The 576,716-nt window shown below is 43.4% G+C and overlaps 6 protein-coding genes and 3 long non-coding RNA genes across 22 annotated transcripts in view; 3 read left to right on the plus strand and 6 right to left on the minus strand.

Moving 5' to 3' along the window:
• Positions 1-1,227: 1,227 nt before the first annotated feature.
• On the minus strand, positions 1,228-13,959 carry LOC308585838. Its single transcript, XR_014007615.1, has 2 exons — positions 13,845-13,959; positions 1,228-1,400 (listed from the first exon to the last, which is right to left on the minus strand). It is a non-coding gene; the product is annotated as an uncharacterized lncRNA (long non-coding RNA).
• LOC308585793 (dual specificity phosphatase 29) lies at positions 3,759-18,804 on the plus strand. Its single transcript, XM_081191914.1, has 5 exons — positions 3,759-3,886; positions 8,508-8,624; positions 13,864-14,072; positions 16,125-16,345; positions 18,495-18,804. Exons 2-5 carry the CDS (start codon positions 8,589-8,591, stop codon positions 18,743-18,745), a joined length of 717 nt encoding a protein of 238 aa, XP_081048040.1. The 5' UTR covers positions 3,759-3,886; positions 8,508-8,588; the 3' UTR covers positions 18,746-18,804.
• Positions 18,805-24,904: 6,100 nt separating this feature from the next.
• On the minus strand, positions 24,905-117,044 carry KAT6B (lysine acetyltransferase 6B). Of its 8 annotated transcripts, none has more exons than XM_081191507.1 (17): positions 116,923-117,044; positions 106,418-107,331; positions 86,333-86,441; positions 78,909-79,024; positions 78,617-78,698; positions 77,157-77,289; positions 70,859-70,914; positions 68,922-69,043; positions 68,362-68,477; positions 62,608-62,749; positions 61,080-61,241; positions 59,367-59,460; positions 38,320-38,551; positions 36,761-36,920; positions 35,046-35,351; positions 33,234-33,534; positions 24,905-28,793 (listed from the first exon to the last, which is right to left on the minus strand). In XM_081191507.1, exons 2-17 carry the CDS (start codon positions 107,033-107,035, stop codon positions 26,314-26,316), a joined length of 5,229 nt encoding a protein of 1,742 aa, XP_081047633.1. In that variant the 5' UTR covers positions 107,036-107,331; positions 116,923-117,044; the 3' UTR covers positions 24,905-26,313. The 8 variants fall into 8 exon arrangements, with proteins under 8 accessions (XP_081047633.1, XP_081047631.1, XP_081047626.1 ...); XM_081191505.1 differs by having other exon boundaries at positions 70,526-70,914; XM_081191500.1 differs by having other exon boundaries at positions 69,983-70,914.
• Positions 117,045-139,861: 22,817 nt separating this feature from the next.
• On the minus strand, positions 139,862-344,734 carry ADK (adenosine kinase). Of its 3 annotated transcripts, none has more exons than XM_081191845.1 (11): positions 344,576-344,734; positions 328,001-328,075; positions 314,606-314,659; positions 274,312-274,390; positions 251,097-251,269; positions 249,971-250,079; positions 212,171-212,341; positions 181,935-181,970; positions 176,363-176,477; positions 157,065-157,151; positions 139,862-140,936 (listed from the first exon to the last, which is right to left on the minus strand). In XM_081191845.1, the coding sequence occupies exons 1-11, from the start codon at positions 344,635-344,637 to the stop codon at positions 140,812-140,814; spliced, it is 1,086 nt and encodes a 361-aa protein (XP_081047971.1). In that variant the 5' UTR covers positions 344,638-344,734; the 3' UTR covers positions 139,862-140,811. The 3 variants fall into 3 exon arrangements, with proteins under 3 accessions (XP_081047971.1, XP_081047973.1, XP_081047972.1); XM_081191847.1 differs by lacking the exon at positions 344,576-344,734 and adding an exon at positions 338,452-338,570; XM_081191846.1 differs by lacking the exon at positions 344,576-344,734 and adding an exon at positions 333,114-333,297.
• Positions 154,589-155,593, minus strand: LOC308585873. Its single transcript, XR_014007655.1, has 2 exons — positions 155,458-155,593; positions 154,589-155,419 (listed from the first exon to the last, which is right to left on the minus strand). It is a non-coding gene; the product is annotated as an uncharacterized lncRNA (long non-coding RNA).
• A 55-nt stretch (positions 344,735-344,789) lies between the features above and the next one.
• Positions 344,790-361,978, plus strand: AP3M1 (adaptor related protein complex 3 subunit mu 1). Of its 2 annotated transcripts, none has more exons than XM_081191799.1 (9): positions 344,790-344,894; positions 349,264-349,539; positions 350,543-350,714; positions 351,657-351,794; positions 352,311-352,396; positions 354,058-354,191; positions 356,135-356,342; positions 357,603-357,747; positions 361,124-361,978. In XM_081191799.1, the coding sequence occupies exons 2-9, from the start codon at positions 349,267-349,269 to the stop codon at positions 361,222-361,224; spliced, it is 1,257 nt and encodes a 418-aa protein (XP_081047925.1). In that variant the 5' UTR covers positions 344,790-344,894; positions 349,264-349,266; the 3' UTR covers positions 361,225-361,978. The 2 variants fall into 2 exon arrangements, with proteins under 2 accessions (XP_081047925.1, XP_081047924.1); XM_081191798.1 differs by lacking the exon at positions 344,790-344,894 and adding an exon at positions 345,143-345,279.
• A 162-nt stretch (positions 361,979-362,140) lies between these two features.
• Positions 362,141-448,161, minus strand: VCL (vinculin). 4 transcript variants are annotated; one of them, XM_081191571.1, is made up of 22 exons: positions 447,619-448,161; positions 420,004-420,074; positions 413,169-413,319; positions 410,963-411,071; positions 406,146-406,268; positions 403,110-403,270; positions 395,233-395,326; positions 392,925-393,072; positions 390,132-390,285; positions 388,677-388,852; positions 387,091-387,281; positions 385,607-385,806; positions 384,293-384,421; positions 382,849-382,998; positions 380,423-380,531; positions 379,239-379,541; positions 378,998-379,122; positions 377,113-377,298; positions 371,808-372,035; positions 368,299-368,502; positions 366,583-366,687; positions 362,141-364,406 (listed from the first exon to the last, which is right to left on the minus strand). In XM_081191571.1, the coding sequence occupies exons 1-22, from the start codon at positions 447,784-447,786 to the stop codon at positions 364,260-364,262; spliced, it is 3,432 nt and encodes a 1,143-aa protein (XP_081047697.1). In that variant the 5' UTR covers positions 447,787-448,161; the 3' UTR covers positions 362,141-364,259. The 4 variants fall into 4 exon arrangements, with proteins under 4 accessions (XP_081047697.1, XP_081047698.1, XP_081047699.1 ...); XM_081191572.1 differs by having other exon boundaries at positions 395,233-395,323; positions 447,619-448,157; XM_081191573.1 differs by lacking the exon at positions 371,808-372,035 and having other exon boundaries at positions 447,619-448,151.
• Positions 448,162-506,774: 58,613 nt separating this feature from the next.
• On the minus strand, positions 506,775-524,699 carry PLAU (plasminogen activator, urokinase). The gene is made up of 11 exons (XM_081191792.1): positions 524,573-524,699; positions 520,041-520,169; positions 518,640-518,697; positions 517,787-517,891; positions 516,454-516,628; positions 515,782-515,873; positions 513,652-513,844; positions 512,098-512,243; positions 510,605-510,742; positions 509,944-510,086; positions 506,775-508,814 (listed from the first exon to the last, which is right to left on the minus strand). The coding sequence occupies exons 2-11, from the start codon at positions 520,098-520,100 to the stop codon at positions 508,626-508,628; spliced, it is 1,299 nt and encodes a 432-aa protein (XP_081047918.1). The 5' UTR covers positions 520,101-520,169; positions 524,573-524,699; the 3' UTR covers positions 506,775-508,625.
• Positions 524,700-535,731: 11,032 nt separating this feature from the next.
• LOC308585834 overlaps positions 535,732-576,716 on the plus strand; it is a 52,589-nt gene continuing 11,604 nt past the window's right edge. The window contains exons 1-2 of the long non-coding RNA XR_014007607.1: positions 535,732-535,844; positions 559,989-560,197. This is a non-coding gene — a long non-coding RNA (uncharacterized lncRNA). The remainder of the gene's footprint in view (positions 535,845-559,988; positions 560,198-576,716) is intronic.

Raw genomic sequence — 576,716 nt, forward strand, 5'->3', positions numbered from 1 at the left:
AAATCTGTAACTATATCACCAGGCCTACCTGCTGAGTAAGACTAATGATTGGAGAGCTAGCAGGAATCCCAATTGGGCTACTCTCAAATATAGTTTCTTTGAACCTCTTGTAGGGTGGACCAGTGGCGTAGCGTGGGGGGTGCAGGGGGGCCGGCCGTAACATCTGGGGGTTAGGGTTAGGGGGCGCAAATCCACGGGTTAGGGGGCGCAAATTACTTGCCTTGCCCCGGGTGCTGACAACCCACGCTACGCCACTGGGGTGGACTAAACTCGGCTCCAATTTTATGAAATATCCTATTATCCTGGAGACTATTAAAGCACCTATAAAAATTTGGATGAATATAAATAAAAATAATAAGGACGACCCCTATCAGCGCGAGAAATTAACAATATGGGCCAACCCAAAATTAAAAATTGGAAATCAAGTAATAATTTGGCAAAATTGGATGCAAAAGGGTATTTTGACACTGAATCAATTAATTGATGAAAATTACTAATTTGTGGAATATAAGACTTTGCAAGTAAAGTATGGATTAACCAGTGAAACACAATGGCAATACAGCCAATTGAAACATATGTTGGAAAGGCAGTTTGGCCCTGACACTTGGTTTTTAGCTGGGGCAATTAGAATAAGATCCACTATTTGACTATTGATTCAGAACCCTAAAATGAATTTTATATACACTGGACGCTCGGGTTGCGAACGTGATCTGTGTGGGAAACACTTTCGCAACCCACAGTGCCCACAACCCGTCTGCGCATGTGCGGGTTGCGATACAGCGCTTCTGCGCATGCGCAAAGCACGATTTAGCACATCTGCACATGCGCAAGCGCCGAAATCCAGAAGTAATCCGTTCCGGTACTTCCGGGTCCAGCGCAGTGCACAACCCAAAACTGTGCAACCTGAAGCACCTGTAGCCCAAGGTATGACTGTAACTGACTTTTTATTTCTGTTCTTTGTATATTGTTTTATTGCTATGGCCGATGGCTGACGCAAATAAAATTCATTCATTCATTCAGTGGGGAGCCACTGCAGAAAAGGCCTATTTTCATGTTGCCACTCTCCGGCCCTCTCGTGAAGGAGGCCTCAGAAGATGCTATCAGGGTCCGGGTAGGTTCATATGGAAAGAGGCGGTCCCTAAGGTATTGCGGTCCTGAGCTGTTCTTGTAAACCACTTAAGAGGTTTACAAGCAGTATAAAAATTAAAACAATAAAACAATAAAGACTACTGCCTTTCTTAGTATTTATGTAATTATAGGTGGGTACTCAGTCATGTGCATCCTGACCTGGAGTCTGAAGAGGAACAATCAAGGCTTAGGTTTGGCAACTCAGGTAGCTAGGCCAGAATGCTTCAGTTGCTGGCGTCCAACTTCAGAAAGTGTAGATCTGAGAGCATTTCCTGACAAAGCAGGGGGAAATGGGAGACACATGGTATAACATAGTCGCTTGACCAGCTTGGCTTCTAAACTGTTCATATTTTCAAGGCAGCAACAGGAGAGGTGGAGAGAGAAAGAGTTCACTGTAATAAACAGTATTGTCTCCGAAGCAGAATGCTTATCCCTAGGAGCCAAGACGGACTCGGAAACATTTGGTTTAATTCTAGAGAGGCAAAAGGAGCATGCATTGTTTTGACAGGAAGGAATAAACAAGAGTATTCATTTCAGTTGAATATTCCAGACACTCAAGAAGGTATCAGTAACAGAACAACAAAAAGCCACAATCTATTCATGCTCATACAATCCAACTGGCTTCCAAAAGCAAAATTTATACTGCAATTCTGAAAACGGGAACATTTCATCGTTCACAGAAATAAAACCACAGGGCCACAGGTACTTAAAGAACATCCAGTCTGACTCTCAGATTAAGAGGCTGGTTCCTGAATATACTAAGTGGCAAAGAGTCAGGATGTTAGCTGAATTTTGCTTTGGTCACCCTGTTGGAATAACCAGCGCTCGACTTTAATTTATATATTACAGAGCGCAGCAGCAGCTTTGAAAAAGTAGCAAAGTTAGTAAAAATATTTAAGCTAAATGTGGTTGCTACGTTAAGAAAACGATTTAACAACAACAACAACAATTTGAAAACAAGGACAAGCCCTTCTGTAATTGATGGCAATCATTAATAAAAATAGACCATACTTTATATTTTGTTTGTTTGAAGCATTTCTGCACTGCTCTTCAGTCTCCCAAATCTATTCTAATTCTTCCATTGCAAAATTTGCCCTTTCAGTGATTTTCCTACACCAGTTTTGCAACTTGCTAAACTACACCACTTGCTGGTTACTAAAATCTGGGCAACTCTTCAAAATGTTTTATCTTAATTCGAATTGTGGTTTACTTAATATGTCATTTAAATGTCATAACAAAGGGCTGTCGATAGAGAGGGAAATACAGAGAATTTCATAAACACTCAACTTACAAACGCATTAAGGTGCCTTAAACCAACTGAGACTCTGTTGGTTCATTTAGCCCAGGGGTCAGCAAACTTTTTCAGCAGGGGGCCGGTTCACTGTCCCGGAGACCTTGTGGGGAGCTGGACTATATTTTGAAGAAAAATTGAACGAATTCCTATGTCCCACAAATAACCCAGAGATGCATTTTAAATAAAAGGACACATTCTATTAATGTAAAAACACACTGATTCCCGAACCGTTCGTCTGCGCCATTTTGACCGTCTGCGCATGCACGAGCGGCGAAACCCAGAAGTAACACACTCCATTTCTTCCGGGTCGCCGCAGCGCGCAACCCAAAAATACTTATCCCAAAGCTACTTCAACCCGAGGTATGACTGGAATGGAGATGTAAAAGATTATCATAAAAGATGCAGGAGGAAATGACTAACAATAGGACCCACAAAGAGGAGGAGGGAAGACCAGGAGATTCTTTGGAATCTTGTTTTTATGTTGTATGTGTGATTGTAAAACTTTAATCTGAAAAACCAAATAAATTAAGGTATAATTTTTTTAAAAGAAGAATCAAGCTCTGGGGTTGGGTAGGACCTCTGGCGAGAAACCCTGGGTAACTGCTGCAGTCTAAGTAGACAATACTGGGCCAGCTGGTATAAGGACTCTTGGTAAAGGTAAAGGTAAAGGTCCAGTTGCAGATGACTCTGGGGTTGCACGCTCATCTCGCTCTATAGGCCGAGGGAGCCAGTGTTTGTCCACAGACAGTTTTTCCAGGCTATGTGGCCAGCATGACTAAGCTGCTTCTGGTGAACCAGAGCAGCTCGCGGAAACGCTGTTTACCTTCCTACTGGAGCGGTACCTATTAATCTACTTGCACTTTTTTTGGCGTGCTTTCGAACTGCTAGGTTGGCAGGAGCAGGGACTGAGCAACGGGAGCTCACCCCGTCGCGGGGATTCGAACCGCTGACCTTCTGACTGGCAAGCCCTAGGCTCTGTGGTTTAGATCACAGAGTCACCCGCGTCCCTATAAGGACTCTTATGACAGATAAATAATAAAGACTTATAGCGTTAGGAGGCACAGAGCAACCTTGGCAGCTCCGGCGAGTTCCATACCATTGGTACTGTGAAAGGGATAGCTGGTATGGCCTCTGACCCGAGGCTAGCATAGGTCCAAATATGCCTTTTTGCACACGACTGAAGCCTGCACGACACACACACGAGCCTCTCTGACTTGAACCCTGATCTGCTCCAGCAGCCTGGAGTTGCTGAACGGCCGAGGCCACCGGTTTCAGGTCACATTAGGGAGTCATTTTAGTAGCAGATGTAAAGATTCTCCCCTTTGAGTGGGTATCACACAAGGTCAGTCAGCAAATCCTGCTCTAAAAATAGATGCCAGTTTCAAAGTTGGCAAAGATTTCCTTTGCCGTCCCTGTCACACTCCGAAGATCCACGCTACCTACAGCTCCGGGATAAAGTCACAGGTAAGGCAAGATGAGAGAATGCTCAACTCCCTTTTCGCCCTTTCCCTTAAAAAATTCTGGGAGACGACAACCAGGCAAGGGGGGGAACTGAGTGTTTAGGCTGTCCTTTCAAAGGAGCTGCTGGCTTCTTAAAACCATTTCAGGGCAAAGGCATGAGTAACATTAGAGATCCATTCATTTGGGGATACAGTGAGGTCATTCAGCATTCCAAAATATTATACAATGAGCTGCACTTCTTTCTTTCCTATTGGACGAACCTTTTTATCGTTTATGCTAAACGGAGATCTGTTTTGGGAGATTTTTAAAATCTACTCTGGGGATCTTTTAGATGCTCTCCCCTCCCTTCTCCTCTGCTCCTCGGCTCTTTATTTTCTTTCAATTCCCCTTCCCTTACTTCGAATTCTGTTGCCCTGCTTCTACTATAGATGGCTTATGTCTGTCATTCAGGAAATTTTAATGCCTTATGTCAGCCAACCCAGCTGAACTGGCTTCACGTTAACCACATGTGCTGGCAGTGAAGACCAAGTGCGAAAACGATTTTTAAGAAAGAAATTGCTGGCCTGGAGAATATACGAGCGAGTAGAGAAGGGATGCAGACAGAGGGTAAAGGAATAGTGGCATAAAAGAGATTATACTCAAACTTGTTTTAAACTACAACTGCACAAGACAAACACAGAAAAACCTCTTCACAATTTCCCCTTCCCCTAAAGAAACAACCACCAAAAACAATATCTGAGAAATTAGAATGATAAGGATTAAATTAACTTTTGTTTTGTTTTGTTTTAAGAAAGTTAGAGGGGATTATTTTCAAAGAATCTGTTGCCATTAAATCAACCCAAAATCAATTCGGCAGGATTCTTAGCAGCATATTTTCAGACATCGATCTTCCATTCATTTTTAGCTGTTGTTGTTTTAGTGGGAGATCTGAAGCAAAGTCATCCCTGCACCATGAAAACTACATTGTTTGCAAATATTGCATCTTTGATCAAATAAGCATATTGAAATCCAGGGCCTGCCTTCTCTCCTAATAAGTGACAGGTACATAGTGAGCCATGAGGCTTCTTTGGGTGGTTGCTAGGATTTGCAAAATATCATGTAACCAGAGTAGCACTTTAAGGTCTCCACAGCAGGAGTGCCATTTTGAGAGGGCAGTGGGGTTGTTGCACCTGCTCCTATTTCTCCTGCCATGCCTATGGCTCCGCTTTAATACAGAAATTGGGTAGCTGATCTGCGTTGACAAAATGTTGCTATAGTTATTATGAGCTAGAAACAAAAAGTAAATAAATACAGTGGTGCCTCGCAAGACGAAAAGAATCCGTTCTGTGATTCTCTTCGTCTAGCGGTTTTTTCGTCTTGTGAAGCAAGCCCATTGACGGATTAGCGGATTAGCGCTATTAGCGGCATTTAGCAGCTTTTAGCGGCTTATCTGCTGATCGGATCAGCTGATAAGCGGCTTAGCAGCTTAGAAAAAGGGGGGAAGGGGGGAAAGCCAGCAGGAACTCGCAAGACATTTTCGTCTTGCGAAGCAAGCCCATAGGAGATTCGTTTTGCGAAGCACCTCCAAAACGGAAAACTCTTTCGTCTAGCGAGTTTTCCGTCTTGCGAGGCACTCGTCTTGCGGGGCACCACTGTACTCCGAAAATGCATTGCTTCAGCATTATCCATTTAAAACTCAAATATATCCAAAAGATGACCCTTGGACCTTATCTGAGAATCTTGCTCTCCCACCCCACCCCATTCATCAGGCCTTGCAAGCGTCCCAGAAAAAACGGGACAGGACATCCAGTTTTCTCACGCAAGAGCACGGTGGCCATTGGGGGTACTGTGAACTCAAGTGATTTGCGCTGAAATCTCACCCCCAAAAATGTGCTTTTTGAGGGGAGATGCAATTACGCAACCCTGTGCAGTGCTCCAAAATGCGCAAGCACGTTCCCCCCCCCCCCCAGCACGTCTTTTGGACTCCATCATCTCGCACAGATCACAGACGCACATCCCGGTTTGGGGACTCAAGAGGTTGGAGGGTATGAATTCAAACACACAGTCTCTCTCCATAGCCTACCAATGCCTGATCTGTGTGCTAAGCATGGGCAGCCTGATCCACAAGAATTCTTTTGGCACAGACAGATCCTATGGCAGTGCTCAGTCCTGCCTCAACAGAAGGGTCAGCAGCTAACATGCATTCTGATCTGTACTTGAGGCACGGAAGCAGACACAACAGACCCCTGTGTTGGCTCCTGCCCTCTACCTTGCGCTAGTAGTGTAGGACTAGTGCAAGGAGCTAGACTTTTATGAGTCAATGTTGCTGAAGTAAAAAAAGTGTGAAGTCAGCTTTACAGGTATTTAGGGAATCAAAGAATTGTAGAGTTGGAAAGGACCCCAAGTCCAGCCCCCTACGATGCAAGAATATGCAGCTGTCCCATACAGGGATTGAACCTGCAACTTTGGCATCATCACACTCTAACCAACAGAGCTATCCAAGCTGATTATCTTGTGGAGCAAGTTCAGAGTAAACCATCCCTCCTGGTGCTTTACACCAGCCTCCCCAAGCCTGGTGACTTCCAATTGTTGTTGGACTAGACCCCACCTTCTTCCCAACCATGGACCATGCTAGCTGGAGACTGGTGGTTGCCAGAAACCTAACAACTCCTGGAACTCCAGGCTGGAGAAGGTTGCTTTTACAAAATCCACCCTGCCAATGCATTTTGTAACAATAGCCATCTTTCCACCTGGAAGGTGGTGCGATGAAACAGGAGGTTTGGCATAAGAGAGCAGGTGGCATAAGATTCAGTCTGAACCCGACTAAAGGTGGCCATTGTGGCATCACTCTGGCACCCTCAGAAGCCTGCTGTGACAACTCTGCAAGGTGCTTTAGGGACAAAATCGCTTGATGCCACAGCTAGAGCAAGTCCAGTGGTGGTGTTTAGAGCATGGTTTGTTCAATCTATACTGGATCAATTTAGATTATTGCAACCTGGGGGTGCGGAGGGCACGCTGCTTGAAGTATAGCTGGCCACCCGGCTCCTTGACCCTTGTCCATTTTTGGCTTCTTAGAGCTAGCCATAGGGGGCTGACTGGGTGGGTCCAGGAAGTGATTAAGGCTTTGTTGGAGAAGGGGGAGATACAATCTGCCTTGATGGAGGTGGTTGAACAACTACCAAGAGTCAAATATCCCCTTTGGGGGCAAAGTGGTGGTGGTTCAACTTCAGGCATGCTTGGAAGAAGCTGATGACTTGGATCCATTCCAGTCTGGCTTCACGCCTGGTCATGACACTGAAAATGCACCCATCACCTTGGTTGATTGCTTTGACCAGGAGAGATGGACAGCATGGCACAGTTTGTTCTTCTCCCTCTTTCAGCTGCTTTCGATATTGCTAACTACAATATCCTTCTAGAGCGGCCCAGGGAGGTAGTGGTTGGGAGCACTGTGCTTCAGTGGTGGATGTGGGTGGCGCTGTGGTCTAGACCTCTGAGCCTCATGGGCTTGCCAATTGGAAGGTCGGCGGTTTGAATCCCCACGGCGGGGTGAGCTCCCGTTGCTCTGTCCCAGCTCCTGCCAACCTAGCAGTTCAAAAGCACGGCAGTGCAAGTAGATAAACCGCTGCGGTGGGAAGGTAAATGGTGTTTCCGTGTGCTCTGGTTTCCATCACAGTGTTCCATTGCACCAGAAGTGGTTTAGTCATTCTGGCCACATAACCCAGAAAGTGTCTGTGGACAAATGTCAGCTCCCTTGGCCTGAAAGTGAGATGAGCGCCGCAACCCCATGGTTGCCTTTGACTGGACTTAACCGTCCAGGGGTCCTTTACCTTTTACTTTCATTCAGTGGTTCTGTTCTGGGATGTTTCCAGAATGTGGTCATGGGAGCCAGCTGTCCAGTGCCATGGGAGTTGCCCTGTGATGCCCCACAGAGTTCCATCTTGTCCCCTGCGCTATTTAACATCTAAATGAAGCCTCTGGGCGTTGTTATCAGGAGATTTAGAACTGCCATCAATTTGCAGATGACACCTAGCTCTATCTCTCAATCTTCACCTGAATCAGGAGAGGCAGTTGATAACAACAACAACAACAACAACAATTTATTATTTATACCCCACCCATCTGGCTGGGTTTCCCCAGGCACTCTGGGCGGCTTCCAACAAAATATTAAAATACAGAAATGCATCAAACATTAAAAGCTTCCCTAAACAGGGCTGCTTTCAGATGTCTTCTAAAAGTCTGATAGTTGTTCTCTTTGACATCTAGTGGGAGGGAGTTCCACAGGGTGGGTGCCACTACTGAGAAGGCCCTCTGCCTGGTTCCCTGTAACTTGGCTTCTCACAGTGAGGGAACTGCCAGAAGGCCCTCAGCGTCCGGGTAGAACAATGGGGGTGGAGACACTCCTTCAGATATACCAGACTGAGGCCGTTGAGGTGTTAGACCATTGCTTGGAGGTGATGGACTGGGCATGGGCCAGTAAGCTGAATCCTGAAAGACCACCTTCATCCTTACAGACCCTCTCAGGTGCTGAAATTAACAGAGCGGGCCTTCCTGTTTATTCCACTACGCTCAGAAGATTGTGGGGTGGTGGCCTGGGAGAGGGCATTTTCTGTGGCATCCCCTAAGTTGTGGCTCTCCGTCCCCACAGGGGTGCACCTGGCCTCTTCATTAGACAGCTTTCGGGGAATGTTGAAGACACACCTCTTTTCCCAGGCCCTTGACCCTTGAGATGGGCATTTTTAGGACCCACCTTATTTCTGTGATTGTAAGTTGTTTTGAACTGTTTTTCATACTGTGTTTTGATTGTTCTAACCCACCCTGGTATCTTAGGGTGAAGGGCAGGTAATTAATACAACAGCAACTTCCTAGCAAACAGATCAGGATGAATGCCCAATTAACAGGCTGCCTGGAAGCAATGTATTTGTAAATAAGTTTATAGGAAGCATGATGACTTCTAAAAACAGACAGCAAATCCCCAGAAAATAGCACCCTCCCCAACAGAATACTCCCAGCTTCAACTGTAGAAATAAACCCACGGCTCTTACTCTCTCTAAAACTGCTGGGTTTTGTCTCCTGATGGGTCTCTCTCTAATATCTTGAGAAATTCTGGGCCATCAGGAGACCATCACTGGTCATTAGCTTGTATTGGGGCTCATCCACACTTCTGCTTGTACCATTGCTTTTCCCCAGACAAACCCGCTCTTTACTGCTGAATCAGAGCAAACATCAGCAGGGTTTTCTGCGGATTGATGCTTGCTCTGATTAAGCAGTGAAGAGCAGCTTTTCCCAGGGAAAGTGGCAGGGGAAATGCTAGAAAGTGCCTCGAAAGCACAGGACAAGTGGAAAACTGCTCAGCCCCATGCTTTCTAGGCACGGGACAAGCAAATTGTGGACGAGTCCTTGATGAAACATCAACCACCATCCTGGAAAACAAAACTATCAGTCCACAAATGATCAGACAGCACCTACACCAATGCACTCCACATTTAATGCAAATTGGCTGGTGTGTGATCTGGGCTTTGTCTATTTGGATTATGATGGTGGAAAATGGTCAGGCTTCTTTTGCCTTGAGCCAGAGAAGGAAACAAATCATCTTCCCATGCCCTCTGAATTGACTCATGACCACCGAGCACTGAAAGCAGACAGCAACAGGGAACAAGGAGTACCATAACTGTGCACCTGGTGAACAGCTAACCTCAGATCATGGCCCTCCAGTTGTTGTTTGACTTCAACTCCCATCAGTCCAAGCCAGCATAGTTAAAATCCGAGATGGAAGCTGTAGTCCTGCAACAGCTGGAGAGATGCTCGTTGCCCCAGTGGCGTAGCGTGGGGGGTGGAGGGGGGGCCGGCCGCACCGGGCGCAACATCTGGGGGTTAGGGTTAGGGGGCGCAAATCCACGGGTTAGGGGGCGCAAATTACTTGCCTTGCCCCGGGTGCTGACAACCCACGCTACGCCACTGCGTTGCCCATCCCTGCTCTAGATAGTCAAAGTTACACGGAAATGAAATCTGTTCTAATAGTTACCTTGCAAAGGCATTCAATATTCCCATGCAATTTCTGCAAACCAGCCAGCCAGCCAGTGGATAACCAAGTATCATGGAGTTTGGTTTCCAAGGTATGAAAAACCTACCCCAGGAGACCACCAGCCAAACCATGAACTGATTTTACTTTAATTTGTCCATTAAATTTGTTTAAAACGTCATCCTTTATCACACCTCTGTTTGACAGTTATTTTTGTGAACTCCTCAAAAGCAATGGCCTCTCCCAAATATCTTCCGCAGTAAAGACTGAGACAGATTTTTTTGCATGTATTCAGTTTCCGCATCTGCCTTTAGTATTTCTTTCATGCCTTATTCTTCCAAAAGTCCCACTCTCTTACTTGCTACTGTGGCGTTCGTACAGAGCCCCCAGTCGTCTCACGGACTATTGACCTGTCCACCACTAATCCGCTGCCACCAACCAGGTCTTCCCTGGTAAATCACTTGGTCTCAGTCAGGTTCTCACGTTAACAAAGAAGAGTGTAGTTTACTGCAGACACAAACAAACTTTAACTGCATTCCAAACATTGTTACTCTTTATCTTCTTAGTCTTATTTTATCCTGTCCCTAACTCTTCTACCTCCCCTCACACAAGAAGCCACTGCACTGTCTCTCTATTTCCAACTGCCTGCCAACTACATTTCCATCTGCCTTTCCCAACCAACCAACCCACTAAAACCAACCAACTAACCACACCCAAACCTCGGGCGAAGCCCTTTTATAAACAGGTGGGTTCCGCCTCCGGCTTTCCTATTGGTCTACATTTTAACCCTTTCTCTCTCCCCTGTACAGACATTTTCAAACGAATGGGCAAACACCTGTCTTTTTAATGTACAGTGGTACCTCTGGTTACATACTTAATTCGTTCTGAAGCACCACTTTAGCTAATGGGGCTCCAGCTGCTGCCATGCCGACGCCGCGTGATTTCTGTTCTCATCCCGAAGCAAAGTTCATAACCCGAGGTACTATTTCTGGGTGAGCGGAGTCTGTAACCTGAAGCGTATGTAACCCGAGGTACCACTGTATTTAAATATATGCTTTGCCAGAGTCGCCTAAACACTATGCTAAATATAGCATCTGTGACTTAGCTCTCTTTTGACTAGATCCAGATTTGATTCCAGATCTGAAAAATTTCCTCTTCTGAAACTAACTGAGTGTATGAAATTTTCTGAACAATTTCCCATCCACATACCTTTTAAATCTGGGAGCATTCAAGTCATTGTTCCCAAGTGATTTGAGGTCTTTCACGAGATGCTGGGTATTGCTTACACAAATGTGTCTCTTGACCACGAACTAAATTTGCATTTATGCAATCAATTTGATGAGCGTGGAAGTCATTCTCGTAAGATCTCCTTTAGCTGCTTCTCTGATTTTTTTTAATGTCTGTAAATCACCATCAGAACTTGGTTTAGGGGAGTATTACTATTTTCCTGCTTCTGCCTGATTCTACAGCTAAATCTGTTTCTTGTACAAGTTCTGATTTATGGCCCTCTGTGCCTTCTTTGACATATATATCAATGCAACTCCCAACCCAATACAACTTTACTCTGCCCTTTTCATAGATTTTAAATCTAGAGATAAGCATCTTTTTGTTCTGCTAGTGTTCTCTGATAAGCCCAGAGAAGCCTTATTTTTTCCTGTAAGCAAATGTCAGACACTCTGCTTCCCCCAACTTGGCTCAGTCTTCTAGCATTAGCATAGAAACACATACATCGTGTGATCCTTCTTGAAATGTTTTCATTGTGCGTCATTTTCCCAGTGACACTGCAGCCTATTTTATTGTCTGCCATTAGTTTCCATGTGCTCACTGTCAACTTCTATCCTCTCTTCATTGATTTATTGCCTGTCTGTAAATATACCACTTTCCTGCCAAGGCACTCAAAGCAATTAGGGCCCTAATGGCAGCTCAGAATGTTTTAGATCATCTTCCCCCAGCGGATGAGTCATCTTGAACGGGATGCCATTCGGCTTTTCTCTGGAAGTCAGCTGAAAAGCTGCTCCATAATTGTAATACGATTATAATTATCATATTATCATCACACCAGAAATCTGGTTCCATTACAGGAGTCAAGGGCACAACATTACCAGGAAGTTGCCCTATTCCATCCCCGCCGAAATCAATGGAAGCTCAACAAGACAGCAAGGGTAGGGCTTTCTTACTTCTTGTTGTTTAGTCGTTCAATCGTGTCTGACTCTTCGTGACCCCATGGACCAGAGCACGCCCGGCACTCCTGTCTTCCACTACCTCCCGCAGTTTGGTCAATCTCGTCCTCTGTCGTCCCCTTCTCCTTGTGCCCTCCATCTTTCCCAACATCAGGGTCTTTTCCAGGGAGTCTTCTCTTCTCATGTGGTGGCCAAAGTATTGGAGCCTCAGCTTCAGGACCTGTCCTTCCAGTGAGCACTCAGGGCTGATTTCCTTCAGAATGGATAGGTTTGATCTTCCTGCAGTCCATGGGACTCTCAAGAGTCTCCTCCAGCACCATAATTCAAAAGCATCAATTCTGACAAAGCCCTTGAAATCCAGCCATTGCTTCTAAATTGGAGTTTTGAAACCTCAACACAACACTCACAGCCCCTGCCTGCTTGAGGGGAAACCCTATTTGTTCTGTCCTACCTATTGGCAAACACAGCCAAAATTCCATGTTTGTAGATGCGCATTATTGTGAGGGGAGAAGCTTCGCCATACAAGTCCAGCCACCGAGAGCTTGTCTGACATTGTTTGGGTCCATAAAGAAAGGTAAGCGGGCGTCTCAGCTTTACCTCATCAGCAGCCTTGCTGTAGGTCACCATTATTGTGTTTGCTATGGAAATGACCAGTTTAACTGCCTCACGATGAGCATTCTAAGCCATAAGCCACCCACCGGTTAGACTCTCTTGGAGGAAGCCATATTTTACATATGGAGATTGACTAACTTCTGGCTCAGGAGGTTACCTTCAGAAAGGGGGAACAGGTACAATCCTAGACAGCTCTTTCTCCTCTCCCCCACCCCAATTAAAATGTCACCCTAGACAGCGGCGAATGCAAATAATGGGGCTGGGATCAGCTTTCTTTTAAAGCACTTGAAGCACTTTGTGAAGTTTGGCAAACACAACCCCCAATTACTCCACGGTATGTGTGGTGCTGTTTTTTTAAAAAAAAGATTTCAAATAGAGCCAGGTACCTCAAACCTTATGAAACACAAAAGGGATTTGGATGTCAGGTCCTCAATATTTGACTAACCTTTCTCACAATACCACTGCTTCGGCTTTTTCATTCCAGAGACGAGAGGTTGAGTTGGCCAATATTTTAAATTTTTCATTATAAGCTCCTCCAGAGTCAAAGCAGAAACATATGTTCTGCCTGAGGGCAGAGTGAAGCTGAGATGCCTCTCATCCATAATCTCGTTTAAATTACCCCCTCCGTGCTGCAAAAAGAGGGGGGGGAGCACCACCCAGAGAGGCGCTTTTCATCAGTCAAAAATTGTCATATAAATAGCCTTATCCCCCCCCCCCTTTTAAAAAAGCAGTCCTAATAGGCCTGTTGTATGGTACAACAGGTGGGACGTGGGTGGCACTGTGGGTTAAACCACTGAGCCTAGGACTTGCTGATCAGAAGGTCGTGGTTCGAATCCCCACGGCGGGGTGAGCTCCCATTGCTTGGTCCCTGCTCCTGCCAACCTAGCAGTTCAAAAGCACACCAGTGCAAGTAGATAAATAGATACCGCTCCGGCGTTTCCGTGCGCTGCTCTGGTTTGCCAGAAGTGGCTTAGTCATGCTGGCCACATGACCCAGGAGCTGTACGCCGGCTCCCTCGGCCAATAAAGCGAGATGAGCGCCACAACCCGAGAGTCGGTCACGACTGGACCTAATGGTCAGGGGTCCCTTTACCTTTACCTAGGGTACAACAATGCCAATATAATCTCTAGGGAGAACTGTGTTCACTTGGGTCTCTTAACAGCAACCTCACCTTCTGCTTGGTGTTGCAGGTTTTTGGATTTTGTTTCCTCCGTCATCCATCAAGCTCTTCAATGGCCCTGAAGTCTGGGAAGATCAGTGCTTACGCAGCCGTCAAGGTAGACCCCAATGGGGACTACTGCACCCCTGGAGCGTTTGACCTGGAAAGGCTCTTCTGGAAAGGCAGCCCAAAGTACACCCACGTCAACGAAGTCTGGCCCAACCTCTACATAGGAGATGAGTAAGTTATGCCAAGACACATGGCCTCTGTAGTCATGGAGAGCATTATGCCTGTAATGACTGGATCACAGTGGAAATGTGGCTCTGACATCATCCTCTCTGGGCTATGCTTTGCACATGCAAGTGTAGATTCTCTGTAGCATAATTGAAAGGTATTTCTGGGGCAGGAGGGAAATAAAGGGGTTTAGAGGTTTGGTAGGTGGCCTTAAAATGACCCATCAGAGAATAATAATAATAATAATAATAATAATAATAATAATAATAATTATTATTATTATTATTATTATTATTATTATTATTATTATTATTATTATTATTATACCCCGCCCTTCCCGGTTCAAAAGCCAGGCTCAGGGTGGCTAACAACAAATTTAAAACACTTAATTATAAAAGCAGCATAAAACACAGTATAAAAACATGACTAACAATAAAATTAAAAAATCAATTAGATAATCCCCAGGGGTAGCTGGCTGGAATTGGTCCTACTTGGGCCAGCGAGGAGGCCAGGGGAGAATTAGCTGTGGGGTCTCAGAGCGAGTGGTCTTCATAAAAGGGGAGGGAGATGGAAGAGAAGAGAAATAAAAGATCAGGCTGAATTCAAATTAAAAGCCAGGCGGAATAGCTCTGTCTTACAGGCCTGACAGAAGGAGGTTAAATCCTGAAGGGCCCTAGTCTCATGGGACAGAGCATCCCACCAGGTCGGAGCCATCACTGAAAAGGCCCTGGCCCTGGTGGAGGATAGTCTGACTCCCTTAGGGCCTGGGACCTCTAAACTATGGTTATTCTTAAGGTCCTCTGCGGGGCATACCAGGAGAGGCAGTCCCGTAAATGCGAGGGCCCTAATTTGTCCCTTCTTCACAATTCTAACCACTCCCTGCCTGTTTTATGCCAGCATTTGCTTGAAATTTGTGCACATACTGATCCCCTGAAGAGCTGTGTATGGAGAAAAAGCAGCTTGGGTGAGAGATGATTTTGAGTGAGAGAGCATTGGTGGAAAAGACACCCCGGAGTCTTCCCTTCCCCGCAATGCTGTCTCTCTGCTCCAAACCAGAGCCTCCCCAAAGCTGCTTTACATTAAAAAAGAGAAGAAACCCACCCAAAACTTGCATGCATTTTGGTGCAACATCTAATTTGCCCTTCATTCCTTTTGTAATAGAATGCTGTTGTAGACACTGCCCAGAAGGAATGAAACTTTTACAAGCGCTTTCAGACATGTAATAAACAAAGCTTCGGGTTTCATGGGATGCTACCCTTTCCAAAGTCTTTTACTGGGGAGCTGCAAGAATGTAATGCCAGGAATTGGACACTTTTGTGAAAAAGCAGATATTTAAAAATAGGTGGTGCAGGCTCCTTCTTTTCGGAACCAATACTCATATTGAACTTGTACAGAAATGTTTAAAAACTGCTTTATATTTAAAAGTGGGTGTCCTATCATGCAAAACTTTTTTTTAAAAAATGTGTTTTTAAAAGAACACATGGATTTCACTATGTGGCACCTTAATTAAATGCCAGAGCCAGAAACCATCAATTCAGACACAATATATCTATCAAACTGCAAAGCTGGAATCTTTTGCCCAACGTCGGTCTCAAAGCCATGAAGGCGTGTCTCCACCCCTACCATTCAGCCCGGACACTGAGGTCCAGCTCTGAGGGCCTTCTGGCGGTTCCCTCACTGCGAGAAGTGAGGTTACAGGGAACCAGGCAGAGGGCCTTCTCGGTAGTGGCACCCACTCACTATCTGACTTTTAGTAAACATCTGAAGGCAACCCTGCTTAGAGAAGTTTTTAATGTTTGATGCTTTATTGAGTTTTTAATATTCTGTTGGGAGCTGCCCAGAGTGGCTGGGGAAACCCAGCCAGATGGACAGGGTATAAATAAATTATATTATTATTAATATGTTGTTGTTGTTGTTGTTGTTGTTGTTGTTGTTGTTGTTGTTGTTGTTGTTGTTGTTGTTATTATTATTATACTTTGAGATTCTCATGCCATGCCAACTGAACTATGCCATAACCGCAGAGCCCTTGCCTAACAGCCTCTGATTGCTTTGACCCAGGAAAACAGCCCTGGATCGCTACAGCCTTGAGAAAGCCGGCTTCACCCACATCCTCAACGCAGCCCATGGCCGGTGGAACGTCGATACGGGACCAGAATACTACAGGGACATGGACATCGAGTACCACGGGGTGGAGGCAGATGATCTGCCCACCTTCAATCTTAGCCAGTTCTTTTACTCTGCTGCTGAATTCATCGATAGAGCACTCCGGAATGAAACAAGTAAGGAAAATGGGCTTCCGTCCGGGCGTTATCTGCAACGGCCTAACTGGCATGGTGTGTGAGGCTGCTGAACCTAAGACCATCACCAGGCATGGGTGTTTTCTCTAACCCTGTGATCCTGTGTCCATATGGGTGGGAGGAGGCAATCTCTTGCAGCTACTACAGATGCTGCATCCCTATCTGCTCCTACTTAAATCACACTCATTCAGCACCGCTCCTTCCCATGTGTGGCTATGCTGCTTTATTTAAAAAAATGGACACATAAACTAGAACAAGCAATCAAAGAACCTCCGAGTATACGCAGAAGACAGAGCATAAACAGCCTGCTCCCAAACACTGCAGGCAACAAATCTCCCACTTTGAGCACCTCTTGTTTAAAAGCTAACCATTTGAGTCAGCTGCCTTAATGCAGGACCTCAAAATAGCATAAGCTCGTGGCAAGCGCTCCAATCCTGCCAGAACGCTTGGCCCACTCCCTTTCATGGGCAGTGGTGGAAGCGACGGTGGTCAAGGGACAGAACTGTTTCACCTACTGGAGCTCCACACCACATGTAGACATGGCGAACTGGATACACGCATTTGTCACATGTTACAGTGTGCCCCTTTAAGAGAATCTAGTTCTCCCAAAAATGAGTGGAGTCTGGGATAGAGTCTCCATAAGACTAGATCCACTTTGAAAACTTGCGCTGCAACAGCCAACCTGCCTTTCTCAGAGGGCTCCTCCACAGGACCAGAATAAGACAAGAGTACTTTGAAATCCTTGGGACGTGGGTGGTGCTGTGGGTTAAACCACAGAGCCTAGGACTCGCCAATCAGAAGGTCGGCGGTTCGAATCCCCACGATGGTGTGAGCTCCCGTTGCTCGGTCCCTTCTCCTGCCCACCTAGCAGTTCGAAAGCATGTCAAAGTGCAAGTAGATAAATAAGTACCGCTCCGGTGGTAAGGTAAACGGCGTTTCCGTGCGCTGCTCTGGTTCGCCAGAAGCGGCTTAGTCAGGCTGGCCACATGACCCAGAAGCTGTACGCTGGTTCCCTTGGCCAGTAAAGCGAGATGAGCGCCGCAACCCCAGAGTCGGTCATGACTGGACCTAATAACCAGGGGTCCCTTTACCTTTACTCCTTTACTTTGAAATCCATGTACCTGAGCTGCTCATCTAGGACAGTCCTTGACTCTGCATGGGCTTTTCAAAATCAACCATCCCTACCACACATTCACGAACCGGGGGGGGGGGATTCCTCCTTTAGTTGCAGTGCTTATGAGCCTGGCAGAGTGCTTAAAGGGTTAAGACTGGGGGTAAGGTATGGAGACCAGATCCTCTCTAGTCAAACTGCAAAAAAGAACAGTGCCACACCAGAATAATTCATGTCATAAATCATAAACCAATCTAAATATGAGAAATAACTCTGCTATTTCTGACCCAAACCAAATCGTTCTTCCCTTCCACCCACCTCCAATTTCCCAAACCCCCTCTTCTTGTTAAACCAGGGGCTGTTAACCCCCATGTCCCAGACCAAGCAAAGGCCTGATCTGGCTTTTTTCTCTCCCACTCCTCCAAGAATCCAATTTTTGGAAGTGGCAGTAAAAAAATAGGGGGGGGGGAATTAAGTGTGTCGCTGAGTTGGGTGACCCAAAAAGCCTGATGAGGACGCAAATTGCCCTCCTCAGTCACCATTTACATATGACCCTGTGTAAGTATAAAAATAAAGGTAAAGGACCCCTGGACGGTTAAGCCCACTCAAAGGTGACTATGGGGTTGCAGTGCTCATCTTGCTTTCAGGCCGAGGGTGCCGGCGTTTGTCCACAAGACAGCTTTCCAGGTCATGTGGCCAGCATGACTAAACCGCTTCTGGCACAACAGAACACCAGAGCGCACGGAAATGCCGTTTACCTTCCTGCCACAGCAGTACCTATTTATCTACTTGCACTGGTGTGCTTTCAAACTGTAGGTTGGCAGGAGCTTAGACAGAGCAAGTGGAGCTCACTCTGTTGCGCGGATTCGAACCGCCGACCTTCCGATCAGCAAGCCCATGAGGCTCAGTGGTTTAGACCACAGCGCCACCCGCTCCCCTGGATTTGCCCAACACCAATGACAAATGGAGAAGTGCCAGCGGCAAAGAATCTGAATGGTTTCTTTTTCTTCACTTCCACAGGCAAGATTCTGGTCCACTGTGCCATGGGTCGGAGCCGCTCAGCTGCCTTGGTCTTGGCATATCTGATGATTTACAAGAACATGACTGTGGTTGATGCCATTGATCAAGTGCTGAAGCACCGGTGCATTCTCCCAAACCGTGGCTTCCTGAAACAGCTCAGAGAACTGGACATAAAGCTGGCCCTGGAGAGGAGCAAAGCCACAAACGGGATGGAGTGTAACCAAGAGACCAGCACAGAGACGGAGATCTAACATTCCCTATTTTCTAGAAAAGAATTGGTTTTAAAAAGAAATGGGAAACTTGAAAACAATTAGGCAAAGGGAGTCATTTGTTACCAAGTAAAGCTGGGGGAGTAGGGGCGGGGAAGAGACTCAGTAGCACTTCAAATGCCTTAAGCGTATTTTCAGCTTGAAAATGCACTAACATGGTAGGAGGTCTTCAAAGAAACTTGCATAGGAACTTGAAATACACAGAGAAGGCTTCCTTCATGCTGTTTTTCAGAGCTTTCTTTTACAGAGGAGGGGGCTTGGGAAGAAACCTGATAACCCAGTCACCCAAAGAGTCAATCAACAGTGCATAAGAAGAAAGGACCAAACGGGATTTACGAAGAGTCACTGCTGGAAACTGTTTGTCACTTGTTTTAACTTTGTGGGTCAGGAGGCCTGCAATTGCTCTAGCGTATAGTCAAAAAAGGGCATCTCTATATTTCAGTACACACACACATACAATATTGATAGGGTTGGTAGATGGACCTTGCTAGGTCATCTGTCTCCTGGATGGACTTCTTTCAAATCTCACCCTCAAAAACAGTATGAGAGTCTATTTTCTTATTTACATAGACTCCAATGAACACGTGCAAATGGTCAGCGACCACCTTTTCCATTGTGGGAAAAGGCAGCGACTCTTAAAAGCCTATTGGCAAATCGCTTTCTCTCTGCATTATCATGAATGAAATGTTCAGAGACTATGCCTATCCTGGTCAGGGTAAAGCTACGTCGCAGGGGCCAATAAGGTCATTAGCAGAGGGACCGAAGTCACTGGATAAAGCCCAGCACAAATTTGAGAGCAACTGTCCACACACATCTTTACCCTAACTGGTCCTCCACCCCAACAGGGATACAGGAGGGTGCAAACTCTCATTTCAAGTACTAGGAGCACAATAATGTTGTCTCCACAATGCCCTCTTTGGAGGACAAGTTTAGAGCCCATTGCAAAAGTTGTACATCCATTGTGTTTCCTTCCCAGTACCAGTTTTGATAGCTGCATGGTTGTAGAAACCAAGGAAGCCTAAATATGTGTGTTGGACTCACATCCACAACTGTTGGGAGTGACTTCAACCCTGCATGTGGCTGCTGATAACACTAACAAAACCTTTTATCTTCCAGTCCTGAAACACATATTCCACAATGGAACACAATATATGCCCAAGCATAGTTTACAATTCCAACCACTTCTCTTGGCTTCAGCCTTCAACGAAGCTACAACGTATCTGGATTGGGGCACCAATGTAGTGTCCTCCAGATGATGGTGGATGTTAATCAATCAGCCCCAGCCAACTTGACCACTGGTCAGGGATGATGGGAGTTGTAGTCAAACAATATCCAGAGAATACCATGTTGACCACCTCAGTTTTAAACAAAGCCATCTGAGCAACCACTACTCCAGAGGTCTTCTCTAACCAGCTGTCCAGCATCTGCAAGGCTGGTAGCTTCAGATTAAATCCAGAACATCTCCCAGAAAACAGCTTCTTATAAAACCAAGCTTAACATCCTCTGAACGGTTTGCAAGAGCTACAGTAAAACTCAAGTCTCCTTCACTTTTATTCCACATCTTCATGAAGAGTTCCCCATGTTACACCAAGACCCTCTCTCCATTCAAAAGGTATTGCCTTCTGTCTACTGTGACCTTCACTTAGTCCTTGATCCTCCTACCATTCTAATTTAGTGCAACTTCCTTAAAAATATGATTTCCATGCACCATGTATTCTGGCCTGACAATGCTGAAAGGGTAGGAACATGGCTACTGATACCATGCATCACTTTTGACTGGTACTATCAGAGAGACAAGAGAGATCAGTAATTGCTGCTGATGTTTGACATATTGTTAGGTCATAACACTGAATTTCATAATCCTGAAGGATGTGGAAGGCAGCCGAGCTGTCACGGAGAGGTCCTCTAGGAGCCACACTTAAAAAAAACAAGTTGCATGGCAAAAAGTATGGTATATGTGAACCTAGTCTCTGTTTCTTCCAATGTGTGTACAACTCTCCCTGCACCCCAAGCAATTAAGGCTCTCTTTAGCAGCTGTTTATGTCACAGGTCTTTGGGTTCTCATATATCAGGGTTAATCAAAAAAGGACTAAACAGTGCTAAAGTGTTATTCACCTGTTAGCAGGCAGGGCGGTTTGTTTCACTTCATAGTACTAAGTGCTCTGTGAAGGGGGTCTCCCCACCCCACCCCAACAAAGGTAGGGAAATGAGGGACCTTGGCAGGGAAAGCTCTATAACTCTTATCAGCATGAGAGCTGAAATACTAAAAGCTGTGATGAACACAGCCAGCACCTCCATCCATGATGTTCCACGCTTCCCAGTGACCTTTCATTCTGGGAAACAACTGCACTTTGGTGTAAGGTAAGCAAGTCCAGCCAATAATTAAGGACCAATCTGTGCCGTACAATGGTCTGATGCTTCTAGCAATGTGAACAACACAAGGTACTAGGAAGGCTCACGTCTAGGTCATGGGGTAGAGCCAATAAAATAGAATAATAATAATAATCCAAGTTTCTAGATCCCCCTTATTGAAATACCTTCTCTTAGTGACCAGGGTCCAAGAATGATGAAACGAGAATCTAAAACTTTTGCCAAGCATTGTTAATACAGGCAACGTCTTTACATTTCGACATTAATGACACACACATTTCTCCCCCACCTATTTTCCCTATTAACAAGAGCTCTTTGAACTTTACGCCTCAGTTTTCTCTGGCAATTTTCCTGCAACAAAAACTTTCACCTGCTCATTTTGCCTCTGACGGCTGATGCAACTTTGCAAAAGAGGCTGATTTCAAGTTATGATTCAGCAGAAACTTGCAAGGCATTCATCAACCAAAGGATCCTTTCATACATTAAAGTATATTTTTAAAGCTGTGAAGTGTAAATGCATCAAAAGCATGCACTTGGAAATATTATCTTACAGGTACCCTGATAGAGGTACATGACAACATGATTGTCCATGTTGCAGGTAGACTTAAACATTGGGTTGCCTCTGTATGATGTGATGCCACAGGAGTGTGAAATGGCCAGGGGGGGTTTCTGCAGTGGAATTTCCTGAACCCAAAGTCAGGCTGCAACACTCAAGCTGATCTTTGATTCCTGTGTTAATTGCTAAGACCCTTTGAACAAATAAATTCTGACCACAGTTTAGCAGACAGCTAGAAAAATGTCTCTTAAACGGTAGAGGAATTTTCCATTCATAATAAGGCTCAAGACAAAGTATCTGGTACTTTTAAGTCCCCCCACATTAAGAGAAAAAGGCATTTTTCTTTCAGCTGCAAAGAATGATTTCTATTCAACACTGTAAACTATGTTCCTGCTCAGCTCCCATTCATTTATAGAACTCATGCAAGAGTTTGCCACCAAATTGTACCCAGAGCTTCAAATAACACACATCTGTTGTAGACGCACAAGAGAATCCAAAATTGCAGTGTTTGTTTTTTTAAAAAAACAGGCTAATTTTGATTTATTAGGAATATGTTTCTTGGGCTCTGCTTGCTGTGCAAGACAATGACAGACCACATTGACGCTTTGTCTGGGACTTGTAGCACTTCAACACAGAATATCAGGATCCAACACTCAAAATGGATATGCATTTTTTCCTGCTGCTGCATAAATTTGCTTGATGTGTACTGCTGAGCAATAGTATATATTTTCCCCACATCTAGCAGTCCCATCAGTCACAGCTGCTTCAAAAGGAAAATACTCCATTTTATATTTGCATTCAGAGACTGCAGGCATGCAAAAACACACTATGTAGGGCCATTCTGAAAGCAAAGAGTGTTTGTGTAAGGCTTCAACACAAGAGGGGGAGAAGGGGGAATCCCTAACTTTACAACAAGCGACACCCACCAAAATAAGCTTTATTACATTTTGCAATAAGCATTTAAGCATATCAACAACCCATTCCACTGCCTGTGAGCTTTTCTCTTCTTTTTAAAGTCAAAACAAAGTTGCAAAGTGTCAGAGCAAGTGCTATAAAAAAGAAATCTGTCTGATATTTTATTACAAATACATCTCTGCAAGAATTTGAAGTAGCATTTCCAATTAATTACATTTTCCCAACAGCAAAAACGTTAAACCCAACATGAGTGCCAGCCTAACTACTCCCCTTCCCCCAGCTACAGCACTCATTTGGAATTTGAAAAAAATCAACAGTGGTTAAAGTTCCCTAACTTAAGAGCTAGCTGCCTGTCAAAATGTGTATTGCCGTGAGCTATGGACCTACAACTTCTTCCTGTTGCCACCATCAGTCTAACCCAGAACTTCCTTCTCTGGTGATTTTTATTTGTACGCTCCCATTGATTTCCCCATTCTTTTATTCTCAAATTCCTAATTAGTCTTCTGGCTGCACCTAATTCTCAATTCCTAGGTGCTGCTATCTTGAGACAATTCTCTGGAAGCTGCATAAACCAGCTGTGGTCTACTTGCTTTGTGTATCCTGCAGTTACCACAACTAGGCACAGGTCCCACGAAACTGCTGAGCCAGAGAGGAAAGGAACACAAAACCATTTCACTTACTTGACACGGCTGCCAGTTCTGCTGGGCTTTTCGAGTCATGTTTAAAATCTTTGTAAGCATCGATTCAATTTTTAACAATCAGGAGACACAACACCGCTCAAGGCTAGTGTGATGGCCTGGGAATTGGATTCAGAGGCTGAACCTGAGGAATCCCAGCCTGCACAGGAGTCCCCACCTCCAGGACCGGCTGAGCCGGGGCTGGGGCTTGAACCTGAAGGGCCCTCACCTGTGCCGGATCCTCAGAAGCAGATACCAGCTGAATCCGCTCTGGCTCCAGTAGTGATCAAGGACCCATTGCCTGCAGGTGCTCCACTCTCAGCCCTGTCAGGGGAAGTTGAGGTTGCCTCTGGGTCCAGTAACCCTCCATCCTCTCCTGAGCTGCAGAGTTCTCGAAGGAGGAGTGCTTGCCTCCAGGCAAGGAGAGGCGAGTCACCTGTGGACCGGGGCTGCCCTATGCCTCAGGGCAGATAAAAGCCAGCCAAGCCCAGTCCCAGGTTTCAGGAGCAACATTGTTGGTAGCCTGTTCCTGCCGGCACCCTGTCCTGCTCTTCTGCCAGAGTTCCTGACCTCACCTTGCCTTGGACCCCGCTTCAGCCTTGACGGACAGCCTCCATACCACACCCACACCCTCGACCTCGGACTGGACTCGGACCACGCCGCACGGTTACTCCCCGGGACCAGCACAGCTAGCTTGCATTTCTGCCAAAGCATTGGCTACAAACGAAGTGAATAGGGCATGGTTGAAAGTGGCGTGGAGGTACCAACACCAGGGTTCAGAAGCAGAGAAGAAGCAGAGGAGGAGGGCAGGCCTGGACTCCTTTATCAGCAGAGACACTGTCAGGTCCACAGAGGAACGATACACTTCACCATTAGAAGGGCACACATAACCTTAACCTGTTGGGACTGCAGTCAATCCGGTGGACTCAAGTAACCATGCCTGTAAACCATCTGGGAAAAGTTCATAGCTGTTATGGAGCAAACTATGATAATGGATGCACTGGGATCTTGACATGCGAGGCTAGTTCCCCATGGATCTGCAGATCAGACTTGGGCCTCTTAGGGTACCGTGTTCCAGACTCCTTACCGGACATGTCAGATACACTTAAGAAAGGTGCATTATTTTTGTAATCACTCTTTCCCTTGTAAGGCAATATGCCTGCAAAAGCAGATGAGTATTTCTAGCCGAATGAGGGACTGCATAAATGCAAAGATGAATGCACATTTCCCAACTGATCCAGGAGTGGAATATACAATTGAACGAAATGTACGCTTTTTGGGGGGGGGGGTAGAAGAGGGGAAGACTGAATCTTCCACTTCTCCTTCCCCTCCACTAGACACATGACCAGCACAACTGTTGACAAGCACTCAAGCTTTCTACTGCAGTCTATGATATTTAATAAAATATTTTGGTCAATTCAGATTTTAAAACTCTTCACTTTCCTTGCAGTGGGCAACATCAGGCATCAAGAGATATACCAACAAAGCAACAGAAGACTTCTGAAAACAAGGATGCTTGCAGGATTCCCCTGTCTTGTGAGCCGCACCCTGCAACCAAGAAGAATTGCCAATGTGGCTCATTGGTCTCTATGCACATCAGATAAGAGCACAAGAGGCTAAAAATGGCTCATCATAATTTATTTTATGTTAAAATGTACAGCTTGTCTTTGCTTTATTTAAGTGACTGGCTAAAAAGGTAACATAAATAGTGTCACTGGGTCTAGTTTTATACATGAATCAAGCCACTTTTTGGCCCTTACAGTCACTCTGTACAGGTACAAAGGCTACAAAAAAAGGAAGCCATATAAACAGACACAAATACCTTCTGGTGTTTTTCTTTTTTATACATGCGCTCTTGAAGCTTCATTTGTTCTATTCACACGCTACTGCTCTATTTACTTTTCTTAAAAAATAACTCCAATATTTTATAAAGATAGAAAAATCTACAGATGGAATGAAAATGTAAAGTTAGAGGCATTTCCATAAAATAGCAACTTTACACCAAATTCACTTTTTTTTTAATCCTGCCAAGTATCTGGACATATATGAAAATGTTTCAAAAACTTGATAAACACTGATATGCTTTAATCAATAAGGTTTGTATTAAAAAAACAAAACAGTAAGCTGCCTTTTCCCCCTACTCCAGAGGGGATCTGCCACCAGAACAAAAACAGGGCTCACTTTTACATCAAATATTTACCAATCAAGGATGCAATCCACCAGGGCACTCTCTTCTGTGCCAGACCCATAGAAATTAACCATATTTGTGCAAGAGCACAGCTGACACGCGAGAATTTCCCAGTGGGTTGCACTTAAAATGTTTGACTCAATACTGGAATAACTTTCACAGCTTTTTTAAAACAAGATTTAAAAAATATAATTAACAAAAATATAATTTTTAATCCCCTTAAACTGGGGTAACCTAATCAAGGGGGGGGGATCACAAATTAAGAAATGGCTTACTGTTAAGCACAACACTTGTACAGTACTACGAAACGCACTGTCACTAACAAAGACATTAGCGGCATGCGAAAGTGTCACCTTGAGGAACAAAATAGTCCATGAATGCAATGCAAAAAGGCATTTACATGGTGGAGGAGATGGGGAGGGGAAGGACAGAACAGGAGGAAAGCTCACAGTCCAGCACGACATCAGATATACTCCAAAACTATGATCCACATTTCAAATGGGAGCAGGCACATAAAACATGGCTGTGAACCATCAGCTTGTTTTGCGTGTTTGCAGTACAATGACGAAGTTCTTCATCATCACAGAACTTCAGTTACGCAAAAAAAAAAAAAAAAAGAGAGCAAACAAAGCAAAATTACAAAACAAATAAAACGAGAACACATTTATATAAGGCCTTTCGCTGCATACAGTTTTTTTTTATGGTGCCTACAAATGTTTTTGCATTCACACCAATTGCTGGTTTTGAAATCGTATTCTCCAAAAGGACATCTTTTTGTGCCGGTCAAATCCTAGCATGCCAGTTTGGTACACCAACTGTCTCCCCTCCCCGCTCCCCCCAGATCCTACCTACGCATGTAAGAGCTATTCAGAGACTGTTTAGACATGCCGCTGTTCATGTAACCATGATGTGCTGGCGGGGTATACATCATGTTGCTGTGGGGGTTAGTCTGCATTGACTGCTGGGCATATGGCTGGCTTCCCATCATTCCCATTTGCATCTGCATTGGGTACTGGGCTGTTTGATTCATATAACCGTGGTTTGCATGATAGGCTCCATTCATCATCGGCTGGGACATACTAAACCCATTCATAGCGTTAAGGGGGTTCATGTTCATGTTTACGGAACTGACATTGTAAGCCGGAGCTGGCATCAAGTTCACACTCATGTTCATGCCACGCTGCATGGTTAAGGTGCGTGCAGGCCCTTGCATGGTCACTGTCTGCGAGGATCGCCCATAAATCTGAGGCTGGTGAGCTGCTGCCGCTGCAGCCGACGGCAAAGCGGCCGACTTAGTCCTAACCGAAACATGGCCCTTGCCAGGCATCTGCGTTTGCAGTCTTTGGGCATGGGACAGGCCAATATTGGATGTGGCCATGTTGCGCTGCAAGAGGGGTGGCGGCAAATTCATGGGAGGCGGAGTGAGGTTAGGGGGCGGAGTCATCGTGGTCTGGACCTGGCCTCCCCCTGGAACTGGATGAGGAGACTGAGAAAGCTGAACGAGTCCTGTGCTACTGAGAGAAGTAGACAAAGAGGCACTATTTGCATAGGAAGTGACAGCAGCTGAGTGGCTGTAAGGCAACGAATGGTCCATAAGTGTGTTGGTTAACTGTTGCAATTTGGCAAGGCTGAAGGTGGCCGACGGTTGTGGGTAATGCCCTGCTGCAAACTCACTCTGGCCCATTCTTTCATACAAGCCAAGGTTGGCATTGCCAGTCTCTGCGATTTCATTTAACTGCATAGGTGGGCTGAAATTAGCAGCCATGCTGCACTGCGGAAGCTGCTGGTTGCTGCTTGGGGGCCTTTCGACAACGCAGCCTTGAGGCGACTTCACATTGCAAGGAGGGGGAGAGTTGATGCTGGCGTTCTGCATCATGCTACAGCTTCCATTCACATTAGACATCTGTTGGGTCACTGCACAACTACTTTGAGTCATGTTGCTAGACGTGAGGTTGCTGTACGAACAGCTGTTTTGCGAGTTGTTGTTTCCACAGATGCTGTTGCCCATTGTAGAGTCATAGCTGCTTGGGTTTTCATAGTTTTCGGTTGTGCTCTCAATGCTACCCAGGTCGCTAAATCCACTATCGACGACTTGCTGCGAATGGTCGGAAACAGAAGGAACGTCCATCATGGGACTAGTTTCCATGTTCTGCAAAGAGGGCACAGAGATCGCACTTTGATCGGGGCTGATTTGAGCATAACTGGTTTCTAATGGAGGCACATTTGGACTATTAACAGAACGAACTGACTGGCTGGGATGGGACTGGACGGATGAGACAGGGCTACTGTGATCAGACTGCTGGCAGTCATCCAGTGTGGTCATCTGTGGGCTTTGGTCAGTATTGGCGTAAGTCTGCAGGCTTCGACATGCCTCTTGAGTCTCTACACAATCCTGGAATGCATCTTCCTGTTCTGTTGTTTCCTGCGTTAGAGACTTCACTGCCTCCACTGTCTCAGAGTCTATCTCCATGGTTTCAGCATTTGTGTCCTTGAATGCAGAATTCAGTTCATTACGGTCAGTTTGGTTTTTATTTTCTGTATTTTCATTACCTGACTCAGGCACAGGCTCTGGAATAGCAGGAAGCTCTTTGTGCTCGCTGTCACATTCGGCTGCAAGGTCAACGCCACAGTCCATTAAGTCTTCCTGGTTTGATTTACCACTCTGTTCACTTGGGTCTAAAAAAGGCTCCTCATTCCCAAGTACATCTTTGAGAGCCTCTGCTGGTACTTCCTCCTGAGTTTCCACTTCCGTTGGACCCATGTGACTCTCATCCTCATCATCAGCATCATGATCCTCATTGCGAGATTGCTCCTCCTCCTCCTCTTCTTCCTCCTCCTCCTCCTGCTCTTCTAAATGTTCAGGCTCATCTTTATCGATTTCCGTTTCCTCTTGCAGGTCTTTATCTTGATTATCCACACTTTCCATTTCTTCTACTATGTTGTTTTCTTCTACTTCTGCTAAATCGTTTTCTGCTTGTTCTGTCTTGGGTAGCTCCAGATACTCAGATACCGCATCTCTCACTTCGTCCTCTTGTGGAAGAATGCTTTCAGTGTTCTTAACCTCCTCTGTAACAGCAGACGCCTGGCATGCGTTGTTTTCCGCTATCTCTTTCAATTCCTCTCCCAAGGCCTGATAGTCAGGCTCCATAGGAGTCTCAGGTGGAGTGTACAAATTAAGTTTAAAACCTGGTTTTCTCTCTTGGTTTTGTCTCCATTTGGATGGACATTGCTTCACGCCTTTAGGCCATCCTTGTTTACACAGCACAGGTTCAGGACTGTCTTTATCATCATCTTCCAGGACGGCTACATCCTCTTCTGCATTAGCTGTGGGATAAGGAGAAATGGGGATGGGGGGAGAGAGAGAAGAGAATAAGTTTATCACGTTATTCTTAATTGCTTTACAAAACCCTAGTCAAAGAAAATATATACAGTGGTACCTCGGGTTACATACGCTTCAGGTTACAGACTCTGCTAACCCAGAAATATTACCTCGGGTTAAGAACTTTGCTTCAGGATGAGAACAGAAATCGGGCGGCGGCGGCGCAGCAGCAGCAGGAGGCCCCATTAGCTAAAGTGGTGCTTCAGGTTAAGAACAGTTTCAGGTTAAGAACAGACCTCCAGAACAAATTAAGTTCTTAACCTGAGGTACCACTGTCCTACTAATCATCTTATTCTAACCATCTCTGACAGCAACATGTTTGCATACCACCCACTTTTGGTTATTATTTAAAAGAAAAGCAGGGCACGAATATTACTATTAGGTTTAAAAAAAAGGTTAACCTTTAGCTTTATTACTATTAACTAAACATGGAACTGTATGTTGCTTTTATTGATGCATGCACACACAGGGATAGCTATGGAACATATATCCCATTCTAGACTTTTGCACTACAGTCAGTTGATGTGAAGGGCATATAATTCATTTGCTACTTGTACAAATGCACATTTTATCCACCTCCATCCAATTTTGTTTTTGTTGGTTTTAGAAATTTTACACTGAAACAGATGAAATTTTTAAAAAGGGAAGCTACAATGGAAGAGAGGTTCAGTTTACAAAAACAGAAGACGTATTTTTTAATGTATGCTTAGTGGTCTCATTTATGCAAAGTCACATTTGTTATCCTGTATTGTGATCAAATCCAGCCAAATAATTTTATATTGCGAGGAAGATCACATGAAGATTGCTTTGTGCTGTTTCTTACAGATGTAATAAACTAGGAGTTTTTTTTTGGTAAGTTTCTGTTTTTCATCACTGAATGCACATTCTTAAGACATTCAAAACACGAGTATCATTTATACTTGTGATTGGTCAGATGTATTTCTGACCTACATATCTGACCAACCAACTCCTTTGAAGCTTATGAAGTACATGTCTGCCCTTATGAAGTTTGAATATTCCTAAACTGCAAGGATAATGAACACCCTCCTTGACATTTGTCTTAAGAAAGCATAGTCAGAAATGAAAACATGAGAAGCAGACCTGAATTGCCATGTTCAAATATAGGGAAAAACTGCTGTAAAATATCTCCAAGCAGGTAGGTCAATGTATGTATGTATGTATGTATGTATGTATGTATGCATGCATGTCATGCCAGCTCAGCAGAGAAGGAAGAGAGCAGATCTGAGTGTGGCACTGGTGGCCAGCTCCTTCTCCTCCTTTCACAAGGGGGAAGGAGGGGGAAGCAACATCCTGCTGGTGGCAGCACCAGGAGGAGGCAGAGGAGGAGCTGCTGGCCATTGAAGCCACGTGGCCACCACATTCAGCTCTGCCCCAGCTCCTCCTGACGTCAGGACATTGTGCCATGCACAACATTGTCCCCCCAATCACCCACACAAGCTGGCACCTCTTTGTGACATATAAGCCGCACTTTAACTTTTCATGATCGGAATTTGGGGGGAAAGTGCGGGTTATATTCGGGCCAATACGGTAGTTAAGGGGGGTTCGCCACACTCAGCTGAAGTGCTTTCTAAATGCCAGCAAATTGTAACAAGCATGCAATACAGAACAAACCTCAGCCTCTTATCAGATCCAACATTCAGAGGACAAACTAAACTAAGCATTAAACTGTACAACACCTCAGTTTAAACCTTTCACTTTAATCAATGCTAACAGTAGACATATTTGCATGAACTTTACAAACACAAGGAAGGAGAATGGATCATTTTGCAAAAATTCACAAAGCTGTCTGGTTTTAGGGGAAAAAACAAGTGTTTGTTTCTTAGAAACATCTTTCTTTTAAAGATACATCTAAATCACTTGACATTTTAGCATCCAAAGCCAAGAAATATTATTCAGCTGAAGTTGAACTATGAGCTTTGAACAGGAACCCTTCAACAAATTTGAGTGCAGAAACCTAGGGCTATAGAACTAAATATTGGCACATCCATCACCAAGTCATGGAACCCAAAGGTTTCTTCATGTGTGACATTTTTCTTTTTTAAATACAATTTCCCTATGGGAAAAATAATGAACAGCACTGCATTATTAAGCGAGGTGTGGAAGTTCGTTTTGCCATGAGTACAGAGATCAGGCATCAGAGCATGGGATGCCTGCTCGTCATACACGCCCTTGCTTGTTTCTAATGGAGAAAAACATCCAATATGTTGTAGCCTTAGTAAGTTGGAGCAGCCTTCTCTGACTTGGCACCCTCCAGTTGTTCTGGGTGGAAGCTCCCATTGGCCCCAGCCAGCTGTAAACTTAAGCTGCTGGAAGGTATCAGGCATTTGTGCTTATACTGTACAGTGAACAAAACTTTGCCACATTGTAAAAATGCTCTTTGTTTTGATTACCTAAACACTGCAATTGAGAGGCAGCACCCCAACATTCGGTACTGCAGTTCAACAAGTATTTCTTGAGCAGTTTCCCAATGCCTGGTAAGCAGTTCCTGCTAGCATATATATTCTTTATATAACATTGTCTTATTGTTTCCCATCTGGAGTATTTAATCGAGCTAATTTGGAGCATAATGCAATTCTTTTACCAGTAATTACATTGCCTTCTCTAAATATTCTGTCTCAAAACATATGTGCTGCTGGAAAAGTCCACAACATATGCATGTAAGAACAGAATCTTTGGGAACTTGTTCTTGTTATATGTTGTTTTTTTGAGGATTAGTATTCCATCTATGTATTGTCAATAGCATTCTGCCTCATATATGCTAAAATAGACTTCAAGAAAAAGGACAGCTCTCAAATCGTAGCTGAAGGTAGAGAGGATAAGGCTGTGGCTTGAAGTAGTAGTAATGTGTTGCTATGGGTAGCCTCTCCCCACAAACTACAGACCGCGTGCTGAAATGGGCTCCTGAAAGGAGAGGCTCATATCCATGATGATCTGCTGGGAACTGAAAAGCTTAATCTATGGCAAGATGATGCTACCTGATTCACCAATCAAGGCATTCACGTGTGCAGAGAGAGACAAACATGTAGAATAAAAGTGAGCCTCTGAATGTTGCTGGACTCCAACTCCCATCAGCCCCAGCCAGTATGGCCTGTAGTCAGGGACGATGGGAGTCCAGTAGACCTGAAGGGAGACAGGTTCCTCACTCCAGTTGTAGAAGCACATGAGGTCCTCCCTGGTGGGACTACAGGAGCTACTGTAGAGGTCTGGAGTGGAATAAGGGCCCAGGGAACGCACTCTATTACACAACCATTGAACTTAACAATATCCTAGGGTCATCTATGCATTGAGAGATCTCTGTGCCTGCATTGCAACCTGCATGATCTTTGGCTGCCTGTACTTGGGGAAGGAGCAGCTTCTCTAGGTGACTCCGACTGCCTATGACTACAAGGAACTACAGGGAAGACACTCTACTGGCTAGGAAACTGCAGTACCAGAGGGTCAAGTCATCTGAGCACACTCCAGAGACCCTAGAATCAAGAGGAAGACTGCCAGTTACCGACTTGTGGGGGCCCTCTACAGGAAGTCCTTCAGAACGGCTGGATCACATTCCTCCGACTCAACGTAGCCCTCTGTTGATGTTTCTGGCCCATTCAATTCTATGTGAGCCAATTTGCATGCTTGCTGCATCCTGATTACCCAGTCCTTTTACCTGATTCAGAGCAAGCTGCTGGCATGTGGCTGCTTCCCTCTGGGCTAGCTTTGTAGCTTTGCTCCCCTGCACATTGGTCTCCCTCCTTCCCTGCCAACTAACAGGTCTGGGGAAAGTAAGGGAACGGGCCAAAGGAAGGCCAAAAAGAAAGCAGAAGAAAGCAGCCCACTCCACTGCTGTGCATTGGGAGCAAAAGCACAAGAGACAAGCACTCCTAGTGAACACTGGGATAACTGGAAGATGATATAAATTATGGTCGGCCAGCCCTACCCAGTGGACGAGAGAATATTCCAACCTCTCATCCACTGAAGGAAAACTGTTTTATTCTACAGTGGCCGGACCAAGCATTCTTCAATTTGAAAGAAATTTCAAAGGCGTTGGTTACAGAATATGAAAAGGAACCTTACAGATTAAAATGGCTAAATTGCAGTTTAAGGAAAGGGGAGAAAGAAAATTTAAGAAGCTATTCAGCCTTTCAATAAAAGCAAGACACAGGACTAAGTGTCACTTGTCAAAAGGGCTTCACAGTTTAAATAAGAAGCTGCAAATGGTACCAAAGCTATCGCAAGTCTGATTTCTTTGAACTGATGTGAAAACAGCCTGTGAAAGACAACTGGAAGACTCAATCCTATGCATGTTTATTCAGAAGCAAGTCCCGCTGAATTCATTGGGGTTTGCTTCCAGTTCTATGTATAAGAATCTATTTTGTACTCACCTCTGCATGGAGTATCATTTTGGTAACAGTGATTGTCTTTCTCCTGCTCCTCCTCTTCCAGCTCATTTTCTTCCTTCTCCTCGGACTGACACTGGAACGCTTCTGGAATCCCAGGTTTAGATTCATCGTCTTCCCCATCTATCTCACAAGTGGGCTCCAGCTGTGTCATGGGCTGCTCTTCTTCCAAGTTATCAAAGGGCTCATCCAAAACTTCTGTGGTTTCAGAAATTGTCTCCGTTGTAACACTGCTATTAATCTTTCTGCGTTTACGACCCCTTTTCTTTTTCAAGATGAAAGGTCTCTAAAAATAATGTTAGAAATGTGAAAGTTGGGCAAAGAACCAACATCCTTTCTGCTAAACCAAACAAGTTTTGTGATGTATACTCACGGCAGTCCAGCCTACATGACAGTTCAAATGTCACTGGCTCTGTTCCAGCCAACTCTTCTACATACATTCCTCTGTACCACATTTAAATCTCAATCTCTGTTATTCACTCAAAAACAGCTCTAATGTGCTTTGGGAGCTGCTGTGAAATGCTAACATCTCCACCAAACACTTTACTGAATAAGAGCACCAATACCAGTATATACCACAGTGAAGAACAATGTGGACTAAGGCAACACCACCTACTGGTGCCAAAACAGTACCAGTTGCCTCAATGTGTATTTCTAATCTATTTAACTCTAGCTGCACATACAATTTAGATTACACAGAAATGTAACCTGAATATTCACAGTGAAGTTTCTCTAAATACTGTAAATATTGAAAGCCAACTAAAGCTATGCTAAAGACAGTTATTTTGCTATTTTGAAGTTTACAGTTTAGTGGATATTGAATTAATTTAGGATTATAAACCGTTACTGTGTGAGAGCAAGAGACCAAAGGGTAGTTATCTTTGTGTTAATGCCCAATGCAAAAGGTGTGACTATACACGTTGATGTTTTAGCTAGCAAGAAGAAGAGGGAACATGGCCAAGACTAGAAGGTACTTCTTCAGACAGGGCTAATTTAGGACTGGGGTGAGACACATAAGACACATCCTAATACCTAACCTCCTATTTTTGTGTTCCTGAATTCTACTATGCCATAGAATAGCATACTGAACCTTCAAAAACACAAATATATGGTATTTGAATGGCAATAATTACAATTAACACTACAGGCAACCAGCAGAGGGCAATATTTTTATACAGCTCTTGATTTTATTGGTAAAAGTCTAAATGGAATGAAAATTATTAAGACAACATACAGGAAAGGAAGGCATGTAAGACAGAAAGGGAAATGTAAATGCTTCCACCCCCAAAATCAGATCTGAAAGACCTCAGGTGGAGTTCAATGTTGCACTATTATGATTGCTTAATTAGTGCAAGCATGTCCGCTTGTCAGATGGAACAATCTCCTCTCCTGCAATCTCCTCGTAAGTGGATTTAGGGGGTGCTCAGGCTGCATGCAGGAGGGAAACCCCACTGTGCTAGCAGGACTCCTTGAACTGGCCCCTCTAGTAGAGAAAGGAATTTAGGGCTGATCTGGAGAAATTAATCAGCTCGGCTTCTGTGAAATGGGTATTCAGAATCAGATTACAGAATAAAAATGTTGGATCAAAAGAATGGTCAGACTACATTTCTGTTTTATTCTCAACTCAAGCTGTTGGGCATGCTTTGTCTTCTGTGAAATAGATTATTGCAAAGAGATTTAGTTACTTATTTAAAACATATGCGTCCCTATGAAGTCCATGCCGTGCAAAGTCCTGTTAAGAGTCTTTGGACTGTCATTGTAACAGTGGAGTCTACCCCAATTTAAAAAACAACTGACCTTTCTCTTCACAGCAAGCATCTGAGGCTTTGCCAGCCTTGGAGGAGAATTTTGACGATGCCCATCCGCATCCTCCTCTTCTTCCTCCTCCTCTTCTTCCTCCTCCTCCTCCTCTTCCTCCCCACTGCTTTCTTTTGGCAGATCAGTGGTCTGCCCTCGCTCTGCTAATACTGTTATATTCTCTGGAGGTCGCAGATACTTGTTTTTAGATTGCACTTTTGCAGGCAATTGCCTATTAGCTCTCGTGGAGAACAGCTCTTGCTCTTCCTTTTCCCAGCAGCTTGCTTGTTCCATCAGTCGCTCAGCCTGAGGGGCAGAGAGGTTAAAATAATGGGTCACCGAAACAGTGCTTAGCTGTTATTCTTTTAGTTCAGCTTTTAAAAAAAAGTTACAATAAGTCAACCCTGATTAGTGCTGAAAGCTACCCAAGCAACAGCATCTAGGCCAATTCATCCTAGTGGTTTTTCTAAAACTGGATAATAAATCCCAAAAGGCTGTGTTTCATGGGATATTTAGCACTATTAATGAAGCAACAAATTGATTTTACTTCTTCTAGCACTACATTACAAGCCCTCTGACATGGATCACTTTGAACAACTTCATAAACACAAAATAACTGATTGACACAATAAGCCTTTGAGCACTGTACCCAACTGGCTCCAGTCCATGAATGTAACAACACTTTAGATGGGGTAGGGGGCAGAATAAAAACTATTCCATATTGATCTTTCAGGTTTTTCAGGCTTTATACCCACACTCCAAATTCCAAGGTTTACAACTTCTCTCTCAAGCATTTTTTCCAAACAAATAGATAGTACCGGAGTCCACTAGCTTATACTATTTTACTTCTTGAAATGTGCTATTTTTATATCTCAGCACCATTTGTGAAACAAGGAACAGAATATTGTTTAATTTTTATTATTCCCCTTCCTTTGCTGCTCAGAGCCATTCCCCTTCACACCAGATAATATAGTAATGAAAATTCAACTCACTTTCTCTCTGTCCTATTGGCTATAATTCTAGGATATACCTTGGCCACTTCATGCCTTGACTACTACAGCCTCCCTCCTTCTGGCCCTTCCTTATCGCATTCCAAACAGCTCACCGTTATCCACAACTCTGCTGATAAAATCTTTCGCCACTCTCTTATCCTCCTCATCCTTCTCTTCCTGGCCCTTACTTTTCTACTCTCTTAAAACAAAACTACCCTGCCAATTCTTTGTCCTGCTCTTTCTTGCCTAGAACTCTTTCTTAGAAGATTCACAATGCTAATTCTACATGGTATCGTTCCTCTATCACTCTTTACTCAAGACCCACCTCAAAACTCCCTCCCTCCATGAGGTCTTTGGCTTAACCCTTAAGGCCTCCTCCCCAATTGAAATAAAGCCCCATAATGTGCAATGACATTTGCTCGTATTCCTCTCCACAGGTTCATTTCCACTGTCTCGGTCTCACTTCCTCACCGTTGTCTAAATTTAGATCTTAAGCTCCTCGGAGTAAAAGCTTTGTCATTTCCTTAGGCTACTATGTAGCACTATCTAGATCAATGGAGCTATATAAATAAACCCAAGAGCATGCTGTGCCATTGCCCAGCTTGCCGTATGAGCAGCTAGGACATCTCCTATCACTTAATATGCTACACCAGTTGTCTTACGACATATCCACTTAAACGTTTAGGATGTACATTAGAAGACTTAGTGTGTGTCCCCTATTACCTCTTTTTCAGCTTCTCTCTCTTCCTCTGAAACTGCTGCATTAGGAACCAAAAGAGGAGTCCACCTCAGGCTTTCTGGATCTACTTCATTCATGCGTGGGTTGGTTTTCAGTTTCTCCATGTGGTTTGAAATCAGTTTCTCCCTTCTAATTACTATAAATCTACAATTTAAACACATCAGATATGAAGAAATATAAAAATGTACAGAAAGCAGATGGAAGCATATGTTTAGTTGTAACAAGTTTCGATTTGGGAGCTTGCTTATTAATTAAATGCATAGCCACCCTTCCATGGGAGTGTGCTCAAGGCAGCTTATGGAAAAGAAGCCATTTATGCCAGTCTATGACTCCCATTAACAAAACAGCCTGAAGTCTACAGACAATTAAGATAGCCACAGAATCAAGCATCATAGCATAACTATGCTAGGAAGACAGAATAGGTCAAAACAGGTTCAACAGGTTACCTAGGAGGAGGAGGAGGAGGAGGAAGAGGAGGAGGAGTTTGGATTTGATATCCTGCCTTTCACTCCCTTTAAGGAGTCTCAAAGCGGCTAACAATCTCCTTTCCCTTCCTCCCCCACAACAAACACTCTGTGAGGTGAGTGAGGCTGAGAGACTTCAAAGAAGTGTGACTGGCCCAAGGTCACCCAGCAGCTGTATGTGGAGGAGCGGAGACGCGAACCCGGTTCCCCAGATTAGGAGTCTACCGCTCTTAACCACTACACCACACTGGCTCTCAGTAGAAACAAGCTTGAGGTTTGGTGAAACAACAACAGTCAAATGAGAAGATGGGGGGTGGGAGGATGGATGAATTGGCAAGATCAGTTCATTCTTTATATATCCACACTGAAAATGGTGGTGCGGAAGGAATGAAAGAAGGAAGGAAGGACGGACAGATGCTTGTTGAACTTTCCAGTAAATCTTTTTTCTTTCTCTAGAAAACAAGTCTCTCCTTGGGAATGAGGGGCATATGTGTGTGTGCTGGGAGATAGGGAAACAACTCGTGGGTGTCCTACTCTGTTCTGGATTGAAAGACTCTTCTCTCAAAGGTGCTTTCAAATGAAGAAGGTCTACCTTGTAATACCTGCTCCATGTAAGGGGGCATGTCCAGATTGGTGCCTGACATATATACTCCTGGGAGGTAAAGACTCTTTCCCAGAAGACGGTGGCAAGTGCTACCCTCTCACTGCGTGGGATCGTTATAGGGCATAGATTCCCAAGAAAGAACAGGTTGTGGAAATATATTCCAGCAGTCACCTGACCGCACTGACACTTTTTCATTTTTGAAAGCCACAATGGCTGAAGGAAACACTATGCTTATGAACAGCCTTTATCTTGCCGATACTGTACTCTCTGTCTATGCAGTTCCAATGAAGGAGCCTCTCTGAATTCAGAATGCCCTCCACGGGCACAATTGTGACTGTAAACCCTCAACATATGGGCTTCTCATATGCAAAAGGGAGATCAAAAGCTAGCAAAATGTATAAAACGGAAGCAGGCAACATGGTTGGCAAATGCAATTCAGACGGTAGCTACTCAAGCAACAATAATGTTTACTGACTTTTCTTCTTTTCTGTCTATCATGCTGTGGTGCTGCAGGGTGGTGGCAATGTCATGGGGACACATTCCCGTTGCTCGGCTCATGCCCTTGATGCTGATCTGTTTCTCATGATGGCAATAGAGATATTCCAAGACGACACTTTTCCAATAGGCTAAGTAGGAGACACGACCCAGATCAGAGAGTGGCTTTTCAGGGGATCCTGCTTGTCCCTCTCTTCTAGAAAGTAAGTAACCTAGCAGAAGAGGTGGAGGCAAAAATCACAAATATGTCACCAATGCAATCAGCCACAAGTGTTTAGAACCCATCCTTTAAAAAAATAGTCATTCAAAGCAACAGTAAAATGAGTATTCCACAGCAAACAGCAACATCAAAGACCATTGGAGAATATTTTCCTCAAGTTTCTCATACCAAAGTACAGTGGAACCTCGGTTTTCGAACATAATCCATTCTGCAAGATTGTTTGGCTTCCGAAACATTCGAAAACTGGGGATCAATGGGCTGGCTGCAAAGTCAATGGGGGGGGGGGAATGAAAAACACGCCTCGAAAGCTCTTTGATTTCCGAGGCACATTCAAAAACGTAAGCAATTACTTCCGGGTTTTTGACGTTCGGGTTCCGAATTGTTCAGCTTCTGAGATGCTCAAAAGCCGAGGTTCCACTGTACTGATGAGCGAACTCTTCTTGGCTTGCCTCAAAACTCATTTTTTCCTCAAGCTTTTTAAAAAAAGCTTATTTAAGAAATGGATGAAGCTCACACAAACCCCTCCCTCTGCTACTCCCCATACGCGTTCTCAAGCAAAACAGAAGATCACAACCTCTTCACTTTGAGAAAAGGAGTAACTGGTCACTGGGACAACTCGCCGAAGATTACACATTGGTCTATTTCTAAATGAACGCTATTGCTTTCAAGCATGCTCAGAAATATTGTTTCCTGCCAGGGAGCATGGGATTTGGTCAGTGGCAGTAAGCTTCTGAATACCAGTTGATGGAATCTGCAGGAAGGGTGAATTCTCTTGCACTCAGCTCCTGTTTCCCACAGGTTTCTGGTTGGCCACTGTGAGAACAGGGCTGTGGACTAGATGGGTCATTTGTCTAATCCAGTAGGATCGTCTTAGATTCTCTTCCATCCAAATTGAATTGGGAAAGCAGAGGAAACTACAAATCCCACACTCCCTTCCAAAACATGCCTAGGAAGCCCACATCACCAAGAGGCACTCATCTCTCTTTTCAGAGCTAAGATTTTCCTTGGAAAGGAACAGTTGAACTGGTAGAGAAGGCTGGCTAGCAGTAGAGTGGAACTTCACTTCAAGCCAGATTAAAATTCAATGGGACCAAGATAAAAACAGGATGAGACTTTCTGAATTGGAGGAATTTGTATTTTGAACTCTCCCAACTGGAAATTAGCATAATCATTACACAAAATAGATACATAGGAGGATGTCCTGAACATTCACATCTGAATTTTTATTTTTGACCAGATGGAAAAATAATTTTAGGGAGGGAATTCAACACACACAAAAAAACCTTTTTGGTTTAATTCAAGCAGGGCGTCAACAGGGAATCCAAGATAATCCTATTGATCTCTCTGTCCTACATGCTCTTTCTAATGAAATGTAACAAGCAACTCAGCGGTGTTAAAATGTATCCATAGCTACAGCTATAAAAAAACTGTTTGTTTGTTTACAAAAAGATACCTTTACCATCATTTAGTTTCTAAAATCCAAATAAATGATTTATCAAAACAAGGAAGCAGTAATCACAAGTATTTCTCTGAATGTTAATGTCAATATACCTGTTAAAATCTTCAGAATATGAAGAAGCTTAAGTATAAAAACAGAGCAAAGATAATGACATACACACAACACTAATAGTATTTTTATAATATGAACTCTGCTGTTAGCACTAACACCAGGCAAGTATTTTTTTCTGTGCAACCATGTTGGAGTATCCAATGAAAGAGCTAATAAATAATTACAGCTTCCTAGTATTTTAAAGTCTTCATCATGGTGTAGATTAAATCTCTGTACAATTTAGGCATCAAGGTTCTCTTCCCTGTCAACTTCTAATATTGTCACTTGACTTTTTGAACTAGGAACTCTTTCTGTATGTACAACAAACAACAATTCAAGTATATGTGCAAGGTAAAGCTCAGCTTGTGAACCCATATACAGTGGTGCCCCGCAAGACGAATGCCTCGCAAGACGGAAAACCCGCTAGACGAAAGGGTTTTCCGTTTTTGAGCTGCTTCGCAAGACAATTTTCCCTATGGGCTTGCTTTGCAAGACAAAAACGTCTTGCGAGTGTTCCGATTTTTTTTCGCTTCCCCCCCCTTTTCTAAGCCACTAATAGCCTTTTAGCCGCTAATCCGCTAAGCCTTTAATAGCCGCTAAGCCTTTAATAGCCGCTAAACCGCTAATAGCGCTAATCTGCTAAGAGGGTTGCTTCGCAAGACGAAAAAACCGCTAGACGAAGAGACTCGCGGAACGGATTAATTTCGTCTTGCGAGGCACCACTGTAGACAGACTCCTTCTCCTGACAAACGGATTTTGTTTCTATTTATCAAACAAATCTGATGTTTGAACAAGAAGTGTGACATCTCTCAGAATGCTGGCTTGTTACACTCAACATTTACATAGCACTTCACATGAATTATTGTGCTGTAATTCTTATAAGCCTGTAAGATAAATCAGCATTATTTCCCCCATATGACAGATGTTGGAATGAGGCTGAGACAGTGGGTTGACTAGGGCAACCAAGTGAGACTCAAATCAGAGATTCCCAAATCAGAGATTCCCTCCATCACTTTAGCCACCAAGCTACACTAACTTTCAGCAATATGAAAATATCTACTACTGGAGATACAGCATCATACAGGCAACTGATGTGTTCTATATATTTATGGGCTCAAGTTCCTGACTTTTAGAGATACAACAAAAATTCAAAGAGCTAATACTTTCAAGACCTATTATAGTTTTCTAACATGAGCAACAGCTTGCTAACAGGAGCGTTTATTAAAAATGGCACTCCGAATGGCAAACTGTTCAAGCTGTTTTCTGGGGAGTCCTGGGGTTCCTTGGAACTTTTGGGGTTCTTCAAAGAAACATTATTTTCAGTAAGAAAGCAGGATATGCCCTGCTCCCAATCTTCCCTTCTAGTGCACAGCTTCAGGAAAGCTGAGAGAGTTTGAGGGCACACCCAATTCACATGAGCCAAACCGTGAGGCCCAAGAGGCTTGGCCAGTGCCCTACATTATCTGCATGAACTAAAACATGTCTCATAATCCTCTGCAATGTACAAGGGGTGTGTTGCAGAAAAGTCAATGTAGAAATTGTTCCCTGAAGGTGTAAAGTTTGAACTTTACTGCTTAAAGGATATATAACCTGCTTCAAAATAACTCTGAAATTCTGTAGACTATAAACTGCTACCCAAATTTGCACTCTGGCCTGTAGCATTCTTTTGGACAAAATTCACCACCTTCCTACCTTGGGGCTTAGAGAGTTACTATGGACCTATAAAGGAAGGTAGGAGTAATCTTTCCGAAGCTCACAGTACAACAAAGTACCACAACACTTTGTGACTTTCTGCTCTTACAGAGGAAGGCAGCTTCTTCTCTGGCACTTGCGACTTCACAAATGTCAACCTAAGTACGCGGAAAGCAACAACACATTAACTACAAGGCTCAATTTACTTACAGCATACATTAGTTAATTGGTTGTGTGATTTAAGTTACATCCATTAAGTTAAACTTACCAAAAAGATTCCAAATAATTGATCTAAGTTGCAGGTAAATAAAAAACATTGATCTTGGATGCTCGTGTATTTATCCTGAAGTATCTGAAATAAGTACAACATGTCCCTGTTAAATAGATCACTCCAATGCTGTAATATCCATCTTGTCTAAGCAGTGGATATCCTTAATCCTATAGGATTCCTTGAGAATCTATAGCCTAATTGGAGAATAGCCAAGCCGGCTGTGTTTTAATGAGCACAGTTATTATGTCTGCAGCAGACAACTGTTAGATACAATTGCTTGTTACAAGACAAAATGAAGCTGGTGTCTTCTCTTCAAAGGAATATATGGCATTAGACCAAGACTGCCAGGTCTATGTATTTTTAAAGTCTCTAATCAAGCTGTTAGCCAGAGGAACAAACATTCAGCAATCTAGCCCGATCACCTATCTTAATTAGAAAACTCAATCCAGATCACCATGGAATTCCTAGTTTTGTCATACTAATCTAGCATATGTAAAGGAATTTCATCAAACCAATAGATCAATTAAGCTCTGTACTATCAAAGCTGACAGACTGGGGTGGAGAAGGGAGCTGTGGATCTCAATTTCAGCCCTCCAAGATCTCAGACAATGGCTTCAACCTGTTCTGTCATCCAGAATGCTTCAATAGTGCAAGAATAAGATCTAGGGCTTCCATGCTCACAAAGCATGCAGTGAACTCCATACCCTCCCATATACTGCATTACATTTCATTCATCATGTGGATTAGTCAATTAGAAAAGAAGCACTATGGCTAGAATGGAACAAAATTGAAGAAAACTCATTAATGCAACTATTGTGGACAGCTCAATTTACTATCATTAACTTTTTAATCTGCGATAAAATCCTTCTGGAATCTACATAAGCAGATAAACAATGCAGACTTTCTGCAAAATACTAACTTAAAAATGGTATATAACATCCAGTTTATTATACTTCAAAACTAGCTAGATATACCCTGCCCTGGCCCATTTCTATTCCCAAGGCTAAAACTCTCAAAATATTTGCATACAGCTGTTAAAATTTCCCACATTTCACCAAAAAAAGCCTGTACGGAAAAATCAAGTCTCTGGGGGAAATTGCTATCAGCCCCCATCAGCAGAAGCCCTGGACAAAGACATCTGTTTGCACAATGGATCTTCCACACACACACCCTCCAAAAAAATGGTTCGGGGGGGGGGGAGGGAGCTAGGAGACCCCTCAGAATAACACAGGGATGGGAAAGAGAGGGGGAATCATTCTCTCTGGCAAGCTGCAATGTTTGTGGGCCATTAGCACCCATTCAATGGGAAAAGCCTCACTTTATCCAGCATCTGACACATAAACACAACATAACTCTTGATTTCAGTAAGAAACTATTTCCCAGGATCAACCACTAAGATCCTCTTTTATGTTTCCTGTCTTGGAGTAGGGGCAAAAGAGTGGTAGAAGCACAGATAGACATGTAGGGAAAATGGCTGCATATTTTTAACCATAAAACACAAAAAGAGTAGGCCGGTCATTACCTTAAGATTTATAATTGGTAGCAGACAACAGCAATTCCAAAAGCATGGCTTCTTTCTTCTCACGCGACAGTCCAACCAGCATAGATAGAAACCTTTGTTGGTTCTGTAACTGCCGACTATCCGGATGAACCAATTAGCCATGTATCTTTAAGAATGACATTCACAGCCCAGTTGGTTCATCAAGGCAATTGTACACTATTCACAAATATCAGCCACCCATGACTGAAAAGTGATTGGCTGCCCTAATGAACCAACTGGATTCAATGTTGTCTTTAAAAAGCAACAAGTTCTTTAAGACCTACATGACAAGGGGTGCCACTGGATCTAAATGTGTTTTGACAACTGCAAAGTTTTATATAAAAACCGAAAAAGTTATTTAGAAGGGGTGTATATGAATGTTCAATGTTCATATTGGTGTTTGCAGTACTTTACAAGAAATTGAGACACCTATACATCAAGCATAAGTAAGTATGTCTCCTATTACATTAGGACAACATTTATGGTATCATACACTTTGTAATAAAACAACACATACAACACTCAAGTACAGATCCATGGAAGTGATTTTATTTCTATGATTTAATGAGCTAAGCCATAGTCTGAACCTGGGCAAATGAGTTGTAAGCCTTAGTTACAGCTCGTGTTTTGCCTGGAAAGAGCTAAAGAGGATCAAACAAATAGAGTGGTGTATTGGTTCTGAATGAAACTTTCATGTTCTTGAGCTTTATTTATATCTATAAACTGCCAACTCCTAAGAAAAGTATTGTGGTGGAGTTACCAAGGACAATAAAATCATAAAATACAGCACCAAATGACTAACAATGAACTGAATCAATTCTCTAAAAATGCTTGAAAGCAAAAATGTTTTTAACAGATGACAAAAGATCAGAATTGCTAGTGCTCATCTAATCTCAATAGGAATAAGCGGTCCAAAATACTGCTGAAAGACTTGACACAAGCAAAACCTAAACGAACATGTGGCTCCCACGGGATGGTCAAGAGGGCTTCTTTAGATGCCCACAGTGGTCTGGTATAAGGGACAGGGCAGTCGCTGAGAGAGTCCTGAAAGACCTCCTGTGGCGTTCGTACGGAGCCCCGGTCGTCTCACGGACTATTGACCCATACACCACTAATCTGCTGCCACCAACCAGGTCCGCCCCGGTAAATCACTTAGTCTCAGTCAGGTTAACAAAGAGTGTAGTTTATTGCAAACACAAATAAACTTGAACTGCATTCAAAATGTTCATAGAATCATAGAATCATAGAGTTGGAAGAGACCACAAGGGCCATCGAGTCCAACCCCCTGCCAAGCAGGAAACACCATCAGAGCACTCCTGACATATGGTTGTCAAGCCTCTGCTTAAAGACCTCCAAAGTAGGAGACTCCACCACACTCCTTGGCAGCAAATTCCACTGTCGAACAGCTCTTACTGTCAGGAAGTTCTTCCTAATGTTTAGGTGGAATCTTCTTTCTTGTAGTTTGGATCCATAGCTCCGTGTCCGCTTCTCTGGAGCAGCAGAAAACAACCTTTCTCCCTCCTCTATGTGACATCCTTTTATATATTTGAACATGGCTATCATATCACCCCTTAACCCCCTCTTCTCCATGTTGTTACTCTTTACCTTCTTAGTCTTATTTTAATTCTGTCCCTAACACTTCTACGTCCCCTCACACAAGAACCAACTGCACTAACTGTCTCTCTAGTTCCATCTGTCTGCCAACTGCTTTCCCAACCAACCAACCCAAACCAACCAACCCAAACCTCCGGCTAAGCCCTTTTATGAACAGGTAGGCACCGCCTCTGGCTTTTCTATTGGTCTACCTGTCAACCCTTTCTCTCCCCCTGTACAGACATTTTCAAACGAACGGGCAAACGCCACACCTCCTTTGCAGGCCTTTCCCAATCTAGCCTGGGATAGTGGGCCCTTGACTGACTCCAGCAACAAACACTGAGGCAGCTCAACAGAATCTTGGGTTGGGGCATAGTTTGGGTTTTGTCGCTGTATTTTTTATGGGTTTTATTTATTATTTGTGATGATTTCTGTTTTATTTGTAACTATGTAATTTTGTCCATGTTGTAAGCTGTCTTGAGTCTGGTTTTAACTACGGGGAGGCAGCATACAAATAAAATGATGTATGTGGAGGCAGCCTGTTCTTCATACACTATTCATGCACTTCATACACAGGGCTTCATACACTAAGAGCAATTATCTTGAACTTAGCTCAGTAATATACGGGCAGCCAGTGCAGAGCTTTCAGCACCAGTGTGTGATGGCTTGTGAACGCTCTCCGCCAGAAATGCCTCTGCTCACTCCGAGATACATATATACAGTCTTTATTTTACATATGTACAAGCAGCACGTTACAATCATGCATCCGAATCCTCCGGCTCAGATTCTTGGAGTGCCTTATGCCCGGCCCTTCTCCAACAGAAAAGATGTGGAATTTCCATGTGATGTCTCTGTCCCCTCCTCTTTAACACTCTCCTTTCCTTGGCAGATGGAACAGGCATTGTTTCACTGTCTGTGCCAGAACTTCCTGTGCGGTGTTGAGGGTCTGGTCCAACATCTGTGAGCCGTCCCTCCTCCTGGCTTTCCCCTCTTTCCTCCACACCACTTCCTGCCCCCCTTCCTCTGTCTGTCTCTCCTCCTCTCCTTCATTCTCCATCAATACCATGACACAGTGTAATATGTTTTTTTCCCCCCAAATTTTTTTTTATTAATTTTCCAAATTTATAACAAATATACTAAAAAGAAAAAGAGAAAAAAAGATTTAAAAATCCTTCTAATATCCAATTTAGTTTTCATTGTTAACTGACTTTCTCAAATCCCCCCTAACTGAATTTCATTGTATCCCCTTGTAAGTTTTCCAATATCTTCTTTCTAAGAAAATTAACTTTTTCCAATTACTATCTTTACTTCTTTTCATAATTTTTAGGTCCATAATGTTTTACAATTTAATCATACTCTATTCCTAAGCCTAATTGGTACTTTCAAGTAGCTTCTATTTGTCTTATATTACAATATTTAGCTAAATAGTCTTTAAATTTCTTCCATTGTTCTTGAAGTTCCCCTTCTTTCTGATCGCGGATTCTCCCAGTCAGGTTGTCCAGCTCCAAAAAGTCCAACATCTTCATCTGCCATTCTTTTATTGTTGGTAGTTCTTGCGTTTTCCAATTTTTGTCTAATAAAATTCTTGCTGCAGTTGTGGCATACTAAAACAATCTAACATCCTTTTTGGGCAATTCCAGTCCTATTACTCCAAGTAGAAAGGCTTCTGGTTTCTTAATAAATGTATATTTCAACATTTTTTCCTATTCATTATAAATCTTTTTCCAGAAGTCTTTCACCTTAGGACACGTCCACCACACATGATAAAAGGTACCTTCTTTTTCTTTACATTTCCAACATAAATTATCACTCGCATGATAAATCTTTGCTAATTTTACTGGGGTTAAGTACCATCTGTACATCATTTTCATAATATTTTCCTTTAATACAGTGCAGGCAGTAAACTTAACCCCTTTCTTCCACAACCTTTCCCAATCTTCTATCATTATATTGTGTCCAAAATCTCTTGCCCAATCTATCATCACAGATTTCACTTGCTCATCCTTTGTATGCCACTCCAACAATAAGTTATACATCTTAGATATATTTTTAACATTGGTATCTAGCAACTCCGTTTCCAGTTTGGTTTTTCCATTGCAAAACCATTTTTCTTATCAAACTTATACATTTCATTGATCTGATAATATTGTAGCCAATCCAATTTATCTTTAACTTGATCAAATGATCTTAATTTAAATCCTTCATTATCCTCCAACAATAAATCGGAATATCTCAGCCATTTGCTCTCCATATTTCACTTTTTCTGGGCTTTTGCTTCTATTGGCGAAAGCCATCTGGGTGTTTTTCTTTCTAGGCGATCTTTATATCTTATCCAAACATTATATAGCGATTTTCTAATTGCATAGTTTTTGAAACCTTTATGGGCCTTTATCTTATCATACCATAAATATGCATGCCAACCAAATACATTATCAAATCCCTCTAAATCTAAGACATCAACATTGTCTAGTTGAATCCATTCCTTAATCCAGCAGAAAGCTGCTGCTTCAAAGTATATCTTCAGGCCTGGCAGGGAAAATCCCCCTCTTTTTTTGAATCTGTAAGTAATTTATATTTAATTCTGGGTTTTTTCCCCTGCCAGATAAATTTAGACAATGCTTTCTGCCATTCTTTAAAACACTTAACATTATCAATAACTGGTAAGGCTTGAAATAAAAACAACATCTTTGGCAATACATTCATCTTAACCACCGATATTCGGCCCATTAATGACAATTTTAAATTTGACCAAATCTCCAAATCTCTCTTAATTTATTTCCATAATTTCTCATAATTATCTTTATATAAATTCTAATTTTTCACTGATAAATTCACCCCAAGTACTTCACTTTTTTTTTACAAAAACTAGGCCAGTCTTTTCTTGAAGGGTATTTCTCTCCTCAATATCTAATTCCCCCCCCCCCATTACTTTGGTTTTGCTCTTGTTTAACTTAAATCCTGCTACTTGTCCGAACTCTTGAATCAGCTCCAGTGCTTTTACTGCACTGGAGTCTGGATCTTGTAATGTTAGCACTAAATTGTCCCCAAAGGCTTTTAACTTATATTGTTTAGATCCTACTGTTATACCTTTAACTTCTTCCTCCTTCCTTAGCATACTTAGCAAAACCTCCAGTACCGTTATAAAAAGCAGAGGGGAAAGTGGGCACCCTTGCCTGGTTCCTTTTTCAATTCTAATTTCTTCTGAAACCACATTATTAACTATAATTTTTGCCTTTTGTTCAAAATAGATCACATTAATACCATTTTTAAAGTCTTGTCCAACCCCAATACTTTCTGAATTCTTTTTCATGAAACTCCAGGACACATTATTGAAGGCCTTCTCTGTATCAATGAACATTAACATCGCTTTACAGGTTTTTTTAACTTCCAATCTTTCCAATACATCAATTATATTCCTAATATTATCTTTCATATGCCTTCCAGGCAGGAATCCTGCCTGGTCCTTATGGATGTAATCTGTTAATACCTTCTTCAACCTGTTGGCCAAAATATTAGCAAAAATTTTGTAATCCACATTAAGTAATGAGATTGGTCTATAGTTTTTTACACTTGATCTATCTTGATCTTGCTTTGGTATCAGAGTTATGAAAGCTTCCTTCCAGGTTTCAGGCAGCACCAGTGTAATATGCTGATGGGGAATTGTTCAAGCCAAAGGTTTCATTGCAGCATTCACTACCTTCATCAAGGACAGCTCTATGTAGAGTTCATTGTGTTCGTTCATTCTAAAGGTTAACAAGGCCTGCACCACTGTGGCAAGCTATTCTTGTACAGGAACTGCTGTTGCTGGTGTACCAGCCCAAACTAGGAGAAAACACTCCTGGCCACTGTGGACAATCTAGGAGTACTCCCAAGCTACATACCTGCTCCTTCAGGGACAGTGCAACCCCATCAAGGACAGGCAACTGGCCTATTTCCTGAACTTGGGAAGAACCGCTCATCCACAGGGCTTCCATCTTGCCTGGATTCAGCTTCAGTTTAATGGCCCTCATCCAGCCCATCACTGACTCCAGACACTGATCCAGGAGCGCCCGGCCTCACCTGATTCGGATGTTAGAGAAATAGAGCTGAGTCATCGGCATACTAGCGACACCTTGCTCCAAATCTCCTAATGACGGCTCCCAAGTAGATGTTAAAAAGCATCACAGAAGATAGCACTCTTATGTGCTCCCATAGTGAAAATGCCAGGTGAGCAACGCCGGTCACCCAATGCCACTCTCTGTAAACAGGCCTGTAGGCAGAAAGGCAACCACTGAAGTACTGTGTCCATGCCACAGAGCTGATCCAGGAAGATACCATGGCTGATGGCATCAAAAACTGCTGAGAGATTAAGGAAGAGCAACAAGGTCATACACCCCCTTGTCCCTCCCCTGATAAAACTGGTTTGTTTCTGAAACTAGACCTGTAAGCAGCCTTAAATGGATCGAGATAGTGATCTGACTAGTCACAGGTGGGAGTTCTGATCCGGCAAATCACTCCACATGTTCCCATCTGTTCTGATACAGAGCATGCCCCATCACTAAGATAGACCTGAAGCAATTATGACCTAAGCACAAAACTGATGACACTGGTTGGGGACACTCAAACTCTCCAATCAAGTTGGAGACTTTATTGTTACAGGTGAAATCCTACTGTATCAACTTCACCAGTGGCTATATTTGACAAACTAGAGGCTGCGTCTAAATTTGAAACACATGAGCAATGCTTACCCCCTGTACAAATACGCAGTTAAATACCAATCTCTCAACAGGATATCTGTATCCCTCTTTCATTAGTGCTTCTGCTGTTGGAACGTTAAAAAATTAGTGAAAAAGTGGGTGATGGGAAGGTGGGGAAGGGTTTTTAGCAGCCAGCTGTATTCTATTAGGTAACAAATATAGAATAAACTTTTGAAAAACTAGAGTATGTTGTAATTAGTAAAGTGCTCCCCATCATCCTTCAAAAGATTTTAGCCTCTCATTAACGCATTTGATCACAAAGTGTTCAAGCTGCTGCATCACACACTTTTACCATTCTGAAGAGATGCATTGGTATGAAATACTTTATTTCAATAGTGTCTGCACTCTAGCCTGGGGTATTCCACTTCTGTGCATTGGTACGTCCACCCTAATTCTGGATTGTGCTAGCTAGTTTTGAGAGATGTGCTTTTCATGGTGAAATAGAAGTTCACAAATAAAAGGCAGATCGGGAAACATGACACAAAGCAGAAAGGCTTGAGATAAATCCCAATGAATGCAAGTGATTATCCCCAGAAGGGGTCCTTTTTCCATGCTGAAAGGCAATGAAATAAATAATGATGGCTTCTTGTCTACAATTTAGAGGTAGCTGCTCCTACCCCCTCCCAAGCACTGAAGAAATCAACTTTTTAAAATCTTTATCATACCAAAACAAACAAAATGAATTTCAACAGGGACAAACGTAAGGTTCTGCACTTAGGAAGACCCAGCTGCACAAATGTAAGATGGAGCACACCTGGATTGCCAGTAGTACAGGTGAAAAGGACCTAGGGGTCTTAGTAGACCACAAGTTAATCACTTCTCTGGCCCAGCCAGCTGTCCCCTCCCTGCTAGCTTTTAATCAGCCATGAGGGGCAAGGCTCCACAGCACAAGAAATCACACTGACAGATTCAAGTACCTTGTCCTGCATCCTTGGGCCTGACCAACTGAAACTCATCCAACACAACAGGACTAGACTGTGCTCTGGATGCCCCTAGTGATTCATCTGCTGTAACAACATAATCAAGATCCCTGTGGATGCAATTTTATCCACAAAATGCTTTGCAAACAAATCACAGCAAGCTGCTGTTCATCCTGCCACCTCCTTTGGGCCAGACTGGAACAGGCTCTGCACTACCCGGAAAAGCTGTGCTGGGTGGCACAATGAGGATGCAAGGGGGGCAGCAAAGCAAGCCACCTTTTCAGCCTTCACTGCCACTAGGTAGGCTTGATAATGAGCCCTCACCAGGATTTCCCTCTGCTTATGTTTGAGTCATCACCCAGCTTGATTCCTTGCCCTAAGTTCTGAGGTGTTTCAGGGAACCAAACAGGCTTTACAAAGCGGGAGGGCGCTCAGGGGCTATCCTGTCAACAGCCCAAGCCATTCAATTGTTCCAGTTGTTGGCCAGGGCTTCAACAGGAGCACCAGTCATATCAGCCTGGAAATCCTCCAGAGCTGTCTGGAAGCCCACCTAGGGTGGATCATCCTACCTTGGAGGTTTTTAAGCAGAGATTGGATGGCCACCTGTCAGGAATGCTTTAGTTGAGATTTCTGCATTGCAGGGGGTTGGACTAGATGACCCTATGTGTCCTTTCCAACTCTACAATTCTGTGATTCTATCATTTGTTTGTACGTAGCTGCTTCTAATGACTAGTTCTTGTTAACTCCTCCTTTCATTCACAGAAACACCACAGGGTACTTCTACCAATTTGATCCAGGTTTCAAGCCTCCTCCTTTCCCCATTTCTATGCTACTATAAAGAGCATGTTCAGAAAGTATTGTCTGAGTATTTATTGCTTTCCTTGGAACATTTCCATTTATATATTCACAAGATGGACACAAGAATGCCATGTTAACCATAGTATATTTGATTTCTTTGGTTTTGCCCCAATAAATTCCTTTTGATGTTCTAACATTATACTTTTTATTCTGCATCCAAACAATCCAATATCACACTATAGTAAGGCAATGTATCACATATATTTTTGCAATTGGCAACTTGCTTCTCTCCGTTTGTGCTTTACCGACTCACTGCATGGCACACAGCACCAGAAGAATGAACACTGGTATATCACAACGTCACAAAAAATGGGTAGTGTCCCAAGTTAATGTCATTGGGAGTTTTAATGAACATGGTGTCAGCCATAGATACAGCAGATAAGACATCTACATTCTGAGAGAACAATCCATTAAAAATGGTTTTTCTGCCAGTCATCCAAACTGTTGTGTAGATTCCTGTTCATATTCTTTTAAAAGAAGACAGATGTCACAGAATGAGAAAGTGTATATGAAGGTTGCTTCAACATAATGAGCAGGAGTAAGAAAGATGATTAGTCATCAGGCATCAGTCTGCTTGGGTCTGACTCGGAGCAGTTGCAGGAAAGTATGACATGCCATGGTTTTGTTTTCAAAATCTAGTAACTATTTTTACATTTCCTGTGCTTTTATAAAAACCAATAAAATCTAAGCATGAAGAGTAACAAAGCAGAAAACAAATATACTTTCAGAGCCTTCAACAACAACAACAATAAGAAGCAGCAGCAGCAGTAGTGGGCAAATGATTGTACAAAGAAAAGTTGACTCATTATGTGCACTGAGCATCTCAATGACCAGTTTGCATTCAGAATCGAAAGAATCATATGTACTGAGTGGAAGGTCCTATCCGCACCATCTATAGCTCAAATCTCAAAAAAGTACAACAAATTGTACCTTTGCATGAAGGAACAGCCAGCTGCTTTTGGTTCATTGTTGTTTTTCTTTGTCTACTATACAGCAATGGCATACTATACAAATGACATTTTGAGCAAGTAGGACCAAACCAAGATGTTTGCAAAGGCACGAGAGAGCTAAAAAAAAACAGAGGCAATCACCTCCTGCTTTATGCTGCCCCCTAAAAGTAACCATTCATTCTTTTCATCATCTCAGAGGCTGCACATTTCTTCTCCCTACCTTTGGTGGGATGCTAAGAATGGTCCCAATCTTTGGCAGCTCATTATTCTATTTGGGAACTGTGTTTATTAGCTCAAGCTAGAGCCACTTAGCTTTTCTCCTAGATAGCATGCCCTAGCACAAGACAGAACCTGACTTGTAGGTCTGACTTGCTTTTATAGGGTAGGAAAGCCTATTCACTCTTCTACTTGCACTTCAGTACAAAAGTCATTTTTAATACTTCAATATCTCTAAATAAGAGTTAAAATGGCCCTCTTTGGCAAAATATGTGTGGCTCAATGCCCAGTGCATCATGCTTTAAGCCATGATTTAGCCAGTGTGAGGAGAAAGGAGCTTGACTGCAGTGCATAAAACCTTACCCCAAAACTAATAAATAAATGAAGTTGGATAAATTTCCTGCCCCTACAGAAAGATATGGTCCTTGGAGCAAAGCAGGAACATGGGACATTAGGAAAAGGATCGCTTTGCTGCTCAGACCAGAAAACTAGTCTGTCCCGGAACCTTCAACGGGGTCAGGGATGGTCACAGGGATTGCCTACTGCAGTTGAAGAGGCTCTTAGATGGCATGCCTCATTGTCCTGTAAAGGTAAAGGGACCCCTGACGGTTAGGTCCAGTCGCGGACAACTCTGGGGATGTGACGCTCATCTCTCTTTACTGACCGAGGGAGCCGGCGTACAGCTTCCAGGTCATGTGGCCAGCATGACTAAGCCGCTTCTGGCGAACCACAGCAGTGCACGGAAACGCTGTTTACCTTCCCACCGGAGAAGTGCCTATTTATCTACTTGCACTTTGACGTGCTTTCGAAGTGCAAGGTGGGCAGGAGCTGGGAGCTCACCCCGTCGCAGGGATCTGAACCACCAACCTTCTGATTGGCAAGCCCTAGGCTCTGTGGGTTAACCCACAGTGCCACCCGCATCCCTGTAGTTCCCTATTTAAGCCAGAACTTGATCGTGGAGCACAACCAAATCTTTACCAGATGCTCATTAAACCACAATTTCAGGATAAGATGTGGGCTTTTCAGGAAATTACAACAACAACAATTTACTATTTATACCCTGCCCATATAGCTGGGTTTCCCCAGCCACTCTGGGTGGCTTCCAGCAAAATATTAAAAATACAATAAAACATCAGACATTAAAAACTTCCCTAAACAGGGTTGCCTTCAGATGTCTTCTAAAAGTCAGATTAGTTGTTTATTTCCTCGACATCTGATGGGAGGGCATTCCACAGGGCGGGCACCACTAACGAGAAGGCTCTCTGCCTGGTTCTCTGTAACCTCACTTCTCACAGGGAGAGAACGGCCAAAAGGCCCTTGGAGCTGGACCTCAGTGTCTGGGCTGAATGATGGGGGTGGAGATACGCCTTCATTTACTTGGATAATATATTTAAATCAGCACAGGAAAGCTAAATTGTTGTTTGTTTATTTTTTAAATTTTTTTATTAAAAAATGAAGTTTAACATGCTGTTCTTGCTAGCTTGCAAACGACTTTTTAAAAATAGTTGCCTTTGGGTATTTCCAACTTACAACAGTATTTTAAGGTGCATTCATCATTTACTTATTTGTCTTCCTCTAAAGTATCAGTCAATGGCCACCGTTCTAGACCCAGGACTTTTCTCAATTGTCCATACATACTGAAAGCTGTTTGCATACCTTGATTAGGCAGAATTTCATTCCAGCTGATCACATGTCCAGGACTGTGAAGAGTAACATATGGAGCTCAATTTGGTAGTCAATTAATGAGCATAGTTAGAAATTGAGCTATTAGTGCAACATATGCAAACCACGATGAGGACTGCCATGCTGGTTTTCTTCGCTTCATTATACAGCCTAATGACATGCATTGATGTCCTACAGCGTTCAGTCTGTGTGCCACTAAAGTTGAAAGTCCACAAAATGGAAAGTGGAAGCTGCAGTCTCATGTTTCTGAGATGTGTAGCAAGAACAGCCATTAGAAAACACAAGCAGGCAAGATAATTGTGAGGGGAAATGGAACAAAATCAAGGGAAAATAAAACTGATTACTGAAAATGATTATTGACTTTACGAAAATGCCTGTTCTTACATTATTTGGCCACTCAAATTCTGGCTGTGGCAACATGAACAGTGGGCGCGTCAGGTTCTCAGGTTTGATTCCTGCTCCAATCCGCATTGGTAGAAGTTAAGAGTGGAAGATCTCATATGTATCTCCCTAACCCTGAAACAACTGCTAGAGCAACAGGGATATCTGTAAGCCTGGTGTATGTGCCCAATCTCATCTTCAGGGCGAAAGGATCATCTGAACTGTCTACAATATGAAATAATTCACATAACCCTTGCACTTATTTGAATAGATTGCGGCACGTCATCAAAATATTGTTAATTACTGTATCTAAAGAGACTGAAGGACTATAAGTATCAACACACCAACCAGAACGTCTACCCTTCACACAGCACTGCATTACCCAAGCCAAAGAAATATAATGAAGTGTTACAGTAGCCAAACTTTTTATTAACCATTTACTGTATCTATAGTCTGCATTTCTGCCAGGGCCATCCAGGAAGTTTACAGTTGCAAGTACAGGGTACCTTGGGTTAAGAACTTACAGTGGTGCCCCGCAAGACGAATGCCTCGCAAGACGGAAAACCCGCTAGACGAAAGGGTTTTCCGTTTTTGAGCTGCTTCGCAAGATTTTCCCTATGGGCTTGCTTTGCAAGACGAAAACGTCTTGCGAGTGTTCAGATTTTTTTTCCACTCCCCCCCTTTTTTCTAAGCTGCTAAGCCTTTAATAGCCTTTTAGCCGCTAATCCGCTAAGCCTTTAATAGCCACTAAGCCTTTAATAGCCGCTAAACCGCTAATAGCGCTAATCCGCTAAGCCGCTAATAGGGTTGCTTCACAAGACGAAAAAACCGCTAGACGAAGAGACTCGCGGAACGGATTAATTTCGTCTTGCGAGGCACCACTGTAATTCGTTCTGGAGGTCTGTTCTTAACCTGAAACTGTTCTTAACCTGAAGCACCACTTTAACTAATGGGGCCTCCCACTGCTGCTGCTGCGCCGCCACACGATTTCTGTTCTCATCCTGAAGCAAAGTTCTTAACCCGAGGTTAATATTTCTGGGTTAGCAGAGTCTGTAACCTGAAGCATATGTAACCCGAGGTACCACTGTAATGCAAGTAATCTGCAAACAGGATGCAGCGGGTAAGCGAGGGGAAAGTAAAGTAAATGAACTAATGAACAAAAAACATTTCAGAATGCCCAGGTAGAGTAATCACCACAGGAATGTTCTGGGAGAGAAAGAGCTAATGTGAGACTTTTCTCTTTGATTCAGCCAGTGGAATGGCTGCAGATGGTGGCAACTCTGTGAGCAGAGCAGAGGTCTCTTAGTCCAGAGTTTCCCAAACTCAGATCTCCAGCTGTTTTTGGATTACAACTCCCATTATCCCTAGCTAGCAGGAAGAGTGGTCAGGAATGATGGGAATTGTAGTCCCAAAACATCTAGAGAATCTAGGGAAACTGTGATCTAGTCAAACCCATCTAACCCACCCTCCTGAATTTCTGTCCTGATGAAACTGTTTTGTTTTATGGATTTTTTGTGCTGCTATTGGATTTTAGTGTGTTTTAACTGTTGATCACCCAGGGGACTCTAGTTATACGACAACTGGCTAAATATATAAATCCACAAGTGGATCTTCAAGTCCAGGAGCTGCTCCTGCTCCTTACTTCCCTTGCACCAGAATTTGATGAAATCAGTCAATATTGTCACACAGCACACCAGAGGCCTCCATAGACATTGTGCAAAGCCTAAAAAGTGCAACATAGATGCTCACTATTAAAGCCTTGCAGCACAACCCGGAGAAGCCTCCACTACATTACGATTTTGATGATTTTACTGACGCCACCCCTCATTAGAAGCCTCTGCTCATGAAGATCAAAGCCCACCATAGCTTATACCCATAGATTTGGAACCCTCCCCCCCAATATATATATATATATATATATATATATATATATATATATATATGTGTGTGTGTGTGTGTGTGCAAGTAGTCATGTTGTTCCACTAGAGCACGGGTAGGCAAACTAAGGCCCAGGGGCCAGATCCGGCCCAATCGCCTTCTAAATCTGGCCCGCGGACAGTCGGGGAATCAGCGTGTTTTTACATGAGTAGAATGTATCCTTTTATTTAAAATGCATCTCTGGGTTATTTGTGGGGCCTATCTGGTGTTTTTACATGAGTAAAATGTGTACTTTTATTTAAAATGCATCTCTGGGTTATTTGTGGGGCATAGGAATTTGTTCATTCCCCCCCATATAGTCTGGCCCCCCACAAGGTCTGACGGACAGTGGACCGACCCCTGCTGAAAAAGGGTGGGGCAAATTAAAAAAAACAGCACAAAACTTTGATTAGAACTCAAGATGTGCTTAAATATCCCCCTACCTCCATTACATTCTCAATTCATTCTTCACAATAGAAATTTTAAAGTAATTTTTCAGGTGGAGCAAGTAAATTTAAACAAATTTCATCTAAGCCTTTTCAATATGATGCAGATTATTGCTTTTCTTCTTTTATCTTTCTGGCCTTATCCCCCCTACCACAATTCAATGGTTGAAACCAACTGGGGGGGGGGCAACCATCATCCCACCACAAGGATGTCACTATGAACAACATTCTGTCATAATGCATTGTCCCCATTGTGTTCTGTCACAGGAATGCAATGCTGCACAGCAAGGAGCCAATGCCTTAGCAAGGTTCTTTGGGAGAAGTTTGGGAAACCCTTTGCTGTTTCGTATTTGAAACAAGTATGATACAATGCATTTAAATTCACCTGCACCCCATATTAATATAACCTTGGCCTTTTAGCCCCAAGCCTCCTTCAGCTTCATTTTTTTTAAAAAAAGAACCAGCTGAAAATCACAAAATACTGAGCTACCTTTCGAGTTTCACAGAACACTCTCTCAGGTTGGATGTAAAAGAAGAAGTGGGAGGGGAGAAAGGAAAATTATGTTGTTGGTAAAAGGTTGGAAACCCTGTCTGCAATATATAGTAGGTCCTAGTGAGTCTGGAACCTTCTCCCCTTCCCAAACGTAGCTTGTGCCTTGGGCTGCACCAAAGCACGCTGGGGCAAAATATGTAGTTGTTCAGATCTCTGTGAATATCCCTTGTGAGAGAGCAGGGGGGGGGGGGGAAGGCTGAAGTCTTTATACCAATATGGCTGAAGACAACCCCAGGGAGTTCTAGGAAGGTAACACTCTTCTCTATGGGAATCCTTCACATTCTGGGTGAAGAATTCACTGGACATCTAGATTTAGTCCTCCCAGTCAAGTGAAGCCAGAAAGATGCAAATTTCAGGAACCAGAAAAGCCTTGCAGAAGCTTGTCCTTCCGTCTCCCTTAAATGGGGGATCAGTGGGTGAGTTTGCTGAGGACACACATCTCCCCGAAAATGGGTGCCTGCTGTGACAACTATCTGCCAATACTTGCTGTGGCAGAAGAAGCAGAGGCTTGAAGGGATGGGGCAACCTGCTTCTATCATGAGCAGGAAGCATAACACATAAAGTTTGAAGCATCACCAGCAATAACTCATGATGGGCAACTGCCAAGTAAGAAACCCTGTTGGCTGCTACCTCCCTTCTTAAGATTTATATTTGATCTGCTTCTTAATCACCTTGTATGTTCCTCCACCGAAGAAAGCCAACCACATACAGTGCTATATGTTTACTGTGAAGCTTTAAAAATAATTGGGTACACTAACACATGGCTTCGAAAAACTGGCTTTCATAGCCTTTCTCCAAACTATAATTCAAAGTTCAGTTCAAAATGTCAATGAAATCATTGAGCTGTGGCGCTTGCCTGTTGAATTATACTATTTGTTTTATCAAATTGTTTTTTACTGATATTGAAATATTATGAATAGCTCCAACATTTTTAAAATTATGTCAGATGGGCAACTGCATGATGAAGAATACAAGATATAAACCCTGAATACCAATTTATACATTGTGCAGCAAATAGTAGCTTTTACTTCAGAAGTGAGTTAATGACATTCTTTTAAAAAAGGAATAATAAATTGAAACATTACGCTCTCTCATCATAAGCATTGTTCACCTAAAATGTACTCCATGTTAATAGACTGGGAAACTAGAGAATGCCTTGGACTAACACCTTCCTTTGCTTTAATCACAAATAATTGCTTCTCTTTGTACTAATGAGCAGCACAAAATGAATGCAATTTAGACAATTCATTCAGCGTAATAGCTCTGAGAGTTAATATTACTGCAGAGAGACACATTCTCAATTTCCTGCAGTACAACAGAGGCACTAGATTTTTCACTTGAGGGAGCTTTTCTGCCACTACGCAAATAGAAATAGAAAGCCCATTATCTAGTGATAAAAAAACGAACAACAAAACAGGTTAAATAAAGTTTTTATGTAGCTGTATCCTCATAACCACCATCAGCTCTCAGGGTTATGACTGTAAACAAAGCCGCTCACTTACTGAAATCAATGAGAAATCTTCCAAATCCTTGCCTTTGGTACTGGGGCATGATCATTATGCAGGAGACATTGTACTTCTGCTGGCAGAGCTTTTCCTGGGGGAAGGAGAAACAGATCAAGTATGTCAAAACACTGCTGAAGTGGGCAATTCCATGCACCTGCCTCTGCCTTTGTAAAATAGCCCAGTAAGGTAAACAGGCAGCAGGTCAATACGAAAATAGAGTAAGCCCCTAGAAAGTAATGTCGCTGGTGAAGTAGAACAGCAAATCAAATGTATCTTCCAAAAAGATTTATTTTACGAGATGGCACCTCAGAAATTAACAACAGAAAAATCCAAAAGGAACTGCATGAGTGAATTTCAAATCCAGGGAGTGGAAAGAAGGCATTTTTTCTCATGCTGCCCTGACTTTTGTGTCAGGAATGTACAAAAGGCAGATGATACCTACATGTTTGCTGAAGACAGCAGTTTGGATCATAAGTAATGGCCACATTAAAATAACTTACTGCTTTTTGCCAGCATTTCATCTGTCTCTCAGCAAATACTTCTAACTGACAGAACTGTTTATCTAAAGTAATATTTGAAGCACATGCAGCTTTCATACAGTCAGGTGCATCCACCTTTGAATACCAAGTAAATTTCCATCAGAATATGGCACAGACCAGAAAGAAATATAATTTGATGTCTACAAAAACAGCAGGAGGAAAGATTAAACCGGCTCCTGAAAACAAAGGCAAACCCAGTAAGATGCTAGTGTAGTGGGATCTTCAGGGCAGTTACGTCTATCAGGCAGGGTGCCTGGCAAGGTGCAGGAAGGTAAGAAGCAGGAGTCACGCTGGCAAAGACACCCCAGAACTCTCCTTGAAATCCAGACCACATGTATGGGGAGACTAACAGGGATAACTCAAAATCTCAGTGCCTCTGCACCACTAACCACTATGCATCAACAGCTGCTACAAGCCAAGATGGCTGCTTCTTTACAGGGAAATCCTCAAAATAAACTCCAGTGTAACTTAACTAAACCTCCTAGACTGTCTCACTTATTCAAGCTGTCTTTATATGCACCTTCTATCTTGTCTCCTCCTTTGCCATTCCTACACTAGGCAGGGCTGTGGCACTGGGACCACTTGAAACTGGCCCAAGGCTCAGTGACAGATCCCATTCCACAGTTTGAGAAACATTTAGAATAAACAACCAGATACAAGACAGACTGGAATTAAAACTTGGCGTGGGGAGAGCACTTGCTGCCAAAACTACAAACTATTATTAAAAGATGAACATAGAGCAAATTATATATACATGACTATGTAGACACCGAGTATACAGGTGGTGGAATCTCAAGAGAAAATCTTCAGACTAAAGACCTTAAATTTTCACTAAACAACAATAAGAGAAAATTGTCATAAAAGGCATGATGAGATGCTATACTACCTGAGTAACAAAATAAGTAATAACTACAACAAAACTGGAAGTGCCAAACGAAACAGGAGATCTGTCACACCTGATGGAAACATTCTAAAGTGAAAAAATATAGTAGAATGATAAATAAAGCCCAAGAGAGAATACTTGAGATCTTAAAATGATACTGGCATCGTATTTGTTTGTAATCAGAAAACAGTGTTTGCTTCCGATTGATATTATGCATTCCAAATCAGCAGTGTTACTGCTTTGGCACAAAAGGAAGATATTCTCATGATGTTAAGATCAAACTTTTACCTTGGAGAAGTACCCAACTAAGTGGCATCCTTTTTCATCATTCTTTGTGAGAACATAGAAAAGGAATGGCTCAACATCATAATATAAGGTTTTGTGGTCCAGAAAGAGCTTTGCTAACAAGCAAAGATTTTGGCAATAAATTTTGCTCACATTCCCATCAACCTATGGAGGAGAAAATTTCCCATATTAATATTTAAGTATGGAAGTGGATCACTGCACATAATATTTAAAGTGAACAAAACCAGATTTTTCTCAGAATCATATGAAATATTAGACCATCAATACATTTTTTTACAAGTAACTTGTAAAACTTGTAAAATATAATTTTGATTTATGGCATTTCAAAAGTTTATTTCCCTCTAATTAAAGATACAAATTTGTGAACATATCATTAAAGATATGCTAAGCTGCTGGTTTTTGAAGGCGTTGTACCAGATGGAGGATAAAGCAAGTAACATTATTCTAAGTTTCTGAAGTGTCAAGTCTGCAAAGAGGAAGTTACTTTGGCATTATATACACACAGAAGTTGTTAGATACAAAAGCAAATACTATTTTCAATGAAAAAAATATGTTTCCAAGATCAGTTGAAAATAGTGTCACTTTCAGATTTATTCTTCACAAATTACATTTCTTTGATCCTAAATACATGGACAGAAAGATCAAAGGATGTAAAATAGCTGCTGCTCTTTACTTTGTGGAGGGAAGGTTGATACTTCCTTGTGTTCTTTCATAAGCATGCTTCTACATTTAACGAGTATCCTTCTTCCTCAATTTATCTTACTTGCTTTCCATCATTTACTTTGTATCTTAACATACAGTCTGATCCGTACAGCAATAGATTACACAACACAGAATTTCTTTTTACACCGACTACTGGTCTGAAGTTCCTACCACAATTCTTCTAAACTATAGAATTTCTGTCGGGGATGAAAACAGATTTCCAGTATCAGTGGTCTTCCAGTGTTCTAAAATAGTGGGACAGGTTTACTTGGGAAAACAGGAATCTTTCAGGAGAAGATGGGAAATCACACTAAAATCAAAAGTGTACCTCCTTGAGCAACAAATACCATATTTTTTGCTCTATAAGACACACTTTTTCCCTCCTAAAAAGTAAGGGGAAATGTGTGTGCGTCTTATGGAGCGAATGCAGGCTGCGCAGCTATCCCAGAAGCCAGAACAGCAAGAGGGATTGCTGCTTTCACTGCGCCGCGATCCCTCTTGCTGTTCTGGCTTCTGAGATTCAGAATATATTTTTCTTGTTTTCCTCCTCCAAAAACTAGGTGCATCTTGTGGTCTGGTGCGTCTTATAGAGCGAAAAATACGGTAACTCATGGGAAATGGGCATCCTCTGGGGCCAAGCACAGTGTGTGTGTGTGTGTGTGTGTGTGTGTGTGTGTGTGTGTTTGGGTGGGGGGATTAGGAGCACCCACATTACAGATAGCTGTGGGTGGGGAGATTAATACATTTACTACATTCTTACTCTTCAACTAGCCTGCAGTACTACTAACGCAAATAAAATGCTTCCTACCTCAAACACTGAAAGGTCCTTCCTCCTGTAGATTTCATTGGCTGGAGGATGAAACCAGCCACACTTCTTTGCGTGCCTTAGCAAAATATTTTTACTTTTCATATATTTAAGACAGAATTCACACAGGAAAAGCTTTGATAGCCTGTTAAGTTTAAAAATCAGAGCAGTTAGTATACAATTCTTTGTATTTTAAAATGCCAACATTCTTAGTCAACCAGAGCACTATATGTATTAAACAAGCAAATAAAACAACAAGCAAGCTTAAAGCATATCATACTTCATAACAAGTTGCTTATTATGAGGCTGGAGTCATAACAATTCTGTTGAGGTATTTCCAAGTGCCCATAAATTCTAGCTGGACTTGGGAGCAAATTTAATAATAACAATACTACTACTAATTATAATAATACTACTAATAATACTACTACTACTACTACTACTACTAATAATAATAATAATAATAAACCAGCTGTGAAGTCAAATCCCATCATAACTGTAATGGGTATGAGTTACTTGTGCGTAAACTGCCGCCTTTCTAGGCTTAATTGCCTTGGTTAAACCATTCTGACTGCACAGCCCATCTCCGTGTGGCTGTCTCAGTCGCTAGCCGAATCTGTCTGTGGGCGTTTCTTAAACCTTTTCCAGCATAGAAGCTGTCTGACTCCCAGTCGCCTCCTCCTCTCACTGCGCGGGAGTCTTCTGCGCAGGGAGGGCGTGGGTAGTGGAGCACCTGTGCTCTCCTCACTGACGTCCAAAGAAGAATCCCGGAGCTCTCCCTCCGCTTCCCCCATTTGCCCCCGTTTATCCCTGGTGTTGCGTTGATTTCCTTCCTCCTCTACCGAGCTGCTCCTCCCCCTGGTGCTGGGTCCTTCGCCCGCAGAATCTGGGAGCCTCCCCTTCGCCTCTCGCTCTGATGTCAGTTCCCTGACAATAATATTGGAACATTATTATATGCATTGTGTAAACACATCAATGTGTTCTGAGTGAAGTTATCTACAGTATCCATAATTCAGCCTTTATCTAAATTAATGAACACCTGAATTGTTTAAAAAAATAAAACCTGCAATTAATATTTCAACTTGTTAAATGACTTTTTATTAAGATTTTCCATAATACAGTTGCATTTACAAAAGATACCAAAAAAGAAGGTAAACAGAAAAAGGAAAGAAGGGGACAACTAAGATAAAGAGAAGACAGAAAAATAGAAAAATAAATAAGCAAGGCAACAGAAAAGAAATACTCTGATTTCCCATCTGCCAGTCACATAAAAGAGAATATGATTATTTAAAAACTTTGGTCAATGTGAACATCTACCACTTTCTGTTAAACAATATTTCCTACCACTTAAGGTATCTCAGAATCATTTATTTCTTTTTCTCACAGAAAGTCCAAGACTAATTGTCATTCTTAATAAATGTTAACCATATTTTTTCCCTTTAATTTAACTTCGATTAATTCTCACCACCACTACTCCATATTGAATATAATTCTTCCTGTCCATGTCCATATTACAGTCTCTCCATTGTGCTTGCACATTGAGCCGATATTCCATTTTTTCTTGTTGTATATCCACTTGTTCATGTCCAATTCCATATCCTCAGTTCCCTTTCTTGTTATAGCCCATTTCCTGTTGTATTATTCCATTTTTGTTTCTCATTAGTTTGTGTCCAGTTCCGTGTACAGTGGTACCTTGGGTTAAGTACTTAATTCGTTCCGGAGGTCCATTCTTAACCTGAAACTGTTCTTAACCTGAAGCATCACTTTAGCTAATGGGGCCTCCCACTGCCGCCGTGCTGCCGGAGCACGATTTCTGTTCTCATCCTGAAGCAAAGTTCTTAACCCAAGGTACTATTTCTGGGTTAGCGGAGTCTGTAACCTGAAGAGTATGTAACCCGAGGTACCACTGTAGTCAGTTCCATTTCCTGCTGTATTCTATTTCCTGTTGTGTTTACAATGGTATTCCGATCTCCTCTATGACCTTCAATTTTTTGTTTTTTCCCCAGTCTTTTTCCAGAGGCAATACCATAACTTTAATATCACCATTCTTTGAATTCACACCAAATCTGCTAAAACTAAAGAAAGGCCAGGAGTGAAATCCCAAAGCTTTTTTTGCCTCTCAGCTCCATCAACACTATGTCCAGATATTTCTCTAAATCACCATTTGTAATCTTATCTTCGAATTCTCCGAATTCTCCATTTTCATACAATGATGATTCCTTCAGTATGATTTCTTGATCCAGTCCTGCCAACCTTTCATCAGTTTGATCTGGAGCCTCTGCATATTCCCCTATCTTATATTCCTCTGGCTCACTTATTCCATTATTGTCTGACTTGCTCTTCAACATTCATCTGATCATTCTTAATTATTCAACTATCAACTACTGAACAATACCAACAGTCACTGGTTGGTGGCGGTTCCAAGATGGCAACAGCTTAGCAAGCTGGCTTCAGAGCTCCGCAGATAACAGGAATGTAATTAGTGTCAATTGCTACCCATGGAAGTAAATTTTCCTCTTTGTTTAATTTTCTACTTTTAAACTTACCAACCTACTGAGATTCTATCAGCATCTTCTTATCTATGTTATGAGAAACACCTTGGCCAAGTTCTGTGAAGTATCCTGGGCAGGCCGCCAGCTGCTAGCTATTAACTGCCAGCTCCCTTTTATACTTTGTTCCTGGAACTCCTGGCAGTCACCACACAGAGAAACTCTTAAATTGAACAAACTGAACACTTTCTATTTTTTCTCTTCTCTTTGGTTAAGGAAACCTCTCCTAGTTTACACCCCACTGCAATACTATGCCTGCTAGTAAACGCAACAGGGACCCAGAGGAGGCAGTTCTCTCACCGGCTCCCAAGCAATCTAAAATGGAGGACTTTTAAAAACAAATCTGCTTTAACAGTTCCAACAAAAAAACCGGTTTTCTCCCCTTAAAGAGGATTGTGAAAATGAGGAGGATACTCAAGGTGAGAGTGCAGAACTGGATCCAACATTGGGGCAAGTTGACCCTGTGCCTCTAAGAGAGGAAGGAATAACAAGTAGGGAGAGCACCCGAGGTATTGCCTCTCAAATAACCCAGTTATCCAAAGAGGTCCACAGTTTATCAGTTAAAGGCAAGCAGGCACTAACAGAACACCAAAGCACCAAAGTGAAATGGCACAACAAGAACAGACCCCTAAGCTTGACATAGAATGCGCAGAGGCTTTTAAAACAAACTCTTCTTATTTAAGAGTCTTCCAACCAAAAAAGATCTGCATGACAATTTGTGGAAGACTAGATCAAGCTCCTAACTGGAAAGGTGTCCAGCGTTCCAAATAACATTTATCAGACTTACTTGGTATTGGATTTACAGAGACTGACTTAGTTGGGACTGAACCCTTGAATACCAAAAATCAAATCCAAAAATTATGTTAACTTTTTCCTCTACTAGACTGCCCTCACTGATTCACAAGCTGAAATTGTCAAGCAGAGGAGTTTTTCCAACCCGGGTATTTCACAATTCTATTGTTGCACCCTTATGTAAGATGAGGACTGGTGCTACAGAGGGGCCCACAAAACCAAGGCCTGGATCCCCAATGGAAGTAATGACATTGCAAAAGAAAACTCGACAGGAGGGGAGGAAACAGACACGCCCGAGTTGAATTCGCAGAATCATGCCCAACATCAAAATAACCCGGTGAGCCAAAAGGAACAGCCAATTCCCCTAGACAATCGTCTTCAGGAATCTGAGCACTGACAATAGACCCAATGGCCACAACAGAACGATAACTATAGAACCACCGGAGTACGGGACAAAGATGAGATATTTAGATGAGGAGGAGTCAGGAACCACGCCCAAGAAATCCCCGCTGGTGAGCAATTTGCAAATAAAAGGCCCAGTGAACACAAATGTGAGTACTTTATGAAATGTGAGTACTTTATAACGACTGAAATAATCGAACATCTGGATCATTCCACTAGCATCCATGTTGCCTCAAAAACTGGGCAACTGAGTGTACATTGGCCAGCAATTGACTAAATCACTGTAAAACAATTAAACTTCTCTCATGGAATGTAACAGGGTGGCCGAACAAGACCCAAGACAGTGATTTCTGTTCTACAAACACATGATATCATCTTCAAGAAACTTGGGCAAAAGAGGGCACCATGGTTGAATTGAATTACAGGGTTTTACAAGTTACACTCAACCAGCTCTTAAAACTGTAAAGTATGGAAGGCCTAGCAGGGGGGCTGGCAGTGCTGGTGTCAACATCTCTTAATGTATCGATTCAACAGTGTCCCTCGCTGACCACCCCTAATTTTTTTAGTGTTGTCCCTTTCTGATAGTCTCAGGAGAAATACTTACCGTATCTGCGTGTACATACCTCCAGTAAAGTCTTGTGGGGAACTGAGCTCATATTGGGGAAAGCTTGACCAACTACTCGAAAGTATAGACTCTCTGTCTCCTAACCCTCGGCTTGTCTTGGGAGGCGACTTCAATGCCCGGATCAGCCTTGTTTCCCCACAAAATACAATATTATCTGGACTGAACTGGGAGGACGAACCCAAAATCTGTCAGAGGGCAGCAATGGACACCACCTCTCTAACCGCGCTGGGAATTATCTCTGTGAACTTATAATTAAGCATAAACTTTTGTTATGCAATGGGCACGGTCAAGGGGATCAAGAGGGTTATTTTACTTTTATCTCCCCCAGAGGATTTACTAGCACCATAGATTATATCCTAACATCCAATAATGTGCCAATTAACCGAGACACCTTTAGGATAATTCCCAGAGCTGGGACCACTTTCCACTTGAGTTATCTCTGACATCATTCATTTCTCCTGCCTTCCCTAAATTATTGGATGAAACGGAATATCTGATACTTGGAAATAGGAGGTTAAAATGGAATGCACAGGTCCAAGAAAAAATGCTAGGCTGTAAGAGCACCACTGCGAGAAAGGTTTTTTTTAAAAAGAAAAGGAGGTGGTGGTAGAAGTCTGCTGATTTTCAGGTAAATCTCTCCGCCCCTCCAATTTTGTTTAACTTTTTCTCTTGACCCCTTCAAAAATGGATGAAAATATAGACCATTTTTGAACACTGAGGAACTGGGGCCCAATTACAGGCAAAAGTAGAGCATACATTACGGTGAGCACATTGATGGCAAGTGCTTGAGCCATCCCTTGACACGATATAGTGAAATAGGAAGCTATTTATTATCAACATTACTGTTTGCAAGGCTTGTCATATTCTATCCATGGCAAAACAGTCTGTAAATGTTGAACTATGAAGTTTAAAATTTTGGCACCAAGAAAAATAACAAATTACATTTTACTAATATGTGGATTTTCTAATTGCGGACACTTTGAACACTGCTGAACTCTTAATTATTTATGATTATTTTTGATATGTTTTAAGAGAACTATCTCAAGCTCCATGTAGAAAGAAAGGGACGTGCATGAAGTAATTTGGGGGCTAGCCTTTTTTTCCTTAGCCACAAAAGGGTGTGTACAAGGCATTCTGTAGCTAAACAGGCTTATCTGCAGGCAATATATATTTTTAATCTTTGATTTTTTTGGCAGTGCCAAGCCGATTTTACAGCAACGTTCAATGATAATCTGCAAGCTAGGAAAGAAAGAGAAGGGAAGTTATAAAGTTGTGGTTTCACTGCATGTCTGAATTTGAGAAGCTTTGCAAATAAGTTGTAAAGGAATCTTTTTTGGAGCTATGAGATGGTGTTTGTCATAAAACAGTTTATAGGTTCATTCTCCTTACCTTGCATATTCTTGTGGGTAAGGCGAGGAGTACCATGTTTGGATCTCATATTTCCCAAATTCTATCACTGAAGGGTAGCGTCCATTTGTTTCTCCGCCATTTTTACAACCAATTTTCTATTAATCACAATTAAAGAACAAAAGGTTTGAAAGCGCAACAGAATTCCCCCCCCCCCATCACATTTCACTAGTAAGGCTATTTTTGGGGTATTACACTATTTTAGGTGTTAGGTGGAGAGACATCTGTTTACAGAGGAATGAAAAGTAGCACAAACTATCCACATCCTTAAAAATAAGGACTTCTATCAAGGCACCCAAGTGCTGTGAAACTTATTCACTCTGCACCATGCCTGAAGCTACATAGAGAACTTCCCATTCAAGTTTACTTTTACCCTAATGAGATACTTGGGTTCTAGATTAGATGTATACCATTATATACAAACTAGCCTTAATAAAAGGGGCATTAAGCAGAACTAAGCCGTCAGCACAATTTTCTCCTCATATCAAGCAACAAATTAACGTATCAGTACTGTTCACATAGCTGGCACCTGTGAACCTTACCTCCATTGCAAGTTCCTGGGCCTGCTTAAACATTTCCAAATCTTCTTCTGTAATAATATCCTTGCTTCCCACCAGAAACAGATCTGAGTTTTCTTGTTTGATGCTTATTTTGATTTCTGTACCTGTTGTTTAAAACCAGCAGAGAGTTTATTCACCACCATGATGCAACAAACACCTTTTGCAATCAAAATGTAGCTCCCAGCATTTTCTGAGTGACTAATGCTTTAAAATCCTGCTTCCCACTGATCTTTCCAGTTGACGTAGCAAATCTTTATTATTATAGTATCTACGAAAACATTTGCAGATTTATTTTAAATAAACACAGCCAGGACAAACAGCAGCATTTTCTTTCATGCCCTAACTTAGAATTTACACTCTACTCCTACCCAATTAAAAAAGACATTTTGAATACAAAACTATATCAAACAACTGATACAGCAGCATAGATTTCACATATCCTAACCATATATATGAGCCTCTAAGAAAAAGAAAACAAGCTTTCAACACTAAAACAATCTTAGGCAAAACTATTTGAAACAGATTAGAAGAAACTAAGGCAAGGAATACAGACTTTTGTTTCTTCAAGAAAAAAAGGAAAGATTTATTTAAAAACTGGGAAGAGTAAATTTCACAGCAGTACAAATCCAGTGTTGTGTAGCAGATGGAATGTGTCATGGAAAAGCGATGGAGGAGAGGGAAATGAAGAGTTGAAATGGTCATCCTAATAAATGCCATCAGCACTGTGGCCAGAGAAAGGGCAAGGGACAGCATGGAGTGGCTACCAATATGCTACTACAAAAGGCATAAAAGCAACATTATGAAGACATTGGGGTGGGGGGGTGCTAGTGCCACTACATATGCAAAAACTGACAAACAAGGCGGTACAGCATTAGTCGGAAAAACAATTTGGAGATTTAGTCAGCATTAGTTACAAGGTCAAAGTTCATTGCTTTTGTATGAGAGTGAAGTCAGAAGAGAAGTAGCCGAGACCTGTGTGACAAAATAAGAATTTGGATTTGGACGGGACGCAGGTTTGGTTGGCGCTTTGACCTGTTGCTTACCATCATCCTGATCAGGTTTAATCCTTCCGTCTGCCAAGTTCCCCTTCCCTGGTGAGGGGGTCCCCATCTGAGGGGTCACTTTATACTTTAATCTGCCTAGAATCCTGCGCTTTTTAAGGAAGGTTGTTTGCTTGAAGTGACCAATTGCTTTAAAAGCACGTCCTCTAGACATACCCCATCCAGAGGCGGAGGCATGAGAAATAAACCTACTTCTAATCTCTTTCTTTCCATAGAAAGCAGTTTTAGACTTGGATGTGGAAGAAAATGCTGCTTTACGACGCAAACGCTTGGGCGGTGCATAACTCGGGTGCCCCTTTTTTCGAGAGTGTCCCTGAGTGGAATAAATATGAGAAAGTCCATCAAAGAGTCCCTTTAGCTGACTGTTATTAGGAAGGCTGCTAAAGGAGGGTGCGCTTGACTGACTGGAGGAGCTTTGGGGAGAGTTAGAAGAGATGGAAGTGCTGGATTTTTGTGAACTGGGGCTCTGACCAGAGATGGGGGTTGGGGGTGGAAGTGAAGAAGGTTTTAGCTTTTGTGTGGTACCTGTAGCCAACACATGAGAAGTACATGATTGTTTCTGAGAGGCCATTTTCCTTGGACGATAATGCTTTGAAAAGTCTATTATTTCACCTCGTGATCTGCGACCATCGGGTGACGGTGTAAAAAACTTAGTAAGGCCATCAATAAGCCCTTTGGTTTTCTTGTTAACGTTAAGTGTAGAGGCAGGTATGTAGGTGGAGGTGGTGGTGGTGATTTTGGTGGCGGTGGCACCAGGCCGGGTGGGGTCTGTAACAGCCAATCTGCTGCTTGAATCCTTCACAGATGCAGCATGACCAGATGAAGGTGTGGTACAGACTTTAGTCTTTTGACCCCTACCAGGTGACCCCCTTCCTGTGAATGCATTCATGGATCCTTCATCGCTGGTTACAGACCTAGCAAAAAATATGGAAAATTTTAAGCAGTCAGCATTAACAAACCATAAAAATAAACAATAGCAACACTGCATATGAATTACTCGTGCTACTTTGCTTAAATTCTAAACAACATCCTAACAGCTAAATACTGCTGGTGAAGCCTCATCAAATATAGATATACATATTAGTTCAAAACCATCAGAATTATATGATAGTGACAAGAGTAAATGATGGTCGTCAGAGTGGTCTGGGGGTTAAATGCTTTAACTAAGGCTTGTGTTCAAACCAACTAAGCCATCAAATTCCTGGGTGCTTTGGGGCAAGCCACATTCTCAATATTTGTCATAAAACAGTAAATATAATCAACGGCTCCACAGAGTTATTCTGAAGACATGAAGCACAAAGGCTGTAAAGCACTCTGTCTATTAAATAAGTACTATAATAAGTGCAATTAACCAGTGCAGTTGCAACAACTGTGCTCAAACAGAAATACACATCTCCCCCGCATCTCCTCTCCTTCTTTAACTACAGTTAAAGAGACTGGTCAGCCTTAGGATTAACAACTGTAAAGGCAAACTATTATAGTCACTCATCACAGCCCTTTCTCACATGAGTTCAGTTACTGGAAACATTCTAGGGCTCCAGCCGAGGAAACTGGTATTGCTCCACTAATCTTATATGGAACAACTAGGAGCTGCCACCACAACTTTTACTTGCTCCATTCGTTAACCACCCACCATTTTGCCACCCCTCACCCACCTGACCAAACACCTCCCCCACAGCTTGCCCCAAAGCTCACCCCAAAACCCCATCCCCTTCTCCCAGAGCTCATCCAAACAGCTCTTGTCTCACAGCTTATTAAATGTTTAATGGAGGAGGGTCCAAACTACTCTCTGAAGCACCTCCTTTAAATGTCACTCCTTCAGCAGCTCACCTGGGCTTCATCATTTAATGGAGGATAGGGATGTTTCAGACAAATGACTCCCCAAAGCATCCCCACCCCCCTTAAAAGTCATGGGAGGATGGTGGGAAGTGCTTCAGAGAACAGTTTGGCAAATCGCTCTCTGAGGCTCCTTGGCCCATTCAATGTTGCTCCTTCCTCAGCAGCTTGCCTGGGCTGCTCACCATTTGCAACACTTGCTTCCTTGCCTGCCCGCCATACTCTTGTCATGCTGCAGTTGATGCGGCTACTTATTGTCAGCTATGTGAACTACAGTGGGACCTTTACAAAAGTATTCCCATAAAGCTGTAAAAGAGGAAAAGCGGGGAAGTACAACAGCAATGGCTAAACCTTGCAGAAAACATAAACTCCAGAGAGAGAAAGCTCCCTGAAATACCGCCAGTGCTTTTTTTCTTTTTAAAAAATATATATGTTTAGGTGTACTCTCATTTTCCTACTCATATTGAAATACTGCCCCCAATGGGGACTTCCAGGTTGGCGCCATCGGCAATGGCGGAATTCCTGACCAGGAGGAATTTGCCCCGTGGGAAATTGGGTCTGGCTGCCACGGCGAAGGCAGAGACCCGCAAAAAATCACAGGCGGGAGAAGCCTGTGAACGTGGGATTCGGCGGGCACCTTCTGCGCCTCCCCTACTCGCGGGGAAACCCGTTTTCGGGGCTCCGGAGCGACGTGGGGTGAGGGGCGCGGCGCTTCGAATCGTCTGCTTCTTCCACGGAGTGAAGCCGCACAGCCGTTGCCAGAGAGCGCTGACTTTTTCATGTGGACAATTTGACTTTAAAGTAATTACCCGTGAGTAGAGCTGAAACGGAAGAATTGGATTTCTAAAAGTATAATTTGGTATCAAAGCGGGGAGGTCCAAAACAGGAAGTCCGCCTTCCCCTTTTGTAAATAGACTGAGGCAATGAAGTTGCAAGCTGGAGTCCTGGAAAGTCTTTTGTAAAAGATTAAATTTCCATCGGTAAAGAACAAAACCCCCCTTTGGAGGCAGGAGAAGGGGGGGAAGTTGAGGACTGAGTATGCCTGCAGGAGAGAGCGAAGAGATCTAAAACACCGCCGCTCTGACCCTGGAAACGGGCTGCTAGTAGGACTGACGTATTTTGGAATGTTCATTGACAGCGTTTAGAACGTTCATTGACAGCTAGTTAAAAAAGAGAAATACATTGTTTCTACTGTTTCCGGCTGCTTTAAAAAGGAGTAAAAGTAACTGAAAATTGAAACTAACTTGAAACTAATTTTTGGATTGTTTAAAAGAGGATACTATTGACTATTACAAATAGAAACTGTTTCCCCCTAGTGGAAGCCTTTGAAACCGATTGCTTTACAAGAGTTGGGTTAGGGAAATTTCCAGCTGCAAGTTAAAAACTGTGAGACTCTGGGACTGACCTTGAATCTTTTAAGTGTTATGGTTAATGGAAGAGGAAAAACAGACCAGTCAACTGCTGACAAAACATTGCCCCCCCCCCTGCTTTTTCTGTTGCAGCCTTTGTACCAGTATATGTAAAACCAAGAGAAATGTTGACAGAAGAGGCTCTAGTGGCTGCATTATTTAAGATAAATGATTCATTGGATCAGCTTCACAGGAAAATGGACACGATAAATGCGAAAGTGGATGTTTCAATCATTAAAACTAACTTAAATATAGAAAGTATAAATAATACTAATATAGAAACTACCCAGAAATTGACACAGGAACCAATTTCGATACGGCTAACTGCAGAGGAGGCCAGGGAAAAAGCTGTTGTTGCTGAATGTAAAGAAACACAACTGGAGAGAAAGAGAAAGAGAGCCCCAGCCTTACAGAAGCAATTTGATGAATATAAGTTGACACTTGCTATGACTGAACTTAAAGAAAAACAGACAAATTTGAGGATTAGAGTTCACCTTTGGTGGACATGCCCAAGGATTAAGACACTTTGGGAGATGATTCATAATGAAATGAAAAAGGTATTTAAATATCCCTTTTTGAAGAAACCAGAGGCCTTTCTCCTGGGCATGGTCGGCCAATTGGTGTTAAAGAAGGATAGAACTCTTTTCACGTATGCAACAATAGCAGCAAGAATACTCATTGTGAAGCACTGGAAGACACAAGATTTATCTATCCGGGAAGAATGGCAGATGAAGTTGATGGACTATATGGAATTGGCGGAAACGACTGGCAGAAATCCGAGACCAGGGAGAAGAATCGGTAGAAGAAGACTGGAAAAAGTTTAAGACTATTTATAGAAATATTGTAAAAATAATGAATGTTAGAAAAATGTTGGAATGAAGTTATATGGCTTTAGTAGAAATGTTATAAGGAATTAAGTATAAATAGACTAATAGAGTATTAAAGGGAAAAATAAGATTAGAATATGTTAAGATAATTATAGGATAGAAAACAGGAAGATGGAAAGGAATTGCTGAAACAATTAATAGAAGTGGAATACAAAAAGGGAGGTGTGAGGAGGTCGTGGAAATAAGGGAATGAAAGTTAAGATACTGAAATTGTTTTGTGTTTTAAATGGTTTGCGTCTTGTTTTGTTAATCTTATGTTCTTTCTTTTCTTTTCTTTTCTTTTCTTTTTCTTTTCCTTTTCTGTTTTTTTCTGTTTTATTGTGTTTAAATGGTTGGAAAATCAATAAATATTATTTTTTTTTAAAAAAAAAGAAATACTGCCCCTCAATGAGGCCAAACTTAAATTCACAAAATGTTTAAGGGTATGCATATCCCCAGAAAAAAGCACTGGATACTGCATTTGGTTTCGGTTATTCATCCCTCCCTTCAAGGCATTTGCAGATAGTGAAAAGTGCATGAGTTCCTAGATTAAATATTCCTGAATATTTTTGCACAGATTGTAGAACCGATATGTGACACGGCACAGATGACCATGCAGTAGAACATTTCCAAAATGCAGCTGTCCTGTTAAGACAGGGTCTAAATGGGTCAAAGTGTGCTTCAGGTTTTGGTCAAAGAAATCCCTACAGAAAGGGAATATGCATTCCTTAGGCTCAATATACAGTTAATGGACTTTAGCCTCACTAGTTTCAATGGTCTCCTTGACTATATGCTGCACTGCGTTACAACAGTAAAGCTTCTGCCTTTTGAAGACTGTTACAACTATAACATGATCCCAGGAGATCCAAGCCTTATGCTACAAAACCTTCAAGATACTTGACTGCTTCAAAGCCAGCAACTGTAAAAATGACATTCCAATAATGCGGAGGAAGATAACACCCTAAATCCGGTATAATAGGCTTTTGTGGGCATGCTTCGTTACAAAAGGGCTACATTCATATTAATTAAAAAATACACTTAAAGTAATGGAATTCTTAAAGAAAGATGCGTTTCTGTGCAGCATTAAAGACAACCTACACAAGCACTAATGTGTTATTTTAGTTAAGAAAAAAAGCGTAAGTCCAACCAAGAACCGTGCAGAAGGTACAAATAAAACATGATAAAAGGAAAACAAGAACTGGGAAAGGCTTGACATGAAAGATACCAAGAAGCAGTACTGAGTTTTACTGGGAAAGTGCATCTAGCTTGATTAAGTGCTGATTTAGCTAAAGGCTAATGCAGAAACGTAAAGATAATGCTGAGGAACAGTCAAGAGACGCCAAACCAAATCTCTTATATTTGCGATAAATGCAAGCAACCAGGAAAGTTTATCAAACTGAAACCCACACAATGCTGCATAATTATTTCACATCAATTGTATTTTCTTCTCATTCCATCATCTTATTATTGTTAAGCATTATATATTTTGTTTTGATAGTGGTGAAACTGAAGTAATGAATATAAACAGATTAGAGAGGCAGCAGCCTGGGGCAACCATCTGGTTTGCTGATCTCCAATAGCCAAGCAACCCTCCATTTGGCCCCGAATGCATTCCCCACTCCAACCCATTACTGAGAATGGCTAGCAGTTAACAGTCACAATCCAGTTAAAATCTTCTAAGCCTTGCCCACATGTTGTTTGAATATTTCAATGCCAGAAGTTCAGCTCTGTTACCATAAAGCCTATCACTTGGTGCCATATATGCTAATAACCATCTGCCTACAGAGGTTAACAAGCTCCTGGTGCTATATGATTTCACATTGCTGTTCAATGCCACAATAAAGGTCCATTAAGCAGTGCCACTGCACAGTCAACTCTTTTATGATGAAGCACATAATGATTCAGCAATGTACAATATTTGTGTCATTTAGTTAGGTACATTTCATTAAGCAAAATGACATACACCTTTAAACACCCACCCACACCTCCCAGAGCAGAATTTATTCTGGAACGGATTCAACAAGCTATGAATTGACAATCTAGAGGTTCAATCTCTATGTCTATGTTAAATATACGCACCATGGCACTGGTACCACATGTCATCTTCCCAATGTTTTACAGTTTCATAAAAGATGAAGGGTTACAGATCTACACTTATTTCTAAAGAAGACAGCAGTAAGTTATTTCTGCAACTCTGCATCATCAACTACGGCAAGTGCAGACCTTCACCGTTCCAACAATTCAAATAACATAATTCAGTTGTCTCATAACATGATGACCCAATGTTCAACACAAAAACTGACAAACCACTAGGTAATTTTGCACATGTCTGCTCATCAGGAGTGAAAAATGGCTGCCATCAAGTGATCAAATAACAAACATTCCCTTGCAATAGGGGCACACACAAGTTCCACAACTTTTGCTACTAGATAGCAGCCAGTGGCAAGGGCCAGAGCAGAGGCCACATCAGCTGCCACTGCCACCTGACTGGTTATTTATATGGCTCTGTCAATTAATATGAGAACTCTGCTGCCTTAACTCCATCATCCAGAAGTGCTTTAATGTACTTAAAAAAGAAGCATGAACAGAAACATCTGTATGTTTCTATTTAGGTTAAAACCAGGTGCTTAATAATAATAATAATAATAAATAATTACAGTATTATTATTATTATTATTATTATTATTATTATTATTACCCCACCCATCTGGTTCAGCCACTCTAGGTGGCTCCCCACAGAATATTAAACAGAATAAAACATCAAACTTTAAAAAATTCCCTAAACAGGGCTGCCTTCAGATGTCTTCTAAAAGTCAGATAGTTGTTTATTTCCTTGACATCTGATGGGAGGGCGTTCCCCAGGGCATGTGCCACCACCGAGAAGGCCCTCAGCCTGGTTCCCTGTAACCTCACTTCTTGAAGTAGCAGGAAGATGTACGAACTTGGAACAACCCAGCAATGAAATCATTTCTCATCGTAAGAATCTGCCTGTTAAGTGCAACACCACCCAAATGTAGAAGACAAGCCAAACCCCAAAACACTTACAACATTCGTTGCTTTAGTTTATTTTTTGGTCGCCCAATAGGTTTTGTGTATCGCCGCCTTATCTGTGATGCTCTCTCTTGAAGTAACTTCCTTCCTTTTTTCTTTGGTCTGCAGACCTGGCAAATCCACATCCCTGCATTAATTATTCAAAAAAGATTTTGTTCAGGTGAAAGTGCATGAGCATCAGGTCCCAGTCATTAATTCTAGAAATTTCCCAATGAACAACAGAGTGATGCTGGTACATCCAATGATAGGAAGGTTTGTAGACTCTTGGGTCTGTTACCAGAAACCTGAAGTCATGAGACAGCAGCAAATAAAGCAATCTCACCTACTGAAGAATTTCAATACCTCAATTGTCAATTTTTATTGTATTTTAAATATATTGTAAGCCATGCCAAGAACCCTTGTTAGTAGGTAGGGTACAAATATTCCAATAGCACAGTGCAGTTGCAGAACCCATCTGTATGACTGTCCATGGGCCACAAAAAAAGATTTTGCAACTGTGACTCGGGTCCTGGCAACATCCAGTCTAGGCACAACTGATGTCCTATGACTTTTAGGAATGGCTATTATTTCTAAGGTTGAGAGATGGTAAATTAAAGTCACTGGGACTGCTGGCCTACAAAACAGCAAGACTGCAACTTGTCTATTTTGCTAGCATGCTGAAGCGGAGAAGACAAGCAGGCTACATTTAACTTTTAAAAGCTTTAAATTAAATATTCTAGGTATTAGAATAGAATACAGATGACTTTGAGGATACAAAAGATTGTTTCCTTGCAATAACAATAAACTGATTGCCTGAATCAGAATTCTGTAACCAGCATTATCAGTACCAAAAGCTTTTAGTGGCTTGAACTATAAACGACAATAATAAGAACCACATTTTGATCAGCCAACAATATTGACAGGTTACTGTCGCCTTCCATTTTAACATTACAGGTAACAACGTGAGCACATTTTCTTGCATGCATGTGATAAAGAAGGTGAACTATATTTACGGACTTCTTAAAAACTGCAAAAAGAAATGCCAAGTCCTATTATTTGAAGGGTAATTTGGTAGAAAATTAAATTAGATGAGGGAAATCTGAGCTGATGGTCCATGCTCTGCCACAAATTTATACTGTGACAAATCCTTAGCTCACCAGCTACAGAAGCTGCTACAAAAAGACAAGAACAACAAAAAAGAACCTGAACGGCCCTCTTACAATTCAAATGTACTGTATTATGGAAGCTATAAAGAACACATAGAAAAAAGAGGGGCTATTTCGGAATGCTCCATCACAAACACATCAATGTATACAAGAATGAATAGCTTATGCATAAATAATTCACTGAATCAATTCATAATATTGAACTGAAAATCAAGATACACATGGAATGTACAAAAACATACATACATACATACATACATACATGCATAAAATCAAGCCATATACACTGAAAGCATTTTCAGAGATCACCTTTTGGCATTCGGGAAAGAGGTGGGTCACAGCACTCCATGTGGAAACCTCTATCGCAAGAATCACAGAAAAGCATATTATCCTGAAATTGAAATGGAGGGAGGGGAAACAAAAGTAATCTTACAAAAATATATTTTCATGGAGAAACTAGCAAAAGACAAAAACAAACAAACCATCAATCCCTTGGCATAATTTTCACCCAATTCCTACTACGCTGTAAATTTGGTTCAACTAGACCTAAATAATTAGAGCAAACATTATATATTATTTGTAATAAGGGATTAAAACTTACTGCATTTTTGCCTTGGATTCTACAGGCACTGCACGTCTTGCATTCAATACACTGCCATCTTAAGGCTTTTACATTTGTCGTCAACTCCAGACAGAATTTCAAACAGGATGGATGTCCTACAAAAAGGGAGTATTCATACATGAGGATTATTTATGTTCCAGATCACCTAAAGCTCTACGACATCTTCTCCAAGTACTATTTCATCAGTACTGGCTACTTTCAGAATTCACGTCTTCTCTCTCATGGACAGAAAGAGAGGCAGCTGCTATTACAAGACTGCCCAGAGAACCTCAATTATTTGGTGTCTAACAAACGTTAACAAATAAAGTTATATCCCTTACTAGTACTACTCAGAGTAGACCTATTTAAATGAATGGACCCAAGTCAGTCATGTCCATTAATTTCAATGGGTCTTCTCTGAGTAGAAGCAGTGTTAGAAACTGAGATAAAATAGCTAGGCGCCAAATGGCTCCCGGGACCTGGGTGCCAAAACAGTATGTCTAGTTGCCATGGGGGGGGGGGGGGTTGGCAACACTTTAGTTGCAATTCACATAAGAGACACATGCTGAATCCACATTTTTATCAGAAATTGTTAATACATGTTTAATTTTGGTGTTGACAATAAAAATATTGGTACCATACTTCTGTTTTCAAAACACTCTACTCTTTGTTAAACTCCTTAACATATTGTCTATCCTTAATGTATACTTTGAGGCTTCAAAGCACATACATTTCAGTAATCCTTGAGAGTTCAACTACTACTATGGTGAGCTTTAAAAAATGTACAGTGGTGCCCCGCAAGACGAACGCCTCGCAAAACGAAAAACTCGCAAGACGAAAGAGTTTTCCATTTTTGAGTCGTTCCGCAAGACGAATTTCCCTATGGGCTTGCTTCGCAAGAAGAAAGCCCATAGGGAAATCTCCGGGGACCTCTTTTAAAATGCTGGCGGTCAGAGCAAAGACTTTTGCCCCCCGCCGGCCTTCAGAAGAGGTCCTGGACCTCTTCTGAAGGCCGGCGGGGGGCAAAAGTCTTTGCTCCCCCCGCCTGCCTTCCCGGGACAGCGGAGACTTCTCTGCTGTCCCGGGCGATCTTAAAATGCTGGCGGGCGGCAGCGAGGGCTTCGCTGCCGCCCGCCAGCATTTTAAGATCGCCCGGGGCAGCGGAGACTTCTCTGCTGTCCCGGGCGATCTTAAAATGCTGGCGGGCGGCAGCGAAGCCTTCGCTGCCGACCCCCAGCATTTTAAAATCCCCCCCGGACAGCGGAGGCTTCGCTGCCGCCCGCCAGCATTTTAAAATCGCCCTGGGACAGCAGAGGCTTTTAAAATGCTGGCGGTCGGCAGCAAAGCCCTCCTGTCCCCGGAGCTTGTGGGGCGGGAGGTGGGGAGAAGGGCTTTTCTTCCCACCGCCAGCCTTCAGAACAGCCTTCTGAAGGCTGGCGGTGGGAAGAAAAGCCCTTGTCCCCCCCCCCAGCCTTCAGAAGAGGTCGGGGGACAGACTGTCCCCGGACCTGGTCTGAAGGCGGTTTCCATAGGAACGCATTGATTGATTTTCAATGCATTCCTATGGGAAACCGTGCTTCGCAAAACGAAAAACTCACAAGAAGAAAAAACTTGCGGAACGAATTAATTTCGTCTTGCGAGGCACCACTGTATCTTATGTGCATTTTCATTGTATTTCTACTCTTTTCTCTACCATAAAGAGAGAGAGAGAGAAATACTTGCCAGTTAGTATTACGTAGGACTTTTTATTTGTGGCTATGCACATATATGTCTGGATGTAGTAATTCAAAATTATTCCTGCTTCCAGTTATTTTTATTTTCTAGCTCTAATTTACAGCCACGTACCAGACATGCCTTAAGTGTCTTTTTTACAAGGTGCCCATTCAGCTTCAAGTATGTTTGGAAGAAGCCAATTATCTAGAACTATTTCCAACTAGCTTCAGGCTTGGTTTTGGCACTGAAACAGCTTTGGTCACTTTTATTGAGGACGTGCATCAAAAAAGAGACAGGAGGAGTATGACCCTGTTTGTTCCCTTTGTTCTCTCTGTGGCTTTTAAAGCCATTGAGCAAGTTATCTGTTGGGTTTGCTCCCTCTGGGACTTATTTTCTGGCTTCTGGGGTGCTGGCCAATGAGCATGATGAAGGATTTAAGGCAGAGCTTTCCAAACTTTTCATATTAGTGATACACTTTTTAGACATGCATCATTTTGGGACATGGTGACACAATTTTACTAGCAGACCAGAGGCTAAACTAACCCCTTTCCAGCCCTGGGAGAAGTGCGGGGTGTATTCGTGCAACATACCTACACACTATAGCCAACACACTAACGTGTCACAAGACAAGCGTTTGGAAAGCTCTGATTTAAGGGGTCATTCTTATTACCATCATAGAAGCTTTTGAGATACACATAGTGATGGGCCCTTTATCTTCCTTTGAAGACGGGCATCTTCAAAATATTACGTATGATAGGTATCTGACTGCTAGTCAAGAAAATCCTGGTTGCTTCTTGAATTAATTAAAAACAAGAAAAAAGGAGAGGCTTTGCATCTTGGAAGCTGTCCTGTCTGGGCTGGAACATCACATAATTTTTGGTTAACTGGAATGAGGCTTTGAGAAGCAAACAAAATTAGGCTAAGGAAATAGTAGACTGCAGGTTAATGTCTTTGTTTTCAATTTGATTCACACTTCTAGGTGCGAATGGTTTTTTGTAGCAGCTTAAATTGCCTTTGCGATGAATGACAGGTCTCCATCTGAGAAATGAGGTGAGCTTTGGTTTTTAAGTATCTCTTTGATTCTGGAACATTGCGCTCACTGGGTGCCTTTCATCTGAGGCTAGTGAGTTTTTCCACAGATGGCACTACATATGGTGGCAAAGTCCCTTATGAAGATTTAATGAGAAGGAAATTATTTAGGGGATGGAACTGGAGGGGAACAACCAGTGTCTGGCTGGAGATTAAAAATAAGAAGGATTTCTTATCAGAGAAATACACAAAGCAAGTTGGTTCCCCCCAATCCTACTGTAACAATTTTTAGTGTACATCGTTTTCTCTCCATGAATCGCTCTGTCCCACTCCTACCATCTTTCTGGGATACTGAAAGCACGGTGGCTTGGTTTTCTTGACAGATAGACAGGAGGCCTTGCTTTTGGCTTCTCCTTAAGTCATTTTGGGAATATATTTTTTCTGCTGTTACCAAGAGGAAACTTGTATTCTTAGCCCAACAGAGGTTAATTTTTCTAGATGCTCTTTTTTATTTTTTGTTTTCCTTAATTTCTGTGGACTATGAATTATTTTTTTCAGGAATCTTCTAACTGGAAAAAGTAAATTGCATCACAACAAACTTGGTAGATACAAGCCTTTTGACTATCTTGTAATTTAGGCAGTTATTAACTAGTTTTGGCTCCAGTGATTGTCTATTTCATCAATGAGTTCCAGTGTTCTTAGCGATTTGCTCCTCTGCAATCAACAGTCACTTAGTTTCCACTCTGTGTGAGAACTAAAGGGCTCCCCTTTCTCAGCAGGCTGCAAGGAAGCTCCACCCACATTAAGTCATATGCCCCAGCTCTGACCACTTTCCCTGAGCGAATTAAGCCCCCTCCCTCATGCCCTATTACTGCTTTAACCATGTGTTTTAAGACAAGGTTTTAGTCACAAAAAATATATATAGCATTATTAAGCTTATGCCTAATACTCTGCAACGTTAAATAACGGTCATGTATATATACATATATAATATATTAAAAAATACAAAAAATACTCAACTACAAGACACTTTTCTGCACCTAAACAGTGCTTCCATCTTCAAAAGAGGCAATAAACACCTTCATGTTGTTATGAACTGCTGCTTGCCTCTGATCTAATTTGTGTCTGCTGTCCTTCTGACCTGGCCCCTCTTGTGTTCAACATATTCATCTCTCCCCTCAAACAACTGTGACACAGGCACCCTTATGCATGTCTACTCAAAAGCAAGTCCAGTCCAGTCCAATGTGATTACAGTCTAAGACAGTGGTTCCCAATTGGTAGCCTGTGAACCCCAGGGAGTCTGTGTAACAGTATACCTAAGCCCAAAGTCATTTTTATGAAAAACCTCTGAACAGCATGAAGATTTGTGTTTTTAAAAAATAATAATAATTGATGTCACCTGCAGTTAAGGTTTAGCCATCTGGCAATTTGACTGCCAATCTCAATGTCTCATTGTATAGCTAAATAATGGTAAGTAACTAATTAAACATAATTTACCTTTAATGAGGCAAAGAGAATGCATCAGTGTTAATTCGAACTGAAGCTGAACCATGAAAGTTGGGCGCTTCCAATTCTGCTGTTCCTTAGAACTGTCAGTGAATTGTTATAATGCAAAAAAGCTGATTACATTATGCACTGATTAATGAAATGTTGTATTTGCAGACAGTCAGAGCATAATGAAAAGCCATATTTGCAGACAGCCAGAGTGTAATAACCAATCTCCAAAGAGCACCTTATACACATTTAATAGATACCAAATTAAATTGTATTTTCATAAGTGAATTGTGAAGCCAATAGATTTTTTTTCAGACATATGCAAGAACAAAAAACTACATCATTTGGGGGGGGGCCTCTTGGCAAATGCATTAATCATCTATAAAATAGTATCATATCATCTTAAAATGGCATTAATCTATGGTGGCATCCAGATGCAAAGCTAAGCTATAAACTGCAGTTAAGCACATTAGTCTGTACACAAGCAGCCTGCTCATACACACAACTTGAATTCTCCTACTTTTCTCCTTTCCTCCAGCAGGGATCCTCCAGCAGGGAAATGCTCAGCTTGTCACTCTGTGGTTTGATTCCCCACTGGAGAAAGGGAGAAGAAAAGTGTGTGTGCTTAAGCTGTGTGCACTAGCTCATGTACAGACTAATTTGCTCAAACGTGGTTTATGTTATACTGTTGCATTACCCCATCCCCACCCCGCTAAATTCTTAAGTCTTAAACTGTAAGGCTTGCAAACGCAATTCCATCCCAACGTTTAGGGCCACTATGCAAGACCAGTGTTTACCTATGTGATACACGAAGCACATGTAGGCATGTTATATTCAATTCAATTCGACTCAGAAGACCCATTGAAATTAATAGGCCCAAGTTAGTCACATTCATTTCAATGAGTCTAGTTTGAGTAAAAGTTACAGCCCATAAAATTTAAATACACATGAAGGGGGGAAAGTAGCCCTTAAAAGTTATTCTACAAAACGGACAGGTTTTGACAACTCAGTTCTTTAACACTTGAAATGAAGACAACCATCTCCGCTGCTAAGACAGCAACCAGGAGCAGTATGTATTTTACAACTAAAGAACAACCCAGCAAACCAACCCCATGATATGGATATACCACATAGTAAACTATGAAGTCAAAAAGGTTTTCTCTTCTCTCTGAGACAAAGGCCTTTTTGGCGACCAAAATATCACATTCTTCAGTTGTATCTCACTGCCTTGTATGCCATTTTGGCGTCTATCATGGCAGAACTTCTATCATTATGTCTTTCAATTCTTTCACAAGCACTAAACTATTGTGAAACATAAGGACTACAGCATTCAACCTTCTGTACCTGAATTAGATGCCCAGAAAACAAAATTCTGACCTCCTTCCAGGGTTAGAGGGTGTCACTTTCCATCTAGCTTTGAAAGCTGGTTACTGCACCCACCCACATCACCAAAAGTCAGGCAGGAATAGATATTTCAGGACCAAAGCAGGAGATCCTAATTCTCAGCCCCACAAGTTTAAAATGATAAAAGAAAACAGAAAAGCAAGCAGGGTTGATTTGAAAAGGAAAGCTTTCAAGTTCACATAGGAGGAATTTACTTTCTTCATAGGCATAACAGACTATCCTAACATCTCTTGATGCTTTTCATAAAACAAAATAAGTAAGTGCTAAGAAGGAAAAAGTGACAGTAGTAATAATTAAATAATAATTTTTAGAGTTAACTTTTGGTCTCATCCAAAATACGTAAGGTAAAAAGAAAGTTAACAAAGAACGTCAGAGAACTATACAAGAACAAAAGCACAGGAATGGCAATAAACATTTCATTTTTATATACCATTTTAATGGCTGGGGATGGAAAATGCATATTTTGAACCTCAGAGGGGAGAAATGTGGCTTTGGTGGGGGGATAAAACAGGGCTAACTAAGCACACCAAATTTCTCTGTCCCAAAGATACTTTTCTTGTTATGTGTCTTTGTGAGTAACTGGTAGTTATTCGGGCAGTTTCCAAAAGCTCGCAGAGTGAAACTGATTAGAAGTCACACAGTTGTTGACTTAACATATATTTGTGGTGCTGAATGATGTATAAACATTAAAATCTCAATTTCTTCCAGCAGATGTGGCTATAAAGCACATTAAATTATTTTGAACATATTTTTTAAAAAAAGGTAACTAAAACTCTGAACACAACAAAAGCATAATGGGGGGGGGGGCTTTAGCTAACATTTTCACTCTGTGAATGGAAGGTGCTTCTCTTCCCCAATGCCCCTACCGATCTTCAGGAGGAGGGGGGGTTGCGGGCTCACGACCCCGCCCACACTCACTCCCGCGAGGCTGGCGCCAGCCTCGCGGGAGGCAGGGATTCCCTCAATTTGCATCCCCTGCAGCGCCAGCCAATCGGCTGGCGGCAGGGGCGGGCCTTCCAAAGGCCACTTAAGGTCGGGGCAGCCCTTGGCTCGCCCCTTTTCTCCCTTGCAGCCGACGCGGTTTCCCACCCACCCGCCCTTTAGGTTTTGCCACTGACCTTGCTATGGGCTTCGGCTGGTCACCGCAAGGGGCCTGGTAGGAGTTTTTCCATTTGGCTAATTGGCTGGTTTTTGAGCCACTTGGTTTTTTCGCCTACCTCGTAGCAAATCGTCACAACTCCCTCGGTTTTGGCGGTAGGCATTGGCCGGGGTATTGTCATGCAGATGAGGTTGGGGGGGAGGAACGCCATCACCTCCCCCAATGCTTGAAGGGTAGTTCGTTAAAGGACTCCGAGGGGCGACGCCTCGTCCGAAACCTACGGAGGCTAGGGCCTAAAGCGCGCCCCCGAGCGGTAACCCCTCGGGGAGCGCCTAGGGATATGCATCTCGGGTGGCTCCCCCTGTTGGTGTTTAACCCTTCCCGGTTAGACCGGATAGTCGGTTAGGGGCCAATGCCTAAAGCCAATACCCTTCTTTCCTGTAATCAATAAAGTTGTGGCCATTTACGCCCATTTAACCTAAATCTTTGTGTCCGTTGTCTTTATTTATTCCACCTGTGGGGGGGGGGGAGGGAATAGCCACGCAAAAAGGAAAGCTGCACTCATAGAGGGAACACTTCAGCTCACAGAAATGATGTACTACACCCTCAAAGAACCACTGGCTTGCAAGAACACTTGTAAAAGACTGCGAAAAGGTCTGTCTAATTTGGTCAGTGAAAGACTTACCACTACTGCCACAATCAGCACAGGAAAGGAGTTCTTCTGGCTTTTTCTCACGATTTGATTCTTTTGTCCCCAAACAGAAGCTACATATTGGAATGGGATCTGCTCGTGGCTAGGGAAAGAAAGTGCTGAATCAATTATTGGTTCTCTTGCATACAGAATCTTGTTTCCTGTTTTTGTGACCTAAAAATGTTATTCTCTTTTATTAAAACATGTTAGGCTTTTGTTTCGCAATGCAGAATTAAAATATCCTTAATATAGCCTCAGTTTACTAATACTAGATATTAATACCAGTTTGGTGCTTTTTCTTAGAATACTGAAAAAACTTCAGTGTAAAAATCATCTGTCAACATTTGGTTCTTCTGTCAACATACACACACAGTTTTGAATACCAAGAAATAGCCGTGGAGACTGAAATTAAGAAACAAGTTCATGAACAGCAGCAGCTGCTTATAATATCTCTTTCCTTACATGAAAACCAGACAATATTCCCCTCATCCACAAAGAGATCAGCAGCTGTCATTCTTAAATTACACATGAACTATTTTCACATGTATGGGTTCATAAATTATGTAACTGTGGAGCCACCACAGAGTAGCTCCCTTCCTACTATCTGGCAGAGCGCCCTGTGCCACAGCCCGCCCAGTTTAGCCGAGTCCCACAACCCTCAAGAGAGGTCTTTTCAGGGGGCAGCTGGGTGAGAGGAGAGAGCGGCAAAGTTATCTTCTACTGAAACTACTGATTTCTCTGGATCCAACCCAGTATCAAGAGGGAAATAAAAAAAGACAGAAAAGGCCATTTTTAATAATTCCTTAAAACGAGGAAGCTGACTATTTAAGGAGAGAAGTAAATAGGTAAGGAATCATGAGCACACAAGCATGGAGATTGGTGTGGTGGTTTAATAAGATTGGTGTTTGAGAAGAGGCAAAACCAACGAAGAACAGAGAGCATGCAATGAAATGAGTTCAAAACCATGAAAAGAAATGCTATAATAGTAGAGGAAGACATGGAAGGAAAACAGGTATACTGTGATTTTTCTGTGAACAAGCAGAAGAATCGTGAACAGACTATACATTTTAACTCTGAGAGACAGGAAGACCTATCAACAAATCAAAGATTTATTGCAGTCACTGACAAGTAAAAAAAACAACCCACGTAAGCCAGAATTTCAAATATCAAATCAATGTTTTCCCAATCATAATCCCATTGTATTTACAAAACTTTTATTTAAAAAACCCTCAATCTATTAATTACAGAAATAAAAGATCCAATTGAGTCAAATATTTCCTTAACTCCAACAATGATTTCAATGAGATATCTTCATAAAACAGACAGTATATTAAAGCATGTGTAACAGAAATTACCTACCATTAGCTAAAGGGCACTGGCTGCCTATATGCTACCAGAACAAGGTTAAGGTCTTACAGTGATACCTTGGGTTAAGTACATAATTCGTTCCGGAGGTCTGTTCTTAACCTGAAACTGTTCTTAACCTGAAGCACCACTTTAGCTAATGGGGCCTCCCGCTGCAGCTGCGCCGCCGGAGCACGATTTCTGTTCTTATCCTGAAGCAAAGTTCTTAACCTGAAGCACTATTTCTGGGTTAGCGGAGAGTGTAACCTGAAGCGTATGTAACCTGAAGCGTATGTAACCCGAGGTACCACTGTACTTTTATAAACACCTTAGGGCCAAGTTATCTTCAAGATCGCCTCACTCCTATGCCCTGGACCAATCTGTGTGTTCAGCAGATGGGTGCCTGCTTGAAAACACATCTGGTTACAACACCTAGTGATATTTTTTCAGTAGATTTTTGAGGTGTATTCAAATTCTGAGAAAGCACAGCACTCTTCTAAAGAACCAATTCAACTTATCTTCACGCAGCCAATCAGTCACCTATGTGACTATAGTTACCTTATTTTGGAAAATACATCTCATGCATGACAAAGTAAATCTCTGGATACAAAAGATGCTGTCCTGAAATAGAAACCCCTTAGGCAGAAGGAACTGTGCTGGTGTACCAGATGTCAGAGCATTTCAAATTACTTTACTCACCAGATAAAATCTGAACTTCGACAACTAGGATACAACTATAAAGCAAGTTTAATACAACATCAATAAATGATTGGTTAAAACTCAAACAGCAATACAGAAGCTAAGCCAACTAATCCAGTATCCACAATTTATGAACTAATGTCAATATCATTCAAATTACATTAGTTTGAACATACTGAAGGCTGTGTTCCAAAGACCAGTAAGAAAAACAGTTTTAACAAGAAAGCCTACTAAAGTAACTAGATCCAGGCTGAAATCCTTAGTCTGCAGCTGAGCACATAAAAAGTAGGACCCAATTATTCAGCACACAAAAACACATTTTATGATAACCTAATTAATCATAAACACAAAGTTTCAGACATTACATAATTTTACAGACTTGTTTTCCATACTCTGCCAAACATAGCAATTTATACGAGACATAAATCTATACCTGAAAAGTAATATCAACAAAGTATAGGAGAGGGGAGAGACTACTACTATTATTTTTAAAAGTACCAAACGAACTTTTACTACGCAGGGCATTTTATAAGGATTTCAAATGGTGAGGTTGATGTTATAACCAGGGGTGGATTTCCCATCATCCTGACCACTGACCACACTGATGGGGGCTCAAAGGAGTTGGGAACAACCGCTGGAGGGACCATAGTTTAGCCACTTCAGCCTATTAAAAAGGGGGGCACGGACACCAGTATTTCAAAATTCACCAGCCACAAGCACACTTGTCATCCGCCTTACATTATATTTCATGCAATCGTATCTTTTGGGATAGTTTCTCAGCTACCATACAGAAACTATAGTCTAGCAACTGATCCATCACAGGACAGAGGTTAATCAACACCTGCTTAATATCAGATACAAAACCTTAGAGACAAATCCCGGAGAATATCAGTTGTAATATGTGAATGAAGTTTGCAACCCTGGAAAAAAGAGCTGGAATAATCTAACAGCAAAAGTTGTGTTAAGTAATAAGCCAAGGAATGTGAACACAGAAACATCAAGATCTGTCTTCATCACTGCTGCCTCACCTGGCTGCGATCTGGGCATTTACTATGGCCCTGTGATTGTGTTAAAAAATTAGCCAAGCATGTTTTGCAACTGGCACAGGTCCAATTGGGACCACACAGAGATCTTTGGATGCCAGGCTGGCGAGTGACACCTCCATCTGGCTGGCCCCTCTAGCTTTCTTAAGCGGGTAAGCAGAAGAGCTTATTTATTGCATTTATATCCCATCCTTTTCTCCAAGTATATGTTTCACCCCCTCCTCAGATAATCCCTACAACGATGACCCTGTGAGGTAGGTTAAGAGGCTGTGACTTACCCAAGGTCACCCAGGGAGTTCCACCAAAGTCACTGCTTGGCCATCATTTAGTTTAGCAAATTATTAATTTTTAAAATGCCACATTTTTAAAAGGAGTGAGGAAATTAGTATGTAAAATATAGAATGATTCAGAATCATTATAGATACATATTCCAGGTGACCAATTTGGACTAGATTTACTATGAAAGCTCTTAAAGGGTTGTAACTCTCACTGTTCAATGACATAATACATACATCTCTAAATTTTCATACAGCTGAGTTTAAAGGATAGATCAATGTGTTTTCACTTGACCAAGCAGCCCAATCAATAGTAACAAGGACATTCTGCTGTCAAATGCAAGATACTGTTGATACCATCAGCTCACACAGCAGCTCCCCACAGGGGTTTTGTGTTGCGGAACCATGTTAGCTAGATCCTACCCATCCATGCTCTGAATAACACTTAAGATTAGTTTATTAGATTTCTTCTATGTCTTCTTCTTAAAAAGACCCAAGGCATCTTACAACTATAGACAGAGGCCACTCCATGCACAATAAAGAATATTCCCGTCAAGCTACATCATGCTAATTCTCTAAATTCTGGTAGAGGGAGACCATTCTTTTAATCAGCGTTTACAGATGTTATCTGTATTGCCTACCACAGCAGGAAAAATACATCGAGTAATGTTTTAACACATTTCACATGTGTTAGTAAGCAAGCACCCAATTGGGATTTCTTCTCACAACAGCTGGAACCATTAGAAGCAAATTCCAAAGTCATGATTGATCAATAATCAGCATAAAAGACACTTATAAAAATTAAAATTGAGCTAATGAAGATTGCATCTTACTTCAATAGGTTTTACTCAGATATATTTTAAACATGCTGTTTCAAATAACTGTTTTAAGTAAACTTGGGTATTTCACTGTAAGCCACTTTAGCTGAAAGGAGAAGCAATACCCAGATGTGTAATACTACTCACCAAAGTAGTGAGACTGTAGGAGTGATAAAACAGCGAAATATTAGGAAATGCAAGAATGCCAAAATACAGATGTCTTACATCTGGGTCAACAAATTCACACTGAAGGAAACTATAAAATGGAGCCAACAGTTCTACCAAGCTCCAGAGAACCGCAGAAGCAAAGCACACCTGGCATTTCTACATTGTACACTTTTCAATCCCCTTTACAACTGTGCCAAGTAATTTTATTTCAACAGGTTTGATATAAACAGAGAGGGTTTAAGATACAGAAACAACTGGAACTATTCAATTGATTTTAAAAGGCCAGCCGAAAGTAGAGAGATTCTAGAAAAAGCTTAACTACTCATTTTACCTGGAGAAGTAACCACACAGAAGGATTAAATTATACTTAATGCCAACAAACCTTTTCCCTTAAATGGCAGAAAACTACCTTGAGAAGGAGAGCTCAGACACAACCTGACATAGCTAATGATGGACAAATTTCCCTTTGGCTCATTTCAGTCATTTCCCCAAAAACATTTCTGGAAAATGCAAAAAGGAAAAGCCAAACCCTTTAGGTTTTTCATGAAAAATCAGAATGCAGATGAGTGGAGCATCATTTCCAATTAAGGAGAGGATAGCAAAGCATCTTCTGTTTCCAGTAAGCGTTCCCACCCCAAGTCTTCCTTCCCCTTCAGAAATATGATGGGGATTTGGTTTAGGACAGTGAAACAGGCAGGGAAGGGTTCCTAAGAGCAGCAGGGGCAAGGCCTCAGAATAGGAGTGCAGCTAAAGGAGAGAACAAAACAAAAACTATGGAACACGTTCCAACAATATTAGAAACAAAATATGAAAAAAATAAAAGTGGAAAGGCTTCCTACAGAAATATAGCTTAAATCCTCAATTACGTCTAACGGAAGAGCTGAGAAGCAAAAAGAATGATCCCAGTCAATGCTGTATGTATGTGTTTGGCTTAAGTTGCCTCCTGAGGAAAGGAGGAATGAGAATCATGTTCCTGGCTAAAGCTCTAGAATGTTCTTGAAACCGGCTCTGTGTAGGCATCAATTCCATGTGTGTAACTCAGGAATGAAGAAAATGTGGCCCAACCGGTGTTGTTGTATCACGACTCTCTCCCATTGGAGGTTTTCAAGTAGAGGTTGGATGTCCATCTGCCATGGATGCTCTAGTTGAGATCCCTGCACTGCAAAGGGTTGGGCTAGATTACCCTCAGGGTTCCTTCCAACTCTACAATTCTATGAAGTGTCACTAGCTCCAACTATCATGGTGAACGGCACAGAAGACAGATGCTGCAGTAAAATAACATCTGGAGGGCCTCAAGCTCTCCATTTCTGGTGTTAGTTGCCGCGAGATCCAGAACTTAACTTTGGAGCCACTTTATCACTCTACAACTCTTCCATTAAATAAAGAAATAAAATACTACCCTTTCAGATGATAAACTTTAAAAAGAGGCATGCAGCAAATTGTTCCCTTCAAAGGCAAGCAAATCCTGCCAAAGAACAGTTCTCATTACCCATGGTACTTCCACAAAGAAGTATCAGGCTTATTAAATTACAACTATTTGAACAAGGTCAAGTACTCAGCATTTAATTTGAAGTATTTCCAGGTATAACACTGTCAGGTCAGCTTAAACAAGCCAACAGAGGCCTAGAGCCTAATTAAATATTAAAACAGAATCATTCACATCTGTTTTTATCTGAGAGTGAAGTTACTGTACATCACTTGGAAGTAGTGCTCATTAATATACTCTACACATATCTCTCAAAGGTTACAGGAATACCAATGTTTTCAGAGGGATCTGTCATGAAACCTGCACAACATAACTAGAGGAGAGGAAACTGTTTCTTTCAGCAATATATCAATAGTTCTTTAATAACAAAAGAGACAATCAAACTTGGCTATATTTTAAGTTAAAAGGGATAGAATCTCCAGTGAAAATAAACCAGTTACTTTTCATAGGAACCCTTTTATCACTCATCTTATTTCCTTAGGTAAATCACTTGATAACAAGCATTCAGGAAGATGGTTTTGATCCAGGAGTAATTAAAATGAACAGCTGTCATGTTCAATTAAAGATCCATCACGCTTTTTGTTTTCATCTGCAAGGCAGTTTTTAATTGGTCTTAGGACCATATATTTAAAACACCAGGCATTTTAAATGAAGTTCCATGCCACAACAATGGAAAGACGAAAAGTGATCTGAATTCGGTATTCACTGCCTTAAAAGTCATGTTTTTATTTGTACAGTGCTTCTGTCCCTAAGTGGCTTGTAATCTAAACTTTGCTGGGGTAGGGAGAGAGAGATAACAACCCTTCCCAACCTGGTGCCCTCAAGATATTTTGGATTGCAACTCCCATTTCAAGCAGTACCAGAGGGCAGCTGGAAATACAGAGGACCACCATACTTTTTTTAAAGGGGGGGAGAGAGGAGAAAGAAAGAAAGAAAGAAAGAAAGAAAGAAAGAAAGAAAGAAAGAAAGAAAGAAAACAGCCTCACCCACCTCTTAAGGTTAAGGGAAGGGAAGACAGAAAATCTCTTTAAAAATCTGGGAAACTGCCTACCCTGCCCCCACAGTCTTTGGAACAAATTTATTTCTTTTCTTTTTGCCACTACCCCCCCCCCAATTGCCTGGCACTGGAAGCAGTCGAGCAGTAGGTTATATCTGTGGGTTCTGTAGTATAATATTGAAGCACTTTTTCTTGAAGCTGCTTCCCCCCACCACCCAGTAGTTCAGAATCCATACGTTGCTATACCCACAAGTGCTATGGACGGCAGAAGGGAGGGCATTCAAAATGGTCACCTTGTCCAGAATACTGACAACATGACAGCATGAAATTACCAAAAATCTGCAATCTACATGTGTCCTGCTGCAGCAGGTAGCTGTAGGATTGTCACTTCACCAAACCACAAGGAAAAGGAAGGTTGTTGAGCTACCCCATGAGTAGCATCTAATATAAATGTTGTCATCAATATAAAACACAAATAGTTGAGGCCCATTATGTGGGCTATACCAATGACCAAGGTATATATGTGCCTACAAATGTTGTAAAGGAGAGCTATCTCTTATTTGCAATTGGCAATGTGGATTTCATGGAGGACTTACAAAATCAAAAATTAAGAAGCAGAATCATTACTCACTGAAGGATTGTCTGAATAAAAATGAGTCAGAAACAAGCGTTGGTCCATGGTATGTATTAGAAGGGAAATTGACCAAATACAGCTTTATGAGATAAAGTGGTCTGTCAAATAACCAGGTCCTAAATTGTTTAGGGCTTTATATATTAACAATAAACCTTGAACTTTTGCCCAGTAGCAAATTGGCAGTCAGTGCAGATCCTTTATTGCAAATTTTCCTGCACAATTATGCTAGGTATTACTTAATTGCCTCAGAGCCAATATCAGATTAGTCCAAGTACTAGAATTTCCTCAGCCCGTCTAAGCAAAACCCACATTTTTGCATGAATAGCTGTTACATGACCTTGCAAGAGGAATCCTTGCTGCCCGTACTAGCTTAAAACAACAAGCTTCAACTTCATGATGATCAGAGAAGCGAAGCATACATTCAAGATCTTTGAGGCACAGACCATAATGAAACATTTTAGTTCACTCCACAGGCAAACACAAAACTAATACATTAATTGGCAAAATAGTCCTTGGTACTATGAAACTGTTAGTTAAAGTATCCCTTGTATATTTTGTTTTAAAATTTGCTTTTCAAAATGGTAATTGTTTGCATGATAGTATAAGATCTCTCTCAATGTCCTTTACAACAGTTATGCTTGGCATAGATTCTGATTATGTTAGCATTGTTACTGTAACAAAGTTAGGACTTGAAAGAAAGAGGCATGTGCTGATTAGAAATGTCTTGTTGGGGGAACATAAAAAGGCAAGTTGCTGATATTAATTTCAGAGTTTTAATGTTGAAAACTCTTTCATTGTGTGATATAGGTCTAGTAAGACACAACTATTTTATAACCCTTGCTGTTAAAAATATCTGTTATGGTGATGTATATTTTTTGATTAACCTCATGTTTAAGTTTTTATTCTGCAATAAATGGGCACCGGAGGTGATACTGCAGATGGTGTTTCGTTAGTTTGAAAAATTTATACATGGAAAACATACAATTCAGTTTCTTTCACATGATGCAGAAATTTGGAGAAGGTGGTATTTGAGAGCTGCATATCTATAGGAATTGCAATTACAGTCGTACCTTGGAAGTTGATCGGATTACGTTCCGGAAGTCGGTTCGACTTCCAAAATGTTTGAAAACCAAACTGCAGATTCTGATTGGCTGTAGGAAGCGCCTGTAGCCAATCAGAAGCTGCGGAAGCCCCATCAGACGTTTGGGTTCCAAAAGAACGTTCGCAAACCAGAACAATGACTTCCGGATTTGCAGCATTCAGGAGTCAAAATGTCTGAGTTCCAGGGTGTTTGGGATCCAAGGTACGACTGTACTCAATATAGTAATTGGGTTACACAGATACTACAAACTGAAAACAATATTTTAAAACATTGCCTTAAATCATTTTAATTCTCCTAAAAGAGGAAGTGTTTCATAAAAGGTTGTCTCACTTTCCACTGGAAAAAGAGAAAATTCTGGAGGGAGGTTGAAACACATACATAAATCCCCACTGTTCCTCTCAAGGACCCTGGCCTTCACTTTCTTCCAGGTATAGAAAATTAGTTTCACAAAATCTTTGCAAAGAATTCCTGTGACATCAGAGAATAATGAAATACACTCCCATTTTCTTATGAGAGAATGTTATTGCCTTTCAAAGCAATCTATTTCGTTTCATTATTCTTTAAAATAAATACAGTATACCAAGTGCTCTAGAATCACAGTAATCACTCTTAAAACAATCTACATAATGTACACCAGTGAGTCTAAGTGAGTCCTGACAAGGCTCAAAATGCTTTGCCCTGCAGCCAACATAAACTTGATTTCAAAAGCACTGTACAGTAATTGGATTTAAGCAACAGAATTACTTAGAGAAACACATCGAGTGGTACAGTTTTTACAGTAACAGATTAGGCTAAAGAGCAGCATGAGATTCATTTACCTTCAAGTACCATAAATTAATATATTTAGCCCCTGTGATTGTAGTCTATAGGAACACACTTATCAATCTTGCAGGTCTACGAGTGACAAGTAATTGCCGAAACCAATTTATACAGGGTTTTAAAAGTTTTTTATTTTATTTTAAAGTTGTTAGACATGTTAACCTATAAGAAAGGTTCCAATATCCTTATCAGGACAATACATTTAGGCAAAACAAAATGTCACAAAATAGTAAAGATGCTGTTAAGTTTCCCACACCTTTCCCATCAGACTAGATAGGGGGGAAAGCAGAGGGGCCGAGGAGAAAAACAACAACAACCATGAAGCTCTGTTGCACTCTCTCTGAAGGAACAGATGGAATGTATGGGAGTTCTTATGGATGTCACTGGAGGTGTAAGTGTTCTCAGTTGCTAGGAGTACCTTTTACCAGCTTGGGCTACTAAGACAGCTATCACCATTCCTGGATCAGGAACGTTTAACAGCGGTTGTCCATGCACTTATAACCTCAACCTTACTGCAATGTGCTCTATTTGAGGTTACTGTTGAATTTGGTTCAGAGAATGCAGCTGAAGCAGAATGCAGCAGCTTCACTGCTTGTGGGGTCAAACAACCACCAGCATCTAATTCCTTCCTTGCGGGATTTGAACTGGCTGCCAATCTGCTACCAGGCCAAATTCAGGGTTTTGATATAAGGCCCTGTACAACTCAGGACCAGTTTACTTGAAATACCTTCATATAAGTCAGTAGGTCACTGCAGTCTGCGGAAGAGCATCTACTTCACATTTCAAAGATATAAGAAACCTATTCTATGGTAACTCAGAGCTTTCGGTATGACTGCCCTTGTTCTATGGAACAGTATTCCCGTCAATTTACGACAGGCGCCCAATATCTGCACTTTCTAGAAACAACTGAATACATTTCCTCCCAACAAGCTTTCTCAACTGGATGAATAGGTCTCTGCCATGGGTGTGTATTTTGAATTGTTTTTAAATCCACCTTGTTATTTTTGTGCTGTTTTTAACTAGTTTTAATTTTTATTATATTGCACACACCACCCTTGAGATATATATGCATGGAAGGTGAATGATAATAAACAATAAATAGATAATCTATCTTGGGTTTTATACATAGAAATCTGTATCCTTGGACAGTCATTAGCTAAAAGTGTTTTGCCAAGAGCAACAATATCCCTGCCAACTAGGATGAAAAGTACATCAATCCACACCACTGTACTGTTAAAGATTATGGCATTCACTTTACTAGTTAACTTAAGAAATAGGAAGAAATCCCCTTCCAGCACTTCCTAAAGATGAGAAGGATTTTTTTAAAAGCTGCTTTGATAATTGTTAAAAGGCAGGAAGAGTTCATAGGTGGAAGTGTTCATATGAAGATATTAAACTGCCTTCTCCATTGTTTCAGATAGACAGCCCTGTGCTAGACTTGCTATCTTCTCTGAAAGTGACTCTCTGGGGCCTCAGATATTTTTCCTAGCTCTGCTACCTTTCATTGGAAATGCCAAGAGCTGAATCAGGGATCTTGTTCATACAAAACATGCACTCCACCACTGAGCTGAAGTCCCTACAGACACTGATATCCAAATCAATCGAATTTGCTACTTTCCATGAAATTTCCTTTCTGCAAATTACTTGCATTCCAAGTATCTCTATGAGAAGAAAGTGTCCTATCAGGGTGGATAAAAAAAATGTGTTTTTTTTAAAGAAAAGTAAAAACAGATGCATATTTCAGTTATAAATACCTTCCCATAAAACTAACATGGTTTCAAAAGAATTCTGAATATATTAATTTACTAAAACTGAAATTGTTTCCTTATTTTAAAAAAGCTGCTTTTCTTTATATAGAAAAAGCTGTGGGGAAAGCATGCATGGTACAACAGTTGATGTCCACACTTTAGAGCTTAATGCTGGGGCCAGCGGCGAAGAAACCATGACAGTAAATCCAGGTAACGTCCTGCATCTCACAAGGATCATCCACTGAGCCCATGTGAATGATTTTTTTACTCCTAGTTTATTGCCAAACTACCTAAGCCCCTGCAATTGATGAAAGATAGCACACAGTGACTTTCATCTCATGAAGAAGGTTTATTAAATTTGTATATTATTTCCCACTTAAAAGCCCCAAAGCAATTTTGGAGCAAGTAAAAAAATAAAATAAAATTTAACAAGTATTATTTATGGACAGTGTGTGACACCTTTTAGAGCCCAACCTTATGCAAATTTCCTCAGCAATAACTTCCACTTTATTCAGTGGGACTTGTTTCTAATCACCCAAGGCCTTTCTTTGTGTGCCTCCTCCTTGAGAGGTCTGCAGGGTGGCAACACAAGAGCGGGTCTCCGCAAGGAGATTAATTAAAGGTGCACATGGAATGGAATCTTAAGACTTTTATAAGCAAGACATGATTCTACAGTACAAAAGGCATGAGAGCTGTAAGATTAAACGTTCTGAAATATACATTTCGGTTAGAAATCAATGGGTTGGATCCAGACACACGTGTAGGTCCAGTTAAATCAGTGGGACTAACTCAAGACCCATTCATCTGAACAAGTCTGAGTATGACTAAGTCTGGATCCAACCCAATATGTTTTAATTTGAATGCATGCTGGCTCAGGAAAATTGGAAAACTGATTTATACTGCCTTGTTTTAAATCAAAGCACCCTGATTCCTGCAAAATGTTTGCACCACAAAACACTAATATCAGTGCTTCAGTGTACATAACTGACGGCAAAGTCCAAACATAGATCTTTTTTAAAAGCACATAAAGAACAATTTGTCGGAGCTGAGAGGGAATACTTAGATCTTCTAATTTCCAGGATATGTTTAATCTGATCTCCAACATTTTGCATCAGGAACCTGTCACCTGTATGGCAGGGCAGGGGTGGAGCACCTTTGGTCCTCCAGATGTTGCTCCCAACAACTCCAGCAATCATGGCTAATGGCCAGAGATTATGGGAGTTTTAGTTCAGCAATATCTGGAGGGCCAAAGATTCCCCACCTCTGCTATATGGCACAGAGAGTCAGAATACAGCAAAGTGCCAGTTCATCCTGTTTGCAAAGACTCCACAGAATTTGCAACCAGCACAGGCAAGCACATGCAAGCTCTCATGACTGCCAATAAGTCCCAACTGCAATGTGTTGGCCCAAGCTTCTGCAAAGTCCTGCAGAGCAGACACTATTATTCTCTGATCTGGGGAGGGGGAGGCTTGGCAAACAATTAAAGGAGCTTTTAAGACACTGTGTTCTCACTCTCACATACATTTCTGGCACAGCCAACTCTCCAGTATTTGGCGGGCGGGGCGGGGGGGGGAGAAGAGCAAATGCTTATTGCATGCCCAGACTTGATTCAGCCAGTCCTGGCATCTTTTTGCCTAGCTTAAGACATCTGCTGCACCATTCCTAGAAGTATTGATGGCTCACGCCAACAGCTTTGTGGACAGCTGGCAAAAGTACCAGGGGAGTGGGACTGGCAACTAAAGTTGCTGACAAGCTCTGTCTGCCCTTGATTATTCTGCTTCAAGGTACTTGGGGGGAGGGGGAGAGGTTAAAATAATAATTTTACAAGGTAAAGGTTCACAAGTCTGCTTAGGTGGCAATCTGTCACACCCTTAGCCCTCGTAGGCTCCAAAAAAACAAATGAGAACATACCTTGAGTAAATGCACTCATGTGTAATGGATGAGCAATCAGTACTTGGATGTGGCTATGAAACATCTTTACCTAGTCCTTTTTTAAAAAAAAACACCTTAGTGTGCGATAAAAGACACATTTGTTCAGTTTCACTTGAAAGGAAAGAAGCAGCAAGTCACCAAATAAATCTTAGTCAATCTGAAAGCTGATGGGGGCTTTTAGGAAGCACATCCATTTGTAAGCTCCTGCACCCCACAATGGCCCGGGTTTATGTTTTTACACCATCTGAATAACTATGAAGGCTTTCTTTTCAGGCATGCCAGCTTTATTACAAAACCTGACAGGTTGATTTCCTCAAGTCCGGAATATGCAGGCTTCATAAAGAATACAGAAGTTGGAAATGCTACTTTATTGTTCAGCACTCATAAGACTAAAGTGTGGTTCTTCCAGACCTCAAGAATGCATACCATACAACAATACATAACACACTAGTATTGAATTCTTCATTTTCATCTGATATGTACTGCACTCTTTTGCAGAGTTAGTTCTAAATAGTAGCACTGGTTCTGTTCAATATGAGGAGTCAAATATATACAGAAAAACAGACAGTCCAGCTGGAACCAATAAATTGCAAAATCAGAGAACTTCAGCAGCATAAAGCCACATAAATAAGGGAAAGGTCAGCCTTCCATCTTTCTATTAAAAAACAATTACTTTGGATAAAGACATTCAGTATACTTGGCTTGCAAATTCTTTTGAGGAAGAGCTATCTATCATTCAGCCAAATATAGGACCCTGCAAATCATTTTTACTAATCATACACAGTAGTGTTAAAAGGAGTTTTAGTTTGTGTACGGCTGAATACCTGGCACCAGCCTGGACACTCTTTAGCATAATCATTGCATACAAAGGGGGGAGGATGTTGGGTGAGAGACCCTAGAGCAGCTGTTCGGTGCCTGAGCTGAGGACCTCAATGAATGACAAAAGGTTACCTTAATTCAATGAGATAATCAGCACACATCCACCCACTATGAAGAGAGTTTCTACCATCTGCAAAGCGACAGGCCTAACTGCTTCTAAAACAATTGGAAGCATGCTGACATGCCCTCATGTCAGCATACATTTGTCTCTTAGCAACAGCTTTTTTAAAAGGCTGAACTCTGCAGAAATTTTAAGAAGCATCCTTAGCCAATGACTTGGTAAGCGGCTTTGATTACTCCCGTTTGCTGAACAGATGCCCAGTCTCACTGCTAAAAACTACACAGAGCAAACTTTTATACTTAAAAAGAGACAAGGGAAACACTATAGCTGTGTCATCTACCCTTTGTACACAATGACCTTATCAACATAAGAATTCCCAAGGCAAAATTCTCTTTAAAAATTAGTAATGAATAAAATGATTTATTTAAGTCTTGTAAGTCAGCTTAACATAATAAGCTTCACATTAAACATAAGAAGCTCCCACCTCCACCATTTTTCTTTAATTTTATTATCTGAAACATTTCAAAAACCTTTCAAAAATGTTTCCTCCTCCAGTACTTTTCAAGTAAAAATAATCGGGTTAAGTCTATCTTTGTATTATTACCTCTAAAAATGCTCTTGCTATTCAAAAATGATGGAAGTAAGACAGTCAGAATTCCTGTATGTACTCTAAACAAATTCCAACTTACCACAGGTTAAATATAAATATCATTCAATCATGACAACCATAAACCAGAAGTTAAATAAGGTTAGACATCCGTATTTCATTGTCTACGGTCTAAATTACCTGTGCTTATAGTTTATAAAAGCTGCTGCACCAGAGATCAGAATCTGGATCACAGTGTTGAGAGAGGATGGTAAAGCTGTGGACAAGATTCCCCCCCCCCAAAAAAAAATAATATCTGCTGTTTGGCACAGAATGAATAACTTGCAGGGTTTAAGTTTTTAAAACTTGTTTGAAGTCTTCACCTTCGTGGCTAATAACTACTGGTGCTGGGATTTGTTTCAGGGATGCTACAAAAGCCCTGATCAACTCCAGCTGCAGCTACTTTCATAAAAATAAATTTGAAAGCTGCAACTCAACATGGAGTATGGCCCTAAATGATAGCTTTACTTCTTATGAAAAAGCCACGAAGTTATATCTATTGGGCTTATATCTATTTGGTCGCAGGTAATAAGTCATGCCAGACAAAACTCATTGATATTTTTGAGAAGAGTTACAAACTTGGTGGGTCAGGGGAATGCTGTGGATGTAGTATATCTTTTGATGAAGTCCCCCATGATATTCTACCGGAGAAGCTGGTAAAATGTGGATCGGGTGAGAAAACTGTTAGGTGGATTTGTAGTTAGTTGACTGACAGAACCTAAATAGTGTTCACTAAGAGTTCCTTGTCATCCTGGAAAAAAGTAACAAGTGGGGTGCCACAAGGTTCTGTCCTGGGCCCATTGTGGTTCAACATTTTTATAAATGATGGATGAAGGAATTTAGGGGATGCTCATCAAATCTGCAGATGACGCCAAACTGGGAGGGGTAGCCAATGCCACTGAAAACAGAATTGGGATTCAATATGACCTTAATAGATTGGAGAACTGGGGCAAAACTAATTTCAATAGGGACAAAGAAAGTTCTACATTTAGGAAGAACCAGCTGCACAAATGTAAGATGGGGGTCACCTAGCTTGCTAGTAGTACATGTGAAAAGGATCTAGGAGTCTTAGTAGACCACAAGCTTAATACAGTGGTGCCTCGGGTTAAGAACGTAATTCGTTCTGGAGGACTGTTCTTAACCTGAAACTGTTCTTAACCTAAAGCACCACTTTAGCTACTGGGGCCTCCTGCTGCCGCTGCTGCACGATTTCTGTTCTCATCCTGAAGCAAAGTTCTTAACCCGAGGTAATATGGTTTAGCGGAGTCTGTAACCTGAAGCATTATGTAACCCGAGGTACCACTGTATGAGTCAACAGTGTGATGCAGCAAAAAAAACCTAATACTATTTTAGGCTGTATCAACAGAAGTATAGTGTCTAGATCACAGACCACACCTGAAGTACTGTGTCCAGTTCTGGGCACAATTTAAGAAGGAGATTGACAAGCTGGGACGTGTGCACATAATAAAGGGTCTGGAAACCAAGCTGCATGAGGAACAGTTGAGGGAACTGGGTATGTTTGGCATGGTAAAGAGCAGACTGAGAGGAGATAGAATAGCCAACACCAAATAGGGCTGTTACATGAAGGATGGAGCAAATTTGTTTTCTCCTGCTCTGGAGGCTAGAACCTGAAGTAATGAAGTTACAAGAAAGGAGATTCCGACCAAACATCCGTTAGAATTTTCTGACAGTAAGAGCTGTTCAACAGCGGAGCAGATTTACATAAGAGGTAGTGGGCTTTCATCCCTTGATGGTTTTAAAGCAAGGAGTTAGATGGTCATCTGTCATGCATGATCTAGCTGGGATTCCTACATTGGCAGGATCCCTACCGCAGGCAGTTGGACTAGATGACCCTTGGATCCCTTCCAATTCTACAATTCTGTGATTCTATGAACTCTAGAAAGAAGAATGATCATTTACTGTAAGGTAAAAAAGGTTCATGGCTTTATGAAGTGCTTTTGAGTTAACATGGAAAAATTACACAATAAAATTGGAATGTGTGCAAAGCGATATTCACTTAAGTCCATACCATCCATTAATATATAAAATTATATGCTGTGCTCTGGCAGCTGCAAAAGTTGGCTTTAAGTCACGTTCCTGCATAACACGTGTGTATAACATGTAAGTGCAAGCAGTATAAATATGCCAAACCACACTATTTCATCTGCTAGCTAAATTCTACATGCTCTTAAAGCAGTATAGCTAAGGTGTGAAAAGAAAGTAGGTATGGGATATTTCATTTCTTCCTTGGGACTTCAAGAATGTCCACATACATTTTACATTCTGACATGGGAGTCAGTGTCATCATAACTGCTCAAGGGAACATAGCACTTCCCATTACTGTTGCAGCCACTTCCTCTGTAGGATTTTGAACTGTACCCTCTCTGAACAATATTTACATGTGGACACCCTGAGCATAATATTGCTTTGTTAAAAAAGAAAAGAAACTGACAGATGTGTGTACACACACACACACACACACATGGGGGGAAGGTGAACTAATGGAAGTGCAAAACTACAATACACAGACTACCACTAAAATACACTATATGCAAATTTGTATTTTTAAAACTCCTGAATCCAACATTCTTTGCAAAAATCCCAGCAACCAGCAGGAATCACACAGTCCAACCAAAATTGCAAGTGGTCCTCCATTTATCCACTCTTGTATTAAATGAACTGGCAAGAATAAAACTTAAGTTAAAGTAAGAAGCCTCGTAGTACTACAAGACACATATTGTGGATTTTCAGTAAAAAAGTGTTTCCTTGCCAAATATAACAATACATAGAAAGTGTGTGAAATGATCATGTTTTTACCATATTGGGCTTCAATATTAAACAGTGAAATTTGTTTTTATATTTTCTAACTTGGCTTTATAAAAGATGGGCTTGGATTTAAGCTCATACTACATTCCACCTTATCATAGATTGTTTTGTAAAGCAAAGGGAACCTCAAGGTGCCATTTGTGGTAGAGGGAGCTTTTGGTCAGTAAGTTAAAAGCCTGCCTGGGTATAAACTAGTTATGCTATTCTTTGGTTCCTGGCTATGGTCCACCAAGGATGCCTGCCAAACACGTAGAGCACAATCAACTAGTGAGACAGAGCTAATCCTAGGGTAGGGGTGGGGAACTGAATCCGGCTGGCCAGATCCTTAACCCGCCCCCTCCCCCCACTTGGCTGATGGCACCTGTCAATCACCTGATGTCAATATTACATTAGCTAATTGACACTGACAGTAAGTCCTGCTTGCAAAGGAACCATCACAAGTTCACCCTAAGGTCCCAATTGTTCCTTAACCAGTCACCCGCCCCACACCTGATGTTATATATGATTAGGCCAGCAACTACTGTCAACTCCTAGTAGGGAGGTATCTTAACCCTTCTGCCACAGCTCCAACCCAGACATTGCCATTCTGGAGTTTCGATTCCCGGCAGACAGAAAAACATATAGGCATAAGAACTGTGCATGTTTCTCCTTCCAAATGCCAAAAGAAGAGATAATTCTAAGGTTCCTTGGCTTCCACTACAGCAAGGGGAAGGGAACCCAATTAGGGCCTGCCCTAACCTAACCAGGCCTGCCAGGCCTCTGCATGTGCTTGTAAGGCTGCTTTGGCTAAGTCATGCCCACAGGCCCTACACCTAAGCATATATGACATCAGGTGTGGGGCAAGTAGATAGGTAAAAGGTAAAGGACACCTGGACGGTTAAGTCCAGTCAAAGGCGATTATGGGATTGCGGCGCTCATCTCGCTTTCAGGCTGAGGGAGCTGGCGTTTGTCCACAGACAGCTTTCCTGGTCATGTGGCCAGCATGACTAAACCACTTCTGGTGCAACGGAACACCATGACAGAAACCAGAGTGCACGGAAACGCCATTTACCTTCCCTGCTGCACTTATTTATCTGTTTGCACTGGCGTGCTTTCCAACTGTTAGGTTGACAGGAGCTGGGACAGAGCAATGGGAGCTCACCCCATCATGCAGATTCAAACCGCCAACCTTCTGATTGGCAAACCCAAGTGGCTCAGTGGTTGAGACCGCAGTGCCACCCACATCCCCAGCAGGTAGATATGCTGGTCTAAAGGGACTTGCATGACACTAGGTAGGCCTCGATAATCAGCTAATTGTGGGAGTTGCAAAGTGTCACACACAGAGCTATGTGAGCCCCAATAATCAGCTGGTCATCATGTCACCTAACATTGTGACAGATTCTGTTGAACCTTTTCTGCAGGGGGTGGGGAAGAAAAGGATCCAGTCCACCAGCTAGATCCACTTCCTCATCCCTAAAGTACAAACATATTTTGTTAGGGGAATGATATCACGAGTGCGCACATAGCTTTTGGATACTGTTTTAAACTGTATGTGTGCTCATCCTTCCATGTGGCTTCCCAAGCAGAAAAGATTGGATCTATCTCCACTGAAGGTTAGCAGCAAGTGAGACCCAACAAACATGCAGTTCTGGACTAACCATAGCGGCTCCAGAAAGGTACAGGAGAGTTAGTTTGGTGGTACCACTCAGTACCTTCATGTAAGTACCATTCATAAAAGTGAGTGCAACCTACAATAAAATGAGTCCAATAGCCCTGCTGATTTTAAGGGTTACACCAAAGTGATAAATATTTATCCTGACAAGAACTAGAGTCATAATCCAATGGATGACAATACCTGGAAATTTACTGTAGGAAGGGACCATGGGGAGATACCTAAAGGGAATCTATTATTGCATCTTTTGTAACACTGCTGCTTTCCTCTAATGTATACTTTAATATCACAGAGAGAAACCATCAGCATTAAAGGATTCAGTATTCCATTAGATTCCTCAGCTGGAATGAAGTTTAACATAACAAACAGAAATGGGTGCTCTAGAACAGACAGAAAATGAGAATATAGGAAGAATCTTCAAGGTGTCAAAAGCTATAAAAGGGTTATTTCCTCTTACACTTCTTAAGATACACGCACAAATTCCAAAATCCTTGCCCATCACACCACATCCCTCAGTGCAAGCAGCAATGACATCACATAAGTAGCAGCAATTTCTGCACAATTAAGAATTAAATTTCAATCACTGACGAACCCATAGTTTATCTACAAAGCTACACATTTTTTAATGAGGTGGGGTGATTACACATGTAGAAGACTATGGTTCTTCAGATTTCCAAACTTTATACATTTGCTTCAATTGGCACAAATCTTGAAGAGCAGCAGAGCCCAATAGCTCTCCGAGACACTTATTTTCTCAAATAGGACTACTGCCCACCTAAAAGTAATAAAAAAATCTTAAACATTAAGGAAAACCTCTCTAAATGAGGCAATCAAGCTTACTAATAATATAAAAGTGACACTTCCTCAAATATAAGCAACACATATTAATAATGTTTCCTGTGAAACCCCCAAATGAACATGCCTGCATTGATATAATCTTTTCACACTTACCTGGTCTTTTTCATGAGGCAAAAGACTGACAGGTGGGAGAGACATTGGAAAAGAACTGTACTTAGATGTTCCTTTGCCTTCCAGGCTACCATAGTTCACCCTATACTGAGGTCCTTCTTTCAATAATCTCCCATTATTTACAGCGCGTTTGGCCCCCAATCGTAATCTCCGTTGAAACACAGGGTTGTTGAAAATACCTGCAAGATCATGTTGACTTCTCAGGTATTTTTCTATGTTTCTGAGTGATGAGCCATTTGGTTCCTGGAGCCCTTCAATTCCTCTGCGCAGAAGTTTATTCCAATCCACATTCCGAAGCTCATTACAAGCTCCCCTAGATCCTTTAGCAGGCTTAGAAAGTTCACCCAGTTTAACAGATGAGAAACGCCCAGGATTATCTGGGTCCTTGTAGGAAGCAAGGCCTTTGTTGGTAACTTTGAGAATAGAACCATCTTGGACACTTAGCTCCAGCTGTTCTGAAACAGTCTTCTTATCTAATCCATGGGATGCGCACACAGCATGACAAATTCTCTCTTCAGATGGCCTCTGTTTTTGCCTTTTAACTTTTTGTATAGCTTCAAGAATCCACTCCGTGTAAAGTGGGTTGGCAAGTTTTACCATGGTTGACCAGTAATTTCTCGAGAGCAAGTGTTACCCATAGAGTTCCTCTCTAATCTTATTAGTGAGCATTCCAATAAGTATTCAACACAGGAAGACCTCTTCATGCACTGTAACACCAACTCAAGAATCCATCCTTAGGATATCATAAAAAAAGAGATGATGCAAATGTTTCTTTAAAATCCTTAACCAACATGAAAAGTTGGAATTGTTCTGCTATACCAGATGGAATACATCTCTGCAATTTGATGGACTTTTCTTTCTTGGCAATTCAAGTATCTCCGAGTCTTCACAAAAGCCTAAAGTGATTTTAAAAAGATGCATGTAGTTAGTCTCTTTAAAACAAAAGTCCAACGCTCAACAAGAATGCAGATGTATACAATTTTATTTTTAAAATTCCACCTCTACAGGTCATGCATAGCCAAGACGTTGAAGCTACTAACTAAAATTTGTGAAGGCATGCTGCCGGGAACAGGCATGCTACCCAGGCATGCTACACATTCCTCCCTTAAATTTACACTCCAGACCTGGTATCAAGAAGCAGTTGAAAATCCATTAGACGATAGATAGATCTTCTAACTTACCGAGCTAAAATAGTGTGTGCTTGTCTGCAAAGAGTATCTACTTTCCCAAGAAACCAGTCAGAATCATGTTTTCTCAAAAGGAAATCCCACTAGGTTTTATACACACTTACTCTCAGGTCCCATTAGATTTGCATCCTTCATGCAATTTGTAAATCCTAGGCTGCATACTTACGCATACTGACTCACATTGCCGGCACCAACACTGATCTTGGATTCTACAAAAACTCCAGAGGCAAAGTCTACCACTCTGATTCAGCTTGTAAACAACAAGGCATTACTGCAAAGCACTCTTCCTTATCTCATCAGAACATGGACCATAATTTCTACAGCAACATTTTCAACATCAACACTAATGATGCTGAATGTCAACTTCTCTTCCGTTGTCCAGGTTGAAATCTATTCACGTCCATCAACCTAGCATGACAATTTTCAAGTTTTATACCTTCTGAGAACCCTTTCCACATCAATTTACCTTTGGGGTAACCCTTGAGTCTTGCTGAGGAGTCTGGGGAATGTTCTGAGATTTCATACTCAATTTACGTGGGGCACAGAAAGGCCCAGGAGACCTGGCAATTGTTCCCAACTCTCCCCTATCTAGACATATTGACGAAATAGTGGTTGTTAAACAAGCTGTCTTTCAGTAAATCTTGTCCGCCATTACTGATCTTCTACAGTGGTACCTCTGGTTATGTACTTAATTCGTTCCAGAGGTCTGTTCTTAACCTGAAACTGTTCTTGACCTGAAGCACCACTTTAGCTAATAGGAACTCCCGCTGCTGCCGCGCCGCCACCACACAATTTCTGTTCTCAGCCAGAAGTAAAGTTCTTAACCCGAGGTACTATTTCTGGGTTAGCGGAGACTGTAATCTGAAGTGTATGTAACCTGAAGCATATGTAACCCAAGATACCACTGTAATTGAGAAACTCCATAACCTTTCAATGAACCCCTGAGTTATCCGAAACATATGTAGAAAACCTCAGCTACGGTCCACAATGTTGTCAGTCTAAGGTAAAGGTAAGGTAAAGGACCCCAGGACAGTTAAGTCAAAGGCGACCATGGGGTGCAGTGCTCATCTCACTTCAGGCCGAGGGAGCCACAGACAGCGTTCCGGGTCATGTGACCACCATGACTAAACCACTTCTGGCACAACAGGACACCATGACGAGTGCCACAGCCCACAGAAATGTTGTTTACCTTCCCACCAGAGTGGTGCGTATTTATCTACTCACACTGGTATGCTTTCGAACTGCAAGGTTGGCAGGAACTGAGACAGAGCAACAGGAGCTCACCCCATCGAACCACCGACCTTCCGACTGGCAAGCCCAAGGGGGTCAGTGGTTTACACCAGAGTGTCACCCGCTCCACCATGTTGCCAGTCTACATGTACCCACACTTGAAATCCTCAACCAAATGGACTAGCAACTATGGAAAGAAGCCAAGAACTCTGCTGGTAACTAGGTCTCTGAATTCAGCTAGGATAGACATTTCACCTTCCTCTGCAACACAGCTAACAGAATATGCAAATTCTACCCAAGACAAGTTCAGTTTTAATTATAGAACCTTGCTGCTCTAGTCAATTAGAGAATCAATTTTATAAATAAGTTTCAGTTTTGAGGCAATTTAAACTCTGTGAGAAGTCTGAGCAATAAAAAAAAATGCCCTCCATAACTCCCGCAGTGCAATCTAAACACAATTACTCAGAAGTAAGTTATATTGAGTTCAATCAGACTTACTCCATAATAAGTGTACTTAAGAGTAAACTGCTAATCAAAAACAGCAAGTCTGATAGTATTACAGCTGGGGCAAGAGAGATAAAAAAGTTATCCATCCACTGAAGGCAACCATAGCTGTAAAGTCATTTGTAAGTTTATATTACTGCACTACTTTCACATAAACAGCATCACTGTTGCCAATAAATTCCTCAATACATATAGTAGGGTCTTTGCAGTGCAGTCAGAGTACTGATTCAGGTTACAACACACAGTGATGGACTCTATGAAGTCAATAAATTTGTGTTGACCCATCATCATTACACATTGGGGTCACTGGACCACATGAAATGAGATCTACTGAAGCAGTGTGGGGTTTTTTGGAGGGGGCCGGATGAATAGCGCCATTTTTTTCTCCGTTGGCACCACTGCAATTGCTCCCTTTTGTAAGAACCTGACAATAAGCAAGCATGCTTGTTACAAATTATTATAAGGCAGTAAGAATTCTCACTCTCAACATCAGGGAGACTTTTCAGAGGTAAAAGCATCTATAGATTAAATCCAGGTTAAGTCACACATTATAGGTACAGCAGTTGATGGCAGGCACCTAAAGGTGTAGAGTAGGTCATTCTACATAGCTTTTATTTTGCAATTCATAAACTCACACTCGAAAAACATATAAAAATAATTTTCTAAGGCTAATTGCCGTATTTTTCACCCTATAGGACGCACTTTTTCCCCTCCAAAAATGAAGGGGAAATGTGTGTGCGTCCTATGGGGCGAATGCAGGCTTTCGCTGAAGCCTGGAGAGCGAGAGGGGTCGGTGCGTACCGACCCCTCACGCTCTCCAGGCTTCGCACACCTCTCCGCAAGCAGCGGGAGCCCAGCGCTGGGCTCCCGCTGCTTGCGGAGAGTTGCCTGCATGCTGAAGCCTGCGCGCGCTGAGCTCAGCGCGTCCAGGCTTCGCGGACCTCTCCGCAAGCAGCGGGAGCGCTCCCACAGCTTGCGGAGAGTTGCCTGTTTGGGGGCTGGGGTCGGGGGAAGCTCGAGCTTCCCCCGCCCCAGCCCCGCGCCTGGGGGGGAAATAATTTTTTCCCCTTTATTTCCCCCCCAAAAAACTAGGTGCGCCTTATGGGACGGTGCGTCTTATAGGGCGAAAAATACGGTAGTTATAATAATAATAATAATTTATTATTTATACCCCGCCCATCTGGCTGGGTTTCCCCAGCCACTCTGGGCAGCTTCCAACAAAATATTAAAATACAATAGTCTATTAATCATTAAAAGCTTCCCTAAACAGGGCTGCCTTCAGTTACACCAGTCGCTCATGGGACTCATCTTTTCTAACTCTTGAAAATCAAAATTGAAGTGGTTAAAGGTGATAGTAAACATCTGCAGAATTGAGTGGTGGCTTTCATATGTGAATGAACCACTACAAAGACTCCCATCCAAGCAACTCCAAGACAAGGCTTTTCAATGGAGTTAGTTCACTTCAAGGTGTAGTTTAGTACCTCTGGCTGGGAGGTGTGTGAACACACAGCAGGAGAGCAAATAGGAACACACATCAGTCAACCAGAGAGGGAGTTTTGATGTGCATGGACTCCAATTCTCAAAAATCCTTTCCTCCTGAAAGTGGAACATAGGGAGGATATCATGCTTCCATGTGCAACGCTCTCAGGACACAGTGAGAGTATTGGGAAAACCTCTACTGTATGTTGGAGACCTCTAACGAGAAGAGTGACCAGCTGGTTAGAAACTGTAGCTGCCTTTATTCTTTACTTACATGAAGGGGCATCAAATGATTTTTAAGGAGGCTGTGGGGCCCCATGCCCCCACCCCTTGACAACACTTGCAATTCTCTGGGTCCTACTTCTGCCACCAAGGCATTAGCATGGATACCTGAGGCAGGGAAACCGACGGGCATTCATTCGTGCATTAGCAGGCAGGTTCAGGGGAGCCTATACACCCCATTAATCACACCGTGACCTTTCACATAAGTAGCCTGTGAAATGGAGTCATGGCTGAAGCATCGGGTGATTCATTTCACATGCGGGTGAGCTAAAACAGAATTCCCATGCCACTTCACATGTTCCAACCAAGGAAAGATTTGCTCTGCAGGAATTCTCTCTCACACACACACTGTTACAGTGGTGCCTCGCAAGACGGAAATAATCCGTTCCGCGAGTCTCTTCGTCTAGCGGTTTTTTCGTCTTGCGAAGCAACCCTATTAGCGGCTTAGCGCTATTAGCGGTTTAGCGGCTATTAAAGGCTTAGCGGCTTAAAGGCTATTAGCGGCTAAAAGGCTTAGAAAAACGGGGGGGGGGAGCGAATACAAATCAGAACACTCGCAAGACGTTTTCATCTTGCGAAGCAAGCCCATAGGGAAATTCGTCTTGCGAAGCAGCTCAAAAACGGAAAACCCTTTCGTCTAGCGGGTTTTCCGTCTTGCGAGGCATTCATCTTGCGGGGCACCACTGTATTAGCTTTACAGGGAAAAGCTCCCATCCTGCCAATGGAAGCTTTTTTTTCTAGGACTGACAGGAAGATCTTTGTCAGAACTGAGGCTGGAGAAGGAAAGGGTTAAACTCTTCCCTCTCCTGTGCCGCAATCCTAACAAAAACCATCCCGGAACCTATTTTACATATATCCTATCACAAGGCACTTCCAGACTGCAACTATTTTCGGGTGGGAATCAGTAAGACATCAGCTACTTCAGGTTGCACAATTAACGCTGATCTGATGCTCTTGTGCTACAAGCATGCTTCCCAGCTCAAAGGACTTTTAGCGATAAGGAAAGTGACAAGATAAATCCAGTGAAAAGTGTGGGATGACAACTGTTTGGCATGCCATCTACCTTCCCCATAAATAAATCATGCTCGATAAATAGACATTGTCTAACCTCTCCACAAACTTTCTGCAAACAGATCAGGATGAATGCTCAATTTTTTATGTTAACACCAACACCCAATGGTTTAATAACAGTGTTAACACCCAAGTTATCTTTACTTTCAACCTACATTTTTAATGATTTTAAAACCCAAGTGTTTAATTGGATAAGCAATTATATATAATAATATATACAGAAACTTCAAGTAACTGACACTGCAAAACACTTAATGAAATTCTTCAAATGTGTCCAATGGCGTAATGTTTCAATAAAGAAACAATATAGATGAAAATATAAGAAGGAATAACATGGCAAGTGTAGTAAGAACTTGCGGGGGTATCATAAAAAGAAAGCCTTGAATAGGTTTTTAATCCATGATCTATGTCTTATTGGATAACCTGTGAATTCACAACTTGGCACAGGTTTTTGGGGGGTTGGGTTGATAAAATACTTGGTAGAAAAATCTCTGAATGAGAGCTGAGGGAAAAATTATATCAAGAACCAAAATTATCTCTTTGTGTACACATAAGAGAAAACCATTATAAATTATTCTACCAATGGTACATGACTCCACGGACCAAATACATGCAGTGGAGAGTGCTTGGAGGCATGGAGCCTAAAAGCCAGATGTGAAGCATTTGGGTGGAGTTGCCAATCAATTAAAATATGTTTTATTTGGGGGGGGGATTGTATCAGTCATGACATCTCATAGTCCTAATAATATCATTAGGGATTTGTCTGTATAAACAGGTAAAGCACTAGGACTTAATAAAGAATTTAATAGCTGTGACTCTTCTGGTTTTGTAGAAATGGAAAAACAGGTCACCGCCAACAGTGAAAGAATGGCTGGTAAACAAACAAACAAAAATGGAGGGCAGGAGTACTGTATAAACTTACAGAATTATCAATATTGAATTATACCAAACAATACAGATTTTTTAAAATAAATAAATAAATGGAATTCTCTAATTGAATTCATGGAGATTATTTACAATATAAATATTGTAAATCAGCATTTTCTAATTTCTGGATGTTTACAATATTGACATTTACAGTCGTGCTTAGAAAAATAGATAGTCACACACACACACACATATATATGGCATATTTTTGTTACATCCTTGCAATCATCGTAGGTTCTAAATTAAGTTATGAATAATAACGACCATACACCTGCTATGTTTTGATGGGAGCCAATGAGGGAAGAGAGCAGGGCTTGCCATGTAATCTCAGACAAGTCTCTTTAGGGATGCTTCAAGCCCTCTTGCTGAACTTTCAGCTTTCATTTTTCTAAAATTAAAACCCCCAGAGCCCTCCTTCTCCACATCCCAATTCCTAACCTCCTCCTCCAAGCGCCATTTACGGGGCTACCGACTGACAAACTGGCTTCACTCATATACCACTTTCCACGCCAAAGTGTGGCCAAAGTGGCTTGCGAATGAAACATCCCGCACCTCACAATCCTACACAAGTGAAAAATGCAAAATAGCAAAATGCAGAGCATGTCAGTCAATGTAAACAACAAACAAACAAAGGCCAAGTTCGACAATATTTTCAGAATCTTGAAACATCCCTCCAAAAAAAGGCATTTATGCCAGCGAACGTGCCACCAAATCAACCATCATTTGGCCCCAAAAGGTAAGCATTAGAGTAAATACGGTAAATACGTTAATTTGTATATGCAGAAGACATTTAAAATATATTTAAGGAACCGCAGAAAGAGGGGGAAGGAAGTGAAGTTTGGAAATTTAAAGTTGATTGTAAAATTAGTGAAAAGTATAAATCTGAAAAGTATAAATATTTTTTAAAATAAATAAATAAAGCAAATATGGTATATACAGAATCGGGATCGTCGACCCTAATAATGATATACTGTATACCTTTCTCTTTTGACATCCTTGTTCAACTAAACTCTTCTTTTTTAAAAAAAAATAAGGGGGGGGGAGCACAAGGATTGAGTCCAATATTACCACAAAATCAAAAACCCCACACGAGTCAAGGCAAAATATGGCTAGTGAGTTGAAGAAAAGAGCGTTTTAATAATGATGATGATGGTGATAACAATAATAATAATAATATGGTTGATATTCACTTTATATTCAGCCCAATTAGTTAACTTCAGTCTCTTACAATGATATATGCCTTTCCCTTTTGACGTCCTTGTTCTATTAAACTCTTATTTATTAAAAAAGGGAGGGGGAAGCACAAGGTAAGCAATTCCATATTGAGTCCACTATCACCGCAAAAACAAAAACAAAAAACCCACACGAGTCAAGGCAAAAGTATGGCTGGCAAGCCGAAGAAAAACGCACTTTAATTAATTAAAATAAATAACAACAACAACAATAATAAGGTGGTTGACATGCACTTCATAGGCAGCCCAATTAGTTAACTTTCAGACGCCTCCCCTGCTTGTTTCCTCCTTTGGGTCCCCCGCCCGCCTTCTCTCCCTCAGGCGTCCCGGCGGATCCTCCCCTCAGCCCCGCGGGGCGAAGGCCGGCCGCCTCACTCCCGCCACTCACCTCACCGGCGGCGGGCGGCCCTCGCGACCCGCCCCCGCGGCTTGAGAAGCGGCCCACGAGGGAGGAGCCACGGCCGGGAGCTGCCGCAGCTGCGCCCCCTGCTGCCGGCGCCCTCGACAGCGAGCTTCCCTCCGCGCCGCCGCTCTCGCCTTTTCAAGCCGCCGCCATTTTGTCTCGCAATCAACGCGGCGCATCCCTACCTTGCCGTCCCCCGCCTCCTCCTCCCCCTCCTCGAGAGGGCTGGGGTAAGCCCCGCCTCACCAGGGGTAAGCAGCCGCCTTCATTGGCGACGCAGCCCTGTCCATCAGCTCCGCCTTACTTACTCCCCCCCCACCCTCACGCCTTTCTCCGACGCGTCCGCAGCGATTGGAGAGCGCGCGACGTCAATCACGCCTCTTAAGGGAGCGGGTGGGAACGCACTTCTGTGGCAAGGGCTCCGCGGAGCGCCGCCTTGTCCTCGGTTCTCATTGGAGAATGGTTACGAATGGGAAGGTGGAAGAGGAAACGAGACGGCACAGATAGGCTGCTTATAGGCCGCCGCGGCTGTCCATCAAGCTGCTTCTCCTCCACCGCCCCCCCCCCGCTGAAGTTTAAAGTGGCAGAGGCGCCCTATCGCGGTAAGGGAGGGCGAGAAGAACGCTTAAGCGTGCCTGGAGCGGACGGGCGCGCGACACACACTAATAAGCGCCCGCTTAAGTCTTTGAGTTTCACGCCACGTGCCGCCGGAGCCTTTTGCCATCCACCCGGTCGGGCGAGACTTAAAAAACAAACATGTCCTCATCGCGATTCGGAAACGCGCCTCCCCTTAAGGTGCCTGGCACCGGCAGCAGCAGCAACCCTTCGCACGACCGCGGCATAGCGGACAATTGATTCCCAGCTACACGACCATATGCAAGTCCACCGCCACCGATATACATGCATGCATGCATGCACACGCAAACCTCCCAGCTATATTGCAATGCACCCGGGACTCCCCCGAACCCGCCCATTTTCTGCAGAAAACAATCGCTGCCTAGAAAGACACACGGTGGGGGGGGATGCAACACGCACGCACACACCAGATTGCTTTCGGCAACCGCCCCGCCGCTCTCCCAGCCCAGCCTGCTGCTGCTGCCGCCGCGACTTCTCCGCCCTCGAAATGCAAAGGGCCACTACAATACAATCGCGCGGAGCCGGCAGAAGTGCCTGTAAACACGTGCACGGGCCTCTCCGGCTGGTAGAAAGCTTTGCAAAAGTCCCCGCACGGATCGTCAACAAACCCCTTCCCGCGGAGCTCGGAAAAGCAGAAAGGGGGGAGTGGGGGGGAGGACGAATAGACATTGTTGCAGGACGTTGCAACCTTGCCATGCAGCTCCCGAAAGCGATCCACCACCCATATATATATATATAAAACTCTATAACCTCCTTGCTGCAGGCTCTCTGCCCCCCGTCCCTCCCCAACCTTTGCAGCTTGCAAATCGACCTTTTTCCTTTTCTCTCTGCTCGGGGATGTTTCTGCAGAAGCGGTTCGGGCGGAATGCTGCCTCTGCTGCTGCCGCTGCTCCTCCAGAAAAGGCGATCGCGGCGGCGGCAGCTCCTCGCTGCCTTTTCCCTCCGAGCCAGGAGCACAACCACCCTCGCGAGCCCTTTCCCCCTCTCCGCCACCCCCTTTTTCCCCAAATAAACGGAGAAGCCAGAAGGAAATTGGGAAAGGGGTGGGGTGCGGGGGGCGAGAGAGACAGAGAGTGCGGGAGGAATCCCGATGTAGCGGATTTGGGATTTTTCTCCCCCATAATTTTTATTTATTTATTTATTTATTTGCAATCAAAGCTTTCCCTCCTTTCTTTTTTTGCGCCCCACCAAATCGCACGCATCGACATTACGAGGAAAAATTAATACCTTTTTGTCCCCTCCTCCTCCTCCTCTCGCCTTTGCGAAGCCTCTCTTCTTATTCTCCCCACCCCCACCCCCCAAAAGGGAGGGGAAATCACAGAGACGTGCGGAAACATAGATATATAGAAATATATTTACACCCCCCCCCAAAAAAAAGGTTGCAAGCAAACAATCAGGTCGTGGATTGGGATTTGGGGAGTGAGGTTTCAGTACATATTCAAACACAGGGACGCAGAATTAGGATTGTTCGTGCCCTCCCCGCTCCCGCAGCTCTGCCTCCCCCCTAAAAAAAAAATTATTAAAAAATCCTCAAACCTTTCTTGATGCTAAATGGCCGCAGATCGCAAGGACTGGTTCTAAAACACAGGACTTGATAACAGCTAATTGAAAGGTTAATCTACATAGGCTCTGACAGACGAGGTCCCTCCCCGTTTCTGTTTTTTTTTTTTTTTTAATCTGCTACTGGCAAGTGGGAAATTGAGCTTCTTAGGAACAGGGGGGGTCGATGGAGGGTTTGCTTCTGAGCCCCACCACCACGCCAGCCGGGTTCACACGTTAGGTGGCTAGATGAACCTGGAATTGTTATTTTGATTGAGGCGACGTTTTAAATGCCCCCAGCCTAGTCTTAATGCACAGTTTACTCAGAAGTGAGCCCCTCGGATTTTATGGAGGCTTGCAGCATAGCCTACTCAGAAGTAAATCCCCAGTGTGTTCAGCTTCCTCCTAGGTAAACATTCGTAGGATCGCATCCTTTCTTCCAAGGGTGCATAGAACTGCGACTGCTCGGTTAAATAAAAGGCAGCGAGTACATAATGAGGGAGAATCAACACCCTGTTTCAAGTTTCCCGTTATTGAAGGAATTAGGGCTTAATATGAACCAGTCAGCAGAGCAGGTGAAGTGAGATGACATTGATCTGAATGCCTTTTACAGTGGTACCTCGGTTTAAGAACAGTCCTGTTTACAAACAATTCGGTTTACGAACTCCACAAAACCGGAAGTAGCGTCTCGGTTTGCAAACTTTACCTTGGTCTAAGAACGGAATCTGAACGGTGGAAGGGCACTGGCGGCGGGAGGCCACATTAAAGAAAGTGTGCCTTGGTTTAAGAACGGTTTTGGTTTAAGAACGGACTTCCAGAACAGATTAAGTTCGTAAACCGAGGTACCACTGTACTGAGTCAGGCCCTATTGGGCTCTTCAACTTGGAACTATGCACTCCAGCACTCACCAATCTGTGTTTTGGACTACAACTCCCATCATGCTGTGCTGGCTGAAGTTGATGGGAGTTGTAGTCCAAAAACATAGGGCGCTAGGTTGGCAAAGGCTGATATCCTCCGGCTGGCAGTGGTTCTCTTGGGGCCTCAACCAGCAGCTGTTTAGATCCCTTTTAATGTGAAATACTAGGGGTTGTACCTGGAGCCCTTAGATGCAAATGAGGTCCTCTATAAAAATGTGGATATTTTTGTTTCTCTTCGTAGAGCAATCATTTATCCATGTATAGACACATTTTCCAGACATTCACCCTACACAGGTGTTTGACGCGTCTGTTCCCACCAGGGGAAGATTTTGCCCTCGAGTTTGCAGAGCCAGGTTTATTTTTACAGTGAGAAGAATCTGACGGAACAGATTTGCTGCTTAACGAGTGTATTTTGAGACACTGCAATTTTCCTGGGGTGAGGATGGGGACAGTGTCACTCAGGCAATAAGTGGACTCCAGCAAGCCCTTCTGCAGTTGGCCACCACACAGCTGAAACCTCATGTAGCATTTGCTACACCTTTAAAGCACATTTGAAGCATATTTTGCCCCCTCAAAGAATTCTGGGCCCTGTACTTTACCCCTCACAGAATTTGAAAGCAGAATAGATATGTTGGTTCAAGGGGGGAAAATAGGTTTAAAATTAGAATTCCTGGATGCCAAGATCCAGGTTTGGGGCAAGTACTCTTTGGTGAAAGAACCCCAGTACAGCTTTAAAATCACAAAATATACAGCAAGGCAAAGTGTGAAAATATGGGCTGTTAGGCCTTTAAAATACCCCCTTGAGAGTTCCAAAACTTCCATCTTCCCCCAGCAAAGGAAAAGACCACATGTTTAGTAAGTTAAAAATTGGTTTACTTACATTTCCCCCCCCCCAAAGGTCAGGTTCATGTGGTTTTCCATACACCAGTCAGAAAAGACACACAGGCAGTAAAACTTGGTGGTGACAATTCCTAAATTATTGGTCTAGGTACACAATAATGGCTTGTGAAAGCCATGCGTTCCGAGCTGCGGCAACTATCTCAGACCTCCTCACGCGCTGAGCATCTCAGGTAGACTGGAAAGGAACAAAGTTTTGATTATGTAGTCCCTCCCAAGGTGAGCTAAGCCCAGTGGCGTAGCGTGGGGGGTGCAGGGGGGGGGGCCGGCCGCACCGGGTGCAACATCTGGGGGTTAGGGTTAGGGGGCGCAAATCCACGGGTTAGGGGGCGCAAATTACTTGCCTTGCCCCGGGTGCTGACAACCCACGCTACGCCACTGGCTAAGCCTGGCAAGGTCAGCTTTCTCTATGGTCTTAAAACCTTCATGCATTCATTAGACTTAAGCATGTAGGTTATATGAGGCTTTTCAACCCACAGGATTCTGTGATAGAAAGGATATATAATTAGGGGGGCAGGGAAGGAGTGGCCTCAGCATCCTGGAGGGAACAGAATAAAGGTGACACATGTAGGGGTTAGATGAGGACAAGAGGGTAGTCAATTCATCAAGTGAAACAGGGTGGGTGAAAGAGTCGCCGCTAAGGGAAGCTCAGGAGGAGAGAAAGCTGGAAGTGGGAAGGGGAGAATGTGAGAGAGGAAGAGAGACCAGAGTAGGCGGGTGCAATGGAGGAAACACAGTATTGAGCAGAGCTCTGAGATCGACAGATGAAGGGTGATATACAATTATTACAGTGGTACCTTGGTTCTCAAATTTAATCCGTTCTGAAAGTCCGTTCCAAAACCAAGGCACGCTTTCCCATAGAAAGTAATGCAAAATGGATTAATCCGTTCCAGGCTTTTAAAAACAACCCCTAAAACTGCAATTTAATGTGGATTTTACTATCTAACGAGACCACTGATCCATAAAACGAAAGCAATAAACAATGTACTGCAGTCACACAACCTATCTATCAGTAGCTGAACTGGGTTCCACAAAGTCACACCCAAAAGAGCCACAAAAATGCAAAATAAATAGCAAAAGCAGACAGACCTCAGCGTAACACTCAAAACGGAAGAGTAGAACTCAAATTGGAAGCGTAACACTCAAAACGGAGCATGTTTGACTTCTGAAAAAAAGCCTTACTTCCGAGTTTGCAGTGTTTGGGTTCCAAGTTTGAGAACCAAGATACCACTGTATTATTATTATTATTATTATTATTATTATTATTATTATTATTATTATTATTATTATTTTGTTGCCCCAAACAAGAGACAAAGTGGTGGCGGCGGCACCACAGCCACCAATTCCATGTACAGAATTCAACCCAATTGGCAGCTGAATCTTAGTTTAACACAGATGAGGGGATGGCTTTCTCTGCTGCATTTGAGGAAAGCAGGCTACCTAAACAAATTAGGAAATAATAATAATAATAATAATAATAATAATAATAATAATAATAATAATAATAATAATTTATTATTTATACCCCGCCCATCTGGCTGAGTTTCCCCAACCACTCTGGGTGGCTCCCAATCAAGTGTTAAAAACAAAAGCTGGAAGGCATGTTCAGCTCTGTCCTCTAATATTTCACCACCGCTCAGCAGCTGCTGCCTAAGGCAGCCACCCCGCTCTGTCTAATGGTAGGGCCGCTCCTGAAAAGTGGAGAAGAACCCTTGGAGATTCCTAGAACTCGTGTCAATCAGACAGGTGTCATTGTTTGGCCACATAGATTGGGTGCAAGAAAGGGAGGGTGGGTGAAATTAGACTGCTTGTTTATTTCTTTCCGATGTGATGAGCGACAGGAGAACATGCACAGAGATATCGAATGGAAGGAAGGAGCTGGGGCTAGTGGGGTGAGAGGGCAAACTGCTGGTTAGGAGAGTGGGGCGGACATATCAAAGAGCTGAGGATAGGAATAAGTCACAGAGAATTCAATGCAGAGTCTAAGGAGCAGGCGGGCTCAAATTAAATGCTTCCCCAAAAGCCACTGGGTCGAGTGACTGCAGGTTCTGGGAGGAAAACGAGCATGGAGAGAGATGTGATCAGGAAGAGAGAATCGCAAAGCAGAGAGAAGAGGGACAGAGCAGTTCTTGGCGAAGACGAGATCGAGAGATTGCCCAAGCAGAGTGTGGGGAGTAACTCCAAACCAGAAATTGAAGGAGACTATTGGGGATAGAAGGGACGCGGGTGACGCTGTGGGTTAAACCACAGAGCCTAGGACTTGCCGATCAGAAGGTCGGCAGTTTGAATCCCCGCAACGGGGTGAGCTCCCGTTGCTCTTTCCCTGCCCCTGCCCACCTAGCAGTTCAAAAGCACGTCAAACTGCAAGTAGATAAATAGGTACCACTCCGGCTGGAATGAGCCAACAGTGTGACGCTCTGGTTCGCCAGAAGCGGCTTAGTCATGCTGGCCACATGACCCGGAAGCTGTACGCCAGCTGCCTCGGCCAATAAAGCGAGATGAGCGCTGCAACCCCAGAGTCGGCCACGACTGGACCTAATGGTCAGGGGTCCCTTTACCTTTACTTATTGGGGATAGAAGATAGGAGACAGAGGAACTGAGATCACCAAATAGCAAAATTGGCGGGGTATGTGTATGCCGTTGTCAGAGGAGGAAGATGAGGCAGGCACCACCATCTGAAATGCAAGCGTGTGGAGGGGGGGGGGGCGGGAGCCAGCCAGGGATGCAGAGGCCAGGGAAAGCGTCCCCAAAATGGACTTTAAAAAGCGGGTTGGGAAGATAGCCAATAGCACCCCCGAGACCAACATAGTTCTGCCCTGAACAATTATACATTGAATGAACCTACCTGCCAAAGGCACAGATCCCTTTGGATTTCATATATTAAATGGGGGTGTCCCGTACTGGTTAAAATGGCTGAAGTTATTATGAGGTATAACACACAACTAATATTATAATACTTAGGTGGCAAAGCATTTTTATTCCACTTCATTGTTACATGAGTAATTGAACCACCTTCCCCGCCCCCCCGCCCCCCATTTTTTGAGCAGCGATCTGTAAAAATCCTCTTGACTTGAATCATAATTGGGTCACAAATTGCAAGCATTATTCTTGAGCACTCAGGGTTTCCTATACTGCTTTTTGCATAAAACTCATCGGTCTCCTGCACACACGCCTCCTTCGAGTGAACGGGATGCCAAAGAGAACAGGTTACCATGAAGATACAGCAGCGGACAAAAGCAAGCCTAATAAAAATAGAAGGTAAAATGAGACAATCCCATGCAGCCAACATTATGCCCAAATGTGAGCTTTTTGCTTCTTTATTAATTTTGTTTCTTCCGTTTATATCCTTACTTTTTCACCAAATGGTGCTGAAAACAGCAATAGCATGTGAAGCAATTCAAGAGATGGTTATTTCCAATGGAGAAGGGGCAGGGGAAAGTATTAAGTACCGTATTTTTTTGCTCTATTAGACTCACTTTTTCCCTCCTAAAAAGTCAGGGGAAATGTGTGTGCGTCTTATGGAGCGAATGCAGGCTGTGCAGCTATCCCAGAAGCCAGAACAGGAAGAGGGATCACTGCTTTTGCTGCGTATTGATCCCTCTTGCTGTTCTGGCTTCTGGGATTCAGAATATTTTTTTTTTCTTGTTTTCCTCCTCCAAAAACTGCTTCTCTGTTGAAAATCACTTCCTCTGGAAGCTGGCCCTCCAGCAAAGAAGCAGCCACATAAATACATTTGCATCTAACACCGGTGGTGGTTGGTACCCACTGAATTTGGCTGGGGACAAACGGAGGTGGGTGGGGCAGAGTCCCATTTGCCCCCGAACACAAAGTTTGGTGCAAAGCATCCAGAAACAATAAACCACACTTGCACATGTCTATTCAGCTCCACTGACTTCAGCCAGACTTACTCTCGGGTAAGTAGGTACAGTGGTACCTCAGGTTAAGTACTTAATTCATTCCGGAGGTCCGTACTTAACCTGAAACTGTTCTTAACCTGAAGCACCACTTTAGCTAATGGGGCCTCCTGCTGCCGCCGTGCCACCGGAGCACAATTTCTGTTCTCATTCTGAAGCAAAGTTCTTAACCTGAAGCACTATTTCTGGGTTAGCGGAGTGTGTAACCTGAAGCATATGTAACTTGAGGTACCACTGTACAGCTCAATCATATGGCAGAACAATCTTAAATGGGTCTGGGGTCAGTGGTGTAGCATGGGTTGCCAACTTCCGGGGCCACGCAGTGGATCCATGGTTCAGTGGCGTAGCGTGGGCTGCCAGAGCCCAGGGCCTAACAGAGCACGGGGAACCACAAAGATAAGAAAAGTTGTTCTGTTGTCGTTTGTGTGGAGAAGCCATTTTCAGCAGAGCCGAGCAATGCAAGCGTGCAGCACTGGGTGTTGAAATTTTGGACCTCCAATAATTTTGCACTTGGAGCAACCCCCCCTGCTACATTGTCTCTGCTCATGTAGCACTCTAGTTCAGGCTCCTGTGCTGGTTACAACCAGCGGGAACATTGGTGGCTGTAGTTGCTCAGCCAGCCGCGTTTTTTGGGAGGCATAGCAGTGGGACATCTTTGCCAAATCCTACCTTCTCAAGCATTGCTTACCTTGGAGTTAGGATTGTGCAGTTAAAAAGCCCATAAATGGGGTTGCTGAATTCTTTCCTTGCTTGCTAACCTTCTGCCGCAGCTCCCCCCACCCCTCCACACTCAAAGCAGTCTTCATCCAGTGTAAAATTGTGTGGGCTACTTACATAAATATATTGGGAATCAAATACCTCCTAAATGCAGATTCTTCCTCCACCCCCCCCCCCCACGTGTTTCATCTCTGCAAAAGCAATAAAAACCATGAGCATGCAGGGTATTGTATCAAAATCTTGGAGGATTGCAGCAACACTCATTCACATTATTTGCTGGAGTAGCATTATAATTTATTGAAAATCAGTACATTGCAGCTTGACATGAGTCACAACACAGCTTGGGAGAGTCAGTAATTGCTATTTTCTGTCCCAGAGAGAATAAACACATTTCTCCCAACATAATAATTCAATGCCTCTGACCTTTTCTCTCTCTATACGTTACAGAGAATGTTTTGATATTTGACTATCCAAGATGAATTCTGCAAATGGACAAAAAGCTCAGCAATTCCCCCCAGTGAAGGTGCATTGGGGTAGCCAACGTTCAGATGCTGTTGCCCTTAAGCTGCCGTGTGGCCAGGGGTGATGGGCGTCTGAGTCCAACAATATCCAGAGAGCATGAGGTCATCCACCCTTGATAGTTACCTCAATATGGTTGTCAGTATTCCCTGATGTACACCTGGGAGCAGGGAACAGATATATATTTATTTTGGGTCATTTGCAAAGTTTGTCAGGGTTCCATCCTCTCCCCCATGCTTTTTAACATCTATATGAAGCCGCTGGGAGAGATCATTGGGGGTTTGGGCTGGGTGTTCATCAGTATGCGGATGATACTCAAGCTGTACCTCTCTCTCAGATCAGAACCAGTGAAGGTGGTGAACGTCCTGTGTGAGTGTCTGGAGGCGGTTGGAGGATGGATGGCGGCTAACAGACTGAGGTTGAATCCTGACAAGACAGAAGTGCTGTTTTGGGGGGACAAGGGGCGAGCAGGTGTGGGGGACTCCCTGGTCCTGAATGTGGTAACTGTGCCCCTGAAAGATCAGGTATAGCCTGGGAGACATTTTGGACTCACAGCTGTCCATGGAGGGTGCAGGTCAATTCTGTGTCCAGGGTAGCTGTCTACCAGCTCCATCTGGTACGCAGGCTGAGACCCCACCTGCCCGCGGACTGTCTCGTCAGAGTGGTGCACACTCTGGTTATCTCCCGCTTGGACTACTGCAATGAGCTCTACATGGGGCTACCTTTGAAGGTGACCTGGAAACTGCAACTAATCCAGAATGTGGCAGCCAGACTGGTGACTGAGAGCGGCTGCCGAGAGAACATAACACTAGTCGTGAAAGACCTACATTGGCTCCCATTACGTTTCCAAGAACAATTCAAAGTGTTGGTGCTGACCTTTACAGCCCTAAACAGCCTCGGTCCAGTATATCTGAAGGAGTGTCTCCACCCCCATCATTCAGCCCAGACACTGAGGTCCAGCTCCGAGGGCCTTCTGGCGGTTCCCTCACTGCGAGAAGTGAGGTTACAGGGAACCAGGCAGACAGCCTTCTTGGTAGTGGCGCCTGTTCTGTGGAACGCCCTCCCGTCTGATGTCAAGGAAATAGAAGACATCTGAAGGCAGCCCTGTTTAGGGAAGTTTTTAATGTTTAAAGTTTTATTCTGTTTAATATTCTTGTGGGAGCCGCCCAGAGTAGCTGGGAAAACCCAGCCAGATGGGCGGGGTATAAATAATGAATTATGATGGTGATGATGATGTCTGGAACTGTCAACGTTCACCATTTTCACTCTCTCATTTTATGCATCAGCACAGCTATCTTTCAAGGTAGACCTGAGAATTTTAAAAGGATGATGCCCTAAAGAAGGCATCAGGGCATAGATTCAAACCTCTGTTCAGCCAAAGTACACTTTGGATCAGCTCCAGATTTAGTCATGCTTATAGAGTACAAGAGACCTGCTCTATGCATGACTAAGTCTGGATGCAACCCGTTGAGTTAGCTTCGGGAAGTTAAGAAAAAAATTAATCTCATGACAGGGCCAATCAATTTCTAGTTTCATCAGACTAGTACAAGTTGCACACATTGTCTTTGTATACTTGGAATGCGAGGAGGAGCACTTTGTCCTAAACCCATGAGTGGAAAGCAAGAAAGAAAGAGAGAGAGAGAGAGAGAGAGAGAGAGAGAGAGCACGCGTGCGTTAAAATAGGTACAAAATGAAATTAAACAGGCAAGAAAGCCAATGCATTTTGAGCTACAGTAAGCGCTTCTACTGAAGGAAAGCTCATTTTAAAAACAATAATAATTACAAGATTTACGCAAACATAGAGCACCATTCTGCATGTGGCTTATTGTCTCTTATTGAACCCGGAAAGCTCAGTTGGTTAGTGTGGTGCTGAAAATGCCAAGGTTGCAGGCTTGATCCCCGTATGAGACAGCTGCATATTTCTGCATAGCAGGGGGTTGAACTAGATGGCCCTCGTGGTCTCTTCCAGCTCTACAATTCTATGAAACTGATGGGCTTCAAAGTGTTTAACTCTGGCCAGTTGGCTCCCGTATTCTTGGTGGAGCTTCACGCATGACCCAGAAGATGCACACCCTCTTTTGGAGATGTGCCGCAAGAGATCTCGCCTGCTGCTCCCATGGGAAGATCCCATTAAGGAAAAGACTCTAACCTAATTAAGATAGGAAAAGGGGGGCATCGGTAAACCCTCCAGCTTCTGACACCTTCTAACAGAACTAAGTAAAACTAACAACATTAAACATGGTGTGTGTTTTTTTTGCAGCCAAAGTGGTGGATTTGCATAACCATAAGGACACTTAATATGACCCTGAATACACAGGGGATCTAGATATTTGAGGCTGGAATTTTCCTTGCTCCCAAGAGGGTCTTCCAGCAGCACCTTTCAAGATCAAAAGCATACATTTATTACGCCTATAGAAAGAAGTTGCATGGTCCAATTCGCCCTACCCTGTGAATTGTCTTGTTTCCCCTGCATTGTGTCTCTTCTTAAGAAACTCTTCTCCAACCACTAAAGGCAAGGACAATTAGGTGAAAACAGCTTTCCACTTCCCAAAGAAGCAGACGTTGTGCTCACAGAGGACAAGGCACCCATCAAATGCCAGTTTCAGCTCTAGGACCGGAGAACTAACTGGATTTGGAAGAGTGGCCCAAAACATCGATTAGGAAAGGGAGCAAACATGTTGCAGGGGCTGCATGAAACATGTAAGGGAACGTCGTCACATAGCAGCCGCAGAAAACTGAACTAGAAATCTCCAAACGCAGCAGAAAAATACTGAACTCATCTCACCCTACTTGGCTACAAGCAGTGGCGTAGTATGGGGGTGCAGGGGGGGCTGGCCGCACCGGGCGCAACATCTGGGGGGCGCACTCGCACTCGCAGCTCTCTGCCCCTACTAAAATCCACGGGTTGGGGGCGCAAATTACTTGCCTTGCCCCGGGTGCTGACAACCCACGCTACGCCACTGGCTACAAGGATGCCTGCAGAAGCGTCACTGTTCAATCAATGTCTTCAAAACATGCTGTGGTTTGGTCTTCAGTGATGTGCTGGTGGGCTTCTTCACAAACGCCAAGCTCCAAGAAATGGCATACATGTTTGTTGAGTTCTTTCTGGCTCCCGCATAGCCAGAGGCACATTTACCCATGCCAGGACATCACTCTAGTCCTTCTTTGCCACTGCTTCACATTGCCGGCTAGCAGGGCTGGTGAATTGCACACTGTTTGTGGCAGCAGCCCCTTAAGTCTTCCAGATCAGGGGTCTGAAAACGGGGTTGTAGTTACCATTGGGATGTGCGGAGATGAATGAAGTTGGCTTTTCTGATAGCCTAGACCCCAGTAAGATTTGCCATGGGACATTAGTAGCTTTCACAGATAAACGCCTTAATCATATTTGTACATGATACCCCAACAGCTTTTGCCCTGTTGGCGTCCAAATTGTTCAGAAATGGTCTATACAGTGGTACCTTGGGTAACATACGCTTCAGGTTACATACGCTTCAGGTTACACACTCCGCTAACCCAGAAATAGTGCTTCAGGTTAAGAACTTAGCTAAAGTGGTGCTTCAGGTTAAGAACAGTTTCAGGTTAAGAATGGACCTCCAGAACGAATTAAGTACTTAACCCGAGGTACCACTGTAATGTATTGAAATAATTTTGCAAGCATCAATGAAAAAGTGCACACAGAAGCTGTAAACAATGCCCAGAAATGGGGGACAGGGGAATCTTAATTTTTCAGATTTCACTTTTGGGTAAACTTGTTTGCAGTTGTGGCCAAGTTGTGGTCTTTCTCCTGCCTATTAGACATCAAAATTATTCTCATTTAACCCATCTGACCCTGATCATTTTCTTTACTGAGATAACATTCCTAGTGAACAACACCACTCTGGCTTTTTGTTTGGCGATGTAGGATTAATCCAGATACTATTTGTTTTATAGAGCCTATAATCCTAGTAAAATTATTAGTCATGATGGCTGCCAGTACTGAGTACCTTTCGCTGGAAAAAAGGAAAAGAGACCTTAATTGTGAAGAAGAAGAAGAAAGTAATACAAAAATAAGGGCAACAAAATGACAATGCAATTTGGCAACATATTCTTTGTGAAATAAAAGTTAGAGGAAGACGAAAATAAAATAGGTTCCACGACACTCCTTTATATTATGCCACTCGCTGCATTGTTACCTTAGCTTCACATTTCTCACTGGAAGCTGCTCCTGTTGGAAGGAACAGGAACATACAGAAGGGAAGATCTAGGAAATGCCTCACATTCTTTCCTGCTGGTTGCTTAACAATAGTGATTAAGTGACTAAGCAGCACCTCAGTATTTGCCTAATAAGCCTTGGACCATGGCCTCCATGTTTTCCTTTCTAACTTCCTTTATAAATACCCAATTCACTGGCTTTTTTTTAAAAAAAATGAAAGCTAAATGAATGCACTCCTGCCAACCTAGCAGTTCGAAAGCACGTCAAAATGCAAGTAGATAAATAGGTACCGCTCCGGCGGGAAGGTAAACAGCGTTTCCGTGTGCCGCTCTGGTTCGCCAGAAGCGGCTTAGTCATGCTGGCCACATGACCCAGAAGCTGTATGCCAGCTCCCTCGGCCAATAAAGCGAGATAAGCGCCGCAACCCCAGAGTCGGTCACGACTGGACCTAATGGTCAGGGGTCCCTTTACCTTTTAAATGAAATCATCCAAAGTCTGTACCCAAAATGAAATTAGTTCATCCTAGTTCACCTGACAATTATAAGAACTAGCTCCAGGTGTTGTTCAGATATTTTTGAACCAGTTCCATGATCCCCATTCAACTGAGTGAAGCCCTGATGAAAAGGGCACCTTGTATTGTGTCTCAAAGAAGCCAGTGCAGGCAGGGAGATGCGCCAAGTGACCCCACTCTGTCAGGAAGCACGTTCACATTGTCTAGAAGCTCCAGGGGATACAAGCATCAAGAGCAACCGCACTGCAGCAGGTAATGTAGTTTACATTTCCCGTAAATATTTTGTTTCTCTCTTTAAAAAAAAAAATCTAATAAATCAATGTCTTCCTTTGGAAAATTTCAGTGGGAAAACATTATTGTTGTTGTTAAGTAATGGGTCTTGGCAAACCATTGCCGAGCACATTGCAATCTCTTTCTTTCCAACTTAAAGAACAGAAAGCAACATGAACCGTCGAGAACAAAAGCACCTTGCTTGTAAAATATACACTTCAAAACCCTTGCCAGCCTGCTAGTTTTGTAGCAATAAGGCCCTTTCAAGTCAAAGGAAGTTGCTCACCTAGGCCAAGCAGGAGATGAGAGCTGCTCTGGGGCTCCGAAGGTGTTTGAATTCTGGGAAACAAAGCAGGAGAAATCAAATAGAGGTTTTCTGCTCCTCAGGTGCCTTCCTTATCTGTGGCACCTCAAAGGCCTCTGTGCAAAGCATAAGCAAATCAGTTTTGCCAAACAAAAAGACAACGTCATTCGCCTTGAGCTTTTCCCATTGATTCTTGGTTTCTTTGTACTAAGTACTCAGGTTGCTTGAGACATTTCCCCTCGAGTGCCTGAAAAACATTAGAAATATATCTGGCTTGCAGACAACATACTCTTTTTTTGTAGAAGGGGAAACCAAGGGACCCTCCATGACATAGAGGTACGCAGCATGAAGCCAGGTGGGAAAACCTCAGGTTGTGACTCCCATCCTGGAATCCCCCCCTTCTAGAAACTGATGTAATGCTCACATGGGGAGAAAGTACCACAGCACCACTTCAAAGACAACCGCAAGGTGCACATTGCCTTCTAAAAAGAAGAGGAGTTTCGACTTGATATCCTGCCTTTCACTCCCCTTAAGGAGTCTCAAAGCGGCTAACAATCTCCTTTCCCTTCCTCCCCCACAACAAACCCTCTGTGAGGTGAGTGAGGCTGAGAGACTTCAGAGAAGTGTGACTGGCCCAAGGTCACCCAGCAGCTGCGAGGAATCAAACCCAGTTCACCAGATTACGAGTCCACCATTCTTAACCACTACATCACACTGGCTCTCTTAGTTGATGGTGGGTTGATGTGGCAAAGGTACCTGGTTCCTTGATGTGGACTAGCCATCACCTCGAGCTCGGATGCCGGCAACCTCTTCATTACCTGACCCTAGTCCTGTGAAAAAGGTTCAGGGATTCCACCTGAGAAGCTAGGCCAAGTCTCCACATGCAGAATAATGTTATAGGCCTTGAAAGATTCCTGCCCGAAGGCCCCTGGGTGCTTCTGCCAGCCAGTGTCGACAATCCACAGCGTGATGGGCCGAAGATCTGACTCAGGATTGACTCAGCATCCTGCACAGCTGTCAGAGAGCACACTTACCACCCGATTTCAGGGGGGAAAGTCACTGCAAACAACATTTCATTTAACAGAAAGGGGAATCAAATGCTTTCTCATAATGGAAGCTGCAGGGAAACGATATTACGCCTCTCTCTTTTTTTGTTATTTCACGGGATGAGGAGGTGGGGATCAATCAGAGCAGGAGGGGAAGTCCCCTCCCCAATACAAACAGGAGCACCAGCTGCATCCTTCAAGCCACTAAATTAGCCAGTCTGTTGATGATGTTGTTTTTTTATTATTTTAATTTTTGTGCGAATTCGATAATAGGTCGCAGATCTCCTGGCAACTCATGAATGAGGCTCTTTATGGAAGAATTCACCTTGCAGCGGAGCTGCTGGCAGATGCACTGGGCTCTTTCCATTAATTAAGCAATAGGGGAGAAAAACGTTTCTCCCCCCCCCCATCACCCTCTTCCCCATTCTCCGGACTAATCGGAGCCTGAGCTGTTCCTTGCTACCCTCGGTTGCCCTTGGACTAGTCAGGCCACCCCCTTAATCATTAGCAACTTGTGGGGAGGGGAGGGAACAAAGCAGAGGGAAGGACACAAGATATTTAGTTTCTTAGTTTAGAAAAATATATATAGGTGGGTAAGTGGCAAGGGGAAGCACGGCTGTGATGTATTTGATGACACAGGAGAAAGAAAGGGAACAGGGAGAGGTTTCTCTTTCTCTCTGTCCTAACATGAAAACTCAGGACATCCATTGGAAGATTTGGCACAGATAAAGGTAAAGACGAGGCATGAAGAATGGGATACGGTCATTACAGCAGTGGTTCCCCAATGGCATGACAGGAGAGGATGGCAAGTGTGGTGGGAAAATTCAAGGACAATCAATATATTTTGGGAATGATTTCTGTTCTATATCTATCTATCTATCTATCTATCTATCTATCTATCTATCTAGAACAGAAATCATTCATATATATATATATATATATATATATATATATACTTTCGTAGACCTCGTCGAAACGTCGCCTAGACACCCCAACTCTTACACGGGAAGACACCCGAAGACACCAAAACCTACATATATATATATATATATATATATATATATATATATATATATATATGTTGTTGTTCTTTAGTCGTTTACTTGTGTCCGACTCTTCGTGACCCCATGGACCAGAGCACGCCAGGCACTCCTGTCTTCCACTGCCTCCCGCAGTTTGGTCAAACTCATGCTGGTAGCTTCGAGAACACTGTCCAACCATCTCGTCCTCCGTCGTCCCCTTCTCCTTGTGCCCTCCATCTTTCCCAACATTAGGGTCTTTTCCAGGGAGTCTTCTCTTCTTCATGAGGTGGCCAAAATATTGGAGCCTCAGCTTCACGATCTGTCCTTCCAGTGAGCACTCAGGGCTGATTTCCTTCAGAATGGATAGGTTTGATCTTCTTGCAGTCCATGGGACTCTCAAGAGTCTCCTCCAGCACCATAATTCAAAAGCATCAATTCTTCGGCGATCAGCCTTCTTTATGGTCCAGCTCTCACTTCCATACATCACTACTGGGAAAACTATATATATATGCATGAAAATGATACAGAGAAAAAAGGAGGGAAGTGAGGGGGTGGAGAACAAATATGTGTATCATCATCATCATCACCTGTCATTGCTTTGTGACATTTTGGTTAGCCATAATCTGATTTATCAAAATAAAAGTGACAGTACAACACTCAGCTATGCATGCTAACATGACTTACCTCTTCCTCTGCATTAACTTATTGGGTCCAGGTCTATCTGTCCATCGCTTCTCAGCGGATGGACCTGATGTCGACCCACAGGTAGACTTGGCACCCAGATGTCTTTACACTCCTCCTGAAACCTGTAATTCCTCCTTTGACTCCTGTCACCCTTTCTGAGCCTTAACCGACAGAGCTCTTGCTACCATCAACTTCACAGCATTTTGTAATAAATAAATAAATAAAGTTAGAATAACGATTCTGGTGTACGCTTTCATACACTCTTCTGACTCCCCGCTCCCTCCAGCTACATTGGGATAGCACTAGTGTAACTCGTGATCTCTCAGCTCCCTGCCCACCCCGAAATACAAGTATAATAATAATGGACTTTATCTGCATTGGCAGAGCAATTTTTAAAAATATTTACAAAATAAAGAACCCCGCCGCCTGCTTTTTGTGTATGTGAAGTAAGACCAAAGTTTGATCATGGACTCTGGTACCTTTTGTTTTTGGGTTGATGTGCTACTCCCCTGTCCCAGCCACACTAAAATTCTGAATACCTCAATTGTTTTTATGGGGTGGCAGTCACTTCTCCACCCGCGAAGACCAGCAGAAAAGGCTCAAAAACAAACCAAAAAGTGCTTTCTCCGAGAGTCTTAAGCAATGGGTGTTTCACTTTAGTCGTTTCTTTCTCTCATTGGCTAGACTAGCTTTCCTAAATGTCAAGCGTTGGTGTGACGTCAATCACTGGCAAAAAAATACTGAAAGGTTGGAGCATTTGCTGACCTGGGAGCCAAACCGACATGGCTGCTTGTTCTTCAAAGGAAGCAGGAGAGAGCAAAAAGTGTGGGGCGGGGAGAAGCAAAGGCTGCTGGGATCCTGCTAAGCCACACCCACTGGCAACTTGAGCTCAGGGCTCAGGTTAACCCTTTCATGCGGGTGAATCTGTAACTATATTACAACACCACAGAGAAGATGTCTAGATACACAGCAAGCCAAGCAAGCTATTTAATTGCTGTGCAATGGGTCTTCTACATCTGGAAAAAGTGGGCAGTGGTTTCATTATGTTAAAAGGAAAAGTAGGATTTTACGAGTTCTGGGGTGAAAAGTGGGACGCCAAACAGGAAAAACATGAGGAGGAAATAAATTCAGTCTGAAAGGAGTAGCAGTTGAAAGTCACATCTCTAAATGGCTCCATTGGCCAATCATTTGGTGTAACCAGATGAGCTGGTTCCAACAAGTTTTCACACTTCAGTGAAGCTGAGCTCAAATTTTTCTGACTGCGGAGCAGAAGGCGATCCTGTAATAAATGCTTCCTCTTTCCCCAATCATCCCAAATTATTCACATGAAAGATCCTGTTCCCTCTCTTGGACTCTAATGAAGCTCCCGTTGAACCAATTATTCACTTGCTATTCATGTATTGTCTCACAAGGAAATCTCTGAAGCGGCATCATTAGGAATAAGAGATGATTGGCTTGAGGTGCCCCCCCCCCCCGGACAACTTCCTATTTTTGCTCCAAAAGTCATTGCTTTGAGCTAGCAATTTACAGTGTGATAATCTGATGGAAAGCGATAAAATGCACCCGACTGCAGCATTGAAAATGGCCATATAATTATGCTTCCCATGAAATGTATTTAAAAAAAAATGATAAAAGCAAAACAAAAAAACCCCCACCTGTGCTGGAATAGGGGAAATGCTGACAAACAACACTTCGACTTCAGTGGGATATTTATTTAATCCAGCAACTCAACTTCTTTTGCATTTTGCATTTGTCCTCCAGAGCACAACCATGTATGTGAAATGTGTGTTTGGTGCATGCAAATGGGGCATGGCTGATGGGAGTTGTAGTCTCACGCATCCAGAGGGTACCAGATTGAGGATGGCTTGCTTTCAGTATGTCAGCATGTATCAGGGCTGTAGCCAGCCTTGAACAGAAAGTAGCCTTACTACAACTGTTCCGGGCTTGCAGGGGAGGTGGCTGAAGAGGAAAACAGCTTCTAGCATTTTAGGTAAAGGCAAAGGGACCCCTGACCATTAGGTCCATCCGTGGCCGACTCTGGGGTTGCGGCGCTCATCTCGCTTTATTGGCTGAGGGAGCCAGAGTACAGCTTCCGGGTCATGGACTAAGCTGCTTCTGGCAAACCAGAGCAGCGCACAGAAACCCCATTTACCTTCCTGCCGGAGTGGTACCTATTTATCTACTTGCATTTTGACGTGCTTTCGAACTGCTAGGTTGGCAGGAGCAGGGACCGAGCAATGGGAGCTCACCCCATCGCAGGGATTCGAACCGCCAAACTTCTGATGGACTCAAGGGCATCCTGGTCAAATTTGCAGATGGCACCAAACTGGGAGGGGTGGCTAACACCCCAGAGGACAGGATCACACTTCAAAATGACCTTGACAGATTAGAGAACTGGGCAAAAACAAACAAGATGAATTTTAACAGGGAGAAATGTAAAGTATTGCACTTGGGCAAAAAAAATGAGAGGCACAAATACAAGATGGGTGACACCTGGCTTGAGAGCAGTACATGTGAAAAGGATCTAGGAGTCTTGGTTGACCACAAACTTGACATGAGCCAACAGTGTGACGCGGCAGCTAAAAAAGCCAATGCAATTCTGGGCTGCATCAATAGGAGTATAGCATCTAGATCAAGGGAAGTAATAGTGCCACTGTATTCTGCTCTGGTCAGACCTCACCTGGAGTACTGTGTCCAGTTCTGGGCACCACAGTTCAAGAAGGACACTGACAAACTGGAACGTGTCCAGAGGAGGGCAACCAAAATGGTCAAAGGCCTGGAAACGATGCCTTGTGAGGAACAGCTAAGGGAGCTGGAGAAGAGGAGGTTAAGGGGTGATATGATAGCCATGTTCAAATATATAAAAGGATGTCATATAGAGGAGGGAGAAAGGTTGTTTTCTGCTGCTCCAGAGAAGCGGACACGGAGCAATGGATCCAAACTGCAAGAAAGAAGATTCCACCTAAACATTAGGAAGAACTTCCTGACAGTAAGAGCTGTTCGACAGTGGAATTTGCTGCCAAGGAGTGTGGTGGAGTCTCCTACTTTGGAGGTCTTTAAGCAGAGGCTTGACAACCATATGTCAGGAGTGCTCTGATGGTGTTTCCTGCTTGGCAGGGGGTTGGACTCGATGGCCCTTGTGGTCTCTTCCAACTCTATGATTCTATGATCGGCAAGTCCTAGGCTCTGTGCTTTAACCCACAGCGCCACCTGCGTCCCATCTAGCATTTTAGGGGACCCATTAAATATTTTAAGACGACTTGTCGAAGTGACAGCTTTCGTAGGCATGTTTTATGTTTTGGCTCTTTTATTCTATGCTGCTTAAAACAGCACTGTGAAGTAACCTTCAATATCTCAATAGGTTCGCTTGTCTGGTTGTCTTCCATGTTAGTGGTTGAGCGTGTAGACTAGCCGAGTCAAGGGACAACGTCCCTGTGCATTTTACAGTCCATCGGTGGCATCGCAAAGTGCAAGAGTATGGCTCCTTCTTGCTGCAACACAGAACCGCCACCTCTCAGCTTGCGACTTACATGGGCGCAGGCAAGGGCGGTAAAGTACACAAACCTGAATACAATACACAATACGCCCGCCTCAAGCCTCAGTCAATAGCTTCTGTTTTGAAAGGCAGCTCAGGTCAGCCACATTGTGATCGCGGGAGATGACCTGCCGAGCGGCAGCGCTTTATGATTTGTGGGTTTCTAGACTGACCTGGCTCCATTTTTACTACTCATTTTCCCTCTAAGGAACCAGGCTGTTCAGCAGCTTTGGCAGCTGACGGCTATTAACTGTCACACTCCAGTAACCAGGGGATAGTTAGAGCGGCATTAAATATTTGCACGCTACAGAAAGGCTGCACTTCATCTTGGAAATCCCTGGGCTGCGGAGCACTTGAAGGAGACCCACCTTATTGCTATTCTGATCGCTCTCCTTTTCATTAGACGTGTGAAATCTGTCAGCTCCATGGGCACAACCAAAAACCTGTCCTTTATGCCCGCCCGGCGAACATGAATAACCAAGGCCGGCAAGCCTTTATTTGGGCTGCTTTCTTGGTGTACTGGCTTTAATTGCTTCCCCCAAACACTACACTCGCAAGGGATCTTTGTGAAACAGTGTTCCTTTTCCATTACAAAAATGAAATCTCGAGGCTGTTTTATAGACGTAGTTCACAGGGTGCTTGACGAACCCTAGTAGTCCGGTGTGCAGAAGGGGTGCATAGGGCGCGGGCGGGCAGTGCCAGTTTGGGAGAAAGCCCAGCTGCAAGTACAATGCCAGATCAGAGTATAAAGGTAAAGGTAAAGGGACCCCTGACCATTAGGTCCAGTCGTGACCGACTCTGGGGTTGCGGCGCTCATCTCGCTTTATTGGCCGAGGGAGCCGGCGTGCAGCTTCCGGGTCATGTAGCCAGCACGACTAAGCCGCTTCTGGCAAACCAGAGCAGCGCACAGAAATGCCGTTTACCTTCCCGCCGGAGCGGTACCTATTTATCTACTTGCACTTTTGACGTGCTTTCGAACTGCTAGGTGGGCAAGAGCAGGGACCGAGCGACGTGAGCTCACCCCGTCGTGGGGATTCGAACCACCAACCTTCTGATCGGCAAGTCCTAGGCTCTGTGGTTTAACCCACAGCACCACCTGTGTCCTGAGATCAGAGTATACAAGGATCATAAATAGGGCTTTGTGTACTTCATGCTTCATTTTTTTTTTAAAATGCTCGAGTCATCCAAAATCTGCAACTTTTAAACATTATAGAAACAGAAAAAGCTTCTTCCATAATTTCTCTTGTAGAATCCGTTCCCCCATTTGTTTCCTATTACACATCCTTCCTCTTGGTTTTGATCATCATGGAAAGCGGGATTTCCTCGTCCTGGGTAGAAGAGCAGAAATTGCATGGCGGGTGATTTTCAGAAGGGGGAGGCTCAGCAAATATAGTTCTGGAATCCCTTGCATAGCATATATTATTAAAGAAAAACCAAGGGCCTGTTTTTAAAAAAACTGTTAAGGAAGCCAGGAATGGAATCAGGGCAATATACGGTAGTACCTCGGGTTACAGACGCTTCAGGTTACATACGCTTCAGGTTACAGACTCTGCTAACCCAGAAATAGTGCTTCAGGTTAATAACTTTGCTTTAGGATGAGAACAGAAATCGTGCTCCGGCTGCGCGGTAGCAGCAGGAGGCCCCATTAGCTTCAGGTTAAGAACAGCTGGTGCTTCAGGTTAAGAACAGTTTCAGGTTAAGCTTCAGGTTAAGAACAGTTGGTGCTTCAAGTTAAGAACAGTTTCAGGTTAAGAACGGACCTCTGGAACGAATTAAGTTCTTAACCCGAGGTACCACTGTACATGGCTAGTGGGTTTCATAGCTGGTTTCTGCGCAAGATTCAGAATGTCAGAACTGGCTTTGATATAGGTTATGATCCACTTGATGAGAGCTGTGTTTCTATTCTGGCTTCCTCCTAAGCACATTCTCCTTGCCCACTGGCTCCGTATCAAATCAGTCTTTCAGAATCCATACTTCCAACACCTTCCGTTTTTGTTATTACGTCTCTGCAAAAGCGGAACCAGACCCTCAGCTTTTAAGAGAACAAGCTTTCTTGGCTTCTTCAGAAAATACATTTTTTCCTCCTTTTCTTCTCAAATGTTTGATGCAACGGCCAATTCAGGCTCCTAACATATGAGGAACATGGTTCAGAAAAAAATCCTTTTGCAGGGAATGATGAGCAGAGGAAGAATATTTGGGGGGGGGGGAGGAGGGAGAAAATCTTTACAACCATTTGGGATGCTTAGGTGCTCACAATAAGGCATGACTATCTGAAAATGATTAGTGTCACTGGCCCAGTCCTGTGGAACAGCCTGCCAATAGAAATTCGGTGCCAATTTTTAAACACCTGCTGAAATCTTTCCTATTCTGCCAGGCCTATGAGGGCAATTAAGAGTACACCTTCCCTCACAATGGTCTGTGGATGTTCGCTTCCCATGTCTTTTTGCTTTTAACTTTCTATGATTTTATTGTTTGGTTTTATGTTTTTATATTGTTGTAAACTGCTGTGCTGTATATCTTTATGATACAGCAGGGTTGAAACATTTTTTTAAAATAAAAGGACCTTAAAGGCACGCCTGTTTTCTCCAGGCTGTAAGCAGACTTCTTAGAATCACCCTGATGCATGCCCTCTACCCAGCAGGCGCTCATTATTTGTTTAATCCACTGAGATGCTCATATAGTAGCAGTCAGTGCCTGAAATTAAGACTCCTCGCTCCTTCTTTGATCTTTTTGTCAGGCTAATGATTTGTATAATCTCTGAAACCTCACAAACCCTGCAAGCTCAGGAGGAACACTTCTACCTTTCGAGTACCTTTCCTGTGTTTCCTAAACAGGAGCTATATTTAACTACAAGCCAATCACATGATCACCGAACAGGAACAGCATGGACACACGTCGGCTTAATGCTCCTGAACTTTGCCTGCCACCAGTTCTTTGCAAGGTGATTTCTTTCCAAACCCCAAATAGTACCACGGCTTAGTCAAAGATTTCCTCATGCAAAAGGTGCAATCCTTTTCTCTCACCATCCGGCTGCCATTTTTCGAGCGTTTACTCCCACCTATTGCTGATTTTATCCTGACAGTTTTATTTATTTCCATTTTGGCCTCCCCCCACCTGAAGGTAAGAATTTTTACTGTTCAGTGTGGGGGAACGCTCTGCGACCCCCCACGACGATATAATCAGCAGAAGCAGAGTTAGGCAAAACTTGAGGAATGAATCAAGCAAACGAGAGTGAGAAGGGGAAAGCATGCAATTTATTTAAAGGACGCAAATTTACGCAGGTTGCAGAATTCAGCTATGCTTGGCGCAGAATTTGGCCAGGTATCATTTCGATGTTTGCTTTGTTTTAGCGCATACGCCACACAGCCCTGGATATAAATCACATCCTGTGTAAAAGGATGAAGAGCTTGCACATTGCCGGATCAAATATTGTGACAGTTGCTCAAAAGGGAAAGACATCAGAATAAGGCACTGAATGAATGGTACCACTTTTTCGTGGCAGTCCAGAATTTAAAGAACCAAGCTCAATGTTGGCTGTCCAGGCTGTTGCTTTCGTAGCCAGAACATAACCAAGGGGGAGGTATTAGCATGGTTGGAAAGCCGTGAAGTTTGCAGAAATACAAAAGAACATTAGGGAGGAAAAAATCTTTTGAGTGGGGGAGCGCACCAACCTCATGAGGACTGAATGTGGTCAGTGGATGCTCAGTGGCCACAGATGGCTAACAGATGCAGGTAGAGTTGGAAACAGAAAATTCGGTGGGAGCACTTGAATAGATGGTGCAGGCCCCCCTTATGTATATATCCAATTTTGAAGTTATTTTTCTTTCTGTGCTGACATTTTTAACACAGAATTTTGGTATAAACAGAGGTAGAGACAAGGGGGAAAGCTAGATTTCTTTGTAGTGTGTGATTGAAGCTGTTTTGGTAACTGTATGTACCTCGGATTTGCACTTTTCAAGAGCTGCTTCTTAAATGTACCCTCTTGACTCTGCCACTACGAGTTTTTGTCACTGAATAATATTCCACATCCTCTACCAGGACACTTGTGTGCCTTTGGCGAGGGAATTGAAAGAGACAGACCTCACCATATGGTCCTGGCTTAAAAATATAATCCATTATAAAGCCACTAAGACCTTTAGTTTTGTACTCCAGGGACAACCCCGAGATATGAATTATTTTACTGATACAGTCAAACTGTCCCTGTATTTGCTGGGGGTGTTTTCTATTGGAAAGTTTGTAGTTCTTGATAAATAATGCCCAACCTCTTCCCCCCTCCTTTCTAAATGATGAGGCTGTTCTCAGCATCAAAAGGACACACACAAAAATTAAAACAAAATTAAAAAACATTTGATATGCTGACTCACTCTACTTTCTGTCATAAGGTCACACAAATGAAAAGCCAGAGAACAACTGTATCACAATTGTTTTACTTATCAGTATCAAATTACATAGTAATGAATGACATTTTTAGAACATCTCTCTTGAATACTGTCATACATACAAATAAAGATCTCTCAGTTATTTGAAGTACATCATTTGTCTTAAAACTGTGCGTTGAAATAAAAAGATTCCGTTTTGGCATATCCTGATGAGAAAACCTGCATGAATATTTCTGTACTTCACTTTCACAAATGTATAATATATCTGCTTTGAGATGCATCCTTCAGCTCGCAACAGGAGAATATCCTGTTATGGGCTTTTATTTATATCATAAGAACACCCTGATCTTGCCCTGGAAGAAATGAGCCCCCTGCCCCCAAATCTACAAGATCCTGCGCTTAATTAGGAGCCTACTCCTAAACCTCCTAAAGTCAGCTAGATTGCTCTGGACCACACAGCCTTGGGTAAGCTCCCTGAAACATGGGCAAATTCCTATGTAATGCAGTGGAAGCAGGAAGGAGCCCTGTGTGTGTGAATATAGCACACATAGGAGCAAACAGTGCAATTCCTCGCACGAGTACATTGCTGTTAATTCAGTCTTCGGCCAATTAAAGTTTTTTAGGATTTCTCACCTGCTCAAGCTGAGCAGGATTGGTCAGGGTAGAATATATCAGACGACTATATTAGAAGAGCTTACATCACAGCTAAACAGTGGCGGGTGCTTTCGTACAGAGTTGCTCCTAGGAACTGTACGAAGGGAGTACGCAAGTGTCAAGCCGAAGAGAGCTTGGCCCCTCAATGTAAAACGTGCAAGACACCGTTGTGCTGGAGACAAGGAAAGGGCACTCAATCAGAGGTGTGCGAAAGGTCAAAGTGAATCCAAAGTACAGAAGACTCAGTGCAGGGCAGCTGGGGAAAGGGGTCAATGGAGGGAAGGTAGGCAGCGTCTCCTCTTGATCCTCGGAGGTTGCCCAAGTATCAGTGGAAGTCGGGCTTCTCTGGGAAGGTGCAGCCAGAACGCTTTATGATCACGCTGGCGGCATAGTGTCCTGCGCGGATGCACTCGGTCAGCGGCCGGTCGTAGACAAGCTGCGAGAGGAAGCCTGCAGGAGAAGAGGGAAAGGAGGCGTTATGGAGAGAGTGCTGGGAGCCACACGGGAACGTGCTGGGAGGCGGTGGCTGCAAGGCGACACTCACATCAACTTGTGTTTTGGAGTCGGAGGCATCTACATGCTTTGGTAGCTAACTACAGCTAGACTAGCGCTTCGTCCGTCCTCTGAATGCCAGGCCACGCGGTTTGGGGCTCTTCAGCAGACACTCTTCCAAAGACCCAGGAAGAGGGAAGACCAGTGGGGTCAGCTGAAACATCTGACTTCCTGCTTTGGGACCTTAAGGCATGGGTGAGACTGGTTCCTCGGTCTGGTTGTTTACACCTTAACTTTTATAGCCTATTCTATCCTGTGTGGGTTTAGAGACTCCCCCCTCTCCCGCAACTTCTCCACGGCAAGCAAATAGAATAAGGGATAGAAGAGGCAAGCGCTCAGTCCACATTTTAAACTTGAACCAGCCGACTTCACCAGTCCCAGCCTTTTACGCAGACTGGAATAGGCAGCCAAGAATTGGAGTTGGTGCCACTTTGAATTTTGCTATGCCATTTTGATTTTAAAAAGACGCACACAAAAACAAAGAAACAAACAAAACCCACACCAACCCCACCCCACAAGATGTATTTTAGAGGAAAATGCATTGAAAAGCTATTTTTTTTAAAAAATGAATTTTTGTGCATCTTTTAAAACACAGTGAGTCTGCAACTTAACGCACATTTAACTTGTGTGCATTCAGCTTTACACATGTGACAATAAGTAAAATAAAATAAAATAGGGAGGAACGGGGGTGGGTTCCAGGAAAAATGACTTTGGTAATCCCACCCACCATTGAACCTATTGGGTTTTTTGACTATACACCATTATGGCTTTAGATACAATTCCTGGACTATAACCCCCACAAAAGTTGTGGGCTTATTGTATGGGAAAGGAAAAAAGGTCAGAAAGGACATATGCATCAATGCATGGGAAAATGACACAGAAAAATGACTGGCTGATCTATTCCTCTATCCCTAGCTAGAGACAGCTACACAAAATAAAAATCACATGCGAACTATTTAAAGAAAGGGGGAAAAAGAGTCTCAGGTATGTGGGTGATAGAGAGCTGTCATATGAGCAAGTCATGGACTCATGCATTCCTTACTTCACATGCTCCAATTCACATCGTTTGCACTGAATAGGAAGAAAATATTGTTTGCTGTTACATCCAAACAGTGTTCACTTGTCCTCCTAATCGGAACTGGAAGCTATTTCTAAATCATAGTTTCCAAATCTGCTTTGGAAAGCAACCAGAAACCGTAGCTTGCAGGTTTGGTTGTAACAGCAAACAATGGTTTGTTCTATCTAGGAAGTGCAGAAGTTGGAGTGACTGAAGAATGGAATGATAGAGGAAGTGGAAGTGAGGGAGCACATGAGCCTTGGGCTCACTCATGCAATCTCAGACCATGTGCGGATAAACCCATGGTCTCTGCAACACTACAGAAGATTTAATAAGATTTCACTCCCAGGTCCCAGAACAGACCTCCTCTCCACCTCCAACTGTTCACGGCTGTCAGAAAAGGTGCTGTAGAGTGTGATGGGCTGTGTGGAGGCCAGAACTCTTTAATGACCACCTTAGACTTATGACAAAACCTGATTTTATGAAGATTACAGGATGCAACATGGTAACTGACCACCAATTATGCCCATGTTTAGAAAAAGGAAACTGCACATCCCAACGATGGCACGGTCTCTTTTCATATATACTCTCCCCTCAACCTCCATCAACGGCATAGTTTGGTCAAAGAGAGTCAAGACCCCAAGAAGGGAAGACCCAGCCTAAGTCGGATGACATCCCCTCAGCGTTTCCAGGAATCCTTCATATTCCCATAAAACTTGTGCTCAGGAAATGCTTTCACTAAGCCAGGGCTCATCCTACTTTTGGTGATACTCTCTGAAATTAGAGTCTATAGATTCTGGCCTACTAATTGGTACCTTTTTTCTGATGTTCCCAAATGGCCCAGGAACCAGGCTTTCCCATTGCTCATTTCCCCTACAGCATCTCCTCAAAAATGCCAGTCATAGTGACACTCGTGACATCTGTTTCCTATTATGACACCACTAAGTGGGGAGTTCTCAGCCCAGACCTCCCACATGAGTTTCCAAGTGTCTGGGCACACTGTGTGTGTCACCTTAACCCATGTCATAAGGATGCCTTTCTCATTCGGTTTCTCCCTTTCATTACATGCTTATGTGAGGTTGAGATTTACAACATGGCAAAAGCCATTTAACCCAGATGCTGCCCTTTGAGCAAAATATCACCATGTGATATTATAAAAATGTAAACATAAACCAAAGTGCAGCAAAGACGAGGGTAGACCGCCAATACGCCGTGAAATGTGGTAGTGCTTTATAAAATAGGCTTGCCCCAGCCACAACTAATGTGGAAAAACCCTGTAACTACACACAGATGGATGGCGCTCTCACGGACATTTGATCATCCATTCACACATTTGAAATCTATCTTCGTTCACACATTTAGTATATGAGAGGAAGGCAAAGGGTCAACTAAGTAGGTGCTCTAGTGGCAGTCAGCACAGTGAATCCCACCAACGCAGTGTTTCTTAAACTTGGGTCCCCAGCTGTTGTTGGACTACAACTCCCATCGTCCCTAGCGAGCAGGACCAGTGGCCAGGGATGATGGGAGTTGTAGTCCAAAAACAGTCGGATACCCAAGTACGAGAAACATGGCTCTAGCGCAATGGGGCTTCCCCACTCTCCTCCCAAATTGGTTCAGGGTGGGTGGGGTCTGGAGAGCCCCCCAGAGAGAGCATTCTGTTATGCCAGCGGAAATGCTTGCGCTAACAGAACAACGGAGCACAATGCTGAATTCCTCCCAGCAGAGATTTCCCCTTAAGTGTTTGTGTTTATGAACTTGGAATTCTGAGAACTACCATGGATCGGTTGGTCGGTGTTAGCCTTGAAAGACTTGCATTCTAGGTCTTACTCAAATGTGAGGCGGATGCTGGATGTTACCATTCGGACAACCAGAAGACGGGAATGTTCGCTTAATGCAGACAAAGGGGTTCAATTTTGGATATGTACCCTAAGGACGCCTAGAAATTGTAGTGCTTAATTTTGGGGGTGGAGTGATTGGGAAGTATGTCAGGACTCAAGTCTGTTCAGTAATACCACCACTCTCCATTACAACCCCTTCCTCTGATCATTCATAGATAGATAGATAGATAGATTCTCTGTAGTTAATAGGTAAAGGTAAAGGTAAAGGGACCCCTGACCATTAGGTCCAGCCATGGCCAACTCTGGGGTTGCGGTGCTCATCTCGTTTATTGGCCGAGGGAGCCGGCGTACAGCTTCCAGGTCATGTGGCCAGCATGACTAAGCCACTTCTGGTGAACCAGAGCAGCGCACGGAAATGCTGTTTACCTTCCCGCTGGAGCGGTACCTATTTATCTACTTGCACTGTGACGTGCTTTCAAACTGCTAGGTTGGCAGGAGCAGGGACCGAGCAACAGAAGCTCACCCCGTCACAGTAATTTGAACCGCCAACCTTCTGAACGGTAAGCCCTAGGCTCTGTGGTTTAACCCACAGCGCCACCCGCGTCTCTAAGTAGTTAATAGTGTCAGGAAAAACCTCTGCTCAGTGTATTTTTGCCTATTCTTGCTTCACATAGTCCAGGGTTGAAACCTGGCATTGAATGTAGATGTTGCAGCCAAAGTAGGAATTAAGCTCTGCAGAAATATTAGGAAACCTGTTGTTAAGAGAAGCTTCTGGTTTCTGTTAATTATTGAGTATTAAGCAGTCATGAGAAGCACAACAGTAAGAACATAGGAAACGTCCGTCCCTTCCCCAATTTGAGCCAGTCACTTGGGCAGATTGAAAACAGGTTTGTTTTGACAACGTTCTTCTAGACAGCAACGGAGATTGCGATGAATACAGATCAGAGGGCCTAGTAAAGGCTGCTGCCATCACTGGGAAGAGAACGAAGTATTCCCAGGACAGGAGGAGAATACTTTGGGTCGAGTGTAAAGACCACAGGAATCTCAATGATGACCATCTCCCACCTAAGGTTGCCAGACACCTCCTAGTGGTGGCAAGCAATTCTCCCTACCAAGTGTGGCTACACGGACAACGTCGGAGCAGCGTGTCTGGACAAAGTCAGATGGTTTCCGAGTAGCACAATGAAAACAATCTGCTGTCTGTTAACTTGACATGCATTCTTATAGGACAAATCACTGGATACAAGAGAGAGAGAGAGAGAGAGAGAGAGAGGGAGGGAGGGAGGGAGGGAGCGCGTCAGGCACGGAAACCCAACTGTCTGGAAGCTTGCCAGCAAGTTTCTAGGTGGTTAAAGCTCAAGAACTAGTGGTGCCTTGCATGTATATAAAAATTAGGCAGATAAAAACAGCAATTTCTGAGTCAGTGTGTCTAGAATGCATTAGGCAGGTTGCCAAATCCACACAGACACAGAAAACAGAGTTTGGCAAAGAGCAGGAAGAGTTCTGCTCTCCCCTCTCCCTCATAGATGAAAAGTAAGTGTGTGTTTGTGTGTCCCATTTTGGCCAGTGCTCAAGAACACATACAAAAATGGCAAAGGGTGGGAAGGATCTTACAGACTGAAAACACAACAGCCATTCCTCATGACATCTAGAAGTAAGACTCTTCCAGTCCACAACTCTTTAATGAATAGCCCGCCCCAGCAATCTGAGGTCTGGTTGCATAGGTGCTCACCTTTTCTGGGAATCCCTTCAAACTGTAGTGCTGTGAGAGGTGCAGTGTGTGTGTGTGTGTGTGTGTGTGTGTGTGTGTGTGTATTAGGGATCTTTAACGAATAATTCTCCATATTTTAACCCATTTCCAATAATAATAATAATAATAATAATAATAATAATAATAATAATAATAATAATAATTTATTTATACCCCGCCCATCTGGCTGGGCCCCCCCAGCCACTCTGGGCGGTTTCCCAAAAAATATTAAAATGTTGTAATACATCAAACATTAAGAGCTTCCCTAAACAGGGCTGCCTTCAGATGTCTTCTAAAATCTGGTAGTTGTTGTTCTCTTTGACATCTGGTGGGAGGGCGTTCCACAGGGAAGGCCCTCTGCCTGGTTACCTGTAACTTGGCTTCTCGCAGTGAGGGAACCGCCAGAAGGCCCTCGGCGCTGGACCTCAGTGTCCGGGCGGAACGATGGGGGTGGAGACGCTCCTTCAGATATACTGGACCGAGGCCGTTTAGGGCTTTAAAGGTCAGCACCAACACTTTGAATTGTGCTCGGAAACGTCCTGAGAGCCAATGTAGGTCTTTCAAGACCGGTGTTATGTGGTCTCGGCGGGCGCTCCCAAGATTCTGATTTCAACTTCAGCTCCTTTTGCCTGTCCCAATAGGTTTCCAAGCCTGCTAGGAACGGGGGGGGGGGGGGGAGACAAAGATGGCCACCCCTTCCAGGTGTTGCATATGGAAGGGCTGTTATCATTCTCTTCATATCTGTGTGGGTGAAGATCCTGGGCAAGAGCCTGGGCTCTGGTGTTTAGCTGCTGCTGGCTCTGTAGGGTGTTACACATAAGGGGCCTAAACTTTTGCAGCTGGGCTCTCATTTCCAAGGTTCTCCATCACACAGGGAGCCTCCCTGTTGAGGAAGTTCAGCCCCCAGTACATGCTTTTAAATAAAAAAGCAAATTATAAACAATAATTTTTACGGTGGGTTTTTGGTTTGTTTTTTACATTACATGTGAAAGCTCAGATGGTTCAAATTATAAGACCTAACAGTTAAAAATCAAATAAAAAGCCTGGAGTTCTGGCAAGACTGTTTGGCTGGAAAATGTTTTGCCATTGCTGTCAGAAGATGTTTACTTTTAGGCCAAAAGAGGAATAGAAAAAATATTTTTATAAAGGAAGACCCTAAGCCAAATGAACCCGGCTTCGATAGAGAAAGCTGCTGGCGTTTGTCAATTTGTAATAAATCTTTTCCACCAATTGCGTACAGTTTAATGCGTTTCTGCACCCCTGTTTCTGCTTCCTTAAATACTTTTTAAAAAAGAAGAAGTAAAGAAACATTCATGCCAGCCTAATGAAATGGGGCTTTAGCCTTGTTTACATGACAGATCTTTGAAAAGTTCAAGCTGCAAAAGACTCAAACATTTTCTTTTTGTTGTTAAAAAGACAATGTACTAAATATGAAACCATTGCCACCATGTTTGAATGCTCTCACTGGCATTTTGCATCACATTTGGTGGAAACAGCTGCTCACCCCAGCCAGCCATGTGTTATTTACGAAGGTGCTGCTGTGATATTCAATCATCCCCCAGCTCTTTGCTAATAGCGCTCTGATTTCTGGAAGACTTTCAGAGTCGCTGGCATGGATGATGGGCTGCCCACGAGGCAGGTCAATTGCAGTTAGGTGGTCAGGCACTCAGAGCTTCACGCAGACGATTTGCCATCTTAATCAGCGAACAAACCAACTAACACCAACACGATGCGATGTCGACGATTTAATTGTGTGGCAGATGGCGACCGTGGCAGCCAAAAAGTATGGTCGATTTGCCTTTATCAGACCCAGGCCCGGCTACTCTGAATGAAAACTTGCTTTCTTTTTAGTGTTTTAAAAGATGCAACTTGGCATCTAATTTCATGCCACTAGGAATGGCAAACAACTTTAAACATTAAAGATTACGGATTAGCCCTGCTGAAGTAAATTGGAGCATGTTTTGGGTAGGACTTGCGGTTTGCCCCATATTTAGAAATTTGGCCCATGGATTTTCAAAGAGTTGGAATAGATCTTATGCAAGGACAACTATTTCTTAAAGGGTTGTCTCTCTTCTCTAAAAGGTGGAATACAAACCTGTGCTTCCCTCCAATTAGTAAAGGTAAAGGTACCCCTGCCCGTACGGGCCAGTCTTGACAGACTCTAGGGTTGTGCGCTCATCTCACTCTAGAGGCCGGGAGCCAGCGCTGTCCGCAGACACTTCCGGGTCACGTGGCCAGCGTGACGAAGCTGCTCCGGCGAACCGGCACCAGAGCAGCACACGGAAACGCCGTTTACCTTCCTGCTAGTAAGCGGTCCCTATTTATCTACTTGCACCCGGGGGTGCTTTCGAACTCCTAGGTTGGCAGGCGCTGGGACAGAGCAACGGGAGCGCACCCCGCCGCGGGGATTTGAACTGCCGGCCATGCGATCAGCAAGTCCTAGGCGCTGAAGTTTTACCCACAGCTTCTCCCTCCAATTACTTTAATACAAATGGCTGTGAGTGACTTTGGACTAAAGGTGCCCCCAGAGTTTGCATGTTTGTATGAGTGACGTCTGAATTCTCTGCTCATGGTTATTAAAAAGGGGAAACTCCAATGGACCCTTCGACAAAATGTGCACCTGAAAAATACATATGGAGCTCATTTCATTTTGCTGTCATTCACTCATCCTCTACCCGTGATTTGTCGTAAAGCCCAAGGTTGCCTCCTGCTGATCTGACAAGTATCTCCAAATGTTAACTTGGCATGGTACCCAGCAAATATTTTCAGCTGCCATTGATCTCTATCCTGATGTACTTTGTGTGACATCAAAGATCCCAAACCCACATCCCTCTTTGCAAATAACTTTATCCCAGAGAACATTTTGTTGTTGGACAAAATAAACACTGGGGAGAAGTCCCCCATGATATTCTTGTGGAGAAGTTGGTAAAATGTGGACTGGACAAGGTAACTGTCAGGTGGATTTGTAGCTGGTTGACTGAGTGAATCCAAGACATAAGTGGAAACTACTGCAAACCATCCCTTCCCTCACCTGCCCCAACTCAAAGCCATGTAGTTAGCAGATTTTACAGTTTAAGGATTATATCAATGCTGGTGGTCAACAAAAGAGGTTTAAAGACTCTCTCAAGACAAATCTAAAAAAATGCAGTATAAACACCGACAACTGAGAAACACTGGCCTGCGAGAACTCCAGTTGGAGAACAGCCTTTATCAAAGGTGTCATGGGCTTTGAAGACACTCAAACTCAGGATGAAAGGGAGAAAGGGAGAAACGTGCCAAGAGGAAGGCATGCTTGGCAAATCCACACCATGACCAACTCCCGCCCAGAAACCTATGTCCCCACTGTGGAAGGACGTGTGGATCCTGAATTGGCCTCCACAGTCACTTACGGACTCACTGCTAAAACCTTACTTGGCTACGAGGGACCGCCAAAGAAGAAAGAAGCAAGAAAAAGCTGTTCCACTAGCGCAACAGAACTTTCCCTTCCTCTCATCTTCTCCCCCTGCCTTCCACAACCTTAAAATCTGCTCCGCATAGTTGCAGGACCAACTGGAGCAGATTTTGAGGGCACACGGGGAGGAGAGAGGAAGGGGAAGTCTGAACTCCATGCATGCAGTGTTGGATTTGACCTTAAATTTCTGGCAATTCTAACTTATCCCCTTGCAGCTTCACTTAGCTTTCCACATCCACGACAGACAACAATGAAAAACTGCAGTTCGGCTCATCCGCCCTGACACCATGCTAAGGACTTGCTTCCCCCTCACCAAGTAAAATCAATACCATGTTTGAGCAAACACACTTACAGCTTTATTAGGATGTCTTGCTTGTTCTGTAACAGCTACTTGAAGCTGTGGTGGCAAATCGACTCAGCTCAGTTAAACCTAGAGAGCTGGGTAAAGAGGCCCATCAATAAGGTTGTTATAAAATACTCTGCAGGAGTCCAGAAAGCTGGAACAAACATCCTGCGACGTGTCAATATTTTTACTCAATATCAATATTTTTCATCTCCAAGAATGAAAAAAAAAGCACAATGAGATCATTGCTTATCAAATGGACCACATGCTAAATAGTAAATGCTTCTTTCCTAGCCAAGTTTGACCCAAACACAACATTTTAAATGATTTCCCCCACATTTTGCTATCCGTTAGTTACACAAGGAGAGCAGAAAATATAAAATTTGACGTAGCTGTGGCAACAGAACGAAGTCAAATAGGAAAGGAATGCACACATGGCTCTATTGCTGGCTTCCTCAAACTCAGCCCTCCAGATGTTTTTGGCCAACAACTCCCATGATCCCTAGCTAGCAGGACCAGTGGTCAGGGATGATGGGAATTGTAGTCTCAAAATATATGGAGGGCCAAGTTTGAGGAAGCCTGCTCTATTGCATCTACTTAGTCTTAGTTTGGGATGGGGATGGTGGTTAAAGGCTGTTAGGGAGAAGTTTAGAGGAAGAGAGAGGCCGCTGCACGTAGGTGTTGCAGAATGCATAAGGTCAGCGTGGGAGAAAAGGTGGAGTCCTTAAGGGGGCAGGAGACCTCTGGGCAGATGACAGTGATGGAGCTGGATGGGCAACAGTCTATATCAGAATAAAGGAAGGGAAAGGGTATAAAGGGCTTTGCAGGTAAGGACAAGGAGTCTGGGTCAGACCAGGAAGCTGACAGGAACCCCATGTACAGATTTAAGGAGTGGGGTGTCACACTGTCCAAGCAAAATGAAAAAGGTGACTGGCTTTGGGCATCGGAGGTTTGGCATCAGGAGCAAAGGAGCTAAGGAGGAGGAGGAGGAGGAGGAGGAGGAGAAGAAGAAGAAGAAGAAGAAGAAGAAGAAGAAGAAGAGGAGGAGGAGGAGGAGTTGTTGTTGTTTGGATTTGATATCCCGCTTTATCACTACCTGAAGGAGTCTCAAAGCGGCTAACATTCTCCTTTCCCTTTCTCCCCCACAACAAACACTCTGTGAGGTGAGCGGGGCTGAGAGACTTCAGAGAAGTGTGACTAGCCCAAGGTCACCCAGCAGCTGCATGTGGAGGAGTGGAGACGCGAACCCAGTTGCCCAGATTACGAGTCTATCGCTCTTAACCACTACACCACACTGGCCCACCACAAGGTGGGCTTGTGACAATGGAAGGGCACATACAGAACGGAGAGCAGGAGGTGTGTGGGGCCTCGTACAGGTCTCTGAAAGACCAATCTGAAAGACCAAAGTCCACCCCTGATGGGAAGGGTGGGAAGGCCAGAGCTGAAGTGATGGGGAGGCAAGCAGAGTGATTTTTAAAATAATTATACGCAGCCCGCCCCCCTCCCTTGCTTGAATCCTATTTGGGCCAACCATTGTGAGTTTCTTTGGGCAATGCTTAAGCAAAAGCTTTTCCAGGGACTCCTGCATTGGCTCATAATGTGCTGGTGAATTCTAGCACAGCTGCTTGAGGACAGTAGTTGGGAGGATGGATGAGAAGGCAGCCGCGTGCTTCCAAACCAAAGACGTAGTGCTCTTAACACCCAGAGGAGTGGCTGGCATGAAGAAGGTGGCGGGGAAGGTTTAAGCTGGACAGAAATTTGGAGGGCTTTAAAAGAGGATTAGACAAATTCACAAAGGATAAGGCTACCAATGGCTACTAGCCGCGATAGCTGTATTTTGCCCCCACTGTCGGGGGCGGCATGCCTCTAAATATCAGTTTCTGGGAACTGTTGTTGCACATGGATCCTGTCTGTGTGATTCCCATGCCGGTTACTGTGAAAACAGGATGTTGGGCTATGCTGGGCATTTGGCCTGATCCTTATTAAGGGCTCTTATTAACTGCTATCCTGGAGCAGGCACCCTGTTATAGCAGCATACAGTTCTCCTGTTCATTTGGAAACATAATCAGATTCTGCAATTCTCATTTCTGTGCGGGTGGGCGGAAGTATTTGGTGACTCCAGATTTAGGACTGGGAAGCCTCTGCCGCCAACAAAGGGGATGCCAGGACTAGACTACAATGCGGCTATCCGGAACGAAGGAGTTTGTCATCAAAATCGCAGCAGACAGATGTTACAGGAGGAAGGAACAAGGGCATCCTTCCCAGACTCCCCACCCCCCACCCCCAACAGAGCAATAAAGTGCTTACAGAGCACAGCATAGGAAGGCTGTGGGGTGGGAAGTAAAAAGGTGTTATTTATGCCTTTCCCAGCTCCCGAAACTACAATGCTGTCTGGAGCCCACAGCAGGAAGAGCTCTCCTCCTCCTCCTCCTGTGTGTGAGGTCCCACTTGCTAATATCTTTAAATGTGGCTGGAATCTTTAAAAGGAGAGGCAGTTTCTAAATGGCAATAACTGGATTAGAAAATCCATAGCGCTGTACAGCCAAAACATTTATCAAAATAATAAGGATCTTTCAAATATGACAGAGAAAAATACACCGAAAGCATATAATTTGGCAATATTTAGTTTATGGAAGGCCAGTTACAGAGACCAAGAGGCCTCGGAGAAGCCTGGCTCGAGATACGGCATTTATCTTGGTGGGTTAAGAATGACACAAATTGCCAAGCACGGCCATAAGCGGGTAGCTGGAATGACAGCCAGCCCTTTCCAAGTCAAGACAGATGCTTCATCAGAAAGTTCAGCTATTATACCAGGGGAAACAGGCTGTCAGTCAAAAGGCTGAATTTTATTTTCAACGCTTTATACAGCTGCAATAAGAGGATCCTCAGAGTCAAATCAGACGCCAGTGTTGAGCTAATCTCTCTCGCACTTTATCTTCACTTGGAAGGAAAGAAACCATAGCTAAAACATCCTTTGGTCTCCGCAACCCCCCAACCCTGCCATGCTTCATTCATGAAGATCTTTAGAACAGAAAAAGCTATATATATTTAATGAATGACACAAAGCTAGCTAGCAGCTGATAAATAATGAAGTTCCTCAGAGCAACGCAAACATTTAAGGGATGTATTTCAGGGCTCTGACATTATATCCAAGGGGGGAAAACCCTTTTATAAATAATATTTGAAAGGGCTGCTGAAAAACAGAAGAAGCATAAGGACACTGTAGAGAAGTTGTGTTAACAACAACAGACCCACTAGAAGCAGCAGATATTATAAGCTTGACCAAGATGTATTCCTGAAGCACCATCAGTGGCAATGTGTTTTAGTAATGTATCTCTCTGGCACACCAAATGTGTTTTTCAACAGTGTGCAAATTCCAACCTAGAGAACAAGGCAGAAAATGAAGATCGTGCTGGAAAAGCTCAAAGCATACTTTAAGGCTTCGATGCACACCTTAAAAGATCTCCCAACATGGGTTCAACATACTTTGCCAGCTGAATAATAGCTGCTGGATAGTGTAGCTCCCCTGGACAAAGAAAGCAAAAGCTTTTATTCGGTCAGTACAGAAAGAAGAGCCATCCCACTGATCGGGGCAGGATGTGGAGCTCATACCCCGAATCAGGAAACCAAATTATGGCAGAAATATAGGAACTAATAAGAGGGAAGGTTTGAGCACTTTAAGACAGGGAACTAAAAGGCACATGCTTCTGAACTGTGCAAAATGCTGGATTTTGCTGAAGCTAGGGTTCAACACTTAAAAGGGCACAGTCACGCAGAGGTGAACTTGGGAGAACAGCAGCTTTAGAGAAATTTTATAATTAAGCTATGCTACAAAAGTTCTGTAAACAAACAAAAACAAAGAAGGAAAAGTATTTCCCTTCCAGTTCAAAGTGTGTTTGCCATGAGACACCAAACTGATCCCCACTACAGATGACGGATGGTCCACATAGTTTGACAGCTTCAGTTGGTCCTGATGGCAGCTTTTTCTCACACACCCTTTCCCTGCAAAATAGCTCCTAATGTCTTCCTCAGTTCATACAGCGATGGAAACTAAAGGCTAAAGGGCAATGGTAGAGAAGATGCTAAAAGCTGCTCCTAACCCTGGCACTGGGAATCCATGCCTGCTCCGCCCCTGGTAGCAGGGATGCGATATGCCCCAAACGGCCTCGGCCCAGTAAACCTGAAGTAGCGTCTCCACCCCCATCATTCAGCCTGGACACTGAAATCCAGCTCCAAGGGCCTTCTGGCAGTTCCCTCACTGTGAGAAGTGAGGTTACAGGGAACCATGCAGAGGGCCTTCTCGGTAGTGGCGCCCTCTCTGTGGAACATTGCATCAGATGTCAAGGAAATAAACAACTACCTGACTTTTTAAAAACATCTGAAGGAAACCCTGTTTAGGGAAGTTTTTAATGTTTGATGATTTATTGTGTTTTTAATATTTTTTTGGGAGCCGATCAGAGTGCGTGGGATAGCAGTAGTAGTAGTAGTAGTAGTAGTAGTAGTAGTAATGCATTTTTGCAATTCTCATGGGTCTATGTAATGTACAGGTCCACGTTCCCTCCATCACAGACAGAGTCAGTTGCTGCCACTCCTGTTATTTCCCCCTTCTTCCATGCCACTTGTACCTTGAAGAACAGCAATGGTCCCTGCTCATCAAGGCAACTCTATTTTCACTTCCAAGACCTCACTCAAAACATTGCCCTATGTCACCATAGCCAGTTTTGAATTATTCACAACCAATTGTTTTTTATTTGATCCAGCCAGATCCTCCTGCTGTCCCTCTCTTTTTCTGTTCATCTTCCTTAGACCAAAAGACTTCCAAACAGAAGCTTTGTGTTGCTTCCAGTGCTCAGCAGACGTTTGGATGCTCTTGCAAACTAAGGGGTTGGCACATGCACAGAAGCATAATGTTTACAGTTACCAACGTATTTAGTTTGTCTTGATAAAAAGGAAATGTCATCTGCCATACAGCTGAGTTAAAGCTGCTCAAGAAGGTCACTGAAGACATTCGGAGTTTTGCTTTTTCCTAAATCCTGGTGTGCTTATGAGGATCAGTCAGATGTCTTAATTCTGCACTCAATCAAGATTTTTGCCATTAAATGTTTCTGTGCTTTTGAACTATAGTGGTACCTCGGGTTACATACGCTTCAGGTTAGACTCTGCTAACCCAGAAATAGTACCTCGGGTTAAGAACTTTGCTTCAGGATGAGAACAGAAATCGTGCTCCTGTGGCGCAGCAGCAGCAGGAGGCCCCATTAGCTAAAGTGGTGCTTCAGGCTAAGAACAGTTTCAGGTTAAGATCGGACCTCCAGAATGAATTAAGTACTTAACCCGAGGTACCACTGTACCAGGTTATCAGTGACAACGAACAGCATTTCTAGGCTGTTAAATGAGGGCCATATTTCCAGGTGAGGCAGCCTTTTTTCTATACCCTCTCTATCGCCCTCACTCATGATGCCAGCCAGAGAATTCCCTCTAGAGCTGTCAAAGAATCATAGAGTTGGAAGGGACCCTAAGGATCATTTAGTCCAGTCTCCTGCAATGCAGGAATATGCACCTGTCCCATGCATGAGAATATGCATTCTTTGTCCCCACTTTACAAACGGCAAGTGCTCACAAGTCCTTTTTCTGTCTTAGCGGCATCCTTCAATTCTCCTCCCTTAGCCAAATATTGATTTCTTTAAAAACGCGCGTTGTGCACTGCAAACCTAGTAAACCCAACTAGAAAGTTCCCAGATTTCTACCATTTCTTGCTTAACTTTCTAGAATTCCGGTACAATTTTTCTGTCTGGCCCCTACTATTCAGTGGTTGCCCCCATTAAACAACAACAACTCGTTGCTTTCAATACTTTCCTGAAGGCAAGGCTATAAATGTTTTAGTCCAAGTACAATCGTACCTTGGTTTTCGAACAGCTTAGTTCCCAAAGGTTTTGGCTCCCGGACTTCGGAAACCCGGAAGTGACTGTTCTGGTTTGCAAACTATTTTTGGAAGCTGAACGTCCGACAGGGCATCTGCAGCTTCTGTTTGGCTGCAGGAGCTTCTTGCAGCAAATCAGAAGCCGTGATTTGGTTTTTGAACGTTTTGGAAGTCGAATGGACTTCCGGAACGGATCCTGGTCAACTTCCAAGGTACAACTGTATTGCAGATAATCCTCCCAGCTTAAAATGTGCCTTGTATGAAAGTGATTGATAGGTGCAACATAACATGGAATTGGGCCTCATAAGGGCTTGCTCTAGAAATCAATTCTTTGGATGGTGTTTTTGAAATACAGTGGTGCCTCGCAAGACGAAATTAATCCGTTCCGCGAGTCTCTTCGTCTAGCGGTTTTTTCGTCTTGCAAAGCAACCCTATTAGCGGCTTAGCGCTATTAGCGGTTTAGCGGCTATTAAAGGCTTAGTGGCTATTAAAGGATTAGCGGATTAGCGGCTAAAAGGCTATTAGCGGTTTAGCGGCTTAGAAAAGGGGGGGAGCGGGGGAAAATTGGAACACTTGCAAGACGTTTTCGTCTTGCAAAGCAAGCCCATAGGGAAAATCGTCTTGCGAAGCAGCTCAAAAACGGAAAACCCTTTCGTCTAGCGGGTTTTCCGTCTTGCGAGGCATTCGTCTTGCGGGGCAACACTGTAAAAAGTTGTCAGGTTCCCTGAGTCTAAAATGGTGTGCCGTAGATCATGCAAAGGATAGAGCCTGACTGGGCCCAACGGCTTAGGGTAGAGACTGATGATGGGGCAGAGTTAATAAGCAAAGGTTCTCAGTCAGAGCAAAAAATACTCTGTCCCTTTACTCCAAGATGCTAGTCCTTCCCTTGCAAGAACTTCAGGTCAAGCCCTGAGACTCTGCAAGTCTATTTGGAGAAAAGCAAAGGTCCAATAGGATGTCTTGAAGCTCACTGTAGTGAAAGCCTTCAAAAAACATATTGCAAGACCCAGAGATTGCAGTAACCAAGAGAACTTGTTAGGGCTTATGTTGAGATATTTTGAACCACAACAGCTACAAAAATATAGATGTAATGCTCCAATGCCAAAAAATATTATGGTTGCAAATGGATATAAAAGTAGCAGCAGATGTGACTTTCCTTCTGACTTTTAGCCTTTGTTTTTTAACTCTTTGTAGTCTTTTTGTATTCGCACATCAACTGCCTAGGAACCAGACGAACAGAAGAGGAGGGGGAAAAATAGTTCAAACGTTACGCTCGGTTATTTACATACTCTTTAATATTCACCACAACTTGTTTAAAAGAACAGCAATGTGCTAAAATTTTAAAGCCACGAGGGATTCTGAGTACGCTGCATAACATATTTGATGCAGCTTGTTTATGCAACATTCTGACAGATACAATTAATCTCGTGAAAACAATGTGGATGTTGCATAGGAGCACATTATCTTTAAAGCCACAAAACACATTTTTCCCTGGGAGAATTAGCAGTCTATTAAAACACAATCTTAGGGAGGAAAATGGAAGCTTGAAAAGAACAATCTGACATTCTCTACTTCAGGAAAGGAACACCCTGCCACAACCTGCCCATGTTCTCGAATAAAGGATGGGGGGGGCACTTCCAAATAAAAGGGAGAATGCAAATGGCACGTACCTCCCACGAAGGCATCGCCAGCTCCGTTTGTGTCCACGATCTCGCTCTGGTCACTAATTAAGACCGGGAAGGCTCTTACTTCATTTTCTACAAGGGGGGGAAAGAAAGAAAAAGATGCATGAGGAAACGATTGATACCATCTAGAATTAATACGCTGCAAAGAAGGAAGGATCGCCTCATAAGAACCGATAACCAAAAAATTGCTTCGCGAAGCATCTCAGTTGGAGCATGGATTAGATCAGAGCTTCTGGAAGCCAATGGATGCAATAAAAGATGCCTTGAAACAACCTGGGCCATGCGAAGAAGCAGTAAAGAGCATGGCCTTTGTGCCTTTCTAGACGAAACACGCTGGAACAACATCTGTTTTGAAGAAAAAGCGACCCTAGGTGTTTGGTTTGGTTTGGTTTGATGGTCTTAATGGAAACATTTCCTAGTCTTGGTCCTCCCCCCCCCCCCCCAGTTCTGCTAGCCGACTGTTTCAAGTGATTTAAAAATTGTGTACCATTCTCCATGTAACTTGTAATGTGTGGGTTCAATAATTTTGGAGTGTCGGGGTCACAGATTAAATACGTACTACTAATTAATCAGCTAGGGCTTTCCAGGGGGTAATGTAATAAGGATGTGATAAAAACATAATTACCACCTTGTTAATGTGTAAATTACCAGAGTCATAGAAGGCTATACAAGTTCTGTCTCGCAGTCATTGAAGGAATACACCAAATGTGCTTTGGGAGGCAGATGAGATGGGGGAAAACAAGCAACTCCCCTCCCAGGAGACCCTAGGAGCTTTCATTGGTGGGTTTGTTTGTTTTTTAAAAATGTACATAGGTACCACTATAAGGAATGTGGCAGCATGATGTAGCACACTACACAGTTGTCAAAATGTTTAGGAAGATCAAGAGCAATCATGTAAAACAGTTCAAGCAAGGAAGCTGGATTGTACAGCTCCTTCTGGCAACTCCTGCAGCCAAGCTGGTGTCAAAGTGCTCTGCTTTCCTTTGGACCACATCCGTGAGGCTGAGCAGCCTAGAACCTCCATACACAATGCCCAGGCTTATGCCCCGGGGAGGTCACTCTGGTGCTAACACAGCAGTTTGACTTCACCCCTGGAGGCACACTCCATTGTCTCTCGAGACAGACAGCTGCCAACAACCCCCCCCCCCCTGCAGATTACGGCAGGTACCTGTTTACTGAATCTAATCTAATAAATCAATTAAAGGTAACCCAGCTTTATACACATGGTAGTCTGTTGGCTGGGGTAGATATCCCTCCATTTGCAGTGCATTAACTCTGAACTATTGCCATTAAAGCAGGGGAGGCCACAAGGGTCACACACCTAAGAAGGGTGGGCCAATGTATAAAAGCGGCCAAGCCTTCTGCATATTTTTAATTGAACAGCAATAGAAAAGAATAAAATCGACCCGCAATGGCAAGCACCAGCAATGAGTTCCAATGAATTAATGCCGTTTATTACGCACACACGCGCACAGTTCAGGTCTCTCACCCAGAAATTTGCAAACTGATGGTTAGCTCACCGAGTTACGCTTGTTTAAGTAATGTGGGTGGAAGTGAGCTGTCAGTAAGGGGGTGGTGGTGTATGGAGGCAATCTCAGCTAAGCACTGTCAGGAAACTCTAGAGTGTTCTGGAACTGGTGATTACAAGAGTCATGAGAAAGGAAGGGCGCAGCAGGGAGACTGCAGAGACCTCCGCAAATGTCACAAACAACAACAAAAACCCTCCGGAAGCGCCCCTAAGTGCTACAGCACTATGTTTCCTCTCCCAGCCCTTTGTGCTCGGGTGCTGTAACCAGTGGTGTAGCGTGGGGGGTGCAGGGGGGGCCGGCCGCACCGGACGCAACATCGGGGGGTTAGGGTGCGCAAATCCACGGGTTAGGGGGCGCAAATTACTTGCCTTGCCCCGGGTGCTGACAACCCACACTACGCCACTGGCTGTAACAGAGAGTGCATGGTTTTCTTCCCGAGCCCAAGTGAGGAGCAAATTCACACAATGAGAAGTGTGTGCCTGCAAGAGATGGGTTAGCCAGAGCATGGGGCTGAGCTGGGTTGATGCACCAGGGAGTGTGGTCCTGAGCAGGCTGGTGCCCCAGTCAGCCTCAGCAGCAACACAAGGGCCGCCTGGCTCTTCTCTCTGTTCCAAGCAAAGTGGCAAAGAATCAGCATAGTGACAAAGACTTGGATCTCCTCCTCACTTCACACCGCACCCTGATGCAGATGGGGCAGGGTGTCTCTATATCTGCTCTCTGCAACATAAACAGACTCCAGGAGCTCCAGTCATGGAATGCCCCTATTACATGTAGTTTGACCCTTAGGATAAAGGAGCAGAAACACATAACAGGGCTCAAAGGTGAATTTCAGCCCTGGTGTCCCGCTCTGTAGAAATTAAGGGCCAGCTACTCTCTTCCTTAGGGATGCGGGTGGCACCATGGGTTAAACCACAGAGCCTAGGGTTTGCCGATCAGAAGGTCAGCGGTTCAAATCCCGGCAAAGGGGTGAGTTCCCGTTGCTCGGTCCCTGCTCCTGCCAACCTAGCAGTTCGAAAGCACGTCAAAGTGCAAGCAGATAAATAGGTACCGCTCCGGTGGGAAAGTAAACAGCGTTTCCGTGCGCTGCTCTGGTTCACCAGAAGCGGCTTAGTCATGCTGGCCACATGACCCGGAAGCTGTATGCTGGCTCCCTCGGCCAATAAAGCGAGATGAGCGCCGCAACCCCAGAGTCGGTCACGACTGGACTTAATGGTCAGGGGTCCCTTTACCTTTACTCTCTTCCTTGCACAAAGCAAGCCATCCCCAAAAGGTTGAAGCTTTAAAAGGCACTGAACATAACCCCCCCAAACATTTGGCCAAATTTTATTCATTTAATTTGTATGCTGCCCTTCATCTAAAGATCACACAGCGGTTCACGACATAAAAATCCAAAGTGAGAACACAAAACCCCCTCCCACAAGCACATTTAAAAGGCCACAGAATTTTAATTGGAATGGTTATAGAGAAATGCTTTTGCCTGGAGCCTTCATTACATATCTTTAGGCGCCAGGCGAGCTTCCCTGGGGAGAGCATTCCTCAAGAGGGGAGCCACCGCAGGAAAGGCCCATTCTCATGTTGCTACCCTCACACAAAGACGGGCCTCAGATGATGGTTGCAGGGTCTGGATCAGTTCATATGGGGAGAAGCATCCTTGAGGTACTGCAGTTCTGAGCAGTTTAAGGCTTTATGGGTAAAAAAACAACACTCTGAATTGGGCCCAGAAATCAAACAATATAGGCAGCCTCACGCAGGCTCATCTCCTCCCCTGCCCCAAGGCTTAATTTTTGTGAGAGTTCCACCCCCGAATCGGTTTCATCTGAGCCCTAAAACATGCAACATACCAATAAAGCAAAGTGTCCATTAAACTGTGTGGAGTATATTTCCTTCCCTTCTTAAATTATCACAGGAAGGGTGACAGTACAGAAGGCAACAACATATTTGCATTGCTGTCTTTTGCTCTCCATTCAGCAGTGCTCAAGGAATGCCCAAGATGATCAAATGCTTCTCCCACTGTCTTCAATGGGATCCAACCAAGCTTGAAAACATCTCCACCTTTTGATACACATTTCCCAAAGCTTACATTTAGCACTTTCTTTGTTTGGTCTCATCTTGCTTACGTTAGGATATAAATTCAGGGTGTGAACCAGTCAAAGGCATGATATTGCATGCCACACATGCTGCCAGACACTTTGGGATTTGTGAAGGAAAAAGATATTGTGAAATTTAGATAGATTTCGCAGACAGATTTTCCTGCAGGAAAAAGCACAGCCCACCAAATGTCTTGCTCTAGGATAAAACCGTATGGTTACTGGTATAGCTCACGTGAGTCTTCTTTTATGTCCCACAACATCTCTCAACCCTTACGGGAATTAACTACTTTTGACACATGAACACATTTCAGATAAACAGAACCCCCCCTCCCCCCAGATTTCACCTTGCCTTTGGAATTTGCTCTACTTGTCAGGCTGATTTTTAGATTAAAATAGATAAAGTAACCCCCCCCCCCAAGCTTTTTACAGGGTTTGTTGCTACTGGCACTACCAAATTGCAATTAGTTCACTGTTTTTATGTTTTAATTTCTGTTGTGGTTTTGCAGTGATGTCTGCTTACCTCCTACTGTTAGCCACTTTGAAAATTCATTTAAAATGAGGGATATAAATGCTTTAAATACAGGTAGTTAAGTTAGCTGATAGCTGTTGATAAGACTGCCATCTAACAACAGAGCAACTTCCCTTCCTGCCCACAAAAGCCATATAAAATAGATGAAATGTGAGTTAATCATGCAGTGTGTGAGGTGTAGGTGTTAGAGTGTCTACCTAGCACCTGGGAGATCTGGGTTCAAATCCTCACTGGGTCATGAAGCTCATTGGGTGGGGACTTCAGACAGTTACTGCCTCTCAGACTAACCTACGTCACAGGGTTGTTGTGGGGGATTATACAGCATGGGCTGAAAGCAAAATAGACACAGGGCTATTCTGCGCTCCCTAGGTGTGTACAGAACTTCCAACCCAAAACATGTATATCCTTGAAGTAAGTTTGTGATTGTCATTTTAGGCTTGAATGAAAAATCCACAGGGGATAGGAGACAAGTTTCGTAAACTTGCATGCGCATGCAAGTTGCTTGGTCTTATTTTGATGCCATGTGTCACAACCTTTTAAAAGAGCAACAGTTAATATATATTGGAAAAGTCCATCTTTGCCCACTAGGTTTGCTTTTCATCGGAGTTGGAACTGTTCCACTGAACTGCCAAAACACACCACGTCTCCATGCTATTGACACGGCCGCTCAAGTCAGAAGTCAGAACTACAAGTTTCTGTTTATTTGGTCTACTGTTCATCAGCATCAAATACAATCAAGACAGCCGCAGCAGAAAGAGAAAAAAGACAAAATACCTGCACATATATTATGCCTTTTGAAATGAGAATATAACAAAACCCACAATCAGAAATAGTTAAAAATGCAGGCAATTCTGACTTGTAATTCAGCTCCCCTTTAACCATTAAGACCTAGATAATTTATGATGAATAAATTTATTTCATATGGAGGAGGATCAGATCCTCCTCTAGTTTCTAATGCCACTTTTTCAGAATTAGTTCCACCAAGATCAGTGTGGTTTTCTGTGATCTGAGGTTCATAGCTGTCAACGTTTCCCTTTTTTAAAGGGAAATTCCCTTATTCCGAATAGGATTCCTCGCAAGAAAAGGGAAAAGTTGACAGCTATGCTGAGGCTTAGAATTTGCCCATTAAGATGAAGGCAAAGAATTCATCTGAGGTCTCCAGACGTAAAGTTGGATGGTATATCCCTATAAAAATTACAGCATAGCAGAATGTGGGCTAATGTAGAAAGTTACTTTTGTAAGGGTGAACCCTCTAGTGCCAACACAACCCAATTTCTCATTTGGATGCCATGGAAATCTGTGGTTAAGTGGCTTCCTGACTTGTTTGCCAGCTAAAAAGACAAATGAAGCAGGCAAATGCTACAGGTAGGTGAACAGAGCTTCTGAAAATATTGGGTTTTTAAGTCAGGATTTGATTGTCTGAACACGGCTGCTGTCATGCCCTACTACAGGTACAGATTTAAACCCTTATTTCTGATTTTATCACTGATGTGTTTAGTAAAATTACAGGGTTATAATCTTCTTTTGGTTCCACCAATTCCTCCCTCAGGCTTTGTAAACTCTGTTTCCTTTAATTAAGATCTCTGCAGACTACTAATTTTTTTCCTGCTTCTAAGAACAGAGGTTTGCTTACTAAGTGGCTTTTCTCAAGACTCATGTAGCTTTTATATCTATATGAAGGAGAAGATGATGCTTGTACAATGAGATTTGAAATTTCTGCTAATCCCTAAGGGTTAGATTCAGCTCCCAACTGCATCAAAACATGGAGTAAATCACACTGATCTCAGTGGGATTAATTCTGAAAGCGTGGCATTAGCAACCAGTGAAGGATCTGACCCTCCAAATGATATAAATTTATTCATCCTAAATGAGTTGTTGATTGTTCCTTTGATAATTAAGTACACAAGTCTATGATCCTTTTAGGATCACCTAATTAGTATCCAAATGATTTCACTTAATTGCTGCTGTAATTGGAATGTATAGGATTTACCTCCCTTCAAAATAATTATATGCACATTTTAGTATAAATTATGCAACAGTTTATTTAGTTTATAGATTATTTCCCACATATGGAACACAACTCATTAGGATGCTAGTTATCATAATCACAGTTTTGACAGGCATTTTCTAGCAAGAGCTCCTGAATCGTGCGTTTGCACAGCAAACCTTTAAAAACATAGCTCTGGGATAAAGCTACTCATAAAAGAAACAGAATGTGGCTTAGTAAGATACTCCCCTCCCCCAACAATTTACAGTAAACCTAAAACTATAAAAATACCCATCATGTTGCTCAATATGAACTCAACAGCCAACTAGGCTAGAAGGCATAAATTAAAAATATCCCTCTTTCACTTTTCAAGAACGTAGTCAAGTTTATGACATAGCCTGTCATTTTAAATTACCCTTATTTTAAAACATCGCTTTACAGCACTATTATCTAACTACATTTTGGTTTTAGGTTTTCCTTTTTGACCCATTAATCTGTTTTGTGTTTTTTTAAAATACCCCCTCCAAATTTAAGCATGCATATGTGGAAAATAGCACGTTGGCAACATTCTGGCAAAAGGACAAAAACTAAATACTTTGTCAAATCTGTGGACATTTTTCTCCTTGGAGCTACTAATTGTTATGAATGAAGAGCAAAGGGAGGAAAATAGAAATTGATTTACTGTACAGATAAGGGGCTACATTATCTGTGTGCGCTCATGCAGCGGGAATCGGCTGAAATCAATTGAGCTGTATCCTTTCATTTACTGTTCCTGTGTATTTGGCCTAATGTTCTGTGTTACTCAAATTATCAAGTCAACAAGCTATTGAGTTACAATAAGGGTTGATATGTTTTGCCAGTGATAGGCAAAACGTTTGTGGGGAAACCTACTGCCCAGCCCGACAAAGTCCTCTGATGCAAGTTATTGCCTGCAATTTCTGAAATCACAGAGATGATAGGACACAAACATGGGGACTTCTCACCTCCCCTATCAGCAGTGGTTCATTGGCACGAACCCTCTTGTTAATTTATGCTGAAAGTAATTTTCTGTAGTGTACTTGTGACGTACAGAGAGTTTTCTGTGGTGCTCTCTGAGAACCAGCCGGAGGCAGATGATTAAAACGGCACTCCCTCCTTGCAGTAAATTGGATAGCTGAGAAATTCCGCACCATTGCAATGTTTCTCAAACTTGGGTCTCCGGCTGTTGTTGGACTACAACTCCCATCATCCCTAGCTAGCATCACCAGTGGTCAGGGATGGTGGGAGTTGTAGTCCAACAAGAGCTGGAGACCCAAGTTTGAGAAACAGCGTAGGCGAGGATGGGAACCTGTGGCCTTCCAGATGTCCGACTTCAACTCCCATCAGCCCCAGACAGCATGGCCAATAGTGAGGGGCGATAGGAGCAGGTTATTCAACCCTACTTTAAGGATCCAAACAACTGCTGCCTGTGACAACCACCACACTTAACACAATGATTCAACTATCTAAGGCTTGACCTCTCTTTGGGAGTGAGGCTGGGCCTGTAGGCCTTTCTAGGCCTTTGATTCTGGTTTCCGTTCGTAATAATAATAATAATAATAATAATAATAATAATAATAATAATATATTATTTATACCCCACCCATCTGGCTGCGTTTCCCCAGCCACTCTGGGCGGCTTCCAATGAAAATCTACCTGGAGAGATAAAGATAACACGGTCTTACAGGAGAGACTAGCTGGAATTACCTTTCACCAACTGCCTTTAAGTTTAATTTCTTTATTTGCAATTTCACAGCTGTACTTGAAAGCGAATTTTCTAAAACAACTAATGACACGACCCTGAACTCTAACAGAGATTCTTCTTGCTATGTATTTTTTTGAAGGCAGGTTGTCCTTTCTGATATGGAGATGAAGCAACACGGTGCCACATGTACAAAGCGCCACATTTATACTGGCACCTGTTTCCCCCCACAGGTGTTTATCATCTTTTGGCTCACCTTGTTCTGTCAACATTTCTTTTATCCTTCGGCTTTGTTGCCATTTTATTCCTGCTGACTGCCGAGACAGCTACTTGGGTAAGCTCGGCGTTCATCAGTACGTTCCACATGCAGCTGAACACTGTTGTGTTTTTCAAAAAGTGCACATCTTGAATCTTTCTGCCAAGATGGAAGCGCTGAAGGCTTTTCACACAAAAAAACAAATGCCGGCAAAGGCAGATCAAGCAGTCTGTTATTCTGTGTTAGCAGCCTTGGTGCTGCAACCATGACATCAATTGATGAACCAGCTTCTTCAGAGAAGAGCAGGGGTCAATGAAGTTGTTAGTTCTCTTCCTTGGCATTGTTGCATTAACTTTACATCTCCATTTACAATTGATCCAGCTATGATTATGATTATGACTATCTGAATTTATATACCGCCCTATACCCGGAGATCTCAGGGCAGTTCACAGAACAAAATAAAATTAAAAAAAATATATATAATCAAAATTTAAAAAACCCATAACCCCCCCCTCAAAAAACCCCACACATTATAAAAGCGCATAGGTGACTTTCTATTCATAAATTAGCCAAATGTACAATTCTCTTTCCCTGACTTCAAGGGTGCGGAATTGTCACTTATTAGCCAAACATTCATCACTATGAATAGGAAGGAAGGGATTTTTTGCTGCAGGGACCCTAGGGCAGGAATTCTCTGTACGCTCCACATAATGTCATGCAATGGAACCTCCTTTGGGGATTCTTGTCAGCGATGGCCATGCAATTCACTGTCATGGTAGAAGACACACTCTGCTTTCACTAATCCACTGGAAGATGGATTACCGCTGTGTGTTGTTTGTGGGGCTGCCTTTTAAAGAGGTCCAGAAAACGGCTGCAGGATAACTAACCGGAACGAAACATTTGAACATATTAAGGCAGCGCTTCATCATCTAAAGCGGCTTCCAGGCCCAATTCAAAGTGCTGGTTGGGGCATTTAAAAGCCTTTAACAATTAGGGACTAGCTACATGACAAAAAACACCTCCCAAGTTTCGATGTGGCTTAGTACGTAGAATGAAGGAATAGTTTGCTCTGAGGGAGAAGCATTCCTTCTCCAGAGTTCCAGTTCAAGACTGTTACAAAAAGCAGCCTAGGGAGTAACTATACCACTCCCAGTTCCTTTCTGATTAACATCCTGCCAGATGAAAAGTTCTAGAGAGCTGGAAAACTTGATCATTATTTTGTGACATAGAGGTTGTTGTTTAGTCATTTAGTCCTGTTTGACTTTTTGTGACCCCCTGGACCAGAGCACGCCAGGCACTCCTGTCTTCCACTGCCTCCCACAGTTTGGTCAAACTCATGTTTGTAGCTTCGAGAACACTGTCCAACCATCTCGTCCTCTGTTGTCCCCTTCTCCTTGTACCCTCAATCTTTCCCAACATCAGGGTCTTTTCCAGGGAGTCTTCTCTTCTCAGGCATAGAGGTAGCGAGCTCATTTGGAGCCCCAACGTAGGTTGTGGCAAGACACTTCCTCTGGTCCCAGAATACAGACTGAGAGACCAAAGAAAAAGAGACTGCAAAGCCACGGCACCCTTCAGGAATTCTAGGGTAGGAAAAGGTTTGTTAGAAATCAAGAGACCCAGTCTACATGGCTCCTTCAGTGGCATAACTGGAACGCTATTGGTGGGACTCACCTAAGGCACTGGAAAGCCTGAGGTGCGCAGATACTGCAAATTGCCCTTCCACCTACTGCAAGTCTGGGAGATGATAACAATGGATATAAAGAGCATCTTATGTTTCAAGGGTACAAATAACTTTTGAATCTGGAAGAAAGTAACTATTTGCAAGTAAGTGAGCAGCATCACATAGATTTTACCCTGAAGATCAGAACACGTAACTCTGATTTTGTTCCAGCTATGTCAGTTACCTAACTGTTACTGGGCTCAAATTAAAGTGCTAATGTTGGCTTTAATGTTGACAGTGAGAGATTTTACTTTCTTGGGCTTCATGATCACTGCAGATGGTGACAGCAGTCACGAAATTAAAAGACGCCTGCTTCTTGGGAGAAAAGTGATGACAAACCTAGGCAGCATCTTAAAAAGCAGAGACACCACCTTGCCAACAAAGATCCGTATAGTTAAAGCTATGGTTTTCCCAGCAGTGATGTATGGAAGTGAGAGCTGGACCATAAAGAAGGCTGATCGCTGAAGAACTGATGCTTTTGAATTATGGTGCTGGAGGAGAGTCTTGAGAGTCCCATGGACTGCAAGAAGATCAAACCTATCCATTCTTAAGGAAATCAGCCCTGAGTGCTCACTAGAAGGACAGATCCTAAAGGTGAGGCTCCAATACTTTGGCCACCTCATGAGAAGAGAAGACTCCCTGGAAAAGACCCTGATGCTGGGAAAGATTGAGGGCACAAGGAGAAGGGGACGACAGAGGACAAGATGGTTGGACAGTGTTTTCGAAGCTCCTAACATGAATTTGACCAAACTGCGGGAGGCAGTGGATGACAGGAGTGCCTGGCATGCTCTGGTCCATGGGGCCACGAAGAGTAGAACACGACTAAACGACAACAAATATTGGCTTTTAAAGCCGGCTCATTAATCAGGTCATCTAAGGAATCAACTTCCCCAACACTTAATTAGGATCAGTTTCAGAAGTCTTGTTCTATGTTCTACTCATACATGGAATTAGACAGCAAGCACAAGACAATGGGACTTATTGGTAGTGGCATGGAGGTGGGATTCCAGGAAAAACAACTTTGGCAATAGCAACCACCACTGGACCCAATGAGTTTTAGCTATACACCATTTTGGCTTTAGGTGCAATCCCCAGAACGAAACCCCTCTGTAAGTTGCGGGCCTACTTTATACTGAATATCTTTTTAATTCAAAAAGCTTTCAGTATTTAGTCAGATGCTTCTTGCTTTGCTTTTAATTGAAACAATATCTTCATGCTCCTACTTTATTATTCCAGTTATAGTTTTGCAGTTTTATTCTGCATTTTTTATTGTACTGTACTGTTTTATGTTTGGTAACACATACTTTGAATGTATGCTACCCATTTTCTTTCTAGATTTCTAGCTCAATTAGATATGCTAATCTTGTGTTATCGAAAGCCTCAGGTAAAGTTTCTAATGATTCTGAAACTTTTAAACCGTTCTGAGCAAGTAAGACAAAATTCTCTGGCAAGAGCCACAAACTAGTCACAGTAAAAAGCAAGCAAACATCCCCACCTGTCAATGCAAGGAGCAGTAAAAAGGAATATCATTAGTAGTTACTGCTTGCTGAAGTGCTTGCAGATGGAACTTCAAGAGATCCGTACAGAAACCAAGCGAGTGCAATAGGTACTGTAATCTAGCTGACTATAATTACACAATTATTGGTGAATTTGCTGTTGATAAACAATGCAAGCATTAGGATATTGTGGGTTGGTGTTTTTTGTGTGTTTTTTTACAATGAAGTGATTAAGAAAGCTGTTTATCCCCCTCCCACTATATCCTGTTAATAAAATCGGTGTTGCAGATGTTCATGTATGCGGCATTGATGTTTAATGGTGCGTGATGCTCTAGGTGGTTCCCATAACCTCGCTTTGTCTGGTATGAGCTTACTCAATTGATATGATAATAGAGAAAAGAAGGCTGAAACAAGCTGGGCTGTCCTAGCACAATTTGCATAGCTTTTAAATTTGCCACTATTTGATAGCCAACTGCTTATAGAATTCTTGTTCAGTTGTCACTGACAACAATATATTGTGCAAACAGCACTATGGAACTGCCTGAGCAGGTGGCAATGCGAAGGGAGAGAGCAGAGAATAACCAGCTTATTGCAGTTTTTATATCTGTTATCCAAATTGAATTCTGCTACTTTTTTGTGAATAACTTCTAACATCCACCACATTTGGCCCAGGGCTTATTAGGGTTTAACATGCAAATATTGGAGCCGGATTTAGAATACTATGATTCACTAAAATATTCACTGTAGTCCCGTCCCCCCATGTCAATTTATTTTGTTTGTTTGTTTAATCTGCATGCCACCCTTCATCCGAAGATCACCGGGGGGGGGGGGGTTCACAACATAAGAATACAAAATAAGCACACAAAATGCATAATAAAAGACAAGCAAAAATAAACCAACAACCCCCTCCAACAAACACATTTAAAAGGCCACAGAATGCAACTGAAGTCTTAAAATTAACAAAACATGAGTCAATGTATTAATTCAGAGGGAATTAATACAAAGGCAGCTGACTTCCACCCATTTTATAGACAGGAACTAGCATGAACTTCTGCATTTTCATGCTTGCGCATGAGCAACCACATTTCTTTCCCTCCCAAAACCTGACACATGTGATGCTGCTGAAATGCCACATGCAACTGTGTGACTTGGGTCTGGGAGAGCCAAACTTCGATTTGGCTGTATTTATCCCATGCCAGAGCTTGAAATGGAGGCTTTGAAAAAGTGTACCCAAGAAAACACGACTAAGGTGTTAAGTCAGTCCACAAGCTCACCTGCAGGATCCCTGGTAACATTTGTTAAAAATAATCAAAGGATAGTATAGTGATCGTATAGTGGTTAGTACTCTGCATTGTGAAGACAGCCTCCTGGATCCACTACAGACATATAAAATACCACCAGCCAGGCCTCTGCTGCCTTCTGGAACGCAACCATCTGCTTATATTGGAAAAGTTTCCTGCTTCTAGCCTTTCAGATTCTTGGCTGCCACTTTTAGACGAGCTGTGCCTTCCCTGGATCACAACATTGCCTCCAACTCTGCCGGGTCCTTCTTATAAGCCCTGTTTCCGCAAGAATTCAAGGATTCCCACAATTCTGTTTCAACTCCAGTCACAAGATGAGGGCTATAGCAACAAATTAAAAATGGAAATTAGCCAAAGTTTTCAAGTAATTTTTCTAAGCAGATTGAGACTATGCAGTACAGTCATACTTCGGGTTAAAGTAGCTTCGGGTTGCGCATTTTCGGGTTGCGCTCTGCGACGACCCGGAAGTAACGGAATGGGTTACTTCCGGGTTTCGCCGCTCACGCATGCGCAGACGCTCAAAATTGCATCACGCGCATGCGCAGACACGGCGAATCATGACCTGCACACGCCCAGATGCGGGTTGTGTTCTGCTCTGGACATGAACGGGGCTCCGGAATGGACCTCGGGTTACATACGCTTCAGGTTACAGACTCTGCTAATCCAGAAATAGTACCTCGGGTTAAGAACTTTGCTTCAGGATGAGAACAGAAATCGTGCTCTGGCAGCAGGAGGCCCCATTAGCTAAAGTGGTGCTTCAGGTTAAGAACAGTTTCAGGTTAAGAAGGGACCTCCGGAACGAATTAAGTACTTAACAAGAGGTACCTCTGTATTTGAAACCTATACATGGTATGAGGGTCACCAAGGCATCTAGCCCCTCCGCCTCCAAACTTCAGCACCTTCTGTACAAAGGCCAGCAAAGACAATATCCCAAGATGAAAACAGTTAAGAACCATTCCATACATAACGTTCTCATTTTGCTTTCATGAGACTGTAAAAGGACTATTAGGAAGTGTAATCATTGTCATCATCAAACACGGAAAATGTATGACTCCGGTGGCATCAGCCGTAACTAAATATTAAATTATTTAATGTAAACTCACAAGGACCTGAACCAATGGCCACTTTGTCTAATTGGATGACTATGATGTGAGCGATCAAATCCCAAAGGCGGTAAAGCAATTTCTGTCTGAATGTTCGTGTGGAGCAATAATAGCAAGCTGCATAAATATTTCACATTAAGGCTTCAAAGCATGGATCTTTTGCTTGACAGAATTGTTAACTGCGGCCAAAGTATGTTAACCATATATCTCAAATCTATAAAAAACAAAGCAGCAAAACATCATCAGCCAGAGGTTGTTTGAAAAATACTGAGGCAATCGAAACATTGGGGGGGGGGAGCATGTGCTACAGTCCTCCTGAGACTGTATCCCTTTAAAATGTAGGGGGAAGAATCAGCCAGATGTTTGGCATGAGAATGCACATTCAGAAATGATATGGTCTCAATAGCATTGTTCCACACCCCTTTCTGAACATCTGCACTAGCTCTCAATAGAGAGAGCATCAGTAATAGTTTGTTGCATTACTAACAAGAACATTATTGCTTAATAAAGACACTTATTTGTAAATTACCCTTCCCAAAATGCTTAAAACACACATGCATATTTGAGCTTAAATAATACCAGAACTGTATTCAAATGCTAATGTCTTCTACAAGGTAAGGCATGCCAGCAGATTTAATCACTGTTAACTAGAGGTTTAAATTCAAACCAGCCTCAACCTTGGGCAGTATGACATTATCAGAAAACCATTAATGGTCTGAAACAAAAGAGATGCACATTAATAAAAGCAAAAGCGTACAAAGGTAAAAAAGGGGAAGTTTTATTAAAAGTATTGATCATGACCTAAGGCACCACAGACATTGATCTTTCTGCATCCTGCAAGAAAAAAAAAATGTTAACAGCAACATATTATTGATCTATCATTAAGCTGGCTACAGAAGTCAGCTTTTAAATCTGAGTCTGTTATTACTGAAGAAGAAGGAAACTTGATAAATTTATGATATGGTAAATTCATGATATGTCTGCTTTAATTTCAGTGCCCAAATTTACAGGCAATCCCACTTCCCTTAAAGTAAATGGCAGGGGCTGACTAATTTCAACACATCTGGATTTTCCCTTTATTACTCTCTCTATATTTGATTCTGCACTGTCTTCTGGTACAATGAATGTCAACCATTACTATGAATATCTGAGTTGAAGAAAGGGGAGAAGTCTGGGTCCTTTTCCAATGATTTGCTATAAGAAGTTAAGTAGAGCCCTTCCCTTGGGAGCAACTATACAAAATATATGTATTTTAGGAAACAATACAAATATAATATAAATACACATGTTTTCTGTGAGTGTGCTTCAATTGGGCTGTAAGATTTCACCCTACCCATAACTAATGGTGGAGTATCACTACAAGTGAATTAAAAAAAAAATATTGGAGGAAATTAACTCCAGTGCAGTAAACAGTGATGTGGAACACCATCAGAGAATTCTGCCCTGCTATGTACATTCACAGGAGACCAGAGATGCCACACTGAGGTGGGGAAATTGACACAAATTCCTCTCCCACACAGGTAACTTCCTGTGTGAGTGTAGGTTTTCATGCAAACAATCTATTATGAAAAAGCTTTATTCAAGCAATCTGCAAGGAGATCCTGAGTTCAGGTGGGAGGCTTTCGATGAGATAGAGAGGCTTGCACCACTCTTGAACTGTGCTATTAAAGTACTAGGGCTCTGTGCATGAAAGAACAAGGACTATATTTGGATTCTAATAGTTTTAGGCAGAAGGGTGTCTTGGGGGGGGGGAGAGGAAGCCCCCTAAGACCACAGCTTTTCCACACATTTGTCTGCTGCCCCAGAATAATTATACATCCGTTGAGTTGACACATCTTTGCTCAAGACAGTACTTTCAGCATGTTTTTTTGGTACCTTTGAAAACCTTATTAAAAAGCAAACCACCTACTGTTTTGCCACACTGACCAATGGGTACCATTTTTAAACAAATCAGCAAGCTATCTCTTTCTAATGCCTTGTGTGTCAGTGAACAACTTAACCTTGGCCTCACCCAAAATCGAAGTAGCGCACGTTCTACAGTGAGGGGGGGAAAGTATTTGATCCCCTGCTAAATTTGCCTGTTTGCCCTCTGACGAAGAAATGACCAGTCCATAATTTTAATGGTAGGTTTATTGTAGCTGTGAGAGACAGAACAACAACAGGAAAACCCCCCAGAAACCCAGAAGACAAAAGTCAGAGATTGATGTGCATTATAATGAGTGAAATAAGTATTTGATCCCCTGTCAACCAGCCAGATGTCAGGCTACCTGGTATCTTCACTGTATGTAAGGAGCTGAGATTAGAATCATGTGGTCATTTCTTTGTCAGAGGGCAAACGGGCAAATTTAGCAGGGGATCAAATACTTTCCCCCCTCACTGTATATGGTGTCTTAGCTAATCTATCTGTAGAGCATGTTAATGTCAACCTAGTTAGAATGAGTTCCTTTCTCTGCTGGATGAAATACAATTGCCTCGGTTCTATTTTTGGGGAATCCTGCAACGTGTTTAAGTTTTTACTCTTGAGTAACTATACATTGGAATCTGCTCTGGATCAATATTGAGTAGAATTTCAATGACAGTTTTATCCTCCCAAAGTCAAACATTCACTGTTATCTAAGTTGCTTGAGCCACAGGACAAAGGCTAGATTATGAAGGCAACTTGTCTGCTGTTAAAGAGTAGAAAATTCTCTCAACTGGGTGGCTTAAAGCACACACCTTCATGAGCATGCTAGTAGGGCCCACTGCCATTAGCCCATCTCTCATAAACCATTTTATAATGTACGGTTTGCGGGGCTGGAGGAGGCTGATCCATATTCAAGAGGAGAGGAAGGGTGTATGAGTGTGTATGGAGGAAATAATAACAAATTGGTATATCTTTGGAGAATTGCCCCACAGGCCATGCATTTTTATGTTCTTAATCATTATTAAACGACTTCATGTCACACACTGCCTGGTGAATGGCTGCGTCCTGACACAAGAACGAATTACAAATGAAATGGAAGATCAAGCCGTATTAGAGGGACTGCCTCTGGGAAATGAAAATCTTTAATTCTCTTTTATTATTGACATTTATTTGGCTGCCACGAATAACAACACGGCAAAGAGATTCGGCTACGCTTGTGTGCTGAACAGCTTATCCCTGGGCTCAAAACCGACTTAACATTTATCATGTTTGCTTATGGAGCTGACACTGTGGCATACACTTCTCTATCCATCTTGAATTTATTAGGCATATTTAGCTTTTTTTTTAAAAAAAGAGGAAGGGCATCCCCTCTTTTGACTTGATTTTCATAAGGAACAAACAGCACAGTTTAGAAAACATTAGTCCTCAAATACACTTCTAATTACAAAAAAGAGAGAGTATTTTAGAGTGGATTAATGGCTATGCTATCACTTCCAGCTCGAAGAATGAAACAAATGCTTAGTGACAGAAGCTACTAACATGTATGCATAAATGGCCCTTATTATCATCTTGGTTCAGCCAGCCATAGAAGGCAGGGAGGTTTGTTTAAATTCTGAAGTTGTCCCAGAAGGAATGGTCATAAATTAATTTGGGAGGGAGCGGACTGCTCTCATACTGAGTTTTTAAAAGCTGGTTTAAGACAAAGCTGACTCAGAAGCAGAAGCAATATAGGAAGTCCCATGGCAGCAAAAATGAACATTGTGTAGCGATACTGTAGTGGTAGGGAGTTACTCGTGCGTAATCCTGCTCCGTTTGAGCATCGGATTGCCTGGTTAAACCCTCCGGACTACGCAGCCCATATTTGCGTGACTGCCCTTAGTCACTCGTAGAATCTGTCTGTGGGCGTTTCTTAAAGCGTTGCCAACATAAGAGTTGTTTGACGCCCAATCGTCTCCGCCTCTCACTGCGCGGGAGTCTCCTGCGCAGGGTGGGCGTGGGCAGCGGGGTGCTTGGGCTCTCCTCGCTAACCTCCAACGAAGAGTCCTGGAGCCCCTGCACCTCCCTGTCCCGTTGCTCTCCTGGATCCCTGGTGTTACACTCATTCTCTTCCCCTTCTTCCCGGCTGAGTCTCCCTCTAGCGCTTGGACCTTCCCCTGCAGAATCAGAGACCCTCTCCTCCTCCCGTGCCTCTGATGGCAGTTCCCTGACAGATACGCTGTGGGGTTATGACGCAAGTGTCTGCCATGATTAAAATTCACATTCACTGTGTGGATAGCTCCTGTATAACCTCTATGACCTATGAAATATCCAACAAAACTCTTGCCACTGGAGTAGATGTTTTAGCAGTAGTAGCGGTAAGGTTAGGGTTATGAAGCTCATCACCACAGATGAAGCAATAGAGTACTGAACTGTATGTAAATACATTTTGCTGCACAGAAACGAATGACAAACAGTATTCCCTGCTGCATAGGTTAGCAAGCCACAGCACTGTTTAATAAACAAGCATGGGCAATCTAAATTAAAAAGAAGATGTAAAGCCCCCCAGACAGTCATGTTTGTAATGCTTAAATTGGAATATCACATATCATCATTTCTTCCTCACAACAGCACCTCCTGCCCACTTTCAGAAGATGGGGAAATTGCCAACTGGGAAACCCTTGGAGTGGGATTTTCAAATAAAAGCAACTGGAAATTCACTTCACAGTACACACTTTCATTTCCACTGCCGCCTCTTAAAAGAATTAACTGTTTTAGCAGCTGTTGTATGGTGAACTCCTGCTTGTGGCCAACATAATTCAGTAGCTAATGCTCAGTGTATAAAACCAGAATAAAAATAATTTGAATCAATATTTTCAACCTGCTTTGTAAGAACTCACATTACAATATACATCACTGATCTTAAAATACATAGACACACACACACAGACACACACAGACACACACACACACACACAATCAACAAGCAGGTCTTGTGTCAGGTGTGTACATGCAAGGATGATTAAAATTCCAAGCAGTGCTGGATAGTGGCCATTAGTACAATAAACTCAATTTTATGCAACATTTTGGAGAAGCAAAATATATTATACATCCTGTGGTATTCCCTCTGATGATGGGGAGCATCTGTCAGTGGAATGAGGAGGAAGGCAATTTATGGTGATTCTTCCCCCACACCCTAGCCTCCCTAAAACTTGTTCTGAAGGCTTCCCCCATCAGCAGAGGAAACAACATTGGATACTAACCAGAGCATATTAGTATTAAGATTCGTATTGTTATTGGTAATTATATCATCATCGTTTTCAAGAAACTCCTGAAGTACTAGTTCTGTCCTACAAAAGTGGGATTCCCCTAGATTTAAGCCATGGCTAACATACGCTCAAATGTTCAGCCAATCTTCTCTTTGTTTCCCAGAACAGCTGTTCTGATGCTTCTTTGCCTGTCCGCCCCCACCTTCATTTTCACAACTGTACAAGTGCACTTCATGCTCAGGCACCATATATTCCAAATCTTTAATCAACTTTGTTCCTTGCTTGGAACCCTTTCATTGGTCTGCATCCTTTCTGAAATGTGGCAGCCCACTGAGACCCAACCAATGCTGAATGGAGTGCTATTCTCTTATATACCTTGGATATAATGCTTAGAAACTACGTACCTGTGGCCATAATAGTGTCTTCTTTCCCTTGGGTGAATACGACAACCCGCTGTCTTTTCAGGTTCGCTTTGGGCAAGGCTTGTGCTTTCCGGGCTATCTCCTTAATGTCCTCAGTCTGGTGACACAAAAAAGAAAAACAAAAGATGTATTGTACGTAGTACAAAACAGCACACTTGAGATTATAACTTTATTTGAATAATGTAAGGAAATTACTTTAGATATGAAAACAGACTTTTCCATTTGGATTCAAACTGTGGTTTGAGAACCTTGTTTGGTTTAACTAAATGTGGTTGGATTCAGTTTGTTTTAAGATGAATGTGGAAACATCCACTCCACTTAGAAACAGGAGAGAGTGAAAAAATGTTAAGAAAAGGGCACACGCCTATACCAACAAGGGCCAGGGAAACAGAAAACACTACTTTCCTGATCTCTCTTGCATTTCTAACATGCATGGATTAACATTTTCCAAAGTTGTATCACTTCACTCTTGACACTAAACTTCATGTACTTTAGTGTTGCCCACATTTTTCTAGAATTACAGTGTTTCCCTGTAACTTCATACTAATACTATTTTTCTGCAAGGAATTTGGTGTCATTGCCATTTGGCTGCCATTAATTCTTACACTAAGAGAGAGTAGTTTGTCTCCAAGAGTGATTGGAAAATCTCACTGTTCTCCCCAAAGTGAACATACATGGTTTTCTTCACTTTGTTCGTTGATCAACAAATGAACCCCTGTGTTTATGTCTACTAAGCATTTTAGGCAGCTTGCAGCACAAGGTGGGTGGATGGGTGGGTAATGGGTTTCTACCCCAACCCTTGCTTTAGCCCTTACCCCTTCGAATGGCTTTCTGCTCACTGTCAGCCATCATCCTCATGGGCAGAGAAGAACAAAAGGGGCATCATGGAGAGACTGGAAACAAAGATCTGTACCAAGGTGATATTGCACAGGAGTAAGTCCCTCACGGTAACAAAAGTGTTTTTGTCCCTGCCCTATGAGGCCTTAGGCTACCTCCTATGGTTTCTTACAGATAAGCACAGCCTGCAAGCTGTTCCTTTATTTTAGCTAAAAAGATGGAATAGCCGTCAGTGGTGCCTGATCTCTCCACCTTGTGGATAGAACAAATAAAGAATCAGGGCACAGTACTTGTGGAATACAGGGAGAGCACCAGTAAAACCAGGTCCCTTTCAAGGAAGGTAGAAGAAATGAACTGCCACTCTAAGGGAGGGACAACTCAAAGATCTTCTGGGAGTGATGACTTTCCCCCCCTGCCTTCAAGGAATTGGAGGATGACAAGCCACTTGGTGGTATCCTGGTGCCCGCTTGGGAAAATGAAAAACTGAGTCTGAAGACTTTGACGCTACAGATGCTAGTGAACCTAGGCTCTTTGGCAGTGCAGAATATGGGGTGGGAATCCTCCACACGACTCTGCTCCACTTGTGCAGCACTGTGGGGATGGGAGGAAAAACCATGGAGGCTGAAGAAATTACATGGGAAAAAAGGTTAATGTCCCCCAGAATTATTGTTCTAATCAAATTTTGTGCCTCTTGTGCCTGATTAAACAAATAATACAGGAGATCCAATCAAAGATTACCCTCATCATGTGTAAGTTGGCCCTCCTTTGGTACATTCGTTTACAATCTGTCGGTGTCATTACAGATAAATCCAATCTATACTAAGAAATCCAAAACTTTCGGATGATTGTACAAATCAGTCCGATTCTATGACATACAAATTCTTGCACCGTATATTGTAAGCTGTTATCTGTTTAGCATGATCCTCTTATATCTGAAGTGGTTTTAATTACCGTATTTTTCGCTCTATAACATGCATCAGACCACAAGATGCACCTAGTTTTTGGAGGAGGAAAATAAAAAAAAAATATTCTGAATCTCAGAAGCCAGAACAGCAAGAGGGATCGCTGCGCAGTGAAAGCAGTAATCCCTCTCGCTGTTCTGGCTTCTGGGATAGCTACGCAGCCTGCATTCGCTCCATAAGACGCACACACATTTCCCCTTACTTTTTAGGAGGGAAAAAGTGAGCCTTATAGAGCAAAAAATACGGTAATTGTGTCCAGAATCCCACTAGAACCAATTTGACTTTCTTGCAATACTACATAAAGTACAAAAGGCTCTTCGTTTTAAATCCTTAGCAGGGACATCTTTTAAGACATGTACCAGCAATTCCCATCACCTACTTTGCTTTTTGCTTTGCCCTGCTCTGGCCTGGTTTGCGTATCACAGTAAGCCACACAAATATATGGGCTCCTGAAGAAGAGCTCCTAGCTGCCTTGCTTCTTCCCAGTCTTTTTTTCACCCCCATGAAGCACTAAGATAAGCCAAGATTTGGCTTAGCATGTCATCTGATCCTGGACTTAAGCTCTCTCCTCGGTAACCACGAACAAGCCTTAGTTACAGCTTGTGGTTAGGGAGGAGAGACCTTAACCACAAGGTTGGGTTCAGATAACTTGCAAAGCCAAATCTTGGCTTGTGGCTCAGCGCACTGCGGTGTGGGAGTAAAACAGACCAGGCAGGAGAAAACAGTTACAAGCTCCTCTCCCAGAGCCTGCGTAGTCCCAGGAAACCATAGATCATCTTACAGGAGGTTATGTTGCTTATCTCACCAGCATGCAAACTGCCTTTTCTCACTGAATATTTCTGAACCCTTTTTATTGCCTGAGATTCCCCCCTTTTGATTTTTTGTTAAAATATATATTATCCAAAACGTAGTGCCAGGTGCAACTGACCTTAACCAGGAAATAAAACCATGGTTATTTGTCTCCAAAGTTTATGGCAGACTAATTTAAAAAGGCATACAGATCATTTTATTAGAAGTTACCACAGAAAGGAGGAAATGTAGAGCTGTTTTTGGTGGCAGTCATGCCTCTCCCATAATGTTTAGTAGTAGCCTTAATCAGTCAAAGTACAAAGCTGCAGGTTTTTACAAAATTTTTCTGTGCAGTACAAACAGTTATGGCATTATTTTATTGCATCTTCTTTTGAGTTATACAAGTAGCAATGGAACAAAGCTTGCCAGGCACAACAAATACCTAAAAAGCACTCTCTTTTCCCAGAGGAAACTGCCCAGTCATTAAGTACTTCTACACAGGTCTTTGCCCCCAGAGGCACATTGGGTAATACTTTGGGACAGGTCCTTTCCTGTGGTGGCACCCCAGTTGTGAAATTCCCTCCAGGTGCTAATTTTGGGTGCCATGTGAAAATGGTTCTCTTTGTCTCTACTTACAGTTGATTGCAAAGTTTGTTGTTTTTGCTACCATGGAATCTTACTGCTCTGCAGTTTTATATTAATTCTTCATTTTAATCCAGTTTTAGACAGCTTTTTGCTCAACATAAAACTTTAGAGTGAAGGTGGGGAGAGTGGATTTTTCCTCTAAATGGAAAGCCTCCCTGCACTTAAATAACTAGCACTAGCTTATACTCTCCAGGATGCATTAGTTTTCTAAGTGGATGTAACCCCCTACATTAATAATGTGGCTCCCTCACCCATCTCCAAAGTGGTTCAGTCCATCATCAAATATTACCAGAACTCAGACCTGTAGTTCTCGCGTAGATTTGAGACTCTGGCCTGAATCAGAAGCACAATTTATACTAAGAAAGGACGGTCTTAGTATATAGGTTGTACTAAGGAAGAAAAGGCGCTTATTTAGTATTTCTTATGTTATAGGTCCTAAGGGCAACTGTGTATACTGGACCTCCATTCAGCTTCTGATAATGTTCTCAAACAGCAGTCAATTAGAGCCCTTATTCTACTATAATTTTCCCTTTAGTTTTCGTGATTCTAAAAAGATCTAATGGTGAACCATTTTCATTGCTCCTTTTTCGCTGTGAGGTTTGGGGAAATGTTAAAGTTACAGAATAAAAACCCTCAATGGACACATTATCAAACATCATACATCACCATTGGCAGATCTGATATGTCACTTGCTGCCAAGCAAAGGGGGCAATATGGGATAAGATCACAATCTCTGTGCACTTTGCTAATGCAGTGAAATCAGACGTGGCAGATTTAGGATGTTCAGCAGAAACTGTGCTAGGAAGTATAAGAAAGTGCTAATGGAAAGGTTAATAAAAAGGTGTTTGGCAGACATTTGCAAAAGCATTTTGTCACTCGGTGTTAATTTAAACCAGGCATGCCCCAGGTTTTCAGCTTAAGGAAGAAATGAAAACATAAAAAGGGCAAGGCTAATACGCGACTTCCATTCTTTGCTGTTCTACTATACCATACTATAGATTTCAAATAAATTGTGCTAAATCGTGAAGACCTAAAACACTGTTTTATTTGACAAATCATGTTTATTCTAATAGAGATTGTAAAAAAAAAAACACCTTTCAATTTGCATACTCTTCATTTCTATAAAAGCAGCCACCACAAAATAAAACTGCAAAGCATATTGCGTTAACATGATAAAGATGGCGCAGATGTGTGTTGCTTTTGAGTTATCTTGAAGCAATCCAAATTGGACATACACACAAAGACACACCACAGATGTGCTTCTCTTCCTCTTCCTTTGTACTTGCCCAGACCCAAAGGAAAGTATCAGATCAGCGTATGGTCCCCTAACTGTGTGGGTCTGATAATGCAAATGGGAACTGAACAGCCCAAGCATCAGCTTTCCTGATGTATTTGCCTGATGAACAAAACACTTGAGGGGTTAAGGCAGATGCACATGTACAGAAAAAGGCTTCGTGCACATTGGACTGCAAGGATCACTTAATATCAAACACATTGGTTGTCACATTATATAGTGTCTGGTGAACGCTAGGAAACAGTCCCCATGTCCTATAGGTAGTAGTTCTCCTGATCAGGCTATTGGGAAAATGGTATACTGATAAACCCTCCAGAATCTGAAGCATTCGCAAATAAAAATACTAAAGTCAAGAGTAGACCCTCTAAAAATGATGCACAATAGACTAAACAAAAGACAGAGACTGTGTGTGGCTGTTAGGAGATTGCACATTTGTACAAACCCAGATGGAAAATACCACTTGTGCCTGTTAACAAAAGAACAGCCCACTTCTCCAAAAGAGACTGAGTGTAAAAGGCAGGGTTTACGTTAATCAGCTCTTAACAATTCCACATACCACCTTACTAAAATTCATTTGCATGACGATAATCCACATATGGCAGAGTTTAAGTTATTTAAAATGGTGTTATATTTCAGTATTTAGTCCTGCCTCACCAATGCTTTAGCACTGGATCTTTATGGACTGTAATTCAGCTAATGAGGTGGCTTTTTAACTGAGCAAACTGACAGGCCCCATATCTGCAGAGGCAGCTTGAAGCCGTGCCCAACCTCTCAGCTTCCCAAGAGGCTTTTCAAAATTCAATAAATAACATCTGTAGGCGATGTTGGGTGCAGACCTAGCAGAGTGCGTCATAACACTGAGCTGGCAGAACAAAGAAACCATGACGACTGCCAAGTTTCTATGGCAACTGCTGCGAGGCTTGGAGAGTATAATAGCACATCAATCACTGTCCAAAAGAACTTCATTATCGGCAAGGGGAAAAAACCCCTTTAGAATCTGTTTAGCGTGCAACATAGGTTAACTCACCTCAAAGCCTTGCGCTCTAGCAAAAGTGGCAGCTTCCTGAAATAATAATAAAAAGGGAACAGTTAATTATAAAGTGCTAGATAATAAAGAAATAACACATTTGGAAGCTCATTCAGGCAGTCTCCTTTTACATAATTATCTCAATATGCCCACATGCAGTTGTTCAGTTACTTGCGATGAAAAGGCTGCTTCTTCCCCTGACAAGATAGCAATGAAGTGTCAACACACTTCAGAGAGATGGAAGGAAAATGTGTGCTCTCCTCCCCACTGGCAAAGTAACTTTGGACTAATGGCCTTTAACAGAGAAGGGTACAGTTAACCACAGGACTTTTCACTATTAATCATTTCTACCACACTTCCCAAAGGCTACAGCAGTGAGGCTGGAGAGCCAAATTTACAAACAGCACCCTCACCTTTCCCCAATAACGTTTAGGATCGCTTACCCCGTGTTGTGACTACACCGCTGGTAAGGAAATTAACATGTGATGAAGCCACAAATCAGGGTATATGACCCTTGGCTGTTTCAGAGGAGAGCAGAATAAAAATACAGAGGTGCCATTTCCAGCATCAGTTCGGTATAATATGAAACATGCAGTTTCCTGCTCAACCTAACACTGAATTTTTACTTGGAACTGCTCAAAAGATCTGTCTACTTTATAGATTTACAACCTTTTTGAATCCACGGCTTCCTTAAGCAACTAATTTTTTTCTGCAGCACCCCTGTGGGGCTCAGGAGCCCAGATATGTCACCCCTGGCCTGCAGAGCTGGCAGCCTCTCACCCCTTTTTGAACGCCCTCCCTTGGAGAGTGTTCCCTCGGTCTCCTCTCCTCTCCCCTCTTCTTGGGAGTCTTCTGGGCAGCCACAGCTGCACCCTCTGGTCTCTGAGCTGCCCTCCCTGCCCCAAAGAGAGGTGCCTCCTCACACTGCCCCACAGGGGCCTGGGAAGCACCCTCTGGCCAGCCCCTGAGGCTCCATTCACCTGGAGAGCTTGTAGCCAGGGCTGCTGCAGCAAACAGCTGTGCAAGCCTTGGGGAGGCAGAGATGTGAGAGGGCATCAGAGGAGGGAGGGAAGGAAAGAGGGACAGAGGCCAGTGTTGCCCGCGACACCCCTGACCACCATTCAAGGCACCCCAGGGTGCCACAGCACACTGGCTGAAAACCACTGGTCAACTTGAAGGCTTTTAAGTAGAGGTTGGATGGCCATCAGTCATGGATGCTTTAGTTGAGATTCCTGCGTTGCAGAGGGTTGGACTAGATGACCCACGGGGTTCCTTCCAACTCTACTTCCAACTCTGTGAGTCTATGATTCTATGATCACACCTTTTCATCACATTTGCAAGCTTCCTGTAGACACCTGGTTGAGAACTGTGAGAACAGAGTGCTCAGCTAAGTGGGTTTTTCGGCTGATGCAGCAGGACTCCTCTGATATTTTTAAATCATACGGTTTGATTACAGCTTTATGTAATAGTTATAAGCTTTAAAATATAATTTCAATCAACAACATTCATGGTGTCATTGAAGGATTAGCCTGGTGCTTAGCTGCAAACATATTGAAAGCTATTTGCCATTGATTTCACATTAAAGAACCCCAAGTGTTTCAAATAAAACAACACAGCCAACCATTAATGAGAGAATCCCTTAAAACAGTTTGATGTCTTATTCACAGCTTTAGGCAACTGAACTCTTCTTCATCCCTCAAGTAGGACTAGAGCACCAGAAGGTCGTTATTTCATATTTATATCAAACATTAATGGCTGCCCTTTGAATGTGTGATTTTAAATACAAGCACAGAACAGGGGAGAAAGCAGTAATGTTATTTCCTAATTGGTTCTAATATGAAGACATCAGTGAAGATAATTTACATATACTGGGTGATATCCAGTGCTGCACAATGGATTTCCCTTTCCTTTCCTTGCCTCTGCTGCCTCCACGCACCTCCAAATCTGACCCAGAAGGTCCTCCAATGCTCCAAAGCAGATTTGGTGGCTGCGTGGAGGTGGCAGTGCAGAATATAGTAGAGGAAGTCTACCTGTGCAAACAGAAGACCATTCCTCTAGCAGACCTTCAGATATCCCTCCCTGAAAACGTACCATTTGAAAAGATTAGAAGACATAAAATGAGTACGTAATGCCAAACCATGGCTATGCATGAATGCACGAGTGTGCTGGTACTCAGAGGAAAAACTGTGGGCATTTCGCTCCTTCTCCACATGCCCTGCTGCAGAACTAAGACATGGTTTGGCTCAGCATCATGGCTAAGCATGGGCTCATGGTTTGTCTTGGCCCAGACAAACCACGAGTTATAGGGCTTGCTGCTTGTAACAAATCATGAACCCAGATCTGCATGTAGCACTAGCACCAGGTACTGTGGCGGCAGCAGCTTCTGGAGAGCAGCAAAGCAGCTGTGATTTTTCTGTAAGTACTGTATTTTTTGCTCTATAAGACTCACTTTTTCCCTCCTAAAAAGTAAGGGGAAATGTGTGTGCGTCTTATGGAGTGAATGCAGGCTACGCAGCTATCCCAGAAGCAAGAACAGCAAGATCCCTCTTGCTGTTCTGGCTTCTGAGATTCAGAATATTTTTTTTCTTGTTTTCCTCCTCCAAAAACTAGGTGCGTCTTGTGGTCTGGTGCGTCTTATAGAGCGAGAAATACGGTACCTGCACATAAGCATGTTCACACCACATGTCAACTGGGCCAACATACGAAACATTAACGTATTTCTATGTACGGAGCCCCGTTTGTAATAAAGCTTTTACTTATTTTCCAAAGTATCTTAATCATCCCCCCCCCCTTACTCACATTTCACTTCACAACAGGAGGTAACTTTTGGCCTATCTCACTATCACTTGTTCAGTTTACATTATCGCCGGTGCCTTTTTACTATTCCATTTTGCAGGGGAATAACATCAGCGGAGAAATAGCGATCTTTGCAGACTACTAAACATAAGCAATGCAAGTACAATTGGCTGAGGAGGACTGCTGATGAGATAAACGGAGCACTGCAAAAGAAGTGATCTTACAGTGCTCCCACGCATTTCAGCGGGGCCTGCGTAGGTAGGTAGAATTTTCTGGTGGATTGCGCCGCAAATAATTCAAGGAAGTATTTAATGTGCACATGTTTCTCAGGCACCGGTGACAAGGCATTCTGGTGGACATTCTAAGAAGCTGAAGTGGGAACAAACAATTACTGCAGCAGGAAGCTGAAGTTAATAAAACCTGATAAGCTGAGAAAGCACACTTCCTCAGGCTGATCACTGAAGAAGCAGAAAGCCAGCCAGGTTAGCCTGAACTGAGTTTGACAGAAAAACTGAATCACAGCCTTAACAATTGGGTTCCAGCAAGGTTAGCCACATTGGCAATTTACTTACAAAAGATCCCCCCCCCCTCACACTTCCCCGTTGTCAGTGGCATTTGCTAGCCCAGCTGTCAAGGCAAAGTGTAAGGTTCAAAGGTATCATGCCGTGTATTCTTAGAGCAGCATGCAATTAACAAAGCCAAGGCATACATGGAGTGGGGGGTGGGGAGGGAAAGAGCCTGAAAGCCTCCAAGATAAAGAAATGCACTTCTAATGAACTACAATAAAATCCAGAAAGGCTTAGGTGGGACTGGGACACAGACAATGCAAAAAAAAAAAAGGGGGGGGGGAGAGAAGAGTAGTAATGGAAGCCATAAGTCCACAGAAAATAGGAACAAAAACTAAACAAGATGTATTGGAGCCAGATGATATTTGTAACCTCAAGTTTTTAGTCATGCAATTGAAAGAGGAAGTTAGAAGTATATTCTGAGGTGAGAGGGAGGGGAAGGCATTAACATCTGTGCCAAACTTTTATTTGGCCAGGAATCTCTGATACTGCTTTGTGCCTATCTGCGAATCAATCTGTAGAGTGCAAGTTTATTTCCAGTTATTTAAAATACCGTATTTTTTGCACCATAACACTCACTTTTTTCCTCCTAGAAAGTAAGGGGATATGTCTGTGCGTGTTATGGAGCGAATGCCTACGGGTGGCGGGGGGATCTGTTGCAGTCGTGAGCAGAGGATCCATGGTTCCCCTTCCTTCCCTCCTCCATGGCTCGCTTTGAAACAGCAAAGCGGGAGAAGAGCCGCTGAGTGGGGAGGAGAGGGGGACAGAGAGCCTGCTTGCTTTAAAGGAGCAAAGCGGGAGAGGAGAGGAGCCACTTACACGAGTGTAAGCGGCTCCTGTCCGGTTGGTTCCTTTAAAGCAAGCAGGCTCTCTGTCCCTCTCTCCTCCCCACTCAGCTCGCTAAATAGCAGCAAAGTTTTTCAGCTCGCTAAGCCGGGGATGAGAGGGGAGGAGGGAGAAAAGCAGAGCCTGCTTGCTTTAAAGGAGCAAAGTGGGAGAGGAGCCTTCTCCCCTTATACCCCTCTTCTTCATTATTAGCAGCATCCTTCTCCACCCACCCCACGCGTGCTTCTTCTCCCCTTAAACCCCTCTTCTGCATTATTAGCAGCATCCTTCTCCACCCACCCCACGCGTGCTCCTTGTCTCTTGAGTGCTTTTCCTTCCCTCCCCACTTAAAACGTGGTTACAAAGCACAGATCCACATGGATCCTCAGGATTTTTGCACTGGGTCACCCCAAATTCACCATCAGATCACATAGCATGTCCATGGCTACATCTTGCACCAAAAAAATCACGCACCCACTGTTGCCTGGGGCCGCAGTGGTGCAAAAGCGTGGTTACAAAGCATGGATCCACATGGATCCTCAGGATTTTTGCATTGGGTTACTCCAAACTCACTGTCAGATCACATGTCTGTGGCCACAGCATGAACCACAAAAATCATACATCCACTGTTTCGTTTAGAATATTTTTTTTATTGTTTTCCTCCTCTAAAAACTACGTGCGTGTTATGGTCAGGTGCGTGTTATAGAGCGAAAAATACGGTACTTTCTATTTTTTTGCTTGGAAAATGGAGTTTTTTGCTGCTTTAGGGCTATTGCAAGCACTACAATCAATCCAGGCCCAATCCTGAGCATACCTGTAAGACTGACTTGGTTATTATAAACATCTGTTTGTGGTACTCACGCTTTACGTTTGTGGTTGTATGCTTTAAAATTTGAAGTGGGAAGAGCCCTGCAGTTGCTATGGTGCCAGACAAGAAACTCTGGTGCTGGAAATAAGAAGTAAAAGAGGACTGTCCAAATGCTGTTAGGGCACCATGCAACAAGCGCAGCTGGTCCCAGCTCCCTCTCTACCTCCAAACCTTCTCAATATGAGAGCAGCTATGTCTGGATCAGACCAAAAGTCTATCTCATGGGTAGGAAAACAAAGGCCCAGGGGCCAGATCCGGCCCAATCGCCTTCTAAATCCGGCCCGTGGGTGGTCCAGGAATCAGTGTGATTTTACATGAGTAGGATGTGTCCTTTTATTTAAAATACAGCTCTGGGTTATTTGTGGGGCATAGGAATTCGTTGATATTTTTTAAAAAAATAAAGTCCAGCCCCCACAAGGTCTGAGGGAAAGTGGACCGGCCCCCTGCTGAAAAAGTTTGCTGACCCCTGGTATATCTAGTCTAGCATCCCATTTCCCAAATTGGTCAGATACCTTTGGGAAGCCACAAGGAGGATGTGAATGCAATGATTTTCTCCTCTGGTTGCTCTCAGCAACTGGGATAGGGTGATATACTGCCTCTGTAACTGAAGATCATGATGGCTTGTAGCCATTGATAGATTTATCCTCCACGCCTTTGTCCAATTCCCTTTAAAATCCATCTAAGATGACATCACAATATTCCATGGCAACAGACAGATGAAATGTTTGCAGCATGCCATACTTCCTTCAGAATAGCTGTGACAATTTTTCTTACTGTACGAACAAACATGGAAGGTCAGGTCACAAGGCTGGAGCAAGAAGACAAGGGTGTCCCCTTTAGAGAAATGACACGTTCTGCCACGCAGGAAAGCAGTAAGGCTGGGCACTTAATCTTTACCCTCTTCTGTAGCCAACTCCAAATATGTCTTGTTGCTACCCAGTTTATACCAAACCGCATTTTCTGTCCAAGGGGGCAGAAAAAAAATCTAATCTAAACACAGAGAAAAAAAGACTAGGCTTCCCTTGACCTCAGCAAAACTACCAATGCCACCACAGACAAAATTCCCCATAAATAAATAAGAGTCTATCTCAGTACTCAATTCCCAAAGAAACATCAAAAGTTTGGGACATACCGTATTTTTTGCTCTATAAGACGCACCAAGTTTTTGGAGGAGGAAAACAAGAAAAAAATATTCTGAAACTCAGAAGCCAGAACAGCAAGAAGGATCGCTGCGCAGTGAAAGCAGCAATCCCTCTTGCTGTTCTGGCTTCTGGGATAGCTGCGCAGCCTGCATTCGCTCCATTAGACGTACACACATTTCCCCTTACTTTTTAGGAGGGAAAAAGTGAGTCTTATAGAGCAAAAAATACGGTAATTATGTTCCTTCTAGTAGCATTCCAATGCGCCATACGCCATCCTTTGCTCTTGCCTCAGAACTCATATTTGCTCTGTCCATATATTTCTTTCTACCATTCCTACTTCTGTGACATTTTCCAAGGTGCTTATTACATGTGAAGAGCACTCCCCCCGGCTTGCTGTAGTATATGATGACAATAGCTGTAAGATCAGTCCTTCTGCCAAACAGTTTCTCTTGCCTCCTTTAAATCCCTCCTGCAGAATTTCCTCTCGCTGTCCCTCAGAAGGCTCCTGGGCTGCAGCAGAAGATTGGTATCATCCATTTGTTCCAGCTTAAAAGCACCTGCACTTTTGTGTGAATTTTATTATAGCTGGTTTCCTGGTATTTGTGCTGGTTTTGACTTTTAAAGCCCTTCACGGCCTAGGACCCTCGTTCCTACCGGACCGCCTCTCCTGGTATGCCCCACGGAGGACCTTAAGGTCCAGATATAGCAACGCCCTAGAGGTCCCAGACCCTAAGGAAGTTAGATTAGCCTCAACCAGAGCCAGGGCCTTCTCAACACTGGCTCCGGCCTGGTGGAACGCTCTGTCTCATGAGACCAGGGCCCTGCAGGATCTGATTTCTTTCCGCAGGGCCTGTAAGACACAGTTGTTCCACCTGGCCTTTGGCTCAGAATCAGTTTGATTCCCTCCCACTCTTTCTTTTTCCTTTCTCCTCCATCTATGAAGAGATTGCTCCCTAATTGTTTTAATGTTGTATCTTAATCTTTTAAATTGTATTTTAATCAACTTGTTTTTATTATTGGTTGTTAGCCGCTTTGAGCCCAGTCTTGGCTGGGGAGGGCGGGGTATAAATAAGAATTTATTATTATTATTATTATTATTATTATTATTATTATTATTATTATTATTATTATTATTTCTGTGGACTATCTGTACTCCAGGAGGAGGTTAAATTTGCTACATCCTAGTCAGATTTCCCATCTCTTCTTTCTCTGAGAGCTGCACTCAGTGCTTTTAGGAATCATGTTTGCTTTACGGTTTTCGGCTCGGGGTTCACGCCTTTGCAGCGACTGCTGCTAATAATGATATTTGGCATGTCCCAAATAGCTCAGAAAGTTCAAAATGAAAGGACGCCTTTCAGCATTGATTGACCATAAGCGCAAGATAATGAAAGAAGCAGTGGGCCATCTGTGCTACGCCCCAAAGGCACCTCATATGGGAGAAGGTAGTCAGGTTAAAATCTAACCTCAGAGAGGCAGCAACATATGGCGATTGCTAGGGTAACAACAGGCAGCGAGGACACTCCCTAGTGCAGGTGATAATAAGGGTGATAATATCTATATTAAAGGCTTTCCATTTTCTATCTGACATCAGGATTCACAAAGGAGAAGGGATTAAGGAAATAAACAATCTTCACAGAAGCTTTACAGCTCCCGGGAGAATGCAGCATTTTCATTCATGCATGGCGTGTGACAACAGCAAAGCAAAGCAAAAGAACGAAACACAAAGCCGTAACCGCCCCACCCCAACACCAAAACATACAACCAGCAACATAATCTATTCTTTTTCCGGGGGGGGGGGGGAGACAGGATTTGAACAGCAGTTGTTCTTCAGCCTTGATAAACTTTCTCTGTTATCCAGACACACAAGCAGCGCACACTGCTTCCATCCTATTGCTTTAGCAGATTGGGTTTCAACAGGAGACTTACACATTGGTACCATATTTTTTGCTCTATAAGACTCACTTTTCCCCTCCTAAAAAGTAAGGGGAAATGTGTGTGCGTCTTATGGAGCGAATGCAGGCTGTGCAGCTATCCCAGAAGCCAGAACAGCAAGAGGGATCGCTGCTTGCGCTGGACAGAGATCCCTCTTGTTGTTTTGGCTTCTGAGATTCAGAATAATTTTTTTTTTGTTTTCCTCCTCCAAAAACTAGGTAAGTCTTGTGATCCAGTGCATCTTATAGAGCGAAAAATACGGTACCTTTTCCTGAAGCCCCTACTCTTTGCCCCACTTCAGATCGCGGCGCCAATTTATAGTCAGTCGCATTTTAAAACACAGTAGCAAACCCTAACAATCTAACTTGTTTAGCAATAATGAACATTTAAATGCACTGCAAAGTTATTGTTTTTGAAGTATTTTTTAAAACCAAATAGCACAGAGAATTTCACACTGCATAGAAACAGTGTGTAGAGGAAGAGCTGTTGAAATACGTTCTGTCGCTTAAAGTTAACTCTCACCCTTTATTTTCAGCAGAACAGCAGCCATTTATGCAGGAAACTGGAGATAAAACTCAAGAGATAGCAATAAAAAAGGTAACTGCTATTTGTGTCAGGACCTTGTGGCAGGCTTCACTTTCATGTTGTTTCTAGTTTTCTTAGGTCAGTAACAATTTCCCTTATTTTTGTTGTAGCTTAAAAGCACTTATACTTTTGCACAGATTTCACCGTGGCTGACTCTTTGGTATTTATTATGTGGGACTATCTATACTCCAGAAGGAGTGAAGTGGCTGGAATGTAGCTTGTTAAAAGTGATCAATGCTCAGTTTATAACCAGATGAAACCTGTTTAGGGCCACATTCCTAAACACACTTAAAATGAACGGGACTTGCTTCTAAGTTAACATAGGACTGAGATAGCAGACACAACAAAGATATGGGAAGTCAAAACTTCCAGGAGCAGAACAGTTGTGTCTTAGCGTACTTCTAGGTCTGAATGCCATAAATTATAAAATTAAAAACCAAAGGTCTTGGTCCAGAAGAAGCCCAGATGATGATGCTCTGTGAACCAATGCCAACAATTCTTCAAGAGTTGGCCTTGAATTGGTATATTTGTGAAGCTATCTTGGTTTTGATGTATTGCTACAGTTAATTTATCCTTATCCTCCTATTTGATTTTTAAAAACTTAAATATAGGTAGTCCCCCCCCTTTTAACATTAGTGATAGCCTTTATTTATTACAGGGCAAGTTTTTGCAAGAGAAACCGCTCCTTTCCTCCACAATCTTCAAAAGAGTACCTTCACTGAGGTTTTGCAACATGTCAGGATAATTAAATGTAGTAATTTAAGTAGGTAAATACTAGAGAGTTATAAAAAAAAGACACATCATATAACAAAGTTTATCAGATATAAGAGTCATGGGGCACCCAGTGCATTGCTCCCAAACTGCATGGAAACTTCCTGAGGAGGAAGGAGCAGTGGTGGACTTGGGGCTCTCAAATTTGAGTGGCGCCCCGTGTGATGCTAAAATTGGGCAACCCCTGCCTCTCACACTCTGTTCTACAGCATTGTTGTGGGACCCCCTGATTTGCATCACCCGGTGTGGCTGAGCCAAGCTGCTACTCTCCCCCAGCCAGTGCAATAAGAATGGTGGCATCCCTCCTCTCTCGCTCTGCAAAAGCTTGGTTATCATGTTTCAATCCCATTTTTTAAAAAATAGTTCTTATTTCTTCTAATTTACACCCCTCGTATAATGTATGGTATAAGGTTTCTTAATCATAAAGGAAAAAAGAGCCGCTTGCTCTGCGGGAATGTTGGCATTGCAAACACGCACTCCTTGGGAGTGAGTGGATATATTTCCAACTGCGAAGGTAGCATCTGGATCTCAGCAATAGGACTGCATCCCACTGTTTGGGCTCCTGCTCTGGGTCCCATCTTAGCTGCCACAAGCCCTCCCAAGCCTCCGCCTGAGGCTCTCCGCTCTGCAGCAAAGTCAGGGGGGAATCCCTGGTTCCTCTTTCCAAGCGACTGAAGTGCAGTTCCCTTCAGCTCAGGCTTCCACTATTCAGGCCCCCCTCCCAACCGTTTCTTCCCCCTCTGGACTAGTCAAGGTCCTTTCCAACTCTGCAATTCTATGGTGGCAACTGATGAAATGTAGAATATCCAGCATCTAAAAGAAAACATTAAGACCCTGCTATGAAGCTCTCCCTACTTGGCAGAATCTCGGCTATCAAAATGAACCTATTACCCAGGATGCTGTTTTTATTTCAAACAATATCAATTGTTAATAACGCAGGCTGCTTCAAAGAATGGAAGAGGGGCATTTCTAAATTTATTGGCGAGGGAAAAGCCAAAACATAAAATTATGACAGATACAAAAGAAAGAGGAGGCTTTGCCCTGCCAGATCTACAAATTTATTATGAGGCAGCCTGTCTGTGCTGGTTAAGAGAATGGATTACATTGGTTAATGCAGACATCCTGGACTTGGAGGGTCATGATTTATAATTCGGCTAGCATGCATGTCTTTGGCATGGGAGATTTAATAATTACATAATGCTCCTCAACATGCTTGTGGGACTCCTACCTATAAAGGGCCTCAGGAGCACAAATAAACACAGATGAACCAGCCTCAGCAGCAAACAAACACCCTTTAAGATCATCTTCTGGTGCTCAGAAGGCAGGGAGATTATAATGAAGAAGCAAGGAATGTTATTATCTCCATGAAAAGAAAAAGCTAGATTAATGTTCTCTTTGTCCATAGAGAAAGACAAATTAATAAATGAGCCCCCAACGAAGTGGTGACTTAGACTGAGGCCTCACCAACTTCTGATGAAACAATGAAAACTGCAGTCAAAAACGTAAAAGACATATTAAATTAAGGTGGATTCACAAATCTCTGGAAGATCATTACAGAATTTATGTTTACACTTAGATATCTAAGTGTATCATGGGAATGGGAATATTAATATTTAATGCAACAAAAAACCTTATAGGAGAAATTCAACGCATTCCCCAAGCCATAGAAAAAAGTTTCTAGAGATTTTAAAAATTAATGATTAGTGTACACAGAAGCAAGTTCCTTTAAATGTCCAGAAATGCAGCTTCTTTCATCTACTGTGGATAAAGAAATTGAGATAATTATTTTTCTAATTTGAAGGTATGGGTCAACTTGGAAAGTAAGATCTAAGAGAATGCTGAAAACTTTTGTGTTTGTTTTCAAAGGTACCTAGAGAAGCCCTAGATGGATAATAGTTTGAAGCTATGGGTGATCAAAAGTTTCTTAGAGGTCCGGGAGAAATTATCAGGTTTGTACAGTGGTACCTTGGGTTACATACGCTTCAGGTTACATACGCTTCAGGTTACAGACTCCGCTAACCCATAAATAGTACCTCAGGTTAAGAACTTTGCTTCAGGATAAGAACAGAAATCGGGCTTCTGCGGTGCGGTGGCAGCAGGAGGCCCCATTAGCTAAAGTGGTGCTTCAGGTTAAGAACGGACCTCCGGAACGAATTAAGTACCGTATTTTTCGTCCCATAGTACGCTCCGCCCCATAGGACGCACCTAGTTTTTTTGGGGGGAAATAAAGGAAATTCTCCCCTTTATTTCCCCCCCAAAAGCAGGTCGGGGAAACCGAACAAGGTCGAGGAACAGCGGGATGGCGGCGCTGCGCCTCCCTGCTGTCCCCCGAGCTTGTGGGGCTGGCCGATGTCTGTCCGGCGCGCGGGGCGCTCTGCTTCAGGGCGCCCCGCCCGCCGGGCGGCAGGCTGCTATTCGCAGCCTAGACATCCCTGTGGGACCTCCCGCAGGGCTGCCTAGGCTGCAGACGTGTTCCCGAAGCGCCGGGCGCTCTGCTTTCAGGGCGCCCGACGCTCTGGGAAGCAGGCTGCTATCCGCAGCCTAGACATCCCTGTGGATGTCTTCCTGAAGCCTGGAGAGCGAGAGGGGTCGGTGCGCACCGACCCCTCTCGCTCTCCAAGCTTCAGCGAAAGCCTGCATTCGCCCCATAGGACGCACCCAGATTTCCCCTTCATTTTTGGAGAGGAAAAAGTGCGTCCTATAGGGCGAAAAATACGGTACTTAACCCGAGGTACCACTGTCCTCCTCTGTCCATCTCCTGACAAAGGCCATTGGCTTGAGTGACCAATGCAGTTTCAGTTCCAAAACCAAGGCAGGAACAAGATTCGGACTCCAGAGTTCAGCTGATCTAGCCATTCTGTTTTTGTGTCTACCATCCATATGAGTTCAAACCACCTGCTTTGGCCAATAAACACCAAAACAAGATAACAAAAATTGGTAAAACATAGTAAATAATGAAATCATCTTTGCTGTGAGTCCTGGAGGACCTTCACCCTGACATGCAAGACTTTTTCTGCCTGACCTGGAAGGAGAGGGCCCCAACTGACTCCAACTACAGGAGCTGGGGCTGCTGAGGAGGCCAGAGACCATCTCATCTGTCTCATAGTGAAGGCCCAGGTCACTAAGCCTGAGCTTCCACAGCCGCCCACCATGAACCACCATTGGCAGGATTGGCAGCATCGGTAGCAGATATGTTCTGTGCTTAATATTTTATTCTCTTGTTAATTATGCTGTTTTAAATGTGCATTTTATATCTGACTTCCTTTAGCAATGCTTTGTTTTGAAATATTTAAGATAATATTTTAGTTTCCTGTTAACTGTGTTGCTTTGAATGTCTACTTTATAACTGACTTTCTTCAGTGATGTTTTATTCAATTTTTTTTTGATGTTTTAATTAATGTGATGTAAACTGCTTTGAGATTTTTCTTTAAAATGTAAAGTGGTATAGAAAACAACAACGACATCAACCAACCTCAATGATGCTTGTTAAGCAAAATGTTATGTGTGATAATAATAATAACCATAATAATAATAATAATTTATACCCTGCCCATCTGGCTGGGTTTCTCCAGCCACTCTGACAAATATAAAAACATAATAAAACATCAAACAGTAGCAATCTGATCCAATATAAAAAGTCACAATAACTTTAAAATAAACAACATTCAACAATCCATCAGAATCAAATAGTAAACAGTAAAATTATACATCAGCAAATAATAAACAGTTTGTACTTCTCAGTCACAACAAAGAATTACCAATCTATAATCAATAAAAATAACAGCAAATCACAACGCATAAAATACCACAAAACATACAAAACCATGTAAAAGGATCAAATTGAGAAACAAGATGCACAACTTCTAAAATTATTTAAAATATATCCCTTAACGCCTCTCTTCCGAGCTGCTTCTGCTGTTCTGAAAGTCATGTATTCAAGGTTTTAAAAAAAATCCTTTTCTTTTCGTTGATATGGATTTAAAGGGGGGTTTAGACCACATTCTGGTCCATTGAATGGGGTTAATCTCATAGCCTATGTCATTCTCCCATTGTTTTTTGATTGCGTCTAGGGGGTTTGAAGAACTCATAACCCACCTACTTTCAGCAGCCAGAAACACCATAACCAGACACTGGAGAGACCTGTCAGGAGTAAGCATGGACCAATGGTACCAAATAGTATGGGAAACAGCCCTACTAGAAAAATTAACCACTTAAACTGAAACTGACAAACAGAAGAAGACGCCTTTACCCCGGCATGGCTCCCCTTTATCACATATCACAGCCCAACAAGACAATGACAATAATCCACCAACACCATACAAATCAATATGGCTAACCTGATCCAAAACACCCACCCACCCCACTCAGACACGAAATCAAAGATCACCGCAGCCAATCACAAACAAACAACCGCACCCTAGGCCAACCCCAACCTCTCTCACCACCAAAGGAACACAAGTGAACAGCACAAGCAACGCTGACACCAAACCCTACATACATTAAGCATAATAGAAACATCGCCACCCGACCCCATCCCCACCCATCTCCCCCCCTTTTTTTCTCTCCCCCTAATGTCTCAAGAAATGAAACGGATTTGTAAAAATGTTACATGGAAAAATTTCGAGAGACATTACACATACTTCTGTAAAACAAGAAAATCTTTAATAATAAGAATAATAATTCTTTAAATTCAATCTCTGGTATTTCCAGATAAACTTGGATGTGTTCCCTGTTTGAAACCCTGGCTGCCAGTCAGTGTACGTAATATTGAGCTAGATGGAGCAATGGTCTGACTGGGTGTAAGGCAGCCTCCTATGCTTCTACGAAGCAGTTCTAGAAATGGGGCAAGGCAGTGCAATCTAGTCATCATGTATAGTATTTACTTTTATGTCAAGAACCAGCAGTGAAGTTGTGATGACTTTATTATTTATAACCCGCCCATCTGGCTGAGTTTCCCCAGCCACTCTGGGCGGCTCCCTATCAAGTATTAAAAACAATACAGCGTTAAATATTAAAAACTTCCCTAAACAGGGCTGCCTTCAGATGTCTTTTAAAAATAGGATAGCTACTTATTTCCTTCACATCTGAAGGGAGGGTGTTCCACAGGGTAGGCGCCACTACCAAGAAGGCCCTCTTTCTGGTTCCCTGTAACCTCACTTCTCGCAATGAGGGAACCGCCAGAAGGCCCTTGGCACTGGATCTCAGTGTCCGGGCTGAACGATGGGGGTGGAGAGGCTCCTTCAGGTATACAGGACCGAGGCCGTTTAAAAGATCCTTTGCACAGAGAATAAAAGAAGCAGCACAATGGGTCTCATACAGGCTCACTCCTGCCACCCCCCGCTTCTGGGGCTTTGGGCTGAGCCTCTTTTTGAAAGAGACTTTCTGGGGCCTGGTCTTAAAGCAACATTTCCAACACACTACAAACGTCTTAAAAGTTTCTATTAACTCTGTCCACATCTGGACAAAAGGGAACGCTGAGCTGCTCCGTATCATATTACCAATTAATGTTTAAATAGCCCTTCCAATTATATGATTTAATTTTACAACCATTTTACAAATTGGCTTAGGTACAAAGATAATGTAAATTCTGCCAGTAGGCTTTATTTATATACCCTTAAAGGCAGGAAAAAAATGAAATATTCCCGGAGTCGATGGGAGAAGTGGGGCTCTGCACTCCTCAGCAGAAAAGGAAATTACAGGGCCCCTTTCCCCACTATTTTCAAATACTTTGCTCTTTCCAAGAAAAACAAGTTGTAAATGGCTGGGGCAAAAGCTCCGAATTCCAGCTTCTAGAAAAAACACAGTTGCTAATTAACTGAATTTTGTTTCTAATGTAAAGGAGAGTGCTGTTAAAAATTCTGCATCAGCAAATATGGGATTTATACTTATTACATGATATAATAAATTCAGATGCCAATAAACTGTGTGCCAATTATCAAGCAGAGTGATTGCATGACCAACACAGGGAATCTGAAACACACTACATGCGTGGAACACTCCAGATTAGTACTCTGCTATTCTGGATATAAAGCCCCCACAATTTTACTTTTGAGTGTGTTGACTTTCTCGAAGAACTAACATTTCATTGCTTTCCTTTACATAAACAACATAAGGAATCTTGAAAGTTTAGAACAGAACTTTACTTGTTTTTAAATGCCCATGCTCACTAGGAAATTCTAGCTGGTTGAGTCAGCACATCATTGGAACTATGTTCTTATGGCGCAAATCCAATAATAATTGAATAATGAAATACATCATTATGACCAGGGCTGGCTCAAGACATTATGCTGCCTAAGATAAAGGAGAAGTTGGTGCACCCTCATTCCATGTTCAGAAACGAAATGGATTTGTAATTGAATCTTACTTCAACTGGTAACAGGATCGTGTTCCTCCAGTGCACCTGATGGCAGCAGGCTAATTTAGGAGATACTGTATATGAAAAGGCCTGTGGTACCTGATCTCCAACAGATGGGAATGGCTGGGGGGTGGATCAATGTCTGAGGTGCGCTGGTGCTGACCTCCAACATCTGCCACCCATGGCAATTGCCTCACTCTGCCTAAAGGTAGGGCCAGCCCTGATGGAGACCACCAATAATCATTCTGCAAATCAGAAACAGCAGGCCATGTCACAGCAGACCATGTCTATTCTGTTGTATGGCTCCAACAATGTTGTTGTTGTTTAGTCATTTAGTTGTGTCCGACTCTTCATGACCCCATGGACCAGAGCATGCCAGGCACTTCTGTCTTCCACTGCCTCCCGCAGTTTAGTCAAACTCATGCTAGTAGCTTCGACAACACTATCCAACCATCTCGTCCTCTGTCGTCCCCTTCTCCTTGTGCCCTCCATCTTTCCCCACAACAGGGAGTCTTCTCTTCTCATGAGGTGACCAAAGTATTGGAGCCTCAGCTTCAGGATCTGTCCTTCCAGTAAGCACTCAGGGCTGATTTCCTTAAGAATGGATAGGTTTGATCTTCTTGCAGTCCATGGGACTCTCAAGAGTCTCCTCCAGCACCATAATTCAAAAGCATCAATTCTTCAGCGATCAGCCTTCTTTATGGTCCAGCTCTCACTTCCATACATCACTACTGGGAAAACCATAGCTTTAACTATACGGACCTTTGTTGGCAAGGTGATGTCTCTGCTTTTTAAGATGCTGTCTAGGTTTGGGTCCAACAATAGCTACAGCTATAATAGACCGGCAGTTGTAACTGAATAATAGTTAAGAAAACAGTTGCACTCCCAGCAATCGTGGGATCATGATAGTTTTGGAACATCTGCTGGCAGCTTTTAGCACACGAATTGTAGTACTGGTTACTTGGGGGACCAGATGCCTATTTATGATATTCACGTTTTGTCATTTTTAAAAAAATACAACTGGGTTTGTTTATTATTCAGCAATGTATGCAACAACTTCAAGCTCAATACAAAGCCGTTGTGTGGAAAACAATAATAGTTTAGTTAACATGTATTTTTTTCTAGATCAGCAAAGGAAAGGGGTGGCACATTCATGGTTATGGCAACTATTATTTCATCATGTACACCGAAGTAAATAGGCTTATAAAACACGAGCAAGCTAGGCCACCATGGAAGAAGCTATTGTCTTAGAACTGGCACAAGTACTTCTTGCTTTGAAGTCCTTAAATCCAGAAATAAACATTTGGTGTGTCCTATCAGTTTATTCCAGCAAATGTTGTAAGGTGATATTTTACCTGCTCTTGAAAACCTTCTCGGACAGTACATTACTACTGAAGCAGCCCATTAAGAGAATTTACAACTAACTGAAAGGCTGTGATTAGCAATGTTATGGGGTACTTATGCTAATACCTTTTTAAAATTCTTGATCAGTATTCCTAGGAGTATGCCTGCAGATCAGCCCTATGAAGGAAGTTACAGTGCAGAGCTGACATGGAGCTTTGTCTATGGGCTGTTTGTACTTGGCTGTAGCCCCTATGCATGCATGAGGGCACTACAAAGTTTGCAGCCAGACAGCGCTCAGGTGCCATTTGTGTGAACCAGTGTTTCTGCATGGAGGCTGCATTCATGGTCCTTGAAATAGCCACAGCACTTTGGAAAAGGACTGCCACTGTTGTGGAAATCAAAGGGGCCATTTATAGAGCTCCCATATGGAAGTCCTGGTTCAACCCACATGGTATCTTCATGGGAAAGCTGCCTGGTGATGGGTTTACTGGCAAGCTTGTGCATTCTCAAGGTACCGGTGCGATGTTTTAACATAATGGTCTATGGCTCTTACAGTTAACACATGAAGAATTCAGGTTCACCAACGCAATCTATCCAACTTGTTGAAAATCTGTTAGCAGCTAGAGCTGAAGAAGGCCTCAAAATGGAAGTATAAACACATAAACACATTTGATCAATGAAATAGTGAACTGATCAATTATGGAATACTACAAACTTTGTTACACTAACAACCTTTGTTCATGCCAGAAAAAAATCCAGAAATAATAATCATAATAAATTATTGGAATTATTATATTAGATACTGGACTACTTCTCAAACATTAAGTATTTCTGAGTTGTTGGCATCTGTCTGTCTCGGGAGACAATGCAAGAGTGTGCCTTTGAGGGTGAAGTCAAACTGTTGGAGAGTTACAGCTCCTGCTGTGGTTGTAGATACCAATATGGGAGACATGTTTTGTTGCAGCTGGGGAAGATGAAGACATCTGTTTGTTTTTAAGAATAATTTTTTATTAACCTACCAATCACATCAAATCAAACCAAATTACATAAATTCCAAATTACACAGCCGAATTTTAAATTTTTGTTGGGGGTACCCATATTTCAAGTTCCGAAGGGGATCCAATCAACTTCTTGCTTCTTACTGCTGTTTTAATGTCCACAAATCTAACCTTATGATGTTCACAGTACTATCCAGTCCTTATTGTTTTTCCACATCTCTTGTTGTTATTTTCATATATTTTTCCTTTCTCTTTGTGACCTCTGATAGTCTCCATTAGCTGGTTAGAACATTTTGTAATCCTGCGTAGATATTATTTTTTTTATCCAGTAGTCATATCCAGACGTTTTCCATATAACATCACTTCCATACATCAAAACAGTCTTAGCGTCATTAATCTTCACCAATCTGCCTCCTTTCTCAAAACCTCTGAGGAGATTCACCAGGAATGCAGTCTGAAAACAAGTCCGTTCTTCCTCCCGGCTATAAATCCTTTGGCAAGATGGCGACTCCGAATTAATTACTGAGCCATTCCAAAAGCTCTTATTGCTTCTCGATCTCCATAAAGCATACTTTTGGTTAAAGTTTATCTCCACACAGACCTTAATCATCCTGCTTGGGTCAGTTCAACCGACGATTCTAATGAGGAGGGGTTCTTGTAAATCACATAGAAGAAGATGAAGACATCTGGTTGTGTTGATGTAGATGTACTATGGTGCTTCTTCTTTCTGTGCTCCTCACAGTGGTCCTTCCTCCCCTAGTAACTGCTGTGGCTACACAATCTGACTGATTGTCTCCAGGCACTTTGGTTGTTTTCAAGGGATTCCCACATGGCGGGGTTGATGTTGCCAGCCTTCATGTTTTGTTTGCAGACATCTTTGTAGCGTGAAGTTGGTGTGCCAACAGGCCTGGTGCCTAAAACACATCCTTGGGGATCCTGCCATCTTGTTCTGTAGATGTCGTTGAGACAGGAATGCAAAAATGCTGGGGATGTGGGCTTGGGAGAGCACATATTTGTTTGAGACCCTGTCCTGCCATGTGATGCCCAAAATCTTCCTGATGCAGTGCATATGGGATGTGTTGAGGCATTGCTCCTGGTGGATGTAAGCTGCCCAGTTGTCACTACCATAAGGCTCAACACACAATCTTGGTAGAGCTTCATCTTGATATTCATTGTTAGCCTCACCTTCTCCCATACCCTTTTGGAGAGAGGAGCCATTGCCATAGCTGCCTTGCAAATACGCATGTTCAGTTCAAAGTCAAGTGGAGTTGCTGGTTCTGTTGCACAAGTGGAAGTCTGCTTCATGAGCAGAACAGCAGCATTGGCCACAACCCTGTATTTTCCTTCATTGAAATTTTTCATTTTTCTCTTGAACATATTTATCCTACTTTAGATGCAGTTATTGCACTTATTGTATGTATTTGAATTTATTAATATAATTATTTCATTTACATCCTGCTGTTTAAACAAATTGTACTCAAGGTGGAAAAGTCAACCACAAAAATGAGCTACTTTAAAATACAATAGAAATACCTTCTATGAACGAAACATAGCAAAAAGCATTTAAAAAGCACAAAGAAGCCCCAATAAAAATAGCAAAAAAATAAACTAACAGTGTTTACACTTTTCTAAAAGCCTGTCCAAACAAGTATGCTTCCCATCTGTGGGGTGAAAAAAACTTTCAAAACCCATCATATTACTTAGCATCTACATTGGGCTTGGTTTTATAGCTATATGTAGCCCGTCAAATATAGAATTAAATGCTCTGATCTATTAGATTAACTGTCTTAGATTTAAGCCTCTGGCTTATCAAGGAAAAACATAAACAAACTAAAACCCTAAATCCTATCCCATATATTTGTGCTTTGATAAATTATGCCATCTCAGACAGAGTGAAAATGATTCATGTTGATGGTGTTATGAAGCTAATGCCAATTTGATTCACATGTTCTGATGCTGCCCAGAAGTTGTACAATTTTGGCAAAATGTTGGAGCTAGGTTTAATTTTTGCTTTCCACATCTAATTTTACTTGAAAATATTAATCCTGAGACGTTAATTTATTTATCTTAAGAACAGAAGAAGAGCCTGCTTGCTGATGGATCAGGCCAAGTCTAGCATCCTGTTCTCACAGTGGCTGAATGGTTTGCCTGTGGGAAACCAGCAAGCAGGATTTGAGCCCAAGAGCACTCTTCCATCCTGTGCTTTCCAGCAACTGGCATTCAGAAGCATTGCGGCTTTCAGTTTTGGAGGCAGAACATAGCCACCTTCTTACATTTGTGCCCTGCCCTTCTTTCATCGTGGAATCCAAGGCAGTGGGAATGTGGCTTCTAAGCAATCATCCATCCAGGCACTGACTAAACCTAGACCTGCTTAGCTTCAGCAAGCTGGTGGCCTCGTGCGCCTTCAGCCCATCTCCTGTGACCTGTCCTTTGCGAAGTCCCTACACGTCAGGCGCTTTAGATTCATAGTACTGCTTTGATGAGGGACGTGAGTGGCACCGTGGTGTAAACCACTGAGTCTCTTGGGCTTGCCGATCCGAAGGTTGGTGGTTTGAATCCCCACGACGGAGTGAGCTGCCGTTGCTCTGTCCCAGCTCCTGCCAACCTAGCAGTTCGAAAGCATGCCAGTGCAAGTAGATAAATAGGTACCGCTGCGGTGGGAAGGTAAACGGCGTTTCCATGCGCTCTGGTTTCCGTCACAGTGTTCCATTGTGCCAGAAGCGGTTTAGTCATGCTGGCCACACGACCCGGAAAGCTGTCTGTGAACAAACGCCGGCTCCCTTGGCCTCAGTGAGATGAGCACTACAACCCCATAGTCGCCTTTGACTGGACTTGACCGTCCAAGCGTCCATTACCTTTTTACTGCTTTGATGGCCAAAGGGATTGTCTTGCAACTACTAAAGTCCTATGTTCCCCCTTTGGCAAGTAATCTGCCACTTTTAAATATGTGTCTAGATGTTATACTTTACCCCTCTCTTCTGCTCAGTTTCTTTTTCTCTCTCTCCTTCTATATTCAACCTTTTATTCTTTCTCATCTGCTGTTTGCTCTCACAGCCTATTGACTTATTTTTTTACGCCCATTTTCCTCCATTGGATGAGCTAGGGAGGGGAAGGTGTAAGTGTGAGTCACGTGGGCTTTCTCATCATTATGTGTTTGTGCCTATTATTATTTATCCAGACTACAGGTGGGTTGTGAACTCTCAGCCTGGGGGGAGAAGGGAGACAAGATGGGAGGATCTGAGAAGAGATGCTTCTCAGAGTCTGCCTTCAGGTACAGGGCTGTTTGAAACCCCTATTGCAAAACTTGGAGGAAACGAAGTAAAGGTAAGGTAAAGGGACCCCTGACCATTAGGTCCAGTTGTGACCGACTCTGGGGTTGCGGCACTCATCTCGCTTTATTGGCCGAGGGAGCTGGCGTACAGCTTCCGGGTCATGTGGCCAGCATGACTAAGCCGCTTCTGGCGAACCAGAGCAGCGCACGGAAACAGCGTTTACCTTCCCGCCAGAGCGGTACCTATTTATCTACTTGCACTTTGATGTTCTTTCGAACTGCTAGGCGGGCAGGAGCCGTGACCGAGCAACGGGAGCTCACCCCGTCGAAGGGATTCAAACCGCCGACCTTCTGATCGGCAAGTCCTAGGCTCTGTGGTTTAACCCACAGCACCACCCGCGTCCCATGAAAGTGCCCCATAAAAGTTACAGATGATACAAAAGCTTGGACAATTTGACATTAAAGAAATGGGAATAATAGTCAAAAATGGTATTAATAATCAGGATTACTAGAATGTAGCACAGTTACATTTGAGAAAGAGGAAAACGAGAAACTCATAAAAAAGAGAAACAGCAATGCGTTTCTTTCGCCAGAAAGGCAAATGCCATTTTGGTTTCTATGACAGGCGGAGCAGTTTGCAACACCCTTCATATGGTATCAAGTCCAGTTTTGGTCACTACTATCTGAGGAAGATACGAAACAAAGAAAGACTGCACAGATCAGCCAACATGCAAAAGCATTCAGAATGGCATATCGGAGGAAGACAGGCTGGGGTCCTGGGCATTGATAAACTCAAAATAATAAAACTAAGAGGCTCGTTCAAATATCTAAATGGCAGTTCTAATGGTGAATGGGTATATTTCTTTTTCTTTTGGAAACCTGCAACAACAAAAGTCAGGTGAGCCCTATTTTTTTTTTTACTCCAGTTAAAAAAGGCTTTGCCTCAATACAATCACTACTGAGGTGGCAAACTTGTGTGCTTTTGGTTCTTTGTGCAGTTTTGGCAATTGTGTCAATTTTACAGATGCGCCACCTCAAAGGCACTGTAACCGTTTAACAGCCAAATATTGTTCTTACTTCCGAAAAATGCTAGTGCACAGCAGAATATCCTTGCAATATGACACTTCATGGAGCTTAACATTTTTATTTTAAAATTCCTTATCTAAGAAGCACCTAAGAAGGATCAACATGCTTCTCCTTTAACAGAGAGCAGCCACTGGAAAATATCTTTATTATCAAGAAGAAAAGCTTGCACTATACCACTGCTCACCTCTCTCCGGTACATTTTTCATGGTGGAAACATCCGTTTTTAAGAAAGGGTGGCATAATTTCTAAATTAACAGAACAGCTCATAAGGTGAGTGGTTGAAAGCAGCATTAAAGTATCTTAAATACCTGAGCTGCAGCTTCTCCTTTCACTCACAGCATACTAGGTATATACTAGAATACCTATTGCTCCTGCATTTATACTGGAGCAATCGAGGAAACAATGCTAAACAGAAAGATTAATTGAAACAGGTGAGTCACAAAGAAATGTGCTGGTATATTTAGGATGATTAATTCCAAAGTGATTCAGATCGTTTCCAGTAACAGGGCTTTTATCAATGGCGGCTGTAAGGCTAAGCTATGATTGTCAAGTATTTCATCTTTGTAAAGCTGCTGCAGCTAGCAGAAAGGAGGGGCGCAGGAAGAAGAGATTTGCTCCGTAGCTGAAATAGCCCAGGGGTGCTTCAGAATCCTTCCCACAGCACATCTTTACAGCATGCCATTGACATTACGAACCTCCCCAGTACTGTAGAGTAGCTCATTTTCCAGCCAGAGACAATTTATCAGATACTCAGGCTGTGTGGAAGAAGAAGATCCCTGTTAATTTAGCAGGAATGATAATGATGCCACAGCCTTTTGATAATTGAAAATTCAGTATCTTCCACAGAAAATAATGGATAAAATGATGTAAAGGATCCAAACTAGGTTAAAAAATAATACTCAAATCTCTAATGAAAGCAGCCTTCTTTGGGTGCTGTCCCACTCTTCTCTATATTACAGGTCACTGTATCAAGTTGCTATTTGCTTATGGTGCACTGAAAAGCAGACCAGACATCAGCATCTATGAACCTGTCTTAAATGTCAGTATCGGTTTTTATTTTATTTTATTTATTTTATATCCTGCCCTTCCCAAGGAGCCCAGGTTAGAGCAATTAGCTTAGAAGATGACTTCTTACACACATATTTCTATTATTAATTAGAATATGGAATTGACTGCCAAAGCTTACAAAATGTCTTTAATGAATACAGTATTGGCATTATAAGGGACTCTGAGGGAGGGGAGAAAAAAATGCCAGTTGTTATTATTATTATTAATATTATTATTAATATTAACACTATTACTAATACAAAATCATGAAAATGTACTCAGTAGAAATAAGAAAATGTTGTCCTCAGTGGAGCTCATGCAAATAAATATACATGAACAACTAAGCATCTAGATGAATAATGTGTTTGACACACTAATATTTGGCAAGCCTAATATTTCCAAACATTGCTTTTTGTAAGATTCCCCGCCCCATTTTAATATGAGGACTCTGGGCGTGTTATCCGAAAACTGTTTCACGACTACATAAATTATTTGCGAGAGGAAATTGTTTCATTGACAGCTTGATCTTTGACTTTTATGTGTGGGCAGGGCTTTGCAGCTGGATTCTGGCATAATGTCAAAATGGCATTAATGAGCAACCCTTTGAGTATGTATTCTTGCAACTGTGCCAGGTTTTCATTATTTTAATTTGGGGAGCCTGAAAAACAACCCCCTACTGCCTATGGAAGGTGCATGTTCAAAACCAGGCTCAGTCATGGAAACACCAAGTCACTGATTTATTTAAAACATTTCTACCCCACCTTTCATCCAATGGATTCAAGAGCAGTGCTTATAAGACATAAAAACAATTCAAATGTACAAATACAATAACATCTTTCATAGAGACTGAGAAGCGGCAGAAGATTTTGGAAACTAAAAGCTGATGGAGACAATATAACCCTATAAAAGGTCAGAGGAAATAAACATGTCTCAACCTGGTGCCAAAAAATGTACCGCATTTTTCGCTCTATAAGATGCACCTAGTTTTTGGAGGAGGAAAACAAGAAAAAAATATTCTGAATCCCAGAAGCCAGAACAGCAAGAGGGATCACTGCGCAGCGAAAGCAGAAATCCCTCTTGCTGTTCTGGCTTCTGGGATAGTTGTGCAGCCTGCATTCGCTCCATAAGACGCGCACACATTTCCCCTTACTTTTTAGGAGGGAAAAAATAAGTCTTATAGAGCAAAAAATACGGTACTTTCTGCAACAATTGGACCTCTTTGGGGAGAGCAGTCCACAGGGAGCAATGACAGGGAGCATAACTAACTCAACTCCACAATGGAAACCACTGGGCTTAGTCACCCTCCTCCAGCCTTACTGGTCTTCTTTGGTACAGCATGGGGAGAGGGACCAGCCCCAAACCAACAGTGTGAGGCAGAACAAGCAAGAGTTCTTACCTCCTGTAGTCACAAGAAATAAGAGTGCTTTACAAGTTAAAACCAATACAACCTGCAGTTTGACCTCGTGGCAAATAACCACAGATAGAATTATCCATGACGGCTTTATCCTTTCAAAAGAAACATCCAAGCTGGTTGCCTTCACAAAGTTCATGTCCAACAACCCCCTTGTTGTCAGGCAGTAGTTTTGCCTTTAATACACTGATTTGAAAAGGCTAGCAGAAATATAGGCCAGACTGCGTCACCGCAGGCTTTTCTGCTTCCTTCGAGCCAGAGAGGTTTCATCATGCAACCCTCAAGGCCTTTTCTGGCAGTTCTTGGCAACATCTGACACCCCCACTCCACCCTGCAGCCCTCATGCTGCCTTCCCAAAGCCAGGTAAGGAGGCACTGGGTTTGGGGAAGGAGGCATGAGGGCTTTGACAGGTCCTGGAGTCCTCTTGACTCCTTCCCAAAGCCTAGTTACCACCTTCCCAGCTTTGGCAGTCCCTGGCAACTTTCCCACCTGTACCCGACAAGGCAGTGTGCGGCCTGCAGGTTCGGTGTCAAAGTACTCTTGCGGCCCACTTGGTATGAAAAGTTGGGCCGCCCTGGTCTAGACATACTACAACCCCTTGGCTACCATGAGTTGGACACCCACGACTTCTACCATGTTTGCAACAATCCGCTTTCTGATACTCATACTCGTTCCTGCTTACAAAGGCAGTAGCATTTTGCTCATCAAGCACACACCGTTTGGACATAATATTTAAAGTTTATGTCCTCTGACAACTTAAATAGCTCTGAATTAGTACTGAAAGTTAGCTTGGGTTGCAAAATGTCTATTGAAGGTGAGTAGCTTTGCAGATGAATTAAGCAGCAACTTGTGACAAAGCCGTTACCATCAGGAGATAATTGACCTTATTTGACTGTTAAGCATCCTGAGGCAAAGTTGAGTGTGCTTAAATCCTGGCAGGTTAATTATCTAGTGATTACAGTAGGCTTGGAAGGTATTATGGCTAAGAACCATTTGCAAAACGACACTATCAGAAAACTAAATTTAATAATAATTAAAAGAAATGACAATAATCAAGGTCGCCAGTCATGTATTGCTGCATAATGAGCACTGAATAGCCATAATTGGGTAGCAGCAATAATTACTTTTATACCAAATAGCCCACGTTTAAATTTATTATGTGAAGCCTAGTTAATAAATATCAATGAGCTAAAATTGCAAAGAAGTGATCAAGGCATCAGTTCAAATGTTCTAACTGATCTACTCCACTGAGCTGTTGAAGTGGGTTTAAAAGCACCCGTGCAGCTCAGAAAATATGGACATTTATATCTAAATAAATCATCAATGTTATTCAGATGCAGTTGGGTATTCAAAATAAAATGTGGTATTTAAAACTAGTTTAATTGCTTTCAGGTTATAAATGACAACAGATTTTCACTTTGCTGCTTTGAACTACTGAAGAATATCAAAAAGATATGCTATCAACACCCCTAAATATGTTAGATATTGGGAATGTAATAGATACAATGGGAAATGGGAACTCACCTGGACCAGACGGTCTTCCTATAGAATGGTATAAAATATTCAAAAATCTACTAGTCCCCAGACTTCTAGAAGTCTATGAGGATATAGCTCATAAAGGTATATCTGCTACAACATTCAATGAATGTTGTATCAATCTCATTATACATGACTCATTATACATGAATGTTCAATCTCATTATACATGACTTAGCCATTTTTCACCTTCTCACCCTTTGCCTTTTCCTGTAAGACCTATTGCAGTCGTTAAGAGTCGTCAACAGGCTCATCTCAGCTATCTGCCAATCTCCCATTCCCACCACCCTTCTGAGTAATACCCCTCCCCACCTTCTCTCTATATAGAAGGATCTGGCAACTTCTGTTTCAGTGTATCTGAAGAAGTGTGCATGCACACGAAAGCTCATACCAAGAACTAACTTAGTTGGTCTTTAAGGTGCTACTGGAAGGAATTTTTTTATTTTGACTATGGCAGACCAACACGGCTACCTATCTGTAACATTCAATGAAGCTTTAATAATAATTAAACCAAAACCTAACAAAGACCCTACTAAATGTGCAAATTATAGACCAATAATAATAATAATAATAATAATTTATTATTTATACCCCGCCCATCTGGCTGGGCCTCCCCGGCCACTCTGGGCGGCTTCCATAAAAACCAAAAATACAATAAAATATCACCCGTTAAAAACTTCCCTGAACAGGGCTGCCTTAAGATGTCTCCTGAATGTCAGGTAGTTGTTTATCGCTTTGACATCTGCTGGAAGGGCGTTCCACAGGGCGGGCGCCACTACCGAGAAGGCCCTCTGCCTGGTTCCCTGTAGCTTTGCTTCTCGCAATGAGGGAACCGCCAGAAGGCCCTCGGCGCTGGACCTCAGCGTCCGGGCAGAATGATGGGGGTGGAGACGCTCCTTCAGGTATACTGGACCGAGGCCGTTTAGGGCTTTAAAGGTCAGCACCAACACTTTGAATTGTGCTCGGAAACGTACTGGGAGCCAATGCAGGTCTTTCAAGACCGGTGTTATATGGTCTCGGCGGCCGCTCCCAGTCACCAGTCTTGCTGCCGCATTCTGGATTAGTTGTAGTTTCCGAGTCACCTTCAAAGGTAGCCCCACGTAGAGTGCATTGCAGTAGTCCAAGCGGGAGATAACCAGAGCATGCACCACTCTGGCGAGACAGTCCGCAGGCAGATAGGGTCTCAGCCTACGTACCAGATGGAGCTGGTAAACAGCTGCCCTGGACACAGATTTGACCTGTGCCTCCATGGACAGCTGTGAGTCCAAAATGACTCCCAGGCTGCGCACCTGGTCCTTCAGGGGCACAGTTACCCCACTCAGGACCAGGGAATCCTCCACACCTGCCCGCCTCCTGTCCCCCAAAAACAGTACTTCTGTCTTGTCAGGATTCAACCTCAATCTGTTAGCCGCCATCCATCCTCCAACCGCCTCCAGACACTCACACAGGACCTTCACCGCCTTCACTGGTTCTGATTTAAAAGAGAGGTAGAGCTGGGTATCATCCGCATACTGATGAACACCCAGCCCAAACCTCCTGATGATCTCTCCCAGCGGCCGCATGTAGATGTTGAATATCATCTACAATATCATTATTGATATTGTCAATATCATTATTGAATGTTGATGCAAAGATTTTGAATGCAATATTGGCGGCAAAATTACAAAAAGTTATTCAAGACTTGATACCTAATCAAACAGGTTTTATAAAAACAAGACAAGCTACAGATAATATCAGATTAACAATAGATTTGATAAATTTAAATAAAGATGAAGAGGAGTTTATGATATTGTCATTAGATGCAGAAAAGGCTTTTGACATAATATATAAAGAATTCATAGGGTTTGTGTGTGTGTGTGTATATATACACATATATATATATGCGCGTAATATAAAAAATTCAAAGTGAGACATTAAGGAAATCCAAAGGGAAAATATGAAGAACAGAGGTTCTGACGAACAGATTATTAAAAACACGTGAGGTAAACGGTGGAAGTCTTTTTTAAAAAATAACAACAACAACAATTTATTTAAGGTAGATACGGACAAGATGAAATTATACAATTGAATATAAATATAGATGGGAAACGGCTATGTATTGTGAGTACTTATCTACTTTTAAAAATTTTCACTTATGATCTTTTTCTTTTACTTCTTTATTCTTTCTTTGTTCTTTTTTCTTTTTTTCTGATATCTTATCTTTCATTTCACTGCTTTATTGTGAATAGCATTTTACAGAGGTATAAATAACTGTTATTATGAAAAGAGACAAAATATTCTCTAATTTTTTTCCTTGGTTAAATGTATTTTCTTTTTCTTTTGTATTTTCTTTTGTTGTGAATATGTATGTTTTCTAATTTGTACTTAATAATTTTTTTTTTTAAAAAAGAATTCATACGGTTTGTGTTACGTAAATTTGGTTTCCCTATAGAATACTGTAATTGGATTAAAATGATTTATAAAAACCCAACGTCCCGGATTGTTACAAACAGAAGAATTTCGAATTTGATTAGTTCAAATCGAGGAACGAGACAAGGATTTCCTCTTTCTCCATTATTATTTAATCTGTGCCTGGAACCATTAACAAGAGCAATAATTCAGAATGAGCATATCAAGGGTGTAAAACACAACAAAGATAATTACAAAATTGTATTATTTGCAGATGACATCCTTTTATTTATTACAAAACCAGAAGATACAATTCCAAAAATTATGGAGAAAATAAAAACCTTTGGCAGAATATTGGGATATTCTATAAATTGGACAAAATCAGAGATTTTACCAATTGGGCCAAGGGCTACATTGTATAGAAACCATCAATTTCAGATGTGCAAAGACTTTATTAAATACTTGGGTATAATGATTTCATCAGATATAGACCAAATTGCAAAATTAAATTTGAATCAAATTATAAATGAGATTTATTTTGATATTGAAAGGTGGGGCCTCTAAACCTTTCCCTTTGGGGAAAGGTTAATGTCCTCAAAATGAATGTTGTTCCAAAGGTTTTATACATTCTCAGAGGATTACCAATACATATTCCCAAATTTTAATTCAAAAAAATAAATCAACTATTTAGATCATGCCTACGGGGTACAAAGCCACCAAAAACATCACTACATAAAATGCAACTTCCAACTAAGGAAGGTGGCTTTGGTCTCCCGAACATTTATAGCAAGAGTAATAAAAAGAAATTGTTATTTAGGTGAACTGAATTTAATTCTAAATTATATTCCGGAAACGTGGGAGATTACAAGGGGTCAAAAAAAAAATGGAAGTACCGTGCCATATTAGAAGCAAAAAAACTTGTTCTGATGAATTGGAATAGCCGCAAAAAGATTCCATTAAGCACATGGATTGATAATATGGACAGACTAGCTACATACGAACGAATTGCATGTTGTCGCAAATTAAGAATGGATAAATATGAAGAAATCTGGAAGGAATATTTAAGTGATAAGGTGGACAGTGGTGGGAAGTAGGGGGAGGAGAGGTGGGGAAAGATTGTTAAAAAGGTGTAGTCCTAGGTATATCAGTACTCAAATCTGAATTGTCAAATTGTGTTAGTAGTGTTATTATGGTTTTTGTTGTGTGTGTCTTTTGCGGTTGTTGTTTGTATTGAAAAAATGATATAATAATAATAATAATAATAATAATAATAATAATAATAATAATAATAATAATAAAGGCTAGCAATGCTCACCGTCTCATTCCCAAACAGGACATCAACGTAAGGTAGAACTTTCATCATGGGCTCCTTGTAGAACTGGCTAATAAATGGTGCAGAAAGGTTCAGAGTGAAGATCTTGTTGTTTGCAGAAGCCTGAGATGCTACTTTCAGTATAGATTCCGGCGAGACCGTCAAAAAGAAACCCTGCAAGCAAATGCAGAATAAATTGCTATTCAAATATGTTTTTAAAAAAATAGCATTTCTGTTGTGGAGGTGGAAAGAAGCACACACAGAAATAAGATGCCACAGTACCACCAAATTCCCATTTCCTGAAGCCGGTCCACGAGGATACCATAGTCAATGGTATCAAAAGTCAACAAAAGATCAAGAAGTAGGAGGGAGGTCACACTCTCCCTGTCCCCATTCCCTGCAAAGGGCAACCAAGGCCAATTACGGAACAAATTACAGAACAATAGAGAAGCCACAAGTTTTGATCTTGCCTTGGTCACATCTGGTGAGTTGGGCTTGGTTCTCTTTAAGCAAAAGCCATGTTGTTTTATTTTTAATGGGGGGGGGGATACTGTTTTTATTGATGGGACGCGGGTGGCGCTGTGGGTTAACGCACAGAGCCTAGGGCTTGCCGATCAGAAGGTCGGTGGTCAGAATCCCCGCGACGGGGTGAGCTCCCATTGTTCGGTCCCTGCTCCTGCCAACCTAGCAGTTCGAAAGCACGTCAAAGTGCAAGTAGATAAATAGGTACCACTCTGGCAGAAAGGTAAACGGCGTTTCCGCGCGCTGCTCTGGTTCGCCAGAAGCGGCTTAGTCATGCTGGCCACATGACCCGGAAGCTGTACGCTGGCTCCCTCGGCCAATAAAGCGAGATGAGCGCCGCAACCCCAGAGTCAGCCACGACTGGACTTAATGGTCAGGGGTCCCTTTACCTTTACCTTACTGTTTTTATTATTCATTTCTTACTTTTCACTTCCTGAAAAGGCAGCATAAACAAAGAAATAAAACACTTTACTTTTTCTGATAACAAAATAAAGGGGAAACCATTTCCATAACTTAACGTCCAACACAAAACTCAAGTTGAAAAGCAATTAACACAATCCTGCGCATGCCTCCTCAGCCATAATTCCCACTGAGTGCAGTGAGGCTTATACCCAAGGAAGAATGTATAGGATTGCAGTCTAAAAAAAAAAGGGGGGGGGGGCTTGTTTTGCCCAAGAAGCAGAGTAGAAATACCTAGAAAAATCCCAAAAGGTTTCTGGGTCACAAGAGGTATCACATAGGATTTAAACTTTTGTCTGCTTGATTTGCGCGTGCAGCTTCTGCCTAAGTTGCTTCAAGCCTTTCTTATATAAAATAATTACAAGCTGCTGTGAATTATTTACAGCATGGTTACATTTCACATGTAATACCTGTTAAGTTATGTTGGCACTTGCAAGCTTGTGTGTTGAATTTGGATGTTCGTATAATTACGACCACCTCTGATGACTGTATAATTATGGACAACATTTACATAATGCATGCAAGCAACATTTTAAAAGCGGAGTGCCTCACCCCTCTTTTAAAAGAAAAATGGCACAGCCTGAGGTGGCTTAATTTATTATAAACTACTGATTATGGAGCATAAATCTATGGAAGCTTGTACTATATTGCAGAGAGAGTCAGTTGTGAAAGAATTTTTGCATTAAGAAAACAAAAAACATAAGAAGCTATCAGGCAACCTCAGCACATATAATCCTGAAACGTGCGATGATTAAGGCTGAGTGTGCCAAATACTGCTCTTTCAAAATGTGCTACTAAACGTATAATTAGCCAGCTTTCCAGGCCCACAAGGTGCTACAACACCTTTGAGCCACAAGGTTGCAACCGTGATAGGAAATAAATGAGAACAAAGTGATGCCTTAAATAATTTAGATGAACACACAAGTAACAGGCCTTTTATTTCTTAAACTAATTTTAGAAATGTGGGTAATGCAACAAAAAATATCTTTTAGATTCCAACAGGAAGTAAGGTAAAGGTAAAGGGACCCCTGACCGTTAGGTCCAGCCACGGACAACTCTGGGGTTGTGGCACTCATCTTGCTTTACTGGCTGAGGGAGCCAGCGTACAGCTTCCAGGTCATGTGGCGAACCAGAGCAGCGCACAGAAATGCCATTTACATCCCCCCAGAGTGGTACCTATTTATCTACTTGCACTTTGACGTGCTTTTGAACTGCTAGGTTGGCAGGAGCAGGGACCCAGCAACGGGAGCTCACCCCATTGCGGGAATTCGAGCTGCCGACCTTCCGATCGGCAAGCCCTAGGCTCTGTGGTTTAGACCACAGGGCTACCCGTGTCCCTGTAAAAAGCAAGAAGAATGACTTTAAAAAGTGGAAATCTTTCGCAAATGGGAACAAAATGGGAATAACTGTATATAAATACAGTTTGTATTATTTTAATCATAACAAAGCTGCATTCTGTCATCGCCAATTCAGACCTCACCATTGGAAAACCTGGAAAATATTTATTCATTATTGCCACATTCAGAATTTTCTCCTCAATGGGATGGAAGAATTCAGCAAAACAATTTTGGAATGTTTTGGTCTACAATAAGTTCTCAGGAACCACCCCACTCCTGCTGAAAAACTAAAGAATCCTAAATTATGGCACAATCTAACTAGAGAATCTTAAATTATGATACAACCTATTTCCAAAACCTTCCAGTTTTGCAGCTGCATACTAACCACAATGGCAGAAGTATGACATATCGGATAGATGAGCATTTAGTTTTGAAGAGAGTTGATATTGTTACCACTTGATTTCTCTCATTAGGTTCTGCAAGTCATTGCTAGTGGCAAAAGCAGAAATCATGGCTGAGTTATCACAAGGCCCCTTTTACCATCTTAGTTTTCTTGGTGTCATCAGAATTGATTGCATCTCTGGATGTACTCGATGTTTTTTAAAAGCTCTTTGGCTGAGGCTGGGAGCACTTCTATTTTTCTCTACCCAATTTCTGTTAACCTTTAGAACAGTGTTTCCCAAAGTGGCCGATATTGCCGCGGGCGGCGGGGGGCAGGCGCTGGAAGGATCCAGGGGTGCAATTGGGGGGCGTTGACTAAAAAATTTGAAAAACTGTACACGTTTCAACTGTTGTGCTTACCGATGTAACATAGTTGTATTTATTTATTTCCAAACAAACACACAAATTGCAAGGGTTATAACAAATATAGATGCATAAAAAACACAATTTTGTCACTGTATCTTTCTGTTTGTTCACGTAAACAATATAGGTTTCCGTGGGGTGTGGGGCACTGGGCATTTTTGTTTCTGAAAAGGGGGTGGTAGGCCAAATAAGTTTGGGAACCTCTGCTTTAGAAGCTAAATGAACTTTGAGAAAAGTAAAATACAATGACTTGGCAGAGATAGCCTGAGACATAAGCATACACAGCCATGCTGAAACACTGCTTCCTCCTCCTGTGGATTTAAACACACTGTGCTTAAAAGAACCACTTTCAAGTGTCCCATTACCAAAAATGAAACACCACTTAGTACTCTTAAAGGTTAAAGTTAACGAAGCTCAGGGTCACATCAGAAATTTATCATGAACCTCGCTTCAAAACATCAAAGTCACTGGCAACCAGGGTGGGGGACTCTGAGTGGTGCTCTAATAGGAAATTCCCTTGAACGGCAATGTAGACGCAGCCAGGATTCTTCATGTTTATTACATTTTAAACCCAGATTTTATCTAGTACTTTCAGCAAAAAGAAATTGCTGGTTGATTCTTTGATTTTCACTGATGTGATCCAGAATGCAGTTGTTTTAAATTGGACCGAGTACGGATGGCACGAAAGCAAAAATTTCTCTGAGTAATGATTTGGGCTTGCTGCAGTTTGCATTGTTTATTTTAATGGAAGCATGGCTTCATAAGTGGAAAATGACGAAGGTTTTAGCTATTGTTTTATTTCAAGCAGGCAGTGTTCCAGTTTCTGATGAAAGCTGAATTTCAAACACTTTTCTGTACTAAAGTAAAAAGCTGAACTGTCAGTATGTGTGCTTATATTGACCCTGACATTTTCTTTTAAATAAGTGCCAACATGTCAAAAGGAGAGGGGGCTGCTTTAAGGCTGGAACAGTTTCATTAATGCTAAAGCAAACTCTTAATTGTTGCCACATTGGTATTTATCATTACAACAGCTGCGCTGCAAGTTCTTGAGATATAGCAGCGAACATTAAGAGCATCAAACTTTTATCATATACATGCCTAAGATGATGCTTTAGAGATGCACATCCATTTCTAATTAAATTCTATGGCCACAGCCCAGGCAATGGCTTCAACATACACTCAATGGGAAAAGTTCCTCCCTTCTTTTTCAACAGCAACTCTCCAAGCAATATCACATACTGCTTTTGAAATTATTTGGAAGTTCCAAAATTCTGTCCAAAGCACTATTGGCATATGGAAGCCCAGGGATGGTTCCACAGCTACCTGTTCTTCTCCTTAGGCTGCCATGGAAAGTTTGCATTAATATAACCCAAGATGTCCGGGACCTTAGCTCACAGAGAATTCATGGTACAATGCATATTTCAAACTATCCCTGTGTAAGTTGTACAATGCACTGAACCGCTTCTGCAATCCTAACAGCCTAAGAAGAGCCTGCTGGTTGGAAATTCCCAGGTGTCAAAAAAAGGCTATTTATGTATGCCACCACTGCGGCCCGTGTTTTGTTAGCCCCCAAATGGAAAACGAGCGAGGTCCCAACTAAAGAAGAATGGCAACTTAAACTGATGGAATATGTGCAGCTTGCGGACCTAACGTATAGAATAAGAGAACAAGAAGAACATACGTTTAAAGAAGACTGGAAAATGTTTATTGAATATATGGGGGGGAACTGTGTACACTTGAAAACGTTGGCAACGTTAAGACAAATTCAGCAGTGTAAGCAAGTTTTGATGGATGCATTAATGGAATACCGAATGGTTTAGTTTATGTAAAATATGCAGGGATTTATGATATGCAAATTGAACCATGGAAGGAAAAGACATTTTAAGGTTGTTTAATGAATATTTTACATTGTAAAATAGAAAATGTAATAAAAATTATAAACAAAGAAGAAGAGGAACCTGCTGCATCAGGCCAGTAAGCCACCAAGTCCAGGATCGTGTTCCCACAGTGGTCTACCATATCCCTATGGGAATCAGGCAAGCAGGATCTCAGCGTAACAGTTCCTTCCCCTCCTGCAGTTTCCACCCAACTGGCTTACAGAAGAATGCTGTCTTCAACACTGCTGCTACAACTTGACCCTCTTTGTGAACATCGCCTCTCATTATAGCCTACCTTCTTCGTAGCAGCTCAGGGAAGTGAATACACAAGCAATTTCCTTTTAAAATAAAAATAAAAATCAGAACAACCCTGTAAGGTAGATTGACCTGAGAAATAGTAAATGTCATTAGCTGGGATCTGAACCTGTGTTTAACAGGCTGGGACAAGATTTAGCAGGTTGGGAACATTATATGTCAAAAAGGGCCCACTCGCTCTCTCTCAGTTTATTTTAGTTGCTAGGTTACCGGCTGAAAAAGGAATTGTTCCTAACAGATTTGCAAGAGGTTAATTTGGATTTTCATCATCCCCAGCTTGCTCTTATTACTGGTTAATCCAGCCTTGAAAGCACATAATTATTGCTATCGGTGCAAGTATTATCTTACAGTAAAGAAGCACAGGCTAAAAATATTCCCGCCGTGTGAAATCAGACTTTGTTGCTCTGAAGATGTCCAGAGGAACATTACACAACCCTTCACCATATTTACAAGAAGCTCCACACAGCCTATAGGAGTCCTGAGAACACTGCTTTCTGAATATACCGTATTTTTCGCTCCATAGGGTGCACCGGACCATAGGGCCACCTAGTTTTTAGGGGGGGAAATAAAGGGGGGGAATTATTTCCCCCCCCCAGCCCCAAAGAGCAAAGAAGCCAAGACAGCCAGCGGGATCCACCCCGCTGGCTGTCTTGGCTTCCTCTTTAGCCACGCACAACCTCTCCAGCCGGGAGAGGCTGCACGCAGCTTCGTTTTTAGCCGCGGGGCTGGGGTGGGGGAAACCCGAGCTTCCCCTGACCCCAGCCCCCAGAACAGGTCTGGGAGCGGAGGCAAGGTTGTGCAGCCTTGCTGCCGCTCCCGGAGCTTGCGGGCTGGGGGAGCGCTCCGAAGGCTTGCGGATAGCTGCCTGAAGCCTGCATTCGCTCCATAGGATGCACACACATTTCCCCTTTATTTTGGGAGGGGGGGGAAATGCATCCTATAGAGCAAAAAATATGGTACTTTGGCCTACCTCTCACTGAGATGAGAGGTACTACGTAAGATTGTAGGTGATGGCTAGCATAGTTGAAAGCTTCTTCCCACACAATAATTTTGCTTCACGCAGAAAACTAGAGACGAGGGGAGGTATTTTCATGCTAGCTTCTCTATACACAGGAATATTTAGTATTTTTCACGGAGAGGCATTAAATCACATGAACGCTTACCTGCAGTCTGAACTGAAGTGTTATGATCCCAATACTGGATTGTTGAACCAATTATCTATGTGATTCCACCCCCTCCAATATCTGCCTAAGTCCAAACCTGTTAAGGAAATGCTTGATAATGGTACTGTATCTGAACACCACACCAAATTTACTATTTTTTATTATTAGATTTATATCCCACCCTTCGTCAAAAGATCTCAGGATCAAAAGATGCCAGCATGGCAAGGCAGACAAAAAAATTGAGACCCTCCAAAGCAGTCAGTTCTCCTAGTAAAAAAAAAAGAAATCCTTTGCAACCCCTTCCAATAATGCCCAGCCTTCGCCGAGAGCAATTCCTGCACAATACAACCAGACATTTATTGGGGCCGGTGGTGGGTGGGGAAATGCAGTGACTGTGGATCTTCCTTTGAACAGCCCAAGAAGAGACTACAGGAATGCAGTTCTCATTCACACCCACTCCTCCTTATTCCCATCCGAACAGCACAGAAGGATGCTTCTGATTTCCCTCTTTTGATAAGACTCCTTTTCTCATGATGCGATCTTTATTATAGCGAGATAATATGCTCTCTCTTTGGGGCTCTTGAAATTTATTCTGAAGAGGGTGACAATGGTTTTGACTAATATTTTTCCATGTTTTGTGCTGCTGTTACAGCATGAAAGCGATCAGCGTTTGAGATAACATGTGTAATTATCTCTGTGCACACACTATCAAGATTACTCTTTAGGAAATAATGAATGATTACTTTAAGATTGCAACTGGTGTGTGCAACGGAAACAGAGTTAAATATACTTTACGCTAAGCGGAAATTCACTGAAAGCAGCTCAGAAAGCCAAAAAGTTACAAGAAAGTGATTTAAGGGGGTTAATTTTAAAAAGTGACCTTGCCCCCCCCCCCCAATTTCTCATAGCAATTGCTTTAAAAAAAAGGAATGATTTGGTTTTAGTGTTTCAGTAGGCTGGCATATTGGACAGGAGTCACTTCTGAGATTCTTATGGACAGAGGAAGATAAAGCAACTGAAGCTGAATTGGACAGGTAAGGGAAAGAGGGATTAGATAGAATCATAGAACTGGAAGGGACTCTGAGGATCATTGGGTCCGATCCCCTGCAATGCAGGAATATGCAGCTGTCCCATATGGGGATTGAAGGGCTGATTCCTCTCCCAGTTCTCCTTTAAGCTGGGCAGCGGGGGGACTCTGGTTATAATGCCAACAAGTCAGGATGTCTGACAAGTGCTGCTGCACAATGTCAGGTCAAAGCGTGGGGGGAAACAGGCATAGTCCAAGACTGGGTCCTAGATCTGACCTGGGTGGATGAGCTGGGAAGAGTTGCTTTAACCCAGCTTTATCCAGCTGGGCTTTTGATGTAGCACCACCGCAGACTTGATGATCAGGCAGGTAGTGCTGCCTTGGGGTTTATAGTGATTCCAGCTTGAGGTCTTGGTCATGTTCTGGCTTTCAGTGTCTGCACCTAGAGGCAGATTTGGGTCAACCCCATTACCAAATAGTCACCCTGGTTGAGTTGGGGGACAGGCGATGTTGAGAACTTCAGAAGGCTTGTGCTAGAGGTCTACAACCACCATCCTGCAAAGGTATGGCATTTATAATAAACACACAGTCTCTAATCACTCTAAATAATGACTGTAGAAGCATTTACTATAAATTAAATAACTATAATGATAGATTCCTTAAATATTAGATTGTTGAATTCTTAATTTTCATAATGCAACATCTACCATTTCATAAGTTGTAATGCTTGAAGTATAGTGGGTGGGGAGGTAGGAAGTCCCAACCAGAGACTCCCTCCAATGTTGGCCAAATCATGCCCCACCCTTCTGAAAACACAAGCTAAGGTGTCCCTGCCCTAAAGAGGTTAGGGAGCTAATTTGAGAATGAATCAGAAAATCAAACCATGGTTTCATCCAGGCTTGTTCTTACTAACCATAGTTTAAACAACCTATAATTCCCTGTGTCTGGACATCGTGTTTAAAACTGGAAACAGATGTTTCTGATCTCCTCATCAGTCACACAAGAGAGAAAAAGAAGAGAGCAGGGATCCAAAAGCTTGTTGCAGCTCATTCATGTAGCAGGAAATGATGTTATGTCTGAAACCAATCCTCGTGCTTTGCCAGATTTCTGCAGATTAAGGAATCACTACTGCACTGCAAATGCAAGGGACAGGGGTGGTGCTGTGGGTAAAACCACAGAGCCCAGGACTTGCCGATCAGAAGGTCGGCAGTTTGAATCCCTGCGATGGAGTGAGCTCCTGTTGCTCGGTCCCTGCTCCTGCCAACCTAGCAGTTAGAAAGCACGTCAAAGTGCAAGTAGATAAATAGGTACCGCTCCGGTGGGAAGGTAAACTGCATTTCCGTGCACTGCTCTGGTTCGCCAGAAGCGGCTTAGTCATGCTGGCCATATGACCCGGAAGCTGTACACCGGCTCCCTTGGCCAATAAAGCGAGATGAGCGCCGCAACCCCAGAGTCGGCCACGACTGGACCTAATGGTCAGGGGTCCCTTTACCTTTACCTTTACTGTAAATGCATATTGGAATCAAAGCGTGAAAATGGAAACACTTGAGATCCCATACCACATACTTCAATATGTCTGACTTATGAATGGATTTGATATTAAGGCTTTTAAAATTATATAGCTATTATTAAACTGTTTTGAATTATCCTCTATACAGATATACTATAGATAACACAATAGATGCATTTATATTTTTTGTTCGGTGTTTTCTCATGATCTGTTGTGTCCCCTTTGAGTTTAACCAATACTGAGAAGAAATACATGAAATAAAGTGACCATGACTGTGAACAGATCCTTATCTTACAAACAGGGCAAACAGGAATGTTTTCCTATTACTCTTGTAAGGTAATAATGATGGAGACAGATGCACCTCGCTAGGGACGGAATTCTATTCAGAACCACCACTGAAAAGCCCCTGTCATGTATCATTGCTAACCAGGTAACCCCCAGCAGCAGCAGCAGCAGCAGCACCAACTAGGTCTCACCTGCTGATCATAGGATTCGAGACAGCTGATATTGGGGAAAGCACTCTTTTAGGTACTTGGGTCCCAAGCCATTGGAGGGCTTAGTACTAACACCTTGTATTGAACTTGGTAGCTCACTGTCTGTCAGTGCCGAGCTTTAAGTCCAGTGACACCTGCTCCTGTCAGGCTGCCCCGCTTACCAAGCCAGTAGCTGCATTCTGAACTGACTGTAGCCTCGACTGACTTCAAGAGCAGCCCCACATAAAATGCATTACAGCAGTCCACATGAGAGCTATCAGAGCATGGACAACTAAAGCCGGACAATCCTAGTCCAGAAACATCTGTAGCTGATGAATCAGCTAATCAGAATTATGCCTAAACTGGGCATTAGGAATCCAAGCCACAGAAGCCACTTGATACTCGAGTGATAAGTGGGAATCCAGGAGTACTCCTACTACTAACATCTTCCTACTCCCTCCCAGAACAGGTCATACACCTAACTGCTGGATATGGGAACCACCCACTCACAACACCCACTCCATCTTTCCATTTATTGGTCCCCATCTTGTCCACCACTGCATCTAGATACCTGTCTCAACACCTTCACAGCCTCTCTTGATTCCGATGGAATGGAAAGAGAGATCTGTGTGTCATCAGCATACTGAAGACACCATGCTCCCAGTCCCTGGATGACAGCTTCCAATGGTTTCATGTAGATGTTTAATGACACAAGAGACTGAATGAACCCTTGTGGAACCCCATAGCCCCAAAGCCATGGAGCTGACCAACAGTCTCCTAGAACTACTTTGCAGGTAGGGGCAGAACCATTGAAACACAGTACCTGCGATTCCCACCTTCATGAGTAACTCCAGGAGAACACCATGGCCGAAAGGGTAAAAAATTGAAGAGGCAAGCAGAACCAACAAGGTTGCATTCTCCCATCTCACTTCCCAAAGAGATAATCAAACAGGGCAGCTGAGACTGTTTGGGCACCCAAACATGGCCTGAAACCAGACTGGAATGGTTCTAGAAGCTGTGGTGTGGAATGTAAGAGACGCTAAAGTGGCAGAGATTGCTAGGGACAGGGTTTTCCTAGAAATTTTGCCACCTAAAACATACTCCTGCTGCAGCTTGGCAGATTCCATAATCTCCTACCTGTAATTCTACAGGAAGCAAAATGCAGTTGTTGTGCAGCAGTTAAACTGTTAGAACTGACGTGACTTTAAAACAAAGAGTCTTCAGTAAATGCCACCCTCCCTCCAATCTCCACTAAAAGTGTCATATGTAATTATAAATTTTCACCAAAGATGTCAAATTCTTACGCTAATCTTCATGCAGTCTGACACTGCCATTCTTCAACCTTTACAGATGCGAACAGTTATCACTTTGTTTGTATGTCACCACAGACAACATAATCAACAGTTTTCATATCTTACTGTTCATACATTTTGTTACAGTGGATTTTGCGCATGCTGTCTACTTTTGTTCGAGTATGAAACTTGCTAATTCTTGAACAGGGAACAGTTATCTAGTCTACGTTAAACATTTTAATACAAGATAAAGCAAAAGACAAGTTCAAGTTGTTGTTGTTTTTTTAAATCTCCATTATTAGATGCTCTGTCCTTATCAAATATCAATCCAAACCTATACAAATGCAACACAATAGGAGACTTTGTTTGGCGTTAGTGTCTTAATTTGAGGCCAAACTTCCATTTCTCTTTACTTATAGAAGGACAAGGAGTAAAGGCAAATTTTATGCCTGAACTCTTAATGGAGAAAGGAATTAAATTTTGAAAAAGCCTGATAAGGCAGCTATGATTTCCCCTTTTAACATCTTAGTAAGAATTAATCACTCTCTGGCCGAACTGCCCTGAAATCAGTGAAAAGCCAAATAATAATATACTAGCACTCTTGCAGAGTTCTTAATAACTGCATGTGGCTTGCACAGGAGAACTTCCTGGGACCCATTTTAACAGTTGGACTGGGACGTTCCCTATAGGGTCACGTGCATATCATGTGCTTTGAGGCTAGTTTGATCCCCATGGGAATTTCCATAGTGATGGTGGCCTTTATCCATTGCCTGCAAGTGACGTCCCTAAACAAGACAATCTTCTTTCTATCAGTGCCTATCTTTTACTCTGGATGTAATCCCAATGCAAATTTCGTAGTGGTTTCTCACGGAGACCCGCTGAGGCTGAAGGAGCGCTACTCCTTTGACACCAACTTCACACAGATGACCAAGATGATAAGCTGAGCTACCAACCAACCTTAAGATGCCTCGAACGCCAAGGTCCTAAACCTTCAAGATTCACTACAGCAAAACAGATGTGCAACCAAGGCCAGATTCTTAGCAAGGGTGAGTGCAGCAGGCACAATTTACCTGTACTTCCATATTTCCTCCTCCCTTGCTGAAAACCAAGACAGGAGGAGGAAGTGTGCATAATTCTTCCTCACCGTCTGAAGACTGACTGTCCAATCACAAATAAGAAACAAACAAGTTGACCTAATGCAGCTAAACTCATTCCTTTTCGGAGCCTCTCTTCCACCAGCTGCAGACCACAGAAGGCCCAGAGCTCCCTAACCATCTCTCTCTTGAGGCAGAAACATTAAAAAAAAATGCATTAGCAACTTACAATATTTTAAACAACCACCTACATACATTAAAATAGCAAAAAACTAGATTAAAGCATCCTGCCCAAGCAAAAAGGCCATAGATAATTAAAAGTCAAATGTCAGATGAAAAATAGGTGTAAGTATGTAGACAAAGAATACTGGGTCATCTTGTGCAACTTTGCATTCAAAAGAAGCTGTACTTAGTTTTTTTAAATTCACACTAGTGGCAATTTTTTCTTGACAGTTATTAATATCAGCCACTAGCCTACCTACAAGCTGCAGCCATTTTTACTCAATGAGCCTGCGGATAATGAGCACCATTTCAACCATGGGTTGCTGGCAAAGATGGCTATTTAGAACACAGTGCCAAAACACAGTAAATAATACCAAATGAAGAGAGTATTCCAGTGAACAGGAAAACCTGCAAGATATCAAACACAGGCACCAACCTGCATCTCAATAATATCAATGGCAATGCTCCAACAGATTTTAGGGTTCCAGATTGCACCCACATTTCTCAACATAAAATCATAATTACATCACAAAAGGACCGTGAATCCCAAATAACAAACATATATATTGAAAGTACTCAAGAAGTGTGATATTAATTAAATTATTGCATTTCTCCTATAACCCCATTTTAATGAAGACTATAAATTTCAGTTTCCCCTTGCTGAAAATCTTACTGATATGCATAACAGTTTGCTGGAGAAATAATAAATATACGTAATAAAAGTTTTTTTTTAAAGGCCTTTTAAGTTGGTAAAACCCAGCAAATTTAATTATCTGCTTTCTTTGCCTTTTAAACACAGCCTTAAGAGAGTGTTCTGTGCCATAAATTTGATCTCAAAAGGCCTGCTGCAGTTCTCATTTTCCACTGTTTTTCCACTGGGCATTTATAGGGTTTTTTTGTGTTACAGGGGACCAGTAAAATGTAGAAGTAATCCTGCAGTTCCTGTGTATGAAATCAAGCTATTCCCTATTAGGTTATTACTTGTGTCCAAGACATTTTTTAAAAAAGCAATCGAAGCACAGGCTTAATACCATAGGTGTGATATTCCCCCCACTCCCACTTTCTTTTTTTTTTGGTAACACTAACCAGATCTAGACATTCAAGTGCTGAAACAAAACAATTATTTTGCTGAGCCTGTTAAGGTGGCTGGGTGTACATCTGCACTAATTGAAATCACAGCATGGCTTTTCAGGATGGGAACTGCATCAAAAGCACACAGAGGATGTGGAGATCTCAGATGTGTGTCTGCATTCTCTGAAGCACAAAGGAAACCAGATGCTATTGTTTATGCTCCATCCTGATGCTTCACTAAACCAATGACATAATGCGGAATGCTGTAATCTAAGTGTTCCCATCCCTTAATGAAAAGAAGGAAAATCATAAATTAAGGCAGTGTTAGAAACTGAGATATGAAAGCTAGGAGCTAAAGGGCACCTTAAACCTAGGTTATGGGCGCAACAATTGAATGTCTAGGCGCACTTTTTTTTAGAACAAAAATAAGAAGATGGAAATGAATGAACTGCAGCTAAAATATTGTGCTCATTTTTCACAAGGTCTAGTCCTTCCCCTGCCCACCCCCTAAGATTCTTAAAGCGTCTCTTCTCCTGTCTTCAGATAGTAACTGGAAGTAAAGGTAAAGGGACCCCTGACCATTAGGTCCAGTCGTGGCCGACTCTGGGGTTGTGGCGCTCATCTCGCTTTACTGGCCGAGGGAGCTGGCGTACAGCTTCCGGGTCATGTGGCCAGCATGACTAAGCTGCTTCTGGCGAACCAGAGCAGCGCAAGGAAACGCCGTTTATCTTCCCGCTGGAGTGGTACCTATTTATCTACTTGCACTTTGACGTGCTTTCGAACTGCTAGGTTGGCAGGAGAACTGGAAATAGGGATGGAGAAAAAAGGCCCTCCATTCATTCTGCAGTTTTAATCTGAAATCTTAGGCGCAGTACTGCACCCAGAGCCCAGAAACTGCTTACGCTAATGAAATACCCTGCACCTAGAACAATGGGAGTTTGGGGAGGGTGATCATTTTGATCATGGCTATTTTGTCTGAGAGAGTGAAGTTGGTATTGTACAAGCATCACATTTTATAAAAACAGGTCATTCTTTGAAGATAATCTAGAAAAGGAGGCAACCAGATTTACAGAGAAATACGTTACGTGTCAAACCACCAATGAAATCACGAAATAAAAGCACCAATACTATTTTAAGCTTTCCCCCCCTTACTTTTTGTAAGGATAAAAATAATGAAGGACCAGGGGGAAGTGAGAGAGGGGAATAAGTTACGTCCTCCATTCTTCATAAAGGATCAGAGGACATAGGTGCTGGTAATGGCAATCTGAGTGTCACTGTTGGTGTCCGTAAGGCGTTGGTGAATAAAACAGCTGGTCCATACAAGGATAATGCATTTCATTCTCTCATTCAGACACTTTTTTCTTTCTAATATTGTAGCACCGAATGTTTGGCCGCGAGAACAATGTGGAACATCTATTTTTGACAAGGTGAAAGGTCCCTGGCAAGCAGGAGGTAGCCAATCACGCATATCTAGAGATGCTTCTAGCACTAACTTTACAGTTACACAGAGCTCCGCTCAAAATGTTCAGGCATTCCCAAATTAGATAAGAGAGCCTACAGTACATTCCCACCTCTCACAATTTGGAGAAGAGATCATGTTTATGGAAAGGTCTCAAGGGTGCCCAGTAAATCCTAAAAAAAAAAAAAAAAGCTTTTGCTTGTTTAGGAACCATTTTAAAAGCCTTGCGTGAAGATCTGAAAGAATGTAAGGGTTGTCTTCCACTGAATTGGCTTCATGGGTCAACTCCTCTTATTGGTTAGACACATCCAAATGGCTCAGGACTGGCTCTCTCCATATGAACATAGGTAAAGGTAAAGGGTAAAGGGACCCCTGACCATTAGGTCCAGTCGTGACTGACTCTGGGGTTGCGGCGCTCATCTCGCTTTACAAGCCGAAGGAGCTGGCGTACAGCTTCCGGGTCGTGTGGCCAGCATGACTAAGCCGCTTCTGGCGAACCAGAGCAGTGCATGGAAACGCCGTTTACCTTCCCGCCAGAGCGGTACCTATTTATCTACTTGCACTTTGATGTGCTTTCGAACTGCTAGGTTGGCAGGAGCAGGGACCGAGCAACGGGAGCTCATCCCGTTGCGGGGATTCGAACCTCTGACCTTCTGATCGGCAAGTCCTAGGCTCTGTGGTTCAACCCACAGCGCCACCCGTGTCCCTCCATATGAACCTACTTGGACCCTAAAACCATCCTCTGAGATCCTTCTTTGTGTGCATCCTCCACGGGAGGTCCGGAGGGTAGCAACACGAGAATGGGACTTTTCTACAGTGGTTTCTTTTTGTTCTTATTTTTATTATGTATTTTGTGAATTGATGTTGTGAACCGCCCTGAGATCTACGGGTGGAGGGCAGTATACAAATCTAAAAAAGAATAAAAATAATTATCTATTTGAACTCTATAAGACAAGCAAGTGAATGACAGAAGAATAGGCCGCAATCAAGTGGACGGCAAAATCAAAGAATGTGGTAAGTATGCACTGGAGTTGTATGTATCATCAACTGGGCTGGGTCAAAGAGCTCCTACGAGTTTGTAGAGATCAACACTCATTCAACCATCATGGAAGCTTTACCTGAGATTCCTGCATTGCAGAGGGCTGGATTAGATGACCATTAGGGTCCCTTCTAAGTCTACAATTCTATGATTTGGCACCTTTAAGTATGGGATTTATTATGTTTCTTCTGCAAAACACATCCTTACTGAGGTCACTGTAAACACGCAGCTATTATGAAGAAAGGAGTGGCTGAAATAAGCTAAATGTGCATGGCAGGTGCATAGGTTCTGTTGAATTCTGTTGTAAATATCATCAGCTTTGCACAAAACTCAAGCCCTACAAATAAAATAAATGACACATTTTACACAAACCAGGCCAAGGCCAAGAGAGAATAAGCCATTAGAGGGAGGGCTTTGGAGAATGAGTGATTGCGTGATTCCAGTTTATCCCTGGAGGGTCAATTTGATTTTTATTTCTAATACAGCTATTTTGTAGAAGAGCAGTTTTGTACAAAGCTACTGTTTTAAAAATAAAAGGATGTACATACCACTAACAAGCCTTTAGCAACAACCGGTGGAAAGAGGCACAACACATCATTTTCCGTTTGGCCGATGGAAACAAAATGGCTAGCTTGTGCTCAGGCAAGCAGCAAATTGATTTAGGTGGTGTGATAACAGAGCAGGGGTAGGCAACCTAAGGCCCATGGGCCGGATGCGGCCCAATCGCCTTCTCAATCTGGCCCACAGACGGTCCGGAAATCAGCATGTTTTTACATGAGTGGAATGTATCCTTTTATTTAAAATGCATATCTGGGTTATTAGTGGGGCATAGGAATTAGTTCATCTCCCCCCTCTCCGGCCCACCACATGGTCTGAGGGACGGTGGACCGGCCCATGGCTGAAAAAAGGCTGCTGACCCCTGTAACAGAGCATCCATAGAAACCTCACCACATATGTTTTTTAAAAACGCTCCCACAATGTGATCTCAGTATGGCCACAGTTAGATAACGTGATTTCTTAATTTTATTTTTTGTTCCCTTATTAGATGTGGTTTGGGGAAATCTGAATTAATTCTGGGTGAAATATGGGTTGCCAGTTTGTGTGGGTGCCATAAAAAACCTGAGATACAAGAAGCTTCAAATCCACATTAAATTGTTGTGTGGACGAGCCCACATTGAATTTCTTTACTGGGGTAACTTTGCATAATTTTGGAAAGATTTCTCAAATAAAGCTGAAAGCCACCCAAACTATCAAACATAGGCGCCGACTCCATGGGGCCTGAGGGGGCCCGAGCCCCCTCAAAAATTCGTTTGGGGGGGCTCCGCCCCCCCAATAATCTCAGGCGCCCCTCCAGCAGAGCACCACCGCCCCCCCTCCCCCAGCCCAAAATGCACAGGGTCGGGCTGCATGCCTCCTGCCCTCCCTCCCGAGCAAAAGCTCCACCCAATTTCCTTCGGAGCTGATTAATAGGCGCAGCACGCTCTCCCCTATTCGCTCACGAGGAGGCGGCGCCACTTTATCTGCATATTCATGAGCTTATTTATTATTCATGAGCTTTCGCGGGCTCCCCCAATGTTTTTTATAAGTCAGCGCCCCTGCTATCAAACGTCTTAAAAAGTGTTTCAAAACTGCATGTAAATTTTGCCTTGGGGGACTGAGGTGCCAACTGCTAGGTTTAATAATATAAATCTCCTTCAGTTTTGACTCTGCATTCTTTGCTTTGTGAAGCAAGTTGAAAGATATGGTCACAAAGTTAAAGCAAAAGGGTGTTTATCTAATTAGAAAATAAACCTAAACACACACGTCAAAGCAATGGTTTGGATCTCCTCTTGTCTTGGCATTGTGGTATTACATATGTCCTGGATAAGATTACAGACTACCTTACAAAACTAGGAGGAATTTGTGAGATTCAAAACAGAACTGGCCTTTAAAGTTGAGAACCCTCAGTGCTATGGCTAATCTGCACAATAATTCAACCGCAAAAGTTCCAATTACTAACAGATACCATATGCAACTTTTAATGAAAACTGCATCAAGTTATCTCTGTCCATGGGATAACACTATTTACTACTTAACATTTAAATCTGTCTCGAAATTAGCAAACTATTTGGAGGTGAATGAAAGTAAGGCCATCACGTTGTACAAGGTCTGAAATGAAGCTGCTTATCTTGACAAAACACATTTATTTTGGAGAGTAAAATAGATCATCTTAATATATAGTCGAGGTGCAACAGGATTATTACATATAAGATGATCTAATCCCAGGACATGTTTTAAAAAGTTCCTAAAAGGAAAGAGGAAAGGCAGACACACAAACACACAGAGGGAAACATTATATGGCCTTCAAGCTCTGGTCAAATAATGTCGGTATGTAGAGAATATCCACACCACCTGCCTCTACCAGGTAAAAGAAGAAACAATTTGTCCAGCAGCACTTTTGACTCATACTTGCAAAGAACATACCCCAGGAGAGTAATTCAAGGGCAAGGCAGCAAACCCATTTATGGAGAAGGTTAAAACATACAGAAGCATTTAACAGACAATTCTTCTTTTCACCTGTAGGTAGCAGCGAGAATGCCAAACTTGCTTCAGCAATGGTAAGACAGAAATGTGAGAGGGAAACCCTCTTTACTGGGGTCTAAGCATGCCGTTGTGCCAGGAATGTCCCTCACTGGTTAAATCTGGGTGCGTACAGCCCATTTACAGCCCCAATAGCTTAAAAAAAACCCTGAGAGTTAACACCCATTGTCACTTGTTTCTAAAAAGATGTATCGTGGGGTTTTCTTGTTTTGCATAACCATTGCTGGTTTCTTCATAGAACTGTAGTGTTGGTGGGGCGATCACACAGGGTCCCCAGACGTCTGACGGTCTATTGATCCCTGTGCCACCACTGAGATTGCCTCTTTGCTGCCACCAACCCGTTTCTCTCGGGTACACACGGAGTCCAGACAGTTGTTAACATTAACAAATAATCAAGTTTATTTTATAGGCATGAACAAGCTTATGGTTTCAGTTAATCGTTCTCGTCAGTTTCTTAATCTGTTTCTTTACCAATTCGTTCCTAACAACTTCAAACTGATTATCCCAACTATCTATCTGACGCCACCCAACAATTCCTCTCACTCCCTCACAACACAACTTGACCAACCCACAGACTTATCCTCCCTCTTCCTTCTTCAACTCCCAACTCTCAACTGACTTTCAAACAACTCCCACTCTAACTTTAACTCCACCCCTCGGGTTCCCACTGGCCAATCACTTCACTCTCATTTAACCCTTTCCTTATGACCCACCTAGGAGGCAAACGCCACAGTTGGGAGGTACCCTGAGGATCATCTAGTTCTGGGGTTACCAACCTAAGGCCCATGGGCCGGAAGTGGCCCACAGAGGTCTTTTGACCAGTCCACGAGCCGCTCCCGAACTGAGCTGCCCGCTTGTACGCTGCGCTATATCAGAGCAGCGCGGTGCAGGGACTTGCTTCCGCGGTGCTGGAAATAGCGTCTCTGAACACGCAGACACTAGAAATCACATGCACGCACGCGATCCGGCCCAGGCAAGATAAACCTTGCTGACCCCTGATCTAATTCAACCCCCTGCAATGCAGGAATATACTGTTGTCCCATATGGGGAATGAAACTGCAACCTTGGCGTTATCAGCACTATGCTCAGTCTAACACAGGGGCCAGCAAACTTTTTCAGCAAGGGGCCGGTCCACTGTCCCTCAGACCATGTGGGGGGCTGGACTATATTTTGGATAAAAAAATATGAATGAATTCCTATGCCCCACAAATAACCCAGAGATGCATTTCAAATAAAAGCACACATTCTACTCATGTAAAAACACCAGGCAGGCCCCACAAATAACCCAGAGATGCATTTCAAATAAAAGCACACATTCTACTCATGTAAAAACACGCTGACTGTCTGAGGGCCAGACTGAGAAGGCGATTGAGCTGGATCCGGCGCCCAGGCCTTAGTTTGCCTACCCATGCTCTAACCAACTGAGCTATCCATGCGTATGATATCTTTGCTACTTTAACAATCCTGTTTCAAACTCTTCATATGTACCTTTCATCACCTATCATTCCTCCCCCCCACCCCCAGAAGTAGTTTAATAAAACATTTGAAACTTGTAACATCTTTGACACAGAACAGCAGATGCTGTTACCACCCTTACCTTCTGAAAAGGTTTTATAAAACCAGAGGGTGTGAGGGAAAGATCATAAAATGATAGAAGCAATTTTTAAAAGCAGAATTATTGAACTATGATAATTACATTAGATGAAATGCTTTATAAAGGCTTTTAATTGCCTTAAATTTGTGGATAAATCTACCCAGGAGATCACACTCACATCAATGAACTGCATTATACCAGCAAGAGGAACCTTGGACCGATGCCGGAAAGAGCAAATACAATGGACCTCACTTGGCTGCAAATTACCAAAAAGCAAAAAGAGAGAGAGAGAAAGTGACAGAGCTAAAGTGACACGTTTGCATTGTGGGGAAAAGATCAAATATTGATCAACCAAGCTGAGGTAATTAGAATGGTCGTCAAGGAGATGAGATGCACATTCTTACTTCCACTCAAATGCATCTTTGTTTTACACTGAATTTGCTATCTGCTTGGAAGCATTTCAAGGATTTGTGCATTGTCAATTAGCTGCACATGTGTTATGCTCGTCGTTTGTTTCAAAGATATAAAATATATACGCATTCAGATTATACTACAGGGTTTTAATTTGAACATTTCTGGGGATATTGACTACGAAATGGGGCTGCCACCAAACTTCCAGTCACTATTGGGTAAGACTTAAATTGAATATCAAGAACAAAATGGATGACACTAAACTGTGACGTAAGGCCTGATTTTAAAAGTGGCACTGAACATAATATCTGTGTGCACAGGCCAAGCTTTACCCATGGATGAGGCCACATTTAAATGTATCTGCCAGTCACCATGTGTGCAGTTAGCATGCTAGGAATCCTGTGTAGAAACTGTTGAGCCAATCTGAACATGTTCTGAGCATGTAAAATGCCACAGAAATGTTTTAATAAACAACAACAATAAATAATACATGTTCTTCCTTTAAAATCAGTTCAAAGCTGGTTAGAATCATGCGAAGCCGCACACTTAAGCGCAGGGGATGGAAACCTGTCTCAGCAGAGGTCTGCATTCCTTCAAGGTCATCTTTCCAGGGGTAGAATCAGCGAATTATAAAGTTGGAAGAGACCCTGAGGGTCATCTAGTCCAACCCCTTGAAATGCAGGAATCTCAACTAAAGCATCCATGACAAATGGCCATCCATTTGGCTTTAAAACCTCAAATGAATGAGATTCCACAGCCTCCTGAGGGAGTCCACTCCACTGTTGAACGGCTATGTCAGAAAGTTCTTCCTGATGTTTAGTTCAGAATCTGAATTTAGACATGAATCTATTGGTTTGAGTCCTACCCTCTCTGGAGAAGGAGAAAAAGCTTGCTCCGTCTTCCATGTGACAGCCCTTCAGATATTTGAAGATGGCAATCATATCTCTCAGTCTCCTCTTTTCCAGGTTAACATACCCATCTCCCTCAAACGTTCCCCATAAGGCTTGGCTTCAGACCCTTGATCTGTTTGGTTGCCCTACTCTGCACACATTCCAGTTTGTCAATAAGCTTCTAAAACTGCAGTGCCCAGAAGTGCACACAGTATTCCAGGGTGTGGTCTGAGCAAGGCAGAATAGAGTGATACTATTACCGTACTGCCCTTGATCTGGACACTATCCCTTTGTTGATGCAGCCTAGAATGGCATTAATTTGGTTTTTTGTTTTGTTTTGCTGTTGCATCACACAGTTGACTTATGTTAAGCTTGTGGTCCAATAAGACCCCTAGATCCTTTTCACATGTACTACTGGCAAGCCAGATGTCCCATATCTTATATTTGTGCAGCTGGTTCTTCCTGCCTAAGTGTAGAGCCTGACATTTGTCCCTATTGAATTGTATTCTGTTAGTTTGGGCCCAGTTCACCAATCTGTTATGGTAATATTGAATCCCAATTCTGTCTTCTGTGGCATTAGCCGCCCCTCCCAGTTTGGCGTCCTCAGCAATTTTCATGAGCAACCCCTTAATTCCTTCTTCCAAGTCGTTTATAAAGATGCTGAACAAGGTGTGTCCTATGGTCAGGTGCGTCCTATAGAGCGAAAAATACGGTATTTCCCCACTAAGCAGGGGTGCAGAGACTGAATGTGATCCTCCAACCCAGCAGACCAATGGATGTGACTTTTATCATTGTAGAACTGCCCTTCATTCAAGCCTCACAAAAGTCAGACATTTCTGAGTGCTCACAAACACACATGCCCATCTGTGAAAGCAAGAGACATTATCAATGGCACATTCAAACCAGGTTAACACACTTGAAAAGGGCATAGAGCAGGGTTGATGAGGGGAGTCCTGGGAGGTGGATAGCGAGGGTTGGAGGATCACATTCAGTCTCTGCACCCCTGCTTAGTGGGGAAATACCGTATTTTTCACTCTATAGGACGCACCTGACCATAGGACACACCTTGTTTTAGAGGGGGAGAACAGCGGAAAAAAATTCTCCCCCTCTCTGCTTAGCGCCCCTTCAGAGAAGCAGCAGGAGAAATGGAGCCCCTTCCATTTCTCCTCCCGCTTCACCGAAGGGGCGCTGCGCAGAGAGGAAAAACTCTGCAGTGCCTCTCCAGCAAAGCAAAGCCTGGAGAGCAAGAGGGATCGGTGTGTACTGACCCCTCTCGCTCTCCAGGCTTCAGTGAAGGCAACCCGAAGCCTCCGGAGCACAGCGGGAGTTCTGCTGCACTTGGGAGGCTTCAGGCTTCAGGCGGCTATCCCTGAAGTCTTGCTCTCCCGGCTTCAGCAAAAGGAACCTGAAGCCTCCGGAGCGCAGCGGGAACTCGTGCTGCACTCTGAAGGCTTCAGCGAAAGCAACGCAAAGCCTCCGGAGTGCGGAGGGAGCACTCCCTCTGCGCTTCGGAGGCTTCGTGTTGCTATCGCTGAAGCCAAGGAGCCTGCATTCGCTCCATAGGACGCACACACATTTCCTCTTAATTTTTGGAGGGGGGAAAGTGTGTCCTATAGAGCAAAAAAAAATGCTAGTTTTTGAATTCCCCACACTGGCATGTCCCAAAGCAACCTGACCCAAATACACCAACATTTTACCTGTACCTATTAGCAGACCATTCTTCCCATGGGTTAACTAACATTTGAAAACAGGCCTGGGTCATAGAATCATGGAAAGTTTTGCCTGAAAACACGGGCAGACTGATTTACTGAACAATTGCTAAACTCAATCTTTTTCAAATGCACACGCAATACGAAAGCGGCTCCCCAATCAAAGAATTGCAAAAGCGGAGCGGGACTTTATTGCAGCAAAGGATTACAGACTCCAGTTTCACAACAGCCGCAATCAAAACACAGTCTTTAGGAAAGATGAATGGGTAAGTGCGTTACAGCCACGCTTTTTCCATAGAAGAATGGGATATTGGCACAGTTAATACGTGAACAGCACACAATTCAGAGAAAGAAAATAGGAATCGCCGTGCTGAGCCAGATCAATGGTCCTCAGTATTCTGTACGCCAACAGCAACCAGCAGGAAGATCCCCAGCAGGATATGATGCCACCATTATCTCTCCCCTGTTGCTAATTCTCACAGCAATATTGGCCAAGATCCAAAGAACTAGCTAGAGGGGGCTTTGAACTTTTGTGTTTTCAACAACTGTCCTTGTGCCGCATGGCAAAGAACTCTGAAAATGGAGCAAGACTCGAAATCAATGTCTGATAATAAACTGGAGGTCAGCTGTTCAAAGAAAAGACGTCAAAAACCTGACTCGGGGCACACAGCCCCAAGTAGCTCTTTGGATTCCAACCAGCATTTCTGAACATGGAGACGACACACCTGTACTCACACACCACAGTAACTTGGCTTTATTCGGATTCATCTTAAATCTGCTGCCCAGAAGGAAGGTTTCAGTTCCTGGGTCAGGAATAATGAGCTCAACTATCAACTGGACAATGTGAAAAGAATACTATTCTTCCCTACAAAATTGTTCTAGCCCTTAAAAAAAAGGTGGGGGATTCCAAAGGTTTGAAGCTGCAAGATTCAATGCAAGACTATTAGAAATGACGTTAGCAATACAGTGGTACCTCTGGTTACGTACTTAATTCGTTCTGGAGGTCCATTCTTAACATGAAACTGTTCTTAACCTGAAGCACCACTTTAGCTAATGGGGACTCCTGCTGCCGCCGCGCGATTTCTGTTTTCATCCTCAAGCAAAGTTCTTAACCCGAGGTATTATTTCTGGGTTAGCGGAGTCTGTAACCTGAAGCGTATGTAACCCGAGGTACCACTGTATATTATGTTGGCCTGGCACAGGCTGATTACTGTGTATGCTGCACTCTTTGGATTTTATACTAGTTCATGTTTTGTTTCATTTATTATGTATTTTTTAAATTATCTGTGCACTGTTTCGAGATTTTCTAAACAGTCAAGTGGTACACATATGCCCTCCTTTTCCTCCCCCTTTATTTCTCTTCTTTTCCATTATCAGAGACCATCAGTTGTTGAGGGGCTGAGGCTGAATAACACCTGGAGGGCCACAGGTTCACCCCTCCCCTGTTTGAGAGCAGCTCAAGCTCAAAGTGCATGCTCTGGTTATCTCCCGCTTGGACTACTGCAATGCGCTCTACGTGGGGCTACCTTTGAAGGTGACTCGGAGACTACAACTAATCCAGAACGCGGCAGCTAGACTGGTGACTGGGGGCGGCCGCCGAGACCACATAACACCGGTCTTGAAAGACCTACATTGGCTCCCAGTACGTTTCCGAGCACAATTCAAAGTGCTGGTGTTGACCTTTAAAGCCCTAAACGGCCTCGGCCCAGTATACCTGAAGGAGCGTCTCCACCCCCATCGTTCTGCCCGGACGCTGAGGTCCAGCACCGAGGGCCTTCTGGCGGTTCCCTCATTGCGAGAAGCAAAGCTACAGGGAACCAGGCAGAGGGCCTTTTCGGTAGTGGCGCCCGCCCTGTGGAACGCCCTCCCATCAGATGTCAAAGCGATAAATAACTACCTGACATTTAGAAGACATCTTAAGGCAGCCCTGTTCAGGGAAGTTTTTAATCTGTGATATTTTACTGTATTTTGGTTTCTATGGAAGCCGCCCAGAGTGGCTGGGGAAACCCAGCCAGATGGGCGGGGTACAAATAATAAATTATTATTATTATTATTATTATTATTATTATTATTATTATTATTATTAGCAAATGGACCTAGTTGTGTGGTTCCTTGGATGGTGATTTTACTTGTGTTTGGACTCTACTATGATGCCAGCAGTAGAGCATTCTGAGAGAACACTGTTGAAAACAGTGAGACTTGAAAGGCTCAACAAAGAGCTCCTGCAGTATATTCACACCTAACAAATGCTTCTGGGTCATCTTTGCCAACAGAAGCTTTACACTTCGCTACTTGCTATCAATGAAGGAAGGGGAGCAGAAAGCACACAGGCTTGAAGCTTGCCACAGTATGACCTTCCAACAGAAACCATAGGTATCTGAACTGGGTCGTGTTGCATTTAAGAACCGAAGGAACCAAAGGAATCCATTAATACCATTTTCAGCTGAAAGGAGAAAATCTGCTGGGAAAACTGATCAATGCTTCGGTGTCAAACCTAAGCTTCTTCATCGTGATAACCCAGAGCAATGGGCTGCTTTTCCAGACCCCATTATCTGTTTTACAGATGGGGGGGGGGAACCAGCTCTATTTTCATGGAATTAGATTAATGTTCCAACAGGAAATACTTCTGAGGTTAACCTTGCTCCATGCTTTTAAAAGCTGGCTGTAAACTTAAAAGATAAGACCGGGTTTGGGGGGGGGGGGGAGAGAGAGAGAAGAGAACTGACAGGTCTGTCGAAATATACTGTTTCCTGGAAAAGCTGTCAAACAACATTTGCTTTAAGGGCACTGTGCACCAGATACCCAGGTCTGGTTTTGTCAAACATGAGGATTTCAGGGACACCAGTTTGTTTCATAGCGCCTTTGGGCTAGCCCTTTTCTCCTGCAGTTTTATGGTGCCCCCACCATTCCCCTAGGTGTACACCAGTTGGTTGTGCCTCAGAGTAACCATAAACTACCAGACCTGCATTGGAGCCCATAGCCACTATCAGTGGTGCAGTAATTTTTTCTGAGAAAGACTTTTGAGCCTTGTTGTCAATGAGTACTAAAATATCAAAAGGCAAAAACGGGAAAGTTGTGATAGAGGCATCATGAAGAAGAGTGAACAGAAGTTAACGTCTCATCTGAAAAGAACGTTTTTTGTGGCATGCCTGATTTGGAGATTCTTCATTAAGAACCTGAAACGACCAACGGATGAATTTGATAGTAAAATAATCTCCACAATAGAATCAACCGCAGAGTTATTGAGTAATGTTTAGGATAATTTAAAGGCTAGAATACAAGGAAGTACAGATTTTAAGCAATAGCCAAAACGGTAATTGCAATTCTACTGTGGCATGAGCTAGTAAAAGGATTCCAAATGTCTGCAAAATTGCAGATAATTGTGTAGAAATATTTATTGTGGAAACATGAAAATGCAGTGCTAAACAAAACTAAAATGTATGCAAAGTGTTTACATATGGGAATCCAAGTCATATTTTTAAAAAACAATGCTTTTATTTGTAAAACTTCAAGGTGGTAAATAATGTGTAGTTCATGAGGCAGATCAGAGAACCTTCTGTTCCATTTGCTACTTGGTAGTAGTTAAGTTTACTGTAATAGCCACTGAAAGCTATAATTGCTAAGTTTTGTCATCTGCCGTTTATTTGTGGTTTGCAAGTGGTAAGAAACCAACTCATTTCACCTTCAGAAGCACTTGCTTACACTTGTGCAAAAGCTAATAGCTTGGTATTTCACACAGGAAGACGTATACACAGATCTTGTTACTGTCATAGAAATGCAAAAAGGATAATAGAGTATTTTCAGGCATGTCCTGAATTTGAATTGCTTAGTAAGAAAACTAATGGATTTAAAGCAATTACATTACTAAAAGGTATGCTTTAAAATGTGACTCAGTTGTTTCATTCTTCCTCAAATTTTAGAGCAATTTACATTTCTTTTGTGAAAATTGGATCCACTGCTGAACAAACATTTCAGCATTGTCAAAAGCTTGCGAGAAATGGGTTAAGTAAAGATGTCTGTTTAGGTTATTTGAGTGCATGTGTACACAGTCCTATCATTTAAGAACTGTGATTTTGTGATTCACAAATAAGCTCAGCACAGGTTCCTATTCACTTAGCTTTATTCATTCCAACATAAACAAGAATCCAAGGGACATTATTTTCAAATGAATATCTAATGCTAATGAACAAAACCATTTCAACTGAACCTTTTAGTCAAACAATATTATTGCAGGGCTGTATACCTTTGTCTGCTATTCAGTTTTTCAGAAAATTATTTGAGACTCCGACTTTGTTTCTACTGAATACAGATGAGCATTAAAGCTCTAGAATGTATTTCCTACACAAATGTAATTTTTCTCCAATATGTCAAGATTAAATTCACTGCAGATATGTCTGGTTTAAACCTGGCTAGATTTACTTTTACACCATACTTGAATTCACTTCTAACGTCATTAATGCCTTTGTGTTGATTCAACACAGCAAACGCTAATGTCAACCTCTGAAGAGCTAAAATTCCCATATTCACACAAAATCTCATTTTAAATTTCATCCTACATTTTTCATAAAAAGGCATGTCAGTACATTGTGGCAGATATCCAGCTTTTATCTGCTGGTTGATTCACTAAGGACCATTTAAAACAAAGCAATTAGTTGCAAGTGTGGTTAGTTTAACAAGATAATATCATAACCCATGGTTTGAGGCTGGCTTCTTAAGAAATTCCCTAGAGTTTGTTTTAAACTAGAATCCCTTGTCCAAATGGAATGTTAGCTGGTGAAAATAAAATTAAACTCTCATGAAGTCAGTCCCACAGCTGCATGAAAGAATAAGGGATGTGTGGGTAAGAAAGCACAATGCTTCACTCAGGGTTTTGGGGGGTCATTCATCTAGCGCTCAACATCAAAAAACCGAAGATCATGGCCACTGGTCCCATCACCTCCTGGCAAATAGAAGGGGAAGAAATGGAGGCAGTGAGAGATTTTACTTTCTTGGGCTCCATGATCACTGCAGATGGTGACAGCAGCCACGAAATTAAAAGACGCCTGCTTCTTGGGAGAAAAGCAATGACAAACCTAGACAGCATCTTAAAAAGTAGAGACATCACCTTGCCAACAAAGGTCCGTATAGTTAAAGCTATGGTTTTCCCAGTAGTGATGTATGGAAGTGAAAGCTGGACCATAAAGAAGGCTGATCGCCAAAGAATTGATGCTTTTGAATTATGGTGCTGGAGGAGACTCTTGAGAGTCCCATGGACTGCAAGAAGATCAAACCTCTCCATTCTTAAGGAAATCAGCCCTGAGTGCTCACTGGAAGGACAGATCCTGAAGCTGAGGCTCCAATACTTTGGCCACCTCATGAGAAGAGAAGACTCCCTGGAAAAGACCCTGATGTTGGGAAAGATTGAGGGCACAAGGAGAAGGGGACGACAGAGGACGAGATGGCTGGATAGTGTTCTCGAAGCTACCAGCATAAGTCTGACCAAACTGCGGGAGCCAGTGGAAGACAGAAGTGCCTGGTGTGGTCTGGTCCATGGGGTCACGAAGAGTTGGACACGACTAAACGACTAAACAACAACAACATCTAGTGCTAAACCACGATTTACCATTATGTGTGGATGAAACAATTACCCTCAACTTTATAGAAGCTGCATCATTGACAAAGACTGATCTTCCCAATATTATTTGCAAGAATTTCCCTCATTTATAACAACATCAATAACACCAAGCTATTTAGCTGAGTTTTAAATCAAAATGAATAATGGACAGATGTAACAAACTTTGTTTGAGATTTTAATTTATACTGTACTTACCATGGGTGTGAAACAAATTATTAAGCAGCAAGAGAAAATGACTAAAAGAAGGGAAAATTCAAATCTGACCAATTCCTTAGTAATTTTCCTCAAATGAGTAAAGACAGGCTTAGACTTTTTAAAATAAGCAACCAGGATATGAATACAAAGGCAAGGGTTTCACAGAGTAATGCTTGCAAAAAGTAAACTTTAGAAGACACCTGAAGGCAGCTCTGTACAGGGAAGCTTTTTAAGGTTTAATGTTTTGTTGTGTTTTTAAATATGTTGGAAGCTGGGTCGATTTCAAAAAATTCCACTGGAAAAACTGAGATGGCAGTATTGAGTCAGTGGCTCATGTGCTTCTGGCTTGCACCCTTTATAAAGATTTGAGGAGTGAGGTTATTACCCCTTGTGGCGTTTGCCCTCCTAGGTGACATCATGCTGGGTCATAAGGAAAGGGTTAAATGAGTGTGAAGTGATTGGCAGTGGGAACCCAAGGGGAGGAGTTAGAGTTAGTGTTGTTAAGGAGTCAGTTGGGTGTTAGAGAAGAGAGAGGGAGGTTAAGTCTGTGGGTTGGGATAGTTTGATGGGAGAGAGTGAGAGAATCTGTTAAGAGGAGTCAGATAGACAGTTGGGATAATCAGTTAGAAGTCATTGGGAAGGTATAGGCCGGTAAAGAAACGAAGATTAAGAAACTGACAAGAAAAATTATCTGAAACCATAAACTTGTTAATGCTTCTAAAATAAACTTGATTATTTGGTTTAATGTTAACAACTGTCTGGACTCCGTGTGTACCCAAGAGAAATGGGTTGGTGGCAGCGGGGAAGCAATCACAGTGGTGGCACAGGGATCAATAGACCGTCAAACATCCGGGGACCCTGTGTGATCGCCACACCCCTCTATGATTGTCGCTCAACCATCGCTACTGTGTCCTTTCTTTTAGCAGATGATGATCAGGTGACAGCAAAAACTGCAAGGTTTTTAGTGGGGGCAATCAGAATAAGATTATTTGGTTATTGATGTAAATGAATTTTGTATAGTTTAAGTTTTTATCTCTATCTTCAGTACATTTTATGTTATTGCTACGGCTAGTGGCTGATGCAAATAAAGATTCTTCTGATACTATGTTGGAAGCTGCCCAGAGTGGCTGGGGCAACCCAGGCAGGGCAGGGTACAAATAAAATAAAATAAAATAATAATAATAATAATAATAATAATAATAACAACCACCAGTATTTTTCTGGTAACGTAAGAAATGTAAATGTGTTGCCATTGTCTGCTGGTGTTACACATTCTAATAATTTAGGTATGAAATAATGTATCTACTTCCCATGTCAACTTTTCATGTATGTTCCTTAATGCTTTTAAGTCAAGTTTCCAAGTATAAATTTCATGCCTTTTCTTCTGCCTTCAGATTTTTAGAATATTGTCCTGAAATGTTTGCCAGTCTTTAAATGCCCTCAACGTATTATGAATCGGCTGTGAAAGGTATGAGTAAGGAATGGGTGTTTAGCTTAGAAAATAACACTCTGCTGGTAGAAAAGAAGCATCAGGCAGTGTTAGCTACGTCACAAAGTTTGGTATTCCAACACTTCCAAAATAAAATACTAGCTGTTAATAGAGCTTGAACAGAAACTAGGAAACATACAAAATTAACTGCACATTGTGATCTAATTCAGGAATTCGTATCAAATTTTCCAGTACTTTAACAAATTAGCTTAAGGCTAAATAAAAAACTAGAATACATTATTTAAAATGTTAATATTTATATCAGTGTTTGGTTTGTGCCTATAAACTGTTTCTCAATGCAGGCCACTGCTGAGTCCTTTTACCATTTCTAATGGTGCTCCGCAAACATAGACAAGGCACGAAATGCATTAAGTCCAGTCATGTGATTTTTTCTCATGTCCAGAAATGACGGTGCAATTAGGCAGATAAGGATCTACAGCACTTTGCTGAATCTGTTTGCAGCACAGATTTCTAGTTTACAGAAGCACTAAGGGACATGATTACTTCTAAGAAATGGACACTTACTACAGTTTTATTGGTGTCCAACAGGAATTTCCTTTCTAATCATCAAAAGCCAACTAATCTTACTATATCAATTAATGTTTCCAACTGCTTCTCAGTCTATAAGTCTTCTTTCATAATGATTCAACACCCAAAGGTTTATTTACACAATCAAATACCACATCTATGGGATTTATGTAATTTATGTAATTGTCAAAAACTTGGTGAATGTTGACAGTTACAGAAAATTCTCAAGATTTTATCAAGTGTGGTAAGAAATGTCAGAAATACTTACACTGTGAGATTTTTTTCATCAATAATATGGAAAACAGCAGAGCAAACAAGAATAATATACGTGCCTCCCTTCAGAAACATGCCCAGTGAAGATGTTTTTCAGTTATATATGGCCTCTATATGGCCAGGAAGCTCATGCTGCCAATGTTTTATAGCCATCCTACTGAAATCGAAGAGGGCTGCAATGAATTCACATTTTGGTCAATATTTTAGCTCCCACTAGTGAGAAAATTGATTCCAACAATAGAACAAATATTGCATGAACCAAGATGATCAGCTGAAGTACTTATCTGATAATCATGCTGGACTCCCAACACCACTGCTGTGAAATTACATTTCTTTCTCATTATTAGATACCCAAAAGCTTTGCAAAATAGCTCTATCAACTCTGCTCTGTTTCAGATTAACGTGACACAAAAAACTTCAATGGAGATTACTGATAAGAGACATGTCTTTAAGCAAGTGTCACAATGCAACTGATAACATAATGGAGTACAGTGCAGTGCAAGAAATCCAGAGTACACCTACTGCAATTGCATGAATAAATGAAACACTCATTCAATACAGAACGACTGCTTTGAGGTTATCATTTTTCCGTTCGGCAGCCTTGCTATTGGAAACTTGGTCAATCTCATTGTAATCTAATCCTTTGCTTGAACTGGAGAACCATATGATTAATTGGTTTTTCAGTCTATGTCGTTGTTGTTCTGAATGTTCCCTTTTGTTGGACAACTTTCGATGCAGGGTATTGGTGGTAGCGTTTTAGGAAAACAATATTTCTGTTCAACTGTCTTCATGACCTGAGGTGGAAAATGCTGACCAACTGCTGTTGGATAAATCAGGATGGCACCGGAAGCCATCCTGTCTTATGTTTATTACTTCAGTCTGTTCTGATTAAAAGGTTTTTTCACTTTGCCATAGAATGCTTGATCAAAATATACGACTATGTGCTACTTTAGACACCACATGATGTCAGCACAAATAGTGTTAGATGTTGGGACAGACATTATGGAGAAAATAGTTACTGATTGAGGAGATCTAGCATTCAGATTAAAAAGTATTTCCCCAGTTTCTTTAATACCAAACTTTTTTCAAAGAGGGCCATGTTTGATGAAGTGAGCATGAGATTTTTTTAGGATTGAGGTTGTTGAGCTTTTTTACAATTTTTTTAAGGATTTAACCCCAAAGTTAAATTGGGCCCCCCAAACGACCTTTGGACATGCCTGGGGATAAGGGAGTAGAATGTAGGGTAGAGACTATGAAACCCAGATCTACTCTCCTGTTTTCACCCAAGGGAAAATCCTGCAAATGAAGCGATGCTTGAATACAGCCAATGTTCTGCTACAATACAATTTGAACTGGAGAATTCTGGAGTCTATGTCTGCATTATCCCCAAACCATTTCTCCTTTAAATAAGACTAGAAAGCAGATAACCTTAATAACATGTCAGAGTTCATAAAAAGCCCATGAATAGGAATCAACAAAAGATGAGCAGCTTTGGCTGTACGAACCAAGAAATCTGGTGTGGACGCATTTCTCCTTTTTCATATGATTGACAATTAAGTTTGACTAGTAGAAGGGCAACAGTGGCAACTTTCTTCAAAGTTGACTCTCTCATCCCCATTCCCTTCTAGGTGTACAAATATTTATTTTTTTAAATTTACATTAAAATAAGAGTGATAAATCAGATCAGGTTTTTAAAATGCAACTTTAGATTTCTTGCCTTACAGACTTCATTACCCAAGAAAAGTATTCTTACGAAATATGGAAGAACAGTCTGCATCAACATGGATTTATGTATTGAAGTTTCCCTGCCTAGCAGGACTGTTTTCAGTCATCCAGTGTTTTGCAGTTAAAGCAGCTCATTACCAATAGATCTGAGTTTCAGCATCTTCCTAATGAAATAAAGACTAGCCTTTTGCCTTTCCCATGTGCATGGAATGCATTTATGTATCTATAGAATTGGGGTGGGTGGGGGCTTGATAGATAAAGAAACATTATGCCAATAAAGATGACATGCTGCGTTCATCTCTGTAGGTATCTGTCAAATGCAAAACCGTACACAACTATCCTCAGAGTAATAATGATGTTTTATCATTTTAATTATAAACACTTTGGAAAAAAAATCCCCCAAAGTATATGTGTTGGGGTGGTCTAAATTAACTGCAGTTTGATAGCCCAAGGGTAGCAGAAATAGATTGAGCTAGCAAATTTCATAGTAGTTATAGCAGCTGTCTTCTTGCCTCGGGGAATCTGGGTATTTAACAAAGCAGACAGCTTGGCACAGGCATCTGATTAGCAACATGCCAATATGGCTGGACAGAATTTGCAGAGGCTCTATTGTTCCAGTATTTGATTAAACATCTGGAGAATTCTACTATTATATATTTCCCCCATATATTCACTCACAATAATTTTGCACAGGTTGTCATGTCTTCCTTAATACTAGTAACAGGGCGTGGAGTCGCCCGCGGTGCAGCAGTAAAAATGAATGATGATGCGCCGCAAATGAAGTTGTTTTAAAAAAAAGCAGAAAGGGCAGAATGTGAGAGTAAGTGTGTTTCTAAATCACAGATCCATAAAAGCATTTAAGAAATAAATTCAAAGTCGTTCTACGAACAGAGATGTGAAAATAAAAAAAATTCCTTCCTGTAGCACCTTAAAGACCAACTAAGTTAGTTCTTGGTATGAGCTTTCGTGTGCATGCACACTTCTTCAGATACCTGAAGAATCTGAAGATTCTGGTATCTGAAGAAGTGTGCATGCACACGAAAGCTCATACCAAGAACTAACTTAGTTGGTCTTTAAGGTGCTACAGGAAGGAATTTTTTTTATTTTGACTATGGCAGACCAACACGGCTACCTATCTACTACTGGAGAGATGTGAAAGTGAGGGTATATGTTGCAAGAGGAGTTTTATCACAAATACAAAAACAAAGAATTTGAACAACTGCTTAAAAAGCTAATAACTGAGATTCCAAAACATATTTGGCATACTGTCTTTGAAAATCTTACTACTCCTTGGGCACTTTCTGAACAGCAAACTTTCAACAAAGAATCACACATACACTCTCTCTCTCTCTCTCTCTCTCTCTCTCTCTCTCTCTCCTTGTCTCTCATGCTTTATGCATACACCACAAATTATTGGGGCTTGTCAGCAGAGTTCAAAGCACCAGAGTCTCTGCAAACTGCCTTCTTCATCTAGAAGTACATTCTTTTACTCTATCAAATCCATCTGAGGTAATAAGACTTGATGTTTTATTCAACAGAGCTGAGGAAAATTGTTGCACAATAGGTTAATTCAAAATGGCAGCATAGAAAATGCATCTGTCAGTGGGGATCAAATTACAGGGCAAGCTCCTTGCGATGCTTAGAAAAACAAGCCTGCAGTTTTACGGATTATGTGCACGCATGTGTTTAAAGGGGTGGGAAAGGAGCTAAATATCTGCACTAACCTCCAATTAAAGTCAATCATAAAAACAGCCTATTTAATGAGTGCAGATTTCTTTGGGTAATTATAACACCAACCAGTCCCCCCCCCCTTTTAAATCTGTAATTCTGCCTTCTTGTTATTGCTTGCTTTGTCATTAATCGCCTCAGGACCTTGATTTCCTAGCAACAGACTCTGCCACCAAACATTTGGCTCTTGTTCAACATTTTCTTTGTGAAAAATGGCACTGCTGTTGTTGCTGGGCTGCTGCAGCTAGACTGTCTCTGTAAGTGCTCTCATAATGCATTCTTTTATTTAAGAAATCACACGAGAAAAGGACGATTGCCCGTGCCTTCCTAAATAGCGAGCAAAAGCAAGTTTACCTGCAATTTAAAGTTTGCAGCAGCCGCAGGAAAATAATCTGATAATTTCTCATGAATACTATGATAGCACTTAAATATAAAAAAGGTCCACTGTCTGCTGCATGTTGAGGAAAATGAGGAGCAACACCTGCCAAATGTTATGTATCAGATTTCTTTTCCACCCAAGGGGACAAAGTGGCTGGCTTGGGTCCAGTGGGGCTTTTCTGCTTCTTCCTTCCCACTGCAGTCTCAGGCACCCCCCTCCCCACCAAAGAGAAGCTCCCTTCAGAACAGCATGGACTGTGGCTCACTTCTCCCACTAACAATTCCGTGCTACTTCCAACACAACTCAGAAGCCCCCACCCCACAATGACCGCTCCCCACATTAAATGGGGGCACCCTTTGATTGGTCGCGCGCAGCCCCCTGGACCCTATGCGGCACCATTAGCACAGGCTTGGCTTCGCCTTCCCCAGGTGGGATACCTGGAGGTCTCCGCCTACCTCAGTCAGTTGCCCAATCCCGCTTGGGGAGGTGTTGCCAAGGTGATCAGGCCAGGTAGGGGGAGGGATTACCTGCCCACACAATAGGGGGAGGATCTACCTGAGCCAAGGTCTACCCACATCTGAAACATAATAAAGTTGTGGCCAATTTTAATCCCATAGTACGTTGTCTTGAGTCGTTATTCCACATGGGGGCCGCCCAGGGTTTGGGGGACTCCGCCTGTCCACGCAAAGATTTTTCAGGAGGTGGAAGGGGCTGCGATGGGAACAGTGGCGTAGCGTGGGTTGTCAGCACCCGGGGCAAGGCAAGTAATTTGCGCCCCCTAACCCGTGGATTTGCGCCCCCTAACCCTAACCCCCAAATGTTGCGCCCGGTGTGGCCGGCCCCCCCTGCACCCCCCACGCTACGCCACTGGATGGGAAGGATGATACAGGAAAGATCTGTTGTGTTCTACAATACAAGTGTTTATGTGGGACCCAATTCCAGCCATACCTGGTCCACCCCGCTGTGCCACAGACCTCTGTTTAACAGGGGGCTGTACAGGGCTGCAGGGAGAAAGGTTAGCATGTATGGAGGTGCAGTAATATTCTGTAGGTACCATTGCAGCTGGTTCCTGAAGAACAGTTATGCCTACCATTCCTCTCCCCCCACTCATTCTTCTTCTTCTTCATTTCAAAACTTTCTAGTCTTCTTACAGTTTTTAGCTCATTGCATTCAGTCCCAAGCGTGCCATTCAGAACAGACTAAGATACAGTAATTTTGAAATGAGAAAACAGGCCGGCGGGAGGGGGAAGAGCATAAATTAAAAATGAACAGGCTACTGTGGAAATATATATTCTGAAAAGATGTCTCGAGCATATGGCAGAAGCGGTTGATGTTCTGTGCTGCGTATGATCTTTGCAGGATAAGCATTTGCTTTACAATTATTGATGGAGCTTTGGCCATATGCAAGAATCAACAACCACCACCATGGAAAATCCAGAGCGCTGCACAATAACAGGCTGCAGGAGACATGAACACTAACTGAAGGAAATAACTTTTTTTTTAAGATGAATTTGTTTCTCCCGGATAATCCATTTTCTACACTTCTCACCAGCTGTTCCCACATGGCTCAGGTAACAGGATGGCAGCAGCTGTCATACAGAATCCATATATTATACGCACATTACGTTCTTTAATCTGCCATAGCTGCCTCCTATACTTGTTAATTGTGATCAGCATTAACAACATCACAGCAAGGGAAACGCAAATTAGCAATTTATAGCACACCAGAATGCAAGTCTACATAAATATGTGAATTGGGTTTCCGTCTATCTTGGGCGAGAGTAAAATATCCATAGAATGAATTCTGAGCATTTCCTCCTCGGCTTCACTAGAACTGTGTTTCCAACATGTGGGTCACGACCCCAATTGGGTTGCAAAGCCTGTGCAAGAGGGTCGTGGCTTTGAAAGTTAACTCCAAACAATTATTGCTCTTAATCCTTAGTTGGTATGATAAATGCCTTTAACAACTTTTTGTTTTGCTGGCATATTGTAATGCTGTGTAGACAATTGTAATCAAGCGTCAGAAAGGCTCAAGTCTTATATTTTTGGCAGTGAGCTTATTCAAATTTTGGCTTCATGTTACCAGCTCAGTTTTCAGTGAGTACCCTGAGCCTGCTGATGAAGCACTATCTGTGCTGCTATTTGGTAGTGCCTATCTTTGCATGCTAGGTTTTTCACTACTGACTTGTATGATTTTATTCTGTGAACTGCCCTGAGACCTCTGGGTATAGGGCGATATATTATTATTATTATTATTATTATTATTATTATTATTATTATTGACAAAATACTGCAGCAGGCTATATACCTCAATAATGATCTGTGGCTATGTGAGACAACCATCAAACACCACATTGACCTACTTGTTTAGCTAGTCCACTGATACTTGCCCAAATGGACTTTATTGTGAATAAAGCTATTAAAAATATTACAGCTAACACAGCTTTTATAAGTGTATGTTTTAAAGTAAATTTTTAATGGCTTATGAAGTAATAACCTGTGATAAGGGACAGCTATTCTTACATTCCCATTAAGAAAACAACAACCCTGAATAGGTCTGCAAGTATTATAAAAATGAATTCCACATTAATAGACGCATTAAGTATAGACGCATTAAGTAAGTAAAGTTTTTTTGCTTTCTGATCATTGTCCAAAATTCCTGTGACAATACTAAATAAATTTGGACTGGTGTGTCGCAATACCGAAAAGGTTGAGAACCACAGTGCTAGAGGATGGCAGGTCATGGTATCCCTGCAGATTCCAAGAAACTGCTCAAAAGTAAGCCATACATAAAAATGTAAATGCAATGTACAGTTAAGAGCTCAAATGCTGAATTTGATTCAAAATAGCTTCCTGAGTTCTACTTAAGTGAATTAAAATAAGTCAACATTCATGTCAATTAATCAAGACACAGTGCAACGGAAGAGTCACTTTTAGCACCCACAAAATATATCCTGCACTTGATGCAACTTGTATGTAAATTGACAAAGTGTTGAACACAGGTGCAAAATTAACCAAACCTACCGCAATATAATAAACTTGAGCTTTTTCCACCAAGTTCCAGTTCTTTTCTATGTCAAGATGCTTTTCCTTTTTATAACAGTTAGCAGCAGCCAGGTTAGCAACAAGAGACCTAAAATGACAAAAAGAAGTCAACATGATCAGTTGGAACAACTGATCCACAATCTCTTCATTCCTTTCGCTCCTGCAAACTAATAATAATACTTAGAATTTATTTAGCAAGCTGCTTCAGATACTGTTCCTTCTTGCAACCCTTACAACAACCTGTGATGTAGGTCAGTTTTATTCCCATATTGTTGATGGGAGGGGGCACTGGGGCTGAGAGGCTGCTCTGACTAAGGCCACCTGCACAGTTTATGTGCAGGAGAGGGAAGCGGTTCAAACTGGGGACTTGTGGATTTGTACCTCAGTCTCCTAGCCACTTACGCCAGCTTTTCAAAAACGTCCTATAGATATGGGAGTGGAAGTTTCAAGAGAACTTTCCAGTAATGCTAATTGGGAAGAAGAAGGAAAGCAAGGTGCTGCTTTTGATGCTGATGCTGTTGGCTGATTAAAAAGGTAAAGGGACCCCTGACCATAAGGTCCAGTCGTGACTGACTCTGAGGTTGCGGCACTCATCCCGCTTTATTGGCCGAGGGAGCCGGCGTACAGCTTCTGGGTCATGTGGCCAGCATGACTAAGCCACTTCTGGCGAACCAGAGTAGCGCACGGAAACGCCGTTTACCTTTCCGCTGGAGTGGTACCTATTTATCTACTTGCACTTTGACGTGCTTTCGAACTGCTAGGTTGGAAGGAGGAGGGACCAAGCAACGAGAGCTCACCCTGTCAAGGGAATTCGAAACCCGACCTTCTGATCGGCAAGTCCTAGGCTCTGTGGTTTAACCCACAGCGTCACCCACGTCAATCACGTTGGTTGATTACACAAGAGGCAAATTTGTAAAGATGGGGAAGAGTAGCAAGAAGAAGAGATTGTCAACAGCACAAACAGAAAGGAGAAGGGACTTGAAGTCACATGCACCTCAATTTAGCTTACAAATGCAGCTGCAGACATCTGCCATATTCCATGTCAAAATAGGAATTTGGACCTGGAATATGGCAGAGGTTTTTGTATCCCAAGGAGATATATGACCTGTTGTCACTTGTGATGCAGGCAGCACAGGTTCCAGTTGGCTCTTCGCTCTGCTCATAATAATGGGCATCCACATGAGCTTCTTCCGCTTTCTTCTTCAAAATTGCACCAAACTTATCCGTTCCGATGCACCCAAAAAACGTTGCAGCTTTATAAGGGCTCTGGATCATCCACTGTAGTCAGAGACAAAGAAGGAAAAACCAATTCACTTCAATTGCTTGGAATCAAATTGTTTTGTTATATATACAGCACTTTACATTAAACTGAGAAGGCCAATAATACCTTTGAATTCCTTCAAATCCAGATGGACTTTAAATCTTTTAAGTTCAACCTCCCTCAGCCTGGGACCCTCCTGATATTGTTGGACTCCAGCTCCTATCAGTCCAGTTGTAGTCCAATTTAAGGCTAACTTAAAACTGCAATTCTAACCACACTTACCTGGGAGGAAGCCCAGCTGAATGTAACAAAACTTATTTCTGAGTATGCATGGCGAAGATTGTAGCTTTAGTCTATCAAAGTTTTGAGGGTTCATTTTATTTTATTTTATTACAAGAAAGCGGTATGGAGTAGAGTAAAATAGACCTACTGATGTAGCTTAGGAAAATACAAATAAAATATTACCGATTATATGCAAAATCAATAGATTTTTAGCAAACATACATTTTTGGACTTATACTCTAAAAATGCAAAACCAGCAGTTCAGCTACTCTGAAATAACTGCTAAACAAAACTGCAAAACAATCCAAGACCACCCCCAGATACATCATACATACATCACAGAAAAGGTGGTCTACAAGAGAAATCTGAGTGCGTTGTTTATCACCTGTTTGGCAGATTACCTCTTAATGGTCACTTGATTAGATTACCTGGGGAGCCTGGCCAGTCTTTTGTAATGATAAATACTTAGTTCCTGAGCCAGGTCACAGGCTCACCCTATTCATACACAGACATACCCTTAAGACAGGATTTGTGAATGAAAAGACAATGGGGAAGCTTTTCCATTTTCCTTTGACCTTGCAGAGAAATATTTGAGGTCAATTTGGGAGGGACAAAATGGTTTCAGGACTTTTTCTGTGGTGTTTCAGACATGTGGTTTATATATACAGTGATGAACATTTCTCTCTCTCTCTCTCTCTCTCTCTCACACACACACACACACACACACACACACACACCTTAAAATTCTTATAACACTGACAAAATGGACATTATTATTCTTTTTTTATTGGAGAATTCTTCAGCTTTATTAGATTTTAAGCCATGAGTAGACAGTACAGTGGTGCCCCGCAAGACGAAATTAATTCGTTCCGCAAGTTTTGTCGTCTAGCGAATTTTTCGTCTTGCGAATCACGAAATCCCATAGGAATGCATTGAAAATCAATTAATGCGTTCCTATGGTCAAAAAAAGTCCAAACAAAGCCAAATTTGGTACAACAACAGTTTATTAACTGCTCTTTAAAGTCACACATACTGTAAAGAGCAGTTCAAAAATTGAAGGGAAAATAAATTAACTTTATAAACAAAACATGTCTTTGTTTTTAGACAAAGGAAACAAAGTCGCGAGACGTTTTCGTCTTGCGAAACAAGCCCATAGGGAAATTCATCTTGCGAGGCAAATCGAAAACGGAAAAACCTTTCGTCTAGCGAGTTTTTTGTCTTGCGAGGCATTCGTCTTGCGAGGTACCACTGTATTTACCTTTTACACTAGCAGTTAAATCCTTCAACCAAAAACCTTCAACATTCCTGTTTGGACAAGTTTGGATGCTTAGAAAGCAGAGGTAATTTTGATCTGTTTTAGTATTTGAACTTTTGTTTTAAAGTATTGCTGTGAATTCCCCCCTTGATTTTATTGTTTTATCTTTTTGTAAAACACTTTGAAGGTTTTTTTTAAAAAAACAAAAAAGTGTATAAATTTTATAAAATAAATAATATATATCTTATAAACTGACCAACCAACCAACCACACAATGGTTTGCTCAGTGCTGTCCTAAGAAAATCCATGCAGGCCTCCTCTATGCTAAAACCAATTCTTACCCACTCCATTTCTGCTCTTGTGTCACCACCAGAGATGGTTAGGCCCCACAAATGCTACAGATAATTTTAACAAGTCAAAAAGATCCACTGGATTCACCTGAAGGAGTGGCATTCTGGCCCTAGGTGGGACTAACTTTGTAAAGAAAAAGGAACTGTAGGTATGGTGTGGGCAATGGATCATCCTGAATTTTTAGGCGTTCCAGCCACACAACAGGGTGTGGTCCTTGGTCCAGGAAGCCAGTATTGAGACACACCCTTCAGATGAGTCCAGTGAACAGAGGATACTCCTGTGCTGGACTCAGGTGGGACGTTCACAAGTTGATCTGCTGATCAACAGCTGGATGCCTAAGATGGATGGAGCACACTGTGAAGTTCTCCCCATCCAAAAGTCACTTTGGCTGAAGCACCAAGGACCAAATGCTCTGTACCACCTTTCCTAAATGGCCTTGGCCCTGCATACCTGAAGGAGCGTCTTCACTCCCATCATTCAGCCTTGACACTGAGATCAAAATGGCTGCTCATGCTGAAAATTGCTACCTTTCTAAGCTTTTGTTTGGAATTCATGTAGCTTCAAATACTTCTCTCCCCTCCCCATCCTGGCCTTTCCTGACCATCAAGGTTAGGTTTTTTGTTTTAAGTTCTGTGACTTTGTACCTCTTCTGATGTATTTCACTGTTTACATTTTATGATATATTAAATGATTTTATAACATGCTATTGTCTTTCATTATTTAATTTGTCATGCTTTTATTGATATTGTACACTACTTAGACACTGTTTAACATCAAGCTGTCTAGAAATTTTGTAAATAAAATAAATAAAATCCATGTTCTGAATATTAGTAGTGATTAGGCATTAAGAGATTAGGAATGAATAACAATAGATCTTAGTATGTATTTCATAGTACTATAAATACATGCTTTAAAGTTTCAGAGCATCTTACATTGTAGGTTCTAATCAGTTCTGCTGCTTAATACACACACGATCAAGTCTGTTTCTCCATCCCAGCTATAAGCTGTTCATTCAAATTTCATGCATATCAACATCTGAATAGCAACTAAAGACTACAGTTGGAGATCTCTCTTATCTGTTGGGTAAAATTTCAAACGCTAAACATATGCCTATCAGCTTATATCTACAACAGTATCTAAAACAGGTGATAAAGGTTAAGTGAAAGTTTATTGACAATGATGAACTCTGACAGCCTCTATTCAATTACTTTTTCCTTCAAGGTGTCTGTGATCAAAGCAAGAAAGTGTCCCCCCCCCCCAGATCACAAGCTGTTTGTTCGGATTGAAACATCTGGTCAATATTCCCTAATGCTGCAATTTTCATGCAGTGTTAGCAATAGCGTAAGTTTCCTCTCCTTTAAGTCCCATAAGTGAGACACATATGGCTGATCATTTGATCCAGAAAAGATTCAGTTCACAGCACCATGTACAACTCTCTCTGCACTTTATGGTATTTTAAGGCTGCTCTGTCATTGAACTCCATCAAAACTACAGTCTGCTACAGGCTTCTGCTATAAAAGCCTGCAAACATGACAGAGCTTAACAGCATTTGACTACGGGAGACAGAAAGCATGTAAGGCAAGGCTGTCTTTAAAATGGCAGATCTTCAACTCCTGCTAAGCATTCCCAAAGCTTGGCAAACTAATAAACAATATAAAGACCCAGTAATATCTGTTTAAAAAGTCATTCATTATTGTCATTCTAACATTTTCCATTCTGTATGTCTGAACTAACAGAGCATCTTCTTTTGGCTACCTAAGCCATTATACGATTCATAAACATTGGCATTTAACATCATTTACATTTAATTTAGAAAGGTCTTACTAACCAATTACTGTTTTGCATGTTAATGGCCCTTCACCCTCCCTCCAAACAGTGAATGCAATAGGGCTAACTCCAAAGGAAATTTACACACTTCAACCTCAGTGTTTGAGGCAATCTTACAGAAAACTTTGCAATCTAGAACAATTTTTACCGAATTGCCTGCCTACATGTAGATATATGTCCATCATTTATGGCTTAGAAAACAAAGTAAAATATCAAAACATCCTAGGGGCACTTCTTATCTGCCACAGGAAGCAAGGTAAGAGTGCTTCAGCTCTCAGTGATTTTTGCATCTATATAGTTATCATTTATTAGTAGAAGTCAGTGGTGGATGTTTAAGTATCAGTGGAGATCTTCCATATAGAAATAGGTGTTTGATCCTTGTGATCTGATAGCAGCAGAAGGTAAGTCCTCAAAGCTTCTTGCAAAAGTTAATTGAAACTTTACAAACTGAAATTTTGCCTGTTACGTTTCAATCTTTACTTTGTGTTTTACAGTGGTGCCTTGCAAGACAAAAATAATCCGTTCTGTGATTCTCTTCGTCTAGCAGTTTTTTCGTCTTGCGAAGCAAGCCCATTGAAGGATTAGCGGATTAGCGCTATTAGCAGCTTTTAGCGGCTTATCTGCTGATCGGATCAGCTGATAAGCGGCTTAGCGGCTTAGATAAAGGGGGGGAAAGGAAAAAAAACCCAGCAGGAACTTGCAAGACATTGTCGTCTTGCGAAGCAAGCCCATAGGAAATTCGTTTTGCGAAGCACCTCCAAAACGGAAAACTCTTTCGTCTAGCGAGTTTTCCGTCTTGCGAGGCATTCATCTTGCGGGGCACCACTGTACTGTCGTTTGCTGCCTTGAATGCCAACTGGTAGAAAGGTGGGATAAAAAATTAATGTACAAAAAGTGACATCAGAGATGTCGACGATTTCTGTCACAATATCAATCTACCGTAGTTTTCGCTCCAAAACATGCATTTTTTTGCTCCTAGAAAGTAAGGGAAAATGCCTGTGCGTGTTACGGAGCGAATGCACGGATCGGAGCCATGGCTGCCGTCAGTCAAGCAAAGCGGGAGCCGCTTACACGCTCCACGAGGCTCTTGCTTTGCTTGCTTTAAAGCGACGTGGAGCCGGGGAGGAGGGAGGGAAGGAGAGCCATGGCAGCAAAGTGGGCAGCAGCTGCTTACACGGGAGGAGGGACAGACGCTAGCAAAGGTCCGTGCGCTCTCTAAACAGAGCAATGAGGCTGCAGAGGGACGGTAGGAAAGATAAAATTTAAGCAACCAGCAGCAAAATAAAACCAACCTCGAGCTCTGAGCCACGCAGTGAAAACCAGGAAGTAAAAAAAAGGCTGGGGATGAGGGAGAGGGGAAAACTTCGCAAATCCCCGCGTCTCAGCTGATTTGCTAGGACGGTGCAGCTTGTTTTCAGGCAGGATAGATTCGAGCATTGTCTGGGTCCTAGTGCCCCTACCGCTTTTTTGTGCTCCATTCTATTGCTGCTGGTGGCTGCTTATCACTCAGGCTGCAAGGAGGAGCGCTTTTACACAGCTAATGGTGAATCCCCTGCAATCCAAGTCCTCCTCACTTGCTCAAATCTATTCTGCCTCAAAACAAGGAGCGGAAGGAAAAGGCTGCAAACTGTTAAATGGAAAAAAACCCAGGCACAGGGCAAATACCTTAAGTATACCTTTAAAGCAACAGTGCTCTTTTCCTCCCTCCTCCCCGCCGAAAAGCTCCTTCTCCATGCGTGCTCCTTGTCCCTTGAGTGCTTTTCCTTCCCTCCCCACTTAAAACGTGGTTACAAAGCACGGATCCACATGGATCCTCAGGATTTTTGCATTGGGCTACCCCAAACTCACCATCAGATCACATGTCTGTGGCCACAGCATGAACCATAAAAATCATGCATCCACTGTTTCGTTTACAATATTTTTTTCTTGTTTTCCTCCTCTAAAAACTACGTGCGTGTTATGGTAAGATGCGTGTTATAGAGCGAAAAATACGGTAACTGAAAAACTACAGCTTCACCCATAGTGGAATAAGGCGCATATATATATATATATATATGCTTTCGTAGATTTTTATATATATATGCAGGTTTTGGTGTCTTCGGGTGTCTTCCCGTGTAAGAGTTGGGGTGTCTAGGCGACGTTTCGACGAGGTCTCACTCGTCATCTTCAGGCTGGTGCTTTCGGCTTCTTGTTACTGGAACAGAGCAGGATCTCAGTGTTTGAGTTCCTATAAATACTGTTGAGGGGGTGTGGTGTATAGCCTCCAACGTTCTGGGCAGAGAGGAAGTTCCCAGGTTAGTGTGTCTTTTCTTCTTTTGTTCATTAATTACTTGAGGGATATCTTGAGTGATTTCTTGAGTGATATTCTGAGTACCACTTAGGAGGGTCATTAGGTGTGGATTAGTTGCTAAAGCTTTCGTGTCTTGACCTCTTGAGCTTGTGAAGAGTTTTTTCTGAGAAGATGGCTGTACTGCACTTAGTTGTGCTCTGGCTTGGCTTCGTGTATAGGGGCGAGCTGTGGTTTTGTGCCCTGTGCCAGCCAGATCTGTGTAGGGATTGCAGGGGGGTGCAGCATCCGGAGGTGCCACTATGGTTTGGCTACTGGATGGTATCTGTAATTTATCTGTGGAGAGGGTCTGGGTTTGGGTCTGGTGTGGTTGATTGGAGATGGCGTTCTGTGTGCCTCTGGTTCTGGTGTCGGTTTTTGTGGGGAGGGCTAATTTCCAGATGTCTGGCAGGCGGGACGTGTCGTCACGCTTGTTCATGTTGTGAGGGTGTTTCTCTATCTCGATGGATCAATAAAGAGAGGAAAGAGACCCTGCAAAGTCTGCCCAGCCACGTACATTGGACAAACAAACAGACGAATAAATGCACGTATCGCAGAACACAAGAATGCCGTCAAAAAAGAAGAAAAAACTTCCTCTCTTTACCAACACATGAAAGAAACAGGACACGAAATTAATTTTTCAGATTCCAAATTGCTCTTTAACATGGAACACCACCACAAGAGAATAATCATGGAAGCCATCGAGATAGAGAAACACCCTCACAACATGAACAAGCGTGACGATACGTCCCGCCTGCCAGACATCTGGAAAATAGCCCTCCCCACAAAAACCGACACCAGAACCAGAGGCACACAGAACGCCATCTCCAATCAACCACACCAGACCCAAACCCAGACCCTCTCCACAGATAAATTACAGACACCATCCAGTAGCCAAACCATAGTGGCACCTCCGGATGCTGCACCCCCCTGCAATCCCTACACAGATCTGGCTGGCACAGGGCACAAAACCACAGCTCGCCCCTATACACGAAGCCAAGCCAGAGCACAACTAAGTGCAGTACAGCCATCTTCTCAGAAAAAACTCTTCACAAGCTCAAGAGGTCAAGACACGAAAGCTTTAGCAACTAATCCACACCTAATGACCCTCCTAAGTGGTACTCAGAATATCACTCAAGAAATCACTCAAGATATCCCTCAAGTAATTAATGAACAAAAGAAGAAAAGACACACTAACCTGGGAACTTCCTCTCTGCCCAGAACGTTGGAGGCTATACACCACACCCCCTCAACAGTATTTATAGGAACTCAAACACTGAGATCCTGCTCTGTTCCAGTAACAAGAAGCCGAAAGCACCAGCCTGAAGATGACGAGTGAGACCTCGTCGAAACGTCGCCTAGACACCCCAACTCTTACACGGGAAGACACCCGAAGACACCAAAACCTGCATTCCTGTACCCGTGAAAATCTACGAAAGCATATATATATATATATATATATATATATATATATATATATATATATATATATATATTATACATATTATATATATATAATATACATATTATATATATATAATATACATATTATATATATATAATATACATATTATATATAATATACATATTATATATATATAATATACATATTATATATATATATAATATACATATTATATATATACATACACACACACACACATATATTTGTGACCTGATAGGCTCCAATACATAGCCAACTCCAGGGGGCATGGGTGCTTGGGCACCCACAGTAATATAAATGTGGGGGCTGGGCACCCACAAATTCAATCAGCAAAGCCAGAGAGGGGCAGCCAGCCAGCCTCTGTGGTGCTGCCTCCAAGAGAGAAGCTGTTCAGCTCCACCCATTGCAGCCAGCCAGCGAGACACCCTTTTCCAGGAGTGGGAGCCTCGGGTGTGCATAGACTCTGCCTCCACGTCCAAGGCCTCCCCCCCCCCCCGGAAACGGTGCCTCGCTGGCTGCAGAGAGTTGGAGGAAGAGAAGCTGCTGCTACCTCCAGGCAGACATATGACTTCACACGAACACAGCTGCATGTAGTGCGTGTGATGCTGCACATCTGCGTGGAGGCAATGGGCACCCACAGTCCTGAGGCCGAGATGGCACCCCTGCTCCACTGCAGATGAACGGATGCCTCCTAGTCCAATTTGGACCATTCATGCAATGTGCCAGAGCGAAGGAAGCCTCCACACATGTACGCTGTGAGTAACAAGTTTCCAGAGTTGTTAGACCCTCCCCTTCCCCAGTTCCAACAACTTCAAATACAGGAATATGTACGGTACAAAACAGCTTTGAAAAAGTGAAGTCTCTTCAGGAAACAAAGATTTTAAAAAAGGGGGGGGAGAGGGAATCCTAGGTCCCTCCAGATCTAGTCATCTATATAGCATAAGGACCAGATTTCCCCATAATAGCGAGTCATTTATACAATGCAAATAACAAGGAAATTAAAAACCCTCTACCAGAACAATGAGACTCATCTCTTTCTGTACTCTAACACAGGTGTAACTCAGCACATTCATCCTGAACAGACAACAGGCAAACAACATGGATCATATTCAAGATACTCACTATCTAATAATGATTTCCTTGCTTTTTAACTTACAAACAGCTACAGAGGAATGGGAGGGCATCTGTATCAACACATTGAATGTATAAGTACAGGAGGCTGCATCAAAAAGCTTGTCCTGTAAGTGTCCTAATAGTTGTTTCAATTTCACATAGGCTGTAAAAAGGCCTCAGAGCTCAGCTTCTAGTATGCTAAAGCTACATGGAACAATGGGTTGCCCACTATGATGTGATGCAAGATGGATTGCTTTAACACATCGGCATCATCAGAGCCACTGTGACATCAGCAGATACATTTGCCAAAATTCTGTGGACATTGATCACAACTGTTGTGCTGATCCTAGCTAGCATTTTTACAGTTTCATCCAGAGAAGAATACCATCAATAAAAGATGTAATTAATGCAAATCTGCATTCAAAGTCATTATTAGAAAAATGCAATAACATACTGAACTTTAAAGTTAAGCAGCTCATCAAGAAACGCTGTCACTGTTTAGAAATTTCATTGTTTCTCCGGTAGTTAAAAGAGAAACAATACACTATGTAATTTCTTTGCTAACTACTCTACTAATATGTTAATGATATCATTACATGATTTCACAAGTACAACATGTAATTTCATTTATTTATTCTCCATAGAGGCAGTGGGAAGGTGCAGATTAAGAGGCTGTCAAAATGGTAAAGTGACAGCTCATGCAAATTTATGTTTGCAATATAGCATGTAAGGAATGCAAATGCTAGTTAAAACAAAGTAGCTTCAGGCACTCAAGGTGTGCTTCAGGCATTGCATAAATGGATGAAAAATGCTAACAAATTAGAATGTCAAAAGCAAAGTGGGGAGGGGGAGGAAATTGAGGGTTCTATTTAAATGGCATTAAAACGATAACCTGACGGTAAATCAAGGCAAATATAAACACACGTGGGGTACTTTACCATCCCCAAACACTGTCGGAATTACCTGAGCTGGCACAGAACCAGGACAAGGAACAACTATAGTGAATTTGGATTTGATTGAAAAATTAACTGCAATGAATAAAGGTGAGGATTGCTAGTCAAGTTATTGTGTGTAAGCAATCTCAATTCTCTGTGTTAGCAACTTTCATCTTTGCCCCCTCGTTTTTGTTCTGGGCCACTTTCATAATGTGCTTGTTCCCTATCAGCTGAAAGCTTTGCAAAATAATCACTTTAGGACATGATGCATATCAAGATACAGATGCACATTTGAAATATGCTAAATGGAGGGGGGAGCTGCTGGGTGGGACAATTAGGAGTGTAGAAAGGGAAAGATTAAGAACTTGTTTCCCCTGTCACTTCTCAGTTCTTATCTGCCTCTCAAAGCAGCTTTTCATGCTTAAAAAAGCAGTGCTTCTATGTAGCTGCATGCAATATAGTTTCTCCCTTAGTATTCAGGCAGCAACAATAAATTGCCCCCCCCCCGAACTTGAAAACTTGACATATTTTTGTGACGTTGGGGTTGATTCTAATGAAGGTCTTATTCATTTGTAAATGCGGCCTTTTTTTCCTTACAGACCACCACAACTACCTTTGCTTTTTGTGTGCCTTGGAGAATACAAAATCTAGCTGTTCAGGTTGGAGTCTACAACCATAAGGAGATAATCTACCCCTTGAAGATGTACAGCAGTCTGAAGATTACATCCCATCCAAACCTTAGGTAATACTATACTATTTAGCTTCCACTGGCTCTTTTACCTAGTACATAATCCATAATCAAACCCTGGCTTTGCTAGAATAAAGACTGCCCAGGAACCACTGTGTTTCATTTAAGTTTCAGGACAGATCTGGATTACAAACCAAATTTCCATTTCCCTCAAATAATGGGGGAAACAGCCATCCCAGGTGTGCAACCAGGTATCTCTAGCACCTGGGAGGGACTTAGCTGGCACACTCCATCTTGGAACGGAGTCTACAAATTGCAACTTCTAGCACACTTTCATGTTTGCAACTGTCTCCCTCATCCCATCCCACCCGTACTTTGTTAATATGCTTGATGGATGAAGAATTCCAGAGTTTGTCATATTTTTGTGACTTTTTGGCTGGTCCTAATGAAGTTCTCACTCAAGGGGGGGGGGACTTTGGAGCTTTTCCTTCTTTGGAATGCAGTGGTGTCACCTTTGTCTTGACAACATGCTTGTCTCAAAGTAAAATGGATCCGATCTTAACACACTCTTTTTTCTCCACATGGAATAATTCCCATCAAGCTATGCAATGCGTGTGGAAAACATGGAACTTTTAAATTCATGTGGACTCCCATCCCCAAACCTATGAAACCTATGAAAGAGACAGTGGTGTCTCTTTGGGTAACTATGCATTTTGAGAGCAATCTTTCCCAACATGGAACTTTCCAGGTGATGTTGGACTTTCTTTTGTCTGGTGGAGATGCTGAAAAGCTTAGCACTATTGGAAGAAGCAAGAAATCAGCCAGGAAGGTGGTTAGACCATGAGATGGAGAGGGAGTAAAAAAGGAGGAGAGAAAGACAGCAAAATAAGAGCTAAACAAATACTTTTATAGTGGTTGTCACTGCAAAAGATGTTGGACAGGTCCTCATCGCCAAGCCACTTTTCAGGCAGAGCATCTAAAAAGCTACGTTAAATGGAGGTGACAAGAGATGAAGTTGTAGGGCTCATTGGCAAATTAAAAATTAACAAGCCACCAGGTGTGGCTGGCATATTAAATATTTCAAATGTGATGGCTGATCTTCTAACGTCAAATGCAAAGTCACTATAATTGGCTTTTATTAAAGGACTGGAATGAAGCCAACATAACACCAATGTTCAAAAATGCTCTGTGGTTTTGTTTAATAACCCAAGTTGATTACTTTGGGACTCTTCTGATGTAACCTTTTCCTCCAAAAGAGTGCTTTTAAAAGTATCCCTTTATGGAGGGAATACACATGGAAGACATTATAATGTAATCAAAAATCATGTGGATTTCCCCAGAAAATATCTGAGCAGGATAGCAGATTCTTCCTGCATCTTGCTTTCATAGGTTTGGGGATGGAGTCCACATGAATTTAAAAGTTCCATGTTTTCCACACGCATTGCATAGCTTGATGGGAATTATTCCATGTGGAGAAAAAAGAGTGTGTTAAGATCGGATCCATTTTACTTTGAGACAAGCATGTTGTCAAGACACCTAAATTTGATTGTCACTTCTTACTATTTCCTTACTGCAAATCTCAGGGGTAGGAGCATATCAAGTGACCCACTTCAGCATTCCAAGATACTGACATCGGTACATCAATAAAATTTCATCCCTTAGCAGCAATCGTTCTGTGTAATGACTGATCTACTGAGCCAGCACCATGGCAAGAGACCTACGGTTTTTCTTGTATCCAAGACAAAGAAAATATTTAGCCTTCCAAAACATATTTGTTAAAATTCCTGTTCTGAAGCAGGATTCTAATTTTTTTCAGAAAACTCTGACACATGTAGGAAAACAATCTGGTTCTAGTCACTGTTGCAATTAAATACGACTTGCAATATGATAACTTCAGTTTTTAAATGTTTCCCTTCACTGAAAGCCAAAAGTAGCAATCCTTAATCCAAGAAAGGTATCTAGTTTCCTTTTTAATCTATTATCCGTTGTAATAATGTCTGGGGCTTTAATGAATGATAGCAGTACTAAAACCTTTGTAGAAACATAAATACTTTGGTAGAAATACCTTCATCTATTTCTAAAATAGCTACATTAAAAAAGACACCCCCCTTTTTTACACTGCATATTTAAGGCAGGTATCCATATGGAAGCTATTAATCCCTAAAATGTTTAAAGCCATTTTAAGTTGCAAAGATTATGTGACCTTTAAAAGTTATTCGGGTTTCAGAACAGTAAAGCTTTGAAGATGGCAAATTTTCAGTTTAATTGGGGAAGCAAATAGAACACAATCTTAAAGTGAGTTATACAGTGGTACCCCGCAAGACGAATGCCTCGCAAGACGGAAAACCCGCAAGACGAAAGGGTTTTCTGTTTTGGAGGCGCTTCGCAAGACGAATTTCCCTATGGGCTTGCATCACAAGACGAAAGCCCATAGGGAAATGCTGGCGGTCGGGAGCAAAGACTTTCGCCCACAGCCGGCCTTCAGAAGAGGACCTCTTCTGAAGGCCGGCGGGGGGCAAAAGTCTTTGCTCCCCCCCGCCTGCCCCGGGCGATCTTAAAATGCTGGCGGGAGGGAGCGAAGCGTTCGCTGCTGACCCCCAGCATTTTAAAATCTCCCCGGGACAGCAGAGAAGTCGGGAGCATTTTAAAATCTCCCCGTGTCCCGGGGAGATTTTAAAATGCTGGGGGGCTGCCGACCCCCAGTATTTTAAAATCTCCCCGGGACAGCAGAGACTTCTCTGTCCTGGGGAGATTTTAAAATGCTGGGGGTCGGGAGCGAAGCGTTCGCTGCCGACCCCCAGCATTTTAAAATCTCCCCCTGTCCCGGGGAGATTTTAAAATGCTGGGGGTCGGGAGCGTTCGCTGCCGACCCCCAGCATTTTAAAACGCTGTTCCGAAGCGGGGGGCGGGAACAGCTGCCCCAGCCGCCCCACTTCGGAATGCTGTTCCGAAGCGGGGAGGGAGGGCGGGAACAGCTGCCCCAGCCGCCCCACTTCGGAACGCTGTTCCGAAGCGGGGAGGGGGGGCGGGAACATCTGCCCCAGCCGCCCCACTTCGGAACGCTGTTCCGAAGCGGGGAGGGGGGGCGGGATCAGCTGCCCCAGCCGCCCCACTTCGGAACGCTGTTCCGAAGCGGGGAGGGGGGGCGGGAACAGCTGCCCCAGCCGCCCCACTTCGGAACGCTGTTCCGAAGCGGGGAGGGGGGGCGGGAACACCTGCCCCAGCCGCCCCACTTCGGAACGCTGTTCCAAAGCGGGGAGGGGGGGCGGGAACACCTGCCCCAGCCGCCCCACTTCGGAACGCTGTTCCGAAGCGGGGCTGGGGGCGGGAACACCTTCTGAAGGCGGGCAGGGGGCAAAGTCTTTGTCCCCCCTGCCTGCCTTCCCAGGGGCTTTTAAATCGCCCCGGACAGCGGAGAAGTCCTCCGCTGTCCGGGGCGATTTTAAAATGCCGCCCGCCAGCATTTTAAGATCGCCTGGACAGCGGAGAAGTCCTCCGCTGTCCCGGGGTTTTTTAAAATGCTGGGGGTGGGAAGAAAAGCCCTTGTCCCCCCCCCAGCCTTCAGAAGAGGTCCGGGGACAGTCTGTCCCCGGACCTGGTCTGAAGGCAGTTTCCCTAGGAACGCATTAATTGATTTTCAATGCATTCCTATGGGAAACCGTGCATCGCAAGACGAAAAACTCGCAAGACGAAGAGACTTGCGGAACGAATTAATTTCGTCTTGCGAGGCACCACTGTACATTAAGAATTAATGGTATACAAGAGGAGGTATGTATTACATACCAGAAGTAAACCACAGTTCAGGAAAAATTCTCCAGCAGTTTCATCCCAACATACCTAAAACAAAAAAACTAACATTTCCGCTAATGAGACAGCTTGGTATTTTATTCTGTCAACTGATGGCTTAAGGTATCATAGTGTTGACGACTCAGCCAACTGACTGTTTGGATATAGTCAACTGACTGCCAACTATTTGAACAGAATCAAGTATTTAAAAAATGCCACAGGGCCTCCTCAGAAAGAGGGTGGGGAATCCCCAACATAGAACTATACTACGTCGCCAACCAAGTGCACCACATAATCCCATATATTCTAGAAGATGAAACAAAACAGTGGGTACACCTGCGTAGAGACATAATTGAAAATACCCCCACCACAGCATACACATTCCTCACAAACAAACTAAGGAAAATCCCCACAACACTAAACAGGTTCACACAGACCATGCTTAAAGCATGGAAGGAAGAAGCAGGCAAACTGCCCCCAAACCCATCCTCACTAATCCCCTGGGCACACCACCCACTATTCCATCTGGGGCGTTTGCCCATTCATTTGAAAATGTCTGTACAGGGGGAGAGAGAAAGGGTTAATATGTAGACCAATAGGAAAGCCGGAGGCGGAGCCCAGCTGTTTATAAAAGGGCTTAGTCTGAGGTTTGGGGGTAGGTAGTTGGTTGGTTTTAGTGGGTTGGTTGGTTGGGAAAGGCAGTTGGAAAAGCAGTTGGCAGAAAGTTGGAATTAGACAGGGCAGTGGGTTCTTGTGTGAGGGGTGGTAGAAGAGTTAGAGACAGGATAAAAATAAGACTAAGAAGGTAAAGAGTAACAATGTTTTGAATGCAGTTAAAGATTATTTGTGTCTGCAATAAACTACACTCTTCTTTGTTAACTTAAGAACCTGACTGAGACTAAGTGATTTACCAGGGAGGACCTGGTTGGTGGTAGCGGATTAGTGGTGTACGGGTTAAAAGTCCGTGAGATGACCGGGGGCTCCATACGAACGCCACACCATCATGCAGCACAAAACTTCCAGATGAAAACTTGGGAGTGACAGGAGGCGGCGGCAGTAGAAGCATCCTGCTAGGCCTTGCAGCAGCAACAGGAGATGGCAGCAATAGCGGCGGCAGCCTGCGAGGCCTGGTGGGGACACAAGCAGTGGGGCTTGCAAGTCCTCCTGATGGTAGTGGGGGGCAGTGGCAGAAGCTGTGGCAGCCTGCCTCAGCAAGGCTTGTAGGCCACTTCTGCTTCTGCCACCGTCTCCTGCTGCCGCTGCATGGCCTTGCAGGCTGCCACTACTGAAACTGTCATGACAAGGCCTTGCAGGCCAGCGCTGCTTCTGCCACCCCTGCCCACTGCTGTGGCGAGGCTTCACAGGCTTATTGTGCCCCTGCTGCCAGGCTGCCGCTGCTTCTGTCCTCTAATTGTTGATTCTGTCACTGCCAGGCTGCTGCTGCTTCTGCGCCTAGCAGTCTGGCAGTTCCAGATTATTTGTATTCACTATGACTCATCATCATACTTTGGATTGTCCTGAATACCACCATTTGGTAGCCAAGCCCCAAACCAAAAGTCTCATTAGGATGCATTTTGGCTTGCCTGCTGCTGAAAATGACCATGAGGTGATTGGTAGTATCATCAGTCATCATTTTAGACCCTTATGTAGTAGCAGGACATTGTCCTGTTTGTCTCTGCGTAGTTCTTATTTCATACATTGTAATATATTGATATATCACAATGTTTAGCATTTTGGCTTGCCTGCTGATGAAACTGAGGGTGTGATGATTGATAATATTGTCATTTATCTGTTTTAGTCCCCTAAGTATTAGCAGTTGCTAGGACATTGTCCTGTTCGCCTCTGTACAGTGCCATCCTTATTTCAGACACTGTAGTAGATTGCAATGCTTAGCTGGTAATAACACGTTTTGGACGATATATTGATGTATCGCCCAGCCCTACTGCCTGGTGCAGAGGTAGACAACCTGGTGCCCTCCTGAATTGTTGAGCTATAACTCCCTTCATCCCTGAGCACTGACCACACTGGCTGGGGCTGATGGGAGTCATAGTCCAGGACCAGGAAGATCCAGAATCAAATCTTCATTCCGAATGAAGGTTATTGGCAGAAAGGTGGCGGTTCAGTGAAACACAGCATATTTTAAACAGCAAATGTCTTAACAAGTGGATAATTACAGTTGCAATTCCATTCCATTCCATATATTACCCATTAGTTTTTAAAGTATAGGTGCACTGTCCTCACAGGGACTAGGATCCAGGAGTTACCGTCTGATCTCTAACAAGGATCAACCTTCTGAGTGCACCTGGGTAATCCTGCATTTCTACTTTATGCCTTCTATTTTTACGCCTTTAAGCTCTGTATCATGTTTAGTTCTCGGATTCTGAATATTTACAAATTTACTCAGTGCTTTTTTTCTTAAAAAATGTTTAGGGGTACTCTCATTTTCCTACTCATGTTGAGATACTGCCCTTCAATGAGGCCACACTTAGATTCACAAAATGTTTAGGGGCATGTGTTCCCCTGTGTCCCGTGCAGAAAAAAAGCACTGAATTTACTAATCAAATGAGGGTAACATTTATAACCTTATGGCAAAACACTGTGCAGCTCACTAAAAACCGCCCATTCCTAGGAAGTGCTAGAAACCCAATCTCCAAGTAAGTGATCTTGCTTATTATTTCTGTACAAAAAAAAGCAGTACAGTACGATTGCATCTTTCACAGGGGTTCGGCTCCAAAGGTTCCATGTATACGAAAAAATGTGCCTATTCAAACCACCTCCTTGGAACCATTCCTGCATGAGCATTCCTAGACTTTGGAGCCCCCATGCCTGGCAAAGCAAGGAAGAGAGCTTAAAATCTCTTTTCACACTGGGAAAATCCAGTGTAAAAATCGCTTTTAAGTTTTCTGCCTTAATTGCTATTAACTTGCAGAATTTCAATCAGTCAGTACCAGGTATGGTTGAAATCATGCAAATTAAAGGCACATAAGATGCAATCGTACTGTAATCAATTATTTTAACAAATTCTTTTTCAAGGTTATAGTTCCAAAAGCCACAAAAGAGTGTTGGCTCCATGATCAAAATTATTAGTTTATTAAGCTTTTATTTAGTTGAAAAACAATGTTCCAATTGGAGTAACCAATTACTTTGCACAATTGCTTGGAAGGGGGATTAATTATAAAATGATAAACTTGAATTAAAGCAATCAAATGAATTTGCAAGGCAGTGAGTAGAAGTACAATTAGAAACTTCTTCCACAGAATTTAGTTTACAAGATGTTATCACAACTTTCTTAACCATTTTCCTACTCTTAATGCGGCAGCTTCAGAAATCCTGAACACAAATCTTTGTAACTGGAGTATATTTGGATTAATAAATACTGGTTTGAAATGACAATTGTTTTATATAAAACTGTGAGTATTAAGAAGCCTGATGAAAGCTTCCCTATGTCTACTGGCTAATAAAATTTAAATCACTCTTGAGTAACCTTCTAAGATAATTCCTCAATAGGTTGTTAACACTAACTCATAAAACAAGTTATTGTTTTGAATGAGTAAAAGGAAAATTCCTACATTGGCTCCCAGTACATTTCCGAGCACAATTCAAAGTGTTGGTGCTGACCTTTAAAGCCCTAAACTGCCTCGGCCCAGTATATCTGAAGGAGCGTCTCCACCCCCATCATTCTGCCTGGACACTGAGGTCCAGCTCCGAGGGCCTTCTGGCAGTTCCCTTGCTGCAAGAAGCCAAGTTACAGGGAACCAGAGAAGGCCTTCTTGGTAGTGGCACCCGTCTGTGGAATGCCCTCCCACCAGATGTCAAAGAGAAAAACAACTACCAGACTTTTAGAAGGCATCTGAAGGCAGCCCTGTTTAGGGAAACTTTTAATGTTTAACAGATTATTGTATTTTAATCTTTTGTTGGAAGCCGCCCAGAGTGGCTGGGGAAACCCAGCCAGATGGGCGGGGTATTAATAATAATAATAATAATAATAATAATAATAATAATAATAATAATAATAATAATAATATTATTATTATTATTATTATTATTATTATTATTATTATTTATTATTTATACCCCGCCCATCTGGCTGGGTTTCCCCAGCCACTCTGGGCGGCTTCCAAAAGAATATTAAAATACTGTGATACATCAAACATTAAAAGCTTCCCTAAACAGGGCTGCCTTCAGATGTCTTCTAAAAGTCTGGTAGTTGTTGTTCTCTTTTACATCTTTGGCATAAATAATAAATTATTATATTATTATTCATTTTCCAATGGTAGTTTCACAGAATGTAACCTCCAAGTCGGACTGAGACATGGTGGCAAAAATTAATTTATGCTTTGTTTTAACCTTACAGACCTCAGCATTATACAGAACTCTGAAGGGAAGAAATGTATGTCTCAAAACATATTAAGCAGCAAAGGAACTGCATCTCATCAAAATTAAATAGTGGTTTTCAGACAATAGTTAACAACGCAATCCTGTACATGTCTACTCAGAAGTAAATCTCATTTCGTTACATGGCATTACCCCAGGGTACATGAACATAAGATAGAAGCATAAGGTATGTTTAGTAGTGCTGGGTAATATAGTGATATATTGTCCAAAATCGGTTTGAAGTCCATATCATGATATCGGTTTCTTAATTTTTGACCTGGCAATATATCGCGAATCATGATGTTAGTGTGTGTGATGTGCAAAAATCATGATGTGGGAAAAACCTTGAATTTACAAAAGCAACCACTTGTGCTACAATTGTGAAAATGGACACAGTACACATGACAGCAAAGCATGTTTCATGTTGACTTATTAGAAATACAAGGCAGCATTACCGACATATTTCAAAAAGTAATTTAATATATAACACTGGCTCACAACACCACTGTATTTTACTATTTATATTTTTTCCAGGCATTCATAGGAAATGAGAGTTGTAAAATGCTTTGATTACTTTACTTCCCAGAGGCACAACCAATGAGGCCGGTGCAGCAATGGGACATGGTGAGGACTTGCCCTGATTGAAGTGCATAAATCATTCTATGATTCCAAGGAAAAATAATTACACTGTTGCCTAGCTATGCCAACCTAATACACAAAGGAATTTTTTGCCAATACTTATTCATCAATGACAATTTATAAAATAAAATTCCATCATGTGTATTCTTTGTCGCTCTCAGCTGCAGCTAAACGACATGACATTGTTCCATGTCCATTTCAAATTGAGAAAATACAGAGATTAAGAGTGCTACAAAAGCTTGCCACAAAATGCCTGCAAGAAAAAATCTTATGGAGGGGTAAGGCCAATAAAATAAAATAAAATTCTAACCTTAGCCTCTCCTCTCTCACACACAAACATATGTGTTCACTGAGAAGAGTCAGCACACATTGTCAATTTAAGATGGACTAATTAATAATCCTTATGACAACTGTGTATGCATCCTATTAATATGCTACCTTCTTTATAAACAGGCACAACACCAAGATAACACATCTATCATTTATAAAGATCATCTATGCCAGAAGTCCCTACTTAGAGAGATATCACACGCTAAGTGGAGACCTAGTATAGATGATTACTTCAACTTGAATTCAGGGGCAGGGATCTATTATAATACAAGACTTACGGTAAACTTAGAATCCTCAATGCTTTCGAGGAATTCTATCCAGAGTTTTATAACTGGAGCTATTGTTTTTATTATGTTATGCTTACGTTTCCAATAAGTATCTTTGCTTCCAGCAAACATTGGCTTTATAAAAGCCACTGATGTTGCAGAAAGGAAAAGAAAAACAAAATGGATTGTATCCAACGCTTCAGTTGCATGTGGGGAGCAGACTTCAGCTTGCACAATGGGCCTTTCCATTCCTCTCCTCGCCCCTGTAGTCTGGGTGCACTCAAAATGTGTTATAGGATGGGGGGACCTCTTTGGAGCAGAGTCTAGGGTTGTGCTGGGCACTCAAGGCAGGGGAGAGAAAAGGAAAATACCACTGGACACAACCGTAAGGCTGCAATCGTACATACAGCTTAAATACCAGCAATGTCAATGGGACATGTTACTCTATGCATCTTTTCTTGGAAGAAGGTAAAGGTAAAGGGACCCCTGACCATTAGGTCCAGCCGTGACCAACTCTGGCGTTGCGGCGCTCATCTCGCTTTATTAGCCGAGGGAGCTGGCGTACACCTTCCGGGTCATGTGGCCAGCATGACAAAGCCGCTTCTGGCAAACCAGAGCAGTGCATGGAAACACCGTTTACCTTCCCGCCGGAGCGGTACCTATTTATCTACTTGCACATTGATGTGCTTTCGAACTGCTAGGTTGGCAGGAGCAGGGACCAAGCAACGGGAGCTCACCCCATTGCGGGGATTCGAACTGCCGACCTTCTGATCGGCAAGTCCTAGGCTCTGTGGTTTAACCCACAGCGCCACCCGCGTCCCTTTCTTGGAAGAAAGGCTCGCTAAATTCAGTGAAGTTTGCTCCTTGGAATTTGCATACACAACCTGCTTGGACAAAGAATTGCAGCTGAAAGGAGAAGCAACATTCTGGCATAGAGAACCTACATTAGATTTTTGAAGCCTCGTGCAGTGTACTACCATGATAACACAACAGGGAAATGGGATGGGATGGAATATACAAAACAGTAAGTGTATAAAATTGACCTTTTACATTTAAGTTTAACTGCAAATAATATGCTGGTAAATGAGGCATGATCGCTTTACATTATGTCGAGAATTGGATGACATTTAATTTTGAACGTAGTAGGTGATAACGTTTCAAAATCAGACATTCATCTGCGCTACTATCTTAACACCACAGAAGCCATTGCTACCAGCATTTTTCTTTCATTTCTGTGATTGTCCTCCAGTGGATTCTCAAGAATTTCTAATAAAAGTGAATTATTGTACTAATTAATAAATCACTAATAAAAAAACAAGCTTTCAGTATACTGTAATTTATCCTGGATAATATTACTTTATCATCCAAACGTTAACACATCATAAGGATGAATTATACTGGTTCTCAGTGTTTTTACACACAAAGACGTAACTGACAATGAAGCTCACACGCCTTTAAAGATCAGTTTTCCTGCAAAAACAAAGCCAGCACAAGTGGTTGCCTTTAGTTAGCTTAGCTGTACAATATTCAGAGAGAATTGGAAAACTAGAGTAGCTGCTACTTTTAGATACAGCAGAATTCAAATAATTTCCTCTCCTCCCTCTTTGAAAATACTCTGATTATCTTACTTGCTTCAGTGCAACTAAGTTGCAGTTTTGTGTGGCTTTATAAAAAGCTTCCATTAAACGAACAATCTCTTCCAAAAATTGTTCTATGGTATTTTAACATTTTTCTTCCATAAAAAATAAAAAAAATCCTAATTAATACGTTAGGGCAGTGGTTTTCAGCCAGTGTGTGATAGAACCCTGGGATGCCTTGAATGATGGTCAGGCTGCCGCGGGCAACACTGGCCTCTGTCCCTCTCACATCTCTGCCTCCCAAAGGCTTGCACAGCTGTTTGTTGCAGCAACCCTGGCTACAAGCTCTCCAGGCAAATGGTGCCTCTGGGGCTGGCCTAGTCCCTGTGGGGCAGTGTGAGGAGGCACCTCTCTTTGGGGCAGGGAGGAACAGCTCAGAGACCAGAGTGGCAGTAGTGGCTGCCGGAGGATTCCCAAGGAGAGGGAAGAGAAAAGGAGGCTGAGGGAACCCTCCACAAGGGAGAGTGTTTGAAAAAGGGTGAGAAGATGTCAGTTCTCCAGGCCAGGGGTGACATAACTGGGCTCCTGAGCCCCACAGGGGTGCCGCAAAAAGAATTGAGTTGGTCAAGGGAGACATGGACTCAAAAAGGCATTAGGGTTTAGGATGGGTGAAGAAAAAAATCACTTCTTTTCCTATACCTGAAGGAGCGTCTCCACCCCCATCGTTCTGCCCGGACGCTGAGGTCCAGCGCCGAGGGCCTTCTGGCGGTTCCCTCATTGCGAGAAGCAAAGCTACAGGGAACCAGGCAGAGGGCCTTTTCGGTGGTGGCGCCCGCCCTGTGGAACGCCCTCCCATCAGATGTCAAAGCGATAAATAACTACCTGACATTCAGAAGACATCTTAAGGCAGCCCTGTTCAGGGAAGTTTTTAATCTGTGATATTTTAGTGTATTTTTGGTTTCTATGGAAGCCGCCCAGAGTGGCTGGGGAAGCCCAGCCAGATGGGCGGTGTACAAATAATAATAATAATAATATATTATTATTATTATTATTATTATTATTATTATTATTATTATGTGTAGTTGCTGAGGATACACTTCTATCAATCACAGTATGGTTGTATAAATTCTACTAACAATGAAGAGCTCTTTGCTCAAAAAGTTTCAGTGAGGTCCAATTTAGGTCTTAGAACATCTTACAAGGAAAAAAATACTTGAGTGGAACTCAACTATTATTAAGTTGCATCGGCTAAAATGAGAATAAAAGTTCATCATGACTAACTTTTCACAATTATTTCAACTGGGCTCCATGACCCTGACCTCTCTCAAAGCTGTTTTGACTTCTATCCCTAACTGCAAATAAGCATATATGCATATATTCCAGATTTCAGACCTAAGCAACTTCTTGATTTTAGCTCCCAATGCATCAGGTAAGCGCAACTGCTATGATCACTATAGCCACAGAGCATGTAAACTAGGCAGAACAACAAAATGTAGCACGAATAACCAGGCACTACTTAGAAACTATAATTATTTCCCTATTATTTCCTGCAGTCACAACATATCCCACTTTGTATCTTGCTAGATTCCAACACTCCCCCTCTTCCTCACTGCTTGCTGAAGGACAAGGTAAGAGTCCTGTTTTGTTTAGCCAGAAATCTAAAACAAATAATAAACAGTGTGTGCAAAAGGAAGGCAAAAAAATGTGCCTAAATTTAAGATGACCAGTCATCTTATATTGTACACTATTGTTGGCAACTACATAGCAGTGTTATGTTCCTATGCTCTAAGATAAACAAGGTTATGAGGAAAAGTTTTAAAAACAACTACCTTTTTCAAATTTAATTTAATCTGAGGGATTACAAACCTGGGCCACTTTAACAGAATTCTGAGTCGATCCACCAGCATGGTACTCTACTTTGAACTTTTTCACAAGTTCTTCAAATCTGTAAGAAATCACAGGAAGAGAAGAGAAAAAAGGAAGTTACTTTTTTTATTTTCCACACTTTAGAACTTCACACTACAAAACTATTTGAGCTAAATGAAATTCAAGTTACTAACTGGTTGTTGTTTTTCTTACAAGGGGGGCACTTAATAAACACGCAAACACACACACTTCACCAATTCTGGCACTATTTGAGAATCCTTGTTTAAAAGAGAAACAGCATACACTAAGAGCACAAGCCTCTCTATCAAGCAAGATACTGAACATACGGTATATGTATTGTTTCTTACGGCCATGTTTTTCTTTCAGCAATTTTTCTGGCTGAAAATATGCAGGTAAATCCATATTCTCAAACAAATACAGTGGTACCTCGGGTTAAGTACTTAATTCGTTCCGGAGGTCCGTTCTTAACCTGAAACTGTTCTTAACCTGAAGCACCACTTTAGCTAATGGGGACTCCCGCTGCTGCCACACCGCCGGAGCACAATTTCTGTTCTCATCCTGAAGCAAAGTTCTTAACCTGAAGCACTATTTCTGGGTTAGCAGAGTCTGTAACCTGAAGCGTATGTAACCCGAGGTACCACTGTATATGCAAAGTTCTGGCGCACACACAAGAATGAAAAAAGTTGTTTCTCTTCATTTTCTTTTCCAATGTAAATGAGGTATTTCTCTGAATGATCTTGTTTTAATCCAGCTTGAATCTGAACATATACCCAAACAATTAATTTCTCATATGCTGCTATATTAAGCCGTACTTCAGCTGATTATGCACATTTTAAGTTCTTTTTATATTAAGTCCCACAACTTTACTGGAATTGAATCTTATGCTCGACCCATTTAACTCGTGCACAAATTTATTGCATATGTCACCCAAGCAGATGTGGCTGGAGTCAGAGCAGACACCATGGGGCCAAAATAATAAGGACATGAGGATGGAAGGAAAAGGTCTCCCACCCGAATATGTATTTATGGTGCCAAACTTTATTGTTTAATGGCTATTTTACCTTTCAGTACAACATTAAGAATTATGGGTGAAACCAATGCTCCTGATCTTCTTAAGGAATGGTGTTTAATCAGGTGGAGGCAGCCCCTACAGCAAACCCACGCACCATGCTGTTCTGGATAGTCCCCTAAATCTATGGTTCAGGGGCACATGGGAAAGGCAGGGGGAACTGGAGGAACAAACCAACTTTCAAATCTTAGTTTATTATGTTGGCATATTTCCACCACCCGTAGTTAAGGTTAGCCACAACTTGGGATTTATTATATTGAAAATCACAGCAAGCAATTCTTCAGTGAAGTAAGTAAACACTAGGATTTAGGTGCAATGTTAAACTGCAGTTAAGCTAAAGCTGATTTTTCATAGCCTCCTCATGACTGTGGTGGAGGGAGGAGGGCTGCATACACATGACACTGGGCCACTGTGTGGCTTTTCCATGGTGCATATTGCGACTAAGCTGCATTCACAGTTATGGATATATCAGAGCAGTCATAATGATCACAGGCTGCACTGGGGGGGAAATAAATGTTTCTGTTGATTAGAGCTGTACTAGAAGAGAACGCATATGCAATAATTGATTTCTCAGAATGTTTTTATAGTACAACGAATTCAATTTATCTGGCTGATGAAAAGATTGAGAAGCTTATTGGGTGGCAGCTTTTGGTAATAGAAATACAGTACCGATTAGAGCTTCCATTGTGATACAGACTGAATTCCCAAAGAAAAATAATTTTCTGAGCTCTCAAGGGTCTTTAGAAACTACAAGCAGACGTATAGCTATTCCCAGTTCTGTGTTATTACAATAATATCTACAAAAATGTTTCCCACCTTTCTACTGCAATCGCACCGAAAGTGGCTCATAATTCAGAAATGAAACAAAATTACAAATGAAGCAAACAACAAATGATTAAAATAGCAGTAGTTTAACATAGCATAAATGAGATATTAAAACGGGAAGAGCACAGTCTTCATAGCTCAACAAAAAGCAGGCAGTGATGTATCAGATGTATCTCCCTAAGGCGGCTGTTGCACAATCCAGATGTTTTATCTGAGAAAGTCCTGTGTCTCATGCATGTTTGCAGCACTTCAGCTGGAAATAGGACTTGGAAGATAGTCTCCAAAGAAGTATAGTGTTCTTTGGCAGGCAGTGGTTCCAGATATAAGAGAGGACTTTGAAAGTTTCACTCTCTCTAAATACAGTATGTTTACATACTGAGGAGCACTACTAGATCCAGAATGTCTCCTGGATGTTTTGGTGACAGCCAGGAGTGTCTTTAACCATATTCACCTGGAAAATCAGCTGTGCTCAACCTAAACAAATCAGACCAGACTTCAGCCATTTAGGCTCTAATCACCGCCAAATTGAATTAATGCAAATTGCTCTAAATCTACCCATAAAGATAATTCAGAAACTTCAGGTGGCCGAGGATAAAGCTGCCAAAGTTCTGGCTGGGCTCGGGAGATCAGAACACACTATTCTGAACCTTTACCTAACTTTGCTGATTTATCAGTTTGTTTCTGGGCTCAATTTAAGGGGCCCATGTCATCAGCTTTCTCCAACCAACTGTAACTCCATCTTGTCTTAAGCTGCAGGCTGTTCACTCCAACCAATCCAAAACTGCCCCCAAACACCAGATCAGAATTTCTTCTACACCCTAAAAATAGACCACGGAAAAGTAGCCGAGTGCCAAATGTAAACTGATGACATCAAAGTTAAAATCTCTGGGTGATTTTACCCAATTGCTACATGTAAATGTTAAACAGCATTGGAGACAAGTACAGTGGTACCTCGGGTTAAGTACTTTAATTCGTTCCAGAGGTCCATTCTTAACCTGAAACTGTTCTTAACCTGAAGCACCACGTTAGCTAATGTGGCCTCCTGCTGCCACCGCGCTGCCGGAGCCTGATTTCTGTTCTTATCCTGAAGCAAAGTTCTTAATCTGAAGCACTATTTCTGGGTTAGCGGAGTATGTAACTTGAAGCGTATGTAACCCGAGGTACAACCGTACTATTCCACAAGAAAGGCAGAAATCCTCCTGCATCTTCTAGTGATGTGAAACCCTTATTGTCCTACTTAGGATCCACTTGTGGAATGGCTAAATAAGGTACAGTGGTACCTCGGGTTACAAACACCTCGGGTTACAAACACTTCGGGTTACAGACTCCACTAACCTGGAAGTAGTACCTCGGGTTAAGAACTTTGCCCCAGGATGAGTACAGAAATCGTCAGCGGCAGCTGTGGGAGGCCCCATTAGCTAAAGTGGTACCTCAGGTTAAGAATGGTTTCAGGTTAAGAACGGACCTCCAGAATGAATTAAGTTCGTAACCAGAGGTACCACTGTATTCTCTAAATCACACAGAAAATAAAGGTAGCAATGTTCGTCCTTAAGAAAAATTCCAAAATCTGTATTATGGCAATATGTGTATGACTTAGAGAACACTGCTATTTACTTGTTCAACAGTAAGAGTCTAATCTGGAGGACCACTTGAAAACTTCAGTTTCTGGGGGAACATTCCCTCCAACTGCATTCTATTGACTTTTTGTCTGGCACAACTCCTAAAATTAATCTCCACCATTGCTAACATAAAGACTGCCTAGTTCCTTTTGATTCCTGTTTTTTTTTCCTGCTAAGGAACCAGTGCATTTTAACTAAAAGGTGGAGACAGATTTGTGTAACAGGTTAGCCTAATAAAAGTATTTTAAAAAGGTAAAGGACCCCTGACAGTTAAGTCCAGTCACGAATGACTCTGGGGTTGCAGTGCTCATCTCGTTTTAAAGGCCAAGGGAGCTGTCTGCTCCACAGACAGTTTTTCTGGAACATGTGGCCAGCATGACTAAGCCGCTTCTGGCACAATAGAACACCGAAACCAGAGCAGCGCATAGAAACGTCATTAACCTTCCCACCAGAGCAGTACCTATTTATCTACTTGTACTTTTTGGGGTGCTTTCAAACTGCTAGGTTGGCAGGAGCAGGGACTGAGCAACGGGAGCTCACCCCATCATGGGGATTTGAACCGCCAACCTCCTGATCGGCGAGCCCAAGAGGCTCAGTGGTTTAGACCACAGCACCACCCACGTTGTATTGCCCTAACACAATTTTTGGATTTTTTTTCTTAAGGGCCAAAATAGCTGTTTTTACTTCTTTTGTGACTGAGAAAAATAAATAATTTAAAGATGATTGTTGTTATTATCTAGGAAGTCATGTAACACTGACAAATTTATGTGCATGCTTCTATTTGCAACGTTTATCTATTATTTTTAACATGTCATAATCTCTAAAATAAATTTTATTCAGTGTTCAACAGCATTTCAGAGCTTCATACATGGGAATTCTCAAAGATGAAGAGCAAAGCAGGGAGAGACTTTCAGGTAAAAGCAAAAATAAAATGCAGCTTTTTTTCATTTTAGGGCTTTTCACAAAACACATGGTTAAAGGTGGCTGACTTTACTGAAAAGAAAAAAGTCTTTAAATCACAATCCTTAAGAGCTAATGTTTTAACCTTACTTTTGTATCGATGTTACTTTTTCCATCTTGTTCCAATAATGTTTAAATGCAACCATATGTGGAAAATGTTCTTTTGGCGTCCATCAAACTGACATTTAAGTGCATTTTTTCAACCTCTAATGTTTGTGGTAAAGTATTTCAAAGCTATGAACCTTCGAAAATGCACAGGCAAATTGTCTCTTTCATATATTAACATTTGGTCTTCATAACATGGAACCTGTTTGGAATTACTGACTTCTGATTTAGTTGCTATTTGTTTGGATGAGGTGGTTTTGGAAAATATAGTACTTGTTTGAGGTAATGCTAGTTTGCAGTAATAAATACTTCCAAGAGGAGTTGCAGTTTTCAGAAGCGTTCTACAGAAAAGTATAATCAGCTGTTTTAACCAGCAGTATATGCAGAGTCCTAAATGCAATCACCTTCTTAATGCAGTTAGTTGCAAAACCATGGTAATTTTCTCTTTTAGTAAAAGGGTTTTCTTTCATTCCTAGTCATTTCACCAGGAAATTAAGAAACTGAGTGCAATCCTATACAAGTCCTCTCAGAAATTCCATAGGGCTTTTATTTGCAGGAAAGTATGTATGGGATTGCAGACTTAGGGTGACAACAGATATAGGGAAGAGACTTTTAGTAGATGTTTACCTATCAACAGCCATTCTTCTTTGCCTTTCTTCTTTTTTATGTTGTCACTTTTCTCTGTGAATGGCTAACTGGGTTGCAAGTGTCTTACCCAAAGCCAAATGTCTCTAACATGAATAGTCTTATCATTTAGAGCAAAAGATGATAATAGCAATGTGTATACTAGGTATGTTCAAATAAATGTGATCTTACTTTACTCCGGCGTTCCTCTTTCTCAATAACATTTCAGCAAATACATGGTCCCAAAGGAGGATAAAGACTGAACTGTTCAGGGTAACTTTCCCCAACTTTTGGGGGGTTGTGGTTTTGTTTTTTTTAAATTTCCACAAAATTAACTTCCACAAAAGGCTGCAATTCTGAGTGGAAAACGGGTGCATCTGTTGGGGGTACTTAATCTTTCACTCTTCAGCTGTTTTACCCTCATTCCAAATGTCCTATTATCGGCCTTCTGATATTGGGATGTATAGAAAGGAAAGGCAGGAGGAGTTTTGAATCAGCATGGCCACAAAACACATTGAAAGGCTTAAGACTTTTTTAGCTGGAGGGCTGTATTTGCTGTTGGCCAAACCTCTCCCAAGTGCTATCTGTGGCAGGTGTGGACAATGCAAAAGTGAATGTTGCAAAAGCAGGCGTTGCCCCCCCCATTCTCTTTCGCACCCAGCACACAAATACTATCCACACTAAACAGAATTTTCCTCCCCATCAAGCTCTCTCTGCTCTAGGAAGGAGCGATGGAGAGGAAAATTACCCACTCTCCACGTGAGAAAGAAACAAGGGAAAACCATGGAGAAAAAGCCAAACCATGTAGCAGAACCAACTCTTGACCTCGCTCCTCCTTTTCCTCTCCTCTCCATGTGTCAGTTGCCTGTTGGAAAGGAACGCCACTGAGAGCAGTGATGGCTACTGGATCTGGCAGCACCAAACTACCCGCCAGCCTTGACAGCGTATCAGAGCACTCCAGAAACAGGAAAATACTCTCTGATCTGTTCTGGTGTTTCACCAGGAAACATTGGAGCAAGGTGGAGCGGGCCTTCCTGTTTTCAGAGTGTTCTAATCTGTTCTCAGTGGCAGCTGGGGTTTCAGTAAATTTGGCCAAGGGGATGGAACGGGCTTTTGAAAAGGGCTTGGGCCAGGCAAATCAGGTTCATGGACCCCTCAGTCACTCCTAACCTAGAATATTTTACAACGCAATACCACCTTAACATTTATGCAGTTCAAAGAACCTTTTTAAGAACCTTGTTTCAAAACCTGAATATTTCACTCAGGTGATTCCGTGTTCTCAGAGTGTTACAAGCTCACATCACTTTACACAGGCCTGCTTTTGAAGACTGCGAGTTCAGTATCCTTGCAGACAACACAGCCTCCTGAGGAATGTGAACCTATTACACAAATGCCTCAAAGTCTTAATTGTCTTTTGAGAGTTTGTGTTACAGTTTATTCTTTGTGCAGAACTAAATTTGCTGCTTTGAACACATCCCGCTCCAATTGGCCCAACTGTGAATCAGAGCCCAATTTGGATTTCATGGGGGAGCCAGCAAGGCAAGACTTGAAGGTTCACAGTGCATTTGTCTGTGCCTGTGAAGCTGACAATCCCTCCTGCATTTGCAAATACAGTAACATCTGCATCAGCTAACAAATCCACTGCTGCTACAAAATTTAGAATTCAAAATCCGTCTCTCCAAGTCCTGTCAGTTTAGATGAAAGTGTTGGGTGCTATATAATGACATTGGGGGCTCTTGCAATCCAGTACAACTGAGCACATTTGATTCGACGCAGAGTGAAAAATTTAGAACATCATTCAACTTTTAAGCTAGAAATGCAAATTGCCTTTCAGTTAAAGTGTTTGTTATTTCAGGTCTGCTACCAGAGCTGTATGGCAAGGAAAGCTGAATTGCAGGGGGCAGGGGAATAAACACCCAGAAAATGTAGAATTATTAACCATAATCCAAATTATGTAATGCATCAGGTGAAACTTAATTTCCCATTTCCTCTCCGGAAGAGTAGATGCTGACTGACACTGCAGTTTCATCTACTTACTCAGTCCAATCACTGTGGAAATGTGTTTCAGTAACAAAAACACTTAATATTAGACTCAAAGAACAGAATTAGCAGGAGCCAAGTTTGAGCTCTTTTCATATCAAGGACAGGTTCACTTACATTGTTGCTAATTTTAAGATGATGTATGATCAGATTCCATATGCCTCATCCCCTTCCTATCATCAGCAGTTGCCCCTGCTCCTATTTTGTCTTTGGAGATGCCTTCTAAACATTTTAGCTGGGATCCAGGGAATGTGAGCAGAACACAGCTTGCACAAGGGGGCTTCCTCCTTCTCCCCTCCCCACTGCAACTTTCCAGTACTGAGGGTTTAGGGTCCTTCTGGAATGGCATAAGAAGAAATTAGGGAAAGGCAAGCCAATACAGATTGTACATCCTATGGACCATTTCCCCTGGGAAGTGTGTACCTTCCCTGGGAGGTGTTGGGCTGCCCAAACCCTGCCCCTTGGATTTGCTGATGTGGTCCAAAGGAAAGCAGAACAATATGTTTGGCCCCAGCTTGACTGAAGTAGTTGCCAGAAGAAAGCATACAAGACGCCATCTTAGGGACTCCACTCCAGACTTGTGTGGGGTTTATTCCTTAGCCTTTTCTTCTCTCAAATATATCCCACAAAGCAACAGAAGCTTAGGATCAGAGTTTTCCCTCTCCTAGATGAGCCCCCTTCCCAGGTTGCTGAGCCCCATCTGCTCCTCACTTCCCTCTACAGCACATGCAGAAACCACCTTCTTGACCATTACAACTACAGTGGTACCTCCGGTTGTGGACGGGATCCGTTCCAGAGCTCTGGTCGGATCCCGAGGTTTTCGCAACCGGAGATGCTTGTTCTGCACATGCACATGGAGTGGTAGAGCACTTCTGCGCATGCGGCAAAACCTGGAAAAATACTTCGGGGTTTGCCACGTGTGTATCCCAGAGGATACGTAACGAGAGGTGCACGTAACTATTGGTCTCATCCGCTCAATCTGCCAGAGCCTGTCTTCACATGCAGGGGAAGTCCCTAGCTCTCTAAGGGTTTGAGACCCTCACTTGGTTTAGTCGAAGCCGTTCCTAGGGTGTGTTAGCTGTTGAATGCTGACAGCTTCTAGGAGCCACAGCTGAGAGCTGTGGGGACCAAAGGTGGACAAACAACCCCAGGAGGAGTATAAAGTGTCCCCCACCAGAGGTGCTCCCCGTTCCCTAACACTCCATACACAAGGTATTATCAATTATTATTGTTTTATTATGATTACTATTGATGAATTGAACACCACTTTTCAGCCCTCTAGCTCCTGCCCCAATATAAGTAATTAGACCATGGGACAGAGGATAGGGAGGAGGCAGCAGCACGGGGGATTTTGTGAGCATCCTCAGAGCTCTTTGCAAGCGTTCAAAAAGAAAACTTGCAAAAGACTTGACCCCTTCTGGGACAAGAAGAAAGGTGCTCACACATCTCCAGAGAGTACACAACCAAGCAGGATTAAGTAAAATTCTTTCATAAAAAGATTGAATATCAAATTTGTCACTAGTCTGTAATAAATATAAAGAAAATATTATCCCCCACCCCTTCATCTCCATTAACACTAGTAATTGATGATCCAAAGTGACAGATTTTGGGAAGCATCAGAAAGATGCATAAATGTGTACGCTATATTTTGTCTTTAACTGATATTAATACCATTCAATCATATTCTAGATGAAAACAAATTAAAGATGTACCGTATTTTTTGCTCTATATGACACACCAGACCATAAGACGCACCTAGTTTTTGGAGGAAGAAAACAAGAAAAAAAAATATTCTGAATCTCAGAAGCCAGAACAAGAGGGATCACTGCACAGCGAAAGCAGCAATCCCTCTTGCTGTTCTGGCTTCTGGGATAGCTGCGCAGCCTGCATTCGCTCCATAAGACGAACACACATTTCCCCTTACTTTTAGGAGGGAAAAAGTGAGTCTTATAGAGCAAAAAATATGGTAAATCTTTCATGGTTGAAGTAGTTTCAGTTTGGTTTTTACTTAGATAAGTGGAAATACTTAACAACAACAAACAACAACAACTTAACAAGCTTGGAACAAGAGCAAGTGAAAAATTTACTCTGATATTAATTTCGTTTATAAACACTTTTATTTTTTGGGGACTGAAATTAGCCTTGCAACAGGCACATGCTGATCTTTTACAATTTCAAGTTTAATTTGGATTGTGGCTAAACCAAACAATTTTTTTACTAATTTAGATCCTTCACAATGAAGCTGAAGTAATTATTCTAAAGCCTGCCAAATCAAAACATGCAAACATACAAATGCAAGCTGCTTCTCCATTTCATTAACATGTCAGCAAAGTGACTAGAGTTTGTGTACCAGTGCTGGGTGAATTATGCTGCTAAAATTTCCAATGTGTTTTGAGTTTAACTCCAGGAATATTATGATGCAGTTTCCAATGTCTAAGCTAAACCTGGTCTTTTCTTAATTTGCAAGGGCTAAACAACTCTAAATGTTGAACTGTGTCCTACTATAAGAAAAACTCATAAGGTATTAATTTCTGTCTTCATCTGAGTCAAGTTTAATTTTATATGAAATATTAAAAATAAGTTTAGAAAAACTTGTCATATATAGCTCTATAAAATGTGCTTTCCCTTCAGTAAGATGTTCTAATTAAAATAATGTAAGAGTACATTATCAATTATAAAAGAAAATGCAAATGGTGTTCAAGATCCTATTTTATTTACATCTTTAAAAATGTTTAAAGTCCAAAGCACAAAATGAAGTGGGTATACCACCAAGTAACATCTGATATTAAAGAGTGAGATTTCATTCAATATCGATATTCTTTCATATAAGAATCCTTAAGAAGGTACAAAAGAGTTTCCTTGGTTAAAAAACAACAAAAGAATTTTCAAAGGTTGCATGGAAGATTTTCTTCGAGGTTTTTTTTGTATGGTGCATATGACCTTGCTATATTTTTATGAAATTGTGGTTTATATATATTTAAATAAATAAATAAATAAATAAATAAATAAATAAATAAATATCTGCATATAGATCTACAGTGCAGCCACACTTGGGATACAATGGACAATTTTGGATATCCCATTTGAAAAAGCTACCAATCTTAGAAAGGGTACAGAAACAGTGAAACTGACCAAGGGCTTGGAGCACCTTCCATATGAAACCATACAAGGTTTAGGGGGGGAAACACAACAGAGGAAGAACTTAATCTTATTTTATTTTTGTAGCCTAGAATCCCAGTGATGATAAAGATTAGTTCTCAATCAGAGATTTTTCAGCAAAGGAAAGGAAATTCCTTGGAAGTTTTGAATCTGTCAGATGGTGTAGTCCAGGATGGTGAAACTGAAATATCAGAGAACCATCTAAAGCAGAGATGGGAAGACCTGTGGCCCACCAGAAGTTGCTGGATGTTGCTCCCATCATTACTGACCACAGACCATCCTAACTGGGCCTTATGCAAACTGAAGTCATCCAACATTTGGAGGGGATGTCACCCACCCCATATAAAAACACAAATTTGAACTTGCTCGCTTCCATCAAAGAATAGTAAGCATGTTCTCTCCAATCTGCTGCATTAAAGCTCAGCTGTCAAACACAGTCCAGCTTTGACTTCACTAATATCACCACCCACACCTCTGTCTAACTGGTAACAATAAAACACACACAGTGGTTTGGTGCAAGACACATCAACCATGAAACCTGTAGCAATTCAAAATACAATCTTCCCAGTCTCTCAAACTCATTTGTTTCTTTGCGTCAGAGCAAAATCCTCAGAGCAGCTGAAACATACCAGTTTAAATACATAGCTTTTTTTTTAAAACAATAATAAATCTAGATTTATTAACTTACCTTCCATAAACTATCATTTGCCAATTTCCCCCACCCATGTTAGCTTGCTTTCATTGGTCTTTGGCATATTAGACCCTTTTAATGTAAAATGTGATCACTCCCTGACAGAGAGATGCAGCGCTCAAATACTACACGCCATCCCTGACTCATTAGATCACTTGACAAATTTAGCTATAAAAAGAAATACAATGTGGTAATTCAACTTCTCTCTGTGAATAAAAAAAGCAAAACACAACTGACATTCTCTAAGCTGATTTGTGGCTTTGAAAGAAAGATAAAGGATGTCTGAAGTCAACGTCAACCTGATGTTCAGCCAAATCCTGAGGTCTCATACACGATGAAATAGCTGAAGTTCTGAAAGCCACCAGTGAATCTAAGCAGGATCATAGATAGGCTGCTTTCAGTACCATAGCCAATAAAGCCAAAGTGCTTAGATTGACTGAAAAATGCATGGAAAAATGTACAGATCAGATTTTGCTGTTTGCATCACACTTTGCAGGGATACACCCAACAGTTCCACATGCACAGCGGAACTTCCCCTTGCCTCAGAAAGTGTGTGTGGGGGGGAGACGACTTCAGAGCAGATTTGGGGGGGTTGGAGGAAGAGAGGCATTTCTTCCAACCCTGGATTCAACCCTAAAATTAAAAATTTGCCGTATTTTTCGCCCCATAGGAAGCACCGGCCCATAGGACGCATCAAGTTTTTTGGGGGGAAATAAAGAAAAAAAATTTATTTCCCCCCCAGGCGCTTGTGGGGCAGGCAGCGGGGAGAAGCGCTCTTCTCCCTGCCGCCCGCCTTGCGATCAGGTCCGGGGACAGCAGGGAGACGTGCTGCGTCTCCCTGCTGTCCCCGGAGTGGTGGGGCAGGCAGCGGGGAGAAGCGCTCTTCTCCCCCCGCCCGCCTTGCGATCAGGTCCGGGGACAGCAGGGAGACGTGCTGCGTCTCCCTGCTGTCCCCGGAGTGGTGGGGCAGGCAGCGGGGAGAAGCGCTCTTCTCCCCCCCGCCCGCCTTGCGATCAGGTCCGGGGACAGCAGGGAGACGCAGCGCGTCTCCCTGCTGTCCCCGGAGTGGTGGGGCAGGCAGCGGGGAGAAGCGCTCTTCTCCCCCCCGCCCTCCTGGAGATCAGGTCCGGGGACAGCAGGGAGACGTGCTGCGTCTCCCTGCTGTCCCCGGAGTGGTGGGGCAGGCAGCGGGGAGAAGCGCTCTTCTCCCCGCCGTCAGCCTCCAAACCACTTCGGGAGACAGCGGGATGGCGGCGTTCCGCCTCCCTCTGTCCCCCGACCTTGTGGGGCTGGCGCTGGGGCTCTCCTGAAGCCTGGAGAGCGAGAGGGGTCGGTGCGCACCAACCCCTCTCGCTCTCCAGGCTTCAGTGAAAGCCTGCATTCGCCCCATAAGACGCACCCACATTTCCCCTTCATTTTTGGAGGGGAAAAAGTGCGTCTTATAGGGCGAAAAATACGGTAATACAGGAAGATTAAAGTTGTGGACGGTTTTCAGTTTGGAAATATATATTGAAGGGATTCAAATTATGTTTGGAGATGTGCAATAAAATGTATGCAGCTATGATTAACAATACATTTTACACATTTAAAGGGTAAAGGTAGCTCACCCTGTCACGGGGATTCAAACCGCTGAACTTCTGATCAGCAAGTCCTAGGATCTGTGGTTTAACACTTACACACACACAAATACAAAGTGTGGAAGATCCTTTGATGGAAAAGGGAACAAGGTGATTTTTGCCAATTCCCTGTTCCTCCTGTGCCACCTTCCTGATATAATTACACATTTGCTGACATTTGACCCATTCTCCACCCTCTACACAAAAGTTCAAACAGGGAAGCAGTTGTACTCATGCAGACTCTTCTTGAAAGTAAGAGCCCTGGTAGTTTACATAAGTAATATGTTATGGAAGCGACAAACACTGATTCCGAAATGTTAAATATTGGAGGCAAATCAGCTCAAGTGGACTAATGGTAAAAGCTACTTCAAAGTGCAGGAGTAGCAGCAGCAACAGGCAGATCCTTAAAACGCAAAGTTCTGGCCTTCAAATACTTTGTCAATTACTCTCTATTTTATTCTCATATCACTACACTCAAGAATATAAACTTAAAAGGCTCATAGTCACCCAGTATAGGTTTCCCAATCTTGAAGCCACTTGTTCCTCTTTCCAGAGAAGCAATCAACAATTTTATTGACTGTTGTTTTATCTGCTATATTTCTTCCATTCTCTCCAGAAAGATAAAGCACTTTTTCTCTCAAAGAAATAATTCATCACTGCAGTGTACTGCTCTCTTTTAAAAGCAATTTGTTTTCCCTTACACATATTAATTACAGAAATACCGTTTCAAGTAAATCTGAAAGAGCATGACAGGGGGGAAAATAGCTCTGGTAAGATCACAGGAATGATGTATCAGTCATCATTTTTGGCAACAGGGGAGGCAATCAATACAAAATGGTGATAATGTAAGATCCTTATCACAAAATGAGGTTTTTTTTCAACACTTAGTAGGTAATAAACACAGGTGCTGCAAACCTATCCACACTTACCTGGAACAGAGTGACTTATTTCTAAGAAAACATGCATATATGACAATAAGGTAAAGGTAAAGGGACCCCTGACCATTAGGTCCAGTCGTGACTGACTCTGGGGTTGTGGCGCTCATCTTGCTTTATTGGCCGAGGGAGCCGGCGCACAGCTTCCGGGTCATGTGGCCAGCATGACTAAGCCGCTTCTGGCGAACCAAAGCAGCACACAGAAACACCGTTTACCTTCCCGCTGGAGCAGTACCTATTTATCTACTTGCACTTTGACATGCTTTCAAACTGCTAGGTTGGCAGGAGCTGGGACCAAGCAATGGGAGCTCACCCCATCGCGGGGATCGAACCGCCAACCTACTGATTGGCAAGTCCTAGGCTCTGTGGTTTAACCCACAGCGCCACCCGCGTCCCATATATGACAATACATTATACCAAATTAGTTAGACAGAGAACGGTGGTAATGAAGGAAACTTTCCAAACCCCACTTTACTTCCCTCCCCCAGTGCTTTTATTTCGATTACCATACATCCTGGCCAGAAACACAGGGCAAAGTTTAGAGCAATGGAAAAGGGGGAAAGCGCCACCCGCAACATTAAGTTGATGGACCATATTATTATCAATCTTTTAAATAGCATTTCTAGCACGCTTTTAGTATTGAGCCTTCTTTGTGCAGTGGTACCTCGGGTTAAGAACTTAATTCGTTCTGGAGGTCCGTTCTTAACCTGAAACTGCTCTTAACCTAAAGCACCACTTTAGCTAATGGGACCTCCTGCTGCCGCTGCACGATTTCTGTTCTCATCCTGAGGTAAAGTTGTTAACCCGAGGTACTATTTCTGGGTTAGTGGAGTCTGTAACCTGAAGCGTCTGTAACCCGAGGTACCACTGTACTCACAAAAATGGGAGGCTGACAACCCATATGCACAACCCGACAGCAGCAGTGGCAAAGGCATAGCGCTGGGTGGCATTTGGGGGTGTGTGGTTATCATGGAACAGTTTTTATACAAATTATGCGCACAGTCCAGGTTATCAACTTGTTCAAATGCTCCCTTTGTGACACCAAAGTCTAGTAACCAATGTCTCTTCTAGCCTGAATACCGTTAAATGCTCTACCAACTCTGAACATAAGACAACACACTTTTAAAGCATTCTACCAAAAGACAGAATAGGGAGGTGAGTGCAGACCCCTGACTCCCAAGTCAATACATATTTAGACTTAAAAGTTCCTTTCTTGAAAGAAAAGTAGACTTTCTCCAGTTGTGCATCACAAAAACATGGAAGCCAAGCTCTGCTTCTCCCTTAAAGGTTAGAAAAAGATACATAGAAAACTATTCAGGAAAACACACACTTTGCAGCACAAAATGTGTCAGCCTGCTTTTAAGAAGAAAACACAACTTCCTATAGCACTTTTGATTATATTTCCTCTTCTTTTTTCCACTATTGAGGCACAACAATGAATTATGACTGCAAAGATGCCGCATAGGTCACCTTACTGAACAGAAACTGCCTCTCAGTTATTCATCTGTTTCTTTCTACAATTTATGAGGTTCAGTAAATGGGAGGTCTTGACTATGGGACTTTAAATACTGCAGAAAATAAGCTTGATGCAGACGAATGCCCCACCTCAAGGTTATTATAAAAATGATGGCTCTCGCAGCAGCAAATGCCAACATAAAGAACTGAGAGATCATTAGAAACAGCAGTGAGTATCCTGATTTCATTGAAGCAAAGTGAGATTTCATTCAAATACAAAATGTTAGTAAACATAAAACTATATATAGCAAAGAACTTTATATTTATCATCAAACGGTATCATGCTGTCCAGGACATATCACAACGGTAGAAACAATAAAATTAAAACAATGCTAAAAAGTGGAGAGCAGATATAAAACGTCTTTTTCTTTTTTTACACTATATTAAGAAAATCAGTAAACCCTCACTGCCTTTGTATTTTTATGGGATTTTTTTAAACTTGTTTTTTATGAATATGATTGGGTTTTTTATTATGTGCTTCAGTAAGTCTCCTTGAGTACCTGGGAGGTAGAAAGGCATAGTATAAATACTATAAGAAGTCAAATACAGCCAAAGCCACACTTTGAAAAGCTTCCCTGCAGTTTTATGAGCCGCCATTGCTTCGTAAGGTCCATGCATTTTGGCTTACTATCCAACCCAATGGCCAGGTTCAGACACATGGCCAGAAAAGCCAGCCTCCTCTCAAGTTCACGTCTTCCAACCTCTCCGTCTTGCTGGATGGTAGAAGAAGAAGAGGAGGAGTTTGGATTTGATATCCTGCTTTATCACTCCCCTTCAGGAGTCTCAAAGCGGCTAACATTCTCCTTTCCCTTCCTCCCCCACATCAAACACTCTGTGAGGTGAGTGGGGCTGAGAGACTTCAGAGAAGTGTGACTGGCCCAAGGTCACCCGGCAGCTGCATGTGGAGGAGTGGAGACGCGAACCCAGTTCCCCAGATTACGAGTCCACCGCTCTTAACCACTACACCACACTGGTAGGAAAAGTTCTCAAGCTTTAACTTTACGGCAGCTTGTCACATCATCCCAAGTGGGAACTTTTGCTAGAGCTGCAACATTTAGTTGGAGATGTCAAAATAAACTTGCAAAATGTAACTGTTGAAGGATGTGCGGCATTAGGACACCATCGTGCCCTGAGGGAATAAGATTTTAGCTATGATGCCCAGAAAGATAGCATGGCTATTAATAACATATGTTTTTTCCACAGTATGGAATGGCTCAAGATCAATAGTGTCAGGGCCTGTTACCTTCAAGTACTGACTCCCCCATACTTAGGAAGAATATCTGTGGAACTTATTTCAAGCAATGAAATCCACATACCTTAAAGACAGATATACAAATATTTTGCTGCAGAAGCAAAAAAGTGGTTTTGGATGGCACCAAACTGAAAATATAGAACTCATTACTTACTATTTCCCCCATTAGATGTGGAACCAAAGAGGGGGGAAATGTTATATTTGCTGTTTCTATTCACGGAGGTTCAATTTTGTGATCATGACTAAATGTTGACAGATGCATCATCCATGAATTTGACTGATCCTCTTAAAAACTGTCTACGCTGGTGGTCATCGCCACATCTTGTAGCAGTGGATGATGGAACTTAATTATGTGTCATGGGGGGATTTGAAAGGCTTGGATCCATACTCATCTACAGAAAGGTGCCAAACACATATGAGAAATGCATCCCAGCATTCTACGCATGGAACCAAATTCGGATTACACAATTAGTCATTATCTGAGTGATGTTACATATCGATACCAGACAAACTCCTCCCCCCCCACAAAAAATTAAAAATAAACCCAAAATGCCTTGAGAGTGTGTATAATTCATTCACAGGCTTGCCATCAACTAATAAACAACCTAGGTCCTGGTGAATAAACCCTGGGCAGCACCAATATCTAGTGCTACCCTGGAAGTAATATAATCCTAATACAAGAACAATACAGACGACTCACAACTAGGCTAAGGGTTTGCACATAAAGCTGAAATCATGTGTAGACCAAATAGCCCTGGAATTGTCCCCACAATACTTTTGAAGCCAATGAGTCAAGTGGGCCTTGCTCTTGCAAGATCTCACAACAGCCTCCCAGAGCAAGACCTCCCCAATGTGTGTGTTTAATTTGTATGATTTCAGCTGGCTGTCTACCCAGTGCATAAGGCTGCCATCACACAAGTTAAACGCATGCAAGTTGTGAGTCAGCTATACAGCAGCTCCCTCATTCAGTTCACACTGCTGTCCTCCATTCCATCCCACGCTCCTAAATCTATTACTACACATTTCCCTTTCACATGCAAACTTCCTTTTACAAGTGAACAGCACTGCTATGCTGCGCCTTGGGATGTATTAGTAGGATTTCAAAAAATGGTTCGATAATCTTTGAGTTGGAAGAGTAGCAGCAAAAATCAAATAGACTGTTTACTTTGACATACAATTCCCTTCCCATTTCATTTGAATTCCTCAAAGCAGGTGTTGTCAATATATTCCCCCCACCAACAAAAAAAAAAAACACCTCAGCAACGAGAACGTTGCTAGCCAGTCACTGGAAAGGAAATTATATCCCAACAAAAGGGGAATGGTTAAGTAAACTATGTGGGTACCTGGAATTAGCAAAACTGGCGGATTTAATAAGGCATAAATCAAAAATTGTAATTCAGAAACAATGGGAATGCTTAAATGAATATTTATACAAGCAGGGCTCAAATATGAAAGTTTGGTTGTGCCTAGACTAACCTTGTGAAGAATATAAAGAACATAAAGATTTGACTGATTATGAAATAATCTAAGGAAGGGAAATGATTGAAGAACAGATGTAAAGGCGAGTAAGATAACTAAGACATGCGGTGAATGCGGTGGAAGTCTTTTATAATATTTTAACTAAGATTTATATATTGTAATGTTTAAAGCATGAATTTGGTGATATTATTGGTTATGAATCTTAAAAAGCAGAAACATCACCTTGCCAACAAAGGTTTGTATAGTTAAAGCTATGGTTTTCCCAGTAGTGATGTATGGAAGTGAGAGCTGGACCATAAAGAAGGCTGATTGCCGAAGAATTGATGCTTTTGAATTATAGTGCTGGAGGAGACTCTTGAGAGTCCCATGGACTGCAAGAAGATCAAACCTCTCCATTCTTAAGGAAATCAGCCCTGAGTGCTGACTGGAAGGACAGATCCTGAAGCTGAGACTCCAATACTTTGGCCACCTCATGAGAAGAGAAGACTCCCTGGAAAAGAACCTGATATTGGGGAAGATGGAGGGCACAAGGAGAAGGGGACGACAGAGAATGAGATGGTTGGACAGTGTTCTCAAAGCTACCAGCATGAGTTTGACCAAACTGCAGGAGGCAGTGGAAGACAGGAGTGCCTGGCGTGCTCTGGTCCATGGGGTCACGAAGAGTCGGACACGACTAAACAACAACAATTGGTTATGAAAGAATTTTCTTTTTTAGTTTGCATTTTGGAAAACATGTATATAAATGTGTTTATGGTGTTATGTATTGTTTTTTGTTTCTTTTGCTTCTTTTTTAGTAAAATTCAATAAAAAATATTTTTTTAAAAGAACACACAAAAAACCCACCTCTCTGAAAGCTTTAATGGATAACCATTGATTGAGCAGGTTACTTTTCGGCTGGATTTAGGCACATTAAAGAAGCATTTCCATTTAAAGTATTGTAAATTTAAACAGGGAAAACAGGTAGAGAAATACGGGACTCCTTGCCACCATCTGGTGGCACAGTGTTATACTGCACATACAATGCATGTAAATAACTTTTGCTTGGGTTTTTTTAGTACTGTTTTTAGTCAGTTTGCCAATATGTTGGCAAATAATTTATAAGCATTATTTAATAGTGAGTACATGACCCATTTTTATGATCCTGTACCCCCACTATCAGCTCACTAGCTACCCCAGCATGGTTCCACACATTTAATGAGACAGTTGTCATTCATTTTTTTCAAACCCTTTAATCCAAACATGCATTTGGGGGTGCACTTCTTAACTTTTGGCCATGTAATTGTATGATGGCTGTGCTGCTGTTGTGACCTACCTTAGGTCAGCCTGAAACCCAGTAGTGGGACCCACCTGTTGGAAGACCACTACAATGAACTATGTCGGCTTGTCTGTGAAGAACAGTAACTTTTATGAGCTGCCGCTTACTGTTGCTAGTTCAGTTTTTAAGAGAGTGAATCTGTTTACAGTCCTAAATTTAATGATGCATTAGGACATGGAACAAGAACCATTGTTTTGAGCATATTGTTTCAATTGCTTCTGATCACAGTTCTAATTTCCCCCAAGAATTAAGAAGTGTCACTCATACTTTTAAGATGAAGGATGAAACCTATTAATAAAGCACACACTTGAATATTGTCTTATGCGGTCTTCTCAGTATTACAAGTATCTTTATTTTTCTCGTTATTTGAATGTCCCAAACCAGTTAATGTGCTAAATCTGTTATCCAAGTCTGAACCTGATTAATGATGCACTGTAGCTAAGTGGAATTAAATTAGTGTATAATTGATTAGTACGTAATTGGAACAGTGTTGTAGATTTACCAACTTTAATTAGGATAGCTTATTACAGATAATTTATGTTAGAATATAAAACAAATTAGAAACAAAGTGGTGAATCAGAAGCTTAACTTTAGCTAAGGTGAACACTCTTATAGATTTGAAACACTCTATATACTTAAGGCTTGCCAAGTTCTTCAAGACAAGTAAATCATATCCGGCTAAGCTATTTAAAATGCCAAATTGCTGATTAACCTTTTACCCTGGATTTTCTAAACCATCAGCACTGTTTATACTAAATTAGTATAAAACAGTCTCGCAGAAATAAGTGCACTTGCATAAATCCAAACCTGTTCAGTCTGAACACAAATAGCAGGTCAAGCACACTGACAATAGACATACATACTAAAGTCTTTTATGAAACCAATTTAGTTGTAATCATAAATTCATTGATAGAATAGTTTTCTTTTAAAAGGATGCAGCAAAAAAAGCAACGGCTTAGTGGTAAAAAGATACTGACAATACAAGAACTAAAACAAAACTGTTGGACATGAATTGCTATTAATTACCATGAGAAGAACAGTCACAATTATATTCATTATCTTGCATACTAATTTCACTGATAATGCCTGAGATAATATGCATACTGGCAGGTCACGTTTCTTAAAACCTTTACACAGTACAAATTGCAAAGCTTTTTCAATGTTACCCCTGCTTAAACCAATGTGGGCTATTTAGGTTAGAATAATCTCATCTATCTAATCTTCTTCACCAATAATGGAATTAGCTGTATGCTGTGCCAGTAATTTACAAAGAAAGCAAAAAGGTTATTACACAGTAGGCCAGCTGAAGCCATAATGTTTAACCAAGGTGAAAAAAATGTAACACAAAACTCGGATTCATATATTTTTTCTGAGACCTGTTCACATAATCAGTTCTCATATTTCCATAAAGTCAGAAAATAAGGTGATAAGGTATCACGAAATGTATTTCAACAGAAGCAGAAGCACACAGCTTGAAAGTGGTGATGTAAGTGAATTGGACCGAAGAGTCGGCTACAAGTTCACTAGTGGAAATCAGTACTCATATGAGCAGTGTAATAGCAGAGCTTGTACAACATTACAACTCCACTTCGATGTGCAGCGAAAATCACTGCAACTTTCCACTTCAGGTGAGTTCATGGCTACATCATTGCACTGCTCACCTGAAGGGGGAAGGAATGGGTTTCTGTGCAGTCAGTCTGAAACGGGACCCAAAATCCTCATTTTTCCTCCTCCAAGGGAGCATTTCTAAAATTAACTTGAGCTCTTGAGTCAATGTATAAACAGAAAGCCAGCTGTATAAACAAGTACTCAAAGCCCTCTCCTTTATCAGTCCGTGATGGCAATGGATGGCTTTGCCAGTTCCGGTGGAGCAGGGATGGCACGTCTGGGTCTTATCTTACATCCTGACCACAAAGACGCACAGACCTTGTCAGGTCTGACAAGAGACCCGGGAACGGTGCCAGGAGCGCTCTTAGAGTTGGTGACCTCCTGCCCCAAGATAAGAGTATAGGAACAGGAACAACCTTTTATGGTCAAGAATACCGGAACAGGAATATCTGTTTATGGTCATGGATGTCAACTTACGTGTATAAGCTGACGTGGTTAGATTCCTGGGGAAGGGGGGAGAGGGTGCCTGGAGGATATATACTGCATGAAATTTCTCATTTCTTTGGACTTGCTGTGGACTGACCACGCAAGTGCCTTCTGCTATCCGGAGAGCAGAATAAACTCTTTCTCTGAAACAACCTTGGTGTCATTTGCCTTCCTTCCTCCCTCCCGGGAGCAACGCAGACCCCACCAGCCGGTAAAGTCTATTAAGGCTACACACCTAAGTAGGGAGTGCACATGACCAGTGGTGATTTGCATAAGTTAGCCAGCAGCTCAGTGTGGGAACTAACTCAGTGGATGCATATAGCCTAGTATCATCTGGTGTGCATTTGGCTCAACACAGTCTAGGAGACAGCTACTTAAAAATTAGTAGATTGCTGGGACAAGTGAATGAACATGACCATTTCAAGAAGCAGCAACAGCCTTGCTATTTCACATTACCAAAAACTCCAAATGACTACATCTTACCTGCTCATCTGGTTTGGTAAGACACAATGCAATGATACGCCGAAGACAAACTACAAGACATTATGACACATCAATCAGCAGTCTTGGCTTCAATCTTCTTCCATTTCAATAATTGTCTTTTGCTGTACTTACAAGCATTTAGGTTAGCAAATTTTAAAATGACTACATTTAAAATTGTTTCCTGAAGGAAAACTGCTATAATTTGTCTTGCAGCCTACACACATTACTTGATTTGCAGAGACAACACACATCGCTGAGTTTCAAAGTCACAGAGAACTCGGTTTTGCATGACATTACTAAAATGTTTGCCATTTGACAGAGCTGGGTTTTTTGTCTTGTTCTTTAAGGAGTCAAATTGCATCTGCATATTGTAAATATGAAAGCAGCAGAAATATTTAAGGATTGGACTCCTGCCGATCAAGAAGCATGGGTACCCCCCACAAAAAATTTACAATTGGGAAATAATTGGATTATATGATGTGCATTGCTATAATTTGGATTAATTGGTTTGATATGTTTAATTTGGTAAATGGAAACTTGATAAAAATTATTTTTTTAAAAAACAACAAATTGCATCTGCATAGGTAAGCAAGTCCTTTTCATCCTTAAAAAGATTGTGTTTACATGTGGTGGGGTTATGGAAAATGGGGCAATGGAGAAGGAGGACTGCTGAATAATGCATACCATAAGTGGGACCTGCAACAAAATATACAATGTGGCGTGCTCCTGTTTTGGCTCGCTGTGTTATCTTCAAAGATACTCTATGCCACTCTACTCTACCCCACCTCAAGTTTCTCCCTCCTATAGCCAGTCAGTATTCTGTGCTCAGGAAGAATGCTTAGTCTAAACAGAATTATTTTTTTATTTCCCTGCCTTCTCCCCCAGCTTGTCACAATATTTTACATCCCTCTTGGACACGGTGCTACATAAGGTTCCGTATTCTAATGAGTTAGACATTAGTATAAAGAATGTTTACTGGGTTGCACTCTTTACCTTGTCAGTAAGATCCGCCTGGCAAACTAGCTTCAGGCCATTGCTTTCGTTACCAAGCATATTCATCATGAATCCATACATGTCTGTCATAGCTTAGTACAGCTTACCATTGTCAAGGTGTCTATGCACAGCCTCAGAAAGCTCATCTATCAGTAAATAAAGGAAGCCCTTCTTCACTTGCTGGTTAATTCAATTTTCAAGCAATTGCTACTCCCAGAAAAAGTGACTTTCTAAAGTATTAAGAGCTCCATCCTCAGGCTTCTCAGCCATGTTGCCTGACTATAAAACAAATTCAAAACTTTACTCAGAAATTATTTTTACTGGAATATTTGTATATATTTTAAGGCATGAAAACTCAGCACATACACTTCTTTCATTATTTTAATTAAGAAAATGGAAAACTGTCCACATGTTAACTTCAGCATGCCTGAAATAAGTGCCCCCTAGGGATAGTGACCAGAAAAAAGGCAATTACATGTTTGATGTTTATGTTTGAGTAGTCTTCTGTCAATTCCAGTTGTCAAAAATGCCTTGTTTTGTGTTCATTCATTGTGTTACTAATAGTTTTCTGCAATTTGATTTACAATAAAAACATTTATGGTAGAGAGAGTTGCAAAATTTCAGTAGTTTCAGAACTGATCTCTACAGAACACAAAACAAGGTGGTAGACTAAGGGTCTGTAGGAGGAGATCATATGTAAGGCTGGCCTCTGAAGTTGGTTCAGAAACTTCAGTTGGTGCAGAATTCAACGGCCAGGCTGCCCGACTGCATTGGCAGCCAATTGGTTTCTGGTTCCAATTCTGAGTGCTGGTTTTGACCTATAAAGCCTTAAACAACTCAGGACCATAATACCTCAAGGCCCATCTCTCTCCATATCAACCTACCCAGACTCTGCAATCATCATCTGAGCCCCTTCTTCATTTTATTCCTCCATGGGAGTTCCAGAGGGTGGCAACATGAGAATGGGTCTTTCCTGCAATGGTTCCGTTTGTGGAATGCTCTCTCCAGGGACTACAACTCCCATCACCTGTAGCTAGCAAGGCCAGAGCTCAGGGATGATGGGAGTTGTAGTCCAACAACATCTGGGGACCCACAGGTTGAGAACCGCTGATCTAGTGCCTTCATTATATACTTTTAGGCACCCAGGCAAAAGCATCCCTTTTCAAGCAGGTTTATACCCTTTTAAATGTGTTTGTGGGGGTTACTGGTTTATGGGTTTTGTTTTATTATCTATTTTGTGTTTTTATCTTGTATTTTTATGTTGTGAACCACTCAGAGATCTACGGATAAAGGGCTGTATACAAATTTAATAATAATAATAATAATAATAATAATAATAATAATAATAATAATAATAATAATAATTTTGAATACCAATCCCGAAGCTGCTGCATATAGCATGTCAGGGGTAAATATTTAGCATGCCCCTTTCCCTGACATTCACTGCACGCAAGGAGCTTTTCTTGGTAGAACATTCAAAAATGCATGCCTGTCCCCAGCCTTCAATCTGAAGCAGTGTAATTCAAAATGCTACCACCTTATTTAGTATATAAAGATGAGCTCTCATGTCCAATTTGCACAAAACAGTTTGCCAAAACTCATCACATGAGACGCTGATACTTATGGCCAAAAGCTGAGGTTCCACATCATGGACAGTAAATCTTAAGGAACTTCTCAAACGTCCATTTAATCAGTCTATTGTCAAAATAAAAACTGCTGTAATTAGATACTTGTACCCAATCAAACCAGCATTGGGAAATTAAGAGGTAACACTCACTCCACATGACACTTTACCCAAAGGTCCCAAACATACAGGAATGGAAATTCATGACAGATGGGGAGAACAGGTAAACAAGGAGGAGTTATTCCTGAATTGAGAATCTTTAAAAAACCAATATTTTTCAGGACCCTGGACAGGTCCCACTGAGCAGACTTGTTCCTTTCAACTTACCGGTACATACTCTCTGGGAGGCTCTACCTCTCATGCGTGCTGACCCTGCAGAATGAAGAGTCTCAAAGGCACCATCGTCTCTGGCTTTCTTACTTGAGTGGGTTGCCTGGACCTGTGAACAAGACCTGAAGTCCTGGTTCTTAAGGTCCTCAGGGGTTATGATGACCACCCCTGCAGAAAGCCAGCCTTGAGGCTTATGGCTTGGAGGGTTCTTTGTGACTGGGTTCCACTACAGCATCAAGCCCACAGCAACGTAGAAGAACAGAAGATCTCAAATGCAACCCCTATATCTTCCGTTTGAAATGGCTGCAAAATAACTCCGCTTAAGGATTTGGGAGTGCTCGTGTTACAGCAGGCAGCACTGGGCTAGAGGAACCAATAGTCTGGCTCAGTACAAGGCAATTTTTTATCTATATGTTATGTATTTTCATTCCATAATTTTATTGCAACTGTACTTTCTCCTGTTCTAGTAACAGCTCTAGCTCCATAATTTACTTTCCCATCCAAGTACTCCTGTAGCCCACTTGAGCTAAATAAATTATCTCTAAGTATGATGAACCAGTTTCTATTATTCAATTATTAAATTTAGATAAATTTTCTAGCAGTTTGAATCAATGCCACTAATAGACCACTTTCAAGTCAATTTGATGCATGCAATTTACTATAAGCATGTCTCACTATTACAAGGCCAATCAAATTGGTTTATCAATGACCTCAACACTATTATAAGCTCAAAACTGAAACCAAGGGAATCTTAAGTCCACTGTTGCTTTATCGTCAGACACACTGATACATAGAGACGCATTTACTAAAGTTTAAATACTTTAAACTGATTTCTTACTCTTGTTTAATGAAGATAAACGTAGTAGCACTCCTACAAATTCCAAAGACTTCCAAATCCTCACTAACTTCATTATTACCTTTCAGCTGATTTAACTTTTAGTTACAACAACCTACAGTATTTTTCCAGTCATTAAATGGAGGGAACCCACTGAAGCAAAAAATATGACCACAAACACACACACAGTGTTGGATTAAAAAAAATGCCCTCCACAAGTAGAAGACTTCTTTGGCTCACGAAAAGTCTTGTACCTTGATCTACAGCACTGTATGAAAGAAACGAAAACTATATCAGAAGATGCTCTTCTGCAAGAAGAACAAGAAGAACTGCTAAACAATCTACCTATTATAGCACAGGATGAACCCTTGCACAAGTCTTTATGGAACAGCACCGATAGCTATTTTCTATCCACACAGTTATTTGAGCTTATCTGAATGGGCTTCTTTCCACTACAATTTTAGCATGTTTCATCTTTTGCTTCTTTTTGATGCTTTTCCAGTCCACAACATCATCCGAAGCTGTTGTGGGTCACACATCTCCACTGCACACTTTGTCAAGATTTACTGTTGATCAGGTCAGCCCCCAGTGTCCTGTAATACCTGCAAAAGACACATCTGGAATTTGAGCAGCACTACTGGAAACCGAGTTTGAACCATTCAGCTTGCACCACTTTGAAAAGGAGCAAATGTATATTTCCAAGTGGAAACAGAAACCCCACGTTAACCCTAGACTCTACTATTATTATGCAGTCTATGTTGTGCCCTTCGTTCATTTTCTTTGGCTCCCCTTGTTATCCTGCATGATATAAAAGGCAACTGAATTGCACCCTGTTTTATGGAGTAATTGATACTCTCTTTTATCCCACTGCATAGGCAACCAATGTGAGCCTGAGTAAGAAAGGAGTAAACATCTGCTCGAGGAATGGTCCTATGGCATTTGCCATGGCAAAAAAAATAAACACACACATGTAGTATTGTACATATATGTACTCATCACAACCAAATTTCACAGAAGATTTAGGAGAGATGACTATGGAGCAAGTCGATAAACGTAATTTGTTGTTGTTTAGTCGTGTCCGACTCTTCGTGACCCCCTGGACCAGAACACGCCAGGCACTCCTGTCTTCCACTGCCTCCCGCAGTTTAGTCAAACTCATGCTGGTAGCTTCAAGAACACTGTCCAACCATCTCGTCCTCTGTCGTCCCCTTCTCCTTGTGTCCTCCATCTTTCCCAACAGCAGGGTCTTTTCCAGGGAGTCTTCTCTTCTCATGAGGTGGCCAAAGTATTGGAGCCTCAGCTTCACAATCTGTCCTTCCAGTGACCACTCAGGGCTGATTTCCTTAAGAATGGATGCGTTTGATCTTCTTGCATTCCATAGGTCTCTCAAGAGTCTCCTCCAGCACCATAATTCAAAAGAATCAATTCTTCAGCGATCAGCCTTCTTTATGGTCCAGCTCTCACTTCCATACATCACTACTGGGAAAACCATGGCTTTAACTATACGGACCTTTGTTGGCAAGGTGATGTCTCTGCTTTTTAAGATGCTGTCTAGGTTTGCCATCGCCTTTCTCCCAAGGAGCAGGCGTCTTTTAATTTCGTGACTGCTGTCACCATCTGCAGTGATCATGGAGCCCAATAAAGTAAAATCTCTCACTGCCTCCATTTCTTTCCCTTCTATAAACGTAATAATACAACATAAAAAGCTTTCGGCATTAAAGGTTTATTTGAAAAAGAGAAGAATCAGTATTTGTAAAGCATCAGGACCTCCATGGCACACAAGATGTGCCAAAAAAGGAAATTAGACAAAATCCCCGGTAGATAAAGTTTTAAATGACAGCTAGTTATGATACCAATACAATATGATTGAAACGTATGCACATTTAATCTGCATGATTTCAACTTTACACAGTTGAAGGCTCGCCAGGTGAAACCACACAAATTACATGCACAGAGAGCTGGGAGCTTAAAAACACTTTTTGCAGAGGGCTTTCTCAGTGCGGAAAGAGCTATTAAGTTCTCTGCCTCGCTGGCCGGGTACTGGGCTGCTCTCGTAAGATCTTGGGAAACTCAAATGGCCCCACAAGATCTCACGAGAGCATCCCAGAGCCTGGTATGCAAGACAGAGAGCTTTTAAGCTCTTTGCCTTGCTTTGCGGGGAAGGCCCGCTTGTCACATAGCTCTGGAAAGATAGGGATACTCATGTGGGGGTGGTTTGCATATACATATTTTTGCATATATATATTTGCATATAGGTGTGCCATCCCCATATGTGTGTCATCCCCAGAACACAACCCCTGTGCAAGACATGATCCTACTGCAATCCTCTGAATACTTGTTGCTGAGAAACAATGGGTTATCGTGCTCATGTCGTACTTGCAAATTTTGTTTAGGCATCTGGTTGGTCAACTCTGGGGAAAAGGGCACTAAACTAGCTAACCCTGCATAATTACAAACTTCAAAGGGCATAGCTTGGGCTGACCCATCAGGGCACCTAATACCCAGAACCTTCTTTAACGTAACTATTGGACTGAACTACAGTTGATAATTCAGTGTGTAATTCAGAACTCCAGCTGAATACCCAGTATACGAAGTGCTGGTTTGTAACAGAAAATCAATTCAATGCTTCCCAAATAAAGCTTGCAAATGGAACAAAAGATTGGCACAAGCATGAGGTGGCCGAGCCATTTTCCCTCTCCATTGTCTTCAATAAACAAAAAATACCCTCTTAAACCAAACAGGAAATGTATTTCCTTTTTGTGGTGGTCACATTATGTGTGATGACTGACTACAGCAGCCTTTGTTCTTCTCCCAATTTTGCCATAAAAGTGTGGTTTGTGGAGTCTCTAGTTTTTCATTCAAGGCATTCAAAATGGATCCCATACAAAAAAAAGACAAGACACTTTGCAATATATTCTAGCCATCAAAATCAGACAGTTGAGCACTTAAAAATAAAATGTAAACTAATCAAAATAAAAGAGAATAAAAAGGAGTGTAAATCATAATATTAGCAAGCTTCAGCTTCTGTGGGAAGTGAAGTACATTTCAGTTTTTCCCATATTGTATTCCAAAAGATATACAATTCTGCTTCTCAATCCCTACCCTATTATTAAACTGCAGCCTTCAGATGGAAGCACACCTTTTCATATAATTGCTTACGTCTTGAAATGCAAATTTATATTGAGAACACATCTTTCTCTCTTACTTTAAAAAGTGAAGGGCTTTCAAAGCCTATTTACCTTCTCATCTGTATGGTGCAGTGCATTATATTTGCATAAAGGAGTCAAAACTTTTTACCAAAAAATGTAATAGGTAGATAATGATGCACTCCCTGCTGTTTTAAAAGACAGCATCCTTGTTAGAAAGGCATTCCAAGTGACAATTTCAATAACAATATCTCTTTGAGGATAATTAGACATCATATGAATATGCAGATGTTACAGAGCTGACTGGGTGCGTGTCCCTTTTTCCAGGCATGCCATCACTATTAAAGTGACTATGTTGTAGAATGGCAGGCTTCCTGCCAAGCTTATTTTAAAGATCTGTTTTATGATCCTTATTTGAGCTCTGCAGATTGTGTAACCCGAACAGATTGAATGGGGGTAGCAATGAATTATTTTCCCTGTGGTTTAGTGGTGCAATATCATCAGGTTTCCTTTTAGCAGGTCTCGTGTTACACAGCTTTTTCAATTTAATTTCATGGTGACCACATTAAACAAATCACATAACAGCAGCACCATCAAGTGGCGGTCTATTCATATTCATTCGAAGTGACTGCATCCTATTTTTCACTGGCAACTTAGCAACTGCATCGTCCTAAAAGAGTTGAGATAAACTAAAGGGATTTATGTTAAGTACAGGGATCCAGGTGAAACATAGCTCAAAGCTGATGAGCTTTTGTACAAGGAGCCAACACGTTATTAATTCACTGAAGTGGTTTCAATGAGTATGTTGCACATCTACAGAAACATTGTATGCTTACTTATGTCTCTGTTAGGCAGTCCACTGTTGCTGCAGACTGGTCATTTTAGGTTGGAGCAGTGTTTCCCAACTTTGGGTCTCCAGCTGTTTTTGGCCTGCAACTCTTATCATCCTTGGCTAGCAAGCCAGTGGTCAGGGAGTTGTAGTCTGAAAACAGCTGGAGGCCCAAGGTTGGAAAACACTGAGCTAGAGGACAGTCTGGAAGCAAGGACAACCCTGATTCTCAAAGCCTGCAGGAGAAAAAATATCATCTAAGCTGGCTTGTGGACTGCCAATATGCTGAAATAGTTTTAGCTGTATCCTGGACCTAACAGTAAGCAACTCCTGGGTACCAGGTTTGGTCTTTTTGGCTAGGTTTGGTCTTTTTTACCTTCTTCACTTCTTTGTGTGCATACTATGGGTTTTTTTTAAATGCCCCGTGAAATTCTTCAGGTGAGAGTCCCTGCCCAAGAGAAGTGGAAAAGATTCCTCATAAGGGGACTGTTTTTTGGCCAAGGATGTTTTAGTTATAAAAAAGAGGGAGGCTGTAACCATACAATTCTAGTAACAGGGACCCTCCAGATCTCCTTTTTACTGTGCACTCATTCCGAATGGTTGTATCTGAATGGTTACAACCAATCTTGCTTTCAATACTATTTGGGCCTGAAAGGTTTCAAGGTGGTCAGACTGCTTTGTTCCCAATCAGTGCAAGTCCTGTAGCTTTTTTTCTGAAATGCTGTGACTTCTTAAACCACAGATGTTCGGGGGGGGGTCCCACTTTTGTTGCACTATAGTGCAAGACAGCTCTTCCGGATGGCAATAATACAGTAACACTGGGAAAGCATCGCAGAACAACTAATAGAGTGGAATGGTGTTTGGACGGTCCGTTATAAACCCACCACTAATGCATTATTATTGCACCAATGAAGTAGAAGCATACAGTGGCGTAGCGTGGGTTCTCAGCACCCGGGGCAAGGCAAGTAATTTGCGCCCCCTAACCCGTGGATTTTAGCACTCGAGTCTCTTCCGCGCCCCCCCAGATGTTGCGCCAGGTGCAGCAGGCCCCCCTGCACCCCCCACGCTACGCCACTGCTCCCACCACAAGTCTTCAGGACAGCCATCCGAAGGCTGGCGCGGGGAGGAGGTCTCTCCGCCCCACCGCCAGCCTTCGGAGGAGGTCCGAGGACAGTGGGGTTCCTGCTTCCTCGAGGAGGGCCGGCCAAACGCGCCCCCCCAAATGTTGCGCCCGGTGCGGCCGGCACCCCTGGCACCCCCCACGCTACGCCACTGGAAGCATAGAGTCATAGAGTTGGAAGTGGAACCAACGGTCATTCATCCAATCCCTTGCAACGCAGGAATCATGGCTAAAGAATCCCTGACAGAAGGCCATCCAAACTTCTTTTAAAAACCTCCATCTTGCAAAATACATACAAATGGCAGCCCAGTGGGTAGACAACTATTGCACTGACGGTCCTGTCATTTTAGAATGGGAGCATTATAGGATAGGGTGGGGAAAACCACCATAAACTAGTGCTGAAACATGGAAACCAGATGAAAATTCCAAGTGCACATTTCTACAGAGAATACAGTTGGAAGAAATTGGGGGGGGGGGGGAATAGTGACTTGAATACTGGCCCAGAAAGAAACAAAACAGACCATTGCAGCTCAGATTGTTGAGAGGTGTGTGGTTGCTCATTAGGTGGAAAGCACTTAAATCCTGAATGGTGGCAGAACAGGGAGGAGGGTGGAGAGATCAAGGAGGAACAACAGAAGAGAACTGGTGATGGAGACCAAAACAAGAAGATGGAGACAAAGAAAGGAAGAGGAGGGCTGGTAAAGCTGAAGAACATTAGTGGAGAAGGCCAGAGTGATGGAAGAGAATAATCTTAGAATTTGGCTTGTACCTTGCCGCTAGGTGATGCAGGGATGTGCTTTTCCTAGTCGTGCAGAGTAAACAGAGGCAGTGGTGTCATCAGTGACTGCAATACAGGGTGCTTCTTTCTTCAGCAAGTAATAAATCTCTCTCTCGCTGTTTGGGGTTAAGAAATGAGCAAGAGAAAACAGGTCTGGGCTGGAGTCCTGGGCTGTTGTAGGAACTTGATCCTGGTCGTAGCCATGAGTAGGTGCTTTCCCAGATGTGCAACTGTCACTCCTGGCATCACAGGCAAATACTTTTTTTTCTGACCGTGATGAACATTCTCAATTTTACAGCTCAAGAAACACTGCTACTAGCTGAAATTTTTCTTTGGCCGTTTTGTTTGAGGTAACAGAGCACAAAAGACAATTGAGACATTCTGCATGGGAGTAGTTTTAACGCAGGGCAAGAAGACAGGCTGCAGTTTTCGACAAATACTACAGAGGGAGCCAACCCCCACATAAATTAGGCCTTGTTTATGGATGTTAAGCTCAAATTAAGTATAATTGTTTTCCCTCAGCCAAACATGTCATTCATACATAAAAACATTTTCTTATAATGCTGCCCATCTTTCCACTGCTTTACAGAAGCATCACAAAGATCTGTTATCTCTGAGACACAAAGTAAGTGTGGCAATATCTGCATCAAAATCTGAATGCTCCTATGCTAACAGCTGTTTGCTCCAAATTTATTAGTCCCCAGTGTCCAATGCAACCATAGCTGTCTACACTTGTTTTAACTACGTCAGCTTCCTAAGTGTAGCAACTTGCCATTTAACCATGAAAGCAAACATCCAATTAAACCATGGGCTTCTGGTTTTGTTTCGTTTTTTAAAATGTTCTGATTTACTTTTTCTGGAGAAAAATGGCAAGGTAAACTCTGAGGTGGTGTCCTGAACATACAGAAATCACAACACTACAGTGATGCTGTATTTGATTGTAACTAGGGCTGGGCGATAGCAGCATTTCAACATTGCAATGTATCACCAGCCAAACTTTGCCATTATATTAATCAAGATGTTGAAAAACGGAGGAAAGAACAAGCTGCATTGGGCCTGCCCCAGCGATGTGCTGGAGGGATATTTTTGAAAACAGTACTTTATCCAAATGAATGTATGAAATTACATTTTTCATAATGCGTCTGGCAAAAGTCTTCACAGTCAGAATGCTTGGGGTCTAATTAGGTGCATACTTCCAGTGCATCTTGAAGCCTTTCTGTTCTGTTGTTTTTATTAAAAAAGGAATCTTGCCAGGGCAGAAGGAAGGAACAAAATAGGATGAGTTTCTACAGTTATGTAAAGCTACAAATCATGTCACAAATATTCCCATAGTAATCTGTATCTCAACCCTGTAAGATAGGTCACTATTATCCCCATATTGCAGATGTAAGACTGGTAGATATATTTATTTCTTACTTATCAAATTTGTATACTGCCATTCATCCAAAGATCACAGTGCAGGGGACAACATAAAATTAAAAAACTAAAATACAAAAAACATACAAAAAGCAAACAAATAAGCCCCCTCCCAAAAACACATTTAAAATACCATAGATTGTTTAATCAGCCAAAGACCTGGTTATAGAAAAACATTTTCTCCTGGCACCTAAAGGTATCTAACATTTCACAAACAAGGTATGTAACATTCCACAACTAAGAAGCTACTGCAGAAAAGGCCTGTTTTCATATTGTCACCCTCTGACCTCTTGTGGAAGGGGCACATAAAATGTAAAGTTGGAAGGGACACCAGGGGTCATCTAGTCCAACCCCCTGCAGTGCAGGGATCTTTTGCCCAACATGGGGCTCAAACCCATCACTCTGAGATTAAGAGTCTCATGAACCGCCCTGAGACCTTCGGGTATAGGGCAGTACAGTATATAAATTCAATAAATAATAAATAATAATACTGCTCTATCAACTGAGCTATCCCAGGTATTTAAAGATGAAGTGCCTCTGGTGATTGCAGGTTTGGGGTTGGTTTATATTGATGAGGTGGTACCTTGAGGTATTATGGTCCTGAGCCATTTTAGGCTTTATAGGTCAAAGCTAGCACTTTGAATTGGGCCCAGAAACTAATTGTCATCCAGTGCAGTCAGGCCAGAATCGGTGTAATATGCTCAAACCATCTTGCTCCAATATGCAAGCTGGCCACCAAATTCTGCACCACTTGAAGTTTCCAAAAAGTCTCCAGAGGCAGCTCAACACAGAACGCATTGCAGTAATCTAACCTATGAGCTGAACTAAAATTGTATAGTGAATTCATGGCAGTGGTAAAGTTTGAACCTTGAACTTCCCAATTCACAGCTCAGTGCTAAAGCAGCTCTGAGAGCACCTTTCAGGTTTCCTTTTTTGGAGAAACAGACTTTAACTGAAACTACCAATCCAAGGTTATGTAACCCTTGCACTTTTATTCTAACAAACCAGGATCTTGTCCAGTACGAAGCAGACAAATTTACAATTGCACACTTTTGAAATAAACCGTAAACAAAAAGGAAGGAAAGGGCAGCTTTCAGTCATCATTTTCCAAACTAAAGTGCAATGGAATGAGCCTGGGAATATATGCACTATATGGTGTATATGGGGCGGGGGCGGGGGGGGGGTAAGCTGATGTGAAATATTCAAGTAGGCAGAAGGTCACAGTGCAATATCCTGCCTCCCAGTTGAAAAGCATACACAAATCAACTCCACTTCAAATGCACATCATGACCTCTAGTGGCATCATCTATGTACTGTAGTTTATTAGTTTCAAAATAAACTACACTGCAATTTCAAAAGTCTAACTTGTACATTTGCATCATCAGCACAGCACGATTTGATTAAAAGAAATGAACCAGAATAATATGCGTCTCTTTTTCAGCAGCTTGGGCACTGCAAAAGTCCATGGGCAGGGGGAAAACCTACAGTTAGCAGCAAGATGAATAGACCAATCGTAGATGCAGGAAACTTCAATTTCATTCATAGGTTAATTCAATCCAGGAATTAAAAGTCCAGAATGTAAGACATATATTAATAGCTTTTGTCCTCCATTGCCAACAGACAGAAATCTCTCAGTTCCTGCCAATGCTATTGCCAGAACCCCCTTCACGTAGGATGACATAGCTGCCACACCAAAATAGGTACAGAATGCATTTGGGATGTGTACCTTCCTTCACTACATTGAGTGAAGTACCATACAATATATTTCTCATAACAACTCTATCTGCTTATAAACAGAGCTGTGCACATTTTGTAATAAAGAACTAAATCCAAATTTAACATCAAAAGGTGGCTCAAGTTTTGCCATTTGAACAAAGTAGTTGTAACAAACCTGTGTAATCTCTTTCTGATACCCACAAGGAAAAATTATTCAGAGCACTGAAGCACCACCTTTGACCACCAGAAATCTACCTCAGCTCCACACCACACTGCCCTGAATCTGAGATTTCGTGAGAAACTGTGTGTTTTCAAGCTTATTTTCACATGCTATTAGCTACACCAACCTTTGTTAATCTGTTGCCCTCCAGATATTTTTATACCACAACTCGAATTGTGCTGACTACGGTTGATGAGAAATATAGAAAAAAAGAAAATCTGGAGGGCATACTTGCTATAAAAAAAAAACAAAAAAAGTAACACCCACCCACACCTGTTAATATTTCCAGTGGAAATATATAGCTACACCATTGGCAGTTCAATTCTATACAAAGTTTAAAAAGGTAAAGGTAAAGGGACCCCTGACAGTTAAGTCCAGTCGCAGATGACTCTGGGGTTGTGGTGCTCATCTCGCTTTACAGGCCGAGGGAGCCGGCGTTTGTCCGCAGACAGTTTTTCCTGGTCATGTGGCCAGCATGACTAAGCCACATCTGGCGAAACCAGAGCAGTGCACGGAAACACCCTTTACCTTCCTGCCGGAGCGGTACCTATTTTTCTACTTTCACTTTTTGGCGTGCTTTAGAACTGCTAGGTTGGCAGGAGCTGGGACCGAGCAACGGGAGCTCACCTCATCGTGGGGATTCTAACTGCCGACCTTCTGATCGGCAAGCCCAAGAGGCTCAGTGGTTTAGACCACAGCGCCACCTACATCCCTTATACAAAGTTAGGCTTAGCCAAAACAATTTGTTAGAATCAGGCTGCAAGATACACGCTTTATAAGTACTACTCTCCGTGTACTCCACAATTATTATTTTTTACTGAAATTGAGGCTGGTTTTTTTGCTGTTATTCTCAAAACAGTATTTTCATTTCCTCTCCACTAATGTCCACTTTCATAACCTACAATTTACCAAGGCAGGCTGTTGAAAACCACCTAGAAAATTTATCATATCCACGGCCTAAATTTGTAGCAATCATCCACACCAGCCCCATGGCTGCCAATACATGCAGAGCTGGCATGCAGAGATTATTTGGCTCACAAATGGTACGATCCCCATGCAGAAAGTCACAGCATGCAGACATTTGACAGCCTTTGCACATTGGCTGTAACGCACAAAGCTGCAAGTATGCTTTATCAAGTACAAGTACTTCCAGAGAGCTTTTCAAAAGTCATGACAGCTTTGCAGTTCTTGTTTTACATCATTAAGACAGTAAAAGCAACATGCTAAGCATTGAAACTGTTTTAAATATTTGCTATCTGCTATGTGTGCTCTTCAGAATTCAAAGGATGGCATATCTGGTTTCTTGGTGCTGTTCCATGGCTTGGCAACCTGACACAGTGAACTGACAGTACATTGCAAGTGTAAGATCAATTAGAAATCAATTGTGGAGGGATTGAAGAATTCCAAGTATCCTCTACAGGGGAGGCTTTCACTTCCACTAGCATTGAGTCATGAACAGCATATTGGCATACCAACACTTCAGCATGTGTTTTGAAGTGTTTAGGACTGGCAGGAATCTGATAAGGTTCCTGGCCAGCAATATCAGTTTAAAACAATTGGTCGGGTTTACACTTTCACATGCGAGTAGCTAGGGGAAATTCCCTCTTCTGCTGAAAGATAAAAGTGTATTTTTTGTTTTTCTTCTCTCTAGATCCTCTGCTACCACAAGGAGGGAGGGAGAAAGAATGCCATCTATCTAGCAAGCAACTGACGGGAGGTCTTTTACTGAAGTCTCAAGAGCTTAGTGGAAGTTTTTGCTTTAAAATCCAAAAGCTCTTCTACCCTCTTTCTGGTGGTACTATCCTCACTCGCTCACATTTGGGTTTCTCACAAGACAGTAAACATTTTTAAGCAGTAAAGGTAAAGGGACCCCTGACAGTTAAGTCCAGTCACGAACGACTCTGGGGTTGCAGAGCTCATCTTGCTTTACAGGCTGAGGGAGCTGGCGTTTGTCCACATCCGCAGTTTTTCTGGGTCATGTGGCCAGCATGACTAAGCCACTTCTGGCGAAGCCAGAGCAGCGCACAGAAACACCATCTACCTTTCCGCCGGAGTGGTACCTATTTATCTACTTGTACTGTGTGCTTTTGAACTGCTAGGTTGGCATGAGCTGGGACCGAACAATGGGAGTTCACCCCATCGTGGGGCCTCGAACCGCCAACCTCCCAATCAGCAAGTCGAAGTGGCACAGTGGTTTAAACCACAGCGCCACCCGCATCCCTGTTTTTAAGCAGTATGGAACAACAAAATCTATAAAGGGATGCCTGCAGATTAAGCGGGCTGTGTTGTTCTTAAGAAGCACCCACTAGTGCTTCTGTAAACTCTTTGACTGTGAGGTTCTGATGTTCAGCTTCTGCATCTCAGTCACATCTGTGCCAAGCTGACCTACTAAAAAGAGACATTTCAGAAATCCATCCTCAGTTATAAACTGAGCTTTATGGGGAACAAACCAGACTATTATCTCATTTAGTCATGAGTCAATCACATGGCAGCCCAAGAACCACATCCCAGGCACGTTCCAGCTGTAACAGGCAATTTTGTAGGCATTTTGAAAACCCTATAAAAATCTATCTACTCTAAATGCTTTTTCTTTAAATTTCAAAGATCATGACACTATAGAAACTCTTTGGGCCACCTAGCAAGCCATGGCAAAGTGAAAATTACAGTGCAGGGGACAACAGAACAAAATTAGCCTCATTGCTCATGCATTTGCCTGGTGAAATTGTGTGTGTGTGTGTGTGTGTGAGAGAGAGAGAGAGAGAGGGGGGGGGGATTACAACCCCTGACAGAGTATTGCTCATGTAAGCACATTCTGTCTTTGCCCAAGGCATATTTTTGTGTGTCCCATGTTTTAAAAATGACACAAGCATGTAGGCTGCATTACTACGAACATTTTCCTGGAAGTAAGTCCTTCTGAACTCTATGAAGCTTATTATATAGACTTTCATAGGAGTGACCCTCACACACTCTTAAAAGTGCCCCCCTAACCCCCCCCCAAGCTATGCACAAAATTGATGTGGGGGGTGTTACTGCAGTCCAGACCTGGATGTATAGGTCAACCCAGGGGTGTGGGTCACATAATACAGCAAGTTACCAATTGTCTGTGACATAGTCATCTCTAAGTTGGCAAAAGCTTCATTTACTCAATTATTGCTTGCTGAGAACCAGGTATTAAAAAGGCACAGAAATAAGCTGAGAACTTTAGCCTTTCATTTTAAAGAAGATAATTCTTCATTGAACAGGAAGGCAAGAATTAACCACATCCCTCTGAAATGGGGGGGGGGGGAGAGAAAAAGGACATCACAGTATGGAGGAGGAAAGGATCTCCCGGTCATTTCTGCACTCTCACTCACACCCTTCCATAACCTTTTAATAAAAAGAACTAAAAAGCTGTTAATATTTCAAGAATATTATAGAGGAAGGGTGCTATCTGCTACAATATCAAAGGCACACTTTGTTAACAAATAGAAGTGCTTATTTTATTACAGAAACAGGATGTCAGATCCGCAATAACGAAAACTCAGCATGAAACAGAAAGTTTGGTCACTTTCAAATGGACAAATATTCCACAGACACATGCACAATAAATACTTTGTATGTGTCCAAAATAAGAACTGCAGGTAGGGGAATAAATTATCTTCTTTCAGCTGGGGTTTTTTATATATATTGCTGCAACAGAACAAATTTTAGAATTGAAAGTCCTTAAACATGCAACTCAAGTTCACTTCAAATATTCTCAGGAAAAGGATGTTACAAAGATTCAACGACATTTGTGGGATTGCTGTTGCTGTTGTTTTAAAAAAGTATAAATCATTCTATGGTGTAAAACTGTACTTCTTGATAGAAGTACAGTGGTACCTCGGGTTACATACGCTTCAGGTTACATACGTTTCAGGTTACAGACTCCACTAACCCAGAAATAGTGCTTCAGGTTAAGAACTTTGCTTCAGGATGAGAACAGAAATCGTGCTCTGGCGGCGCGGCGGCAGCGGGAGGCCCCATTAGCTAAAGTGGTGCTTCAGGTTAAGAACAGTTTCAGGTTAAGTACGGACCTCCGGAATGAATTAAACACTTAACCTGAGGTACCACTGTATAAAGAGTATTTTCACCAAACAACTGATAAGCTCAAGTGAGACATTTATATTTACCATCATCATGTTTAAGAATCTTCATTGAATTATTACGTTCAGTGGAAGAGAAGCCACCAGAATGGGCAGCTAAAGAAAGAGTGGTGAAGCCTGTATTAAAGAAGGGATTCTTACAAATAGGAATGGAAAAAAATGTTCAAGGAATCAGTCAGAGGCTTTTCCTCCCACATTACGGAAAGGATAAACAGCACTTGGAAACAAACATAATTTTATGTGAGTATTTTTAAAACCAGACACAGGTCATCCTCCACACTCCAAAACAAATAGAATGGAGTACAGTTCTCCTTTTACTAGTTTTCCCCCATAACATGCACCGTTTAAGATGACTGCAGCCAACAGTACTTTTATTTTTAGTCTTCCCCCTTCATGTAAGTCAACGTGTCAATGCCATTGTAATAGCAGCGGCACATTTGGCAGTTGAGAGTAGTCGAACTGTAGAAAGATACAATGCTAACATTTTAAATAAGATTTGAAATATCTTTCAGACCTTGCTATTTCCCATTGTGCAGAGCGAGGTCCAGATCAAACATCACATCAAAGCTTTGTTAAGAAAGGAAGCCAACTAGAATCAGAAATGACGAGTTTGACATCCTGCCAAACCATGGTTTGCAAACAGGAACAAGCTTATGGCAGGAATGAGTTTATGAAGCTAAGAGGAAGGCAGGCAAAAGAGCACAACCATGGTTTGAGCCAATGCTATTTTAAGTTTAAGAACAGAAGCCGATAGATACAGATTATCTGACTCTGCAAAATATCTTTTTATTGATGTCAATAGTACTTAAAGGGTACCTCTAACGTTATAACTAACAGCCACTGTGAGAACAGGATTCAGGATTAGGTGGGCTTAGTTTTCAGGACTTAGTTTTTTAGCAAAACCATACTTACAAGCACAAAGGAAGGTAACAGTTGCAAAAGCTGTGTACACTTAGTGTGTTTTTGCTGGAACTTGCTGTCATCCAATATTTCCACCCTCCCAAACAGAATGTTTTAGAGTTCTTCATCAGAAGTTATTAGCTTGTAGATTTGATCTTAATTCATTATCTAACTTATTCTCTGTTAGCACATTTCAAATGTCATCTTTTAGAAAGCGATAACATCTCTCTCCTCTCTCTCTCTCTCTCTCTCTCTCTCTCTCTCACACACACACACACACACACACAGACACACACACGACAGCATTCAAACATACAACTGCAGCAGCCAAGAGACCAAACCAGTTTTCACCATGACCACATCTGTCTGAAATAGTTTTAAAAGAGCAACTTTCCCAGCTAAAAAAGGAGAAGCATATACTTCTAAACCCACAATTTTAAGAAATAACTTATTTAATATCTTACAGCTCTTTGTGTTTCTCCTCTGCCAAGATCTGGTCATTTGGTTTCAACCCATATCTGAAAATAGAGAGGGGAAGAGAGTTACTGAAATCAGAAATTTACTCAATCCCATTTTCAGTTTTAGAGCCTGGAAGTGAAAATATGACTGACTTCTTTATTATGTACTGGACATGCTAACATAAGTTTATAATAACAATAACCAACATTACTAGTATTGTTTATTAACCTGCTTCCATATATGTGATGTACAAAATTTAATAAAAACAGCTTTAAAACAGTTGCAATGCAGCACAAAAAAATTAACAGAATATGATTTTAAGAAAAAACAGAAAATGTACACCTATGGGAGAGAGACTTTCTCATCCATCTGGAAAATCGTATCATGATACTTATTTTTTTCTTTTGTTTCACAGCACCATCTACGTATGCACATTTTTTCTATCTCTATCTAAGCCTCTACTTTTAAGACAGACAAAAAACATTTAATACATTTGGACTTCTAATTCATGGATCCCTGTCACATAAAGTGCTCATTTTACAAAATAAAGAAGGGGCTTAGTTTCTTCAGTCTTTCACATATATATATTTCTTCTTGCTGTTGTGTACTATGAATGGGAGCTACTCTTCAAGAAGGCAGGCACTACAGTTTGGGCGTACAAATTCTGAGAAGGATAAGAAGTCTCTATGCATCCTCTATAACATAATGCCATTCCCCTCCTTCACATGCTAAGGAAGTACAAACAAAACAAGCAGAAGTAAAAAGTCCATAAGGCTTGCAACCAAACTGCACCAGCACAAACCACCAACAAAGATCAATTGTCAAAAAGAAATAAGGTGGCTCCCCTCCCCCACAAAACACATGTCAATACAAATAACCTCCCCTGCCCCCCAAAATGCTGAGCAGCAAGTGGTTGGGGCTCCCTGCAGAAGAGTTCATCAAGAAAAGGAAACTGTCATAAAAATTGTCTCTTTCAAGTTCATCTCTAACCACTCAGCAATGCTGTGTTAGTTTTTCAGCAAGCACTGTTTTCCAGACTCTACCAAGCCAATTTTGCCTAATTAATTGACAATCTCTCTTCCACAGAAAAGTAAGCTCCATAAGAACAGCCACGAAGTGGTGAACCATCAATGGTTTGAATAGTATGTTTATTTATTAAGTTCCTTAAATAGTGGCAGTAAAGCCAACTCAGCATCTTTCACCACTGTGAAATTTTAAAAGTTCAAAATTGTGTAGGAAACATCACCCCAAAACTTAGAATCATAGAATCATAGAGTTGGAAGAGACCACAAGGGCCATCAAGTCCAACCCCCTGCCAAGCAACTAACAACCTTACTAACAACCTGGCACTCTCACCACATATGAAGATAGGTACCATGGGTAGAGCAAACTCTCCAACAAAGAGGGGATACCGAACCACAAATCTGATGCAAATGCCCTGGTTTCAGTGACTGCTCCTTCAATAGCTGAGATTGGTGGGTGCCCTCCTTTAAGTCAAAGAGTTCTCAGATCTCCTTCAAATATTCTCCCCTCAGTATACTGTATGCATCTCAAATTTCTCGCAGTCCTCCCTTATCACAATATCGGTCTAGAAAAAGCCTGTAAAAGGCTGACGCTTCACCCATCACCTGACCTAGATGAGTATGGCAAAAAAATTTGAACACAGTGAGGGACCTCAGAGCATCCCATTTTCTAAAAGGTAAGCAGCTGCTAAAGACAGCACTTGCATCTTTTGCAAGCACAAAGCATGTACAAGTTCCAACAGGTTCGCTAGCTGCTGAATAGTAAGAGGTTTTTCCTTTGTGCAGTAGCCTATTAGAGTGATTTACGGTAATGACCCGTTTTCTGAACCTGGGTGTGTGCCCTTGTATTTGTCTGTAAGTATTCCCTTTGCAGCACTGTGGCATCAGAGTGCAAGACATAGCAAACCACATACACCACCAAAAGGGTACAGAGCTCAAAGCTAAATTGAAGGTCAAGTTTCCAGAACAACAGCCAGCTTTGGCTCAATACTCATCACTCACCCACCCACTCACAAAACATATTGAAAATTAGGTTTCCAATAAATGGGTGTGTGTGCATTTGAAAAACAAGGTGTATATGAATCATTTTAACTGGCTAAGCAATTTTAAGTTTTATGGTAGCCACCTACTTATGAAATACATCCTTCATTTTCCCTACCTTCCAGTGAAACTGTTTAACTTACTATCCTCTGATCAAAGGCTCACATTCACAGATAAGCAGCTTTTAAACCAGGCCTACCCAACCTATTAGTCATTATATTCTACTGGCTCCATGAACATAGCTTCCAGACTTAAAAAAAATCAGTTCAGGTCATTAAAAATTAATGGACATTTTCAATGCACATTTTGAGTCTATTTATTTCTGAACCAATTCCATTTTGATGTATAAGGTGCCCCTCAGATCTTAACTACTTTACACTAAAGCAGTCATAACAAACACTTTCTTTTTTCTCATTTCAGAATGATCATGCATGACTGTTAGAAACTTCAAGATTCTAAGCTGGACAATGAGCAAATTACAAGCAAGCAGTTGTAGCCAAATGAAATATTATGGTACTTCAGCTCCTTTCCAAGCACTTAAGAGACACTTTGGAAACTAATGATCCTTGACTGAAGTTAGCATTTGGAAGATAAGAATTTTAATGGAGGAAATAGCTTAGATACATAGCACAATTAGAAGCAAGCTAAATCATATTAAGCCCATCCCTTGGTAAACATAAAATGTGGATATTAGAAAATAAATTCCTGAGTTACATCCAACTCAGACGCTCTTAATGAAATCCCAGCAGGCCCAAAGCCCAAGGCATACCAAGGATAGTTTAGACAGCCAAAAAAGGAGAATTTAACAAAAAAGGAGAACATCATATCCATTAACTTATTGCTAACAGGGTTGAACATTCTAAACAACTACCGTATTTTTCGCCCTATAGGACGCACTTTTTCCCCTCCAAAAATGAAGGGGAAATGTGTGTGCGTCCTATGGGGCGAATGCAGGCTTTCACTGAAGCCTGGAGATCGAGAGGAGTCGGTGCGCACCGACCCCTCTCGCTCTCCAGGCTTCAGGAAGCTCTGCGCAACCCTCGGGAGACCGGCTCCGAGGTTTGCGCAGAGCTGCCTGCAGTCCCGGGATCAGCGCAGCTCTGCGCGGCCACCGGGAGCGGGGCACGAAGTCCCGCCCCACTCCGGATGGCCGCGCAGAGCTGCCTGCAGTCCCAGGCTCAGTGCAGCTCTGCGCAGCCACCGGGAGCCGGGCGCGAAGTCCCGCCCCGCTCCCGATGGCCGTGCAGAGCTGCCTGCAGTCCTGGGATCAGCGCAGCTCTGTGCGGCCACCGGGAGCCGGGCGCGAAGTCCCACCCCGTTCCCGATGGCCGCGCAGAGCTGCCTGCAGTCCCGGGATCAGCGCAGCTCTGCGTGGCCATCGGGAGCGGGGCGCGAAGTCCCACCCAGCTCCGGATGGCCGCGCAGAGCTGCCTGCAGTCCCCGGCTCAGCGCAGCTCTGCGCGGCCACCGGGAGCCGGTCGCAAAGTCACGCCCCGCTCCCGATGGCCACGCAGAGCTGCCTGCAGTCCCGGGATCAGCGCACTTCTCCCCATAGCCAGCCCCACAAGCTCGGGGGACAGCGGGGAGGCAGAGCGCGCCTTCCTGATGTTCCCCGACCTGGTTCTTCCAGCCCCGCACCTGGGGGGGGGGAAATAATTTTTTTCCCCTTTATTCCCCCCCAAAAAAACTAGGTGCGTTCTATGGGCCGGAGTGTCCTATGGGGCGCAAAATACGGTAGTTTTGTTTGTAAATAGCACCCAATAGCAAGTCATGCAATATGTCTGAGATATAATAGCAGCTGCAAAACACACTTCTCTGATTGATTGATTGATTGATTTACCACTTACATGCCAAAGTGACTTCTAAGCAGTTTACAAGTATAAAATCAATTATAAAATATCCACACATAATTAAAATACACAATAAAGCAATTCCATCAAAAGATTTTTTTAAAAAAATCCATAATTATGATATACAACAAAACAAATCTGTTAAAAAGCAGCCCAGCCCCATCACATTTCAACAAGTTATGAAGCTCAAGTTGTTACAATCCACGCTAGAAACGAATGGTGATGTTGTGATGTTATCAAGGCAGTCCCACATAATTCATATAATATAATTCAAGCGTCCGTATGCTACCGAGGTGGCATGGAGCCAGATCACAGGGCAAGCTGCATAGCATCTAGAAATTTCTGTGTGCAGTGACATGGTTGCTGACCAAGCAGCAGAGTTTATCCAATTTATCCAATTGCTGAGTGTAACTTTTCTTTGGGTGTTAGTGTACGGAGTTTCAGCTGAATGATGATAATTTTAACTCAAACAAAGGCAGAAATATATACGGCATGCAGCACAATGATGTAGTCAATACAGTATCTCCTTTTTCTTTCCCATAGCATTTAGGATCAGTTACTTCGTTTTGTGGCATCCTTGTGTTATGTGATTTCCTGCCCTTGCCAGGGGCAATTAATGATGCTACATGAGACAATGCACAATGGGAGGATGTTACAACATGTGATGAGCAATCTTCCTAGTTATGCTGAAGAACTCAGCACAGAATGACAATTTCTGACAGCATCCCCATTATATTTTTAGGTTGTGAGCCACCCCGAGATCTATGGATGGAGGGCAGCCGGTATACAAATTTAACAAATAAATAAAATTTTAATGGAGCCAGTGTAATTCTGCTACTAATCAAATTTGCCCTGTAGCAGTCCTGGCACTAAAGGAGTTCCTTCAGGTACAAATATCAATATCTTGTAGCCAATGAGCCATCATTTCAGCTGCTTTTAAAAAATAAATAAATGTTTTCCAAAGAGCTGCCTTTTATCAAGTCAGTGGAAGTCTGAAAGAGCTATTGGCTTCGCAATTAAAGAGTTCAATGTAAATTACAATACAGCTTCTTGTTACATATACATCTTACTAGTCACTAGCCCTTCACCCCATTCCTGAGATATTCACTTCCTTTTATTAACCACATTATGCGGCCTAAAATATCAGTTTTCCTTTATGTAGTTGCGCTTTATGACATATAATTATTTCTGTATAGCTAAAGTTTTGAAACTGCCCATTCTACCAAGCAGGCTCACTCTTATCATGCATTTGGACAACAAGATTATAAGCTGCAATCAATACTGTATAAGGTTTAAAGAGCTTTTGAACTTAACACCAAAATAATAGGTTTAAATGATTAAAAATGGATTGAGAAAGCAAGGAAAGCCTAAAGCTTGTTAATCATTGCACTGTGGCCAACTATGGTGCATTTATTACATTCAGACAGGCCTTCGTCACTCTGTATTGAAATACAACATAATTCTGAGCCTTAAAATAAATTATGATTGCCCAATGGAACCAGAGGATTAGGAATTCAAGGCAAGAGACACAAAAGGGGTTTAAGCATCTCCATGTGTGGATGCAAATACTACAATCCAATATCACAATTATTTTTTATGAGAGGTGGCAAAAAGAAATAGGAACTATGCCCCCTTGTATTCTTTGTAGTTTATTAAAAACTTTATCTTGCCTGCCCTGCTGGCCTCATTGAAAAGCAGAAAGATGAAAAGTCCTGTAATAGTCTCACAACAGCTGTTCAAATGCTTCATGCGGTGACTGTAAATATATAGAGAGAGAACAGTTTGCAGACTCCCAGCATTAAGCTAGTGTTACCACCCTTTGAAGGCCACATAGAAACACTGGGGATTGGAAGTGAGGAAGAGTCCAAGATTTCCGTGCAATCACCTCACCAACAGGTTGAAAAGCGTGATGACATGAAAAAGAGTAAAATGGAAACCGACCTGTACAAATTTTGAGAATGGACAAGGTCCATTTTAACTTGGTACCCTGTAGGGGTATACAGCAGAGCTTCCTCTTTCCATAAAACATGTTGTAGTTACTGTATTTTTTGCTCTATAAGACTCACTTTTTCCCTCCTAAAAAGTAAGGGGAAATGTGTGTGCGTCTTATGGAGCGAATGCAGGCTGCGCAGCTATCCCAGAAGCCAGAACAGCAAGAGGGATTGCTGCCTTCACTGTGCAGCGATCCCTCTTGCTGTTCTGGCTTCTGAGATTCAGAATATATTTTTTCTTGTTTTCCTCCTCCAAAAACTAGGTGCGTCTTGTGGTCTGGTGCGTCTTGTAGAGCGAAAAATGCGGTATATAAAGGTACAACTGCCTCAGAAATTAGGAAGTTAAACTTAGGAACTCTGCCCAGAAGTGTAAAAATTTTTAAATGGCCAAAAGGGGGAAGTTAAAAATAAAGCATTCCAAAACACAAGTCTCAACCAATTATATCACATCTGCTCAAGGAGTATTCATCCTCAGCCACAAAGCCACACATATGAAAGGGTACCAAAAATAGACAGTGCTGCCTTAGTTCTTCTCAAAAGGGCAAGTTCTGCTACAACATAAAAGAGAGGCTATTTTGATTTTTTAAAAAAATAGCAAGAAAAATCATCATTTCCAAGCTAGCAAATTTTAAATTTGCTTTCCTTTTAAAAGCTGAAATTTAAAGTAACTGACAAACTACATTGCTGGGGGGGAAAATAAGCAGAATATTTTTCTTATGTAAGAACCACTTATCCTTCTTACTACTCCGCTAACGTGTCCTGCTACGGACCATCAGCAAGGTCACATTGTATAGTTGGTTAGTGCATAGTGCTGATAACACCAAGATTGCAGGTTCGAATTCCGTATGGGACAGCTACATATTCCTGCATTTTAGGGGGTTGACCTAGATCAGGCGTCCCCAAACTCAGCCCTCCAGATGTTTTGGGACTACAGTTCTCATCATCCCTGACCACTGGTCCTGTTAGCTAGGGATGATGTGAGTTGTAGTCCCAAAACATCTGGAGGGCTGAGTTTGGGGATCCCTGACGAAGATGTTCATCAGGGTCCCTTCCAACTCCACAATTCTATGGTTCTATAAATGTATAAGAATAACTGGGAAAGTGGGGAAGAACATTGAAAGTTAAGTTGTTAGCCATGGAAAGTGTTGAGTCTGAAAGCATTCCTGTGTCAAGACTACATGGAATTGGCAGAAATGACTGGCAGAATCCGAGACCAGGGAGAAGAGTCGGTGGAAGAAGATTGGAAAAAAATTTAAGGACTATCTACGGAAATACTGTAAAATTAATGAATGTTAAAGGGATGTTGGATTGGAAATAAGTGGTGTTGGTAAAAAGATTAATAAGAATATGTAAATACGTATTGATAACGGTGGAAAATATATTTATTATAGGTTAAGACGCTGAGTAAGGTTAAATGATAAAGGATAAGGATTTGCTGAACTAAACATCTGAACTGGAATACAAAAAGGGAGGTGTGAGGAGGTCAAGAAACTAGTGAAGGAAATACAAGATATGAAAATATTAATCTTTTTTCTGTTTTGTTTATTGGTGTTTTTTTATCTCTCTCTTTTTTCTCCTATTTTGTTAACTCTTTTTTATTGTGTATTTTGTATGTGTTTTGTTTTGTATCTTTTTTAATTTAGCTATTTTTCTTGGCTTTTGTATTTTATGTTCAATTCTGAAGTTATTGATTGCTTATGAAACTTTAATAAATATCATTATTAAAAAAAATGAAAGCATTCCTGTGTCAAAATAATCTTTCTCTGTTATTTTCTTTATTTTAAAAGAGTTGGTCACTGCAAGTTGCTAAATAGTCCGTGAGATCGGATTCCTTACAGAGCCTGTGCTTCAGCTGTGTCTAGCATGAGGCCCGTTCATAATGCGGTTGCTGAATCAGTCTACCTACCTATGGTTTCAAAGCAAGGCATACAAAAACTAAAGTGAAAAGGAGAAACTCATAAGGGGAGTGCAAGCTTCTTTTTAATACCCTGCATCTCCAAGGAGAACCTTCACACTTTGAAGACTGTGCTTTTAGAGGAGCTCAAATTTAGCATATAATTCTCGGTTGAGAATGTAAGGTCATATTTTGCTCCCCATCTCATTTTCTATAGCAGGACAGAAGCACTTACAGTATTGCAGAGTGAATAATAGAAGACTGGCAAAGCTAGGGTTGGCAGCCAGTCAACTGACCAGCCAAGCATTGTTCCAAGAATGTCATTGTATAGATCACAGTTTACTTTTAAAATTTTCATTATGGTGTTATTTGTTAAGTGGAGCAGGAGTGAGGGCAGATCACCCTAACCCTATCATTTAGGTGCAAGCCTAGCACACTAACAAACCTTCTCCCATGGCAAAAACTGGAACACATGCAGTCATCAGCATCAAAGGCCCAGGGGAATGTCAGATTAGAAACAGATACACCAAAGTTCAAATTCTCACCCAGCCATAACATTTCATTAGACGGCATTGGGTCAATCATCACAATGCTGCTCTGGAGATAAATCAAGGGTGGGGAAGGAAGCTATGGGTGGTATTCAATTAGGTTTTATTCAGAGTAGACCCGGTGAAATTAATGGACATGACAAACTGAAAAGGAAAACTCTGGTGCTAAACCTCTGCTGTCTTCTGGGACCTCTGGAGATGGGGGGTTTATTTTTTTAAACGAATGCCATTGTTTCCCAGATGTGACTTTTAATAATTAGCCTAAGTATCAAACCTGCTCATATGATTCTGTTTGTCTTCATAGCACTAATTCTTGGGGCTGGAGCCACCTAACTAAATTTGCACAAGGGCTTCTACTTACAGAAAGGGGTTTGCCCTTCTACACCACCTAAAACTGGCTTGGGGTGTGCGTGTGTCATGACATCCCCCCCAACAGCGTACAGGGAGAGGGGAGGGGGGGTTGTTCCATCTGGCAAGCTGATATGCTTGCTCAGACAGAATGTTCAATGTAGCGCAACACTGAATTCCACCCTTGATCATTCTTTAACCAGACTTTTTTTTGACAAGTCAAATTTCCAACCCCAAGAATGTCTATCCTAATTAATTTTATATTCTACTATCATCCACCATCGTACCTGAAAAGGACAAAATACCCATCACATATTAAATGCACTGCAATACATAAATGGCAAAATAGAGCAGCTCTTCTGCATTCGGCTTGCGTCTCCACTCTTGTGAGTCACAGCACTTCAAGAGTGGAACCAGACCTTTGGACTCCTCTCATCTGGTTCCTTCAGTTTGCCATTAATGCACGGAAATTTAATTATGACTAATGGAACATCCCTACAACCTGTTTTTCCTTTCTCCTTTCCAAAATCAAAAGAAAACCAAGTTATTAGTCATGTACCGTACTTCATTCCCCCCACCCACTCATCAACTCCACAGAGTTTTTTCTGAATATGTCAGGGTTCCCTCACCCCAAACGTGTCTGATTCAAGAACTTCATTTGAAGATAGAAAATGAAATAAGCAGCCACTTCAAACATATGCGTCCATAAATTAAGAAGCTATTTACACATGACCTTTGCTTTTTTTATTGTTAGCCTTGAGGCAGGATTGTTTGTATTTTTCAAATATGCTTTGCATAGCGTTTGTCGAGTTTAAGAGCTTAATGAATAATTATAACCCTGCTTGTTTGATGGTTAACTAAGCTCAGTTTCAATTTCCAAGTCTAAATAACATTGGCACATCTGCTCACCGGATGGAGCGGGTTGGGGTGGGGGAAATCAGTGTAGAACCACTGCAAGTATCCATTCAAAGAAAAGCAGGTGATCAATCCTCTGCCGCCACTATGCGCCACAGGAGCATGATGTCATTTCCATTCCGCCTAAACTGGCACGCCAGTTTACATCTCATGTTGCTGGCAGCAAAAAAACCATGCTGATATTTGAATTTATTTAGTTTATGAACCACTTCCCATTTTTAAAACTCTGTAGCAATTTAGCAATGAAAGCATCAACAATAAAGACAGTTTCAAGTCCAGTACAGATATACACTGCATGGTAGATAGGGATTAAAAGTTTACAAGGCTTGTTGCAAAATAAAGGTCTTCAATAGGTGCAACAAAGTAAGAGAGATGCCACCTGCCTGTTATATACTTTGTTGCTGAAGTAAAGCTGCTGTTTTGAGAGCAAACACACTCTAAGTTTCAATGCACTATGGGTGGGATTCAGTCCCACGCTACTACAAATGCTCTGTCTGCACAAGCATATCAGCCATGCCATAAGTCTGGGTCCTGCTTACATTTGTTATAAGTATTAACTCTAATCAGGGTACCTAAAATAGGCCACTCTCGCATTAAGCAATAAGCAGCAGCATAATTTCAATTTGTAGTTCTCTATTCCATTAGTCATCCCCCCCCCAAACTCTCGCTGAAAATCATTATTAGATTTCTATTCCCAAGAGGAAAACACGAGTTGCTTGTTACATATAAACTAGAAATGTTTCTTTGATTTCCTAAATGCCAATAATTTTGTTTTAAATGTGTTTTGAGTTTGCATGTTTTCTAAAATGGCATAATTACAAATTCTGTTTCTTTTTTTGGGGGGGGGAGAGAAACGCAATTTAGAAAAGCTGGATTGGGTGCAAACTTAATCATGCTTCAAGAACACTACTTCCATTATCTGGATGGGGCAGGGACAGGTCAATATTACATAAATCCAAGGCAGTCAACAGTGCACCCACCAGCGAAACCAAGCAAGATCTGATTACTCCACCAGATCTCTATGTATACTGACATGTGTGGACCCAAGATCGCAGACAAATCATAGTGGTGAGCTGAAACAGTCTGAAGAGGAGCTTGTTACTATTCCTACCACACTTTTATGAAAATCACAGTACCGTACCTAGAAATCTCAAACGGTTGAATACTTGTATTTGTCATCAATGGAGCATAATCAGGCCCTGCTCCATTCTGTATGTATTTAGGGCACACAGGCTAGGTAGAAAGATTTGTCTCTGGCTCCGACACTGATGATGATTAAGCACTTGCAATCAAATACAGCCAACACAGCAGCAGCAAACATTAAGACTGCAATCCAAAGCCCACTTATCTTGAGTAACTTTCATTCTTAGGGTGAAAGTAAGCTGCCCCTTGTGACACAGACTAGTATGTCATCCCTAGAACATAAGGTAAGATAATGATCACCTTCAAGCAACCCCAAACAGAAAAGATTCATGAGAGTTGGTTCTTTTGCCTTGTGGGCTTCAAAAAGTAAATACAGACAGAGTAGGGTTGGGTAGTTGCTTTTGCAGACTTGTCTGCGAGGTCACTGTAATAATAATCCCACTGACTGACGCAGCATGGAACTCTCCCAACACACACATATGCAAGACAGGAAAACAAAACCCAAAAAGACCGAGTCAGAACTGTTTTTCCATGCAAGGAAAAAATCCTCCACTATAGTCAATAAATGGGAAACTCCACTCCAGTCAGACTCTGAATGAACGAGTGCTTCAACAAAATATGATCTACAAAAGTATATTAGAATGCCTGGAACATAATAAGTGAAGTACATAATTAATGGCCTCCTTGTACTCTAACACAATTTTATTCAAACATTTTGGAGGGAGCAAATGATATTATAGGGGTAGAACTACCTAAACAGTATAGAAATTTATTCATGTATGTGAATAAATTCACATGCCCAAAAATGGAAGGAAGAAGTCCCGACGAAAGAAGATTGGATACAAAAATTCATGGATTATGCAGAAATGGCAAAACTTACCAGAAGAGTAAGAAATCAAGACAACAAACTTTTTAGAAAGGAATGGAAGTGGTTTACTGAGTATTTACAAACTATAAACAGATTAAGACATTGGCAGGATTATTGTAAAAACTTGCAGTTTCATAACAGTAAATAATTAAAGTAGATGAACAGTAAATAATTAAAGTAGATGAATAAAAGAATAAGTTAATTTAGAATATGCAGGAAATGATAAATATAAATTTAAGGAACTGCAGAAAGAGGAGGAAGGAAGTCGTGTTTTGAAATGTTAAAATGACTGTAAAACTATTGAAATGTATATAACTGAAAATCACAAATAAAAAATTATTCTCACAGGGTGATCTTGAACTACTCACACTCACTCAGCCTAACCTGATACGGTTGTTGTACTACTCAGAATGTATAACCTCCATGTACTCCACCTGACTCCAACATTGCACCAAACCATTAGAAGTACCAAACTGCAACTCTGCCTTTCAGTCCTACAGATGGAAATAAAGGCCAGCTGCCTTACATTCAGCATGCAAATAGAAACAAAACTGCACCCAACAATCAATGGATTGATGTTTCAGTGTTGCAAAAATAATGGATACGATTAGCTTTACCCTGAGGCCACATCCGTTCTCTTATTCTCAAGCCCCCACTAGCCCCACAAAAGTATATTGTGGAACAGAAAATGAATCAGAATGATAGCCAGAAAGGCTATCAATTGGTCGGGGGGGGGGGATCTGAAATAAAGAGCAGTTGCTCCTGAAAATTAAGTTCTACCCATATCAAATAAACAAGGAACACGGGCTTTGCTGTCTCTGTGCTTGTAGCTGAGTGGTATGATACATGCTTTGCAAGCAGAAGAATCTCCAGGCAGGCTGGGAAAGACTCCTATTTGAAACCCTGGAACCATTGCCAGTCAGCACCATCAATAATGGGTTAGATGGACCTATGGTCTGACTCAGTATAGAGGCTTCCAATGCTGAACAAGCATTTTTTTTAGTCAAGTGAAGGCCCATTGCACAAGACTGGTTTATTGGAGAAGTAACATGCATGGCACTGACAGCATGGACTTCAAGACTGTCGCACCTTGGCTGGGGAGATCTGCAGCATTTCCCCAAAGTATTCGAATATTTTATTGGGACTGGCTTTTCATTTCTGTTGCTAGAGTCCATCAGACTGATTTGAAAGAGAATCTCTTTCCTTTAAAAAAAAAGAAGAGGATTCATGTCCAGTTCTAATGCTATTTAGGCTCTAAGGGTGCATTCAAAAGCGTAACTTTCTAGATAAGCTGCTCACGGAGTTGGTAGTCTTTACCATATCCAGTTATCTACCCATCATTATTGCTATTCTACTTCCATGGAGTTTTGGAGTGTAGTGTTTTATCCTCAAAGTATCTTTTCCCCCACAATTATTATGGAGGGAAATTTCATGCTGTTTCTTCTTTTGGTCATGGCCCAACCCAACCTTATTAGATCCAACCTACCCAACCCTGCCTTTCTCAATTGTGAATTTTGATCACTGTACCCATTCACTCAGGACTTAGGCAATTTCTTTTAGTGGAAAGCTAAGCTGGCTATTTTCCCATCCTGCTTTAAGATATGCTTTTTGGTACGCTGAACTGAAGGCATAATGCAATTTTGCAAGCTCACAATTATTGGAAGGTGAGTTTAAGAAACCCTCCTAGAATTTGAAGAGAAAGATGTACTGTGAGATGTCCCCACAAGCTCCACATTTAACTTTGCGAATGAATTAAACATGGAAAAGGTTTAAGACTTACTTGTCAAGGAAGTCCTTGTCCACAACCGCACAGATATCCAGAAGAGGATTTCCCATTCCAAAAAGCACATTTTCACTGAAAGATAAAGTTGTCAGAGTTATTCAGTTCAAACAAATTGCAGCATACTGGTAAAACAATTTTAAGATCACAAAGTCACCGCTGCGACCCGCGAACTGATAATGATTATTTGAGATAGAAACACAAACACCACATAGCTTTGGGGAGGGTGGAGAAAGAAGAGATAATGGGCCTAAGCAAAGAAACCAAACAGCATTACACTTTTAAAATGATGGGGGGTGGGGTGGGGGAGCTTGATTTAATCTGAGGGCAGCATTCCACCACGGGGAACAGACGCAAATCCCAAAGTAGGCAGGGCACTCCTCTCTCTTTCTGCCACACCCTTTTCCTCCTCCGTGGCAACTGGATGAAATTAGGCTGAGAGTCTCATGTTGCAGTCCTGCTTTAAAAAGTCTTCCTGCACTACTCAAGACACCAGAACCTGCCTGCATCTACCCACACCACTGTGCTGTCTGAAGCAGTTTGCTTCACAGCGTAGCATGGTGAAGCCAGCCTTGTGCCCTCTGTTCAAGATGAAGGTCTTATTTTATAGACTGAAACGATTATGTCTGCTTATCATATGAACCAGGGGGGGAAACCAAATTTAGCCATAAAACAGGGAGGGGGAGAGTATGTTTCTGATTTAATAGTAATTTACACAATCAAAAAGATCAAGTAATCACAGGGTATTCCTATCTTTCTAGTTTCATGGTCAGAGGACTGAGAGCAACTAAATCGTAGCCAAGTCCTGAGCTCATATTCAAAAGACAGTTTTAAGGTTGCAGCCAATAAGTTGAGAGCAGTTGTTTAAGAAACACATCACAACAAATGATCCTGAATTCAGGCCCTTAAGTGAGCCCCACCGACTTCAGAAAAAGCTGTTTCCATGCTGTAAATTAAGGATTATTTAGTAATGTAAGCTAGTTCACAGTTTGTAAAACAGTGTTAACATAGCAAAGCCAGTATTAATGATTTGCCAGCTTTTATTGGCTGCCACGTCACTTAAGGACAACTCTGCTACCAGCATAAGGTAGTTAGAAATAGAAAATTAAATTAATGATAGATGATGCACATTTTAAACAATTTCAAGGGGTTCGCCTCATGGAGTAACAAAGTAGAGCTATGCAAGGATTTCTGCTTGTGCAACAGAATGTTCTCCTGTTGTGCAAGTGGGAATCCTTGTGTTAATGGGAAATGTTAGTTGAATACGGCCCACAAACTCAGAACTCCGTTGCAACCATCATAGTATAAGCTTTTTCTCTATTTACTTGAATGTCTTTGACACATATACTCTAGCCTTGGGCTCATGATTTGTGTGCCAGAATCCAAGTCAGCAATCAATGTTATACACGCCCTCATCTCTCTTTTTGTAACAAGTGAGCCCACACTGTGTCATACAAACAGAAGCAGATATTAAACAGAGTGCTGGGCTAGGATTGAGGAGACATGGGTTCAAATCAATGCTCAACCATGAACCTTACAGGGTAATGTTGGGCAAGTCACTCAACTAACCGCAATAGAAATGTTGTGAATAAAATGCTGAAGACTACCTGTTAGCTGCCCTGAGGCTCCTGGATCAATAAGCGATCAGGAGAAGCAGATCAACTTTGGAATTTTTGCTTATGAACATCTGAAGTTGCAAGAATAGACAATATTTCAAGATAGACAAAATAGACATAGACAATATTTCAAGATATTTCTTTACTGTGCCTGCAAGATTATATTACTAAAATTTCTTTGGCTAATAAGTTATTATTGTTCTCCCCAGCTTCTCATGAGATCTTTAGAGACTGCACAGAAGTTTCTGCTGTGTGCGTCCATCGGTCACAAACTTCCACATAAAAAAGCTGAGGGAATGAAATGGGAGTTTTAGGTAAGCATGTGTCAGTATTGAGGTTAGCACCCTTATCCTATTAAGAAAGTCCCAAATGAATTCAATGGGGTCTGTTCTTGGGCAGGTACATCTAAGCCTGCAATCTTAATGAAAGTGTTATATAGTGGATGGAATTAATTTGCTTTCTTCTTGCAACCATTCATCCTACAAGTCAGGAACAGAGACGAGGAAGCAATTTTCCTCAAGTCACTGTGTGAGTTGCATAACTGATCCCCCCACAATATGATAATGTTGCACATCACTTGTGGGGCATAGTCTTGCAAAAAGAGTCAAATACACACACTCAGCACTTCAGCTGCCAGCTTCTTTAAAAGCAAGGACTACAGACATTAAATCAATCAGAACGAAAGCTGTTCTATTCCTAGAGACATCTCAAAGCATGTTGGCTCAGTGTAATCTGGTCGTTGAACTGAATCATGTTTTCAGAGGGACACTGGTCTGTGCTGCTCAACTAGAGGCAAAGAGATATCTGATACAGCAGATACTGCTGGTGCAAAGAAAAGTATCAGAGAGATATCCTTAACAGATAAGGAAATTCTGGAGTTGCAACTTTATACTAGTGTACATGTTCCAATTCATCCCATGGTGCCTGACAAGCTATGAAGACACCAGCCAATTTGGTGACTATTTGCACAATGGAAATTACTTAGGAGGATTCTTTTCTTTTCGAGAAACCACAGGGAAGCAATCTGCACAAGAAAGCTTGATCCATTTACAAAGTGAACCACTTGGGGCCAGAACCATTTGCTCCTAATAGCATTAAGCCTGTGATGGAGGGAGGAGGCTATTTTTGCCAATTCTTTCTCCTCTCTATGCTCCCCGAAAATCTGCTCTGGAGGAGGTGAGTGGGCTCTGGAGCAGCATGAGGTGATATGCATGGTTGCAAGAAAATTGGTGAGTATCACCTCTTGCGTTCCTCCAGCATGGAATCACCACTAGATCTTGGTCACTTCCATGAATGGAAGCACACCTACCATTCACAGAACTGACATCCCTTGAACCCAACTACTGGAATATCCAAGAGCTGCTTCAGTATCAAACTTTTTAGTTGATGCACACTGCAGCCCTGGACATACTAAAACTCAAATTTTAAAAGCTGATATACTTTGCCAAATTTAAGTGCCTGAAAGGAAAGGGAAGGAAGCTGCCATTGGCCATTATCATACAGGAGACAAATTTAACTCTTCAGATGCAGCCACATGTCAGGGTGATGGTCAAAAACTTCATTGGGTTTAAAACAGAATTAGCCAAATTTGTGGAGAATAAATCTCTCAATGGGTATTAACCATAGTAGCTAAACGGAGCCTGTGTTCAGAAGCAATATCTCTGTCCCCTAGAAACTGGGAGATGTTGAAATTGACTAGCAGAAAGTCAGACTAGAATTCAATGTTTCCCAAACTTGGGTCACCAGCTGTTTTTGGACTACAACTCCCACCATCCCTAGCTAGCAAGATCAGTGGTCAGGGATGATGGAAATTATAATCCAAAAGCAGCTGGAGACCCAAGTTTGGGAAACACCGGACTTGATGGGCCTTTGGTCAATTGAGCTCTCGTCACAACTTTATTCTTCCTTGAGGAGGCCCTCAGAGTAGTATTTTACTCAGCAGCCAAATCCAGATTTTAATGCACTTGTATCCAAACAGTTTTCAGCAAAACACTGAAGTCCACAAGAAAAACAATGTTTTCTAGTTTCCTTGAAGAGAATATTTGTAAATGGTCTGAAATACAGCCGGTGTACCATTACTGGTTTTTCCCTGCAACACACACCTTCAGAATGCCTTCCAGGGGGCACCCTCAATTTACACAAAGATGGCTAGTATCATTGGACCCAACATGAATTGAATGCGCTTCCCGGAATTTTCTGCAATGTTCTCTACAATACATCCTCCAAGCACGCACTTTTATATCAGCAACAAACACCTATATTTTGGGCACAAGATACTGACAAAGCAGGAAGACAGAAGCATGCCTGAATGCTTTGCTCACACTACTGCTGATGCAAGACGTTCTTCTGAGCTACGGAGAACCGGTTGTAACTTGCAAGCTTGCACATATTCCTTTGCCCAAAGAAGCCAATCTTTGAAAACATCTGGACCGAGAGATCTAGAAATTCAGGACAAGAGTAGCAAGCGTTGAAGCGTTGACTCTTCACTCTTTTCTTAATTGGGAAGCCAAATAAATTAACCGACTCCACTCCACCCCAGAACGGCAAGATCCTGCCTTTGGGAAGAAGCGATGGCAATTCCATTAAGTCGGTAATCTGATGCATAGGCATTTGGAAGTCAACGCCGGTTAATTAAGTTGCATTCTTTTTAGAAGAAAAGTGCTTCTGGCTTGCACTCTTTATAATGATTTCAGAAGTGAGGTTATTACCCCTCTATCATTGTTCATCCGGGGTCGCTCATCCATTGCTTTTAGCAGATCAAGATGATCAGGTGACAGCAAAAACTGCAAGGTTTTTAGCAATTAGAATAAGATCTATTATTTGATTGTTGATGTAAACCCCCAGAATGTATTTTCTATAGTTTAGTTTTTACCTCTATCTTCAGTACATTTCATTTTATTTATTATTCCCTGTTTAGGGAAGTTTTTTAATGTCTGATGTTTTATCATGTTTTTTATATTCTGTTGGGAGCCGCCCAGAGTGGCTGGGGAAACCCAGCCAGATGGGTGGGATATAAATTATTATTATTATTATTATTGCTATGGCTAGTGCAAATAAAGATTCTTTTTCTTCTAAACTCAGCACGTGGGCATCCTGAAGCTTTTCGCAGCTGCTGCTGCTGCTGCTTCTCAATTACATTTTTTTAAAAATGCAATTTTTTTTGCTGTGAACCGCCCTGCAGTCTTCGGAAGAAGGGCGGCATACACATTTAATACATCGCCACCATAGGAAGAATAACCGCGACACGGATATGAAGGCATTTCAAGGTAGGGAAAGGGAGCGAGAGGAACCAGGAGGGCGGCGGAGAGCATGCCAAGCCACCACCCCGCCAAAAAAAGATTGTGGTTATTCCCCGCCCCGCGCTCCTGCATACACACGTACACGCGCGTACACGCAACCCCCAACCCAATGCAAAGCGCCTCAGAGCCGGTTCAGGTGAAAGGGCGGCGGCGGCGGCTCCCTTTTCCCGAGGGAAGCCTCTCTGGCAACAGAGGTACCTCAGAGTGGGCATGGCGGTGCTGTCGCTCGGGGGGATCCTCCGGGGCTCGAACCTGACAGGCGGCGGCGGCGGGCAGCAGGGACTTCCAAGCGAGCGCCGTCCTCCGTCTCCTCGACACGCGACGCCCAACCGCTCCGCCTCTCTCTCCCTCTCCCCACAGCGGCTCGACTGACGGACTGAGCCGCCTCAAGCTGAGGAGAAGGAGGAGGAGGCCCCGCCACCTGCCAATCCCCGCCTCCCGCCGCCGCCATTGGCTGACACGCGGTGGGCATGAGCAGAAGGGGAAAAGCGCGGGCCGGCGGCTGCTGGGAGCCACAGCGCACTTCGAGGCGGCCGCCGTTCGGGCGGCCTCGAAACCGCCGGCCCCGGCAAAGGGGTCGCGCCGTAGTGGCATTCGCAGGTCGGGGGGAGGCGCGGGGTCCGCCATGCCGGGTGCTGGCGGAGGGCGCCATCTTTGCTGTGGGCAACTGACAGGCGCGTCTAATACCATACAGCCTCTGTCCGCCTCACCACACACACGCTTTCTCCGCCCGTCGTGGCGGCTTTCCCTCTTCCTAAAATTAAGAGAGAGAGAGAAAGGGGGATTTTCTTGGCTGCCGGGTTCAGCCAGGCCTCTCTTCACGTGGCGAAACAAGCAGGAGGGATGGGGCCTCCCTGACAGAGCCACGCCACGCGTTGCATAACCGGAGTTATCGATTTAAGTTTCTGGGCACCAGAAAATGCTGAACCAGCTTGATTGGGGCACCAGAAATGCTGCTGACGCAGTTTAGACGACAAAAAAGATATTTTGGGGTGGGGAAAACGTAGCACAAGTCTGCGCAATAAGTCTACAAAGCCTTCTTCGCACACAGGTTGCGGAATAATCCTCACTTGCCTCATCCAATATCAACAGTTTGAAGGCTAATGGCCAAAAACGGGGGCTCGGGATTTTATATTCCACCAAGCTCCCTGGGCTTCCCCTCCTGGACAAAGAGTAACACCTCAAATGCAATCTTCGGCACCCTCGCTTCACTAAATGAAGCTGCTCGGATCTGTCCCATCCGCATGCTAACTATGGTCGAAAATGCTTGCGCAGAACACGGTTTTTCATCATTGGACACCTGCCACAGGTGGCATCTTGCGGCATCGGTGAGGAGTTGCGACAGAGGCAGATTTGCACAAGAAGTTTCCGACAGCAAGACTCCTTCCCTGGCTGATGCTTGGTTGTTTCCTCTGCCGGCTTCCTTCTATATGTATGGGCTCATCATTTTAGCTAGCTTGCCAAGCCTCAGAAGGAGGCTACGGGGATTTCTATAAACAAGATGTGCAGTATTCGTACGTACGGTCCAGTCAGTATGTGGACTGTCTCTGTGGACTGCCCCTCTAAAAATAGGCTGCCCAGATAAATTTGTGAGCATCCTTCAGCTCCTCCATGATAATATGAAAGCAACAATCACAGATAACAATGGCTCTCAAGGTGAACCATTCACAGTGGGATCAGGTGTTAAAACAGGGTTGTGTTATCGCCCCAACACTATTCATTATTTTCACTGCCATGATCCTACACTTTGTCGAAGGGAAACTCCCCACCGGTGTAGAAATCATGTATTGAACAGATGCAAAGCTCTTTAATCTGAGCAGGCTGAAAGCAAAGAGTAAGGTTACCATAAGTTCTGTCATAAGGCTTCAGTATGCTGATGACAACGTAGTGTATGCACACTCAGAGAGGATGACCTCCAAACCATCCTAAATAACTTCACAGAAGCTTACAAAAAGCTTGGCCTATCACTCAACATCCAAAAAACCAAAGTGCTACACCAACAAGCACAAAACAACCCCTCTGCAGTGCCACAAATCCAACTCAATGGTGTAACATTGGAAAGTGTTGATCACTTCTCCTACCTGGGCAGTTATCTTCCCACAAGGGCCGACATTTCAGGAGTGCTCTGATGGTGTTTCCTGCTTGGCAGGGGGTTGGACTCGATGGCCCTTGTGGTCTCTTCCAACTCTATGATTCTATGATTCATTTATGCCGAAATCCAGCATTGCCTGAGCTCTGCGAGTGTAGCTTTCTCCCGATTGAAGTACAGTTGGAGGACCGGGACATTTGCAGGCAAACCAAAATGCTTATTTACAAAGCTGCTGTTGTACTACCAACCTTACTGTATGCTTGTGAAACATGGACCGCTTATAAACACCATCTCCAACTCCTCGAAAGATTCAAGCAACGGTGCCTCCGAAAAGTTTTACATATCACTTGGAAAGACAGGTGAACTAATTCCAGTGTACTGGAAGAAGCAAAGATCACCAGTGTCAAAGCAATGATTCTTCAACATCAACTTCGTTAGACTGGTCATGTTGTTCAGATGCCTGATTATTATGCCAAAGCAACTACTCTATTCCGAACTTAATAATGGAAAGCGTAATGCTAGTGGTCAACAAAAGAGGTTTAAAGACTCTCTCAAGGCAAGCCTTTAAAAATGTAATATAAACACCAACAATTGGGAAATACTGGCCTGCGAGAGCTCCAATTGGAGAACAGCCTTTACCAAAGGTGTCATGGACTTTAAAGACGCTCAGACTCAGGAAGAAAGGGAGAAATGAGCTAAGAGGAAAGCATATTTGGCAAACCCTCACCGTGATCAACTCCCGTCTGAAAACCTATGTCTCCACTGTGGAAGGATGCAGAATTGGCCTCCACAGTCACTTATGGACTCACCTTACTCGACTATGAGTGATCGCCAAAGAAGAAGAAGAATTTGTACATCTGTTTGTGGTTGCCTATCTCCAAAGAGTAAACATACCAGTACAGTAGTTTGGTCCAGCAGAAGACAGCATCCACATGAAAGTAGGAGTGCAGTACTGTTTTACAGAGAGATAGATCCCTAAATTATTGCAGAAAAAAGTGAGTACAATAGCCTTTACTAACTGCTTCTGCTTTTTTTTTTAATGCTGTTGTGTAAAGGTATGATTGGGCTATTTGTTTTGAGATACACAAAGTAATTTATTATTCTAACAGAATACAAATAATAATATATGCAGCAAAACTAGCCTGACTAGAAAACAAGTGGTTTGAAAGTCCCTTGTAATATCTTTACTTTCGGGGGGGGGCACCACAAGGGACCTAGGTAAAGGTAAAGGGACCCTGACCATTAGGTCCAGTCGCGGACGACTCTGGGGTTGTGGCACTCATCTCGCTTTACTGGCCGAGGGAGCTGGCGTACAGCTTCTGGGTCATGTGGACAGCATGACTAAGCCACTTCTGGCGAACCAGAGCAGCGCACGGAAACACTGTTTACCTTCCCGCCAGTGCAGTACCCAGGGACGCGGACTTATAAAAAATATTGGGGGGGCCCGGGAAAGCTCATGAATAATAAATAAGCTCATGAATATGCAAATAAAGTGGCGCCGCCTCCTCGTGAGCGAATAGGGGAGAGCGTGCTACGCCTATTAATCAGCTCCGAAGGAAATTGGGTGGAGCTTTTGCTCGGGAGGGAGGGCAGGAGGCATGCAGCCCGACCCTGTGCATTTTGGGCTGGGGGAGGGGCGGCGATGGCGCTCTGCTGGAGGGGCGCCAGAGATTATTGGGGGGGCGGAGCCCCCCAAACGAATTTTTGAGGGGGCTCGGGCCCCCTCAAGCCCCATGGAGTCGGCGCCTATGGCAGTACCTATTTATCTACTTGCACTTTGACATGATTTCAAACTGCTAGGTTGGCAGGAGCAGGGACTGAACAACAGGAGCTCACCCCGTCATGGGGATTTGAACTGCTGACCTTCTGATCGGCAAGCCCTAGGCTCTGTGGTTTAACCGACAGCGCCACCTACCAAGGGACCTACCAAGCCTATTTGGATAGCTGGCCAGGAAGGATTTAAAGGAAAACAAATTTAGGAGCTGGGTTTGCAAAGGGGTATTGATGTTAGTCTGCTGAAAAAACAAACCCAAGAGTCTTGCTGTAGCTTATAAACTAATTTTGCTATGGCCTAGAGTGCCCCATCAGAAGCACAAGGTTGAATCTGTGAACTTGGGCCTTTGATCTGGTTGTCTGGAGTTTACTAAAAGTAAATGATTCTGACCTTATTTGCTTCAGTCTGGAAGGCTACAATTCCATACTGTAGATGCAGTAAAAAAGAAAAAAGATTACTTTTTAAAGGGATATATCTCTTTGTTATATGACAAGTGCTTGGCTTTTTCTGTTCCACAAAAACTAATAGCCATTGTAGTCTGGGTTTTTTCTTTTTCCCTCTGCCTCCTCCTTACAATGAAAGGTTAAGTAATTTGATATCTGCAGTGCAAAGGAGCTTTGCCCTTTTCAAACTAATTTAACAACTTTGAAGTTGTGAGAAATGCTGTCCTAAATTCCCTAAAGAAAATATTCAAGTAGAGAAAGAGGAATCTAAAAAATCAAGCTTGTTCAGTATTTTGCAATAAAATAAGGATGTTTATTCGCTAGCTACAAACTTCTAGAGGGGTAAATATTAGTCTGCTGCAGCAAAAACACCATAGAGTTCAGTAGCACCTTAAAGAGATTAATACATGTATTATGGCATAACATTTCAGGAGCTAGAATTGCATCTGGGCTCAGAGTATCACAGCCTATCCTGGCCCTTTAAAGCAGTACAGTTCTAAGTCTGCACTCCACTGTACCCAAGAGAAATTGAAGCATCTCAGATAATGCTGCTGGTAGAGTTGCCAGCTTGCAACCTAGATGTATTGCCTCTTTATGGACATTTAGAGAGAGCGCAGAGTGATGGGATGAAAAGCACAGAACTGCAGAAACCTGAAAGAAAGAGGGGGTTTGGTGGCCATAATAAATTAAGAACAGACCAATTTTAAAGTTGTGGTGGCAGGGATGGGGGTGGGGGCTCACAGAGGTGGGGTTGCCAACTGCCTAGAACAAAAGTAACTTATTGGCTTGTTCTTTTGCCTTTAAAAGCAACTTGCACTGCCTGATTAAGCAGGTGATTTTTTTTCTCTCAGCATGGAACAAACATAATCACCTATTAATCAGTGTGCATCAAAAGGTTTAAAGGCACATATTTTTTAAAGCCACTTAAAAAAGTTGGCAACCTAACACACAACACCAGAAGAAACTGTTGGCAGCAGGAAGGCAGTGCCTTGTAAAGCTATGGAAAATTGTAGTACCTGACAAAATCGTTCACTATGAAGCTACCCAGGCCCGGCCATTGGTAGAGATCATTCCCAGCACTTATGGAAGTACCCTGGAAGTATTTTTAAAGCTGGCAGAAAGAGGACTCACGGCACAATATTAAATATTAAATTAAGAAGAGCTCCTAGCTGTTCTGAAATGATTACAATTCATGAACAATTCAGAATATTAGAAGAACTAGAAACTCACTGTTCAGGACTTGTTTCTTCACTCTTGCCCTCAACTTTTCTCCTCTTTCTATGGATTAGCGCTCAGCTCAGTTTGGCTCCTCCCTCCATAGCAGAGCAAAGCTCGCCAGACACAGACAGGGAGTAGTGTTAGAAATTCAGGCATCCAAATACATAGCTATCAACTTACAGATTTGAAAATAAGGGACCAGCAGCCTTGAAAATAAGGGACCTGCAGCCTCACCTGTTCCAGGCACTCCAGTCTTCCTGTCCTCATGCAGTCTGGTCAAACTCATGCTGGTAGCTTCGAGAACACTGTCCAACCAACTTTGTAACCAGAGGTTCAACTGAATAGAATCTGAATCACATGCACCACAAGGCCTATGCAGCCTCAACTTAAGATGGCTCCCCGGCCTGGCTTTGCACTGCAAAGTTTGCAGCAGCACGTGCAACAAAATGCCGTCCAGCATTCAAAACCCCCCTCAGCTTGAATTAACTAGCCACACACAAGGCATTCAAGCTCCACTCCCCAGTCGTTCTTAGACTTCTTATTGGGTGAGCAACACAGCCAAGCAACACAGTTGGAGCCTCCCTCCTCCCTGGCCGGCAGGGAGGGAGGGAGAGGAGCTGCTTCCTTTGAAATTTAAGGGACATCATTTAAGGGACATCCATCAATAAGGGACAGCAGCGGGACATGGCGCTGGAATAAGGGACTGTCCCTTCAAATAAGGGACACTTGACAGCTATGCAAATAGCTCCTTAAACCAAGGTTACAGTCTCCAAAACAGAATGTCTGGTTGCCATTAGGGAACTGGACGGCTCTAAAGTTCTAAAGCTCTAAACTGTGACTATCAGTTAAACATCTGGCTAGTTCTGGTGAGAACCTTAAGCTAGGTTAAGAACGTTGATAACTTAAAGAAGAAAAGTCACTTGATCCGAGGACAGTCCACATATATATTGGCCCATTCCGATTTCTTTTTCTTAATGGTGACATGGACCATTCATAAGGTATACTCTTCACAACTGTGAGCAGGGCCGTTCACTGCTCAGGCTGCAAAGAAAAAGCATTTTGGTTCCTAAAATCCATTCTGATTCTGCAGATATAGTGTAACTGATAGAATTCTGCAGGATGTGGTATGTGTGTGTGAAAACACTCAAGATCCAATGATCCCCAGGCATGCACTTTCGGATGGTGCAGATGTTAGGTGTCATTCTGGTACCCAGTCACCTTCATTTGGTCACAAATGGCCAATAGGCAGGTTCAAAATGCGCCCGGCAAATTTCGAACACTGACAGGAAGATGCCAGTTGCTGTCTGGAGAGGTGCAGGTAATGGCAGTGCCCAGGAGTGTTTTCCACAAGTTCAGGTTTCCCCATCAGCTGCAGTCTTATCTAGAGCAGCCATATCTGATCATGCTCACCCATGTTCTAATTACCTGCAACCAGGACTACTGCAATGAGCTTTCTGTAGAGCTGCCTTTGTTGAAGATGGTCTGGAAGTCAAAGCGAATGCTGAACTCAGCAATTAAGTCTGAATGCATAGTACCATTTGTGGACTAGTTACATTAGCCACCAGTACTTTCAAATCAAAATACTGGGCTGAACCTGTCAAGCTGTAAACAACTTGAGATCAGTTGTCTGTTCCTTCATCCACACAGTCCTGCCTGTGCACTGAAATCTGCTTCAGGGGCGCATTTACACTGGTTAAATTCTATGCAGCTGCAATTTACCCTTACCAGCCCAGCAAGTTTTACCATCTCCCCCATCTATGCACTGTTTTGAGAAGAACTCGATGGCGTTCATGTAACGCAGCTTTCGTCCTAGGGGCTTCAAAGCCTATATGGGGAAAGCCTATATGTTGTAGAGTTGTAAAACAACTAAGATAAACTACTGACCTGACAGCAAGCTGTTCTGTATCTCCTTAATCCAGCCTTTCAAATAAGCATGCAAAAAGTCCCAACCCTTGCAATTATGACAGATAAGATACTAGGGGGCGGAGCGGGGGGGGGGGGAGAGAGAACAAACTCTACCAGTTTACAAACATTCTTACTTGCCACAGATAACCAGGCATGTTGCTAATGGGTCAACTGTGTGATGCAGCAGCAAAAAAAGGCTAATGCTACTCTACGCTCCATCAAGAGAAGTATATTTATAACAAAAGTATAATGACAAGAGAAGCAATTCTCTATTCTGCCTTGGTCAGCCCATATCTCGAGTCCTGTGTCCTGTTATGGATACCACAGTTTAAGAAGGATATTGACAAGCTGGAACGTGTGCAGAGGAGGGCAACCAAGACGATCAAGGGTCTGGAAAGCAAACCTTATGAGGAACGGTTGAGGGAGTTGGGTATGTTTAGCCCGGTGATGAGAAGACCGAGAGGAGAAATTATAGCGATCTTTAAATATCAAAAGAGCTGCCACCTGGAAGAGAGAGCAAGTTTGTTTTCTCCTGCTTCAGAGGCTAGGACTCAAACCAATGGCTTCAAGTTGCAAGAAAGTAGATTCAACAACAGGAAAAACTTTCTGACTGTAAGAGCTGTTTGACAGTGGAACAGACTTCCAGGAGAGGCATCGGACTCTCCTTCCTTGGAGGTTTTCAAGCAGAGGTTGGGTGGCCATCTGTCATGGATGATCTAGTGGAGATTCCTGCATTCCAGGGGGTGGACTGGATGACCCTTGGGGTCCCTTCCACCACTATAATGTTATGATTCTATGATGATGACATGTTTGCTATAAGTGCTATAAGCCCCGTGTTACTGGAAGAGGGCTCAGCCTTCACATATACAAGGAACACACATATGGAGGGTGGTAGCAAGCCACACACACATCATACGGATATTTTAAGGCACATCTGCAATATTCCTAAATATGTAGGCAGTGCTCTTCATGATGAGGAACCCAAGTGCCTGCATATGCATATATGTATGTATGGACACAGGCATATCTGAGACATGTCCACAAATGTGCATACAGCAGTTTGGGGGGTTTGGGTGGCAGAGCCCCTGCCTCCTGCCATAAGTGCTTTATTGTTCACACAAGCAATTCCTGTTGTGCGATTACTGAGTTGAAGATTAACAACAAAACCCTGTGCAAATTTATTCGGAAGCAAATCCCATTTTTGTTCGGTGCAGCTGACTCTCAAGCAAGCAATCAAAGGTTTTGAATAGACGCTCACCTTAAAGACCTGTTAAAAATTCATCTTTTTAAATGATTTTAGATGTGAATTATTGCACTGATTAGAAATGAAGCCACAAATTGGATCAATCTCCTTTCAGCACTAATCTCCTCAGATTTGACAAAATCCCTTACATTGTTTCTGCCCATTTGGTCTCCTCTAATTGTAAAGCTGCCCTGGCCGTCAAATTATAACAGTGTACAAAGTTCAGAGTTCTGACATTCATTCCTCTGCGCCCCACCAACTCCTCCAGCCAACATTCTTAAGAGGGCACCTTTTCCTTCAGAAACTTACCAAACTACTCTTTCTAACCTTCCCCCATTCTAGGCCTGTTCCTAATCTCAATTGGTCTGACATAGACTTTCTGAGAGCCACAAAGAGTATGTTTATGTGTGGTATAGTGGCTAGAGTGTTACATTAGGCCATGAAGCTTACTGCATGACCTTGGGCCACAGCCTGACCTGCCGCACAGTGGATTAAATGAAGCATAGGCGCCGACTCCATGGGGCCTGAGGGGGCTCGAGCCCCCTCAAAAAAAATTTGGGGGGGGCTCAGCCCCCCCAATAATCTCGGGCGCCCTTCCAGCAGAGCGCCGCCGCCGTCCCCCGCCTCCTCCCCACCTGCTCCTTCGCCAGCCAGCCAGCCAGCCGCGCGCCCTAATCGGAGAGCCCCGGCCGTCCCCCGCGAGATTAGGGAATCCTCGGGGGCGGGGGCTCCTGCCTCGCTGCTTCGCAGCACCACCGCCACTGCCAAGGCACTGCCGGAAATCCCGCGAGAACAGGGGAATCCCGACTGGCCACACCTCCCAGCCAGCCAATCGGCTGGCTGGGGGGGCGTGGCTTGCCCTATTTAGGGCCGGAGCCACTTTATTTGCATATTCATGAGCTTATTTATTATTCATGGGCTTTCCCGGGCCCCCCCAATATTTTTTATAAGTCCGCGTCCCTGAAATGAAGACATTACCACGGAGGAAAAGGTGGACTATAATTGCAATTAAAAAATGAATAAATAATTTACACCTAAGATGGATGTGCACAGTGGAAAAGGTCGGCATATAAACATGAGCACACAAGTGCATTTGTCAGGCAACCCTTGCCAGAGCATCCAGTTGGCCACTGTGAGACTAGATGGACTTTGGTCTGACCCAGTGGTGGTGGTGTTCTGTTCTTAACCCAGAGCTTTATCACAAGGTTGGGTAGGCTTTGCCAATCTGGTGCCTGTTAGCTGTTTTGGACTGCAACTCCCATCAATCCCAACCACCACATGGGAGCAGAGCAGGTGACAGCTGTAGTCCAGTTAGACTGAGTGGAGGCACCAGGTTGGGGAAGCCTTTGCTAGAAAGACAAAGATGCAGGTTTGCTACCAGTGTTCGAAATTAGCCAGGGGCCAGGAGCTTTTTGCACCTGGCTATTGGCCACTTGCAACCAAATGAAGATGTATTGGCGCCAGGATGGCACCTGACATCTCCACCATCTGGAGGTACATGCCTGGGGATTATTGGATCTCAACTGTTTTCACACACCAGTACCACACACTGTAGAATTCTAGCAGTTATATTTTACCAGTACAATCAGAATGAATTTCAGGAACCAATTTGCTTTTTCTGTGCAGCCTGAGTAGGAGCAGGAAATGTTATAGTTAATTGTTGTAGTTTGTCTTCCCTTACCCCACCCCACTGCTCTGCTCACAGTTGTGAAGAATATTATTACGTTATGAATGGTTCGCGTTGCCATTAAGAAAAAGAGGTAGGACTAGGCCAATATATTTGTGGATCAAGTGACTTATTCTGTAAATTCTCAGAGTCCTTAATCTTGCTCAGGGTTGTCACCTGAACTAGTCAGATGTTTAACTGAGAATCAGTCAGACCATCATTTGAAAAATAAGACTTTAGAGCTGGATTGCCTAAAAATGGCAACTAGGCATTCCTTTTTGGCAACTCAACCTTAGTTTAAGGAGCTATAAGATGCCTAGCTTATACATCTGAGTTTCTAACACTGTTTGCTGCCAAATGTATATTTTACAGGAAGCTGCAGGCAGTTGGGACCCATGCTAACAACCATGTCTGATTAACACACACATTTGCAAACACTTGTTTGTTGCCACCAATCTGCACTTTGCACTTTGTACCTTTACAGTATATTCCGTGCACAAACCGTAACGTCTAAAGTAGCCCCGGAGGGGAAACTTGTGGAGCGAACCCTTGGTGCTGCCCTGTGAAATACTGTAACCTCTCTCAAGCCTGAACTTCCCCTGCTCTCCTCTTGCTAACGCTTCTTCCTCTTTGGTCACAGCTGCAAGAAGTTCACCAGAGCAGACATCCAGGCGTGCGCGATTAGGCCACGTGGAGCGAGCGAGTCCCTACACGCCTACCGCATAACTGTCACCCAAAAACAAATCAAATGGCACACACCACGAACGCAGCCTCCGATTTCCCAGCCATTAGTCTTGTATGAACAATAGAACATTTCCCCTCCTGATTTCATTGCGCCGTCAAACGTTCCAGAATAATGGCAGGGAGAGTTAGGAGGAAACAAACAGCCCGAATAACCTATTCTGGCATCCAAATAAATCACCCTAGCCGGCGTGCAAGAGGAAGAATGGCCCTCGGCTCCCTGAAGCGCAAAGGATCGCTTTCAGGGCAATGCGGACCGTGCTCAGGGCAGTGCAAATTCCTGCCAAATAAATCCAACCTTTGCTTCCAGGAGGAGGTCACTAAAAACCATGCCAGCGGATAAGCACTCGTGGTGCCGTCGGGGCCCCGTGCCATCTATGGGACTTACGGCACCGAAATGCCCCTTCCTTGCCCACCAGGCAACGCTGGCCGACCTTGCTAGGCGCTTCCCACCACCCTACTACTCTCTGAGCCTCGAGGGTGGGCTGGGTGGGAGCCTGATCGGCATCTCCTTTGATCCAGGCGCCTCTAACTTACGGTCGATACGACCCCATCCCCCTCTCCGTCTTTTCTCTCTTTACCTAAGCTGAATGGGCTCCAGCTTTTGCTTCTTGGCTTGGGGCGCCTCTTCTGCCATCTTCATGCTCGTCCAGCGGCCGCCTGCAAGCTGCTCCCAGCTCCTATTATTTATTTATTTTGCAGACGAATTTACCCAGTTCCTTTCTGGGAAGCCGGCAGGGGGGGAAGGAGGAGGAGGAGCAAGAGGAGGCGGGGAGAGATTTACGCACGAAAGCGCGCAGGGTAGACTGGGCGGAATGCCTGATCCAGCAAGGGAGGGGATTCGCGGGCATTGGCCTTAAAAATACAAAAAGGCGGAAGGGTTTGGCCCCAGATTTTCAGGTAGGACCGGCGATAATGCAGCTCCCAGTTCTGCGCTGGGGTGCGCGCTTGAATTGTTAGCAAAAAATTGCAACCAAGGATGAAAACGCCCAGCGAAGTTCGCTGCGCTCCAAAACTCCGGAGCCAGGATGCAGCGTTCCTTTTGGACTAGGAAGCGCAATGGAGATGGCAGGGACATTTCTAGGAAGGCAGGCGCCCGGGCCTCTTCCAACCGCGGCTTGCATTTCAGTGCAGGCAGTTTGCAAGGGCGCCCTGCCGGGGTGTGGTTAGCGATGGGGCTGGCCCCATCGGAGGGCTTCGCAGCCATCTTTTTGCCAGCGCTGCTGCTGTGTGGCTTGGCTTGTGCCGGATCCTGCTGCTCTAGAGTCAGTTTTCCGCTTGGAGGGTGAGTTGGTGGAAGGTTCGTGCGTAAAGGCACTTAGTTGCGCGTAGTTACGTTTCAGTTGGAGGTTAAGACTGAATGGCTGCTTAGGCTACAGTCCCTGACCCCCGCCCCTACTTTCCTGGAGAAAGCCCCGCTGCATGCAATAGGGCTTACTTCTGAGTAGACATGCTGAGGCTTGCGCTGTCGGTGACTCTTTGGGTGGTACCAGCTGGTTAGAGAGCTAACAGATGTTTCTCCAGACTGCTTGTAAAAAGAAATGCGATTCCTGGAAATGCTAGAAATCTTGCTGCTACTTCTGTAATTCTTTGCTGAACTAATTTGGAGGTATTTTCAACTGTTGCAGGTTTGTTTTGGGTGGGGAAATGAGACTGAGAAATACAGCTGGTCCCGAGGGTTGCATGCACGTTCACCGTTGAGCTAATGGCAGCAGTATAACTTAATTACATGAGGGCTGAGGTTCTAGGTGAAGGAAATAACTGAGCTGATTCCTTGTAATTTGGAAGATGTTTGTTTGTCCTTTAGGCGTGGCAAGATGTAAAAAGCAAAAGGCAAAAAAACCCCAAACACTCTACTCCTCCAGCAGTACCGTAAAATAAACTTAACTGTTGTTACACAAACCGGCCTGCAGACTTTCAAATATTGGTTGGTGTTGGCTAAGCCTCAGGATTTTGGGTTCCCCACAAACAAGGGACAAGCAGATCTGAATGGTCCATATCAGACTTCACACCAGGCAGTGGTTAAGGAATCTTAATTACATGTTTGTGTGGTGGCCATTGGCAATTTGTAGTTAGCAGCTGGCTAGCAATCCAGAACCAGAAACCCTAGCTTGAAATGGATATGCAAACAATGGTTTGTGCTATTGGATAATTGACAAACCAGAACAGCTGATGGACTATAGAGATAGGAAAGAAAGGAGGGTGATTCAGAGTGTTGTTAACACCTTTCCTTCCACATCTGGAGCTCTTTTTAGGAATTAAGGGTGCTCTTGTCTGCATGGGTGCTGCACAAAGCACCCAATGAAATATTTCATTATTAGGCTGGGTTATAGCAATTGAAGTCAAAAGTAGCTTCTGCTTTGGGGGATGGTGTTGTGTTTAAAGCACAAGGTGCTCATTCTGTTGGCACTGGAATGCACTGGGAAGGTGTTTCCATAATTATTTCACTACATCTATACTGCTGTCTGCTGAATTTCTTTGCCTTTAGTGTAACTAGGAGAGGAGCAGTGGAGCACCTGCTGTGGGCAGATCCTAGTAAGGAGTGCAAAATAGGCATCCAATATGTTGACAGTTGTTAAATTAATCCTGGATTATATCATATTTCCTTTTCAGTATAAACTAATGTTCAGGACGGTAGTTGAAAAGGCAAGTTCTGCTGACTCAGAGGGTTAGTTGGGGCAGTGGTCCTGTTGCAGCATTTTTTTTGCTGCCATGCTATGTCATGAGTCAAGATTTGTTTTCAACTTTGCAATCTTTCAAAACAAACAAAAGGCCTCTGCACATTCCATTGGTGCAACCGGGGCGATAGCTTTTATATCTCAGTTTCTATCCTAGTGAAGGACAGTCATAACCATATGACACCTAGCCAGCTTTTGGCAGATCAATTTGGGAGCAAGAAAAATCACTGAGATGTGAAAAATTGAAAATTCATTGGTAGCATCCTTTAAAAGCCCATGAACATTTTCATCAGTGCTACTGGCAGAAAAGGAAGCTCTCTGTGATTGCGTTGCAAATTGCAAAGATCTTCCAAAGACATTAATGGTTGTGTAATGTATTGATAGCTATTAAAAAGACATTAATCATGTAGAATTTTCTGTTCAGCCTAGAACAATAGGGCATGTTTTTGGGATGATACTGACTTGCCCTGAGGCTTACACAGTCTTGAGGTGAAGAACGTGCCTCAAGCCCTCCAGATGTTATTGAACTCTGTTTCCCAGCAACCCCCAAAAAGCTAGGCACCAAATGGCTCCTTAAACCAGGGTTACAGTTGCCAAAACAGAATGCCTAGTTGCCATTTTGGGGCCAGATGGCTCAAAAGTCGTATTTTTCACTACAGCTTTTTGGTTCCTGAAATTCATTCTGATTGTGCAGATATAATATAACAGAATTCTACAGTGGTGTTATTAGTGTGTGAAAACAGTCAAGATCCAATGATTCCCAGGCATGCACCTCCAGATGATGGAGACATCAGATACCATCCTGGTGCATAGGCATTTTCATTTGCTCACAAGTGGCCAATAGCCAGGCCTGGAAAATTTCAAACACTGCTTGCAGATATTGTTGTACTGCAGTTCCCATAATCACTGACCATTGGCCCTGCTGGCTGGTGCTAAAGGGAGTTGGAGTCATAGAATTAAAGCACTGTAGAGTTGGAAGGGACATCAAGGGTCAACTCTTAACTAGATCATACACGACAGATAACTATCCAACCTCTGCTTAAAAAGCTCCAAGGAAGGAGCATCCACAACCTTCCAAGGGAGTCTGTTCCACTGTCAAACAGCTCTTCCAGTCAGAATGTTCTTCCTTATGTCGAATAACATCTGGGGGGGGGCAGAGGCCCCCCACCCCAGATCTACTCCATCACTCTCTGAACTATCCCTCTTGAACTTGCATGGTCCTTCTTTTGAAGCTCTGTGAGTTAGTAGTGTTAACTGCATCTTGTGCTACTGCTACTGAAATTTGTTATCTCTTGAAGATTTACTTGCAGAGCCTAATTCTGATTTGATACACAAATAAAATCTAAAGGCTATGCCTGGCTAGCTATTACTATTTCCTCCTCCAGCTAAGTTCCATTGAAGTTTCACTGAAGACTGTATCAATGAAAGTCTGTGCAAAAACGGGGTTTGTCGACATAGCAGACAAAGAATACGACTTGCTACTTTCCCCAAGGCTGAGATTTTCTAACTGGTGTGTTCCTTTCGTCCTGTTAGGTTCCTGGAAAAGCTCTTGTCATGGAGCTTTAAAACATGTGGTTTTTACTAATGCTAGAAAAAACCTTTCATAAACCGGCTGTGTAGATAGTAGCAGCAAATTTATTAAACCAGGTAGCACACTTTTTAGTATTTAAATAACGCCTTTTACAGTGGCATATGAAAGATAATAATGCATTAGGAAATAAATGGGGCACTTCAAAATGGCTGCTACCATTACTCTTGATTTGTTTATCTTTGCTTAAAAGCAGCTGGCAGTAGAACCCAGATGACTCTCATAAACCAGTAAAAATTGCTATAATGAGAAACTACTTAGGTATTTTGTAAACGTAAAAGTAAAATAAAAACCTCTGGTGAGTTTAATGTAGGACTTTCCATACGTTGACTCCAGCCAAATGTTCTTTAGCTAGTCTGCAAATTGTTTCAGATGCAGCTCTGCAGGCAAATTTTCCTGACTGCTAACTTGGATAGGCACGCTGGTGGCACTGTGGGTGAAAGCCTCAGTGCCTAGGACTTGCCGATCGAAAGGTCGGCGGTTCGAATCCCCGCGGCGGGGTGCGCTCCCGTCGCTCGGTCCCAGTGCCTGCCAACCTAGCAGTTCGAAAGCACCCCCTGGTGCAAGTAGATAAATAGGGACCGCTTACTAGCGGGAAGGTAAACGGCGTTCCGTGTGCTGTGCTGGCTTGCCAGATGCAGCTTGTCACGCTGGCCACGTGACCCGGAAGTATCTGCGGACAGCGCTGGCTCCTGGCCTCTAGAGTGAGATGAGCGCACAACCCTAGAGTCTGTCAAGACTGGCCCGTACGGGCAGGGGTACCTTTACCTTTACCTTTAACTTGGATTACCTTGCAGAAAATTCTGAGTTTCAAAGGCTGGGTTCTTCCACTGACCCTCTTCCAAACAGCACACAGCAGTTATGTTTAAATGTAGCCTGAGCTACCTCTTCTAGTGCATATGGTTCCCAAAAAGTTTCAGGGGGGTGGGGGGAGGGAGGGAGCAGATCAACAGCCCAAATAATTGTTTATTTGCATTAATATGTGTGAATGTGTCTCCAACAGAAAATGATCCACAGTCTGTTTCTTATAAACTGTTCTGGTGATATATTCTTGGAGAAGCACTGGAAGAGCGTTGTCAGCCAATCTGTGTGTGATTATTTCTTTGAAGCTCAGGAGAGAGCGGCCGATGTTGAAAATGTGCCTCCTGTCATCTCCACGCCTCACCACTACCTCATCAGCATCTATCGGGATAAAATATTTTTTGTGTCTGTCATACAGACAGAAGTGCCACCACTCTTTGTCATTGAATTCCTTCACCGTGTAGCAGACACTTTTCAGGTTAGTCTGTGGAGCAATTGTAGGGTTTCAGAGGGGAAACAAAGGTCTAATTCCTACGAGTTGCGGGCCTTGGGGAAGTTCTTAGCCAGGTATAGGCAAACTCGGCCCTCCAGATGTTTTGGGACTACAGTTCCCATCATCCCTGACCACTGGTTAGTTAGGGATGATGGGAGTTGTAGTCCCAAAACATGGGGAGGGCCAAGTTTGCCTATGCCTGTTCTTAGCCATGTGAGCATTCCACGGGGTGCTCAGTTGCATTTAAATACACTTGTCACACACTCTGGCCTGTTTGCCTGGAACAGGCTTCCTCAAACTTGGCCCTCCAGATGTTTTTGGCCTACAACTCCCATGAGCTCTAGCTAGCAGGACCAGTGGTCAGGGATAATGGGAATTGTAGTCTCAAAACATCTGGAGGAAGCCTGGCCTGGAGGATTCCTCTCCCACTTTTATATACAACAAGCATTTAACTTTTAGAAATGCTTTGTTTTGTACAATTAACTAGTAATGTAATGAATTAGCACAGAGTGGGTGAAATTGGGTAACTAGAATAGAAATAATTTTAGTCAAATACAAAAACAAAGTGGTAGTTAGCTTTTTTATTGAGAGGGGCTATTGCTAAGAGGAGCATCTGTCTATATTAGGGGTGGCCAGACTTGGGCAGATGGGAAAGCCAGCTCACCTGAGAATTATAGGCACCACTCTAATGTCATGGGTGGGTTGCCCTGCCCACCTGTCAAAATTCTTTGCAGTCCCATCTGAGCATGGGAGAGCAGGGAAACAAGTGGACATCAGCTCTGGCAAGGACTGCTCCATTGCATTGCAATGGAGAAAAAATACCAGGTCTGCTTGCTTTTGCTGCACTCAGCAATTCATCTTAAGTGTGGTTCAAAAAGCTTGCAGAGCATTAGGCTGTGGCAGTTGCTGAATAGAACATGGTTTTTAGGTGAAGGAAAAGCTTTTAACTGGAATAAATCGCCTCCTTTGCATCCTCTGCTTGGTTTAGGATTACTTTGGAGAGTGCTCAGAGACTGCAATTAAAGACAATGTTGTTATTGTCTATGAGCTTCTTGAAGAAATGCTGGACAATGGCTTTCCTCTGGCAACAGAATCCAACATCCTGAAAGAGCTCATTAAACCTCCCACGATCCTGCGCTCCGTTGTCAACTCCATCACAGGTACCACGACAGCTTCCAAACGCAACTCGTTCTTAGCACTCTTGAAATCAAAGGCTTGACCACTTTATGCTTCTCCAAATTTCTGTTGGTTTGTGCAAATTCAAAAAGAGAAAACTTTGTATGTTTCTTAAGTTCCTGAGCTATGAGAGCAGGATCAGATAACATGCCCTCCGCCTTGGAGAAACTGGCTGGGACTGATGAGATTTGCATCAGCCATGTTGGCTGCTCCTGCAAAAGAGGGCCAGACCTCTTATCCCGTGACTGCTAAATTTATCCAGCATCTTCATTTGCTTAGCGGGGGCTTTGTCAAAGAACTATGTAGTATTTACCAGACCAGCCTATCCACTTGCTTCTTGACACTCTCAAATCACTCCAGATGGCACTGAGGCTAGGGCTGGGTGATATATCGATATATAGTTCAAAAGGAGTTTCATGAATCAGTTTTATTATTTTTGACCTGGCAATACATCATGAATCGTGCTATGTAAAAATCAAAAAGTGGGAAACACCGTGAAGCCAACCAGTTCTCTACATAGCTCCATTCTTGATACATCAAGATGTGTAGCTGGTTATATATCGCAGTGTTGAAAACCAGATATTGCCCAGCCCTGGCTGAAGCAAGATTTTCCTTGTTGATTCTTCTGCAAAGATTATTCGTCCATATATACGTTGGGGAAATTGGTGCACAGTGCCTTTAAAGATAATGTATGCTTTGTACCAGTTTACCTCGGACAGATGTTAAGCTAATTGGCATGTAATTTCCTGAGTCCCTTGTTAAAAATCAGCATTACGTTGCCTACTTTCCAGTCATTCAGTAAGGAAGGTGGTGTTTTGTGTGTGTGTGTGTGTGTGTGTGTGTGTGTGTGTGTATGACAGGTTTTTTTGTTTTCTTAGGATATTGATTTCTTACTGGTTTCTTTTGGCTATTCTTGTATTTCCAAGGCAGCAGCAATGTGGGTGATACTCTTCCAACTGGGCAGCTGTCAAACATTCCCTGGAGAAGAGCAGGAGTAAAGTACACCAACAATGAAGCTTACTTCGATGTGATTGAAGAAATAGATGCCATTATAGACAAATCTGGTACGAGGCTTTCAAATGTGTGTTCTTATCCTTGGCAGAGTGAAATGGAAGAGTTAGAGCTGGGGTGGTGCTTCACGAATAGTCTTCAGTAATATCTTTTATATAGTAGCTTGGATTTCGAAGTGCTCAGTGAAATTTGATATCTCAGTAAGTCTACCTTACAGGGTTGCTGTAATGTCAATATTAACTACTCACATGTTGTAGATAAGGGGCCAAGGCCGAAACTGAACGACTTTCTTAAAACCATTTGATGAGGTCATGGGAGGAACAAGATTTGGAAATGGCACAGCTTGTTCTTCTAGCAGCTATGCCACAGTTGCTCAAAAACATCTTCAGTTGTTGTGGCAATTCAAAAACATATCCCCAGGGCCAATAATATGCAATGAACTGAAGTCTGCCTGAAGCACATTAAATTAGTTTATTCACTTGCATGGTGCAAATGACTCCTTAAGGTGTGATCTGCTGATAATCCTCTTTTAAGAGATCGCTCTGTGATCTTTCCTTCCTCTCTGCCAGGCTCCACCGTCTTTGCAGAAATTCAAGGGGTCATTGATGCCTGCATCAAACTCTCGGGGATGCCTGATCTTTCACTTTCTTTTATGGTAAGTCGCATTTTCGTTTATAGTGTGTGCGCGCATGTTCGTTCTAAATAGTAGTAGAGGTCTGCATTCACCTGAACGCAAATAGAACCCACCGTACAATCGTGGATCCTCAAGCAGCTGATTGATGCTGTCAGCGAGTTCCGCTTGGAAAAAACCAGTCAGGATCTCACTTTGGTCTTTTGTAGAGCCATGTAGACATAGGATATCAGGTGTGGGAGCAGGTGGGCATGGTTTGTGGGGAAACTGCCCAAATTACTATTAGTAGTAGTAGTAGTAGTAGTAGTAGTAGTAGCAGTAATTTCTGTACCACCCTTCATCCAAAGACAACAGGTTGGTTTGCAATATAAATTGAGGCCCAGGCTGGGCTTAATAAGGCTTATGGGACAAAGGTTCCCCCGTCCCTGCCTTAAATAACAGTGAGTGAGAGGAATTAAAGTAATTGTGCAGGAGAGGGACCCGCTATCCCAGCACTAACTGTGTTGGACAGACTCCCAGCAGTGTGTCCTTTGCCTTGTTACTGTTGCTTCCAGTCGCTCTGGCCAGCCTAAATCTGAGTGAGTGAAGTACCCGTGATCTAGATTATTCAACCCATGAGAAGGGGACCTCCGTCTAAGCTCCCAGTCTGCACCACTCAAGCATCAGCCTGCCTTCCCCCCTACCTCCTGTTAACTTAAAACCGGTACTGTATTTCAAGCAGTCAGGGCAGTGTGGAGGAAGCCCTGTCCCTGGGTGGCAGAGAATCCTGCTGTGCCTCAAATTCTAAATGCAGTGAGTTCATTAAAGAAGGGAAAACATATGAATGGCAGTGAGTATTATTCATTTATTTAAGCACCAACGTGCACAGTTGTGTACAGAGAGTCACTTTGGGGCTCCATGAAGTGCCCAGAAAAAAAGGAGAAAATAACTTGGGAAGGAAATGAGTAGCAGCCCAGGGGTGATCCACCGGCAAAGGCTAACTGAAGCACTTGCAAGCTGCATGTAGGGAATGAGTCTGTTATAAGCGCCAGGAATCACCTTGAAGGTGAGGAGGAGGCAAATATGTGTGTTACACAGAAGGACTCAGGTCTATCACAGTTTGTGTGTGTGTTTTATACACAAATGAACGTGAGGGATAGATGTTGGCTCTTGAGAGTTGAAGCACAGCACTCATCCAAAAGCATTAATCATTAACTAGTGCAATCCTATTCATGTTGACTCAAAAGAAAGTCCCACTTAACCCTAAATTAGTTTGCATAGGCTTCTGGCTATTGTCTCCTCCTGTCTTCCAAAAACCTAATTAGTTGGCACATGACAGTGACTTGCCAAATAACAACGCAGTGAGTTTAACTGGGCCAGGTTTTGAAAATCTCTAGATTTGCCAACATCAACGTATTCTAATGAATATGAGAGAAAAACATTGTGACGCTCCAGTATGAATAATGAAATCCTAAAACTGTAGAGTTGGAAAGAACCCTTAGGTCATCTAGTCCAGTGTTCCCCAACCTTGGGTCTCCAGCTGTTTTTGGACTACAACTCCCATCATCCCTCACTACCAAGACCAGTGGTCAGGGATGATGGGAATTGTAGTCCGAAAACAGCTGGCGACCCAAGGTTGGGGAACACTGATCTAGTCAATATTTAGCATGACTGAGAAAGTGTTTGTCTTGATTCACCTTCTGTAGAATCCAAGACTCCTGGATGATGTGAGCTTTCACCCCTGTATTCGATTCAAGCGCTGGGAGTCAGAAAGAGTGCTCTCCTTCATTCCCCCAGATGGAAACTTCAGATTGATTTCCTATCGAGTCAGCTCACAAAAGTAAGTCTGAAGATGAGGGGCTGTGTATATACACAACAGTTGTCTTTGCTGTCATCCACGATCCCCTAACTCTCTCTAATCTTTTCGTTGCTGCCGTACGCATGCTGATACCTTTCTGTAACCTCCGTAGGACAGGTCTTAGAAACATGGGCTAATATTGCTTATTTTTTCTGTGCCTAACAAAAACTGAGCATCTATGTGTGCAAAAAATTAGGCAAATTCCTACCCACAGACTCAGAAGTGGTTTTGTTATGAGGATCCCATAGTTTGCTGAAAGCTAGTTTACACTGTTGATGAAAGAAAATGACACTCTCTCTCCAGTTCACATACCCATTCACCTGCTGTCAAATGAGGGTGGGTGACATTTTGGTGGGTTTCCCCCCCTAATTTAGGGGTAAATTATTTTTGAAGGCTAGGATTCTTTTCACCAATGGTGGGAGTGGCTGGCTTTTTCTCTAACAGTAATGGAGGTTCTTTTGGTGACTGCCATTGCCACACTCCATGGCATGTATGTGGGTTACTCAGGGAGGTGGATGGCAGTCACTGAGACAAACTCCTTTTGTTGTTATTTTAAAAAGCAGGGAAATATGTTAGTAAGCCAACCCCAGCTATGCGGAACAGTTATATGGCAGAACATTTCCAAGATTCAAAGCCATTTGTCTAGGAGTTTGTCTAGTAGTTGTCTTGCGGCAATCTCTCATGTCCATTTAGTATAACTGTAAATTGTGTTTATTATTAGTTTCTACTGTTTTATTGATTTATTGCATAGTTGTATAACATACTCTGTTCTGAAGGGGAGAAGGTCATAGCTGGCTGGGAGAATGGCTGGGACAGGTTCCACAGTGGGGGATGCACTGGGACACCTGGTCTTAGTGATCACGATTAGGAGGAGGAGTTACGCTAGGATCAGACCGTGTCATTGCTGAGGAGGCAGGTTTAGTCGTCGTTTGAAGACTATCCCGGCCTCCAGGTCTGGCCTTGACCAGAAGGATACTGGAATCAACAAGGGAGACCCACATGACCATAAGGTGCTGCTGTGCAATGCCAGGTCAATGATTCACAAGACGGCTGTCATCCACGACTTGATTGTGGATGGAGGACTTGACCTGGCATGTGTAACAGAGACTTGGTTGGATGAGGCAGATGGACCTGTTCTTGCTGCTGCTTGTCCACCAGGTTTCTCCTATGCACAGCAATCCAGGTCATATGGGTGGGGAGGGGACGGGGTGTTGCTGTGGTTTTTAGGAAGTTATTAGTTTGCACCAGGTGTCCTATTGGGAAGACCCGGTTTTCTGAGTTCATGTTCTGGAAGTCTGGCAATTGGGGCAATATGGGATTCCTTTTGGTGTACTGACCTCCCCGCTGCACCAATGATTTTCTGCCTGAGCTGCTTCAGGTCGTGACAGATTTTCTGCTGGAGACACCTAGCTTGGTTGTCCTAGGGAATTCTAAAATCCATGCCAACACGACCTTACAAGGGGCTGCTTGGGACTTCATGGAAAGCATGGCCTCCATGGGCCTGTCCCTGAATAAGTCTGGCCCAACTCATAGCTGCAGACATGCCTTAGATCTGGGTGGGAAAGAGAATGGAGGGGCTGTAAGGCAAACTAGATTTGGGCTTGATTTAGAATGCAGGGGGAGAGAATCATAGAATTGTAGAGTTGGAAGGGACCCTGAGGATCATCTAGTCCAACCCCCTGCAGTGCAGGAATATGCCGCTGTCCCTTATGGAGGATCGAACTTGTAACCTTGGCATTATCAGCACCATGATCTAACCAACTGAGCTATCCAGGGAGTGGAAGCGGAACCAGGAGTGCACTGTTCTGACCACTTGCCTTCATTCATTACAGGCCTCCACTTCCCAATGTGTTAAACAGCATCTCATATTTGATATGTGCCCACACGGTTAATGACTGCATTTAATCTCCTTTTTGAATATATAGTTTGGTGGCCATCCCAGTATACGTGAAGCATGTGATTGGCTTCAAGGACAACTCATCTTCGGGAAGATTCGATGTCACAATTGGGCCCAAACAGAACATGGGGAAGACGGTGGAAGGAGTCCTCATGACCGTTCACATGCCAAAAGCGGTGCTCAACGTGAACCTTACAGCCACACAAGGCAACCACACCTTTGATCCTGTCACCAAAGTAAGTCCTGTTGTCCTCTGTGGGTTATATAACCCACCTTTTGTATTAATTTAGAGGGGCTTTCTCCAATGAAATGAAAAGAGGGGTGATGCCTGCCATGTGTAACGGAGCATTGGACCAATTCATATGGCCGCTTGACCTTCTCTCATTGCTGCTTAAGTGTGCTCACCTTTGACTGCCTTATAGGATGCTGGGAACACGTGACAAGACACCTTTGGGTTGTATTCAGCACTGTGCAAGCAGCATTCTGCTTATGCAACAGGACCCCCCACTTCCTCCCTTCTCCCTGTGCATCCCCCAAAATCTCCATCCAGGGAGTGCATGGGGGGCGGGCTTCAGAGGAGAGGAGATAAGGGAGAAGTTCCATTGCGCAAGTGGAAATCGGCAGCCTAGGATACAAGCTCACGCCTCATCCAGCCTTGCCAGCGTGAGCTAAATGCCCTGTCATCACACACACACTTACCTAACACAGGGATGTTGCAAGTGTAGCGCTGGCTCATGGTTCTCGAGCAAATGATTAGAAACAGCCAGGTTAATGACACTCGAGAATTGCACAGAATTTGGAGACCTGTAAATCTTTCACTCAAAAGGGTAAGGCCTCGTGACCATTGTCTTCCCTGTACATCCCACTGACTCCTCATTTTTCTGCTGATTTCTTTGCCTGCCAGAAACATTGCAAAAACAGCTGGGTGCAGAATAAAACCCAAAGATTGCTTATTGTGCACGAATGTCCTCAAATGGATATTAATTAGGGGAGTTATTTTGCATTCCATTTGCCTCGAGTGAAACAAATGTTTCTGGCCAGCTTTTCTCCCTCAGCTTCTCAGCTTGTCCTATTAAGGTTACAGTCCCAAGTACCCAATTTAGCAGTAAATCCAACTGAACTGTGAGGCTTACTTCTGAGTAAACATGGATAGGATTAGGGTGTGAGGCTGCATTCATGCACATGAGCCCTTGTAAATCCTGCTCAAACAAACAAAGAATTCCTTCCAAGCAAACAGGGTTAGGGGGTGAGGATCAGGCTCATTCTTGGAAAGAGCCCCAGTGGAAGAATATTCTGTTGCTTTCTTTCCCTTGTTTCTGTTGCTTTTTGGTTTAGAAATGTAGGTTAGGAGCTTGCTGGCAGCAACAAAGCCGTTTGCTTCAGGATCCTCAGCCAGGCCTTTAGCGTGTATCTTGTCCAGCTTTTGTGAAACAGTTTTCTCTGTTTTTGCCCTGCAGTTTGGAAAGGTACTGTTACCACTACTGTTTGTTGTTTAGGTCTTAACATGGGATGTTGGCAAAATCGCCCCGCAGAAGCTGCCCAGCCTTAAAGGGGTGGTGAATTTGCAGTCTGGAGCGCCCAAGCCAGAAGAAAACCCCAACCTGAACGTTCAGTTCAAGATACAGCAGCTGGCTATTTCAGGTAAGGTGCTTATCCCATTGGCCTGGAGCAGGACTTAGCGTTGAATTTCTCTCCCAAACTTCAGGGAACACACAGCAGGTTGGGGTGAACTTAAGACTTCAGGAGCATATTTCAGTTCTTGAAGGCGACATGCTTTGAGAGATTGGCCAGTTCCTGAGTTTCAGCTCACAAGCACAGCCAAGAAGCAGGAGAGGGGCTAGCTTTCTCACCATGCAGGGGCTCCCACAGTACACGGTGGGACAAACAGAAGGGGCAGCAAATTGCAAGGAAGTTGAGCAAACTGCAAAACAGATGTAGTTCTCACCAGCTCCCCCTTGCCACTTTTTCTCATACAAGAGAGATTGTACTGTATGATGACGTAAAATGTGTTATAAAAGTACTTTTTCCTCTGTAAAAGGAGATAATGTTTGCGTGAAGTTTGGGTTTAATTCTAAAATCACTGGGCTGATGGTTTTTGAGAAACCTGCTGGAACTGGAGCTTTTTTAAATAAAAATAAAAATCTGATTTAACTCAGTACAGTGGTACCCCGCAAGACGAACGCCTCGCGAGACGAAAAACTCGCAAAACGAAAGGTTTTTTCGTTTTCGAGTTGCCTCGCAAGACGAATTTCCCTATGGGCTTGCTTCGCAAAACGAAGCTTGCCCCGGGGACAGCGGGTCTTCTCTTTTGAAGCAAGGGGCGGCGGGGAGATCGCTTCTCCCCACCGCCCCTTGCTTCAAAAGAGGTCTGGGGGCAGCGGAAGCGCTTCCCGCTGCCCCCGGACCTCTTTTGAAGCAAGCAGCTGCGCTTCTCCCGGACCTCTTTTGAAGCAAGCAGCTGCGGGGAGATCGCTTCTCCCGGTGCTCTGAAGCGGGGCAGGGGGGGGCGGGAACACCTTCCCCCACCGCCCCGCTTCAGAACGCTGCTCCGAAGCGGGGGGGGCGGGAACACCTGCCCCAGCCGCCGGGCTTCATAGCGCTGCTGCGAAGCCGGGCGGGGGGCGGGAACACCTGCCCCAGCCACCCCGCTTCGGAACGCTGCTGCGAAGCCGGGCGGGGGGGGGGGAACACCTGCCCCAGCCGCCTGGCTTCGTAGCGCTGCTGCGAAGCCGGGCGGGGGGGGGGGAACACCTGCCCCAGCCGCCTGGCTTCGTAGCGCTGCTGCGAAGCCGGGCAGGGGGGGGGGGACACCTGCCCCAGTCGCCGGGCTTCGTAGCGCTGCTGCGAAGCCGGGCAGGGGGGGGAACACCTGCCCCAGCCGCCGGGCTTCGTAGCGCTGCTGCGAAGCCGGGCGGGGGGGAACACCTGCCCCAGCCGCCGGGCTTCGTAGCGCTGCTGCGAAGCCGGGCCGGGGGGGGAACACGTGCCCCAGCCGCCGGGCTTCGTAGCGCTGCTGCGAAGCCGGGCGGGGGGGGGGAACACCTGCCCCAGCCGCCGGGCTTCGTAGCGCTGCTGCGAAGCCGGGCGGGGGGGGACACCTGCCCCAGCCGCCGGGCTTCGTAGCGCTGCTGCGAAGCCGGGCGGGGGGGGGAACACCTGCCCCAGCCGCCGGGTTTCGTAGCGCTGCTGCGAAGCCGGGCGGGGGGGGAACACCTGCCCCAGCCGCCGGGCTTCGGAGCGCTGCTGCGAAGCCGGGCGGGGGGGGAACACCTGCCCCAGCCGCCGGGCTTCGTAGCGCTGCTGCGAAGCCGGGCGGGGGGGGAACACCTGCCCCAGCCGCCGGGCTTCGTAGCGCTGCTGCGAAGCCGGGCGGGGGGGCGGGAACACCTTCTGAAGGCGGGCGGGGGGCGAAAGTCTTTGTCCCCCCTGCCTGCCTTCCCAGGGGCTTTTAAATCGCCCCGGACAGCGGAGAAGTCCTCCGCTGTCCCGGGGCGATTTTAAAATGCCGCCCGCCAGCATTTTAAGATCGCCCGGACAGCGGAGAAGTCCTCCGCTGTCCCAGGGTTTTTTAAAATGCTGGGGGTGGGAAGAAAAGCCCTTGTCCCCCCCCCCCCCAGCCTTCAGAAGAGGTCCGGGGACAGACTGTCCCCGGACCTGGTCTGAAGGCGGTTTCCCTAGGAACGCATTAATTGATTTTCAATGCATTCCTATGGGAAACCGTGCATCGCAAGACGAAAAAACCGCAAGACGAAGAGACTTGCGGAACGAATTAATTTCGTCTTGCGAGGCACCACTGTATCTAAAAGTATCCACCCTATCTCCTGCAATAAAGGCAGTCCCCTCTACCTCTTACCTGCCACAAAGGGCATTTCAGTAGTCTGTATAGAATGTGGGACCTGCAAAAACACTGCAGTTTGTCCACCAGGAGGAATGTTCCTTTTCAAGGCACCAGCCACTCCTCCTCCAGAATACCAAGAGCTGCATAGTTAGCCCAATTGTCTCTTCCTCTGCACCACCCCTTTCCTATTTGGCACTTCCCATCTCCCGAAGGTCAGTGAGCACGCTCAGTCCTCATTGGGCTCTTCTTGGGTGGGGATTGCCCCCTTTTGAACTTTAAATAAGTTTTGCATTTCTGCATACTGCAGAGTTCATCTGAACACATTGTCCCAGCCTCCTTGTTCCTTAGCAGTCCCATTTTGGCTCCAGTCCTGTCAATAATCAGTCACCCAGGTTTGCTATTAGAGGAAGGAGCGGTCTGTTTTGCTGACTGCAGAACTGGGCTTTGGGGCACAATCTTGGCATCCACCATAAAGAGTGTATTTTCCCCTTATAGCTATGAAGATAGCAAATGTCTGATGCTGCTGAAATCTTAAAAGTCTCAGAAGTGGCTGAAGTTTGCCACTGCCTAAAGGGCTGTGTGTGGCCTCAGAGTCCTGCTAAACATTCTACCGTGTTCACATTTTAGTGGGGTGGTTCAGAATTTGTCCTTCTATAATATTGCAAGGTGAGCACTTATAGACAACATTTTATCTTTGTGATGTTTTGAATTCTGCATGTTTTAGTAACTAAGTTATAGTGTGACATTTTTTATAGCAAGCGACAAATGCAATGAATAATAGCAGCAGCAGCACCATCTATCTCCATGACTAGCAAAAGGGGGCTAATTTGAACAAATTCAGCTGTTCGTGGTGCAGAATTGTAACCTGAAATTGACACATACCCAGTTGAGCTTTCCCACGCTGATGCTCTCTAGTTATTTTGGACAACAGTGCCCATTATCTTTTACCGCCGATTATGGCTGATGGGTATCCAACAACTGGAGGGCACCAGCTTGGGGAAATAAAGCTCATTCCCAGTTATATCCCCTATAAATTGGGAAGCTGGCTACTCTGAAGGACTGACCTGCTGTCAGTAGTTGTGCTGAACAGATTTTTTTCATGAGGGGATTCCTCCGTTGTAAGAGTTGGACTCTGTTTAAAGATTGTGTCCCTAAAACCTATCTTGTTCCTTATTTCAGGGTTAAAAGTAAACCGCCTTGACATGTACGGAGAAAAGTACAAACCGTTTAAAGGTGTGAAGTACATCACAAAAGCAGGGAAATTCCAAGTGCGAACATGAGACTCCAGCTCCTTGCTTTCTTGGCAGATCAATGTTGGGTTTTCTTGGGATTCCCCCACCCCAGTTGAGGGGAGACTCAGTGACTTCAGTTACACTAGATGCCAGTTTTAACAGTTCCTCTTGATTAGACTCATTCCCATGCACTACACCTCTTCAAATTAAATCATAGTTTAAAATAGGTCTTTCTATATGGCTTTGAAATTAACTTTCTGTAACAGTTCCCTTTTGTGGGCTGATGGGTTAAATGACTTGTGATTGCAACTGAGGACTGTCTGCAGAGCCAGCTAACACGGTACACTGCCAAGCAAACTACCAAAGCACAAGAGGAATGCAGGAACTTTTGGACACACACTTTGGGACATCGCTGAAGGTAACTGACATTCTTCTTATAGCAAGTCCTATTCAGAAACAAGAGGGAGGGGGGCAGAGGGCACTGTCCTCTGGCCAGAGGGATCTTCAGTGGTACGAACAAGGCTTTCCCTGCAATGTTTACAACATGCCTTTTACAACTGTTTTTTGCCTTACAAGCTTGTGCATTCAGCAATCTGTAGCCAATTCTGGATTTTCTACAACTTGCTTTACTTCGAAGGTGAAAAATGTATGGTAGTGGAGTCTTTGCATTGTCCCAATAGGTGCCACCACTTTGGAAAGTCCCCCCCCCCCCTCTACGCAATTTGTTTGTGCCATGCAAACCTCAAGAGCAGCTTAACAAGGTTGTACTATTTGTAATGAAATAAAAGGGAATTCAGCTGTACTGCCTGGTCATTCGGTTAATTGAGTTGCTGAAATGCGTACAACAATGAGCTTTCGTTAAATGGTCGTGCATTTAGTGCTGGCACTACTGTGCCAAACTGTCTATATTCAATGAGCAAAGTCGTTTCCCCTTCAAACCTGAAAATACTGACCTAAGTGGACATTTTATACAAATGCATTTTATTTTGTTTGAACAGAACAAAGGAGGTTGAAAATATTAGCATATACAACAAAATTCTGGTTTATAAACAAAGGTATTTAGTGGCAAAATGCTCCTAACTGACATTCAAGTTTGCTTCATCTTAGGTCTGATGAACAAGTGTTCAGGAAAGCATAAATTGCATAAAGTGTGGAGGATATTAACTTCTATAAAAGACTTTAGAACTTAGTAAAACATTCTGAAGAAATATCCAAGGCAAATATGAGTCAGAGCTTTCCTTCAAACATTCCTTAACAAAAAGCAGTCTTTGGTATATAAACCGTCATGTAATTAAAGGCATTAGTAATATTGCATTAATACAAAGTCAAGCTATTAAATGGTGATGATTTTAAAAGCTCGTGATGAAAAGACTATATGTTGGTCAAAGACATTCAAAGTCTCCTCTTCCTGCTGAGTTCATGCAAAGGCAACAAGGCATCCAGACTAAGGCTGTGATGTTCCCTTTCATCTTCTGGTTGTGGCTACTTATTGCCAGAAACCTATGTGACAATTTTGAGTACCACGCAGTCACCAAGTATTCAGGAAAAGGTGGGCAAGCAAATTTCCTTGCTCTAGGCAGTTGTAAAGAAGTCATTAAAAGGTCATTTCTGTTTTTTAAAAAAATTCCCTTTTAAATTGCACCAGAAAGAGGGGGCACAGAAGTTAAGTTTAAAGAAACTTTTAGCAGGTAAACAAGCGCCGCCTCTTAGCACTTCTATAGGTCTCCTGAGCATGAACTTCTGTTGCATGACAGCACAGGGGCACTGCAGCATCAGTACATAATTTATTTGCAAATACGCAAGCAATTCAGAAGTAGGACTAGTGATTTGCGCAGGAACATCGCCCTGCAAAAGACAAGAGGTGCTCTTTCATTAGTGTCAATGGCGCTTCTGCGAGAGGTGCACGGCGCCCTAAATTACCTGCTCTGTGCAACTGCAGAAGACAACGGTGTGTAGATCAGTACAAAAATAAAGTCCTACTGCTTCAGCACTAAGCATCCTAGTTTCCCTACCATGGTTGAAAGAGAACATTCCATTTGCCAGCCGATTCAACTGATGAGCACTGGATTTGAGGAGTGTTTCACTGTGTAAAAGCCCAAAGTGATCATTATTTGTGTTACCTCATAGGAGACGTTCTGCTTTCGTACCTTCTCCAACACATCCCAATGGTGATTGGCTAGAACAGAGAAAGAACTGTTCCGCTGCTAAAGCAAGCAGAATAATCAAAATGAAACCTGATATAAACACACATTTTTGTCCTGTGGGTACAATTAAAAAAGGGACAGGTAGGATAAGCAAGACATAGCCTCATGCCAGTGGGAACAGGCTGAAATATAATTTAAAACTCCCCCAGCTGTTTTGTTCCTGACCAAAGAGTAAGGGATTCTGTGTAATCTCTCCCTGCTCCCTCTCAATTAAATGCTCCAAACGGTTATTAGTGGTCAGTTTCATCACCAATAAGGTGTTGAACTGACTAATGGCAGCTACTCCCAGATTTTGATGGCTCTTGAGATCACTATTGGGCAGAACGACGAGCAGCAGCAGCAGCTTTTGAACACAGCACCTCTTCCCGTACAGCAAGGGAAAACTTTTGAAAGAAATGAAACAAACTCAGCAACACACTGGTTTTAAACAAGTTAGAGGAAAGGGAGCAGAAAACGGAAGTGCTGGGCTGTTCTGTCTTCTGATTGTCCCTCACAATAAACAGCTAAGCAAACCAGCTTCCCAGAGTTTTCATCCATGCTAAAGTGAAATCTGCATATACTGCCTCCTAGAAAACCACTGGAATATATGCTTCAGAACAGGGAGGGGAAACTGAGGTTACAGAGTTCATGAAAACGGGAGATATAAAAAAAACCTCAAAAGCAAAGAGAGAAAAGCTTGTCGTTGTGAAAGCTGATTGTGGTGAGGTTAGATACCAAAGGTAGCTCAGCACACTTATGAAAGCCCTTAAGAGAGGGAGTTCCAGGGGAGGGGGCTAGTTTTAATCGCTCAAGCACCTTTTGGCTGTTTACAGAATTCTCTTTGCTCCAACAAAGGGGTTTTCTATTTAAAAAAAATATGCTTAGGGGAAAGGCAGCGCTCTACTGGTACCAAGGAGTTTTCCTGACCCAGCGTAGAGTGAATCCAGCATCTGTTCTTATTTTAATGGAGGCGGCCTCAGCTTCCCGAACTGTTTCCTTGACAGATTGCATAAGGTTCTGGGCGTTGTGAACCAACATCTCTGTGGCCTGCAGAAGAGAGAGTGGTTTGAAAGCACTTTTTAAAATACAGTGGTACCTTGGGTTACATACGTTTCAGGTTACAGACGCTTCAGGTTACAGACTCCGCTAACCCAGAAATAGTAGCTCGGGTTAAGAACTTTGCTTCAGGATGAGAACAGAAATCGTGCTCTGGCGGCACGGCGGCAGCAGGAGGCCCCATTAGCTAGAGTGGTGCTTCAGGTTAAGAACAGTTTCAGGTTAAGAACAGACCTCCGGAACGAATTAAGTTCTTAACCCGAGGTACCACTGTATATATAAAAATAACACAGGCATTTTCAGATGACAACCTGAGAGGCATGGCTCATTTTTAGAATAAAGAGCATCAACAAAAGGCTGAACTGGCAGCAAGCCCATTCCAGTATGTGGGCATCTAACAAGGTCTCAAGAACTTCATGCTAATATTTAAAACCTGGCTTTTAATCAAGGGAGGGGCATCTGAAGACAAGCTGTGTGCTTCAACAGTATCAATCCAATGTCCAACCTGAAAATCATGATTCTAAAGCAACACGCACAGCCCAAATGACACCAAGTATGCAAACATCTGACAGAGATGTTTTTATTTTAGTGGAATTTTCCACTCAGCCTCCCTGTGCTCCCTAATAGGAGCTGGAGTGCAGCAACATCGGGGGGGGGAGGGGAGACCACATCAAATACCTTGCCATAGACCATTCTGGAAAATGCCAGCTGCAGGCTCCAGCTGTTTTGCCCTATATGTGCCAATACAAGCTCTTAGCTGCACATAGTGAGCTCCGACTGTGCTGGCAGTGATTGGGACATTCACATCCAACAGAGTAAAAAGAGTGCTGAGAGACAAGTTCAGCTTCTGCGCTAACCCCTCGGCAGCTAGCTTTGCAAAAGTATTTCATAGAATTGTAGAGTTGGAAGGGACCCCGAGGGGTCATCCAGTCCAACCCCCTGCAATGCAGGTATCTCAGCAAAAGCATCCACGAGAGATGGATGCCCACCCACTTGCCTTTAAAAAAAGAACAACATCTGTTCTTCATCTGTAAGAAGGGCCTGTGGGATCTGGGAAAGGTCCATCTTCTCCAACTTCCAGCACCCAGGCAGAGAAGCCCATAGGTGAGGCGTGAAGAAACAGTCCCAATCTCCGTTGACAGCCTGGATCCCACCCCAGGAATTTAGAGGTACAGTGGTGCCCCGCAAGACAAATGCCTCGCAAGACGAAAACCCGCTAGACGAAAGGGTTTTCCGTTTTTCAATGCGTTTCGCAAGACGAATTTCCCTATGGGCTTGCTTCGCAAGACGAAAATGTCTTGCAAGTCTTGCGATTTTTTTCGCTTTCCCCCCTTTTTCTAAGCCGCTAATAGCCTTTTAGCCGCTAAGCCGCTAAGCCTTTAATAGCCGCTAAACCGCTAATAGCGCTAAGCCGCTAAGAGGGTTGCTTCGCAAGACGAAAAAACCGCAAGACGAAGAGACTCGCGGAACGGATTCTTTTCGTCTTGCGAGGCACCACTGTACATTGCCTATGAAAATGAAATCCCTTAACACAGCTAGCAGCCGTGAGGATCAGTCCTTCGGGCATTTGTCTGACCCCCTTTTAAAACCACCAAAGCTAGTGGCCACATTTTTCTAATGGAAAGCAAAATCCAACAGTCACAGGGAAGGTTTGGGATAATTGTCCCCAACAGCAAAACAATATCTGCGTTGGATATTGATAAAATCTGGTGGCTTACGGCAGCGTTCAGGCAAACCAAAGAATGATTCATTTGTATCCACCAGAGGGTGCTAGTTAATAACTATTTAAACAGGCTGTGGGAAATTTTATTAAGCAAGAAACCCAGGTCTACCTTTGGATCATAAATTATATTTTGTTGCAGGACATGAACACAGCAAAAACAAGGGACAGCTTGCCACCGAGCGTACCTGACACATCCTAGTTTTCTAATGAGGGTCCGTTTGTCATAGTCACACTTGTTTTGAATCTACAAAGTGTCATGCACGTAGAAATAAGCATACCTATAGCCACACCTTTCAGTTACTCTAGCAAGAAAACTTACAAGAGCAAAAGGATAGCAAGGCAGCGGAGATTGTTTCACCAGTCGTGCAAAGCCTGCTTGCCTATGCAGTGGACAATTCCAAGCTTGCAACACACACACACCCTTGTGGCAGGCGTGAGAATTACCTGTTCAGACTCCTCGTCGCTGATGTTAGTGCGGCCCAGCATGGTGGCTTTGACAGTGGAGAGGATTTTGAGTTGCGTACTGATGGTTGGGATTCGCTCGCAAACCTGCAGGGAAACAGAATTGCACGGCTGAGAAACTGTCTATATAAAATTATACCACTGTTCTCGTGTGTGTTTTTCCCCCCAAAAAAACAGCAGTGGCAAGCATAAACGTTCCTTTTCCTTGGTAATTTCCACCACTCTTCAAGCCACCCATCTTTTTCTCAAGAAACACGGCAAGCTACTTCAGTGGTAGGGAACCAAGGTATCATCTAAGTTTTCTTATTTCCTCAAGGAGTTGTGGGCAGGTTTGGGGTCTCTTTCCAGCATTATTAATTATTATTATTATTAATTGATATACCACCCTTATATCAGGGTGGTTCGCAAGATAAAAACACAAATAAGTAGTTAAAACTAAAACAACAAAACAACAGCTCCCCCCCCCCAACTCCCACAAACACATTTAAAAGGCTGTTGAATATCATGGCTTTCTTTGCCACAAGAGGACCAGCTATCTATTTGAAGGCTGGCACCTGCCCACCCTGCTCTGCAAGGTTCTCTGCACAAGGGTCTGTTCCTTGCAGACCCCTTGCATTCAGCTGCACTGTGCTGTGCTTGTGGCAGCGAAGCCTCAGGCTGAGGTGGTACAGGGCCACAGAAAGCGCAGCTGCTCAGGGAATTAGATAGTCTGCAGTCCGATGTCTGTGAGACCCTAAACTTGCCTGGCCAGGATTACATTGTCGTGCAGGAGAAGATAGGAGTGCTGTTGAGACCAGTCGAGAAACAAGCAGGCTAAAACAAAGCTGTTGCCAGGATGAAAGACCTTGGCTGGATAGTTCTGCCATCTGTGGCTTCTACCATTACTGCCACATCGTGACCTGGCAATCTTAAAGTAGTCCACAGGTCCAAAAGAATGAGGAGGGCGAATTTGAGCAAGCCAGCCCACTGTTTGGGCTCTCAAGTAGCCCCTCTGCTCCAAAACAAACCCATCTCTCAGTGGCGTGCGGTGAAATAGGGGTACAGTTAGGGCCAGAGGCAACAGCCTGCAAGGACGACCGGGACACTGCATGTGTGACGTCGCAATGATGTGCAGGTGAGTATCACACCTCCCTCCCTGAACGGGGCCGAAGCTTCCTGGGCTTTGGAAAGGAGACGTCAGGGGAACATTTAGGAGACTAGCCTAGTAAGGGGGGGGAGGTAAAGGACACCTGGACGGTTAAGTCCAGTCAAAGGCGACTACAGGGTTGGGGCGCTCATCTCGCTTTCAGGTTGAGGGAGCTGGCGTTTGTCCACAGACAGCTTTCTGGGTCATGTGGCCAGCATGGCTAAACCACGTCTGGTGCAAGGGAACACTGTGATGGAAGCCAGAGCGCATGGAAACACCATTTACCTTCCCGCCACAGTGGTACCTATTTATCTACTTGCACTGGCATGCTTTCAAACTGCTAGGTTGGCAGGAGCTGGGACAGAGAAACGGGGGCTCACCTCGTTGTGCGGATTCGAACTGCCAACGTTCTGATCAGCAAGCCCAAGAGGCTCAGTGGTTTAGACCACAGTGCCATCCATGTCCCTGCCACTAGCCTAGTCCCCTTAGTCCACTGACCGCATGCCATCTCTGTTACCAACGCCAGCTCTCACTGCTTCCCTGCCTTCTTCAGGCAGTGGCTGGTGACCCACCTGCAAAAGGTTTGTCCTGATGCGCTTGTCAGTGCACTGCTTCGCCACCTCCTTGGCCAGCCTGGTCACTTCGTCGGAAGCTTTCGCGATATCCTTGGCACACTGGATGAGAGCACGCTTGTTCCCACTGCCGCCTCTGACCAAGCGCGACATCTCGGCCATGAGGAGGGCCATCCGCTTGGCGGCGGCGATGATGTCGTTGCCCTGGAAAAGAGCAAGGGCAGCCATGAAAGCTTGGGAGCCAGACATCGGGCCGCGCCGTCACCCCCGTCCTGTAAGCAAGCCCTCGCTCTGGAAGGGCAAGGATGAGACGTCCTGTGTGGTGCAGACGCCGCTCCACTAAGAGCACTGGAAAAGAGCTTTGCCCCAAAGGCCAGTTGTGAAAAACTTTCTCTCCCCCAAAAAGTGAAAAACAAGCTTTAGCCCGTAAAAAAAAAACACGTTGTGGACACGCAGTGTTAGTTTGTTGCTGAAGTGAAAGCGGCTAAGTTCAGACACTGTTACTTTTACCAGTTAAACACCTATCCTTATAATAAGGGTGCAAGAAGATAATGCCTTAAGTTTAAAGCATCCAGTGTTATGAGGGTGAATATTCTTAATATCAACATATAAATGGACATGACGCATCCCAATTTGGCACTCTACAGTCACAGATGACAGCTAACTTTTCTGAGGGGGACACAGCTGAGGGAGAAGTCAGTGCGTCAGTTAATCCTTTTGATCAGCTGTATATGTAAAAAGGCATGCTTAGATGGTAGCAGGTTTTTTTTTAAAAAAAATGTAAATTATTTTTAATAAACCACCAGTGATTCCACGTAAAAGGAAGCAGCGCTTCTAAGATTAGGCCTGCTGCAAGGTGTGTACGCATCATCTGAAACCTCAAAAGAGAAAAATCTTCAGGACTTAGTCATTTGCAAACATATGAAGCTATTATTTATCAACTGGCAAACTCTCCTGTCGTGAAAACCAACTACCACTTAATTCATCAAGTTGACAGCCTCGCTGTAAGAATTGCCACCTTTCCTCCACTTAGGACAATCTCATCTTCCTTCAGTGGAGAAGAGAGGCATTGGGCTGCACTTGGACATCACGCTAAACTATAGGTTATGCAGCTGGCTTAGCAATGCAGTCTTACCTTGGAAGTTGAACAGAATCCATTCCAGAAGTCCGTTCAACTTCCAACGGTTCGGAAACCAAAGTGCGGCTTCAGATTGGCTGCAGGAAGCTCCTGCAGCCAACCAGAAGTCCCGTCGGACGTTTGGCTTCCAAAAATAGTTCACAAACCGGAACAGTCACTTTCGGGTTGGTGGCGTTCAGGAGCCAAAACGTTCGAGAACTAAGCTGTTCGAAAACCAAGGTATGACTGTAGTTTGTTGGGGGTGAATGAAATTGACAAGCTACAGTTAATCAAAAGTAGTATCAAAAGTTTCTGAACTCCTGCCTACTACTCATGGCCACACCAGAGCGGATGTGGAAGAGTTTGCAAACTTCAGGCTGAACCGCAAGCATTCAGTTCAACTTGTAACACAACTTTTTAACAGCCACTGTTTTGAGAGGGAGTTCTTTATTTTTTGAGGGACAATATAAATAACTGGTGTTTGAAATAACATTTTTCTATATTAAATACTATAGCTGAAAAAGTATTCAAGATCAATGTAATAAATTCATTTAAAAATAAAAAAAAATCTGTGCAGTGTTTTTGTGAAGAGTGCTTAGCTAACATGACATACTGACCAACAGCAGTGAGAAAATAGGGAAAAGTGCCTGGACTGTAATCTTTTGCATGCAGGAAAGTGGCTGTTAGGCATTAGGACTACCGGGAGAAAAGTGTTTGTAACAATGGCAACAACAAAAGGCACACAGTGTGGTGATAGCTGCGGAAGGGGAAATGTGGTCCTTACGGACATATTTCCATTATGCAGTGCATAAAACCAGCATGTTGTACACATTACAAAAATCATCTGAGTTGCAAAAGTCTGAAGAGCCATATCCTTGTTCAGGAGTCTCTTCACACATTTGTTTTTAACCAGTGCACTGAAAATACTGTGTGTGTGTGTGTGTGTGTGTGTATTTGTACAAATGAAAAATGCATGTGCAAACATGCATGTTCCACCACACACATTGCGTATCACCATCGCAGGAGCAATGAGCCAGGATGCTAAACATGTGCTTGCTGCTGTGATGAGTAACGGTTAAGGGTGAACTGCCAGCCCCCTTGAGCAATGAAGGCCATGCGTCTTCTTGGCTGGTTTCTGAAGAGTAGAAGGCAAAGCAGAGTGTAAAATGAGAGAGGCCTTCGCACCATGAGGCAAGTGGTGGAAATGGCAGGTTCCGGAGGTACCATTTAAGGGAGAGAGAGATCTAACCCATGAAGCACAATGCAGCGACATGTTCTCATGCACATCTCACTTAAAATGAACGGGAGGCTTCTCCATTCATTTCAAGATTTGCAAAGGAGAAAGAGTGTGCTAAATTGTGCCCCACATTAACCTACACATGGAAAAACACCACGTGAATTTTGCACACAGGCACCAAAAGATCACCACCATTACTGACTGAAAAGACAATGAAAGAAAGACTCATTTTTTTAAAAAAAGGGGGGTTTCCACACATACATACCTAATTTTTAGTAACTGCACAGCCACACACTTAACTCCTTGCAGCATGCTAGTCCCAAAAGCAAAAAAGTGACCCGACAGCTCCCAAAACATTTGTTTGCGATTAGTGCCAGCAAGCTCAGGACTAAGATCGCTCCGAGCCACGGACTGAGGATCTCCATCAACATCATGGGTTGTGTATTTTTTTTAGAAAACCCAACGAAGTCTGAACTTAGCAACCAACACATTCAGCATAGCTTGTTGACCAAAGTCCTCTCACCATGGGCCAGCCTTTTTACATTACAGCCAAGTGCACATCAGCAGGTCCAACTCCTCGGCAACGCCGCCATACCAAGCCATTCCTGGTCTGTCCAACGTTTTAGTGGAAGCCATTGATAAGAGGCAGAAAAGCACAATGATGCGTGTTAAATGACTTCGGGAATGACAACGACGACTCCCTCACAATCTGGAAGTCACTGAGAGACTCAACCATGGCTTCACAGGTAGTCAGCTGGTTCGTACGTATGTTTGTTTGGTTTGTTTGTTTTCTCTTCCCTTTCGAAAAAAAGAACCACTGCCGTGAAGAGACAGGTAAGACAGAGAGCAACGACAGGGAGAGGAAGCCTTGATTAAGAAGGAGAGTAAAACGAAGGAAGTTGTGAGCCAAATGAAGCTTTTTGAGCCCGGCCATCATCGCCAGCAGGCCTGTCAGAAACATGTGAAGCCACTCTCAATCCTCAACAATGAAGTGCAGACAAACTCGAATTTCATTCCAATTCAGAAAAAGGAAAAAGAAAGAAAGAAAACGAAAATGAGACCCGACAAGGATCAAGAGTGAATGCAAATGTGTCAACGTTCCAAAATGGCTGGATGCAACGCGGGTCAGTCGCCAGGGGGAAATGGAGGAAGTACCTTACTAGACCACTTGGTGGCTTCCCGGTGCAGAGACTGAGCAGCGGCCAGAATGGGCTGGTTAACGGGCTGGTTGGTTGGCATTAACAGCAGCTCAGGCTCGTAATCATCTTCAATGTCAGAGGGGAGAGTGAATTCAACATCTGCTTCCTCCTCCTCCTCCTCCTCCTCCTGATCTACATCTACATCAGCCTCAGGGGCTTCCTTAACCTCATCAGTCACATCAGGCTTCGCAGGTTGGGCGGGGGGGGATGCGGAGGGGGGGGGATGAAGAAACAGGGACAGTTAGTATAAAGAAGCAGGATCTGGTCAAAGAGCAAGAACTGAGCTGGTTTTAGTAAATCCCTTTATTCTGGAAGGAGTGGCAGGAAGGAAGGGACGCAATTCCAAGGGAACACTTGACCTGAGAATCTACAAAGGCTTCAAGGAGAGAAACAACAAGAGTTTAGAGAAAGCACATCAAGAATCATCATCGTTTTTCACTCGAGGTCCTCTCTAAAGTGTCTTCTATTTCACCACAACATTCTTTTCTGGCAAGACAATGGTGCCACGGAGACAGGAAAGGAAAGGAGAAACAAAAGCAAGTGCAACACTTAAAGATTACTTAGGGGGTGCAAGAGGAAAGTTTCAACGATGAGGCTTGAGCACTGAGGAAAAACCACCAGGGAGCAGAGACGCCTGGGGCTGCTTTCTGTGCCCAAAAGAGATGGGAGAGGCCTTGCCGCAAGACAATCGAGGCAGGCCCCCCTAGCAAGTCTTGGGTGCTATTAAGGCTGGGGAAGTGGCAGACCTGACCCTACGGAGCCTCACGGATATGAATGGAAGTCGCTCGAGGGCTTTTGTGTGTGTCCTTGTTGAAAAGAGCTCCTATTCATTTCAGCAAGGTTTGCACGGGAGAATTTGCAAGCAAATCGTGCTCCCTGTCCATTATTTTGTGGCAGGAATGTGGGGGTGGGGGTGGGGGAATTGGGACAAGGATGCCATATGGCAGGGGTCTGCAACCCGCGGCTCCGGAGCTGCATGTGGCTCTTTTACACCTTTGCCGCGGCTCCGGGGAGGAGGCGCATTGTGCGCCCCGACACTCCTCACTGTGGCGGGCGCTGTACTGGCTGTGACGTCGCATGGGGGCGGTGCGTGCGCTAGTCACGCACCGTCCCGACGTCACCTTCCCACCCGCTGTCAGATCGGAGGGCAGCGGCGCACATGCTTTAAATGTCGCAATGGTTTTGCGGCTCCCAGTGTTTTTTTCTTCGGAAACGGGTCCAAGTGGCTCTTTTTGTCTTAAAGGTTGCAGACCCCTGCCATATGGATTCTGCAGGCACCACCACGTCTTGGTCCAGGCCATGGAAAAGGAGGTTATTGTGAAAGCAAAACACAATGCAGGAAGGAAGTCAGGACAGAAAGCCAAGGGATTGTGGAGGAAACAGGAGAGGCTGCTCATTAGAAGGACATGATCAGTGTGTTAATTGTTAGCAGACAGAAAGTGATGTTAGCAGCACACACAAACAAAGCCAGTCGGAAATGTTTCTGTTAGCAGAAGGTTAATGAGATGGTGCCAGATTGTTTTGCCACAATGTTGTTCTACAAAAATCCAAATGAGGATTTTCAAATTGTTTGTCAGAGTATCCTGAATCACATCTTGTGGGAAGGATGTCTCTTAAAAAAAAACCAGAACAGCTCGGTATTATCGCAGCCAATCTTCAGGGTACCAATCCGTTACAGAAAGAGAAGACAAAAGGGGCAAACGCTGCCTTTTCAAGTGCAACCAGACCCACACACAATTATCACATTTTATTTCAGTTTGCCCCCAGCCCCCACGTCCTTCACAAACCCCCCCCCCCGTGTTTTTGCATGTTCACACTTCCTCCTTCAAGAACAGCGGCTTTCAGTATTAAACTTTCTCTCCCCCCCCCAATTACTGAGTTTATGCAATTATATGCTCCCAAATAAATTAGATGCAGCTTAAGGCGGCAGTGTGGGATTTCATCTCTTTTTGCTTTCTGGGCAAACACAGTGGTTAAATGCAGTGCATTGAGCAAGGGTCATTTCTTTCAATGAGGACCAAGTGGTGAAGTCTTTCTGTCGGGCAACCTGAAAAATCTGCTTAAGAGATAGCAAGCACTTATGGACAAAAGCAACTTGTTGCCTTCTGGGGAATTATTGATCCCAATGTGACCACCTCCGTCCTGATCCTACAACTCAAAATGGGGGGACAGCGGACAGCGAGCTGTGGGGGAAGTGCCTGAAAGTTAAGGTGCGTGTGTTTACTAATTATGAAGGACGTGTCAGTTTAAAAAATATTGGGTGGTATCCAACCAAATAATTCCACTCTTCTGGCTGTTGAATGGAACTTCCCCTCCCTCTCCTCTCCCTCCTCCAAAATATGCTCCAGAGGGGTGGGGGGAAACCCAGAACATATTTAGGGGGACTTGCAGGGAGAGGAGGCAAAGAGGCAGTTCTACTGCACCTTATTTCTAGGGTCATTCATGCTGTCCATAACCCAAAGTGGTTCAAAGCATTAGGCAATTAAACCACACACACTTGCCACTAAAGGGATTTGCATTAACAATCCATCTTAGGGGCTCTATTTCAAATTTATTTTTCCATGTTGCCGAGTGAAGGATTCTGTGGGACTCTGTGCACTTTTGTAGAGGACATGGGACTAATAAATACCCCCCCCCTTCTGTCTGACCACGTTTGAGTACCACAACAGCCAACAAAAATAGGATGTATATCTTAGCAAATGTTCAAGTAACACTGGGAAGCAAGAGAGAGGGAAAGGCAAGAAATTTATTGTCCAGGAAGAAGGAAAAATTAAACTGGCAGAGCATGAAGAGAAAAGGGGGGAAAGTTAATTTGCTGCGCAGTCGGAATAAACAAGTAATACACAACTGAAGCTATTTTTCACAGCCAACCCAAAGCAGTCTGCTCGGTTTTTGCGCCTCCCCTCAGAGCCATTGGCTTCTACACAGAATCTCTTCTGCTGGAAGAGTGGCTCAGACTGTAGCCATTTATTCTCCACCTACTTTTGAAGACCCATAAACCCACAATAATATTTATGTGCAGGGAAAAAACCCCCACATTGCAGCCACCTTGGGACAGGGCACTGCAGATAATGTTCTCCTGAATGGAATTACCAAGATACAGCAGTTGGGCATCAGCTTCTCTCAAAAGCTGGGTTTATTTATTGATCCCCCACACACCCCAGTGACCTTAAAGTTAAAATCTCAGAAGGCACCAAATCTCAACTACAATGTCTACCAGGACAGGTTTTAAATGATATTTTAAAACTACGTTTTAAACTGAAGCAAGTGCAGTGTAGTGGAAAGTGTCAGACTTAAGATCTAGGGTTCAAAATCCACACTCAGCCACGAAGCTCGCTGGGTGAATTTGGGTTTCTCAGCCTAGCCTACCTCACAGGGTGGTTTTGGGGATTACATGAGGAAAGAGGAGAACGACGTATGACTCCATGATCGCCTTGGGTAAAAAGGTGGAATATAAATTAAATAATATTGTTTTTCTCAAGCATGCTACTAAAATCAGTGAGAAAGTGTGTGTGTGTGTGTGTGTGTGTGTGTGTGTGTGTTCAGTGTTGCTTTGCTTGGAAAATTCGTTTTGGATTGTTTGCTTCCCTGTTATCCCTTCCAAAAATAAAAACCGTCAAGGTCAAAATGATACTTATTTTGTGATGAGATGCAAAAACAAAAACAAAAAAACAACAACAACCCCACAACCACCCCCAAAAAACTCATTTGCAAGGGTTGGCATCGTTGTTGCACCAATCTTAAACAAATCTGCCAAACATGGCAATACGTTTGGCACCCATGCTACAGCCCCCATTCAGAGGTAAGCGTGGGTATTCTGCATAGCCCTTCTACACTGGCCTCTGGGACTTCTTGCGACAGTCTGGTGGGGCAGGGGAGAAAGTTTGCAGAGCACAAAAAGGGCAAAAGGCTATGCGCTTGATTCTCCAACTCAAGCAGAAGGTCCCGAATGCTGGCGTACATTCTTAAGGCTCATTTCAGCTCAAGGCTCAAGTCCGGTGAGGTTTCCCTCGCCCTTCTTGCTACGCTAAAGTTCTACATACGCCAAGGCGTGGTTATGAAATCTGTGCACAATAAGAGTCTTGGGAACGATTCTATGGTTTTAATGAAATGATGGGATGTGAAGAGTCCCATGTTTATATCAATAATTTGCAATGCTTTAAAAATAGCCTTGATCGACCCACAAAGCTTGGTGCCGCTTCTGAAAAAACCCACTTCTGGGTAGACGTGTGAAAAGGAGAGTGCACAAAATATTGTGGATATTGTTGGAGATTACACACCACCTTTCCAAAGCATTGCAGCAAGGATGGTGAAATGTGCAACCCTGCAGATGGACTTCCGACTCCCATCGGTCCCAGGCAGCATGGCCAATGGACAGGGATGATGGGAGTTGTAGTCCATCACCTTCTCTTGAAGGACCACAGGTTTCCCCTTTCCTGCACTACAGAGTCAGCACAAGATAAAGGTTTTCATAGCTTCATGGGGAGAAGCAACTCTGGATGCGACAGAAGAGTCAATTTTAGATTGCCTCTTTCCTAACTCCGGCAGCATTATCAAGCTTTTGTTTGTTTGTTTTCAGTGCTCTTCCGGAGCACACTGGAAACCGTTGTGGAGTTTCCCACCTCATTTGGGTGAGACGGATTGGTTTTCTCCCTCATCTGTTGGATTTGACCCCCAATTCCAACTCACCCAGGGCATAAAATTTCCTGGCAACCTGAGGAAGGTTTTAAAGCGAGGTCTTTGCACAGCAGTGATAAGAGCAGTCAACGTAAGGGTGAGGATTTGTAATCAGCAATTCATTCTCTAAAAAGAGCCCAACCTCTGAAGATCTATACCAGGGGTCAGCAAGGTTTACCGATCATGGGCCGGATCACACCCATGGAGATTGTCTGTGGGCCGGACTGGCGCAGCGCGACACCGAAAATCGTGTCTGTGCATGTCTGTGGCGCCAGTAATTGCTTCTGTGCATGCCCAGACACCGAAAACCACGCCTGCACAGAAGCGATTTTCGGCATCTGGACATGTGCAGACACAATTTCCGGTGTCGTGGGCCGGTAAAACAGTCTTCGTGGGCCGCATCCAGCCCATGGGCCACACATTGCTGACCCCTGATCTATACAAACCGATCTGCCTACAACACTGGGGTATCCTCAAGTGACATCAATGCAATACCCACGAAACACACCGGTCTGCAATTTCTCTGGGTTAAATGGAGAAGCAGCAGTTAAGCAAGAACACAGGGATGCATTGGCCATTCTTACCTTGCTGGACCACTTTCTGGCTTCATCGTGGAGCTGCCTGGCAGCCATCATCATGGGCTGGTTGAGCACCTCCCCAGCCTTCACCTCTGGGAACTCTTCATCTTTCTCTTCAGGAGGAGGGGGCCTGGGGGGAGGAACCTCGCCCTCTGGCAGCGGCGGCTTGGGAGGAGCAAGTTCATCTGTAAGCTAAGGAAGAAAGGAAATGGGTTGCAGTACCCCAACGCAGAGATCCAATGCAAAATGGCCAAATCTATAGCAATCCACAGAATGGGGAATCTTTTATTTTATTTTCAGCTTTTGCACCTGAGTTGTCCCTTTATTTATTTATTTATTTTATACTTATTAGTTTTACATAGTGATTATTATACATGTCAAGCATAACAATTCATACAAAAAGGAAAAAAAGAGGTTCTCTCAAACCTTCTGACCTCCATGGTTTCCATTTCTAAAAAAAATTTCCTGCATCTTTTACTGTAATCTATTATAAATCCATAGTATCCAAAGTTTGTGTTACTTTAAGAGTGTTATTGTATTCCCGCTAGTGATTTCAACTGTTTGCAGTAGTCTCTAAGGTATGTTATAAAATTATTCTAGTCCTTAATAAAAATTTGGTCGTCCTGATTTCTGATCCTTCCCAGGATAGGGAATTTTCAGTGCTTTGGGCAAACATTCCAAACTCAAATTCACAATTCTTTTGCCAAGCTGAGAATAATGAAAATTAAGACACCTACCCAAGAATATGATTTACATACTTCCTGGAGGGTTGGGCCAAGCATCTTAAAATCCATTATGGTAGACTTAACAAAATGATCTCTTAAGTTAGCAACTGTTAGCAAAAGCGTCCTTCATCCCTCTCACATGGTTTTCTGATCTGCTAACCAGCAGGAAATTGTAGAAAGGGTGGGGGACAATAGCTCACTTCAGATGTCCTTCTATAGAGAAGGCAACTGAGGTTGTCTGGCGCTGTGGGTTAAACCACAGAGCCTAGGGCTTGCCGATCAGAAGGTCGGCAGTTCAAATCCCCGTGACGGGGTGAGCTCCCGTTCCTCGGTCCCAGGTCCTGCCAACCTAGCAGTTCAAAAGCATGTAAAGTGCAAGTAGATAAATAGGTACCGCTCCAGTGGGAAGGTAAACGGCGTTTCCATGCACTGCTCTGGTTCGCCAGAAGCAGCTTAGTCATGCTGGCCACATGACCCGGAAGCTGTACGTCGGCTCCCTCAGCCAGTAAAGCGAGATGAGCGCCACAACCCCAGAGTCATCCGTGACTGGACCTAACGGTCAGGGGTCCCTTTACCTTTAACTTTACTAATGTGCTATCATATTATATATTCAACTCCTGGATTCAAATGCCCATGTTTTCAAGACAGCTTTCAAAGGCACGGACAGTGTTTTCTGAAATCTCAAAAATGTGCACCTACCCACCTTTAAGTTCTTCCTATTAATGGATGTGTTCACAACAACAGTTCCCCAAGTTCAAAGTTTATAGTTTATATCACAGATGTCCTGAAAGGCACACACTTGGCTTTAAACTGCTGCTTTTCTCAGCAAAATACAAGGACCCAGGAATCTGTTCTTTTCTTGCCACTTCTGTGGTTTTTGGTTGGATTACCTTCATACAGAGGGCATTGTACTCTGCTCTCAAGGGCCCCAAGCCCAAATCTGGCTTCGCAAGATGCTAAAGAAACAAAACTTGGGGACGCAATCTTGTGTGTATGCCAGCGTGTATTATATAAGAACACTGTGTGCCTGGAATCAGATTTCAGCATTAAGCGAGTCCACCCACACAAGGAAACCACAGCCATTTAAATAATTGAGAGTGGCTCAACCAAATGGTTGCAGATTACCTCTGTCCTTCCAGAGCAATTCTCCGTAACACGGCACTTACGTGAAGCTGCTCAAGATCAGGAGGCGGAGGGGGGAAGTCGGGTTCCTGGGGCTGGAAAGCCTCTCGGACTTTGGCCACAGCTCCCAGGATCCTGTAGCCGGAATCAAGGAAATTCTTCTGCAAACCTAGGAAAGGCAAGAGAGAGAGAGAGAGAGAGAGAGAGAGATTAGCATTAAGTTTTGAAAATTCAGTAACAAGGCGCTTTGAAGAGCTGGAGAAAGCATCTTTGTCTAACGCTTACCGGGATCAGAAATATTGCCTGCCACAGCTTTCGCATCCATCACCATTGGCGAAATGGTTTTGCTCAGATCATCAGAGGCAGCTTTCACAGCTTCCCGAAACTTGGGGTCCTCTGAGTTTTCCACCTCCTTCTTTGCCACTAACAAAATCCGGTTTGCTCGCCGGGCAATGCTGGTGGCTCCAGCGACAAGCATCTGCGGCTGAATGTTGGCCATCGCGACTTTGCACTTGTCCAGGTCTTTCTTAATGGCCTCCTCGGAAGCATCCAACAGAGACTTGGTATCAATTGCTTCATCCACCATCCCTAGGGTAAGAAGTTTACAGATTTACCTCCCTTCATGTACACGGCAAGGGGAAATGGTGCTGGAGGGGAAGGTCACCCTTAAATACAGGATGGAGTTCTGCTACCTTGGCCAGGTGAATTTGTCAGGGTGCTGATTTGGCACAAACCTGATTATGAGCATTTAAACTCTTATCACCCTTCACACTTGGCTCTTGCCACCAGAGGGCCTCCAAATTCTATCAAATCCTCAAACATGAATGGGTTTCATTTACACAACTGGGGATGAGTACATTTTTGTACTGCGGATAGTGGAAAACACGCTAGATCAATGTTTCGCAAACTTGGGTCTCCTGCTGGTTTTGGACTACAATTCCCATCATCCCTGACCACTGGCTCCTGCTAGCTAGGGATTATGGGAGTAGTCCTAAAACAGCTGCAGACCCAAGTTTGCGAAACCCTGTGCTAGATTTACAGAAAGGGAACTCAGTGGGACAAGGGAACTTGGATGGAAGTTCAATATGTAAAAGTGGATGTCATATTTCTTCCCTTAACAGCATCTGTGTGCAAACACAAAACACATCCAAATCTATATACAATTTCACCGTAATGAACAAGTGATTGAAATAGAGTTGCATTACAATAATTTATCCAAAAGTTGTGTTTGTAGGCTGCCAGGGATCAGGCCAAGACATATTCCAAACAAAAGTGTGGTGCCATGTTTTCCTTGAGTCCACTGTGACTTTTTTTGGGTGGGGGGATGACTTTTCCCTTTCTGTCACATGCTTAAGTCAACTGCATCAAAGAACTGCTCTTCCCTTTCTAGTTTCCTTCCAATTATATCTCAGGCTCGTCATCAATGATTTGGGGCTACAAAACCATGGCCACAAACTCCTCCATTTTACCTGTCATTTTTTCCACATTATCAATCCACTGGTTCTTCATGGTCTCAAAGTGCTCATAAGCAGCTTGATTTCCAGGATTCCTTAGAAGGATGCGAGCGGCAGATACTACCTGCCAATGCAAAAACAGCCAAATATGATGGCAGTAATGATGCACAGGAACAGAAAGTAAGTGCACTGGAATTTATTTTGCAGTGTAGGTAATCTGAAAGTTAAGTTAATCATCTCTCATCTGAAATGGGTCCCAGTTTGGGGAGTTTCACAAGAAGTCTCCAACTGAAAGATGGATTTACACCACTCAAGAACACTCTGAGATACAGTCGTACCTTGGTTGATGAACACCTTGCGAGTCGAACGTTTTGGTCCCTGAATGCCCCAAACCCAGAAGTGAGTGTTTGCGAACGTTCTTTGGAACCCGAACATCTGATGCGGCTTCTGATTGGCTACAGGAGCTTACTGCAGCCAACCAGAAGCTATGCCTTGGTTTCTGAACGTTTTGGAAGTCGAACGGACTTCTGGAATGGATTCCGTTCAACTTCTGAGGTACGACTGTACTGAGAATTTCCGAAGAGCAGAATTCCCAATCATGACATGGGGATTGCACATAATAATTTTTTGATTACCGCCTTTATTTAGAAGAAAACAACAACAAAATAAAGCCAAGAAATTACAGAAGTCTCTAGTGCAAATTGTAATTGTTAAAATACTTTCATCGCATGGACGTAAGTAGACTATTACACAATAGCTTGTAAAAATTACTTTTTCTATACAGGAAATCCTTCAGATTTATTTCTACTCGAAGTACATGCTCCCAAAGTAGGAAACAGACGCCCAAAGGATCTGCTTATCCAGAGACCCAAGTGTGAAGACTGACCAGAGAGAGAACATATTACATGACAATCTGGTCAGTGAAAGATTCGCCATACACCATAAAAAGCTGTCCGGTCCTTCTTTCCTTAGGAGAATACGGTGGAAGATTATGGTGCTCTCTAGTTTTCAACTGAGCCTCAGAGGAAATTTTAAGCTGCTACTGAAAAACGCAAAAGGGGCAGGCACGATCCCAACGATGCTATGAACCACTCTTATGGAAGCCATCAGAGGAAATGAAGTTAACGCCAGCCACCCGGATTATGCCCGGATCCAGCTCCCACTGAAATTCCCTCCTCTTGCGGCTTTTTAGATTGTAGCTTAACTTCTAAAAGGTCTTTTTGGCCGAGAAGTGGGACGAAGCTATAAAATAAATGCAATGTTCACCTGAAAGTGTTCATTAATTTCAATGGGACTTAGAAAGTAAATCCTTAAGACTGCAGTCAAAGCGAGCCTCTGTTTCTGTAGGTTAAGCCAACCTATGCATACATTTTTATGAGATTTTATAGATTTTGATTTTTTTTACAGACTCCTAAAAATAGCCTACAATTTAAGGAAGTTACCCTCTCTCAACCTCTTGATTTGTGTGCTGTCTCTCACACAGAGAATCATCTCATCCTAATAGTTAAATACTCATGTTTTATTCTTTGACTCCTCTCATTCAATTTATTTACCGTATTTTCCCCTCTATAGGACACACTTTTCCCCCTCCAAAAATTAAGGGGAAATGTGTATGCGTCCTATGGAGCGCATGCAGGCTCCTTGTCTTCAGCGATAGCAATGCGAAGCCTCCAAAGCGCAGAGGGAGAGCCCGCGCTCCGGAGGCTTCGCGTTGCTTTCGCTGAAGCCACCTGAAGCCCCAGGAGCGCAGGGAACTCCCACTGCGCTCCGGGGGCTTCAGGCGGGTATCCGCAAGCCTTCAGAGCACAGCAGGAGTTCCCGCCACGCTCCGAAGGCTTGCGGATAGCCGCCTGAAGCCTGGAGAGAGAGAGGGGGTCGGTGCACACTGATCCCTCTTGCTCTCCAGGCTTTGCTTCACTGGAGAGGCACTGCACAGTGCCCCTTCAGCAAAGCGGGAGGAGAAATGGAAGGGGCGCTGAGCAGAGAGGGGGAGAATTTTTTTCCCCCTGTTCTCCCCCTCCTATGGTCCAGTGCATCCTATGATCCGGTGCGTCCTATGGAGCGAAAAATACGGTAACTTCAGGTTCAGATACTGGTGTCTCCAACCCCACTATATGCTTATTGGAGATGAACTCTCTGAATAGAAACTGAACAACTGAATTTTTCATCCAGGTGAAGCTTTTGGTGGCTGCAAACTGAGCAAACTGGGGAACACTCAATCAGAAGTGTGCAGATCTTTTGGCGTTCTGCAGTAGATCGGCGAGGATTTCTGACTTCCAATAGTTTAACAATAAGAGCAGCAAAATGACCCCATTCCGTGGCATAAATTATACCAAGAAAATGAAGAAAGACTGGGGTAAATGAGAGTGGTTGCTGTCATTGTCAAACGACTTTGAGCTCCGATCAAAACCGGAGTTTCTGACAGTGAGAGGGAGAGATACCTGAGGGGTGAGCTCTCTTGCGGACTTCACAGTTGCTTGTATGCCTTCGACAGTACTTTTGTTGGCTGTTCCAACTGCAGCTGCCTTTTCTGCAGTAGCTCCAAGCCTGGCAGCATGGTTTTCAAAATTGGCTGCCCTGTCATCAAACACCTGAAAGTTGAAATACATCGACAACCACAGATTAAAAAATGCAGCCAGTTCAGAGTTTTATACCAAGCCAAGGGCCCATAGCAACTCACAGTAACCCATTCAATTACAGACTAGGTGCTTCAATTAAGGTTATTTTAATCAATGATGAATTTATAATTCTTTGGTGATTTATTAGAAAACTAAAACTGTTCAGCAGAGATAGCGAGCTGCTAATCTTTCAGGGCTCTTTTTCCTTTTTTTGCTGCAACCGACTAGCTGCCCCTCTGAAAGATGAACAGAGTAACGCACACATTTCTTATGGACAGAACTCTTTTTGGCAATTCTAAGCCCTGGTTTCTCCTGCCCACCTAGCAGTTAAAAAGCACGTCTAAGTGCAAGTAGATAAATAGGTACCACTCCAGCGGGAAGGTAAACAGTGTTTCCATGCGCTGTTCTGGTCCGCCAGAAGCAGCTTTGTCATGCTGGCCACATGACCCGGAAGCTGTACGCCAGCTCCCTCGGCCAGTAAAGCAAGATGAGCGCCGCAACCCCAGAGTCGGTCATGACTGGACCTAATGGTCAGGGGTCCCTTTACCTTTACCTTTAGGCCCTGGTTTACACACACAAGGCTACAATGATAATGGGCGTGAATGCGCCATGATAGATATGAGTACCAAAGACAGAGCTTTCCTCAGATCACCTTAAAAGCGCAATTCTTTTCAAGGAAGATGGTTCAAACAGTCAGCTGTCACCAACTTGGTGCCCCCAGACTCTGAGCTTCCATTAAAAAAATAAAAGTAAGCTCTTCTAGAAAGAAAGACATGACAAAATGTAAAGGTACCCTTCCAAGTGATTTCTGTGAAATGTGAGCGGCATGTCTGCCTTGTATATTTTTTCTGGTACTGAGGAATACTCCCTGTTGTCATTAGACAGCAATAACATCTGTGTGTGATCTCCAGTGTAAGGACCAGAAGGACACAACTGACTTCCTGTGATAAGCATAAGGTTGTTGGGGTGGCTGTCTCTCTCATTTTGTGTTAAGTCACACAACCCAAGGCTGCCATTTTGTGACTGGTACCCGCAGAACACTCAAGACTCAGAATGTACCCCTACTCCAAAACATTTGGCTACACCTGGATTAAGTTATAGTAATGTTTCAAACTGTGGACACCAATTACATTCCTTTTCCTCAAGGGTGGTGGTGGGGAAACCATTCAAGTATAAAAAGTCTAACATCTGACTGTTACTTTGGCCTATGCAGAATTATATTGCTCACTGTAACTTAAAGACTGGTGCATGCTGGGAACAGACTCACCTCGTCCCTGTTGGGGGCGTCTGGAGGAGCAGTGGCCGCTACTGCCAACAGTTTAATTGGTGTTGTCGTGTCGCTGAATACATCAGATACTTCCTGGGTCATGGCTTCTTGCATCCTTGATTTCAGATCCTTAATAGGAATGCAAAGGCTCCACGTCAAAACACAGAAATGGGTTTGCCATGATGAAGTGCAGTGCAAAAGTAAAACACTGGATCTGAATATGGACAGCCTAGGTTCAAACAAGGCTCAGCCATAAAGCTGAACTTACAAACAGATAGGAGACCTTCAAAGATGGACTGTGAGAAGGACCGTGACAGTAGGGCCCCTGACGCCCCACTCCCAATTCACCATCTAGCTAGATTTTTAGTCTATACCCCTAACCCAGAACACTAAAAAAGCAAAGCTAGGAAAGAAGGGAGGTTGCTATTAAGAATGTGAAGTGGCTGACATGGAGCAAGACCAATATAACTCCACACTAGCGCTGTGGTCTAAACCACTGAGCCTCTTGGCCAGGTTTCCTCGAACTTGACCCTCCAGATGTTTTTGGCCTACAACTCCCATGATCCCTAGCTAACAGGACCAGTGGTCAGGGATGATGGGAACTGTAGTCTCAAAACATCTGGAGGGCCAAGTTTGAGGAAGCCTGCTCTTGGGCTTGCTGATCAGAACGCCGGTAGTTCGAATCCCACGATGGAGTGAGCTCCTGTTGCTCTGTTCCAGATCCTGCCAACCTAGCAGTTCGAAAGCACGCCAGTGCAAGTGAATAGGTAAAGCTGTGGCAGGAAGGTAAACAGCATTTCTGTGCACTCTGGTTTCCATCACGGTGTCCCATTGCGCCAGAAGCGGTTTAGTCATGCTGGCCACATGACCTGAAAAGCTGTCTGTGGGCAAACGCCGGCTCCCTTGACCTTAAATCGAGATGTGTGCCATAACCCCATAGTCGCCTTTGAATGGACTTAACTGTCCAGGGATCCTTTAGCTTTTACTGAGCAAGAACTGGGCCCAATCCACAAGAGTTCTGTGAGGAGCTCTATGCCCAAAACTGCCAAACGTCACTTCCGTCAGGAAATGGCCAGCAATGGGTGGTAGGGGTAATTGGAATTGGAATTAATTAGAATTAAGTTAAATTAATGGAGGATGCACAGCAGCAAAAGAATGTAGATTGTGTCCAAAGTGTTTATGTCTATCTATGTTGCAAAGACCAGTAGCTTGAACAGGAAGATTCTCTGGTTTTGTTAGTTAACGCATATAGACTGGCAACACACTGTCCAACATGAGCTCTTCCTTCTCTTTTTAAATACTGTTTTTATTTACCTTCAATGAGTCCTGCAGCTGGGCAGCAATTGCCTTGGCTTGAGGAGATTCCCCTTCACCTCGTGCTGCCAGGTCAGCTAACTGGGCAGCCAGCTGTTCCACACGGTCACATTTGGCGAGCAGGTCCTGGCGATAAGGTCCCAGCATGACATTGGCAAGACGGCGACCTTCGGCCACAAGACCCCGGATGGCAGCCTGACCTGCATTGAAAGTGATTCATCTTGCTTAATTTATGGAGCAAGAGAAATTAGAACAGTAGTGCCACCACTGTCAAGAGATCAGGCTGAGGAGTACTGCTTTGATGAGGAATGGTGTGAGCCTCCCCCTGCTCCTGACCAGGCTCCTGAAGCTGCCCAGGAGCAGTGAAACAGTATAGATTTGGAACAATGGTTTGCAGAGGGGCACAGTTCTGAAGACAAAAGTTGGGACAAACTGGCGGTTGAACAGCAAAGTGAAGAAGAACTGGGAGAGCGAGCTAACAGACTCTCTCTCGATGGAGAGTGTTCAGCCTATCAGTCCAAGGTCACGTAGAGCAGATAAGGTGGCTACACAAAAAGCACAGTGGTTGTGAGATCAGGTTGCAAGGCACAGAAGTGACTAGGAGGGAAGTGGGTGGAAACCTTAATTGGGAACACCATCATTCCGAGAATGGCTGCTTTGTTCTTTTGCTGTGATCATTAAAATCTCTTTAAATGGTAAGCGACTCTTTTCGCTTTGTCCTGCTTATCTATGGCCAAAAAGGGGGGGGGGGCTGGAACCGAGTCCCCGAAGCCTGACAACCACTCAGGAAAATAAAGCAGAGTTGCCATTGTTAAGCTTTAGTGCCAGCATAATCACTACCTTCCCCTAGGTACTCTGAAACGCTACCATGTTGCAACATGTCCTCCCTAATAACTAGGCAGCCCTATTTTCTCTGTAGTTTTCCGGGCTTATATGAGTCGGCTTTGGGATGTCCCACCTGAAGTCATCACAGAGAAAAGACCACTTGTGAAGGGGATTTCTGTGCAGGTAAAAAAAAGATGGCCTCATGGTGCTATATAGATTTTTATTTTGGGCTGCCCGTTGTTTTCAATTACTCATTCTCTAGTTTGCCTGAGCTTCTCCATCCTTTATTTGTTATCTTATGTTTAGCAGAGGTTGTTCTTTGTTATTTTGTTGGCTTCTGCTGTCCTCTCTCCTGGATTTTCCTTCTTTGAGATTCCTGCATTGCAGATTAGATGACCCTAATAATAATAATATTTCCCCAGCCACTGTGGGTGGCTCCCAACATAACATTAATAATAAAGCAACAAAACATCAAACATTAAAGCTTCCCTTGTGGTCTCTCTTCCAATTTGATAATTCTCTGGTTCTTTGGCTTCCCATAATAGAGAGCTGCCGGTTCCAATGATTGTTGGAGCAGTGATTTTGCATTGAGCCACTAGGTGGACCTCAACTCCCACCTGAGTTCATGTTCACAGGCACAGAAAAATTAAAACACTCACCTACTCCGCGGTCATCAACTGTAGGGTTGTCTATCCATCTCTGAGCTTGTTCAATCTTTCCTTCTAGATGGACAGCAGCCTTGGCAGGCCTGCTGTTTGCAACAGCCCTGTTGGTTTTAGACTGCAAATTCTGCAGCGATGTCGCTATTTGCTTTGCTAATGCACGGGCTTCGGGAGAATCCCCCTTTCCACTGCAGAGAAGAAGAAAAATCTGTTAAGGAAACTTCATTAAAATCAGTTCAAAAAGTAGGTCGGTTTCTGTTAATAAGACGTTTATGTATCATAGCTGTGAATATGCTAGTTACTACGCTTAACTGCATTCAACAAAGCACTGTGGTTTGCATTTTCACAAAGGATGAGTCAAGGCAATCTCTAAAAAAGGAAAGCAAGTAGCTTAATGAATGAAAGCAAATCCGGCAAGGAAAGTTCAACTAACAACACCAAGTGAAGTTCTTCATTGAACTTGCTTCTACTGAAGACCCTTTCCGACACATTTAAAAATACTGGGGCCCTAGCAACACTACAAATGCATGTCACTTAATGGTAAAGGGACCCCTGACCATGAGGTCCAGTCGTGACCGACTCTGGGGTTGCAGCGCTCATCTCACTTTATTGGCCTAGGGAGCCGGCGTACAGCTTCCGGGCCATGTGGCCAGCATGACTAAGCCGCTTCTGGCGAACCAGAGCAGCGCACGGAAACGCCGTTTCTCTTCCCGCTGGAGTGGTACCTATTTATCTACTTGCACTTTGACGTGCTTTTGAACTGCTAGGTGGGCAGAAGCTGGGACCAAATAACGGGAGCTCACCCCGTTGTGGGGATTCGAACCGCCGACCTTCTGATCAGCAAGTCCTAGGCTCTGTGGTTTAACCCACAGCGCCACCCGCCAAGGCTTCTTCCAAATAATCCTGGGGTATGGTAGTTGGGCAAAGTGCAGAGAATTCTGTTGAGAGATCCGTTGCACACACATCCTAAACTGAGCTGGACACTACGACCATCATTTGAGGACGCTTTTCATGCGCCTCCTATGCTAGAAGTCCGGAGGGCGGCAACACAAGAGCAAGCCTTTTCTGTGGTGGCCCCCCACTTGTGGAATGCTCTCCCCAGGGAGACTTGCCTAGCACCTTTGCTACATCTCTTTAGGCAAAAACATTCCTCTTCCCCCAGGCCTTTGACTAATTGAACGATCTCTGGCAGGTGTTGTTTTTGTTATGGTATGTATTCTTTCTGTTTTATTGCAAATTGCCCTGTGATCTTCGGATGAAGGGCAGTGTAGAAATGTAATAAATCATAGCTACAAAAACGATGACTGAAGGGTTGAAGGGCAGTATAGAAATGTAATAAATCATAGCTACAAAAACAATGATTCCCATAGTTGTGTGGGAAGAGGAAATGGCCACTGAACTAGTTCCAGTCTCTGGTGTGGACATGCCAAGAGAACGCTTTCCTCCGCCAACAGAAGCTAATGGGACAGCCATACAGCCATACTGCTAGCCAGTCATAAACGCACAAAGCAAACTACAGAGTACATAAGACTTAATACCAATGGAACTTACATGGAAGCAGCCATGCCCATGTCAATACTTACTGTTTCCGGAGGTCCGACAACTTAGCAGTCAGCGCCGAGATTTCTCCGAGGGACCGCAAAATGTCATCTCGCTCTTTGGGGTCCTCGCAGAGCTCTGCAATTTTCCTGGCTTCAGCCATAATGCCTCGAATGTGTTCCTCTCCTTCGCTTCCCCCATGAGGATCTGCCAGCCAGCTCTTGAGGTAAAAAGAACATGTTGACACACAAAGATCCGCTTAACAGTATCTGAACCTTCTGTGGTGCAATAGTCTGAAATGTTATTGTACACCTCAAATTTAGCTAGGTTGAAATAAAGATATTGATGTTCTTTTTCTTTTAAAAAAAGTAAGTAAAATTTTGTTTGAGTTTTAAAAAGATATGGGAGGAAAAGATTAACAAAGCTGAAATACGACCTCAGCCCAGTATACCTGAAGGAGTGTCTCCACCCCCATTGTTCAGCCCGGACACTGAAGTCCAGCTCCAAGGGCCTTCTGGCAGTTCCCTCACTGCGAGAAGTGAGGTTACAGGGAAACAAGCAGAGGGCCTTCTCGGTAGTGGCACCCTCCCATCAGATATCAAGGAAATAAGCAACTATCTGATTTTTAGAAGCTATCTGAAGGTAACCCTGTTTAGGGAAGTTTTTAATGTTTGATCGTGTTTTTACTATTCTGTTGGGAGAAGCCCAGAGTGGCTGAGGAAACCCAGCCAGATGGGCAAGGCATAAATAATGAAATTATTATTATTATTATTATTATTATTATTATTATTATTATTATTATTATTATTATTTCTGAAACAGAAGTGCATCCTTGAAAGTCACACCTTTGCAGGAAGAGACCTTAAAAATGTCATGCTAGAACACTCCCCTTTTCTCTCTTCCACCTTGACATGTGAACTCCAGAACAGGAGTCTTGCTCCACAAACAGCTACTCTTCAAGAAAGATGAAGGGTATGACTTGCAAGCATGTGCCCAAGCCTTTCAAAGTACTGCAAGAGGAAGCCCTTATCTGAGAGCCATTGGTGGACAGTCTTTAAAGCAGGTATGAGGAACACATTGCACTGCCAAAGATGGTGGACTACAATGCCCCATCAGCTCCTCACCACTGGCCATGGGGCTAGCTGGGTCTGATGGGAGCTGATTCCCTGTCCTCCCTTTAAAGTCAAATAACTGCAACGGCTGAAACAAAATAGGATGCCCTGGCTAGAAGAAATCCAAATTATATTATTAATATTCATGCACTTCCTATGAAGCATCACAATACAAGACGCATATAAATCTGCTGCAAATGCAAAATGCATAGAAAGCAACTGTGTATTTAAAAATAATTAAGGCAAAACAATTTGAAACCCATTCCAGAGATTGACTGGCGTGAAACAACTAAAGGAGGACCCAATGTAAGAACTAACTTGTAGGCTACTTTACCAGGACCCATCGTGGTTCAGAGAACTGGGAGGGATCATTTGCACTGCGATTACCTGAGCGGCATCAATTTTCTTTGCAATTGCCTGCTTAGAGTTGGTCATAGCCTCCAGCTTGCGAGCTGCATTTTCCACTTTTGCTGTGAGTAAATCCAAGCCTTGGGACACTTGCTGAGCCTTCTGCAAGGCTAGCGGTGTAGCACCTTGTCCTCTGTTCAGGGGGAAAGAAAGGCATGTAAAACCCAACACACTCTTGCAGTTATAGACTACCGACTTAACTAATCCCATATAATAGCTCAGGAAAGGTAAAGGACCCCTGACAGTTAGGTCCAGTCACAGACACTGGGGTTGCGGCACTCATCTCACTTTACAGGCCAAGGGAGCCAGTGTTTGTCCACAGTTTTTCCGGGTCATGTAGCCAGCATGACTGGCAAAACCAGAGCAGCATATGGAAACGCTGTTTACCTTCCTGCCAGAGCGGTACCTATTTATCTACTTGCATTTTTCATATGCTTTTGAACTGCTAGGTTGGCAGGAGCAGGGACCGAGCAACGGGAGCTCACCCCGTCGTGGGGATTCGAACCGCTGACCTTCAGATCGACAATCCCAAGAGGCTCAGTGGTTTAGACCACAGCGCCACCTGCATCCCAATAGCTCAGTAGTTGCTGCTGATTTATATAAGAAGTAGTATTGTAGGATGCAAGCAAGAACTGCAAAGAAGGGGGGAAGTTGTCTCTACCCCTGAAAGCTGGGGGCCTCAATGCCCGGGGCAGGGAATTGGTATTACTCCTGCCTGAACCACCTTTCAGACTACAATCCGTTCATTTCAGACTCCACTTTGTTCTCTTTTCCTTGGTGCAATGAAATTTGCAGAGGACAACGTACTTGGTGTGCTGTCACAATGCTGATTAATAAACCACTCAGTGAAAGCTGCCCATTTGCTGCCAATAAAGCTAAAATTCAAAGGAAGCATTTCATGCATGTTGAACTGTTAAAATTGCTTTGGCTTAATTGGAAAGAAAGTTTTGAAGACTCCGGGATCCATTCTCCAATCCAGATATGAAAGCATAAGTGTCTTTTTTCTAGGCAGTACAATCAGGCCTCCATAAATCCACTCATCAGTTCATCAACGACAAGTCCCCCTGAAAGGTTCTCAGCGTGATATTAAATGAGCATAATGCTCATGCTGCTTCTGCCAGCTCCAAGTCGCATAATAATTTAAAATTCCCCTGCTCTTTCCTGAGTTTTCTGGCAGACACAGTACACCAGGTGGAGGAGAGGGTTCAGGGGCAACCAGAAACGACAGAAGGCTAGCAAGTCATGTGAAAATTCATGTATCCCAGAGTGTAGTTAAGATCAGAACTATTATGCAAATATGAAATCAAAACAGAAAGACCCTTAAATGAGGAACTAAATAAGCATTAAGGGCCAGAATTTAAAAAGGGGCACCTGCACGATTCAGTCACTTCTCCCCAACACAAAGCCGTCTTTTATTTTTAAATGGAAGAATGTGCACATAAGCACTTCCCTTTAAAACTGGGGAAGGTCTATGCTCCTTTAAATAAACGGGAGACGATGCACACCCAAGTCAACATTGGCAAACATGAGATCTTCCAAATAACCAAAAGGGATGTTGACGTGCTAATGCATCAGATCACATTATTTAAAAGAAGAACAAAACAACAACTGCTCAGTATTTTAATACACAGAAGGTTGTAATCAACAGAGCAATGTAGCCCCCCTGAAGTCAAATAGGTTTCAATTTGTTACAACCATTGATTTCTGCAACTGAATATGCCTTGGGTGGATTCAACCCACAATCACTTGTGCATTTGGGTTTCCTGAAGGAGTGGAGGAAGAAATAGCACAAAACGAAGAGAAAGCTTTGGCAAGACATGAAGATGATGTGCAGATGGTACACAACACCAGTGCAGTTAGGGAAAATGTACAAAACTAGTTCAAATATATGTTGGAAGTGTAAGGAAAAGGAGGGAACATTTTATCATATGTGGTGGGATTGTAAGGTAATTTTAAAAAATTGGGAAATGATATACAACGAATTGAAGAAAATGTTCCATTTAACATTTGTTAAAAAACCCGAGGCATTTTTATTAGGGATTGTAGGGAAAGACCTGCCAAAAAAGTTGAAAATGCGACAACGGTCGTGAGAGTACTGGTAGCATAAGGATGGAAGACTGAAGAAACCCCAACTAAAGAATCATGGCAAGAAAAATTGATGGACTATGCAGAACTGGCAAAACTGACATACAAGCTACGGGACAAGGGTAACTGTGATTTTAAGGATGAATGGGAACCTTTTACAAAGTATCTGAAGACGCAACAAAGTGAACTGGACTCCTTGGCAGGTTTTGAATAAACATTCACAATTTTTTTTACTGATAATAGGATCTATACAACTTTGTAACATGCAGAAAACAGCATTATTAGAGAAACCAAAGACTGGAACTGAGGGAAGTCGGGGGTGGGGTGGGGGGTTCTGTGTGGGAGGGGGAGGGGGAGGGGGGAAATGGGGGGATAAGGATGATATGTTTTTGGATAATATGTCTTGTTATAATTTTGAATAAAAAAAAGAAAAGAAAAAAAAGAAAGCTTTGGCAAGACAAAACTGTGCATGAACTGAATTACAGGAATCCTCCATGAAAATTATGGAGGCAGGTGGGGCAGAATGCAGGGCAGAGACAACGCACAGAAACATGATGTCCACCACTATTAGCACGCTGGCAAAATAAAGACATTTAATTTATCATTTGTGTTGCTTTCTTAGAACGGCAGGATTGCTATTTCATAGTCCCAGGGTTAAACGTATTGAGTTAGCGAGAAGATGTTTACCTAGCTCGAAGATCAGCCACTTGGTCAGTCAACTGGCCAAGCATTTTACAGGTTCCTAGAATCTCTCTGCGTTCTTTGCCAGCACAGAGCTCTCCAACTTTCCCTGCTTCATCCAGGATCTGCCTTATGGCTTGCTCGCCAGAGTCTCCTAGGAAGCAAGAATGTGGGAATGCAGACAATGAAGACTCATGCATTATTCACGCTGGAGAAAATTACTGAATGTGTTGTGCAAGAAATATAATCCATCGTAATATAACAGCGTACTTGCAGCAGGGTAACGTTGTTCTAGAAACAGGCATATCATTTCAGCAGATTAGGTATAATGCATGCCACTAGAACCCAATTAATTTCAGTGCTAAGACTAAAGTGGGAGTTATTTTCCTCCTGCATAATTTTAGAGAAAGAATGATACACACACTTCTCAAAAAATTCCATATGTTTCTGTTCTTCGGCATGTACAGCAATCTTTACAACTGCGATAGCGCCATCTCCTGGAGGTCCTCCAGATGTTGTTGGACTACAGTTCCCAGCATCCCTGACTGTCAGCCACAGGTGTGGCGCTACCATTGGGTAGAACTGGGCAACTGGTGGGGAGATAGCAGCGGAGTGGCATTGGAACACAGTTGTGTATGCCACGTACCCTGTCCTGCATACCTTAGGTTTTCCTGCTGCCTCCCAGTGTTGTGAAATATACTGCTCCATTGCCTGTCTTGAAGTACAAGTCTACCAGTCTGATGAGCTTTGGTACATGCCATGGGACTGGGGCACCATGCCATCCTTTGCTTTGGGTAGCAAAATGTCTTGGGCCAACCTTGATTGGTCATGCTGGCTAGAGCTGATGGGAGCTGAAGTCCAACAGCACCTTGAAGGCCACAGGTAAGCTACTTTTGCTTTAGAGCAGAGTCTCCAGCTGTTTTTGGACTACAACGCCCATCATCCCTGACTTTGCTATCTAGGGATGATGGGAGTTGTAGTCCAAAAACAGCTGGAGGCCCAAGTTGGGGAAACACTGGTTCAGAGCATGTGAAATGTACCCGGGCCATAAAGTATACATGGTATAAGCAAACTTCCAGTTTAGTTTGATCTCCTGTCCAAAGCAACATCTTTACTTTATATGTGGAAAGGAAAATAAACAAGATTCTTCACAATCCAAATCCAGCAACGTTTCATGAAGTTAACTCATGACGGCATGACATAGACACTGCACTTTTGTAGGCTTTTCTTACGGGTTTCAGTGAATAAAATACAGATGCAAATCTGATCAATGCTCTCAAGAGCCAACATAACCAAGTCAAGATGCAGAGGCAGCATTAAATTTTATCAGTTACAGTGTTCCACCCTTGTATGCTTATTTTAATGTAGGACACATTTCGGAACAGCAGAGCTCCACTAGTACGGTAATAAATATGCGACATCTTTCCAAGAAGAGCAGCTGTACCAGAATACTAATTTGGGAAGGGTTCTGAACTAAATAATTTGGATGGTAAGATAAGCAAAGCTTTCCAAACCACTTAGCAGAGAATCAATTTGTTTTGCATTAATATTTGAAAGAACAGTGTCTTAAGAGCTTCCATTTGGAGTACCACAGAAATGCTGTAACTGAGTTATCACATCACAGACTAGCTTACAGCTTGTTGTTCAGCATCCCAAGAATCTCAGCTTTCATTTTAATGATAATAACTGTTAAGTTGTGGGTGAACATATCAGACGACACAGCGATTCTTCAAACAGCTCTTGTTTATTCACAGGCCAGAACAGAACTGAACTGAAGGGTTCAGCCAGCCTGCTTATATAGAGCTTCACTACAACGCAACTGTAACACTTTCTGTAACTATCCAATCACTGAACGTCACTTTCAATCCCTTATTTGCATATGTGGACCTGAGTGAAAACTATCTACAGTATCCCCCTGCTGGCCCAGGGTGAGAACTTCAGTACATAACAATAACAGTGCTAAGAGTGCTAGCTGTTTAAAAGGGTGACACACAGGACTTCAAATTCAGGCTCGAGAGAGTGTAGGTCATGCCAGTTACTCAAAGGTTGGGGAGAGGACAGAGCTAAGGAGTATTTCCAGGGATGGCTCTTCCGTGTCCCGGATAGCTCTTTGCCCTTCCCAACTATTTACAAGAGCAAAATATGTTATGGAAAAATAAAAATAAGCTTGGTGTATATTGGATGGGGGAGGAAGGGCTTGATTTATGCAAATTGCATATTCTTGGTACAGAATTGTCCTCAGTACAGAATTTTTGGCTTCCCATCCTAAGTGTGGGTCCAATTTTGATCAATAGCAGCAAGGACTTAAAGTTACCTGCTGGAGCGTTGGGGTCTCTAAGCCAGCCCTTGGCTTGGTTCAGCTTGGAATCTATTAAGGCCAATGCTCTCTTCATAGCTTCTGTATCCTTTTAGAAAGAGGGGAGGAAAGGCAGATTATCTTAATCATGTCCCACAAATTGCAGGTATGGGTGCAACGGCAGAAACACAAAGTGAAGCACAACTCGCGGAAGAACCAACGGCTTAATGTTAAGTATCAGACACATTCCTGTCACTCAAAATGCAGAAAGTCGCAGCATGCATTGTTTTAAGGTTTTATTTCCCAAGCGAACAGCAACTCCAGAATGAGATATCGGCTTTTCAGAACTACCCTAAATGTTAAATATTTAATCTTAAAAAAAGAATAATGAAACAACCACACAATTCTCTGCATGCATTCTCCATTTTTCGACGCCCGCTAGGAGAGTGGAATAGCTCCAGTTTGCTGTGATCTAACACAGGTGTCATGGATGCAACCCAGGTTCGGAGGAGGAAAGCACAGATGTCAAGGCCATGGTACCAGGTGCGTTTTTTTTAAAAAAAGGATTTATTAATTCATCCATTCAGGCACTCTCAGTCATACACATTCACATATGCTCTGCAGCGATAATAGTTATATGGCTGCTCGGTCTAACCAGATGGCCAGCCAAGTAGCACAGATGGGTGGGTGGAGATGGGGAAGTGGTGGAAGATTCTTACTGCTCCCACGGGTGCGGCAGACGTTTTTGCCCCAAAATACCCCTGTCCCCAGAGTTCTCATATTCCACTCCCTCTGTCTCTCGATATATGACAAGTAGACCGACATCACGATTACAGATGTGACCACAGGAGTTATCAGGGTAATTCTAGGAAAATGGGCACCTCTAACCTAGAATATGACATATCTTCCAAGAAGCGTTATTTTTTGAAGCCTGATGTTTCGCTTAAAACAAATTCCCATTTATTTCCTATTTTCCTTTTTTTGCAATCTCATCGAGCTCACCTTTAATTCCAGCTTCCATTCATCCTTCTAATTCATGCAGTTCATACTGATTACATTTAAAATTCCCTAAAATACACAAATAAATTTACAAAAATATTCAGAGGCTCATTTTGCAGAATCATAACTGATTACTTATGAACTGCAATGTCACATTATAAGCTTTCCCCAAAACCCCAAATCTTCTGCTTCTTACTATACAGTGGTACCTCGGGTTAAGTACTTAATTCGTTCTGGAGGTCCGTACTTAACCTGAAACTGTTCTTAACCTGAAGCACCACTTTAGCTAATGGGGCCTCCTGCTGCCGATGCACTGCCAGAGCCCGATTTCTGTTCTTATCCTGAAGCAAAGTTCTTAACCTGAAGCACTATTTCTAGGTTAGCGGAGTGTGTAACCTGAAGTTTATGTAACCCGAGGTACCACTGTATTATCTCTCAGTTAGTTACAGTGTCGTAGCATGGTTTGCCAACTCCCCGGGCCACGCAGAGGTGGAGGTGGGTGGGAGAGAAATGGACGGAGTACGCATGCGCATTCAACTACCTAACAATATCACCCAGGAGATCGCAGCCACAGAGATAAGAAAAGAAGAGTCCTTCCGTTGTCACTTCCTGGTCTGCGCCCCCCTCCCCCCAATGCCACTGGTTAGTTAGTTGCTTTATCTTGCCCAAGGCAACCCGAAGTGACAAGCAAACAATTCACAGAGAGACTCATGCCTGGGCAAGATCAGCAATATGATATATACTGCAAGCAACAATAGCAAGAAATGCAGCTTTAACATACTTGTTTCACAGGAATAGAGCCTTTGGAAGTAGGTAGTACGATCAAAGGAGGAATGTAAAAGATTGGTTGGTTTCTAATTGCTTAGAAAATGCAACTATTCCTCTAAGGAACTGGCTGGCCAGGGGTTCACTCTGTTTCCCAGACTGGTCCTCCTCCAAACCCAAGGACACGGACCCCTCTTACAATGCACCTCAGGTGCTTTCCACTGCATGAGCCAACATGCAGGTGAAGGCGATTCTCCATCAACACCTCCCCAGCAACAGAAGCTGTATCTGGAACTTATGCCCCATAGGTGCTTGGCGGTGTGTAGCTTGTCGTCCGCAGGTATTAGAGATGCTTCAGGAATTCTTAGCCGATATCGGAGGGGAAGCGGCCTAATCTGAAAGGTCTGCCCAAGTTTGTGTTGGTTCATGCTGAGGAGGAAGGAGTTACAGGGACCCTTTCCCTGTGCCATGGCAGAGAAGCAAGTTTTCAGGTAAAGGCAACATTACTGGCCTTTCAAGCCCTCACTTAATGCAAAATAATATGGCCCCTTTATACAGATGACTTGCCAGCATAATATCTATGAAGTGATATAGTCTGGAGAGCCTCAGCCATATCTGCATTTCATTACCAAAAAAGGCAACGCTCGAAGGAACACACCAAGCCCAACTTTCTGACACAACTGCTAAGTTAGTCACCACGTATAGGCTCTCTAACGTCTCTTGGTAGGAGAGCATACAGCCAGCTAGAGCGGAACGCTTTCTAGGAATCTAATTCACATACTGCAGACTAAAATGGGAGGGAGGGGTAAAGCCGTGGAGTCTGCTCGTAAGACACTACACAGCATCTAGATGGTTACAGGTTAAAATCAAAAGGGCAACAAGGATTAATCTGAAGAAGGTATCCCGTTTGCAGCTCGGGGATTTTCTCTCTGGGAACTAATCAGAATAGAATCACACAGAGAGAAAAAGCACAGTATCGTTCCCCTGTCTTCAAAATTCAAATTACACCCCCCCCCCCAGGACAAAAGGAGCACAAACTAACTAATTATTATTATTATTATTATTATTATTATTATTATTATTATTAAATAAAGGTAAAGGGACCCCTGACCATTAGGTCCAGTCATGACCGACTCTGGGGTTGCGGCGCTCATCTCGCTTTATTGGCCGAGGGAGCCGGCGTACAGCTTCCGGGTCATGTGGCCAGTATGACCAAGCCACTTCTGGCTAACCAGAGCAGCACACGGAAACGCCGTTTACCTTCCTGCCGGAGCGGTACCTATTTATCTACTTGCACTGTTGTGCTTTCGAACTGCTAGGTTGGCAGGAGCAGGGACCGAGCAACGGGAGCTCACCCCGCCGAAGGGATTCGAACCGCCAACCTTCTGATCGGCAAGTCCTAGGCTCTGTGGTTTAACCCACAGCGCTACCCGCTAATAGCCTTCTAGCCGCTAATCCGCTAAGCCTTTAATAGCCGCTAAGCCTTTAATAGCCGCTAAACCTCTAATAGCGCTAATCCGCTAATAGGGTTGCTTCGCAAGATGAAGAGACTCGCGGAACGGATTAATTTCATCTTGCGAGGCGCCACTGTACCTTGGCAGTTCAGCGATAAATATATATCAGAATGAATTCTAAATGCCGCAGGTATGGGGGGGGGGAGCTTCCTAAGCAGGAAACGGGAGCTACAGTCAGGATTGTTCTTGAGCATCTTTCAAAGCCTTTCCATTTCAGAAGATGCCCCTATTTCACAGGTGCTTCTTACACAATATGCTCTCTTTGAACCCATTCTGATATCGCTGGATGAACAGCTCCCCTCTTTTAGATACCACATCCACTCCAAATGCCTAAAAAGCTAGGTTTCCCCTAACAAGAGTATTTGTAATACCCAAATATGGACAATGGGGGTGGGTTGGTAGAAAGCCATTCAGCAGAAAAATACCAGCCATTTTTAATGCAAGGCAGGATTTTTCAAATGCCGTGGAAAACCAGGACAAGCTCCTAGGGCTTGGGGTGTAGCTGTATCGGATTCTGCACTGAACAGTTTTTGTTGCTGCAGCCAGCCTTCTGGAAAAACCCCTGTAAGAATACATATGATATCCAGCACACACACAGCTGCTTTCCTCGGTTCACAACAATCAGCAGTCGAATAATAAATACTAATCTCCCTGTGATAATAGTAGTAGTGGTACTTTTCAGGGGAAAATAAAACCCAGCTGTTTCCAGTTACATGGCAGTCCCACTATAGTGTTCACAAACATCCGCCTCCCTTTCACAAAACTGAAATTGTCGCTAAAGCATTTCTGAAGCATTTCCTGAATTTTTTATTTTTATTTTTACTTTGCTTGGGGAAAGCAGAGTCAATGCAAACACCTACTCCGAGATATCAAGATGGTTATATGTTTCAGAAGCAAGAATCCCAGAGGCAGATTTCGCATCCACCAGGAAGCCTGTCATCATTAAATCCACATTAGCTCGCCTTGAGATAGTATGGGGTGGATGTCACCACCTCATAAACAACTCCATACCTCACAGCCTAGCTGGCAATGCTTTAAGTGAATCTTAATACTTTAGGAGTGAGTACAGTGTCACAACCAGCACACAGGAAAATGCACAGCACACAGTCTGCACACGGCACGACAACAACAACTCATGACCATGCTCTTCTGTTTTAGTACGAAAGGTAGAGGTTGTGGGTTGCGGAAGAGGGTCTTACCTTCTAAAAGGCGAGAAAAGAATAATAGAAACGGAGGAAAGAAACAGAAAAACAAAAGGAGTCATGAAAGGTAGACGAAGTATTGCTTCACAATAAAAGAGTGATGGATATAAAGTTAAACTAATGGGCTGTGAAAGTTGTAGTTCTCAGGCCACAACAGCCACTTTTGGAAACGATGGATTTTATCCCCAACCCCAACACATTGCTAAATGGTTCCTTAGGGGTTTGCCTCCACAGCTATCAACAACAACAAAGTCAGGAATGTCAGTCAACTGAAAGGCAAGTCGATGTAATTTCCAAAGGAAGAAAAAGAAAAAGAAGGACCACACGTCTTTTTTGATTAAAATTCAAGTGAGTTTCAGACTTAACTTGGGTTTAGGCATCGTGGGAAGGCAACAGGCACGCGCATGCAAGCGACCTGCTCTGCACTGTTATCTTTGAAAAGTCAAATAAGATAGCTATTCCTCAACCACCAGTGGGGAAGAAGGCAGGAGAATCCTCAGACTCCCCACTTTAATTTCAAAATGCTTGAACGGGGGGAAGGGGCCACAGACCAGTGGTCCTGCACATGGTCACGGGTTCAATCCCTGACATCTCCACAAAGGACTGGAAAGGAAACCAGAGACTTTCTGTCAGCCAGAACAGACCTAATGAGCTGGATGGACCAATGGCCTAACTCAATGTAAGGCGGTTTCCTATCAAACAGAGTACGTTGCCATTTACATTCCTTCAGACCCCCAGTTTACACTTCCGGAAGAGGAGGACTGAACATCATTCCGTCTTTTAGGTTTCCTAACTAACTTGGCCTTCTAGCTAAAGCAGCCTTACTCAACCTTGGGTCCCCAGATGTTGTTGAACTGCAACTCCCATCATCCCTAGCTAGCAAGGTCAGAGCTCAGGGATGATGGGAGTTGTAGTCCAACAACATCTGGGGACCCAAAGTTGAGAAACACTGAGCTAAAGGATCTGCAGTGGGGGGTGGGGGTGGAGTCCACCCTCCACTTTCAATTTCATTGTCACTGTGTCCCATCTACAAATGTTTCAGGGTTCTCATCCTCCAGCAAAACTAGTTAAATGCATCTGATCGGTGGAATGTAGAATTCTGCATCTTCGGCTGCTCTGGTTACATAGGTGCTTTTTAAAATGATATTGAGAAAACTGCAAGAATGGGAATTCTTAGTCTGCATTTTACAAGGAGGTATATACGCTTCTGAAAACAGTACTATCCCCTTCTCCCCACTTGCGCTGACTCATCAATTATCTTTACCAATGGTCAAGGGCAAGCTTGGGTCCCCAGGTGTTGTTGGACTACATCTCCCATCATCCTTAGCTAGCAGCACCAGTGGTCAGGCATGATGGGAGTTGTAGTACACAAATAGCCAGGGACCCAAGTTTGGGAAACACTAGCTAAGGAAATGCAGAAGATTAGTCTGCGTTCATTCAGTGGTGCAGCTAGAGCAGGACCTTGAGGCCAAAGCCCATGGCTCCCACAGGCCAACCCCCTCCCAAATAACCACTTGCAGAGTGGCAGAAGCAAGCAGGCCCTGTTGTCCACACGTGGGTCAGACGATGCTGACCATCGCAGCATCTTTTCCTTGGACTTCTATTGCATTTCATAGCAGGTGGGCAGATGAGTGGACAAGTGCATGTTTAAAGACGCTCATTTTATTACTTATTATTATAAATATATTCATAGCTGTCAACTTTTCCCTTTTCTTGCGAGGAATCCTATTCGGAATAAGGGAATTTCCCTTTTAAAAAGGGAAATGTTGACAGCTATGAATATATTTTCCCTTTCAACCGCAAAATGGTGCTCGTTCTCCCCAGTTAACATGCTGCAGCAAAAGCAAACTCTGTTTATTCCTGCAGTCGTGGTGATTTAAGTGAGTTTAAAAGGTGAAGCAGCACATTCTCAGGGTATTCCTCTCTCTTTTTTATCAGGGCTCGCAAACTGTTTTTTTTGTTTTGGTCTTTTGCTCTAATACACAAGTAATGTAGAAGCAGGTATACAGAAAAGAATGACAGTGAGGATGGGAAGAAGAGAAATGTGAACATTCGCATGGCTATCTAAGGAGCCCACCTCTACCATTAAGTCCAGGAACTATAATTTCCTATTTGCACCTCTGCCTACATTCCAAGGTCACTGAACAAGTTATCTTTTGGGATCCTTCAGTATACAAGTAATTCTGGTGCTTTTTGTGCGCGATTCAAGAACTGATCTTCCTACGAAATGAAAAAAAGGAACTGTCTTTTCAGATAATTTACTTGCATCAAACATATCCAAGTTCATACCACATACAAAGTAAGTTCCATTGATTTCAAAGGAACTTGATCTTAATTGAGTCAAGTCACTTGGGAGTAAGCGCTACTGAAAATCAATGGGCTGCTACAAAAACTAGAGTGCCTCAATTCAGGTTATGAACAAGCCACAGGCTTACAGGGGCCCCTCTTCCATTCCAGTTCAGTTCTAACTAGACTTTGCCATGCCATCCACACTGGCAAACTATGGCTAGAACTTTCCAAACAAGAATTAAAAATAAAAATAAAAATCAGAGTCTGAAGTGGAGGTTCCAATTCTGGTTTGCAGGGCAAGTGCTAAGCATACGTCTATTTGGACATCATGGCAAATTATGATTACATAATCCACAGGAAACAAAGAGGGAATCTGCACCCAAAGGGGCAGGGAGCAGGCCACACTCAAGCCCATAGTTCAATTTCTATCCTCCAAACCATGGCTTGGAGTATCACACAATTTGAGGTTCTCCTAATGGGATGCCATTTTTTTTTAAAAAAATAATAATAATTAAAATACAAATACAATTCGCTTGTATGAAGGAGGCATAGCAATGCTGTAATAGTCTTAATATAGCTAACTTAAAGGTAAAGGGACCCCTGACCATTAGGTCCAGTCATGACCGACTCTGGGGTTGCGGCGCTCATCTCGCTTTATTGGCCGAGGGAGCCAGTGTACAGCTTCCGGGTCATGTGGCCAGCATGACTAAGCCACTTCTGGCGAACCAGAGCAGTGCACGGAAACACCGTTTACCTTCCCACCGGAGTGGTTCCTATTTATCTACTTGCACTTTGATGTGCTTTCGAACTGCTAGGTTGGCAGGAGCAGGGACCGAGCAACGGGAACTCACCCCGTTGTAGGGATTCGAACCGCCGACCCTCTGATCAGCAAGCCCTAGGCTGTGTGGTTTAACCCACAGCGCCACCTGTGTCCCTCTATAGCTAACTTACTTGTTACTAACAAAGTATTTATTAAATACCATCTTAAAGAAGGTATTTTACACCAAATCAGCCAGCATCACCTTGTGACTTGTTACAAGTAAGGATTACGTTTTCTTGAAACCAGGTACTGTAACTGGGACTGGAGAATTCTAATGCTGTTCCGAAACTGGACCAAAAAACCCACCTTGCTAGCCCAAGCATCTTCATCCCAGGACGTGAGTTGCAGAACACGGATGATTTCATTTATTTCACCACTCATCTTCTCCACTGTAAAGTTGCGGTTTTTCAAGGCCTCCTCTATTCCTTGGCTTTTGGAATTTTTTGTTGTTACAAAAATCTTCATAGCTGCGAAGATTACACAGAAAGGCCTATCAGAAGGTTATTATGCAATATGCTGTACAAAACGCCTCTTTGGCTAAAACCAGGAAGAAGAATTAAGTTATGATCACAGCAGATCTGGGATGGGCAGAAGCCAGATAAGAGATACACAGGTCGATCTCTGGGTGATTTGCAGCAGATCGTCAAAGCTTCCTGATGCCAAACTCTTTGACAAGAGCAACAACAAAGCAACTTCTTTTCAGCTAAAATCTGGCTGCTAAAATGAAGGAAGCTAACCAGAATAGACTTTTGAGTGAAAGTACTGTGAGATGAGTTCAGTTCTGATTCTGAAAACAAATTCTTAAGCTCACAGCGTGCATGGGGGAGCCCTGTCCTTTAGTTCTAATGATGTGGCATTTGCACATGGTTCTGGTTGGTAGAGGCCTTGTCAATCTGACCAAAAAATATATATATGGATCAAACAAGCCTGGTTTGAGCCACACACAGGAAGAACAAGGATATACCGTATTTTTTGCTCCATAAGACTCACTTTTTCCTTCCTAAAAAGTAAGGGGAAATGTGTGTGCATCTTATGGAGCGAATGCAGGCTGCGCAGCTATCCCAGAAGCCAGAACAGCAAGAGGGATTGCTGCTTTCACTGCACAGCGATCCCTCTTGCTTTTCTGGCTTCTGAGATTCAGAATATTTTTTTTCTTGTTTTCCTCCTCCAAAAACTTGGTGCGTCTTGTGGTCTGGTGCGTCTTATAGAGCGAAAAATAGGGTAGTTTGAGTTCCTCACTTGCAGTTTTATAAATCATTTAATGTGTCAACATGAATAAAAGTTATTAATATCGCAGTTGTTGTAGAAGGGATTATTATGATGACCGGAATGTAATGGAAATTAGTAAGATTTTGGAATGCAGAAATAAAGCGAATAATCAAGCCATCAATTCTAGCACCTTTTCTAAATTATATAATTCGGTATTTGAACTATTGATATTAATAATTGTAATAATAATAAGTGGTATTGTTATAATGAGTCTCTTTTTGGATTGAAAATTGAAAACTAATAAAAATTATTATGAAAAACAAAAGCCTGGTTTGTGCACCTCTGCAGTAGATGATCATCTCCCATTATAGTGGTACCTCACAAGACGAATGCCTCGCAAGACAAAAAACTCGCTAGACAAAAGGGTTTTTTGTTTTTTGAGCTGCTTCGCAAGACGATTTTCCCTATGGGCTTGCTTCGCAAGACGGAAACGTCTTGCAAGTTTGTTTCCTTTTTCTTAACACCGTTAATACAGTTGCGACTTGACTTTGAGGAGCAACTCATAGAATGCGGTGTGGTAGCCTTTTTTGAGGTTTTTAAAGACTTTGGTGATTTTTGAAGCTTTTCCAAAACTTTCCCGACACCGTGCTTCGCAAGACGAAAAAAATCGCAAGGCGACAAAACTCGCGGAACAAATTAATTACGTCTTGCGAGGCACCACTGTATGTTTATCGCACTTAACAAGAATGCATGTTTAAGTTTGACAAACTTGAATTGTTTGTGACGTCCATCCTAGCCGTCAATCCATGCAATGCAGTACCAGCTGCTTCTGCTGCAGCCTCACTCAAACTGCCCAGTTCATGCACGGAATACCGAGTTAAACTCAGTGCAGGACCAACTGAATGCATGGCTAGCCAAAGTACTGGCCCTACACAGAGGCATGCCCTCCCTAATCCTATGCAGTATTATGGGATACCGGGATGCAACCTTTAGATCACCAGCGTCTTGAATTGCACCCCAGCATCCTTTGTGGCACTGGAAGAAGTCATGGGGTACACATGTCAGATCACATGTACCAGTTTGGTCGCTTGCGAAGTTAGGCTGGCCCTGACTTTGTATCTCAAGAGCTGCGCTAAAAAATAGGGGGAATTCACTGCGGAAGATGACCTGCCAGACCCTCTTTTGCCTCTCTGAGACGGTCAGCGGAAACTTTAGCTACTCTCCAAGGTTTCAAGGGCTGGGTAGCTATGACTTAAAGTCAGTTTTGGTTGCCGTCTCTTTCTTATAGGATGTTTTGCTTCTATTCGGTTTCCTTCCAGGTGCGTCAGCTAAACGTAATTGCATTTTGATAAATTTGTCACTTTGTAAGCCTGATAGCGGAAAAGGAGGGTGGGTTGCGCAGAAAAGATAATTACTGTTCAAATTAAATCGGTGGCATTCTGGCAAGCAAAGATTTGAAGCTAATTAAAGTTACTATGACATCCAGTTTAATTTCAGGCGTTTTCAATTCAACGAGAAACAAAGTGCTAGATTGTTATTTATTTTTCAAGCTAAACGGGCCTCTTCCCACCAACAGCAACTGTAATGCTTGCAAGGAAGGTTTCGGGGACAGTGGAGGGCTATAGCCCATGTAATTTAAATACAAAATAGCAGCAGCACCTATGGTTTCCTACCCTATGGCAGAGCAGGACGTATTATTGCATATATCCTTTTTTCCCTTAGTTCTCATTAAAAGAGGGAACCAATCTGTCTACCTCAATGAGAATCAGGCCGTAAATAAAGTGTTCAGTTACAGAGAAGCATCACAGATATAATTACATATAAATAGCCCATCAGTTCACATGTCACAGTGAGATCAGCTCTGAGAGCTTAAATAGGAGACGCACAGGATATGCAAGCCAGAATTTGGGAGGCACAACCTTCTCTTCCAAGGCAGCCACAAATAAAACCACTCGCTTAACTTACCCATAGTCGGTTTACAAGGCACATTGAAAGCTTCCGTTTCCAAAAGCCTTTCAACGTGCGTTTACCTGAGCAGCTTTATTCCTACGTGGTTTTATGAAGCAGGCACAAACACAAGCCAATGCATTTCAGAGTACTTTTAAAGCTTGTGGAAAAGCAAAAAAATAATACCAGAAATAAGAACCGGCAGTAGCTCCTTCACGGTGTTCATGGAGTTCACCAACATGACTCTGTGTTCCTGGTGAGTCAACTCTTGCTGCCGCTCATCAATCATTTTGGCCATCTTGGTCATCCCTGTGTGAAGGAAGTCAAGGAAGTCATGAAGCGATACGGTATTTCCCTTACGGTTTTGCAATTTCAAGCAGAAGAAGATTACGCCGAACGGCAATTTTAAATGTTACATTTCCGCAGTTGCAAAGATTCTGTACAACTATTAATTCAAACAGTATATCCCCAGTGTTCAAGGGATGCTATTTTCTAAGGCAACGTGCATTTTTAAAACACAAAAATCAATACTAAATCGACATCAGATCAGCAATTTGTGGCCCTTTGGACATTTCATTAAATGTCTGCTTAAGGAAACGCACAGAGCATGCCATTAGCTTAGCTCAGGCATCGGCAAACACGGCCCTCCAGATGTTTGGGGACTACAACTCCCATCATCCCTGACCACTGGTCCTGTTAGCTAGGGATGATGGGAGTTGTAGTCCCAAAACATCTGGAGGGCAGAGTTTGCCTATGCCTGGCTTAGCTTATGTCAGAAACATACATCAAGGGTAGCCTAATCTGGAACCCAAACTTCTTATGAAGCCACATATCCATATATTAGAGCTTGCATACTACTGTGCTAAGAGGCTGAACTATGGATCCAAGTGTTCCTGGTTCAAATTCACCTCTGCTATGAACTAACTAGGCGGTCTTAGGCAAGCCAATCTCTCTCTCAGCCTCTGCTCACATCTGCAATACAGACACAATAATATTGATCGACCTTACAAGGTTGTTGCAAGCATCACAACAAAGAATTTATACCGCGCTTCCAAGTGTGATTATTGATTAGGTTATACACATCATACAGAAATAAACATTAGATTTTTAAGCTACAGCATTTCATACTGCAGATAAGACTTAAGATGTGGGATAGGCTAAACCCCTCTCCTTTGGGTACTAGCAAATTAGGGAGAGAGGTTTCCCCTCCCGTCCCCCCTGATGAGCTAGTCATGCAAGATGCTTCTTGCAAGAGGGAATCTTCAAAAATATGAACGACACACAAGAAATCTGAAGAGACCTATGCATTCACTATGTGGAGTGGCTGACAGACTTAAATTCATCCTGCGTATCAGAACAGCAATTCCATACACACTATATTGGTTAGGGGAGAGAGAGAGAGAGAAACTCCTGCATGTGATGCTATTCTAGGCTTTAAATGAACTTTCCAGAGCAGGGACTTTAGGCTGCTTTATATATGAGGTGACCCCACAAGTTTGTCCTAGGAGGACATGTCACTCCTCTCAAGCTCCATTCTGGTGCTGTCACCATCTCATATAGCTTACCCACATGCAGATTTGTGGAAGAGGAGTCTTCTATGTAAAGGTAAAAAGGAAAGGGCCCCTGGACCCTTAAGTCCAGTCAAAGGCGACTATGGGGTTGGGGCACTCATCTCGCTTTCAGGCCAAGGGAGCCAGCGTTTGTCCACAGGCAGCTTTCCGGGTCATGTGGCCAGCAGGACTAAACCGCTTCTGGCGCAACAGAACACCGTGACGGAAACCAGAGTGCACGGAAACGCTGTTTACCTTCCCGCTGCAGTGGTACCTATATATCTATATATCAAGTCCCGCAGGGCCCTGGTCTCTTGTGACAGAGCATTCCACCACATTGGAGCCACAACCGAAAAAGCCCTGGCTCTGGTTGAGGCCAGCCTAACCTCTCTGTGGCCTGGGACCTCCAAGATGTTTTTTTGAAGACCGTAAGGTCCTCCTTGGGACATACCAGGAGAGGCGGTCCTCCTAGGCCGTATAGGGCTTTAATGCTACGAGTCTTAATATGTTCCCAACTTAGCACATCGATTATATTTTTTCCCTCAACTATCGTCTGCACATCTCTTGGGAGACAGTGATCCAAATATTATGAGCATACCAGACAAGGTCATGCCCAAAAAGGTGGCAGCAATAGGAAGGAGATGACTGCGGCTGCAGCCAGCAGACCTAGATAGCCAATGAAAAATAAACAACCACAGCAAAACTACTAGAGCAACTGAGCAAAACAAAACACGTAAACAAAAAGGACAGGAAATGTTTCTAAAACAGAAGCATGGAAATTATTTCCCTTAATTTTTATGCTTCTATTTTTTTAAAAAAAAATTCCTTTCACTTTCATGCCATCTTGTTTCTGTGAAATAGAAATGCGGGTCAGCATATCCAACGTTAATGATGTGTTTAATTAGGAAGGGAATAACAAAACAAAACAAAAAAAGATGAACAGTTATCTGATGCAACTGGGCAGCCTATGGGATTGCAAGAGTAGAGGCAGATATTGGAACAGCATCACATAATTTGGGCAAGTTTGGAGTAGAGTTGGAAGCCAGAAACTATTTGTCCCACAAACTCTTCAGGCCACGATACGTTCAGAAAGTGAGAAGAGAGTGTAAAGAAAGCAAGGCCTGCCAGCAAAAGGCAGACAGAACTCCCAGAATAGAAGACACATCGACTAGAGTAAGTGTTATCTAAACAGAGGCCTCCACCAGGATAAAATATATATTCCAAGTCTTGAATTTATCCAGCGCCTTGGCTAGGCAGGCCTTCAGCGAGAAAACTCCACTTCCTACGAAGTCCCAGAAAATTAGAAAGTCAGGCCATAAAAAAGGGTGGAAACCTCATTGCCCTCCAAGTTGAGAGCAAAGCACTCACTTAAAGCAACTTTTGACAGCCTGATGTATTAAATATCTGAAACAGCTGCTGTGGGCAATGCTTTACATTGTCTCTGGCTGCAAGCAACACGGTCTCACCCCATTTTTGTCCTTCATCTGCTCTTAAAAATTCAGTGTTTCTGCGTACCTCCCTTGAACACAGAGACATGCTTGCTTCTTTCCCTACCACCATTTTTTTTTAATCGATATTGGAGAATCCCTTGATTTTCTGCTCCATGTAGAGGCAAAGAGGTTCCAGCAGCTTCGAGCTGGCTGGGGAATGCCTGTCTGCCCGTCCTGCTTCTGAATTCCTTTCTGACTCCATTTCTGGCTCAGGAACAGTTCATTCCTCTTGGCCATTCCTCATTGTCAAAGTGGATGTGACAGAGGCATTTGTGTATTTGCCTGCCTGCCCCATTCATATTTAAGGGGAGAGTGGGAGAGGTCTAGAGGGGCTAAGTTTAACATCAGTAGGGGCATGCCAGAATAAAAGAGCTCCTGAACTGAGTCGGGCTGGAAGGAAAAGTACCTGAAGCAATGGGACCCAGGGAGATAGAGCAGGGAAGGATCCAACTCTTCTCTTTAGAAGTTAAGGATTTTGTGATCCCATCCTGTCCCCCGCTCTCCGCTGCCAATTTATATGCGGACAATGCAGGCTCATGAATTAAAAACAGGGCTATCACTGTCATAACCCACAAATAGTGACTGTTTGCTGGCTTTGGCAGACTGGTTAGAGGGGAAAAAGAGGGTTAAGTGCCTCTCTATGCTGCTACCACTTTAGGGTCAACGGTTCACAAAGTATGAAGGGGATGGCACAAATCGCAAAGGTTTTGTTCATATAGCACCTCCAGGGAGGTAACACTTCTCACACTTCAAGAAAACACATAGGTGAAATATTACAATCAGCATTAGAAACTCAGGTATATAAGCTAGGAGCCAAATGGCTCCTTAAACAACGGCTACTATGCTCTTTTAAAATGTGGGGTTTTGGGGGGGGTTATTGTTTTAGGGACACGGGTGGCACTGTGGGTTAAACCACAGAGCCTAGGACTTGCCGATCAGAAGGTCGGTGGTTCAAATCCCCGCAACAGGGTGAGCTCCCGTTGCTCGGTCCCAGCTCCTGCCAACCTAGCAGTTCGAAAGCACGCCAGTACAAGTAGATAAATAGGTACCACTCCGGCAGGAAGGTAAACGGTGTTTCCCTGCGCTGCTCTGGTTCGCCAGAAGTGGCTTAGTCATGCTGGCCACATGACCCGGAAGCTGTATGCCGGCTCCCTTGGCCAATAAAGTGAGATGAGCACCGCAACCCTAGAGTCGGTCACGACTGGACCTAATGGTCAGGGTTCCCTTTACCTTTTACTATTGTTGTTTTTATTTTGATTATAGATTTTGCGGTTTTATATTTTGATTTTATTCTGTAAACCGCAGATGATGATGATGATGGTGATGGTGATGGTGATGGTGATGATGACAGCAGTTGCCAAAACGGAATTGCTCAAAAGCCGTATTTTTCAATACGGCTTTTTGGTTCCTGAAATTCATTCTGATTGTGTAGATAACATTTTAACTGACAGAATTCCACAGGATGTGGTATTAGTATGTGAAAACAGTCAAGATCCAAGGATCTGCAGGCACGCACCTCCTGATGGTGGAGACATCAGGCACCAACCTGGCGACGGGGAACCTTGATTTGGTCGCAAGTGGCCGGTAGCCAGGTGCAAAATGTGCCTGGAGAATTTCGAACGCTGATTATAAACACATGGACCCCACAGAGACTCTAAAGTTTGCAATGCCCCATTTCAAGCCAATGAGTTCTAGATCTATTTACTCTCACAAGCGAGGTTTCTTCCTTTGCAGTGGCCTTGCACCCAGTACTGGGCACGGATTGGCAGGGACAAGGCTTCAGGTAGAGCCTTTTGGTTTGAAGCTAGAACCTTTGGCATGCAAGACATGAGCTTGGCCACTAAGCGATGGTGCCTCCCATAGCTCAGGAGAGAGAGAGAGAAAGAAAAATCTCCACATTATTAAAGGTGCCAGGTAAAAACATTGCTAGAATGCACTAAGAGGAATACTGGGAATGTCTAACCTGGCCCTAGGTTCTTTGTGTAGGTGACCAAGTCCTCCATAGTTTCCACCACCTCTGCCACTGTTAGGTATTCCAGAATTCCTTTGCAGACACGAATGATTTTACGGACCTTAAATAATAATAAAAAAGGTAATCATTAGTGTTTTTTCCTTTTATCACAACGGGCCAACATGGCTTCAAGTTAAAGGCACTGCTTCTGATCAAAAGCAGAGCATGCACAACATCAGTGGCAATACGGAGAGACACGCCACGGCATGGTGAAAGCGATTTGAACAAACATCTGGTGCTTTCCAGCATATAGTGGTACCTTGGTTCTCAAACTTAATCCGTTCCGGGAGTCGCTTCGACTCCCAGAACCATTCAAAAACCAAGGCACAGCTTCTGATTGGCTGCAGGAGCTTCCTGCACTCAATCGGAAGCTGCATCAGATGTTCAGCTTCCGAAAAACATTCGCAAACCGGAACACTTACTTCTGGGTTTGCGGTGTTCGGAAGCCAAAATGTATGATTACCAAGGCATTCGAGAACCAACGTACCACTGTATTTGTTTTCAGGGCAACAAACGTGTGTTGTTCCGCATACTTTGCAACAGGTCTGTTTTCCCTCACAATAAAACACCACGTTTAGCTGCTCTGGGATGAATGTCTGGTAGGTGCAATGCTCTACCCATTACCCTCAATAGAAAAAGCTGCCTGCAGAGTTGCACACGACTGCCTCCGAGAATGCTTTTCCCCCATCATGTTCTTTCAAGTACAGTGGACCCCCGGGTTACGTGCCTCTCTGGATACACAACCTTCAGGTTACGTTCTGCACGCCGTGCACATGCACAGAAACGCTCTATCGTGCTGCGCAGAAGCACTCTTTCACATCGCACGCGTGCGCAGAAGCAGCGCCTCTGGTTACGGATTTTTTCGTATCCAGAGGGTCCACTGTAATGTTCTCTGTGCAGCAATGAATGCAAAATCCCTTGAAATAAAATGTATGCCTTCTATATTTAGATGCTATATGAGCACTGTTGAATGTGTGAAATTAAGCACAGCACGGGAGAGAATGTTCCATTTTAAAGCTTTTAGCCAAAAGTTGCATTATATTACCGTTTAATATTTCCAGCGTGACAATGCAAGTTTGAGAACACGCTATCAAAATCACAAAGATGGGGAAAGAGCGAGCACTTTCCAGAAATCAGCTTCCCTGAAGGCAAATTAACTACTCCATAATTTCAAGAGCTATTATCTCCAATGGTATCAATAAGAAATGGGAGGGTAATTGCTAATAAATCAGGTGCCAAGGATATTCATAGCATGGCTGATAAGCTTTGCTTTAATGCACCTCTCCTATGCCCCCACAGTACTAACTAAAAAGCACTGAAAAAATACACAGTCATTGTGCCTGCTAAGGAACAACTTGCATTTATTCTCAATGCCAGAGCCGCATGCTGTAATGTTAATTCAAAACATGCAGAAATAAACTTCGTAAAGAGTACTGGTGAGAAAAATCTTACTTTAAAAAACACGTACAGGCGTACCTTGGAAGTTGAACGGAATCCGTTCCAGAAATCCGTTTGACTTCCAAAACATTCGGAAACCAAAGTGTGGCTTCTGATTGGCTGCAGGAAGCTCCTGCAGCCAATCAGAAGCCACGGAAGCCTTGTCGGACATTTGGCTTCCAAAAGTAGTTTGCAAACCGGAACAGTCACTTCTGGGTTTCCAGCGTTCGGGACCCAAAACATTCAAAAACTAAGTTGTTCGAAAACCAAGGTACAACTGTAATACCATCGTGACAAGTTAATGCATTTCTGACTTTTCAATGCTGTGGTTCAGACAACTGTTGGGGGCTTTATAAACCGTGTTTATGAAGCCAGGAGTGCGCTTCGCACTTCTCCTCTCCCTTTGCCTTTGTCTCTTGTGACATGCAGATTTTAGCCAGAATCACTCTACCTTACTTTCCTGACTTGTTAACAACATTATGCCAGAGCCGCAGTTTAGACATAACAGGGAACTCTAGCTTAATACAAGCCAGGTTCTGTGCACAGAAGCCAGGAATTTTGCACATGGTGTGCAACTCAGTGAGGGCAAGGGAAAGCCCTCCCCAGCCCCGATACTCAGCCCTGGTTTTATGAATCATGCTTTTATAAACCACTAATGCAGAAATTGATATTCAGGCAAGCGCTCTAAATTTGCAGTCAGGTACTGCATTAGAAAGCTCACCTCAGCCTCATCGAATGTCAGAAGCAAGTCCGATGTCCCAGAAAGGATGCCTCTTGATCCGTCAATGAGGTAATCACGAGCAGGTACTGAGTAAGGGTCCGTTTGGAGCATCTGCGCGGCCTGTACAAGTTTTGTGCAAGCATTTTCCACCCTAGGAGAAACCATTGAGAGAGAGAAATTAATGTCAGTCCCTCTACCTGTAGGGGACAGGCGGGAGCCAACTCTGGAGCAGTATGACTACAGACCAGTGCTTCCCAAACTCTCCAGCTGATTTTTTGGACTACAACTCCCATCATCCCTAACTAGCAAGACCAGTTTTCAGGGATGATGGGAATTGTCCGGGAAACACTGTAATAGACCATCTTCCTTCACACTGTACACAGATTATTTAACATATCCTCTTTACTCCTACAAGGGACACGGGTGGTGCTGTGGGTTAAACCACAGAGCCTAGGACTTGCCGATCAGAAGGTCAGCGGTTCGAATCCCCAGGACGGGGTGAGCTCCCGTTGCTCGGTCCCTGCTCCTGCCAACATAGCAGTTCGAAAGCACATCAAAGTGCAAGTAGATAAATAGGTACCACTCTGGCGGGAAGGTAAAAGGTGTTTCCATGCGCTGCTCTGGTCCGCCAGAAGCGGCTTAGTCATGCTGGCCACATGACCCAGAAGCTGTACGCCGGCTCCCTCAGCCAATAAAGCGAGATGAGCGCCACAACCCCAGAGTCATCCGCGACTGGACCTAACGGTCAGGGGTCCCTTTACCTTTACCTTTACTCCTACTCCCATGCCAGGGTGCGTTTTCTAGTTAAAATGTAAAACACAGAAACAGAAGATTGGTCCATCTAGCTCTTAGTAGTACCCTTAGCCCTGGGCTGGAGGCACTTCTCCACGCTTTTGGACAGGAGTGATTCCCAGCTGCTGGGAATAAGTATGAGACCTTCTGGAGGCAAAGCATGCACTCTGCCCCGAGCAATGGTCCTTCCTCTTGCATAAAGCTGGTTTCCTTTGAAGCATGTATGACGTATGTTGAAAAGGCCAATGTTTGGGGGAAACTACACATTACATGCCAAGGTGCAATGTAAGAAGGACACTGACAAACTGGAACGTGTCCAGAGGAGGGCAACCAAAATGGTCAAAGGCCTGGAAACGATGCCTTATGAGGAACGGCTAAGGGAGCTGGGCATGTTTAGCCTGGAGAAGAGGAGGTTAAGGGGTGATATGATAGCCATGTTCAAATATATAAAAGGATGTCACATAGAGGAGGGAGAAAGGTTGTTTTCTGCTGCTCCAGAGAAGCGGACACGGAGCAATGGATCCAAACTACAAGAAAGAAGATTCCACCTAAACATTAGGAAGAACTTCCTGACAGTAAGAGCTGTTTGACAGTGGAATTTGCTGCCAAGGAGTGTGGTGGAGTCTCCTTCTTTGGAGGTCTTTAAGCAGAGGCTTGACAACCATATGTCAGGAGTGCTCTGATGGTGTTTCATGCTTGGCAGGGGGTTGGACTCGATGGCCCTTGTGGTCTCTTCCAACTCTATGATTCTATGCATTTAAAAACTATTAACCGATGGCCCGTTTTGGTTTAAAAGCTGCTTGCTGGAGGCAGAGGGGCAGGACCCAGCTTTGTCATCGAGAACCAGACACCACCTTTGTAGGTGGAACTATGCAGCAACAGGGCACGTTGAATTTTTCAACTTTCATATTCCAAAAAGGAGGGGTCCTAAAAAGTTGTAACATGACTTGGGGATTCAAAAGATATTTCAGTTAAATTAATATAATTTAGTTTTGCTTGGCGAGTAAACTGTGTGCGAAATTGCACAGAAATCATTAAAAATGATTGCCCAATACTTGCAGTTATGTTATATTTTATTATTATTATTAATTATTATTATTATTATTATCATCATCATCATCATCATCATCATTAAGCATCGCAGCATTAAAATTATTTGGTTTTCCGAAAGCAAATTATATGCTTCTTCAGCAAACGCAGACTTACCAAGCTAATCTCAAAAACAGCAGATTTGAATTCCTCACACTCAGAAGCCTATTTTTAAGAACCCTCACTGAAGAAATTTGCAAAATTAAGTTTCACTCCCTAAAAAGGCATGCCTTAATGGAGCGAGTCTTGGGAGCTCGCCCCACCTCTTCTTTCAAAGATTGGCAGGAGGGGCAGGTCACTTGTTGGGACATCTCCATAGCTTCCGTTTGTCAATTAATCTCTCTCCTTGCTCATGTACCTTAGAATCTACCTCCTCCTCCCCCCAACTATCATCCCAGGGCTATCTGAAGGACCATCTTGCCCTGAGGGGAGGGGAGAAGAAGGAAGCTTGAGGAACTGTCACCGGCCTGCTTTCACTCAGTTCTGTTCTGATTGGAATACAAAAATGTGTGCATGACTCATACAGGTTTGGCATTCAGAGGTGGTTGGGTTGTTGTTTTTAAATTATGCTTTAACCAGGGAAAATGACTCCTGATAGTCTAGACCATTTGACTATCAGCTAGGGCAGGCTGACATTATTTGCTGGCTTGAAATATCGTTAAAACAAGCCATTACCTTATAGGAAGAATTCTAAGCCCAAAATTATCAAAATGCCATTTGTGAAACGGTTACTTTCCTTTTATTCACAGTGAGTTTTCTAAAGCGTCAAGTCTGAAATCAGACAATATGCTCTCGCAATGTACACAATAATTAATTTCCTGGAGCACTGATCTGAGCACTTTTGGTAGCTCAGGGACTCGGAGCTGCAACGTAATTCTCACCTACAGTAATTTTTTGATCAGCATAATGCAAGATAATGCTGGAGCCACGACCAACTTGTTGATAAAATCTGCGGATTTTGTCGAGTTCAATACACAAAATGATGTGTTGCACTGACAGCAAGCTACGGGACGTGCGAACTAAGCTGTAACACAGATGAGAGAGTAACATCCTATTTACAAGCCAAATTTAGCAAAAGATTAAATATAATTCACTTGGCTGGTTTTAGATAGCAGCCAAGTATCTTGTAAATGCCACTAGAGCCCTGTGTGCTAAAACATCTACGTCCTTTCCAGATAAAAACACAGCGCTATTTTTTTAAGGTAGAACTTCAGTATCTAAAAATAAAATACTATTATTTCTGCAGGAGTGAACATATGTATCATTCTCTTGCCTATTTCACACCACTTCCTTCAAGTTCTCCTATTTGTGCCTGTGCAGGTCTTGACTTTGGTTAACTACTTCTTATTCTTATGGCTAATCTGATTTTACAACTGGCATCAAGGTTTGACTACATACAAGCCGTAGTTATTAATCTTGAGGTGCTAAGTTGCAATGAAGTTGCAATGAAGGCAAACAATTCTCACAGAGATGGTAGAGCCATTTTGGACCTATATACAGTGGTGCCTCGCAAGACGAAATTAATTCGTTCCGCAAGTTTTTTCTTCTTGCGAGTTTTTCGTCTTGCGAAGCACGGTTTCCCATAGGAATGCATTGAAAATCAATTAATGCGCTCCTAGGGAAACCGCTTGCCAGGCTGGCGGTGCGGAGAAGGGCTTTTCTCCGCACCGCAAGCCTTCAGGACAGGTACGGGAACAGAGGGGAAGGCGCGCAGCGCTTTCCCTCTGTTCCCGGGGCTTGCGTGGGAGGAGGGTTTTTCCTCCCCACCGCCAACATTCAGAACAGCATTCTGAATGTTGGCGGTGGGAAGGAAAACCCTCCTCCCACCCCAAGTCTTCAGGAAAGCCATCTGAAGCTGGGCGGCGGGAGAAGGTGTCCCCGCCCCCCCGCCCGGCATCGGAGATTCGTTCCGATGCCGGGCGGCGGGAGGAGGCGTCCCCCCCCCCGCCCGGCATCGGAGATTCGTTCCGATGCCGGGCGGCGGGAGGAGGCGTTCCCCCCCCCCGCCCGGCATCGGAGATTCGTTCCGATGCCGGGCGGCGGGAGGAGGCGTCCCCCCCCCACCCGGCATCGGAGATTCGTTCCGAAGCCGGGCGGCGGGAGGAGGTCCGAGGACAGTGGGGAAGACGCGCTGCGCTTCCCCGCTGTCCCGGAGATTTCCCTATGGGCTGTCGTCTTGCGAAGCAAGCCCATAGGGAAATTCGTTTTGCGAAGCGCCTCCAAAACGGAAAACCCTTTCATCTAGCGGGTTTTCCGTCTTGCGAGGCGTTCGTCTTGCGGGGTACCACTGTATTACAGATCGTTCACATCGCTGAACCCCTTCCCCATATGCAATTAACCCCTTCCACACAGAAAATGGTTACAGAGAAGGGTTCAGCCTAGTCTTCTCCCTAGCAAAGAAGCTTGCTTGATCAATCCCCCCCCCCCCATGAAGGAACATTCATTAAGGCAAGCCCTCACCTGCAGTCTTCAGTGTGTTACAGCCCCAAAATATATTTATTACCTCAGTGTGAATATAGCCAGCGACACTGGGAACGCAACATAGGTTGGGATCCAAGACAACAAGCCAGAGGGTTGGGGACGACTTTGAACAGCTGACTCACATGTCATAACACAGGGGTCCCTAATGTGGTACCCACAGCCTAAAAGCAGCCAGGCCATTTCCCCAATTTAAAACTTACCTCCCTCCCCCCCCCCAACCACCAAAGCAACTGCTATTAGCTGGGGGGAGAGACAGGGAGGGAGAGAAGGATGCAATGTGGGTCCCTATTTCCCTTCACAGCTGCTTTGAAAGGTGGTTTAAATCAAATAAAGACTGTAGGGGGAGGGATAAGGGTTAACCACCCCAGAACAACAGTCAAGCGAAAAGAGACCTGATCATGGATCGCCCGTGTCACAGCTTTTTGTGTCCACCAGTTCCAAAAGTTGCTGTTGTGTCCAATGGCATTTTCAAACCCTAGGCCCTATCTGTGCTGTCCGTTTAAAGCAGTATCATGCCATTTCCAACAGTGATGGCTTCCCCCAAAGCTAAGGTTACCAGACGTCCCCGTTTCCCGGGGACAGTCTCCGGATTTACAAATCAGTCCCCATACAAAATCCACTGAAGTTGAAAAGTGTCCCCGGATTCATTGGAAAAAATCTGGTAACCTTACCCAAAGCATCCTGGTAACTGCAGCTTGTTAAGGAGAACCCTGTTCATCTCACTTAAATGCAGTAATACCAGAGCCTCCATGTGTCCCTATTTTCAGATCAACAAAAGCCATCCCGGTTTCTGATTTGATCCCAGAATGTCCCGTTTTTCCTTTGTTGTTGTTGTTTAGTCATTTAGTCATGTCCGTCTCTTCGTGACCCCCTGGACCAGAGCACGCCAGGCACTCCTGTCTTCCACTGCCTCCCGCAGTTTGGTCAAACTCATCCTGGTAGCTTCAAGAACACTGTCCAACTATCTCGTCATCTGTCGTCCCCTTCTCCTTGTGCCCTCCATCTTTCCCAACATCAGGGTCTTTTCCAGGGAGTCTTCTCTTCTCATGAGGTGGCAAAAGTATTGGAGCCTCAGCTTCAGGATCTGTCCTTCCAGTGAGCACTCAGGGCTGATTTCCTTAAGAATGGATAGGTTTGATCTTCTTGAAGTCCATGGGACTCTCAAGAGTCTCCTCCAGCACCATAATTCAAAAGCATCAATTCTTCGGCGATCAGCCTTCTTTATGGTCCAGCTCTCACTTCCATACATCACTACTGGGAAAACCATTAGGCTATCCCTATTTTCATTGGAGAAATGTTGGTTGGTAGGGAGTTATGTGACCCCCTAAGCCAAGGAGATAAGAAACTATACAACCTTTAGAAGACATCTGGGCTATTTTTTTAGTGTTTAATTGTGTTTTCTATATATGTTGGAAGCTGCCCAGAGCGGCTGAGGCAACCCAGGCAGAAAAGTGGTATATAAATAATAAAATTATCATTGTTATTGTTATGAAATAGGATGTCCTTAGTTTCATGGGAGAAATGTTGACAGGTGTGTAATGCAACATATTATACTCTCTCATTCACACTATGAAATCCCAAGACATAATTAGATCTTCCTATGCTTTAGAGAAAAAGTTGGATGTAATCATAGGGCAGTATATCTGATATTTAAAGCAGGCAGAGAAGCTACTAAGCAAATATTCAAAATAATCCACAATGCAAATAGATCTTCATACAATTTTCCATTTAGCTTTTTCACTGCCCCAGATTTCCCACCTCCTGGCAAAGGCATTCATGTGTTTGAGGCAACATCTTTCTGCCCCACATCATGGGATGCTCTCACCCCCAACAATTTAGCAAAACCTTCATCTGCCTTAACTAATAAAGAACACACACTATTCAGAAGCTGGCCAGAAACAGCCTTTTTCAATAAGGAATTTATATTTGACATTGTCAAGGAAATTGGCTTAATGATAACGAAAGTGATTATCACGCCTTCAAAACCTCCAAGAAGAAAATCATTATATCTTTTGCGCCGATGCATGAAGTTAATTACGAGCACCAGTCAATTAGCTTTCAGGTATCAAACAAAATCTGAGCCAGACCAAGGGCACACAGAGAAAAGCAGGCACGCTACCCCTTGAGACTGTCATCCAAACTAAAAGGGACTTTTATCTTAGGGAGAAAAATATTATTTGTGCGGCTAGTTGTTGGAGAACTCTGTACTGAAGAAGCGGGATATTGGAACAGCTAAGACCACATTACAAAGTCCAGTCCAAATTAACCCAAATCTCTGATGAATAACAAGTCTAATCTTGTTCCTGATGTATTAGTTTGCTATGTGCAGGGATTTTTGCTTGTTTGTTTGTTTACTGAGAAGCATTCAGTCAAGGGAGGTCTCATTTGCACTCCAAAATAGTACGGCACTGATACAAGGTTACCGAAGCGTTTCTAAAACCACTATCAAGACTTGCAATGTTTATTTTCTTACTTAATGAATGCAGGAGGCATGTCTCTCTTCAAAATCTGGTCTTCAGTTGTCTGTACGGTTTCTTTTCCAACCTGCAGCAGAAGCAAAGAAAAGTTGTTTTTAAAAATCACCCGCTTCAGAATTGCAATGTAAATTTCTTAATAAAGTCAAAATATGAACAGCTTTTCCTGTTCCCATGGTTTACTACTTACCTGGCACTCGGGAGCAGTGCTAGAAACTCAGATATACAGTGGTACCTCGGGTTACATATGCTTCAGGTTACAGACTCCGCTAACCCAGAAATAATACCTCGGGTTAAGAACTTTGCTTCAGGATGAGAACAGAAATCGTGCTCTGGCGGCGTGGCGGCAGCAGGAGGCCCCGTTAGCTAAAGTGGTGCTTCAGGTTAAGAACAGTTTCAGGCTAAGAACAGACCTCCGGAACGAATTAAGTACTTAACCTGAGGTACCATTGTATAAGCTAGGTGCCAAATGGCTCCTTAAAGAAAAGTTACAGTCACCAAAATGGAATGTCGAGTTGCCATTTAGACAGCTCTAAAGTCTTACAGTGGTACCTCAGTTTAATTCGTTCCGGAGGTCCGTTCTTAACCCGAAACCATTCTTAACCTGAGGCGCGCTTTCGCCCATGGGGCCTCCTGCTGCTGCCGGTGCACGATTTCCGTTCTCATCCTGGGGCAAAGTTCTCAACCCAAGGTACTACTTCCAGGTTTGCAGAGTTTGTAACCCGAAGTGTTTGTAACCTGAAGCGTTTGTAACCCGAGGTACCACTGTGTTTTTCAAGTGATGGACTGACTGATTGATTCTCATTTAAAGATCTGGCTAGTTCAGAGGACCACCTTGAGCCGGGTTAAGAGCTCTGAGAACACTTCAAGAAGAAAAGTCGCTTGATCCAGGGACAGTCCAAATATATATTGGCCTGTTCCAGTCTCTTTTTCTTAATGGTGACACGGACCATTCATAAGGTAAGAATATTCTTCACAACCATGAGCAGGGCAGAGGGGTGCAGAGAAGGCAAGCTGGAACAATAAACTATAATGTTGTTCACTGTTCCTGCTCAGGCTGCCCAGAAAAAGCATTTTAGTTCCTGAAATTCATACCGATTATGCAGGTAAAATATAACAGATAGAATTCTACAGAATGTGGAATTAGGGTGCGAAAACAGGCACAACCCAATGATTCCCAGGCATGCACCTCCAGATGGTGATGTCACCTAGCATCCAGGCATTTTCACTTGGTTGCAAGTAGCTGGTAGCCAGGTGCAAAAAGCTCCTGGCTCCTGGCTAATTTCGAACGCTCCTCTGAAGAGGAGAAGGATACCCAAGGCATTGGAATGAAGCAGACTAAAGTGACAGCACACTAGCACGGTCACAAATCTGAAGGGTTCCCATCTAACATGGTCACGTTACAAGAATGGAATGAAGCACATTCGCTGCTCAACCAATTCCTCCCTAGTGCATGCTTGTGGGCTTGGGCAGAGAGATGCTGCAGCAGAGGGGTTCTGGAACAGGAAGCCCATGGGTAAAATTTGAACCCAGAGCTCACTGGATGGCTTTGGGCAGGCCACTCTCAGCCTCAACCCCACATCTACAATATAAATATTATGACTGGCCTGCCTTAACATGCTTGCTGTTACAAGGGGAATGTAAGTGAAACGATTTGGGCACTTGGAAGCGCTGTATTTCAACATGCAACCCTGAAAAGCGTTAAAACGCCACTGAATTGCTCTTTGTGCTACTAAATCACTTAAAAGGTCCGCGTACAAAATAAATGCACCAATGGCAAGCACACTCCGTTCCCTAGTAAAAGACTTAAGACCCTTCTTGACTGGTTCACTAACAAACAAACTCCACAAGATGAAATTATCAGCTTTGTTTAAATATTGTTGTGGAAAACTGGGCTGTACGCCTTCTGGATTTTTATGCTGGGAACAAGCTCTTAAATATTTACTGCACCAACATTATATCACAATAAATAATAATAATAATTCATGAGAGAATATGTTATGTAAGTACAAAACAGAAGCTGCCTCCTAGACTGATGCCTGGGGATAGGGATAATTGGAAAAATCTGGAGACAAGCTTGTCACTGTAGTGTACCTTGTAGATTTCTGACATTTCAATCGCTCACTCGGTGGATTTCCCCGTTTCAATCTGCTTCAGTTTGGATCAGCTCAGAAGGGATTGTGCAAGCCATTTGCTAGCTACTAGTTGACAATCAAGCAAAATCCACCATTGCCATGTCTCAGATGCCTCTCTTCACCTATAACATTTAATACATGAATGTGCCTTACGGGACTGGGTGATATTTGGTTTTCAACATCACAATACGTCACCAGCTAAACATCACAATATACTGATATATCACGACGTCTGAAATAAGGATGGAGCTATCTTAGAGGCACTGGCTGGTTTCACATTTTTTCTGCATTGTGTGTGTGTGTGTGCGCGCGCGCGCAAGATGCAAAAATCACATCATGATTCACAATATATTGCCAGGTCAAAAATTATGAAACAGACATCACAATATGGACTTTGAACTGCTTTCGGAACTTATGTCGATGTATCACCCAGCCCTAGTGCCTTACTGCACACAGTGCCAAGGAGAAACTGTGCACTCCCTGGCCCAATGACCACAACAAATACAAGGAAGCCAATACTTGGTATCTTGCATCATAACTGGTGACTCAGAAGTCATCCCTGACGCTCCCAATGATATGAAACTCAAGGGTTTCTTCGGCCACTAGGCGGGAGAGTCAGGGGGCAAGGAGTTCTTTTTCCTCCTTCATGTTCCTCATAAAAACCCACTTCCTATTATTTACACAGTTATGGGGACGCAGGTGGCGCTGTGGTCTAATCCACTGAGCCTAGGGCTTGCCGATCAGAAGGTCAGCAGTTCAAATCCCCGCAATGGGGTGAGCTCCCGTTGCTCAGTCCCAGCTCCTGATCACCTAGCAGTTCGAAAGCACGTCAAGTGCAAGTAGATAAATAGGTCCCGCTCTGGTGGGAAGGTAAACGGCGTTTCCATGCACTGCTCTAGTTCGCCAGAAGTGGCTTAGTCATGTTGGCCACATGACCTGGAAGCTGTACGCTGGCTCCCTTGGCATATAGAGCGAGATGAGCCCGCAACCCCAGAGTCGTCCGCAACTAGACCTAATGGTCAGGGGTACCTTTACCTTTTTGTGAGCAAAGGGAGGAATTCAACATTGCACCCCTCTGATTGTTTTGCCAGAGCAAGCAAATCCCATTTCGCCTGCCCCCATGTACTGCTCTGGGGGGGGGGGGGTTCTCCTGACCCTTGAGAGCAGATTTGGGGAACAGGGGGAAGAAAACACCACTGCACTAGTGGGAGCCCTTGCACTAACTTCTGCTAGCACACCAGCTTACTTGAACCCAAGCCACTGCAACATAAACAAGAATTCAGGTTCCTGGTGGTCAAAGCAGCTTACAGTCGAAATTTCAATATGGAAGCACACAACCAAGGAAAGGGAAGAAGCGGTGAATATGAGCAAATGCAACAGTTTCATACTTAGGTTCATTTTTGGCTGGGGATAAGGACTAGGCAACTAAGCCACAGGCTAGTTTTAAAAGGGAGTTGAGGAAGTTGGCATTCCTCACTCAGAGAAGCAAGTACTTCCAGTTAGTGCCGCAAACTACAAGGAAACAGTACTATGAAATCTCTGCAAGCCAAGCAAAATACTTCCAGCCCACAAAAGGAAGAGAGGTGTATTTTAGGAGCGCTGATGCACTGAAATTACTATTTACAGCTCTACCAACACAACACCTCCCCACCCCCATTTTCTGCAGGTTATTATATAAATACATCTGGACATTCTCTTCTTGCACAGTATGGATCCCAGAACGTGTTGAAACAAAAGGTAAGAATACAGAAGGACACACGGGCTAACATGAACATTTCTCTCTCTCTCTCTCTCTCTCTCTCTCTCTCTCTGTGTGTGTGTGTGTGTGTGTGTGCAGGCTTGCATGGCAGAAATGCTTCCCCATTTTGGACAGCGTGGGAAAGGGTTTTCCATGGATAGCAATTTATGATAAAGTTCGTCCATGCAGGGAGGGACTCTGGTCTGACAGGGCCCCTCCCCACATAAAAGAACTCTGCAAAGTAGTTCTACATAGAATCGGAGAATCACAACATCTCAGAGCTGGGAAGGATCCCGGGGGTCATCTAGTCTGTTATAAGAATTTTAAGCTCTCAAATATAGAATAAATATTCATATATGCACACATATCTAAATATATGAACCATGTGTCTGAAAATAGTACGGGAGAGCAATGCTGAAGCCATTTTGACTCTCCTAGTGACCTCAAATATTCCTCTGCAATAAGGGAGGCAAATGGGGAAATCCTTCCCATCGTCTTTTTCTTACAAATCCTGTCTTAAGGGCGCATTTGTGTATGACTAGGGTGAGCCTGTGACCTGGATTCAGGAACTAAAGTATTAACCATCACAAAAGAATGGCCAGACTTCCCAGGTAATGCAATCAGTCATTTCTGCTGTAGACCACCTCCCTCTGTGATGTATGTATGAAGTTTTTTTTTTTGGGTGGTCTTGGGCTACAGGGTGGGAAGTTTCAAAAGTCTATACAGTGGTACCTCAGGTTACAGACACTTCGGGTTACAGACACTTCGGGTTACAAACTCCACTAACCAGGAAGTGGTTGTTCCAGGTTAAGAACCTTGCCCCAGGATAAGAACGGAAATCGTGCACCAGTGGCAGCAGGAGGCCCCATTAGCAAAAGCATGCTTCAGGTTAAGAACGGACCTCTGGAACGAATCAAGTTCTTAACCAGAGGTACCACTGTATAAGGGCTTGTGCACCATTGTTCAGGGTTCTCCTCCCTCTTGCGCATGGTGAGTGGGGACCCTGTTGCAACAGTTCCTTGAATAAAGATCAGGCTTACTAGCCACTTTGCTTCTCAATATACTCTGGTTGGCCTCTGTTATTTTCTCCTACTGATAGGGAACCCACTTAAGGACTCTGTACGGGCTCTGGAATACTGCATAAGGGAAAGGGAGAAGTTTTTCCTCTAACAAGTCCCAACCCCTTCAGTGCAGGAATCTCAACTAGTCCAGTTGGTCATACAACCTCAGCTTAGAAACCTCCAAGGAAGAAGAATCTGCTACCTCTCGTGGGAGTCCGTTCCAATGTCAAAGTCCTAGTTATTCTGGAACTTGTGGACTGTTGAGGACATGGAGGAAAACAATTCCAGAGGGCCTCATCAACTCATTTAAGCTGAGCATCAAGGCAAGAACTGCTCTCTTTCCTGCTCCTTTGCATTTGGAGGAGGCGAGAATACACTTTTGCCTAATCAGAGCTTTCTCAAATTCCCAGATGTTCCCATTGTTTTTTATGACCAGCCCTTTCTCCTTTCCCAAGGGGAAGAAAAGTAATATCCATGGCAAGGTCAGTTGAAGACAGGAAAACAAAAAGTCTAACGTTCTAATTTTCAATTCGTCTCGAATAGGTTTTCAGCGCTGCTGCCCTTCTGACAATCAAACAGTGGGAGGCAGGGAGAGCCACAGGAACAGAACAACAGCCTATGATGATTACCCTTTTCCAGATTTGCTCAGTCACACTTGACATTTCCAGACATGCAAATACTATGCCAAGTGTTATAATGCACAAAGGAGAGCTGTTTGGGTTGTTGTTGTTTTTCAGCAGTGATCAGCACTGTCTTTCAGCAGTGATCACATCAGTATCTATGTAATCTGATACCCGCCCCCCAATCTGTTGCCAACTGCTATATTGATTGGGGGGGGAGGATTCCTCCCAGGAAAGTCTTCCAATAATTCTATCGAATAGATTAAGGGTAGGAAACCTAAGGCCCAGGGGCCGGATGCGGCCCAATCGCTTTCTCAATGTGGCCCGCAGATGGTCCAGGAATCAGTGTGTTTTTACAAGAGTAGAATGTGCCCTTTTATTTAAAATGCATCTCTGGGTTCTTTGTGGGGCCTGCCTGGTGTTTTTACATGAGTAGAATGTGTGCTTTTATTTAAAATGCATCTCTGGGTTCTTTGTGGGGCATAGGAATTCGTTCATTTCCCCCCCAAAAAATATAGTCCGGTAGCCCCACATGGTCTGAGGGATGATGGACACAGCTGAAAAAGGTTGCTGACCCCTGGAATAGATGCATCTTTATAACACACCACCATTTAACTGAAGAGAATGGCCAGGTCATTACTATTATTATCTTATTATTTTGCATTTCAAGATAAATATAGACGGAAACCTTATAGAGAAGTGTCCGTGACAGCTTGGTGCAGATGTGTGACTTGTTCAGTTTCCAGGCGTATGGCCAACCCAAAAAGAATACCATCTTCTGTCCTCAACTGAGTGGCAGTTCGTGAGAGGTGTTTCCTTACTGCAGCATTTGCTGCTACAAACTTTATACAAGCGATGCTGCACTGGGGGTATGTAAAAATAAATAAGCACTTAACGGGATGCGGGTGGTGCTGTGGGTTAAACCACAGAGCCTAGGACTTGCCAATCAGAAGATCGGTGGTTCGAATCCCCGCAACAGGGTGAGCTCCCTTTGCTCGGTCCCTGCTCCTGCTAACCTAGCAGTTCAAAAGCACGTAAAAGTGCAAGTAGATAAATAGGTACCGCTCCAGTGGGAAGGTAAACGGCATTTCCGTGCGCTGCTCTGGTTCGCCAGAAGTGGCTTAGTCATGCTGGCCACATGACCCGGAAGTTTTACGTCAGCTCCCTCAGCCAATAAAGCGAGATGAGCGCCGCAACCCCAGACCTAATGGTCTGGGGTCCCTTTACCTTTAACACTCTGAAACCTTAACTACAACTAAATTTAAATTGCTATTATTTATCCTTAGCGCATTTATGTGGCCTCTGCCCACCAATACACTCAATTCCAGGTTTTCATTTTCTGCCGGGATTCTCCTGAACTACCTTATTCTATACAAACACACATAGAACATTATAGCTCCTACCCTTTGGGCTGTTACCAGCAGATGAAAGATGAATTCATGTTTAATTGACTTGGTATTTAGCTAGCATCACCATCAGATATTTATCTATTATTTAATCTGTTTAATCTGTTCTTTAATTCTGAAGACAGCTGGGGAGCCCCAATGATAACACACTCTATAAATCATTTGTTTACCACCAGCTTGTCAATGCTGCGTCTTAAAATCAGAACGAACATGAGTAAATATTTGGTTTGCAGGCTTGATAACGCTTTTGTGTTTGGCTGGCTGTTTTTACAACTGCCTTTAAATAATAAGCATGCTTTGCATGCTTATGCAAAACTACACAACTCCTGCCCCCCCCCAAAAAAAATAAACAACCTGCTTAATATCCACATGATAGACAAGAATTGGTCAGAGAGAACCAATTGTAATGTATTACAGAGAGCTTTTTAATGATCATGGTGAGACTATAAACCACCAAAATTCAGAATATCACTACACACAAAGTATGTTAAATCAGGGGGAGGGAGATACAACACACATTTTCCATTTCAGAATACAAGGAGCCAGAGACTACTACTGTGGGCTACATCGCAATCTAACAAAATGAACGAACAGCTCACACTGGCCCCATAAAGAACAGGCCTTTAGCTACACAGATACAAATTTACAGAACATGCAAAATTTGCTACAGATTTTGTCATTTCCCCCCTGAAGCTTCACGTTTCTAGGTCCCCTGGCTCCTGCAGATTCTAAATTATATGAAACTGCCTTCGCTACCTTTGCTGAGGAAAGGAAAAGACGATGTCAGGCGAACAACACAGAGCAAGCGACTGGTTTTCCTATCAACTGACGGGAGTCACTCACACAATGCCTCAGGGCAACCAACTGCCTAAGTGTGTTGTCAGTATCAGGAAAAAATATGGGAGGAGGACACTCCTCAAAGGGTCGAGGATGTGAACCATGAAACTGCCGTTTGTTAAGAAACTTGGCTGAAATCCTAAAACACATTTAACTGGGAGTAAGCTCCAAAGAACTCAGTTGCTGAGGCATGCTGAGACCTGTGTTATAGGTTCATCTGCTGCATCTAAGAGCTATGACGATGCTATTGGGCACAGGCAGGTGGGAGAGAGAGAATCATGGAATCGTACAGTTAGAAGGGACCCCAAGGGTCATCTAGTCTAACCCACTACAACGCAGGAATATGCAAACGACCCATACAGGGATCGAACCTGCAACCTTGGCGTTATCAGCACCACACTGTCACCGCTTTTGGAATAACTGTATGGAACTGATCTTATGCTACAGACTTAAGGCTCTACCACTTCCTCAATGATCTGTTGGCAGGTTTTATCAATAATCGCACCAGAAACAACAAATACACATCCCCACATGTCTTTCAATAAATATAGGTAAAGGTAAAGGTACCCCTGCCCGTATGGGCCAGTCGTGACCGACTCTAGGGTTGCGCGCCCATCTCGCTTAAGAGGCTGGGAGCTGGCGATGTCCGAAGACACTTCCGGGTCACGTGGCCAGCGTGACGAAGCTGCAACTGGCGAGCCTGCACCAGCGCAGCACACGGAAACGCCGTTTACCTTCCCGCTATAAAGCGGAACCTATTTATCTACTTGCACTTAGGGGTGCTTTCGAACTACTAGGTGGGCAGGAGCTGGACCGAACGATGGGAGCTCACCCCGCCGCGGGGATTCGAACCACCGACCTTACGATCAGCAAGTCCTAGGCACTGAGGTTTTACCCACAGCGCCACCTGCCACCCAGCATGTGGTATCCATAAGCAAATGTGCAGAACGCTTACCAAAAAAATAAAATAAAAATGTGTTTCTTAGGATTCCTTGGGGAAAACCAAGGAGGTTAAATTGACATGAAAGTGGTATAAATGTTATTTTTTCTATGTGTCTTCCAAGTTAAGGAACTGGCTGCTACTGAAGTCTCCCTTAAAATGTTTACAAATAGTCCACTAAAAATAAGCTTTGGGTCTGTTTGGCTATAACAACATTAAATGTGCTCTACTGACCTTTTTCCTGAAATCAAATATTTCAACTCAACTAAATTTACCTACTGGGGGGGGGGTATTTTTATAGCATGTGCAATTAAATCAGCCAGGCCTTTGGCTAATTAAACCATCTATGAGGGGCATTTTTCTGGTTGGATAGTATGGTATGTATGCTTGTGTTTTATATTGTAACCAGGGGTCAGCAAACTTTTTCAGCAGGGGGCCAGTCCACTGTCCCTCAGACCTTGTGGGGGGCCAGAGTATATTTTGGAGAAAAAAATGAACGAATTTCTATGCGCCACAAATAACCCAGAGATGCATTTTAAATAAAAGGACACATTCTACTCATGTGAAAACGAACTTATTCCCGGACCATCTGCGAGCCGGATTTAGAAGGTGATTGGGCCGGATCTGGCCCCCAGGCCATAGTTTGCCTACCCATGTTGTAACCCCCTCTGTGATCTTGGATGAAGGACGGTATTTAAATTTTATAAACAACAACAACAAATAATTATGATGATGTGTACTTTTCAATTATATTATACTGAATACAACTCAAATAACCATGTTGATTTAGGGTATTAAGAATCCCCCCCCCAAATTTTCTAAGTCACAATTTTCTGGGAAACCAGTGTCACTGACTAGCATCTCTTGCCAGTTCACAACTGTGTGTGTGTGTGTGTGTGTGTGTTTGAAGCTTTGACCTAAACCACCTGCCAACTTTACCTTCCTGCAAAGAAGCAGGATCACGGACTGTTTTATTCATTAAGCAACCAAAAACTCCTAGCAACCACAGTCCAGACCATGGGTAGGCAAACTAAGGCCCGGGGGCCAAATGTGGCCCAATCGCCTTCTCAATCCGGACCGTGGATGGTCTGGGAATCAGCGTGTTTTTACATGAGTAGAATGGGTGCTTTTATTTAAAATGCATCTCTGGGTTATTTGTGGGGCATAGGAATTCATTCATTCCCCCCCCAAAAATATAGTCCAGCCCCCAACAAGGTCTGAGGGACAGGACCAGCCCTCTGCTGAAAAAGTTTGCTGACCCCTGGTCCAGACAGTCAGTGTGGGAGCCACACTGTCACATGCACAACACAATATAGATATTTTTAACAGTGTTACTCGTGTGCCCATTTTACTGGGATTACAGGTTCAAAAACAGCTAAATCAGAATGTATCTATATTTTTCCACTGTCAACTCAAACTACTAGCAGGAATTTGCACAGAGTTCCCTAGCACATCCATGATCTGGCAATGCAATGTTCCAACTTCAAACCCATCAGCAGGATTTGGGCCACATAGTGATCTGCAACATTACAGGACTCGATGCTTAATAAAGGCAGATAAAGGCCTGCTAATAATTCTCACCCTTTCCAGTTTTGATAGCCTTTAGGAATGGTGTGCTAGTAAATACTTCCTAGCTTTACCCAACAAGGAACATTAAATAGTTCCTAACTGGGGACCCCCCACAGCAGCACACAGAAATTGCAACACAAATGAAGTGGAAGGCAGGGAAATTGAAAACAAAAAAACAGAATTTCTGCCCTAGCCCTGCACTTTGATGCCTCTTCTCCACTGGCAAACCATTAGCTCAAGGTGACATTCCGATACTGTTAATGTAAAAACAGATTAATTATTGTGTCAAAAAGCAAAGCATCTCCCCACATAGTGGTTTAATTACATTCTCTCCCCCCCCCACTGGCATTTTTATGGCCCATCTGTCACTTAGATTTATTATGTGACTGTCAACAACCTTACCTAGACTGTCAAAAATACTGGGTTATATCACTTCCCACTCAGAAGCTGAAACTAAGCCGTGTGTGTGTGTGTGTGTGAGAGAGAGAGAGAGAGAGAGAGAGAGAGAGAGAGGCTTATTCCCATCAGATCCTTACAAGGAAATTGTCCTCAATGGATGCCTAGCTCTTTCAAGTGTCTCCATCAGTTTCTCCTGCATCCTGCCAAGACTGCTAGCCCAGAGAACAAAGATTTACACTGTTGGCAGAGCAGAGTTGAACTGAACCACTTTGTAGCAGGCAGGCAGGCAGACAGACAACTCTGGAATCACCCATCAAAATTTACTGCAGCCTATTCATCAGGACAAGAGAGAAGATCTGGCCCTGAGAAGCAAACGGACAGTGAAGCGAGAGAACAGCTGCAGTGTCTCCAGACAGCCTCAATCTATTCAGTGCTTAAGATGAAGGAGGAAAAACCTGCAGAGGAGCCAGACTGAGAATCCAAGAGCCAAACCACGCGCGAAAAGCGAGGCCTGTGGCTGAACCCCATGTCTTTTTCCTGAATGCAAAGTGGCACTGTGGGGTGGGTGTGTATTAATTTGATTGGAGAAGAGATGTTGGGGAATAGGGCTTTTAATTCTCTTCACTGCCCCACACTAGATCAGCACTTCATGTACCGTATTTTTCTCTCCATAAGACGCAGCTGACCATAAGACGCACCTAGTTTTTTTAGAGGAGGAAAACAAGAAAAAAATATTCTGAATGAAACAATGGATGTATGGTTTTTGTGGTTCATGCTGTGGCCACAGACATGTGATCTGATGGTGAATTTGGGGTGACCCAATGTAAAAATCCTGAGGATCCATGGGCTTTTACCTCCCCTCTCCCAGGCAGCCTCCACTAGCCTTCCTTATCTCTCTTCCAATCCCACTGATCAGCTGTTTCCTTTCAACAGCTTTTTGCTCCTCCTTTTCCTCTAATTTCTCTCCTTATTGCTTTAGTCTTCCTGTTTCCCCCCTTTGCAAGTTTGCTGTCTTTACCTCCCCTCTCCCAGGCAGCCTCCTTTATCTCTAGCGTCCCTTATCTCTCTCCCCGATCGGCAATCAGCGGCTTTGTTTCAACACCCACTTCCCTCTTTAAAAAAAAAGCATGATCTGCTTTTCGCTCCTGGGCAATTCGACTCCAGCGACCATGCATTGGCTCCATAAGATGCACAGACATTTCCCCTTACCTTTTAGGAAGAAAAAAGTGCATCTTATGGAGCAAAAAATACGGTAACTTGCAGATTTTTCTGATGTTACCTGGTATGCAACTTTTAAAGCGCAGAAGACCAGCAGGATTGCCAGCAGCTGCAGCTCACTTATCCCAGAAAGCATTTTTTTTCTGAAACAGAAAGTCAATTTCTGGAATAGGAAGTCAGTAAGATTTGCTGGACTGCCTGCACCTGCTCCCACCAGGCCGCCACATTGAGATCTGCGTTGGAGGCCCTCCTAAGTATGCCCACTTCCTAGGGAGACGCAGGTCAATTCTGTGTCCAGGGCAGCTGTCTACCAGCTCCATCTGCTCCGCAGGCTGAGACCCTACCAGCCCATGGACTGTCTCGCCAGAGTGGTGCACGCTCTGGTTATCTCCCTCTTCAGAGACTACTGAAATGTGCTAAATGTGCTCTATGTGGGACTACCTTTGAAGGTGACCCGGAAACTACAATTAATCCAGAATGCGGCAGCTAGATTGGTAACTGGGAGTGGATGCCAAGACAACATAACACCAGTCCTGAAAGACCTACATTGGCTCCAGGTATGTTTCCAAGCGCAATTCAAAGTGTCGGTGCTGCTGACCTTTAAAGCCCTAAACGACCTCGGCCCACTATACCTGAAGGAGAGTCTCCACCCATATTGTTCTGCCTGGACACTGAGATCCAGCTCCGAGGGCCTTCTGGTGGTTCCCTCCTTGTGAGAAGGGAGGTTACAGGGAACCAGGTAGAGGGCCTTGTTGGTAGTGGTGCCCGCCCTGTGGAACGCCCTGCCATCAGATATCAAGGAAATAAACAACTATCTGACTTATAGAAGACATCTGAAGGCATCCCTGTTTAGGGAAGTTTTTAATATCTGCTGTTTTATTGTATTTTTAATATTTTGTTGGGAGCCGCCCAAAGTGCCTGGGGAAACCCAGCCAGATGGGCAGGGTATAAATAATAAATTGTTGTTGTTGCTGTTGTTGTTGAATTGTAGAGTTGGAAGGGACCTCAAGGGTCATCAAGTCCAACCCCTGCAATGTAGGAATCGTGCCCACAGTTGTCCCTGGGCAGGCACAAACTACCAACCTTCTGGTTAACAGCAAAACACACTGACCCACTGTGTCACAGAGATGTAATGTTGCTGTTCAGGAGGGACAGGAACTTTGGCATGGTGGCCTCACAGCTTTGAAGCACACTTCCCGTACACCTCTGATGCAAGGTTTTTGGAAGGTCTTGAAGGCTCATTTCATTTTTTACTCTGTGAGCAATGTTTTCAGCTTGGTCGGATATTATGCCTAAATAAGTTTCATTCTTGTTATTCTTGAAGTCACAACACTGAAACAAACTATCTCTATATTCTTTTTAGCATTTGTAGCTTAAGGAACGGGAAACGTTTGCCAGGTTGGTGGCAAACAGCTGCCACAATGTAATCTGCAACTTGTTATCTACAGCTTAACTCTGAAGAACTGCTAGTTTCTGCACATTTTCCAGGAAAGGACACCTTCCTCCCCGACTCTGGAAGATGAAAATGAGCAAGTTCAAGATGAATATTTTCACAACATCTAAATTAGCTCTGCATTTTGCACCCTAAAGCTAAGATCTGAAAAAGTAGCATCTTTTTAAAATAAACTCTCAGGAATCAACAATGCACTCACTCGCCATAGATGGTGTAGCATCTACCTTTCCCAACTCTGGCCAATTTTCCTTCCCTCCTCTCTGGCAAGAGCAAAAGAGGGGATCATGATGAAGCTCAGGAAGACCTTAATGTGTATCATTGTTTGGATCATCAGGACAAATTTATAAAAATGGGAGGTGGAGGAAGCTGACAGAAGCAGCAGTTCTCAAATGCCCCACCAGAAAACTGTGGACAGGGGACACACACAACAGACAACTTAATAAACCTTTAGTTGTTGTTCTACAAATCAAAGCACATGCATAACTCGATAATAACTGCAGCCTTGCCTTTGTCAGAGAATCATGGCGGAACTGGATTTCACCACTGAAAATCGCCAGCTACCAAGGCCAGCCAGAATTTGTGAATCCCACAGGAGGCTTACAACACTCGACAATCTCCATCACAAACAAGGATTGGCCCACAAAGTTCTATGCAACACTAATACATGTGTCACAGCTAGTGATGCAAACGCCTAGATTTTGCAGCAAGCCAACATGAGCTCTGCGAATGGAGAAACTTCCTCACAGAAGTAGCCTAGCTGTGGGGGGGAAACTGCTAACTCAACTATACAGATACTTGCAGAGATTAATTGTCTCTGAAGAAGAACACGCTATTAACCACTAATGCCACAAATAAATCTTCCCACCCTCCAGTGTGCAGCCTTCCCATGACGGGCTTTTGCAAAATCAGCAAATGCAATTACATCCTAGAATGAAGCCACTATGAATGGGGGAAAGCACATGTTTAAGTGCACTCTGCAGGTAAGGTAACCCACAGGTATGTTAACTGACTGTTTTAAGGTGGAAGAGAAGCCACATTCTGTGGCTAATGCGTTCCTTCCCTCTGGTTTTAAAACCACAAGTGCTGCTTAGGGGGCTCAAGAATGCATGTGACTGTGCAATACCCCACAAGGATTAGGGTGCAAGACGGAGCAAGAATCCCAGCTGGCCCAGAATGAATGCCACAATATTTCCTCACAGAAATAACGATTTTTACATAATCTGGTGTACAGTTAACTACCAGTAGCAATACTTATTGGGGTAAAAGCAACAGATCATACCTTTTGACATAAATGCAGACATAAATCGCATTTAGTTACCAATTCACAGAAACTATTCTCCTAGAACATTTGAGTGCAGTTTGTGGAATAATCAAGTGCCTCATCCTTTGCCTCATGATCTCCATTAATTTTATTTTTATTTTTTTAACAGTATTTCCCTCCCATGAGAACCATGCTTCAAAAAAAAGGTCTGTATTAAGGAGTTCTCCACTATTCTAGCTACAATAAGTTTAGGAGCAAGTGTAGACCCCCATTAACGACTTTACTTCACAAATTCAAAACACATGAACCCATAATTGAGACATTTTTTTGAGTCTATCAACCAATCAGCTCATTTGCCAGGCATTTCCGGAATATAACAACAACCAGACAGACTTGCATAAACTTTGCTTTCAGCCATGTTAAGAATGTCCTAGCATGGATGCAAAGGTTATTTTCCCACAGCAGGAACCACGGTCAAGATTCACAATTACAAAAATAGTAAGCCAGAAGGAGCGTTGATAATAGCCTTACAGAGAAACAAAAGGAGTTTAAAGACCGAAGCATTATTGAATTGTTCAACTTAACTCGCAAAGCAAAGTAAGCTTGCAGTATAGCATTGGCTTCTGCTTCCACAAAGCCCAGTTCCGCGTAGAGCAGAGGTAGGCAACCTAAGGCCCGTGGGCCAAATGTGGCCAATCGCCTTCTCAATCCGGACCATGGATGGTCCGGGAATCAGTGTGTTTTTACATGAGTAGAATGTGTCCTTTTACTTAAAATGTATCTCTGGGTTATTTATGGGGCATAGGAATTCGTTCATTCCCCCCCAAAAAATATAGTCCAGCCCACCACATACTCTGAGCGACGGTGGACTGGCCCACGGCTGAAAAAGGTTGCTGACCTCCAACGTAGAACAAATCCTTTACCACTCAACAGATGCAGAGCAATTACAATTTCCTTAATTGTTTCATTAACGCTCAACAAGATTTAGGCTCAAACTAGGACTGATAACCAGAAATACACTGTGTAAAATTCGTACGGCCCGAGGATGTGAACAGACCCCATGGATGTCTGAGGTCACCCAGCTGGGCATTTGACATTTGACCTCACTGACTTGCTCAAAGCAGCCGGAAGAGACTCGGCCAAGAGGGCTGAAAAAGCACAAAATGTTTCCTCGACGTAATACATTGTACCAAGGAGTCTGAAGGAAGCCATTGTTAAGATCTTCAGTGAAAGAGCCCTCTCCAAATTGCATGGTGCTGGAAGATTGCAAGCCAGCCCCCCAAATTCCCTTTCTAGGCAAGGTGGTGAACCAATTCCAGGGATTGCTTATTCCACTTTATATTTTAAAGAGAACACCCCAAAGCGGTTTATACCACATTGAAACATCAAATAAAACAATCCAGAATAAAGCAAACTCAAGCTTAAAGCTTAAATTTCAGATCTTTCTCCAAGTATCATTTTGCTTTCTCCATATTTATTTACCTACATAATTTATACAGCTGCCCCATAGCAGAAGTACTCTAGGAAGCCAGGGTGGTGTAGTGGTTAGCAGGGGTCAGCAAACCTTTTCAGCAGGGGGCTGGTCCACTGTCCCTCAGACCTTGTGGGGGGCTGGACTATATATATATATATTTTGGGGGGGGGGGTGAACCAACTCCTTTGCCCCACAAATAACCCAGAGATGCATTTTAAATAAAAGCACACATTCTACGCATGTAAAAACACGCTGATTCCTGGACTGTCTGCAGGCCAGATTTAGAAGGCGATTGGGCGGGATCTGGGCCCCGGGTCTTAGTTTGCCTACCCATGGGTTAGAGCAGGGGTCAGCAAACCTTTTCAGCAGGGGGCCAGTGCACTGTCCCTCAGACTTTGTGGGGGGCCAGACTAGATTTTGAAAAAAATGTATATGAATGAATTCCTATGCCCCACAAATAACCCAGAGATGCATTTTAAATAAAAGGACACATTCTACTCATGTAAAACACGCTGATTCCCGGACCATCTGTGGGCCAGATATAGAAGGCGATTGGGGCTGGATCCAGCCCCTGGGCCTTAGTTTGCCTACCCATGGATTAGAGTGTCAGACTAGGACCTGAGAGATCAGGGTTCAAGTCTTCACTCAGTCATGAAACTCACTGGGTGACCTTGGGTCAGTCCACTGGCTCATAACCTCCCTCACAGGGTTGCTGTAGGGGTAGGGTGAACCATATATAAATGCAATAAATAACCTGCTTAAGAAAGCTGGAGGGGCCAGCCAGATGGAGCCGCCAGGTTGACCAAGCTGGCATCCAGAGATCTCCACATGGTCGCAACTGGACCCGCACCAGTCGCAAAACGCACCTGGCGCCTGGCTAATTTCTAACACTGACTGGAACCAATGGTTAGCTGCGATCAACACTAATGAAAGCTCTGTGTTAACAAGGCCTTAAGAACTAGTTAGCAAGCCCTGGTTAAGATGGAATCAGGGTTAATGTTAATCAGAGGTAAGTTTGCTAACCACAGTTAAGGTCTGCCTCAGGAAGTCACACTTCAGAGAGGAGGAAGCCCCAAATCATGCTTTGATTCCTTTAACATGGCCAAGGGCCACTCTATAATAGCACCCACACCCTTTACATCAGAGCAAATAGATAAGATCAGTATGGCGACATTAATCATCTGCCTTACTTTTAATAACTACTAGAAACATGTACTCACACGGTCCTTGGACAGCTATAATTATAAATCCGAAAGATCATGACCAGACCCTTCTCAACATTATCGGGCTTATTTTTAGATTACTTCCTGATAACAGCTACTTTTTCAGAGACGTGTTAGACTCAGTGAAATAGTGATCTGAGTTGAAGAGTACACACGTCTCTTTTAAGAGTTGGCGCTATGGCGCAGAATATTTCTCAAAGCAATTATAAGGCAGGTAGACAAGAGTGCATGAGCCTGTATGGCGCTCATGTGCTCCCAACTGGGAACATTATACTATAAAATAATAATAATAACAATAATAATAATAATAATAATAATAATAATAATAATAATAATAATAATAATAATAATTTACTATTTATAGCCCACCCATCTGGCTGGGTTTCCCCAGCCACACTGGGCAGCTCCCAACAGAATTAATGATACTAATAATAAAAAGCAATAAAACACCAGACATTAAAAACTTCCCTAAACAGGGCTGCCTTCAGATGTCTTCTAAAAGTCAGTTAGTAGCTTATTTCCTTGACATCTGGTGGGAGGGCGTTCCACAGGGCGGGTGCCACTACAGAGAAGGCCCTCTGCCTGGTTCCCTGTAACCTCACTTCTCGCAGTGAGGGAACCGCCAGAAGGCCCTCGGAGCTGGACCTCAGTTTCTGGGCTGAGCGATGGGGGTGGAGATGCTCCTTCAGGTATACTGGGCTAAAGCCCAGTACTGCCTTGAAATCCAGCAAAGCCCAAAGTTTCCCTTGACAGAACAGTCTAAAATTTAAAATATTGCAGCGGCATGGTAGCAAAATCTCTGAGAGCCAAACTAGATACGAAAGGGGTGGCTCCATTTATTAGACCCGCGTCTGAGATCCCTGCATCGCAGGGGGTTGGGCTAGATGACCCTCAGGATCCCTTCTTTTCTGCGATTCTATGTATGAAGCAGTGCAGGCGAGGAGATCCAAACTCTCCCCCACCAGCCTGTTTTGTCTCTGTGTGGTTCCAATATAAGAAGTGAACCAAACTGAGGAGCAGAGTACCAGTGACAACAGAATGCATGAATGCAAGGCAGGGGAAAGTTCAGCTCCCCTCGCCTCCCTGCCCTTATTGATGTAAAAATGGAAGCCACCACCTGCTTTAATCGAGAACATGGAAAACATATGATTCAACAAGCATGGATGCTGGTGTCATGTCAGCTTTGGTCCTCTGGAGAAGGGGGAAGGAAGAGGAAGAGATCACTGCCTCTGGAGGAATTTGGCGACAGAGCTACATCTATGTTATTAGTGGTGGAGCAACAAGTGCTATACATTGGTACCTCGGGTTACATACGCTTCAGGTTACAGACTCTGGTAACCCAGAAATATTACCTCGGGTCAAGAACTTTGCTTCAGGATGAGAACAGAAATCATGCTCTGGCAGCGCGGTGGCAGCAGGAGGCCCCATTAGCTAAAGTGGTGCTTCAGGTTAAGAACAGTTTCAGGTTAAGAACGGACCACCAGAACGAATTAAGTTCTTAACCCGAGGTACCACTGTAGCTCCAGAAGGCCTTTGTCCTGGGAGCAGAACTTCCCTCTTGGCTGCTAAAGAAGAGAGACTTCTCCCTCTCCCTCCAGAGGCTGTGTTATTCCAGCTGCCGCAAAGAGACAATTAGGGTGAGTAATTAAATTTTCTTCCACTTGTTTATGATCAAGGACTTGCCGAGGGAAACACTAATTTACTAGAACCTTCTCCCTCTGATAGAAGCCACATTCAGCCACCTTCTGTTTTCCTTTAAAGCAGCTGCTTGTTCAAGAAATTTCCTGCCTCCTCAAGAACAGGACCACTGCTCTGAACAGCGTACCACTTAAGAAGAGTCTCTGAAGTAAGGCTGTCTGAAGTGATTTAGAAATTGGACGCACCCCAAAACAGTACGTTCTTTTGTTGACTTCTGGATACACAGGCAGAGGTCAATTCCAATGAAAGCTCCTCAAAATGGTGACATAATCAATAAGGTTAACACTGCCAGCCAATCACTAATTCCAGAAGACTTAAAGAGCAGTATCAAATCTACAGAGTCCAGACAAGTTATATCATTGCTGGGGGCAACACACACCCCACCTGACCCGGCCCGACCCTCCCATACATGAATGGAAAGCAGTTCCTTGCGGACACAGAGGAGGGAGGAGAATACCGTATTTTTCGCTCTATAAGACGCACCAGACCATAAGACGCACCTACTAGTTTTTGGAGGAGGAAAACAAGGGGGGAAATATTCTGAATCTCAGAAGCCAGAACAGCAAGAGGATCACTGCGCAGCGAAAGCAGCAATCCCTCTTGTTGTTCTGGCTTCAGCGATAGCTGCGCAGCCTGCATTCACTCCATAAGACGCACACACATTTCCCCTTACTTTTTAGGAGGGAAAAAGTGAGTCTTATAGAGCAAAAAATACGGTACTTCCTTCCAACAACATCCACAAGGAGGGGGGCAAGCTTGCAGGACTGCTGGGGTTCAGAAGGTATATAGAATTACTTCTGGTAAAAGGAAATAGATGAGTCCATGTGTGCAAACAAATACTGCTTAGAATCTCATCCAGCCTGCCAATTATAATTTATGAATGGAGTACAACCAATTTTTAAAGAGAGATCTAGCACTGACCACTTACAGGGAGTAAGCTCCATTAAATGCAATGGGACTTATAGTGTATAGGCTTACATAGTTGATGGCTGTATGGTATTTCCTCACTAAATCTGACTAGCATAGCCAACGTGCCCCAAACCTTTTAATAAGTGCAACTATCCCAGACGACGCAAGAATGCATACAACATTACTGTGTTCATTTAATACAGATTTCAGGTTCCTGACCTCTAAAATTAAGATTCAAGTCAAAGTGAGTTATAGTCCAACAACATCGTCCAAGGGGGAAAAGAATGAAACCCATTCACGACTGCCACCATCTTCATGCTAAATAAAGGTAAAGGTATCCCTGACCGTTAGGTCCAGTCGCGGATGACTCTGGGGTTGCACGCTCATCTCGCTGTATAGGCCAAGGGAGCTGGTGTTTGTCCGCAGACAGCTTCCAGGTCATGTGGCCAGCATGACTAAGTTGCTTCTGGAGAAACCAGAGCAGCGCACGGAAATGCCGTTTACCTTTCCACCGGAGCGGTACCTATTTAACTACTTGCACTTTGACATGCTTTTGAACTGCTAGGTTGGCAGGAGCTGGGACTCAGCAACGGGAGCTCACCCCGTCACAGGGATTAGAACCGCCGACCTTCTGATCGGCAAGCCCAAGAGGCTCAGCGGTTTAGACCACAGCGTCACCTGCGTCCCTTCGTGCTAAATAATCAGACCTAAATGAAAAGAGCAATAGTTTGGAACTTTGTTTTTCATTTTTAAATCAAGATCCACTACATTTGGCAGAACACCCATATCAGAAGTTCAAAACTGAATTTAAACAACATGTGATGTGTCGCAAAAGTTGTATGTTCAAATGAAATTCCACATCTCAGATTTCAGTCATCTTAAATAATAAATGCTACTTTATGCCCTGAAGCACTATCAAGGGAAACTCCACACTTAGCAAACATTGGAGTACCGTAAATGCTGAAAACACACCTACCATCAAGAAAAGAAAGATAAGGAAGTTAATTTTACATCGGTTTGCACATACATGTCTTTGACCTTAGTTCAGATAAAAGCATGATTTATTTATTTGTTTAAAAGGGGAGTGCCAAGTTCAATGTTGCAATTAAACAACATTGATATATCATTGATATATCCTCCCTTCCCCCCCAAAAAACCCTCAAAGCAATTCTTCAAATAGCCTCACACATCCTTTCCCAACCTGGTGCTGTACAGATGATGCTGAACTATAACTCCCATCAGCCCAAGCCAGCGTGGCCAATGGAAGCCCAACAACTGTTGGAAGGCAATAGTTTAAAAGTGGCTGTACTTGTATAATAGAATACTGTCATGTAACAAGAGTATTTGCATATACAGTAGTACCTTGGTTTACAACCATAATCCGTTCCAGAGGCCTGTTTGTAAACCAAGACAGGTTGTAACCCAAGGCGCACTTTCGCCAAAGGGGCCTCCCAAAACAATTTGTTCGCAATCCCCCCCAAAATGCGTTGTAATCCAAAAAAAGGCTGCAAACCGGGACACACACTTCCGGGTTTCATGTGTTTGTAATTCAAAATGTATGCAAACCAAGGTACCACTATATTGGTTTGCTTTGGCCCATAGCAAAATCATGCCTGGTGTGAGTTTTGAACTTACACTCAGATTACATTCTTTATAAGTGAAATCCTAAAATGAGAGGAAGTAAGGCCCACTGAGCTCAGTGCAATTTACACATGAGTAAACACACTTAGAATTGCTCTGTTAGCACTATCCTAAATCAGCTCCTGATGCACATCAAAGTAATGAAGTGTTTTTAGAGAGTCAATCCAATTCTACCCTGCCACACTCAAGCACACAGACTTCAGCAAGAATAACACAAGCAGACGTTTTCAGCACAAGAGCTAAAGCATTATCCTACCCCTTACTAAAATTTTGCAGTGAAGCACAGAATTAATTTCAATTAACAAACAGCCCCAAGCCCAGCTATCCAATGCACAGAGACCTCATTAAAGTTGCATGTTTGAAAGCAGAAAACGGAAGGGTTAAAAAGTGACAAGAGCTCTTCTTCCCGGACTTGAATTCATGAAAAGTGATCCAACCTGTTTATCCCCCACTTGCAATTTTAAAAGTTGGCTTCCGAAAGAAATTGGTTCAGTATGGCTCCCTCAAGAGATTAGCACTGGTTTCTGAACATCAACAATACTGAGCTACGATACAGTGGCGGAACACATCGTGGTAAAACGCAACCTCAGCATCCGTTCAGAAATAAATGCCGCCAACATGCCAACAACATTGCAATCCAGCCTCATACAAGCTATAAACCTTGCAAGTCAAAGAAAGTTGGTGGTTTGTTTCCCCTGCACCGACAGATGCAACAAACCAACCACATGCAAGAGAAAAGCGCATGTAAGAAAATCAGTTCTAACCACTTCACCGCTAAGGAAAAGCAACTGGCAGTATAATGTGGGAACAAGCTCCACCCACCGCCTGCTCTTACAGAAACATAGAAAATATGCGTAATATTCAGAATCGGAATCCACAAACTGTGCCATATTACTGGCATTTAGATACCGACAAGATGAAATAAGAACAAAAGAAGAGTTTGCTGGATCAGGCCAATCCAATCCAGCATCTTGGTCTCACAGTGGCCAACCAGATGCCTACGGGAAACCAGGGAGCAGAACATTTAATAATACTAATAATAAATTTTATTTATACCCCGCCCTCCCCAGCCAGAGCAAGGCTCAGGGCGGCTAACACCAATAAAATTACAATAAAACATAATTGGGGGGGGGGGAGAGAAACAAACAAAAACCAGTTTATTAAAATATGGGTTAAAATACAATTTAAAATGCAGCCTCATTTTAATAGTAGCCCGTAAATCAAAACCATAAGCGGAGGGAAGCATAAGGGTCAGACTGAGTCCAAACCAAAGGCCAGGCGGAACAGCTCTGTCTTGCAGGCCCTGCGGAAAGATGTCAAGTCCCGCAGGGCCCTAGTCTCTTGTGACAGAGCGTTCCACCAAGTCGGGGCCAGTACTGAAAAGGCCCTGGCCCTAGTTGAGACCAATCTAACCACCTTGCAACTTGGGACCTCCAAAGTGTTGTCATTTGTGGACCTTAAGGTCCTCCGCGGGGCATACCAGGAGAGGCGGTCCCGTAGGTAGGTGGGTCCTAGGCCACACAGGGCTTTAAAGGTCAAAACCAGCACCTAAGACCTGACGCTGTAAAGCACTGGTAAAGCACTGGGTGAATGTGATCTGCACAAGAGCCAATCCCCTCCCATGATTTCCCATATTTTTGAACACTGCTGCCTTCCCAACTGTGGAGGCAGAGCATAGGCTAGTAGCCACCGATAGCCCTCTCCTCCAGGAATTTATCTGATCCTCTTTTAAAGCTGTCCAAGTTGGTGGCCAATCGATTCCAAAACGAATTCTGGTGCCGTGAGGTTGTAAGCAACTGTTGCATTTGGGGCTGTTGAACTATCTGTCTAATTACCGTATTTTTTGCTCTATAAGACTGATTTTTTCCCTCCTAAAAAGTAAGGGGAAATGTGTGTGCGTCTTATGGAGCGAATACAGGCTGCGCAGCTATCCCAGAAGCCAGAACAGCAAGAGGGATCGCTGCTTTCGCTGCGCAGCGATCCCTCTTGCTGTTCTGGCTTCTGGCATTCAGAATATTTTTTTTTCTTGTTTTCCTCCTACAAAAACTAGGTGCGTCTTATGGTCTGGTGCGTCTTATAGAGCGAAAAATACGGTAACAGCACGCACAAAACCCAATCGATACGAAAGGATTTACAACTCTGCAAAAGACACAGGTGGCGTGGGCTTGAACTGAAAATATGCACCAAGCATCATTGGGCTTTTTAAATGTAAGAGATCCCTCCCCCTTGCAAAAGAATGCGCAGAGAGAATGTGTGTCAAATATGTAGCATGATGAAGTAAGCAGGGGCAGTATATGAATGGGCAACAAGAGTTCTGAATGGGCAACAATAGAAGGGGCAGGGGGAGAATCCTGCATGAACTCCATGGAGAAAGAGTGGAGAAAGAACAATACATACCCAGGACTCAGCTATAAAGTTGCAAATAAAACGTTTTAAGTGTACTTTAAGTGCAATACACAATGTGACACTAGATGGCAGTGGTGAGCCTTATGGCAAATTCAATGTATTTTTTTAACACTTTTTTAAAAAATCATTTTCATGTGTGTGTAGATCCCAACACAGTCTACCTGAAGAAAATGGGAGAACTGGAGAACACACATGCCTCCCAACCTACCAACCCTGGTGGTTGGCGACTGTCCAATACAATATTTTGGGATTCGGGGATGTTTTCTGAAGCTGTTCCACTTGCAATTTGCTTCTATCTGCCTGGAAGGGGACTGTGGGAAAAGCTGGAAAGGAGAGTGGGGAATGCGTGCCAAGACCAGAAGTCGCAGAGACTGAAGCTTCAAAGGAACAGTAGCTCAAGTAAGCATCATAGAACGAATGTCGTGGATCCATAACAGCGTTGCTTATTCTCACTCGCAAGGGAAAGGTGTAATAAGGACAGGGAAGGACTTGTCAATGAAAGGGCAGGAATGCAAAGGGGGAACCCTACACCCAGCCGCCCACAGTGAAACTGATCTAACACAGGAAAAGAGTTTGTAAACTGGAATCTTCCGTTTGCTGCCACCGCTAACTGGCTGCGGAAAATTAATTGGTTGGGTATTATCTCTGGCCATTGAGTTTCCTAAATCTTTTTAAAGATGCAGTAAGGGGAAAGGCACTGTTTGGACCTGAAAGGATAGGAACTTTATCAAAAGAAAGTGGTGATTCAGAGTATCTAAGGCAGGGGTCAGCAAACTTTTTCAGCAGGGGGCCGGTCCGCTGTCCCTCAGACCTTGTGGGAGGCCAGACTATATTTTGAAGAAAAAATGAACAAATTCCTATGCCCCACAAATAACCCAGAGATGCATTTTAAATGAAAGGACACATTCTACTCATGTAAAAACACGCTGATTCCTGGACTGTCCGTGGGCCAGATTGAGAAGGCGATTGGGCCAGATCCGGCCCCCGGGTCTTAGTTTGCCTACCCATGATCTAAGGCCTAAGGAAGGGGGAAGGGGTAGAACAGTCAGGCTGAAGGGCTGGTCAAGGCGGATTTGAAGGGAACAACACTGTCACTGCAGGAGCAGACGTAAATATGAGGTACTACAACACTAGAAGAAGTGTAGAGCCTTGCAAGAGCTTCCTTTGGGAACAAGACAATGATTTAGAGGGGATGGAAAGTTGAGGGAAATGCAGGGCAGGGGAAGAAATGGGAGGAGGGGCAGCTGTGCAGTCAGTCCCTTGTTTCCAGATCCCTCAGCACCGCAGAGCATGCTCTCAAAGAAAATGACCCCCAGCCCAACATTCGCAACAGTTTTATAAGTCTGGCCTGGTATCAAATAACAGTTAAAAAGGTAAAGGACCCCTGGAAGGTTAAGTCCAGTCAAAGGCGGCTATGGGGTTGTGGCACTCATCTAGCTTTCAGGCGTTTGTCCACAGACAGCTTTCAGGGTCATGTGTGCAGCATGACTAAACTGCTTCTGGCGCAACAGGACACCGTGGCAGGTGCCAGAGCGCACGGAAATGCCGTTTACCTTCCTGCCACAGCGGTACCTATTTATCTACTTGCACTGGTGTGCTTTCGAACTGCTAGGTTGGCAGGAACTGGGACAGAGCAACAAGAGCTCACCCCGTTGCGGGGGTTCGAACCGCCAACCTTCTGATTGGCAAGCCCAAGAGGCTCAGTGGTTTAGATCACAGCGCCACCCGACTACCCCATCAAGTAACAATGCTAAGGGGCAAAGGGGGTGGAGTAGGAACAGCGAGAGAGTGATGCCGCCCCTCTGTTATTTTATTTTATTTTTAAAAAACCTCCTTCACAGAAACACAATAAAACATTATCCCAATAATACATTGCCACTGTCATAGCTGGCGAAGACCGTGCAGGAAAAAGGTGGGTCAGGGAACCGGGGCATCACCATTCAGAGGCAGCATCAGAAAATTGTGCAATCCACGACACAGCACAGTTGGTAAAGCATGAGGCTCTAAATGTCAGGTCAGGATTGTGGATTCAAGTCCCACATGGGGGCAAAAGATTCCTGCCTTGCACAGGGTTTGGCTAGATGACCCCTGGTGTCCCTTCCAACTCTACAATTCTATGATACTATGAAAAGCAAGCCTTGCCAGGAAGCTGGAGCCAGGGCACACAGTGGAAAGGGTCATAGTTCAGCGGCAGAGCGTCTGCCCATGTGCAGAAGGTTTGACTGCCCACCCCACCCCCCAACATCTCCAAGTAGGGCCGGGAGAGGTCACAGTCTTAAACCCTGGATTCAGTGTAAGGGAATACTAAGCTATGTAGGTTAAGGATACAACTCAGCATAACAGTAGCTTCCGACATTCCTAAGAGGAGGAAGTAAGAGAGCCAGGAGGAGAATGCAAGATGGCATGTGTAGCATTCTCTCTTTGCAGAAGAGGGGGGAAATGCAGAGTTTGAGAAGGAGAAACACCCAGGACTGGGACTTATTCAGATCCTATCTACCTTCAGCAAGGAATTCACAGAAATAACTTTGAACGATACCTGTTGGGCTTACTTTTAAGCGTTTCATAAAACATGGAGATCTACAAATGAAACTATTCTGGTCTGCCAAGGTATGGGAAACAGCTCTTTGAGGAAAAATTAACTCATAAGTTACTGGTCTTGAGAGGCCAACACAAGGAGGACAAATTTATTTCTACTTGGTTATGATTTAATAGTGTATATCACTAACCGAGAACACGAACAATCACCTCCTCCAGCTTTCAAATGGATTTGGCTGCTTTAATTGGCTAGCACTCTTTGAGGTGGCGCCTTTACGGTTCTCCAGGGATAGTTTTAGGTTATATTCTGAGAGTTATGATTAACGCACCCCGTTAAGGTCCTGTTGAGGTATTTATATCCCTGGCTTCTTCTGCTATCAGTTATTATTCTGTATTCTTTTGATTCCGTAAGCTTTGTGAATCATATTCTGAATCACCCGGCCTGCTGTCCTACGATCGCTGTTCGACTTTAAACTCAACTAAAATTAACTTTAAAAAAAACAAACTTTTTTGTTGTTTGAAAGCAAGTTTGGGTGTGTCAAGCAACTAAACGGGAGTTTGATAAGGAGGAGGAAGGCAGAAGGGGAAACTTGTCAGGAAGCCTTGGAAGGAATTTTTCCTCCCTCCTTCCTTTTTTGCTGGGTGGAGGAAAGAGAAGACCTTTTAACCTGGAAAGTCAACATGGGACAGCTCAGCCATTTCCCAGCCAGTGAGGCAAGACCAGGAACACACCAAGGGGATTAATCAAGACTCCTCCTGCAGTGACAACTTCGTTGCTGCCAGAACTTTTTCTTGCATTCCCTAAACACACTCTCTTTTTTTGCGGGGGAGGGGGACTTAAGGTGGGGCCCAATTGAAGTTTGCTGGGACACACACAGAGAGACAAACACTCCGCCATCAAACAGACAGCCAAGCTCCCTAATGCAGTTTTTGCATTAGGGAGCTTTGGGAGACCAAGAGGCTTGGGTGTGTGTTTTCATTTGTTTATTTTAAGAGAGCCGCGTTTCTTCCGCAATGAAATTAAGAATCCCGAGCCTCCCAGGCAGGCAGGCAGGCAAGCGAGCGAGCTGGCTCTGTCTCTCTCAACTCACCCGGACCAGGTTGCTCACGGCGGATTGCACGGCGGCCACGGGAGCGGTGAGATCCGGGATGGCCTTGCCGTCCACCTCGCCCTCTTCGTGCATGATGACCAGGTGGGAGATCTGCTGCGCCACCGGCTCCAGGATACTCTCGATCGTGCGGGTGTGGAAGACGGGCATGGTTGCTCACGTTCCCACGACGGTGCAAAGGAGAAGCAATCGATTTGTGTAACTTCTGCGAGTGAAAAGCGGGCAGTTCCCCCCAGGTTTGGAACAAAACTGGCTGAAAATATATATACAGGTTTATCTTCTTCTTTTTCTCCACCCCACCCAGCTCCCTTGAAGAAGTCTCCGCGGACGCCCAGCCTCTCCCGCAGCGCCTTCCCAACTCCTCGCCCGGCAGCGCTGACTGACGCCCCTTCTGCAGGCAGGCGGCGCTTTTCAGCCGGCGCAGCCTAACCCGTTCCCTGCCCTTCCCTTGCATTCCTCCTGCAACCCTGGGCAGAAGGGGACCTTCTGTCTCCGCCTCCTCCCCGCCTCGGCCAATGATGGAAGGCCAACCCTCGCTTTCATTGGAGGAGCGCCCGCGTCGATCTGCATTCCGACTCCACCCCCTGGGTCCTCCCTGCCCTCGCCTTCTCCTTCCCCCTCCCTCCACCTTTTCTCTTTCCAGCTCTCCTGCCCAAAGGAGGTTTGGTTGCTCCGACACTGGTTTTCCCAGCGTTGGAGGTGACGTCAGACATTCTGGAGTCCATATAAGGAGATGGTGAAAGCCAGGGCGTTTGGGAGGGGGGAGAGGGGCGGAGGAGGATTCCACTGCGGGGGACGACCCCTCCCCTCCTCCTCCCCCGCGCGCATCCCTATCCCTATACAAGTAGCATATAGCTTACTTGTAGCCTCAGAGGCTGGTTCCATGCGCGTATACTTGGAAAGATGAATTCCCAACTACTTTTAGTGGACTAAGTTACGTGTGCAAGAAGATGCCAGCCTTCTGTGCAGGGAAAACAATTATTCGGAGTAATATGGAGCGCAGGGAGTGGGGCAGAACTGGAGCAGAGGGGGCAGATCATGTTCTTGCCAGTACCAACACTCCACCCAATAAGTCAAAGATTTAAGTTTATTTGTTGTGGTGACCACATCGAAACTTATTTGTGGGAGCAGGGGTCTACATTTTAACATACATGTGTACAGCGGCGTAGCGTGAGTTGTCAGCACCCGGGGCAACGCAAGTAATTTGCGCCCCCTAACCCGGGGCAAGGCAAGTAATTTGCACCCCCCCCCTAACCTGTGAGTTGCCGCTGGCGCTGCCGCGCAAACAACGCTGCTTGCCCGGAGGAGGATGGAGGCAGAAGCAGCTGCCGCCTGTGGCTGGGCCGAGGGGATGGCGGCGGCGGCAGGGTGCAGAGGCTGCCACTGCCCGGCCAGGCGTCGGTGGCGGCGTCGGCGCTGCTGCAGCGGCTGCTCCTCCTGCGAGCAGTGAGCGGAGCGCAGCCACAGCGACGGCAGGGGGCGCGTGCGCTAGGGCGCAAGGCTGGCGGCGGCGGTGGCGGCGGGGAGCCCGGCGGAGGAAGGAACTTGTCCCTTCCCTCTGGACTCGCGCCCCCCCAGATGTTGCGCCCGGTGCGGCCGGCACCCCTGGCACCCCCCACGCTACGCCACTGCATGTGTATTACATTGTATTTCAACAGTGGATCTCTGCATATTTTGCACAATGTGCACAGAATACTTCTATTTCCTTTTTGGATGAAATGACCAGGATGGTTGCAACAACAAATAAAGTCAGACTTTGTATAATAAGCACAGGTATTGCGCAAGTCGGCCTGCTTGGTGGTAAAGGTGGCCGGCAATAATGAGGGGAATTAGGGTGCCAACTCTCTTGACGGGCTGTGCTGGCACGGGGTCGGTGCATTTATTGATGCACAGGAACTGGGCAAATGGGCAAATGCTTTACCCATAGCAACCGCTGTAGCTATTTTGGTCATTAGGTAATGGTAAAGGTACCCCTGCCCGTACGGGCTAGTCGTGTCCGACTCTGGGGTTGCGCGCCCATCTCGCTTAAGAGGCCGGGGGCCAGCGCTGTCCGCAGACACTTCCAGGTCACGTGGCCAGCGTGACAAGCTGCATCTGGCGAGCCAGCACAGCACACGGAAACGCCGTTTACCTTCCCGCTAGTAAGCGGTCCCTATTTATCTACTTGCACCCGGGGGTGCTTTTGAACTGCTAGGTTGGCAGGCGCTGGGACCGAGCAACGGGAGCGCACCCCGCCTCAGGGATTCGAACCGCCAACCTGACGATTGGCAAGTCCTAGGCGCTGAGGTTTTACCCACAGCGCCACCCGCGTCCCATTTTGGTCATTATCTCTGAGTAAATACGTGCTAGATTGGGCTGGACAGCAGCAATCGTCAGCTGCTAAAGCCATCCCACGTACTTTAAATCTGTTTGCTCTGAAAATGCGTTGTGGGTTTGCCTCCCTTTCATAGAATCGTAGAGTTGGAAGGTACCCTTAGGGTCATTTAGTCCAACCCTCTGCAATGCAGGGATCTCAACTAAAGATGGTGCCTTCCCTGTGGAACACCCTCCCACCAGATGTCAAAGAGAACAACTACCAGGCTTTTGGAAGACATCTGAAGGCAGCCCTGTTTCAGGTAGTTTTTAATGTTTGATGTATTATAGTATTTTAATATTCTTTTGGAAGCCGCCCAGAGTGGCTGCGGAAGCCCAGCCAGATGGGTGGGGTATAAATAAATAAATAATAATAATAATAATAATAATAATAATAATAATAATAATATTATTAAGTAAAAGGTCGATATTGGCTCCTAAACTGGACCTGAGTGCGCATTATTCCAAGGAAAGGGTTTCCCTAATGGCTGTATTTAGTCTTGCACTGGGAAATTGAATTCTATTCCCTTAGTCTGTTTCAACTGGGCCAGCCAAGCTGTCTTCTCAATAGGCCAAAGCTACTCTTTTGGACTTGAACAGGAACTCAACAGTATCAGTATCTCTTAAAGCTAAGTGCTACCCATCTTCCTGTCAGTTTTTTATAAAACCGCACATGCCATAGCAGGAAGGGAGGGGCTGTTAAACCACTTCCCCCTTTGCTGTATGCCTTTGAAGAAATGACTTGCAGTAATATTTACATTAAGGTGGCACGGGTAACGCTGATGTGCCACCTTTTACAACAAATTTATGTCAAGGAGTTGCACAGACCCTTTGTTGCGTGGATGACTGACCATTGCGCCATAATAGAATTTCCATGTTTGGCAGGAGAATTGCTGCAGCCTGTATTTTCCCTTCTGTACCCCAATCATTAGCTAAATCCTGGCCTTCATTAATTATGAACATTCACCAGCTTCCTAGAATTATGAGCACCTTTGCACCCCCAGCCTCTGGTACCCTGGATCGAAAACAATATGGCAGGGAGCAGCCCCACGCTAGCCGAAGGAGGACAGTAGGCAAGTTGCTGCTTATGAATCGTACAGAGTAGTAGATTTATACTCACATTGCAATCGAAGATATCGGCTGCGTGACTGCCATATCCAGTATATGTGCTCAGCCTGGAAGCGGGGGGGGGGGGGGGGACATACGGCGAAACATTAAAGAGCATCCCAGGACCCATCAACGAGGGACTGTGCCATCAGCAAAGCCCGTATGCCACTAACACATAAAGTAGCCAATGAACTTGTGAGAATGAGCACACACCCAGCACAAAGCCGTATGAAAGCAGCTGCGTGCAGGCAGGTGTACATGAGGGTCTGTGGGTTGGTGTGACGGGGTTTAAAGGAATCTTAGAAGTGCTACCCCATTCCCCAGCTGGGTAGCACTGACACTGATCCTAGGGCCAGCCCTGTCACTAGGCAGAGGAAGGCAGCTGCCCCAGGCAGCAGATGCTGCTGGAGGACACACAGCATCCGCCTAAGCTAACCTTCGGCCATCAGGTGCAAAAGGAGCGTGCAGTCCATGGACAGTGTGTGGAGAAAGGTTCAGTTGCCAGGGCCGTCAGCTCCTGCATCCAGAATTGGTACATATGTGTGGAATCCTGCCCTTCGTCTTAAGCAGCCAATGTCTTTGACCAGCCCTGCTCTCAGGTGTGTGACAGCATGGCAAGCCTGAGGCAAAGGAGGAGACTAGAATACCCCAAAGACCACCTCTCCCCATATGAAGCGACCCAGAGCCTGAAGTCACCCTTCTTTATGTGCCTCCTCCACGTGAGGTCTGGAAGGTGGCAACACAAGAACAGGCCTTTTCCGTGGTGGCTCCCTGTTTGTGGAGTGCTCTCCCCAGAGAGCCTCGCCTGGCACCTTCATTATGAACCTTTAGGTGCCAGGTTAAAATATTCCTTTTCAACCAGGCCTTTGGCTGATTGACATTTGATGCCCTTTTTAAAAAAAGGGGGGGGGGATTATTGGTTTTGTTTTGTTTACTTTTTATTACACCTTTTGTGTTCTTTATGTTGTGACCCGCCGTGAGATCTACGGATGTAGGGCAGATACAAATTTAATAAATAAGATAGCATAGCACCCTATCCAAATTCCACATACATAAACCAATTGGACTGACAATTGAATCTTCAGTGTTGCCTACCCTACAACATTTCTCCGATGAAAATAGGGATGTCCTGTACAACAACAACAACAACAACAACAACAACAACAACAACAACAACAACAACAACAACAACAACAACATATACCCTGTCCATCTGACTGGGTTGCCCCAGCCACTCTGGGCAGCTTCCAACATATATAAAAACATAATAAAACATTAAACATTTTAAAAACTTCCCTTTGCAGGGCTGCCTTCAGATGTCTTTGAGAGGTTGTATAGTTACTGATCTCCTTGGCTCGGGGGTCGCATAACTCCGTACCTTTCAATATTTCTCTGATGGAAATAGGAATGCTCTAAGGAAAAGCAGGACATTCCAGGATCCAATCAGAAATCAGGACGGCTTTTGAAAATCTGGGACTGTCCCTGGAAAATGGGGATACTTGGAGGGTCTGATGTTTGTGTCCCCACCAGACCTGAGGAAGCAGGGAAGATTTGGGGCAAGGGCAAAGGAAAGGCAACCGTAGCAGAATAGCTGGGGGCGTAGAAAGAACATTCAGGGGCTACTTTTGAGCCTATCTGCTTGACATGGTTGCTTCACTCCAATGTGTGATGTTCACACCCCTCCTTGACCCCTTGAGGGAAGAGAACCTTGCAGTTTCTACAGTTCCATGATTCTATGATTTTATTTTGTTACAGCAAAGTTATTCCTCTTTTGTTTCATTAATTGGTTATACAGTCTCCGGCAAATGGGAGTTTGTAATTGGATATAAGCTCCTTTGTGAAGAAATATACCAGAGGCTTCGTAAAAAAATCTGGAGGGATAATTAAAACATCCTCCGAAAAGGCTCTTTCATGGTCGTACTAGACAATGTAACCCCCCCCCCCCCCGCTGCCTATTTCAGTGTGATCACTCACTATTAATGGCTGTGAGTTTAAGCAGCCTTTGCTGTTCTAAATCACAAATGGGAATTATATATTCGATTTTCATCATGCCAGACATTGCATCCATTATTACTATTTTGCATTCAAAGTAATTACTCATTTACTCAGTATGGATTGCAGATAATAAGCACACAACAGTGAAGAACACTGGAATATAGTCACTTCATTTATGTGACCTAATCATCCATTACATTCTATGATAGGGAAATATACAACCTTTGGTGTAAAGATATCACCCCAGGCTTTTGAAACTTAAAAAAAAGAACGAAAACTGCAAGCAAAAGACCCCCTGCTTTTCATTTTAAAGAACACACACCGGTTTATTCATTCAGAGTTCAATGCTGTGATCATATAGGTTCTGCTGATAGAAAACAGATGCTCTTGGGCTTTATAAACAGCTGCTTTATATGGAATACAGCTTCTTCTGCTACTGTATCTATAAAAATACACAGCTATAGACCTGTGAACATGTTTCATGGGTTGTGCAGTGGTGCACATCCAAATGCACATTGGAGTATGTGGAAATTCTGCCTCTTATTTTACTTCACAAACAAAGCCCTGACATTCATTTACAAGGACTCCCAGAGGTGAGCAGAAAAAGCAAACCCATTATGTGAGTCAAAATCCTATTAAACATTCTCACTGCAATTAATCCAGAACGCAGCAACGAGACTGGTGACTGTGAATGGCCGCCGAGACCACATAACATTGGTCTTGAAAGACCTACGTACATTGGCTCCCAGTACATTTCCGAGCACAATTCAGAGTGTTGGTGCTGACCTTTAAAGCCCTAAACGGCCTCGGTCCAGTATACCTGAAGGAGCATCTCCACCCCTATCATTCAGCCCGGACACTGAGGTCCAGCTCCGAGGGCCTTCTGGCGGTTCCCTCACTGTGAGAAGTGAGGTTACAGGGAAGAAGGCAGAGGGCCTTCTCAGTAGTGACGCCCTCCCATCAGATGTCAAGGAAATAAACAACTATCTGACTTTTGGAAAACATTTGAAGGCAGCCCTGTTTAGGGAAGTTTTTAATGTCTGGTGTTTTATTATATTTTAAATATTTTGTTGGAAGCCACCCAGAGTGGCTGGGGAAACCCAGCCAGATGGGTTGGGTATAAACAGTGGCAGAGCTTCATGCTCCAGCACTGGGGGGCGGAGAGCAGGCGGGAGCGGGGCTGGCGTGCATCCAGGGGCATGGGGCGTGTCCTGGAGGTGGGGCACGCCGCCTGCAAGGGCGTGGTGCCCAGCACGGGTGGGGGGACAGCCGCGATGGCACCCCACCGAGATCACGCTGCCGGGGTGGTGCGCTCTCCCCGTATTCCTCTTCCTCCGCCAGTGGGTATAAATTAATTTATTATTATTAGTAGTAGTATTAGTAGTAGTATTAAGCTAGCTGGTTTGGGGTGGGTGGACAAGCGTCAGGAGGGGTTGTGGGTGGGGATGGGCTTTAATTATTTTCCTCTGCTGCCAACCTGTTTCGAATCAGAGACCCCAAAGCCTACTATTCAAAATGGGAGGAAAACTCCAGGAAGCACAAATGGAAGTAGCAGGCATGGAGGATTCCCAGTTCTGACTGGGACACAGTGGGGCCAAAAAATTTAAAGAAGTGCACCCCTCATTCCCTAGTTCCAGTGGCGTGCGGTGGAAATTGTGAGATCCTGACATTGCGCATGTGAGCATTGTAGCTCCCTAAGCCAGACAGAAGCTTCCCGGGCTTTGCGAAGGATGTGCCAGGGCTCAAATAGGATGCTGGAGTCTTCCTGCATCAGGTATCAGGATTTTGGACCCATCAGAGCATCGCATTTCCTTGCCTAAACTGGGCAGAAGCTGGGCTTTGTGAAGGAGGCACCAGGGAACATTTAGGGGCTTGCCTAGTCCCCTGAGTCCAGTGACTGCACACCACTATTTGTGTCTGAAATATACTCGGAGTCGAGAGTGGATTTCATGCTCTTTATTCAGCTCATAGTGGTGAAGAGGAATGAATGTTCCCCCAAAGTATCTGCTTTATATACATTATTTACACAATGGGCTGGATGTGACTGGCTAATTCTGAGATTCTCCTGCAGGCCAATCAGGTTGTGGATTCACTTCCATCTGGAACTGGGTTGGGTGGCTCCTGCAGACCAATCATACTGCTGCATTGTTCTAGGACCAATCAGACTGCTGCATTTTGGATCCTATTGTTCTAGGACCAATCAGACTGCTGCATTTTGGATCCTATTCAACTCAGTACATAACAGTGTACATTGCAAACAGCAGGCATGGAGTGCCAACTCTGATTGGAACACAGTGGGGGTGAAAATTTAAACCTCATTCCCTGGTTCTGATCCAGCTTGCTGCCGCAGGCACCCTATACAACTGACACACCAGGGCTAACCATACGACAAATGTTGCATCTAGTTTGGTCCTTATACAGCTGTCTCATAATTCAGCGTAAGGGGTATACTAATATAGCATTCAGCAAGCAGAGAAAAGCAGTTTGTAACAGGAGGAGGGAGGCAGAAGCACTGGGGGAGTGATGTTGAGTGCAAGAAAAGGACTGTTATAAGTAAACAAGAGTGTGCCTACTTTCAGCCACGAAATGTTGGAGGGTGCCTAATAATTCCAAAAAGAAACCACAAGCTTAGTATGCCTTTCTGGCCTCTCCCTTTGAGTGCCAACTGCTCTAGAATACAAAACATTTTATTAAGCGTATTGCATTCTAAGTGGTTTATCTTGAAACGCCATGGAATGAAGCAACAACGATAGCAGCATGAGTATGGATTGGAAGAATGTCTGAAGGACAGAAAGCAGGTGTTGTAAGGAAATAAAGTAAATCCACACGAGGCCAAATATAAACTCTTGGCTTGATTATATTTGAGAGTTAAGACAGCTCTTGCCTTTTCTAATGACACAAAACAAGTCTACCCTATCTTGTCTTGTATAGCATGACACAGCAAGTATGCTGTTAAAAATACACAGAATCGTGGCTTTTCTAAACCCATCTTTTTCTGTGATCAATATGCTGTTGTCTCCAAAAGGGCTGCTCCTTTTGGAGGTTAATGTGTCTGAATTTTTCCATTTGTAGTGCACAGTCCACACATACTTTGCCAGGTGGTTTTTGTATTTTCTGATTGGTGTCAAAAAAAGAAAAAAACCCTGTACTCTGAAACAAGTCTCATTGAATTCAGTAAGGCTCACTCTCTAAGCAAATACAGTCGTACCTTGGATCCCGAACGCCCTTGGTACTTGGCCGTTTTGGCTCCTGAACGCCGTAAACCCGGAAGTGAGTGTTCTGGTTTACGAACATTATTTGGAACCCGAATGTCCGACGGGGCTTCCGCAACTTGCGATTGGCTGCAGGAGCTTCCTTCAGCCAATCAGAAGCCACACTTTGGTTTCCAAACATTTTGGAAGTCGAATGGACTTCTGGAACGGATTCTGTTTGACTTCCAAGGTACAACTGTGTGCACAGGACTGCAGCATTAAGAAATTAGCTTGGTCTAGTCTAAGCCGGGATGGGGGTTTCTGCCCGAAACAGAGCTCAGATGCTCTACAAGAGCCAAAACTTCAAAAAAAGTCTTGGTGCACTATTCGTTTCCTGCTTTCACATACTCCATCCGCCCATGGTATCACCTGGAACAGGTACTTCACCTTGTCACATGGCAGGCCCGGTTCTTTTTGGGCTGTCTGTGGGCTGTATCTAGAACAAAGATGACAAGATGAGGCCTGCATTGGGCCAGGCTCATTCTCGTTTTCTTCTCTCAATGGAGGTCACCTCTCAGAAGGCAAAGCATCTACCACATCGGCAAAGCAAAACCTGGCTGATACCTACCATTCAAACGCCTTCCTCAGCCCCTGAGTTCTTATTGACTTCTTAAAATATAAATTTAACAAGGTTACAAATGAATACAAAGCAGTTGACACCCAACTAACCAAGCAGGATCAAGCCAAAGAGTTACTCAAAAGAGTACAAATATAAATAAGTATTTACTTGGCATATAAACGCTGATGAAAGTCACTTTCCCTGGGGGACATGACACCACAACAGGGAAATTGCTATATCTTAGCTTCCTTATTTCCTGGGACCTCTTCCTTCTTAGCTATCCAAGCCATTGTCTGTCCCACATAGCTGTTATCACGTCTGGACTCTCTGTCGGGTTTTAATCCCAGCCAAACTGGCCTTTGCCTTCCCTTCAAACTGTTTGTACGTGCTCAGGTGCCAACATCATCTCGCTGAGCAGTTGGAATGTTCATGAATATTCCATGGCATCGCCAAGCACTACCACAAATGTGCTTCTTTTCCAGTGAGGGCTGTTCTGACAGAGTTAGAGGTCACATAATTGAACTAGGCTAATCCGCCACCATTCTTTATCTAAGTATGCACTCCAGAGCTTTATGAATCCACAAAGCTTTTTATTTGCCAAACCACACAAGAACAACTACCCAAATAATAGTCCGACGAGACTGTGCACATTTTTCTTTATGCCACATGGAACTAGGAATGTTGGAGAATTCTGACTAAAAAGGAAATGGGAGTAGAAATTGCCAATATTTGCTTATCGTTTCATTTCCAGATTAGTATTTCTTCTTGTTGTTTTCCGACTGCAAATGGTATATATGATACGCAATTGGTAATGGCCCCCATTTGCATTGTTTCCTTTGCACTGAAATGAATAGTGTGGAAAAAACATAATGATGATGTAATTGTCTAATTAATTCTATAAAAATTTGCCAGCACGGACAGTAAGTTGAGCAACATAGTTTTTGTCAGAAGCCAAACTGCAGTAGAATGGAAACAGCGTTGCATGCGACGAATGCAGGGCGGAATGTAAATAAATATCTTCCTACGTTCCTACATGGAATTGAGAAAGTCAACATATGGAGAGGCAAATGAAAGCTCAATAAGATATTCTCAGCCTTCACAATACACACCTAATGGATAATTCAGGAGGTTAATCTCTGGCTGCTTTTTATAAAGAGAGCTACATCTTTGTGTCCCTCTTACTCTACTGCTATCCAAGAACTGAACAATGACAATACAGATTCTTATTACACCCATAGGTTGTCCAAGATGTTTCAATCATAGATTGAAGTTGGAGGAATGCATCTCAAGGTCAAATGAGAGTGAGGCCCTCCCTACATTTTTAGCTGCCTCCTTGCAATACTCCCATCCAAGGCCACTGGAGTGGAGGAGTGGGGATGAGTCCCAGTGGGGGGGGAATTGGGGCCCCCAGCAAGGTGGACTGGTTAAAAATCTTTACACGGGATATAAAATAAATTTGTGATCTCATTTTTATGTTAATAATAACCATGATAATGACGTATTTAAAAAATGAGCATCCACACCATCATCGCTTAACTAACCATACACTTGTATGTAGACTTGTATGTGCAATACAACACAATGCACATCACACACCAGCTCTGCTGTATTCGCATGGTGTTCGCTTAAAAAACATGCAATTGCGACTGCGCATGGTAAGATGAGACTGTGTTGGCGCACCATCAAAGCACAGAAGCGAATGTATAGAGTTGGAAATACTCGGAAATGCAGACACAGTGGTACCTTGGAAGTCGAACGGAATCCGTTCCGGAAGTCTATTCGACTTCCAAACCTTTCGGAAACCAAAGCGCAGCTTTTGATTGGAAGCTCCTGTAGCCAATCAGAAGCCCCGGAAGCCCTGTTGGATGTTCGGGTTCCAAAGAATGTTAGCAAACCGGAACACTCACTTCTGGGTTTGCAGCGTTCAGGAGCCAAAACGTTCGACTTGCAAGATGTTTGGAATCCAAGGTACGACTGTATTGGGAAGATCACAGAGAAAAGAGAACGAAGACGGGGTGACTCAGTAGGTCATGGGCAGAACAGAACCACAGTATCATAGTACGTAGAGTTGGAAGGGACCCCCGAGGTTCATCTAGTCCAAGCCCCTGCAATGCAGGGATCACAACACATGGGTCCCCACCCAATTTGAAACTGTACCAGACCCTACTTAGCTTTGCAACTGTGCTAGTAGTTTTAGTGCTGCATCACTAGGAGGTGAAGGGACGCGGGTGGTGCTGTGGGTTAAACCACAGAGCCTAGGACCTGCCGATCGAAAGGTCAGCGGTTCGAATCCCCACGGTGGGGTGAGCTCCCGTCGTTCGGTCCCAGCTCAAAAAGTGCAAGTAGATAAATAGGGACCGCTATCCAGCGGGAAGGTAAATGGCGTTTCCGTGTGCTGCGCTGGTTTGCCAGCTGCGGCTTGGTCACGCTGGCCACGTGACCCGGAAGCTGTCTGCGGTCAAGCGCCGGCTCCCGGCCTCTTGAGCGAGATGGGCGTGCAACCCTAGAGTCGGTCACAACTGGCCCTGACAGGCAGGGGTACCTTTAGCTTTACCTTACTAGGAGGTGAAGCAATGTGGAAGAAGGCCCATAGCGGAGGGTGTCCCATACTGGTGGGACTTCAGGGGAAAAAATGTTTATGAAGATATTATGTGCAGTAAAAGGCTAGAGTTGTGACTAATCCATCCCCAAGTGCCCTTGTTGTTGTCTTAACGACATGCAATGTGGCCAACCTACCCACAAGCGCCCATGTTGTCGCTCGTAATATAAGCATGCCGCAAACCAAAGATAAAGCAGGGTGAATTACAAAATGTGCCTTCCAGAGCAATTACTAGGAAAATTCCATGTTCAAAGCAACCCCTGAGATAGCAACGCTTAGCACCTGAATTACGCAAAGCTTTTAATCTTCGCAGCATTGTATAAACAGGAGCCAAACCATGCAAGGCATTGGGGAATTGGAGGAAGCATGCAGTTTGCAAACAGAGAGCAGCTAAAAGGTTTCTCTTACATGCCTATACAGAGAGGATATTGATGCCGGTTACCCTAATGCCTGTGTCAGAGGGGATATTGATACAATTTCCAGGAAAGTGCAACAGCATCTTTGCTGCTCTTGTTGTTGTTATTTCCGTGTTCAGACCCAGAAACCTCCCCCCCTAAATAAATTCACACTTGACTCAAAATTTTGGTTTGGTTTTTGGCAGAATTTAGGCCACAACTTTATTGATTACAGAAAGTGACTGGTTGCATAGGCTCTGGTTCGACTAGCTCCCTGCCATGCAGGTAGCGCTGACCCAGGGCACCAGCATAGGTCAGCCAAGGGTGAACACCTGGATAAGCGGAAAGCCGGGCACAGGCTAACTCCGCCACCCAAATGTCCCCCTGGACTCAGGCACGGGCACAACCCCCTCACAGGGGTTGACCAAACCATCGAGTCCCTGGATTCCTTTAACAGAATACCCTTCACATAGGGATGGCGAGAGCGTTCTCCCATCCCTATCACCTGAACCAGAGCCTATCCTCAACCTTCCAAGTTGTGACGATTTGCTACTAGGCAAGCGAAACCCAAACGGCAACAACCAATCAGCCAAGTGGGGGAAATTCCTGCCGTGCCCCTGTCCCAATGACAGACGACACAAGATGGCATAGCAAGGTCAAACGCAACAGGCCCTAAAAGTAGGGAGAGGTGGGCAGGTGTTCCAAATGCAAGCGCTGAAAGAGGAAGCTCTGGGTCACGTGCATGGGCATAAATAGGCCCCTCAAACTGTTTAGACTGCGTCCCATTGGCCAGATTGTACCCAGCTTCGAGGGACCTGCCAATTGGGTGTTGTGGCTCACCAATTTTACCCACCCACAACTCAGGGTGTCGGTTGTCCAGGTCTCAACGCAATACATGCCCTCTTTAAGGGAGGACCTGATTTATTAAATTTCGGCACACACACACATCTTCATCCATGTTTTACATGGTAAAAACGCAAAAATACAGAACACGGTAACAAATGAAAACAATACCTCAAGTTTGAAAGACTATAGATTGTTTAATTAGCCAATGGCCTGAGAAAAGAGGAATGTTTTTGTCTAAAGGTGTGTAACGAAGGTGTCAGGTGAGCCTCCCTGGGGAGAGCATCTCACAAACGGAGCCATGGTGGAAAAGTTCACATTCAAACAAAAGGCAGCCCTATGGGTTTTCATTCACAAGAATCTCTCATATCCTACCAGCTACTCTCTGTGACTGGTATAGCTAGCCTAATATCAGCCGGTTCAGTAGCCATGATCTCATTTGTGTCTGAAAACGTATTTTGAGAGATGTTGTAAGAGTTGTTGTTGTTGTTGTTTAGTCGTTTAGTCGTGTCCGACTCTTCGTGACCCCATGGACCAGAGCACGCCAGGCACTCCTGTCTTCTACTGCCTCCCGCAGTTTGGTCAAACTCTTGTTGGTAGCTTCAAGAACACTATCCAACCATCTCGTCCTCTGTCATCCCCTTCTCCTTTTGCCCTCCATCTTTCCCAACAGCAGGGTCTTTCCCAGGGAGTCTTCTCTTCTCATGAGGTGGCCAAAGTATTGGAGCCTCAGCTTCAGGATCTGTCCTTCCAGTGAGCACTCAGGTCTGATTTCCTTCAGAATGGATAGGTTTGATCTTCTTGCAGTCCATGGGACTCTCAAGAGTCTCCTCCAGCACCACAATTCAAAAGCATCAATTCTTTGGCGATCAGTCTTCTTTACGGTCCAGCTCTCACTTCCATACATCACTACTGGGAAAACCAGAGCTTTAACTATACGGACCTTTGTTGGCAAGGTGATGTCTGAACTGTTTAAGATGCTTTTTAAGATGCTTTTTAAGTTGTAAGAGTACAGGAAGACAAAGGGCTGGTTTTCATCATGTATGGACCACTTTGGGCTACAGGTGGAAGCTTGCACAACTGAATGTTTCTCAAAACCAAACATCTCTGCCACAGAGAGAACGAGAGATTGTGGAGCAAGTTTCTAATCTTGCCTTCTCTGGCAGGCTTGGTTTTCTGGGTACAGGGGTTTTTTATCTACACATTTACACTCTAAGCACAGATAGTGTCTTGCCCTTCACTTTACTCTCGTAGTCTAAGCCATCATCAAGGTACCCTGCAAGAATGCTACAGAACCAGAATGGTGGGTTTGGTATCCACACGGAGTGAATTTGGGCCGAATCTAGACATATGTAAAAAAACGCTGTGGAAATGCTTTATTAAAAAATGTTTTAAAACATATATTGAATTACCCATAAGCTCACCATCGCCATCTAGTGTCACATTTGTATAATGCATTTTAAAAGCACTTAAAACGTTACAGTGGTGCCTCGCAAGACGAAAATAATCCGTTCCACGAGTCTCTTCGTCTAGCGGTTTTTTTGTCTTGCGAAGCAACCCTATTAGCGGCTTAGCGTATTAGCACTATTAGTGGTTTAGCGGCTATTAAAGGCTTAGCGGCTTAGCGGCTAAAAGGCTATTAGCGGCTTAGCGGCTTAGAAAAAGGGGGGGAGTGAAAAAAATCGCAAGACGTTTTCGTCTTGCGAAGCAAGCCCATAGGGAAATTCGTCTTGCGAAGCGCATCGAAAAACGGAAAACCCTTTCGTCTAGCGGGTTTTTCGTCTTGCGAGGCATTCGTCTTGCGGGGCACCACTGTATATCTGCAGCTGTATAGCTGAGTCGCTGGTGGTTGTGAAACTTTGGACTATGTCCGTTGTTGCAGAACTTGACAGTGCTCATAGACAGCACAGAGGTTTTCCAGGACCCACCTTTCCTGGGTTCCCAGATATATTGTAGGAGCAGTCTAGTTGAAAGGAAAGCTGTGCTTACTTTATCCAGTATGAACCCAGTGAGCCATCTTGACTTCCTTCCAATTGGCCTCCTACGAGTGCGGATGACTATTGAATCTCTGCACCATGTGATTGGATCATTCGGTTACTCTGGGTTTCTCATGTCATCAAGACTGGTATTTCCAGGCTTGGAAATACAAGTCTGAGGGCTGTTCATATTGCTGACCTCAAATATGAGGCAATCGTTATGACACTTACATTTTTCTGTCCAGCTCAGAAATGTGGCGTAGGCAGCTGCTGACACTTGCCACATCTGAAAGTGGCAAGTCAGAAGGAAGTTCAGGAACTTGTAGTGCATGAAAAGGACACCCGTTCTGGACCAGAGTCGCCAGATGGCCAAAAAAAATAAGAATCACCAAACTTCCTGTTCTGCTCTTGCATCTGCAACTGAAATTCGATATGCAGAAATGAACAGAAGCGTTTTCCTGGCATTGAGATTGACATTAAGGGTGGTCAAATGAACATACTTTGTGTGTTGATGTAAGGAATGGGGTCACTCCAACTGCCCCACCCCCCAAACACCACTACCACTGTGTGCACCGGTGAAACATCTCAACAGCCACACTTTTAGCTAGTATGTGGAGGGGCTTCCTTCTTCATTCCCCTGAGGCATGCACAGGGAGGAAAAAGCATGGGTACCTAATTGAGGGGAGGGTTTCCTTGTGGACAGCAGGATCTAGAATCAATCTAGATGGAAAGCAGTGTGTTGATGATGAGCATCCAGATTGACAAAAGCTACATTTTTATGCTACAAACAAGTTAACATATACACAGCCCAAGTCTGAGAGAAGTGCACTTTGAGGTGGGGTCTGGAAAACCCACAAGTTAGATTGGCACAGAGCCTACATTGCAAGAGTGAGCAGGAATGTCTACTGCGGCAGAGTTGGGAAAGCGAGGGTTTTCAACCACTGCAAAATGAGCAGAAGCAAAGCAGGACTTTGTGCACAAACACACAGAGAGACACACACACACACCCAAGTGCAGACAGCTTTCCTCCTGAGGGAGTTAGTGAAGCTTCTGCTCCTTGGCTTTTCCCTTTGTATTGTGCTTGATTTACACAACTTGAGTGTAACAGCGACTCTGGAATTTAAACAGGAACCCGCAAGGGATTTCTCAGCCATCGGCCAACTTCCAAATATGGGAGAATGAAGGCAGCAGCGGTGCAGGAAATCAGGCTCAGCATGACAGACAGAATTCAGAGCTTGCCAAAGCTTCCACCATATGGGCCCCTTTAGCATTTCTCCCGAAAGGTGCTGTAATGCTTTTGTCAGACCAAGAGGGTTCACATAAATACGCTGGAAAGCAAAATACCACACCAGCTTAATCACATTTTGAGATCAACCCTAAACCGGCAGCAGTTTAAAAACCAGGGCTCAAATATCTGTTTATTTAGACCCTATGTGACTTCATTCTCTAAACTTTTCTAAATCTTTCCTGGTCTCCCCTCCCCTCCCGAAATTAATATAAATTCTTTAGACAAATACAGAACCCACAAAACCTTATAGCGACGGAACATAAGCTTCCCGACCTTGCTTGCTTTTGTCCTTATGATCTCATCCAGTGGGGGTGGGGGTGAGGCTGGACCTGAAGTTTCAGGGATTTAACCACCGCAGAGGCTAAAACCCCAGTGGAAGGAACAAACTCCTCTAGGGAGAGGAGTGAGAAGCAAAGGGGGAAGCTATTTTCTGCTTGGCTTGCAATCTTTTTCTTCTACTCACACAGCCAAGATGTCCCTGTCAAGGCTGGGCTGTGGACGATGGTATGAAGTGAGCTAGGAAGTTGAGACCAAAGGGAAAGCAGACCAGAGGTAAAATCGGGAGTCGGGTTGTCAGAATCGGAAATACAAATTAAGACCTTGATACTCAATACAAGTGCCTATGAGGCAGGAAGATCTCTTATATACCTAGGTGGAGCCAGTCTGGACAGAGGCAAGGTTCCTCACTAGAAGTTGCAGGGACACTGCTCACCACACCAAGCGGTGGTAAGCAGTTACTGTCCAGCCCTTCCTGACCTCCCCAACTTCAAGCTCTGCATCTGGATATCTGAGCTACAGGCTTGGCAACCTACAGTTGCCTTTGTATATGTCAGAACTGAAGCCCGTTGTTGCTGGTGCAGTAGAAGCTGGTGTACGAAACAAAAACATTATTTTGTCGAGTCTTTGCTTCAGCGGTTGCATGATATGTGACTATTCCTTGAAATCACATCTTCTTAGCCGATAACTGGGTTCAGGGGTTGGGGAGGGGGAGGGTCGTTAGATCAGGCTAAAGACGATTCTTATGACTGTTGCCCAGAGACAATTATTTCATTTCAGTTCTGTCCCTGAAATGGACTTCCATAGGAACGTTATCGGTGCAGGCAACTTCCACTGGGATGACATAGAAGAGTAAGAAGACACAGGGGCATAGAGTGGGGAGAGCTGGAGGGGAGGAGCGCATGGTTCTGAGTGCGAGCCAGGATGCGATGTCACTGAGAAGTCACAGTTTGGAATAAGTTGGCATAAGTACAGGCTGCCATAAGTCTGTGGAAGTCATTTTCCAAAACAGCTGCTGGCCATCCTTCTAAAACACAAATCTTTTGAGCCAGGGCACCTATATCATGTAGAGGGAAAGGACAAAAGCCGCACGCTGCCGAGAACTACAGATCCGAGAAGCAGAAGCTCATCTATTGATTTCAAATAACCAGCCAAACCTTCAGCTGCTGCAACCCATTTAATAAATACAGGCCACTCGCGACCTTTAAAAGGTAATCGATGGCTGCTGTTAATAGAAATAATGTGTCCCTTTTAGGATATCAATTAGTTTTAAAACATCATTTTGGCAAGAGTGCTAACTAGGTGTCAAGTTTTGACCGGGAGATTCGGGTTTGAGCTACCATATTCTCACAGATGAGAACATAAGAGTTTTAGGGCGGTTGCATGGGTGGAGAAACCAAAAAGATCATGAGTATTGGGTGAAACGTCCCCTCTGATGTGTGTAAATGTGGTTTGAAACACAGCAGGGTGTGTGTGTGTGTGACATCACTGCATTCCAATATGCTAATATGAACATACCCTCAGTAAATGAAAATAAAAGGCAAGCCTGATGTTTGCAGATTAATAACGTCCAGCTATTTATCTTTTCTGTTGGGAGGCACTTCCAAAGTGGATTAGCAAATCACTGTGCGGCTATTTCTTGCCTGTATTCCTTAACACAATAATAACAGCCTTGCATAAGCCTGCAACCACTACTGATCTCTCACACACATATATACGGTAGCACATCTGCCCATATACGTATATATTAGTAATTTGTGACCTTGTTCCCTTTGCTTCTCCCATTTCTGTTGTTTGTTGCTCTCGCACCCTTCATCACTGTTGAAATTTAAATGGTGCAATCCTCATGTTTTTGGTTTGCGATGGACCATGTGCACTGAGAGCTCCATAAAAACTCTCCTCCTCCTCCTCTGTATGCTAATAAAAACAAACAATTTCTGCAGCCTTGGTTACCTGGCGATTCTTGCTCACCACAAGCAGAAGGTGTGACAATTTACAAGCAGACCACAATGTTACAGGCGCGATTCATCAAACCAGCTCTGTCAGCAGAAGCCCTGTGAACGCACTTCCACCCCACCCTGCCCCCACTCTGCATGCCCCCAAAATTTGCTGGGGGGAGGGAAGCTTTTGAGAGAACCCCCAGAAAAGTGCATGGGGAAAGGAGAGAGGGGATTCTTCCATGTGGCAAGTTGCAATGCTTGCAGAGGCAGAGTGATTGGGAGAGCATGCTGGTGAATCCCACCCTATTTATCATTTATTTCATAAAAAATTATATACTGCTTGGTTGTAAGAAAAAACTCAAAGTGGTACCTGATATTGGTAGCTGATAAACACTCTTCTTGTTCACTAGATCATTCAGAGAAACAACTACCAGATGCACAGACAGACAGCCCTATGGCTTGGATGGTGGTGTATGAATGAACAGTGTGACAAATATGTGGACTACCTACTGGAATTTTGGTCACTGCATTTCTAAAAGGATATTGCAGAGCTGGAAAAGGTGCAGAACAGGACAACCAAACTGATTGGGGGTAACGCCCCTCTGAGGAAAAGATTATGATATTTGGGGGGTTGGTTAGTTTAGAACAGGGGTCAGCAAACTTTTTCAGCAGGGGGCCGGCCCACTGTCCCTCAGACCTTGTGGGGGGATGGACTATATTTTGAAAAAAAATATGAATGAATTCCTGTGCCCCACAAATAACTCAGAGATGCATTTTAAATAAAAGGACACATTCTACTCATGTAAAAACACACCGATTCCTGGACCGTCCATGGGACAGATTTAGAAGGTGAATGGGCCAGATCCAGCCCCTGGGGCTTAGTTTGCCTACCCATGATTTAGAAGAAAGGTGAATATGGGGGAAAATAATAGAATTGTAGAGTTGGAAAGGACCCCAAGGGTCATCTAGTCCAACCCCCTGCAATGAAGAATCTCAACTAAAGTAAAAAGTCAATATTGGCTCTTAAACTGGACCTGAGTGCGCATTATCCTCTGCTTAAAAACCTCCAAGGAAGGAGAGTCCGCCACCTTCTGAGGAAGTCTGCCCCACTGTTAAACATCTCAGAAATTTATTCCTAGTGTTTAGTTGGAATCTCCTTTCTTGTAACTTGAAGTCATTGGTTTGAGTCCTACCCTCCAGAGCCGGAGAAAACAAACTTGCTCCATCTTCCATGTGGCAGCCCTTGAGATATTTGAAGATCTTATCTCCTCTCAGTCTCCTCTTTTCCAGGATAACATACCCAACTCCCTCAACCGTTCCTCATTAGGCTCGGTTTACAAAATTATGCATGGTGTAGGAAAAGTGGATAGAGAGAAGATTCTGCCTCATAACACCAGAATTTGGAAGCATCCAATGAATGGTGGGAAATCCAGGGCAGACAAAAGAATGTACTTCACACATCAAATAGTCAAACTATGGTGTTTGCTGCCGCTTACAACGAATAATAGGGAAATGTTTGGTAATTTTAAATTTGTTCAGATTTCTACATCCAGGTTGGATTAAATAACTTTTACAACCTCAGGCTTTAGAAGAAGGTTCATCTATCCATAGAATTTCTTCAATCCTATGATGAAAAAACTGGCGGCAGAATACCAAAGCCACCTGCTGCATTCAAAAGTAGTTTCGCTAAATGTTTCTTCACAGTTGATTTATCAACAGCAAGAAGCATTGCTTGATTTAATGGTGTGAGATCCTTCGGGCGCATTCCTATACACTTGTGGGGAGTTAAGAGCTTGCTTTGCTTATCAGCCAGAAGACTGTCATTTTGGTAACTGGTTGTGATCAGTACCTGGAAGGTTGTGGTCCAGGCGAAGCGTTTTTCTAAGTTTTGTCTTAGCTTTGATGCAGATTTGAGCCTAAACTTTGGCAGAGATTGTGCAAAATCTCCCTTTTCATCTGGGGGCCTCCCAAGTAGAACGCCAGCCCAGCTGCTCTTTGGATGGAATGAAATGCTTGTCCAATCCAGGATTCTTGGTCTTTGGTCATACTTTTTACTGAGAACCAGAACTATAGCAACCACAGAGTATTTACCAATCTAACTGGTGTTGCTGGTCTTCACTGTTTTAGCTGGTGATTCTAGAGTCATATTGCCTTGTGAAAACCTATTCATACTATCTGCAGGCTTTGAATTCTTTGAGTAAGTTCTGCCTTGGACGTGTCATTGAGAAGGCAATCAGTCCCAGCAGCTTTGACTAAAACCAGCCTTGCCCAACCTGATGCCCTCCAGATATTTTGGACTACAGCTCCAATTAGCCCCAGCTAGCACATCTGGAAGGAAACAGGTTGGGGAAAGCTGTCCTAAATGCACATGTTTTTGAAATGGGCGTGCAAAATGACATGACAGTCATAAATACAAATTCAGGGCCCTAAATATCCTACTACGGCATGTGATTCTTAGGGCACCAGTCTCCCTCCTGACCAGTCACTTTGGTCAGAGAATCGCTTGTAGCATTCCCTTTTAGCTATGTTAGTACAGCATGAGATTTTTTAACCTCAGGGTCGTGGGTTTGAGCCCCATGTTGGGCAAAAGATTCCTGGATTGCACAGAGTTGGACTAGATTACCCTTCTGGTCCCTTCCAAATCTACAATTCTTTAATTCTATGATACTTCAAACTGTTGTGCTCTTACTACATTTTGGCTGCAGAGGTTTGGGGAAAAGGCTGAAATGCTCTTATGACATAAAGTAAAGATAAAGGTACCCATGACCATTAGGTCCAGTTGCAGATGACTCTGGGGTTGCACGCTCATCTCATTCTATAGGCTGAAGGAGCCGACGTTGTCTGCAGCTTCCGGGTCATGACTAAGCCGCTTCTGGAGAACCAGAGCAGTGCACGGAAACGCCGTTTACCTTCCTGCCGGAGTGGTACCTATTTATCTACTTGCACTTTGATGTGCTTTTGAACTGCTAGGTGGGCAGGAGCTGGGACCAAACAACGGGAGCTCACCCCGTTGCGGGGATTCGAACCGCCGACCTTCCGATCGGCAAGCCCTAGGCTCTGTGGTTTAGACCACAGTGCCATACTGGCTACCAAATCACACCAATGAGCCAACTCCAGACCTAATTCCTATTGCCTGACATTTATATGTCTCTTGTTAGCATCTGACTAACACCAAGTACGGTACTTTTACACAAATTTATACAAAACAGGGCAATCTGGTTCACACTGTGCCCAGTGAGGACCATTTATACAGCATTCCTCAGCCCAGTCAGTCTGTTCTCTCGACTGGCAGTGGCTGATTTGGTCAGCTCCAAGGAATCTGAGTAGGATCGTCTTGCCAGAAACAAGAAAAGTATTTATCCCCGCAGTTTCAGCATTTGCTGTGAGGTTAATCCAATACCCTTTCAGCATTGTTCATCTTCACAGCAAACATTATTCACCCACAGAATTATGCATATTCCAATTTATTTTAACTACTTTACAATCCTCAGAACACTAAATTTACTTTCAAGTTTAGGATCTTCACAGAAGGAATTGTGGTTTACAATATGGAAACCGTCCTATTGGGAGAGATTTTGTCACATGATCTCCACTTCCCTTAATAGTAAGATAGCCAAGGTCAATGCTACAGCATTTGATTTCCTTTCAGTGAGAGAGCACAGGTAATATTTGTTTTATCTACAAACAAATAAGCAAGCGGAACATACTGTTGGCAAACAGCTGCTTTTACACATCACTAAACCCTGCATCAGATCCTAAGACAGAGCCCTTGCGTCCCAAAATGCTTCGCTGAGTGCCAAATCTCTGCCTGCAAACATTCTCTCTTTATGCACACTGACTCTATACCATTTCTCTGCCCTTTCCAAAAGCTGGAAAGTATCACTTTGATGTGCAAAATTTTAAGAGATTCCCAGCTCATAGGAGAACGACCATCTGTCCTTAATTCCTACAGATAAAACAATAAACAAACTATCATCATTGACTATCAGAAAGCCATCAGTGGAAACAATCGTTGACAGCATATCTTGGTTCATTAAAATCACCCAAGACAGAGACCGATCATAGTAGAAAAGAAATCTGACCACCACTGAAGATTTGGCCCAGATTTTGGTATCAAATTTTGGTAAGACAATGTTGGACTAGACAGATCCATGTTTTGACTCAGTGCAAGTTAGCTTCACATATTTCCAAATCAAGTTAGGATTCTAGGAGAGCAGACAGTGCTAGTCTTTTGCAAAAAGAAAAAAAAAATCCACTGCGGATCCACTGTGTGGGGAACAGGCCCGGCCCAACCATGAGACAAGGTGAAGCAGCTGCCTCAGGTGGCAGAAGCTTTTGAGGCAGCACTGCCACGGGTGCCCCACCCACCTTGAAAAGCAGCAGTGGGGTAAAATGGGACACACCGCTGCTGGTGGGGCAAACCATACAGTTCTTGGTGTGGGAGGAATGCTTCACTGATCAGATCCTCCTATTTTCACACTATCTCCCTGGACCCACAATACAGCTACAGTGGTATCTCGGGTTAAATACGCTTCAGGTTACATAAGCTTCAGGTTACAGACTCCGCTAACCCAGAAATAGTGCTTCAGGTTAAAAACTTTGTTTCAGGATGAGAACAGAAATTGGGCTCCGGCGGCACGGCAGCAGCAGGAGGCCCCATTAGCTAAAGTGGTGCTTCAGGTTAAGAACAGTTTCAGGTTAAGTACGGACCTCTGGAACGAATTAAGTACTTAACCCGAGGTACCACTGTACTGCAATAAAACCATTCTGGTCGTAGTTTGGCATCTGTTGGATGTGCCCTAATAGAGTTCTGAACGCTTCGCTTGCCTCCCAAAGCAATGAAACGAAAACCGGAAGCGTGTCAAATACCGTACTTTTCTCTCTATAAAAAGTAAGGGGAAATGTCTGTGCGTGTTATTGAGCGAATGTGTGTCCCTGGAGCCGACTGGCCGGAGCGCAGGGGCAAAAATCAGGCAAAAATCCAATCGCGCGAGAGAGGAAGCTGTTGCTTTCCTGCATTCTGCCTCAGGGTCTTACTGCCCACCCGCTTCTGTTTCTGTTGCTGTTTGCTCAAACAGATCAAAGAGCAGGCAAATCCCCTCCCCTCCAGGCAAGCAGAGGGGAAAGGAAAGGATCGCGTCCTTCCTTCTAATTCCACTCCGTGCTGCTGCGTCCAGGGAAGCATTTTAGGGACTCGCAGGCAGCTGGAAAACATGCAGGTGGGAGAGAGAGAGAGGGGGGGCTGGCTTGGGTGGCTGGGTGGGGGGAAACTTTTGCCTTCCTTTCCTCCCTCCCGTTAAACCCCTCTCCTGCATTCTTAGCCAGCTGCTTCTCTGCACACCCCTCTTGGGCTCCTTGTCCCTTCTGTGTTTTTCCTTCCCTCCTCACTTAAAACGTGGTTACAAAGCACGGATCCACATGGATCCTCAGGATCTTTGCATTGGGTCACCCCAAATTCACCATCAGATCACATGTCTGTGGCCACAGCATGAGACACAAAAATTATACATCCACTGTTTCTTCAGAATCCCCCCCCCCCTTGTTTTCCTCCTCTAAAAACAATGTGCATGTTACGGTCAGGTGCGTGTTATAGAGCGAAAAATACGGTAGATGCCGTTTAAATACAGTAATAGATTGTTTAAATTTAGCAGGACCTAATGAGGGTGAAAGAGGAGAGCGCAAAATATGGTCTGAAGCTCAACATCAAAAAAACGAAGATCATGGCCACTGGGCCCATCACCTCCTGGCAAATAGAAGGGGAAGAAGTGGAGGCAGTAAGAGATTTTACCTTCTTGGGCTCCATGATCAGTGCAGATGGTGACAGCAGTCACGAAATTAAAAGACGCCTGATCCTTGGGAGAAAGGCGATGGCAAACCTAGACAACATCTTAAAAAGCAGAGACATCACCTTGCCAACAAAGGTCCGTATAGTTACAGCCATGGTTTTCCCAGTAGTGATGTATGGAAGTGAGAGCTGGACCATAAAGAAGGCTGATCGCCGAAGAATTGATGCTTTTGAATTCTGGTCTGGAGGAGACTCTTGAGAGTCCCATGGACTGCAAGAAGATCAAACCTCTCCATTCTGAAGGAAATCAGCCCTGAGCGCTCACTGGAAGGACAGATCGTGAAGCTGAGGCTCCAATACTTTGGCCACCTCATGAGAAGAGAAGACTCCCTGGAAAAGACCCTGATGGTGGGAAAGATGGAGGGCACAAGGAGAAGGGGACGACAGAGAATGAGATGGTTGGATGGTGTTCTTGAAGCTACCAGCATGAGTTTGATCAAACTGCGGGAGGCAGTGGAGGACAGAAGTGCCTGGCGTGCTCTGGTCCATGGGGTCACGAAGAGTCGGACACGACTAGACGACTAAACAACAACAAAACAGAGAAGCAATGAAGCAGCAGCCCTGCCTCCGTATAATCATTACTCTCCTCCTGCGTCTGGGTGCATCCAGCCACACGGTGAATGATCTGAAAATGATGATAATGGACTAAGGCTGTATGGGATTCTGTCGCAAAATATTTGAACACCTATTGAATGATTGCTCCTTGGTTCTGTACTTGCGCTTGAATGCATTGGCAGTGTACAAGTCCTTCAGGGAATTAAACACAGGGCTATTGGCACAGGGCTAATGGAGCTACTAAATTTTTCTGAATGGATTGATATGAAACATTAGTTTTGATGTTTACTCTTTTTCCTTAAAGAGAAAGGGAGAGAATGTTGCACCTTTAAGAGATCTGTCCTCTTAGTTGCTCAGCCTCAGTTACCATTAGGCATTTGTGTAGAAGCAGAGAAGCACCGCAGAAAGTGACTACAATGGTACCTCGGGTTAAGTACTTAATTCGTTCCGGAGGTCCGTTCTTAACCTGAAACTGTTCTTAACCTGAAGCACCACTTTAGCTAATGGGGCCTCCTGCTGCTGCCGTGCCGCCAGAGCATGGTTTCTGTTCTCATCCTGAAGCAAAGTTCTTAACACAAGGTACTATTTCTGGGTTAGCAGAGTCTGTAACCTGAAGCGTATGTAACCTGAAGCATATGTAACCCGAGGCACCACTGTATTAACATATGTTCCCAGGAACACAGAGATTAAGGCTGCAATCCCAAATGCAGTTACAGGGAGTAAGCCTAATTCAACTTAGTGGGGCTTATTTTTAAGTAGACATGCATAGGGTTGAACTGTAAAGCTGCAGTCTTATACACACTTAAAAAGGTAAAGGTAAAGGACCCCGATGGTTAAGTCCAGTTGCAGATGACTGGGGTTGCAGCACTCATCTCACTCTATAGGCCGAGGGAGCCAGCATTTGTCCGCAGACAGTTTTTCCGGGTCAAGTGGCCAGCATGACTAAGCTGCTTCTGGCGAAACCAGAGCAGCACACAGAAACGCCGTTTAGCTTTGCACCGGAGTGGTACCTATTTATCTACTTGCATTTTTGATGTGGTTTTGAACTGCAAGGTTGACAGGAGCTGGGACTGAGCAACGGGAGATCACCCTGTCGCAGGGATTCGAACCGCCGACCTTCTGATCGGCAAGCCCAAGAGGCTCAGTGGTTTAGACCACAGCGCCACCTGTGTTGTGTTATTTGGGGGCAAAACCCCAACCCGATGGGACTTTGCAATTGAATTCAGGGTGCCTGCTGACTGTCACAATTTTGTCAGAGAGATTCTAGCACATACTATAAATTTAGGTTTGCGCAATTAAGTGGATCAAAGCGCTCTGTTCCCTGGAACAACAAAGGCACTTTTTAAAATAATTGGACTTTTTGCGGATTTGGACATGATGGTGAAATACATTGAAAAGTGTGGGGTGAACAAATTACTAAAAGGCAGAAGGAAAAACACGGCAGATCAGGATGAATGAAGGGCCAGTGATGATTGCAATATAACTGCTCCGTAAACGAATCTGCATAAATGCTCAATAAAGACTGGATATCATTTAACCTCTGTGTAAGGTTCAATAAACAAGTTGTCTGGAGAAGTCCTCAGAATTCGAGTGCATGGCAGTCATCCTATCTCCATTGCACAACAGAAAGCCTTTTCATTAAAAATAATGCAAATTACCTCCAATGAAACATTATTGTGCTGCTTTGTTAGAATCCAAAGATGATTTATTTGGAAGGAATTTAACAAAGAAGTATTCAGACTTTTGAGTTACACAGAATACTTTCTTCTGCTGAGTGTTAAAGAGAGGCAAAGATGCTTTCTAGCGAAGGGTGTGGGGTTCAGCCCTATCTGCACTTTGTCCCAGTTCTGTAGGGTGATCCTAAGCATTAGTTGCTCAGAAGTAAGGCCTATCAAGTTCAATGCCTTAAAGTGTTCCCTGAGGAAATGCCTGCAAGACTTAATTAGATGAGAACTGTGCAAAAGATCTCAAGTTACAGAGAGGGCTGCTGGGCAGAGAAACAAACAGTGACTCTCACCAACAGTTGTCAGAGTCGGTCTACAAAGCACTGATCAGAACACATTGGTCACTTTTAAGTCAAACAACAGAAACAAAGAAAGGTGGAGTTTCATTGGAGACAAGGCACCAGCTGCAATTTTAAATTTGGTAGTTTAAAAGGCTAATTTACTACCCAATATGAAATCACTTCGGGTAGTAAAAGGTTTGTATAGTATATTCTTAACTGTCTTCTTCCTCTAGTAACTAAAGGCTAGTTTAGAATTTCCACTCTGCCCATTTTTGCAACAAACACACTGGCCCAAGGGCAATGTTAGAGGGTAGTCAGACAGTCCAAAAGGCCCATGAAGACTCAGGAAATATTTAGAGATCAAATACATCATTTTTACAAACTTGGCTGTGAACCAATGAGACGAAGGCTTCACCAGTCCTCCATCTGTCCTCCAAAAGAACACACATGCTTTCTCTCTCCTAAGTAAAATTGCATACTCTCCAACATTTCTCTAGTGACAATAGGGACGTCCCATTCCATAATGCTAATTTTACTATTTATACCACCACACATCTTACTGGGTTGCCCCAGTCACTCTGGGCGACTTCCAACATAATAAAACATTAAACATTTTTTTCCTTATACAGGATAGCCTTCAGACGGCTCAGGGGTCGGATAACTCCATACCTTCCAACATTTCTCCAAAGAAAATAGGAACATCCTAAGAAAAAGTGGGACATTCAGGAATCAAATCAGAAACCGGGACGGCTTCTCTAAATCAGGGCTGTTCCTGGAAAATAGGGACACTTGGAGGGTCTGTAATTGTTAGAGCTAAGCTGCTGCTTACTTCAGAATGCAGCGTTCTGAACCGTATCTCAGCAAACAAGATTGGAAAAGAACGTGATGGGCTTCCTGTCAGATTTCTGTGAGTAACAGAGTGATCCCTGTGAGGCAGTAGCTGGTCAGAGCCTCTTGAGAAAAAAGGGACTGCTAATAGCTCTGCAATGTGTTTCCATGGGGACTAAATTAGACAATTTCCCCTAAGTATCTCTCTCTTCCTCTGCTCAGCTCATTTGGCAGATTGTTCTTTCTTTGGTTGCCTGCCTGTTGAGACAATAAGCTGATTTATTTGGCATGCAAAGGACTGGCAAATTGTGTTCTGGTCTAACCATGAACTATAAGAGCTCTTAACTTCCTTCTCTGGATCTTTTAAGAAAATAAGTTGCGACTAGGGGTAAGGACCCATAAGTAAGGGGGCACATTTATTTTCCATAGGGCCCATTCCAAGGTTTCTCCCCATTCATAAGTTCCCTGGGCAGATTTCAACAATATAAAAATGCAAAATTAAGATCAGTTTGAACAATTTACCATCAGAAGAACAGATGTTCCAGGCCAGGACAAAGAGGTGCTTGTCCTACATATGATGAAAGCCATACAATGAAGGCTCCAGATGCACCTCTGGGGTGAGGGATTTTCACAGATTAGGGGCTGACACAAATAGTGCCCTCTCCCCGGACCAGTGGTGTAGCGTGGGGGGTGCAGGGGGGCCGGCCGCACCGGGCGCAACATCTGGGGGTTAGGGTTAGGGTGCGCAAATCCACGGGTTAGGGGGCGCAAATTACTTGCCTTGCCCCGGGTGCTGACAACCCACGCTACGCCACTGCCCCGGACACACACACCCTCCAACCTCTGAGGGTGGAAGAACTACCAAAATGGCTCCCTTTGCTGATCTTAACACCTGAGATTATAGCTATTATAGCAACACAAACCAGATCCCCAAATTGTATTATTACAAATCTCCATAAAAATAGCTCAAAAACGACTGTGTGTGTGTTTGCCCCCCCCCCCAAAAAAAAGCTGAATAACTTTTCTGTCAGGATTTTCACTGTTGGAAATATGGCAACCCTAGCCACAATCCATTTTTCGCTTTTAGACACAGTTTTTCCTCAATCCAGCTTCCAGGCTATTCCAAAACAGAAGCCATGATTCTGTTGTGGCACAAACAGTTCAGACAGCTTTTGCCTACATGCATGTGCAGGAAAAAGCTTCAATCAATTACAGTTTGGTGGGGTGGCGGGTGGGGAATAATCAGGTGAAGACATCCACCCCACCACCCCCCACCACCCCGATGTGAACAGGAGCAGAAGGAAGTGACTTGGAAATGTAGCAGAAGATGAAGTAAGAACGACCTTGCTTCTAATACGAACATACTCTAAGACGGTAGGGAAAACAAGAAGTTCCAACAACTGAAAATTGCCCCTTCTTGCTGGTACATATAGACCCAGGAATGTTGTGCTTTCTGAGCAGAGTACGCTGGCCCAACTGCTCCTAGTGGTTTCTGCTGCCAAAGTGAAACAGTTTCTTCCAGTTCAGTCACATGAGGTTGCCAAGGCTTTCTGGGCTTTCCTCATTTAAAGACAGTACGTAACATCTCAGTGTTGTAATATACAGTTACTGACTCACACTGGCATGCATGAAAGGGTTAACGGGAGCCCTGTGCTCAAGTTGCCAGTGGGTGTGGCTTAGCGGGTCCCCAGCAGACTCCACCTCCCTCACTTCTCTCTCAGCATTCAGTGACTATGACTGAAGGAAAACCATGTGAAAAATCTCTCTAAAAGGATATTTTTTTACAGCTTGCATCTTTGCTAACCCAAAGAATACATGATGGTTCTTGCATTGAAACCAAGTGACTTCACTGTGTTTGACGCTGCAAATTGTGTACATAGCTTTAGCTTCTTGCTCTTTCTGTGAGGGGAGAGTAAGGGGGGGTAGGTGCAATTTAGGTGTAATAAATATATTTAGAAAACACAGGGGGAAGCGGGCAATAATTCTCCACTGGAAACAAGACAGCAGAAGTTCAAGACCATTCTTATTTTAAACTCTAAATGCCTCCTATTGCCCCTACCCAGAGATAGGCATCACTTCTGAGCTTCTAGACTCCACCTTCTGAGCCTCAAGGTCTGAGTTTCAGGATACCAGGCAACCCTAACAATTGATGATAATGATAATTAACATTACCACACAGAGACATTTTATTTTTATCACCTTGCAAACAGCAAAACGGCCATATTAAGTAATTTAAAGTGCCCTCACTTAGCATACTTTCAGGAACACCATCTGAATGAATCTAATTTTTAGAATAACTGCCCCATGTTTCAGTGGCAGAGAGCCAGTGTGGTGTAGTGGTTAAGAGCGGTAGTCTCGTAATCTCGGGAACCGGGTTCGCGTCTCCGCTCCTCCACATGCAGCTGCTGGGTGACCTTGGGCCAGTCACACTGCTCTGAAGTCTCTCAGCCCCACTCACCTCACAGAGTGTTTGTTGTGGGGGAGGAAGGGAAAAGGAGAATGTTAGCCGCTTTGAGACTCCTTTGGGTAATGATAAAGCGGGATATCAAATCCAAACTCTTCTTCTTCTGGCAGTCCTTTCAGGGTAGCCTTTGGGGAACGGGGGTTTTGAGATCAGGGAAAGCAAGCCAAATTCACCTCCTTTTGCAGTAGGATTGCCATATTTTTTAAAAAAGTGTTGAGCTGTTTGTAGCCGCCTTTCAGAAATTCCCTCCAGACGTCAATTCTGCCTATGAAATCCCAGTAACGTCCGGGGAAATCCGGACATATTGGCAGCCCTATTTTGCAGGTCGGTCCTGAGCAAGTTACTTGGAAGGAAGTCCTACTTAGCTGAATGGGTCTTAGTTGAAATTAAATGTGCTTATGATTACAACTTTGGACAGTCAAACGCTAACAAGTACAGTGTGATTTCCTGTCGCCCTGCCAGAGACCAAGTGCTCAGTAGCTATGAGGCTGAATTAATGCCGCTGAACTGAGCATCACTTTTTCGCTAATTCCAACCCCCTTCCATCATTTAGAAGGAAGAGTCCTTGTGAAACCCTTAGTTTGTGGTTAATTCATGTACAGGCCTCAATTACCGACCTTTATGAGAAGGTCTTTTACTCAGCCGAGCCATTCTGAAAATGGAGAAGGAAGCTGCTGAGGAGAATGCATTAAAAACCTTACAAAGAAGTGCCTGTTTTACTTGGCCATAGAAAATAGGAATGAACTCATTTGAGAGTGAAGTCAGTCTTTCAAACGGTCCCTTTTATACCAGCTGAGTGCACTTTTAAAAGTCAAGTTATTCTTTTGTTGGCATTCGGCATTTTGCACTGGTACAGAAGTTACCACATGTTGCACTGTATGTGGCAACAGGATGTAGCACATTGCAGTTATTGTACATTCCTAGATGTTTTGCAAGATCTGTCACAAGTAAATTTGAGCTTGTCTAGTTTCAAATTTATTTGATACATGCTGCGAAGAGGTTGCTCTAGTGTACATAGAAGCAAGTACAGTGGTACCTCGGGTTACATACGCTTCAGGTTACAGACTCCGCTAACCCAGAAATAGTGCTTCAGGTTAAGAACTTTGCTTCAGGATGAGAACAGAAACCATGCTCTGGCGGTGCGGCAGCAGCAGGAGGCCCCATTAGCTAAAGTGGTGCTTCAGGTTAAGAACAGTTTCAGGTTAAGTACGGACCTCCGGAATGAATTAAGTACTTAACCCGAGGTACCACTGTATTAAAATATTTTTTTTGCTGCAGAGTCTTGGGCTTGCCAACCTTTTTTGGACCAGTGAGCACATTTTTAGAGGGCTGTGGGCACCAGTCACAAAATGGCTGCCATGAGGGCATCATTTTACACAAAATGGCTGGTGTGAGGGGCATGGAATAACATAACATTAGAAAGAGTAAATGGTGAAGCTTTCCCAATAATTATATTTCCATACCAGAAAAGGCTTAACCTGTGGAATTTCTGCCTCCGTTGCAGTGGTTAAAGTTACGAGAATCCTGTTTTTTCCTAGTGTCAACCCTAAACTAAATCCTAGGCTGCCCCATTAAACACAAAGAGACATACATTGAAGTGGATATGCATACTATTGCACTGTAATTTCACTATACAATGGATTATTAATAAGTATCATGTATTTTAGCCCATATGCAGCAGAAGACATGTCTAAGGCTCTTTACAAAATTTTCACATTTGCCTTTTTGTGTGTGTGTGGAGAGGGAGATAGTCTTCAAAATACACACACATTTATTGCATAGTAGTATTCGCAGAAAATAATTTATAGGGACTACCTGATCTCAGACCAAACCACCATGGGAAAGATGCAACTTGGCTGCTAGGGGGAAAGGAAGGGCAAACTATGGAGATTAAAAGGACTAGAAGATAAGACAGAAGCAGGAAAGGTAAATTGTTCAGAAGGGTACCTGCACATTTTGTTTTGTAACTTTCTTTCTAGGAGGGCTAGAGGCTTACTTATTTTAAAAAACAAAAGCTTGGAATCTAAGGACCCTGCCTGGAAACACCAGTGAAAGTGCCTGAGGATGCTTGGTTGGCAACTAGCCATTGTGTTCTCGCCTTAAACTCTTAGATGAGCAGAGTTTCCCTCCACACTGCAGATTCTAGGGATGGACAGGGTGAAGAGAAGACGCTCATCTCTATTCCTCCATCAATTCCATTGGACCCCACTCCTTCCCAAGATGCTGAGGACTGGAGTCCTGATTAATACAGCAATCGCTGCAAGCAAGGGGAGGGATGTGGCAGACCAGGTACGTTTACATCCTCTCCTGCAGCCTTGTGAAAGCAGGGCGGAGAGGGGGACATCCTTTTTATGTCCTGCAATGCTCTGGGGCATTGAGGAAAATTTAAATGGCAGCTAGGTCCAGCTGTCTGATGCTGCTGGACTACTGGGCTGGAAAAGAATGAAAGGGGGATGTCAATGGTGAGCCCTGGCAGCTGCCCAAAGATGTCAGGTGCTGATGCCAGCTCTGATCTTCATTTTACAAAACTGTAGATGGGATATTTGGAATGTGGCTCAGCTGCCAAGAGAGGGGTATGCCTGAAGAACTCCTAAACTATCTCCTGATAACTATAGCATCTGTGAGGATGAACGAGGAGGGTTGTCAAATGTTTTGGAGGGGGCTGAGACTCTTTGCAGGTGGAGTTTGCAGCGATATTGACAGCAAACTACCTGCAGAGAGAAGACAACTGGGGTGAGATAAGTCAAGTACCGTATTTTTTGCTCTATAAGACTCACTTTTTCCCTCCTAAAAAGTAAGGGGAAATGTGTGTGCGTCTTATGGAGCGAATGCAGGCTGCGCGGCTATCCCAGAAGCCAGAACAGCAAGAGGGATCGCTGCTTTCACTGCGCAGTGATCCCTCCTGCTGTTCTGGCTTCTGAGATTCAGAATATTTTTTTTCTTGTTTTCCTCCTCCAAAAACTAGGTGCGTCTTGTGGTCTGGTGCATCTTATAGAGCGAAAAATACGGTATTCTCTATTTCTGCTGAGCTACAGAAGAACAAACTGAAATCCTAATACTGCTGTGCTTTTAAAGCTCCACATTGTAACCCCGGGCTAAGCAGCACATTCTAGATTGGCTGTCCTACTACTATGAGCAGTACCCAAAGGCAATTTTAAAAAGTAAACTTTAAAAAGCAGAAATGTAAAAAGCAGTTGCAAGCTGACCCCTGGCTTCCTGCAGCTGTCCCCTAGCAATAAACATCACAGACACATCTGGGAGGAAAGAAATTGTTCCAATAGCACTTACGTTCTTTCTCTTTGACCAATATGTATATGTTTGATAGGATAGCTCCTGGGGTATGAGTGGTCTGGCAGGTTCTTCAGTCAGAATTGCTTCCCAGGTTTTTCTAGGCGGTGGGTCTGGTAAAGAAGGAAAAAAGAAACCCTGTGGAATAATGTGTGCATTTGTCTACAGTGGTACCACAGGTTACAGGTGTTTCAGGTTACAGACGCTTCATGTTACAGACTCCACTAACCCAGAAATAGTACCTCGGGTTAAGAACTTTGCTTCAGGATGAGAACAGAAATCGCGCGGCGGTGGCGCAGTGGCAGCGGGAGGCCCCATTAGCTAAAGTGGTGCCTCAGGTTAAGAACAGTTTCAGGTTAAGAATGGACCTCCAGAACGAATTAAGTTCTTAACCTGAGGTACCACTGTATTAGCAAAATTTATAGGACACCCTTCATAACAGAGTAATCGCAGGACATCTGCCAGCATAGTATCTAACAGCATTATCATTCTGATTACCGTATTAACTTTTTGGGTCACATACTAGAATTTGTTTGGTTTCAGAGTGACTCATAATACAAATTAAAATGCCTCAAAAACTAAAAGTGCTCATTCTGCAATAACAAAGAAAGGGTCTGTCCTAACCCTGTTTAGGGAAGTTTTTAATGTTTGGTGTTTTATATCGCTTAATAATAATAATAATAATAATAATAATAATAATAATAATTAATATTCTGTTGGGAGATGCTGGAGAAACCCATCCTGATGGGTGCGGTATAAATAAATTATCATCATCATCATCATCATCATCATCATTATTATTAAAGATGAACATAAATTAAGATCAAAATGCTCAGATGAATAGGAATATATTCACATGGCGTAGTAAGTTGAACAGGGACGGCAATTAAAGGTGAACAGCAATAGATCCGATAGATTAAGGCATGACACCAGTCAAAACTAAAATAAATACTGTAGCTCCAAAGGCGTGGGAGAGCATGAATGTTTTAACTAGGCATTAATAAAGATGTAGCCCTCCATACATCCTGAGAGAGTGAGCTGCACAGCAGGGCCTCCTCTACAGAGAAGGCACTGCCCCACACCAGCACATCGCATGCCAAACACCCTGGTGGGACAGTGAGCTGAGCATCTATGGTACCCAATGTAATACAACGCATATATGAGGACCAACAGCCTATAACAAGATGCATGAGCCCAAATAAGGACAGACTTTCTTTCTGGACTCAAAATGAAACAATCACACTTCGGAACTTTCTGTATCCATAAATAGTCATTCTAAAATACCTGGAGTTTGCCTGATACTTCTGGGCCAAGTGAAAGCACTAAGAGCTGGGGATTTCTGAAGCCTGTCTTTGTTTCACAGGCTTTGGACAAACAGTCTAGATTAGCAGTGACTTAATAATAATAATAGTAATAAACCAACAGCTAAAAAAATAACATTATAGTTTCTTTTGGATCCGAGAGCACCAGAGACTCGTAGTATAGCAGTAATATTTGTTTTGCTTGCAAATAGAGAAGAAGAGCATTTTGGAAGTAAGCTGGAACTCCTAGACCAGGTAGCAAATCACCCAATCCTGAAGCAGATTCTCCAAATAACGTTCATGTAATGATCATGAAACTAACAATAATTCTTTCAAAGCATTAATTCTGCCTTTGCAACAGCAAGCTATTGTTCTGCTTTGGAACACGTTTCTTAAACGAAAAGCCTGACTAGCTTTTCAGATACCTTTTAATTGCATATCTTTCTAAATAAATGCCTGAAGTAACTGATCTTATCATTTGTTTCTTCTGTTATTTTACTCCAAGAAGACCCATTTATCCTAAATAGAACCCAACAAGGCAGACACGTATGTACAAAATATTTTCCCCCAATGTGATCCCAAGATCTTGCAGGTAGATCTTAGAAATATTAAATAATCAATACATTTTTTAAAAAAAAATATAAAGCATATTTTTATCACTTTAAAATTTTTTGTAACTTAATTTAAACTTTAAGGTAAGTCCTCTTTGTGACATATCATATTAAAGTTCTGAAGAGATCAGTGTTTCTAGTTTTGGCATATGTCAATACTGGGCTGAGCTTTTAAGGTTTTTGTGTAGTGCGACAAGGCCAAAATTGTCAATTCGTTGAAACTTCAAACCCTCATGACTCAAAAATGGGATGAGATAAAAAGCAAAAAATAAAAATAAATCATTTAAACTTAGGTTTGATCATTCAACAAGTGTAGAAAATATTAAGAAAATTGGATGACAAGGTAAAAAATTGGATCACTTGATATGGCATCTGCACACCAAGGTAAACTTAACCTGCAGCCAAGTCACAAGTACAAAAGTACCAACCAGCAAGGCTGTGGGTGAGAAAGGGGTGCGCTGGCCTGGGATCCACTGGTTCCTGAGCCAGCTCCACCGCTACCACTTGATGGGATCAGGTCTGACTCTGGATTGTACCTGATAGTTGTGCCAGCTCCAGATTGGCACAGCAATTTGCCTGATCCCCCTGCCCTTCAGCCCAGCAGGCATGAGCTGTGGATGTGATGGTCAGCCTGCCAAGGGACTAAGGTGGGTTTTGGATTACAGAACCGACTCTCAACCTTTTTCTCTCCTAGAATCATAGAATCATAGAGTTGGAAGAGACCACAAGGGCCATCGAGTCCAACCCCCTGCCAAGCAGGAAACACCATCCGAGCACTCCTGACATATGGTTGTCAAGCCTCTGCTTAAAGACCTCCAAAGAAGGAGACTCCACCACACTCCTCGGCAGTAAATTCCACTGTCGAACAGCTCTTACTGTCAGGAAGTTCTTCCTAATGTTTAGGTGGAATCTTCTTTCTTGTAGTTTGGATCCTTGCTATCTGTGCTCATTTCCCAGTCCCTTGCAAATAGCTGACAGTTCTTCATTCCATTATTTCTTCCCCCACATTTCCCCCAAGGACACCAGGGTGGCAAACATGAAGTTACCCCATTATATCAGCCCTTAAGAGCATTTATTCGGTTAACAGAAAGATTTTGGGTACAAAGAATTTGACACAATCAGTTAATGACATTTCAGCAAAGCGACATACAGGTATCATTTTACTTTGCTAGCTGTTGGAATGTGCTGTGAAATTAAAATAAAGATTTGAAAAGGAGAGTCAAGTTCTTCCATAATGTTTTCCCCCTGCTATTCTGTTCATTCCTGAAGGCATGAGATGGTTTTCGGTTATCAAAGAATCTCTTGTTTAAACAACCTAGAAATCCTACCCTCCCCTTCCATATTTCCTGAGGGGCTCTGTTAAACATTTACAGCTTTCCTGCACTGGACACTCCCTCAGAGAGCATTGGAATCCAGATTGACAATGCAGAATGTCCAATTGGTTCCAGGTGTTTTATGGCTAGAAGACTCTGCAGCAGGCTAGCCTGCGTGGAATATTCTGCGCAATAGATATCTTTCCTGGCACTGAACAGAAATAAAGATACATAATTGTTTCCGATTATGACTGGATGCTGAAAATTCAGAAGCAGAGCAGAGTACAAACAGCTTCCTCTCTCTCCCATGCCCTCGGTATACTGATGTGCAAGGTTACCAACTGACAGAAAATTCCCCAACCATCTTGCTCTTGTGGTTGGAGTAACAGCAGTTTAATCCATAGATTCCAACATATGTAGCTTTCTGAGGGTGACAGAGTAGAGCACAAAATATGGTCTGAAGCTCAACATCAAAAGAACGAAGATCATGGCCACTGGGCCCATCACCTCCTGGCAAATAGAAGGGGAAGAAATGGAGGCAGTGAGAGATTTTACTTTCTTGGGCTCCATGATCACTGCAGATGGTGACAGCAGTCACAAAATTAAAAGACGCCTGCTTCTTGGGAGGAAAGCGATGGCAAACCTGGACAGCATCTTAAAACGTAGAGACATCACCTTGCCAACAAAGGTCCGTATAGTTAAAGCTATGGTTTTCCCAGTAGTGATGTATGGAAGTGAGAGCTGGACCATAAAAAAGGCTGATCGCCGAAGAATTGATGCTTTTGAATTGTGGTGCTGGAGGAGACTCTTGAGAGTCCCATGGACTGCAAGAAGATCAAACCTATCCATTCTTAAGGAAATCAGCCCTGGGTGCTCACTGGAAGGACAGATCCTGAAGCTGAGGCTCCAATACTTTGGCCACCTCATGAGAAGAGAAGACTCCCTGGAAAAGACCCTGATGTTGGATAAAGATGGAGGGCACAAGGAGAAGGGGACGACAGAGGACGAGATGGTTGGACAGTGTTCTCGAAGCTACCAGCATGAGTTTGACCAAACTGCAGGAGGCAGTGGAAGACAGGAGTGCCTGGCGTGCTCTGGTCCATGGGGTCAAGAAGAGTCGGACACGACTAAACGACTAAACAACAACAACAAATGGCGTAGGGAGAAGCATCACCTAATGCATGCTTGTAAAGCCCAGGGAGCTGGAAGCAACCCACTGTCTAGCTCTGAGAACTCTCTCCAGGCCACAGTCCTTCTTCAAAGGCCAAACGTGTTTGCCTCATCTGGACTGACAAGAACTCTTGTTTGTCCAGATGAATAGAGGCAGGACTTTTTTCAGCCGGGACTTGCTGGAACTCAGTTCCAGTACCTCAGAGGTGGGCACCACTGCTATTCTAAGAGGTTGAGGGAGGTGGTCAGTTCCTTCACCTCTTTTTTAAAAAAATAGATAAAACAGCACTGGATAGAAGTGTGTAAGTGTGCATAGAAAACTTGCCTACTGCACGAAGGTAACATTTACATTTGTCTGGATGCTTTTGCTACTGAGCCTGCCCACCCCTTCCATGCGGCCCAAGGGAGGTTGCGCAGAAGAGAATATGGCCCTCAGCTTCTCCCCCTTTGTGTTAAAGATTGAGGGGCAGGAGTTGGTTGGCAAAACAAAAACAGCAATACAATACGATAATCTTTCTTGTCATTGTCCCATACAGAACAACGGAATTGAAAAAATCTACATCAGACATTCAAAAACTGACAAGCCTGCTATCCCAACTATCCCAGCCTGGTTAGCCCCTAAAAACTTTGATACTCCATAATCAAATACAATATACTTCCATAGAGACTACCTTACATTGTGTTTGAAACCAAAATCTCATTTGGATAGAAACTGTTTCTCAGGTGGCTAGTCCTAGTCTTTATAACACTGTATCGTCTTCCAGAAGGCAGAAGCTGAAAGAGATCATTTCCGGGGTGCGCACTATTCTGCACTATCTCTGCAGCTTTCTTATGGCACCTGGAAGCATAGATTTGATCCAAGGTGGGAAGAGTGCACCTAATTATTCTCTCCGCAGTCTTTACAACCCTGGACAGCATTGTTTTTTCCCTGGCCGTGCAGCTCCCAAACCACACACAGAGACCATACATTAATACACTCTCAACAGTACAATGGAAAAATGCAATCAACAGGTCCTTTGAGAGATTATTTTTCCGGAGGATTCTCAGAATATATAACCTCTTCATAAGGTCTTTGCTGTTTTCTCCCAGGTTAGGTCATCTCTCAACTCCATTCCCAGAAATCGAAACACCGAGACCTGTTCCACACACTTCCCCTCAATAATAAGTGGCTGAATATTCAATTTACATTTCCTAAAGTCCACAAGAATCTCTTTTGGGATTTCAGCAGGAAGCAATGGGCCACACACCGATTACTAATGATGCCATGCAGTGCTTTCCCCCCCAAAAAAATATGTTTATGGGTACTCTCATTTTCCTACTCGTATTGAAATACTACCCCTCCATGAGGCCAAACTTACATTCAGAAAATGTTTAGGGGTATGCGTCCCCCCCGAAAAAAGCACTGACGCCATGAGACCAGCTCACAGGTTTTGAGGTTGTAAATTATCTTGAATGCAGGAGTGCATATGACACCCCAATAATTAAGAGACCAAATCATCCTAAATTTGCATTATAAAAAGCCCATTTGGAGGTGCCCTTGGTCTCTTAGTCACTGTCCTGCACCAGCTATAGCTTAATCTGCTGCTTTCTTCCCCACCAACACACATCATAATTTTTTCCCTATCTTTGCTTTTTGAAAAAGGCCATTGTCAGAAGACTTCAGGAACATCAGATTTGCGGATGCACTATAAACCAAAGATTTGAAGCGACAAATATTCCCTTCATTCTTTGTTTTGATTGTTTGGGCCTGACTTTCCCAGCAGCAGAAACATTTTAGTAGTGTTAATCCAGAAATATACAAACTGATCTGAGCATCAGTGCAACTAGGAAATTGTGTTTTGTGTGTGTGCGTAGTTTTCCCCTCTAGGAATGTAATAAGAAGGTGGGGCTAAGAGACAAAATGCACAATAAGACAGTGGCGTAGCGTGGGGGGTGCCAGGGGTGCCGGCCGCACCGGGCGCAACATCTGGGGGGGCGCAAGTCCAGAGGGAAGGGACAAGCAATCGAGGCTTGTTTGGGGTGGGGGGTCGTCGTCTCCGTTTGGCCGGCCCCCCTCGAGGAAGCGGGAACCTCTCCAAGGCGCAGCGCGCCGTCAGTGGAGGGAAAAGAGCCGCGCAGCAAAGCCGGGAGGAGGAGGAGGTGGAGGCGCCACCTGCCGCAGGATCCAATCCGAGCCTGTTAATCGCTTGCTGGGAATTAAGCGGCTCAAAGAGGCAAAGGAAGAGGTGGAGCCGCTGGCCCGGCCGGGAGGAAGCTGGAGAGAGCAGCGCGCCTGGGTGCGGCGAGGTTGGGTAGGTGCGCCCTGGCTGGCTACCCGCTTCCCGGGCTCAGTGCCTCCATGACCCCTCCAGCGGCGATGGGAGAGATGGGGGGGGTCTGGAGCAGCCCCGGCTGGCCTGCTCCTGCTTCTCCCCCGCCTCCTTCCTGTTGCCGGCGCCTTGATCTCATCCGGATCAGGGACGAAACACGCCCATCCTTCGCTACTCCTTGTCGGGTCACTGCTTCATTTCTCCAGGGAGAGAGAGAGGAGAGGAGAGGTGCCGGGGATTGCCAAGCGCGCGTGACGCAAAGGGCCTGCCCACGCGCAGGCTGAGCTCCGCGTGGCGGGGGCGGAGGGAGGCGCTCGCCAGTGGCGTAGCGTGGGGGGTGCAGGGGGGGCCGGCTGCACCGGGTGCAACATCTGGGGGTTAGGGTTAGGGGGCGCAAATCCACGGGTTGGGGGCGCAAATTACTTGCCTTGCCCCGGGTGCTGACAACCCACGCTACGCCACTGCAATAAGATAAGGCACGCAGCAGAGCCTTTGCAAATATTACAGTTGAGGAAAAGGGAAAACGAAAACCAGCCCAGTAAAGCTTACCGGAATTAGGAATGAAGCCTTGCAAAACAACTGGTCAGCAAATGAGCACAAATACCTGACCGCAAACTTGTTCTTGATTCCACAACTTCCGTTTTCTGTGGCCTGGGAATTTTGAAACGCTGGACATGTCCCAGTGGGGAGTTTTGCTGTAAGCATGCCATTGAAATGAATGGGAGCTGCTCAAGCTGCTGTGCAACACCCATTCATCTTAAGGGGACTGGTGCTACTGAGCATCCCAGTGGGGTTATGCATGCTTAACAGCAGTGGGATATTCCTGCTTGCTTCGCTCATCAACCTTCCTTGACCCACTCCAACCCCTTCCCTTTATACCTTGCCAACCTGCCAGCTCAGCACACTGTAGTTTGTAGTGCCACCTGTCTGTGGCAACGCAAACTGCAGCAACACAACATCCTTACAATTTTATATACAAGAGGCAAGCTGATCTATTCAAAGAATTCCCTGGCTTCTTAGCAAAATTATAAATACTCATCCGTCTAAGGAATATTTACTTTTTTCCTTCCCTCCTCTTTCTATGGTTTTTTTAAAAGTGAAAAATAAAATATTATGCAAATTCTATAATAGCACATTGCAGTATATTTTCTGCAGTACAGTGGTACCTCGAGTTACAAACACCTTGGGTTACTAATATATATATATATATATATATATATATATATATATATATATACACACACACACACACACACACACACACACATATATAATAACTGTTAAGAAATTGAGATGTATGTAATGAATGAAAAAGAAAAATGAATAAAAAGTTTTTAAAAACCAAAAAAACCAACACCTCAGGTTACAAACACTTCAGGTTGCAGACTCCGCTAACCTGGAAGTAGTACCTCAGGTTAAGAACTTTACCTCAGGATTAGAACAGAAATCGTGGCGGTGGTGCGGTGGCAGTGGGAAGCCCCATTAGCTAAAGTGGTACCTCAGGTTAAGAATGGTTTCAGGCTAAGAATGGACCTCTGGAATGAATTAAGTTCGTAACTAGAGGTACCACTGTACAGTGTATCTTCCACACTATCTTCCATAGTATTTTTCTATTGTATATGTGCTAAACGTATCTAGAAGGATGAAAAAGTCATGTATTTATTTTATTCTTGATTTGTAATTTTAAGAGAGAGAAATTGGAATGAAGTATTTTGCCAGCTTTTTTTCTTTTTTAAAAAAACCCCTCATTTTTGTTTTTCTAGTTGCTTATGTACCAATCCCAAATTAATTCACTGCTTCCTGTCATATTTGTTCTGCTTAAACCCTAACTTGGTTTTCCATCGTGGAAGCTACAAAATGTGGGCCAATTTAAGTCCGGAATATAAATGTGTCCTAATTTTAGGATCATTTCACTAGGGATCTTTGCCATAATGATTCTTAAGTACCAGTTTACATCTCCCAAATGTCTAACCATTAAGTTATAGTGCATGTTAACAAGCATGGCATGATGGGAGATTTGGGGAGTCAAACATGCCATTATCTGAGACTCCTGAACCAAAGCGGGAACTGCACAGCAATTACTCTGACCACATTACAACATCATTTCCACGTTGTCTTGAGGATTTGTAATTTGTAATTTATCATCAGAGCCGGATGGCCTACTTGGGATAAATTTGAATCGACTTTGAGGAGCTGACTGGCATAACATAACAAAGCATTCGGCTACATATTCTGGTGGCGCAAAGCCTGGAAGTTGGTTGGTTGGGTTTTACATACAGGCAAACTTGCGTGTAGGGCAGGCATAGGCAAACTCGGCCCTCCAGATGTTTTGGGACTACAATTCCCATCATCCCTGACCGCTGGTCCTGTTAGCTAGGGGTGATGGGAGTTGTAGTCCCCAAAACATCTGGAGGGCCGAGTTTGCCTTTCCTGGTGTAAGGCCCTTAGAAACGAATCTCAATGTGTTGGGTTTTGGTGAACATGTGTGCGAAACAAAAACAGGGAGGTAACTTGGTCGGCATCCGTCTGCCTCGGAAGATGATTGAGGTGTGCACCTTTGGGAGTGAAGTCAAACTGTTGGAAAGTTACAGTGCCTGCTGTGAACAGAGTCTGTTATGGGAGAGACATGTTGTGTTGCAGCTGGGGCAGGTGAAGGCGTCCGGTTGTGCTGCTGCAAATGCACCATGGAGTTTATTTTCTCTGCACTCCTCCCAGCAGTCGTCCCTCCTCTGGTCACTGCTATGGATACATGACCTGACTGTCTCCAGGCATTGCGGTCGTCTGCAAGGGATTCCCATATGTACAGGAATAAGGGGTCAGAGGTGATAGGAGTTGTAGTTTAAAATCTCTGCATGGCACCAGATTGGGGAAAGCTAGCTTACTATGTTGCTTGAGACTGTCACAGATGGGAACAGGGGTGTAAGGTATCCATCCCTGAAACTGGAAGCTGAAGCTTCTGGATTGTCTAGAGTTGTTATGTTTACAGAGAGCCTGGCCTTCTGCCTTTTCCTGAGTGGTCAATAGAGCAGTAAGGTAAAGGTAAAGGGACCCCTGACCATTAGGTCCAGTCGTGGCCGACTCTGGGGTTGCGGCGCTCATCTCGTTTTATTGGCCGAGGGAGCCGGCGTACAGCTTCCGGGTCATGTGGCCAGCATGACTAAGCCGCTTCTGGCAAATCAGAGCAGCACACGGAAACGCCATTTACCTTCCCGCCGTACTGGTACCTATTTATCTACTTGCACTTTGACATGCTTTCAAACTGCTAGGTTGGCAGGAGCAGGGACCGAGCAACGGGAGCTCACCCCGTCACGGGGATTTGAACCACCGATCTTCTGATCAGCAAGTCCTAGGCTCTGTGGTTTAATTCACAGCACCACCCATGTCCCTAATAGAGCAATACCTTCTGTTTATCTCATTCCCACCCCCCTCAGGTCCTCACTTTCAGTCTCCAGCCCCAGCAACTAACATCTTACACACTTTCTCCCTGATCCCTTCCATCCCTAGGCTGAGGTAATCCGGTCCACAGCAGAATGATTTCAGATCTCACTGTTCTGTTTAGATGATTTAATTGGGACCAATTCCAAAGCTGTCAGTAATTTTGCAATAGCAGGAGTGGCTTGTGGCCTCTTTGAAGACTCTGCTAAAATAGGCGGTCTGCACCCGGTTCTACCTTGCTGAGGAAAATTCGAGACAGGTTGAAATCTCAAGGTAGATTTAAAAGAAAAAGAAAAATGCACGAATGAACGCAACCCTGAATTTCCACTTTTTCCCTCTGTCCCCCCTGCCACAGACAAAAGGTATGCATTTCCCAGCTGCTCCTACCAGATGTCATCTGAGAAACTGCTGGATAAGCCATTTTTAAAACATTTTAAGCTGTTCTGGAAGCCTTCAGGCAGAGTAGCAGCCTACTCAATCCTGGTAATAAATAGTAATAAATTAATATAGCTTCAGGCGCACTCTCCACCTGCTTGAGTTGGAACTGAAGCCGGAAACAGTTTGGCAGCTTGAATGTAGCTGGAGAAGGCAGAGGAGGTCTGAGTTTTGCAGCTGGATGGTAAAGGAAAGGTGGGGGATCCAAGCATAGGTGGCTGCTTTTGAGGAACCGATGCTCTTTTAAAGGCTAGTAAAGGGATGTGGGTGGCGCTGTGGTCTAAACCACTGAGCCTAGGGCTTGCAGATCAGAAGGTCGACGGTTCTAATCCCCGCGACGGGGTGAGCTCCCGTTGCTCGGTCCCAGCTCCTGCCCACCTAGCAGTTTGAAAGCACGTCAAAGTGCAAGTAGATAAATAGGTACCGTTCCGGTGGGAAGGTAAACGGCGTTTCCGTGGGCTGCTCTGGTTCGCCAGAAGCAGCTTAGTCATGCTGGCCACATGACCCGAAAGCTGTATGCCTGCTCCCTCAGCCAGTAAAGCGAGATGAGCGCCGCAACCCCAGAGTCGGCCACGACTGGACCTAATGGTCAGGGGTCCCTTTACCTTCACAGTGTGTAGGTGCTTGCTTTCTCCCTCCTGGACAGGTTGTATACTGGTAAATATGAAACAGAGATTAGAAAAGGCACTATAAGTCTCAAGTACTCCTCAAGGAATTGGACCTTGTAAAAGGCTGTCCTGGGACTTTGGTTTGCTACTTTTTTCACTGAATTCCCTTTTCTAAACCAGTGTTGTGATTCTGGACAATGCATCCTTTTCAGGCAGTATTTGCGGAAACAATGTATGGCTGGAATGGTTCACCTTTTCCTGCTTTTAGCCCTAGCTTAATTTCAGAATATATTGAATGTTGAAAGGAGGAAATGCTGCATTTTTTTCTTGCTCACTTTTTCGTGAGTTTGGCAGTGAATTTCTCAAAGGAAAAGTCTTGGCTGTGTGCCTGCCTGAAGATCACACTGACTGAATCCTTCCCCAAACCTAGAAGAAATTCTCCCTAATCTCAGATGTGAGAGGCTGGTTATGATTACTCACCGGAGTGATGTACTCTGAGCAAAGATTAAGACTTCATGATTTCATTACTGAGCCATGCATTGCAAATACGTTCTGCTGTGTTCGGATGTGCTCTGGCTCAAATCAAACAATCATTTCTGTCTGTTGGTTGGAAATACTTCATTCTTTCAGTTTAGAGAGAAAAGTGTTTTGGATAATGAAAATGTAAACTAAATTTATTTTTTGGTGTGGAAGAAAACTGCATGCAACCGGTAGTAAGAGTTCCTCACATTTTAAAAGTTTTGTCTGTTTTCTTTTTGTGGTTTTTTTTTTTTTTTTTTTTTTTGCAATGAAAGTATCAGGTACATGAATTTTTAAAAACCATTTCATGTGGTTTAACTCAATTTCTGCATAAGATGGATGGAGCCAATCATGTCTGAATATCATACTTAGACTATCTTACATGGGAGCTCCTCCCCCATCCATAGATTTGCAGAGAACAATCCATTTTGTTTTAAAGAGGAAACAGTAACACTCTGCATATGTTTAATGACACATTTTCTTAAATAGCTGTTATATAAGATCCATTGTGATGAAAACTGCAAGGTTACAAACTGCAGCCCTACCAAGTCAAAACATTGCCAGCCACCACTGTGAGATAGATAGATGACAGATAGACACACACAACATGCTTCACATTTTGAGAGCAAGCAGAGGCAGATTTAGGGCAGCGTGACTGGTTCCACTGCAGGTAAAAAAGGTAAAGGTAAAGGACCCCTGGACAGTTAAAGTCCAGTCAAAGGCAACTATGGGGTGTGGCGCTCATCAGGCCAAGGGAGCTGGTGTTTGTCCACAGACAATTTTCCGGGTCATGTGGCCAGCATGACTAAACCGCTTCTGGCACAACAGGACACCGTGACGGAGACCAGAGTGCACAGAAATGCTGGTTACCTTCCCACCGCAGTGGTACCTATTTATCTACTTGCACTGGTGTGCTTTCAAACTGCTAGGTTGGCAGGAGCTGGGACAGAGCAACGGGAGCTCACCCCATTGCTGGGATTCGAAACTCTGACCTTCCGATCGGCAAGCCCAAGAGGCTCAGAGGTTTAGACTACAGCGCCACCTGCATCCCACTGCACTGTGCGCCGAGCCTAGAGGGTGCTGCAGGGCGTTGCAACTATAATGTAGTGAATTGAGCAGAATGGAAGGCAAGAGGTGAGGGGCACCAAATTTTGGGTGGCAGACATCCAGCAAGGCAGAAAGACAGTCTTTCGAGCAACATCAGCTCCCCTAAAGGCAAACAACATGCAGAGAGAGTGAGAGGAGAGAGACTTTGCTGTCCATCAGGCAATGGCTTTTCCCACCTGCTGGGCCCCATCCTCCTCCAGCCCTAGGAGCCTTTCCCAGACCATGGCTTTGAGAACAACAGAAAGAGTTGAGAAGAAAGAAGAATTCAGGGATGGGGAGATATATATATATTGTGTCCTTGTTTATCAGTTTGATCCTTTTACATTGTTTTATTATTATTCTGATATTTATTGTTTACTATTGTATTCTAATGGATTATTGAATATTGCTTATTTGATGTAAGTTGTTTATTCAAAAGTTATGTCTTTATCATGACTTTTTGTAAGGGATCAGATTGTTATTAGGTGTGCGATCTTTGCTGTCTATTTTGTTGTTTCTTTGGCTTGCAAACCGCCTTGTGTATAGCAATACAGAATGGCGGTATGCAAATTAAAAGTGAAATGAAAAAGTGAAAATGAAATAAAATGCTACTGGTAGCAGCAACAGCAGCAGCAGCAAGAATAATAATAATCCACTCTTCTCCTAAAAGTATCCTCAGCAGAATAAAAAAAAACTTTATCTACTTAGCTCATTTCAGTCTCCATTGCTCACTGTGTTTCAGCGCTGCCAGACTGTTTCTTCTCAGCCATCACTAAAGCACGTGTATTGTATTAATAATGAGGAGCCATCAGTCATAAAAAAAACACATTAAAGAAACAATTTCAATATTTGTTATTCAACAGCCTTAGAACCTAGTTATGCAACACAATATCATCCCCTTCAGATGAGACTTCCCATAAGTCAAAAGACATCCTGGTGCTGCTGGCCTATCTGTGAGTCAGGGCTAAATGCCCTGTGCTTTTCATTGCTGAAGTGATTTTCGTAAGCACTCCCATGAAACAGAGCAACAGCTCCAGGGAAGTATCAATAAATACAATCCCATAGCGCGAGCTTGGAGAAATGTTAGTGATTAGCTTCAAGCTGCACTATAAAGCCTGAGATATTAACAGCATCAAAAAAGGCAATGAATGGCAGAAAACGACCCACGGATTCTGGAGTTTTAATGGAAATAAGAGCGTAGGGAAGATTAAAAGCCTATTGAGCAGAGGGAGGGGCTGCAGTGCCCTGAATTCAGTACAGATTAGCTGGCGTTCTTATTTACATGAGTGGCAAATTCTGTCAGAAAAGCAAAGGACAGCTTTGGTTTGGTCCATATGAATGCACACTCACTAATCCGGGCCACAAAGATTTGTTTTCAGTGACTTCCAATTAGCCATGGGTGAATGTGTCCGCTTCAATTTACCCAAGGACTCAAGTGCCCTGTAAAATACATTTCCCATGTCCCTGGCACCTGGTAGCATGTTCAAAGCAGGAATCTGGAGACTTTTGGCGAGGAGGATTGGAAGTCTTGAGGGAGAGGCCCGTAAGCCGGTCGTACTCTCCGTTATGTCATTGGGAGTGTGACTAGCTCTGGCGTCAAGGAAAATTCCAGTGTGTTTTGGGGAAACAGCTGGGTGCCAGATTCGAACTGAGCTGAGGTGAGTTTCCCCATCGCTACGAATTTCCAATCTATTGTACAAAAGATTTATTTTTTTGGAGGAGTAATCAGGAAAGCACATGGTCTACTGGCCGAATACAGAAAAGTTGCTGCCTGAGCTGTAACGAGTGTGTTTATTGAATCAGGTGCTGACATCCGCATGATGAGGAGGAGAATTATTCAGAGCACATTGCTATTCAGGCTGGCAGTGTGAAAAGGGAGACTGCTAGAAGGCGAGAGGGAAACAGGGATGGCGCACAAAGCTATTGCCTGCTCTGTTTTTTGCCTGTGCGTGAGCTTCTTTGATACTGGCTTGTCAGTACAGTGAACCATTGGTGTTGTTGATCTTCCTACCCATCTCCCTCCTGCCCTGTTTGTGTCAGCATCCCTTGTGTATGACCAAGCATAGCCTTAAACATTTATCTGATGAAAATAGGGGTGTCCTATTTAAGTAATTTATTATCAATAATATTATATTCATACCCCACCCATCTAGCTGGGTTGCCCCAGCCACTCTGGGTGGCTTCCAAAATACATAAAAATAAAACATTAAACCTTTTTTTTAAATGTCCCTATACAGGGCTGGCAGAAAGTGAGGAGGAATTAAAGAACCTTTTAATGAGAGTGAAAGAGGAGATCGCAAAATATGGTTTGAAGCTCAACATCAAAAAAATGAAGATCATTGCCACTGGGCCCATCACCTCCTGGCAAATAGAAGGGGAAGAAATGGAGGCAGTGAGAGACCTTACTTTTTGGGCACCATGATCACTACAGATGGTGACAGCAGCAACGAAATTAAAAGACGCCTGCTTCTTGGGAGAAAAGCAATGACAAAGGTTTAAGACAGCATCTTAAAAAGCAGAGACATCACCTTGCCAACAAAGGTCCATATAGTAAAAGCTATGGTTTTCCCAGTAGTGATGTATGGAAGTGAGAGCTGGACCATAAAGAAGGCTGATCGCCGAAGAATAGATTCTTTTGAATTATGGTGCTGGAGGAGACTCTTGAGAGTCCCATGGACTGCAAGAAGATCAAACCGATCCATTCTGAAGGAAATCAGCCCTGAGTGCTCACTGGAAGGACAGATCCTGAAACTGAGGCTCCAATACTTTGGCCACTTCATGAGAAGAGAAGACTCACTGGAAAAAACCCTGATGTTGGGAAAGATGGAGGGCACATGGAGAAGGGGACGACAGAGGACGAGATGGTTGGACAGTGTTCTCAAAGCTACCAGCATGAGTTTGACCAAACTGTGGGAGTCAGTAGAAGACAGGAGTGCCTGGCATGCTCTGGTCCAGGGGGTCACGAAAAGTCGGACACGACTAAACAAATAAACAACAACAATACAGGGCTGCCTTCCAATTTCTTCTAAAGGTTGGATAGGCTTGGGAGTCGCATAACTCCATACTCCTCCAACATTTCTCTGATGAAATTAGGGATGTCCTAAGGAAAAGCGGGGCATTCCGGGATCAAATCTCTCCACCCCCCCCCCCAAATCTATAGACATCTTTATTGGTTTTTCAATTAGTTTACAGCCATCCTTTTCATACACGTCAATATTCACAATAAACAATTGGACACAATGAGCATTCCAAAGTTTAACATGTATGCATAAACTAAAGAGAAAGTAAATATGTTATTTATCTACTTATTTTGCTGTTACTTCAGTGCAAACTTCCTTCTACCTCTTACCTGGGTCCATGGAATTCTATGTTATATGCCTTTCCAATTGTATCTAATATTCTATTTACCATCTTTTCCACTGTTTCCACTAGTTGTCTTTACAAGAGTCATTCTAGCCCAGTCAAAAAAATTAAATTGCCGCAGTAGTCTCCCATATATTTTTTGGATTTACTCCAATTGTTGTTGAATTTTTGTTACTCTTGGTCTCTTAACTGCCCTGTCAGCTTGTCCATCTCTGCGTAGTCCATCAACTTCACTTGCCAGTTCTTCTTCATTGGAATTTGGTCTCCTTTCCAGTTTTGTGCTAACAATACTCTCACTGCCGTGGTGGCGTACATAAAAAACTTCTTCAGAGCTTTGGGAATCTCACCCCCAATGATTCTGAAAAGGAAAGCTTCTGGCTTTTTGGGAAATGATAATTTACACATTTTTTTTAACTCATTGTAAATTATACCCATTCCAGGATCAAATCTGAAACCGGGGTGGCTTCTGTAAATCCGGGACTGTCCCTGGAAGCTAGGGACACTTGGAGAGTCTTTGAGTGCCTGTTCCAGAACACTGAAAAGAACAAACTATTATAATCTATGGTGGCCATTGTATGCATGAAAAGAGAACCAGCTAGCCATGGCAGCTGTGATTAATCTTGAATTGTTTTGTAGACGGATGAAAGAGGGCACTGGAAGACTTTTCATGAACAGGAAAATTGGTCAAAAGTCTTAATAAGGAAAAATGGTTCTATGTAATCACATATTATGACGAGGGCTGATCTGAAGAGCCAAATGAGTTTGATTGGTTCAGGGTGATGACAATTGGGTTGCAACTGTTAAGATTGCTGTGGTCCTTCAATTATTGGTGAAATGAAATGACATGTGCAATCTGGAAGAGTATTAAAAAACATTGCTTTGGATGTGGTTCTTTGCACATTTGTATTTCAATAAAGGTCTATCTTTTTCACTTGCAGCTTGCATCCTGTTCTTTTGGTTTTCTGTGATGGCAGAACCCCTGGCAGCCTTTTTAAAATTTCTGCAACAAGTATGCTGGATCCATCCCCATTTCTGCTCCCATCACCCTTCATGAGCTGGAGGGTCAGCTTCGGAGGACACAGCTATACAGCTGCAAATAAAACGTTTTAAGTGTGTTGTAAAATGCATTATACAAGTGTGACACTAGATGGCAATGGTGAGCTATGGCAAATTCAATATATATATTTTCCAAAACTTTTTTTTTTTTTAGAAAAGCATTTTCACAACTTTTTTATATGTCTAGATCCCGCCTGAAGTTAGGATCCTCCTGTACTTGTGGGTGTTGCATTTTAGAAGTCTGGAAAATCAGGAACTGAAAAATGTAGGGGCTGATATCCAGCCTCCAACATACGGAGGGTGATGGCAGGAACAGCAATGGGTACATGGGTGGAAGTAGCACATTCAGTCTCACTGCAGCATCCAGTGTCTACTTAACTTGGAAGATGAGCACACCGAAGATCTCTATGCGTATGATCCTGGGAAGCGGTGGGTGGGAACTGTGTAGGCTATGCCAACATTAAAGGTAAAGATAAAGGGACCCTTGACCATTAGGTCCAGTCGTGACCAACTCTGGGGTTCCACACTCATCTCGCTCTATAAGCCAAGGGAGCTGGCGTTTGTCCGCAGACAGCTTCCAGGTCATGTGGCCAGCATGACTAAGCCACTTCTGGCGAACCAGAGCAGCACACAGAAACGCCGTTTACCTTCCCGCTGGAGCGGTACCTATTTATCTACTTGCACTTTGACGTGCTTTCAAAGGTTGGCAGGAGCAGGGACCAAGCAACGGGAGCTCACCCCGTCGCGGGGATTCGAACCGCCGACCTTCTGATCGGCAAGTCCTAGGCTCTGTGGTTTAACCCACAGCACCACCCGCGTCCCATGCCAACATTATTAGCCCCTTAATCCAGAGACTGAGGGAGAGTGGCTTGCTTAAAGCCACCTGGCAAAGTCTTAGAAGAGGCGAGGCTTGAAGAAAGGGCTTTCAGATGCTTAACTTACTCTCTGAGCTAACACGCTACACCCCTTTCCCCATATCTTTCTGCTGGGAGCTGTTAAAATGGTTCAGAAGCGGTCACAGTTCAGATTCTGCACTCCTGAGAAATCTGCATTAGGCAATTCACTCCCACATTCTGTCTCCCCTGTGAAATATTGACAGTCAGATAAACAGATGTTGTTGCCATAGTGACCGAAGCAGTAAGGCTAAAAATGGGATCAGGAAGAAGGTGAGTTAAACCGAGGGAATCTAATCCTCTCCTGTTTGCAACAAGAAACCGACAGAACTCTTCGACAATTTGTTTCCGCCAGTTCTCGCAAAACATGTAGGAAGCATCATTAGCTCAAAGTATCCAATGATTGCCCAATATTTTTGGAAGCTAAACAAAGCAAGATTTATCTTGTAAACCTCTAGCAGCGTTCTGTCATGACTCCAGCACAATCAATCACTTCTGAATGGGTGGTCCAGGAAAGGATGGTACAATCCTTTAAGATTTTGTTGGTGTTCCTCCTCCCCCCCATAATCAAATATTTAGTTGAATATCGCCCTATGGATTTCTTCTTTACTGTAAAATTGTTCAGACTTATCTGTTCCATTTTCTCAGATGTATGGTAACAGAACGGTTGCCTGCAAACTCTGTTAGTGAGTCAGATCTGCTAGAGTAAATGTGGGGTTGGGAACCTCTGGCCCTCCAGATTTTGCTAAGACTACAACTCCCATCATCCCAGACCATTGGCCATGCTTATCTATGGCCGATAGATGCTGGAGGGCAACTATATATGGAGGAACACTGGTTCCCCATCTCTCACATCATATTGTTATCTCCCGCTTGGACTACTGCAATGCACTCTACGTGGGTCTACCCTTGAAGGTGACCCGGAAACTGCAATTAATCCAGAATGTGGCAACTAGACTGGTGACTGGGAGTGGCCGCCAGGACCACATAACACTGGTCCTGAGAGATCTGCATTGGCTCCCAGTATGTTTCTGAGCACAATTCAAAGTGTTGGTGCTGACCTTTAAAGCCCTAAACAGCCTCGGTCCTGTATACCTGAAGGAGCGTCTCCACCCCATCGTTCTGCCCGGACACTGAGATCCAGAGCCGAGGGCCTTCTGGCAGTTCCCTCATTGCGAGAAGTGAGGTTACAGGGAACCAGACAGAGGGCTTTCTTGGTAGTGGCGCCCGCCCTGTGGAATGCCCTCCCATCAGATGTCAAGGAAATAAGCAGCTATCTTATTTTTAAAAGACATCTGAAGGCAGCCCTGTTTAGGAAAGTTTTTAATATTTAACGCTGTATTGTTTGTAACACTTGATTGGGAGCTGCCCAGGGTGGCTGGGGAAACTCAGCCAGATTGTTGTTTAGTTGTTTAGTCGTGTCCGACTCTTCGTGACCCCATGGACCAGAGCACGCCAGGCACTCCTGTCTTGCACTGCCTCCCGCAGTTTGGTCAAACTCATGCTGGTAGCTTCAAGAACACTATCCAATCATCTCGTCCTCTGTTGTCCCCTTCTCCTTGTGCCCTCCATCTTTCCCAACATCAGGGTCTTTTCCAGGGAGTCTTCTCTTCTCATGAGGTGACCAAAGTATTGGAGCCTCAGCTTCAGGATCTGTCCTTCCAGTGAGCACTCAGGCCTGATTTCCTTAAGAATGGATAGGTTTGATCTTCTTGCAGTCCATGGGACTCTCAAGAGTCTCCTCCAGCACCATAATTCAAAAGCATCATTTTTTCGGCGATCAGCCTTCTTTATGGTCCAGCTCTCATTTCCATACATCACTACTGGGAAAACCACTCAGCCAGATGGGTGGGGTATAAATAATATATTATTATTATTATTATTATTATTATTATTATTATTATTATTATTATTATTATTACTACTATTGTGAGCTGCTTCTTAATGGGGCTTATTACATGAATAAAATGGTGAGGATCATAAGTGGATGTAACGCTGAGCCTTTTAACGGTGCCAATTATTCCTGGGAATCCTAATGTTCTATCTAATGCAGCAGTTGTTTTATTTTTATTCAGTGGAGTACATATGAAGGAATACAGTCTATGCATTTCCCTTCCTTTTGCTACACACATACACGATATTTAGGGTGAGCTGGGGCAATATGTTTTTTTTTTACCAGTGAACACAGTATCATCAAATAAGCATATTTATTGTTAGTTCATTTCTATGAGAACTGCAATACCCACCGAGGATATTGATACAGGAACGAAACACCCGAACTCTGCAATTACGTTGCTGCTTACCCTGAATTAATGCCACCCACATTTTACAGATCTTTCCAAATTATTTCATCGTACCTTAAAATCCATTCAAATGCATTGCCTTGAATTTTTATTTCGAGCAAAAGTCTTTCGCAAATGTCACCTGCATTGAATACTGAAACGATCTCTTAGCTGTGAATTATGTTACATCTCCCCCTAGTGGATGGCTGCAAACAGTGCAGTTCTTTAGATATAATTATCACTGCAGTGATGCTGAAAAAGTGTCATTACAAGAACTGATAGATACTGTGGTGTGGTGGTGGTTATAATCCTTATAAACCATCTCTTCTTCGAACTATGCTATTTCCAAACTATGCTAAAACTGAGTGTCAACCTTATATAACCATAACAGCATATTATGGCCACCGCAAGTGGGAAGTATCTATAGACTTTGAGTAAACCAGAGGTTTGCAACAGCAACAGCAAAAACAAAAACTGTTTGGGGGGACCCTGAACAGGATTACTTCCCACTGAAGCAAAGTGTTGCAGGTATTTTAAAAGTATTTTTAAAAGTAAGGATATCTAAGCATGCACACACATATAATCTGACATAATTAATAATCTGACATAATTAAATAATCTTACAAAATTAAAGCTAACATAAAAACACAATTAAAAAAAATATATTGAGACCCATCCATTCCTTTGAGGGGACGTTTACAATAAATAACCTGCTACAGAGTTAAGGGTTCCCAGCATTTTATTAACTTATTGACCTCCCACACTCATCAGATTTGGAGCCCCTACACCTGCTTTAAAGGAAAAAAACAAGATGTCAGGAAATGCCTGTTTTCTATAGTCTTTGGGTTTGCCCACTGTGTGTTTGCAACAGGTTGCATTCTTATTTAATTTGCACAGTCTGTATGACGTTACCCCCAAGCAATGCCAGTCTTGATGCTCCCCGAGAAACCCTCGTAAATTCTGGTCTACCTGATATGGCGATAATCTGGTAAACTGGGGAAATTGGGCTCTATCTGCAGATTATTTGTTCTGGTGCTTTTGGACGGGTGGATTTTCTGCCACTTCCCTTTCCTCTTGCACAACTTCCTCAGTGTTCTCATGCCTTTTCTTATGTATGTAACTATTTTCAGCACACTCCTGCTGAATGGAGGAGTATGGATAGCTAGCTACCTAGCTCACTATTTCTTTTGATTTCCACAAAACCAGAAAACTGCAGAAAAGTGTGTGCTGAGAATCCGCAATTGCCGGATTGTGTGATTTGGCACACTTTCTGGGCAGAAAAAACTTTCCATTTAAAACAACAAGAACCACCAAGGTGTAGGTGTAAAGTAGCACACAGCTAGCCCGATACTTAATAGACATAATGGAATCAATAAATTAGAACAAAAGGGAACACCTACTGGATCAAAGTTGTCCCTCATATACTGCCACAAACTGATAAGACTTTGGGGAGGAGAAAGAGGATGCCGGCTAGGGGTGCAGCTGGGACTGGGTCACCCAGGAGCAAGATGGGAATGGAGAAAGAGGGGTTGGGGTAGGTAATACTCACGGGTGACAGAGGTTGATGAAGGGACAGGTGCCAGTGCAGAGGAAGTCGAGCAGGGCGACCCCTGGCCAGAGCCAGAGAGGCCCTGTCCCCATGAACATGGAAGGTCCTGAGATGTAGGGAGCAGCAGGCTGGGCACTCCAGGAAGCAGAGTCAGGCCAGGGCCTGCAGCCCAATTCACTAGCTGATCAGGTGGGGTAGTAGGCAAGTGATTCTTCGGCTGGGGAAGCTGAAAGCAGGTGAGGGTCACTTGCCTCATCAAGCCCAGATGCAGCAATCAGCAGGCACAATATCAGAAGGCAGCAGAGCGGAGGTGTTGTGTCTGCTCAGCTGCCCATGTTGAAATTCTGCTCAGTATTGATCCAGTCAACAATGTCTAGGCAACACAATGACCGTATATATACAGACAATCTTTATAGAATTCCTTCAAATCATAAAAAGTTCAAAATGAAATCTTTAGTCTCAAAGTCTCTGAAAATCTTTAAACGAGGCGAGGTACCAAACTTAGTACGGTGGAAGACAAGCTGTGAAGCTTTGTGTGTTCAACAGTGATGTCCAACACTGAACAGTAATTCTGGATATTGACTACTGTTTTGTAGACTTCTTCATCAGCATGGTGGATGGATATAGAATGCTTCATAAACCCATCTTATTTCGAATGGATGTGTATAAATGAAAATCTCAAATGCTGTGGAACAGCAGTGACTACATTATTACACGAGGCAATTATATTTCATCCAGCACTGCTTTACTGCTACTGAAGGCAAATGAACATAATGGTCGCAAATGAAATATATTTGGTTGGCACTGTCCGTAAGAAATCCAGTTGCAGCAGACTTAAGCTTATAATAAGCCTAAAACCTTAACAATAAGCGTGCTATGTACACCACACCAGAAGGAAAAGAGAATGAAACAGTGAAACCCAGGCTCCTTCTGGCCTCTTATTATAGTCAGCATGACCTTGACAGAAGAGATAACCAGTTTAAACCAGCTGTACTCAGCTTCTCAGAAGGAATAACCCAAACATCATGAACCTTCTGCTTGTTTCTTTCACACAGAGAAGCTTCCAGAACCCTCTTGAATTAACTAGAATAGGAAAGATCTCTACACATCAGATCAATACTTTCTATACTAAGAAAGGCAAACTGACAGGACCTTGCCTTGGGCCTTTAACAGTTTCTACTTCAGGTGTGACACTGGGCTGCATCCTGACTTCAGACTTGGATCGACTCTGAACCTCGTTTCCTGACTTTCGGCCTTCAACGTTGGATCTCGGACTGTCAACCCTGTCAAAATCAACCCTCGGATTTTGGACTTGGGTCTTGCCACACTGTCTGTCTGCCAGGGGGTCAGCACATATACTAATAATATGTGCGAATGCAGACTGTTTCTGTCGAATTTAAATGTGAGGAAAGTGGATGAACAGCTAAATAATGCCCAAATTTGGCTAGCATTAAAATGTGGCTAACATTAAAATGGCCGCTCACTGGGTCCAGCGGTGGGCGGCTTTTGTGGCTTCCCCGTCTTCCTGAAGCCACACTGTTCCGCAGTGGCCCCATATTCCCTTTCGACCCTGACTTGCCTCAAACCCCCAGCAGGGGCCTGAGAAGGAGACACACCCAATGCCTATGCCAAGGTTTCCTGCATCTGAAATTCAATAAAGTTGTGGCCATTTTAATCCCAAAAGATGTTATCTGACTGATGCCAAAATCTGGCTCCCAAAAAGGGGTGTGTGTGTGCCTGGGTACACAATAATCTGCACTGTTTAAAGAGGAAACCAGCTTTCTCTAGAGAACGTGCTCAAAAACACCATAAATACATCCATAGTGGGTAACTATAAAGCTAAAGGAGATCAAATGATAATGCACAGATATGAACTCTTTATCTAGCTCTGATTTATGTCTGCTTTCACAGTAAATTCTTTGTGGGCTGTTCACAACCACAAGCGACACACTAGCTCCATCTACTGGTATACAAAACTACAACTACTGCTGGGTTTATAATTGTGGTCTGTTATTTAATGTCACTCCTGAATGTCACAGTCATCAGGCTATATGTTTTGTTTAGTGAAGACAGGGAGTGTCTGTACAGTAGCAGCAGCCACGGCCAGTTTGGACATGTGTCTCCGCTCCCCCCAGGACACGTCCTTTTTCAAGGGTGAAATTTCTGTCCAGTTGAATTTTTAAACATTTGCCAAAATGTCCCTAGCTATGCTTTCTGGATGAGACAGAGACATAACTTGTGGTTGAAGACTTGCTTTCTTCACTTCTCCTGCCCCCATCCTCAGCAATATATCACAGCTTCTATAGCCTACATATAGTAGGGGTATTTAAAATGAGTCTCATCATGGCGTCCTCTTTTTTGCTCTTCAAAATATGGCAACCCTACACACACTTTTTCTGTGAAGGAGCTCAAGGTGGTGAACAACGTTTTCCTCACAATAGCCTTGGTGAGGTAGGTTGAGAGACTGTGACTGGTAAAAGGTCACCCATCCAGTTTCATGGCTGTGTGAAGCTAAACCGGAAGATTGGAAAAAGATGCATCAAATATTTATTTGTGATGGTGAGGTTTCAACGGCCGTAGGCTGGGAGCATCAACCCTGTTAGCCTTCTTGTTGTCCCTCCTTACAGCATAGTTGGATGTCCAAGGCTGGTTGAAACTGAGCTCATGGTGGTTGCAGATATCCGTAAACTTAAAGGATGCAGTCAAACAGGCCAGTGGAATCTATTCCAATCTGTTAACATGGCATAGCTGTCAACCGTCCCTTATTTGGTGGGAAAGTCCCTTATCCCAGCGCTGTGTCCCGCTGCTGTCCCTTATTGATGATGTCCCTTAAATTTCCCGGGTTTCAAAGGAAGCAGCTCCTCTCCCTCCCTCCCTGCCGGCCAGGGAGGAGGGAGGCTCCAACTGTGTTGCTTGGCTGCGTTGCTCACCCAATAAGGAGTCTAAGAATGACTGGGGGGTGGAGCTTGCATGCCTTGTGCCAATCAAATCGGCTGCGTTGCCTGGGGACTCGCCTTTGCTCAGCGCCTCCCAGCAGAGAGGTGATGGTGGTTTTCCTTGCTGCATCCCCTTTGCCGGGTTGCTGCGCTGTGGGATCCACCGCTTGAGGCTTTGTTTGGCTGCTGGCTGGGCTTTCTGCCTTTGGCTTGGAGGGGCTCAGAAGTTGAACATATCTGTGCTTGGAAAATCCCTTATTTTGACTGCTGGTCCCTTATTTTCAAATCGGTAAGTTGACAGCTATGTAACATGACTGTATAATCGGCAGTACAGCTTGCAAGACAGGCATGGGGACCCGACTGTCAAGTGTTTGGGAAGTGCAATGCAAAGTGCTTTGCAAGCCCTGTTCTCAGCACGTCTCAAGCACCTGGGAACCAGCTGGTTCCTAGGTGCTTGGGAAGCACTTCTCACAGGGGCTTTGCAGGCCCAGCTGATTGGTGCTTGCAAAGCCCCTTTTGACCAACGGCCAAACACCTGACATCATATTTGACATCAGATGGGCGTGGCTTGCCCAAAATGGCCTTGTGGGCTATATGGGAGGCCTGGGAGGCTGGATTCAGCCCATGGATGGCTCCCCAACCTTGTTGAAAAGGACCAGCTTATAGGTTTGCCCCCCCCCCCGAAAGTAATAGAAACAAAAGGAAGTCCACACAGCAGTGATATTTTATTGGTGTTTAAAATCCACGATTTATAAACAATAAGTTAAAGTAAGATTATTAAATAACAATTGGGGTTCCAGCCCCAGCACATATATTACATATTCATTGAATAAAACATTCTTTCTTAATTATATAAAAAAGCTACTGCCAGGAGTCTTAGGAAAACAGGTAAAAATGGCAAGCAAGATTTACAAATGTTCTTCATTATGAGGGACACCCTCATCTGCTGAAGCTTGACCCAGTTCAGGGTCTGTAAAATTCTGCAATGTCAAAAATGACCTCTCTGGTCTAGCTATGCTCTGAGTTTTGCCTTGTACACACCATGTATTATACCACAACAGGGGTTTTTGTTGTTTTTTAAGGTGCATAACAGAATTTAGTCACCTTATCATTAAAAAAAATGGCAGCTGAAATACTGTCAGCAATCTACACAGAGAGTCAGACAAATATGGTAGAACCAGTCCTTTGGGCAGCAACTGGGAGTGCAAATGCCAACATGGAGGAAGGTACTGATGGTTTTTGTTGAAATAATATTCATTAGTGAACCCTGTTAAAAATGCAGTGCTCTTATCTCAACAGCACCTGTGGAATGACAAGTTGTACGAAGCCAGAGACAGCTAAACCTTGGAATTAAAAATCAAAATGATTTTTTTGTTTCAGTTCTGCTTCTTTTCAAAATACTTTCCCCATTGCTGTTTATCAAAGTTGGTAGAAAATGCCAGAAATGGTTTATATTTTAACTCCCGACCCCTTCGCCTTACATTTAATCCTGCCTTTCTTTCCATCACGGAGCCCAAATTATGGCGGTACCTCATACATGAGTTTCTCACGCAGATACCCATTTCGGCACTGTGGAGCCCCAGACCTCCTGAGCTCCAGTAAAGTGGTGATGGCCTCATGGGCCTCCCTGCAAGCTACTTCTCAAGCAACAATCTGCTCTGTGACTCAGCAAGGCATCATTGTGAGGTCAACAGACATATGCTCAATTGCCTACTCTTCTGAGTTGCTAAGCTGCCTTGAACAAACAGGACCAGCTTCATTGTAGAAGCAATCCAAATTGTGACAATATCTTAGGGACACCAAAGAAGCAGTTCTGGAATCTGCACGTGATGCCCCCCAGACATTACAAACTTCTCAGATATTATGGCACATTCAGAGCCATTTGGGAATGGGAAAATATATTTGGCTGTTCCTGTGGACAACTCACTGTTTCTTGACCTGGGTGATGACACCCAGGAAGTCTCTGGGATTTTTGCTTTTGATTGCCCTCAAACGGTTTCCAAATTCAGGTTATGACAAAGGCTTGTATCTTAGACATGTTTTTTTGTCTTTAAAAAACAAACAAACCCTGCCACTACACCCCACAGAGATCTAAGCGCACATGATGAATCAATAGGGCAGCACAGTTGTCCTGAGATCTCATTTAATTAAATGAGTCTGAGTTGTTTTCCTGGATGGCACTAATATTACGTTAGTAGCCAATTTAAAAACCTTACCAAAAAAACCCCGCACCTACTGCCAAAGTGAAATACTGACTCCTGTAGATAAGGCCACATGTATATTACATTGGCTGGCTAAAACACTCCTTATTTAAATGTTAAATATTAAAGAGCTTCCCCACTCCACCATGGGAGAATGTGTGTTGTTCAGTGATGGTTTCCACTTCAGACATAGCGACACAAATGTTAATGAATTGACCTGATGTTAAGTCCAGTCAAGGTAGCCACCAAAGAACTGTCAACTCCAAAACAAGGCTTGGCGTTTCAATGGCCTGTAACGTTCTTTGACTTAGTTTCCATGCTCCATGCTCCATACTCCATGGAAAGCTGCCATATCTTCATTTAGGAAGGTAGGAACTTTTGAAATGGATGCCGTTCATGTGGGTTTCGATCCAGCGAAGGTAATTTGCGACTCTCGTGTAGACGCCAGGCCTCTCTTTGTCAGCACAGCCGTCGCCCCAGCTGACGATACCATATAGCACCATCCTGTTGCTGCTTGCACAAACCAGGGGACCGCCGGAATCTCCCTGATGGAACATAAGAATGATGGTGAGCATTTAAAGAGAAGAAAGCTAGGGAAAAGCACATCTCAGGAATTCTGCTACCACTGTGGTTGCACTAGTGCCCTATTTTACAATAATGGGACACAAGGTGAAGGAGGTGAGGACAGGAGACCCCACCTAGGCCCGAAGTCACCCCCCCCCCTCAATAATCAACCCAGGCCTCAAAACTGTCCAAAATTCCCTTCCTCTCTTCTAAAAATCCAAAACAGCTTTTCTCTGCTCTTCTCTGCTTTTCTCACAAGATGCATAGGGAAAATGTTATTCTTTTATCAGCACCAGAAGGCTTCAAAAAGCTAATGAATAGGCTCTGTTCAAAGCAGGCCTGAGACCTGACTTTTATCTCATTCAGTTGCAACATCTTTGAACATGCTGAACCACAAGGCTTGGCGACCCCCCCTTGGCTTCTCACCCCCCTTTCCCAAAAATAGGAGCTTTCTGTTCATGCTCAGGGGAACTCAACATGGGGCAGGGCTCTTGAAGAGGAGGAGAAAGGGGAGGGAACTGTAAGGGGAATATATGCTCTGTGCAAATGACTGTGAACCCCTGCTTGTTTGTGAACTATCACACTTGCTCCTTCTACCAGTTCATGGATGGTAGAAATAAAGCTTTTTCTCCGAAAACTATTCCTTGAGTGCCTGTTTGACTCCCACTCCCTTTCCCGGGCACAATATTTTTTCCCACCCGAGGGCAAAGCCTCATAAGGCTACAAAGGAAAGCTCTAGCACAGCCATTCTCAAACTTGGGTCCCTAGTTGTTGTTGGACTACAACTCCTAAGTGCCAGGACCTGTGGTCGGGGGTGATAGGAGTTGTAGTCCAGCAACCTGTGGGGACCCAACTTTGCGAAAAGCTGCTCTAGCATCAAGGAATCCTCTTTCAACAGATTCCAAATTACAAAGGAGCTGGCTTAGCCTAGCGGAATAAATAGGATTGTGTTCCTTGCTGCAAACATGTATCTTGCAAGATGTTTTGTGTAGTGGGATATTAAATTCTAAATCTTCAGATGTGCATTAGGCCTATTCTAGAGAAAGGGACTGCATTAGCCAGACCATTCTCTTGACATAAAATGTAGACATTGTGCACAAGGAAACTTACTTTGCATGAATCTGTCTGCCACGTTTCATCTCCAGCACAGAACATGTTGTCCGTCACCCTGTCCTTATAGTATTTCTTACACAAAGGCTGGGGTATCAGGTTGACATTGGTTGATTTCAGGATCCTTGCGAAGTAAATGTCAGCTGCAAACCAGAAACATGACAGTTGGTTGGGTTCTTTTTCTCAGTGAATTCTAAAGCGATCTTTTTCATTGCAAAAACAAAGCAACATCAGAGCCTGCCTCACTGAATAGCCTCATACACGAAACCCAAATTCCTCTTCTTCAGTCTAGCGGATAACGGCGAATAAACTAAATTATGCAAACCAAACACGGCACAAAGACTTTTGTATATAGACTATGAGTTTGTTTGTTGCAGAACCAGAGCTGTTGTGGAGCTGGGTGCACAGAGCACATGCAACCTTAGCGACTGGCCTCTAGCAAGGTTCAAAAGCAAGGATGGGGAATTTGTGATACTCAAGGTGTTGTTGAATTCACAACTCCCAGCAGTCCCAGCCAGCATGACCAGCAGTCAGGAATGATGGGAGTTGTAGTCTAGCAGCTTCTGGAAGGCTAATGGTTCCTGATTCCTGATCAAGAGAGTGCTGGTAACACATGCCACACAACCTGCATTAGGAATGGGAAAGGTGTCTGTCAACTTACTCTTGTTTTCTCTTCCATAGCCAGAAACTTCACACTGGAAATTGTCTGGAAACAAGTCTTGCGATGGCAAGCAGATGGTCTTCACGGTGTCTGACTCTTGCGCACACTGACCAGAAGATGATCGGATCCTCATTAGGGCTAAAGAAGGAATAAAGAATGCATGTCATATAGGGAACCTTCTATCACTAAACTCATTAGAAACAGAATAATACATATTTAGAACTATCCATTCCAGCTGCTTTTCCAGACGACATATGATTGTACAGTGGTACCTCTGGTTATGTACTTAATTCATTCCGGAGGTCCGTACTTAACCTGAAACTGTTCTTAACCTGAAGCACCACTTTAGCTAATGGGGCGTCCTGCTGCCACGCCGCTGGAGCACGATTTCTGTTCTCATCCTGAAGCAAAGTTCTTAACCCAAGGTAATATTTCTGGGTTAGCGGAGTCTGTAACCTGAAGCGTATGTAACCTGAAGCGTATGTAACCCGAGGTACCACTGTAGTCATGTTACTACATTTACTTGTATGCATAATCCCTACCTCTCGCTGATAATTTAGATTGCGAGATCTGATAAAAAAATGTAGCTTAAAATGGACTCTTTTATTATGTTCAGTAATTAATAGCAAGTATTTTAATGACAATAATAAAAAGTATATGTACTTTGTTAATGGGCATCTCCCCTCACCCCTTTTAATTTGCTATTATTTATATGGCTGGTATGGTTTACTTGTTTGTTTTCTTCCATAAATGTTACATTAGTATTTCATATAACATATTATATGATTCCCCATTCCCCCCACCTTATGTATTGTATATTTTTCTTTGCTGTAAGTCGCTTGAAGACCTTTGGGTGACAAGCAACTAATAAGTTTGATAAATGATAAATAAAAATAATTTGTTTAACCATAGAAACACATCGTAAGCATTTCCAGGACTGGCTAGAGATAGTGAAACATCGCCAACCCAGGAAAAATTAATCTCTTGACTGCCTCAGTGAGAGAAGAAATCATCTTCCCTGACTCTCAAAGTATTTTCCTTACAATGATCTGATAGAACACCCACCCCCAAATGTTTGGTGAAAGAAGATAGCTCATTCGTACCTGTATATTTTCCTAAGCTATCATCTGCAGTCATTTTTGTATCGTTTGCAAATATGGGGATGATGTCATGACAATGAAATACGAGGTGTTTTGCTGTAAGGCTGTGTAACACACTATAATTTTAAGGCACATTTGAAGCACATTCGTTCCCTCAAAGGATTCTGGGCACTGCAGGTAACTCTGTGAGAGGTAAACTACAATGACTAGAATTCTTTGACAAAAAGAACGGGCTTCAAATGTGCTTTAGAAGTACACAGCCTATACCATTTCTCACTAAAATGGGCCCTTATTTTGCAGCAGTACTTGGGTGAAACATTTGTTCCTCAGTTTTTTGCATGCTCAGGTGAAACATGTCTATGATTCAGAAGGGAAGCTGGAGATGTCACTTACCAATATCATTATTATAATCCGTTCTCTGAAGTGTGTAGTCCTCATGAATGACAACCCTATCAACATTAAATTTTTGCTCCTTCGTATCATCAGTGTACAATTCAGACTTCCCGAGAATAACAGTCAGCTTGGATAGGTCAGGAGTGCTGAAAAGCAATGAAAACATTGATTAGGGGAAAATTTATACAGGGGCATATCTCCCCACTCTAACTTTCACATTTGCTCAGTTTTCTGTCTCGGTCACAAGAGAACAGAAACATAATTTTGGAGTCCTCTTTCTTGTTTGAGCCTCATTGTTTTGCTAGGTGAATGGTGGGACTTAAAATTTAACATGTCTCCTAGCACATGTAGCTATTCTGTCTTAAAAATACAGACATTTGAGAACATCTCATTTTGAACCAGCAAAACATGAGCATATATCAACACAAAACTTTTTTTTATAGAAAAGGATTGCTTTTCACAACAGACTGTTTGACATTCCAAAAAGTTCTAAAGCACTTCTTCAAATATATTAATTTCATATATTTCTTGGTAAACAAAGATATAGCAGTAGCAATATCCTACAATTTAATAAATCACTTTCTAAACTTTGGTTGGTTTTTTAATAGGTTTTCCAGTATTTAGGATGCAATCCTGTAACAATTTATAGGACTCAATGGGTCTTCCTTTTGAGTAACATGCACAGGCTGCCCCTAACTATGTCCACTCAGAAATATGTCCTATTGAATTCAATGGCGCTTACTCCTTGTGTATCATAAGCCTTAGTGTATCATATGGGTACGTTCCTTCTGGTCTAGAACAACATTTGTGGATGTGAGTTAAAATGTGTTTGTATAGGATTGTGAAATTTAGCATACAGATGGGTTTTATTAACTGAGAGAAAAAAAGTCTTTGGTAACAGAAAAAGTCGCCAATTTTTTAAAGCTAGCCACACAAAAGTACTTACAAGTACTGCACCGGCAGGCAAATATTATTTATAGCTATCAAGTGGCCGTTACAATATACGGTAAACGCCAAAAGAAAATATATGTAAGTTCAGCAATTGATCTAGGAGAAAGATAACTTCTGCAAGTGCAGCTGAAACTTACACACTTACAGTGCAAACCTATGCAGAATTCAATAAGGTAAGTATGTGTAGGACTATAACCATGGACTGTAATACTAAACCCACTTACTTGACAGGAACCTTCACTGATTTTAATGAGACTTAACCCTCAACAATCCTAAGACAAGGCTATTCGTCAACTTTGTCATTGAGGAAAAAGCTCTGGGACCTTCATTATATATTTTTAGGCGCCAGGCGAAAACATTCCTCTTCAACCAGGCCTTTGACTGATTAATATTCTATTGCCAACATTGCCTAGCCATGGGAGTCTTTTCCTAGCCCTCCCTGCAGAAGGAGCATGAGACCTTTTGCACACAGAGCATATGTTGTACCAGTGAACTAAAATCCCTCCCTTTCACAGTATGGGATGTTCACTAAGGGATCTCTTATCTAGAAAACAATTCCGAAGTGGAGAATTAAAAGGAAAAAGTTGATTGTGAAGTACTTACTTGCTTCCGAAGCAGTGTGCCGCTGTCAGGACCCAACACGGATCTATGAGGCTACCGCCACAAAGAAACTGACTACCTCCTCTCTTATCGGTGTGGTAGATGGTTGCTATCCAAGGCTGAGACTCGATGGGTGCTTTGTAACCGCCCACAATCTTGAAGTACTTGCGGAAGCTCCTCTGGCCACATGTGGCTTCTGTAAAAGGAAGAGAGAGCCTCAAGGATTTGCTCCAGTGAAGAAGGAACATAGCTTTATGTTAAGTTGTGGGTGAACATATCAGACGACACAGCGATTCTTCAAACAGCTCTTGCTTATTCACAGGCCAGAACAGAACTGAACTTAAGGGTTCAGTCAACCTGCTTATATAGAGCTCCAGTACAACATAACTGTAACAATTTTCTAAAACTATCCAATCACTGAACGTCACTTTCGATCCCTTATTTGCATAACTATCTACAGTATCCCCCTGCTAGCCCAGGGTGAGAACTTCAGTACATAACACTTTAGCTCTTCACAATAAAGACTAGGTCCTCAGGGTAGCAAGATCCCCATGAAGATCTGCCAAGTTTGGCTGCCCCTCACAAATTTCTAGGCCAAGATTAAGGTCTGATCAACACCTTCCAACTGATGATATGGAAACATCCTTCCTGAATTTGTACCACTAGGACTGCAGGTGAGGGGTCATATATATTCTTAATGCCCTCTCTGCATAGAATGCTTGCACACTGGGGAACAGGCTAAGTGAAAATCCTTCTACTGAACATGCTAGCTGTCCACTGACAAATTATTTTTGTCTACTTAACTTGCCAAAGTTAGTATCTGGCCCAGAAAAGGCATTTCTTCGGCTTGCAGCGCTTGGCTTCATTATGAATCATGCACCACTTCCATCTCAGACTGAAAACTTGAGTTTCTGAGTGTAAGGAGGTGAGCACAGATCCTTGGGACGTGCAATTCTGCAGGGCATCTGCGTAAAGATATCAGATGCTCTGGAAACCATGGGCTGCATTCAATGTAACGCGAAGGAGCCATCAGCGCAAGCACTTCTGACTGCCAGATGGAATGACACAGAGATATTCTGGCGGCGGCTGCCAAGTACCGTACTTTTCCATGTATAAGACTAGGTTATTTTCTTTTAAAATTATGCATAAAAGTGGGGCTCGTCTTATACATGGATAGTGCATAGGGTGGATGTTTGATTGGTTGCTGCCGTGGCTGTCAGTGGTTATAGGGCTTCTTATTGGTTGCTGCGCCAATGGCTGGTGTTGATTGGCTGCTTCTACTGGCGAGGGGACAGATGCGTGACGGATCCCCCCCAAAAAGGTAACCAACCCTGGGTAATCCCCCCCCCAAAAGCCGAACAACTCTGAGCCATCTTCCCCCATTTTCTTAAATTTGAGTCCCCCAAAATAGGGGGCGTCTTATACATGGGGGCGTCGAATACACAGAAAAATACGGTACATTTTGGATGAAGGATTGTAGGTGGAGATAAAAATACACACTATGAGAGTCTCATTACATGAATCTATGGGAAACATCAAGGGACCCAATTATATCCAATAGCTTCCTCCTGGGAAAGTTTATATGATGGGTGAAATTAATCAAACTTGCTTCATCTTCCTATATGGAACATTTGTTTCTGGTTGCGGACTGTGCTGCTACCTACTGTCTGAAATGCTGCCTTCACAAGCCTGAGGAAAGAACCCTTTCGTAAGGAATTAGAAGCAGTTAACAATTTGCAGGAACTTGAGAAAGGCTGTTCATTCAAATGGCTTTTTTTACCAGTGGTTTGCAGTTGTTGGGTATTTTATAGTATCCATCATTATTTGGGATTGTGTACGTAGTCTTCAATTTGTATTAATATAACACAGATAACTGGCTCTCTTTATTTGTTGTGGGTGGGTGGGGGTCCTGCAGGGTTCATGGTTATTCAAGAATATCCTGGTATCCGTCTCCATTCCTTGCTCCCCATCTATCTTTGCAATGCATCTTGCAAATTAGATACTTGTTTGCAAAGTAAGCTCTCGGACGCATAGAATTTTCTGCCTCTTGAAACAGAATCTGAACTGGTTGTTGTCTAACTTGCTTTGATTTTAAAAGTTTATAAATATCTGGCACTCTAAGTAATAATATACCTTTTCGGCATGCGTCAATTTTGCAGGATGTTGAAGAGGTTCGATAACCATTCCTAACGTAACACCACGGTTTGGATCGGCCATCTGGATTTCTGAAAAACAATGGAATAGTGCCTTCAAAAGAATGATTCTCAGTAATACCAACGCCAACCTGCAGGGGGCGGCAGAATGCCTCCACTTCATGTAGGTCATAGTACAGTATGCTGAAGTCATCCAGTTCACCTATACACTGTATTCTTAGTAATGCTAGTTAAATGTTCCGGCAGGGCACTAATCCTGCAAACTACCAAGTATAACTATTGGCAACGTTGAACAGAACCCTTGAACCTGGCAAAGTTGCCTAAAGAAGGGATTTCAGTAGGTGGGGCAAGGTGCCCCAGGCAAAATAACTTTTTTGCTCAACTATTAGTTATACTTTGTCCTTGTCATCCAAAGAGAACCATATGGAATCCCTGTTTGCATCAACAAAGACAATGTGAATGAAATCCTAACCATTCTTAAAAGTACAAGTTATAGTAGAAGATCTAGTCATTCACCACAGCTGATGTTCTTGTGGAATGCCAGCCAGATGATTTGATGCATTATTGGCACATGGCAAATGTGGAACTATGGGTTGGGGGAGAAATAAAAAATAGGGCAGCTGGACCTAACATTCTGTTGCATTTCAGTTACCTGCAGAAGTTGTGCTTTCCTAACCCAAGTTTCATGGCATTCTCCATGCCATCATGATAAGGCCATCTCTGCAGCGAAGGGGAGTCCCAATCCAGACACCTGTCACCTTTCTCATTCACGGACAAAGTCCCTCTGTAGTCCTCCCCGTTGTCTGTATAGCAGCGACTTTCAGCATCTGTCGAGAAAACAAGAGGATTGTCAGTGCTGATGGAGAATGGGCAGCTGAGAGGTTCCATGGAATCCATTGAGACAAAGGATTTTTGTCATGTTAAATCTTGACGTGCCAGTGCCAGGATGTTATTGCCAACGTGTCTATACTTCTCTGCATTTCATTTCTCTCTGACTTTGCCGTTGTCAGTCCCACCCCACCAACCATATTTATATAAACCTATAATTCAAGGAAGCGCTTCATACATTTCATGAAGTGGACCCCATGAGATTTTGCTGTTTTGCTGCAACAGACTAACATGACCCTGCCTCTGGATTCTGGAACTATAGGGCCAGATCCAGCAAACCAATTCCACTAGTGGAAGCCAGCTTGACAGCTACCACTAGCACAACAGGGATTTTTCTGCTCTCCTCCACCTGCACACACACACACACACACACACACCGTGCTTCCTCCAAAACTGCTCTGGAAAGTTGGGAGAACCCACAAAACAGTGGACAGGAGCGAGGAGGGAGAGGGTCATCATTCCATCAAGCAAGCAGAGATGATTGCTCAGGTGGAACAATTACGTTAGTGCTGCGCTGATTTTTACTCTATCTTTTCAGATACCCGTTCTCAAAGTGGTTTACAGCTCAATAAGCCGCCCAACCCAGGGACGCGGGTGGTGCTGTGGGTTAAACCACAGAGCCTAGGACTTGCCGATCAGAAGGTTGGCGGTTCGAATCCCCCTGATGGGGTGAGCTCCCGTTGCTCGGTCCCAGCTCCTGCCAACCTAGCAGTTCGAAAGCACATCAAAGTGCAAGTAGATAAATAGGTACCGCTGTGGCGGGAAGGTAAATGGCGTTTCCATGCGCTGCTCTGGTTTGCCAGAAGCAGCTTAGTCATGCTGGCCACATGACCTGGAGGCTGTACGCCAGCTCCCTCGGCCAATAAAGCAAGATGAGTACCGCAACCCCAGAGTCATCCACAACTGGACCTAATGGTCAGGGGTCCCTTTACCTTTAAGCCTCCCACCCAATCTCTTGTTTCTTTTGGGGGGGGGGAGAGTGTCCAGAGTGGCTTTGTCTGTTCCAAAAAACTAGAGGATTTATTGGCGTTCTTTAATTTCTAAAGGCTGTGAGTTGTTGAGTAAAAACGGAAACAAGTTTTGAAGTGATCACCTACCGATTTCACAGTGGTCCCCACTATATCCTTTGGGGCATAAGCAACGTCTCATTCCAGAAAAGAGGTAGTAGGAGACACAGGTTCCTGCATTCAGACAAGTGCAACCTGCAAACAAGACATTGCGGGGAAATTGTAGTATGCCACACTGTAGGCCAAACATCACATCACATCCAAATGCGTAGCAAAACTTCAGTGGGCCCCTTCTTCAAGGACAGCCTTCCTCATCCTATTGCCCTCTAGATATTTTATGCAACTCCCATCAGCCCCATCCAGAAGGCTGCTCTAAGAAAAAGAAGCTTTAGGAAGAAAGACAGATTCTCCATCCATTGCCTTTCCTTTCATGGGAACCATAATGTTTCTTTGAGAGAGAGGAAGAGGAAGAGGAAGAGGAAGAGGAAGAAGAAGAAGAAGAAGAAGAAGAAGAAGAAGAAGAAGAATTTGGATTTGGATTTGATATCCCGCTTTATCACTACCTGAAGGAGTCTCAAAACGGCTAACATTCTCCTTTCCCTTCCTCCCCCACAACAAACACTCTGTGAGGTGAGTGGGGCTGAGAGACTTCAAAGAAGTGTGACTGGCGCAAGGTCACCCAGCAGCTGCATGTGGAGGAGCAGAGATGCGAACCCGGTTCCCCAGATTACGAGTCAACCGCTCTTAATCACTACACCACACTGGGAATCGCCAGGAGATATTGCAGCGAGAAAGCAGAGGGTGATGAAAGGGTTAAGTGGTGCTATCGCAAAGAAGGGGCTATCAGAGGTTCATTACATGTGCAAAACAAGGAATTTGGCACTTTGTCAAAGAGCAGCAGCAGTTTTCAGATGTCAACAAAAAGCTGCAAAGATTTCTTTACCTTTATGTTCATATTTAGCTTTGCTTCCCAGCTTGCGATCTTTCTTCCAGTGGTGAAACTAAGAGGGAACAAAGACAGACACAAATTATTCTAAAGGAAAAATAAGGAAGCATTATTTAGATGAAGCTAATCCTAAATAACTCCCCCTCCCCTTATTTTCATTTCCCTCATAACAACCCGGAGAGGTAGGGCAGATTCTTACAGATGATTTCACTAAGCTTTAGGGTGTAAAGCAGGGCTAGCCAACATGGTGTTCTCAGTTCTTGTTGTACCATCATCCCTGACCACTGCCCATACTGGTTGGGGCAGATGAAAGTTGTAGTCCAATCATATATAATGGGTGGCTTCTGCAGATGTGTACTGCTGTGCATTAAATCAGGGGTAGCTTGGACTACATGTATGTATGTATGTACCGTATTTTTCGCCCTATAGGATGCATTTTTCCCCTCCAAAAATGAAGGGGAAATGTGTGTGCGTCCTATGGGGCGAATGCAGGCTTTTACTGAAGCCTGGAGAGCCCCACCACCAGCTCCACAAGCTCGGGGAACAGCGGGGAGGCGCAGCGCGCCTTTCCCGCTGTCCCCCGACTTGGTTAGAAGGCTGGCAGAGGGTTTCCCCCTCCTCCAGTCCCACAAGCTCCCAGAGCGATGCCGAAGCTGCACGCAGCTTCGGCATCGCTCTGGGTCCTGTTCTGGGGGCTGGCGTCAGGGGAAGCCCGAGCTTCCCCCACCCCAGCCCCGCGCCTGGGAAAAAAAATAAATTTCCCCCCTTTATTCCCCCCCCCCCAAATCTAGGTGCGTCCTATGGGCCGGTGCGTCCTATAGGGCGAAAAATACGGTATGTGTTCCATAATTCTTAAAAAATAATTTTGTGGAGAAGAGACTTTCTGCAGCTAAGTCACATATGGTGGGGCAGGCAGAATCATATCTAATCTTCTATTATGTAAGAGAGAAGCAGGCAGAAGGGTGAGGTGGAGGAGGAAGCCGAAGAACCAAGGGTTTGGGAAAGAACTAGACAGTTGCTTGAAAAAGCAAGGGGAGAAGGGATAGCTTTAAAGGGCAGGTTGGAAGAAGCAGTCCAGAGAAATGAGGAGAGGAAGAAGTCTGTTTTGTGTGTGTGTTGTACGGACTGGGAGATGGAAAGGGCAGAGAGGTGATCAAAAGGAAGGGAACGTTGAGGTACACGTATTGCTTTGAAATAAATATGTAAAAAAGTATTTATCAGGTTATACATCCCAGAGTACAACCTCCTGCACGTACCAGCAGTAACCAAAAAAGAAAGAAGTTGCTAAAAATAGGTTTGGGCCATGGGCGAAAGAGGAAGCTTTGCATTTATGGTCAAACATGGAAATAAGCACAAGCGCTTGTCAGTTGGAGTTCCTGCCACGGTTGCAAAACTTACTGATGCTATGTCTGTGACGAGAACGCTCAGCATTACAGAGATGGTGATGAGCAACTTCATGGCGTTGGGCAAGAAGTTCCTATTTCCACCAGTTTGGTTCACTTCCTGGGTCCTTCTTTACACAGGTTTCTGCAAGCAAAGGAATAAGCTCAGGTTTGTAATGTGGAACAAAGATGGGACCAAACTGGTTTTTTTCTTTCCAACTTGCATAGCCTTTCGTTGGCGAGGGGATGTGTTAAGCTGCTTTTCTCTCTCCCTGTTCTGAACTCAGGTTGAAGCTGAGGATGTTGATCAAGGGAGAACCACCACCAGTCTTCAGGTCCCACCTGCCTGGTCCTCCTTAACCCTTTGTGCTTCCTTCTCTCCAACACCTGGCAGCAAACAGGGTGATCAACACACAAGGCTCTTCTGATCCACCACAGTGGCCCCAGCCCTGGTTCTAGCTCTGGAGGCAGATGCGAGTCTTTCTCGGAAAGTTGAAGGCATTGTTGCCCGTCATCCCACTATCCACCACTGGTAAACAGGTTTCACAGATTTCTGTGGTGTTCTGAAAACCTGCTCGGCCAGAAATTATAACAGAAATGTGTGTACATTATCAGTATCAAGTTGCCTTTGATTCTATCGTCTGTCGCCAGCCTATTGTCTAGTCACAAGAAATAAGCATAACAGGCAATTCCTGGCGCAATTTCTCCCCCTTTCTGCAAGACAAAATCCTGCTCTTTATACCTGGATTCCTTCCTCAGTTTTTGCGTTTTGAGGAAATAGTGTTCTCTTGAGCTCCGTTTTTGTCGGAATGACTAGATAAGAGCTGCACTAATGGAATACCCCTGTTTTAAATATGTGATATGAAAATGCCCCATTGATGTCTGTGAAACATACTCCTACGAAAGTGGCATTTTGGATTATTACACTGCGAGGGTATGTGTCAGTCTCAGGGAAAGCACTGATCATATTGCAATCACACTTGCCTGGAAGTAAATCCTATGGTGGGAGTATTGTTTAGTTTGTTATTGTGTTATGTGTTTTGTGGCTTTATACTGTAAGTGGCCCTGGAATCCCCAGCTGAAGGGTGGTATATACAGTGGTACCTCAGGTTAAGTACTTAATTCGTTCCGGAGGTCCATACTTAACCTGAAACTGTTCTTAACCTGAAGCACCACTTTAGCTAATGGGGCCTCCTGCTGCTGCCGCGCCGCCGGAGCACAATTTCTGTTCTCATCCTGAAGCAAAGTTCTTAACCTGAAGAACTATTTCTGGGTTAGCGGAGTGTGTAACCTGAAGCGTATGTAACCCGAGGTACCACTGTAAATTTAATAAATAATAATAACTTGGTGAGACTTTCTTCCAAACAGACCAACATATGATTGTGCTGTGAATGAAGAAACACCTCAGTGATCCCTTTAACCAATAATGGCAACCATTTAACAGGCTGTCGGTAATTAGCAATTTGTTAATTTGATTTCAAAGTATAAGTGGTAGACTATAATTATTGAGCTTTAAATCAATCTGGCAGAGATTCTCCTCTCTCTTACAGAAAGTGTGTGCGCACATAGCAGGAGATTGCTCCATTAAAAGCTGGCGCCTTAACTTCATGAAGGGATGAACTCATTCTCAAAAAAGCCTGAGGTTATTTCATCTCTGCATGTAGGGACAAAGCGCAATGTTTCAGGAAGGAATTTGGAAATAAACGGGCGCATCTATTGCCAAATTTGGTGACAAACCACCACCTGCTTGATTCAGGCAGCCCTTCTGTTGAAACTGAGGATTAAGGGGTAAGCTGTGCAAAAGGCTGATGATGGAGACTTAAAATATCAGTTTTAACTCGTTCACCTCCAGTTTGTAATTTTCACGAAGTTAAAAACAGGAAAGCAAAAGTGCAGTGAAATAAAATCCCATTGGACAAATGTGGGACTTACTTCTGAGTAAGAAATCGTAGGATTGGGCTGCATGGCCGCAATTCTATGCACACTCACTTAGGAGCAACCCTTGCTGAATCTCATGATTTACAGTACAGTACTGGGCTGTCAAGGGACGCGGGTGGCGCTGTGGGTTAAACCACAGAGCCTAGGACTTGCCAATCAGAAGGTCGGCGGTTCGAATCCCCGCGATGGGGTGAGCTCTCGTTGCTTGGTCCCAGCTCCTGCCAACCTAGCAGTTTGGAAGCGCATCAAAGCGCAAGTAGATAAATAGTTACCACTCCGGCGGGAAGGTAAATGGCATTTCCGTGCACTGCTCTGGTTCGCCAGAAGCGGCTTAGTCATGCTGGCCACACGACCCGGAAGATGTACGCCGGCTCCCTCGGCCAATAATGAGGAGAACAGAAATTTCAAGGGATTCAGCAACTTGCATAGGGATGTCCTGTTATGCTGGCAAGCTCCTGCATCAGGACTGCCTATCTGCTTGGTCTGTCCTGCTTTATACATTCTCAAGCTCCAAGCAGCCTTCAGCTTTCCTAGTGATCAAAGTGCTGATCATTGCACAGGTTGTCACTTTCCCCCTCTGCTTTCCCTGGCTGACTTTCGCTCACTTGGCCACTGACACCCACGCAGACTTGACTCTCTGATTGGAGCGATCCCTGACCTACGACGTGAACACTCTGCGCTGGCATGTGACTCACACCAGCCCAAACTATCGAGGGCTGGAATCCCGACAGGACCATCTCCTCAGAGACACCTTTCTTACTACCAGTTAAGTGGCGCCTTTCCAGACCTTATCCAAGGCAGGGCACAGCTGCGCTGAAACCGAGCAAACCGCGGCTACCACCTGCTCAAATTAAAACGAAAACAAAGATCCCAACCATTGCTCACTGGTAGAGGCAAATTGGTTGTATTATGTGCAAATTCATACCTGCTTGATAAATATTGCTGAGACTGAATCCTGCCTAGGAAGTACTCATTGGGTAGATATTAACCACTCTTAGGCATCAAGGTGTTGCCCTCTCCCTCTTCTGATGTAGCAGACCATTCAGGTGACTCTATTTGCCAGGGACAGTCCTGGATTTACAGAAGCCATCCTTGTTTCTGATTTGACCCTGGAATGCCCCGCTTTTCCTTTAGGACGTCCCTATTTTCACTGGAGAAATGTTGGAGGGTATGGAGTTGTGTGGCTCCCAAGCCAAGGAGATAAGTAACAATACAGCCTTTAGAAGACATCTGAAGGCAGCCCTGTGTAGGGAAGTTTTTAAATGTTTTATTGTGGCGGGTTTTATATGTTGAAAGCTGCCCAGAGTGGCTGGGAGAACCCGGTCAGATGGGCGGGGTATAAATATTATTACTATTATTATTATTATTATTATTATTATTATTATTATTATTATTATTATTATGGAATAGGACGTCCCTATTTTCACCAGATAAATGTTGTAGGGTATAGATGTTGCCTTCTCCTGTCCATCAAGCCCTCTATCATAGATACAGGGCAGGTATTTCCACACCTTATATGTGAATGAGAAGTTTGACTACTGGCTTTGTCAATGGCAGCTTGCCCATTACTTTTACTACGGCCACGCCTGCCATGCTTATTTGCTGGCTCCTGTTCAAAGAGCGCTGGCTTGCTGAGCAAGAATGCCGCACACTCTGTTTCCCAGAAGCACCAGCCCAGTGTCTGAGCCTGCCTGCAGTGCAGAGGGATCAAGGTGCGGGTTAGCAATAGCAGGGCACATGGAATCACATCGGAGCATCAGGGAGCTGCCTTTGCGCCTGCTCAGCCTCTGCCCAAATGGTCTGCAGGACCGAAGTTCTAAGTGCAAATTGAAAAAGCTGCACAATCCCAATGAAATCTAAAAGGCAGATCCAATCGCCTCAAAGTGCAAGATAGATGCATTTGACTCCCTTAACCAGATCATGCCGGACGGTCACAAAGGAACAGCAAGATGAGAGACGCTGAAAAAATCGCTTGTGTGTCTTTCATCTGCAGCTAAAAATTCAAAAATTGGCAGATAGAAGTCTACCCCATTCTTTCTAAAAGCACTCGGCATAATTATATGAATGTAAATCCAAAGCAACACAAAGCTGCAAGCAATGACAAAACTGCCTGGATGGAAACTGACATGTCAGAACACACTGAAATTGTGTTTAGCCTTTAGCCTCAAACGTTCACAGTTTCTTTGCAATCAGATATTGTCTCATAAGATCTAATGCAGGTTCAAAACCAAAACAGACCATATTACAGCAGGAAAAGATTCAATAAGTGGTATTAAAACACAAGCAGACAAACATAACAAAGACATATTCGCGTTAAGTATAATCACAGCAGTCTATTCTTTTTAAATTGCCAATCTTGTTTGGAAAAACATATTCCAGACCTTGCAAGACTCTTTTGCATGTACAATCAAGCCTCTTGCAAAGAGGCGCTTATTGCTTTAAAAGGGAGCACCACAACAATAAAGCTTTGAGATGACTGAAAAGAGAATAAAGTCTTCGGCATTAAAAAGTTGCAGCCATCGTTCAACGGGGCTCTTTAAAACTTGTGTGGGGGCAATAGTTAATATAATTATATTTCATATAACTAAGATTTAAAGGTGTTGGACTTACCAGATGGAACAACAGTGGCAAAACTGTGCTGTGCTGTGCTCTGTGATGATATTGCTATAGCGGAAGGCTTAGCCTCTGTGCTCACTTTGACTGTTCTGCAGAGGAAACATAACTCTATATAAACCCTCACACAGAGCCCTGATTGGACGGCTCTACCCTATGATGCATTCCAGCTTGATGACAAGAATGATATCATTCCACACTGCCTGGAGGTTTGCACCACTAGGGGGATTCAGTTAAAAAACCAAAAAACCCCCCATACATTTAACTCTTTGCAAACAGATGTCACAAGTGACTCAATGAGGGGATTTCTAAAGCGTTGTGAATTGCAGTTTCACTACAGAAAGGTGTATCATCCATAGTATTGTATCGTATGTGTCTGGAGCTAGATCTTCATCCAGACCCTCGCCGGCATACTTGATTAGCAATTGGTGTTCTTCATTACCTTGGAAAAGTAGAGAAAAATCCCTTGCTGGAAGAGGAAATGAATATTTAGTTTTTCATCTGCAATGTGCTCAGGGACAAAATTAGATGTGTTAACAGTTTTTTTTCTTCTTTTCATGCCTACTTGAATTCTATATGCTTTAACACTCATAAGTTAAATTTGCCGTGGAAGACTTCAAAGGAATGGTTTTATTTAATAAAAAGTAAGCATCCAAGAAATAGAACAGGGCACACTGAGTGGCCCTATCATTAGAGAGTGTGAAACGGTTGCCCTCAGACGGCTAATTTTGGGCATCATAAAAGGACAGCAAATTGTTAGCTATTTAGTTCATTATTATTACATCATTCCTGTTAGGAAGGGTGAGAAGCGGAAATTGTCTCAGATGCCAAAATAAAGCAACTGGCCCTTGGGTAATATGGGGGCATCAATTGCTGCTCTAGTTAAGGCAGTGGTTCTCCAACGGTGTAGCAGGAGACGATGGCAAACGTTGCCAGAAGATTAAAGGGCAATCAAAGAAACACGGAAGCATTTAAGTGTAGTATAGTATAGTATAGTATAGTATAGTATAGTATAGTATAGTATAGTATAGTATAGCATAGCATAGCATAGCATAGCATAGCATAGCATAGCATAGTATCAAAATATTATATATATATAGTATCAATATATATATATATATATATATATATATATATATATATATATACATACACACACACACACACAGCCAAGGGACGCGGGTGGTGCTGTGGTCTAAACCACTGAGCCTCTTGGGCTTGCCGATCAGAAGGTCGGCGGTTCAAATCCCCACGACGGGGTGAGCTCCCGTTGCTTGGTCCCAGCTCCTGCCAACCTAGCAGTTCGAAAGCACGCCCAAAAGTGCAAGTAGAAAAATAGGTACCACTCCGGCAGGAAGGTAAACGGCGTTTCCATGCGCTGCTCTGGTTTTGCCAGAAGCGGCTTAGTCATGGTGGCCACATGACCCGGAAAAACTGTAGACAAACACCGGCTCCCTCGGCCTGTAAAGCGAGGTGAGCGCCACAACCCCAGAGTCGTCTGTGACTGGACTTAACTTAGCTTTCTTCAAAAGCACTGACTATTTTTCTCCAGTAGTCCATGACATCCTGTTGTGAACAGGGATTGTCAACTCTGACAAATGTGAGATCAGAAAAGAGAATGGCTTCTTTGGGTTGGTGAGGAGAGAAGTTTGTCTCAAATTAGATAAATGAGATTAACCAGCAAAAGCAAGCTCACACCTTTCATTGAATTTGTATGCATACTAAAGTACATGTGTAAGAGGCTCATTTATAGTTATATTTTGGGAATGATTCCCATCATTATGTAGCTGAATTGTTTTATACTTTCTGGATATCCATTATTATATCATAATTTCTATGTTATAAATCAAGCACGGCTAGGAGCTGTTTCTTTCTGATTTCCAATGTATTTCTTATCAATAAAAAAAATGGTGTGGCATGAGCAAATTTTTATTCTGAAAGTGTAGCCCAGGGGAAAAAGTTTGTGAAACACTGAGCTTTTTTTGTTGTTCGCATCCATTTATCTCATGGGACAATGGAGTCTGCCTCCAGGGGTGAAGTCAAACCACTGTGTTAGCAGCACCGAAGTGACCTCCTGTGGCACAATTCTGGGCAATCCTGTATGGATTTCCTGGGCTGCCCAGATGACAAGCACCCTCTCTTGGCCTCGCTGATGTGGTCCAAAGGAAAGCAGAACAGTGTGTGTCACCAGTTTGGCTGCAGGAGTTGCTGGAAGAAGGCATACAAGACACCATCCAAAGGCGGACATACTGTCCCAAAAGGAGCACAATGTGTCCTCCACGAGAGGTAATACCCCTCCCCTAAAGTAGAGACATCACCTTGCCAACAAAGGTGTATATAGTTAAAGCTATGGTTTTCCCAGTAGTGATGTATGGAAGTGAGGGCTGGACCATAAAGAAGGCTGGTCGCCAAAGAATTGATGCTTTTGAATTATGGTGCTGGAGGAGACTCTTGAGAGTCCCATGGACTGCAAGAAGATCAAACCTATCCATTCTTAAGGAAACCAGCCCTGAGCGCTCACTGGAAGGACAGATCCTGAAGCTGAGGCTCCAATACTTTGGCCACCTCATGAGAAGAGAAGACTCCCTGGAAAAGACCCTGATGTTGGGAAAGATGGAGGGCACAAGGAGAAGGGGACGACAGAGAACGAGATGGTGGGACAGTGTTCTCGAAGCTCCCAGCATGAGTTTGACTAAACTGCGGGAGGCCATGGAAGACAGAAGTGCCTGGCGTGCTCTGGTCCATGGGGTCAGGAAGAGTCGGACACGCCTAAACAACAACAACAAATGGCGTAGGGAGAAGCATCATCACCTAATGCACGCTTGTAAAGCCCAGGGAGCTGAAAGCAACCCACTGGATTTATTTGTTTTCTGAATGGTTGCAGATTTATCACTAGTGACGAACTGTCTAGCTGAGGCATTAGGGAATTTCTGGTCCCCCCTCCAGCTCCCATCAGCTCCAGCCAGCATGGCCAACGGTCAGGGAGTTGTAGCATAACTCCATACCCTCCAACATTTCTCCAGTGAAAATGGAGACAACCTAAGGAAAAGCAGGGCATTCCGGGATCAAATAAGAAACTGTGATGGCTTCTGTAAATCTGGACTGTCCCTGGAAAGTAAGGGCACTTGGAAGGTCTGGTATGGTGCAGTGGGCAAAACTTGGGTTCAAATCCTCACTCAGCCACGAAGCTCCCTGGGGGACCTTGGACCATTTGCATCATCTCAGCCAAGCCTATTTCACAGGAGGATACGATTGAGGGCAGGAGGGGAATGATGTACACCACTTCGAATTCCTTGAAAGAAAGGTGGGTTATCTGCTCAGCAAAGACTATGTCACATAAGCCCCCCTACCAGGAAGAAAGTGGCTGTATTAGCATTGTACGATGAGCTCACACTGAGATTGATGGCAATTGAGTAATGCTTCCCCCGGAATGGGAGAACTCCCACTTCCTGTGTGAAGGATGTGCTGCTTAGCATACATTCTTTGTGCCTGCTGCAGTCTTATCTCACCCCAGACTCTCCTCTCCTCCAATTTCAGGTGTATCAAGCAGGAAGATGGGAGCTAAACAAAGAAACCCAGCAGCTGAAGGAAGTGGTTCTTGATGATTCAGTGAGTGACCTGTGCCTCCCCACACTAACTGCTTCCATTGCCTTCATAGTAATTCAGTACTCCAGAATGCAGAGAGAGAGAGAGAGAGAGAGAGAGAGAGAGAGAGAGAGAGAGAGATGGATTAAATCAGGGGAACCTTAATCACCCCTTTTAATGATCCAAATAACAGCAGCCTCTTAAAGAATCTGACATGGGAGGCAAGATGTGCTTGTGGATCGGAACAATTGGCACTTATCACTTTGTACATAAATTCTGTTACTTCAAACTCTTTGCTCGGCAATTTATTTGGCAACAGATCTCTCCTTGGATCAAAGCCCTGCAAGCATTACTTTCGGCAGGAGCTGAAAGATAAGCCCTGGTTTGTCCCAGAAAGTAAGAGACTTGGCAGGGAAGTTATGGTTTGAGTAAACTTAATGTTTCTGCTGTGTGACTGCTGGTCTAAACCTGAAAACTTGTCAGGCAGAACCTTGAACAGTGGCCTTTCCCATGTTTCTCGTCCCAAATTAAGCATCTAGGTATATATAATTGCCTTGAATACCTTATTCAGAAAACAGCATTTCACTGAAAGCAATGGTAGACTGGCCCTTCAAGAGTCACTACAGGCCAGAGCTAATATTATTTAAAAATTAACATTTTCTCCTTTGGTGTCGACTGTGTAGTTTGTCTTCTAATCTGAGACAATCTTTTTTAAAGAAAGATCTTGGAAGAGAGATCCGGGTTCATAAATGCAACACCCCAGTTTCTGAAGAAAGAGTCCGTAAACTAAATCACTGTCACATTTCTTTTAATCTCCAAACCAAAGACAAGCAACCACACCCTAGCCTAGGCCACCCCCAACCTCCCTCACTACCAAGGAAATATAACAAGCGAATAGAAAGAGAACCTTCACAAGTGATGCTGACACAAAACCCCACACATACACTAAGTAGAAGAATAGAAGCATTAAGACCCCACCCCAATCACCATTCCCCTTTCCCCCTCTTTTCTTCCCAACCTAATACAGTGGTGCCTCGCAAGACGAAAAGAATCCGTTCTGTGATTCTCTTCGTCTAGCGGTTTTCTCGTCTTGCGAAGCAAGCCCATTGAAGGATTAGCGGATTAGCGCTATTAGCGCTATTAGCACTATTAGCGGCTTTTAGCGGCTTTTAGCGGCTTATCTGCTGATCGGATCAGCTGATAAGCGGCTTAGCGGCTTAGAAAAGGGGGGGGGAGGGAAAAAAACCCAGCAGGAACTCGCAAGACATTGTCGTCTTGCGAAGCAAGCCCATAGGAAATTCGTTTTGCGAAGCACCTCCAAAACGGAAAACTCTTTCGTCTAGCGAGTTTTCCGTCTTGCGAGGCATTCGTCTTGCGGGGCACCACTGTACTGCATGCAGAACAAATGAAACGGATCTGTAGAAAAACATAAAGTTGAAAAAAGAGGCAACACACATATTTTTGTAAACTAAGAAATATTTAATAAAAAATACCGTATTTTTCGTTCTAGACCACAAGACGCACCTAGTTTTTGGAGGAGGAAAACAAGAAAAAAAAATATTCTGAATCCCAGAAGCCAGAACAGCAAGAGGGATCTGGCTTCTGGGATAGCCGTGCGCAGCCTCTCCCGGGCAGGGGGATGAAGGCTCCCCCTGCCCGGAAGAGGCTGCATGCGGCTAGGGCAGAAGCTAGGACAGCGATCCCGCTTGCTGTCCTGGCTTATGGGATAGCCACGCGCAGCCTCTTCCGGGCAACAGTAGGAAGGCTCCCCCAAGAGCCGTGCTCCCTTTAAAAAGCGTGTGGAGCGTGTGTACAGCTCTTGGGAGCTTTTCCCCAAGGAGGGAGAAGGGCAGCCCTTCTCCCTCCTCGGGGAAAAGCCCCCAAGAGTCACACACACACTCCGCGTGGTTCTTTAAAGGGAGCACTGAGCAGAGCCTCCCGCCTGCATTCGCTCCGTAAGACGCACACACATTTCCCCTTACTTTTTAGGAGGGAGAAAGTGTGTCTTATAGAGCGAAAAATACGGTATTTTTAAAATAATAATAATAATGTTACAGATTTGGGTTAACAGAGTTTGTGGGTGCCAGGGCACCCATAACTGCTAGAGTTAGTGAATGTTAGAAATTAACAAAGCTTTAGAATTTAGCTGGTTTTTTAAATTATTATTATGAAGGGAAGATGCCATGCCAGTGAAAAATACAGGTTGAACCAGTTCTCCTGTTCAGGAAATAGCTGATAGCGAGGCCATTAAGAACACGAGAACTCAGTGCCAGCCATTAAAGGGCAATTGACCATACAAGTTGCTGTTCCGCCTCCCCACAAGCTATGTGTTACGCAACCTTTTGAAATTTAGAGGTGGGGGAAGAAGGGGGAAGACACTAATGTGAAGATTATTTATCTTATCCAACACCAAACATTTCACTTTCTTTTTTACAAAGCACATCGGGGTTTTGCAGACTATTTGCACCCCAATAAAATTTTAACATGTAATATGGGGTTTGTTGATAATTGGTTTTCTCTTATTCGTGATCTACATTTGCATTGACTACTGCAAGAAAACATTTCAATAACGAAACGATGATAAGGATGCCAAAAACTAGAAGCAGCAAAGAGTGAACCTTAATACCATAGCAATTAAGTTAGCTTAAATGCTTAACAAAAGAGCCTTTTTTCTTTCTTTTTGGGCTGCCATCTAAAACTGCGTTGTGTCTGTGACTGGTTCCTCCCTCAGGGAGGGCATTCCACATCCTTGGTGCCACTGCCAAGATGTTCCCGCTCCTAATAGATGCCCGCTGCTCCTCATTTGGTAAACACACCTGGAGGTAAGGCCTCTGATGAAACAAATGTGAATCATTAAGTTTAATCTTAAGTGAAAATGACTTCGGAATTCCTGAATGCTGATCTCATTCCTCATCAGCAAAGGTCGCCTCTGATTGTTTCTTTAAAACTGGGCACCATCCAGCCACATACAAGCTCTTTTAAATTCTGCTCATTTAAAACGGAGAAATTAAGCCCATACTTAACCTTTTTAAATCAATGAGACATCAAACCCATTTAAATCAGCGACTGATTTTGAGTTTGAGTTTGGCTTGACCAGGCCCTGTGTATTATCTCTGATTCCATAGATGGTTCTCTTGAAAGCAAACATGATTGGGAATTTGGATACAGCAATCATTTATCACTAAATAAAAAATTTAAATAATGATGTATGGAAGTGAGAGCTGGACCATAAAGAAGGCTGATCGCCGAAGAATTGATGCTTTTGAATTATGGTGCTGGAGGAGACTCTTGAGAGTCCCATGGACTGCAAGAAGAACAAACCTCTCCATTCTTAAGGAAACCAGCCCTGAGTGCTCACTGGAAGGACAGATCATGAAGCTGAGGCTCCAATACTTTGGCCACCTCATGAGAAAAGAAGACAGAGGAGGAGATGGTTGGACAGTGTTCTCGAAGCTACAAACATGAGTTTGACCAAACTGCGGGAGGCAGTGGAAGACAGGAGTGCCTGGCGTGCTCTGGTCCATGGGGTCACGAAGAGTCGGACACGACCAAACGACTAAACAACAACAGCAACAACAAATTTAAAAAACCTCCTGTGTGGTGGAGACCTCTAAAATCTCTAAAACACCATGCTGCAGCTGACTCAGCAATTCCTTCCAGTGCATTGCTCAGAAAGAGAAAACCTACATAGCAAATTCCAAAACACAGCATTGGTAAACGCTGAACCTTTGCTTCAGCTGGAATTCCCAAAGGGAGCTGGCATAAGTGAACGGCCACGTTATTTTGCAAAGGGGAGACGGGCAGCTGAAACCTTATGTAATGTGCTGATGTTTCCCGATGAAGTTTCAGTTCACCTTATTCCTGTTTGTTAATAACCCCAGAATGCTGCTTCTGGCTCAGATGGAAAGAAGAAGTGGGAACGCGGGTAAAAACATACAATCCCATGACAAAGAAACCAGCAGTCATATGCAAACTGTGTGAGTCCGTGGTCAAGTCTACACTGGAAGGACTCATACCACTTAAGTAATTAGGGAGACAGCAGGGAACTGTGGTTTTCTGAGGTTGCTGGGAACTAGTTCTTTACTATGGGTGACAAGAGTTGTTAGGAGACCCCTATTCCCCTCACAAAGTTACACTTCTGAGAGCAGTTTTAACAATAGACCCCTTTGCCCAGGGAACTGTGGGAATTGTAGCTCTCTGAGGGGAATACGGGGTCTCCTGGAAACTCCTGGCAACTCTTAGCATCCTTAGCAGCTAGAGCTCCCAGAATCCTAGGAAGCCATGACTGTGCTTTTATGCTTTAAAGGCATTGTGCAGATGGTGCCATAAGGAATACCTAGAAGCTGGAGACAGAGTCTGCTGCTGCAGTTTTGTTCCCTCGCTGCCGAGCATATCGGCAGTGCCGTTCATTCATTTTAGACTCAGGACTTAATGGTCTTTCAGGCCCTTGTGCGACTTAAGATGGCAAAGGGCATCACTCCGAAATGGAACAAGCAAGCCCTGCTTCATGTGGGGTGGTGGAGCTTCTGCTCATTCTGCTGAGCGGAGCCCTGGTCTTCTACCACAAAGTCCTGCCACTGCTCAGTACAACCATATCATCCATAGGAGTGGGACTCCTTCCTCTGCTTTCCAACTGAAAAAGGGCATCTATCTCAATCAATCACAGGGGTTGTTTCTTCAGCCGGAATGTGCCAGAACAGTGTTCCGGCATTTCTCAGCTGGGCCCCGGAGGTGGGGCAGGGAGAGACCTGACCAGCCTCAGCAAAGCCCCGCAGCGTCTCCAGCTCACGAGGACACCCTCTACGGGCTCTGGAGAGGGTCTCAGGACTGCAATAGCTCAAGGGTAGCCTCTTTCCATGTGAATCTACCCAGACCCTGAGGCCCTCCTTGAGGTGGCAACATGAGAACAGGCCTTCTCTGCAGTGGCTCCCCGTCTGCTGAATGCTCTCTCTAGGGAAGTTTGCTTGGCTCCTTCATTCCACACCTTTAGGCACCAGGCCCAAAACGGCCCTTTGTAGCCAGGCCTTTGGTTGATCTAGATTCAGGTAGGTAGCCGTGTTGGTCTGACGCATGCAGTCAAAATATATTAAAAAATAAAAATAAAGAAGTGTCCAGTAGCACCTTAGAGACCAACTAAGTTTGTTCTTGGTATAAGCTTTCATGTGCTATTGGACAATTATGTGGTTGATCTGTTTGACATCCTATACCCTTTTAAAATGTGGCTCTTTTCTGTGCAGGGTGGTGTTATTGGGTTGTTGTTTTTATTCTGATTATATATGTCATGATCTTTTCTGTGAACTGCCCTGAGATCTCCGGGTATAGGGCGGTATATAAACTCAGTAAGTAAGTACCGTATTTTTCTGTGTATAACATGGCCCCATGTATAAGATGCCCCCTATTTTGGGGGACTCCAAATTAAGAAAATATTGCCCAGAGTTGCTGAGCTTTTCTTGGGGGTGTCACCCTTTTTTTAGGAGGGATTGCCGAAAACCGCTCACCCGCCTGACCTATGCTGCCACTCGCATGCACCGCAAAAGCTGCCTATCGCCTGTCCACTCACCAGCAGAAGCTGCCAATCGCCTGCCCAGTTGCCACAGCAGCAGCCAATCAACACCAGCCCTTGCCACAGCCACCAATAGCACGCCCAGTAGCCGCTGACAATATCCGCCTCGCGGCAGCAACCAATCCCACGTCCCCCCAATGAACTATCCGTGTATAAGACAACCCCTAATTTTTAACATAATATTTACCGTATTTTTCGCTCTATAGGATGCACTTGACCATAGGAGAGGGAGAACAGGGGAATTCTCCCCCTCTCTGCTCAGCGCCCCTTTAGCGAAGCGGCAGGAGAAACGGAGCCCCTTCCATTTCTCCTCCCGCTTCGCTGAAGGGGTGCTGCGCAGAGAGGGAAAACTGTGCAGCGCCTCTCCAGCAAAGCGAAGCCTGGAGAGCAAGAGGGATTGGTGTTCACCGACCCCTCTTGCTCTCCAGGCTTCAGGTGGCTATCCGCAAGCCTTCGGAGCGCAGCAGGAACTCGTGCTGAACCGAAGTTCCCGCTGCACTCCGGGGGCTTCAGGCGGCTTCAGCGAAAGCAATGCGAAGCCTCCGGAGCGCGGGGGGAGCTCTCCCTCTGCGCTTGGAGGCTTCACCTTGCTATTGCTGAAGCCAAGGAGCCTGTATTCACTCCATAACATGCAAACACATTACCCCTTAATTTTTGAAGGGGAAACAAGAAGATTGAAAGATGGGATTGGTGAATACTAAAAGCAGCAGAAATATGAGATGATTGGACCCTTACTGAACTCGAAGCATGGGAACCCCCAACAAAAATATATAATTTGGCAAAATATTTGGACTTTATGATATGTATTGGTATAATTTGGAATAATTAATGTGATATGATTGGATTGTTAAATGGGAAACTTAATAAAAATTAATTTTAAAGGGGGAAAAGTGTGTCTTATAGAGGGGAAAATACGGTAAATAAAAAACCCCCGCATCTTATACACAGAAAAGTGTGGTAAGTAATGAGCCGGAGGTGCAGTGGGGCTTTGCTGAGGCTTTTCGGGGCCCCAGCTAACAGCTGGTGCCTGGGAAAGCCTTGCCTCAGCTGAGCAAGCCCCCTTCCCCATGAATCGGAGAGATGTGGGGGTGGGGCCTTCGTTAGGCTGCTCAGCTGAGGCAATGAAGCCTTGCGCTGCTGCTACTCATGAGCTGACGAGGGGCGGGGGCTCGTTAACTGCTCAGCCAGGTGCAGAAGCCTCTCCGCTCTCGGCCGAGTGAGTCCCCCATGCTGCTCTGGCTCACGCGTGAGACGGGCAGGTGCGGAGGGTGGGGCTCATTAAGCCGCTCAGCTGAGGCGAAGATGGCTCCTTTCTCCTCAGCCGAGCAACCTCAACGGGCCTCTGGCTGGTGAGGAGACCGCCCCTCCCCCGGGGCTCTGGGGCGGGTCTTCTGAGGGAGGTGCGTTCCGGCACCTTCTTCTCTAGGAAAAAAAGCCCTGCTCACATGCACTGATCTGCTAGGCAAATGGAGCAGCCCCGTTCAGGAAGCCATGAATGGTTACAGTGGTACCTTGGGTTTAGTACTTAATTCGTTCTGGAGGTCTGTACTTAACCTGAAACTGTTCTTAACCTGAAGCACCACTTTAGCTAATGGGGCCTCCCGCTGCCGCCACGCCGCCAGAGCACGATTTCTGTTCTCACCCTGAAGCAAAGTTCTTAACCTGAAGCACTATTTCTGGGTTAGCGGAGTCTGTAACCTGAAGCGTATGTAACCTGAGGTACCACTGTATTGAGAGACACCAGCATTCTTGGTCAAGGCTCTGGCTAGTTATGCAGAAGCTGGCCAAATTCGAAACCCCTTTCTTTCTTTCTTTCTTTCTTTCTTTCTTTCTTTCTTTCTTTCTTTCTTTCTATTTGTTTTTATTGAAAAATTATCATGGATAACAAAGGTACATATAATACCTCTGTTTTCAATTCATAGAGTCCTCTCTCTCTCTCTCTCTCTCTCTCTCTCTCTCTCTCTCTCTTTTTTTTTTTTTCTTCCCCTCCCCACTACCACAAATTATGCAGTCGAGTTTCCCGCATTTGGGGAAATCGCAGGGGTCAGCACACCCGCAGTGCAATGGATGAGCCTCACCCTGGGAAAACCTCCTTCATGATCAAGGTGTCTCCCCTGCCAGGTAAGTGTTCCTTTCTCTCTTTTTAATTTTTTTTAATTAAGGTTTATAAACCTTAATATCTTTTCCTGATTTATTTTTTAAAAAAACCAAACCAAGTTTTTTTTATCTAGACACAATAAAAGCACAAAAGGAGGTGGGGGAATAGATAAAGAACAAGAAAGAATTTTTTAAAAAGAATATTAAAGAGGTTAAAAGAGAGAGGCAGAAAAATAAGATTCGGAAAGCAAAGAACTTCTGATTCTTCATTTGTCTGCTATATAAAAACAATATTCACTTTCTTCAATCCATAATATAACACCCAACAAAGCCACTTTCTATAAAAAACAACATTATCTTCAGTCATCAAATCCAGATATCATTATTTCGTTTTCATCTTTGCACAAAAAAATCTGAGCGGTTTCCAATCTTTAACAAATTTTCCACAGGTCAGTTGCATTCGGTGTGAGATGCTACTGCCACAGGCATTGTGAGGTTGTGGGGAGAAAGAAGAGGGGATAATGATCTTTTCATAGCAGATGTGCTGAGTTTTTGTGTCAGGGTTGTGTGGATAGGTTATTATTTGTTTGTTTTTGTTGGTGGTGCAAGAGGCTGGAGAGCCCAGAGCATGGTTGGTTGCATTCAGTTGACTGCAATGAGTTTTGTTCGGGCATCTGATAGAGTGGGGGTTGTTGGGTCAAATTAACCATAGCATAGAATCATAGTGTTGGAAAGGACCTTGAGAATCATCAAATGCAATGCAGGAATAGGCAGCTCTCCCATATGGGGGTCAAACCTGCTTTGTTGTTTAGTCGCGTCCGACTCTTCGTGACCCCATGGACCAGAGCACGCCAGGCACTTCTGTCCTCCACTGCCTCCCGCAGTTTAGTCAAACTCATGCTGGTAGCTTCAAGAACACTGTCCAGCCATCTCGTCCTCTGTTGTCCCTTTCCCCTTGTGCCGTCCATCTTTCCCAACATCAGGGTCTTTTCCAGGGAGTCTTCTCTTCTCATGAGGTGGCCAAAGTATTGGAGCCTCAGCTTCAGGATCTGTCCTTCCAGTGAGCACTCAGGGCTGATTTCCTTAAGAATGGATAGGTTTGATCTTCTTGAAGTCCATGGGACTCTCAAGAGTCTCCTCCAGCACCAGAATTCAAAAGCATCAATTCTTTGGCGATCAGCCTTCTTTATGGTCCAGCTTTCACTTCCATACATCACTACTGGGAAAACCATAGCTTTTACTATACAGACCTTTGTTGGCAAGGTGATGTCTCTGCTTTTTAAACCTGCGACCTTGGTGTTCTTAGCACCATGCTCCAACTGAGCTATACTGGGGTGGGGGGGTGAGGGTTAGGTTGTTGTCTTGTTGAGCTGTATATGTAACCAGGGGAGCCACACCAGGGTGTTTACAACACATTTATGTGTGGATGTGCAGAGGGTTTGGGGCCGGTCCTTAAAAATCCAGCTGTGGAACATCTCTGGGGTGAACGGGAGTGGTCCAGAGCTGACAGTCTGAGGATGTCAGCATCTGACAGCTGAGAGAGCTCACCTGTCTCTCCACCCTCTCAGGTGCAATTGACTGAATGAACAGCAAGATACTTTCCTGCCCTGAGGCCTAGCAACCATTTTGCTGTTTGCTTTCGACTGGCCACTCCTGATGTGTTGGAATGCAAAGGCTTAGCTCTAGCGGACACTGCGAACGCAACAAGTTGGGGGTGGCGTGTCATCCTGTTTGTAACCTGCAGTGGTTTGCTTCGATGCCCAACCATACTGACAGCAGCACAAAAAAATCCAGCGCTAGAAGAGGAAGTGCTGAGATTATTCGAGCGGGTCTGGAAGCAAAAGGTCTCTGATCAAGAAGCCTGTTATGTACTGAGTTGAATAGGATCCAAAATGCAGCAGTCTGATGGTCCTAGAACAATAGGATCCAAAATGCAGCAGTCTGATTGGTCCTAGAACAATAGGATTCAGAATGCAGCAGTCTGATTGGTCCACAGGAGCCACCCAATCCAGCTCCAGGTGAAAGTGAATCCACAAACTGATTGGCCTACAGAAGAATTCTGGAATTAGCCAATCACGTGCAGCCCATTGTGTAAATAATGCATATAAAGCAGATACTTTAGGGGGACATTCATTCCTCCTCACCACTATGAGCTGAATAAAGAGCATGAAATCCACTCTCGACTTCAAAGCCCTTGCGGGGATGTTAGATAATTACGAGAGACATGCATTTTGCACTTGGCCAGAGATGCTTCCCTTTATTCTTATTACATACATTCAATTTATTCTTATTTCATGCCAGGAATCGCACTGTGGCATTGAGAACCAGTTCCGGGGTTGGCTCGCTGATGTCACAACATTGCACAATGTGCTGAAGTGGCTCATGGTGATGTCATGTGTGATGTTGCTGCTCAGGGATGTAGTGCGAAATGCTGACATCATGTGCGATGTTACCGCTCAAAATTGAGGGGTCCCAGCCCCCTACTTAATAACTTGGGGGGCCCTAAAGTGCCTCCCTTCCCTACAGTAGGCAGGGAAGATATGCTTTCCCTTACACCTAATACTGGGGAAACCTTATATCAGATAACCAGAGGGCAAATCCCTTGCTGAAAATGCCATCCCTTTTACCTAGCCCGCTTGAGCACATCCCACGATCTCTGACAAACTATTTTACTGTGCGTATAGCACTATGGCCCCAACGGCATCCTTTCTCACTTTGTTTAGGTTTTCCCCCGTGCCGTCCTCCAGTTTGAGATGGGGGGGAGAATCCCCTTGTGGTCACAAAGGAAGGGTGGAGAGGATACGAACAGCTCAGTCAGGGAGGAAAAATTGAGGAAGGGCTTGGTCAGTGACTCAAAGAAAGGAAGAGGAGGAAGCAATAGCTGATATACCAAAAATTATTTTTATTTCCCTTTGGATGCTGTTGAGAGGGCTAGTCTCCCTGGAAGATAAGTCCACATGCACACTCTGCCCTGAGCTGGACAGGGGCTATTATCCCATGCAAATGCACTTCTGTCTGTAACCCTAACCAACATTTGTATTTTATCCTTAGAGGCACTTAATGAAACTATTAGTGCCACTCTTAGTTGTTTTTTTACCTGCTTCTAAAGATTTCTCTGGGATGCGGGTGGCACTGTGGTCTAAACCACAGAGCCTAGGGCTTGCCGATCAGAAGGTTGGCGGTTCGAATCCCTGCAACAGGGTGAGCTTCTGTTGTTCGGTCCCTGCTCCTGCCAACCTAGCCGTTCGATAGCACGCCAAAAAGTGCAAGTAGATAAATAGGTACCTCTCTGGCAGGAAGGTAAACGGTGTTTCTGTGCACTGCTCTGGTTCACCAGAAGCGGCTTAGTCATGCTGGCCACATGACCCAGATGCTGTTTGCGGATAAATGCCAGCTCCCTCAGACAGTAAAGCGAAATGAGCGCCGCAACCCCAGAGTTGTTCGCGACTGGACTTAATGGTAAGGGGTCCCTTTACCTTTACCTAAAGATTTCTACATCCAATCACTTGTTGGAGGCTGGATTTACTTCTCCCTGCCCTGGTTGTTGTGGGTATTTCACATAATCTGAAGAACTGCTGTGAAGAAACAGCCTTTTCCAGTGCTCAAAATATAATTAGCCATTGTAGGAATAAAAAACCTTTGTTCTGAGTGCTGTAGAGACTGTGGTTGCACAGAACAAATTTCATGGGTACTTGTTGACTGGTGCCTCTCCATCCACAGACAGAAAGGGACAAAAGGTTTCCTATCACGCCTCCATTCTGTATGCCACTTGGAGAATGTTAAGTGTCTGTTTCATTCTTGAATTTCTAAAGAGGTCGAGTGTTCCCTTGCTATAATTTTCAAAAGTGAGATGATTTGATGCAGCCTTGCTTGTTTTCATTAAACTTCCAATGATAGCAAGGCTATCCTCTCCCTTCACAGTAATGGCATGGGCATGTTCAAGGGTGATGGTTATAGCCCATTGGCTGTAAATGGGATAATAGGGCTTTTCGAATATTCAGTTCAGGATTTTCACATCTACAGCCTAATATCCCTGAGGAGGAGGGAGAAGGCAGTAGCAAGCCCTGCCTCTCACCTGCCTGCACACAGTTCCTTCGAGATCTAATGAGATCCTTGGTGCGTATTTCCATGGGGACAGGCCTACCTTGTTGGGAACCATGACAAGGCTCCTTTGTGCAAAATTCATCACATCCCATGTACATTGTTTGAATGTTTATTATTTGCCTTTGTGGCTCTGGGAGCTTTGACATCTTTTTTTCAGGCTTCCTTGAAATGGGATGGAGATTTTTTTAATGAGGTTTCCAGATCTGTTTAGTCAGACCCATGAGGCTGATATCACATTTTGATGTGGTAAAAGAGGCTGTTGATGGGAAGACCAGCTTTCCAGGAAGAGAATGAGTGCATCCCACGAAAGGAAATGTGAAAGGTTTGTAAATAATAGGAATGCATAGTCCTTTCTTTCCAGCAAAATCACAAATTTTATTTGTTAGGTTTTATACCGCTTCTCAGCCAAAGGCCCTTCCTCCCCATCATCCCCCCCCCCCCCAGTTTCTCTCTAAAAAGTTTCTTTCTCAAAGGCTTTCCTGGTCACCCAGATATTTGAGTCTTCATTGGGGTCATAGGGGATGATGAAACTCTAGCCTGTATCTGTGTTCATCTTTTACTAGGGTTGGGTGGGTGGGTGGTAGTAGAATTTGTCCATTTTACTTTATTGCAGCCTGCTCACTTTTAGACAATTGGCATTCTTTTATTTTTTTGGATGTATATTACATTTTGTGTCATGTATATTTGTATAATTGTAAGTCACTCTGAGGCGTGGTAAGCAATGGATAATGCAGCAAGTTAACAACATCAATACAAGGCAGTGTTAGGGACCCAGCACCAATAAAACAAAAATACAACCTAAAACCAAGAAAGCAATATTTTAAAAAATATTAAAAAGCAAGAGAGAGGGAGAGAGAGGGAGAGGGGGGGAGGGAGGGAGAGGTTTGGGGGATTTGTACACATCAGACAAGGCCCAATTGTATGGATGGGTCAGGTAAAGCCTGGACAAAAAGATAACTTTTTCCAAGAAGCAGCTGATGGGTGCTGCTTCAAAGGAGAGGGCATTTCGCAGTGCAAGGGTAACAGCAGAAAATGCCTTTTTTGGAGTCACCACTCTGATATTCTGTAGGGTGTGTTGCCATGAGCAGAAATATCCCCCTGATCTAAGTGATCTTACAGGGCCTGGTGCTCTTTCAGGTAACCTGGTCCCAAGTTGTTAACCACAAGACCGCGAACCTTGGCCTGATGACTGTTTGGTAGCCAGTGCAGTTCCCTCAGCCTTTATGTAATATGTGTGCATCTAGGTGCACCATCCAGCAACCTGGCCACAGCATTCTGAACCAACTGTAGTTTCCAGACCGATCCCAAGGGAAGACCCACAGAGAGTATAGTCTAGTCTTCAGATTGCCAACGCATCAGTCTATTCTCAAATATAATTCTTGTCGTTTTTGGGTGATTCTCCTAAAGTCTCGATGAGTTCCACTTGGTTTGCACATCACACATTTCCTGCATAGGAAGCACTTCCATGCAAGGAGCTGTGCGCAACCTGCATGTAGATGGTCTTCTGCACATAAATCATGGCGTGAACATTTGCTAAAAGCCACACCCAGTTGTAACTTCCCTGCCCCTGTACACACAGAGAAAGACGTATATTTAAGCTCATGCATGATGACACAGGTGTGAATAACATGAATAGGCTTTTAGAAAAAGCAGTCTGAAAGCTGAAAACAGTTAGAAAAAAATCATTCTTGTTGAAATGGCAGATTCCCAAAAGGTTAGGGTTGGGTGTTTCGTTTGCTTGACTTACAAAAGATGGGATTGGTTTGTTGGGTGAAAAACAGAAAGCAGCTTTGACTACGAAACAATGCATTCAGGATTCTGTTTAACTTGGGAGGGGGGATATTAATAAGACTTGAATGGATGCCATAGGTTTTTCTTTTGCTTTTAGCCATGGGATTGAAAGGGAGTGGGGCATTCCACTGCCTGATCTTGTGATCAAGTTGTCAGGTGACAGCTGAGGCTATTCTGCATGTGAACATCTACAGGAATTAATACTGCAAGTTGAAAATGTGGGGTGACATATTATGAGCAGTAAACCTGATTGGGAAGCTCTGAGTGGCTGGTACCTCATGGTACCCCTAAGCAGGAATGCCAGATTGGCCTTGCAACCATGGGTGTCCAGGGCTGTGAGTGCCATGCAGCGTGCATGGCCCTGTCACCGAAATTTGTGGGTGCCCGGCCCCTTCATGGTGAATTTTGTGGGTGCCCCAGGGAGTTGGCCCCTATGTCTCCAATAAACCTTTCCTTCGTATCCCTGGAGGAATTTTCACCCTGAGTAAGAATCAACAGATACAGTGGTACCTCAGGTTACATACGCTTCAGGTTACAGACTCCGCTAACCCAGAAATAGTGCTTCAGGTTAAGAACTTTGCTTCAGAATAAGTACAGAAATTGAGCTCCGGCGGCGCGGCAGCAGCAGGAGGCCCCATTAGCTAAAGTGGTGCTTCAGGTTAAGAACAGTTTCAGGTTAAGAACGGACCTCTGGAACGAATTAAGTACTTAACCCGAGGTACCACTGTATGTATGTGAGTGTTCTTGCAATACTTTTATCACTTAAAAAAAGGCAATACTCCTGATTGAAGCACGGTGGGAAGAGCAAGATTGACAGTGTAGCGAGTACAGCCTGGAGAGCTCAGTTGGTTAGAGCATGGTGCTGATAATGCCAAGGTTGCAGGTTCAATCCCTGTTTGGGGCATTTGCATATTCCTGCATTGCAAGCGGAATGAACTAGATAATCCTCTGAGTCGTTTTGCCCCAGGAAAACCCGTTGTTTACCACTGAATCGTAACAGAGGTCAATCAGGTTTTCTGCGGGTTGTCGTTTGAGCCAATTCAGCAGTAAACAGCAGGGGAAAGTGGCAGGCCAAAAGAAAAAGCTCTCAGAAAGTGTGGAATAAGTGGAATAAGACACGGGGGAAGCGGAAACACGGCTGAGCCCGTAGTTTCTGACAAAGCAAGATCCACCTGCCTCTTCTACCTGCCTTATAAATAGGCAGTGAAAAGAGGCAGCTTGGAAGAAAATTGCCTCAGCGTTTATTGCCTCTTAAACCAAGGTGACTAGGCTTGACTAGGCATTGCTGGAAGCTATTGTCTTCACTGAAACTGTCGGTGACAACATGAAATGCAGGGTGTGAGCCAGGAAGCTGAAGTATTAGGACGGAAAGAGAGAGAGAAAGGAAGGAAGGAAGGAAAGGAAGGGCTTGTGGATTAGTCATGTTTGTTCAAAGGGAACTGTATCTGATATCAGCTTTTGAAATTCACCCTTTTAATGGTTCTTAGGGTAAGCAAAGCCAGCACCAAAAATTGGGGAGACTTGGAACATAGTGCTAGACAACCATTTTCTCAATGTGGCTACCCAGTATTTTTTTTCTTCTTCTCATTGTTGGGTCCCCCAGGCAGCATTTTAGCAGCGGGAGGGGGCTTGCGCCACTTCTGAGTGGAAGTCGAGCTTGGTTCCCATTTGTTTTTCATTTAATTTTTTTTATTGAAGTTCTAAATTGGATTGGCAGAGCAAAATGTTAAAATAGGCAGAGTTAGCAAGATTGACAGCAAGATTCCGAGATGATACGGACCAAATATTTAATAGAAAGTAGGACATTTACAGAGTATACCTAAAAGAACATTGTAAAAAAAATCTAAATTCTTTGGCAGGCCTGGATTGACTTCTGCAAGAAAAAGAGAATTTTACAAAACCAATACAACTGAAACAACTTAGGAGAGATAAAGTTAAGTGTGTAGTCAAAAATGTAATTTAGGAACCACAATGGGGGGATTGGAAGTCATGTTGGAATTAGTTATGTATGAACCCAAATCTTTTTTCTTTTTCTTTTTGGTAATAAGTATCGATTTTGGATCGTTTTTGTTGACTGTTTTGTGTTTTGTTGTTTTTAAAATCAATAAAGCATTTTTAAAAATTAAAAAAGAAGCTTTTTCATAATACACTAAAAAACAAATTAATCTAAATGAAAACAGAAAGAAAGAAAGAAAGAAAGAAAGAAAGAAAGAAAGAAAGAAAGATATAGTCCTTCCTAAAAGGTAGAGCTGAACCCTTGTTTCTCACGGAAAGGGATGGATCTCCCCAGCTCTCACCTGGGATCTTCCCTTTCTTCTCCCAGTCGCCCACCCTGGGAGATCTTCCCTTCCCTGCCTCTCACACAAGGTCTTTCACAAACTGTTGGTCAGCTTCATGTGTGTATGATCCCAATAGTGACCCAGGATGCCAAAACAAAAACAAAGAAAGAGGGGGAAAAGAAGGAAAATAATAATAATAATAATAATAATAATAATAATAATAATGGTGGTGATGATGATGATGGAATGTAAAGAAAGGAAAGGAAAGGGAAAAGAAGGAAAAAAGGAAATAAAAAAAGTTTGGCTCCCATTTGTGATGGCCGCTCTCATTAATGTACTTTGAAGCTATTATTATTATTATTATTATTATTATTATTATTATTATTATTATTATTATACTATTAATATTATTATACTTTATATCTGACTTTTTTCATTCTGGATTGTTTTATTTGATGTTTTAATGTGCTGATATTTTTTCCTTAAAAATATAAAGTGGTATGTTTTTATTGGTTCATTCTACGTACTCTTTTTTTTTTTTACCGCTTTTTAATGAATTAGCGGGCCCTCTCTGAATATGTAGTGGTATTAATAGGTTCACACAGTATTCACCTTTGGGACTGTTTTTAGAGTAGCACCACCCCATTTAACATAACAGGAAATCCTCCGTTCAGAGCCTTTGTTGGAACAGATTTGCTTCCAAGCATGTCTCTCAAAATCCTCCTTTGTATATGCTGGTGTTGGATGTACTTCAAATTCCTGTTCTCAGAGTATTTAATATCACTGTAGTTTTCAGACTTTCAGGGAGCGCAGAAGCCAAGGCGCTTCTGTGCATCCGCTAGATAAGGCTTGCGCTCTTGAAGAACAGTTTGATCCATGTTCCAGAGCAGAGCAGCCTTTCCCAGCCTTGACTTGTATCCATTTGGGAATTTACCGTAGTGTAAGGACTTACGGTAGGTTTGTAAAACAGAATTTCCCCCTCTCCTCCCCCTGCACACCCGCTAAATGTGTTCTGGGGTTCCATATGTTTTGGGCTACGATGCCCTAGGTGAGGTTGATGGAAGCAGCAGTTGAAAACATCTGCAGGGAGGCAGGTTGGGGAAGTCTGTTCTAGAGTGTAGCCTATTCACACATGCAACAGTTGGACCTTGCCGTCACTCACTGTGGACTGGGATTGCATCCTAGAGCATGCCCAGGTTTCTTCTGTTGCTAGTGAATGGGGAACATATTTAGGACACATCACACACATTGTTCTCCCTTGCAAGTTTGACGTGTTGCATTACAAGCTCAGGGAAGGTCATTAAAATCCCTTCCTGTGAATCTCATGGGCTATGTGCTGGGTTTTTTGAATGATTTCACTGTCTGCTTGTTCTATGACAGCTGTGGGTGTGCTTGTATGGGGATTTGCACACAGAAGCTACCATAGCATTTGCAGACTACTCACTTAAAACTGTGCCAGAGGGAAGTTTTAAAATAACATTACACGGTAATTTGTTGTTGTTGGCACACAGGTGTTAAATTAATTGATGGATTTTGAAAACCCTGACCTTGCATTATAAGTACTCCTGTTTGTCTTGTTGTGCTACTTTTGGGATCTCTTTCGTTCTTCTGATGTGCATAGTTCCTTCCTCATAGCTGGTGAGCCTCTTATGGGATTTATGGAGAATCATTTTTAGACAGCAATGAAATAACGACCCAACTGTTATTGCAGCTCTATCATGATTCTATCAACTCCATTTGGTACTTTATAGCCATTCCTAGGAGTAAATCCTTTCTTTAAAAATGTTTATTTGGGGAATTGTATTCTTGATGGATTTAATAGGTAAAAGGTAACGGGACCCCTGACCATTAGGTCTAGTCGCGGACAACTCTGGGATTGTGGCGCTCATCTTGCTTTATTGGCCGAGGCAGCTGGCGTACAGCTTCTGGGTCATGTGGCCAGCATGACTAAGCTGCTTCTGGCGAACCAGAGCAGCACACGGAAATGCTGCTTACCTTCCCGCCAGAGCAGTACCTATTTATCTACTTGAACTTTGATGTGCTTTGAAACTGCTAGGTTGGCAGGAGCAGGGACCCAGCAATGGAAGCTCACCCCATCGTGGGGATTCGAACAACCGACCTTCTGATCGGCAAGCCCTAGGCTCTGTGGTTTAACCCACAGCGCCACCCACATGGATTTAATAGGTTTTCACAAATATCCACATGGAGATGAGGGGTGGGTGGATGTCTCCAAGTATGAATCTGTAAGATTTAAAGTTTATCAAAATTAGGTGTGCTCCCTCCTCAGATCCATTTTTTAAAATAAATTTTAAAAATCTACAAGGAGCAAATAAAATTGTTTTGTGGCACAATCTATATATATTAATACATTGTCTGACATCAGTGTTAACACTGAGAGCATTGATCTCAACCACTGGTAGTCAATATTGTTAGGCTTGGCTGAGTTTCTTTTCATCCATTTCCTGGAGATTTGGGATGGTGTGGAGCTTCATGATAAATATTTGCATGAAGGAATAAATCTGCCTATTGTACACACCAGACATCTTTATTGCATTCCAAATGGATGCTCTGCAAGAACATGCCTGTAAAAAGAAAAGGAAAAATCAGAAATCTTGCACGTTGAATTTAAAACAAACGAACAAACCAGGAATCGTGTTATTAGTACACCACTTTGCAATTCCGCCTACAAATTCTAAATATAGGATTCTCCCTCTTGTTTAATCATATCTCCAATCATTTGGAACCAGCACCACTCTGTCACCCGTGGGAACATGATTGTTCAGGTTGGGTGTGGCTTGCAATTGCTCAGATTAGACAAAATAACAACTGAAAGGTTCTTTCTGGCACAGCAAAAGAAGTCTTCACCTAAGTCCCAATAACATTGTGAACATAGCATGAAAGGAACAGCATTCGTTGTAAAGATATTTAAATTTGGGCTGGGCGGATTCAACTCCTTGTCTTAGAATTTGTTTACTCCATGTGCACAGTATTAATATAGAATGCATGAGTCATTTTCCCACTGAGAGACAATCTCTTGCCGTCAGAGTCCACATGGAACTTGGTCACGTGGACCTGCAGCTCATGACATTTGGGAGGAATAGGTAAGGTAGTCCCCTCCTCACTTCAGCTGAGGCACTTCCCACCAAATTAAATTGGGGGACGGGGATGGAAGGACACTTTTACACCCAAGAGTGTTTCCTTTTATGCCTCTTGTGGATCTGAATATGATCTGCCGGCTGTGGTCTAACCACCCCTGGTTTATGAATTACTTGTTTTCTTGCTCACTTGCAGATTTACTCTGTTTTTATGTCTCCTTTCACATAACAAGATCGCAAGTTGGTTTACAATATTCATTAAAGCAACAGCAAAACCAATTAAAAAACCAACCAATCAAAACAATTAGTCAATTAAAACAGTGCAGTATCAGCAGCAGAGAACCCACTCTTCCATTTTAATCCCAGTAAACACCTGCTAGGTCTTAAGGTAGCCCCAAAACCTCACCAACAAAGACTCTATTCCCTGTCCCCATCGGTGAGACAGCAAGAACAGTGCCCTGCTATGGATCTCCTCAAGGTGTGACTCTTCACTGAAAGGTGGCAAACCCAATACAGAGATTCATGCAGAGACAGAGCAGGCGGCCCTCCTCTGAAGATTAAGAATTCTGCTGCTTCTTTATATATAAAAAATAACTTAAGAACTTGAGTCGTGCCCACTCTCAGTGGAGGCACACAATTTGAGGGAGAGCTGTTAGTCAGTTAATTAATTAATTAATCTCTTGTGATCCCCCTAATGTGCCCAGGAATAGTCTGGGAATTACTCATGAAAGGGGTGCTTCCTAAATTGCTTTTAAGAGACACTCAAGAATCTTCCTCTCTCCCCTAAAAATGTTTAAGCTGAAACAGCAACAGCCTTTCTAGAAGCTTCTGTAGTATCTGAGCCTTAGAATTAGCCTTCATTTTTGCACATATCGAGAGCTGACTCCTATGAAGAAACTACAGTGTTGAGCGGTATATAAATTTTTGAAAGAATAGCAATATCAAAAGTAACATGGATGGTGGGCGTTTGATTTTATATGTTGTGGTCTTGTTGTGAACCACTCTGAGACCTCTGGGTATAGGGCAGTTTATAAATTGAAATAATAATAATAATGATAATAATAATAATAATAATAATAATAATAATAATAATAATAATAATAAATTGCATTAAAGAAGGGGCAGTTTGAGTTCAAACTAGCTGAAATACACTCGCGTTTGAAAGAGTTCTTCCTAACTAGCTGTGTATCTGAAGAAGTGTGTATCTGAAGAAGTGTGCATGCACACGAAAGCTCATACCAAGAACTAACTTAGTTGGTCTTTAAGGTGCTACTGGAATGATTTTTTTTTTCCTAACTAGCTGTTTGCATTACAGTATATTCCTTGCGAGGATCTAGACCTTTACTCTAGTTCAGGTTCAGCTGTGGTGGGGAAGGCAGGATTTTAGCATAATGGGCTGAGCAGTCTTATGGTGCTGCCATACACGTGGGCAACTTGTACTAACGTGTAAGGTAAAGGTAAAGGGACCCCTGACCATTAGGTCCAGTCGTGGCCGACCCTGGGGTTGCGGCGCTCATCTCGCTTTATTGGCCGAGGGAGCTGGCGTACAGCTTCCAGGTCATGTGGCCAGCATGACTAAGCCGCTTCTGGCGAACCAGAGCAGCGCACGGAAATGCCATTTACCTTCCCGCTGGAGCGGAACCTATTTATCTACTTGCACTTTGACGTGCTTTCGAACTGCTAGGTTGGCAGGAGCAGAGACTGAGCAACGGGAGCTCACCCCGTCACAGGGATTCGAACCGCGACCTTCTGATCGGCAAGTCCTAGGCTCTGTGGTTTAACCCACAGCGCCACCTGCGTCCCGTACTAACATGACATCAACATAATTTAAGGGGCAATCCACAAACATATTAGTACCGGTAATTACTTTCCCCAAAAGTTTGCCTGGAATTGCAGGGTGCTACAAAGACCCATGACATAATGGGTTCGAATGAGAGTGTGGTGACCCTTGGGAATAAGCTTATGATGTTGTCTTTAAAGTTATGGACTAAAGATTGCTCATATTTGTTTTTTTCTAAATAAATAGCTGGGAGCTGGTTCATCTTGAGGAAGCTGACCGTCTGATACCTTTTAAGGGCTTGGGTCCCATTTCCTCATCTTTTAATCATAATCTGGTACGCTTTGCTGTCACCTGGCAGGAATTACAACTTCTACTTTCCTAGAACTCTTGAATCCTCTTCCTACATTACCCCAGTGCCATGGGAGTTACAGAAGCCTAGCCACTTCTCATATTGCTCTGGATTGTCTGGGATCTGATGATGAGGCAATTATTTCACATACCAGTGGACCGTGTGGGATTCTTTGGTCCTTCTCACATGGTCTCTGGGTTGGCGTGTGAGAAGCAGCTATGCAGATCCATTCCTGTGCTTTAGTCAAGAATGGACCCTACATTAAGGAGAAGGAGCAAAGGTAAAAAGAGAAGTGCTTATGAGTCATTAGTCTTACCAAGTATTAATTAATTGTTTTCTTCTATTTTTACCCTGCCCTTCCTTGGAAGGAGCTCAGGGTGATTGGCATACCGTCCAATCTTACAAAACATTAAAAACACATGGCAAAATGACAATAACTCCTTGCAAGTAGGGATTAGCAACAGTCACCCTTTCCTGACGGCTTGGACAAGCAAGTGCACTTAGGTGGCACCAAAAATGTCGGGGGAGGGGATGACAACAAACAACTCAATGGGGAGGGAATTTCATGATTGAGGGGCCACCACAGAGAAGGCACTAGTTTGCATCCTCGTGGGCTGGACCTCAAGACGCTCCTCAGCAGATCTTAAAGGCTTAGTTGACTGGGATTAGAGAAAGCGCCCCTGCAAAAACTTGGACCCCAAACCATTTAGGGCTTTAAGGTGTTACCCATTTAACTCTACTATAAGACTTGGGAATAAATAATAATAATAATAATAATAATAATAATAATAATAATAATAATAATAATAATAAATATTATTTATACCCTGCACATCTGGCTGGGTTTCCCCAGCCACTCTGGGCGGCTTCCAACAAAAGATTAAAAATACATTAAAACATCAGCCATTAAAAACTTCCCTAAACAGGGCTGCCTTCAGATGTCTTGTAAACATCAGGTAGTTGTTTATTTCTTTGAAATCACTGGGACGTATTCCTGGTTAGAAAGGTTTGTAAGTGTAGGCAGTGGGTCAGGCGTAGAACATAGCTATTGTGGCTAATAACCATTGATAGTCTTGCTCTCCATGAATTTGTCTAATCCTCCATGAATTTGCTTTACACCCTTGTCTTGTTTGTCCCAGCCACTACCAGCGATAGAGATTTTGATAGGGCTGGACCAGTAGGCATGCTCCTCCGCACAGATGAAATGTTTGCCCAGGACTCCTAATAATCCACACACTCTGCTCCATTCTAGTTCCTTTCCCTCTTCCTCTTTTTACCTTTCTTGATATAAAATGTTTGCACAGGTGGTTGAAGGTACTTTTTCGGTTTCTCCACCATGAAGTCCAGAAAATATTTTTGTGTGTGCTTGGTATTATGCTATTATGACAAACAGGCAACCTTACCGAGTATTGTTTGGCATTCAGGGAAGAATTCAAGGATATCCACCAGTTCTGCTGCCCAGAGAACTGGAAGCTTTGGGAATGGCTGTTCTCATTTCCGCACTTATGCTCATTATAGTCACAACTTGCCATGATTCATGTGCAAACATGCTTCCACTTCTCCAGAGCTTAGCAGGAAACGGGGAGACAAAGGAGAACCAGAATGGCTCACGTCACATGCTGAGAAGTTTCCCTTCTTTCTTAGTTCTTAAACTTTATTTTTCAGTTTCTGAAAGTACTTACAACCAAATAATCCCCATATAACCCCATCCCCCAAGAAACATTACGTGTGTATACAATGTAAATTATACAATAAAACGTTAAGCAGGTTTGTATAATAGTTTAGAGTTGATTATATCAGTTAAGTGTAATCTATCCTCCGTCTTTACAGATTGTCCTACCGCAGAAAAGTCACAGCCAATGTTGTAGGTTTAATATAATGTATAATTCTTCCCTCTATATCCATTGATCTATCCATCAGGCTGATGGCGAGGTGAGACTGACTAGAGAGACATTGCTTGTTGCCATCTACATGTGGAAGTAAAAGCCATGATTTGGAGGGTCTTCCAGACAGAGGAAGGTTGCCGAGGAACTTCCCCTCTAGAAATATTGAATCGTGATCACCAAATATAGGGTTGCCATGTGTCTGGACATAACCAGGATTTCAAAGGCGGAATTGACATCCAGGGGGAATTTCCTATGGTGCGTTGTCCTGGATCTTAGGCAAGCCAATTGAAAAATCACAGGTTTTTTGGTGTTTTGTATTTAAAAAAGCTAAACAACTTTGGTGTGTCCCGGTCTTTATTTTTTATTTTATTTTTTTGAAATATGGCAACCCTAACCAAATAGGAGAAGAAGTAGAAAAGAACAGAGGAATGGAAGCCCAAAACAAGGAGGGAGCCAAGAAGGACAGAGTGGCTAGCTGTATCACAGATCAAGAACAAAATAGATACCTGTAGATCGGATAACAAGAATGCAGTCTATGATCTCAGTGAGAGCAACTTCAGTGGAATTTGAAGGGTGGAAACCAGATTGTAAATCAGAATGACTTTGAAAGCCAGAGTTTGGTTGGTACATCAAGTATGTAGGTCAAGGCACCCTGAGTATAAAAATGAGATGTTTTCACATTTAACAATCAAAACTCAGGACACGAAGTTTACCTGATCGTAGAGAGCAACACCCCAGCATAGAACATGCAAAGCCATCCATGGGATGAAATCTTGGGCTGTGAGAGTTCCATTGCTTATCACTGACACACTTGAATTAGCTTTGGAAGGCTCTAGGTTTCTAAGAGTAGCCATAACATGCTTCCATGCTCATTTACCAGTGGAATGAAGAAATACACTAATGCAGAAATAAACAGAGGGTATTTTACGCAGGTGGCGCTGTGGGTAAAAGCCTCAGCGCCTAGGGCTTGCCGATCGAAAGGTTGGCGGTTCGAATCCCTGCGGCGGGGTGCGCTCCCGTCGTTCGGTCCCAGCGCCTGCCAACCTAGCAGTTCGAAAGCACCCCCGGGTGCAAGTAGATAAATAGGGACCGCTTACAAGCGGGAAGGTAAACGGCGTTTCCGTGTGCGGCTCTGGTTTGCCAGAGCAGCGATGTCACGCTGGCCACGTGACCCGGAAGTGTCTTCGGACAGCGCTGGCCCCCGGCCTCTTGAGTGAGATGGGCGCACAACCCTAGAGTCTGGCAAGACTGGCCCGTACGGGCAGGGGTACCTTTACCTTTACCTTTTATTTTAGCAAAGGTGTACAAGTTTGAAGGAGCAACATTACTGCAATGAGATTGCTGAAGGGTGCATCCGTTTGATAACATGGAACACCGCTGCTGAAAAGAACTGTGCTTGATGTCAGTATTGTACCAGACCAAGGTCTTGCTTTTAACATAGAAAGCCCTCAACAACTTGGGATCAAATTATCTTTGGAATCACTTTACCTTGTGCACCCTGCTTGGACACTATGTTCCTCAGGAGAAACACTCTTAGCAGTGCTGCATGCTTCTGAGGCTCACCCTGTTGTTGTTTAGTCGTTTAGTCGTGTCCTACTCTTCGTGACCCCCTGGACCAGAGCACGCCAGGCACTCCTGTCTTCCACTGCCTCCAGCAGTTTGGTCAAACTCATGCTGGTAGCTTCGAGAACACTATCCAACCATCTCGTCCTCTGTCGTCCCCTTCTCCTTGTGCCCTCCATCTTTCCCAACATCAGGGTCTTTTCCAGGGAGTCTTCTCTTCTCATGAGGTGGCCAAAGTATTGGAGTCTCACCTTTAGGATCTGTCCTTCTAGTGAGCACTCAGGGCTGGTTTCCTTAAGAATGGAGAGGTTTGATCTTCTTGCAGTCCATGGGACTCTCAAGAGTCTCCTCCAGCACCATAATTCAAAAGCATCAATTCTTCGACGATCAGCTTTCTTTATGGTCCAGCTCTCGCTTCCATACATCACTACTGGGAAAACCATAGCTTTAACTATACAGACCTTTGTTGACACAGTGATGTCTCTGCTTTTTAGGATGCTGTCTAGGCTCACCTTATGTCTACAAAAACCAAGGCTTTATGGTTGTGGCACCTGCTCTTTGAAATGTACCCCCAGTAAAAATCAGGCAGGTGCCTATGGTATCAACGTTTACCTGCCTGCTCAAAACATATTAGTTCCCCCAGGGTTTTCCTGAGGACTGATTCAGCCGACTTAGCAATCCGATTCACTGATTTGTTAGTTGTCATGTGTTCTTCATCATGCGATGTTATTGATAATTTTATGTCGATCACCAACTTGATGTCTATGACACCCTGTATGGATATTGTTATTGTTATTATGGAACATGACAGCAGTTGGGCTGAGAGTTGGAAAGTCTTAGAAAAACTGCTATAAAAAGAGAAGGGAGCCCAAGCACTTTCCAGGTACAAAGAGCGAAGAACAGGCATAGGCGAACTCAGCCCTCCAGATGTTTTGGGACTACAATTCCCATCATCCCTGACCACTGGTCCTGTTAGCTAGGGATCATGGGAGTTGTAGTCCCAAAACATCTGGAGGGCCGAGTTTGCCTATGCCTGGCAAAGAACAAAAAGCCATGAGCTCAGTTTGTACTGTTAGGCATATAATAGACTGTCTATTGATCAGTCATCTGCCTTTTGATCACTTTTTTACATTTCAGTAACTTTGCTTACCACTATTAAAACCTGAGTATGAGTGTTTTTTGAAGTACCTTGCAGGTTAACACACAACAGCTCCCTCTTCTTGTTAGGAGAAATGTCTGCCTTGAATATTTCTCTCTCTCCCCACTCTACCCCAGTTCCTATTACAATAATACATCATAGCAAATATGGCTTCAGTTATGAGAAGTGTGTCTATTCATCGGTTCATTCAAAAGTGAAGTAGTGGAGCTAAGAGGTTTTAAAAATTGACCTTTAGCTTAATCAAGAAAACTGTGAATAAAGCCTAGCATTTTATATACAGAGGGTGGAAAGTTTGTATGTGATTGGTTGAAAGTGAGGGAACAGTTCCTAAGCTTTTTTACAGTGGCGTAGCATGGGGGGTGCAGGGGGGGCCGGCCGCACCGGGCGCAACATCTGGGGGTTAGGGTTAGGGGGTGCAAATCCATGGGTTAGGGGGCGCAAATCCACGGGTTAGGGGGCGCAAATTACTTGCCTTGCCCCAGGTGCTGACAACCCACGCTACGCCACTGCTTTTTTATTATAATGATAGTAATAATCCCCAATTAGATCTGAACCCTGTGGTATGTGGTGCTTTCTTAAAAAGGAAATGAACCAGAATGGGCCTACGAAAGCACCCACTCATTCTGAAGCGTTTTTCAAAGTCTCATCCTAGCTTGTTTAGAAACTCAGCCCACAATTATGTAGCAAGAAGATGGCCTCAGCGTAAAACCGCAGTTCCATAAACTGCATTTAAACTACTAGGCATTTGAGCATAAACAAAGGAAGCTGTATGACCGTGGCAAATGGAGATGGACTGATGCAATTTGGGTGAACAGACTCAAACCAATGCAATCACTCACATGAGGCAACCTCAAACCATACGCACGATGACAAAACTGTTTGCTATAAACACGTTTTATGTACGCTCTTCCCTGCACCTGAATTATCGTAACATACCTTCACGAGGCAACATTCAGACCGTAATTTATTTGTGCAGGAAATTAATCACTGAGAGACTTTCTGCACAAGAAGTCAAATAAACAAGAAACCACGTTAGCCATTGCAAAGTAACGTTTCAGCAACACTGTTGTGATCTCCTATCTACATGTAATGAATGTAAGAGGGTTGTGTGTGTGCAAGAACAACATTGCAGCTGTTGACATAAGTTGTCTTTAGCACATGAGCACCAGCAAAGAATGCAATGTTGTGGCACATTTGTGCACCTTTAAACAACAACAACAGCAACCCACTAGGTATGTGCTTTCTGATATATGACTAAGAAGTTTAGCATTTTACTAAAGGTGAAATCTGCAGCACAAACCTATCCCAAGTAGAAAAGAAGACCTTTGTCGGAACAGTCCACTGTCTAATGTTAGAACTAGCAGGAATCAGTCAGCAGATTGTGGTTGATCTGGAGTCAGATACCCCCTCAGAGCTCCTGGGTCCTCGGCCAGTGCCCCACTTGATCCATGGCTGGTGTCGCTCCCAAAATTGCTGACAAATGTTCATGGGGACTTTTTTTTTAATCGCAAACTGATGCAGAAATATGACAAACTGAGAAAGTGAAAAAAGCTTGAATTAAGACATTCATACATCTGTACTTTTAGATTTTTGAATTTATTTAAATGTAATCACACAGAAAACAGACACGAAATATTGAAGCAGACTTGTTATAATTACTGTTAGATCAAAAGTCTCGAATGTATTACGGATGTCTCTGGTTCATTCCCACTTTTGAGTAAACATGGAGGAGCTTGTGCTGTTATTAACTTAGCCAAACAGTTTATATGTCACAAGTTAGTCGCCTCTCTCGCCACAACCCAGGATTGTAAAGCTGAAAGGCGGTTGTACCATAAGGTTTGGTACAAATGTAATGCCATACAAAGGAAACAAAACATTATTCAGAGACCATGCAATTTAGTAGATGTCATCAGTACAGCGAAGTTCTTTCGGTCATCATGGTGTACTATTCCCCCAAATACCTCCAAATCAGTCGCATAGAAAGGGGGGACTGTGCGGGCGGTTCACCCCAGGTGTCATCTCTGAGGGGGGTGACAAAAAGGCACACCAGGGGGGCTCACTCCGCCACCCCCCGAGTGCACGGCATGGCGGCCGCTCCAGGTGCCCATGCAACTAACTCTGCCACTGCTCCAGATCTTTTATTTTGGCTAGGGATGCTGACCTCATCCATTGACATGCAAGGATATCAGACACAACATTTGCTCTCTTCCTTGCTCCCCACCCCACATTGATAGCAGCACTATCGTCATAAAATAAAGGGACAGGGAGACTTCATTACCTTTGAAAGGTGGTTGAAGAAATAAGCACTAAGCCAGGGGTCCTCAAACTACGGTCCACAGGCCAGCTCTGGCCCACCAGGGTCCTGAACCAACTGGTTTCCTCTATGCCAACCCTTCCACTCCACCTTTCCCCTCAGGCCGGCTCCGTGCCCGCTGGAACAGCGCCTCGCTGGCCGGTTGCCTCCTTAATATCCGTGCAGGTCCCATGTGGCGGCCTTGGCAACCTTAAAAGTTAGGGAAACACCAAAAACACAGGCAACATATGCAAACAGAATTAGCAAGAAGAGAAGTCTGAATCACAACAGTTCATTGTACAAGGGAATCTCCATGTAAATAGTGGTGGGTTAATCCTTAAAATAAAGCTCTCCACCCAAACTTCCCCAAGTTTGAAAATAAACTTCCATGCAGAGAAAGTCATATGCATGAGGATCAACAACATCAAAAATAACCCAGAAGAAATGTAGTATAAAGGTGAGGTATAGGTAACTTATATTATTACTGATATCGCCTGTTGTGTGCCTGTTCTGGCTATTATTTTGAAACAAGGTGTTTTTTTAAAAAAAACACAACATGAGAAAGAGCATGTTTCTGGCACCTCTTTATCAGCATACAGAAATAGACAGTGAACAAAGGAAACATGTTAAAATGCATTGTTAGCAGTTATACATGTGACTCACAGCACCTACATCAAACTAGAAACAGAGTACCAAGTTTTAACCTCCTTAATAATAATAATAATTTATTATTTCTACCCCGCCCATCGGGCTGGGTTTCAGTGGCGTAGCGTGGGTTGTCAGCACCCGGGGCAAGGCAAGTAATTTGTGCCCCCTAACCCGTGGATTTGCGCCCCCTAACCCGTGGATTTGCGCCCCCTAACCCTAACCCCCAGGTGTTGCGCCCGGTGCAGCCGGCCCCCCCTGCACCCCCCACGCTACGCCACTGCTGGGTTTCCCCAACTACTCTGGGAGGCTTCCAACAAAAGATTAAAAATGCATTAAAACATCAGTCATTAAATCATTCCCTAAACAGGGCTCCTTGCCTTGCCTTATCATTTGCTTAAATCTGAAACTTGCCCACGTAAGGTTTTCTATTGCATGCTGTTTTTTTATCGTCATGTTTTCACATAATTTAAATTTAGTTATTTGAATGATAGTAGATCCCTTTGCCACAGCAGTGGCAGAAATTTAGGTGCAGAAATTATGTCCTACATAATTCATTCTCACTAATTTCTATGCATCTCTCCCCTCTGAGTCATATCTGAATCTCAGGAACCATGCGCTCAAAATTGCAACCATCTTTGGCAGCACCTATGTCTGTGAACAGACTTTTCCCCGAATGAAGCATCTGAAATCTCCAACCAGATCCCAACTAACTGATGAACACTTGCATCACTTGCTACGACTAGCAGTGACAAATATGGAACCGGATATTGACCATCTCATTAGCCAAAAGCAGGCCCATACTTCCCATTGAAATACTTATAAGTTTATGTTGATTAAAATCGTTCTTCATTTTAAATATTGTATTGTTTTTCCTGTTTTTGTGTGCACCACTAATAAAATATGTGCAGTGTGCCTAGGAATTCGTTCATATTTTTTCCAAACTATAGTCCAGTCCCCAGATTCATACTTGGAGACATCCACCCACCCCTCATCTCCATGTGGATATTTGTGAAAACCTATTAAATCCATGTGGGTGGCGCTGTGGGTTAAACCACAGAGCCTAGGGCTTGCCGATCAGAAGGTCGGTTGTTCGAATCCCCACGATGGGGTGAGCTTCCATTGCTGGGTCCCTGCTCCTGCCAACCTAGCAGTTTCAAAGCACATCAAAGTTCAAGTAGATAAATAGGTACTGCTCTGGCGGGAAGGTAAGCAGCATTTCCGTGTAGATACACAAGGTGTTACACAAAGAATGTGTCCCATTTGTTTCCAGGCCCGAGCAATTGGGAGATGTGCTTCTGCTACTCTAGAGCAGTGTTTCCCAACCTTTTTTGGGCAAAGGCACACTTGTTTGATGAAAAAAATCTTGAGGCACACCACCATTACAGCCCCGTGACGTCAGCGTGCAGCGTCACGCCGGGAGGGACACACGAAAGTGTAAGTTTCAATTTTTCCCCCTCCCCCTTGCCGGGGAACCTCCAAGCTTTGGGGGTGGGGGGGAGGAGGCAGCAAAGCGAGGCAAGAAGGAGAGCGCGGCTTGGCTGGGTGAGCTTTGGCAGGGGCAGGGAATGAGAGCCGCGAGGCGGGCGCTGCGGACGGAGGCGCTGCCCGCCGAGCTCGCAGGCAGCCAGGCAGGCAGACGGCAAGAGCCCCGCGCTGGGCGGCCTCTCCTCGCTGCCGCCGCCCCGCCTCTCGCCGCCCGACTCGCCCGCCTCCCTCCAGGCAACATCTCGCGGCACACCAGGCAACATCTCGCGGCACACTAGTGTGCCGCGGAACAGTGGTTGGGAAACACTGCTCTAGAGGTAGCGAGGAGAGAGGTTTTTTTATTCAGGCCAACTTACCAAATTTGCACTTTTTGAAGCAATATATGAACTGGAACACAACCATCCTCTGAAATTCACATTTTTCCAAATTGTGCAATGCAGATCTCCAGCCACGTATAGCAAGAAATATGCATGTACTAGAGTAAAGCGTGCACAAAAATGCATATAAGTAGTGAAATTGACAAGCTACAATTAATTTTATTAAGGGAAATTGCTTGCAAAAAGTGCATTAGTCAAAACTGATTACAAAAATAAGTATGCTAGAAGAAATCCACACTAAAATGCTGATGGATTTGTATGAAGTATATGCGTGCGTGCATGCTTGCGTGCATGTGTGTCAAACTGTTCCAGAAATATGAAGAACAAAGTTTAAGATTGAAAAGATTGGAAACCTGGACAGCCAAAATTGACATATTTGCACATCCCTTGCTAGAGGTCTCTCACTATCCATGACTGTTAAGAGTTTGTTTCTATTCCATTTTCCAGCCAGAGGCCCTTGAAAGCTACATACACGTACCTGCCTTTAAAAAAAGAAGCAAAACTGAATCCATCCAGTTGTACACAAGAACCAGGTCTGACACAAGTAAAGCCTGGAGCGGCTGTACCTTGGGTATTACTTTTGTTAGTGGTTGCTATTTTGTTATGGGAACGCTGAAGCAGTCTGCAACATTTCTGTGTTTAACTACAAGCTTTTTATTGATTGTAAAACTCTTTGGAAGACCTAGGGCAACCTCCCCCCCCCCAAAAAAAAAACCACAACCCAACCAAAATCCTGGTGCAATTCAAAACAAAACACACCATGTAGGTTTCACCTAACCAGCCCTGCCGGCAGAAGCCTTGAACAAGGGCTTGGGCAAGGGGGCTTTCCCCCACCTCTCCCCCCGTCCCCCGGCTCTCCTGAAATGGCTGGAATGGATTGAGTAGGTAGAGCCTTGAGGGTGCTGCAGTTATGATGAAGAATGTAAGGCGAAAGGTGGGAGGGCACCGAATTTTGGCATTGCACAGAGCACCACTGAAATCTGAGACCCCAAGGTCCACCACAGAGAAGGGGAATCATCCCAGGAATGCTTGCACAGAGAGAAGAGTGCAATGACAAATTCCACTCCTCACATTTCACCTTGCCTTTTGAGTGAAACTCATTCCTGGATCCTCAAGGTAATGTTGCCTCAACTGGCTGCTATCTGGAATAAAAAACGAATCATTTCCTTTATTTGAGAAAGCATTAGAGGCTTATGGTGTTTTGATGCTATTGGCTGTATTTACAAATATAAAGCGGGGACAAACAGGTATAGATCTACTACTACCTTCCATCAGATCTCTAGATTAGGAATGGGGAACCGGTGGCCCTCTATATGTTGAAATGAGCGATCACTCAATTATTATTATTATTTTTTGCAGGAAAATGATACAACAATGCATCCAGCAATTGTTAATCCCATTCATCCATAACTGTGCATCTAAAATGGGCTGATATGCGATTGAATCCCAGTCCCATAATAATGTCAGTGTGGAAGTGCCCTTTGTTTTCCTGGAAAAGAGCTTTCAGGGAGTCAGAGAGTTCAGATGAGAGCAGAGGATGTGCACTTTGTGAACCCTAGTCCAACATGGTAAGTATTCCAATACTAGGGAGAAAAGAAGGAAGTTTCCTTCTTCTTAGAAAGAAATGGCCTCCTATCGCATGCCCGAAAAAGGAAAAGAGATTGTTTACTTGACCCAACATGATTCTGTGAAAGTTTTGGATATGTCATCAAGAAATGCAAAGATCTGCATCCTTGTTGACCTTCCTAAAGGGAAATAATCTAAAAAAGAAGCAGAGGGAATTTGTTACTTCCTCTCTTAGTTGTTTCTAAATGTGGTATGAAATGCCCCCTCTGCATGAGAACTGCTTGTTCTGAAGTACTGCTTGCGACATTCTTTAGAAACCATAACCAAACTCAAAACATTTCCAGAGTTTTTGACTCTTAGCTGACAAAGAGCCCGAAATTAACAGGTCCGTGGCAAAGTACTGTTACATTGCAACAAGAATAAGACGAGCAATGATGTCTACAAAGGAGTTCAAACTGTAAACATCGAAAGAACGATAATAAACAGTAGCGACTCCTGAATTGAATTTTAAAAACTTAAAACTCGAAACCTGGTCATAAATATAAGCACCAATTCTGAGAATTGGCCATATTTTTACTGCTACTTGTAGCACAATACTATTCTTAATGTCATATTTTATAAATTGCTTCCTGGTCACTGACTGTATTAAAAATATTTGATTTGATTTTGACTTGGAGCAACAAGTGGGCATGTCCTGTATAAGCCAGCAGAGTTGACTTAGGCATTTTATTATTTATTCTTACATTAATACCCCACCTTTCCTTCATGGAGCTCTTAGAAGGATGAGGAAAGCCACACTCAACTTGTCCAACTTTTAAATGCACATCCTCCCTCAGGGCGGCTGTGGAGAAATTAGATATAAAACCTGTTTATATTTGTGCCTGAAGGGATAAAATGTTCTGCGACTTCTGTTACAGAGTCCGAGGCCTTGTTCTGTTATGGTGTTGTAAGCCTTTGTCGCAGTAGTTCTTGCTGAAAGTTGGTGGGAATAAAGGGCTTGATGAGGAAAGTGTGAGGAATAAAACGGGGGGGGGGGGACTGAGGCCTATATATATTAACGGCCCATGTGTTATTCAGAATGCCCAGTGTTTTATCTGTGTTATGTATTTTTGTGTTTTTACATTGTAAAACTGCCCTGTGATCCTCGGATGAAGGGCAGTATAGACATTTATTAAGGAATAATAATACTCGTCTGGGGAAGGTCAGAGAAAGGAGTTGGTGGCTGAGGTAGCCTGAGAGTCTTACCAGAGGAAGTTTATACAAATGGGCTAAAATGTCCAAGAAGTAGAGTTTTGGGGTACAGAGGCAGATTATCCCCAATAAGTGGACTGGGTTGGGGAGTTATTGCCTGAGGTGGAGTTTCAGGAAAATTGGCCTGAGGTAAAAGCCACTTGAAGAGTTGGAGATCTGGTGTTAGGAACATGGTCTCTTGAGTTTTCAGAAACTGTCAATAAGTACCCAATATAAGTACCAGCAGGGCTATTTTTCTAGAAAAAGAGGTGCTGGAGCTCCAGTGAGCTCTGGCTGGGGGAAAAAGCCCCGAGTATCAGTATTCTCTTATAGCATCCCTTTAATAAACCAATAATATTAGTTTATAATTCATCCTGTCTCAAGTGCTGGTGTCCATCTCTGTGCTAGGAGGCTTTTTCAAAGCACTTTGAGTGAATTGCTGGCACTGGGAAGTTAAGGAAGCAAAGATACCTAAAGTTGGGTATTATTATTATTATTATTATTATTATTATTATTATTATTATTATTATTAGACTTTATATACCGCCCCATACTCAGAGGTCTCATGGCGGTTCACAAGTGAGGCTGAGGGGTCTGGTAACCTTGACAGCAGTTTCTGTCTCAAAACTCGGCATAAATTCTAGTTGCCGTGGGTCCCTGTTCAGTCTGACATATAGGTCTTTAGCCCGGCATCTATGAGGAGAAGCATAAAAGCAAATGTTAAGATCTTCAGCTTAACAGGTAAATTCTTCAGCAGCTGCTGAAAAAGCAAGATCCCCACACCAAAGGCATTTATTTAAGAAGACTAAGTTTCATAAGCAGTCACATAAGCAGAAACGTATTTCTGTGGATTAGAGCAGGAAGCAGATAACAGTCATAGGAGAGGAAATGCAGGCATAAATAATCAGTTCCCAACTTCCCACAGTGGGGAAAAGATAATAGCCGGGAAGTTCAAGGCTGTATTTCAGGATTAGTGCTTCTTTTTCCAATGTGTTAGTTTGTAACACAGTAAAAAGAACTCGGAGTCTTGAAGGAACGCATTGTGCTAATCTAGACATGAAATGTTTTAAACATTAATTGGCTCAGCTAAAGTATCTGCTTACAAGAGACAAAGAATAGCAAAGACTGGAAACTTTTGTAGATGTTACAGTGATTTTCAGGATACAAAGGCACACCAGGCTGAAGACTCACCAACAAGCAACATGGGACCAAATCAGTGTTATGAATTGCATGTGCCCATTGTTCTTGTCCTCCTTTTCTCTTGAGGATGACCAGAAGCAAAACATTGGTTGCAGAAACGTTGAACAAAGAAAATAAAATAAAACCTGTCTCTTTACCATTAGAATCTCCCCAAATAGAAATGTCACCGTATTTCACATTAAAACTGCAATTCTCGAGATGTTTACTCAGGGTATATCTCACTGATTTCAACTAGACCTTTCTCCAAATAAGTCATGCTTAGGATTGCAACCAAAAGGCAAAATCTAAGGCTGTGAGCCTAACCCCACTTTCCTGAGAGTAAGCCCCACTGAATTCAGTAAGAGTTACTTCCGAGCAGACACGGTTAGGATCACTCTGGAAATCTTCTAAAATGCACCTTTTTTAAAAAAATCACTTACCTCCCCCCCCCCATGTTGTTTTGTACGTAATTTGTATGAGAACATTCTGCCATTGAGATGCCCCTAAGTAATAAAAAGCTTGTCAAATTTCAGGATAGGTATGGGATATTGTGTTAGATGCAGGACAGCTTTAAAGTTGATGAGGGGGAATCTAAAAAGGGGTTCCCCGTGGTTTGGGGAGAGATTTGTATAAAAGCAGCATATATGGTACAGTTCCCCCTAAACAGGGAACCTGAACGTTTCAAAATGTATTGATGCAGGGTTTATGATGACTAAAGAACAGTTCACTGGGGAGGGGTTGTTGTGCTCATTTGACAAGAGGCAGTTCCTCCTTCCTTGTGACAGGAAGACTAGCACTGTGATTGGAAGTGAAAAACAGAACCCTGGAAAAGTTACTGCCTGGTTTACCACTAGATATGTCAGCCGAAAAGCTCCACCCTCCTCCACTCCTTCTCCTCTGTCCTTACATGGAGTGCTTAGGGCAGTGGTGTCAAACATTTTTCAAAGAGGGCCAGATTTGATGCAGTGGCGTAGCGTGGGGGATGCAGGGGGGGCCGGCCACACCGGGCGCAACATCTGGGGGGGGGGCGCGCTCGCACTCGCAGCTCTCTGCCCCTACCTGGCTCACTCAGGGTTAGGGGGCGCAAATTACTTGCCTTGCCCCGGGTGCTGACAACCCACGCTACGCCACTGATTTGATGAGGGCTGACCAAAGTTGTTGAGCTTTTTTTAGGATTTTGCCCCAAAGTTGTTGAGCTGTTTCTGGGTTTAACTTACATTTACACTTAGGTGTTGAGGAGACAGAAGGGAACAATGACTGTGGTCAAACTTCAAAGAAACAAACTCTCCATTGTTATTAGTATCTCCTTTCCTGGGCTGCTTCAACTCCTGAGACTCTGCAGCAGCCTTTGTCAATCTGTTGCCCCAGATGATGGAGACTACAACATGCAGCAGCAGCAACAGATAGCATGAGAGCTGGGGCATGATTTGATGAAGTGAACATGCACAGGGCCCGACCATTTTGCCTGACGTTCTTAGAATCATTAAAATTAAATGCAAATTTTATGCAACAATTTTATGCAAATGAATCCAGAAAGCTGAAATATATGTCAGGAACATTGTAAAGTACCGTACATTACGCAGTAATAAAGGTTGTCTGTCAACTTTTAAGTTCACAACATATGAACAGGAACATAACACCAAGTATACTTGTTGTGTCCAAATATATTTATACCTGATTTAGACCAACTGACATTAACTGAGATTTTACAATGTATTCATCTCAATTGGAAAAAAAAGCATGCCTGCACTAATGCGAAGGGTGAAACTGAAAGATTCTGGACTGCAGCTGAGGGATCGCTGCCCCCTCCTGCATACACGCAAGTAGGAGTGGGATGGGGCTGCTCTGATGGGATTCCTTTCCCCTCCTGCTTGCACACAAGTAGGAGTTGAGATCGGGGCTGCTCTGATAGGCAGTGCAAAGCCTCCCCTCCCAGCTGAGGGATCCCTGCCCCTCCTGCTCAATCTCTCCTCTGTCTTTCCCTTAAATAGTATGCTCTGCTTTTAAAATTTTCAAATGTTTGTTCCCATCCTTTTTTGTTTTGCAAATGTACACAGTTTAAACAGAAACAGGGTGCCCCATCAATAAAGTTAAGGCAGCTTCTAATAGCACAAAATGCAAGGAGCGTGCTTCTTCAAGGCTTTATGATTGCTCAGCAGAGCTTAGCAAGGAACCAGAGTCACCAAAGCAGCACATATAATCAGCAGACACCGCAATGAGTCAACTCAACTGATCTCCAGTGATTCATAACTGACCTAGTTTTTCTCCTCCTCTTTGGGTGTGCAGCTATGCCCTCTGTGCACTAGCTGACTCTCTGAGGCACACTGGAGATTCATCCTTGGGGGTAGGGTGTGAAGGGTGCTACTTTCACTGCACCTTCCCATTGTTGCTTCTTCCCAGGGCAGAAAATGAGCTTTGCTGATGGCTGTCTGGCAAGGGGCTTTGGCAAGTATCCCATTCATCACTGGGAATCATCCATAGCCAACTGTTACAAGCTTTGCATCCTTTCTCGGGTCATTTTGTACCCCTTTGCAAAGCCACTGAGGACTGCATTATCTTTTGCAATGTCTCGGCATAGTAATGATTCTTGGGAATGAGATCAGTTCTCACAAAGCTTGCTTTTCCTGTCTGTTTGCTTTAGCAAATCTCAACATAAATGCATGAGTTTGGGATTTCAAATGGGGGTAGCATTCCAAAGCATCCTCCTAAAATTGCTTCAGGTGTATTATACTTGTTTTATACTATGTGTGCTTGTAAGCGCACAAGCTCAGGGCAGCTGAACAGCCGAGTGTCATGCTTGTTGAGGACATCCCAATTGCCAGAGAGACAGGTGCAATATAAACTTGGATAGCAGCATCTATGCAATATTCTTTGCTGGAAGAAGGGTGACCCTTCTTCTGAAAAGTTTGGCATCTCAACAAGAGGCTTTCACAGATTTGAGACTCCTAGAGAAACTGAATGAATGTTAGTGTTTTTGAAGGATCGTTTCCATTTCCTAGAGAGTTGTTTTCATGGCCAAGTTTTGAATAGGGGAGCTTAAGTCTCTGAATACTCAGCCTTTGCACTTCTTGCCATGTATGCATAAATGCTGTTTTAAGCTGTGGGCTAAGCTGTGCTTCTTGTTTACATTTGTGGAAAATCTGTAGCGAGGCAAGATTAAAATCAGTTCAATATGAAGAATAATGTAGCTAAATCTGTTGGATTCCCAGCGGCAGTGCTAGTGGGAAACCGCCCTTGCCAGAAGGGAGTGGTTGGAAATGATTTATGACTGACTTGTGCCAAAAGTGTGCAGTTCTGAACCAAGAAAACTCCCAGTTGCAACCTGCAAAAATAGTAAGAGGAGCAGGCTGGAGAAGAGAAGGGAAGCTACAGAACTGGAAAAACAAGGGGAATGCAGATGTTGAAACATGCCCATTCACACCCTAACCACTCACAGCTAGACCTCCAAATTGTCAGACTATGAAAATAATCCAAAATCCAGTGAGTCATAGAAATCAGAGCCAGATGGTCCAGATGTCATAATAACTCACTCTAAAAGGTAGAGCCATGGGAAGCAATCAGTGGAAGGCAAACTTGCTCTGAAAGATGCTACAAAAAAATGCAGCAACATCCTGTGGAGGGAAACAGTGGCAGAGAAATTCCAAATTCCATACTAGGACAGTATGTTTATTAGCCCCAACTAAAAATATTGCCAGATGGTGAACAAGCTTTTGAGTTCTCAAGTGGTCTTGCAACCCATGACAGTTTGAAGTCTGGGGCAAAATACAGTAAGATGCTTCCCCCCGCCACCCATTTGAAGCAGATTGGTGCTTGAGTATTCAGGACTGGTGATCCTCAAACACCTCACCTTTGCTCTCTGCTCCCCATGTATCCACTGCTTGAAGAAGCTGCCTCCTTCTGTATAATGGTAGGATTAGTCCTGCATTAAAAGGTAAAGGGACCCCTGACCATTAGGTCCAGTCGTGACCGACTCTGGGGATGCGGCGCTCATCTCGCTTTATTGGCCAAGGGAGCCGGCATACAGCTTCCGGGTCATGTGGCCAGCATGACTAAGCCACTTCTGGTGAACCAGAGCAGCACACAGAAACGCTGTTTACCTTCCCGCTGGAGTGGTACCTATTTATCTACTTGCACTTTGACGTGCTTTCAAACTGCTAGGTTGGCAGGAGCAGGGACAGAGCAACGGGAGCTCACCCCGTCACGGGGATTCGAACTGCCAACCTTCTGATCGGCAAGTCCTAGGCTCTGTGGTTTAACCCACAGCGCCACCTGCGTCCCAGTCCTGCATTAGACAAGATATTAAGGGGTGTTCCTAGTTGTGCAGTTGCTCCCCTAGGCACTTTGGTATGCAAAGCAGGAAGTGTTTTGCAGATATAAGTGGAATAGGTCCTCAAGGTGCAAGACAGATTGTGTGTGTGTGTGTGTGTGTGTGTGTGTGTGTGTGTGTGTAGGGTTTATTAGGAGAAAAGGGGAAATGGGATGCTCCCCCATTTTTTAATATATACAGCTAGCGGGGAGTGCTTGACACTGCCCAGGATTTTTTTCAGACCAAAAAATACTGCGTTATTTTAATGGATCATGTAATCTGTGAGTTTATACTCATCATGCCAAAGACTGGGTGAAGTCATGCCAAAGTCATGTTTCGGTCTGCCATCTTGATTTATCTTGACCTGGAAGTGGCATCACCGTGAGAAGTCATTAGTGGCAGAGAATCCATCAGATGCACTATGCTAAAGGTTGGTGCTGGCCCTGACTTTATCAGCTGGGTGAATCTGTTCAATTTCAGTTTCTCTGTTTGTCCATTTTCCAAATCCAGTTCTCCAACATTTCCATATCTGTCTATGGTTTTTTTTTAATGTGCTCATTAAAATTCATCAGCATTTTTGGTGCAAATTTCTCCTAATACAGGTGTCCTCCCACTTACACAAGTTCACAACAGTTGGAAGGGACCCTGATGCTCATCTGGTCCATCACTTGCAATGCAGGAAACTCAACTAAAGCATCCATGACAGATGGCCAGCAAACCTCTGCCTTAAAACCTCTACAATTTTATATACTTAATAGCAGTTATATCCTACTCTTCTGCTTGCATTTACAAAAGTGGAGCCACTAAGAATAATCCAACAGTATACAAAACAAATAATAAAAACATAATGCCATGATACAACAAAACAGTTTAACAAGAAAAAAGCAGACAAGTTACAGCAGGTAAAACAGCTTTAAAAAAAAGGTCTTCCTTAACAAACCTCAAACCTCCTGGTATAAGGGGACTAAACAGATCTTTTGAGGCAAGGAGGTCCATAGTGTAGGCAAGACCCGCAATCCCCCCCCCCCAATTTCTTAGGCTGTCATATTTCAGCCGCCATGGGGTGGAGAGGGGAGAGGGAAGGGAGAGGAAGTGGGGTGGGGAAATATATCCCTTTAGGTCTCCTGGTCCAGTGCAGCTATTGTAAAAAGGTTTTAAATGATCCCACAGAGCAGCGGTCCTCAAACTTTTTAAACAGGGGGCCAGTTCACTGTCCCTCAGACACTGTTGGGAGCCAGACTAAAGAGGTGCCAGAAACATGCTCTTGTTCATGTATTTTTTTAAAAAAAAACACCTTGTTTCAAAATAATAGCCAGAACAGACACACAACAGGCACTATCAGTAATACTATAGTTACCTATACCTCACCTTTATACTTCATTTCTTCTGGGTTATTTTTGATGTTGTTGTTCCTCATGCATATGGCTTTCTCTGCATGGAAGTTTATTTTCAAACTTGGTGAAGTTTGGGTGGAGAGCTTTATTTTAAGGATTAACTCACCACTATTTACATGGAGATTCCCTTGTACAATGAACTGTTGTGATTCAGACTTCTGTTCTTGCTAATTCTGTTTGCATATGTTGCCTGTGTTTTTGGTGTTTCCCTAACTTTTAAGGTTGCCAAGGCCGCCACATGGGACCTGCACGGATATTAAGGAGGCAACCGGCCAGCGAGGCACTGCTCCGTTGATCACAGAGCCAGCCTGAGGGGAGGGTAGTAGGTTAAGGCAAAGGGTTCTTTTGCCACCATCCTACCCTCTGGCGGCTTAAAAGGGCAGCATGCCGTTAGCAAGCAGCCGGCACTGCCGGTAGCAACCGCGTTACCAGGGCTTTGTTACACACACACACAGTTTTACCTCAGGGCTCTTTCCGCCAGGCTGCTTCCAAGCCTTGGGCCTTGCAGGGAGGCTGGGTTCAGGACTCTGGTGGGCCACATCTGGCCCACGGACCGTAGTTTGAGGACCCCTACCAAAGAGGAACACTAGTCAACACACCCTTGCTACCACATTCTGGACCAAGAGAAGTTTCCAAAGGCTCTTTAAATGCAGCCCCATATAAAGCAAATTACAGTTTTCAAATCTAGACGTATAGGATCCATATGTCGTTAGGTTGCTTCCATCTTATGTAAAGAACCTGATGCTCGATCATAGTACTCATCTGTTAATCCAATTCAGGCAGCTTGCGCATGAAAATGCAGGTGCAAGGCTCCCTTCTTTGATTGTTTTGCAAAGTACATTAAAACTGCTTTGAAAAGAAGGATTAATCATTGTTTACCATCCCTTCAGAGTTCCTCCTCTCTAAATCTGAAAACAGGAGACTCTACAATAAATATTTGCTATCATTTTGTTAGAAACCATTCTACCCAGAGAGCAAAAATGGGTCCAGTCTTCTCATTCTGCTTTGACATCTGATGGGAAGTTGACACTCCCATATGACACTTGCCATTCGTCTGTCGTTTATTTCAACCCAACAGACATCCATGTCCCAAAATGTGTAGCTGTATAGCTGTGCATTAGAATTTTAAGGGAGGGGGGGAGTATAAGTATTATACTGAAAATGGAATTATACTTGACATGGAAATTGGGAACACATTCAATAAACTTTTATTCTTTTCTGTAATAAAAATAAAATTTGTAGCATTGCTCTTATAACCAGTGACCTAACCAAATTCCTCTGCGGTCTGAAAGACATCAAAGCACTATGTGAATTGATGTGAATACATTTGTGTTTGTGTGTATGACCTACCAAATCAGTTGTAGGTATACATAGAGAGAAGAGAATCAGTAAGTATCTTGCTTTTGTTGCCTGCTTAGGATTGAAAAACCATGGAACTTATCTGTAAGCTGTTGGGCTATGTTTGGCTTGGTGAGTAACAAGGTATGTAGGCTGGCACCACACATTCATTAGGTGGTCCTACATCCTTTATTATGTCTTGGTGGTGTTGCCCTTCTCTCTATAGGATGGGAATTCAGTCTGTGACATCCTAGTGGACGTTTGAAGATTTAGACCTAAAATTAAGCCCAACCACCAGAATTCTGGCTTAGATTCAAGGTTAACCAAAGAATGAGGTTGTTTTCAGTTTAGTTGTGGATTACGAACAGTTGTATCACTGACATACACTTGGATATTTGTACAAAAAGTTCCACTTGTTAAGACTTTATTATACAGTTTTTGGATTACAGTAGATAGAGCTAGGGATAGTCAGAAAGAAGGAGCTTTTCTTTGTTTATGGTAGAAAAGTGATAACGCAATTGAGAATGTAAACATGCTGAAAATGTCGTGCAAGATCAGAGCTTACGTTGTCACAAGTCACACTCATCGGACAATGATGGTATGATTCCCACCATGTCAAGAAGGTACTTCTTCGTCCCATGAGAACAAGTGACTCATGCGTACGTACAAAGCATACGTCCCTGGCGTCTTCATAATTGCAAGGTTCTGGTTTAGAGTGAAAATTTTAAGGAAAACCCTGTAATATGAGAAAGTAGATGTGACAGTTTAGTCAAATACACGTAGGGGATGATTTAGTACAGATACATTTTCCCAGTGCATGCTGTAGCTAGGACATACTAGTTTACTTCGAAATAAAAGCCTCATTTTCCCCTCTTGTCACCATCTGTTTGTCCATTCCCCGTTTAAGAATCTAAACCATTGAATAATGGCAAGGAAACTACAGCATGCCTCCTCAAGCCCATCTCTTCCAGTCTATCTGTTACCTGTCCATTCTCATGGCTCCGATAGCAATATTGTGGGTGGTTTCTCTGACATATTGAAACTCATTCAAAGTTTTGGCATAGTACACTATAACTGTTATCATCAAACCAGGACTTGCAAAGGTTTGGGAAATGTGCTAGAGTTACGAAAAGTGTATTATTAGCATGGCAGCTCAGTCTGCACCCAAGCGTTCCATCAAAACCAGAGATGGCTTGATCCAAGTCTATTTTTAAAGCAGTCTGCCCTCTTCCTTTCAATTTGCCTACCTGGAATATGTAATCTAGACTTTCCTTTTCCTGGACTTGTTTTCTACCTGATGATCATGGTAGCCCATCTGATGTCTCACCCAAATCTATGCTCTTGGTTCTTCTCTGCCAAATGGCATACTTTTTATTCATCTGCTAACTTAAAGTCTATGGTTATAAATCCAGCTCTCCTGACTGATAGGATTATTTGTAATGTTTAGCTTATTTGGCATTCTCTACAGCAGGGGTGGGGAACTTGTGGTTTCTGGACTCCAACTCCTGACATTCCTGGGTATGTTGGTTGGGGCTGAAGTTAGAATTCAACAAGATCTGGAAATCCAGGATTTTCCTACCCCTGCTCCCAAGGTTTGCAACCCCACCCATGAATTTTAGGCATGGTTCATTCAGATGGCTTAATTCATTTAGCTTAATTAATCTATATACAGTGGTACCTCTGGTTACGTACTTAATTTGTTCCGGAGGTCCGTTCTTAACCTGAAACTGTTCTTAATCTGAAGCACCACTTTAGCTAATGGGAACTCCTGCTGCTGCCACACTGCCGCTGCATGATTTCTGTTCCCATCCTGAAGCAAAGTTCTTAACCCGAGGTACTATTTCTGGGTTAGCGGAGTCTGTAACCTGAAGCGTCTGTAACCTGAAGCGTATGTAACCCGAAGTACCACTGTACTGCTTTTCAAAAAACAACATTTTCAAGGAAATAATTTGCCCCCAGTCTCTTGCAGAGCAAAAAGGCCCTGTAATGTCCCAGGTGATCATGAGTTAGGGCGTGGGTGGTTTGCATCTATTTTTAAAGAACCAAGTGTTGTACCTAACCCTGCAGGCAGAAGCAAATTCAGCTGGCTGGCACACATTGTCTTATTTACCTGGGGTGGTTAATTCCCCTTATTAATTGGTCACATGTCTGAAAAGAAAATGTGCCGTTAAGACCTGCTTATAGAACACTCCCTATGGAAAGCAGGCCAAATCAGATTGATCTTCCAACTGTGGTTTTTATTGCTGTGACTATGCCAGACAAGGCTGTTGCCTATACTTGTCCAGAGTGTTGCTTATTATATTATATGTCATGATGAGTATAACCCACCTCATACAACAGACTAATAGTGGGGGGGGGTTGCCATTTGCATTCTGATCTTATATGCGGTTATCGGGGGAAGCTAAATCAAAGTTCTGTCAGAATTTCGGGAAAGAATGCCTTAGTAATTTTGCTGCACTGGATCTGAAAATCTTTAGCCACTCCCTCCCTCAGCAACAGCGTTTAAATTGGCAAGAACTAAAAGTAACAGTGAACTGGGAGACCAATCAGATCTTGTGCTGCTTATTCCCCAAGCCAGCACACCCAAATTATGTTATTTGGCTAATATTTTGCAGTGGAAGTTTCCAACCTTGCCAACACAGTGGATCCTCCGGATACGAACTTAATTCGTCCCAGGGGTCAGTACTTACTCCGAAAAGTCCGTATCCAGAGGCACCACTTCTGCGCACACGCATGGCGTGATAGAGCACTTCTGCGCATGCACGCACAGTGAAACCCGGAAGTGTACACGTCCGGGTTTGCTGCGTTCGCAACCCGAAATTATGTTACATGAAGGTAACGTAGCCCAAGGTACCACTGTATCCTGTTTGGTCCCATGGAGGAGTTCAGAGGCAGGTTAGTTGCCACAGCACCATGGAGAGCTCCTTGTGAGAAACTTTCTCCAACAAGGGTTGGGAGTGAACTGAACCCGTTTGAGCCTCTGCCTCTGCTCCATCCCTCATAGGCTCTGTCCCCTTGTGAAGAACTAAAGGATCTTGAAAGGATCAGATCTGAAGATGGGCAGTTCTTCTGTGCTCCATGGCCTTCTGGCTGGAGAAGTCCTTGCACCATTGGTCTGCCGAGATACTGTGGGGAAACAGTCGGTTTCTCAAGCTCAGGAGGAGGTGACCATGTGGCTCCAGTTTTATGGAGCCTGCTGCTGTAGTAATGGCATATGGTTCAGTGAAATTCTGTCCGCCAACCTCACATTCAGTGGTCACCTCATCACCAGCATTAGGCCCAGAACCAGAAACCCTGTTTGGCTCCTTAGCTGGTAGCACTGTAGCCTCCAAGTCAGTGTTCTCACTGCTGGACTCTGAGGGTCATGACAACCATACACTTTCCTAAAAACAAAGGATCCACTTACTGCATAGACATCCAAGGGGGCCTCAGCTGGAAGGATAAGGGCAGAATTAGCTCCTACCTCAGCTATGCTTCCTAATGTAGCACTTTGCTTATTTCCTTAGGAATGAGAGGAGAAGCATTCAGGGATACCAGTGTGACTGAGGAAGGATAGTGGTCTCTGCTCCTTATGAGCATTTAGGGGGTGGTCTATAGGTTTTGCTGCTTCTCTAAGACTCTTGCTGACAGCAGTCTTTCTTTCATAGAACTTAAGGCAGTGGTGGCCAGACTTGGCCCTCCAGCTGTTTTTGGACTACAACTCCCATCATCCCTAGCTAACAGGACCAGTGGCCAGGGATGATGGGAATTGTAGTCCCAAAACAGCTGGAGGGCCAAGTTTTGGCCACCACTGACTTAAGGGGACACAATTACATAGGATTAAGTTAATGCAACTTTACCCAAGGCACCTACCAGATAAGACTGCCCCAACAGTTTCCTATTAGGAAATGAGAGACAGTAACATCAGCCGGGGAATTCCTTTCTATTTATCTTTCTATCCAGTGCTTGTTTTCTGGGGTACTCAAGGGTACACAGTACTGGCACCTTCTTTTTCGTAGAAGAAAAGCACTGCTTAAAAGTGTGGCAGTTACTGCAACAACTTCATGGTGAGTACCGGCACACTTTTTCTAGAAGAAAAGCACATCTATCTATCTATCTATCTATCTATCTATCTATCTATCTATCTATCATCTATCTATCTATCACATTAATTAAATTAAAAATATTTCTATCCTGCCCTTCATCAGTACAGACATCAAGATGGAGTGCAGAACACTAAAATAATAGCAACCCAGCAGATCATACAATGAACAACAATATGCATTGAAACTGATCGTCAAAAACAAAGACAGCAGCTAAAAAACCAGAGTTTATCAGGCTGAGAAGTTGACCGTGTTGATCCAGCCACTTCAAGGGCCTGATTTCTAGGCGTGCTGCCAGCTTCTATTGCTGCCCCACACCTTTTATCCATCCTGCTCTTGGTTCATGCATCATGCTGCATGCCACATTCCTGGAACATGACTGAGAATGCATTGAGATCATGCAGGCAGAGAAGAAGTGATTGAACTGTGGGAAAAGGCTGTTGAAGAATTAAAGCCACTTGATTCAGCATGGGCACAGCAATTATTTACACCACCACTTTTATAAGATATCCCATGACTGCAGGTCAGGATTATCACATACACCTGGTCTGCTGCTGCCAGAGCTCAACAGACACTGGCAAGGAGTCGGCTTATTTCAGAGATGAATGTCAAGTATGAAAAAAATGTTGTTTTTCATACTTGAATGCCGCTCATAAAGGAAACTTAACCCAAAGTAATCACATCTTCAGTAAGAAATATAGCAACTATGCCATCCAATTCTTCTGATGTATTATTTGCCTGCTCCCCTTTCTCTCCTGATATTATCCTCACAGGGCATATGGTGGCAAATTGTCTTGTTTTCAGGAGTGTGGGGTGTTCAGCTGGGCCAAACTCTGAGGTGATGGTCTTTGCCCACATCTCAGTTGGTAGACCATAAGACTCTTCATCACAGGTTCATGGGTTCAAGGCCCACACTGGGAAAAATATTCCAGCATTGCAGAGGGTTGGACTAGATGACGCTTGTGGTCCATTTCAACTCTACAATTGTATGATTCCCATATTTGCAGTTCTTACTGGGATAGGATATGTATAGGATATTCTGTTTTTTTAATGTTTGATGTTTTGTTGTACAGTGGTACCTCAGAAGTCAAACGGAATCTGTTCCAGAAGTCCATTCAACTTCCAAAACGTTTGGGTACCAAGATGTGGCTTCCAATTGGCTCCAAGAAGCTCCTGCAGCCAATCGGAAGCCACAGAAGCAGTGACGGATGTTTGGGTTCCAAAGAACGTTCACTAACTGGAACAATCACCTCCGGGTTTGCGATGTTCAGGAGCCAAAACGTTCGACTGGCAAGGCGTTCGACTTCCAAGCTATAGGATATAAATAAAATTATAATTATAATTTTATATATAATTATAATTATGGGGAAAACCATAGGGAAAATAAAGTGTGCAGCCTGATGTGTTTCATTTCCAGGTGTAGGTCTTTTGGCCACCACGTGGAAACTACTGGAAGCACTTCCAACACCGCGGAAGCTACATGTGGCTGTTAAACACACAAGTGTTGCTCAACACATCAAATAGAGAATTGCTACAGTGGTGGCCACTACTACAAACAAGCAGCATTGTCATTGAGACTTTTTGTGTGGTGAGGGTGATTCTAGGTGTTGGGTGGCTCTTGCCCTGTACAAATGGTGTGTGGAATTGCCAACATGTGGAAGCCATAAAAACAGGTCTTGGGTGTCCTAGATGGAGTGTATTCACCTTCATTGCACCAGCAGTTTCCCTACCTCCAACCCATTCTCTTGATGTTTAGGAATGCAATGAGGCAGCTGCCAAGGGGGCAGACAAGTATTGGGATTTTCTCAATCTTCCAAAACAGGGATTCAGTAGCTGCACAATTTATACAAAATTACAATAAATACAGGCATTGCCTTTCCCCCCATGTTTCAGTGGAAGCATGTCAGGAAGAACCCCTGTGTATTCTACAGCCCACCTCCTTATTACAGCCATGCTTTCTTAGCCATCTGATCGCCCCCATTCATACAAGCAGAAATAGTATTGGAATGCAGCCTTTCCTAAAAACTCATCATGTTCCATTCTGTGATTTTGTGCCAGTCGATGATCATGGCAGTGTGCCATAAAGGTAAAGGGACCTCTGACCATTAGGTTCAGTCATGACCGACTCTGGGGTTGCGGTGCTCATCTCTCTTCATTGGCCGAGGAAGCCGGCGTACAGCTTCCGGGTCATGTGGCCAGCATAACTAAGCTGCTTGTGGCGAACCAGAGCAGCACACAGAAACGCCGTTTACCTTCCTGCTGGAGTGGTACCTATTTATCTACTTGCACTTTGACGAGCTTCCAAACTGCTAGGTTGGCAGGAGCAGGGACTGAGCAGCGGGAGCTCACCCCGTTGCGGGGATTCGAACCACCGACCTTCTGACCGGCAAGTCCTAGGCTCTGTGGTTTAACCCATAGTAATCCGCAAAAAAATCCATTATCTTCACAGTTAGCTGTCATCTTTCATTTTTCCACCATATCAATTCTACCTGTGTTTGGGGTAAGTTGGCATGTGTGAAGAAAAGGGCTTAGTATTCAAATGGTGTCATGGTCAGCTGCCACATCTCCTTCTCTTAAACTTACGTGACCCACAAATGCACCCTCAAAGACTGCTGAGTTATTCCTCCCAGGAGATGTGTGGGTCAAAACTCAGATTCCAAAAGCAAATACTTCCTCCCAGCTGTTCTTCCTGCCTCTGTATTATTTTTTAAACATTTCCAGTAATACATGGAAATTTGTTTGGTTTGGGTTCCATTCCAGTCATGATTGCAGTTGTGAAGGCAGCCTGGGAGAGTCCAGCTGCAGAAAAATGGTTTGTTGATCATACATGCCATTTTCTTATGAGTCATTTCTAGTTAGTGAGGAATCTGTCGTCCCCCCCCCCCAATTTAATTTTTTAACTTTTAAGGCAAGAATACCTGGTATTAGTTGCAGTAAGGAGCCCCCATGAGGCCTAACCTCTAAATCGGGGTTGGAAAAGGAGAATACACTC

The sequence above is a fragment of the Podarcis bocagei genome (assembly GCF_964188305.1).
Source record: "Podarcis bocagei genome assembly, chromosome: 4".
In the NCBI taxonomy this organism is placed as follows: domain Eukaryota; kingdom Metazoa; phylum Chordata; class Lepidosauria; order Squamata; family Lacertidae; genus Podarcis; species Podarcis bocagei.

Excerpts from the sequence above, each read along its gene's own strand:
- LOC308585793 (XM_081191914.1), top strand. The coding sequence starts at position 8,589 with ATGGGCATTTTTAGGACCCACCTTATTTCTGTGATT. Across the intron at positions 14,073-16,124 it reads AACCTCTACATAGGAGATGA|GAAAACAGCCCTGGATCGCT; the intron begins GTAAGTTATGCC and ends GCTTTGACCCAG. Across the intron at positions 16,346-18,494 it reads AGCACTCCGGAATGAAACAA|GCAAGATTCTGGTCCACTGT; the intron begins GTAAGGAAAATG and ends TCACTTCCACAG.
- PLAU (XM_081191792.1), bottom strand. The coding sequence starts at position 520,100 with ATGAAGTTGCTCATCACCATCTCTGTAATGCTGAGCGTTCTCGTCACA. Across the intron at positions 515,874-516,453 it reads GGAAAGCACAACTTCTGCAG|AAATCCAGATGGCCGATCCA; the intron begins GTAACTGAAATG and ends ATTGTTTTTCAG. Across the intron at positions 513,845-515,781 it reads AATTGACGCATGCCGAAAAG|AAGCCACATGTGGCCAGAGG; the intron begins GTATATTATTAC and ends TTCCTTTTACAG.
- ADK (XM_081191845.1), bottom strand. The coding sequence starts at position 344,637 with ATGAAGATGGCAGAAGAGGCGCCCCAAGCCAAGAAGCAAAAGCTGGAG. Across the intron at positions 314,660-328,000 it reads GACAAGGACTTCCTTGACAA|ATATGGGTTGAAACCAAATG; the intron begins GTAAGTCTTAAA and ends CTCTATTTTCAG. Across the intron at positions 212,342-249,970 it reads CTCAAGTTTATTATATTGCG|GGTTTCTTTTTGACGGTCTC; the intron begins GTAGGTTTGGTT and ends ATTTGCTTGCAG.
- VCL (XM_081191571.1), bottom strand. The coding sequence starts at position 447,786 with ATGCCCGTCTTCCACACCCGCACGATCGAGAGTATCCTGGAGCCGGTG. Across the intron at positions 382,999-384,292 it reads ACGCCCCCAACAGGGACGAG|GTGTTTGATGACAGGGCAGC; the intron begins GTGAGTCTGTTC and ends TTCAACTTTCAG. Across the intron at positions 379,542-380,422 it reads TAATGTGGAAAAAATGACAG|GGATGGTGGATGAAGCAATT; the intron begins GTAAAATGGAGG and ends TTCTTACCCTAG.
- AP3M1 (XM_081191799.1), top strand. The coding sequence starts at position 349,267 with ATGATCCACAGTCTGTTTCTTATAAACTGTTCTGGTGATATATTCTTG. Across the intron at positions 354,192-356,134 it reads TATCGAGTCAGCTCACAAAA|TTTGGTGGCCATCCCAGTAT; the intron begins GTAAGTCTGAAG and ends TTGAATATATAG. Across the intron at positions 357,748-361,123 it reads ACAGCAGCTGGCTATTTCAG|GGTTAAAAGTAAACCGCCTT; the intron begins GTAAGGTGCTTA and ends TCCTTATTTCAG.
- KAT6B (XM_081191500.1), bottom strand. The coding sequence starts at position 107,035 with ATGGTAAAACTTGCCAACCCACTTTACACGGAGTGGATTCTTGAAGCT. Across the intron at positions 59,461-61,079 it reads TAGTTGGGTACTTCTCCAAG|GAAAAGCTCTGCCAGCAGAA; the intron begins GTAAAAGTTTGA and ends TCCTTCCCCCAG. Across the intron at positions 36,921-38,319 it reads ATAGACAGAAAAGAAGAAAA|ATTTATAGTAATTAGAAGGG; the intron begins GTCAGTAAACAT and ends TTTAAATTGTAG.